The sequence below is a fragment of the Equus przewalskii genome, chromosome X (assembly GCF_037783145.1).
Source record: "Equus przewalskii isolate Varuska chromosome X, EquPr2, whole genome shotgun sequence".
Lineage (NCBI taxonomy): Eukaryota > Metazoa > Chordata > Mammalia > Perissodactyla > Equidae > Equus > Equus przewalskii.
Window position 1 is genome coordinate 57,611,907 of NC_091863.1, and position 453,744 is coordinate 58,065,650.

General features: G+C 37.5%; 3 protein-coding genes across 11 annotated transcripts; 1 reads left to right on the forward strand and 2 right to left on the reverse strand.

Annotated features, from left to right (window-relative positions):
- Positions 1 to 6,439: 6,439 nt before the first annotated feature.
- NEXMIF (neurite extension and migration factor) lies at positions 6,440 to 118,352 on the reverse strand. 3 transcript variants are annotated; one of them, XM_070605773.1, is made up of 5 exons: positions 117,789 to 118,000; positions 20,842 to 20,995; positions 17,904 to 18,029; positions 12,844 to 17,218; positions 6,440 to 12,251 (listed from the first exon to the last, which is right to left on the reverse strand). In XM_070605773.1, the coding sequence occupies exons 3-5, from the start codon at positions 17,980 to 17,982 to the stop codon at positions 12,158 to 12,160; spliced, it is 4,548 nt and encodes a 1,515-aa protein (XP_070461874.1). In that variant the 5' UTR covers positions 17,983 to 18,029; positions 20,842 to 20,995; positions 117,789 to 118,000; the 3' UTR covers positions 6,440 to 12,157. The 3 variants fall into 3 exon arrangements, with proteins under 3 accessions (XP_070461874.1, XP_070461875.1, XP_070461876.1); XM_070605774.1 differs by lacking the exon at positions 20,842 to 20,995 and having other exon boundaries at positions 117,789 to 118,352; XM_070605775.1 differs by lacking the exon at positions 6,440 to 12,251 and having other exon boundaries at positions 12,701 to 17,218; positions 117,789 to 118,004.
- A 77,833-nt stretch (positions 118,353 to 196,185) lies between these two features.
- On the reverse strand, positions 196,186 to 309,764 carry ABCB7 (ATP binding cassette subfamily B member 7). Its single transcript, XM_070605776.1, has 16 exons — positions 309,563 to 309,764; positions 261,942 to 262,019; positions 259,777 to 259,863; positions 243,300 to 243,419; positions 218,735 to 218,867; positions 217,328 to 217,596; positions 216,607 to 216,695; positions 216,428 to 216,515; positions 215,375 to 215,549; positions 214,269 to 214,426; positions 213,280 to 213,443; positions 212,998 to 213,127; positions 209,779 to 209,950; positions 206,429 to 206,532; positions 204,316 to 204,423; positions 196,186 to 197,502 (listed from the first exon to the last, which is right to left on the reverse strand). The coding sequence occupies exons 1-16, from the start codon at positions 309,728 to 309,730 to the stop codon at positions 197,287 to 197,289; spliced, it is 2,259 nt and encodes a 752-aa protein (XP_070461877.1). The 5' UTR covers positions 309,731 to 309,764; the 3' UTR covers positions 196,186 to 197,286.
- A 44-nt stretch (positions 309,765 to 309,808) lies between these two features.
- Positions 309,809 to 431,002, forward strand: UPRT (uracil phosphoribosyltransferase homolog). 7 transcript variants are annotated; one of them, XM_070605782.1, is made up of 10 exons: positions 309,809 to 309,972; positions 310,595 to 310,709; positions 355,037 to 355,074; positions 370,127 to 370,183; positions 421,283 to 421,325; positions 424,000 to 424,069; positions 425,118 to 425,180; positions 426,942 to 427,103; positions 427,775 to 427,873; positions 429,799 to 431,002. In XM_070605782.1, exons 5-10 carry the CDS (start codon positions 421,305 to 421,307, stop codon positions 429,903 to 429,905), a joined length of 522 nt encoding a protein of 173 aa, XP_070461883.1. In that variant the 5' UTR covers positions 309,809 to 309,972; positions 310,595 to 310,709; positions 355,037 to 355,074; positions 370,127 to 370,183; positions 421,283 to 421,304; the 3' UTR covers positions 429,906 to 431,002. The 7 variants fall into 7 exon arrangements, with proteins under 7 accessions (XP_070461883.1, XP_070461879.1, XP_070461881.1 ...); XM_070605778.1 differs by lacking the exons at positions 309,809 to 309,972; positions 310,595 to 310,709; positions 355,037 to 355,074; positions 370,127 to 370,183 and adding an exon at positions 408,595 to 410,980; XM_070605781.1 differs by lacking the exons at positions 309,809 to 309,972; positions 310,595 to 310,709; positions 355,037 to 355,074; positions 370,127 to 370,183 and adding an exon at positions 410,414 to 410,525.
- The last annotated feature ends 22,742 nt before the right edge of the window (positions 431,003 to 453,744 follow it).

Genomic DNA, 453,744 nt, shown 5'->3' on the forward strand with positions numbered 1-453,744 from the left:
TAGAAATAACACGAATGTCCATCACTTACTGGAATATCATTCAGCCATAAAAAGAAATGAAGTACTGATACATGCTATAACATGGATGAACCCCAAAAACATTATGCTAATTGAAAGAAGCCAGACACAAAAGACCGCATATTGTATGATCTTATTTACATGAAATGTCTAGAACAGGCAAATCTGTCTAGTAAAGACAGAAACTAGACTAGTGGTTGCCTTGGCATGGGTTGGGAACAGAGATTCAATGTAAACAGAAATAAGATATCTTACTGGGATAATGAATATATTCCAAAATTGGATTCTAGTGAGGGTTGAATAATTCAGTAAATTTACTAAAAATTATTGAATTTTACACTTAAATGGGTGAGTTTTATGGTATGTAAATTATATGTCAACATAATTTTGAAGAATGTATCATTCAGACCTCCATTTTTCAACCACCTAGTCAACAGGACAAGCAGAGTAAGCCATGGCTATGAGGTTAAAAACAACTGATTCCCAAAAGTTTTCATTTTACGTATTGTAGAATCAAGGGAAAATCACCCACTTCTCATATAATTCTCTCCAAATAATTAATGGAAAATATTTTATTTTAAGAACGGAAAACTCTTTGAAAGTTATTTTTTTACACCATCAATAGGAAAGGCTAAAATGGTCAGGTCTTCTCCTGGTCAACAGGACATATCTGGGAAGAGTTGTAAATGCAAACTTACTGATTTGCAGAAGAGCAGATGCTGCCCAGGATTTATTTGATATATTGTAAATTTTCTCATTTTGGTAATTTCAATATTTTAAAAATATTTGTAAGCAGTTTAAATTTAAACTTGTAAAAAGAACTTTTGATATTTGCAAACTTGTACCTGTTTAACATGAACTTATGTAGTGAGAATGTAAGTTTTCTCCTTTTAATTTTAAGCTTAACATAGGAAGAGAGGAAAAATGTGTTTGTGTTTGTTTTCTAATAACCTGAGACAAATTCAATCCCCAACACTCAGTTTCCTGAGGGCATCCAGGGACTGAGTTAAGTGAGCAACTCTCTTGTAAAATGCAAAGTGATGTTTTTCTTCCTTTCTAGAACTCTCTGAGAAAATATGCAGAAACAGATGCATATTTTAAATAGCTTAAGGTTCAGGATAGTTTGGTACATTAAGTTAGACTGATGTAAGTTATTGCACAGGACTGTTTATGAATTTTAAACTTAGAAACAATGCCTGAGCTGGGAGGGCACTTAGAGGGCCAACTTCATTCAAGAGGATGAAAATTAGGCCCAGCGAGATTAACTGAAAACCAAAGACAAGTGAGGTCTGTCCGCATTTTGTGTGAGTGTCTTCATGAAGAGCTTACATAATTCAAAGTTGGTATAATTATGACAAAAGATAGAAGCTATTTCTATTTAATGGCTAAAATGATACCAAAATATGGCAATACCATAATACGGCTTTTCTTCACATACCTGACCATTTTGAAATTAATTATGCCCTTTCTGATGAATTTTTTTATTTGAAGTATTTGAAAAGTTATACATAGTCGAACTCTCAATATTTTGCATTGTACTATTCAAATTTGTATAATTAAAATTCCTATAAAATGTGACCAAATTGGAACACATGTAGCATTGCTCTCTCACCTGATCTTTCTACTCCTTTTCAGCCACGCTGGCTGTTTTCTACTTCCTTGAGTACTGCATGCTTCTTCCTGCCAAAGGACCTTTGCATGTAGTGTTTCTTGGATGTCCCCAACTCTCACCTCCATCTTCCTCTTCAGCTAGGTAAAACTTACTTATCCTTGGGGTGCCAGCCGCAGTAACAGGTTTCTTTGTTAGTGGTTCTCATAAAAGTATGCTCCTTTCCTTCAGAGTTCTTACTTCAGTTTTAAATTATGTTCATAATCAAAGTAATTTTTTGACTAATGTAAGTTTTATGAGAGAGTTAAAGTCCAATTTTGCTCACCATGGCATCCTCAGTATCTAGCACAGTTCCTGGCACATAATAGGTGCTCAACAACAATTTGTTGAATTAATTAATTGATTAATGAACAAATGTCCACAGTTGTTTCTTTAACTTCTAGTTTTGCCACAGCAATCCAGATAATGCATTGAATCATGGGTTTTAAATTATAAGAAAGGGCCATCTAATATAACAATAGCTAATATTTATTGAGCGTTTTATATATGCACCGGCCATTATTTTAAATGCTTTGTGTGCATTATCTCATTTAATTCTCCCTCAAATCCCGTGAGATAGGCAGCACAGTTATTCCCATTTCACCGATGGAGAAATTGAGGTAGGTCTTATTGTTAGCAAGAAGAGAAGGTTGGATTCAATCCCAGGCAGCCTCCATGCTCTTAAATGCTAAGCCATCTAGCCCAACCTCCTTATTTTCCAGGTGGGGAAATTGAGGCCCAGAAAGGAACTGACTTGTCCAAGTTCTTACAACCAAAGTAGTGGCAAAGCCAGGAACAGAATCCAGGTATCTTGATTAATAATTTTTCTCTTTTAACTACCTCACTCTGCTACTGATAATAAATTAACACTAATAAAAGAACTATTATATATATTACATATATTATATGCAATTAAACATATGTTCAATATAATGACTCTTTTAATTTTAGCTTTAAAATGGCACCTTTCTCCAAATAAAGATCAAAGGCTCTTTGAGCCAGGAGTTTACTAATTTTCTTAGCTCGCAGCCTAATAAAAAGACAAATACTTGGGTGTAGGGAGCTGGAGTGATTTCTTTTTTGGTTTTTTTTTTGAGGAAGATTAGCCCTGAGCTAACTGCTGCCAATCCTCCTCTTTTTGCTGAGGAAGACTGACCCTGAGCTAATATCCCTGCCCATCTTCCTCTACTTTATATGTGGGATGCCTACCACAGCATGGCTTGCCAAGCAGTGCCATGTCTGCACCCGGGATCTGAACAGGCGAACCCTGGGCCACCCAGAAGCAGAACGTGCGCACTTAACTGCTGCGCCACCGGGCCGGCCCCTGGAGTGATTTCTAAGGAATCAAAATAAAAACTATTAGGAAAACACTTGTACGCATCTGTTAAGCAATTGCAAGTGTTAAGCATTATCTTACTGCCCACTTGGTGCAAACTTCACAAGTGTGATCTTCAATCCACGATAAGTCTATGGGAATGATAGTCTTGTTATACTTGGGTTTTCCTTTTTTTTTTGGCAGAGCCTTTGGGATACAAAGATATTAAAGTCATTTGTCCCAAATCACACAGCTGGTAAACGGTGGATCTAGGCTCACAACTCTGAATCCAAAATAGGGGGAAGGGTGGAAGGTGAGATATTGATTACTGGGAGTGGCATTTTGTAACATTAGTTGTTCCAGAACAATGGATGGAGGTTTTATCTTCTCAGGTACTTAAGGACAGCAAATCATTAGTTACTTTATATGTGATTATTCAACTTAAACTGATTAGTGGGTGCTTTTTAGTTGTTATTAAATTGTATCTCTCTGTTTCATCTGGCCTCCTAGAGGGCAAGGCACGTGTTTTATATTTAAGGTTTTTGTTTTCTTAGCATCTAACACAATACCTGACACAGAGTCAAGTATTTATTGAATAACGGTTTATGTCAGTATTAATATTTATCATCGTATTTTTGAAGTGGTACAGACAATATAGTTTATGCTAGAAATAAGTGTCGAGTTAGAAACTTGGATTTGTGATGGGACAACACAGAGCACTTTGTCAGCTCTGTTGAAGGTCTTTGAAGACTATCAGTTGTGTGATCTTGAGCACGTTTACTTCACCTCTCTGTGTCTCAATTTTCTTAAGTGTAAGATAGGGAAGATGCCTCCCTTGCAGGGCTGTTGTGAGGAATGATAATTCATGTAAAGATCCTGGCACGTAATAGACCATAAATAAATGGTAGTTATTATTATCTTGGGTCAGCGGAGAGGAGGAGATAGACTAAGAAACTCCATCATGATGTGGGGATGATGTTTTGGGGAACACAGAAGTTCCTATCGGTGAATCCTCTGAAATTCTATGAAAGGTTCTGAGTATGTTAATTTTTCTGGGGCAAAGGGCCATTGATTTCATTAGATTCTTAAAGTGGTATGTGGCCTGGAAAATTTAAAAACTACAACTCCAAATACTTTAAATAGAATACTGTATTAAAAGTCATAATCACTCCTCCCCCAAATTAAGTTCATCAAAAGCACAACTCCAGACAGATCAAATGTTTTAGACAAAGGATCTATCATCTTCCCCTAAGCTTTGGTACTACCTCAACTTTAGCCAAGGGAGAAAAAAAGGGATGTGAAACCACCGGGAAAAGAATGGGAACACTCATCCACTCCAACCCTGCCGTTAGTTTAGTTCAAGAAGGATATCTCTAGGGCCATGTTCACCAGAATACCTCTGAATCCTGCACAGCGTGAAGAATATACATTTGTTATCTCCAACACACAGGGAAGTCACAGAAATTGGGAGAAATAAAGCCTCAGAACATTAGAGGGGTCCAATCCTGGGGACTTTAACTGCTCTGCTTCCCATTCTCTATTCTCCTTCACTCCTTTAGCCTTGAAACTCAAAACCTCTTTTTACTCTTTAAAGTAATGGGTTGGGAGCTGGGTTTCAGTTTCTCATGATCCATGGTAAAGAGAAAAAGACGACATAGTGCATTTTTAATAAAGGACTGTTGATCTTTTGGTGTTAAAATGATCTTCTGTGAATTGATAATGAATAGTTTTATTTTATTTTGGAGAGGAAGATTAGCCCTGAGCTAACATCTGTGGCAAATATCCCCTCTTTGTTTTGTTTTGCTTGAGGAAGATTAGCCCTCAGCTAACCTCTGTGCTAATGTTCCTCTACTTTATATGTGGGTTGCTGCCACAGAGTGGCTGACGAGTGGTGTAGGTCCATGCCTTGGATCTAAACACATGAACCTGGGCTGCCGAAGTGGAATGCGCTGAACTTACCCACTATGCCATGGGGCCAGTCCCAATAGTTTTATCTTTTAAATGTCTTTACTTAGCAAAATTAAAAGTTGGCAACTTTATAGATACCCCCCTCTCTATTTCTTTTTCCTTATTTAAAAATTTCCAAATGTGAAATCCAAGTCTGGAAATCACTGAGTTAGGACAATGTTGTAAGAGTCCAGCTGAAATACCATAAAAGTTTGAATTAAGGCAGTGCCAATGGAGATAGAAAGGCAGAGTTGAGCGTGGCCAATTGGATGTGAGGATGGAAAAGAAAGGACTCTGGTGCACCTTGCTGTTTGACTTGGATCACTAACTGAATGAATGGCAGCACCATTCACTGAGCTAGAGCAGACTCACAGGGTGAAGGGATTACGAAATGATCTTGAATAGATGAGTCTGAGGAACTTGCGGAATGTCCAAGTGGAGATAGCCAGCCTATAACTAAAAATATAGGCTAGGAGCTCAGGAGAGATTTGTAGAAATCTAGGTGGTAGCTGAAGTGGTGGAAGTGAATGAGATCATCCAGTGAGAATAGAGGGCCACTCTCTCATACACATTTTACAGTTTATTTGAGTAATATTTAAAACCAAAGAAGTGGCTGTAGGCTTGTGTGTGCCACAATGATCTTCCTGTTCAGCCAGGGCTCCAGGCTCTGATGGGTGGCTCACATTGTCTGGGCAGTTGAGAGCAAAGTCCGGTTTTTCTAGACATAGTCGACATTAAAATACTGAGCACAGTGGGGATAGAGCTTGGGAAAGTCCTGACTAGAGGAAACAGGGTCCATGGATGAGTGGTAAAGAAAATGATGTAGGAACTGTAGGGAATTATGGAAAATCTGACATCTTTTGGGTACCAGACAAATTTATTACTTTCTTTTAATAAACAGCTTGGACACTTTGAGAGGACTGCATTTCTGCAGAATCCATCTGGACCACAAAACAAGGATACCATTTGTTCGAAAGTCTTTGAAGACTGGACACACTAGAAAATGATTCCCCAATTTGAGGGGCAGAAGAATTCCCTGCACAAAACTCTAGCCCAGTGCTTCTCAAACATTAACATGCACACAAATCACCTAGGAATCTTGTTAAAATTCAGATTCTGATTCAGTAGAATCCGTATAGGGCCTGGAACTCAGCATTCCTAACAAGTTCCCAAATGATGGTAATGCTGCTGGTCCTACTCAAAGTGTTGTTCAAAGTGTGGTTAGAACCTTCTATGGCAATCTGACATTGATCAGTGGACATGTCTCGAACAGGGTACCAAGTTTTTGCAATTCTTTTCTTTTTCCTTATATTTGTTTTGAAATGTAATTTTACATGTTGAATTAAATACATTAGGGCTTTTTTGCATATCTTCTTCCCATTTCACTTTTTAAGTGTTTTATATTGTGTTTTATAATAGTATCAGTTTTGTGTTTTATAATAGCATCAGTCTGTGATCAAATGGAAAAAAAGATTGGTCCCTCACCACACATAGTTTGAGAAACACTGCTCTAGATAATGAAGAATTTTTTATTTTGGACATAGAATTTAATTAGAAATGGTTTGATTTCTCTTACATATGATTCTAAAGCAGTATTTTAAACTTTTCTTTTTATTTATTCCATAAACAATAACAAAACTCAGCTAGGTAACATTATGACAGTTTCACCATACACTCGGTCACAAATATTTAAAACCTTTGCAACAAGAACAACAAAACCAGAGGTGTTACAAGAATAATTTACAAGAAAATCTATAAAACAGCAAGAAGCTCACAAATGTTCATTTTCTTTTGCACAAGATCACTACACTCGTTCACAACATGTTTTGTTTTACAAAATTCCCAACAAAAGTGTAATTTTTTCTTTGTATTGTGGTTTCTAAAACCAGAAACTTTGAAGTAAATATCCTTTTATTAGCACCTAGTGGTGCAGAAAAAGGAAAACTCTCACATACAGACACTTCACAGCACTTTTCTAAGAAAAATATACACTTACAAAATATGTTACAAATTGGCACACTTAAAAATATACAAGATTTTGTAGGCGTCTTAAGAGTGATCCTTAAGCTTTATACTTCAATTGACTCTACAGATTATTTATAAAGCTTAACTCTAAAAGAAAAAAGGCAAATAATTTCCTAACATTTTAAAGTTGCAGTGTCATATGTCAAACAGAAACTTAGGTTACATTCATAAAAAGGGCCTTTAACGTTTTTATTTTAAATTTTCTTAAATGTTTAAAGGGCTTGGGAGAGGAGAAAAAAAATGGGGATAATCATTTTCTTTAGCACCATAAATCAGAAACTTACTAAAGAGGTGCATTCAGTTTTATGAAAATTAAATTAAGGACTAGTACATTCAAAACTCTGTAGGCAGCAAACTCTAGTCAGTGCTACAGGTATCCCAGTAGAGCATCTTACACTTTCTATCCTCCTCACTGGGAGCCAAAAACAAAAGGCATCCTCTAGTTTTTATTCTAAGCCTTTTCTTTTGTGCTAAAAAACCAGGCATCTCTCTAAGAGGCAGAATGATTTAAGTATCTCCTTTCTTCTTTTTGAAGGGGATGTCTAAGACCCAGAAACCACTAAGCCTGTCAGATGGACAGACATCCTTTCTATCTCCTGTTGACGGGTTTTTCTTTAGTATCTTTAGTATCTATTCACCCAGATACTGATTTTAAAAGCCTCATTCACACCTTAAACTTTGTACTAAGCCTCTCTCTTTTACATTGTCCTTCTCCAATATTTTACCTCTTAGTTATGATTCTGAAACCAAGAGTACATCTCAAGTATCATGTAGCTGCAATGGGAGCTCTGCTTCATGACTGTAGTCACTGTTTAATGCTCTGAGTAAAAAATGTGCCTTAAAGGGTAGCCTGAGTACTGCCATCAAAATAATTCCATGCTGATTGAGAACCCTCAAGATGATGACATTGTTTCCCAAGTTAAACAGCCCAACTAAAATTTCTTTTCTCCCTTATTTGAGTCCTTGAGAAACTCTTACAAAATCTCTGGCCTACATTGTGTTGACAAGATCCCTATTTGTTACTAAAATCTTTGATTTGGGTACTAAATCTTCTAAACTTAATAATGGGCTTAGTGCATTTTATGACTAGAAAACAAATCTGATATTAGTTTTATTTCATAAAAAGGACATACTCCTGTAGTGATGGGCAGTCATTTAAAAAAATCCCTAAATGAAAACAAAAGTTCATTAAATTAAGATAATTTCTCAATAATACAGGAGAACACAAACATTTCTACTTCTAGCACTAGTTAGGACTAGCTAGTGCTCCATTCTCTTCAGCGCAGAAACTTAGCTCTCTCCAACTCTTGGAACTGTTGAGAGCATCTGTAAATTGAAGACGTGGTGGACTGCATCACACTGGTTCAGCTTGGTAAGAGCAAGTTTGGTTAAGAGGTCCTTGGATACGGTTTTTCTCCTTTAGGCAGTAAATGAAAATTAGAACCCACTAAAACAGAAATTCACTAGGAATGCAGAACCTCACATAATAGGACATAGGATGCTAGCCAGAGTTGTTTACAGCTTGTAAAGCATCTTTTATGTTTCTCTCTCTTACACATACACTTACCCCCCTCCTCATCTCCCCTACCCTCTGCACACATACAAATGCTTCCTAGAAGGAAAAAGGTCAGAGAAAGTGAAAGTTGTCACAAAAGCCCACCTAGCACCAAGGACATCACGGAGATGACTAAAGAAGGGATAGTCAAGGTAATACAGAAGGTTTGAAAACATTTAGGAAAGGGTAAGGCCTTAACACATAATTGCACAGAGTAACAAGTCAGAAGAGAGGAAGCAGCATATGTGAGGAAGCTGGTTTATGAGACACTGGAGAGGCCACTGGTTCAAGCCAGTTATTACAGCCCAAACATAACCCCCAAAGTCTCGAAGAACCTTGGTCAAGGCCACTGTTTCAGCACCCTGCTCCACATAGTCTAGCACCTAACCAGGGTAGAAAGGGGATCAGATCTACTCTTACAGATCTTCAAGGAAAAGGAGTTTCCAACTTTCCTCAGTCATATGACATAACTCTGTGTGTGTATGTGTGTGTTTAAAATTAGATTTGAAAGTGACCAAGGCAATTAAAGGTAATTAAGAGTGAGAAGAAGAACTTCCAGTAGAAAGTAGCCTGGCTAAGGTTCTTATACTCTGACACTTTGGGGAGGTGGAATATAAGATTATAAAAGAAGAAAAATTCTAAGACCAAGGACTGAGATTAAGTAAGAAGAATAAGGGAAAATACATTTCCAGGAAAGCAAAGATTAAATGAAATTCTGTTGAGGAGGCATTAATAGGAAGCAGCTTCTCAGAGAGAAGAGGTTAGAAGGGAGTGGCAATCTGGAATTTCAGACCAAGGAAAATTCTATATATCTGACTTGAGATATCAGTTATAGAGCACAACACTATTTTTATATCATTGGTCCTCACTTCACTAAGATAGCTGGTTGAACAAGGGATCTCCAAAAGATCAGGCCTACTATGTTGTAACAGGAAGAAAAAGAATTGTGAGATCAGAGACAGGACCAACAAAGGGCTAAAAACTGAAGAACTCAGAACATAATGTACTGAGAGGGATATTAAGGGAATAAACATCTTCTTCTGCTTTGTCCTATTGCTCATTTCTCAAACTCAGTTCCTTGTCATGTTTTAGTACAAAATGATTGGTTATGAGTCACTAATTTATATGTTAAAAACACATAATACACTGTAGGCCAATAAAAAAGGTACTTTAAATGGCAATTCTCTTCAGAGAAAGGGATGAACCATGCCCTAGAATTGGCCCCTAATGGGCTCCATAGGAGCAACTGAAAGAGTATCCATTCCAAAGGACTCATGATAGCAAGTTCTGACAAGGAAATTGTTTGTTTCCAACAGTTTCAGGCCATCCTTCTACCCCACCCCCACCTCACTCTCTAAAGCTGAACTGATACTGAGAAAAACTGGGACAACTGCTCCCATATTTATTTTTATAAAACACATTGTACTCATGGAACATTTTCTTTATTTCTTCTTTAATAGCCACCTTTTGATTACATAGAGAGCACGCCATTCCTGTTAGCCAGCAGGTGACTTTGAGGTCTGGACTCTTGGGGATCACAATACAGGTAGAATTGGTGATTCCAAACCAAAATTCAGCTGCAAAACAGAATAAAAACACAAACAAAAACAAAACAAAGACCAGTTCCTAGGAACCAGCCATACCATTTAGTACAAACAGCTAGCTATCAGAGTGGAGAAATAGAAGAAAGTGTTCCAGTTTGATTATTTTCCCTTTGGGATGGCAGCTGTAGAGCAGGAGACATGTTTCATCTGCTGCCTTTCCACTAAGTAATTTTCCAGGACTCACCACACACAGAGCGTCAAAGCCTAGGAACAGGCCTGAAGCAGCCTCATAAAATGCTCCTCACCCACTCATCCCCATAGACACACACAATCACACTATCAAGAACACAGGCTTGTTCATTTTACTACCTAGCTGTAAGTAGTAGAGTAGGCTGGTGAAAGGAATCATGGACTGGGAAGTGTGTATACTTAAATATGTGACAGGCTTCCTTCCATTTCTCTCTTACTACTTTCAAATGTTGCTTCTCTGTTTGTGAATATATTTAGGTGGCAATGACTAGGTAGGTTCATATTTTGCTTAATTATTCCTTTTGAAACATCTTCCCTTTTTTAAAAATCCCCTTTTCCCCCACCCACTTATTCTCCACCCTCCCACCCACAGCCTATATATTCACAAGTTAATAGGTTAGTAACAATATTAGTAAGAATAGTAAGAGTAACAACAACAACAACCAACAACATTAATAATATTAATCCCCTATATCTGTATAGCACTTTACGATCTACAAAGCGCTTTCACATCCATTATTTCATCTGTGCCATAATGCATCAGTCATCAGACACACAGGCCTTCAACTGTGCAAGGAAAATAGATCAAATGTTAGACGTCAAGTGGTGAATAAAGGGGAAGAAAACGCTAGTAGTGAGGGATGTTGGAGCTGTGAAATTTAAAAAAAAGGGGGGGGGAGGGCTGAATAAAAAATTGTGATTTCAAAAATTTATATAAAAAATTGAGATTTAAATTTAGTGTGTGGCATCAAATACCAGTCATCCTAAGACTAAGTATATATGGCCCCGATTAGTTGTTACCACAAATTGTTCAGTTTATCTGATATATGTACGTAACTCACAGGAGTTGAACTGAGATGCCTTAACATTTTCTTTAAATGACATTGGCATTGCAAGATTAAACACTTAAAGAACACTAAAGCCATGATATGAGTGCACTTTTGACAAAAGTGGAATAAAACATTTAGGAAACTACTTAAATAAAAGCAATCTATGTATTTCATTTATCATTAGTGTTGATTTTATAACTATTTTATAATTTATCCCAGACTATTATAAAATATATAAAACTGAGATATAAAGTCCAGCAATATAACTTTGCACTTTAAATAATTTTCAGCTACAGATTTTGCTTTTAGAAAACAAACTTTAAAGCAGCTGTTTTGTTTCCTTTTAAAACATTCTGTAAATGCATATACTTGGGCCCCTGATGGCCTTAGCTGTTGTGACTTCCAGACCTTTCCAACATTTTAACTCTTAGACAATGGAACAAACAAACCCTATTTTGTGCCTTGTTTAATTGCTCATGTTTCCACACAGGACAGTTGACTTTAAAACTGTAAAATAACATATGTATGCATATATATATATTTTTTAAAAATTCATTAATGAGCTTTAAACTGTGAGTGAATCTGTGAGATGAGGTAAGGAAATTTGGCACATTTCAAACAGTATCCTTTAAGTTTTGGTAAATTGTGTAACACAACATATTTTTCCACTGTGATCTACAGGTGCTATCCACATAAGTGGGGGTGGTTAATAGCAAGAATCACTGGAATGCTTCTAGTAATTCAACAGGGACAAGCTCCCCAAATACTCACAACCAAATGTTGATATAGAAGTAAAAATATATACAATACAGTCACTTGTTTGTAGTTTGGCACAATGTTTTCCTTGGGTAAATAGTGCATAAACTACTTGTGCAACTGTATGACTCTTAAGCCTTTTACATAGAACATCAGATTAAAGTTTGCTTCCAAAGACTTATTCCCACGCTTTAAAATTCTTTTCTTTAAGCACTTACATGTCAACATACATACCACAAGGCATATTTTGAAAGAAATAAAACACAAACATCAAATGTCTTTCTGGAAAATGCGAGTCTCTTCTTCAAACACAGGTAAAACCCAAAATGCTGTTTCTGCTTTTAGGAGATTGTAGTCGGAATCCCTGCAGAAAAACCAAACAATTTATGCCATCTTAGTTATTAGCCTTAGTGTATGTCCCACAAAGGGATCATACCATCTAAATTTGTTTACATCATACTAGATGCCGTATGATGCAGAAAAAGATACAAATAGCAGGGGGGCACTGGAAAGCACTCTTAATTGCCACACGATGAGATTTTGTTTTCCAAATTATGCTCTTTTTGCTTAAATGATCTTGGCTTTTGTCTATATAACTTTTCAATTCTGTTGTCCAAAATTTTTCTTACTGCAAAGCCCTTTCCTTCCCCAAATCATTCAAGAGCATATTTTAGTTCTATTTTCTCAATAAGTAAAAACTAATGCTGAATAGCAGAAAAGGTAGCCTTGTTAGAGCTTATCCCTAGCCAAGCCACAACAGAATTGCCCAATCTTTTGGGTGGCTCAAAGGCATAGGGATTTTCATGCATTTTTTTCTTTTCTTTTTAAATTGAATGGGACAGTTTCTTTCATGCAAACTTTTGCTTTCAAGAGGGGAAAAAATGAGGGACTATGGGCTTAGCAGGTAGTAGGAAAGCTAAGGGTGCATCGTCCTAGCCATTTTGGTGCAGTATTACCTCAGTTTTTCAAAAGAAGCTGTCCCAGCCTCATCCTTGTGGACCTGTTCCCGCTCCATGCGCTTTCCCTTACACTTCTCATCTCTCAGGGCCTTGGAGCTGGATTTGTGACGATATAACTTTTTGTGTGTTGGTCCGTTATTGCCTAAAGTGCTCAGGTTATTATACTTTTTATCAAAGAAGGCAGAGCAAGAGTCCTCATTATTATAACCAGGCGTGTTTGCACGACCAGGATCACCTATCGCTGCTTTCCCATTGCTTTTACTCACACCCTTGATGGACCTGTGATTCTTAGTGGCTCCTGGGGACCCACTGTTGACCTTTTTCTTAGATTCCTGTGGTGTCCCAGCCAATATTTTGAGGGTTTTTAATTTTAGACTATTGGACTCAGGGGAGTAGAATATGTTGGGGTCCTCATGGTGCTCCAAGGGTTCCCAAAGGGGCTCTATGGAGGCCATCATGAATCTCTGCACATCTGCCATACCAGAGGCGATGTTGGACAAGATATAGGAAGGCTCTTGAAACTCCCGTTGGTCATCATCCAGGAGGCTGTTGGTGTTAGTGCCCATGCTCATGTCGCTCCAGCCTGGGTTGGTGTCCTTCCCCAAAGCCCAATCTCCAGAAAGTCCCTTCTGATTTGGCATCTTCATAGAGGCCACAGGGCCACCATGCTGGATACATTCGGCCAATGTCTTCCCTGTGGATATGCTGTTGATTTGACCTCCTCCACGGCCAATGCCAATTTGCATTTTCTCTCCATTGACTGCAGCCATGTATTTCCCTTTCTTTGTTGACTTAGGGACCTGGCGGGAGGTTTTGCCAGGTGGCTTTTCACTCCCTTTGTTGTTGGCTTTGGGTGATTTTTTCCTGGTGTTTTTTTGAGAAGAGCTTTGGTTCATAGCCCCACTCTTGCTGGGTGAACTTTTCTTTCTTGATTTCGACACTTTGTTATTGGTACTCATTTGACCAGATGGATCATTAAATGTTGATAGACAAGGGGTTTTTTGGAGCAGGCTGACAGAATCCTCATCATTGAACATATGGAACTGAAACTGATGGTTATTTAAAGTAAATCCATCATCCACTTGGACCTGCCGTGAAAGGGTACTGCAGTCCCACTTGATTTTCTCCATATTGCCCAGTGGTCCTGGGACACCCTCTTGGAACCCCTTCAGTGTTCCTAGTGTCTTGATACCCTCACATCTGGTAATTTGAGGAGAAAGACTAGGGGTGTCAGGCGGGGACATCTCTGAGAGAGAAGAGTGGCGGAATTTGTCAGGAGTGAAGTTGGAGATATCCAGGAGGTCAGTGGACTCCTTTAGTGGTACTATCTCATCAATGCTCTGCTGGATCACCAGCTTGGGGCTGCAATGGGCCAGGAAGTCATCAGTGATATCATCATCACCATCCTTTTCACAGGGCTTCAAGCTTAAGGAGCAATAATTGCTTGAGTTGACAGAGAGTGGTGTTATTGAATCAAAGTTAAAGAGTCGACCATCATCCATACTGACTGGGCTCTGCTGGAAAGGAAAGCAGAGCTCTGCATTATTAAAGTGACATAATTGATAAGAGTCATCAGACGGGAGCTGGGTGTCTTGCACAGAGGCATATAAGACCTTGTTGCAACTACTGCCACCACTATTGAGGCAGATTGGATTGTATGTTGTAGCTGTGAGATTATTTTCCATGGAGACTACTTGGGAGACTACAAATTCACTGGATTGGTTTGGAGCTATCTCCCTTGAGACTTCAGCTATGAATTCCTGTGGGCCGGAAGTAGGCTTGTTGGGCCACACATTTCCATAGTTGTTTGATTCCATTTTGAAGTTTTGGGATGGCTGCTGCAGCTCAGACTCAGAAGGTGAGGAAAGCACACAATCCTGCGCAGGCTGGAGAGGTACAAATGATTTTTCTGTTTGAGTGAGGTTGCCTTCATTTTGCTCTGGAGAATGGTGAGTGAAGTATGAGATACCAGTATTATTTGACAAGTCAGAAGGATCTAACAATGTCTGCAAATACCCTCCAGGTATAACAGGTATATTGGTGGCAACATTAGCAGATGATAGAGGCATTTCAGAGGAGCAGGTGGTTGGTAGGAAAGTAGAATTCTTAGCAACCTTTGCCTCATGAAATTCAGATAGATGGGAACTGTTTGAGGTCCCAGGAATAGCTTCATTCTTTAAATTAGCTTTGGAGGATTGGTCTTCCAAAAGAGGGCTCATTTGAACAACTGGCTTGCTTTCTTGCCCAGCTTTGATTTTCTTGGATTTTAACCTGGCTTCACTTTTAAATTTGATTTTGTTGAGCACTTTCCTCTCTGGCCCCTTAAATTCTGCATCTTGGGCTTTTACTTTTACTGATTCAGGACCTGTGATATCATTTAAATGTGATCCATTTGCACAGCTGGGGACAGCCAGAGGTGCTGACTTCAGTGTACCTTTCAGGATTCCATTTTCTTTACGACTACTAGCTTGCCTCTGATCATTGCAGAATGAAACCTGCTTACCACTTGCTGAAGTTTCCATGGATGGGATTCTTTGAATTCTGTGCCTGTTGCTAAGTTTAGATTTTCGTTTGCGAGCAGGTGGCAGAAATGACATCTCAAAGCTACCTGGTTCAAAGCTTTGCTTTTGGCATAAGGGTGTCTTGTTGGAGTCTGTATTGCTGTTTCTCTGTTTCTTTTTCTTCTGCCAGAAGCCCTTCAAGGGGGCCAGCTTGGCGTACTTGTTGAGTTGATTCTCATTCAAATTCACTGTTGTCTCACTGGCATCCACTCTACCCAACTTCACCAGCATGTTCTTCTCACCTTTAAAGCGATTGATGATGATATATTTGATAATAACAGGGGGTTCTTTACGGGTTACTTTTCTTCTCTTTTTGGGACACCATTCATCATCATCTTCCTCTTTTGAACCACCTGGCAGCCATTCCTTCCTCTCATTTACTTTTTCACCCTCTAGTGAATCAACATCATATAGATAATCTTCACTGTACCTGACTTTTCTCTTGGCTCGCAGGCCATAGTTCTGTTGGGAGGAGGAGCTGCCAGAATTAGTGTCCCGAGCCATATAGCGGCTACAGTCCTTGATCTCTCCCATGGCATCATAAGAGACCTCAATGAAGGAACTGTCATCACTGAAATGCCCTGATGCCTCCAAGGAATTTGCAAGATGGCCCTGCTTTGGATTCTTAAATTGCCCTACCTCAGTCCCACTGCATGGTTTATTTAAGGCAGACTTTTCTCCATTATCCTTTCCATCTTTTTTCTCTACACCTTTGTCTTCCTGTCCTTCTTCTTTGCCTTTCTTCTTGTCCAAGTTTTTATCTTCCTCTCCCCAGATGATGCTCACATCAGGGACCTTGAATTGGGAAAGATCACTGCTCTGTTTCAGGGCCCCACTCTTAGACTCTCGCTTAGGACAGGTAGTAAAGACACTGGGAAAAAAGTTGAATTGTGCATCCTCCTGCATCAGAAGGGTGGTCTTGTCTCGAACATTGTCTTGGAAGGATTCATATCGAATTTTCAGGGAGCAGACATCACTGCCCAACGTTGACTCATCATCATCGAACATATAGTTATCCACATCTTCTTCAGAGAATAGATTGACAGACAGCTCATTCTTGGAACAGAGGTCAAGCAGTTCAATCTTACTCTCACTAATGAAAGTCTCAAAGTAACCCCAATCCTGATTGGAATTTGCCAGCAAAGCCTCTTCTGTATTGCACTTATCTAACAGTAATGCCTCATAATAACTTTTCTGAGCTGGATCCTCCAAGTCGATGTCAGGTTTCTCAGCTTCTCGTCTATCTCCTGCCCTTGATTTGTGCAGGGGGAAGCCCAGGAGCTGGTCTGAGAGCAGCTGCTCTCCGTATTTCATGTTTTCTCCAGCATTAATACACTGAATCCCTATATCAGAGACTGCACAGGTTTCATAATCCCTGTTTAGATCACTGACTTTCAGACTGATCCCCGGCTCAGGATCTACTGCATCCTTGGAGTCCATGAAGCAGCCCAAGCAAGTCCGGCTTGGCTGCATGAGGCAGTCCCCATTCAGAGCTGACATGCCTGCAGGCTCCATTATGGTGAATGGAGCTTTCTCACACTCATTGGGCAGTGACCATGTGTTCAGGCCTTTTGCAACACCAGACGTAAGGGAGATGGCATTCACAGAAGTGCTATTAGCAGCATGCTCAGGTGGTTCAATCAGGCCCAAAGGAGAGGGAGGGCTCTGCACACAGGGTTTCTTCGAGGGCAGAGGCAGGAGACCCCTGGGATACATCAAGGTCTCTTTTTGAACCACTGGTATAGGCTGGATTGGTGCGACAGCTTCTAGAGCTGCAAATGACTTCATTGCCACACCCTGGTCCTCTGAGTCTAGAGAAAAGGGAAAGAAACGACAGGAATCAAGTTAAAGGTCTTAGACCAGACTCATTAACTGTCTTTCCCTTGATCAGTTTCTGGTCTTAGATCTCATACAAGCTAAGCTGCAGCTTCTCTAGCTTTAGAACTAGAAACTACAAAGTTAAAGAACAACCTGATTTTACATTGAACATTCATGTGAGTGAAAAATAATATTTCTTCAGGTTCAGCCTTTTCTTCAGACACAGACAGAGCTCTCCTCAGAAACGAGGAAATAATTGGACTGCTTGATTAATTGGAAAGTCAAGACTTTCAGGGTAGGAAAATGCTCAGATGGGATATTCATGGTTTTGAGCAATGAGACTCAGTCCTATCCTTCAGACCTCTGTTCTGGAAGCTCCTACTGAATCTAGACATTCCATGCCTCACATCAGACCACATTTCTAATTCACTAGGAATTTTGAGGAACTTAAGTATTCATCTGACATAGATCATTTGGGAGAGCAAAGGGGTTGGATTAGATACCTCCTAGAGACCATTCTAGCCCAGTTAGAGATTTGGTGGAATAAAGTTTAGGATTAACATCAATCTCAGAGGCATCCTAGACTTAACCTACCCCAACTTTGTGGATACTGGAAGTCTATAGTAATAACCAAGGATTACTGGGAGAGACATTTGTACTATAATTAAATTCCCTTACCATTTTCTTTGACCCCATTAATCAGAGTGTTTTCTCCGTTGGCTGAGGCAACAACAGCCTTATCTTGTTGGTTATCCATGAATGTAACCTCTTATTGTTTCATTCCAAGTCCAAATGTTGTCCAACCTGCACATTTCAAATATATAATATCAGTTATTAATTTTTTTTCTGTTTTAAGGTTATTTTGGTTAGAGAGGTCTTTAAAGGCTCACCAGAATTTACCTGTTTCCAGACTGGCCTCATTACTGCTAATGTTTTTGTTTCATAGTTTATACCTACCATATAAGCCAATTTGGAAATTCACACTTCATTCATACATCCTAGATCCTTCTGTCCCCTCTAGGCCACCATACTATTCAAAATTGAAATCTAAAGAAGCAGGCAAACTTATACCTTTTTCCAGATAGTAAGACATTTAACCTAATCATGGCCATCCAATTAGGAAGGATGCAAAGTAGAGTCCAGAGTAACCTAAGATAAGGGTTTGTGCTTGTGGAGATTGGCTTTATTTACGTTTGTCTCATTTCTACTTCAGATTATCTGAAGCTCTTCAAAAATAAGCCAATTCATACATAACACACACATATAAATGACACTCATATTTTCTCTCTCTATGCATTAAAATTTGACTACTAAGGATGAAAGAAGTAGAGAATCCTTTCCTTGGATTCTTGACTTTCATGACCTTAACTCTGGTTTTGACAAGTATTCCTCTGAGCCCATAGCAGGATTTTAAAATGTGACCACAAAGAAGATCTGGAATTTCTGAAAAGGTCCCACCATAATCTGGTATTTTTAGGGCACAGAACACATATCCAAAGCCCCTCATCTCCTGCCCACCTACCTGGGTGGTAGGTATATGCAAAATGACAGGAGACAAGACCACCCAAGATGGAGGTATCTACCATGTGCCACTACAACATCTATAAGCCTCTATTTATTCCAGCCCCCCTTTTCCTAGACCTTCTCCTCAGTCAGTATCCTTCCCTTTATTAAAAAGTAAAGACTACTGATGGCCAAGAAACTATTACAAGAATCTCAATTGTATATGCACTTATCCTAATTCATGTGCATACTATAAAATGTAGGTCCAGTGTTGAGGGAACAAGAAGCAGTGAGCCAGACATAGTTTTACATGATTCAGTTTATGTGATATTTTATCTATCTGGGCCTATTCTTATCTGTAAAATAAGAAGTCTGCACTAGGCAATCATCCAGTTTTAAAAATGTTAGATGATCCTGGTTTCCCCCTAACATTTATATATCGGAATTGCCAAATTTTCTTCTCATTTTATACAAGACCTGACTTGAGAGTAGCCAATAAGCAACAGGTGCCAGGGAAAAGAGAAAGAAATGCTTATTTGTATTTACACAGAAAGAAGGGCTGAAGATTTCTAAAAGATGGAGAGGAGTGGCTAGCAATATCAAAGTCCCCATCCCTTGGCAAGGAGGGCTCGTTTGTGGTGGAATTGAATGAACAGATCGGATGGCTGAGCCTCTGCTTTAGAAAGGACCGTATGGGTCAGATGGAATCATACCGCCGTCATGGATTGCTCTGTGCATCTTTTTTTTTTTTTTTAAAGGAACTCAGTAGAACTTCAGGTATCATTTTACTCCTCTTTAACCCCTACACTAATTCCATCTTGGCAGGGACTTGATAAGTGGCAAATTATTTGTGGATTTTAATAATTTAGTATCTTCTTGTCCCTTATGCCTAAGGCTAACTACAATGAAGTCCGTTTTATCACCAGGAAGACCAAGGCAGAGAGAAACAAAAACTAAAATAAGGTCACAAAATAACATAACACAATGGCAGATCTATGAAAGGGACCCAAGTCTCCTGACCAAAAGACCAGGTGTTTTTCCTTAAAGCGCAAAATGTTTTCTCTATAATTTCACCACTTCTAATCCCTGGTCAAAACAAGGCTGTAGAAATATGTTTGCACATGTTACTGATCTATACTTCCACCCCCTTTCAGGTAATGAAATAAAGAACAGCTGCCTCAGACAAGCATTGATTATTAGTAAAAATTAATGTACCGTAAAATATATAGAGGAGCAAAGTATCAAGAATTATCCAATCTTGTCAGACAGGAAAAGAACAATATGTTAGGGGACATATTAGTGCCATTGTAACTTTACTCCGGGATGTTATTTCCCTAAGAACATAAATTTTTTCTAATAGAAAAATATGACCAAGCATCCATGATTTATGGTTCTGAATTAAAGGGAATCCTAAAGGGTTGAGAATAAAGGAAATACAATTTGGCAAGAGATAAAGAAGAGGTGAAGAGTGGTATGGGAACTTGACGAGCTGGGAAGAGGGGAGGAAATGGATGAATACCCCCTAGGTGCCAGACTGGATACAGTTACAGAAGTTATCTCATTTTGCATTTATAATCTCTTTGTAAGGTTGGCTCTACTAGCTTCCCATTTTTTTTCAAAAGGGAAAACTGAGAGTATCATAGACATTAACTTAGTGATTATCAATTATTTCGGCCTTTCTTCTACAGAATTAGAAGGCTAAACCCTGAGTGGACAATCATTTAGTCCTTTCCTATGACTTCAAAACTCAGCTATAAACAAGACAACCTAAAGGTATATATTTTCCCACATTTCTATTTATTTATACCTTGGCTGCTTATAAAAATGATTTCAGAGAGGGATTATAATTTTTCATAGTTACAGTACAAACAACTCTGGGCTTGCTTTAGCTTTTCCTCACCTATCAGCATTTTAGGACAACACATTTTGTGGGATTTTAAAAATCTGTTTTGAGCTTAAAATTGATTCTCACTTTTGGGATAATGTACAACAAAATGTTCTACGGATCATGGTAAATCAAGCAGTGTAATGGCACTGAAATAACATTAGTATGGAGACAAGTATTTTGAAGCAAGGAAGTGCTCAATTAAACCAGAAGAACAAACCCTCCTACCTGCCTTTCCCCTCAGTTGAGCCTGAGAAGTGTTCATAGATCCTGTCCCAGTAGGCTGCTATGCTCTTCCCCAAAGGCCTTTAAGCCTCAGGTCTCAGAGTCTAGATGACCCACACCAGCATTTGTGTTGGGGGCTGTCCGTGGCCTTTTCCAACTGGAAAAAAAAAGCAAAGCAAGAAAGTAAATCATGTTTCTGCCCATGGACCTGGGGCAACACAGCCTTTGGGGTTTGAGTAGTGCTGATTTCTGGGATATCAGTTTAAATGAATTCAACAAATTGACGAGGTACCACCTGTGGTCATGGCAGTGTACCAGGAAGTGGAGTAGAAAAGTTAGGTGAATGGAACTAGACCCATGTTCTCAAGGTGCTCAGTGTTTACTGGGGGAGAACAAGCCATAGACAAATTCTAATAAATGTATAATATACTGAAAGAGAGGCAAAAAGTTTCTATGGGAGTTTCAAATGGAGAGAGATTATCCTACTTCTAGAGAGGAGAGAGATCAGTATTTAAGATGGACTTTAGAGGATGGTCTTTCAGGAGGTGGGCACGGGGACGTATAGAGGAGAGAAAGGCACTCCAGGCTGAAGATATCTCATGAGATGGCATGAATCTCTCCCCACTCCAGTCTATCCTCTAAACAATTGCTACAGAATCACAGGTCTGACAACTTGGCTTAAACTTTTCTGTTTTTGCCTTGCGTATAACACCCTTCTCAATCAGTTCTCAACTTTTCAAGTTGTATTCTCCTTTCATTATGTTCACCTTCCCCTATACTCCCAAATATTCTAACTCCTTTTGCTCCCTTAATGTGCTAGACCAGTTTTTGCTTCTGGGTGTCTTGCACTTGATATTCTCTCTGCCTGGAATGCCTCCCTCCACCTTCTCCCCTTCCCTTCCTCCTTCCCCTCCTCCCCTTTCCAGCCTCCCTTTCACCTGCTTTTTCCTATTCCCTACTCATTTTTCCTTGACACCTTCCTTGATTCTCCCCACGCCCAAGATATTAGTCTCTTCCCTTCTCTGTGTTCTGAAAGAACTTTGATCTCCTCTGTGTTTATCACTTTATATAGACATTACTTATTTATGTGTGTGTATGAGGAAGATTGTCGCTGAGCCAACATCTGTGCCAATCTTCCTCTACTTTATGTGGGATGCGGCCACAGCATGGCTTGATGAGCGGTGCTAGGTCCATGCCCGGGATCCGAATCTGCGAACCCCAGGCCACCGAAGCAGAGCATGTGAACTTAACCACTACACCATCAGGCCAGCCTCTAGACATTACTTCTTTATATCTGATACCCTCAAAAGACTAAGTGGCCCCCAACCTCCACAAGGCCTAGCTCACATAGTGCTTAGAAAATGGTATGTACTCTGTAAAAGTTGATTAGACAATAATGTTGGATGGTAGGAAAAGATGGCAAAGAATTTCAGAACAATAAGAATTTTGCTAAAATATAAAGTACACACAAGAAAATATGGCTGAAAACATAAGAGCTATACTGTGGGGCTATACTGTGGAGGCCACCCAAATCTTAATTCAGGAAGACACTGAAGGGTTTTGAGCAGAGGAACGCTACGATTAAAACATTAGGACCAGCGAGTGGGAGAATCAGAGGTAGGGAAATAGGTTAGGAGACAATGTTCAGGTGTGAGAGGTCAAGAAGATTAGAATTAGAGAGGAGGAAATAAGAATGGAAAGGAGATGTTAGATTTGAGTAGAACTGCAGAGGTGTGCTGTATAGACTTGGAAAATGATTTAGATGTGGTACATGAGGGAGCAGGAGTCAGTATACAGAGAGAAGAGAAAGGTCAAGCAGTCAACAGATGGTTGTGAAAGGAACACTAGGGGTGGCTGGATTCCAGGCCAGAGTATCCTCAGAAATACAGGTGCCAGGATCTTCATGAGAATAAAGCAAGGTGCGTAATAAGCTCATTGTCAGGTCCAACACGGATAATGAAGCTGACAAGAGTCTTAGCTATCATACTGGAAAGGAGGCAACCGACTAGCCAGCTAGTATAGATGAGGCATCTACAGGTTTGGTTAGGGACTGAAATGGAGCAAGGAGATGGGAATGCTGTAGCAAACATGTCCACAGAAGGTTTCCAGGCTAGCTTAGCCAAGTTCTGTCTAGTCTGATTCTTTAGGTTCAACTCCAGTCAGTATGATGGATGACAGAATCAGCAATAATACCGAAACCACATTCTTATCCATAACGCTGCTTGGCTAATTCCATTTTCTAATGCCTACCAGGATTTCAAGATACTAGGTTAGAAATATGGAGGTATGATGTTTTTAAGTACAGACAACATGCTTAAATGAAGAGCCATATAAGTTTAAAAATATTAAGGGTGAGAGAGACATCAAAAAGAGGTGATCCCAGTTAAACTCTAAAGAATTCTATATATCTCAAAAGTATGGTATAAATCTATTTCATCTCTTATGATAAAGATTCAAAAATTCAAAAGATAGGCACAAAAAACTCATATAGAAGAGGCGATATTGTGTAATGGACAGAGTACAACCACTAATTAGCTGGGTATCCTCAGAAAAGCTCCTTCCCCTCTCTGGTTCTAAGTTTTCTTAGCTGTACAATAAGAGTTGAACTAGATTGTATCTAAGGGCTCTTCCAGCTTTGAGCAATCTATAATTCATTTAATTTTTGTTATTTTTCATTAAAAAAATTGAAATCACAAGTGTAAGGAAAAAATTACATATATGAAGAGTTCTGATTTAAGTTTTGTGTGATACTGAGATGAGCCTAAGATGTACATCTGAGGGCACTCTTTATCTCTTCTATCTCACGTCCCTTCCTGTATTCCTCTGATTTTTGTGCATTCCTACCCCAATCCTGTCAGAGGCAACAAATAGAGTGCTGCCGCTGGTGACAGGGCTCTGTATGTTTCACCTGCCTTCATTTTTGGCAGCCACCAGTCTGATGGGGGGAGGCTGTTAGGCTCCTGGGCAGCAGCTAGAGTGGCTGATTTTTGTCCTAGCTCAGTGGCTCAGTGCTTATGTCTCCCTTCCTCTTCTTTTCTTTTTTTTCTCCTAAAGATTGCCACCTGAGCTAACATCTGTTGCCAATCTTCTTCTTTTTTTCTTTTCTTTTTCTTCTCCCCAAAGGTGCCAGTACATAGTTGTATATTCTCGTTGTGAGTGCCTCTAGTTGTGCATCCCTTCCTCTTCTTTTCTCCCTTCCCCTACTGTTCTTATCTGTACCATCCTTTGTGACATCACCCTAAAGAGATTTCCAAAAAGAGCAAGTGCATAGTATGTGAAAATTCATTGTCTTTGTTAAAGCACTACACAAATGCCAGAAAACCTAATATTCAATAAGACTTGAATTAGGAGTAGAAAGAAACAAGCACAAGCACTCATGGGCTCAAGTCAGGAACAGTCAGCCTACCCACTAGTCTTAATTTCTAAACTTTTAGACCATAGGTAGCTCAACTTTACTGGCACATCTCAGTGTCCCTTTGCCTTTGCAAAAGAATTTAATTTGCAGGACTTCTCCTAGCTGCTTTCTCTCTCAAGTCCAAGGAACAAGTGGTAAAGTCCAATCATGGTTTGTCAGGTAAAGAATGGGGTGCTTCTTTTTAAAAAGAATCCCTTTCTTCTTGTTGCTAGACTCATATTGGCAGTATGATGGCACATTAAGCACAGAGAGACCAACCTGGAATGCCTGTCGGTGTGTACCAGATGGTGAGTCCTTGGAAGGACCATGCCACTGTAGCCTGGCACTTTGTGAGAATGGGTTTATACAAGGATTGTGTCTTAATCACAGAGTGCCTTCCTTGACAGGCCACACTGAGTTAACGTTTAACGCTTGAGTGCAATAACTGTAGGCTGAATTATCTTTTGTCTTTCTCCATATGGTTTCTAATCTCCTTTCTTACTACTAATCTATCTTGTTAATTTTATTTTAAAAATGTTATTAAATTCTTTTCAGAAATACAATCACTGAACCACAGGGCTAGAAGGATCTTGGAAGACAGTCTAATCCCAAACTCCCAATTTTACAAATGGGGTACCCAAGTCCTAGAAAGGGGAAACTACTTGCCCAGTGTCACACAGTGAGTTGGTAACACATACATATCCTTGGAAAAATACCCATGGCACCAAGTTACATATCAGGTGGAGTATAAGTTATAAATAAAAGTAACCACTAATCAGAGGGCTACTAACTTTTTGTTTGTCTTTATTGGAGGAAATTCTGTCACAAGTAAGAAAAATGTCTTTGCTTATCCCAAGAGGGGGAATGGTAGGGATTGGGGAAAAAGCCAAACCTCAAATCCATCTAGGAAGGAGGCACTCCTCTTCCAGCCTCAGTATTCTAGAACTTTGTGTTGTCGCCCTGAGGCATACCAGTCCAAGCACCATATTTCTCCCTTCCCCCCACACGTGATGTTCATGTACACTCAAAAAATCATGGTGCCTTTCTTCTCCCATTGTGGAAGCAGGATGCAGCATACTGGACTAGAGTTGGGAGGCAAGTGGAACTGGGAGTTCATTTGAACTGAAAGTGCTAAAATAAATTCAACAATTTAGGGGCTGGCCCAGTGGCGCAGTGGTTAAGCGCGCATGTTCTTCTTCAGTGGCCCGGGGTTCGCTGGCCCGGATCCCAGGTGTGGACATGGCACCGCTTGGCAAGCCATACTGTGGTAGGCATCCCACATATAAAGTAGAGGAAAATGGGCATGGATGTTAGCTCAGGGCCAGTCTTCCTCAGCAAAAAGAGGAGGATTGGCAGCAGATGTTAGCTCAGGGCTCATCTTCCTCAAAAAAAAAAAAATCAACTATTTAATAATGCCTAGTTAAAACACCACTTGAAATTTTGGATGGGGAGTTGAGGGACCAGGGACACCACAAGAAGTAAAAAGGGTTTTGAAAAGTCCCAAATAATCATAGTAGTTTTCCTTTATAGTCTTTTACTTATCTCTTACTTCATTCTAACCCCCAAAGCAGGAAACAAGAATGTAAAGAAACAAACATCAAATTAATTACTATACTCATTTAGAAGCCCCTAAAGAATTACAGGCATATCTACTCAATCCCTGATAGATCAGCTATTTTTAGGTAAGCAGACAAAAATCATCTATAAATGATTCCAAGTAAATTGAAGACAACACATAACCAAACACAAAACATCTCAAGAGCAAAAGTGATACTACTAGCCTGGCCCGGGAATTTGGAAACAATCTTGGTCCTTGGAATCTTCCCATGAGATGCTGAGCTAGCTGTTACAACTAACTGGGGACCTCAGTTTCACCATTCATAAAATCCTTGGCCTTGGGGCCGGCCCCATGGCTGAGTGGTTGAGTTCGCGCGCTCGGCTTGGGTGGCCCGGGGTTTCGCTGGTTTGGATCCTGGGCGTGGACACGGCACGGCTCGTCAAGCCATGCAGAGGTGGCATCCCACATGCCACAACTAGAAGGACCCACAACTGAAAATACACAACTATGTACCGGGGGACTTTGGGGAGAAAAAGGAAAAATAAAATCTTTAAAAAAAAATTAAAAAAAAATCCTTGGCCTTCCTTTCTAATTTCAGAGATAGTTCCAAGGCTTTCCTAGCAAAGAAAGCTGGGGGGGAGGGTACCCATCCTCTATACTAAGCAGTGAAGATCAGCATAGTTCAACACTGATAAAGATCTGTGGATCTTGGGCTTAGTTGAGTACGCCACTTCCTTATCTCTTTTGGCTATGTGGAAACTAGTACAAACAGCTGGTTGGAAGGCTGGGTACCACATGAGTGTGGACATATGTTAATTATTTCCACAATTATTAAATACCTGTTTCATATGTTAGACTACGGCATGAGGAAAACAGAAGTGAGAAACACAAGCTCTATTGCCAAGGCACTTACAGTTTAAGAGAGGTAGGGGCATACTTGGCATAGCAGGTATCTCTTATTGTGATGTCTTAGATTGGCTCAAATATTTATTTCTGTATTTTGATTTTACTTTCAAATTATTCCCCTAGCCTAGTCAATCGCCAGGATAGGTCTTCCAGATATTGGTCCAACTGGGATTTCTTTTATCAAAGAAAAAAAATCCCTCTGATCCATATGCACAAGGCTTAGAAAAATGAATCCATCTTTGATCACTCCATGAAGAGAAGTGCAACTTCCCACTCAACTTTGGACGTGCTCTTATTAAATACACAGCTGCTAGGCAACCCCGTAGCAAGTGGTGAGACTACTGCTTCAGATTCCACTCCACCCTCACCACACTCCTTTTGCAGATACGCTTGTAGTAGAGCTCGGCAGTCACTCTCAAATTGATAGACTGGTAGATGCCCGGACCTTTTCACAACCAGAGATCTGTCACTGCCAAAGGTCAGAGGGTCCAGACACCCTCCACCAGTAAATGTACTCCACAGGGTATCTCTTTGTTTAGCTACTTATATGTAGAGAAAAATACTTTAAGATGAGTTTGTTTACAAAAATACTGTTACGACTGCTATAGAAGTTTTATTTAACACGGGAAAGGAAAATTCCAATAACCCCACAAAAGCACCCAGGAACCAAATGCCGTATATTCACAAGACCCCTCCCATCAGAATTTTTCTTATATTCCTTTAATTTTCTACATGGGACCAGGAATGGCTATCCAGGAACAAGGAAAAGGATAGGGTCACTTCCTCTATCTTCTCCAGCACCCAGTTCAAGCCAATCCTGGCTGATGCCCAAAGCCATACAGATGGCATTCTGGGGCTCTGTGCTCATTAAAATCTATACAGGAAACACCCATTGCACGTGCAATTCCAAAGCTCACATTTGTTGAACAGCTGCAGTCAGCTCTGCAGTATTCTTTCCAATTCTAGCAGCAAAGTCCACAGTAGGGAAGAACTTCTTGGGCTCAGGCTTCTGGAGGCTCATCTACTTATGGGCAAAATAAGTCCTAGAGAAGGTAAGAATGACAGCCGTTCTTTCCTAGTAATCCTGGTTTTCTTAGGTTCCTTTGCTATCTTCTCATCTACTGGTAGGGCCAAGTGTTTCTTAGAAGGAGTATTGTCTGCAACTGTAGCATCTATTTACCTTTTTTGTGCCAATACTAGGCTCACTTGCAACTTCTAACCTGCACCATCTAACACAGAAGCCACTAGTCACATGTAGCTATTCAAATTTAAATGTAAATGAATTAACATTAAATAAAATTAAAATTTCAGTTCCTCAGTCACACTAGTCATATTTCAAGTGCTATGTGGCCAGCAGTTACCATACTGGACAGCATAGAGACAGAACATTTTCATTATCAAAGAAAGTTCTACTAGGTAGTACTGCTATTCTTACTCCCTAATCATCTCATCACCTTTGTACGGGCTGGCCTAGCATTTTATCTATCTTTTTGGTCTCAGGCAAAAAGGGTTGATGTTATCATGTTCCTCAATTCATCAGTAATCCAAGCAAAGTTTCTTTCTTGCCATTATTCATTTATTCCCATTTATTCCTACACTCTTTCATAGCTAACCATTCTAATGTGGTAAATATGTATCTTTGTATGTGTTCTTTTAAAAACTGTATTGTTTTATGTGTATGTTTAAAAATTTTATGTAAATGGTATCATGCTATAGATCTCATTCTTTTACTTTTTACTACGAATCATGTTTTAAAGACCCGTTCATAACTCTACGTGTATATCTAATCTGTTGCTTTTATCTGCTGAATAATGCTCTATGGTATGCACCTACCCACATTTTACCTCTGTGCTTTCATTACAATAAACCCCCAGGTTCCTGGCCTAGCACTTTACAGAACTCTTGGCAGAAGTTCCTGGCTTCACAGAAAATCTTCAAAGAAAATCATAATCAAAAGTACTTGTAATTTGAGTATGTGACCTCACTTTTAATTGTGGGTATCCCTCCCTGGAATATATACCCTTGTCCTATCCTTCAATATTCTAACTTACTGGTATTATTCTTTGCCTGTTATTGGTCATTGTTCATTTTTCGCTTGGCTCTGATCTTGTATGAGGTTTCTTGCCTATTCTTAAGCTCAAATAATGGTTTTCCTTTGGTCTTTCTGATTACCTGGACTCAGGTTATTAGCTTATGAAGTCCCTTATCTCTTCTGTTTGTTTCTGACTTTTCCTATAACTCCTTTTCTTTGTCTTGCTGCCACTCAAGATTCAGTTCGATGGGTAGTTTTCTGGCTAAAGTTTTCACTGAGCAGTGTGGGTTAGGAACCTAACGGAGACAGGATTTCTGCACTGACAGCCAGAGACATCCAGGGCCTAATGGGAGGTTTCATGTTCTCTGTTAGCTTTACACACCAGGGAAATAACCTTTTAATCCAGTGCAGCATACTTCATTTATTGTAGTGTTATCCAGTTCAAAGATGTTATGAAAAAAGTCCCCAGAGAGATTTAAGAGTTCAAAAACATCCGGAGTTTGAACTTAATTCAACTACTCCAGAAGGCTAAAACAACGGAAGATGACCTTTTAGGCACTTCATATGCCAGGCACTGTTAGGCCAGATAATGTCATGCCAAATTAGAGTGTTTGTCTCCTGGGGAGGGAGGAGGGTTGGTGGGAAGGAGAGGTTGAGGGTATGTGTTTTAATTAAAATGATCTGTCAATGCTAATGACCTAGCATTAAAAAAATGATTAATCTGCAGAGATACAAAGAAGGAATTGAACAGGGGACACTTGGGATCATTAAGGTAGCAGAAAGGGAACGAATGTATGTTCTAATCAACTTTGATAGGTGGTATAGACAAATTGGAACTCCTTTAGATGAAAAAGCCCAGAACAAGGGAACCCAAAACTGATGTTAAACTCAGGGGAAAAAAATTCAATAAATGTGTTTTCTATCTTCAAATACCTGAAAAGCTATCACACACAAAAAAATGAAATTAAACTTGTTTAGTCAGACCACAATGGGAAGTAACTTGAGGGAGAAAGATTGTAGTTCAACATATGGATCAACAGCGATGTCCAAAGACGAAATGAGTGCTGGAGGAGGGGGATAGGAAAAAAGGTGAGCTCCCTGTCACTAGAAGTATTCAAGCAGAGGCTGGGCAACAATTTAGCAACATTAAAGAACAGATTTAAGCATTGGATGGAGAAGCTGGACTAGATGACTCCAACGCTAATACTTTATAATTCAATATGACAACAAGAAAATCAATTGTACAAATCTAAAACAAATTCAAGGAGCTTTTAAAAAGATGTAAAAGAAAATACAGCAAAGCTAACAAAATTGGGTTCTACTCAAGCTACCCAGCCTTGTGTGTGAGAAAGAGGGTAACAGAAGACATTCTCACACTCTGACACCAAGTACCATCCTGGATGTGGGCCCATAGCAACAAGGAGCATGGCCTGTCCATGGACACAAGCCACGTTGAGGGACATTTTTATAAAGGATAGAGAGATTCTGTCAGGAACAAGCAGCTTTTGGAACTGGAGGAATACTGTAGTTTAACAAAAAAATCTTGACCAATCTATAATTTTTTTCTCAGCCAAAACTATGACAGTTTTTCCAAAGCAATTAAGATACATGTAAATTGGTCTAGGTAGATGAGGTTTCTTGCCTTTAGCACCTTGGCACTACCTCCTCTCCTAACCTAAAAAAAATGTGTTTTATCCAGGAAGGCTCTGCCACATTTCTCCAGGGCTCTGCCCAGAGTTTGAAAGCCCAATGACATGACACTCCACTTGGCTGGATTTTATTGCCTGCTGTACTCTTCAATTTCCCTTCTAGCCCAGACTCAATTACAATCAAGGTTTGCAGAAGGCAAACAAAACGCAGTGAACCTGCCACAGTGCCAATTAAGTGCAAACATACTCTGAAAATTAAAATGAAAATCAAATGCCAACACTATGAAAGGAAACTTCATCCTTAGAAACGACGAAGAAACAAAGAGAGAAAAAAAGAAAAAACCATGCTCTTAGCCTAGGAATGCAGCCCTAGTCATCTCCCACATCTGCATACTCTATATCTTTATCAAATTATGTTTTAGCACATTTATAATAAAAATGTCTTAATGTTGATTTCATAAATTTTATTTAGTGGCACATGGGTACTCTAGGTTTCCAAGACAACAAATGTACTTTGCCTCAGCCACCCAGTAAATCATGAGTATTCATAATCTCTAGGTCTCACCTGTGTGTCGACAGGACAAGAGGCACTTTGTAGCCTAGGGAATGGCTCTAGTATGATGGTGGTGGTGGCTAACATTAGAATTGATTGGTTTAAAATCTTTGATTTCACAGATTGGATTTATTTCAATAAATCTGGGCTGTGGAATCAAAGATCCCAAACCAACCTTAGGACTATAGTCCAAAAGTAGCTACCTATTACTGTTAGACATGCCCTCAGTGCCTAGTATAGGGCTTGGTAAGTATCAGTTTAATTTCTTTTTCTCCCTTTTTCTTTCTATACCCACTTCAGTTCCAGAGGCAAGTGGTACGTGTTATAGTAACAATAGTGATAATGATAATAATAGTTAATACTTAAACAGTGCTATCTTCTTTTGGAGATGTATAGAAGTGGGGTGGGGAAAAATAAATTAATCAGCATTGAGTGAAGTCAGTAGGCTGGTTTCTAATCCCAGCTCTGCCACTTAGTAGCTATGTGATGCTGGGGACATTATGTAAACTCTCTGAGCTCTAGTTTTCTCATATGTCAAACAAAAGTAATAGTTATCTCATAGGGTTACCGTGAGAGTTAACTGGTTTATATATAAAAATAGGGCAGCACCTGGCTTATAGTGGGTCCTCAACAGCAGTAGTTCTCATCTTTTTCTCCCTCTCCACCTCAGGGTATCATTTATTCTTAAATTTGGATAGGATATTCTTAAATTGGGAGGTGGAATCCCCAGGATTCAGGGTAGTTCAAGGCAGGTGGCACAGAAACCAGTGTTCAAAGCAACTCAACAGGTTGGTAGAGGAGAACTACCTGAATGGGGCAGTCTGGTCCTTCCTTCATCTTTCCTGTTGATCTCTAAGATATTCTGTGGAACCGAAAGCAATGGGAATGGTAAAGTTCCTATAATCTATCTGGTGCTTACAAAGCATTGCTGAGTGGAGGGGGGCTGTAGACATGGCAGGACATGATTTAAGATAAACTGGAAAACCTTGCCCTCCACCATGGGCTGCAGACTGGATGGTTTTCTATGGCCCTAGTATAATCCTACTTTTTATCCCCCCATCTTTAGCCCCTCCGCACTAGGGCCATCCTGATGATAGCATCCTTCCTTTTCCCCACATCCTGACAAGTTTATGCTGTCGGATCTCAAAACAGCCTAAGGTAAAATCCAGAATCCACCTGTGTTTTTAGGTGGAGAAATGGAAGAGACGGGATAGGAACCAGTGGTTTCTGCCCCTAGAAGGTTGATGGCAAAAGCCTCTGCTACCTTTCCCCACCAGCCTGTCTTTGGGGAAAGAGAAAACCCTCTATTTCTACTACATGCTCTGTTTAGCCTCTTTTACTCAATGACACTTTCTATCTCGCTTATTGCCTCACCCAGCTATGCAAGAAAGAGGAATAAAGCTTTGATGCACTATCTCTAGAGTCATCTGTTCCCTGCAGATATGAAGGAAAAAGGACCTTCTATTAAAAAAAACCACGTCACTAAAGCTTTAATTCCAATGTTTTCAACTCCTTAGCTCCTCAGGTATCCACTGTCCTCAATGTTTTTCCAAATTTTTATCCAGCTTCTTATTCAGATTTTAAAAAGGCAGTTAGTTTTTGGGAGGATGGCTGGGATGTGTGTGTGTGGGGGGGGGGGGTAGGATGGGGAGGGGGAACTAAGCTACAATTACACTTTTTAGCCAGGAAAAAATAAATCAGATGGTGATGAAATCCCAAGAGAAAACATAGATTAAATCCTGTACTTTCTAAATCTGTTACTCAACAAAACACAGCTGTTAAAGATGATGTCTTTGCAGTGTACAGATCATGTATACATCTATAATACTGCTGTCATTAGTATTCAGATATGATGCTGATAACCCTTCCCATCCCTAAGGTATGCACTCAGAAGGACTTTCTCCAGGAGTGGAGGATTCTACACTGATCCATCCACAAGCTCACCTGGTTACCCTTTGTGTCCACAGCACAGGAAGGAAAGGAGATTAACACTTACTAAGTGATATTCTACTAAGCACTTTAAATATATTGATTACTTTAATTCAGACAACAGTCTTATGAGATATGTATTATTATCCCTTTCAATAGATAAGGAAACTGAGTCTCAGAAAAAGTTAACTAACTCCTCCAGGCCCACCTAGCTAGCAGGAGGGAAATCAGGATTCAAACCTAGCACTGAGTTACTCCAAAGCTCACAGTCCTGTCACTCATCACAGGCTTACGAGATGCCTGGGCCAGGCATGAGGTGAGATGAGGGCCAGGGTTCAGTCTTTGGTGAGACCATAAAAGCAGAGTGACTCACCCCAAGACTGACAGGGCAACTTCAAATCAGTAACACGCTGCTCTAAACAATCAAGTTGAACTCTTTACATATGGAACATCCCTTGAAAGGAAAGTAAGAAGGAAAGGAAAGGAGAGGTTATAGAGGGATCCCAGTCTGAAGAACATCTGAAATCAAGAGTTAGCATTTATTTGAGGTATTTTCATCGGGTCAAACTTACCAAAAAAACCCAACACAATAGGGTCTTATCCAAGAGCAGATTTTTTTGTTTGTTTGTTTTGTTTTTTTGTTTTTTTTTTCAAGAGCAGATTTTTGCACAGCTAAGAAAGTCATACATATTATTTTTCCACTACCAGTTCTAATTAAAGTTAAGGAATTAAGTGAATATGGTAACAGGACTATAGAGAGCTTTACAGTTTAGTAGGACTATCACATCCATCCTGACACTTGAAAATTACCACACTGTGAGTGAGTAATGAAAATAAGTATCATCATCTCTATATACAGATGAGAAAACTAAGGACCAAAGAAATAATAATATAAAGTTGTTGAGGTGGGGCTGGGTAGGCCCTGAAATCATGAATGGCATCCTTTCTTTAATACATTTTTAAGTAGGGGAGTGACATGATCAAAGTGGTACTTTAATACTAGTCAACTCAGGATGAATTATGAGAGTCAGGACTGTAGACGAGAGAAATGCTGGACTAGGAGTCAGGGGCTCTGGGTTCTAGCCATGGCTTTATCACCTTTATTAATGTGTGAACCTGTAAAAGGAAGATGAATATCCCTGCCATTTCTACTTAATAGGGCTGCTGGGGGCTCAAATGAGAGAAATAATGGATGTAAGAGTGCTTAATAGGTCATCAGGTACCTTGAAAGAAATCAGACCCTTGGTGACTAGAGGAGCTATAGTCAGTTTTTAATAAATATTCTGAGGACCATCCATTCTGTTGTCACTTATGGTACATCAGTACATTGTCGTGCCAACCTAAAACATTATGGTGAAGACATAAGACAATAGCTCACCTGAAAATATGCTCCATAGCTTCTGGATACTTTAGGTACTTTCCTTGAATTAGTTAAGAATAAGATGAATGTAATGGAATTGCTGACTGTTCCCTTATCTGGCTACCTCTTTACCTAACCTAAATTTCCTCTGAACTCTAAGGATCGCTAGGGTCCAAAGGAAGCAGCCTCACTTAAAGGCCAAGATACAAGCAAGAAGGCAGGAATAATGAGCTTATGAGTCAGAGGAGAGAGGTACAGCAAAATGCCTCCTAACATCTGGATGTACAGGATGAAGAAAAGGAAAATCTACACTCACATTTTGATCTTTTCCAAGTTGCAGAGACAATTTAATTAGCTCTCATTATACAAATAGAGAAAAATCTTATTAAATACTTAGATCAAATGAGTCCACTATTAGGCCTGCCTATGGACTATGGGCCAGCAGCAGCATCTTAACACCTGTGACAAGACTTTTTGGGGGAGAAAGGAGATTGTTATCTTAACCCACGTTTTCTTTACCCCTCTTCCTGCCCCATCCCTTACTGGCCCCTTTTCATTTTTGCTCCAACTATTTTTCCAATTTTCTTGTCTCCACCAGTTTTGTGCTATCATTTACTTTTTGGGGTTACAAAATGTCCCAACATATTTAGAACAGTTCTGCATTCAGATAGGGCATTCCCATCCCCACACTACCCCACAATTTGTCTGAATTGGTGTTTTTTGCTAGGATGCTGGGCCTTGAAAAGGTGAAAGCCAGTATTATAAAGACAGCATCCGAAATGTGATCAAGTAATTAACAATTCAGAGCCCCTACCGAGACTATCTAATAAAAGGCACCTTGCCATTTGCAAACACATCACAGAATCAGTTTAGGGCCTGTCATTTTGCTAATGCCTTGCTCATTACTGAGTTCCCTCTGCCAGAGAGACATTCTTGGGTTCTTGGAATATGAAGAAGCTGAAGTTTTCCAATAAATGGGTACGGAGAGTTAAACATTTTTTAGGTGGGTTAACATTACAAAGTCTCCTGCTATTTCTTACCTCTGCCCCCAGCTTGAATATACTAGGGCTCAATCCTGTCACCTCAGGGTGGCAGCTGTAGCTGCTGACACTAAAATATTTGCAGTCACCCATTTCTCACCAAGAAGCTTTGGAATGATAAGGCACTATTGTGATTTGATTCCATTTTGATTGAGTGGCCACAGTAGGCTCGGCATTGTACTATCTGCTAAATTACTATGGAGAATTATGTTGTACCTTAGAGCCAATGATTTCCAAATTAACTGCAGCTAAGTGATTTCTTTGGTATTTTCTGTATGATTTATTTATACTGAAAAACACATTTTATTTACTTATTTATTTATTTAACCATAAAAGTGATCAAGGGCAAGGGGGTAAGACGTACAGAGTACTTCACTTGGAAAAGGCCTGGTGGCCTTTCTACTCCCTTAGATAAAATCCTAGCCCTGTTGAATAGAGAAGGAAACCTACTCAAGCAGAAGGGGAATTTCTCCAAAAATATGAGTGTGCCATCACTTCTCCATGTGCTGCAGATAAATGGAGAGTGTTTGGGTGTCTGGTATGCATAAATGCATGGCACAGACAGTGCTCACAGGTGAATGGCAATAAACAGCTCTTGCCATCAATCCCTCTCATATGGTATCTTTCATTCTCTCTTGAGCTCTGCCAAGTGAAGCTTACACCATAGTCAAGGTTCATTGGGAAATACAAGGATGTAAATTTTGAATCAGTTAAACCGGAATCACATCACTCTTAGGAGTGAACTCACTTCATTCGTAGAGAGTAAGATTACCTTATACTACAATGAATAAGTCAACATTTAAAGTTAAAAATATAGTATTTCCCCAGGACAAGTTATGCATTGGATTTACTAGCTGCTGATCACTCCCCCAACATAACCCCAACCCAACTGTAGGTACCTATGTGTAATGAAATCCAGGCTGCTATTTAAGCGGCTGCTGATAGGATTACGTTAAATTCTACATATTAGCAACTACTTAAACAGCAAGTTGGGGAAAACTTTTTCTGCCTTCAAATGATGCAAGTAAGTCTCAACACTAAGCTGACCTATCACATCGTAATGTGTAATGATAATTGTAGTAACATTTATTCAATACTTACTGCATACTAGAAGCTTTATATTGATTTGCATTTAACCCTTGTAAAAGTCCTGCAAAGTAGGTAGGAATTAGCATTCCTGTTTTATAAATGAGAAAACTAAAGCTTCTCTGAGAGCGTAAGTAACTTGCTCAAAGTCACACAGCCTTATTACCATCACTCTAGGCCAATATATTCAGGTCACACACAGAAATTTTAATGGCGGGAAGAGATGTATGCGTGTATGGGGGTGTGTGTGTGTTTGTGTAAAAGTGAACAGTACTCTCCTGAGTAACTAAGAACAAGTTGCTGCTTCAATATTTTTCTCTTATCTTCACGTAACTTCCTCTTCTTTTACACTCTTTTTCTGCTAGTGTTTTGTTCAGTTTGTCTTTGGCACTTTCTTAATTTCTTTTCAGAGACTATAGAGGCCTTCACTTTAACCCAGTCACATTAACATAAATGCCGGGTCCCTCAGCTCTGAGAAGGTCTAGAGAAGAGGGATTCTTGCACATGCTTGCTGCTGCAAACAGGTCAGGTGCAGAAGGCATTCATTGATTAAACTCTGGGAACTCACTGCATTTTAAGCCTTTAAGTTAACCGTTTAATGTTAGAAATTTGTTTCTATCTGACAGATGCTTTTTGTTTTCACAAAAATCACCTATGATGCCAGAGTTCTGACTGATTATATAAGACATAACCTGACCTTCTGACCTCCATTGTTCTAGTTTTCTTTTCTTTAGCCATATCTTGTTTTCAATAGTGCTCCATGCCTACTACCACATCTTACAAGGGGAGCTAATACATGGGCTTTTGGTAATAGGTGCCTGTCTCTACTTTAATCACCCTGCACGTTGCTTCCTATCACATTCTTCTCTTTTCAATCTCCGAGCTCAAGAACTCAGAATGAGTCATCATTGCTTATTGTATCAAATTGTGTCCTTTACCAGGCTTTCAAGGACTTCCGTAACCTGGTTCCACCCTACCTCAGCAGCCTTACCTTGCACCATAGCCGGCAGTCAACATGCTTACTGGCCTAACATAGGCAAGGTCTGCCTGCCTTCTTCCTCTCTGCTTCTCTAAATTCCACTTTTTAAGGCCAAGCCCACAGACAAAAAACAATCTTACTTTTTCTGTTTTGTGGACCCAACCAGAATCTGAGCTCTTGGAAAGCAGGCTTTCAGGATTTTACATCTGCCACCATACCATGCCCCCAGCACTGAGCTGGGCACGCAACAAGGGATCGTTAAATCCTTGCTGCTTGATTCCCTCAAAATATTTCCTTTGGGGAATTTAGAACACAGATTTATATAGCTTGTACTTGGAAATGGCTGGGGGAATGTAGATTCGGTTTTCATCTAACTTTGTTACATTTTACTAATTGCCTTTAACGTACTTCCTCCACCAGAGCCAGTCTGCTTTAATTACTACTGAGTATTCTTTTGGGAATTTCACCAAGATACCAAAGGAAAATGAAATCTAACTACATTCAAGTGACGTAATTGCTATTGGCCTTCATATCAAACACAGATAAAGGCTGGATTTTTTTTTCTTTCCTAATGTTAACTTTAAATCAGAGTGCCCAAATGAGCTGAACCTAAGAAAACCTGGGTCTGTAAATAGGCCTGGAACCATGCAACATAACCTAGTTGGAAGCATGGTTCACGGATGTGATAAAATTTTGCGCTTTTTGGCATTTCTTGACTAATATGATAAAACCACCTTACATTTTTCACAGAGCTTTATAGGTTATAAAACATTTCAAATCTGTTATTTTATTTGATCTGTGCAATAAAACCATGAAGCAGGTATTCTCTCTCTTTTGTGTAAGGTGAAACGAATGCAGAGTCAGAGAAGTCAAGAAGCCTACCCAAGGCTTCAAAGCTAGGAAGTGGTAGAAATAAGACCTGAACCCAGGGTATAGAGAAGTTGAGCATGGAAGGGAGGGTACAGCACAATGGGGGCCCTAGTGACTCAACTGAACATCAACTGTGTGCTAGGTACTGTCAGATGACACAAATGTGAACCACAATCTGTACCCTAAAGTCACATAAATGCGTAAGAAATATATGTAAAGGCTGGATAACCGCTAGTTAAAAGAAAATTAAGTCCAAAATGTAGTCTTCAGACCTATGCTCCTTCTATTATTCCACACTGCTTCTCACAATTCTGTTGCAAGGGACCAGCTCCCACTTACCACCTTCTGTCTGTTTCTCTCTTTAGCTTTCAGAGGCTGCCTTTTGGAATAGTTACAAAGTAGACTTTGGTGAAGCTCCTGGCTCTCCAGAGAAACAATAAGAGCATATTGGTTGGAAAGGAACATTGGATGAGATTGCTAGGATCTCCTGCAGAGACAACTGAATCAGGGGGTCACTGGTGTGCACAGATGAGAGCAGGAGTCTTATATTTTTGTCCCTTGTCAAATATGTAAATAGTATCAAACATCAAACCATAAGAAGTATGTTTGAGAGAGTGAGTCAGAGGGAGAGTAGAGGGGGAGAAAGGTAGGGAAAGAGAAGGAGAGAGAAGAGAGAAGCCTCACGTTTGGTGTATATGAAATTTATACTAAGATTTACTCTCTTACCAAGGTGTGGTGTAGCTCTGCTAGTGGAGGCCAATGGTTTTTTGATACTTGCTTTGATTCTTGAGGACAGGGCAAGGACGAACTGATTGAAAATTTGGTAAGTCTTTCCAATATAGGACACCAAGCAGATGAAACGGACATTTGAAAGCCTGGACAGTAGGTAAGAACTTGAGTGCCCTGAACCAAATGGAGGCTGAATAACAGTATTCCCCAGAGGCTAAATCCAGAGATTAAAAAGGTTGAGGGGAGGGTGGCTTAAGGACACATGCACTCCTTTAGGAGCTCCATTTACTTTAAATTCCTCTAATTTAGAGTGCCAGAGAGAGAGGCCTCTAGGATCTGGCATCTCCTAGGCAAGACAAAATCCTCATTACCATGACAAAGAGATCTGAAACTCTTTCAAACTTGCAGGAGGGCCCCCTCTGAGCTTAGGTTTGGAAATTTGGCAGCTAACATTTTATGCTACTGAGCAAGTTAGAATATTTTAGTAAAATTTATTTTGTATTCAGAGTGGACCAAGCCAGGAGACAGGAGGTTGAAGGGCTTAGGGGGGCTGACATCATTATAACCTCCAAAAAGTATTGGCAAACCAGAAAACCCTAAGTCCTCCTGACTACAGACCATTCCCCCATATAAGGCTGCCTGCAATGGGCCCTTATTTCCTACCACATCACATCCCAACATTTCTGCGTGGCTTTCAAGATTTGCCCCCAAACAATTTCTGCTGCCCTGGTCATTAGGCTTGGCCTCATTACTCCACAGACTATGCTCTTCTCCTACCTTTCTTTGTGCTTTCACTGCTGGCTCTGCCTGGAACACCCTCCCCTCTGCAGCTCACCCAGTGAAATTATACCAATATGTCAAAGTCTACCTCCTCCTCAAAACCTTTCCTGACTATTAGAGACTTCGCTGATCCCCCTCTTTCTGAAGAATAAATGTGATCCGCAGTAAGAAGGCAAGATAAGGGAAGCAGTGTGGTGGAGAATCTAAAATAGTAGTACAGGATTAGGAGAAAATTTGAATTCAAGTTCCAGGTCTGCCAGTAATTAGAGTTAATCACTTTGGCAAAGTTATCTAAGCTTCAAGCATTTGTTTGTTTTCTATTCTATTTATACCCCATTATTCATTACTTGTCTCCTATATGCTAGTTGTTGATGAATCCTATCTAGACCTTGCCACTGAAGATTTTATAGTCTAATAAATGTATATGCATACATTTATTATGTATGTAAATAATATGTATATAAATAATTAGAATAAAAATAGGAAAAGTGGTTAAATACCAAGAAAGCATCATAGAAAGTTCCTCAAGAGGTCAGAGGAAGTTAAAGTTAAAATTAAATTTCTTTTTGTAGAAAACAGCATTTGAACTTGGCTTTGGCGCATGAACAAAAATACTCTAAGAATCAAATAATGTATAGGGAAAGTGTTAGAAAAGTATAAAATGCCTAACAAATGCAAGGGCTAGTATTTTAACTGGGGTGAGGGGTAGGAGAAGCTCTTCTAAGGAGTGATAAAGTGGGGAAAGGAGTGCTTCAATCCCTTAATTCTTTAGGCACAACCTGCCAATTACTTTACTTCAGAAGCAGCAATGGGCTCCCTTGATAGTAGGGCCTTCATCTATTCTGCGTCCTTTTCTGCCAGCACACAAAAGAGCCTACATTACATTGTACATGAAAACTTTCCAGGGCCACCTGGAGCAGGGGCTCAAAAGGAGCCTCACATAATGCTCTGTAAGTTTGAGCAGAGGGCCAATGTGAGGACAACCACCGACATGGCTCACGTACTTCCAAGATAAACGGTAAAAGAATATACCAGCAAGACAAATCAGCTAGTTTTAGCTTACATGCAGAATAAGGGCAACTGCCTCAGGTCCCACTCTTGGGCAATTGTAGTTGGGGAGCTAAAGCAGCTATGCAGGTATAAAGCAGAGGAAGAGCCTGACAGCAGCTAAAATACTCTTAAAATGCACTCCCCCACCAAAGTTCTATCAGGAGGCTTGTTGTCCATCTGTAAGATCCACCTTCCCCCAAGCTGTTCTCCAGTCTACCGGCTGCCCGGATTCAGATGATACAGACTATCCCTTGGTAAATGCTTCTAGCAGTTTTAGGTATGAATTTGTGTGCCTCGTCAGGATGACCCTCCTGGTCCCCCTCCACACAAGGAAATCATTCTAGCACACAATGCCCAAGCTTCTTTTCCATAGTCTTTTTCTTCATCCTTGGAGGGCATGTTTTCCCCTCCCCAAAGCACCAGTACATAGTCATATATTCTAGTTGTAAGTCCTTCTAGTTCTTCTGTGGGAGCCACCACTACAGCATGGCTCCTGGCAGACGAGTGGTGTGGTTCTGAGCCTAGGAACTGACCTGGGCCGCCAAAGTAGAGTGCGCCGAACTTTAACCACTAGGCCATCAGGGCTGGCTCAGAGGGCAATTTTTTTTTCTTTTTGAGAGAAAGATCAGGGTTTGGCTGGGTATCTAGCCCAGTATTTAGCTCAGAATGATCTTCCAACAGTATTCAGGTTCACATAAATTGATCTCAATTCAATTCAGACTCAAATTTCCTGTTGGTATTTGTCATCACATTATTAATCATAGCCTTTCACTGGGCCTTGCTCAGGGTTTGCCGAGAAGCTCCTGTCTATGCCCTTCTCCAGAGGCTCAATTTTGCACCTTCCTTGAGAGGGTCACATCTTTGCCAAAACTCCATTGTGGGTGGTGGAACAGTTTGGCTTGTGCAAACTCCTCCAAGAAATATATAGCTACTGATAAGAAAGCACAATGTCAAACTGGAGAGGGACAGAATGGTTCTAGTGACAAAATTATCTCTATCACAGAGAAAAATAAAATCTTCAGTGGGATTATTTTCACAGCCTCCCATTCACTGCTCTGAGGAGTTGTCTTGCAAATTTCCATTCTTCCTGCACTTAGTCACAGCCTAGAACAGCTCTAGCCTTCATTACTTATTTGTAAGAATAATAATCCCTCATATTTAATGTACTGCTTATTATATACATATGATATATCATATGATCTTTATGATTTATATTTATTACATATAATAACTTAATACATTTAATGTACTGCTTTATCATAAATATATGTATGATATATGTATATTATAATGTACTGCTTTATCATATATACACATATGTATGTATATACATATGTATATGTATACATATATATCATATATATATATATATGACAAAGCAGTACATTAAATTCACAATAATACCCACTTGTGAAGGAAAGAGTTAAAACAACAGGCCTGAGTTGCTCAAATCTTGTACATTCTCCAAAGGGCCTGCTTGTATAACTGGCATTTGGCCAGTTCCTGGGAACTAAGGTCTTAGAATGTCCCCTATGCTACTAACTGATAAGGGCACTGTGTGTGCTTGAAGCCTTGAACTACACTGTACCAGCTTGTCTAGATAGTTTGCATAAAAAATGTGATTTACGGTGAACACCTGCTTTCCTTCTGGGGGTTCTGGAGTTTCAGTAACTGCAATCAGTTACTGCAGTTATTCCAGTAAAAACCCTGGACTTTTAGGCTCAAGCAAGCTTCCCTGGCAGAAAACACTTTGCATGTGTTTCTGCAGTTCTTTGCTGGGAGATTAAGCACATCCTGTGTGACTCCATTGGGAGAGGACTCTTGGAAGCTTGCACCTGGTATCCTCTAGCCTCTGCCTGATGTACCTTTTTCCTTTATTGATCTTGTTTGTTTATCTTTTTGCTGTGATAAACTGTAATCTAATTATAATGACTTCTGAGTCCTGTGAGCCCTTCTAGCACATCAGCGTACCTGGGGGTGGTCTTAGGGACCACCAATACAGTCTTACAATGTGATGAGGATTATCACCTCCATTTTACATATAAGGAAACCGAGTTTCAGAGAGATCAAATGACTTCCCCAAGAGTAGAGTTAGTGCTTGTGCCAGAAGTAGAACACAATTCTTCTTTCCAAGTCCCAGGCTTTTTCTACTACACTAAACTGCTCCCTCTATAAATTTTGTTGGGGTTGGAGGGGTAGATAAAATGGATTCAGAGGTCTCTTTCAGCTCTGACAGTTTATAACTGTACGCCCAACAGCCCACATAAAAAGAAGGCAAAGGAGGAAGGACAACTAAAAAAATGCAAAGTTTACGCAGGTCATCTCTCCCTATTCCCTCCTTGCACACCTCACTTCTGTCCCAGGGTGTCCAGGGCTCTACTGACACTCTACAAGAATGCATGGGCAAGGGAAAAAATTACACTTTAAAGAATGAAAGAAGTTCTGCTCTGCATGCTTTTCCCCAGGCATTCTGCTTAGTCCTTGACAAATAAAACTGTACACATGGATTGGGTTTAGTTCAGTGTTGTCATTAGGGTAAGAATGGAAGGGAAAGTTTATAGCTATCTCTGACCTGACATTCTGAACACAACCTTGCCTTGCTCTAAACTCGCAAAGGACTGGCTTTGTCACTCAACACTCCCCATACATCTGTGCAGTCTGTCTCACTAACTAAGCTATGTGTTCTGCGAATGGTGAGGGAGGAGATTGTGCCTATCTGGAGGAGGGAGGTAGGATAATAGATAAAACTTATGAAATGAATCCCCAATCACAAAATTTAATACTTAGAAAATATGTTACATGTTTTAAAGAGAACACTAAAGCAAATGAATGAATTCAGTTGCAGCTTTGCTTTTATCTCCAATATTAAAATATCATTGGGTGAGTTTCAAGGCCCTAGGCTGAGCTTTTCTTTGCCATGCTAGACAAATTTTCCACTGAGCAAGGGAAGTGGGCAGACATTCACGTGTGTAACAATCAATCTTATCCTTGGCAATGGCTTCCTAAAGGGTCTTTCTGTTCTGAGTTTGGCATCAGCAAGTCCAGTTTGAGTACAATGTTTGGGGGTTTTCACAGATTTATATCACTCAGGAAAGAAGCTTGTTTGTCTATGCAGAAAATGTTGGCTTGGTTGTACAGTGTGGGGGGTTAGATTTGGCTTATCCAGACATAGAAAAAACCTCTGAGAAAGCGCTAAAGGACAGCTAAACACAGAAAGATTGATTTTTTATCATACACAGAAAGGAATATTTGGGGAGAAAGGAGAAAGAGGCAGCTAAATTACTTATAAAGATACTTTCAGGCACAGACTAGCAGACAGCATCTCATATCCATTAATAAAACTGGGCTCTGCAAGACAAAAGGCAGACCATTTGCTCTTATTAAAAAGCTCCAGTTTTCAGGAACTATTACTACTATCCTGAATCTAGCACCCGCCCCCATACGCAACTATACATACTGAGCCAGATGAGCACGCAACATTCCTAAACTAAGGACACTCTTTAACTCCACCTTCATATACAAACTAAAAAAGCACATATTTACTAAATAGTTCTGACAGGAGGAGGAGGAAAAATGCAGAACTTAGAGGCAAAACGAAAGTAGGTAGTTGAAAACAACGTTGTTTATACATACATACATACACACACACATCCATCCCTCCAGTGCTCTACACGGTATCAGCTATTTCCAGTTAAGCTATGCCCCTTTCACTGGAGGAATATAAAGATTGGAGTCATGGGCATTTCAGAGTCCCTTCTCTATTTGCCCAATACCTACTCTAGCTCCTGTTAAGATTCACTCAATGTGACCAGTAATAAAACAAGACCTACCTAGCAAATTAGAGCCATCGCTTTTTGGTCTGGGTCTCAGTTTCCCTAACTGTAAAAGGAAGGGACAGAACTGGACCTCCCAATTCAGCTAATATTCGACGGTTGTTTGACTCTATTACAAATAACTGCAAGTGCCACATGCCACAAGACAGATGCCAAAGATACTTTCAATACTCACTTATATACAGGCCCATACATACATATGGAGCTTTTTTTTTTGTCTCAGAAAGGCAAGGGAGCCCAGGGGCTCAAGACTTTCTCAAATGTGGATAAGTAAGCTGAGAAGATTACACTGAGCAGGTGCTCCTTCCCCCAGTTTGCCTTTTCTTTTAGGGAGAGAGGAATGCTGAGCTATAATGTCAAAGTCTAAAAGAATCTGACCACAGTTACAGTGGCAGTGTTTTGATGACTATTGGCTTCTGTACTTCTGTGAAGAGATGGAGTACACTGCTTTTCCTTAGAAGTCAAATCTTTCTTTGAGCTTTGAGCCAGAAAAACTACAGATGATTTCTAGACTAAAGATGAAGCCAGTCACCTCTAAAGTTGGAGTTTGCTGGATCCTGGTACACAGCAAGGGTAAGGGAATAACCTGGGCCCAGAGCACCTGGGCCCAGAGACCAGAATCAATCAAGAATCCCAACTGGAACCCAAAATAGCAGTATGTACTGAATGTGCCAGCGTTTACTTGGTAAACTGAAATAATGTGGATTTTGTGAGGGTGAGGAATTACCCAATAAAATCAGCTCAATCTAAAATCAAACTGATGAATTTTCTACAACTGCTAGAAGAGAAAGAAAAAATTACCCACCCACTAAGTTTTGAGGGAAATACTGGGTCACTTTAAGAACTAAATACCTACCTCTCCTAATAGAGGGAAAACAGATTTTATCTTCAGGACTGATTTATTAATGTATAATACCACCTAACATGTGTAGCATTTTATATTCTGTCTTACTTGATCATTAATAATTAATAATTCAAATTTGTGTGATGTTAAATTTATAAAGTACTTTAACATATTTCACACTATTTATCCTCTGTTGATCCTTGCAAACAACCCTGTGAGCATGAATGGGCAGGTATTACTATCCCTATTTTACAGATGATAAATAGGAGGCTAAGAGAGGCTGAGCACTAAATAGCTGGCATTAGAATCCATGCATCCAGTTCCAAGCTTTTTCTACTTTGCAGTGAGATCAGCAAGAGATACAAACATGACATGATGTCACATACCCCATTCCAGGTCAAAACTCGTTATCTAACCCCAAGTTTATCATTGTACAAGTTTATCTCTTGGAATGCTTTTGAACATGAAACCCAAGTTTAACTTCCTGAATCAGTAGGGAGATACGTGCTAGGAGCCATAAATCTTGTATTCTATTTCTTGATTTTGGCTCAAATATCCCTTTACCAAGAAAAGAGAAGAGGAGAGGGTGATACAATTTTAAGTTTCACACAATCTTCCAAAGATTTCCAGCTCCCAGGGTGCCAGAAAGTACCCTGCCATCTAGTGGTCATTTGCAGAAATTTCGTCTGCCTGGTACCCTTGGGAGGAGACATCCTGTGGCTATTCCTTTTTTCCATCTATATGGAATATGGTATAAAAGTGATCACTATTCCAATCAAGCTCAGCGGCAGATACCCCACTACACCATACACACATCCTTAGGCCAGACTTCTTAGAAAGGGATTGTGTTAAAAGTTAGTAGTTTAAACAAACACAGATGTACCATACAATCCAGCACCTGCACTCTTAGGTATATACCAAAGTGAATTGAAAACTTACGTCCACACAAAAACTTGCATGTAGATGTTTATAGCAACTTTATTCATAATTTCCAAAAGCTATAAATAATCAAGATATCCTTCAAAAGAATGGACAAACATCTTTACAATGGAATATTATTCACTGATAAAAATGAACTATTTGAAAAAGCTACTGATTTACACAAGAATGTGAATGAGTCTTAAATGCATTTTGCTAAGAGACAGAAGCTATACACAAAAGGCTACATATTATATGTATGGTTCTATTCATATGACACTCTGGAAAAGATAAAACCATGGGGATGGAACACCCATCAGTAGTTTCCAGATGCTGGGGGAAAACAGGCTGGTTGATAACAAAGGGGATACGAAGAGGGACTCTGAGAGTGACAGAACTGGGGTGGGTAGTACCTGATACAATGTATTTGTCAAAACCTATAGAACTATAATTCACAGAAAATGAGCCTTAATGTACGTAAATTAAAAATCAACCAGGATGTCGAGGGATCTGGAATAGAATGCAGACTGTGACAAATGAATTTACTGGTATTACAAATGTGTGACATAACTGTACTGGGTAGTGGTATGAAGTTAACTTTCAAAAATTGTGTTTTGACTGGAAACTATAAGGGTAAAGACAAAAAGAACCAAACGTTAACACTGTACTTTAGTTGGTAGATTTGTCTGTTACGGGGTGTGAGTGAACAATTCTGAAAATACTTTACATGTATACTGGGGCTGAACAAAGAAATAAAATGGATGGTGGATAGTGAAAACCAGGATGCTTACTGTTAGAGAGGGAAGTTACAGATAAACAAGAAAGGAAGGCTAGAATAAACCCTGTAGTACTGGATTAGAGTTGGAGACATTAGAATGAACTCATGTTTAGCTTAACATATATACAAATGGATAGATAGAAGATATAGAAACAATTATAGATATGTATATATACATGGGTTAGTATACAAACACATATTGCCTAGCTCTGTCCACTAAGAAAGCCTAGAAGCAACAGCAGCTCAGTAGCAATGACCACTTCCAGATCTTGGTTTCTAAATACAATTCTCCAATAAAAGGAACCAGGGTCCCTTGGAGAACTGGCTGATTCTAGGGCTTGGGAAGGAAAAACACCAGATGAGTCTAGAGTATCTTACAGTACCAGAAAATAAGGAAGTACTAAAAAAATAAAAGGAAGGGGGCATTTCAAAGGGACACAGGAGCCAACCTGAAAGAATCTCCAATGGTCAAAGCTGGAACAATTTGAGCAACAAAATAAATGTGGTAGTATCAAATTAAAACCCAAAGAATGAAAGAAATATATGTGAGTTTGTGCACATAAAAATTAATGATTGAATAAATAAATAAATAAATAAATGGTGGAGAAGAGATAGATCTTCCTTAAGATGATTCCAAATAATATATGTAGGTACTCCTCCTTCCAGGAGGACAAGCTTGGGTGTGAGCTGCACTTAGTGACTTACTCCCAAAGAATAGAGAATGGAAAGGCAAAAAATAGTAACTTTACAGTGGACAAACATGGTAAACACTGTGTTAACCAAGTCATCAAAGTTAAGCAGTGATAGTTACCAGTGATAAATCTTAATGATATTATGTACCCCTTGATATAATGTGATGAAAATGTCACTTTACCTCTGTATTATTCTTCTCCAAGACCAATAACCCCAGTGTAATAATGAGAAAAACATCAGAGTAACAAAAATTGAAGGACATTCTGCAAAACGTCTGACCAGTACTCTATAAAAATGTTAAAGTTATGAAAAACAAGGAAAAACTGAGAAACTGCCACAGACCAGAGAAGACTAAGGATAGATGCTGATTAAATGCAAGGTGGTACCCTGGATTGGATCCTGGCATTAAAAAAAAAAGGACCTTAGTGGAAAAGCTGGTGACAACTGGATGAAGCTTGGAGTTTCGTTAATAGTAATATACTAATGTTGGTTTCTTAGTTTTGATAAATGTACCGTAGTAATGTAAGATGATAACATTAGAGGAAACTGGGTGAAGAGTGTATGGAAACTCTCTGTATTACTTTTGCAACTTTTCTGTAAATTTAAAGTTAATCTCAAAGTTTTTTTAAAGTTAAACCATATGGAATATGTGAAAATGTTGACACACACACACACAGAGTTAGTAGTCTAAACAGATATGTCTGTCAGATTCCTCCTTAACATACAACTAGGGAGAAAGAATAGTCTTTTCAAGGCAGAGGTCCATCATTATCTGACTGTGTGACCTTGAGCAAGTTCCTTTTTTCAACTCTGGGCTTGAATTTTCCATCTGTATTATGAAGGGTTGAACCAGATGGTCTCCAAAGACCCTTTCTGATATACCCAGTCTAGGGTATATTTTCAGCTGTGTGGGAGGCAGGAACACAGCCCAAAAGCTTCCCCTGGGTTTGCTTAACAATACCAGCTGCTTTGCCAACACAAGCTCAAAGTAGAATGTTCTATGTGAGTTCCAGTGACTAGCAATGGGTTCAGTAAGCAGCAGGATGGAACTGCGCATGGTATAAGCCTCCTTTCTGGGCAGAGTTCTGTGTTGTTCAAGAAATGAGGGCAATGTGAAAGCCATCTTTAGGTGGCATTTAAGAAGAAGGGAAAATGAACCAAAACTTGTATTTCTGTGGTTAAGATACATGTGGCTTCTTGCTGAGTCATGGCTGCTCAACCACACTGGCTAAGAAAAGACACATTGCCAGTAAACCAAAGTGCCTTAAAAATGTCATTCTTCCTTTTCACCAGATATGGGCAGGTAATATTTGAAAGCAAGTTATGCCTACATCCCAGAGAAGAGTTGGGGCCACTAACAGCAATCACATTATTACTCCCTACTCTTGAAGGTCCCTTATCAGGACAAACCCTTGAGGGAAATAACTCTTGACTTCCTAGAACCAGAATATGCTAGCTTCAGACATTGACATTACTTCAATCGCTTCATAGGAAAGAGATGGCTGAGAAAGACGTGCACCCTCACTTTCAAAGATATTGCCTATGTGTGATAAATATATATACTCACACACAGTACACCAACCTCAAAACTAAAGGGCTAGATCGCCATCTTGTAAAAGATTTAAACTGCCAAAAGTCTTCCTAGCCCATTCCAGCCTGCCTACAGCCTAAGGGAAGATTAAAATAATAGAAGTGGAAAATAAACCTAAAATTCAATGCATATTTCCAAATCTTATCAACCTGCAAGAGAATTAAGGAGTGCCTCACTCAGAAAGGAACACAAGGCTATTACTTCCACCACCACATTTAGCAGTGCTTAAACCCAATAGTTGCTTATATATTTCATTGTTCCCTCAATCAGGACTTTCAACAGGCCCAACTTTCAGTGTGACGGACAACCTGAGAAACTCTGGCTTTTGCCTGAAGTTCATGGCTTTGAAGTCAAAGGGGCTTCCTGAAGAAGGTGTTTCTTAGGGCAGTCTTGCTGTCATCTTTGTATTTAGATAATTTTCATAAAGAGCAAGATGGACATTTGGGCCCAGCTACCATAATTTTCTTACCAGGTTAAAATATTTTTTTACCTTGTTTTCCAGTACATTTGCTGTTAACACTGAAGCTTTAGTTAGATGGTGATAGAGTATAGGCTTTTTATTTTAATTTGTACACTTTTCCCCCCCACAAAGAAACAAAATTATGGTTATTCCTTTTATTAACATATCCCTATTGATGCTAACACAAAATATTTAGTCTCACAGCCAGTGTGCAATAATGCAAGTCACTGGGTAAATGGAATAATAGAGAAAAGGAGAAAACAAGAGAGAAAGATGGATGAGAAAGAAGGGCAAAGAAAAGGGGACGTGAAGAAGAAGAAAGGAAAGATGGAAAGAAAAGAGAAAATAAAACAGCTGATGACAAAGAGAGGAAGAAAAAGAAGAAGTAAAGGAAAAAGATGATAGTGAAATAAGAACGCAATGAAGAAAAGCCTCAAATTGCCATTGCCTTTTAATTTTATTGAGTAGTGTTACTGCACATTTGAGAATATTTGTTGCTGAGTGTGGAATAGATTGGATTCCAATTGTTACCTGTGTGTAGAGGGAGATTTTCACAAAGGCCTCAATGAAGGCCTGGCTTCCCTTTACAATAAGTCCACTGACTCATTCTCAACCCACATATAGGATGTTACTAGAATAGGGAGTCAATGATCCAATTTTGTGCTGGCTTCAGAGCCACTAACAAAAAGTTCTTTTGACCTCCTATGGAATTAAAGATCAAGCAGCCCCTTTTACCCATGCTATTTACACACTAGCCAGTAGCACATGCATACACACACACAGACACACACATATACACACACCACTTCCTCAAATTGGGGGATTTAGCTGGCCCAAAACAATAGCAAATTCTCTAAACCCAGTAAAAGAAAATTACATATTGATAAAAGAGTCAATTCATCAAGAAGATATAACAATTATAAACATATATACACCTAACAACAGAGCCTGAAAGTACATGAAGCAAAAACTAACTGAATTGAAGGAAGAAATAGACAGTTCTATAACAATAGTTGGAGACTTCAATATCCCAACACTTTCAATGATAGATAGAACAACTAACTAGAAGATCAATGAAGAAGTAGAGGACTTGAACAATGCCATATAGTAACAAGATCTAACTGAAATATAGAGAACACTAGACCCAATAACAGCAGAATACACATTCTTTTCAAGTGCACATGGAACATTCTCCAGGTTAGGCCATATGTTAGGTGACAAAAGTTTATTGAGATAAACTAAAAAAGACTGAAATCATACAAAATATCTTTCCAAACTAGAAATCAAAAATAGAAAACTAGAAACTCACAAATATGTGGAAATTAAGCAAGACATTCTTAATCAATGGGTCAAAGAAGAAATCACAAGGGAAATTAGAAAATATTTTGAGACGAAAACAAAAACATAACATACCAAAAATTATGGGATGCAGTGAAAATGGTGCTCAGAGGGGAATTTACAGCTGTACATGCCTATATTTAAAAAGAAGAAAGATCTCAAATCAATAACCTAAAGTTATCACTGGGAACTAGCTAAAGAAGAGCAAACTAAGCCCAAAGAGAGCAGAAGGAAGAAATAATAAAGATCAGAGTGCAGGTAAATGAAATAGAGAATAGAAAAACAATATAGAGAATCAATGAAATTATAAGTTGGTTCTTTGAGAAGATCAACGAAATTTACAAACCATTAGTTAGACTGATTAGGAAAAAAGAAGGTAAGACAAGTTATTAAAATCAGAAATGAAAGTAGAGACATTACTACCGACATTATAGAAATAAAAAGGATTACGAGAATATTATGAACAATTGTATGCCAACAAAGTAGATAAGCTAGATAAAATGGACAAATTCCTAGAAACACACAAACTACCAAAATTGACTCAAGTAGAAACAGAAAACCTGAACAGACCTGTAACAAGTAAAGAGATTGAATCAGTAATCAAAACCCTCCTAACAAAGAAAACTCCAGGACCAGACAGCTTCACTGGTGAATTCTATCAAACACTTAAAGAAGAACTAACACCAATTATCCTCACACTCTTCCAAAAATAGAAGAGGAGGGAACATTTCCTAGCTCACTCAATGAGGCCAGCATTACCCTGATACCAAAGCCAGACAAAGACACCACAAGAAAAGAAAACTACAGCCTATTCATCTCTTATGAATATAGATGTAAAAATCATCAACAAAATACTAGCAAACAGAATCCAGCAGCCTATTAAAAGGATTATACACCATGACCAAGTGGGATTTATCCCAGGAACGAAAGCGTGGTTCAACATACAAAAATCTACCAACGTAATATACCACATTAATAGAATGAAGGAAAAAACATAATCATCTCAGTTGATGGCAAAAAGTCATTTGGCAAAATCTAACAACCTTTTATGATGAAAACACTCAACAAACTAGGAATAGAAGAGAATTTATTCAACATGATAAAGGGCATTTATGAAAAACCCACAGCTAACATCAAACTCAATGGTGAGAGCCTGGAAGTTTTCCCCACTAAGATCAGGAACAAGACAAGGATGCCAACTTTCACAACTTCTATTCAACATTGTACTGAAAGTTTTAGCCAGAGAAATTAGATAAGAAAAAGAAATAAAAGGTATCCAGATTGGAAAAGCAGAAATAAAACTACCTCTATTGAGAAATGACATGATCTTTTATATAGAAAATCTTTTAAAATCCTCAAAAACACTGTTAAAGTTAATAAACGAATTCAGCAAAGTTGCAGGATAGAAAATCAACACACAAAAATCAGTTGTATTCCTATACAAGGATAATGAGCAATCCTAAAGGAAATTAAGAAACAATTTCATGTTTAATTAATTCTGTTTGTTGAATGAATACATGCATTTCTCAAATTGTTATTTTAGTGTATCTTATCAATATCTCTAGGGCTTCCCCTCCTGTCATTAAGTTATTTGGAAAGAAATAATTCTATCCTTTGGATAGATTACAGCATGTTTATTTCTCTATAACAGAATAATTAAGTTGCTTCCAATTTTTAAAATAAAGAGCACTGTGACAAATTAAAAAAAGAAACAATTTTAGTAGTTTTGTTTTAAAGAGAAGAGTCTTGTTATAAATATGAAAGAAGACAGTAAAACTGAAATTTGAAAAAAAAAAGAAACAATTTTATTTAGAATAGTATCTAAAAGAATAAAATACTTAGGGATAAATTTAACCAAGAAGTTCCAAGACTTGTATACTGAAAACTACAAAACAGTGTTGAAAGAAATTAAATAAAACCTAAGTAAATGGAAAGATATCCTGTGTTCATGTATGAGAAGACTTAATATTAAGACAGCAACACACTTAAAGCGGTCCACAGATTCAATACAATCCCTATCAAAATCCCAGTGGCCTTTTTACAGAAATAGAAAAGCCAATCATAAAATTCATATGGAAGTGTAAGAGACTTGGAATAGCCAAAATAATCTTGAAGAAAGACTGTGGTGCAGCGGTTAAGTGTGCACATTCCACTTCGGCAGCCCAGGGTTCGCCAGTTAGGATCCTGGGTGCGGACAGGGCACCACTTGTCAAGCCATGCTGTCTTAGGCATCTCACATATAAAGTGGAGGAAGATGGGCACGGATGTTAGCTCAGGGCCAGTCTTCCTCAGCAAAAAGAGGAGGATTGGCAGCAGATGTTAGTTCAGGGCTAATCTTCATCAAAAAAAAAAAAAGATAACTTCGGAGGACTCACATTTCCCAATTTCTAAACTTACTGCAAAATTACAGTAAACAAATAGTGTGGTACTGGCATGAGGATAGAAATATAGATCAATGGAATAGAATTGAGATTCCAGAAATAAACCATACGTCTATGGTTAATTGAGTTTGACAGGGGTACTTAGGCCACTCAATGAGGAAAGAATAGTCTCTTCAACAAGTGCTGCTGGGACAACTGGATATCGACATGCAAAAGAATGAAGATGTAACTTTACTTCACACCAAATAGAAAAATTTACTGAAAATGGATCAAAAACTTAAATGTAAGAGCTAAAACTATTAGATAAAAACCACAGGGGTAAATATTCATGATCTTGGGTTTGACAATGGTTTCTTAGATATGACACCAAAGTACAAACAACAAAGAAAAAAATAGATAAATTAGACTTCATCAAAATTAAAAACTTTTGTGCCTCAAAGGATACAATCACGAGAGTGAAAATGCAATCCACAAAATGAGAGGAAATATCTGAAAATAATAAATCAGGTCTGGTATCCAGAATATATAAAGAACTCTTAAAACTAAAAACCAAAAATACAAACAGGCCTGGGCAAAGGACTTAAATAGACATTTCTCCAAAGAAGATATACAAATGGCCAATGAGTGCATGAAAAGATGCTCAGAGTCATTACTCATGAGAGAAATGCAAATCAAAACTACAATAAGACACCACTTCACACCCACCAAGATAGCTATAATAAAAAAAAAAGGAAAATAACAAGTGTTGACAAGGATGTGGAGAAATTGGAATACTAACACATTACTGGTGGGAATGTAAAATGCTGCAGCTGCTATAGACAACAGTTTGGTGATTCCTTAAAGAGTTAAACACAGCTACCATACAATCTCACAATTCCACTCCTAGGTGTATACCAAAAAGAATTGAAAGCCAGTGTTCAAACAAAAATTTGTACATGAATATTCATAGCTGCACTATTCACTCTAGCAAAATGGTATTAGGGAAATGCTGGTACTACAAAATGGTTAGAAAGTATTTCCTCTACTTCAATTTTCTGGAAGAGACTGTAGAGAATTGGTAGAATTTCTTCCTTAAATGTTTAGTAGAATTCACCAGTGAAGCAATTTGGGCCTGGTGCTTTCTGTTTTGGAAAGTTAATTACTGATTCAATTTCTTTAATAGATATATAGGTCCTATTAATTTTTACATATGGCATTCCAAAGCTCTCTCACCTCTAAATAAAGACAATTCCTTCAAATTATAATGGAAATGGAAAGGAGTTTTTTCTGTTGGAGGGGGCAGTCCCTTTCTGACTTTAAAAAAAGTTCTAACACTTTCCTCTCACACCCAGACCATTATTTCTACTAGGAATAAAAAGCAAAAATAAAAATCATAATATAATTAAAATTCTAGGCCCATTCCTGTTGAAGGCAAAGACAACTGTCCATTTCAGGATGTATTAGTTGGAATCTATGAAGCATGGAACTTGTTTCACAGGAAACCTGAACAAAAAATTACCAGAAAAGTTAGAGAACTGTATTTTGATTTATGGAACCCTCAGAGGAGTTGGTTACCCTCTGGAGCTCCAAAATTTAATTAATAGCCTGATGCACCCAACCAAGAATTTTGGGCCAGCACTAGACCAAAGAACACTAAGCAGAGATATTAGTTCAGTGGCCTCATTAACAGATGAGGAAACTGATTCATACGACGTGCTGAAGCTTGACCTCAGGTTTCCTGATGCCAAGTCCATTGTTCTTTCTACTGTACTATAATACACATTGCTTTTGCCGTCCCCCCTCTCCAAACACCCATAACTCACAGTGCTTGGGTTTCAAGACTTTGTAGTATCGATCACACTTGCATCTCAAGTAGTGTTTAGCACAGAGTAGGTACTCATTATTTGGCTGAATGATGAGGGTGTTTGGTTTACTTCATGTGAAGGAGCAGAAATAACAGAGTTGAGTAATAACCAGTAGAATCCAGGAAACTCAAAGCCAGTTATTGGTAGAATTGGCTTTTAAACAGGATTATAAAATAATTCGATGAGAGTAGGCTCTATCAAGAGGAAGAAAGACGATATATCAACATGGCTTTGGTATTTCTAAAAAGAAGAAAATTTCAATGTGTTTTCTTCTCTCGACAGAATAAGATAATGATTGTTAAGTTATAAACTGAATCATCCTTCAAGTACTTGAAAGCTGCATTCCTTTGTAATTAGGATTTTTTATAAAATTACAATTACAGAAAGCTTGTCTCAAAGATAAGAGGCCTTTTTGTTTATTTTAATTTTTAATAAATGCTAGACTTCAAAGATAAAACAGGGAAAGATGTGGGTGGAGGCTTTCTAATGGGTTTACCATAAATAACATATAACATTAGTATGTAAATTACTATTCTTGCTTAATCTTGTGCCATTCACATAGCTCTAACTTTAAAAGCTACCCAATATGGTCCACCACAACCTTGGCAGACACAAACCGAAGTAAAAACCTAAGCTCCAAATTTTGGGGAGTATGGTGCAATGAAGAGAAGATTGAATTGAGCAGTAGGAGATCTGGGTTCTAGTCCTAGCTCTGATATTCTGATGTCACCTTAGGTAATCCATTTCTCCTCTAGGCCTCAGTCTTCTCATGTTTAAAATGGTCCTAATAACTTCTAAGGGTCATTGTGAAGATCAAAAGAAACAACACAAATGAAGTTTATCAACTGCTCTACAAATTGGAAGTGACATAATGGCTAAACAGAGAGCAACTTCATTTGCTTCTTCCAAAGCTCAGTTAACAAACTGGAATCAAAGGGCTGTAATCCGAGGTCCAAGGATTACTCATAATAGCTACTCCTGATTGAATACCTGTAAAATGCCAGGCCCTGAACTTTCTATACATTATCTCACTTAATATTTACAACATTTAACATTAACAGCTATGCAAAAGAAATTGCTATTACCCTTATTTTACAAAGGAGAAGGGTGAGACACATGAAAGAAGTAGCAGCACAGCCAAGATTCCATAGTAAGTATCAGAAAGAGGAATTTGAAGCTCGGTTTGTTTAAACCCTAAGGCTACACTCTTCTACCCCTTCATAGTCCAGATCGCAACAAGACTTACTCTAATTGTATATACAAACAATAAATTTTAGACCCCTCAGCCTGGCATTCAGGGTCTTCCAAGATAAGGCTTACATTGTTTACCTTTCCAATGTCATCTCCCAATATGACTTTCTCTTTCATTTTCCCTTTCCTTCCATATACCATCTGTAGGGCACATGCCATGCAACTGGCTTCTTCTCCTAAGAAGTGCATAAGAAAGCATCCTACTTGAAGTAGGAGCTGTCTCCATTTCAGTCTCATTGTTTATAACATTCCCTTATGTCTGGGGTGAAAAACTGCAATTCACATATTTAACATATCTTATAGACAAATCCAAACCCTCCACCAGCTTCAGATATTCACTTACAGGTCTATTCCTTAGCTAGTTAACAGATGTCACACAGCCTAGATTAAGGAGACTAGCATTCAGGGGTAAGATTGAGTTCACACGCTGTCAGCAAAAATCATCCATTCCTCTAAGCAAGGTAGTGGTACCTTGCCATCTCTCTGAGCCTGTAGGCTAGTTAGATTCTTTGAACCTACTCCACGAAACTTGGAGAGCAGATTAGCAGCATCAGCTCCTTAAAGGGTCCCAGAATGCTAAACTCCTGAGTGATGTATGAAGAAAGCCTCTGTGCTCCTTGCCCTTGCCTTGGAGGCATCAAGAAAAATCTGTAAATAAGGGACTTGGGTGGATGAGATAAATTCCCGTCTGAACATGAGAAGGAAAAATCCATCTTCAAAGAGAACCTTTACGTAGTTCAACTAATCCCTCCCCTCCCAACAAGATATCTAAATCATAATTCACTGAAAAATATGTTGCTATGATTTAGAGAAGATTAGATAGAAGGCAGAATTGGACCCTGGGAGTAATTAGGAGGTAAGTTTCATGCTATCAGTAGATCTAGCATTCTGCCTCAGTAACTAACACATCTCAGAAGCTCTTCAATTCACAACTAATCACTAACAATAACTTGTTTAGTAAATACAATTTACACATCAGATCCAAACAACATCCAAACTTAGTTAAAATTGTACACACACATACATACATCCCCACACACCAAAGTAATATATGGTTTCTCTAGTTTGATACCCTTTTTAAACAAATGTATTTAAATAAACTTGGTTAGCTCCTGAAAGTAAAATAGATCTTTACCGAGTTATTTAGGATCTTTAATCTTCATTGTGTTTAATATTTCATATTCTTCTGACAAGTAATGAATTAAGATATTGTATCCTTTGTAAAGAAGCCAAATCAGGCTCACTTTCTCTTTATTCAAGGATGATGCAAGAAATGGATCAGCTAAATATCACATAGACAATATAATACCAAGAGGAGGAGGGGCAGGCTAAAGAAAATCAGAGTCAGGGCTACAAGAGACAAAGTAAGTCTCGGGAGGACAAGAAATAAGAGAAAGAAAAGCTGAGAGTAAATAAAAATCAGAGGAAAGAAGGTAAGATTAGAGAAAGATATCCAAAGAGAGAGAGCTTCAAGAAAAGCTTATCATTTATCCCATTTTACAGAAACCCAGACAGCTCAACTGCTTGTCCAAGGTCATAAAAAGGCAGAACTAGGACCAGAGGCCAAATCTTTCGACTCCAAGTTCAGCACAACTGCAGCCTTCTCTCCTGGTGTGGTGGATCACTGGCTGGCTGAGTTGGGAAAACCTGCTGTAGTGAACAAAGCACAAATCTAAGAGTAACACTACTTTATTTAATCCTGAGAATACTGGCCTAACTATTCACTTTCTTTATACCTTAGTTCCTCCTGCTGTCAAACATCAATTATAATAACAGGCCCAAAACTTCTAGGGAAGATGTGAAGCTAAAGAAGAGAGGTGAGAAAACACTTAGAAAAGAATTATTTCATTCAATTGAGACTTTTTTTAAAAGATGCAATAATTAGATGGCACAGTTTTAATTAAACAAAAAGACAGAAAGCAAACAATTCAGTGCCTCCACACTGCACTGCATTAAATTCAAAATTTAAACAAAGCAAAAAGCAAAATGAAAGGCACATGTACAAAATAACATGTAGGAAAAAAACCCACACTGTAAATAACTGTCCCCAGTTCCCTCCTTGAGACAAGGTGCCTTACCAATTGCTGCCCACAGGCGCCACCAGAGACCAGAGAAATTATATGCATTTTAAAGAAAAATTTTGTAAACTTTGCCAATGGGTGGGATTAAACCAGTATTCTATTCAAGACAATAATCTATTTGAGACAATAAATGTCTTGTGAAAGCATCTAGGTAAGAACACTTGCATACATGAATATAAACACACACATTTCTCTCTCACAACTTAGTATCAGAACTAGAAGTCAGCTTTCTTCACTCAGAGTTCAGTTCACCAGAATGAGTTCCATGACAGCAAGAATTTTCATCTGTATCATCTGTATTTTCACTGATGTATTGCCAGCATCACCAGTACTCAGTGATTTTATTGAGCACATGTATCATTTAGCGTGTATTAAGGACTCAATGAAAAAATTAATGCTTTTAATGCATTTATTTCAGTTGTGAAGGTCAAATGAGATAAGGGTTATAAAAACATTTTTCTTACTATAAATGGCAATACACATGAAAAGGTATTGTGAAAATTATAATCACAGCATTCCAGAGTTTAACAATACCTTAGTACCAATCATGGATACTGCTACTCAGAACTAGAATTTCTGAATAGATTTGTCAGAGAGATTTACTGTCATCCCTGTAGCACATCTCAACAAAACGGACAATGGGTGACCTGTTCTCGCTCCAAGGAACTGGCACTACCAGGATATTGTCATGTTATTGTATTTAATCATCACAGCCAGTGGCCAACATAGGAATTGTTGTCCTATTTTGCAGGTAAGGAAACTCTGAGCTCAGCAAGCTTAATTGGCAGGCCCAAGTGGAAAAGCCAAAACAGGTCATTAATCAGTCAGATGTTCCCATTTTACAGATAAGCATATATTTCTTCTTTCTAGTTTGTATTCTGCATGATTGTACATGAACAGTATATCTGGGAACAACTCTAAGAGGAATATAAAGTCATCTTTCTGGTGTAAGTCAACATTTACAGTACTGTTGTGGAATCCAAAGTGTTATAATAGAGTTGCACAATAGTACTACAGATTCAGACTCAAATATCCTCAAATACCTTCATTTTATTTCAACACTTAGTCTGTGCCAGGTCTCATGCTATTCACTGGGGAGAACAAAAGAGAAGCATAGTTCCTGTCCTTGGGGAGCTTCCAGTTTACCTAGGAATGCTGTGTCTGATGCATATAAAACAAACAATTTGACAATAATATAAAGAAGAATATGTAATTGACACAAACTAATTAGTCAACTAATACACAACTGAATATATAATTGACACGAAACAATTACAGAACAATGAGAGACTGAAATATAATTGACTTCCTACTTTTTAACTCTGTTGGTTCATAAATGACACACCATACATTCTTGTGTTGTCATGGAGCCTCAGGGAACTTTCTATTGGCTTTAATTTCTAGACAAAGTGGGCACACTCTGGGACTAACTTGGCAATCTTTCAGTTCTTGTTGTCACTGAGCTGCCTTGCCCTTCCAGAGAGAACCACAGAGGGCACAGAATCTTTGCATTAATGGAATAAAGCATGTTAATTTAAGTCACTAATCAAGAAGAGTCAATTTAATCAATATTTCTATAAAGAATGCATACTTGTGTGACTTAACCTTAATACATATTCTTTACAACTCAGACAGATGCAGGATTTATTTTTAGAAGATACGTAGTTATACAATTAAAGTAGTGATTTATACTTTACATTTTTAAGATTAATTTTCAGGTTCATCATGAAAATGAATGATGAATTTTTTTATTTTATGTATCAAAGCTAACCGAAATAAATCCTTTCAGAATCAGCGGGAAATGTCTAGAATTAAGGTCACTATCTTTTTTCTGTCGAAGGTATGATAGTTTCAGAGTTTCATATCTGAGCGACTTGGAACCATTCTTGTGCCCTAAATCTATGGGAGTCACCAAATATAATCTCTACTGCATTTTTCTTGCAATGCTAACAGTACCTTATGCTAGGTTCACAGTTAGGTTAAGGTAGCTTTCTAGCTGCTCCGTCTGTCTACAAAACATTTTCTACACTGCTAGTCACTCTCTTGAAAAATATCCCTTTGCACATGTCCTTGTCTCCCTACTCAAAAACCGTCAGTGGTTTCCCACTGCTCACAGTGGCTCCTTAGCCTGTGTTAAGGCGCTTCATGATCTGAACCTAGTGCATTTCAGCATGCTCTACCATTACTCCCTAATATGAATTCTTGCCCCCTAAACAAACTGTCGCACTTACTGCCTCTCCCATACGACAGTATTTCCATTTCTGTCTCTGCACCTTAACAGCATTCATTAATCACATAGTGAATTCCATTCTTTTCGTTGTTTACCTTCTAGTTTTCCTTCACTATCCTGTTCAAGCCCCACCTTTTGCAAAAAGTTTTCTTCAACTATCCTAGCTCACAATGACCTCTTTCTTCCTTTTTAAATTTATTTAAAAATTCTTCCAGCTTTATTGAGATATAATTGACATATAACGTTGTGTAAGTTTAAGGTGTACAATGTGTTGATTTGATGCACTTATATATGGTGAAATGATTACCACAATAGTGTTAGTTAACACCTCCATCACCTCACATAACTACTATTTTGTTTTTGTGTTGAGAACATTTAAGATCTACTCTCTTAACAACTTTCAAGTATACAATACAGTATTGTTAACTATAATCACTATGCTGTACATTAGATCCGCAGAACTTATTCATCTTATAACTGGAAGTTTGTAGCCTTTGACCAACATCTCCCCATTTCCTCCATCCCCCAACCCCTGGCAACCACCACTCTACTCTTTACTTCTATGAGTTTGGCTTTTTTAGCTTTCACATATAAATGATATCATACAGTATTTGTCTTTGTCTGACTTATTTCACTCAGCATAATGCCCTCAAGGTCCACCCATGTTGTTGCAAATGGCAGCATTTCCTTCTTTCTCATGGCTGAATATTCCTATATCTCACATCTTCTTTATCCATTCATCCAGTGACAGACTCTTAGGTTGTTTCCATATCTGGTGAATACTGCTGCAGTGAACATGGGTGTGCAGAAGTCTCTTCAAGACCCTGATTTCATTTCCTTTGGATATACGTCCAGAAGTGAGATTGCTGGATTCTATTTTTAATTTTTTGAGAAACCTCCATATTGTTTTCCATAGTGGCTGAACCAATTTACTTTACACGCACATGTTCCCTTTTCTCCACATCCTCGCCAACACTTGTTATCTCATCTTATTGATGATAGCCAGCCTAACAGGTGTGAGGTGATATCTTACTGTGGTTTTGATTCGCATTCCCCTGATGATTAGTGATGTTGAGCACCTTTTCATGTACCTATTTGCCATCTGTATATATTCTTTGGAAAAATGTCATTCAGTTCCTCTGTCCATTTTTTAATCAGATTTTTTTGCGCTTGAGTTATGTGAGTTCCTTATCTATTCTGGATATTAACTTCTCATTGGATATATGATTTGCAAATATTTTCTCCCATTCCATAGGTTGCCTTTTCATTTGTTGATTATTTCTCACCAAAAACAATCAGTATTTATGCTATTTTCACTCAGAGCAAAATTATCTACGTGGTAAATTAAATGAACATATCTTTGAATCTTACAAATCTAAGGTGTTTTTTAAAAACAATTCAAGCCCAGTCAATATGAAAAGAAACTAAAATATTGGCTTTTGTAGTTAATTTATTCAACTGTTTCCTTTATAGATTGGAAAAGATGAGTTCTTGCTTTTTTAATTCCCAAATGATTCATTCTATTTAGAATGAAGATAATGAATAAGCAAACACCCTCTTTACACTTAGAGATAAAAGCATTGCTTTTAAAAGCTAGATTAACATTTTAATGGTTTTTGATAATCCTCCTGCTTAAGTGCATCCCCCTTCACTTGGTATGACTTTCTTTAAAACCTCATCAGTAAACACAGATTCCTGAATGAGTTATTCTTAGCCCTGAAATTTTTTACTTTTATACGAAGGGATGACAGCAAAATATCCATATCACAAGTAATTCCTTTCCACCAGCCGTTGAGGACTTGGCAAGAAAATGGGTCTAAGATAGTATAGCATCTGCTGCGACCCTATTAAACTCTTCCAATAACTTAAATGGCAATACAATGAAATCTGTGAGCATTAACATATTAAAACATATTTTTATATAGATTTCTTACACAATGCATTTCAACACACTTTAAAGTCCAATCTGAAATCTGATTTCTCCAATTAAATTATTAATTTCTATTCACCCAATTCTGTCTTCCTTTTCACCATTAGAATATAAAAGTGTATTTCATTCACTGGTGTGAAATAAAAGAACTTGAGAGATTCAGAGGTGTTTTATTTAGTCTGGCTTCTAATCTAGGCAAAAGCCCTCAGTGAAACAAATTATTAGTGTCGGGAATAGATAACTAAACAGAAGTTCAATCCATGAATTTGCTATTTTTATTCTTGGTCTTTAGCTATTACAAATGGATTCACAAAGAACGGAAGATTACTGTAACATCAACGCTATAGCCTAAGTCTTAAACTGCCAGTTCCTAGTGAAGAAGCCCCATACCACACCGGACATCACAAAACACTGACAGTTCACAAAACACTGTGATCCACCTTCCGGAAGATTAAAGCAAGCCAACAAAAGCTTTCCACATCATCTTTTATGAACAATGAAAGAAAATACACCAGATTCCTTTAACAGTCCACGTACCACAGGGTCAGGAAGATCTTAAAAAGTCACCTAATCTAAAGCTCCATCTGATGCTGAAATACCTCCAATGAAGAGTATGCTCACTACCTCCTGAGAGTAGTTATCCCATTCCATGCTCACCTGTGTTGAGACAAACTTTCTTTCCCTATACTTCTGCCATATACCAAAAATCTAACTTGTCTTTCTTTTAGGCCTTCAAGGTTTATAAAGACAGAAATCATGCCACTTCTTCCCAGTTCTCTCTTTTTTTAGGGTAAACAACCCTACTTCTTAATATTTTCTATAACTCCACTTCCCTAATGATAATAGCCCTAATTTCTTTAGTCCTAGGCGATCTTACACAGTAGAAATATTAACCTTCAATCTTCGTGCTTTAGTAGAAAACAACAGTCTGCTTCTTTAAGAAGGACCCTTTTCTGCCTTCTCTTCCTATACCTTCCTCATTCCTTTCCCAACATTAATTTTTGTCTTTCTCTCTTCTCCCTTTCTTCTTCTCTATCCTTTAACTGGCCATGATATAAAAGTGAAGAACATTTAAATTATTTGTGATATTTACCTTGGCTCATGTTCTAAATTTCTAAAATCAAGTGAGTTTGTCCTCATGTAGGTTTTACGAGGCACTTAAATGTGGAATCTAAAAAAGCTGAACTCATAGAAACAGAGAGCAGAATGACGGTGCCAGGGGTTAGGGAAAATGGGTAGATGTTGGTCAAAGGTATAAAATCAATGTTATAAGTTCTGAGGATCTAATGTACAGCATAGTGACTATAGTTAACAATACTATATTATACGCTTGAAAGTTGCTAAGAGAGTAGATCTTAAATGTTCTCACCACAAAAAAGAAATGGTAATTATGCGAGGTGATGGATATGTTAATTAGCCTTATTGGGGCAATCACTTTGAAAGATATACATGTATCAAATCATCACACTGTACACTCTAAACTTACACAATGTTATATGTCATTTATATCTCAATAAATCTAGGAAAAAAGCTATAACTAAAATAGGTTGCTTTTTTAAAACTTTTATTTGGTCTCTGAATTTTAAGTCAGTGTTTCCTGTAAGGGAAAAAAGGACTTTGCCATTTGGTATTTCTTTAGCACTACCCAGTTTTCCACTATTTCTATAGACAACCAGCTGGCTTTTTATCTTACTATTTTTTTAATTGAGATATCATTGACATATAACATTATATTAGTTTCAGGTGTACAACATAATGATTTGATATTTGTATATACTGTGAGATGATGACCACAATAAGTCTAGTTAACATCTGTTACTACATAGTTACAAAAAAAATTTTTTTTCTTGTGATGAGGATGTTTAACATCTACTCTCTTAGCAACTTTCAAATATACAATACAGTATTATTGACTATAGTCACCATGGTGTACATTACATCCCCAGGACTGACTTATTTTATAACTGGAAGCTTGTACCCATTTTTTTCAATTATTTTATTGAGATCATAATGGTTTATAACATTATATAATTTCAGGTGTACCTTATTATTTATCAATTTCCGTACAGACTGCATCGTGCTCATCACCAGCAGTCTACTTTTTATCCATCACCATTCATATGTGCCCCTTTACCCCTTTCACCCACCCCCGAAGCCCCCTTCCCCTCTGGTAAGAACTAATCTGTTCTCTTTATCCATGTTTTTGTTTATCTTCCACATATGAGTGAAATCATGCAGTATTTGTCTTTCTCTGTCTGGCTTATTTCGTTTAACATCATACCCTCAAGGTCCATCCATGTTGTTGCAAATAGGACAATTTAGACAATCAACTCTTAATATCCTAAGATGCTAGGGGACAGAGAAAATTAATGATGAAAACTACATCAAAAACTCATTTAACTCATTAGTTTTCAACCTTCTTCCTTTCCCCCTATTACCAAAGTAGCAAGATTGACTGATTTAATTTTCCCCTATTCCTTCTGCCTCACATCTTCTTTTGTGGAGGTGTTAAAAGAATAGTGGGAGGCAATGACAGAGGAATAGGAAAAACAAAACAATATGTTAATACAATTTAGAGTGATTGAAAATTGGTCATAAGTCATCTTTGTGCCTGATTATGTACCTTCTTGTACACTTCTTTAAAATGTTTTATCTCTTTAAATTTTAGATGCTTCTTCCTAAAAGTACCATATAAAAGATAGGGATCCTTACTATCAGGATATATATAAAAGCCTGGAAAAGAAGGGACTGAAAGACTCAGGGCAGGAAGGGGTTCAGCAATCTATGACATTTATTTCCAAGATAAAATGGGCTTAGTTTTATTGGCGTGTAGGCCAGATGCCATAAATTTACCTCCATATCATCAACAGCTAACATTCGAGTGTTTATTACAAGCTAAGCGCTGAAGATTATTTCACTTATTCCTCACAAAATCTGTATGAGGTACATACTATAATTAGCCCCTCTCACAAGTAAGAAAATTGAGTCTTAGTGAGGTTAAGTAATTTTACCCATGGTCACACAATTACAAATTGCAGAGCTAAAGTTTGAACCCACATAAGCAGATTCCAGAGCTCTCATTCTTTATGCTAATATCATCCAATGATATATCCACTACTCCACAGAGTTGTTTATGATCATCACGACTCTTCCCAGGCAATCCAACATGACAAAATAGCAGTAATCAGCAACTTGGAAAGCTGCTTTTAAATGCCTGCTATCCTTGGTATTCCAAAGGTCAAAGACAGATTGGCCATCTTTTATCTATGCAGCTATATCCCTGCTGCTCTGATCTTGAAGTATTGCTTGCCTCAGGTAAAATTTCAAGGAATTCTTTTTAGAAATACTTATATGACCAAAATTAGTATCGCTAGTAATAAGACAAATTGGCATCATGCATCTTGTGATATGACACACTGAGAACATAATATCACTTCTGTGGTACTCTTGCCAAAAATACACTGTATCTAATCATTGGAAAACATGAGAAACTCAAATTGAGAGACATTTAAAAAAATAACTGGTTTGAATATCTTTTATGAATAAAGACACAAAAATCTTCAACAAAATACTAGCAAACCAATGTCAGCAACATACAAAAGGATTATACACCATGAACAAGTGGGATTTATCCTAGGAATGCAAGGTTGGTTTAACCTCCAAAAATCAACCAATGTAAAACACCATTATTAACAGCCGACAGTTCAAAACCAAATGATCATCTCAATAGATGCAAAAAAGCATTTGACAAAGTTCAATACCCTTTTATGATAAAAACACTCTACAAATTAGGAATAGAAGGAAACTTCTTCAACTTGAAAAAGGGCATCTAACAAAAACCCATAGTTAATGACATACTTAATGATGAAAGAATGAATGTGTTCCCCCTAAGATCTGGAACAAGACAACAATGTCCACTCATTCAATTTTCATTCAACATTATATTAGAGTTTCTATTCAGAGCAACCAGGTAAGAAAAAGAAATAAAAGGCATTCAGATTGGAAATGAAGAAATAAAGCTATCTCTATTCACAGATGACATAATCATATATATATATATATATATATATATATATATATATATATAAAATCCTAAGAAACCACTAAAAAAATATGGGAACTAATAAATGGGTTCAGCAATGTTGTGGGACATTGGCCAATATACAAAAAAATCAATTGTATTTCTATACACTTGCAATGAACAATCCAAAAATGAAATTAAGAAGATTCCATTTACAATAGTGTCAAAAAGAATAAAACAGGGGCTGGCCTGGTGGCATAATAGTTGGGTTCACATGCTCCACTTCGGTGGCCCAGGGTTCATGGGTTCAGATCCACGACGCAGACCTACACACTGCTCATCAAGCCATGCTGTGGCGGCATCCCACATACAAAATGGAGGAAGACTGGCACAGATATTAGCTCAGGACTAATCTTCCTCACCAAAAAAAAAAGAATAAAATACCTAGGAAGAAATTTAACAAAAGAAGTGCAAGACTTACACATTGAAAACTATAAAACCTTGTTGAAAAAATTTTAAAAGATATAAATAAATTGAAAGACATTCATGTCCATGGATCAGAAGATTTAATATTGTTAAGATGTCAATACTTCCCAAACTTATGTACAGATTCAGCACAATTCCTACTGAAGTCATAGGGAGGTTTTTGTAGAAACTGACAAGGTGATCCTGTAATTCATATGGAAATGAGAGACTCAGAATAGCCAAAACAATCTTGAAAAGAAGAACAAAGTTGGAGGCATCACACTTTCTGATGTCAAATCTTACTACAGAATTACAGTAATCAAGACAGACTATGGGCCAATGGAATAGAATCAAGAGTCTAGAAATAAATGCTTACATTTATGGTCAATTGATTTTTGACAAGGGTGCCAAGACCATTCAGTAAAGGAAAGAAGATTCTTTTCAACAAATGGTACTGGAAAAATTGGATATCTACAAACAAAAAAAATTAAGTTGGACCTCTTCCTCACACTATACATAAAAAGTAAATCAAAATGGATCAAAGACCTAAATATAAGAGCTAAAACTATAAAACCCGCAGGAAAAAACATAGAAGTAAATTTTCATGACTTTGGTCCAACAACGTTCTTTTGATATGACACCAAAAGCACAAGCAACAACAAAAAAAAATAGATAAATTGAACTTCAAAATTAAAATATTTTGTGCTCCAAACGACACCATCAAAAAATGGAGAAACAACCCACAGAATGTGGGAAAATATTTGCAATCACATATCTGATAAGGCACATGTATCCAGAAAATATAAAGAATACTTACAACTCAGCAACAAAAATTCCAATAACTTAATTTAAAAATGGGCAGAGGATTTGAATAGACATTTCTCGAAAGATAGACAAATGGCCAATAAGCACATGAAAAGATACTCAACAGCACTGGTCATCTGGGAAATGCAAATAAAAATCCCAATGAGACACCACTTTACACCTACTAAGGATGGCTATTATCATGAAGACATATAATAACAATGTTGGCAGGGATTTGGAGAAATTGAAACCCTCCTACATGACTAGTGGGAATATGAAATGGTACAGCTGCTCTGGAAAACAGTTCGGCAGTTTTTTAAAAAGTTAGTTACCATGTGACCCAACAATTCCACTCAGTTGGAAACATATGACCACAGAAAAACTTGCACACGAATGTTCATAGCAGCATTATTCACAATAGCCAAAATGTGTTAACCCAAATGTCCCTCAACTTAGGAATGGATGAACAATGTGGTATATCCACGCAATGGAATATTACTCAGCCATTGTACTAGTTAGGATTCTCCAAAGAAATAAAACCAATAGGAGACAGATATCTGAAGATATATATCTGAAGAGATTTATTATAAGAATTGACTCATAGGGTTATGGAGGTCAAGAAGTCCTATGATCTGCTGTCTGCAAGCTGTCAGGGGGTGAAGGGGTAAGAAAGGGGGACTGCTAGTGTAAGTCCCAGAATCTGAAGTCCCAAGAACGGGAAGCTCTGATGTCCAAGGGCAGAAGATTGATGTCCCAGCTCAGGAAGAGAGAAAGAGAATTCTCCTTCCTCTGCCCTTTTGTTCTATTTGGGCGTTCAAGGGATTGGATGATGCCTGCCCACATTGGTGAGGTGATTCTTCTTTACTCAGTTTACTGATTCAAATACTAATCTCTTCCAGAAACACCCTCACAGACCCACTCAGAAATAATGTTTTACCAACTATCTGGGCAGCCCTTAGCCCAGTCAAGTTGAAACATAAAATTAACCATCATAGCTCTAAAAAAGAATGTAGTACTGATACATGCTATTACATAGATGAACAACGAAACATTATGCCAAGTGAAAGAAGCCAGACACAAAAGACCATATATTGTATGATTCTGTTTATAAGAAATGTCCAGAATAGGCAAATATATCTAGACAGAAAATAGATTAATGGTTACCTAGGGTTGGGAGCGGTGAAGAGCAACTACTAATGGGTAGTTGGTGATGGTTGTACAACCCTGAAAATACAGTAAAGAACATTAAATTGTGTGCTTAATGGTTGAACTGTATGGTATGCTAATTATATCTCAATAAGGCTGTTAAAAAATAACTGGTCTGCACTCCAGAAACATCAATGTCTTAAAGGACAAAGTAAGACTGAAGAACTATTCTAGGTTAAAGGAGACTAAAGAGTTGTGACAACTGAATGCTACATATGATTTGGAATTTTCCCTTGCTATTACAGAACATTATTGTGACTATTGATGAAATTCCTGATTTTAATCATTGTACTGTGGTTATGAAAGAGAATTATCTTGTTTTCATGAAATATACACTGTATTATTTAGGGGTATAAAGAGACATCATGTATGCTACTATTCTCAAAGGGTTCATGAAAAAGAAGGGAGAGAGAGACACACACACACAGAATATGATAACATGAATGAGAAAATGGGGAGGGAAGGAGAAGGATAAAGTAAATGTGATAAAATGTTAAAATTTGAGGAATCTGGGTGAGGTGTATACAGGAATTCTTTGTACTTTTATTTTTGCAAATTTTTTGTAAATCTGAAATTATTTCAAAATAAAAAAATAAAGAAAAAAATCCACTGATATCAACTGTTCACATTTAGAGTTCTGAAATATTCACTCTTCTCTACCAAAGTTTAACTGCTTCCCTTCTAGTTGGTCCTCATATCGTTCAAGTCCTGAGGGCAAGTTTCTATATTGGGTATATAATAAGTGCTCTGTTCCAGATGCAACAAGCTCTCCAACAAAATCTAAGAAAGATGTCTCTGGGGCATAATAGTAATGCCATAGGTCTGGAACACCCGGATTGAAAGAGCTCACAAGAGCTGAACTGCTAGTATCTCATTAATTTTCAAACATCCCTAAGAGTAAACTAGGGAACCAGGATTGCTGTTGTTAGATATTTAGATTAAAAATCCAAGGTACACAAAGAAGTTAAAGTATCTTAGCCAATCCAGGAAGGCCGAGAACCCAACCCATAACTGCCATTATCAGTTCAGGGCTCGCTCACTAACCTATACCGCCTCTTCAATGTACAATTTGCAAAATATAAATGTTGCTTACTGTATTTTCCTTACTTCCTACAACTCTCCATCAAGTACTATATCCTTTAATCAGGATATTTTCCTCCCTGTCCTCCAAAGTCCTGAAGCACTTAAAATTATGCCATACAATATAACACAATCTTCTTAGAATATATTAGCAATCATCTTCCTAACTTTCAGGGTAGGCCTAGGTGTTTTTATTACTGAATTATGCTTTCTTCCAACACAGTACAACAGAAGGTAAAGGGTTAATTTGGGCAACCAGAGCAATGATGGTGATACCAGGTTCTCTCAGTTTCAGATACAGCCTTGAAGCAAGTATAAAGAAAAACAAATGCCACCATAGCCTATACTGATATAATGAATGATATGATAGAATAAGCACTGAAGTAATACTAAATAATGTTACAGAAATCAGCATGGCCTAGATCAGTCTAGAATTTTGGTGGGTATCAGAATTATCTGAAGAACTTAGCCGAGATACAAAAGCCCATCCTCTATCATACTTCAACAAGCCTCGGCCTCTGTATTCTTTATTAGCTCTCCAGGTGATTCTGGTACATTCAAAAGTTTGAGAAGCACTGATCTGAATGAAGTTCTGTCTCTAACTCCTTTTTGTGACCTTGGGCAAATTACTTCCCTCTCTGAACCTCAATTTCCATAAATGTTTTAAAACAAAGGGGATTGAACTAAATTAATTTCTAAAGGTTCCTTTCAGTTCTGAAATTTTATGATTCTAATATTAAATGTACTGTTGTGTGGGGGGGAATTATTTCCTAATGAAATATATTTAGTAAACGCCTCTCCAAATATGGTACAGTGTGAAATTAGTCAAAGATATAGACCCTGACCTCCAGGGACTAGTTTGCTAAGAAAGCTAAGTCACACTTTTGCCACTATGCCCTGTACTTTCCATTTATCTACCCCACTGAGTATAAGCCATACCTTTTGCATAAGCGAAAATTAATGTCCACTCTATCTGTCCCCCTTCACTGACAAGAACGTCTGAGGCCCAGACAAGTTAAATGATCCCAAGCCTACCAGCACTAAAGCTGAGATAAAAGGCTAGTTTGCATATTTCATATCTACTCCCTATGAAGGGTCAGAATTGCCAACCCCCCACCAACTAGGCTGTTTGATGAATCAACAAGGGGGGCAGGCCTGAAACATACAACAAGAGAATCTGGTGGGGGCAGTCAATCCTGATTTCTGCCTCCCTCCCACCCTCTAATTCCCACAGCTAAAGCTAAGTCCCAGCATCCATTCTAGGTGTTGAATCAGTTCATCCTCTAGGTAGCGTAAGTATTCCTGGATCTATCACTTAGAAGCACAGATCCAAAACAGCTATATTGTTCCTCTACCACAATGTCCTAGTTCTGGTAACCAGATTATTGACTAGTTCATTGCAATCCAACATCTCTATTATGTCCCAAATCCAGTGACTAAATCCCTGTCCAATACCCCAGTTCCTCCAGAACTGAGGTTCTGCTTTGTTCTACCAGTACTACTAGGAACTGAGAGGTCCTGTCTCTCAATCTTCCTAATTCCTATGTGCGGGTTATAACTAATTGTTATACGATCTCCCTACAGATCGCCAGCTTTATCTATCCACTTCTCTCTCTACCTGGGGGTCTTTCTACTTACTTTCCCAATCCATTTTATGAATCCGAATTATCTCACGGTCTGGCCCTTTTAGTCTGGCCCAATCAACATGTGACTTAACCCCAGTCTATGAAATTGGTTGGTAGGCTGTCAAGGGGAGTAAGATAACAGCATCTTACTGCTATGTGAGCTAAAGCATCACTGGGCTCCCCTCTACTACCTGGAATAACTTTCCTGGCATGCCAGAAGAGGCAAAGAACAGTGATCCAGGTCAAGAGAGATTCTAGCTACCGAGATGGTGCTAGGCAAAGATAGGACCTAGGACTGCTAGAAACATGAGTCTTTCTGCTGGGAGTTTAGCATGGAGATAAATGAGGAATTTCACCAAGCTTCAGCCCAGGAGCACAAACCACCAGCGCAGTCACTGTTCAATATTCTCCTAATCCTAGCTTTATTTCCAATGCATAGATAAAGGTCATTATAAGTGATTTGCTCTGGAGAATACTGTAGCAGCCTGAAATCGTTTGCAGAGGAGCTGTTTATAGGAGTGTCAGAGACACAAGAATACAAATATCAGAATAAGACAGTGTTCTGGTCACGCTGATTGTCATTCATAATCTGTGGTTTGAATAGAAATGCTGTCAAAATAGAATCAGATTCATTCCGCCTGGTATTAACCTTTGTGTCCAAATATGTAGCAGCTCAGATGGCTCATTTACCTTAAAAAAAGCTCTTATAAATATCTAACTCATTCTCAATATCTAATACCTACCCACTCAATTAAACAGCAGAAATCCTAGGTCCACTGAAACTACTGATATAACTTTTTTTCTTTTTTCTTTTTTAAAGATTAGCCCTGAGCTAACATCTGCCACCAATCCTCCTCTTTTTTGCTGAGGAAGACTGGCCCTGAGCTAACATCCGTGCCCATCTTCCTCTACTTTATATGTGGGACGCCTACCACAGCATGGCTTGACAAGCAGTGCATAGGTCTGCACCTGGGATCCGAATCAGCGAACCCCAGGCTGCCGAAGTGGAATGTGCGAACTTAACCGCTGCACCACCAAGCCAGCCCCCTAATATAGTTTTAAAGATAGAGTGTCAGAGTTGTAGATGATCCTATCCACTTACATTATAATTCTTACTTGCCTGATTTCCTAGGCCTGGTTTTATATCTTCCAGACTCAAATCTGCAAATACATAGACAGATAGATATATATAGATACAAATATATGGCTTCTAGTATTGATCATGTTCACATGTTCTTTTTGACCATGTTCACAAAGTACTAGAAGAAGAAAGGTACTTTATGATCTTCTGATCAAGAATGAAACTTTCTGATCAAGAATGATTATGAAACAGGTAGTTGTATGCTGGTAAATGTTTGACAACCAGCTTGAGGGGTGGGGAGGCCTGATTTATTGCCTTTGCTGATTTACATAAGGTAAATGCTGCCAGCATGGCTAATTTCAAACTACCAATCACTGAACATGAACTCATCACTGAACATGAGCTTGGAGTTGGGAAGCACTGAACACAATTGGTTTTCAAGAGCTGGTGCGAGCCAGCTCCAATACAACACTGGATACAGGCCAGAAGTAAATCAGAACAGATCCCCCTCCGCCCCCACTCCACTCCCAGGAGAAAGAAAGCTATTCCCAAGATATTTTGTCTTGTTGCCTTCATGAGTAGATTGCACAGGAGGCAGCTTAAAACAAGGCGATACCCCCATAGAATTGGTGCACATGGTTTCTTAATTGTGTAGTGGGGAAAATAGGATGCCCCCTACCACATCTTCAGTGAGAAGTTAGGAATAGAGAAAGAAAACCACAAAGACATTGGTAAACAAGGGTTGGAGACAGGTTTAAGTTACTTGGATCTTTCAGCATGTAAAAGAGAAGGTTATGGAGAAGAGAAAGAAGTTGGGTAGGTTTGCAGAAAGAAAAATCATTCCTTAATAGGAAAGGTTTTAACCTGCTTTGGATGAGACAAAAGGAGGAGGGGGAGGAGTGTGACTAGCTAACAATCTCCAATAGGATAGAAAAAGAAAATGGGGCTTAAACTGCAGAGGAAGGTATTTGAGGTACTATGGTAGAATAGATGACAGAGTGGTTGTAGGAATATGCCGCATACAAAGTTCCAAGTACTACATCACTTCAAAGATTTCCATTCGGCGGCTGTGCTACAGGTATCCAGTAGAAGTTAAAACAGTCTAGTTGATTACCATATAATTGACCATATCACTGACCAACTCACTTTGGGCTTTCAACAGTAGGAAAAGAAGTGGAAGTCTAGCTTGGTATTGTCATAAAATGAATGCTACCAACATGCTGTTTAATTTCAGGTCAGTCTCTTGCTTCTTGGTATCTGATTTCTTCTCAAAAATAGCAGACTTTAAATAATAGTAATACCTTCTATCTCACAGATAGAATGCCTTATGACTGCTTCTGGTTTTAGTGGTCCTCTTGCCTACTAGGCAACTGTGAAACAATCAATTAAGCTGAAGTCACTTAGGGCAACAAACCACTGTATGAAAATGGTGTTCCTTTAAGATTTTTAACATCCTAGCCTTAAAAAGGAACAGAAAACCTCATCTTTACTACAGCCCTCATCTAATCTCCTCTTCCCTAATCTGTACTATGGAGCCAGCAGCCAACAAGCCCCACTAAGGGCCGTATTCTCCTATGCATCCCAAACTAAAATAGCCCATGATTTACAACACTTGCTGAGAATCCATCTTGCGCAATAATCTAGGAAAGGCAACACATGATAGGTCTAGACCGGACAGAAATTAATTTCCCTCCAATCTTCTACACATTCCAATAGCCCTATATACTAGTAAACACAAGAACTGTCTTTTGTTTTTTTGTGGTGTGGAAGATTGGCCCGAGCTAAAATCTGTTGCCAATCCTTCTCTTTTTGCTTGCGCTAACATCTATTTTGTAAGTGAGACACCACCAAAGCATGGCTTGACAAGCAGTGTGTAGGTCCACGCCCGGGATCTGAATCCACAAACCCGAGCCACCAAAGAACAGTGCACAAACTTACACTACATCACTGGGCCAGCCCCACAAGAATTGTCTTTTTTTAACTCCCTTACGCTGACCAGATTCTCATTTTGGCCACCTAAGAGAGAAGTACATATCAATTACCTCTAAACAGAAACACATTACATAATTATAACTTTTCTGTTTCCCACTTTTGTCACATTCTACAGTTCAGCCAATCCAACAGCAGGGGAAGGGACAGAAGAAGAAGAATTTCTTCATTGTCTTGTCCTGCCCCTCTTTCTTCCTACCATTTCTGCATTTTTTCAAAGGCCCTTTTCTATCTACGAAGGCAAATGCAAACACCAGAGAAGGGCTGAGCAGACCACTGTGAAGAAAGCAAAACAAGAGTAGACATAGGTCCGAAAATGAAAGGGTCAGTCTATCAGAGAGTGGTCATTCAGGGGGACAATGATTATATGTAACTATCCGCTCAGGTTTTTATAAAAGGAAGGAATGAATGAGACATTAAAAGGAATGTCTCAGCTGAGACTCATGAGAGTCATTAAATGAGACATTAAAAGGAACGTCTCATGAGACTGAGCTCATGAGACAGTCACAGCAATTTCTTACTTAAATGGCATAGCACACAGTTTTCTGTCTATAAATATGTATGTTTATGTATACATGAGTGTGTGTGTATGTGTGTGTGTGTTTTCCAAATAACTGGTGAAAAACAAGAGAGTGGTAACCATTGTAGATGGAAGAAGTAATCAAAACAGGTCCCAAATAGCAAATACCATGGTCTTACAAGCCTTGGACCTGAAAGAAAAATTTGTTTTATACAAGAATTAACTGAAATCTGAGTAAGTATAAATTTGAATTAAAAGAATAAAAAACAGAGCTCAGAAAATCCTGATGTGTTGCTGTAGGTGCATGTGTACATACAATGTGCTAAAGCCTGCATATGGATGAACCTCGTCCCTACAATCTGGGTGATAACTCTAACCAGATTGAACATGAGGAAAGCAAAGGCTTATAGAACCCTCAGTTTTTTACTTAAAAAGATTTTAAGTTGAGATTTTTTTAAAAGAAGAATTCTTATGGTACTAGATAGTAAGTTAAATAGAAAATTAGTTTAAAACAATAGAATCAAAGTGGGGTAATTTTACACTAAATTTGTTTTTTGAAGCAAGTTTTGGAAACATGCAATAATATGTTTTGATTAACATTTTATTATGTTCCCAATGAAGACTCCTCTATACCTGAACTGGTCACCCCCATCAGTCAGTTCGCCAGTGGGCTGTTCCTTGGATAGGTGCTATTAACAACACATGGCAACGATACATCAGTGTCCTTTGAAAGCTCCCAACAGTGTATACGGCTTTTGCTCTGCTCCAGAGTCGTTACTTTCCTTTAAACTATTGGGTTTTTAAGGCTCTGCTTTAAGCCCTTAGTCGTGCTGAAACTGAAGAGCTCTCCCCACCAGACCACATCCTACCATACCCAGGTATAAAGAAAACAGGGTTCTCATACATCGTTTAGTATCTTCCTCATATATCATTACGGTATAAAGAGAACATGGAATGGCAAAAATCTAATGAAAACCTGCAAATATGTGTGAGTATAAACCTATAATTTTAATTCTTCTGCATAGTTTTGTGGCAAAATTCTAGTAACCTACTCAATCCTCACTTAGGATATAAATAATTATCCTTTTCTCGAAGGAGTACAGGCTATTGTCACTATGAACCAAGTCCAGTCGCCATTAAAAATAATTATCCGGGAAAAATACACATGTATTCTCTCTCCTGTGATAATCTCACTCACTGAATTATTACAGATCACTCTTATCTCTTCTCAGCACCTTGTGCCATTTAGAACAGTTAACATAATTTGCCTTGCATTGTTTTTTATTCCTCTTCACCTAATTAGACTAAAAACTAGGTGGTGGCAAGGGTGTGGGATCCTGTTCATCTCTGTATTCCCCACAGAGCTTTTCACATAGTAGGTAGTCATTTACTACTTAGAAGTGACCCTTTGGGTCCTTTCCTAGAGACCTGAGAGAACTATACCATCTCCAGACTCTTTCTTTGGGCCATGTCACTGGGGGAGCCTTCTAACTATTTCTAACTCTGTAGCATTTTTCATTGTGTAACCTGGGATTTTCAATTATTTTTAATGAAAGCTCCATAAACTAATGGGTCCTGTTTTGAGTGTTCAATACTTTCCCCAACCTCCTAAGTCTCCTTCTTCCACACGCCACTTACCTCAAGAGAACAAAGAAAAGTTGCTTGCAGTAAACCTCCTCAACTCCCCTGGCGAGCCTCATGCACACTTAATACAGGGGGGCTAGAGAGGAGAGACTGAGGAGATTTCTAGTCCACAGAAGACTTGCCTGACTTCTCTTTAAGTGAGCTAACAAACCTTGGTTGCTCATCTAAGCCAAAGTAACAGACCCTCTCTAGACTTTTGGCTGTAACCACATATATAATAGCTCCAAACATTTTGGAAGAGGTACTGCTGATGATTTGATAGTCATTAGAGCTCTGATTCAATTCAATAATTCAACAAGCATTTTCAGAATGCTTCTTATGTACAAGATTGGGTAGGAAGGAATGCAAACACCAGAGAGTAGGATATCACCTCAACTATATCGAGTGATACATCTACCACCATTTTTTCAGCAAAATTAGTTGGACATGAATGTTTTAAATGGGCCAGGGCTTGCGCTGGCTGGTTAGTGACTGACAGATACAGCAATGAGGGTAGCTAAGCAAACAAACTAACTAAACTAAACAAACCCCACCAGGGCAGCTATTTGTAAAGATAATTAACAGTCATCTACATATATTGTTTGTTAACTATTAAGTGCTTAAGTCTTCCCTGGGTACAGAAAATAGGGTCCCTGAATTAGACCTTATTTAATTGAGTATCTACTATGCGCATGACTCTGTAATTGGTGCTGAGGGGAAGGAGATCAGAGAGAAGTAGAAGCCATGATAAACAAGGACTGAATCATAATCTTCCCTAAGGTATAAAATAGAAGGCACGCCCCTTGCTCTACCACTAATACGCTATGCCTTGTTTCTCCTCGTCAGGAAATGGACAATCTCCTGTGAGGATACACATGGATCAAAAATATACAAAAATAAAGGTGCTGTTTCCAAAAAAACAGACAAAGTCTCAATCGAAACACTGTTCAAATAACTCACATTCTATATCTTCATTTGGGGTAAGGGCTAGAAACCCCAACCCAAGAGATTCAAGCACGGTGGTATACAACAGATACAGATCAAGAGCTCAAGATATATTGGGGGCGGGGTGGGGTGAGGAATGAATGAGACAGCGAGCAAGAGAGGAAGGGAAAGTGAAGATGCTAAGTATATAGGCCTTACCTGGCCAGTCAAATAACAAGGGAATCAAGCTCTACTGTTTCCAGTATACACAGTGCTATTCCAACATCATACAAAGTCATTTGTGATGTCATTTAAGAACTCATGTGGACAACGTATTTGACCACTGACAACAACTGAATCTTTCCTCCTAAAAGTAAGTCACAATTTACCTTAAAAATAAACAATAAAAATCCAAAGGGAGAAAAAAAAACTATACACCAAACCCCCAAACCCTAATTATAACATTCTCTCTCAAAACGTTTCCAATTATCAGCTCCCAAGAATAGTAAAACAGAAGAGGAGGCATCAAGCTCATTTCATTATGCAACTGAGTCTTTCCACACAAGTAGTAGAGAATATTCTTTACCAGCACTGACTTAGTTACCCACCTAATGCTTACTTAATGTAAGAGTTTTCAGAAAACCTGCTATGAGAATTTTCAAATTAGCACTCATTGTAATTAGTATCTTTTCCCAAAGCTAGAGGGTCTATTTTGCCAGAATCCATTGATTCTCCTCCCAACCATCCTCAACTGAACAGCTGCTAGCTGAAGGGCCCAGCTTTAAAGGATGAAACCATCTTCAATTTTGTCTACCACTGTCTTCCCCCTACCCCTTAAAACAAACCTCCTTCTCCAAGCAGACAGAACAAATAATAAGCATACCTATCACTGTACAGGACTTAGTCAAAAGCCACTTCACCTCACTTAAGGGATGTAGTCCATTCTGTTTTCAGTCTGTCCAAATTCTACTTGAATTTTAAGGCCCAGTATAAGTTCCAACTCCATCACAAAACCTTCTCAAGACCATTCTGGCTTATGGATATCCTAGTTATGGACTATTTTACTAGCTCTCTGTACCACTGATTTCTCCCTTATCATACACTACCTAGTACTATCATCAAACTGTTTTGAGTGTATCCTGTTCAGAAATTCTGACATGTGAGGATGACAGAAGGACCTGAGGGTGCTTGGCCTAGAGGAGAGATGGTTCAGGGGCACGTTAAGTAAACATATTTTTAAATAATTGAAGCTTTGTCATATAGAAGAATAATTAAGAATTAACCTTTGTTGCTCCAGAAGGTAGAGTTTGAAGGAAATACATTTTAGTGCTACACAAACAAGTTATAAACATTTATCATTATTATGTTCCATGTACTAAACTGGGAACCTGCTCACAGCTTGTCTCATGTACTATAGAAGAATTTTCTAACAATATAAGTGGGTAACAACGGAATAGTGTGCCCAAAACTGTTGGAGGTAATCACATGAGTGGGGATGAGGGGTGAGGGGGATGGGACTAGAATTTTAAAATGTCCCATTTCAACGCTGACGTTATATGGAGTGTGCCAATAAAGTAATGAAACAAATTTGTCTTTAGAAAAAAAATCCAAGTACATGTATACATACGTGTTCTACTTCAAAGAAGTCACCCTAGAAAACTTGAACTTGATTCCAAATGATAAAGTTGCTCCACCCTCAAAGGATAAAGACCCATCATCTCAAAGTAGATGCTAAGCAACATGCTGCAGGCTCTAGAGACAATCTCAAGGGAGGAGTACCAAAAACACTGTTAAGCAATAGCAATTTTGTGAGAATAATAAAAGTTTCCTAAAGTGACCAATTTGGAAGGGGGCAGCATATATTTGCATACATAACTGCTGTTTTTTTAAAGCAAATATTTACTACTTTATAATCACAGCCTTTATACCTTCTCTCTCTCTACCTCAATTACAAGTGCCCATTGGCAAGGACACTTTCAAGGTGGCAGCGTGCACAGTCTGTAACACTCTCTTCATAGCTCTTAAAAGGTATCCATGTCAACTCAAAGTTATAAGTTAATTAATAACAGTAATAATAATAATAGTAGTAATGATATAAAATTAAAATTTGAGTACATACTATATGCAAGACACTTGCTGAGCATATATATTCACCTCATGCATTAAATGGCTCTTTAGTCAGTTAAATGGTCAGGCAACTCAGTTAGAAGCTTAACTGGCTCCTCCCCATTCCTTAAAATGAATTGCTCAGTTCTAAGGCTGAATTATTTCTTTGCCTTGTAATCATTGATACAGCTCATGTCTGGCCTGAACTGATTATTTACCAATTTTATTCTGCATTCCCATAGAAAAAAGCCATTCCTGTTGAATAACATTCAAAGGTTATGATTATTCTCTATGCTTGATTTTTCTCCTGTGCTCAGAAAAATGTGTCCTTATTTATTTAAAAAATTGATAATTACCTTTAGCAAAACTACTGGTTGGGAAAGTAATTAACACAAATGATCTACTTCTTCATGTTCAACAAACCAAATTCAAGCCAGGTGACAAAGAAGCCAGATGCTTAATATTGGGTCTGTGTCCTCAAAACACTGTGGATTGAAAGCGCATAATAAGTGTATTAGTTTCCTGTAGCTGCTGTAACAAATTACCACAAAAGTGGTGGCATGAAATAACAGAAATTTATTCTGTCACAGTTCAAGAGGCCAGAAGTCTAAAATCAAGGTGTCAGCAGAGCGCACTCTCCTCTGGAGGCTCCAGGGGAGAGTCCATTCCTTGCAGCTTCTGGTGGCTGCCGCCACTCCTTGGTTTGTGGCTACATCCTTCTCTGCTCCATCTTCACATTGCTTTCTCCTCCACATGTCTCTTCCTCTGTGTGCTTGTGTTACCTTCCCTTGCTTCTTTCTTATAAGGATACATGTGATGGCACTTAGGGCCCACCCAGATAATCCAAGGTGATCTCCTCATTTTGAGGTCTTTAACCCAAATACATCTGCAAAGACTCGTTCCACATAAGGTAACTTTCACAGGTTCTGGGGATTAGGACGTTGACAGACCTTTCTGAGGGCTACTGTTCAGCTCACTACAATAACCAATGCTTAAAAAATAAAGACACACTAACATCTCCTAAAAAGTTAAAAAGAACTGAAAAACTAATAAAGAGGTTTTGTTAAAAAAACTGAACATTTGGGGCCGGCCAGGTGGCGCAGCGGTTAAGTTCACACGTTCCGCTTCTTGGCGGCCCAGGGTTTACGGGTTCGGATCCTGGGTGTGGACATGGCACTGCTTGGCAAAAGCCATGCTGAGGTAGGCGTCCCACATATAAAGTAGAGGAAGATGGGCATGGATGTTAGCTCAGGGCCAGTCTTCCTCAGCAAAAAGAGGAGGATTGGCAGGAGTTAGCTCAGTGCTAAATCTTCCTCAAAAAAAAAAGAAAGAAAGAAAAACCTAACCATTTAAAAGATAGCAGTGATTGTTAATATGCTTACAAAGACAAGAGAGATATTAGTTAAATATACAAATTGGCACAAATTTCATCTTTTCAGCGACTTCTGCCTATAAAGATAGTGAAACTTACAGTGACACTATGTTTAAAACAATAAATATAAGCCTATAAAACTACAGATTTTCAATGATTATCCTGAGAGTGAAAGATGCTAGGCATAAGTATGGAAAACAGGAAGAAATCAAGGTGTGTTTGCTCTAAAGTTCTCTTTAAAAACAGGTGATATTCTCATCAGTTTGGGGTGAAGGTGGGGTGTCTTCAATCCACCTTGATGATGATAACTCATCAACCCAAGAATTCTAGTAACAACACTTCCATTCCACAGTTCTAATAAATACAGGCATTTGTTTACTCCTTTTGGAGGACTCAGCAAACACAGAAATGTGCTAAATTCCATAGAGCAGTGGTCTAAAACTGTGGCCTGAATCACCAAGATTTTTGAGTGGATAAGGAGGCAGTGATAGTTTCAAGGGAATCCATTTGAAGATCCTCAACTTGCCTATATATTACTTCCTAAATCTGAACTGCCTGAGAAAGAATCCATGGTTAAGGAGTCCCCTTTCTTATGGCCCTTCCCTGTCTTTACTAAAGAACTGCATACTTCTCACCTACTCTGCATCTTAATATGTACAAAGTCCCAGGGTATAAAAACCTCCAGGGCACCAAATAAAGAAATAATTCCAAATATTGGTATAGGTGTTGAGAAAGTCAATTATTCCATTAACTGGGTAACGCATACTTTTGCGAGGCAGATAGCATCTAACTTTTTACTTTGAACAAAATTAGAGGATGGTCAACTTGTAAATCATTAAAATAACTTTTTATAATAGATCACTGTAATTTGCAGCAAATAACTTGAAAGGAGTTCAAAGAATTGGGTAACACTGATAAACAAAACTTCCATTCCTGTTCCATTTACATGAGCATGTTGATAATCACTTATATCTTAAAAATACAAAAACACGAAGAAAACTGATGCTAAACCTGTCATACTCTGGCAATAATTAATATTGATTCACAGATGTATCAACTAATTGAAAAAAAGTCCTAAACATTTCATTCATATATATTTACTATAAAAGTTTTATAATTTTAATGAAGACTCAATCCAGAAGAACTTTTAACCCTTAGAGATTCAGGGCCTCAGGAAAATTCTTTTTTTTAAAGTATACAGTACTTTTAGTTTTTCAATATAATTTGGTTATTCAATATTCAGGCATTCAACATTTAGCACCTACTATAACAAGGCACTATTATTTAGTGCCATGTAAGGTTTCAAAACGAACAAAACAAGGTCTCTGTCTGCTCAGAGTGTATAATCTGGTTAACTAGGATAAGAATGGTAAAGATTTCAATAGGCAAAGATAGAAGATGAGTAGCCCACAGGTGGATAAATAGCATGGGGGTGGGGGAAAGAGGCATAAAAGGGCAAGAAAATGATTAATGAAGAACAAGTCAGCCAAAAGCAGGATACCTGACATTTAACCATTTAGAAGTGTTATAAAAATAGAAGGTTTCAAATTGAAGCACCTAACCCCTGAGATCTCCAAAGTACAGTGCTGAGAAACACTAAGTTCAAGCTACAGAATTCTGTTAGATAGCAAATTTGTATTGAGCCAAGTAAAATTAGATAAGGATTAAAATTAATCTTAAAAAGCATTTTGACACAAATAAAAAAGGACCAATTTTAAAGAGATTTTTGTTAAAATAATTGAGGGACAATAATTGAGGTTATGGCAATATGAGTAAGTAGGTAAGAGAAGTCTCCAGATCCAAGGCAGTCATTGGCTTCAGGCCATAAATGTGTGTGTATACTGGGGGGAGGTGGGTGGAGAAAACAGTGGCAGGGCTCGGTTACACAGCATTGGAAAAGTGTCTAATGAGCTGTCCACTAGAAAATAACTATTTCAAATTAATATTTGGGGAGTAGTGGTGTAGAACATTTAAGAATAGAATTGAGGGGGGGCCGGCCTGGTGGCACAGCAGTTAAGTGCGCACGTTCTGCTTCTCGGTGGCCTGGGGTTCGCCGGTTCGGATGCTGGGTGCGGACATGGCACCGCTTGCATGCCATGCTGTTGTAGGCGTCCCACATATAAAGTGGAGGAAGATGGGCACGGATGTTAGCTCAGGGCCAGGCTTCCTCAGCAAAAAAAAAAAAAAAAAAAAGAGGAGGACTGGCAGTAGTTAGCTCAGGGCTAATCTTCCTCAAAAAAAAAAAAAGAGAATTGAGGGGCAAAGAGTGAAGGCAGAAACATTTCTGTCTATGTTAAGGTGTAGACTTTCCATCGTGGCAGATTTTTTTTTTTTTTTTAGGAAAGCTATCACATATTCATAACACTAATTGATTCTCACAGAGAAGTGCATAGATGAGGTCTCTTTGGGAAATGCCTGCTACATTTTGGCTCAAAAAAAGAAAAAAAAGACCTTTGCTGCTGTTCCTGGGCTCCTTCATACAAAATTTAATTAACAAGGTCTCCTGGAAGGAAAGCTCACTGTGGTCCCCAGCTATTTTGTAATACTCCTCAGTCAGATATGCTATGACAAATTAAACTCAGGCAAATCATATCTGTCATGTGTTGGGTACCAAAGGGATAGCAGTCAGAAGGGGAAGAAGATGCGTTTGAGACATTAAACTGAAAGAGAGAGGCAGGAGAATGCCAGCGCCTAGGAGGATCTGGCATCTCTCCCCCTTTTTGCTAACCTGAAAACTCTTCTTGGACCCTGGGTGGGAGGTTTCGAAATAGAGATAGCTTCCATGGTCACTATTTAAGCTGATCTTTTGAAATATTATTCCTAGAAAAATTACTATGGCTCTTCTCTCTTGTAAACTTGCAAGCAAATGGGGGATTCATTCAGGAGACTGAAGAGACATGACAACTGAATGTAGTACATAATCTTGGAATGGATTCTGAATTGGAGGGAAAAAAACGCTATGGACATTATTGGATCAACTGACAAAACAGGAATGCAGAAGATAAGTATTGCCTCAATGTTAAATTTACTGAATTTGAGAACTGTACTGTGGTTATTTAAGAGAATTTTCTTATGCTTTGGAAACAGACTCTAAAGTAGTTAGGATAAAAGGCCACGATGTATGCAACTTATTCTAAAATGGCTCAGGAAAAAGATTATATATATATATATATATATATGTATGTATATATATTTGTGTGTGTGTGTATACACACACACACACAGTGAGAAGAAAAAACGATAAATGAGGAAAAATATTAACAATAGGTGAATCTGGGTGGAGGGTATACAGGTATTCTTTGTATTATTTTTGTAAACTTTCTGTAAACTTGACATTATCTCCAAATAAAAAGTTAAAAAATGGTCCTACTAAAAGGACTATCCCATCTCTTCATCAACACCAGAAAAGTCAAATTATATATCTAGGAATTCAGAGTGACATCAGCAGGAATGTCAGGTGGAGGAAGGACCTCAGAAAATCCTCTCTCTCATCCAACTAACGAGACCACTGACAAACATTGTTAGAATTCAGATTTGTAGAACTCTGGAAATTAACCAAAGGCTTGCAGCAATTGAGGGAGCATTTATTCAAGAAAAATGGTTGTATCTCAGTAAGAACAGTGAGCTTTGATAATTTTCAAACTTTCCCTATTCCCATCTCCCCTCCCCAACTCTGAAGTAGCCTTGAAAACGAATAGCCCACAATCACAGTGAAAACCAGTAGTCACTGGAGGGGGCAAAATGGGGTTAGAGCTTCTTCAAAGCCCAATTTTCAGAGAATTGTCATTATTTGACTTGTCTGGTGGTTCTCTGGAATATCCCACTCACAAGGCTTGTCTTTATTTGACCTGATGGGAGCTCTCTCAGTGCAAACAGGCTTTTCCCCAGGGGAATTTGTTGAAAACAATCAGTGGCAATTGTTTAACATCATGGCTGTCTGAGGCAGTGGATAACAGATGGGGCAAACAATAGGCTAACCAAAAAGCTTAAAAGGAAAAGTTGGAGAACTATCTATGGGGATTTGAAAAACTGTGACATGTTCCTGGGAATCTCAATATCCATGTACGTGTGTAGGGCTATGCTCAAGCTGAGGGCTATGTGCATGCTCAGGAAATACCTGAGAATGGTCCAAGCTCTTACCTCTGGCTGACCCTGAGGTGCTCTACAAGCAGGAAGTGAAAGCTAAGGTAAAGTTATCAACTACCTGCCTGAGTGTTGAAGACATGCCCCCAACATGCACACAGAGCCCTTTGGCCAAGACTGGAAGATTTTTTGGTTCCAGGTGTTTAAGGAAATCTCTGTCCAATCATTAGCTGGCCATTAAGCTAGTCAAGCAGAGACTTCAGTGACCATATATGACAAGAATACAGATGCTACAGAATTAGTTCAGAAAATAAACAACAACAACAAACCCTGGGGAGGTAGGAGAGTATCTGATTTCCAGATATGCCACACTGTATTATTTACAATATCTAGTTTTCAAGAAAAAACATTACCAGATATGCAAAAACCAAAGTATGGCCTATACATAGGAAAAAAAATTAATAGAAACTGTCCCTAAGGCAGTCCAAACATTGAACTTATTAGAATTTAAATCAGCTATTAAAGACATGAATGAAGAGCTTCACCTATGAAGAAATGAATGAAGAAATGAATGAAGAAAACTGAACAGAGCCTTACAGACCTGTGGGACACCATCAAATGCACCAACATATGCATGATGGGAGCCCCAGAAGGAGAGGAGAGAGAAAAGGGGCAAAAAGAATATTTGAAGAAATAATGGCCAAAATCTTTCCAAATTTGATGAGAAACATTAATCAACACATCCAAAAATCTCAACAAATTCCAAGTTGGATGGACTCAAAGACATCTACACCTAGACAGATCATGTCAGGAATTATTTTATTTAGATGATGGTATAAAAATGGGAGAAAAGAGGTTAGTGAGAAGAAAGTGAAGAGAAAATAAAGGGGAAAAAGGTTAAGATAATTAGACAATTATTTATCACTTAGAGATCAAGGCTGTGGTATTTAGTATGTGAAAACACCTGGGAAGTAAATTTCAGGAAAGCTATACAAAACATACATGGTAAAGAGCCCTGCTATTTCAAGAATGTATTGACGTTTAGGATGCTGATTTGATATTGAGCCATCGCTGAACACTGGTCATGATATCTGCAGACTACATGATCGAATTATTTGTTACCCAGAGTTATTCCCCCTGTGCATTATTTAATATTTTCTTTTTAATCCCACTCTGACTTCACATAGTCTCTTGACACATGTAGGTGAAGCTCATTTAAAAAATAATAATAATATACTTTAAAACTCAACAGAAAAGATTTTTGAATCACCTGATGCTTGGGATTATTTGTATCACTGCTTTTCTCAATTGTTGTGGATAATGGAGAAATGGCCATATATTGATATTCACATTCATTCTCTAACATACCAACAAAATATCGCCAACATAAATGCATGCATGTATAAATTCATAAGTACTCACCATTGAATTGTATCATATTTGCTAATGGCTGTCAGGCTCAACCACAACTCCTGACTTTTAGGAACTTAAATGCATCTATTTCAAATGGCAGAGTTTTATGCAACGTAGACTACAATTAAAGGACTATCTCATCCCCACATCATCTTATTTTATACCCTTTGTGGGTAAACACTTCCTACTTCCCAAGACAGAAATCCCATACAAACTCAGAGGAGACAGTAAAGGAGGAGGAGTGGAAAACAAACATAATTTCCCAAGGAAGGACGTGAACTAAACTCTCTTTAACCAGCAACAGAACTCAGTATTGTGCCACTCATGAATTTCATCTGACATAATGGGGATGGCCTAAGAGAAGAGGGAAGGAGGAAACTGAAAAGGGACAGGTTTCCAGGATTTTACCAACACTTGCCCTTGGTTACAACATTTGGTAATTCCCACGTCCCACCCCTACATTGCAAACCGTAATGTTCTGCACATTACAGGTAGAGGTTTTACAAGAGTTTGCAATTCCTTCAGGGCTGCACTAAAAACACACTGAAGGAATTCTCATCCCAGCCTTTGTTTCTACTCAAACACCAGCACTGTGGTAAAGCCTAAAAGAATGAGCTTCATTTATAATCTATAATGTCAAAATTGAAAAGGTTAATCACCACTAGTCAATGGAAATTAGGAGTGGATAGGAAATTATTTATCACACAAATGAAAGGGCTTTGAATTGAAGCCCAAATATGAAACCACAAACACATACCCAGATGTTCAGGTATTCCTTCCACACACCAAATGGCTGCACCCCTTCCTCCCATGTACACTGCCCTCTCCTTGGATCCTGCATGTTCACAACTGCAGTGGCTGGGTTCATCACAATATCCTCTTACACATAAGACTGTTGGAGAAAAGCCTAGGCAATCATCACAAGCGCCATCCCCCAGTTTTTCTCTCAGCTTAATCTACGAGAAAGAATGCAATCCATCCTCAAACCCCAAAAGCTCCTCTTCAGACAGCTTCTAGGCACTTCTGGGCAGATTTGTGTCCTAAACCTCACAGCAGCCCCTGATGCGGGCTCCACAAGTGGGAATTGAGGCATATGAAGTCTGGGAATTGCTAGAGAGTTAGAAGTGAGACAAAAAGACGTTCCCAGGCAAGTGCTGGCAGATGATTCTGTGTCCTCAGGTGTGTGCACTGTACCTACCACCCCAGAGGAGCCCAGTACCCCAAATGAATCTCCTCTCAAGTTCACCATGTTGCACACTCATTTCTTCACAGCACAGTGATACTATTCAGGTGTGCTGAGAGCCCTTTCTACATTTACTTAAATGGATAACACCCAACACACACATGTGCATGCACATACAGAGCAAGTACAGGTGTAAAAAGCAGAGATCAAATCAAAACAACTTCTATGAGACCCAGGCTCTTCACTTAGATCAGAGTTTCTCAGTCTGGGCACTACTGACATTGTGGGTCAGATAATTCTTTGTTGCATGTGTGTGGGGGTGGGGGTAGGTCTCCTATGAATTCTAAGAGATCTATCTATTAGATGCCAGTAGCAACTCCTCCACCCAGTTGTGACCAAAAATGTCTCCAGACATTGCCAAATGTCCCAAATGGCAAAATTTTCCTCCTGCCCCTTTGAAGACCACTGCCTTAGACCCAAAGGCTTCCCCCAGTATGGCTCCGATCAGCATGCAAATCGCCACATTACAAAAATAGATTCAAGGTTAACTAGTCAGTCCTTCCAGCACAGAGTCAGGGAGAAAGAGATTTTCACGACCAGAAGTCCCTCTCAGCAACAGGAAGGGGCCCCTGCTAATGAGTCTTCCCTGTGATGGCCTAATCTAGGATTGTCTTGGCTTCCTTTCTGACATAGTTTTCAAGCACCAAGTGATCCAGTTGGGCCCCTTCACATGTGATTTCCTGCCAAACAATTTTCCACATTTGCTCTCTTAGCAAATTCTCATATTTGCCAAGCAGATTCATATATATATATATATATATTTCAATTCCAAAAAAATAGCAGGAATTAGGCTGGGGAAATGATGGTGGGTTAAGTGCAGTGGAACTTATTCATCTAAAAACCTTATTGCCTTTATCCTTAGTTAGCTGTATGGCCTTGAGCTAGAGTGGGGTAATAATCCATGCTCTGCTTACCCACTGAGGTGTGGAGAGGATCAAATGAGATCATGGATGTGAAAGTATCTTGAAAATATAAAGCACTAGACAATTATAAGGTGCTTATTATTTCCATTAAGGTCCAGGTCTGCAAAACTGAGTGGAAGAAATAAGCTGTGAGGTGCAGGATGGGATATTTTAATTCCCAGGGCCAAAGTGGAAAGGTAGAAAAGAATGGAATGGGAGGGGAAAGTAACTAGCTAGGCTTTGGAAATGAGAACCACAGTGAAATGGATGGATGCCAAGTACTAACATCAGATGGTAAAAGGTTTTCTTTTGTTGGGGCATAGAAGCGGCAAAGACCAATGGGTATGGAAACCAAAATTATAAAGGAAAAATCATTTGATTTAAAAGCTTCAAGTCCTATAAATTTCAAAAACAGTGTTTCTCAAACTGTATGCTTTGCGACACAAGCATTTCTCAAAATATTACTAATAGGTATTGTTAGCAAATGAATTTGAGAAAAGTTGTATCTTGTAGAGTCACAACATACATGAACAGAAAGACTCTGGGAAGACATGTTGTAAAGAAATTGTTGGGGCTGGCCCTGTGCACAGTGGTTAAGTCCAGTGTGCTCCGCTTCAGTGGCCCAGATTCGCAGGTTCAGATCCTAGGTGTGGACCTACACCACTTGTCAAGCCATGCTGTGTGGGTGACCCACATACAAAATAGAGGAAGATTGGCACAGATGTTAGTTCAGGGCTAATCTTCCTCAAGCAAAGAAAAAAAAAAGAGGAATACTGGCAACAAATGTTAGCTCAGAGCGAATCTTCCTCACCCAAAATAACACTAATATTTAAAAATTCCTTAAAAAAGAAATTGTTTTATTTTGTTTAATCTATTATTTCCTAAACATATTTGACCTGAGAACCCTATTTATTTAGTTAGTTGTTTATCTATTTTAATCTCTGTTAAGATCAGATTGAGAAATGTAGCAAAGAGTTTCAAGATTAGAATGGACTCTACAGAAATGAGTAAATAAGGTGGCTGCTGAGCGTATATGTGATTGCATGTATACAAATACAAGCCAGAATAGTAAATTCATCTTCCCAGAGCACTGATAAAATTCTTCCTGAGAAGGAACATCTAGTTCTGGGCTCCCAAAAGCCATGAAAAAGCCAAAGCTAACAAAGACCATATAAGTGATAAAATTCACTAAAGGAATGAGTTGCAATATCTACATTGTGTACATTTCAGAGGCAGCTGAAGGATAACTTAATAAGAACAGAGAGAGCAATGAGGGGTGTTCAGTGAACAGCCACAACCAAAGACTCAGATTTAGTTTCCTTCTCTCTGTCTGCCTGCTTCAGGTCCTTCCCGACTCAATTTCTCTCCCTCTACCAAACTTGAATTTAGTTTCTTCCTCCTCCCCACAGCTCACAACACTACACATCCCAGCTCTTGTCCCATGGGCCTCTGTCCCCATCTTGGTTGCATGTCCAATGACCCTGATCCTCTTGTAGGACTTTGATCCTAGAACTATAGGTCTCTCTCAACCAACTATGGGAAAAGTGTGTGTTGTATGTGAGGAAGATATTCCTAACAGAGTGGGTGTAGGAGATAGGCTTTCATGGACAGTATTAAAACTGAATATCCATCTACCCTTATTAATTAGGTGCAATTTTATTTTGAGGAGAAAACACAAACCAGAAGAGAATAGAAGCCAGGAGAGGCCAAGAAAATCCAGAAGCTACATTTTAGACCAGTTGGAAACGGACAACTAGCCTGAAAAAACGTTAGGGTAATCACGTACAGGCACTCTGAAGAGTCCTAGATAAAAATTAAAAAGGGAAACTCCAATATTAAATAATGTGGGTATGCCCCAAAATGCATGATTTGAATTATGTACATATTCACAAACGAATTCTTGACTACTAGGTTAAAAAGACATTTTATTCCTTTTCTAAAAATCTTCAACAGAACCTGCAGCCACAAGGATAAACCCACCTTCCACGGCAACAGTTAAGCATTTCCAAACTTGGAAACCAAACCTCCAACTCTTTCATACCATATGTCAGAGGGACGGTAACTGAATACTGAATGGCCAAGTGTGAAAGCACAAGAGATGGTGAGAAATGTGGCCACAGCAAGCCTTTGAAGCTTTAACCTTGCTTGCCAGACCGGAGAGCAGCACAGGGGAGGGGAACAAGCTGAACAGTGGCAAATCTCCACACTGTAACTGCATCTTGCAGTATCCATTCTGCCACTGCCACAAAGTAAATAAGGAGAGAAAAAAAATCTCCTTCTCAAAACAGACCTAGAGTGGGTGTGTGGCTTCGATCTGACAGTCTCATTTTACTTTAGTGCTTTAGGGAGGGGAGGGAGGAAGAAAGGAGAGAGAGGAGGAGGTGAGAGAAAAAACACAGTCATTTTTGTAATTAAATTTCAGAATCTCTTCATTATGCAGTTTCAATTCATTGAAAGTTTTTTTCCTTCCAGTCCCCTCCTCCTTCCTTAAAACTCTCGTTCCACTCACTATGCCTTCCTGCGTGAACACATACGTACATAAACACACACACACACACACAGTGCTACCCTTGATATGAATCAAAGCAGGCAGCGCAGCTCTGCCTCAGTCCTCGCCTTTGCAATCAGGGACGTAAACAATATTCAGGAGGTTTTTGGCCTTGAGAACGGTTTAACAATAATGGTGCAGTTCTACTTTTACTCAGGAAAAGCTGAAAGGAAACTAAAAGGTTTAATAGGTACAAATATCGTGCTTCTGCTACAATCAATAAATAATGCCAAAGTGGAAGAATGGCAGCGTGTGGCAACATATTGAATGATGCCGTTTCTGGTAATCTTCCAGTGAAAGCTTTTGTGAAGTTTTCTGCTGTTAATCACATTAAATTGACCTCTGAGGGCCAGGACATAGTGTTCTGTTATTGTTGTATGTTTGTTTTATTATTTAATGGCTCTCATTTTTAAGCTTAACTTAAATTAGGAGATGATGCACAAAAAAACCCAGGCAACTCGAGGTTTGACTTGGTGAATCCGCCCAGGAATGAGTATGAGATTTGGACACAGATGCTTAGGGCTCTGGCCAAGGAGAAATTATTGCTGTGGAGCATGAGACTGGGGAGGCCAGGGCTTCAGTTTTGAATTAATCAAGCTGTGTTTTTTAGACATCTGATTCAGTCTATTCTACTTCTTCAAAATGGCTCCTGTCCCCCTCACCTTTTCACAGGTTAACATGGAGTGGTCATAAAGAATACAGCACAAAAAGTTGGATGTTCCCAAGCTGGGCTAGTATAAAACCCTTCCCCGGGATCAGCAATACTTGCATGTACAAAGAGAGATTTTGAGGGAAGTTTTACTAAATCCTAAACATGTATTTTTTTCTCTCAGAAATTCTATGAAGCAAAATTAGTTGACTTGGCCACAGGCCATAAAACGTAATTAGTTCTGTGAGGTTGTTTAATGTTTAAGCCTAAGTATCAGTGGACAGCCCTACAGACCCAAAGAGGTTTTCTGAATTCAAAGCCTCAATGCAGAGGGACAAAAGCTAAAACAAGATAGAAAGGAATCAATTTCTCTTTAACCTGGGCACCAGTGGGAAACAAAAACCTGAGGAGTGAAAAGAGAAATTAGTTACAGGGCTTCCAGGACTCTCCAGGGCTCTGGGGAATTAACCAAAGATCTTACACAGGACTAATAAAACATCTACATTTTTCTTTCTAGGCACTCAGACCACTGTACACATAGTATATTCCTCATTCTCCCCACAGCCTGGTAAAATAGGAGAGGCAGGTACTTCTATTCCCACCACTCTAATAGAGCCTTAGAGGCTTTGTCCTCCTGTCAGAGTCTCAGGGTTTCACTATGGAGTAACATACAGATATCTATTGCACAAGCAGTGTTGAAGTGCCACCTCTAAGTCAGCTTCTTCAACAACTCAGATCCACAGAACAATGATCAACTTTGCATTCATTTTCCAACATCAGCCACCTCATCTGAATGACACTATTTTAATGATAATAAATGTTGCATGGGCACCGTGAAGTGAGAAACATCACCCTGAATTAATACCCCATCTGCCTGCCATCTCCCTAAGATCCTGAGGCATGTTTCAAAGCAAGCATAGGAGAATTTACACCTAATTAAAACCACAGGGGGAATGAAATGTCAGCAGCAGAATTTAGTTTCTTTCTTAAAGTATTTTTGAGGTGTCAGACTAGTCTGTCCACCAGAGTTGCTGAGGAGGGAGGGAGGGAGAGAATATGTATCTATGGGAGTGGGAGTGGGCAAGGAGGTGGAGCTACCCAGTTATTTTTTTAAATAAGAATGGTGACTTACATATGAAGAAATGAAAGTACTAGAAAACTGACTGATTTTTGCCCCCTCATTTTTCTGTTTCTCCCTATATGCCTAAGCTCTCCGAGTGCTCTTCTGGTAGAATAAACTACATATATGTAAGTTTTCGTAGAAGTGACTGAACAGCTGAAGGATGAGGAAACAAGAGTCTGAATAATCCACAAAGTGGATGACTTCAGATAATAGAAAACTGAATGTGTGTCATTTTATCATTCAAGAAGCTAAGGCACAAGTAGGAAAAGGAACTTTGCCTTCTTTTTAAGTTTAGTACCTATCTCTGCCACAGAGCAAATGGAAGAATGAAAATCTCAAAGTTTTCTTGTCTCTCACCCTAAGGGTTTTTCAAAAGACTTAAAAGGTTCATCTGATGAGGGAGCTAAGACCTGTATAGACTCTTACGCCTGGCTTTAAAGGCACAGCTAAGCAAGCCATTTCATTTGTGTGCAACACTGTCATATTTAATCTTGTGCATTCATCAAACATGGGAGGGAGAAGAGATGAGATAATGGCATCCAAGATGGAGATGGAAAGACTGGGTTTAGGCAAGCTGAAAGATTTTTAAAATATTCAGCACCCATGTACTCACAATCAGATATCATTTATGAATAGTGTAGAAGCTTTTCCTCAAAGTCTCATTTTGGACTCATCAGACGTTTTGCAGAAATTCTTGTCTCCTAAATGTATTCAAAGCTGCCCAACCATTAGGGTTAGTTGGGGCCAATTTGGACTTGGAGTCATTACCTGGCTCTGCCATTAACTTAGATACCCCTATCTAGGGAAGAATCATATTGACCATATTTACAGTGACTAACACTTTTGGGGGTAAAGAAGGATTAAAAAGTTCAAGTTTACAAATGACTTAGTTTTTCCTCCAATAAAAAAAAATTATATTAGCAGAATTCACATTCCTCACACAATTCACCTCAGAACCTCTTTCAGGTAGCAAAGAAATAAAGTGCATAGATTCAAATAATTAAAAGCCTACCCCATATCCCCTTTCTCCATAGCAGATTCAACTAGTTAGTCATACTTTCCAGGTTCCTCTATGGACCCTCCATCTCAGAGATCTATAAAATATTAAAGCCAAGAGCTCTCCCTCACCAACCTCCACTCTCAGAGTAGGGATTTGTGTCTACATGCATTTACTCCTCCCCATCCTTTGTCACCGGATTTGAAAAGTCTAGCTCTCAGTCCCTTTGCTGCCCTTCTCCTTCTCCAGATACTTCCCCGACCTCAGCCATGAAATTCAGCCCTTCCCATTTGCTAGCCAAACCTCAGACCACCTTCTTCCAAATAAATTGCTTTCTCCATCCAACCCAGGCCAGTAGGTGGCGCCATAGATAGCTAGCTATTTCTTTTCAACCGATGACTCCCTGAAGGCAGCAGGCTCTTTGGATATGACAACCATTCATTCCGGAGAGTTCTTATCTCAAATATTCTGTATACACCACAATTTCTGGTTTGTACAAACTGGCTTTAAGATTGAGGGGGTGGTCAGGTAGAAAGGGAGAAAAGTTTTCCAGCTCTTTTTTTCCTCCATACCTCAGTACTAGCCCATATGACAAGACTCTTAACTATTTTCTTTCCCTGGTTAGTGAATGAGCAGAGACATCCCAGGAATAAAAGTTGGTGCCATTTGCCAAGTCTCCCAGTGCAGTCTCTGCAACCTCCAAAATAGAAGAGCAGGGACTGGGCACTGGGGTGTGTATGCGTGACACAATATTACTGTATAAACTATTTGGGGATTATACAATGTTTGGGATTAGCTGCACCTCAGCACCTTTCCATTAGAATTTGATAAGTGGTGAAAAAAAGACAAAGCTAGCTGCCTAATATCCGCAACAAGCAAGGACAATTAGAAAATATTTATCTTTGTTCTGTTCACACTTCTATTCCCAAAGCCAATCCTATGCTTTCTAGGTTCTGGCTTGACCACCCAATTGATATCTACTAGCATACAAAAACGATTTTTATTTTATTTACTTATTTATTTTTGCCGAGAAAGAGTCATCTTGAGCTAACTAACATCTGTTACCAATCGTCCTGTATTTTGTATATGGGTTGCCACCATAGCATGGCCACTGACAATTGGTGTAGATCTGTGCCTAGGAACAGAACCCAGGCCACCAAAACAGAGTGCACCGAACTTCACCACTAGGCCACGGGACTGGACCCTGATTTTTATTTTTAAAAACATTTCATAAATGTTTGCATTTCAGACTTACCTTTCATATCTCATTTTCTACCAGGAGGCTAACTTCAGCTCATATGCAAGTGTACCAGCAATTCCGATTAAGGTTGAAGGTTTGACAAATATTAGCCCTACACGGTCAAAGTTTAAACAAAATGTAAAGGTTACTAGAGTAAGAGTAAGGAAAATCCAGTTCTAACTCATAATGTGACTTTGGACAAGGTACCCTCTCTGAGCCTTTGTCTACCTGCCTTACGTGCCTCACAAAGGGGTTAGAAGGGTCAAAGAAATGAGTTCCTAAATAGTTTTGAAAAAAATTAAGCTCTGCACAAAGCACAAGAATTATATTTCCCCTAGGGGGTCTTCATTCTAATACAGGGTCATTTATTGATTCAGTGAGTCTAATAATGATAAAAACATCAGAAAAATCCCAATTGAGGGACATTCTACAGAATACCTGACTACTAATCCTTAAAACTATCAAGGAAAAGTCTGAGAAACTGTCACAGTCAAGAGGAGCTAAGCAGACATGATGACTAAACGTAACGTGGGATCCTGGATGGGATCCTAGAACAGAAAAAGGACATTAGGGGAATACTGAGGAAATAAGAATATAGACTTTAGTTAATAATAATGTATTAACATTGGTACATTAATTGTGATAAATGTACCACTGTAATGGAAGATAATAATAGGGGAAACTGGTGGGGTATATGGGAACTCTATAGTATTGTCACAATAATTCTGTAGATCTAAAAGTGTTCTAACATAAAAAAGTTTATTTAAAAAAAAGGAAAGCTACAAGAAAACATATTTCGGCTCAATTTAAGAATAGACTTTCTGAAAAGAAATAAAAGGCAACCAAATTAGAAAGGAAGAAGTAAATATATCTCTGTCCACAGACAACATGATCTTATGTATAGAAAACCCTAAACATTCTAGAAAAACTGTTAGAACTAATAAACGAATTCAGCAAAGTTGCAGGATACAAACCTAACACGCAAAAATCAGTTGCATTTCTATACACTAACAATGAACAATCTAAAAAGGAAATTAAGAAAACTATCCCTAGCTTTTACACTAGCATCAAAAATAATAAAATATTTAGAAGTAAACTTAACCAAGAAGGTGAAAGACTTGTACACTGAAAAGTACAAAATGTTGCTGAAAGAAATTAAAGAAGACACCAATAAACAGAAAGACATTCGTATTCACGGATTAGAACACTTAATATTGTTAAGATGTCAATACCACCCAAAGTAATCAATAAATTCAATGCAATCCATATAAAAAACCCATGTTTTGCAGAAATAGATCCATCTTAAAATTCATATGGAATGTCAAGGGACCGCAAATAGCCAAAACAATCTTGAAAAGAGGAACAAAGTAGAGGCATTAGATGTCCTGATTTTAAAACCTCCTACAAAGCTACAGTAATAAAAAAAATTGTTGTCCTGGCATAAGGACAGACATATAGACCAGCGGCATGGAACAGAGAGCCCAGAAATAAACCCTCACATATATGATCAAATGATTTTCAATAAGGATGCCAAGAGAATTCAATGGGTAAAGGACAGTCTTCTCAACAAATGGTGCTGGGAAAACTGGATATACACATGCAAAACAATGAAATTAGACCTTTACCTTACACCATATACAAAAATTAACTCAAAATGGATCAAAGACCTAAATGTAAGAGTTAAACACTATAAAACTCTTAAAACACAGAGAAAAAGCTTCATAATATTGGATTTGGCAGTGATCTTTTGGATATGATACCAAAAGAACAGGTAACAAAAGAAAAAATAGATAAATTGGACTAAATCAAAATTAAAAACTTTTGTGCATCAAAAGACACAATCAACAAAGTGAATCTATGGAATAGGATAAAATATTTGCAAATCACAAATCTGAAAAGGGATTAATATCCCGAATATATAAAGCACTCCTACAATTCAGCAACAAAGAAACAAAAATAACCCAATTTTAAAAAACAAGAAAAGGACTTGAATAGACATTTCTCCAAAGAAGATAAAAGACAATGGCCAATAAGCACATGAAAAGATGCTCAACATCACTAATCATCAGGGAAATGCACATTAAACCCACAATGAGATACCACCTCACAAATGTTAGGATGGCTATTATGAAGAAAAGTAGAAAATAACAAATGTTGGAAAGGATGTAGATAATTTGGAACCCTTGTGCACTGTTGGTGGGAATGTAGAATGGTGCAGCCACTATGCAGAACAGTATGGCAGTTCCTCAAAAACATAAAAATTGAATTACTATACAATCTAGCGATTCCACTTCTGGGTATACACTCAAAAGAATTGAAAGTAGGGTCTCGCAGCAATATTTGTTCATAGCAGTATTATTCACAAGAGCCAAAAGGTGGAAGCAATCCAAGTATCCACTAACAGATGAATGGATAAACAAAATGTGATATATACATACAATGGAACATTATTCAGCATTAAAAAGGGAGGAAATTCTGACACATGCTACAACGTGGACGAACCTTGGGGACTTAATGCTAAGTAAAATAAGCCAGTTACAAAAGGACAAATAAATACTGTATGATTCCACTTACATGAGGAGCCTAGAATAGTCAAATTTATAGAGACAAAAAGTAGAACGGTGGTTGCCTGAGGCTAGGGGGAGGGGGAGAAGTGGGGAGTTACTGTTTAATGGGCACAGAGTTTCAGTTTTGCAAGATGAAAAGAGTTCTGGAGACGGATGGTGGTGATGGCTGCATAACAATGTGAATGTATTTAATTCCACAGAATTGGACACTTAAAAGTGATTAAGATGGCAAATTTTATATTATGTGTATTTTACAATTAAAAATAATAAAACAAAAGGAATGGGAGTGCTGGCATGGATTTCCTTTGAAGGTAGTTGCCTGTCCACGGGTATATGTAGGCAGAGTAATCTAGAAAATGTGATTAATGTATCAGATAAAAATGGTTTAGATGATCTCCTAGTTATTTCCAGAAGGCAGAAAACATTTGTGGCCAAGATGTCAATGTGAGGCTTAATGGGTAAACATACAAATAGGCTGATAGTACTTCTAAATTTTATTGTGATTTGCTGCACAAAGCCAGTGATACACAACTTACAACAATTGTCTGCTCCTAGCAGGCAGTTAGAAATAGTGCAGTTGCTGGTTTACCTGATTCCATTATACACCTTTCAGTCCCAGGGAATCCTGCTGAACAAAGTATCACATATGCAATTTACACCCCCCAGTGACATGCACTATCTTACGCCTTGCCTTAGAACTAGTCCTGTGCACATATTTCTCCCTAATAGTTTCCCTGAAATAGGGGCTATTTTACTCACCCACCGCTCCACTGTTACTCTTACCACGTCCCTCCTCCCAGCTATAGTATCTCATACTTAGTAACTAGTCTTTAAGCATATTGTAATCTATGAGTGACTTCTAGCTTCAGGTAAATGGAAGGAGAGAGCTCCTTTAACACCCCTCCCAGAAAATGAGGGCCTGTCTCAAATCTCAAGGCAGTTCCAAACCACCCTGTGTGCCTTTATTGTATATTAAAGCTTCTCTCTGCCTGACTGTTGAGCTGGGACATTGGTCTTCTCCCGCCCTAGGACTGGAACTTACACAATTGGCTCTCCCGGTTCTCAGGCCTTAGGATTCAACCTGGAACTAAACCACTAGCTTTCCTGGGTCTCAGTTTGCAGACAGCATTTTGTGGGACTTAGACTCCATAATCACGTGAGCCAATTACTTATTATATATATATCTCAATCCTATTGGTTCTGCTTCTCCAGAGAATCCTGACTAGTAGAGATCTGACCAAAAGTCGCCTTCACGACATTTAAGAAATTTGATCATAGATGAATCGAAGTTATGGGTCAGAAGTGTCACAGGGGAAACCAAGTAAAAGATGCAAAACCCAGTGGGATGAGTTTTAATCCCAGCTCAAAGATTAACTTTCTATTTGGCCAAAAGTCTCATTTGCTGACTCAAAAACAGCGGGGGGTGGGGTGAGGTTAACTAAATGAGTGGTTCCCAGCCTGAGGTCCCTGGTCATCTTAATGGACCACAAAAGTATCATTGGGATCCTCAAGTCATTTTCAATATTTCAAAACTTTAAGGAAAACAGAGCACTTAACTATATCATACAGCTGCCCCAATTATCTAAATGTCAAGTTTCTTTGCTTTTCCCTGGAATTACAGCAACCAAGCACAATAACAATGGTTATTCATGCTGATCAGAAGCTCTGATGCACACGTGTGTGTGTGCGCGCGTGTGTGTATGACCATGGAGAAGCTATTATTTAATAAATGCAGCCTTTTCAGGAGGAAGAAAACTCTCAGAAGCGCTGGGCCTTATGAAAAAAGATGGCAGAAGGGTTTAGGAGGGTATGAAAAGATTGAGAAGCACGGATGTAGTTGATCTGTGGCTGAGGTCTCTTGCAACTCTTCTGGGCTCTCACATCTACTTGCCTGTCTTGTCTTTCTCAGTAAGGACTTACCTGAGACACTGGAAACAGATGAATAATGGACTTCTTGGTCTGCCACTCTTCTTGGGCCTGAGGACAGCTGTGAGCCTCCTGTAGCCCCCCTATGCCCACTATACCCTTGCATTCGAACCTGATTGGTTAAGTGCGGGCCTTTGGATACGCAAAAAAACTGCAAGCTTTCCCACAGCCAAGCTGGTTAGCATGCAGGCAAGTTCTTCCGAGTTTAGATGCAGTAAGTGCCACTTCACATTTCCCGAAGACTCTTATAGGTGTGGCAGGTTCAGACTTCACAGAGAAGTTGTCTGCCCAGTTTGAAGGGGAAATGCTACTCAGTGCCTAAAGCTACTCCTTCTTAAAGGCAGCTTTAGCTTAGCAGCTTTTGCTGCGGGGAGGGAAAACGGGTGTGGAAAGAAGCTCCCTTGTATTGAAACTTGAATCTGAGGGTAAACACAGCTGGGACTTGTTCCAACATTGGCTTCTATGACCTGGAAACAAGAGCACCCTACGCCTCAGCAAAATGCAGTTTGTTGACCCTCATCCTGCCTATTTCTAAACCTCAATCAACTGCAGAAATAAGTGTCTTTAAAAATAAAAGCTTTTGGCAGGGGGGAGGGTTCTTTTTAGAGGAATTTGTTTAATTATTTTGATTTAAAATCTTGAACATTCCCAATCCTGCAGTCCTCAATAATTCGCAGGTGTACATGCACACACACACACACACACACACCCCACCCCACACCCAAGCTTGGGGCAGAAATGCAGCCAGCCACTAGTGTGTCTCCTGGTTTCCAGCCCTGCATGAAAGAACAGAGCCCGGAACTGAAAAATTGAAACTGTCAAGCGCTGCCGAACAACTAACTGCGAATTGACATTTGGGCCATGCAAAGAGAATCAGAGGCAGCAAGGATACGCTGTCAACAAATGAAACTGATTAAAGCAGAAGTATGGTGAACTTCAGTGGGCTAAGGTCCCGCTTTTTGAGACCCAAGACCAAGAATAATGGCGCTTTCATTTTTTTAAATTTTATTTTTTAATCTCAGCGTCATGCTTTTTTGCTGTGTGACCTTGAGTGAGTAGCTTAATCTCTCGGTGCTTCATTGTTTCAAACACATTGAACTGTCTAGAATGATAAACCATCACCTCTCTTTCTTCCAGCATGTCTTGATGGTTGAATGCAGTTTTGCGTGTATTACAATGAACACAACCAAAACCGTACTCAACAATTTTAATCGTGTTTGTGTGTGTAGAAGTGGTGTGGCTTTGTCAGGGATGGATGTCTCCCTCTCAGAGTAAATGCTGAAGTTTTAAAGGCTGTCATCCTCTTTGTGCTCCAGCTCTGGAAAAACTGAGCACCCCACCCCACCCATGGTGGGAAACAGCCACTGTCTTTTCCTCGGGGTCAACTCCTCTGAGCTGGGCAGTCCCAGAATTGGGTCCTTGTGGGCCTCAAGGGCTCTCTTATCCTTGGTTTGGAGGTGGAGGGATCTATCAGGGCCTCTTAGTCACACCCCAAGCCATTTCAGAGCACAGAGTAACTGCTCTGAATGAATATTTCAGGAGAAGGAATCCTGGAAATGTCAATCTAGGTTTTGTTGTTGTCATTTTTGTTTTTCAGAAGAACAAGATCTGGTCAAAGGACAGGAACAAACTTGCTGGGGAATATACCTTGGTCCTTGTTTCCTTCTCTTCAAAGTCCTCGCCTATGCTATTCTAATGGCTAAATAGCAAAATTGTGTCTTAAAAATTATTCACTATTCATTATTATTCATTAGCAAGATTTTAATGTACAAATCTGCCTTTTGAAAACTGTGCATTATGACATTATAATGTTAAGTGGAAAAAATAAGAAACAAAAAATGTACAGGAAAAAAGATTGAAAGATCAAAATACTAAAATGGGCAGTCTTTGATTTCTTCATTTTTCTACTCTTCTGTATTTCCCACACTATATTAAAATGGATTATTTTTATAATGGAAAATTGCAGTTTTAGGGGTTGTTTTTCCTCTTTTTGTCATGGAAAGGTTTTGTATACAGGACAGGGAGCCAGGTGTCTTGAGCACAATATTAACTGGACTTAGCAAGTGCTAAGACGTTTTCCTTCTCTGGGCCTCTGCCTCTGTTACTCCTTCATAAAATGGAGTAAGAGACTGACAATGAGGTATCTCTAGAGACCCTTCCAATTTTGCTCTTCAGTGTTTTATAGCCAAAATCACTGGGCTGTCTGAGCTGCCTACAGCCTTTGCAGATTGAGTCTATAGTAGAACTTTGAGCTCTCTGGTCTTAAGAGCTATCAACTGGTTGGACTTTCCAGTTTTCTTGTAATGTGATTATATATTATTTTATCATGAAACAGCATTGTACATGTCAGTGGCTCTAGGGCACAGTTCGAGTGGAAAAGGGGAATCTAAAAAGAAAAACGGAATAAATCTCCAAACAAGATGTTGAATGAATGAAAAGAAAACTAGTTGCAGAATGACACATAGATTAGGATGGGATGTTACTTACATAAATTAAGAAAAACACACAGAACAATTCTATATATTATTTATGGATATATATACACGCATATTTATGTATCTATAGATACACGTATATATATTTGTGTATATATATATATATATATACACACACACATATACATACATACGTAAAAGTATAAAAATAAAATGCAAGAGTACATACCAAATTCATATGTGCCTCTGGGAATGGATGGAAAGGAATGGATCCAGAAATAGGGGACAGAATTTAACTTGTCTGTAATGTTTTATTTCTCTCACTGGAAAAAAAATCTAAAACAAACTTTATGTTAAAAATGGTGGGGCCGGCCCGGTGGCATAGCAGTTAAGTGCGCACATTCCACTTCGGCGGCCCAGGGTTCACTGGTTCGGATCCCGGGTGCAGACATGACACCGCTTGTCAAGCCATGCTGTGGTAGGCATCCTACATATAAAGTAGAGGAAGATGGGCACAGATGTTAGCTCAGGGCCAGTCTTCTCAGCAAAAAGAGGAGGATGGGCAGCAGTTAGCTCAGGGCTAATCTTCCTCAAAAAAGAAAGAAAGAAAGAAAGAAAAAAATGGTAACAGTTGTTATGCAACATGGTAAGTTCGAGAGATCTGCTGTACAACATAGTGCCTACAGTTAACAATACTGTATTGTACGCTTAAAAATTTAAGTGAGTAGATATGTTGTGTTCTCACCACAATAAAAAATGCTAAGTTTGTCGATTCTGAGTAGAGATCCAGGTGGTTTGTTATATAACCGATTGTCAGTGTTTATCGATACTTTTCTAATTATTCAAAATAAAAACATAAATCATTTTTAAAAAAGCAAAAGGTTGCATTATTTTCTATATTTTTCAAAATCTGTGAAATGTTCATGGATTATTCTGATAAATGATGAGTGAATTTAATTTCAAGACTAGGGAAATGGAAAAGAGAAAAAAGTAACAGGACAAAGAAAAAGGAAAGAGGGGAGTCACTGGGATTAACATAGAAAGAGGCCCTGGGTACCCCAGGAACTTTTTACCCAAAATTAACTAACAAATTCCTGTTCTAGACCATAAGCCAAAGATTTAACAACTGGACCTATTACAAGATGGGGGCTCCTAGGTGTTCCAGCCCCTATCACCCACCATGTGTATTTAAAACCTCACTCTGTTTCACTGATTTTTCTCCGGACAGAAACTTCCAGTGAGTCTCCTCCCACTACCTAGCCTTTCAGGGACAAATTTTCCATCTCAGTTTCCAAGGCGGCTGTTACAACACCACAAATCACCTTCTGCCATCCCTTCTTGAGCCAAATTCCTACTGGTTTCCAGGAATCATATGGGGAATATGGTTTTCTGAATTTATTCCCTCACAGTACTCAGCTCACATCGTTTCTTAAACTAAATGTCTTACTACAAAAGCTACACCTACTGAAGATAAAGTTTTTCATTTTTCCCTACTGCCTTCCCCCAAGCTAAATCCCTGTCACAGACAGAAATGACATTTATCCCCCAACTCTGAAGAAAACTCAGTCATCTTGGCTCTTTGCTACATAATGATTGACAATTGAATCCATTTGCTTTTATCAACTCTCTCTCGGTTTCCTCCCTAGCCCCTTTTGTCAGCCCTTTCCCCCAGCCCTCCTTGATTTTTGTGGGCACCTCACAATAAGATGTTTTTGAATGGCTCTTCCCACCCCAACCCTCTGCTATACCCAGGAGCCATAGCCTCTCTTGGCTGATATAACTAAAGTGCTGGCTCCAGACTTTGTTCTCTAAGGGAAGCAATGACCTTGCATCCAGCCGCACAATATGCCATGAAAGCAGCTGCAGTCAAACAAGATATGGATCCCGGGCAACATCAAGGGGAAGGTTGAAGGCTTTACTGATAAGTGAGGGGGGTAGGTTGGGAAGGTGGTCAGGAGGGGGAGGGGGAGTAAATGAGTAAATGGAATGGATAAATACAGGCGTCATGTGTTTGGAAGCAAGAATTCCCCTTACCTCACTGTTCAAAGAGACTACTGATAGGGCAATCTAAGGGAAGGGATCAGGGCTTGGCCTGTAATTATCTCTCTGTCCCTGATTTACAGTGTGGCTTTGGCCAACTCACTTTAAAGTATCTGAGACTCAGTTCTCTCATCTGGAAAAAGTTACCATCATGGAAACTGTTACTGTAGGAAAAGACTTTAGAGATCAGCTCTAGACCAAGCCCTCATTTCATAGTTTGAAAACTCTGAGGCCCAGAGAGGGGAAGCAACTTGTCCTATGTGGTCTTCGATGTTTACCTTCCTAAGTCCATGAGGTTGTTTGTGAGGCCAAACGAAATAAAACATAGGAGCACTTTGACTCCTTTAGAAGAGAGGGTCGATAGAATTATAAGGTGTTATTATTGGCAGCCTCAGTGCCTATGGCCCCTTAACATAACTCTGTCTCCTGAATGAAGACACACCAGTCTGAGTTTTCACTTTCTCAGGACCACTGAACATACAGCTATCTCCCTCAGTTAGCCATCTCAGCAACAAGCTCAGACAGCAGCTCTCTGCTCTGTCATCCACTGCTGCCTCTCCCACCTCAGGCTGTTCCAGCTGCTTGAGCACTCCTTCTCCGTGAGGGTGTGGAAACAGCTGGTCTCCCTAGCATCCTCCTCTGGGCCCGTTGTGGCCAATGGTACCTTACACCATGTGACACCCAGGATTTCAGCGCCATAAGTAGATGACATGGAGCAGGGAGAAGCTCATTACAAAGGGCCTCATAAAGGGTTATTGGGAGTGAGGTTAAGAGGCACACAGATCAGAAAAAGGCTGAGGAAGTCCAACAGGACAGAAGGCAAAATAAAGAGGATACCTAGGATCACACTTCTTCCAGGGCATATTATGCCAAAATTGTTTTTCATTTAAAAGAATAATTTGAGGGTACTCTTGTCTAGTATATGACCTGGCTGTCTGAGGCAGGCCTCTGGATTCTTCACTCTAATAAACTGAATTTTCAGAAAATAAAGGAATCCCATTCCTGATGTTAGCTGCATCCACTTTAGGCTTCCGTTAATCAATGGTACTCAATGCTGGAAGATATCGAAGTCATACCTGAGGGTAGAATGGTAAAGGTGAAAACCAAAAGGGAGAGATTAGTCTACCTACCTGATTTTCAGCATCTTTCAGTGGTTGGCTAGAAGTGACTTGGCCTTGATGAATCATGAATCTTTGGGATGAACAATATCATGACATCACCACCTTATCTGGACAATAAACAAATGAGTCTTTCCATTTATCCAGGTGCTAAATTATAATTATATGTAGCTACCAAAGCATTACTGAAATAGGGTAAAAAACAGTGGCTTATAGGAAAAGGGTGAGATCAATGGCAAGGAAGAATGATTCCAGGTTCTCTTCCCAGATCTGCATAGCAGTGTCCTGATCCTTTGGCCCCTCTGCTTAAGTGGTGACCACTGTCTTTAAAATTAAGCTGCATATTTGGAGCCTTCTTGAGAGACAAAGTAACAAATTGGGATTTTGGTTGCTCCCACTATTATCATCTCCATATCTCTGAGTGATAGACCAGGCACACTCATCTCTTCCCCACAGATATACATATGGAAGAATATAGTTGAGCCATGGTCTAGGATTTAGCCACTGATACCTTGGCCTTGGGTTATAAAGCATGTCTCTCTATCTCTTTATAGCCTAACTTTCAAACTGCTTCTTCCTCAGATGAGTATGTGTTTTTGTTTAGCTTTAAGTCAAACCACATGAATCTGAAAAAAACACTTTAGGCACAACTCCCCTTCCTTTCACCTATTTAGCCAAATGGATTTGACTGTCATTTATGAAACATCTTAACATTTCAAGGCCACAGCTTTGCACAAATAGGATTTGCTATGGGAAAAGGCAACATGACTTATCTACCACCCATACAACACACATTTAATAAACAATGGGTACACCTCTTCCCTTGCCAAGAGGTACAGTACATAGGCAGTCCATAAAAACAAGCACACAGAGATGTATATACAAATATAGAGAGCCAGTAGGGGAAAATGTTACTGAGCTTCCCCAAGGGGAGATTGAGAACACTGAATCTACATTGAGGACACCCCTACAAATCTAAGCAAAGAGAGATTTGAGAAGGCAAGAGTTATGCCAGTGCACAAAGAAGCTGTGTAACAGGGTCTACTGACTCTCTGAGCCTTGGACAAAAAGTTCCAAGTCAACATGGAGCTCTGTGAAGGACAGAGCTCTTTCACAAATACCCTCCCACTTGGCTGAGCATATTGGAAGTCTCCAGGATCAGAACATTGGTGCCACCAAGATGCCAAACAAACCCTAGATTCTACAAACCAAATGAATACCCTTTTCATAACCTACTCTTTTCTGTTAATATTTCCTTAATCAATGGTTACTTCAGTCACGGAAGTAGAGTTTTTTGCCATGAATAAACAATCTAACTTCTCTCCAATGGCAAAGACTTTCCATTTAACCAAATGAAGTACAGGAATCTGCAGCATGTCACTCCACCTCTCTTACCAGGATTGAGAGGGAAAAACTTGGTTAATACTATGGTATAGTTTCTACCAGCTCTACTGGATCCATATTATCCAGCTGAGTTCCCTGTACCCCTATCTCTCTAGTAGTCACAGCACCTCAGGTTTTGGAACCAAACCCCAGCTTTAGACCTCAGATTCAATAACTAAGTCTGTTTTATTTTACCTGTGCCACAGTATCTAACCCCAAACTTCAATTCTTATAGGATCAAGCTCCCTTCTGCACCCCCAGTCTTCCTAAAACAGTGACGGAAATGTTCTACATCTGTGTTGTCCAGTATGGTAGCCACTACCCACATATGGCCATAAAGCACTTGAAATGTGACTGAATTCCAACTTCCACCCAGCAGTAGTGAGAAACCCTGTCCTCCAAGTATGAACAGAGGCTGAGTGGAGAACCTGGACTTCTACTTCCATCTGGCAGTAACAAGGCAGCATACTCCCTTCCCCAGCTGGAGCAGTGTCATAAAAAGCTAGCTAAAACAAAAGGTTTAAATAAGATCCAGAGTCTCATAATATACTACAAAAATGTCCAAGTTTCAGTCAAAAATCACTCATCATACCAAGAACCAGAAAGATCTCAAACTGCATGAAGAAAAGCAATCAACAGATGCCAGAGCCAAAATGACAGGGATGTTAGAATTATCTGACTATTATCCGATTTTAAAGGAGCCATGACAAAATTGCTTCAATAAGAAATTACAAACACTCATGAAACAAATGAAAAACAGAAAGTCTCAGCAAAGTAATAGAAGATATATGGAAGAACCAACGGAAATTTTAGAAATAAAAAATATAATAACTGAAATTTTAAAAAATCTCAACAGATGGGCTCTAGAGCAGAATGGAAAGGACTGAGGAAAGAATCAGCTAACTTGAAGATAGAACAATAGAAATTATCCAGTCTGAATAACAGAGAAAAATAGACTGAAAAAAAAGAGAACAGGGCCTCAGGACCTGTGGGACTATAAAAAAATATCTAATTTTCCTGTCATCAGAGGAGGCCTGAAACAATACAATAAAGAAAGCAGGCCAGAAAAAGTATTGAAAGAAATAATGACTGAAGACTTCTCAAACTTGGCAAAAGACATAAACCTATGGATTCAAGAAGCTGAGAGTATTCCAAACTGGATAAACCCAAAGAAATTCATTCCAAGGCACATCATAGTCAAACTTCTGAAAACTAAAGGCATTAAAAAAAAGATCTTGAAAGCATTGAGGAAGAAATGATGCCTTACCTACACGGGAAAAAGCAATTTGAATGTCAGCAGATTTCTCATCAGAACCCATGGAGGTCAGAAGGAAGTGGCACAACCTTTATCAAGTGCTGAAAGAAAACAACTGTCAACTCAGAATCCTATATCCAGTGAAAATATTCTTCAGGAATGAAGGAAGGATCAAGAAATTCTCAGATGAAGGAAAACTAAGAAAATTGCTGCCAACAAAGTTACATTAAAAGAATAGCTAAAGTAAGTTCTTTAAACAGAAAGAAAACATAAAAGAAGGAATCTTGGAACCTCAGGAAGGAGGAAAACAACAGAAAGAGTAAAAGTAAGAGTAAATACAACTGACTTTGCTTATTCTGAGTTTTCTAAATTATGTTTGACAGTTGAAGCAAAAATTATAACACTGATGTAGTTCTAATTATATATAGAAGAAATATTTAAGACAATGGCATTATAAATGAAGGAGGATAAAAGGACTTAAAAAGAGGTAAGGTTTACTAAAACAGGTAAAATGTTGATACTTGTGGACTGTGATAAGTTATGTATAAGCACTCTGGAAAACAGTTTTTCAATTTCTTAAAAAACTAAACCTACACTTAGCATATGACTCAGCAATCACACTCCTGGGCATTTTCCCCAGAGAAATGACAACTTATGTTCACACAAAAATCTGTACACTAACCTGCACAGCTTTATTTGTAATAGCCAAAAGCTGGAGACAACCAATACGTCCCTCAACAGGTAAATGGTCAAACAAACTGATACATTCATACCATGGAATACTGTTCAACAGTAAAAAGGAATGTACTGTTTATACACAAAACAGCTGGGATGGATCACGAGGGCAGTATGCTGAGTGAAAAAAGCCAACCTGAAAAAGTCACAGACTCTATGACTCCATTTATAAAATATTTGTCAAATGACAAAACTGTAAATTTAGAAAAATGATTAGTGATTGCCAGGGGTGAGAGATAGTGGGGGTGAGGGGGGTAAGTGTGACTATAAATACAACAAAAGGGTAGCAAAAGAGAGATGTTTTGTGGTGATGAAACAGTACTTTATCTTGATTGTGGTGATGGTCACACAAATCTACACATGATAAAATGACATAGAACTAGACACACTCATTGTTCCAATGTCAAGTTTACGGTTTTGATCTTATACTATAGTTATGTAAGGTGTAACTACTGGGGAGAACTGAGTGAAGGGTACATAGGACCTCTCTGTCCTTGCAACCTCCTGTGAATCTACAATTATTCCAAAATTTGAAAAACATCAAGTCACAGTGGTAGGCAGAGTAATAACACTCTCAAGTAGTCCATGTCCTACTCCTAGAACCTGTGAATATGGTAGGTTATATGGCACAAGGGGAATTAAGGTTGCAGATGGAATTAAGTTTGAAAATAAACTAACCTTAAGATGGAGAGACTATCCTGTATCCAGCTGGACCCAATGTAATTACAGTGGTCTTTAAAAGTGAAAGAGGGAGGCAGAAAAGTGAAAGTCAGAGAAGGAGATGCAACACTAGGAGCAAGACTGAAGTGATACGATGTAATAAATCAATCTACCATCGCTGACTTTGAGGATGGAGGGGGACAACAAGCCAAGAAATGTGGGCAGACTCTAGAAGCTGAAAAAATCAAGGAAATGGAATTTCTCCTATAGCCTCCAGAAAGGAATGCAGCCCTGCCCACCCTTTGATTTTAGCCCAGTGAGGCCTATTTCAGATTCCTGACCTCTAGAACTGTAGGATAATCAATTTGTTGTTTTAAACCACGAAGTTTTTGGTAATTTGTTACAGCAGCCATAGAAAACTAATACAATCACCAAGTAGGGGTTAAAAACTAACCCACTCAAAGATGGACAACTGGCTTTTTGCAGAGTACATTCAACTCATTAGTCAGAAGTCAATGACTGTGGTATAATCTTATGTCAATGATCAACACATCATAGCTAATGCTATTTGCAATTCCACATCACTAGTGATAGCAATGACAGAAATCTTGCCTTAGAATTGCAAGGAAAAGAAACATGTTACTCCCTATTAAATGGGGCCTGTTAAGCCAATGCAGAAATAAGAACTGAAGCATTTGTGCCACGGAGGCTGGAAATCTTGTTTCAACTTAGCTAGAGATACCTGTTTGCCAAGGAATTTCCTGATGTGTGAGGAAAACAGGGACTCTATACTTATTTTCTAACAGGGAGAATATAGAAATAATAGAAAAATGCATCAAATTAGAAAAAAGGTGGGGTAAATTAATACAGATGGTAAAAAGACCCAGCTAGGAACAAAGCAAATTGCCTGTAAGACAGGAGAATCTGTTTTACTCTTTTCTCTATCCTTAGTATCCCAGTGCTTAGCACAGAGTAGATGCTCAATAAATGTTTGCTGAATTGAATTAGAAATGATCTTTAATGGATCCTTCCAGATTTAGGATTCTATTAGCCCTCATACTCTGCCACACTCCAAACTGCTAAACAAGAAGAAAGAGACAGGCAATAAACATTTATTCACGGATGGGAATACCACCTATTCCTACCACCCCAGCTGCAAGGCACAGATATGACATATATTCACGTTTGCAGAACTAAGGAGCTCTGCCTTTAATATACGATGTTAGGGTTCCAAGGTGGCTAATACTCCAAAAGACCCATGAGTCCCAAGGGTCCTCATGAAGATATCTGGACACCACCTCCCTCTCTGACTCCACCACCTTACCTAACAATAGGTACTAGCAAGAGTTCCATATTCTTGTCAAGACCATTGACTAAGAGAAATACATAGAGATAGAGAGACAGATGAAAGAGGGACAGATGGGAACAGGCAAGCCAGAGTGAGCTTTTATGAAATATATTTTATATATTTATAATGAACTTGTGAACAGTGAGTGCAGAACAGACATTTTTAAGAATCTGAAAATTGACAAGTCAAGGATTTGGGAAACTAGCCTTGACTTGGTTTTGGTGAGAATAGTAATGTCAAAGTGAGTGTTAAGTGACTCTTTTTCATAATAAAAGATGCCCATGAAGGCTAATCAGAAAAGTGCTTAGAACAGTAGCTAAGAGCTGTGCAGTATAAGTATACTAATAACAGGCTTTCTTGAGAGAGCCATTTTCATGGCTTCCATTTCAAGCTACCGTGACCATGACAGCCATGCAACAAGAATTCTTGTAACAATTGGGCAAAGGCTAGTGCAGAGGTTTTCCACTCACAATGCATGGTTGGACTTCCTGAAAATGTATGCAAGTGTCACATATGTAAATGTGCACTTTTCTGAAGAGAGTATCCTTGGCATTCATCAAATTTTCACGGGGCTTCATGCCAAAAAAAAAAAAAAAGGTTAGGAACCACTAAGCTAGATGGTGATGGCTCATTTTTTCTACTCCCCTACTCAGTAAAGCATGTCTTCAGAATGTGTTCCAGTTATTTAGTAACTAAAGAGACAGCAGGTCTCTGTTAAAGCAACTTGCTGAGACCTGGTCTCTGGGTTAATAAATCACATGCATGCACGGAACAACGTGGCAAATACTGAGAAGGAGGACACAAAGAATTTAGTGGCACCACAAAATTTAGGTTATTGCAACAGGCAGGAAAGAAAAGATCACTATTGACATTTTGACTCAAACAAACAAGTTCACATGTGGATCTCACTTTCTGGGTCATCCCCTGCCAGTCCACCAGGTTCCGCATAATCTCCCAAGCCCTAGATACCAGCCGACAGGTACGTGTTCAGGAAATGTGGACTCATTTTGACATTGGCCTAAGTAAAGCTTAATTACGAAGGAGAAGCTTGAAAACACTTACAAAAGCAACTCTAAATGGCTCCACACTTTCTTCTTGTCTGCATTCTTTCTTTTTCCATAGCAGGCCAGATTTAGCCTGTGGGGCATAGTTTCTTTTGACCCTAGCTCTAGATCAATGAAAGCCAATTATGGATACTTATGACTAGAAGGCAGTTTAAAAGCTTATCTTGTCCATTACAGAAAAGGCAAACGGGAATATATGCAATATAAATATATATATTTATATTTTATTTATATATCTATATATTTGGCAAGACCACATGCAAACTATTCTGGACAGAGAGTGTTATCTGTGCACCTCTCAAAACATATTCTAAAAAGAATAATTCACACTTCCACTGGTAACACCTTCTTTTGTCTTACAACTACCACGGTCAGGATGATCTTTCTAAACTGAAATGTCTCCTGACATGCTTTAAGCTTACTACCTATTACCAGTTTTTCATGAAAGTAAGAACCACTCTCCAGCATGCAGACAGCACCTCTTCACATGTGTTTGCGCGCGCGTGTGTGTGTGTGTGCGTGCACGCACGCACACACACACACACATTTTGGAGAGATGTCTCTTTGGGCCCAATAATTCAATTCCATCAAGCCCAAAGGCTGAATCATTTCTGGGATCTAATCCTCCAGAAAGACTTCTTAGCTAGAAAAATAACAGGCCGAGCCAGTTAAGGGACTACGACATCTTCAAAGCTCATTATCCCCCCAAGTTTTACAAATATAACCATCTTGCTAAATCAAGAAGTACAGTTTGATTTAAATGTTGCTTATAGTTATGGTGACCACAGAATTTTTTGTCCAAGCTGGGACACTTTTTTTTTTTTTAAAGATTTTTATGTTTTCCTTTTTCTCCCCAAAGCCCCCCGGTACATAGCTGTATACTCTTAGTTGTGGGTCCCTCTAGCCGTGGCATGTGGGACGCCGCCTCAGCGTGGCCCGATGAGCAGTGCCATGTCCGCGCCCAGGACTCGAACCAATGAAACACTGGGCCGCCTGCAGCGGAGCGCACGAACCCAACCACTCGGCCACGGGGCCGGCCCCTAACCTGGGACACTTTTGAGGGTGAAATAAGTATGCTGAGACAACAGGTATAAATCACAACATATGGCCACCCTACTTATAGTCCTCCAAAGAGGAAATGCTTTAACTTCCCCCAAACAAAACAAATCTCTATGCCTGTTCTCAACGAAGGATGGCTTGGTTCTACTCTAGCAGTCAGGCCCATGGTATAATCCTGGCCTCTAACCTCTAAATCTCCTCAGGTTAAACATTAGGAGCAGCTTCTTGCTTAGGCTAGTTGTGTAATACTTGAAATGGGGTACTGAGGAAGAGAAGTGTAACTTTTTAAATGGGGTTTGGGGGTGTTTGCGAAAATAGAGAATTTTTCATACCAAAATCATCTTACTGGGGATAGATAAAATGACCTATTGAAGTGCCTTGTAGGAAAATAGAAATTATGTACATAGTAGTGTATCCCAAAGACTTCAGCCCTTTTTCCACCAGAAAACGAGGGAGGGAAAGACATTAGGTCATAGTGCTTATCTACAGAAAAAGAGACCAAAAAGAGCATGTTCCCTGACAGAGGCCTGCAAATCACTGTGGGCAATGAGGGTCTGGAGGGAAGAGAGACAAAGAGGGTCCTCATCCCTTACTTTGTACTCAGCCCAGAAAAGGCCTTACCATCACTAAAAGGCAGCTTCCCCCTGCCCCCCACTCTACTCTCCTGGCTGATCCCACCCCAGACCAGATTTCCCCAAGGTTGTGATGTGTTTACTGTTGTACAAGGCCGGTGTTGTGTGAGAAGACAGGAATGTTCACTTCTGCCTAAAATGAAATTTCTGAGCGAGAGAAAAGGTCTGAAGTTAAAGGTAGCCTCAAGTGATGTGGTCTTGTCCAGTGCCCTTTGTTTTGTTTCCAAGCAGCCCTGGAGAAGTGGCAGGAAGAGACCAACAAGTCCTTTGTGCCTAATGCTATGTCCTTGGGTTTGAAAAGGTGCTTTCTGGTGGAGAAACTGTCAGGAAGCTAGCTGATGGGCAATTTTTCAGAGGACGTAAAAGGGAAAAACATATAAAGAAATTAAAACGTCCAAACCTGAAATCTTTAAGATGGGAAAAGCAGGGAAGCCCGATGACCTACTCCTTAGTATATCACTTCCCTTCCCCATCATCCACTTTGGTCCTTCTCTCCTTTTTCTCACCGGAAGCCGGAAAACTTAAACCATGTATGTACCACCAGATAAATAAATTTAAAGATAATGTAAGAGAGTCAAAGGCCAATTAGAATCTCCTTTTCTCCCCTCACTAAGGGATTTGGAGGAAAAAAAAAATATTTACTAGAACTGGACTTAGGAACAGAGAACTGCAATCAATACTTCTTTGGTTAGGGTAGTTTCTCTCCCAAGCAGATACTTCCGTGAGACCAGGACCTCCACAGTGATTGTGTCATAAATCCATGAGCACATCTTTGAGTGTTTAAAATCTAGCACTTATGACTTTTCTCATCTCTCTTTTCCCACCTCCCAAACACAAGCGACAGCACCACATCTTTAGTTCTCTCTGCTCACTGGGGAGTTTACAGGTGATCAGAAGATTGTGGAAAAAAGAAAGAGAAGAGAGACAGATTGAGTAAAACAGACAGAAAGCAGCAGTGTTCTGCACTTGTTTTACTTTGACAACAGAGTGCTATAAGTTTGCTTATGTGTGTGTGTGTGTGTTTTAGAAAGCACTGATGCATTGAAGATTTATTCACTGAACAGGTTGATTTATTTAACAGACTTGACATATGTCAAATTCTATCATGTGCTTACATAATTGTTACCCATTTATCAGAGCTGTTATTTAGCCAAATATTTGTTTTAAAAGTATTTTCCTTTAAGTGACGTTCTCTAGTCCACTGCACAATCAATCCATGGTTCATTTTAATTATGTTATGTTATAACAACAGCTATTTGGTAGAGGCCTCTGAAATCTAATCTTCCCAGGGCCATTTCACCTCTACCCAAAATCTATTCCTTTTTTTCCTAGTAATAAATTTCCGTTAAAATCGCACCATAGGGAAAATTTTAAAAATATGTACAACGTTATGGTATTTTACACTTGATTTCCAAAAAAAAGTAGTTTCTTAACATACTGTTAAAATCACAGATTTGAATACTGTTAAGCTAAAAAACTGATCGTAAGGACAAAATGAGACAATTTGTGCGTGTGTGTGTGTGTGTTTGTGTGTGTGTGAATGTGTGTCTGTGGGGTATGGAAGGCTGGTTGGGACAGCCAGGGGAGGGCTAGGTGGGTAATTAGAATAAGAGACAGTAAACGGGGTCCAATTTCAAGTCTTAAATTTTGTTGAATCACCCTACTCCATCTGAACACATGTGCACAAAAATCTTATTTTTTCAACTCAAATGTATGCAATCTATCTAGGTTCTGTGGGAGGTAAAATATTGGAAGGTATTTCCAAGAAACAAAAATGTCTAACCACTAGCTGCCATAGTTGGTTTGAGTTTCTCTATTGTAAATATGCCCTTTGCAAAAGCAAGAGGCTCGTTTTGACCTCCCAGGTCAAGGAGAATGGGGACTAGGAAAGATGTGGTGGGGGAGAGAGGAAGGGAAAATCCCACCACCACACAAGTAAATCTTTGACCTAGTAAGCAAACACATTTTTGTTGTTACTGCTGGGTAAAATGTACAAGTCTTCCAGAAATTAGACACTGTAATAAAAATGTACTAGCCCAAATTTAAATTGCTCACTAGACAGATGGTTAATTATATTCACAGCCACATATTTCACTGGGATAGAGTTTCAGACGCTCAGCCAGTTTTATTTGATTAGCCAGTTTCCCAGTTAATATGTAAAATGACAGTTACTTAGGGGTTTTTTGTTCCCTTCTAAAAATGTATTTTAAATAAGTGTAAATTCTCCTCAGCCAAGAGAACGTCATTGCCGTAAATAAAACGTTTGGTCATATGTTACCCCATGGGACAAGACGTAAGGAAGATTCACCCCCCAAAACCCAGATGGTCTGTGTAGTTCAGAGAAGACCACTGGAGCACCTTTTCTCGCCAAACAAAATATTTCAGGAACTATTAGCACACTCTGCTCCTCCACCAGAAACGAGTGAGGAGACACTCAAATCCCAGGTCAAAGTGTTTGAGATGCTTTTTAAAAACAGCCCTGGCAGCCCTACACACAAATCACGTCTTTTCAGATAACAGTCTAGAAAATGGAACGTTAGGAAAAGGCCACATAGCTAAGTATACTGCTGTGCACAGAATTCAACGAAATGCTGGGGTCAAAACCCAGAAGCAAGATACGAAACCCATTTATTCCAAAATGCAACCAGAAGCTCGACAAAAATCAAGTGTGCTGGTGTCAAAATGGGGATGTCAATTTTTTTTTTAACTTCGAAAAAGAAAACCTTGCGCTGGTGATTCGGTCCTTCACGAATCAGACAGACAGAAGCAGTCATGCTGAAACCACTGGATTCCTCAGCAGAAGGGCGCCAACTCAGCGGCGCCTTTTCCACACTTTCCCGGAGCCGGGCCCGCTCCCCGCGCCAGCTCCCGGCCTCCCCGCCCCACCGGGTGTGCGAGACCCGAGCAGACGGCTGCTGCGGGGCGCGGCGGAGCGCAGCGCCAGAAACCACGCAGGGAAGCATCAACTCGACTGTCACTGAGAGCGGGAAGGGGCCGCGGGCCAATTTCCGCAAAGGTGACAAGCTGGGCGAGGCTTGGGAGGGCCCCCAACTTATACCTACCCGCGGCCCCGGTCGGGCGGCGCGTGCTCGGGGGCGCTCTCTGGCCCTCAGGGCAGCTCTGCGCGCGCGGGAGGCGCCGGAGCCGGCGCTTCGCACCTTGGCCGCTTTGGCCCTGGCGCCCGGGCGCAGTCGCAGCGTGGGTTTTCCCGCTCGCGCCGAAGCGTGCGGTGTCTCTGCCCGCTCCCGGGTCAGGATCTCCCTGGGCACCAGCCCAAAAGGAGGCTGCACTCTGCGGGTCCCCGCTGGCCGGCTGTGTGCGTGCGACGCGGCGGCCCGGCCCGCTCGCCTCCCCTCCCCCCCGCCCCCGGCGCCAGCACAGAGGCCTTTCCTAGATTGCAGTGCCTGTCAGGGCTACTCGGGATCTCTCGCCCTCGCCGCCTCGCTTCCTCGTACACAGACACACACATGCACGCCATTCTCACACTGACGTCCTCCCTTCCGTTTTTCCTTCCTCCTCTTCTTGCTCGGCGTCCCCCAATTCGTTCCACCCTCTGCCGCCGCCACCCCTGCAAGCCGGGGAGCCGGCGAGAAGGCCAGGGGGCTGGATGGCAGCGCTCGTACTCACCTCACAGGCCGACTCCCGAGGCGCACGTCGCTGGCGGGCTCAGGCAGCGGGCGCCGGAGCTGGCGCGGCCGCCGTCAACGCTGGGCTGCCGCCGCCGCCGCCGCTGCTCGAGCTGCCGCCGCCGCCGCCGCTGCTACTGCTGCCGCCGCCGCCGCCGCCTCTGCCTGAGCTCCATGCGCCGGGCCCGCCAGGTGGACGCGCCTCTCTCCCTCAGGCGCCGCCGCCGCCGCCGCCGCGCTAGATGGAGTCAGAGCTGTGGGGCTCTCTCGCCCTGAAACTCAGCGCCTCAGCGGCTGCCGGCTGCTCCCGCGGTCCGCGCTTCGCGGGCAGCACCGCTCGCTCGGGCCGGGGCTACCTCAGCAGCAGGCTGCGCGCGCGGCGCTGAAGCCCGCTCGGTGCGGTGGCTGCAGTCGTCCGCGGGAGGGAGAGGGAAGGAGGGCGGCTGCCACTGTCGCTATCGCTGTTAAAGCTATTGCTAAATGCTGCTACTGCCGCTACTGCTACTGCTGTGGCGGCGGCGGCGGCTGCTGCTGCTGCTGCTGCTGATGCTACTGGTTTTCCTTCCCGGGTTCTCCCCCTGCCTGGTCCCCCTCCTCCCCCCTTTCCTCCTCCCCCCCCTTCTCCTCCCTCCGCCGCTTTTCTCAGAGCCTCTGCGGACGCTGCCTGGTCTCCGCTTCTCTCCGGGCTGCCTCTGCCCATTCAGAAAGGTGCCCAGAGTGGGACTGCCTCGGCTGCCACCATCGCTATTGCCCCTGCCATTGTTTCCTCCAACACGGCTGTTCTTGCTGGACGCGTTCCCCCCTCTACCTTCCTTCCCCACCACAAGCCTCCCTTTCCTTCCCACTCTCTCTTTACCCTTTCTACGGTCCCTTCCCCATGTGCCCCCTCCCACTCTGTCCGTCTGTCCTTCCCGCCCCTCAGGCGCCCGGGAGCGCGCACTGCGCGGCCACCTGTAATAAAGGGCGCGCACCCCCCTTCCCCACCCCCACCCCCACCCCGCCCCCCACTCGCATCCTTGCAGCCAGCCCAGTCCACGACGCCAGTGGCGTGTTGTTCCCCGGGCAGACACGCAGCTGGACACTACTCTCCCATGCCTTATGGGGCAGTTATGTGTACAGATAGGGGCGCTCTGAAGTTTGGGGAAGAATATTTCAACGGCTTCTTCTACCAAGCATCTAACCATTCAACCTCTGCCTACCCTTAACTTCAGAGCCTAGGCCCTCAGGAGGGTGGGTCGTGTTGGAAGGGTAGGTCATTCCCCAAAGAATTGGCGAGAGGTGTTTTTTGGAATAAAGAAGGAGAAAAGAAGGGAACATGAGAATGCCGGGAAGGAAATGGGATCTGCCTGACTGCTGTCATTGAGAAATCCCTTAGGTGGTCATTTCCCTTCAGAATTCCTGGGTACCCAACAGAAAACAGCAAGGGATTTGAGAGTAACTTAGAAGGGACCATTTAGCACTCCTGGAGCCCTGCCCTGGTAAGGTTGGGGCCTGAACCCCTGAGCCACCACCCCTAGGAGCCAGGGCAAGAGATGGAAAGGTTCGTGCTAGAACAGAAGGGGTAAAACTAAGCTACTTTTGTGTGCACTTGCTCCCGCAAGCCATTGCCTAGGCACAGCTTCTCCAGTCAGGCAAACCGGATTACAGGTTTCTCTGCTGCCATAGCTGCAGCCTCATTTTGCTGCCAGGGCTCAGGCTTTGAGACTCGATGTGTGCGACTTCTGACCATCACCCTCAGTGGAGCCTCTATGGCCTGTCACACAGCCTCTCTCCAGAAATAGCACACGGTTGGGGGGGGGGGACCTGTTTCCGTTTCCCTGACAAAGTACAAGAGACAAATGTTCTAGCTATCCCATTGCCAACAAGGTCTGGGTTGTCTTATCAAGTCTGAGGCACTCTCCATGGATCTGTTATTGCTGAGCACTAAAGCGTTTGGGCACAGGGGGCCCTTTTACAGTTCCTCATCTCCAGGCCTTGGTTTCTGCCATTCCGCCTACTTGGAATACTCTTGTCCTTTCCCACTCATTTTATATCTGTGAAACTCATCCATAAACAATAGCTCATCCTTAAATAATTGACACTGATTGTGTCCTTAGTATGTGCCAGACATTGTGCTAAGCAATTTACACAAATTATTTCATTTAATCCTCACAACAAACACAATTTTATTACTCCCATTTTACCACAAAGAAGTTAGATATATATATCTTGAGAATAGAAACAGTATCTTTATCTTGCACCTGTTAGGCACTGTGCAAATATATTTGCCTCTTTCAGGCATTGGGGTAAATATGAAGAAAAATAAGATTTGGCCGCTGCCCTTAAAAACAAAAACAAACAAAATGGTTAAACATGTGAAATACCACTCATCTATTGGCTGGATCTCAATGGCCACAACGAATTTCTCTTTTTCCATTGTTGGAAAGCACGTTGTTTTCACTTGTATTAACCACATATGCTTTTCTTCCCTTTTAAAGTTAGTTGCTTGTTAGTTACCTGTTACAGTTACCAGTTTGCCCTCCACCCAAAGACTGCTGGAAACACACCTGTAGCTGAACCAGTTAGGTTTATTACTTGTTACAGTGAGGGAGAATGCACACAATAGATATTATGGGCTGAACTGTGTCGCCTCCCCACTTCAATATGTTGAAGCTCTAACCCCCAATATCTCAGAATGTGACTATATTTGGAAATAGGGCCTTTAAAGAGGTGATTGAGTTAAAATGAGCCGATTAGGGTGAGCCCAAATCCAATCTGACGAGTGTCCTTTCAAAAGGAGAAAATTTGGACACACAAAAAGACATGAGGGGCACATGCGTACAGAGAAAAGACCATTTGAGTATATAGCGAGAACACAGCCATCTGCAAGCCAACGAGAGAAGTCTCAGGAGAAACTGAATGTGCTGACACCTTGATCTTGGACTAGTAGCATCCAGAATGGTGAGAAGATAAATTGCTGTTGTTGAAGCCACTCAGTCTGTGGTATTTTGTTATCGCGGCCCCAGGAGACTAACACAATTGGGAGTCATGGGGTGTCTTAGTAAAAGGGTAGTAGAAAGGACTTATTACAGAATTTGCGGTTTGGTTGGGTAATTTGAGGGACAGTCTAAGAAAGTGAGGGTTCATTCTGTATTGAATGCTGTCAGAAAGCAAGGGAAATTCTATGATTGGGCATCTTAATAAATCTTCACTATAGGGAGGGCAAACTAAAATGGGGGTAAGGAGGTTGGTGTCAAGATGGTGTAGGCAGACTCTGAACTCACCTCCTCCCACAGACACAACAAATTTACAGCTACTCTTGAAACAATTACTACTGAGAGAGAACTGGAAACTGTATAAAAAGAACCCCTGCAACAAGGGACAGTCCTGACTGAGGTGGAAGAGGCAGAAATTCCTTTCTGGAGGAAAAAAAAGCCACCTTTGCAAGCCAGGCACTTCACCGCCAGCCCAGAGCAATCCTAAGGTATGCAGCCTTCTGTGCAGGAGTGGGGGACCTGAGAAGGGGAGTGTTACTGCTATAAGCATCCTTTGGACTCAGCACAACCAAAACAAGGGTCATAATATCCGGCTTTGCTGGCTACTAACAACAAGGGGGAATACCCCTAGACAAGCTATTGGACATAAGGGCGAAAAAGCCAGCTCTTAAAGGGCCCATGCACAAATTCACCCATTTCAGAAAGCAACCTTCTTTTGGAAAGAAAGAAAGGAGCACAGTCCTTTGGTTAAAAGAGACTCAGCTGATAGGCTCTGCGTGCATATTGGTGAGAGGTGAGACCTGTCCAGTGACTGAAACATTGGCTGCAGCCATTATTGTGACCTATTACAGGCGTGCTGACACAGATCAAGGCAGACACCACTGGAGTTCTTCCACTGGTCTGTTAGCAGAAGGTCTGCCCCACTCACTGGAGTGCTGATTTATTCCAGCTCAGCTAGGGCAGGCAGCCTGCCCTAGGGACTGCCCACACCAAATAGCAAGCTCTCAGGCAACTTGTGGGCCTGCATAGGCTGGGCGCCTGGAACTTCTGCAGCCAGGCGAGTGGGTCCTGGCCTCACCTCTGAGGGGCAGGGCATGCACGAGGAGCAGGTGGAGTGTGTGGGGCATTGGTGGAGTTTGTGGGGCCTCTGCAGTGGGGTAACTGGGTCCACTTCAGGGGGTCAGGTGGCATGCATGAGGCAGGACTGTGTTGACAGTGTGTGTGGCTCTACGGGTGGTGGGGCTTGTCAGCTGCAGAAGACTTGTGCTTCTCAAACAGTCACATAGGGGATTGGTCCCAGCTTCCAAAGTCTGAAACAGTTGAATTGCAGCCCAATTCAGCTGCAATCCTGAGAGAGCTGACAAGAGCCTTGCAGGCAGGAGGCCTACAGCAATTGTAAACCCCTGAGCCTAGCAACCAGCCATGCTGGGGGCCTACTCACTTAACAGAAAAACTGTAACAGGAATGTGCTATTAGACTTTGCAGCCAACCATACTGAGGCTCCCCATGCCCAAAAAAGTGACTGAAGGGTCCATAAGCAGCCACAAGCAGCTGAGCATTACAACCAGCTGGCCAGGGGGACAGCCTAGCCTCCCTGGGCACCTACAGCAGAGCAAACCTGCCACAAAAGAAGGACACACATAACCCACACAGGGGACACCCCTGGAACATTTGGAAAGGGTGACGAGAGGGAAGTACACTGCTGGGCCTCATAAGGCATCTCTTACATAAGGCTAACTCTCCAAGATCAAGGGATATAGCTAACCTACCTAATACATAGTTATAAGCACAGAGAAAGAGGCAAAATGAGGAGGCAAAGGACTATGTTCCAAATAAGGGTACAGAACAAAACCCCAGAAAAAGAACTAAATGAAACAAAATAAACAATCTACCTGAAAAAGAGTTCAAACAAAAAGTCATAAGGATGCTTACTGATCTTGGGAGAAGAATGGATGAACTCAGTGAGAACTTCAACAAAGAAGTGGGAAATATAAACCAATTAGGAATGAAGAATACAATATTAGAAATGAAAAATTCACTAGCGGGACTCAATAGCAGAGTAGGTGATACAGAAGAATGGATCAGTGAGCTAGATGAAAGACTAGAGAAAATGACTCAAGCTGAACAGATGAAAGAAAAAAGAATCAAAAAGAACAAGAACAGTCTAAAGGGAACTCTGGGACAACATCAAGCACACTAACATTCATATTGTAGGTGTCCCAGAAGGAGAAGAGAGAGACAAAGGGGCAGAGAATCTATTTGAAGAAATAATAGCTGAAAACCTTCCTAACTTAAGGAAGAAAATTCACATCCAGGTATAAAAAGCACAGAGAACACCAAACAAGATAAACCCAAAGAGGCCCATACCAAGATACATTATGATTAAAATGTCAAGAATTAAAGATAGGGGCTGGCCTTGTGGCACAGTGGTTAAGTGCACACGTTCTGCTTCAGCGGGCCCAGCATTCTCCAGTTTGGATCCCGGGTGCGGACATGGCACTGTGTGGCAAGCCATGCTGTGGTAGGCGTCCCACATATACAGTAGAGAAAGATGGGCATGGATGTTAGCTCAGGGCCAGTCGTCCTCAGAAAAAAGAGGAGGATTGGCAGATGTTAGCTCAGGGCTAATCTTCCTTGGAAAAAAAAAGAATTAAAGATAAAGAGAGAATCCTAAAAGCTACTAGAGAAAGGCAACAAGTTACATACAAAGGAAACCCCATAAGGCTATCAGCTTACTTCTCAGCAGAAATCTTACAGGTTATAAGGGAGTGGCATGATACATTTAAAGTGCTGAAAGGAAAAAACCTACAGCCAAGAATACTCTACCTGGCAAGGTTCTCATTCAGAATGGAAGGTGAGATGAAGAGTTTCCCAGACAAACAAAAACTAAAGGAGTTTATCACCAAGAAACAAGCCTTACAAGAAATACTAAAGTGACTTATTTAACTGGGAAAGAGAGGACCACAAACAGGAACACGAAAATTATTTTTACAAAAACCAATAAAATCACTGGTTATGCAAAAATATAGCAAAATTAGCAGATCAACCACCTATGAAGATAATATGAAGTTCAAAAGACAAAAGTACTAAAATTACCTATTTCCATGATAAGAGGGTAATGGGTACACACACACAAAAAGAGGTCAGATATGATATCAAAAACATAAAATGTGGGAGGAGGGGAGTAACAGAGTAGAGCTTTTAGAAAGAGGTCAAACTAAAGAGACCATCAACTTCATGTACATTACTATATATGTAGATTATTATATATGAACCTCATGGTAATCACAAACCAGAAACCTATAATAAACAGACAAAAAATTGAGAAAGGAACCCCAACATAATACTAAAGAAAGCCATCAAACCACATGGGAAGAGAGCAAGAGAAGAAGAACAGAACAGAGAACTACTGAAACATCCAGAAAAAAAGTAACAACGTGGCAATAAGTACATTCTTATCAACAGCTACTTTAAATGTCAATGGACTAAATGCTCCAATCAAAAGGCATAGGGTGGCCGACTGGATAAACACCAAGACCCATATATATGCTGCATACAAGAGACACACTTCAGACCTAAAGACACTCACAAACTGAAAGTGAAGGGACAGAGAAAAGGTACTCCATGCAGACGGCAGTGAAAAGAAAGCTGGGGTTGAAATACTTATATCAGATAAAATAGACTTAAAAACAAAAACTGTAACAAAAGACAAAGAAAGGCACTACATAATGATAAAGGGAACAATCCAACAAGAGGATATGACACTTGTAAATATCTATGCACCCAACATAGGAGCACCTAAATATATAAAGCAATTATTAACAAGCATAAAAGGAGAAATAGACAGCAACACAATAATAGTAGGGGACTTTATCTCTCCACTTAAACCAATGGATAGATCATCCAAACAAAGGTCAATAAAGAAATATTGGCTTTAAATGATATTTTGGTCAGATGGACTTAGTAGATATATACAGACCATTCTATCCAAAAACTGTAGAATACACATTCTTTTCAAATGCACATGAAACATTCTCCAGGACTGATCACATATTAGGCCACAAAACAAGACTGAATAAATTTAAGAAGATTGAAATAATACCAAGCATCTTTTCTTACCACAATGGTATGAAACTAGAAATCAACTATAGGAAGAAAATCAGAAAAGCCACAAATATGTGGAAATTAAACAAAATGCTAGTGAACAATGATTGGGTCAATGAAGAAATCAAAGAAGAAATAAAAAAATACCTGGAGACAGATTAAAATAAAAATACGACATGCCAAAATTTATGGGATACAGCAAAAGTGGCTGTAAGAGGGAAGTTTATAGCAATACAGGCCTAGCTCAACAAACAAGAAAAATATAAAATAAACAATCTAACAGTGCACCTAAAGGAAATTGAAAAAGAAGAACAAACAAAGCCCAAAATTAGTAGAAAGAAGGAAATAATAAAAATCAGAGCAGAAATAAATGAAATAGCGACGAAAAAAACCAGAAAAAATCAATGAAACCAAGAGCTGGTTCTTCGAAAAGATAAACCAAATTGACAAACCTTTAGCTAGACTCACCAAGAAAAAAAGAGAGACGGCTCAAATAAATAAAATCAGAAATGAAATAGGAGACATTACAATGGACATCTCAGAAATACAAAAGATTATAAGAGAATACTATGAAAAGTTATACACCAAGAAATTGGATAATCTAGAAGAAATGGATAAATTCTTAGAGTCATACAACCTTCCAAAACAGAATTAAGAAGAAATAGAGAATTTGAATAGACCAACCCCAGTATTGAGATTGAAACAGTAATCAAAAACATCACAAAAAATAAAAGTCTAGGGGCCAGCCCAGTGGCGTAGTGGTTAAGTTTGCATGCTCCACTTCAACAGCCTGGGGTTCGCTGGTTCAGATCCCAGGCCTGGACCTAGGTACCACTCATCAAGTGATGCTGTGGAAGGGTCCCATATACAAAATAGAGGAAGATTGGCACAGATGCTAGCTCAGGGTCAATCTTCCTCAAGCAAAAAAAAGAGGAAGATTGGCAACAGATGTTAACTCAGGGCCAATCTTCCTCACCAAAAAATAAAAAATAATCCAGGACCAGACAGCTTCCCTGGTGAACTCCACCAAATATTCTAAGAAGACTTAATACCTATCTTCCAAAAAATTGAAGAGGAGGGGAAGCTTCCTAACTCATTCTATGAAGCCAACATTACCCTAATACCAAAACCAGACAAGGACAACACAAAAGAAGAAAATTACAGCCCAATATCACTGGTGAACATTGATGCAAAAATCCTCAACAAAATACTAGCAAATCAAATGCAACAATACATTAAAAAGATCATACACCATGGTCAAGTGGGATTTATTCAGGGATGCAGGGATGGTTCAACATCTGAAAATCAATCAATGTGATACACCACATTAACAAAATGAAGACTAAAACTCACATGATCATCTCAATAGATGCAGAGAAAGCATTTGACAAGATACAGCATCCATTTATGATAAAAACCCTGAATAAAATGGATAAAGAAGGAAAGTACCTCAACATAATACAGGCCATATATGACAAACCCACAGCTAATATCATTCTCAACGGAGAAAAACTGTAAGCTATCCCTCTAAGAACAGGAACCAGACAAGGATGCCCATTTTCACCACTCTTATTTAACATAGTATTGGAAGTCTTAGCCAGAGCAATCAGGCAAGAAAAAGAAAGAGAAGTGATTCAAATTGGAAAGAAAGAAGTGTAACTGTCACAATTTGCAGACGACATGATTTTATATATAGAAAACCCCAAAGAATCCGCCAAAAAACTTTTAGAAATAGTAAATGAATACAGTAAAGTTTCAGGATAGAAAACCAACATACAAAAATCAGTTGCATTTCTATACACTGACAACGAAGCAGCAGAAAGAGAAATTAAGAATACAATCCTATTTACAATTGCAACCAAAAGAATAAAATACTCAGGAATAAATTTAACAAAGAGGTGAAAGATCTGTACACTGAAAAGTATAAAACATTGTTGAAAGAAATTGAAGAAGACACAAAGAAATGGAAAGATATTCTGTGCTCTTGGCTTGGAAGAATTAACATTGTTAAAACGTCCATACTTCCTAAAACAATCTACAGATTCAATGCAATCCCTATCAAAGTTCCAACAACATTTTCATGGAAATATATAACAAGTCCTAAAATTTATATGGAACAACAAAAGACCCCGAAGAGCCAAAGGAATCCTGAAGAAAAAGGACAAAACTGGAGGTATCACACTTCCTGATTTCAAAATACACTATAAAGCTATAGTAACCAAAACAGCATGGTACTGGCACAAAAACAGACACACAGATCAATGGAACAGAATCAAGAGCCCAGAAATAAACCCACACATCTATGGACAGCTAATTTTCGACAAGGGAGCCAAGAACATGCAATGCAGAAAGGAAAGTCTCTTCAATAAATAGCGTTGGGAAAACTGGACAGCCACATGGAAAAGAATCAAAGTAGACCAATATCTTACACCATGCACAAAAATCAGCTCAAAATGGATTGAAGACTTGAATGTAAGACCTGAAAGAGTGAAACTTTTAGAAAAAAACTTAGGCGGTACGCTCTTTGACATTGGTCTTAGCAGCATATTTTCAAGTACCACGTCTGATCGGGCAAGGGAAATGATAGAAAAAATAAACAAATGGGACTACATCAAACTTAAAAGCTTCTGCACAACAAAGGGAACCATCAACAAAATGGAAAGACAACCTAACAATTGGGAGAAGATATTTGCAAAACATATATCTCATAAGGGGTTAATATCCAAAATACATAAAGAACTCTTACGTCTCAACAACAAAAAACCTAATAACCCAATTTAAAAATGGGCAAAGGATCTGAACAGCGATTTCTCCAAAGAAGGTATACACATGGTCAACAGGCACATGAATAGATCTTAAACATCATTAACTATCAGGGAAATGCAAATCAAAACTACAATGATAAATCACCTTACGTCTGTCAGAATGGCTATAATTTACAAGACAGGAAACAACAAGTGTTGGAGAGGATGTGGAGAGAAGGGAACTCTCATACCCTGCTGGTGGGGGTGCAAACTGGTGCAGCCACTATGGAAAACAGTGTGGAGATTCCTCAAAAAATTAAGAATAGAACTACCATATGACCCAGCTATTCCACTGCTGGGTATTTATCCAAAGAACATGAAAACACAAATGCGTAAAGATACATGCACCCCTATGTTCATTGTGGCATTTATTCACAATAGCCAAAACTTGGAAGCAACCTAGGTGCCCATCAAGGGACGAATGAATAAAGAAGATCTGGTATATATACACAATGGAATACTACTCAGCCATAAGAAACGATGAAAGTGGTCATTTGTGACAACGTGGATGGACCTTGAGGGTATTCTGCTAAGTGAAATAAGTCAGAGGGAGAAAGTCAAATACCATATGATCTCACTCATAAGTAGAAGCTAAAAACAGCAAACAATCACATAGAGGCAGAGCTTGGACTGGTGGTTACCAGAGAGTAAGGGAGGCGGGTGAAAGGGGTGATTAGGCACATGTGTGTGGTGATGGATTATAACTAGTCTTTGCGTGGTGAACATGATGTAATCTACACAGAAATGGAAATAGAAAGATGTACACCTGAAATTTATACAATGTTATAAACCAATGTTACCACTACAACAAATAAATTTAAAAAATAAATAAAGTGGGGGTAAAGTTTTTGTGGGTGGCATAGTGACCTTGTTTTTGTCTGTGCTTAGACTAAATTATGAAGCAGCCTTGTTTTGCTTCACTTTATCATGTTCTCAGAGTAATGCTCTCTAATGTTGGTATTTTGTGAGATTGTTTATATCCAACAGGAGAACAACATGGCCTACCTGTGAGTGCCAGGCCAGCTTTCAGATGTCAGGGGCTGCTTTAGTTTTTCTTTCTCATATGTGACTACTTAACACCATTCATTAGTTGTAACCAACTTGGCCTTAGGCAAGTTACTTTGCTTCTCTGTGCCTCAGTTTCCTCGCCTGTAATTGAGGGAAATGGAATTAAACATACGGTCGTTGTGGGAACTAAATGAAGGAATATGTATACTGTCCTTAGGATAGTGCTTGGCACATAGGCAGCATTCATTGAATGTGGGCTATAATCCATTTCTGTCTTCTCCAACAGACCATTTGGCATGAATTACATATTATTATAGTTATGTATTGGTGCTTTCTCCCTTGCTAGACTGTGAGCTCCTTGATGACAGGGATAATGTCTACTGCCATAGTAATAATAGCTAACTTTCATTCAGAGCTTTCAATGGGCCAGGCACTATTGTTAGCCGTAGTTACTCCAAAAAACTTCTGAGGCCCTATCTCTACTTGTTGGCTAGCCTGGGCTTCTTCCTCTGCACTCTTATAGCACCTGTGTTTACCTGAATCACTATACTCAGCATACGATACTGATATTGTCTGTTTATGTATCTTCTTCCTCTTCTAGACTGTTCACTTATAGAGAGGAGAGCAGGTACTTTTTTCATTTACAAACAAAAATTATATATATTTAGGGTGTACAATGTAATGTTTTGAAATATGTATGTTTTAAAAATATGTATACATTTTTAAATGATTACCACAATCAAGCTAATTAACATATCCATCACCTCACATGGTTGTGATTTTTTTCATGTGGTGAGAATACTTAAGATCAACTCTCTTATCAAATTTCAGGTATAAAATACAGTCATTAATTATAGTTACCATGCTGTACATTAGATCTCCAGAACTTAATCATCCTGCATAACTGAAACTTTATGCCCTTTGAACAACACCTCCCCATTTCCCCTACCTCAAGCCCCTAGCAACCACCATTCTATTCTGTGTTTTTATGAGTTCAACTTTTTTAGATTCCACATATAAGTGAGATCATGCAGTATCTGTCTTTCTGTGTCTGGCTTATTTCACTTAGCATAATGTCCTCCAGGTTCATCCATGTTGTCACAAACGGGAGAATTTCCTTCCTTTTTAAGTCTGAATAATATTCCATTTGGTGTATATAAACATGTGTGTGTGTGTGCACGCGTGTGTATTTTTTATCCAGTCATCCATTGATAGACCCTTATGTTCTTTCCATATCTTGACTATTGTGAATAATGCTGCAATGAACATGGGAGTGCAAGACACTGATTTCATTTGAGAGCAGGTACTTTTAACTTTGGTGCCCAAGTCAGAGCACAGTGCCTAGCACAACAGAGGCACCCAATATAAAGGCATTGATCAGATTTTCACTACACTCTTTGCTCTGTCTAGGATGGAACTTAGGTCAAGGCAGCTGTCTTAGCCCACATCATCCCTTTCCTTGGGGTTTTATTGACTAAAAAAGTAACAAAGGATCTCTTACATAGTCATTCTCTCTGTAAGGTAGATCTAAAGGAGAGAACCACTATAAGACTTCAACGCAAGAAGGTGCCATTTGGAAACAACTGGCTCCTGCTATTTAACAGTCAATTGTGTCATGTCTATTGGGGCAAAGTGGAGTACTGAAGGAGTATGAGACTAGGACCTAGAATCTTGGGTTTGACCTTAATTCTTCCATCGACAAACTGTGATGTGCAGCAAATCACTGAACCTCTCTGACCCTTCGTTTATCCACGGAAAAAACGGAGAACATAGTCTCTTTATTCACTGACTAATAAAGCTTGATAACAAATATTAAAGAGAGTTTACTGGAGTTTCTCTTTGGGAAAAACATTTAACTCCTCCATTACTTCCATGTTACATGCCTGGATGATTCTTAGCCTCTAGAACTGGTATTCCAAAATGGCCACAGCCTTTCAGATGCCAACAAGTGCCAAGGGTGTTGTGGTTTTCAGCCTGCCATACTCCCTAACAGTCCCACAACTCAGCCTGTTCCTAGTGAAGGGAGCTATAGTGTCTGAAAATTTGGGGGGCATCAGAGGTGCTGCCATCCTGGAGCTGGACCCAGAAAGTTTCTTTCCATTATGTTGAAGACAGACACGGGAGGTTTTTCAGCTCAAATTTATGTTCTGCCCTAGCCCAGAGGGATAAAAGAGGGTGAACGACAGAATGAAATTATCATAGTATCATATGCATATGTAAGGGAGGAAACTATCATATTATTTTTCATATAATGTACCACTATTGTGCCCAAAAACTATATAACAATCATAATAATGGCCTCTGTCTGGGACTTTATGTCATCTTCCCCTGTGAACTCCAAAGAATGGCCCAAAGGAACTCAGGGGGTCAAGATTTGAGAGGCCAGTGAATTGAAATCAGCATTGGCCGTTCCTCGTCTTTGAGGGGAAGCACCTAGCACATTGTGGGCTCCCATTAAATATAATGGAACTGACAAGCTGCCTCAATACTCCTCTCCTTTGTCCTAGATAGCATTAGAAAACTATAGCTCTCTCCCTTCTGACATGAGACAGATGTTTCATTGTTTTCCTTTTAGCAGCCCTAGGAGGGGCAAAGGGATCCTCATTCTCTGAGTTATTCAGCTATTGTTTGGTTGGGGCCCAGTGTTAGATCTCAGGAGGAGAAAACAGAGACAATTAATGGCATCATCTTTACCTCAAAGGAGCCTATAGTCTATTAGCCTAGGGATGGAAACACAGGAAAGCAATACTCTCAGGCTGTGCAGAATGAGGGCTGAGTGAGAGGTGCGAATAAGTCAGGGCTTCTTTGGTCAAGAGATCAAAGGAGTTTGTGGGTCCTTGGACATAGCACCAGGTGTGGTGGCCCTGGAGGAGAAGTAGGACTGTGCTAGGCAGTGAGGAGAACAGCACATTGAGCATGAGGAAGAGTATGAGTTAAGGAAGTGCCGAGGCAGGATGGTGAACAATGTATTTAAGAATCAGTAACACATCACTCTGGGGAGCAAGCCAAATTTGGACAGATTGAATGGGACCAGACTGGGGAGGCTTTGGAACTCTAGGATATTTTACCCTTGAATTCTTAGTCTCTGCGTTATAAATGTGGAAAATAAAGGTCATGGCCACATACTAGATAGATAGCTAGATGAGGCACTGAACCTTATGGTTCAGATTGCTAGCAATGATGAACATTTATGATTTATGATGGACTTTCACATACATCATGTCATTTGTTCATGACAATCTATTAAAAAACAATGACTGTCCTTGAAGCCTGCTTCCTTGAAGCCTTAAAACAAACAAATAAACAAACAAAACCTGTTGGTTGAGCTCATTGTCTTATGGAAGTAGAGCTGAGTTGCAACCGCTGGGCCCACAAATCAAGGCCAGATGAGCAAAGTGCTGGTTCCTATCAAAAGTGTCTGGGATGTCCTGCCCCCATTTGCCCTTCATGCTCAGGTGTCTTGGTTGCTGTGTTCAAAGCCAGCCCAGGTAGGGACAGCTTCTGCCACTAAGCACTTTCTCAGGGTGAGCCTTTGAAACATGCTGGGACAGGCTGAGTAAGTCAAAGTTAGGGAACTGGGGTCTGGAGGAAACCACTTCCATCTTCAGTTGCCAAGGGCCATTGGCGAAGCCCAGATGAAGCCACAGGCCAAATGTTTGTGGTCTGGCAGCACTGAGGAGGGCCTGAGCAAAGTGGGAGTGGAGTTGTGGGTGGTGAGGAAGTGTGTCCAGACTCAGGACAGGACCATGGACAGAGATCAGCAGGCTTCTTTAACGGGATCCCGCGGAGAAATGCAGGTCTCCATCATGGGGCTGTGCACCTGGGTGACGCTGCAGTTCTGTGGACAATGTGTGGAATGTGTGATGTGGGTTCTGGGCTTCCCTGGGTTGGGCATGGCCAGAACACCCTGCACAGTGTGAGCTCTCTCTCAAGCACAGACTCACAGGCCTTATTCAGTGTGGCAGGTAGTAGTAGGGCCAAATGTACATTGTTGGAAACTGCAAGGAGGACATATGGTTTTAACAGTAGTCCCAGAGTGAGGAGAACTAGCCAGACTGAGCTCAACTAGCCCTAGAAACATCTGGCCCAGGGCTTCTTGGACATAGTTACCTCTTCTCCTTTAAGGAAAAGACCTTAAAGGACTCCTTTTCACATAAAATCCAATACCTCAGAGTGTACCTCATTCCCCCACCCTACCAACCCAGGTAGAGGAAAGCAGGGTGAGCTGTGTTGTAGTAGAGAAGAAATGGACTTGGAATAAAATGGCCCTGGGTTCTGTCCCTTACTAATGTGATCCTGAGCATTTTACTGAGTCTTCTCAAAGCCACAATCTCTTCATCTGTAAAAAGGGCCTAACGACAATAATCTCTACCTCACAGAGAACCTGTGAGAAGTTCATAAGCTAAGATGCATGAAAACACCTGGCAAAAGGCTTGGCATATAGGGCCATATAATAAATGTGTCTGTTTGTGCATGCATTCCAGAAGTTCCTGAAATCTCCCTTTCTGCAGGAAGGATTTCCTAAGTCATTGATGAAGAAGTCGTGAGTTTTCTCCTATCTACACTAGCAGTTCCTATGATATCCTCCTTTTACCCTGTTAATAGCTACGGCTCCTGCTGCTGATGTTGATAATGGTGGTGATGATGGTGATGGTGATAGTACAATGTGGAGAATAATGACTGGTTCAGACCATGGAGCAAATAATATAGGTAAAAGGAGAGTGAGAGATTACTTTAGGAAGGAAAGAGAGGCTCTGGCTGGGTTCGAGGCCTGACCTTCCCTGAACTAGCCTCTCCAGCTCCATCCACATAGGCAATCACACCAAATCCTCAAGGACCTTGCACTGGGGATTATGCAGCAAAATGTATCCTAAGTAGATCCTGCCCAGAATGGAGGATGTGTTTCGAAAGAGCGAGTGCAGAACAAAGCAAGAAAAGAGATGTTCCCATTAATCTAACACAAATTCTGCCTGGGCACCCTGTTTGGCTACATACAAACCAATCCATTGGCATCTAGGAAATGTGGAGTCAACATACACTCAGTATCGCTATTTGTTCAGAGCAGTCAGTGAGTGTCCTCAGCTTTGTTAAATAACAGGATGCTCTCTGTTACTTCAAACCTTCAAAATCTTCAATGGCTCCCTAAAATCTGAATAACAAAATGTTGAAATCCCTAGGGTAATAATCATGAAACAGTCCCAATATCTTTCCAGTTCTACATAGCTGGTGCTCCAACCACATAGACATTCTCCATTTCATATCTCCATGTCTTTGTTCATGCTGTTCCCTCAGCATGGAATGCCATTTCTGCTCCTCCGCACATTAAAATCCTTCTCTTCCTTTAAGATCTAGTTGAAGTGTCATATCCTTTCTAAGGTCTTTCTTTAATCCCCCTGTATTAGTTTCCTAGTGCTGCTAGGAAGTTGCCACAAATTACCACAAACTTGGTGGCTTAAAATAACAGAAATTTATTCTTTCACAGTTCTGGAGGCCAGAAATCTGAAATCAAGGTGTTGGCAGGGCTATGATCCCTCGAATGGCTCTAAGGGAGGATCTTTCTTTGCCTCCTCCAACTTCTGGTGTCTCCTGGTGTTCCTTGGCCTGTGGCAGCATAACTACAATCTCGATCTCCATCTTTGCATGACCTTCTTGTTTGTATCTCTGTATTGCTCATCTTCTTATATGGACACTTGTCATTGGATTTAGGTCCTACCAGGTTAATCCATAAAGATTTCATCTTGAGATCTATCACTTAATTACATCTGCAAAAACTCTTTTTCATACAAGTTCAGATTCACAGATATCAGGGGTTAGGACTTGGATATATCTTTTTGGGGGTCACCATTCAACCCACTATATCCTCCCAGACTGAATTAATACCCCTTCTTTTGACCTTACACAGTACATTCCTCCTTCTATATTATAGGTGTGTGAATACATATCTGTCTCTCTGATCAGAGGGCAAACTCTTCAAGGACTATGTCTTATTCATCTCTGTGTAACTCATTACTTGTCCAAGTGCCTGACATATAGTAGGTGTTCAATTAATTATTGTGGAAATTTTTAAATGATTGATTTACCTTCCACTTCCAGGATAGAGGGAAGCAGCTGTGGAAAGCAGGCTGAGGCAACAATGTACTACCTAGCCATCAGAGTTATGATTGAATAAGTGCCAGCCTCTGGGAAAGTATTGGTTGCCCTATCACCAGGAGGCAAATGTAACTCCCTATAGTATTAAGTCCAAACAGGAAGGATTTCTTAAGAATTCCCAAGTCAAGCTATCCTGTCTCCCTTAGCCTATCTTTTAGCATTTACTGATTTACTCAAGTAGTTATCATTCACTCATTCATTCACTCAATTAACTGAGCCCCTATGTGTCAAATGCTAGGCTAGGCATGGTATGGAGATACATAAATCCACAGGACATAGGTATTGCCCTTTATGAGCTTAGAGTCTATCCAGAAAGGGAAGACACACACACATATGACATATACGGGGCCAGATATAATCATCTACAGGTGGATGTGACTGATGGACTACTGCCAAGGATAAGTTAGAGAGTCCATTGGCTCAATAGAACTTAGAACCGTGGACTCAGCCAGGAAAGCCTGCCATTTTTTTTTTTTGGAAACATCCATTCTTTTTGGGCTTCCTGTGATACAATACTAATTACCCAGGGCACATATACCCTTCCCATTTCAAGAATCAGAATATAACATGCCTGATTACCAAGTTCTATCTAACCACTAACCCTTTAAATACAAGAGTAACCCCATTCTTCATTCTATATTAAAGCCCTAGGAGGTTAAGACAGACCACTAGGAGGTCTATTTGCTTGATGTCCCCTAGACACATACCACACCCTACCCTGGGAGACACTGTGAATAGGACTTTGGAACTGTGTCCCAAAAATTTGATAATCTGTGTCCCAGATACTTGAATAAAGCAAGAGAGTTACAGGCTGCGAAACTCCTAGAATGAAGTAGGGGAGAGTGGACTAAAGGGGAGAGTTGAAGGATGTATGTCCCCGTTTGGGGCCCAGGGACAAAAAGATAAGAAGGTAACAAGAGGATAGGGACTGGGTATAGGGAAATAGTCTTGCTCACATATCCCCCCACAGAAACTAATGAAAAGTAGTCATGGGGGTGAGGGGATGGAGCGGAGAGTCCTTAAGTTGGAGAGGGATTGGAGCCAGGTGACTGAACACTGTGATTAAAAACTAAAGGCTTGAGCTTTCCTGTGGCACTGTGGTTTTGGCCCATGAGATTTACAATATTACCAACACATACATGTATGTGCTTTACAGTTTATAAAGTTATCTCATATCTACTATCACATAGCCTTTAAAGGTTGAAAAGGATGGCTGAATTCACTTCTCTACGTGATGCCAGAATTCCGTGTTAACCATTTCATTTGCTTCTCATACACTCTTAGCGAGATATAGTGTGGATAAAATGATCATTATTATTATACTTACCATTTACCAGAGAAAGAAGCAGGCCAAGAGGGGCAAGTGACTTGGCCCAGTCACATAGTTGGTAGGAATGGAGTTGAACCTTTACCAGAAATCCTGAACCACTTGCTATTCCCAGAAGCTGCTTTCAGGCCTCTATGCCTTTGCACAAATTCTTTGTTCTGCCTTGCATGTCCTTCCTTCACTAGTGATCTGTTGCTCGTGTGTCAAGGCCTAGCTTGAATGCCACCTCCTCACTGAAGCCCTCTCTGACTCTTCATACCCTCTCCCAAAGAATAAGTGGCTAGTTCCTCTGGAATGTATGGCACCTAGAATAGTATAAATCTCTATTAAAGCACTTATCTCTGTGTATTACAAGTATTTGGGCATGTGTCTGCACCCACATTGAACTGAGAGTTCCTATCTCCTTGAGGGCAGGGAACTTGCTTCCTTCTCTTTGTCCCTCCATTCAGACAGTGGTAGGCACTTATATTTGAAGAATAAAATGTCTAGATAAGTGAATGAGCTGAATATTTCATGCATACTTTTACACCAGCCATGGTCCCACAGATGAGTGCTCCTAATGCATGTCTCCAAATACAGTTGTTTCTCTCTTGAGCCTGGCTCAGTTAACATGCTTATATAAAACCTGAGGAGGCTGAGCCAATTGCCAAGCTCCTCATTCAATATGAGGTCACCCTGACTGGGACCGCTATCTTTACAAGAGGCTCCGTTCCAGGGTTGGTGTGACCCTGAAGACAACTCATCCCACAGAAGATGCCCTCATGTCTCCCTGCCTGAACTCACGTGGCCCTAGAGATGGCAAGGAGGCTGGGAGAGGAAGCAGGAAGATAAAAAAGGAGAGTAGGGGAGGAAAGAGAAAGGAGACAAGGAGGGAGAGATGGGGGGATGGTGTGGAGAGAAAGAGCTAGAAGGGAAGGGATACCAGAAATAAGCAGACGTACCACCTTAAATCAGATGATGGATGCTGTAGGAATTAGCTAATTGGCACCATCCTCATGTAAAATAATATCAATTGAGTTTCCAAAAGCACACAGCTGATGCTTCTTGTCATGCACTCTGACTCTACAAATGAACACCTGTGCCCTTTACACTTTGCAAGAACGGTAGCAAGGTACAGTTGACATAGGCTCTGGTGTGAGGCACATGTGGATTCAAACCCTGAGCTGTGTGAGTTTAGGCAAGGAAAACTCTGAGGCTCATTTTCCTCATCTGTCAGGTGAGGATAATGTCTACCTTGTAGGGTTATCTACCTTATGAAGATTGTAGTACCATACATAAAGTGCTTGGTAAGTAGGCAGTCAATAAATGATAGCTACCATTATTATGTGCTGTTAGGAGACTGAACAATGGAAAAAGCATGGACTTTGCAGACAGACCAAGGTTTGAATCCTATTTCTGCTATTTACTAGCTAGATTTTATGTCCTCCTTTGAGAAGTTAACTCTGTTGTCCTTTGGATTGCTACCTAGGCAGTGTAGTATGACACTTAGGAGCATGGCCTCTGGAGTTTTCAATCCTGGTTCACTTTGTAACCTTGAGTAAATTACCTAACATTCCCAAGCCCCAGTTTCCTCATCTGTAAAGCGGGAGGAATAATAATAGCACCAATTTCCTAGAGTTGTTGTGGATTAAATGAATTAATTGATGTCAAATCCTTAAAACTGTTTCTGGAAAATACTAAGATCTCAATAAAAATGAGCTATTGTTAGCCTAAAATACTTTATACATTCATTATCACATTTATTTCTCACAATATCCTGTGAAAGCCATATTCCCATCCTCATTTTAAAGGTAAGGAAATTGAGGCTCAGACTCCTTCAAATTCATATAGGTAGTAAGTGACAGAGCCCAGACTAAAAGAGGTCTGCTCAATAGCTATAGTGTCTCCATCCTTTCCTCCACTTTAAACCCCACTACCTTCACTATTTCCCAGTGCTTTTCTTTGAATGCTGTGCAGTGTGTCAGGAACAATGCAATATAGACTCATTCTCTACAAACATGCTGATGGACTTTGACTTGCCTACTTGTTAGAGGAGACATGACTTCTGAACATTCAGCTACATACCACCTCCAGATCCACCACTTCCCTGCTTTGCAGAAGTTATTGAGCATTACCTTCCCCTGGAAATCAGCATTCTCTTCCTTTGCACATTTGGTCATTCTGCCAACATTCTTTCACCTTTGTCTTGTCTTATCAGCAAGAATTTAAAGCTCTAAAATATTCATTTCCACAAACATGTTTGCAACCCAGCAAAGTTAGCTAAGACACATTTCTGTAAAGAGAATCCTAATTCTCTAATTCTGTATTAACTTTCATTAAAGTTGAAGGCATGTTTCCATGGAAACTGCCCCTACAACATGCTGAATCAAAAGCTTTTGGTGAAGAAGGGTCAACTATGCTGTGTTGGCAAGAATTGGGCAAGACTGGGCAGCGTGTGAAACAATATACATAAAAACAAAGTGCTATATAAATAGAAGATAGTGCTAGTAGTAATAGCAGGACAAGCATCCACTCTTGGTCCCAAAGCCATGGTTGCCTACTTTCACTTTCTGGAAAGTAGTAGGAGCTTCCCTACCTTAGATCTTTGCAAACTGCACTCCACCCTCCTCCCCAATACCTATCATCAGCACTCCCTATCATGCTTTGTTGTTTTTTGATCTCCATAACACTTACCATCTAACATACCAATTATTTTACATATTTATATTGTTTATTATCGGCCCTTTCCCCATTAGAATGTAAGCAATGTGAGAACATGGATTTTGCTTGCTTTTTCACTACTGTTTCCTCAGCACGTCGAACAATGCCTGATAAATGGTAGATGTTCAATAAATATTTGTTAAATGAGTGCAGGAATGAACGAATGAATGAAAGATGAATGTTGCTCCCTCCCTCTGAAAAGCTCATCTCTCTGCCTCAACCCTTTTCATCTGATTAAGCCCTCCACAGCCTCTGGAATGCAGCAGAAATATCACTCCTTCAAGGAAGCTTTCCTGCCGCCTGAGCGTTTGTTGGATGCTCCTATCAAATCTTGTCACAGCAGCCTATAATTTTCCTACAGAGCACAATTGCAATTAAATAAATTATATAATGTCTTGTTTGTTGTCTGTCCCCCTCAAAACAGAAAATTCATGAGGGCAGGGATTGCACTGTGTTCACCTCTATATCCTCAGTGTCTAGAATAGGGTCTGACACATAATAGGTGCTTAGTAAATAAAGTATGAATGATTGAATGAAAATTGTGCCAGTTATGGGATGGAGCAGGGGGTCTCAGCTTAAGTGCATACTGTTTAGTATAGGATTCAGATATGTCTAGAGGACTGATAGGGTAGTCTCTTTAGGGATCTATGTAAATGAGGGATTGAGAAGTATTCTAGGAAAGAATTTAGCCTAAAAAAAAAAAAGAATGGAGGCCCACAAGGTTGGCTGAATAGCATGAGAAATGTAAAACTGAATAGAGCACTGAGGGCAATGTCTACCACCAAGCTTGTTCTTTGGCCCAAATCTGAGGACACTCAAGCCTTAGTTTTAAAAAGAGTGTGACAGGAGGAAAAACGGTGATGGCTCTTTTGCCAAAAACAGAGCAGATATAAGAAACATGAAACAACCTTGTTTTGGGAGCTTTCTTGTTAATTTTAGCCTAAAAATGGAGGCATATCCCGGCCCAAAGAAGACCCATGATGCAGAAAATAATGCCCTTAACATCAGTTCTCAGTGGCAGCACCATCTTTGGTGTACATTGCCAGTGGTGGTAGTGGTGGCAGCTGTGGCTGTGGAAGCTCTGGAATATAAGAGGCCTGCAGCTAAGCACCACAAGGAAGAAGAAAATGGTGGAAGACAAGCTTTGGCTGAGAGAACTGTGCTTGTGAGCACCTTTCCTGGCAATGCTTGGACATAATTAGGTAAAATATTATAATCCCTGACCAATAGTTTACTTTGTAGAATTTACTTTGCCAACTCTAGGATAGTCTCTCTCCTTTTGTAATCACTCAGGGACCACCTAGCCTCAGCTGCCTCAGTCACTCCAGCAAGTTTCAGCAACATTCACATCGCTCTCCCCCCATGCTTTCAACTGGTTATGTTTTATTTAAAAAATAAAAAGACAGCTTTATTGAGATATAATTCACGTGCCAACCAATTCACAATTTCAAAGTCTACAATTCAATGGTTTTAGTATATTCAGAGTTGTGCAATCAATTTTAGAACACTGTCACTGCCCCCAAAAGAAACAAGAAACCCTGTACCCATTAGCAGTAATTCCATTTTCCCCCAACCCCACGCTCCAAGCCTAGGCAACCACTAATCTATTATCTCTCTCTACAGATTTGCCTATTCTGAACATTTCACATAATGAAATAGGTCATACAGTACTGTGATCACCTTCTTTCACCTAGTATGCTTTCAAGGTTCATCCATGTTATACTATGTATCAGAACTTCATTCCTTTTTATTGATGAATAATATTCCATTGTATAGATATACCATTTTTTATTTATCCATTCATTAATTGATGGGCATTTGAGTTGTTTCCATTTTTTGGCTACTATGAATAATTTCTATAAACATTCATGTACAAATTTTTGTTTTCATTTTTCTTGTGTATATATACCTGGGAGTAGAATTTCTGGGTTATATGGAAACTGTATGTTTCACCTTTGGAGCGACTGCCAGACTGTTTTCCAAAGAAGCTGTACCATTTTACATTCTCACCAGCAATGTAAAAGGGTTACACTTTCTCGACATCCTCATCAACACTTGTTATTATGTTTTTTGATTATAGCCATCCTAGGGGGTGGGAAATGATATATCACTGTGGTTTTCATTTGCATTTCCCTAATGGCTAATGATGTTGAGTATCTTTTAATGTACTTATTGGCAATTTGTATATACATTTTGGAAAAAAGTTTATTCAGATCTTTTCCCCATTTTTTTTTAAGGTATGCTTTTTTTGGTGAGGAAGATTGGTCTTGAGCTAACATCTGTTGCCAATCTTCCTCTCTTTTTTTTACTTTCTTTTTCTCCCCAAAGTCCCAGTACATAGTTGTGTATCCTAGTCACAAGTCATTCTAGTTCTTCTATGTGGGATGCCACCACAGCATGGCTTGATGAGCAGTGCATAGGTCCGTGCCCAGGATCTGAACCAGTGAACCCCGGGCCTCCGAAGCGGGGCACGTGAACTTAACCACTTGGCCATGGGGCCGGCCCCCTTTTCCCATTTTTAATTGGGTTATATGTCTTTCTTCTATTGAGTTGTAAGAATTCTCCACATACTCTATGTAAAATTCCTTTGGCAAAAATGTGGTTTGCAAATATTTTCTCCCATTCTTTGGGTTGTCATTTCATTTTCTTGACGATGTACTTTGAAACACAAAGGTTTTTTAAATTTGATGAAGTCCAGTTTATCTACTTTTGCTTTCATCATTTGTGCTTTTCATGTCTCAGAAGCCATTGTCTAGTCCAAGGTCACAAAGGTTTACTCATGTTTTCTTCTAAGAGTTTTATAGTTTTAGCAATTACTTTTAGGTCTCTGATCAATTTTGAGTTAATGTTTTTATATGGTGTGAGGTAGGTGTCCAACCTCATTCTTTTGCTGATGGATATCCAGTTATCCCAATACCACACATTCAAAACACTGTTTTTTCCCCTATTGAATTGTCTTAGCACCCTTGTTGAAAAGCAACTGAACATAAACATACGTCTTTTTTCCCTGGACTCTCAATTGTATTCCATTGATCTATATTTCTCTCCTTAAGCCAGTATCATACTGTCTTGATTACTGTAACTTTGTAGTAAGTTTTAAAATTTGGAAATGTGAATCCTCCAACTTTGTTCTTTTTCAAGAATGTTTTGGCTATTCTTGGTCCATTGAATTTCCAAATGAATTTTATGATCAGCTTGTCAAGAATTCTGTAAAGAATCCAGCTGGGATTTTCATAGGGACCTGTAGATCAATTTGGGGAGTATTGCCATCTTAGTAATATTAAATTTCTCAATCTATGAACATGGAATGTCTTTTCATTTATTTAGGTCTTCTTCAATTTCTTACAACAATATTTTGTAGTTTTCAGAATATGTTTTCTTTTGTTAAATCTATTCCTAAGATTTTATTATTTTTGATGCTATTACAAATGGAATTGTTTTCCTAATTTCATTTTTGGATTGTTCATTGTTACTGTATAGAAATACTGGTGATTTTTGTGCATTGATTTTGTATCCTATAACTTTGCTGAATTTGTTTATTAGCTCTAATAGTTTATGGTGGATTTTTGAGGGTTCCTGAGATAAATATCATGTCATTTATGAATAGGAATAGTGCTATTTCTTCCTTTCCAATTTGGATGCTTTTAATTTCTTTTTCTTGTCTACTTGCTCTGGCTAGAATTTCCATTACAAAGTTGAATAGAAGTGGGCATCCTTGTCTTGTTCCTGATCTTAGGTTCCGCTTTCAGTCTTTCACCATTGAGTGTGATGTCACCTGAGGGTTTTTCATATGTAGCTTTTATCATATTGAGGAAGTTCCCTCCTATTCCTAGTTTATTGAGGGTTTTTTCAATCATGAAAGGATACTAGATTTTGTCAAATGCTTTTCCTGCATCAAATGAGATGAAACAAAAAATCCAAGAAAAGAAAAGAAATATGAGAAAATAAACATTATTTTAAAGAAAGGAACAAAAAAGAGACACTACTTGGTATAAGAGCTAGCACAACAACTTAAGTTACTGTTTCAGCAGGTACATTCTTGAAGACCTCCATTTTGAGGTATTCCATTACTCACACAGAAAGAAAAAATAAAGGAAGTACACATGTAAGGAAAAAACTATAATCAGTATAGTGAAAATTAAGTGCCTTAATGGCCTTGGTGTTTTTTTAACGTTGAAGTTTAGTTGACACACAATATTGTGTTACTTTCAGGTGTACAACACAGTGATTCAACATTTATACAATGAAATGATCAGCATGATAAGTCTAGTAACTGTCAATACACAAAGTTATTACAATATTATTAACTATATTTGCTATGCTGTATATGACATCCCCCTGACATTTTTTTATATCTGGAAGTTTGTACCTCTTAATCCCCTTTACCTATTTCACCTAATAGGTGAAACCTAGAGCAACCACCTCTCCTCTGGCAATCACCAGTTTGTTTTCTGTATCTATGAGTCTGTTTCTGTTTTGTTTGTTCATGTTTTGTTTTTTAGATTCCACATATAAGTGAAATCATATGGTATTTGTCTTTCTCTGTCTGACTTATTTTTTAGCATAATACCCTCTAAGTCCATCCATGTTGTCACAAATGGGGAAATTTCATTCATTTTTATGACTAAGTAATACTCCATTGTATGTATATACCACATCTTCTTTATCCAATCATCTATCAATGCATGCTTAGGTTGCTTCCATATCTTGGCTATTGTAAATAATGCTGCAATGAACATAGTGGTGCATACATCTTTTTGAATTAGTGTTTTTGTGTTCTTTGGGTAAATACTCAGAAGTGGAGTAGCTGGATAGTATGGTAGTTCTACTTTTAATTTTTTGAGGAACCACCATACTGTTTTCCATAGTGGCATCCTTGTGTTGTTCCAAATCTTAAAGGAAATGATTTTAGCTTTTCACTGTTGAGTATGATGCTAACCATGGATTTGTCACATATGACCTTTATTATGTCGAGGTATGTTCTCTCTATACCCACTTTGTTGAGAGTTTTTTTTTTTTTTATCATAAATGGGTTTTGAATTTTGTCAAAGGCTTTTTCTGCACCTATCAAAATGATGATATGATTTTTATTCTTCATAATCGTTACTGTGGTGTATCATGATTGATTTGTGGATATTGAACCATTCTTGCCTCCTTGGGATAAGTTCCGTTTGATCATGGTGTATGATCCTTTTATGTATTATTGAATTTGGTTTGCTAATATTTTGTTGAGGATTTTTGCTTCTATATTCATCAGGGATATTGGTCTATAATTTTCTTTTTTTGTAGTGTCTTTGTCTGGCTTCAGTATCAGGGTAATGCTGACCTTGTAGAATTAGTTTGAAGCGTTCCTTTCTCTTCAGTTTTTGAAATAGTTTGAGAATGATAGGTATTAACTCTTCTTTAAATCTTTGGTAGAATTTACCTGTGAAGCCATCTGGTCCTGGACTTTTGTTTCTTGGGAGCTTTTTGATTACTGATTCAATTTCATTACTAGTAATCAGTCTGTTCAGATTTTCTCTTTCTTCCTGATTTAGTCTTGGGAGGCTGTTTCTAGGAATTTATCCATTTCTTTTAGGTTGCCCAATTTATTGGCATATAATTGTAATAATCTCTTATGATCCTTAACATTTCTGTGGTGGCAGTTGTAATTTCTCCTCTTTCATTTCTGATTTTATTCATATGGGCCCTCTTTTCTTCATGATGAGTCTGGCTAAAGGTTTATCAATTTTGTTTCTCTTTTCAAAGAACCATCTCATTTCCTTTGACTTTATTTTTTTAAGTCTCTATTTAATTTATTTGCACTTTGATCTTTATTATTTGCTTCCTTCTACTAACTTTGGGTTTTGGCCTTCTTTTTCTAGTTCCTTTAGACATAAGGTTAGATTGTTTGGGACTTTTCTTGTTTCCTGAGGTAGGCCTGTATCACTATAAATTTCCTCTTAGAACTGCTTTTGCTGCAGCCCATAGATTTTGGAATGTTGTGTTTCTATTTTCATTTATCTCAAGATATTTTTTGGTTTCCTCTTTGATTTCTTCAATGACCCATTGGTTGTTTAGTAGCATGTTCTTTAGACTCCATGTGTTTGTGTTTTTTCCCAGTTTTCTTCTTGTAGTTGATTTCTAGTCTCATACCAGTGTGGTCAGAAAAGATGCTTGATATGATTTCAATCTTCTTAAATTTATTGAGACTTGTTTTGTGATCTAATACATCACCTATCCTGGAGAATGTTCCCTGTGCACTTGAAAAGAATGTGTATTCTGCTGTTTTTGGATGGAATGTTCTGTATACATCTATGAAGTCCATCTCATCCAATGTGTTATGTAAGGCCAATGTTTCCTTGTTGATTTTCTGTCTAGATGATCTATCTATTGATGTAAGTGAGGTGTTAATGTCTCCTGCTATTATTGTATTACTGTCAATTTCTCCCTTTATGTCTGTTAATATTTGCTTTATGTATTCAAGTGCCTCTATGTTGGATGCATAGATATTTACAAGTATATCCTCTTGTTGGATTGATTCTTTTATCATTATGCAATATCCTTCTTTGTCTCTTGTTACAGTCTCTGTTTTAAAGTCTATTTTGCCTGATATAAGTATTGCTGCCGCAGTTTTCTTTTCATTTCCATTTGCATGGAATATCATTTTCCATTCCCTCACTTCCAGTCTGTGTGTGTCTTTAGATTGGAAGCGAGTCTCTTGTAGGCAGAATATATACGCACCTTGTTTTTAATTTTTTTATCCATTCAGCCATCCTATGTCTTTTGGATTAAAGCATTTAGTCAACTTACATTTAAAGTAATTATTGATAGGTAGGTACTTATTGCCATTTTGTTGTTTTCTTTTTTTGATAATGCTTCTGTTTCTTTCTTCTTCTCTTGCTTTCTTCCCTTGTGATTTGATGACTTCCTTTAGAATTATGTTTGTATTTCTTTCTGGATCTATTATTGGTTTTTGGTTTGTGATTACCATGAGGTTCTTATATAACAATCTATATTATAGCAGTCTAATTTAAGTTGATGGTCACTTACATGTGGGTGTGTTCTAAAAGCACTACATTTTTACTCCTCCCCCATGTTTTATGTTTTTGATGTCATATTTCACATCTTTTTATTTTGTGTATCCCTTAACTACTTACTGTAGATGTAGATGATTTTACTTTTGTTCTTTAACCTTCATACTTGCTATATTGGTGGTTGATCTATTACCTTTATGATGTGTTTGCCTTTACCAGTGAGACTTTTTCTTTCATAACTTTTGTATTTCTACTTATGGCCTTTTCTTTTTCATTTAAAGAAGTCCCTCTAACATTTCTTGTAAGGTCAGTTTAGTGGTAATGAACTCCTTTAGCTTTTGCTTGTCTGGGAAACTCTTTTGTCTTTCCTTCAGTTCTGAGCGATAACCTTGTCAGATAGAGTATTCTTGGTTGTAAGTATTTTCCTTTCAGCACTTTGAATATGTTGTGTCACTCCCTTCTGGCCTGTAAAGTTTCTTCTGAAAAGTCAACTCATAGTCTTATGGGGGCTTTCTTGTACATAACTAGCTGTTTTTCTCTTGCTGCTTTTAAGATTCTCTCTTTAACTTTTGAAATTTTAATTATAATATCTTTTGGTGTGGGACTTCTTGAGTTCATCTTGTTTGGGACTCTCTGTGCTTCCTGAACTTGGATGTCTGTTTCCTTCAGCAGGTTAGGAAAGTTTTCAGCCATTATTTCTTCAATTAGGTTTTCTGTCCCTTTCTTTCTCTTCTCCTTCTGGGACCCCTATAATGTAGATGTTAGTATACTTGATGTTGTCCCAGAAGTCCCTTAAACTATCCTCATTTTTTAACATTATTTTTGCTGTTCCAATTGGGTGATTTCTACTCCCTATCTTCCAGATTGCTGATCCATTTTTCTGTGTCGTCTACTCTACTGTTGATTCCCTCTAGTGTATTTATCATTTCAGTTATTGTATTCTTCAGCTCTGGTTGTTTCTTTTTTATATTTTCTATCTCTTTGTTGAAGTTCTGTGTTCATCCATTCTTCTCCTGAGTTTGGTGAGCATCTTTATGACTATTACTTTGAAGTCTTTATCTGATAGATCACTTATCTCCATTTTGTTTAGTTCTTTTTCTGAGATTTTTGTCTTGTTCTTTTGTTAGGAACATATTGCTTTGCCTCCTCATTTTGCCTAACTCTGTTTTTGTTTCCATCTATTAGATAGATGAGCTATGTTTCCTGATCTTGAAGGAGTGGGCTTATGTAAAAGGTGTCCTGTGGGGCCTAGAAGTATGGTCCCCCCTGGTCACCAGAGCCAGGTGTTCCAAGAGTGTCCCCTGTGTGAACTGCATGCACCCTCCTGTTGTGGCCAGGACACAACTGCCACAGACACACTGGTGTGCATGGCTGGCTCTTGGTGCTGCCTGCTGCAAGACCTGGCCTTGACAGCTTTGGGCACACTAGTGGGTGGGACAGGCCTCCAGCGCAGATGGCTGCAAGGCCCAGCTGTGACTGCTGTAGGCACTTTGGTGTGTGGGGCCAGCCCCCCTAGGATGGGAGCCACTTTGGGGGGATGCCTGTCCAGGCTGAAGCCACCTGCTGGGTGTGGCAGGGGGGCAATTTGGAGGGGCTTTGGTGTCATTTGGGGCTGCCCACCAGGTGTGGCAGGGTCGGGGTTGTTTTGGAGGGGCTTGAGCTGGCTAGGTCCACATGCCTTGTGTGACCGGGTTGGGGACTGCTTTGGAGGGGCCCTGGTGCCAGTGGGGACCATGTACTGGGTGTGGCAGAGTGGGGGGGTCACTTTGGAGGAGCAGCAGTGAGGGTGGTCCAGGGTAATGCCAGACTTGGGCAAACCAAGCTAGTAAGGTAGATGGAGTGAGTCAGAAGTGGCACCCACCAGCACCAGGCCAGAGAGGTAGAAGGTGAGCAAAAAAATGGTGTCTGCCAGCACCTCTGTCCCAGGAGAAAGTTCCAACAGATTTGGGCCTGTCAGCACATGCCCTAAAATTAGTCAATGAATCTCTTTCACTATGACCCAGGTGCTTTGCAAACTGCTGCCTCTGTGTTGGGACTTGAAGCGAGTGAGTTTTTGTGCATATCCTTTAAGAGGGGAATCTCAGTTTTCTATAGCCTTCCAGCTCTCCTGGATGTAAGCCCTGCTGGTTTTCAAAGCCAGATGTTATGGAGGCTTATCTTCCTGGTGCAGGTCCCCAAAGCTGGGGAGCCCAAGGTGGGGTTTAGACCCCTGGCTCCTCAGGTAGGATCTTCAAAGCTGTGATATCCCTCCTGCCTGTGCGTCCTTACACCAAGGGTGTGGGTCTTCACCAGACCACATCTCTATCCCTCCTACCCATCTCAATGTGTCTTTTCTTTATATCCTTAGTTGAGGAAAATCTCTTCTGCTAGTCTTCAAGTCATTCTCAGAGATAGCTGCTCTATATGTAGCTGTAGTTTTGGTGTGTCTGTGGGAGGAGGCAAGCCCAGGATCTTCCTACACCAACATTTTGAGCCCAAGTCCTCTGACCTTGATGTTTTAGCCCTTATAAGTAGAATTCTGTTCTCCCAAAATGAAGGCAAAATCTATATGACACAAACATTTCTAAGTCCAAACCAATAGCCCACTTCTTGTGTTAAAATTGTAAAGCAATGGCTGATGAAGCTGAATTCTCTCTCTGTGAGAATTTCATTTTGGCATGACCTTAAGGTAGGAAGAAAATGATCTTTTCTTTTTAAAACTTACCCACCTTCTTCTTAAATCTGAGTTAAACTCCAAGAAAACAGGGACATGTCTTCAATGTTTTAGGGAATCCCAGAAAGGCCTATACATACTTCTTATTTGGCCCTGAGCATTTTGGGGGCTGGGACTAAATCTTACTCATCCTGGTATACCAGCATCTAGCACAGGGCCTGGCCTAGAAATAGGCACTTATCTAACTGGCACTGGGGAATTGACGTATGTGTATTATGAAACTCATGTGGAACAGAAATGATAGTTTCTAATTACCTAGAGCAAAGCACTTTAAAAAGTTTTCTCAGCAAATCAACAGGTCTCAAAGGTTTACAAAGTACCTTCACACTAGAGCATGTGGCTCTGTCTCTCTCTGAGAGAAGTTTCAATAGTTGGTCCTACCAACTGAAAGACAGAATCTGACATAAATTTCTAGCAAAAATCCTGCCATAACACCATCTGGAATATATTTCTGAACTAAATAAATATGCCAATATGCCCTCTTTACCTAGCTCTTCTACAGGCACTTCAAACTGAATGTGTCACCTTCCCTACAATTCCACCCTGTCCCCTAGAAATTTCAGAGTCATCCTTGTCTCCCTTTTCTCCCTCATCCAAATCTATTCTAGCTCATAAATCTCTTTTGAATGTGCCTCCCTCCCTTTTGCTTCTACTGCCACTGCTCTAGGTCAAACCCTCATTCTGGACTATTGTAGAAACCTCACCAGTTTCGTTACATTAAGTCTTATTAACCCTAGTTAATCTTCCAGATCACAGCTGGTGCGATCTTTTTAAAAAATAAAAAGCTCAACCTAATCATTCCCTTCTTGAAAACCACTAATGTCATTTCAATGCTGACAGGAAAAGCATCCTTACAAATTTAGCATACAAGGCTCTTCACAAGCTATATCTGATCCATCCTTTCAGCCTCATCTCCTACCACTTAATTCCTGTGTATCCTCCAGTCATACTAATCTTCCTACAATTTTCCTAATATTCCATACTTATTCACACCCCCATGCCTTTGTATATCTTATTCCCTCTGCTTGGAATGCCCTTCCCACTTTATCTGCCTGGTGAACTCCTATTGTCCATCAATCCAATTCATAAGTCAGTTCCTTTGTGAAGACTTCCCTGACTCCCCAAGGCAGAAGTAGTCAATTTGTTCTCTGTTGTGTACAATCCTTTGTTGTAGTACATTGCATTACGATTGCTTTCTTAACATCTCTGGCTCCCCTACTAACCTCAATGGTAGGGACTGGGTCTAGGTTGGAATCATCTTTACATCCCTAGCCTCTAGCACAGCACTGGGTACAAAGCAGGCACTCAGAAAATATTTCTCAGGGCCGGCCCTGTGGCATAGTGGTTAAATTTCCATGCTCCGCCTTGGGGGCTTGGGGTTCATGGATTTGGATCCTGGGTGCAGACCTAACACACCGCTCATCAAGCCATGCTGTGGTGGCATCCCACATATAAAATAGAGGAAGACTGGCACAGATGTTAGCTCAGTGACAATCTTCCTCAAGCAAAAAGAGGAAGATTGGCAACAGATGTTTGGCGACAGATGTTAGCTCAGGGCCAATTCTCCTCACAAAAAAAAGAAAATATTTGTCAATGATCAATCCTTCAACAATATCGTCTTGCTATTGAGGCTTTCAGCAAAGTCACTCTGGCAAATGGATAGAAACTTCATAAACGCATAGATTCAGATGCCAGCAGTGATGGATTTAGGATTTAATACCAGAAAGCTTCTTATACAGATAAATAATTATTTCCCCCATTAGACACATTTATTTTTTAGAAGAATTTTGAAAAATATAAAAAAAGAATATTAGTCTTTCAAGTGTACAAACAAATAGGAAGTTGAAGATAAAAACTGGATTTTTGGGGGCCAACCCCACGGCTGAGTGGTTAAGTTTGCGCACTCTGCTTCGGTGGCCTAGGGTTTCACCAGTTCGAATCCTGGGTGTGCACATGGTATCGCTCATCAGGCCATGCTGAGTCAGCATCCCACATGCCACAACTAGAAGGACCCACAACTAAAAATACACAACTATGTACTGGGAGGCTTTGGGAGACAAAGGAAAAATTTTTAAAAATCTTAAAAAAACCCTGAGTTTTTTACATAAAATATTTTTGGGCTTTTGGATGGAAAGGAACTTGATTTTTATTTAAAATTATGATTAACTACACACACACATCACTAAGTAAACAATTTGAGAGTTCATATTCATGTCTTATTAAAATAATTATGTGTTTTAGCAAAAGAAAAAATTCCAGAATAAGTTGGTTGTTCTTGTTAAAATTAAACACCTTAATTCTCTTTTTTAATATAGTTTGGCAAAAAATAACTCACCAAAATTCATGATTAACCCACTGAATAGTAAATGAGTTGCCTCCCAATGACTTCACAAGTATCAACTTCAATTAGCTTTGGCAAATAAAATAATTCATTATTTAGTTCCCTTATGTAGATGCAAAATTAATCTGAAAAGAGTAAAAAAAAAAATAATGAGTCCTTGCTTTAAAGTGTGTTAGTGTGTACCTTCTAAAATGAAGCCTACATCTACTGCTGAGTTGAAAAAGCTGCATTAAGGCTATAGCAAACAACAAGAAAGCACTTTTCCAAGAAAAATGTCAGGGACGTTGTAGTTAATAATCTGATTCATGAGTCAGATAGAGGGTTGGTCTCAATGACCTCTAATTTCCCTTCCAATGCCAATATGTTATGGTTATATGAAATCAAGTCTTCCTGACCTGTGATTTAAATATATTTACTTTAAATAAAATCTGCCTTACCACAAAGTACATTTGTTAATCAAATCACATTTTCATTGCCTTTCATTACAAACCAGAGATGGGCTTTCATAATAGGAAAAATTGGGACCAAATGATAAATTTAAAAGCACACTTTCAAGAATGCAAGAACTCTTTGAAAATGACAGTTAAAGGGGGGAAAAAAGGGTCACTTTCTGATAAAATAGTACTAACAATTCTCAATACAAAAAGTACAAATAGTACCCTGTATTGGAAAAATAAGCATAAGATCAGAAACTCTCCCTAGTAAACACCCTTTTAAAATAACAAACTACTGGTCTCTTTTTATTTAATTAATAATTTTTGAACTGCTTATAATTTAAAGTTACAATCTCCCTTAATACAATCAAGATACATTTTTCTCTGAAAATCATTCTTTATCTCATGATTTCTTTGCGGGCCAAGTTTCTGACATGATGGCTTTTCCTCAGATACAGAAAACCTCAAGCAAAGCTTTGAGAGGAATACAACATAGTCAAGGTCACTAGTTCTGGTATCAGTGAGTCTTGGGAGTTGAGATCCCTTGTGACCTTAGGCAAGCCCCTTAAAGTAACTGAAGCTCAGTTTCACCAGATATAAAATGAGTTGTAATAAGGATTAAGTGCGATAACTTTCTTCTAGTAATAAGTGATCAATAATGGTCGCTATTATTAAGGTGCAGCCTACAAATGATCATTAGCATTGGAGCTGCTTGAGTTTATCACTATGTATTAAAAAGTTCCTGCACAACACAGGAAACCATTAACAAAATGAAAAGACAACCCACCAACTGAGAAAAAATACTTGCAAATCGTATGTTCCACCAGGGGCTAATTTCCAAAATATATAAAGAACTCAATACAAGTCAACAACAACAAAATGAACAACTCGATCAAAAAATGGGCAGAGGATATGAACAGACATTTTTCCAAAGAAGATATACAGATGGCCAACAGGCACGTGAAAACATGTTCAACATCCCCAACTATTAGGGAAGGGCAGGAACTTTTAAAGATTACAAGTGTCAGCCAGTGAGGGCTACTAGAGATTTTAGCTGTTCACTTAGATTTACAAAATTAATTTCACTTTATGATTTTTCACTATGGGAGGGTACAAGATGGCCTTCCCATTTCACTTCACAAAAATAGGAAACAGGATGAGAATCATTGGGTTAAGTTATAACCAATAAAAGAGCTGACTGATTAACTGAACAAGTAATTATTTACCTAGGGTCTGTAATGTGCAAAGTCCAAGGCACATTCCCACTAGAGGGGACCCAGATGAGGAGCTCTTTGCTCTTGAGGAGCTTACAGTTCAGTGGGTGAGATAAGAAAACACAACTTTAATGCAAGGCCCAATGTACTGAGTGCAAATAGATTAGTGCAAGATGTGGTCAATTTCTCCTAATATCTTGAAACATTATCTCTTGACATAGCAAAGATTCTTTATTCATTTAAAACATTAATACATGTATCTTAACTGAAGATCCAGAATCTTGCTACCATCTACTTGTTCTCAAGAAAACAGAGGTTAGGTCCACCCACCTTCAGTTTTCCATGCAAATGGGGAAGGGCAGAAAGTTCTCACATAAGCAAAAGATCTCACTTTTTTATAATGGTTTCAGCTGCTTTCTCACCAAGTTCTGTTGTTACATATTGTTACTGGTATTTCTACAGAGAGTCAAATGGGCTGCCATTTCTCTGGCAGGCTCAGTCTGCCTCTTTGAATCAAACTGGGCAAATTAACAGGTTGCTAGATCTCTGACTGATGTAGTGAAGACGGTGATCTGTGGTGGTAAGGACAAGTACAATACTAGATACCTGGGTTTGAATACTGCCTCTACCACTAACCAGCTGTGTGACCTTGGGAGAGTCATTCCCCTCTCTATGCCTTTATTTCCTCATCCATAAAAATGGGGATAGTAATATTAATCTCACAGAGTTGGTGTGAGGCTCAAATGTGAAAGTGCCTCATAATCTGCACAATTGCATGCATGCGGGTTGGGGAGTTGTTTTGTTTTTGAGAGCAAGCTGGTCTTCTCCAGCCCAGGCCACCTAACAACTATTGGGATTTCTCATCCAAACTGATTGTATTCTTTATCACAGTGGGGTTGTGATTATCCTAAAGGAAGCTTGCAGTTTACTCATCTGGATGAAATATTTAAGGGCCTAGTCATCACTTCTTCTAACCTCTCTCTCTTTATAAAAAGCCAAAATTCCCACCATCTCAGAGGTGGGGTTTTTGGATAGCATAGAACAGGAGGGAGCAAGAAAATAATGATGATAAATAGTGTTGAAAATGTCAAGGGTTTTAGAAATTAAGTAGTCCAACTTCCTTATTTTACAGTTGAGGAAACAGAGTGTGATGATGGCGATGAATTGTTATGATAATAAAAATAGCTAGCATTTACAGATTGTTACTATGTGCCAGGCACTGTCCTAGGTGCTTTACATGCATTATCTCACTTAATCCTTACAATAATACTCTAGAATAGGAATTGTTAGTATACTCATTTTACAGATGCGGAAACTAAAGCACAGAGAGACTAACTTGCCCAAGGTTCAATGATTAGAGAGTAACAGAACCCAAATAATTTGAGTAATCTTTGGCATATTTTTCCTTCAAAAAGCCATACTGTCTATTGAAAAAAGTCTAAACTTTTAAATATGGCATTTGGGACCTTCCACAATCTGGCCTCAGCCTATTTCTCCAGCCTTGTTTCTTATGATTCATCTTCATGTATCTTGCACTCCAGCAAACAGTTTGCTGAATATGTTACATGCTTTCCTAACTTGTTGCTCTGGCTGTGTTACCTTCTATGCCCTCCCTTGGCACGTTTACAGGTCCAAATGTTACCCATCCTTCAATACCCCATTCAGACACCATTCACTTCACTTAGAAGTAACCTCAACCTCCTCTGTGCCTCTGAAGTTCTTTGCACTGGTCTTCTGCCCAGGAAAGGCTTGTATTCTGGTTTAGCCAAGGAGAAGGGATGACAAGAGAATCTCTACTTTTTGTCAGCTTCCCAGAGTCCTGCCTGCCTTGCAAGCTTGTCATAAGGATGTAATGAGGCAATGGATATGAAAGGGCCCTTTGAACGTTTAAGTACTATAAAGGTCATCATTCCATTTTGGGTATGTCTTTATTATCCAGGTTTGGGAAAGCAGAGCCCTTCCAGAGTGTGCCTATATTTAGGAGAGCAAATTTCCATTTCTGATCTGTATTTAAGAAAATTGAAAATGTCAAAATTGAGTAAGCAGAAGGGAAAGGAATAGAAGGTAACATGGACAAATAAAAATATTGACTTTTATTAGGTAATAAGAGCGTGGACAATTATGGTCTCGGATTTCTATTGTTTTTACAATAGAGGAACATGAAAAGATGAGAAAAGTGAAGACAGTTGCTTGGAATTCATTGTATATGTGTTCATAGCTTTTGTTTGATTTGTAAAATCTACATCCATTTAAAAGCCCTAAGCGAGGGCTTGTGCTCTTTGCTAATAGAGTGATAGGGCCATAGTGCAATAAAACGAAAGGTGGCTATAGGCCAAGGTTTTATTTATGTCTATGTGTGCACATATAAAACCCACCTCCATGCTAAAGGATGACACTCAAAAGCCTTCAGAGAGACAGTGACATCTGCTATGGGGGAGTCACACTTGGGACAACTTGATTGACCATTTTTGGCATATGCTGGTCTAAATTGGCTCATCTATTGGCTAACAATCTTTTCTGAATTAGGTCCAACTCTCAGCAGGCATATTTCCATCTGGTTAAGTTTAGAACTCAAGCTGTTTTTTTTTTTAACTACCTTACACCAGTACTAGTCTAGGCAAAAGGTTCTTATATATTATATCACCCCTGTCCTCCTTTAAAAAGCATTTTCATTTCCCTTTGCTTTAAATCAGAGGTAAATGACATGGCTGTTGGGGCTCTTTGAGTCTGGATTTTGAAGAGGAGCAAAGATGGATTTTTTTAAAAGACACAAAGGGAGATAGGAAGAAGAAAATGCAGACATCTGCAAAAACTGGTGTGCTTGTATGGTAAAACAGAAGCTAATGTATTAGGTGCCTGCATTCTCTCAGTGGAGGGAGGTAGCCCTGATGAACAGACGCTTAGTGCAGACAGAGCCTTCTGCTACTTGGGTCTCTCACTGTTTCCATGTCAAGCACTAGCCTTTGGGACAGTGCATCATAGTATCAAGTCACATAGATGATTAGAAGAGAGATGACAACAAGCAAAGGCATGTGGTGTATGACATGTACCAGCAGGCCAGTAAATCAGAGGCCTGAGGGCTTTGCTTGCAATCAGCTCAATAATGACATTGTTGACCTTTCCTTAACACCCTCTGCTCCTCACTTCTGGGTATTAATTCCTGTCGGAGAGTTGGCTGGCTTAGGGATGGAAGGTGAAGGGTACAAGTTAGAGGATTGAGAGACGTGGTTAGGATTTCTTCAGAATGAGTTAGCAGGCCTAATATTGACAAAGCAGCCTGAGGCAGAGCCTCTCATATCAGAGGTATTCTGTGGTTCTGTCATAGGGCTGGGGTTTAGTGGGTGTCTCATTGTTACAAGTTTGTAAAAACACTTTTCACTTAATTCATAGTCTGGATCAGACTAGCAATTTCAGGAAGCAATTTCTTGGATGGTGCCAGAAATCTAGGGGTGTTCAGTTCTTTTTTTCAATTAAAAATTTTTAATTTTGAAATAAATTAAGACTCATAAGAAATTGCAAAGATAATAGAGAGTTCCCGTGTACTCTTCACCCAGCTTTCTCCAATGATAACATCTTATATAACCATAGTATATTATCAAAACCAGGAAATTAACATCGGCACAATACTATTAACTAAACTATAGACCTTATTCAGATTTTATCAAGTTTTACACACATTCATTTCTTTGGATATTTTTTAATGGAATCTTATTACGTGTAACTACCACCATCATCAGGATACGAAACTGTTCCATCACCAGAAAGAAGCTCCCTTGTACTACCCTCTTATAGTCAGTCACACCAGCAGTGTTCAATTTTAACTAAGTTTTGACCTCTCTAAAGCAGCCTCTGTCAGGAAACACTCTCCTGAAATCTCTCTTCCAGCTCAAACTGCCATGCTGGCCTCCAGAGGAACATTATTTTCTCATTAAATCTCTGGCACAGTGTGAACAACTTCTTCATTGCTTGGCTTCTCTTAGCACAGCTGTAAAAAGCTAAAATTTTTTAAAAGTCTTGAAAAAATATGAAGGAAGAATACAAGGAAAATAAAGAAGCACAAGACACACACACACAAATCAGGCTTCCAAAGAACTTGTTTCCAATTCCACGCTAGTTAACTTGCTTATAAGGATCTTAAGCCATATCCCACGCCTTTTTCTGTCTCCTTAGATACTTGTGCTTCAGCCCCTAGGTACTGGCTAATACAACTTCCCAGACACCGGGGCTGGGCTGTTTACTTACCCTCCAGGTCTCCATGTGACAGGTATTAATATATTTCCTGCTATTTATGGGATGGCTCTTCCTTCCTTTCCTTTCTTCCACCAAGTACCCATACCTCCTTTCCAACCCTATATGGGCGTCCACTCGGTAAGTTTCCCATCTAACATTTTATCCACAACTAATTGGTGACTGATACAACTCATATTCTCATCCTTCAGATGAGACCTTGACAGCAGTAATATAGTAGTAGCATAAAGCTTTAAGTTCTCTTGTTACAGACTCCCAGAAAGTTACCACAGCATTGCTCAGAGTTACAGGGAATGTTCTCATACATTTGTCTCTAAGAGAGTCTTCTTTATAGATCTGAACTCATCAGGGAAAAGGACTATATGAGTTTTCTATGGCTGTGTGGCAAATTACCGCAAATTTAGCTGCTTAAAACAACATCGATTTATTACCTCACAGTTCTATAGAAGTCCAGGCATGGTGTAGCAGTATTCTCTGCTCAGGGTCTCACAAAGCTGAAATTATGCTGTTGGCTGGGCTCCATTCCTTTCTGGAGACTCTAGAGAAGAATTTTCTTCCAAGTTCATTCAGGCTGTTGGAGAATTCATTTCCTTGCAGCTGTAGAACAGAAGTCTCTGTTTTCCTGCTAGCTGTTGGCTGAGGAATGCTCTTAACTACTAAAGGCTTCCCCTCTCCATTGGTAGTTCACAACATGGGTGTTTGCTTTATTCCAGGCCAGCTGGAGCTCATCTCTCTGACTTCCTCTTTGGAGAAAACTCTCTACTATTAAAGTGTTCGTGTGATTAGGACAGGCCCACAACATAATCTCCCTATCTTAAGGTCACCTGTGTCATAGGACATACCCTAATAACAGGCATATAATACATCATCTTCACAGTCCTGAGAACTATGCAGGGCATGCACACCAGGGACAGGAAAATCTTGGGGAACATTTTATAATCCTACCTACAATAGGACACGTTGCTTTTTCTTTTTAATCTCCCTTGAGTGGTTGATTCTCCATCCATAATGAAGTCTAAATGAAGTATAGCGTAACTTCTCAACTGATGTGCCATGAACAAGTAAGAAGTAAGACCAGATATTGATTCCTTCAACTTTGGGGAAGATGAATCAGATTGTGGGGTGACGTGAGCCCGTAAACTCAGAGGACTCAAGCTGTGAGCTGCCCTGGTCACATATCCCAAGAAACCACGCAAATATTAGACTTTTCGATGTGTGCTTGACATGAAAAGGTCAGGAACATAACTACAGTACTTTTGGAAAATCTAAACAAGCTATTCAGACCAATATGAAATGTATTAAGAACTTAGATCTGACGATTCTCTATTCTAGACAAGGACACTGTGATACTTAACAGTGCCTTGAATGTGCAAGGTGCTATTTAGAATATAGACATGTTACCAAGATTTGTGTGTGGGATGGGCATTATACTTCAGTTAAACTGAATTTTTTCCTCTGTATGATTGAAAGTGAAAATGCATAAACAATAATTATAAATCTATGTTAATGGGTACATGCAATGTATAAAAATGTAATTTGTGATAATAACAACATAAATGGGAAGGGAAGAAGCTGTGTAGAAGGAGAGTTTTGCATAGGACTGAAGCAAAGTTGGTGTTAATTCAAACTAGACTATAAATTTAAGATATTGATTGTAATCATCAGGGTAACCATTAAGAAAATAACTTTAAAAATACAGAAAAGGAAAAGAGAAGGAAATCACAATATTACAATACAAAAAATCAATTAAACACAAAAGTCAGTAATGTTGAAATTAAGAAATAAAAAAAGGTCTAAGACACACAGAAAACAAATAGCAAAATGAAGTAAGTCTTTCATTATCGGTAACTACTTTAAATGTAGATAAATTAAACTTTGCAGTTAAAAGGCAGAGAGATTGGTAGATTGGATGAAGAAACATGCACCAACTATATGCTGCCTACAAGAAACTCACTTTAGATCCAAAGATACAAATAGGTTGAAAGTGAAAAAATGGAAAAAGATATCTTATGCAAATAGTAACAAAAAGAGAGCTGGGTGGCCACACTGATATAAGATAAAATAGACTTCAAGTAAAAAATTGTTACAAGAGACAAAGAAGGACATTATATGTTGATGAAAGGATCAAGCAATAAATCAAGAAGATACAACAATTATAAACAAATGCACATCTAACAACAGAAGCCTCAAATACATGAAACAAAAATGGACAACACTGAAGGGATAAATAGACATTTCTACAATAGGAGTTGAAGACTTCAATACTCCACTTTCAATAATGGATAGAACAACTAGACATAAGATAATAATAGAGGACTTAAGCAACATTATAAACCAGTAAGACCTAACAGACAGAGACACATACACAACACTCCATACAACAGCAGAATACACATTCTTTTCAAGTGTATATGGAAATTCTCCTTGATAGACCATATTTACAAAACAAGTCTGAATAAATTTGAGAAGACTGAAATCATACAAAGTATGTTCTCCAACCAAAATGGAATAAAACTAGAAATCAATAACAGAAAACTGGAAAATTCACAGATATGTGGAAATAAAACAGCACATTATTAGTCAATAGGTTAAAAAAGAAATTACAAGGGAAATTGGAAAATATTTTTTGATGAATGAAAACAAAAACACAACATATCCAAATGTATGGGATGCAGCAAAAGCAGTGCTCAGATGGAAGTTTATTGCTGTAAATGCGTACATTAAAAAAAAGATCTCAAAGCAATAATGTAACTTTACATCTTAAGGAACTAGAAAAAGAAGAGCAAATTAAACCCAAAGCTACCAGAAAGTAGGCAATAATAAAGATTAGAGTAGAGATCAATGAAATAGAAAATATAAAAAAAATAGAAAAAATCAACAAAACCAAAAGTTGGTTATTTGAAAGGATCCAAAATATTGACAAAACTTTAGGTAGACTAAGAAGAAAAGAGAGAAGACTCAGATTACTATAATCAGGAATGAAAGGGGGATATTGCTACTGATCTTACTGAAATAAAAATAGATTATGAGAATACTATGAACAATTGTATGACAACAAATTAAGATAACCTAGATGAAATGGACAAATTCCTAGAAATACATCAACTGTCAAAATAGACTCAAGAAGAAACAAAAAATCTGAACAGACATATATACAAGCCAAGAGACTAAATCAGTAGTAAAGATTTCCTAACAAAGAAAAGCCCAGGACCACATGGCTTCACTGGTTAATTCTACCAAACATTTAAAGAAATTGATTAACATCAATTATTCTCAATATCTTCCAAAAAATAGAACAGGATAGAATACTTCCTAACTCATTCTGTGAGGCTAGAGTTACCCTGGTACCAAAGCCAGATAAAGATATCACAAGAAAATAAAACTATACACCAGTTCCCTTGTGAATGTAAAAATCCCCAACAAAGTACTAGAAAACTGAATCCAGCAGCATACTCAGAGGATCAAGTAGGATTTATACCAGGAAATATTCAGAGCAACATCATTCATAATAGCTCAAAACTGCAAACAATCAAAATGTCTTAACTTGTGCATGGATAAAGAAAATGTGGGTATATCTATATGACAGAATACAATTCAGTAATATAAAGGAATAAATAATTGATGCATGATACAACATAGATGACCTTCAAAACATTATGCCACATGAATGAAGCTAGAAACAAAAGATTAGATATTATATGATTCTCATTATATGAAATCTCCAGTGAAGACAAATTTATAGATAAAAAGCAGATCAGTGGTTGCCTATAGCTGGAGGCAGGAGTGGAGATTAACTGCAGATATTCTTGAGGGAACTTTTTGTGTTGATGGAAATGTTCTAATACTGGATGGGGGTGATGTTTGTAGAACTCTATACATTTATTAAAAATCATTGGAGGGGTCAGCTCCGTGACTGAGTGGTTAAGTTCACGTGCTCTGCTTCAGTGGCCCAGGGTTTCACCGATTTGAATCCCAGGCGTGGACCTAGCACCACTCATCGAGCCAGGCTGAGGTGGCGTCCCCCATAGCAGAACTAGAAGGACCTACAACTAGGATATACAACCATGTACTGGGGGGCTTTGGGGAGAAGGAAAAAACAGAGGAAGATTGGCAACAGATGTTAGCTCAGGGCCAATTTTTAAAAAACAATCATTGGCTTGTGCATTCACCATAGATGAATTTTATAGTATATGAATTACTCTTCAATAAAGCTGCAAGTAAAAAGCTAGATTGGGTTGTAATAATTTTCAGGTAGCTTTTGAAGTCTTGCTTGCCAAAGAACAGCAGATTGACTGTCTTGAACATATGCTCTCCTTTTACTGTCCCAGACTCATGGAAATTCATTGATTCACTCTTAGCACATAAGTTCATGAGAAAGGCTAAATTATTATTGTTATTATTATTATTATTATTATTATTACAGAATGTCAGAGACATAAGGAACCTGAGGAATGGTCTAGTTCAACTTATTTCACTTTAAATATTAAGAGACTTAGGTCCAGTCAGAAGGAGCTACTTGCGAAAGGTCTCAAAACTAAGACTAGAATATGATTTTCTTGATTCTCTGTCAAGTGACCATTTTACTATGCCAAAAGGACTGACAATATGCAGAGCTCAACCTTTGATCCTCTCATTTGAAGGCCTTACTGGTTTAAATAAGGCTGGTCCACTGTAGAGGAAATAAAACTGGTTAGGTTCTGGTTTAATGCAGACTGGACATTGTGAAGACTCTGTGGAAACCCAGATTGCTTTTTCTCAGGGAGAGAGGGCCATGGCCAAGGTACACACATACCTCCTTTACCACTTCCTCCTCCTCCTCTTTATTCGAAGACCTAGGCCAAATCTTTCAGTAGGTATCAACAGAGACTTCTGGGCAGAGTCAGAAAAGCAGAGAAACGATGGTGTGGGTGATTAACTGAACTATGATTTCTCAGTCAGCACAAGGAAGTAAGAGAATTGAGTGCTAGAGCTTGTAGCTTTGACTTGTTAGCTGATGGGTGGGTGGTTGTAGAGGATAAAGAAAAGGGTGAATTGTGGAGGCTGAAGTATCCACAACTCAGTGGTTTGGTAGGCAGTCAGTTCACAATGCTCAGAACTTTGTAAATGCTCCTGAGTTCTGCTTGGATGATGAAACGGGGGGCCAGAAAGGTGTTTTGATTAGGAAAAGGCATTATGCTTTATGCAATTATCTTACATACCTTTCTTTTTTCAGCTTAATGAGGTATAATTGGAAAATAAAATTGCAAGCTACTTAAAATGTACATTGTGATGATTTGATATACATATACATTGTGAAAGGACTACTCTCAAGTAGTCAATTATCACATCCATCAGCTCACATATTTGTGGTGGTGTTTTTTGGTGAGAACATTTAAGCTCTATTCTCTTAGCAAATTTCAATTATACAACACATTTACATACGATTCTTGAATTTTAAAAAATGTTACCAAGAGTGCTTAAATGTCTGCTGACAAAAGGGTAAAGTTTAGTAGCTGGGACCTATATGACCACATCACAATGCACTTAATCACAATAAGGAGAACAATGAGAACATGCCATTTAGGAAATAGGTATTATAATGCTGATTTCACCAAATCAATGTTGTAGTTGGGGTGTCAGTCACCTGACAAGTATTTACTGAGCACCTATTATGTGCAAAGCATTGTGCTATACTATCTTATGTTTGTACAGATCGATGCACTTTCACAAATGTGGCAGATGCTATACTTCTGTCTTCAAAGAGCTTACGGTTTAGTAGGGGAGATAATACATATACAAAAGAAGATATACAGAAACATAAAAGAAACTGGTTTAGTGCTATATTAACGGTACAAATGGCTATGGAAATTCACAGGTGAAGAAATAATTTCCTAACAGAATGATCAGGGAAGGTTTCGCAGGTGGATGAATAGGATTTCACGTGTGCATGTATTTGGAGTTCTTTGCAAATGTGAAGAGAGACTGTAACGAGGTTGATGAGTATATGTTCTTGGTTTCCAGCAACAGTAGGTAGAGAATAGGTTTAAAATACACCAGAGAAATTTGGGGTAAGATATGAAAAGCAGCTTCCTGATTCTATGGACAGTGAAACACTGGAAGACACAAGAAAACTTATAAAGTTTACAACCTTTTTAGGTTGAAGATTAGACAATTATATACGTGTGATGGTTTAAAATTAGTGCTTTGTACAAGCAAGTAAATGGGACTAGAGGAATGCTTGCCTTTTCATTCCACGGCATGCTGCACTTGCCTCCTTGGATGTCTTCCATAAACAATTATAACAATTTTTGAAAGGGAATTAATCTTTTCCCCCTTACCACCCTAAACTAGCTCTTCCTCCTGGGTTATCCATCTCGATGAATGACTGCACCAACCACCTGCCCAAGGTCAGGATCTTTGGTGCTCTTCTCTCTTTCACTTCCCACATCCAAAGTGCCATTAAGTCCTAGTTGTTCTACCTCCTGAATCTCTTGTTTTCCCACTTCTCTCCAACCCCACAGGCACTTCCCTAGTTCAGTTCCCCATCATCTCTCCCTAAAGTACCATATTAGCCTCCAAAGTGATCTGACTGTTTGCAGGTTTGTTCCCCTACAAACCATTTCCCCAAATCTGACCAATCATTCTAAAATAGCCTTCTCTAAAAAGCCTCCTTCAAGTGGCTTTCTGATGCTTAGAATGAAATCCAAATACTGTACCATGGCTTATAGGACTTGTCAAAGATTTGCCTCTACTCCATATTCACCACTCTATACTCCAACCACAAACTCAACTGCTTGCTACTTTCCACATTCTCATTTCCATTTTTCTGGCTTTGTTTGTATGTAATGTTTCCTCCTTCACGAGCAATTCTTACTCATCGTTCAGGTAACAGTCTTTTCTAGAAAAGAGATATCTTTTCTCTGACCAATGCCCATTACCCCTCACTCCTGAACTGTGCCTACCCTGATTTCACAATATTGACATTTCCCATATCTTTGTGTATATTTTCCTATTGGATGTGAATTCTTTGAGGGCAGGAATCATATCTATCTTGTCCAGCATTGTAATTTCCAATCACCTACAATAGGGATGGACATTTCATAAGTGCTTAATTGATATTTGTTTAATGTATATGTTTCTAAACTTGCAGTGCTATCCAGTCATGGGTGTCTGCTGATGGGCTGCTTGATTCCAGAAGGAAAGAGAGGGCAAAGGAATCTATGAGTGTAAACCTTTAGAATAATAATAACTCGGGTGAGATAGGTGGGAACTGGACACCTTCCTATTAAGGAGGAAATTAGAATTCAGAGTGATAAGGTGGTAAGAAATAAACCATAAAAGTCCATAAGCAAGCCTACTTCCTATCTGTGAGAAAACTGGAGATAGGGATAAAACACAACTCAGCACATCACAACAGTTAGGTCCTACCAACACATCTGCTAGGAACACTGAGGAAACATTGTTGAAGATTCTATACCTTAATAATAACAAACAAAACACTGCCTCTTTAGATACCCATATATGCCAATGACTTTAATAGCACTCTCTCAGAATGTGTATTTTATGACCTTTCACCTTCTCAAAATAACTTGAGGCAAGCAGCAAGCATTATCCATTTGCCTGGCATAGAATCATTTTCACCAATAAAAACCCAGTACTGATGAGCAAGAACTGCTACTCAGGTAGTCCAAATTTTATTCGACATTTACTGAATGATACCGTCTACATTAGGTGCAAAGTATTGTGCTGGGTGGTGCTGTGGAGGAATCATAAATGAGTAAATTTCCTAAGAAGCTTACAGTAGAGAATGACACAAATACTTAAGTCTACAAGTCCAAAGTGTGAAGAGAGTATGGGGTCAGGAGAAACGAATTTCAACATGGGATAGAAACATAAGTTTTTTAAAGGATGCCTAATTTTAGCTGGGCCTTCTCTGAAAAATGAACAAACCCTCAAGAAGCAAGGGACTAGAGCACTCTATGAAGTAGTAACTTAAACAAGGGCCATGAGGTAAAAGTAAAAAATGTGGAGTGTCTTGAATGCCAAGCTGAGGAATTAGGATTTTATTGAGATGTGAGCCCAAGTTTATACATGTATTTTAGGAAGATAATTCTGATAGCCTTGGGGGATGGAGGAGGAATGGACTGGACGAAAGATGAAAGTAGAGGTATAGACCACTTAGGATGTTACAACTTACATGTGAAAGTAATGAATGGGGGTGGGTGTTTGAGGTAATAGCCTAAATTAGGGAGGTGCAATGAGAACAAAGACAGACAAACTGGAGATACTCTAGGAGAAAATGTCTGTTGTTTGAATGAATGAGCAAGAGTAAACAAATGGAATTTGGCAAAATACTGTTTTTTGAGGGATTTTGAAGACATCAGTAGGAGACTAGGATGACACGTCTGACTTTAAACAAAATAAAGAATAAAGGAAGGAGTTGTTTTGTGACTCATTCATGTATCTGATACTAAATGTTGCTTTGGGAGTTCCAGATAGATTCTGAGCAGGTCTTTGGGCAATCAATGGAGGAAAAGCAGATGCTAGAGTTTAAAATAACACAAGCTTCACACTAGTGTAAGTCGGGCACTTCTTAGGTTTCCCCTGAACCTTTCATCTTACATTTGCACAAAGAAAATTTTTTTTTCCTACAAAGGCCAAAGATCATTTTAGACCAGCTTCTGAGTTCAATTTATGATAATAAAAGTCTGATGACCTCTTAACTTTGCAGAGTAATAGGGAGAACAAGGTGGGAAGAGAATTATAGGAATGAAAAAATAATTCAGAGCCTTATTTGTTCACTGGAGGTAGGGAGGCCACTTAAAAGGCTATTACAAGAATTAAAAGGTGAGAAGCTCTACAACCAGTGTTACAGTGAGAATCTATTTCATTCAACACACATTTACTGAGCCATAAGCAAGGACCTTATTAGATGCTGTGGGAGTTATAAGGGTGGACAAAACGGTCTCTGCTCTCCAGGAGCTTACAGTCTAGTGTGGCACGGATAAGAAAAAAATCATGAGTACAATCCTGAGTAACTAACTGGAAGAGTGGCTGGTGCCTTAGTAGAGGTAAGATAAAAACCATATTTGTTCTTATATTGGATCACCTGATTTTTTTTGTCAGCGTCCATGGCTTGTAACACGTCTAAAACATTAAACTTTAACAGCTCTCAAAATGTGTGGAGTGGAAATGGGGCATTTTGGATTGGAAAAGAAAAGAAAACTTTATTCTTAAGTCTACCTGTCTCATTCAACTTTTTATATTAAGGAGTTTAATATGTTTTCACATATATTCTCACTCTCTTATACCATTCCTGTGAGGTATAGGAAGACAGACATTATTCAGAGTATGCAGTGAAGTCATCTCTCCAAGGGCCATCAACAAAACATAGCAGAGCCACGTCTGGAATACAGGTTTCCTAATTCCCACTCTAATCTTCCCTAGTTTAAACTCCACTTATTTCCATGATGATACTTAAAAAATGTTAGGTTAAATCCTGTCCATTAGGTACTGTCAACTATAATTTGTTTCTGACATTTTTTCTCATTCCAAATCTTAGTCTCTGGAAATATTTTAAAGCCATTGCATTGGAATTTATTGAAAACGGGTTCTTAAGTCTAGGAAGACTTGGAAAGGTCTGTAGACCAAATTCCCAATGAACTCCACCATTAACAGGTACTTTCAGAAGTCTGAGGTGTGTGATATTCTGCGTGAATTCCCCAAAGGGCAGGGCAAAAACTGACCTTGGCAACTGCTTTCCCTTAAAAATTGGAGCCCATTTTGACATGGTGAGTTAACCACTACCCAGATGCCTTTGTTAATCATGTTCCTACAAGATTTGTCAAACAACAAATTGAGTTCCTACCATGTGCTATACATGACATAAATTAGAATTTCACCCTTTCTTATAATAACTGGGCCAGGATATCTATAAACAAAGAGGAATTGGGAATTTAGATCTGGGTTACCAAACATTGCCCCTTTCTTTTGGCTGTAAGTTCTTGAATGTGGTATGAGGATAGTTACAACGTTCTTGTGTGTGTATGTATACATATATTTACATATACACACATTATACACATATATGTATAGATATGCACATACATATATATGCATATATACATTCATATATAAGTATACTGGGAATGTTATTCTGATAAAAGGGGTTTTATGGCTATAACACTGGTGGGAAGAAGACTGAACTCAACAAAGTGGCTCTACTTGAAAATCAATAATTCCAAGTAAGAAAGACCAACAGGGTTACTAGGAGAATAAAGCATAAATTCTTCTGTTCTTAAAAGTGGTGGGGGTATACTCCATATCTTGATTCAGATAAAAGACTAGGATGAGCCCTAAACTACCAAAAAAAGTCTTTACTATGAATAATCTAAATCTTTCCTGCTGTAATAGAAGCACATTTACTCTTGTTCTGCATAACACCATGAGGAGGCCATGCAAAAGTAAGAAAAAGCAGGACTCAGGATGAGGAGTCCCGGCGACTCTAAGCTCTGTCATTCATTCATTCACTCATTTAGATATTCATACAGCAAATACATATTGATTGCCTACATTGTGCTACTTACTGGGGATACAACAGTGAACATTACTATGTGACTTTAGGTAAATCATTTCTCTTCTTGGACCTACATTTTTTTATCTATAAAAATGAAAGTCTGGGACTTAATCTTGGAAAACACTTTTAATCTTGAAGAAAAGAGATAATGGGTGTGAAAATGCTTTGCTAATAGAAAAACACTGTAAAAATGTAAGAGTATAATGTTAGGCTGTCCAAAGATAGCACATAACACAATTTGTTTTCCCATACTGATTTTCAAGGGTTAACTTACTTAATTTGCACAGAGTTCATATAGCTCACACCCAGCCCCAGACCATGACTCCTTCTCTATCTAGAAACCAATTTCCTGGTTTGACAGGAGGCCACATTTCTAATAATGCTTGGAGCTTCGAGTCAGGAATCCAAATAGTATATGCAGAACACTTCTCGAACATTTTGGTGTCAGGACCCCTTTATAACTCTTAAAAGTTTTAAGGACACAAATAGCTTTTGTTCACATGGGTTACATCTATCAATATTTATTGTATTGGAAATTAAACCTGAGGAAAAAATTAAAATATCTGTTCATTAACTTATTTAAAAATTATAAATGTATTACATAGAAAAATATACCATTTTAATGAAAAATATATTGTAAAACAAATTAGTGAGAAGGGTGGCACTGTTTTACAGTTTTGAAAATCTCTTTAATGTCTGGCTTAGCAGAAGATAGCTGGATTCTCATATCTCCTTTTGTATTCAGTCTATTGTGATATGTTGTTTTGGTTGAAGAAAATTTGGCTTTACGTGGACATATAGCTTTAAAAGAGGGAAGTATCTTTATCTTAATAGCTTTTTCAGATAATTGTGGATATTCTTTTTGATTCTACAACAAAACTTGACAAGTGGTAGTTTCTTAAAATTTTCAGTGTGGAATCTGAAACTATATCAATGAATTTTTCAGACCCTGTTACACTGAAATCCATTGGTCTATCATACATTTTGAATGGATCTTTTACCCATGCATGATTATGTAATGTCACTCCCATGGAAAATACTAGTTCACTGAATTATACAGGTATTCCAAATATTTATGCATCTATTATAAAATAGCCAAAATAACAATTTGTTAATATCACCACTGATCTCTTCAGAAAAGTTACTAAATATTGAGAAGCTGTCAGGCTTACAGTGGTGGACACAAGCTTTTTAAAATTCTAATTTTTTCCTGAGAACTCAAATTTTATCATTGGTAACAAATACTGTCCATTGCTTTCCTTGCTTACTTCATTAACTTTTGAGAAAACGTCTGTCAAATACTCAAATCTGAATAGCCACAGTTCTTCTATTAGTCCTTCTTTCAAGTGAAAGTGGTATTCCATGAAAAAAGTGGCTAGTTCAGCTCTCAACTCAAACAAATGTACAAGTGCTTTTCCTTGAGACAACCATTATGCTTCAGCATACAGTGAAAGTGCTTTATGTATACTTGCCATTTCATCCTACAGAATATTAAAAAAAACTGTTCATGGGTTGAGATTTAATAAAATAACTTTTACTGCTTTATCAAGGTTATTCTTAAATGAAACTAGCAAATTTATTTATTGTAAGTACATGATAGTGAAGAATATGATTAGTAGTATAGTTTGGTGCCACTGTCTTGATTCATGCTAAGGGACTGGCAGTTTTACCTACTACTGCTTTTGTACATTTAGTGCAAATGTCAACAAAGTCGTCCCAGGATAAACCATGGGATTCAAAAAAGTTATTCAGCAGTTGGCATATTACAGCAGCACTTGTGTGTGTGTTTCCATGCATTCATAGTAACTTCAGCCATATGTGTAGATTCATCCATCTGTAAGGCTAAAGTATAATTCAGAGGGTGAGATAATGTCATCCTTCGTATTTGTAGCTAAATATTTAATTAGATGAGTTACTGTGTCATTGGAAAGTGGCAGTCCCAGGATTTCTTTTACTGACTTTTCATTCAGTGGGCATTCATTAAGCAATGCCAACTGTACAAGGCTTAATTAGTCTCTTAGCTACCATGTGTGCTTCTCCGGCCAATTTATCCATAAATTGCTTTCATTGCTTTATTTCTAGTTTGTAAAGCTATAAAAAACAATTCTTGGATTTAAAGAGTTTATCCCATCTATGTTTAATATATTGAATTCTTTTTCTATAATTACTGAGTGACTTAACTCAAAATGATGCTGCTATTTAACAGGTACCATAATACTATCTGAAAAGGTTCTGTTACATGAGACATAATAGGATAAATTATTAACATCTATAAAGCTGAGAGAAATAGTTTTCATCATATTTTAATTTACAGTTTTGTCCACTTTCTTTGGAATACAGTAGTGCCACCCCCAGGGGATATTTTCCAAAAACCCCAGTGGATGCCTGAAACCATGAATAATACCAAGTCCTTTACATACTGTCTTTTACTATATATACATACCTACGATAAAGTTTAATTTGTAAGTGAGGCACAGTAGGAGATTAACAACAATAACCAATAGTAAAATAGAACAATTATAATAATATACTGTAACAAAAGTTATTGTAGATCTTGGTAACCTCAGCATATGATTTTTTATCTTTTCTTATTAAGTCAAGAACTTTCATCTTTTCACTTAAAGGAAGCACTTTATGGATTCTCTTCAGCATATCTGAATTTCCAGCATCACTACTCTTGCACTTTGGGCCCGTTATTAAGTAAAATAAGGGTTACTTGAACACAAGCACTGCAATACCACAACATTCACTCTGATAACTGAGACAGTTACTAAGTGACTAATGGGCAGGTAGGGTATAGTGTGGACATGCTGGATAAAGGTGTGATTCATGTCCTGGGTGGGACAGAGCAGGATGGCACAAGATTTCATCATGCTACTTAGAATGGCTCATGATTTGAAACTTATGAGTTGTTTATTTGTGGAATTTTCCATGTAATATTTTTGGACCAGAGATGACTGAGGGAAACTGAAACTGCAGAAAGTGAAACTGCCAATGGGGAGGGACTATGGTATAGGCCTCCCGTCCTTGAGTCAAAGTGCTCTATTGTGATGTCAGTTTCAAGATGAAAATGATTTTCAGCATCTTTAGAAATGGTTGAAGCAGCTATGGGTTGAGAAAGTAATTCTTCTAGTCTCCTTTTGGTAAGCCAATTTTTCCACCTCTAAGTATAAGAAAAATATATTATAAATAATACATTATGTTAGTGTAAAATATTAAATTTTAAAATAAGCTTTAGATTAAATGTAAAAACTAAGAAGCTTTTGAAAAGTTTAAAAAATTATAACTGCAAAAGGAGAAAAATAAAGTATACTTACTTCTCGTATCTCCACATAGGCACTAGGGAAATTCTAGAATTTTAAAATAGCAATTTGGTGGATAGTACAGTTGTTACAGAGATTATTGAAGGTATAACCATAGGTTGCCAGTAAGAAAACACTAGAAGTAATGAGAACAAACTGAGTTATTTGTATTTATATATGAACAAACCCATATTTATACCCTAAACCTACTACCTTAGAAAATTCTAGAAAACACAAGAACAAACACAACTGTCAGAACAATGATGTCATCATATATCATATAGCTTCTGGAAAACACTATTGTGAGAGAATAAGAATGAAAAAAAGCAAATAATGTCTTAGTATAATTATGAAAACTGTTTTGACCTCAGACTCTGAAAGAACCTCAGGAACTCGCAGACCACACTCGGAGAATCTCTGATCTAGACTTCTCGCTTCCCAAATATGATGTGGAGCCACTCAATTAATTAATTTCTACACGCTTTCTTACTGGCAAGATGAAGGAAAATTAGACTCGGTGGCCTTCTGAAAAGTGCTTAGAAACCTCAGACAGGAAAGTGTATAATTATTTTATACACCAGCCTCTCCAGGTTTACTCTTATTTTCCATTAGATCTTGCTTATGATTCAGTTGAAATTTGGTGATGTGACATCCCAAGTTAAAAGTAAAATACTGAGAACAGAGCAGTCAGAAAAGCTAGCCTGTACATATTCTCCTGCAGAGCAACATACAGAGTTCCCAATCCTTCCCCCCTTTTCACTTGCCAAACCAGTTTATGGAACAGAAAAATAATCTACAGAAAAATGTCCCTATGTGTCAAGATCAATTAAAATTCCTATTACTGCCCCTTGATAACCACAAACAAAATACCTATAGAAGTTACATAAAGAAAAAGAGAAAGGAATCAAAATCTATCAATACATAGGGCTGGCCCAATGGTGTAGTGGTTAAGTTCACATGCCCTGTTTTGGCAGCCCAGGGTTTGCAGGTTCAGACCCCAGGCATGGACCTACACACTGCTAATCAAGCCATGCTGTGGTAGCATCCCACATACAAAATAGAGGAAGACTGGCACAGCTGTTAGCTCAGGGACAATCTTCCTCAAGAAAAAAGAGGAAGATTGGCAACAGATGTTAGCTCAGGGTCAATCCTCCTCACCAAAAAACCCACAAAACTATCAATATACACATATACAAAAACACAAAGAAAGACAGCAAGAGAGAAAAAGAGGGACAAAAGAACTACAAGAAAAACAGAAAACAGTTAACAAAATGGCAATAGTAAATCCTTCCCTATCAATAATTACTTTAAATGTAAATGGACTAAAATCCACAGAGAGTGATTGAATGGATAAAAAACCAAGATCTGACTGTGTGCTGTCTACATGAAATTCACTTTAGATACAAGGACACAAATAGGCTGAAAGTGAAGGGAAGGAAAAAGATGTCTCATGCAAATGATAACCAAAAGAGAGCAGGAGTAGCTATACCTACATCAAAGTAGACGTTAAGTCAAAAATTGTCTCTAAAGACAAAGGTCAATACATAATGATAAAAGGGTCAATTCAACAGGTAGATATAACAAAGGTAAATATATACACACTCAACATCAGAGCACATAGGTATATAACGCAAATGTTGACAGATCTGAAAGGAGAAGCTGACAGAAATGTAATAATAGTAGATTTCAATATCCCACTTTCAATAATGGATAGACTATCTAGACAGAAAATTGATAAAAACACAGCTGACTAGAACAACACTATAGACCAAATGGACCTAACAGACATATACAGAACTTTCTACCCAATAACAGAAGAATACACATTCTTCTCAAGTGCACACAGAACATCTCGAGGATAGATCGTGTGTTATGTGACAAAACAAGTCTTAATAAATTTAAGAAGACTGAAGTCATACGAAGTGTCTTTTCCAAACACAATGTAATGAAACTAGAAATCTCTTATCCGGTGTCAAGATGGCAGTGTAGGAGGACTCTGAACTCACCTCCTCCCACAGACACAACAGATTTACAACTACCCTTGGAACAACTACCCCTGAGAGAGAACTGAAAACTGGATAAAAAGAACCCCCACAACAAGTGACAGTGCTGACTGAGGTGGAAGAGGCAGAAATTCCTTTCTGGAGAGGAAAAAGGCTCGTTTCAGCTACAGCGCCTCACAGCAGGGAACAATCTTAAGGTAAGAAGCTTTTCCTGGAGGAGTGGGGGATCTGAGAGGGAGAGCTTTCCCACAATAAGCAGCTTTTGGACTTAGCACAAGCGAGACAAGTGTCATAATATCTGGCTTTGCTGGTTATTAACAAAAACGGGAATACCCTCAGAAAAGCTACTGGACATGAGAAAGAAAAGCTTGCTCTTAAAGAGCCCACAGACAAATTCACCCATTTTGGAAAGCAACCTAAAACCACCAGAAAGAAAGCTGCACAGCCCTTTGGTGAAAAGAGACTCACTTGGTAGGCTCTGGGTGCATCTCGGTGAGAGGTGAGACCTCCCCAGGCTGGGACCACACCCCCAGAGACTGAGACATTGGTGGCAGCCATTATTGAGACCTAGTACAGGTGTGCTGATGCAGATGCTGGCAGATGCCATTGGAGTTTCCCCTGGCCCGTTAGTGCAGGGGTCTGCCTCACCCACTAGAGTACTGATTTAATCCAGCTCAGTCAGAGCAGGCAGCCCACCCTAGGGACTGGCCCCACTCAATAGCAAGCCCTTGGGCAACTTGTGGGCCTGCATAGGTGGGGTATGCAGGACCTCTGCAGGGTGTGAGTGGGTCCGCCTCTGTAGGGCAGGGCATGTGTGAAGGGTGGACATGCACTGGTGGAGTGTGCGGAGCCTCTGCAATGGGGTGAGTGCCTCTGCTTCAGGTGTCAAGGCATGCACATGGGGCAGGATTTTGTTGACAGACTGCATGGGCCTGCGGGCAGTGGGGCTTGTCAGCTGCAGCAGATTTGTGCTTCTCAAACAGCCACACAGGGGATCAGACTCATCTTTCAATGCTTGCAAAAATTGTGCTACCATGACTGGGGCTGGCCCCACTGAGCTGCACTCCTGTGAGAGCTGACAAAAGCCTTGCAGGCTGGAGGCCTACAGCAATTGTAAACCCCTGAGCCTAGCAACCAGCCACACTGGGGGCCTACACACTTAAAGAAAAACTTAAGCAGGAATGTGCTATTAGACCTTGTAGCCAACTCTACTGGGGCTCCCCATGCCCAACAAAGTGACTGAAGTGATCATAGCAGCCACAGGCACCTGAGCATTACAACCAGCTGGCCAGGGGGACAGCCTAGCTTCCCCATGCACCTGCAGCAAAGCAACTCTGACAGAAAAGAAGGACACATGTAGCCCACACAGGGGACACTACTGGGTCATTTGGAACTGGTGACAAGAGGGAAGCACACCACTGGGCCACATAAGCCATCTCTTATAGAAAAGGCAGTCTCTCCAAGATCAGGAGACATAGCTGACCTACCTAATACATAGATATAAGCACAGAGAAAGAGGCAAAATGAGGAGGCAAAGAAATCCGTTCCAAGTAAGAGAACAGGACAAAACACCAGAAAAAGAACTAAACGAAATAGAAAAGTCATCTACCTGACAAAGTGTTCAAGCAAAAAAAAAAAAAAAAAAGTCATAAGGATACTCACTGATCTTGGGAGAAGAATGGATGAACAGAGTAAGAACGCCAACAAAGAATTAGAAAATATAAAAAAGAACCAATCAGAAATGAAGAATAAAATAATGGAAATAAAAAATTCACTAGAGGGACTCAACAGCAGAGTAGAAGATACAGAAGAACAGATCAGTGAGCTTGATGAAAGACTACAGGAAATCACCCACAGTGAACAGATAAAAGAAAAAAGAATTAAAAAAAAGAACAAGGACAGTCTAAGGGACCTCTGGGACAACATCAGGCACACTAACATCCATATTATAGGTGTCCCTGAAGGAGAAGAGAGAGACAAAAGGGCAGAGAATCTATTTGAAGAAATAATAGCTGAAAAATTTCCTAACCTAAGGAAGGAAATACACATCCAGGTACAGAAAGCACAGAGAGCACTAAACAACATAAACCGAGAGGCACATACCAAGATACATTATGATTAAAATGTCAAGAATTAAAGGTAAAGAGAGAATCCTAAAAGCTACTAGAGAAAGGCAACAAATTACATACAAAGGAAACTCCATAGGGCTATCAGCTGACTTTGTCAGCAGAAACTTTGCAGACTAGAGGGGGGTGGCATGATATATTTAAAGTGCAGAAAGGAAAACCCTACAGACAAGAATACTCTAGCCAGCAAGGTTATCATTCAGAATGGAAGGAGAGATAAAGAGTTTTCCAGATAAGCAAAAACTAAAGGAGTTTATCACCAAGAAACCAGCCTTATAAGAAAGAGTAAAGGGACTTAATTTAAGTGGAAAAGAAAGGGCCACAAAAAGGAATAAGAAAATTATCAAAAAAAGAAAAAGTAATAAAATCACTGGTAAAGGCAAATATACAGTAAAGGTAGCAGATCAGCCACCTATTAAGCTAATAGGAAGGTCAAAAGTACTAAAATTATCTATTTCCATGATAAGAGGCTAATGGACAAACACGCAGAAAACGAGGTTAGATACGATATGACAAAACAGAAAATGTGCAAGGAGGGGACTAAAAGAGTAAAGCTTTTAGCAAGAGACATGAGACAAAATAGACTTTAAAACAAAAACTGTAACAAGAGACAAAGAAGGGTAGTACATAATGATAAAGCGAACAATCCAACAAGAGGATATAACACTTATAAATATCTATGCACCCAACAGAGGAGCACCTAAATATATAATGCAATTATTAACAGACATAAAATGAGAAATAGACAGCAACACAATAACAGTAGGGGACTTTAACACTCCACTTACACCAATGGATAGATCATCCAAACAGAAGATCAATAAGGAAACATTAGTCTTAAATGATACATTAGACCAGATGGACTTAGTAGATATATACAGAATATTCCATTCAACAAGTGCAGAATACACATTCTTTTTGAATGGAACATTCTCCAGGATAGATCACATGTTAGGCCACAATACAAGTCCCAATAAATTTAAGAAGACTGAAATAATAGCAAGCATGTTTTGTGACCACAATGGTATGAAACTAGAAATCAAGTACAGGAAAAAAATCAGAAAAGCCACAAATACGTGGAGATTAAACAAAAATGCTACTGAACAACAGTTGAGTCAATGAAGAAATAAAAGGATAAATAAAAAAAACACCTGGAGATAGATGAAAATGAAAATACGACATGCCAAAATTTATGGGATACAGCAAAAGCAGCTGTAAGAGGGAAGTTGATAGCAATATAGGCCTAGCTCAACAAACAAGAAAAATCTAAAATAAACAATCTAACAGTGCACCTAAAGGAATTGGAAAAAGAAGAATAAACAAAGCCCAAAATCAGTAGAAGGAAGGAAATAATAAAAATCAAAGCAGAAAAGTAATGAAGTAGAGGATAAAAAACAATAGAAAAAATCAATGAAACCAAGAGCTGGTTCTTTGTAAAGATAAACCAAATTGATGAACCTTTAGCTAGCCTCACTGAGGAAAAGAGAGAAGGCTCAAATAAATAAAATCAGAAATGAAAGAGAAATTACAACAGAGACCTCAGAAATACAAAAGATTATAAGAGACTACTATAAAAAGCTGTATGCCAACAAATTGGATAATCTAGAAGAAATGGATAAATTCTTAGAATCATACAACCTTCCAAAACTGAATCAAGAAGAAACAGAGAATCTGAATAGATCAATCACCAGTAAGGAGATCAAAACAGTAATCAAGGGGCTGGCCCCGTGGCCGAGTGGTTAAGTTCGCGCGTTCCGCTGCAGGCGGCCCAGTGTTTCGTTGGTTCGAATCCTGGGCGCGGACATGGCACTGCTCATCAAACCACGCTGAGGCAGCATCCCACATGCCACAACTAGAAGGACCCACAACGAAGAATATACAACTATGTACCAGGGGGCTTTGGGGAGAAAAAGGAAAAAATAAAATCTTAAAAAAAAAAAACCAGTAATCAAAACCTCCCAAAAAACAAAAGTCCAGGATCAGATGGATTCCCTGGTAAATTCCATCAAACATTCAAAGAAGACTTAATACCTATCCTTCTCAAACTCTTCTAAAAAATTGAAGAGAAAAGGAAGCTTCCTAACTCATTCAATGAAGCCAACATTACCCTGATACCAAAACCAGACAAGGATAACAAAAAGAAAATTACAGGTAAGTATCAGTGATGAATATCAATGCAAAAATCCTCAACAAAATACTAGCAAATTGAATGCAACAATACATTAAAAAAGACCATACGCCATGATCAAGTGGGATTTATTCCAGGGATGCAGGGATGGTTCAACATCTGCAAATCAATCAACAAGATACACTACATTAACAAAATGAAGAATAAAAATCATATGATCATCTCAATAGATACAGAGAAAGCATTTGACAAGATACAGCACCCATGTGTGATAAAAACACTCAATAAAATGAGTATAGAAGGAAAGTATCTCAACATAATACGGGCCATATATGACAAACCCACAGCTAATATCATACTCAGTGGAGAAAAACTGAAAGCTATCCCTCTAAGAACAGGAACCAGACAAGGATGCCCACTTTTCCCACTCTTATTTTACATAGTATTGGAAGTCCTAGTCAGAGCAGTCAGGCAAGGAAAAGAAATAAAGGAGATCCAAACTGGAAATGAAGAAGTGAAATTGTCATTATTTGCAGATGACATGATTTTATATATAGAAAACCCTAAAGAACTCACCAAAAAACTTTTAGAAATAATAAATGAATACTGTAAAGTTGCAGGTTACAAAATCAACATACAGAAATCAGTTGTGTTTCTATATACTAACAACAAAGCAGCAAAAAGAGAAATTAAGAATACAATCCCATTTACAGTTGCAACCAAAAGAATAAAATACCTAGGAATAAACTTAACCAAAGAGGTGAAAGACCTGTACACTGAAAAGTATAAAACACTTTTGAAAGAAATAGAAGACACAAAGAAATGGAAATCTATTCTGTGCTCTTGGACTAGAAGAATCAATATAGTTAAAATGTCCATAGTTCCTAAAGCAATCTACAGATTCAATGCAATCCCTATCAAAGTTCCAAAAATATTTTTCATGGAAATAGAACAAAGAATTCTAAAATTTATATGGAACAGCCCAAGACCCCAAATAGCCAAAGGCATCCTGAGAAAAAAGAACAAAGCTGGAGGTATTACACTCCCTGATTTCAAAATATTCTACAAAGCTATAGGAATCAAAACAGCATGGTACTAGCACAAAAACACACACACAGATCAATGGAACAGAATTGAGAGTCCAGAAATAAACCCATACATCTATGGTCAGCTAATTTTTGACACGGAAGTCAAGAGCACACAATGGAGAAAGGAGAGTCTCCTCAATAAATGGTGTTGAGAAAAGTGGACAGCTACATCCAAAAGAATGAAAGTAACCATTATCTTACAACATACATAAAATTAACTCAAAATGGATTAAAGACTTGAATGTAAGACCTGAAAGCATAACAATTCTAGAAGAAAATGTAGGGAGTACCCTCTTTGACATCAGTCGCAGCAGCATATTTTCAAGTACCATGTCCAACCAGGTAGAAAAAATAAACAAATAGCACTACATCAAACTAAAAAGCTCTGCACAGCAAAAGAAACCATAAACAAAATGAAAAGACAACCTAACAACTGAAAGAAAATATTTGCACATCATCTATCTGATAAGGGGTTAATATCCAAAATATATAAAGAACTCATACATCTCAACAACAACAAAAACAACAACTCAATTACAAAATGGGCAGAAGATCTGAACAGACATTTTTCCAAAGAAGATATACAGATGGCCAATAGGCACATGAAAAGAGGTTTAACATCACTAATTATTAGGAAAATGCAAATCAAAACTACAATGAGATATCACCTCATGCCCATCAGAACCGGTACAATTAACAAGACAAAACATAACAAGCATTGGAGAGGATGAGGAGAAAAGGGAACTCTCATACACTGCTGGTGGGAGTGGAAACTGGTGCAGCCACTATGGAAAACAGTGTGGAGATTCCTCAAAAAGTTCAGAATAGAACTACCATATGATCCAGCTATTCTACTGCTGGGTATTTATCCAAAGTACAGGAAAACACCAATGTGTAAAGATATATGCACCACCGTGTTCAGTGAATCATTATTCACAATACCCAAGACTTGGAAGCAACCTAGGTGCCCATCAAAGGATGAATGGATAAAGAAGATGTGATATATATACACAGTGGAATACCACTCATCCATAAATTATGATGAAATCGTGCCTTTTGCAACAACATGGATAGACCTTGAGGGTATTATGCAAAGCAAAATAAGGCAAAGGGAGAAAGTCAAATAGTGTATGATCTCACTCATAAATAGAAATTAAAAAAACAACACATTGAGACAGAGATTTGGTTGGTGGTTCCCAGAGGGGAAGCGGGGAGGGAAGGGGATGAAATGGGTAATTAGACACATGTGTATGGTGATGGACGGTAATTACTCTTTGGGCAGAGAACACGATGCCATCAACAGAGAAATCGAAATAAAATTATGTACACCTGAAATTTATATAATATTAGAAACTAATGTCACCTCAATAAGAAAAAGGCGTTTCCCACAAAAAAAAAAAGAAAGTAGAAATCAACAATAGTAAGAAAATTGGAAAATTTACAAATATGTGGAAACAAAGTAACATAGTATTCAACATAGTCTTCAACAACCACTGGTTCAAATAAGAAATCAAAAGGAAATTTAAAAAATATTTTGAGACAAACAAAATTGAAAACACAGCATACAAAAGTGTAGGGGATGCAGCAAAATCAGTACTAAGAGGGAATTTTATAGTAATAAATGCCTAGATTAAAAAAGAAAAAAGATATCAAATAAACAACCTAACTTTACTGCTCAAGTCACTAGAAAAATAATAACAAACTAAGCCCAAAGTGAAGAAGGAAGGAAATAATAAAGATCAGAGTAGAATAAATCAAATAGAGGATGGAAAAACACTAGAAAAAAATGAACAAAACTAAGAGTTATTTTTTTAAATAAACAAAATCAACAAACTCTTAGCTAGGCATACTAAGAAAGAAACAGAGAAGATTCGAATAAATAAAATCAGATGAAAGAGGAAAGATTACAATGGATACCTCAGGAATAAAAAGGATCATAAGTGACTATTGTGAATAATTATATGTCCACAAATTGAATAGCCTAGAAGAAATGGATAAATTTCTAGAAACATACAAGTTACCAAGACTGAATCAAGAAGAAAGAGAAAGCCTGAACAGACCCATAACAAATAAGGAGACTGAAGTAGTAATCAAAAACCTCCCAACAAAGAAAAACCCAGGACCAGATGGCTTCACAGCTGAATTCTAACAAACATTCAAAGAATAGCAATCCTTCTCAACCTCTTCCAAAATATAGTAAATGGAATACTTCCAAACCCATTGTATGAGGCCAGCATCACCCTGATACCAAAGCCAGAAAAAGACACCACAAGAAAAATACAGGTCAATATCTCTGATGAACACAGGTGTAACACTCCTCAGTAAAACACTAGCAAACCAAACTAACAACACTCAAAAAGATATGTTGTTATATATCATGACCAAGTGGGATTTAACCCTGAGATACAAGGTTGGTTTAACATATGCAAATCAATCAATGTGATACACCACATTAACAGAACAAAGATAAAAACTACATGACCATCTCAATAGATACAGAAAAAGCATTTGATAAAGTTCAACATCCATTCATGATAAAAACTCTCAAAAAAATAGGAATAGAAGGAACTCACTTCAATGTAATAAAGGCTGTTTATGAAAACCCCACAGCTAACATCATAATCAATGGGGAAAAACAGAAAGCTTTCCCTCAAAGATCTGATACAAGGCAAGAATGTCCACTCTCACCTCTTGTATTCAACTTAGAACTGGAAGTACTAGCATAAGTAATCAGACAAGAAAAATAAATAGGGGCCAGCCCCAATGGTCTAGTGCTTAAGTTTGACACACTCTGCTTCAGTGGCCTGGGTTCAGATCCTGGGTGTAGACCTACACCACTCATCTGTTAGCATCCAAGCTGTGGTGATGGCCCATGTAAAAAAAGAAAAGAATGAGGAAGATTGGCAATGAATGTTAGCTCAGAGTGAATCTTCCTCAGCAAAAAAAAAAAAAAAAAAAAAAAAAAAAAGAAAAGAAAAAAGAAAAGAAAAAAGAAAAAAAAAGAAAAGAGAAAGAAAAAGAAAAAATAAAAGATATCCAAATCAGTAAGGAAGAAGTAAAATCACCTGTTTGTAGATGACATGATTCTATATGTAGAAAACCCTAAAGACTCCATTAAAACTCTTAGAATAAACAAATTCAGTAAAGACACAAAGTCAACATATGAAAATCAGTTGCATTTCTTTACACCAACAGTGATCTATCTGAAAAAGAAATCAAGAAAACAATCCCATTTACAATAGTATCAAAAAGAATAAAATACTTAGGAATAAATTTAATCACGGAAGTGAAAGATCTGTACACTGAAAACCAAAACACTGATGAAACAAACTGAAGAAGGTACAAATAAATGTAAAGATATTCCATGTTCATGCACTGGAAGAATTAATATTGTTAAAATGTCCATATTACCCACAGTGACCTACAGATTCAATCCAATCCCTAACAAAACTCCAATGGCATTTTTCACGGAAATAGAATAAATAATTCTAAAATTTGGATGGAACCACAAAAGATCCTCTAAATAGCCAAAGCAATCTTGAGAAAGAATCAAGTTGGAAGCATCTTATTTCCTGATTTCAAATTATATTACAAATCTATAATAATCAAAATAGAAAGGTACTGGCATAAAAACAGACACATAGACTAATGGAACAGAATAGAGCCCAGAAATAAACCCAAGCATATATGGTCAACTAATTTCAACAAGGGTGCTAAGAATACACAATGGGGAAAAGATAGTATCTTCAATAAATGGTGCTGGGAAAACCGGATATCCACATGCAAAAGAATGAAATTGGATCTCTATCTTATACCATACACAATAATCAATTCAAAATGGATTGAAGACTTAAATTTAAGACCTGAAATCATAAAATCCTTAGAAGAAAACATAAGGAAAAAAATCTCCTTGATATTGGTCTTGGCAATGTTTCTTTTTGATAGGACACCAAAAGCTCAGGCAACAAAAGCAAAAATAAACAAGTAAGACTACATCAAACTAAAAAGCTTCTGCACAGCAAAGGAAACAATCCACAAAATGAAATGGCAACGTGTAGACTGGGAAAAAAATATTTGCAAGTCTCATATCTGATAAGGAGTTGAAATCCAAAATATATAAGGAACTCATACAACTCAATCATAAAAAATACAAAGAACTTGATTTAAAAAAGGGGAAAGGACCTGCAGAGTCACAATTCCAAAGACTTACAAATGGCCAATAGGTGTATGAATAGGTGCACATCACTAATCATCAGGTAAATACAAATCAAAATCACAATGAGATATCACCTCACAACTTTTAGGGTGGCTATTATCAAAAAGACAAATGATAACACGTGTTGGTGAGGATGTGGAGAAAAGGGAACCCTTGTACACTGTTGGTAGGAATGTAAGGGTGCAGCTGCTATGGAAAATGGTGACATCATAAAATTAAAAATAGAAGTATATCATATGATCCAGCAATCCCCCTTCTGGGTATATATCCAAAGGAAACGAAATCAGTACCTTAAAGAGATATCTCTATTCCCTTGTTCCCTGCAGCATTATTTACAACAGACAAAATATGGAAACAACCTAAGTGTCCGTCAACGGATGAATGGATAAAGAAATTGTGGTATGTATAAACACACACACACAATAGAGTATTATTCAGTCTTAAGAACATCCTTCCATTTGTGACAACATGGATGAGCCTGGAGGACGTTATGCTAAGTGAAATAAGCCAGACACAGAAAGACAAATACTGCATGATCTCACTTATATGTGGAACGTAAAAAAGTTGAATTCATAGAAGCAGAGAGTAGAACAGTGGTTACTAGGGGTAAGGAACTGAGGAAAATTTGGAGATGTTGGTTAAAGGGTACAAAGTTGCAATTATGTAGCTACGTAGGATGAATACATTCTAGAGATCTAACATAGAGGATGGTGACTGTAGGTAATAGTACCGTATTGTATACTGGAAATTTGCTAAGAGAGTCAATTTCAGTTGCTCTCACCACACACACAAAAAGTGACTGTGTGAGGAGATGGATAGGTTAATTAGCTTGACTATAGTAATCATTTCACTATGTATATCAAAACATCATGTTGTATACCATAAATGCATAAAAATTTCTTAAAATTATCATTACAAAACAATTTATAACAGCAGGGCATTATAACTTATAAAAGCAATATCTAGTATGCAAACACTAGTAAACGCAGTCTTTCTAAAAACTCAAAGAACCTTTCTTCTGGCAAGAAGAAAAAAGAAAACCTGGAATTCAAGCATTCCTACACACAGACATTCATGTGAGTGAGTTATCAGGATGTCTTTTGTCACAAGCTGGTTTTTTGTGTCACTTATAAAAAACAAAGTTCTTTCTGATGACAGATAATGTACTTCTAAGATCCTAAGGAGAGATTTGCCTTCAGAAGAAGCAATATTTCCTCTTTCAAGAATAGATCTTCTCTAACATTTTACAAAACTGTTAAGCTTTAACGGACTTTAACACATATTTTCAAGTTTAAATTTTTAATATTTAAAATAAATTCAAGAAGTCAACTCACAAAATTCTCGGCTGTTAGAGTTAAATTGCCTAAAGTACCTAATTTAGGTGAGACAGATTCTTTAAAATATCTAGGGACAGTGATTCTACCACGTTTTTCCAAACATTCTTCTAGAGTTTAGTCTCACTACTTGTTTATATGAGTACAAACTTCCATTAAACATGAGAAATAAAGAAATCTCGTGTGATTAATTGAATGACATCGTTGGCAAGAAACTAATTCTGAGTATTGATTTTATTTCCTGCTTTTTTCTTATTTTTTTTTAATGGAACTCATCTTAATGCTTTTGCGTTTACCATTCACTGATATTTGGACATAATTACACTGTCACAAGTTGACCTTTATGAGTATGGTTTCTCTTCTATAAATAAGGAAGTATATGGTCAGTAAGTTTTTTACAAGCACATTATGGCTTTGTGAGCATTATTGTCACTTCCTTTGATTAATATGTTATACGTTGTTGATATATTGGGATCTGCATTGTTCTTCTTCAGGTTTCTTGCACTAGCCTAATTGCTTTTTAATAAAAATAAGTTAATTGATTCTAATCAGTGGGGAGCCGTGCCTCGTTTTTCCAAAGGATAACATCCTCTTAAAAGTTAATACATTGCTGCACAGACAGAAAGGCAGAGACGAAAAGGAAAGAATGGGAATCAACATTCTTTGAGGATCTGTCTCGTATCACCTTTTATACTTTTATACTTTAAGATGTAATTTATGTAGTGTTAAAACAATTATTAAATGAAAGGATTGCATAGGTATATCAGTTATTCTTGACTCAGGAAATTGATGAAAGCAAATATATTGTACTTTCAATTTTTTTCATAATTTAATTTTGTTCCTTTAGCTCCTGATTTGCAAATAATTGCTTGGAAGTCTCTCCCTGATTCATAGAAACAAATCTCATAGGCTTGGTTAGCAAAGCTATATTCAAACCTGAACATAGAAGAGGCCAATTAGGATTAATTAGGCTAATTGACAAAATATAAATGTTATTATAAATTGTTTCTCTTCCACAAATACACAGTGTGAGAAATTCTTGTAATTCTTGGACCTGGCATTAAAACCCTACAAGGCCAGATATGAAGTAGTTCCCACATCACGTCAGCAAGTGAAGTTATGAAAACATACTTAAAGTAATATCTGGAAATCCTGGGTTTTTGTTTTATTTTCAGCTTTATCATCTTAGGACAGTTAAACTGTATAGATTAGTAATTGGACTAAAATATTAAATGTAATAAGACCCAAGAGAAGACATGACATTGCCCATTTCAATTGATGGTCTCTTACCCTAGTCATTATGCACCCTAATTAGCTTTGCAGCATGATGCTGTCTGAATGGACTGAAAACAGAATTCTCCGGTGGTTTCTGCTCATAGTCTGACCACGTTCTTGGACATTCTCACCCATTAAGCCTGGGTTCTTCAGATATGTAGCCAGGGTTGAAGGAGTTGAAAACTACTCCTTGGCTCCAACAAAACTGAAGATCCATTGGTTAGCTGAGACGTGGAGCAGATCCTAGTTCTGCTTGGGGTCAGCTGGCTGACTAGGCTTGTTGCTCAACCACTTTGGACCTCTATTTCATCAGAGTTCCAGAGGCTACAGGTCCAAAATCAAGGTGTTAGCAGGGCCATGGGCCTTCCAAAACCCTGGGGGAGGATTCTTTCTGCTCTTTCAGCTTCTGGTAGCCGCAAGCATTCCTTGGCTGTGGATGCCATCACCCCAGTCTTTGCCTCTGTCATCACATGGTTGTGTTCTCCCTGTGTCTATCCTCACATTTTTTCCCTCATAGCATTTATTGAGTGGGTGATACTACTATGAAATCTCTCACACAAACCCCAGTTTCACTGTTAACCAGAAAGAGTTCACTGGAAATCTCTACCATATCTGTGTTACAGCTGGTCATGTTAATCATCACTTTCTTAGAACGTTAACTATACTTTCAAAGATTAAATTAGAATGGCTACACAAATGGATGCAGAGACCACCCAAATAAGTTTATTCTGAGCTAGAGGTTAAATGATACATTGATGTATTTCATGTGATCTTAAAACATGAAGAGTAGTGTTAATACCTCTGAGACCTTAGAGAGGGCCTGACCATTTGAAATTAATATGAAGGCTTCACTAGATTATATTATTACACTTTTCATTTTTTTTCCCTAAACACAGACAGATCATGAGAAATAGCAGGAGTGTAGGGAAACCAAAATCCTGCAATGAAACATCAGTTTTGAAAAGGACATTCAACACCAAATCTAGAAAGCTGTTTTCATTCTCTTTTGACTGCTCTGCTTAAGAAACCCTTACCACCAGAGTTTTATCATGATGGGAAGTCAGTTGGGAGAACAACTGGTTAAGTGCCTTAACCAAGAGTTCACTTAATCAATTCTTAATTATTCCATAGCTGAAAATTTGATCCCCAATAACTAAACCTTCTTCTTCCTCTGGATTTTAGACCTCTGTTCATTTTGCTGCTCCCCTCCATGCCAGTGGGTTAAAGCGAGATAAAAGAAAGAGTAAGTAACCAATTTCCATGTTAGTGAATCTTGTTGGTGAATAAGAAGGTGAAATGGGACTTATTTATAGATTTCATGTATTCGAATTCTGATATTCTACACAACTATGAAATTATTAATTTAATAAAGAAATCATTAATTTACAATGTCATCCTATGTATAAACTTGCAGCTTCTAAATTATGCAATGGCTTTTCTTTATAGACAAACTGGCATCAATATTACTAATTGAAGAAGGGTTTGTTCTTCATGTTTCATGACTACAGTTAAGGGCAGCATCTGTAGAGATCTGTAGAGGTTTTTTTTTTTTTGAATCATCATCATCAATAATGTTTTAAGTGTGGTAAATGAACCTTTGGAAATAGAAGTTGGAGACTCCTATAATTAAAACCAGAAGAAAACCTGCTCGAGGATTCTGATTTCTTACTTCAATGGCCTGATTTTGTGGAATACAGAAGTAAAATGCCAGCAACATACTACAGTGTCAACACATGTACAAAACACATTTTGCGTTGTGAACCACATGACAACAGAGGCTATAGTCAATATACTTACCCCATACCCATTAGCAGTAACTCCGCATTTACCTATGACAAACTCCTATCCCTAGGCTACCACTAATCTACCTTCTATCTCTGTAAGATTTGCATATTCTAGAATGGAAGCATACAATACGTGGGAAGCATCCATATGTAACATGGATTAGTATTTTATTCTTTTTTATCGTCAAATAATATTCCATGGTATGGATAGAAAAGATTTTACTTATCTATTCATCAGTTAATGGACATTTGAGTTATTTATGCTTTTTCGCTACTATGAGTGATGTTACTATGAATGCTCATGTGTTTTTGCGTGGACATACATTTTCAATTCTCTTGGGTATTATATCAAGGAGTGGAACTTATGGATCATATGACAACTCTACGTTTAACTTTTTGAGGAACTGTCAGACTGTTTTCCAAAGCAGCTGCACCATTTTACATTCCTACCAGCAATGTATGAGGGTTCCAATTTCTCCATATCCTTGCCAACATTCTTATTTTCTATCTTTTTGATTATAGGCATCCTAGTGAGTGTGAAGTAGTATCTCTCTGTGGTTTTGATTTGCATTTCCCTAATGGCTAATGATGTTGAGCATCTTTTCATGTGTTTATTGGTCATTTGTACACCTTCCTTGGAAAATTTCTATTCACATCTCCTGCACATTTTTGTATTATTAGATTTTTTATTATTGAGTTGTGATTATATTTATATATTCTGGATACAGTCTCTTACCAGATACATGATTTGCAAATATATTCTTCCATTCTAAGGGTTTTACTTTCTTAACAGTATCATTTGAAGAACAAAAGTTAATTTTGGTGATGTTCAATTTATCTACTTTCTCTTGTGGTACTTGTGCTATCGATGTCACATCTAAGAAACCATTGCCCAACCCAAGGTCATGAAGATTTATTATGTTTTCTTCTAAGCATTTTATAGTTTTAGCTCTTACATTTAGGTTTATGATCTGCTTTGAGTCAATTCTTATATACAACGTGAAGGAGTTTATCTTCACCTTTTTGCATGTGGATATCCAGCTGTCTCGGCACCATTTGTTGAAGACAATGTCCTTTCCCCATTGAATCATCTTCGTACCCTTTGTCAGAAATCAACTGGCCATAAATATAATGGTTTATTTCTGGACTCTCAATTCTATTTCACTGATTTATATTTCTATCCTTATGCCACTAGCATACATATCTTGATTACTGTATCTTTGGGGTAAGTTCTGCAGTTGGGAAGTTAGAGTCCTCCAACTTCGTTTTTATTGCCTATTTGCCCTGGCTAGAATCTCCAGTACAACAGCAAATAGAAGCAGTAAGAACAAATATTCTTGTCTCATTCCTGATGTTAAGAGGACAGCAATCAGTCTTTCACCATTAAGTGAAAACTCATTAACTGTGAGTTTTCCATAGATGGCCTTTATCAGGTTGAGGGAGCTTCTATGCACACCTAGTTTATTAAGCATTTTTATCGTGAAAGGGTGTTGGAATTTGTCAAATGCTTTTTCTGCATCTACTGAAATGATCATATGGTTTTTGTCCTTTATTCTATTACTATAGTGTATTACATTGATTTTTGGATGTTACATTAATTTTGCATTCCTGGAATAAATCTCACTTGGCTATGTTGTACAGTCCTTCCAAAATGTTGCTGGATTCAGTTTGCTAGTATATGTTGAGGATTTCTGTATCTATATACATAAGGGATACTGCTCTGTAGTTTTCTTGTGATGTCTATGGTTTGGGTATGAGGATAATACTGGTCTCATAGAATGAGTTGGGATGAATTCCCTCTTCGTTTTGGAAAAGTGTGTGAAGTACTGGTATTAATTCTTCTTTAAATGTCTGAGAATTCAGTAGTGAAGCCATCTAGGCCTGGGCTTTTCTTTGTGGGTAGTTTTTGGATTAGTAATTTAACCTCTTGTTATACATCTAATCAGCTCAGCTATTTCTTCTTAGGTTGGTTTCAGTAGTTTCTATCTTTCTAAGAATTTGTCCATTTCATCTAAGTTATCAATTTGTGGCATATGTTGTTCACAGGCTTTTACAAGTCTTTTTTACGTCTGTAAGACTGGTAGTGATATCTTCCCCTTCATTCTTTATTTTATTTTAAGATTTTATTTTTTTCCTTTTTCTCCCCAAAGCCCCCTGGTACATAGTTGTATATTCTTCGTTGTGGGTCCTTCTAGTTGTGGCATGTGGGATGCTGCCTCAGCATGGTTTGATGAGCAGTGCCACGTCTGCGCCCAGGATTCGAACCAAGGAAACACTGGGCCGCCTGCAGCGGAGCGCACGAACTTAACCACTCGGCCACAGGGCCAGCCCCTCATTCTTTATTTTACTAATTTGAGTCTTCACTATTTTGTTACTGATCAGTCTAGTTAAAAGAAGTAACAATTTTGTTGATCTTTCTAAAGAACCAATTTGTGGTTTTGTTAATTTTCTCTATTGTTTTATATTCTCTATCTCACTAATTTATGATCTAATTTATTAGATTCTAATCTATTTCACTAATTTACGCTGTATTTGTTCTTTCCTTCTGCTCACTCTGGGTTCAGTTTGCTCTTCTTTTTCTAGTATCTTAGGGCAAAAGGTTAGGTTATTGATTTGAGATGTTCCTTCTTTTAAAATAAAGGCATTTACAACTATAAACTCCTCTCTAATGACAACTTTAGTTGCATCCCATACGTTTTTGTTGTTTTCACTTTCGTTCATCTCAGTATTTTCTAGTTTCCATTGTGATTTCTTCTTTGACCCATATTTAGGTGTGCTATTTAATTTCCTTCTGAAGTCCTCAACTTTTCCTCCTCTATTATTGACTCCTAATATCATTTTTATTGTGGTCAGAGAACATTCTTTGTATGATTTCAATCTTTTTAAATTTATTTAAGCTTGTTTTATTGCTTAGCATATAGTCTATCCTGAAGAATGTTCCATGTGCACTGAGCTGAATGTGTATTCTGCTGTTCAAGCCTTCTATTTCCTTGTTGATCTTCTGCCTAGTTGTTCTATCCATTATTGAAAGTGGGGCCTTGAAATCTCTATCATTGTTGAATTGTCTATTTCTTCCTTCAATTCTGTCAGTTTTTGTCTCATCTATTTTGATAGGTTCTTAGGTGCATATGTGCTTAAAATTGTTATAACTTCCTGACAGATTGAATCTTTAGACATCACAAAATGTCCCTTTTGATCTTTAGTAACACTGATTTGTTTTAAAGTTTATTTTGTCTGATAATAGTATAGACACTCCAATTCTTTTACGGTTGGTGCTTGCATGGTATATACATATATTTTTTCCATCCTTTTACTTTCAACCTATTTGTATCTTTGAATAAGAAGTGCTTCTCCTATAGACAGCATATCTGTTGGATCAAGCTGGATCTTGGTCTTTTAATTCAATCTGACAATCTTTACCTTTTGATTTGATTAATTAATTCATATCTAATGTTGTTACTGATATGGCTGAGTATACATCTTCCATTTTATTTTTTTCCATGCCTCATTTCTTCTTTTTCTATTCCTTTTTTTTATTGCCTTCTTTTGTATTAATTGGATATGTTCCAGTGTAACACTTTGATCCATTTAATGTTTTAAGTATATCTTTTAAGAGTTATTTTCTTAGTGGTTGTTCGAGGGCTTAACAATATACATGCTAATTTATCAGAATTTACTTCATATTTACACTGATTAGTTCCAGTGAAATATAAAAACTTTACTCCTAAGAGCTCCTTTCCATCCTGCCTTTTTGTACTATTATTGTTATACATATTACATCTATATGTTACAAACTCAACAATACACAGTCATAATTATTACTTTATATGATCTTATATCTTTTAAAACAGCTGACAGGAGAGCAGGTATATATTCAGAGTTTGTTATATTAACCATCTTATATACTGTTTCTGGCTCTCTTTATCTGTTCTTGTGGATTCTAGATAACATCTGGTATCATTTCCTTACTCCAAGATAGCTTTGTTTCCACCCCCAACAAAAGAATAATACACATATTGTTTCATGTGATTGTTTTCTAAGTCAACTTAAGAAAAGTGTTGGGGCCGGCTCCGTGGCCGAGTGGTTAAGTTCGCGCGCTCCGCTGCGGCGGCCCAGGGTTCGGATCCTGGGCGCGGACATGGCACCGCTCATCAGGCCACGCTGAGGTGGCATCGCACATCCCACAACTAGAAGGACCTGCAACTAAGATATACAACTGTGTACAGGGGGGGTTTGGGGAGATAAAGCAGAAAAAAAAAAAAAGATTGGAAACAGTTGTTAGCCCAGGTGCCAATCCTTAAAAAAAAATAAAAGAAGATTAGCAACAATCGTTAGCCCAGGTGCCAACAAATAAAATAAAAAAAATTTAAAGGCTGATGCTGAATATTTAAAAAAAAAGAAAAGTGTTTAAGTCTTTTAAGAGAAGAAAGAAAGATGTAATTATACTTATACTGTCTTTTATAAATACCTATATGAGTGCCTTTACTGGTGCTCTTTGTCTTTTTTGTGTGGATTTGAATTACTGTCTAGTGTCACTTGCTTTTTACCTAAAGAATTTCCTTTGTATTTCTTGTAATACAGGTCTACTAGCAATAGATTTTCTGTTTATTTGTCTGGTAACATCTTTATTTCACCTTCATTTTTGAATGATAGTTTTGGATATAATATTCTTGCTTGATAGTTTTTTAAATTTCAGCAATTTGAATAAGTCATACTTCTGTCTTCTGGTTTTCACTGGTCCTGAAGAAACTTCACCTGTTAATCGTATTGTGGTTTCCTTGTATGTGATGAGTAATTTTCTCTTATGGTTTTCATGACTTCCCCCTTATCTTTAGCTTTGAACATCTGACCATCAAGTGTCTGGGTGTGGATCTCTGTGTTTATCCTAGTTGGTGTTTGTTGAGTTTCTTTGACGTGTAGATTAATTTTTTCATCACATTTAGATGTTTCCATCCATCTCTTTGAATATTTTCTTTCTGCTCCTTTCCTTTACTCTGTACTCCCATTACGCATATGTTGGTATGCTTAACAGTGTCCCACATTTCTCTGAGGTTATTTTTCTTCATTATTTTCTCGCTGTTCTTCAGATTGCTTTGTCTTCAAGTTCGCTGATTCTTTCTTTAGCCAGCTCAAATATATCATTGAGCTCTTCTAGTGAATTTCTCATTTCAGTTATTGTACTTCTGAACTCCAGAATTTCCATTTGTTATTTTTTTTATAATTTCTATTTCATCACTGATAAAGTTTTGTCTGCTATACCCACCATTGGGCCCTTTTGAAGACAGTGTTTTTTGCCCTTTTTCCCCCTTGTGTACGGGTGACACTTCCCTGTTTCTTTGCATGCCTTATAATTTTTTGTTATAAACTGGACATTTTATATAGTATAGCAACTCTGGACAATGATCCTCCTCCTCCTCTGGAGGATTGTTATTTGCTTGGTTATTTCCCCTGCTGCATGCAGCCTGATGTTATCTCTGTTAGTCCAGTTACCTAAGGGTTGCACCTGGGTCGGCATAAGGCACTTATTGGTCAGTAGGAATTTTATCCTTTACCATTGGATATGTGAGTGCTTGGAGGCTAATATCACAGTTCAGGGAGTTTACTTTTGACCCATGTTCTACCAAGGACTAGCTTGGATATTCCTTCTCTGTTCTGAGAGGGCACAGCCTTGAACATACACATAGTCTTACAGATTGCAAGGGACGAGTGTGACTTTATTTTTAAGCCCGTGTTCCTAGGAGTCACTTCTGGGTCACAGTAACTTATTGTTCAGTCAGTGTTTGGTCAAGTTCCTTGTACCAGTGAAGCTTTTGCCCTGTTATGGGTCTACATGTATTAGGAAATGCTTTAAAGTCTGTCCCAATTTCTGTTTTGATTGTCCTGAGTGGGTATAGCTCACCACATACACAGAGCCTTTTCAATCCTCAGAGTTGACAGTGCTCCCAGGAGTGCTCTGCTTGTCTCCCTCTTGGCTTTTCCCTATTAAACTTCTGGCTGCTCTGCTGCTTTGCCTGCACCAGCTCCTCCTAATTGCTCTCCAACAAGATCCCCAATGTTTTTGACAAATGCCCTTAGGGATGGAGTTCTCCATGCTCTGTTTCAAATGAAGTCAGCTCCCTTATGCAAAGCTTTGTCCTCATCATATGCCTTCTTCTTTGGAAAGAACCTCTGTATCACTGAACTGGAGCTGGGGGCAAGGGGCCCAGAGTGAAACTGCCACTCTATGAGGGGGCACTGGAGCATGGTGGCAGTCCCTGGTATTGTCAATTTTCCTCCATTTGAGTAAAACTTCCAACCTTTGAGTAAGCTGGGGTGGAAAAAGTCAGGGCCCCAGTATTGTCAGCTTGTACATGGAGCAGTGTTTCTACTCTAAGAGTAGAGGCTGGCTGGTGGAAGGGATCTCCAGTCCTCTTGGCTGTGCCTGCCTGGAATAGTTTCTACAACACAGGGTTGGGGGCATGAGAAATGCAGGCAGTTACCTCTGCCAGGGTGTAACTGTAGCCTCAGGGTGGGAGCAGGTGGAAGGAGGAGCCCTACCTCTCCCAACATCTTCACCATATCTGCCCAGAATAGAACACCAAGGGTAGAGCTTCTATAACACAGACCTGGTAGGGTGGGGGGTATGCAGGTAATTCCTCAAATGCCACAGACTTTTGTGTTCTTACTGAGATTTAATAGTTTTCTTGAATGAATTTTTTCCAATTGCTATACGCCCTTTGGAAAATTTCTAGAGGTTTTAAGTGACTCTTTTTTAGAAAACAATTTTTACCAGTTAAGTTGCTGTTTTGCTGGAGAGAAGGTCTATTGAGCTCCTTACTTCACCATTCTGGAAAGCTTGCCCTTCAATATATTTTTGAACATAACTTCTGAGCAGAAATGTGGTCCAGCAAAAAGAGAAAAGGACTGAGTGTCAGGAGCCAGAGTTTTCCTTAAAACTTGGCCTCTAGCAAGCTCAGTGACTTCTCCTGAAGTTCAATTTCCTCATTTGTAGAATAAGGAAATTGTATTAAAGGACTTCTAAGTTCCTTCCAACTCTAAAATCCTATGATTTTATGAAATAGAAATGGAATAGAAAGTCATCAGTGAAAAACATTCTACTGTAGCTGTGTGAGAATAGGAAATATGGAAACAATCCACTGCCTTTTTTTCATCAAAAATATTCCAACTTGTTCTTAGAGCATGCACTTCATTTCCAACTCTACCTAGCTAATCAAAATGATAGTTTAAAACATGGTCTGCAGTCAAGACTTTTCTACATCTCAAAGCTTTCTCTCCTAATCATTAGAAGTGAGAAACTGGGGGCCACAGAAAGTTGCCTTTCACTGATTGGTCATAAAAAATAAGAGTTTAATGCTAAGTGAAAGCACTACAATTTGCTACTATTTTACCCATATTATGAGCTCTGCAAACAATTACTTTCTCTCTGAGACAATTCCAAGTTTTCACTTCTGCATAAGGCTGTAAGGCCATACTCCCAAATCGTCTATTAATTACTTGTAGTTATTCTGAGTGTGTGAAAGACAAAATATCAGTTCTCCCTATGCACTGCAGAAAACAGTTGCTTCAATTGGGCATCCACTTCTATTCACAAAGACATATTGTTTATTTAGTAATGATTATCTGCACAGATTGCTATAACAATAAAATTGTGGTAAAGGGCCTCCCTTGCTGAGTCATTTTGTCTTAACTAATCAGTTTTAACCAGCTTATTTGACTTCATATTGTCATTTACTATACTGTTTACACTCAGAATCTATATACTCAGAGCAGGGAGAGAAGGGACCTTTCTATAATTTAAGAAAGTTGCCACTGAAAATGTACTTAAATGCTTTCAACTACTAACCCACAACAGAATACCCTATGATAAAGCTACAAGGTAAGAGAATTATGAATATACATTGGCAAAAGTTGCTACTCACTGACACATATAGCAACTAGGAAGGATAGGAAGAAGGCAGTTTGGGCAAAGTGATCCAGAAACAAGGAATCATATGATCTTTAAACATCTTGCCTTTAAAGCAAAACATATTTTTAAACTAGCCATCTTCACAAAATGAGCTTTGTCAACATCAAGGGAAAAGGCAGAATATTTACCTTAAAGTATATAAAAGGTACAAATACCTGTAGAGGAAAAGGAAATGCATATTTTCAGTTTGTCCAAATGTTAAGGCCTCTTTCTGATTCTTACAGTTGACCCTCAGACTTGAGCTGTTCAAAAATTTCCAAATGAACCCATCTGCTCATCAAGATATTTCTATGTTAAAGACCTTCAGGAAGGCATCTGGTCCAGTTTTTATGATCTCAAATTATCTTGCTTTCAATTTAATTTTTGTAAACTGGGATTCCCTTAGGAAGAAAGTAAAATTTTCAACCTTTAAAATAAAAGGATATCATCTTCCTCCATTTTCAGAACCCATATTTCAAAACTATAGCTTATTCATCCTAATATATTAAAAAATTATGTTGCAACAGTGATTTAGAAATTTATATACTTGATTATCCTTTTGTGTGAGTATCTAATATTGTAATGTAAAATTAGTACATCATAATAAATACCCTTTCTCTTGGCATTTCCTCTGAGTGAATCATGCTAGGAAGCTTTTCTTTCATGTTAATTTGTCCATTATTTCACAGTATAGAAGCACCTTAATATGATGGAGTTAAGAGAAAAATATTTAAGACTAAGTTATGGCCCCTATAATAACTGTGTTTTTTAGGTAACTTAAGTTTTTATTAGCTCAAAATACTGGTTAATGACTACAATGACCCAATGGCCTACAGACCACCACCAATCAGATGAAAAGAAAATAGTTTCAACTCTTTTAGTGGGGAAATCATCCCACCCTAAAAACATTATTAACCTTCTTTGACTAAATGTTTCCCATATCACAGAATCACTTTGAATACTGCTATTCACAATCAAAATGAGTATTACTAGTGGTTACTTCAATCTTACTTACTTGATTATGCAACTAAATGCAATCTTTTCCATTAGCATCATTGGGAATGTACAGAAAGAATTCAGAAGCAAATTTCTATCTAGACCAACCACATTTCTAGATGCAGCTGATTTATTCAAAGTGCTTTTTTTCCTCAGAGGAGCAATAATGTCTACGTCTTCACAGTAAGAAATGTCCCCCCCCCCAAAAAAACCATTTTGCAGTTGATTACGCATCTTAGGGTTAACTCCAACTTCAAAAGCAAGATCCTGCATCACTTACTCTGGTGTCAAAGACTGTGAAATACTGGCTTCAAGCTATTTATCAAATTGGCTTTAAATAACAAAACTGGACACCCGAGTTAGGTAAGTTTAGATATCCACCTATCAATGACAACAATACAAAACAGAAAAAAACATTAGTCTCACCCATACCAAATTATCTTTTAAAACACATTAAAACCATAAACCAATAAATACTTTAAAACCTTTTCTGAGAAATAAAACCTCATTATATACAGTTATGTGGTCATTCATGAGACACACAAGTTTCTCAAACTGAATGATTACTACCAAACAAATTAAAGCAAATTCAAATTGGAAAAGAGAGGAGCATTCTAAGTGAACACACACCAACATTTTATTAATTATTTCTACCTGGTAAAACTTGATTATTTTGTTTGGGCTCTTCCTTATTATGTTAGGCTTAAAGGAACTCATTAAATCACTGGAAGAAAGAAGAGAACTTGTAATAAAGTAATTCTGAAGTGTCAACACAGATTAGAGTCCTAATCATCTAAAGAGTATATATATGTAACCCTCTACTATTTACCTAAAGGACACTAATAATTTTTAAGTGGATGTTGCCTTACACACATGTGTGAGCATGTGCATGAACACATCCCATTTAGTTGTTTCTTTGTATAACTTCAGATAGCAAAAGCAGTGCATTTAAGATGGAAATAGAAAAGCCAATTAACTTCCTAAGCTTTTTAGATCACTCCCAGTACGGCAACTCTCAAATTATATCAGGGCTTCTAAGTCTTTAAAGAGAAATATAGAAATTTTGGTCCAAAACAAAAGCAATACGTCATTTTGGTGGAAAGGTAAAATTCCCACCACTAGATAATAGTTATAATGCTGGTTAATGATGAAGAAAATTCTACATACCAACATGAGAATTAAGGTTTTTCCTCCAAAGGGGATACGGTGGCAACTTTAAAAAATGTAAGCTTATGTATCTGTCATTGAAGTATTTCAGTGGGGGGTGGGAGAGAAACAATGAACGCATACTGTCCTCTTTTCTTTTTTTTTTTTAAATTTCAAGAAACAGATACTTTCCATTAAATCATCAGCATAAAGGAAGTTTTAAAAACTACAAAAATTTGGAAACCAATCTGATTCATTTGGTTATGGATATCAAATGGCTGAGACTTCAAAAATGGAAATGGGGTAAAGTCAAAATAGTAACCAAAATTATGCTTTGAGTACAACTAAGGAAGTAACAAGAAAATAATCTGGGGATAAATATAGATACCACATTAGAGAGATTATGAAAGATGTAAAACTCAAACCCCCTTTCAAATAAATCTTATCTAAAAGAAGGATTGTAGAAAATGGGAATGTATGATTTTCTTTTAATAAAACAATTCTTCTTCAGTGCAAATGGATAGTCAAAAAAAAAAAAAAGAAAGGAAAAAAAATGTCTTATGTGACTTAGCAGGAACAGTTTCCACAGCCTTTCACACTGTTGACAATTTCTTCTTGTAGTTTCTTCCTTTCCTCCTCTTTGGACACATTTTCTTTCCTTGCATCCCACTTGGGATTATCATGGTTCTGCACACGGTTGCTCTGCGTATGCCACATTTCAGAATAGATACTGCCAGTGTTAGCAAGCAAAGCATGGTGGGTACCGCGTTCAGCTATCTTACCCTAAAAAGCGAAAACAAGAGAAACATAGAAAAAGATCAGACAACTAGCATAATAATGGAAAATACATAATACTTTCTAACGAAGGATTTTGAAGGATTTGGACTCATTAAAATACCTCTCCTAATTCCTCATCCACAGTATAAGTGGGAAGAATTGAAGCAAGAATGTTTTCTTCACTGTAGAGCTATCAGCCCAGTGAACAAACAAAACGCTATGAAATTCCATATACCATAAACCATTTCACATAAAAGAAATAAAATTTTTATGTTTTATTTTTCATTTTGAGGGACAGAAAAGGAAGGTGAGAATTTTTTAAAGGTAATATTTTCTGTAACCAGTAAATATTTAAGTCAAAAACTGTTATTTATACAAAGATTTAAATGATTTAAAAATAATATCTTGAAATCCTTATGTATACTTTGAAATAAAAAAGATTTCTCCATGAAAAGTTTACTTCTTGCAGTAACTATTTTGTTAAGAATGGCTATTAAACTTGACATTGCATAGATTTGGTATAGATTCCAAACTCTCATCCACAATTAATTTGTCTCTTGACAGCTACTGCTAAACATGCTGGGAGACAAAAGGAATTTTGTCACTTTTACTGGTACTCCTGGTGATAGAACCTTTACAGATATACTCTTAAGCAAAATAACTGAAATTTGTCTGTGCCCACTTCTGAGTGGTTAATTGAAGGCTCTTCCTTGATTGCTGGCTGGATAGTCTAAGAAACAACTATTTTGCTCAGCTATTTGAATTCCTCTGGATCTTGAAGAATGTAGCCCTCAATCTTGGTATGTATAGAGCACGTCATAGGCACCAAAGCCCCAATGGATTATATATTTTATACTTTTCTATTTACCACTGTCAAAAACAAACAAAATAAAATCCTCAGTGAAAACTTCATCAAAAACTATTAAAAAATTGACATTACTTTTATGGAAACACCAATGAAACCACACATAATTTATCCTTTAATAAAAATGTATAAAGTATATTTTAAATTATTTGTATTAAAGCACAAATATATATAGCTTAAAAAGTCAAGTAATATTACAAAGCTTATAAGAAAAAGAACAGTCTTTTGCCTCCTCCTTCTGCACCCTTGAATATCTCCTTACTCTCCCCAAATTTGAGCTGCTACTTCTGGTGTTTACATACACACACACACACACACACACATATACACGTGTGTATATACATGAGATTCAGCACTCTTACACTATCCCACATTCCCACTGTCTCATTCTTCACTCTCCTAATAACATTGGTTATATCACAAATGTTTAGGTTAATATTCAGTGTTTACCTTATTATGACTACGTAAGTATTACCTGTTGAGCCAAGTAGATACTAGGATTTTATAGATATTTTCTCATATAATTTTTTATTCTTCCTGGACTTAGTAACTGCCTTATTTTTTCATGTGCTTAGTTTTCTATGTCACTATTGGTAATCCTCTCTAAACTTCATTCCAGAATTATAAAACCTATCTGAACACTATTTTTCTCATAATTAAACTACATTAAGTAGTCTATTAGTTCACTTCCCTCTCCCTCCCAGAGATATTCCTCTCACAGCTTTTAGGTTCTTTTCTTTATCCTCATTTCTGAAATTTTATGATAATATGACTTGGTGTGGTTTTTTCTTTTTCCTTTCCATTCATTGTGGTGGGTACTTGGTAGGCCCTTTCAATCTGGAAACGCAATGATCTGAAGTTCTAGACAATTTTGGGGTATTATTTCTCTGATAATTTTCTCCCCCCTTTTCCTAGTCTCTCTTTCCAGAACTAGTCAGATGTTGAACTTCTTAGACTAATTCTCTCATTTTCTTATCTTTTGTCTACTTTCTCTTTTTGTTCTACTCTTTAGAGATTTCCTTGACTTTATTTCAGCAATGACGTTTTTCATTTCCATAATCTCTTCTTCTCTGGTTGTTCCTTTATTTATTTACCACTCCCATTTTTAATTTTGAAATCGCAAGATTAATAACAATGAACACCATAAATATGCTTCTCCTAGTTCAGCAGCTGTTAATTTTTCCACATTTCCTTTCTCTCACTTGTCTAATTTTTCACTCTTTTTTGCTAAATCACTTGAGAATGAGTTGCGGACATCATTACGTTCTACCCCCAAATATTTCATTAGCATGTATCTCCTAAAAACAAAGACATTCTCCTACATAACTGAAATACAACTTATCATACCCAAGAAATTTATCTTTTAGTCCATATTCATATTTCATAAATTGTCCCAATAGTGTACTTTATATATATTTTTTCAATCCAGGATCCAATCAGGGTCAACACATTGAACTGATATTTCCTAGTCTGTGTGGGTGTGAGTGACATTGATGTTTCTAAAATGTCCAGGCTTGTTTTTCAAAGAATGCCCTTCAAGATGTATTTGTCTAGGGGCTGGCCCCGTGGCCGAGTGGTTAAGTTCGCGCGCTCCGCTGCAGGCGGCCCAGTGTTTCGTTGGTTCGAATCCTGGGCGCGGACATGGCACTGCTCATCAGACCATGCTGAGGCAGCGTCCCACATGCCACAACTAGAAGGACCCACAACAAAGAATATACAACTATGTACCGGAGGGCTTTGGGGAGAAAAAGGGAAAAAATAAAATCTTAAAAAAACAACAAAAAAAAGATGTATTTGTCTAGTGGTTCCTGATTATTAGATCCAGGTTAAACATTTTTGGTAGGAATACAACATATGTGTTGATGTGTCTTCAGTGCATCACATTAGGAGGTACATGATATCCATTTGCTCCACAATTAATACTAAGTTTGATCACTTGGTTAAGGTAGTGTCTACCAGATTTCTCTATTTTAAAGGTACTTTTTCTCTTTGTAATTAATAAATAATCTATGGGGTTATACTTTCAAACTGTGTGAATAATGTATTCCCCAACAATTTTTTACCATACGGTTTTAGTGACCAATGATGATCCTTACCTGAATCAACTATTAGAATGGTGCTTGTAAAATGTAATTTTCTAAATTTATCATTCCTTCTACATGTTAGTTGGCATTCTTCTTAAAAAGAGCTTTCCCTTTCCGCATGATAACTTTTTTTTAAAGTATCATTATGGAATTATGTAATTCATCAGTATCATTATTCTTTTTGATGTTCAAATTATCCCATATTTGGCCAGTGGGAACCCATTCAAAATAGTTCCTGTGTCCTTGTGATGTTTTTCCTTAGTTTCCCAGCCCCAGATACCGAAATTAGTCATTGCTCCAAGAAGTCTTGGTTCCTTTTAGTGAGGGAAAGTATTTAATACCCAAGATGTAGGTACTAGTTAAACTCATTGCTACTAGGATTTCGTGGCTTCTGAGCCTTTCCAGTGAACAGAGTTAGGGATTTTTTTTTTCCATCATGAATTCATATTGATAATTCTGTTCCAATAAAACATCATACAGTTCCTCCTATTCTTCTCCCAAGTAAGACCTGTTTCCCAACAACATCAATATATTTACTCATATGCTCAATCTTACAATATATACAAAATAGTTTCAAAACGGTTACTCCCATACTAACAACAAAGTTCAAATTTTCTTTGAGTTATTTTTGTCCTTATAATATATTCCACTGAGGGTAAATAATCAGAGTAATGTATTCAAAAGTTACTTGAATTAATTCTATTTTTCTTCTGCATGGTTGTTATCAATTTGTTATACAGTTAGCTTCACTTCTTCTTTTCCTTTTTCATGAGGAAGATTGGCCCTGAGCTATTATCTCTTGCCAATCTTCCTCTTTAGGTTTTTCTCTCCCTAAAGCCCTAGTACATAGCTGTGTATCCTAGTTGTAAGACCTTCTAGTTCTTCTATGTGGGACACTACCATAGCATGGCTTGATGAGGGGTGTGTAGATCCGCATCCAGGATCTGAAATAGGGAACCCCAGGCTGCTGAAGCGCAGTGCGAACTTAACCACTGTGCCACTGGGCCAGCCCTCCTCTTTCTTTTTTGCTGAAGAAGATTTATCTTCAGCTAACATCCGTGCCAATCTTCCTCTATTTTTTTAGTATGTGGGCTGCCAGCATAGCATGTCTGCTAACAGAGCAGTATAGGTCCATGCCTGGGAACCAAACCCAAGCTGCCAAAGAGGAGCATGCCGAACTTAACCACCAGGCCACCAGGGCTGGCTCTAGCTTCACTTCGTTTTGTTTGCATTCAATTTCTGTTTTTCCCCATTCTTGTGGATTTTTAAACTTTTGAATATATAAAAACATTAGCATAGTTCAAAAGTAAAAATAATATAAAAAGTATAATCAAGAAAGTCTTGTTCCTTCCCCTAGCTCTTCTACCGCTTTTCTATCCCAACTCTGCAGGTAGTCAATTTCTTTAGTTTCTAGTTTATTCTCCCTGAGTTTCTTTTTTCAAATTAAGTAAATATACATATGTTCTTTTTTACCCATCCTCCTTGCAAAAGGTAGCATACTATATACTTGTTTGCATCTTTATTTCCTTCATTTAACAACCTATCCTGGAACTCATGCCATCTAAGTCTCCTTTTACTTTTTTTCTTAAGAGTACTTGTTCTTATTTTACAAATGCTATATTTTTCATGACTTTTGATGATACTAATTACATTTTTTTTTTTGAGGAAGATTAGCCCTGAGCTAACTGCTGCCAATCCTCTTCTTTTCGCTGAGGAAGACTGGCCCTGAGCTAACATCCGTGCCCAACTTCCTCTACTTTATATGTGGGATGCCTACCACAGCATAGTGTGTGAAGCGGTGCCATGTCTGCACCTGGGATCCGAACTGATGAACCCTGGGCCGCCGAAGCAGAACGTGTGCACTTAACCGCTGCGCCACTGGGCTGGCCCTAATTACATTTTTTAAGTTTTCTTATGTTCTCTGCATTGTCTACATTTTCTACTGAGTTCCTTTTTTCCTGCTTGTTTTGGAGGTCTTCCTTTATTATCCACTGACACTTAAGAATGGAGCATTAAAAAGCAGACTGGAAGCTGTGTGTGCATGGCAGTGGGCTTTTCAACTGTTGGGTTTCACTGTGGGATGATCACATGGGTACCTGGTCATTTTGTTGGGGTCCTCAAATATGAATATATTTTTTTCTGGAGCTACTTTTGTTTCTCCAGAGAAGAATCTTCCAATTATCTGCTGATGAGGGAAGGAGTGGTGTTAGAAATAAACAACTAGTTGTCAAGGTTCTTGGAGCCAGTGGCACAAGAGGGTCTCTGGTCTTATTCTTCTGTATGATTTGATTTCCAGTTGATCTTGCCCCTCTTTGTTAATGTGCTTGGTAGTCTTCTCATGTCCAGAGCCTCTCTGACACAATTTCCTGACAAGTAAACCTCCAGCCTCTTGCCAAGGCTGGGAAGGGGTAATCACCAGGCCGCAGGGGGTGAGGAAGGGCCTTGGGAACTCTTATCTCTTATCTAGACTTAACATTAACACTACAAGAAACTGCTGACAGAACAGATGAGATCACACTAGTTTCACCAGAAAAGGAAAATCTCTAATCTTCATAATCTAGTAATTACAGAATCATCAAATTATAAACATAAAGAGATTTTAGATAAAGGTACTATGATCATTAATAAGTTTCAATTATAATCCAAACCCTAAGTGGCAATGTTGTGATATAACTGAATAGCTACTGTTAGCCTCATGACATGAGGCAGGTAAGCACATGCCTGCTAAAGTACTTTTAACATTGTATATTTATAAGAAAAGGCTCTATGTGCATGACTACATACAATTAGAAAGTTTAGTTTAAAGCATAAAACAGATTTTATTTCAGAGTCTTGAATATCAATGACATAATAAAGTATATTTACAAAATTGCCCATTTAAGATATTCTGGTACAATCATACTGAAAAAATAAATTTATTTCCTAATGAATATAAGCATTTATGGACAAGCCAACAAAAAGACCTAGGGTTTCAAGTGCACAGGTAACTTATAAAGGAAATAATACATACACCACAGAACTAAACACCCTATAAGAAATTTTAGTGGTGTGAACAACTCTCTCTCAATAACTCAATAAAGAAAGTACATGAGAATGCTTCTTCTCTCTTTAACACCCAGTACTCAGGCTTTCAAAACGATAAAGAATTTAAGGTTTATTTATTAGAAAGGAAAAACAATCATAGAACAGGTTGAATGGGAAGTGAAAAACCGAACAATGTTAGAAATAATCAAGTAGTAGGGGGTGGGGAAAAGATGCCCTTACAGAGAGGAGAAAAGGTAAACCATTACAATTTTCAAATCTACCAATCACAATACTGGTACTCTGATTTGTTCAGAACATTTAGATAGTACACTCTTATAGTAATTCTCTCAGAAGAGATAAAGCAGGCTGTCCTTTTTCTTACTCTCTCCATGAGGAAAAAGATAAAATAAAAATGGCCATGTTCGAAGATGAGCACTTTATTTTATGCTAATTTTCTTTTAGATATCAAGGGTATGTTCAGATATTAGAAAAAAGAAAATATAAAATACAGTAAACACAGTGAGCAAAGATTCTGTACAGAGCAAAAATGAACGCAGACAAATTATTTTATACATACACCCTTTAAAACCAGCTTCTATCATATGAGGATTTAACGCTTTCCTGATCTAACTTTGCTTTGAACACTTTAATAAAGAGTGAATTTATTCCTTCTTGGAAGTGGCACGCATTATTTCCTATCAAAAGGAGGTAAAAACAGAATCCTATCAGGATTCAATCTCATTCAAAGAACACAAATTCTGTATATTTCTTTAGAAACAATATTTAAGTTGCTTGTGTTTGTAACAATTTCCAATATTCTTCAAATACTAAACTTAAATCCCTTACCTGGTCCAAGACAATGATTTCATCTGCATCAACCACTGTTGACAATCTGTGTGCAATGAAAATAGAAGTTCTGTGCTTGACTGCATCCCTCATGGCAGCAAGAATAGTCTGCAAGTTTGACAACAAGGAGAGTAGGAGGGGAAAAAAAGATTTATCTATTAGGTAAATATAAATTAAAATTACCATACATTTCTTAAAGGAACATATAAAACGCCAATTAATTTTGCATTATATAGACTTTACACTACTAACAAATATTTGACCTAATCTAATTCAATCAAAAAGGGAAGGAAAATACGACCACATTATCACGCAAAATACCTTTAAGATAGGTAACATTTCTTTAAATTACAAAGTCTGGGAAAATGTAGATATTTTCTATACTTAAAGACAAACAAACAAATCACAACGATGAATCCCGCAAAATCAGGAGCATAGCCAGATATGACGTTTATCGGCCAATGAGAGCAAAGATAAAATGAAAACGTATTCAAATGATAGGATGCAGAGAAATTTAAAAAAATCAAGAGATAGGAGACTCAAAAGGTATAGCATTTGCTTTTCCTTAGTTCAAACTCAGAGGACAGAAAGGATGACAAAGACATCTGTATGTTTAACTTGAGGAAACTTCTTTTTCAAAAGCATTCTGACTTCTTAAGGCATTCTGGAAAATACATTTTTGTTTACTGCCTGTAAAGTACAAGAAAGCTGTCTACATATTCAGCTATACTTGGAAACCTGGGTTTAAGTAACAGCTAGCTAGGATGGAAAGAGCAGTGTGGGGGAATGGGGATTATCCAACGGCTTTCTACAGATATTTCTAAACACTGTGTTTAGCAAAGGAATAAAACTGTCAAGAATAGATGGTTACCCAGGAAAAGAAGACCTTAAATTTTACTAGGGCAGACTGAAAATCAAGTGCAGGGCCAATTCTGAGAAAACTTGTGATATTTGTGGGGACTCTTCTTCCTTACTCTCAAGAACTTAAACTCTGACATCCGACTGAGTGTCCTGGACTTTTTAAAAAGGTCTACTAAAATATACCAAATCTTCTGGTAACTCATTCCCTCGCGGGGGTTCTCTGCCAGCTCTTAATGCTCTATGAGATAACAGAATATATTTCAATGTAATTCAAATAACGACTGTTAGGACTTTCAGTTTGTGGGAAATGAGGATGACATATTTTTAGGTATAAAGTTCTTGTAACCAAATTCCTACTCTGTCTATAAATGAGGCCCAGTCCTGCATAAGGTTCCCTTTAAATATAACAAGTCTTCATGGTAAACAATTCACTTAGAAATTAAACTGTTTTAAACATATGGCAGATCAAATAATATGCCCTGAAATTTAACTCCATATGCAAATATTATGTTATACATGGTGTAAAGCCAAAATTAGGCCTATCCTTCAACACTAGATTTTTACTTATAGTCAAGTAAAACGTAGGTGAATGGAGGCAACTGACAACATCTATTTTCAGTTCTAGATTAAGGGGATTTGTGCATGAAGTTATCACTGCTGTTAAGACTTTTGTATTTAATGCAAAGATGTTGTTATGAAGCCTAATGTAGTTGCTGTGTAGTACCATGACATCAGTGTCACAACATTTTGGTGTTTCACAATACGTTGTGAAATGAATATAAATTGACAGCAGCACTGCAGGCTACGTGTGCCTGACTTGCACCTCAATAAGTTACTCCATGATAAGTGAAAGGCTTTCTTGTTTGTACTGTGTCACAATCATTTACATGACCTGTTTTAATGACTGTTAAGTGGCAATAGCAAAAAGACTAAAACGTTCTTCCTTTGTCAACAGATTAGGCAATTCCTACAGCTTTGTAAAATGCAAGGGTAATACAAGAGCTAAGATGTCACACAGTTCCAAAAGGACACATGTTTGCAAATGGACTTAATGTGATAGTTCAAGGCAACCTGGTATTCTTACTATTACCACTTGCTAGATGGGGAAAATAGGGTTAGGTATTTTGCTCTATAGTAACCCCAATTGAAGTTCATCCAAAATACAGAAGAATGTAACCATTTTACTGAAACTTCCAGGGAGAAAAGTTAAGCATTGAGAATTGAAGAGCTTTGTATCCTCCTCATCATTTACCTCTTCAGTAATTGAATCTAATGATGAAGTGGCTTCATCATAGAGAATGACTGGGGGGTCCTTCAAAATGGCTCTTGCAATTGCTACTCTTTGCTTTTCTCCTCCTGGTAAAGAAAAATTTTAGTTTAAGAGAACACACATAAAGGCATATTTTATGTTTCTAGTATTTCCATTGATTATAACACCAAGTAATATCTTCAACATTTATCTCTACTCCTTATTACTATTCATTTTACTCAGTCATAAGAGTCTAAGTTCATAGATAATATCCTTAGACAAACTAGATCCCCTGGAACATAAATGTAATTCTGGCTTCTCATTTCATGGCAGGCAAAAAGAATGAGGAGGGGAGGTAACAACTTTGATTTCACAATTATTCTTCTCACCAGAAATATGCTCATTATATATGTTACTTTATATGTACTTTATATTACTTCCCAATGCATAGCAATTCAGAAAAACTTTAATATTAGAGAATCAACAAAGCCAAAACCAAATTCAATTATCTGAAACCTGAAAACTTAAAGACACAAAACTATAAATATCTAAATTTATCTCAACATAAAAAAGTACCATTCAGCCAGTATTCTCAAGGATTTTATTTTTTTAACAGAAAGCTATTATTTTCATATTCCTCTTCAAAGTTAAGGATATATTCTAGATATTCCTTACTTCAACTTAGTTATTTGCTATGGATCTCTAGCATAGAAGAATTTTAAAACAGAAAGGAAACAGAGGCCCAGAAAGGTTAAGTGATTTGCTCTAGGTCACAGAGCAAGTTCCAGTGGAATCTCGACTAGACCTGACAGACTCCCAGTCCAAAGCTCTTCCTTCACAATGTGCAAGTCTATATTTATTCCCAAATATCTTCTAGTGAAAATAAAGCAATGTGTTTTTGCTAGGGGTCTTGTACGTCTAAGGTCATCAATCTCACAAAGAACTCTGGTTGGAAGTATAGAAGATGGTGCTTGGGGGCCGACTCTGTGGCTGAGTGGTTAAGTTCATATGCTCCGCTTCGGCAGCCCAGGGTTTCGCCGGTTTGGATCCTGGGAGCGGACATGGCACCGCTCATCAAACCATGCTGAGGCAGCGTCCCCCATAGCACAACCAGAGGTACTAACAACTAGAATATACAACTATGTACTCGGGGTCTTTGGGGAGAAGAAGAAAAAAATAAGAAAACATTTTAAAAAAGAAAAAAAAAAAGAAGATTGGCAACAGTTGTTAGCTTAGGTGCCAATCTTAAAAAAAAAAAAATCTGGATGGGGCCGGCCCCATGGCCGAGTGGTTAAGTTCATGCGCTCCGCTTCGGTGGCCCAGGGTTTCGCTGGTTCAAATCCTGGGTGTGGACATGACACCGCTCATCAGTTCACACTGAGGCAGCATCCCATATGCCACAACTAGAAGGACCCACAGCTAAAAATATACAACTATGTACTCGGGGGCTTTGGGGAGAAAAAGGAAAAATAAAATCTTAAAAAAAAAATCTGGAAAGTTAAAAAAAAAAAGAAGATGATGCTTTGTTGAATATGCCCTTTTTGGCTTCTTTTCTTGTCCATTATCCATTAGTTTATCAAAGTCTGAATAAACTTGTATTTTTCAGCTTCAGTAACCTCGTCAGGAAACAAGCTTGTTGATTACACCAAGTATTTAATTTTTATTTGTTCTGCAATGATTATCTTCAACCTATGGGGCTTCCTTATGTCCATTAGTGAATAAGTTTATGTTCATGCTATCCACACTGCCCCCCATTTCATAAGATCAAAATTCTCCTATCAAAGCAGGCACCAAGCCAGAACTATCTGCTCACCTACCCAGCAATTCAGCAGCAGAAAGCTCCTCAAAGAAGTAGATACTCAGAGGACTAGTTTTGACATGCCTCCCAAATTTCAAGTGGAAACCAACCCAGTTTTAATTCTATTTGATAGAATTTTGGAACTTGGAGAAGAAACACTTGTTTGTTCTTTATCATAATTAGTAGCATAGATGTTAAATAATAACTGCTCGTTTTGAGAGGTCTGGTTGTAAGGCGATGAGTATTGGGTAAGAATAAAATTTCTTTAGCCATTCCTACCCTCAAAGGCATAGAGAGAGGAAAAAAATGGAAACTGGAATGCAGTATAGCCATCTGAGGCAAGGTCATGTGTTGAGGGGGCTAGTCTATATTATGTGACAAACTGGGGATCTCTAGAATTATCCAAATGGACAAATAATCTGGGGGTGAGCTAGTTATTTGGAAACTACTCCTATTAAGAGCAATAGTAAAGCATAAAGGCAGACTGGAATGATGTAGGCATCCTTATACTACCAGGTAATGACCAAATAACTCCTACAAACCAACTTAACTTGAAAATAATCTTTGCTTAACATTTTCTAAACCTAGATCAAAACTTTCTAAGAGACTGCAAATTCTTTGAGAGCAGGCCATTTATGCTTCATCTTTTTAAATCTCAAATCATTTAGCATATTAGCTCATACACAGTATGTGCCTAATCAATGTTAGGGATAAATGAAGCCAGTTTGTAATGAAGAGGAATGGGGAACCATTAAAATTCATGCAGAGTATTCTTCATTCTCTTTTTGCCTTACCTCCATCAAGAGCACATTTCCTCCCCAAACTAAACTATAATGAAGAATAAATGTAAAGGATGTAGTATGTTTATATGAGTTACATTAATACTTTCAGGCATTAGATATCGTTATACTTTTGGAATTCAAATAATTTGGGGCAAAGAAACATTTTTATGAATCCTCCAAAAAACTCAGTCATTTTAGGATAATTCATTATTAAACCCAGCAATCTCATAATTAAACACTTAAATAGAAACGTACAAGCCCCAAACTTTACTTGACCACTGAATCAACAATGACATAAAAATAAAATTGGCTGTAAGGAAAATATAGCAGTTAAGTATATCAAGTATAAGGAGGTCTAAAGTATTGAAAACATCCCATAATGGTCTAGGAAATTACGAGATACACTATTTACTATGAAATTTCTTCTCCCTACCCTTACTACTTTCTCAGGTGAATAATGATATTGGCTTTCCTTTAATATTAGGATTGTGGATAATAAGTTAACAACGATCTAAGCATATATCAGTAACTTCTATCAAGCACTTACAGTATTTGCAGCTGAAAGTGAAAAAAAGAAGTGTCACTTGAGAACAGTTACTTCTAGTATGTTGAACTGTTTACAGTGATGGATAGGAGACTGGAGACCTTGTCTAAAGTGACTGGATGAGGACTATGTTTGTACTGCATCGTTACATTTTCTAGAAAATGGCTTTGACAAAGTAAAGTTTGAAGGGAGTATCCAAGTTGGGGGCAGGTCTAAAATCTTTGATTACCTGAAAGCTTGAGTCCTCGTTCTCCTACTTGGGTATCATATCCATGTGGCATTCGAAGAATTGCATCATGGAGTCCAGCTAATTTTGCCACTGTATACACCTCCTCAGGTGAAGCATTGATATTTCCATATAAGAGGTTGTAGTAAATGGTATTATGGAAGAGGACAGCATCCTGGAGTAGATTTATTTATACATATATATATGTTCATTAGAAAAAATTCCAACAAGAGGAAAGACATAAAGGCATAAAGAGTAAAACACGATAGCTCCCTTTATCACCCCCCTCAGCCTTGAAATCCCATTTCCCCTTCCAGAGCTAATCACCATGAACAATTTATGTATCATTTTAGACTTTTTTTTGATACATTTATATGCCTAAACATACATTTTCTTTTTCAACACAAGTGGGGCCATACCATGTACATTATTTTGCAAATTGCTTTTTTCACTTAACATATTCTGGAGATTGTTCACGTCAGTAAGAGAAGCCTGCCTTATTTTTTAACAGTTGCATGATACTAAGGATATATCATAATTTATTTATCCATTCCTCTACTGATGTACATTAATGTAGTTTCCAAATTTTTGCTACTACAATCAATGCTGGAATAAAATATCATTGTATATATGATTTTGTGCACCTGTATACTTCTATTCATTGTATATATGATTTTGTGCACCTGTATACTTCTATGAAGGATTCCTAGAAGTGGACTGATGAGTTAAAAGGTAAGCATATGTTTATCCTTTGATAGTATTGCCCACTGTCTCTCAAAAACACTGCAACAGTATACATGCCAATCAGTAGTGTATGTGGGTGCCAGGTCCCCATCCTCAGCAACCCTAGATATTAATAAGGTTTACTTATTGCTACTTTTAGGGGTAAACTGTGCTTTCTGTTTAAATTAGCATTGCCTTAATTAATAATAAGGTTGAAAATGTTTTCATGTTTCTCAGGAGCTTTTAAATTGGACTTAAAGAATTTATGCATCATAGATTTCTTTTTTGGAGAAAGTTCACTGCAAGCATTCACTTGATATTTCAATTCACTCTGACATGGCACACTAACGCTAATTTACTTAAAGTGAGTATCCATCTCCCACTTTTCTTTTAGTCTCCAAATGGCTGAAAGGTAACAGTAAGATGAAAGAAAAATGACTCCATTAGTTAACACTAACCAGGATACTCAATTAAGATCTTCTTCAATATCACAATCAGCCCTATAGTTTCAGATATTATTTCAAATAACAATCATTTATATACCTATTATTAATATAAAATTTTCTTGGATTGGGATGGTACTTAAACCCAATGAGCTTAAAGTTCTATAAAGAGAAAAAACTTATTTTTTACATATTTTATATTCAGAAAAAAGTTAACAAACAAATGCTAACTGGAAACTTCAAAAATACAAAAAAAGGCAAAATAAAAATTAAGTAAGTAATTCATACTCCCACCATCTAGGAATAACCTATTATTAACATTTTGGTGTATTTTCTCCTATCTTTTTTCTCTACTTACATATATTCATTTAACACTCTAATATTGGGATATTACATTTTGTTTGGTATCTTCTTTTTCAAAAACTTTGTATCTGAGTATTTTTCAATGACACTCAATATTCTTTACAAATATAATATTTATAAATGGCTGTATGGCATCTGATCCTATGATGATAATTTAACCATCTATTTATTGTTGGATATTTATATTGTTCCCAAATTCTGCTCTTATAAATAATGCTTTAACGAACATCTTTGCATGTAAAAAATCTGTTTATTTCCTTACTAAAACTTCCTAAAGGCAAAATTATTGGAATAAAGGGTATGAATATTTTTCAGGCTCTTGATACAGAGCGCCAATTTACTCGTCAGGGAAGCTGTACACTTCCACCGTCAAAACAACAGACTGTCCATTTTACAGTTTTGCCCAAACTGGATATTATGAATTTTAAAATCCTTGCCAATCTGACAGGCGAAAAATGGTACCCCACTGTTGATTTAATTTATATTGCTCAGACCTCCAATGAGGATGAGTACCTTTTCTTTAGTTTATTGCCCATGCATATTTTCCCTTAGTAAATAAAATATTTTATTTTTCAAAAGGACAATGGTAATTGTTACATAGCCCAAGAGAATGGCAGGAATCTAGTTACAAGGATGAGGACACTGAGCCCTAAGCAGGCACAGCTCAGAATTCAGTTCACTTGATATACAGTTTAGGTCAGTTTTTCTCAACATATAATCTACGAATCATCTATATCAGAATCCCCTAGGAGGCACATTTAAAAATGGAGGTTTCTGGGCTCCATACTGCCCTCCTAAACCAGAACTAAGGGGTGTAAAAGAGAGTTGGAATTTCAATAATCTCCCTAGGTGACTCGCGTACACTAACATCTGGGATTCTCAGTGAAAGGGAGGACAGGACAGAGTGGCATGTGTCAGATCACTTGGGGACCTTTTACAAGCTTCATATCCCTGTCTGATTCTTTTCTTACAGTCTTCTTAGGGATTTGATTCTGATTCTAGGCTGTAATTAATTCTCAGGTGTCTCTATTGGCTTTCAGCATAAGAAAAACTCACATCCTATAAGGCTATCTTCTTGTCTTCTCAGATCTTATTGGAATTCATTTTTCCCCCTAAAGTCATTCAGCAAATACCTGTTAAATGCTTACTATGGGTCAGGCACTGTGCTTGGTACTGAGCGATTAGTGGTGAACAGGGCATACAAACTTGAAGTCAGCAGTCAAACTGCTTTGTAATTTTACTATGTCAAAAACTATTCAAAATTGCAATAATAACTTTCATTTACTCAACAGTTGCGTGATGGACATTGTAACTGGTGCTTTACACATATTCTCTCTAATCCATAATAATTCTATCCCATAAAAGAAATGGTATCCTTATTTTACAGATGAGGAAACTGAGGACCAAGACCACAGAACTTTTAAGGGTTAGAGCTGGGGTAAGAATTCAGTTCTGTTTGAATCTAATCTGGGCTCTTTTCCCTATATTATGCTATCTGTCTAAGGTTTAAAAAATCTTTCCATCATGCATATTTTCCATTCATGTTTTTTGTAAGTCTTTTTGGTAATAGAATTTGCCCTGTAGGGCCTAACACTTCCTACTTAATTAGCATATATTGATTCCTTAGAGTCAAGTTATTCTAGTAAAAAAATCCAGCAACCCAATAAATTTTCCCCCAAATAGGTTTAAATACCTGAGGTACCACTCCCACTGCCCTCCGAAGGCTTTCCAGACTCACATCTTGTATATTTTGACCAGCAAGGTAAATGTTACCCTTTTGAGGCTCATAGAACCGAAACAACAGCCTCACTATTGTACTTTTCCTGAAATTGGAGACAAGGAAAGGTTATTTAGCTCCTACTGGCATTAGGGAACTGTTTCAAACCACAGTAATCATTATGGTAAAGAAAAAAAATATAACATTGGGAATCATCAAGCGATGATGCAGAATTTTATAAATAACTAAATTACGCACCCTGACCCACTACCTCCTACAATGGCTACTTTCTTTCCTGCAGGGACTTCAAAAGATATTCCATTAAGGACTTTCTGCCCTTCAATGTATTCAAAATGCACATTATCAAAGGCCACCGTAGCTGTCTGTGGTGTGATCCGAAGGGGAGACACCATCGCTTTGTCCTAGTAGAGAAGAGGAAAAAAAAAAAAGCCATGTCACATACCGCCTAGAGTACAGCTATGCAGACAATTTTCTAATTCACAGAGAGAAAAAGGAAAATAATGGGAAAGGAGGAAGTTTATAAGTGGAGTTAGACCACTTTCAAGAATGCTTTTAAGGCTTTATTTTTTCACTTCAAATTACTAAGGTAAAAAATCCTGAATGCTTTGATTTCTGCGAAATTTTTTTGAGGGGTAGAGGGATGGTGGGCAGGGGAGTAAGGAGGTCAAGGATGTGAGGAGAGGGAATCACACGTTTGATATCATAATTAGCAAAAGTAAATCAAGCGCAAGTACAAATAACTCAAGTTAGCAAAATTTAGCTTCTGGCTATAATATTCTTTGCTAACATTTTAAGGGTCTAAACATAGAAGTAAAAGCTATAACAACCTCTTAATACACATGACAGTTGCAACTCCTGCAAAAAAAAAATTGGTTTGCTAACATAGTCATGTAAAAATATTCCCCTAGAGGGGCCAGCCAGGTGGCATAGTGGTTAAGTTTACGTGCTCTGCTTTGATGGCCCAGGGTTTGTGAGTCTGGATCCCAGGCGCAGACCTACACACTGCTCATCAAGCCATGCTGCCGCAGCATCCCACATACAAAGTAGAGGAAGATTGGCACTAATTTTAGCTCAGGGACAATCTTCCTCAAGCAAAAGAGGAGGATTGGCAACAGATGTTAGCTTAGGGCCAATCTTCCTCATTAAAAAGAAAAATCCCCTAGAATAATCCTATTAATGGGATGATGCTCACATGCTTCTAAAAAGGTACTAAATAGATTACTTACTTTAATTCGTGTGTCTACCTTGAGCAGAGAAAACAAGGTGTTCATATCTATGAGTGCTTGTCTAGTTTCTCTATATACAGTTCCCAGAAAGTTAAGGGGTAATGAAAGCTGAAAGAGCAGTCCATTCACCATTACTAGATCTCCAACGGTAAGGGTACCTTAATACGCAGTTGTCAGAAGAAAAAAAAAAAAAAGGGATATTTTAGATGTTATGAACTTTTCCAGTTTAAGATAGAGAAGTTTATAGTCTATTACTCTGGAATACAGTTCAAAATAAATATAATCAGCAACTCTTAGGGCTAGTCAAATTTCAAAGCATTTTAATCCATGATTTAGGAATACAGGGAACTTGATATATGCTAAGTGGTATAGGAAAAGCTCACCCATACACTATACATTATATACAAAAAGAAAAGAATGGTTTAAGTGAGAATAGAAATGGAAGGCTAAAAATCTCTCCTTTCTTCCTAAGACACTAGCAAGTTTCTTTGTAATGTAAAATAGAAATTTTAAAAAAGAGTATATATCAAAAAATAGAAGCAAATGCATATCATGATTAGGAATGATAAACCATGTATTAAGGTCACAGTGAATGAATGAATCTTAACTGAGCAGACAGGTTACAGAAAAGAGGCACAAACATTGTTTACTTTTGAAATGTTTTGCAAATGAAAAACTAATAGAAAGATTAAAAGATTACTACTAATTCTAAAAAAAGATTGCTTGTATTTTAGTCCTTTGGACTAAACACTAAATTAAGTATACTGTTTACAAGGTCTACAAGAAAAATTAGAAATATGAGATGCTAAAAAAAAGTTACTCCTAAAAGAATCAAGTTGTAGCCCCATAAAAATGTATAAACAGTAATCCCAATCAATGAGAGAGCTAGTGCTAAACTTGCAGTGTTAAATAAAAGGAAGTAAAAAAACATTATCATACAATCAAGAAAACACATTCTGATATAAAAAAGAAAGTACTCCAAGGATGTTAAAGCACCTTATTGAATATGCTTTATAATTAAGACTAATATACATATTCCTTTCATTAATCTTTATTTAAAGGTTAAATAAAAACATCTATAAATGTGAAAACCGCAGATCCATTACCTGCCACAATTCCCTGACTGGCAAGCACCATTATAGCTGTTAAACCAACACTGAAAATAGCACTTTGACCAAAGTTCAGCATAGCCAGAGTAGAGGTACTTTTCAATGAGGCAGTCTCATATGTCTTCAAAAATCCATCATATCTTTGTGCTTCATAGTTTTCATTATTAAAATACTACAAAATAAACAAAAACAGTAACTACATACAAGTATAATTGGAATTTGTTCTCTTCAGTGATTAGTATCCTTTTCATCAGACTTCAAGTAGGGATACAATTTTGTACTGCATACTCCATTTTAAAAACTGACTTTCAATATATTCGATTATGGTACTCCTGCATTTTTCTATAATGGACTGTATTTGAAAAGCTCATAAAATTCATCCCACAAACATTTACTTAATGCCTAGTTAGTTTAAACCTAGATCTGAGAAACCCATCAATGCCACTTCCTTCACAAAGCCATCCTCTGATCCCCTGAGACTCTGAAGTGACAGTTCTCATTGCCCCCACCACATTATGCCTTCTTGTATAGTCATCTGCATACTTACTTTAACTCTCCCAGTAGATTAGCCAACTCTGGGAAGGCAAGGATTAAATATTAGTCATTTTTTTTACCACCCTCCCCTACCACAGGACTTAGCATAGTGCTTTGCACACAGGAGGCATTCAGTAATATTTGTTAAATGAAAAAAACGAACAAATAAAAGAATTAATGAAAAACACTATGCTAGGCACTCTGAGGGAGAATTAAGAACTTACATGCCATTTTAATTAGCTTAGTGTTCACCTTCTGAATCAAGATACTAACTGTACTCTTATCATTTATAAATTAATTTAGAAGGTAAAATTCTGATGCTGCCACACAAAACCTGAGGTGGAAAGAAAAGGCAATTTCTAAATGAAAGAAAAATAAAGTACTATTATTCCATCACACCTAGAGATCCTATCACAATCTGAAGCTCTAATTTACAGCACCTATTAAATTAAATGGCAGAACAAATCTTAGTGCAGTGTGAAAGGCAGAGGAAAGTATAATTAACAAACATATTACCTTCACAGTTTCATAATTCAGCAGCGAGTCTATGGCAGCATTACCTGCATCATTATCCGCTTTGTTCATTTCTATTCTAAATCTAGTTCTGTAAGATAAAGATTTGCATAGGCATGAAATGTTTGCTATAAAAGCATAACTAATCTCTGAACCTTGACTGGCCTCTGGGGAATACCTACCTCCACCGTGTGACAGCAACTGTGAATGCTGTGTACGCACCAAGTGTCCCAAGGGTCACCAATGCAAACTGGGCACCACATCTGTAATACTGGAGAAGGCAAAAGAAGAAATGAGAAACAGTCATTGTTCTTGCCAATAGTTTATAATATACAACAGCAAATCTCAGTCAAAATATTTTAATAAGAAACATGTTGATGGAAGTTGTATAAACAAATAACTGGGTGAGAAATCAAATACCTTAGAAAATCTACTTTAAGTAACAAGGGAAAAAAGCCAAACTGCACTTGCCACACTGATAACACTGTTAAATGTTGATAATAAAAATAGTGCAATAAGCCTTAAGAGGAATAAAAAATATATATACACTTTTAATTATAAAATATGAAATTGCCTAAAATGTTATGAATGGTGAATAGAAATCTAGATAATCTGAACACACCAGTCCAAAGTCATACACTAAAATCTCTAACAAAAAAAATGCAAACTAAATGGCTGATCTATGTGTAGAACTGAATAGCTCTTTACAATAACATGAGAAAGACTTTGGACGGTCCCTTGAAGCTTGTGGTAAAATAATTAAAAGAATGGCATAATCCTTCTGGCACCATGGAATTTTTGCTCTCAAACCATGGACATGCAATAGCACAACAGCTTGAAATACTACGTAGCAGCTAATGAGAACGTAAGATAAAAGCTTGTTATGAAAAATGTTTTACTTACCAAAACACCACTGACAAGAGTCACCTCAAACATGATGGGAAGAAGATTAAATACTAAAGCACTCAGGACAAAACTAATACCCCTCGTCCCTCTGTCAATAGCTTTTGATAAAGCTCCTGTCTGTCTGCTCAGGTGGAAAGCCAGATCCAGGTTATGAAGATGCAGAAAGACATTTTTTGCTATTCTTCGGATTGAATTTTGGGCAACCTTGCCAAATACTGCATTTCGAACTTCATTAAAAAAGGCAGCTCCGGCTCTTGACACACCATCTAACAATACATTCGAAAGAAAACATAGGGTGTAAAAACATTAGAATCATAGGAGTGTAAAAATGGTGAGGGCTCAGAAAATGTTTGTATAATGAATGAACATAACCCAGAATACTTACACTAAAAGAAACCTAGAAAGCATCTAGCCTAGTGACGACCAATCTTTCTACCATGGATCCCTTTCAGTGTTATTTTCCCCCATAGGTTCCAAATGTTGAAAGATTTTTTCCTACTCGATACTTTTAATAAACAGCAGTCCATATGGCCTTATTGTGGATAAATGTACAGTACCTGTAGAGGTTTTTCGATCTAATTAAATTCCCCCAAATAATAAAATTGAGATCTTGAAAAATCAAATTCCTTGACTAAAGCATACCCCGACTCAAGTCTCCTTAGTTTCATAAAGTGTCCTTTCTAATGCATGGGGACACAAACATCATATTCTGTTCTCTACCAATTGTAGATTTGTTTCATGGCTATTGAATATAATTTAATAAAGTATTAATGCATGTATATCATTATTTAGCTATTTCCTATTTAACAGCTAACAACAAGACCAAGAAAATAACTAACCTTACTGAAAAGGTATTTTATAAGGAGCCTAACTATTAGAAGTGGTTGTCATGGGCCAGCCCAGTGGCGCAGCGGTTAAGTTCGCACGTTCCGCTTCTCAGCGGCCCGGGGTTTGCCGGTTCGGATCCCGGATGCAGACATGGCACCGCTTGGCAAAAAGCCATGCTGTGGTAGGCATCCCACATATAAAGTAGAGGAAGATGGGCATGCATGGATGTTAGCTCAGGGCCAGTATTCCTCAGCAAAAAGAGGAGGATTGGCAGTAGTTAGCTTAGGGCTAATCTTCCTCAAAAAAAAAAAAAGTGGTTGTCATGAATTTAATGTTTTATTTCATGTTATTGTTTTCTAGGACTTGGAAAATGAGACTATTATCAAAGAATTTTTGGAAAGTATATCATATAAAGAATTTTTTAAAACCACATATCAAAAAGAAAAATCTCACATAAAACGACAAACATCCAAAATGCTAAGTTGTGTTTGTGGTGAAAAGGTCATCTGCTCAAATATGATGAAACCCTCTTGAAGAAAGTCAACACCTGTAGAGAGATTAAAGAATCACACATACAGCCAATCAGAACTGCCGTTGCCATGGTTGCAACTGTATTTGGTGCATCACTCAGGTTCAGCATGTTTCCCGACATCTGGTTGAGGCTGTCTACAGCATATTTAAACATGAAGGGAACCACAATATTCATGGCCTAAAAAACATAACAACAGCAATTACCCACCATACGCAATATATTTATTTATAAAAAAGTACAAATATTTACCTTACATTAGTATTTATGCGAATGTTTAGATATTAACCATTTAATAGCATTGGAATGATTTTCCCAGTTTATAAGATAAAAATCTTTGGCATTGGGAGAGCTGTCATTTCAGGATTCCTACCTCACACTGACTGCCATGTTAATATTCATTTATAAGCTATATGCACTAGTCAAATGCTCCTGCCTCCATGAAATCATCCTTGATCATCCACTCAAAAATGCTTTCCCCGTTATCTGAAATCCTACAGAGCTCATGACACCTAAGGAAAACTGCCTTATATTGTAGTTATTTGTGTATATACTTTTCTTTCCTACTAGATCCTTGAGGGCTTGTATCACATTCCTCTTTTTGTCCCACCCATGTTAAGTACAATGGTTTGTGTATAGTAGGGATTCAATAAATACATGTAAAATTATTTGTTCATTGAAATAATGGTAAAACTTAAATTATATAGCAAAAAGGATCTCAAAAGCAGATAAATTATGAGTATCTGTGGCTGATGCACCATTGGGGGTAAAAAACACTGATAGATTTATTTGCCCCACAGAAAGATTCCTTTGCTGCAAAATCATACAAAACCAAACCCACCGATTGCCAAACTAAGCTTTCAAAAACCAACCCATATCTCCATACTACACCAAAAAATATGAAAATTAGGGATATCATGCTTTCATATATTCAAGGCAAATATTCAATCACTCACATTTCACATTTTCTCCAAAGCTATAGTATCAAAAACACCAACTATCATTTAGGAACAAGAAGTTGGTTAGACTGCCAAAGTTTTCTTTGAAGAAATTAAATTCATATATATTAATAACACATGAAAACAATTCAATAAGTTTTAATAAAAACACTGAAATCCCAGCTCTTGTTAATGTTCCATTATTTTGTCATTCATCTCTGTTAAACGTAAAGAATTTATTGTCAACAAGCCTAAGTTAAGCTACAACTGACAGGAGGTATGTAAATCTTAACAATCAAGATTTCAAAGTCAGGTATACAAAGTGCCTTTGCAAATAAGCCAGTGCTCTAATATTCAGCAGTATCATCAAAATACACAGCAGATGCTGGGACACTTTAAAGAATGTAATACTATAGGATAAATTGCTTAAAACTTTAAGATTTCTAACGTCCAAAATATAATCAAATAGAATAGCAGGTTTCAAGCAGTATAAATTTCTCAATTCTGATTCCCATGTAACCATATAACCTCAGGCTCTTGCTTCTGTTTGAAATCATCTCCCCACTCAATTCACCTCTCCATCTCTCCATTCTTCAAAACCCACTTTCAAACCCATTTCCATCCCAATGCCTTCTCTGAAACCTGCAGCCTATTTGGAACTTTCCATTTTCCAACTCCTCCTTTTTTTACAGTTTATACCTCAGTATTTGTCATTTTTATTATATATTTATCATTCACTTTGTCTGTAGGTACATGTGCATGGATATGCTGCTTTCTCAACCTCAGTGGAGACTTTTTGTGGCAAAACAAACATTTTGTGAACAGCTATATGAGTTGGGTATGGTGCTATGTACCTTTTACAAAGGTGAGAGCTGAATGAAATAACAATTCTATGAAATGGATTTTATCTCTATAACTGAGGAAACTCGGGTTCCATGGGGTTTAATGACTTGTCTGGTAAGCAGCAGAGTCAGGATTAAAATCCGTCTGACTTGAAATTTGGAATTTTTTCTAGTATACCATATCAGCACCTTATAAGGCAGGGACCATATTATTTTACTACTTTTGAACTCCAAAAGGGATGCTCTCAAATGCACTGTTTAAACCAGCTATAGTTGTAAAGTATGGCACAAGTAATTTAAATAAATTTGAGCACATTCCGGTTTTCCATATAAGGAGGCCATATCCCCTCACTTGCATTCCAATACACTTTCCTGAGTAGGAGAAGAAGTAAGTTACAGCTAGCACACAATTCTCACAACTCACAGCCCATTATATCTTTGCTGCAGCCAGAGTGAGCGGTGACTGAAAACTAACGTATCATCAAGAAAGTTGTGCAATTTCACTTTCTTGAAATGTGTTTGGGTTTGGTAAAATTTGGGAGTATTCCTTGTAAGTGCATAAAGAATATGAATGTCATCTGTCTTGTGTTTTTATCGGCAGAAAAAGGGCAGTTAGCACAATGCTAAGATTACAGCACTACTTCTAACAATAACTGTTGATTACTGTCAGTTTTCCCATAAAAGTAATTTTAAAAAGGAAAGGAAAAAAAAACACCAAAGAAATGGAAAGGATTATATTATATGTAGATGTTTTTATTAGTACAAATGTGTGGGTTCCATTGGCCTTGTGATATTTTGGGGATGGTGGGTACAAATACTGGTTTTCCCTAATAACTCTGCCTTCAGCAGAACTAGACTTAAACCATCTCAGAAAAAAGTGAAATTTTAAAAAGCTTTTTATTTTGAAATAATTACAGATTCACAGGAAGTTGCAAAAGTAGTAAGAGACTCATAACCCTTCACCCAGCATCTCTTAATGATGACATCGTATAGAGCCATAGTTCAATGTCAAAACCAAAGATGTACATTGGCACATTACTATTAACTAAACTACAGAACTCATTCAGTTTTCACCATTTTAAAACGTGTATTTGTTTAAAGATGTGTGTGTGTAGTCTATATGGTTCTACACATTTTTATCCCATGTTTGGATCCATGCAACCATCACGACAATCAAGACACAGAACTATCCCATCACCACAAAAGAACTCCCTTGTGGTACCTCTTTATATTTACTCTCATCTCACCTTGCCCCACCTCAGTCCCTGTCTTCTAGCAACCACTAATCTGTTCTTGATCTCCATAATTTCACCATTTTGAGAATATTATATATGGAATCATACAGTATGTAACCTTTTGAGATGGTCTTTTTTTCACTCAGCATAATGCCCTTGAGGTTCATCAAGGATGATGCATGTACCAATAGCTCATCTTCTTTTACTGCTGGGTACTATTCCACGGATGTACCAGAATTTATTCAATCATTCGCCCCTGAAGGACAACTTAGATATTCTAGTTTTGGGCTATTACAAACAAAAATGTTATGAACATTTTCATACAGGTGGTCATAAGTATTCACTCCTCTGGGATAAATGCCCAAGAATGCAACTGCTAAGTTGTATGGTAAGTCTACGCTGAACTTTTTATGAAACTGCCATACTCTTTCAGAGTGGCTGTACCATTTTAAATTCCCACCGGTGAAGTGTGAGTGATCCAGTTCCTCCGTATCCTCACCAACATTTGGAATCATCACTATTTTTTTATTTTGAAACTATTTTAACAGGTGAATAGTGATACCTCATTGTGGTTTTATTTTATGTTTCCCTAACAGCAATGATGTTGACCATCTTGTCATGTGCTTATTTGTCATTCATATATCCTCTTTGGTGAAATATCTGTTCATGTTTTCTGCACATTTTATAACTGGATTGTTCTTTTGCTTTTGAGTTTAAAGAGTTCTTTATATATATTCTAGATATAGGCCTTTGCTGGATATGTGATTTACAAATATTTTCTCCCAGTCTATAGCTTGTCTTTCATCCTACTGAGGAGTCTGAACTCCTATCCCACCTAGGAGTCATGAAGAATCCCTTCCCCTAAGAGTCAATGGAGGGCAAGGTGAGAACCTGGACTTTCATTCTCTCCTGCAGTAATGAGACAGTCCATCCCCAGTGGAGCAGGAGGTCTGCTAAACAGAAGATTTACACAAGATTCAGAGTCTCAATAAATACGTCCAGGTCTCAATAAAAAATCACTCATCATACCAAGAACTACTAAGACATCAACTCCAAGAAGAAAATACAATCAACAGACACAAATGTTAGAACTATCTAACAAAGATTTCAGAGTAGCCATCATTAAAGTGCTTCAAGGAGAATTTATGAACATGCTTGACAACAAAAAAATAGGATGTTTCAGCAAATAAACAGAGGACATAAAAAAGAACCAAATGAAAAATCTGTAAGTGAAAAATATAATAACTGAAGTAAAAAAGTACTAAATGGATGGGCTCCACGGCAGAATGGAGAGGACAAAGGAAAGAATCAGTAAACTTGAAGACAGGACAACAGAAATTACTGAATATGAACAACAGAGAGAAAACAGACTAAAAAAAATGTGAACAAGATTCAGGGACCTATGGGACTATAAACTAAAGATCTATCATTCTTCTTCAGTGTCCCAGAAGAATAGGAGAAAAAGTATGAGGCTACAAAAAATATTCAAAGAAATATTGGCTAAAAATTCCCCAAATATCGCAAAAGACATAAACCTACAGATTCAAGAAGGTGAGCAACCCCAAATAGCAATACACTCAAAGAAATTTATATCAAGACATATCATAATTGAACTTCTGAAAACTAAAGATAAAGAAAAAATCTTAAAAGCAGCTAGGTAGAAAAAATATATCATGTATAAGGGAAAAACAATTTAAAGACAGCAGATTTCCAGGGAGGCCAGCAGGAAGTGGCACAATATTTTTCAAGCGGTGAAAGAAAAGAACTTTCAACCTAAAATCCTATAACCAGCAAAATTAGTCTTTAGGAATGAAGGGGATATCAAGACATTCTCAGATTAAGGAAAACTAAGAAGTAGTCACCAGCAGACCTGCTATAGAAGAATTGCTATTGGAAATTCTTCAGACACATGGGAAATAGAAGCAGAAGGAAACCTTGAACATCAGGAAAAGCAACAGAAATGGTAAATAGTTGTACAAATATAGTAGCCTATTCTCTTAAGTACTTTAAAATATATTTGATGGTTAAAAGCAAAAATTAAATCATTGACTTATGGGGTTTTCAATGTATATAGATGTAATACATAAGACGACTTGTAAACATAAAGAGGGAAGGTAAAAGGATTTATAGAATAGTAAAGCTTTTACATTCCACGTGAAGTCATTAAATAATGATTCTAAGTAGACTTTGAAAAGTTGAATATGAATGCTGTAATTCCTAGAGCAGCTACTAAAAAATTATACAAAGAGATAGACTAAAAGGCACAACAGATAAATTAAAACAAGATTGTAAAACCTGTTCAAATAACACAAAAGATGGCAGGAAAGGTGAAAGAGAGTAACAAAATAAACAAGAAATTACAAAACAAATAATAAAATGGTAGACCAAACTCCAAATACATCAATAATTATCAGTACAACTATAAACACATAATGATCAACATAAATGAATGATTATTATAATGCACAAATATACTAGCAATGAACAATTGGAAACCAAAATAATAAAAAACTTACAACACTCCTCCCCAAAAAAGAAATCCTTAAGTATAAACCTAACCCAGGGTTCCTAACCTTGAACACTACTGACATTTGGGGTTATTATTTTTTTTTAATTCTTTTATGTTTATTTCATAAATTTTTTTGCCTTCATTTCAGCAAAATCTCTAAATAAGTTCATTTCTACGAAATTTTATTCTAGTGACAATAATCATCTAATGATTAAAAAATAAAATGCAATTGTACTCAAAGGGAAAACTGTGAATGTACTTTCACTTTTTTTAATTAAGGTCATAAGAGTTTATAACATTGTGAAATTTCACTTGTACATTCTCATTTGTCAGTCACCATAAGAATGTGCCCCTTCATCCCTTTTGCTCACCCCCTAAGCCCTTTCTGCTCTGGTAACCACTAAGCTGTTCTCTTTGTCCGCGTGTTAGTTTACCTTCCACATGAGTGAAATCATATGGTATTTGTCTTTCTCTGTCTGGCTTATTTCGCTTAACATAATACCCTCAATGTCCATTCATGTGGTTGCATATGGGACAATTTTGTCTTTATGGCTGAATAGTATTCCACTGTATATATATTCCACGTCGTCTTTATCCACTCATCAGTCAATGGGCACTTGGGTTGCTTCCACATCTAGGCTATAGTGAATAAGGCTGCAATGAACATAGGGGTACATAAGTCTCTCTGAATTGTTCATTACAAGTTCTTTGGATAAATACCCAGCAGTGATGGATAGCTGGGTCATATGGTATTTCTATTTTCAATTTTTTGAGAAATCTCCATATGGTTTTCCATAGCGGCTGCACTAGTTTGCATTCCCACCAGAAGTGTCTGAGGGTTCCCTTTTCTCCACATCCTCTACAAAACTTGGTATTTCTGTCTTGTTAATTATAGCCATTCTGAAGGGTGTGAGGTGATCTCATTGTAGTTTTGATATACATTTCCCTAAAAATTAGTGATGTCAAGTATCTTTTCATGTGTCTGCTGGCCATCTCTAAATCTTCTTTGGAAAAATGTCTGTTCATATCCTTTCCCCATTTTTTGATCGGGTTGTTTTTTGTTCTTCAGTTGTGTGAGTTCCTTATATATTTTGGAGATTAACCCCTTGTTGGATATATGGCTTGCAAATATTTTCTCCCAGTTCGTGGGTTGTCTTTTCCTTTTGTTCCTGGTTCCTTGGACTTGAAGAAGCTTTCTACTCTGATAGAGTCCCATTTGTTTTTTTCTTTTGTTTTCCTTGCCTGAATAGACACGGTATTCGAAAAGATGCTGCTAAGACTGATGTCACTGAGTGTACTGCTTATACTTTATTCTAGGAGTTGTATGGTTTCAGGTCTTACATTCAAGTCTTTTATCGATTTTGGGTTAATTTTTGTGTATGGCAAAAGAGAATGGTCTACTTTCATTCTTTCACATGTGGCTGTCCAGTTTTCCCAGCAGCATATTTTGAAGAGACCTTCCTTGCTCCATTGTATGTTCTCACCTCATTCGTTGAAGACTAGCTCTATGTGGATGTATGGTTTTATTCTTGGTATTTCAACTCTGTCCCATTGCTCTGTGTGTCTGTTTTAGTACCAGTACCATGCTGTTTTGATTACTATAGCTTTGTAGTATATTTTGAAGTCAGGGATTGTGATGCCTCCAGCTTTGTTTATTTTCCTCAGGATTGCTTTGGCTATTTGGGGTCTCTTGTTACATATGAACCTTAGGATTCTTTGTTCTATTTCCATGATGAATATTATTGGGATTCTGATTGGGATTGCACTGAATCTGTAGATTGCTCTAGTAGCATGGACATTTTAACTATATTTATTCTTGCAATCCATGTGCATTCAATATCTTTCTGTTTCTTTATGTCATTATTGATTTCTTTCAATAACTTCTTTAGTTTTCATTATATATATCTTTCACCTCCTTGGTTAAATTTATTCCTAGATATTTTACTCTTTTTGCTGTGATTGTGAATGGGATTGTATTCTTGAGTTCTCTTTCTGTTAGTTCGTTAATAGAGTATAGAAATGCAACTGATTTTTGCAAGTTTATTTTGTACCCTGCAACTTTGCTGTAGTTGTTGATTATTTCTAATAGTTTTCTGATGGATTCCTTAGGGTTTCCTATATATAAAATCATGTCGTCTGCAAACAGTGAGAGTTTCACTTCTTCACTGCCTATTTGCACTCCTTTTCTTTCTTTTTCTTGCTTAATTACTCTGGCAAAAACTGCCAGTACTACGTTGAATAAGAGTGGTGAGAGTGGGCACCCCTGTCTTGTTCCTGTTCTCAGAGGGACAGCTTTCAGTTTTTCCCCATTGAGTACAATGTCGGCTCTGGGTTTGTCATATATGGCCTTTATTATGGTGAGGTGCACTCATTCTATACCAATTTTACTAAGAGTTTTTATCACAAATGGATGTTGGATCCTGTCAAATGCTTTCTATGTGTCTACTGAGATGATCATGTGGCTTTTATTCCTCATTTTGTTAATGTGGTGTATAACATTGATTGATTTGTGGATGTTGAACCATCCGTGTGTCCCTGGTATAAATCCCACTCGATCATAGTGTATGAACTTTTTAATGTATTGCTGTATTCAGTTTGCCAATATTTTGTTGAGGATTTCTGCATCTATGTTCATCATGATATTTGCCTGAAATTTTCCTTCTTGGTGCTGTCCTTGTCTGACTTTGGTATTAGGGTGATGTTGGCCTTGTAGAATGTGTTAGGAAGTGTTCCGGCTACCTCAATGTTTTGAAATATCTTGAGGATAGGTATTCAATCTTCTTTGACTGTTTGGTAGAATTCTCCAGAGAAGCCATTTGGTCATGGACTTTTATTTTTGGGAGGTTTTTGATTACTGTTTCAATCTCTTTACTTGTGATTGATCTATGCAGATTTTCTCTTCCTTCATGGATCACTTTTGGGAACTTATATGAGTCTAAGAAGTTATCCACTTCTTCTGATTGTCCACTTTGCTGGCATGTAGTTTTTCATAGTATTCTCTTATAATGCTTTGTATTTTTGTGGTGTCCATTGTAATTTTTCTTCTTCATTTCTAATTTTATTTATTTGAGACTTCTCTCTTTTTTTCTTAGTGAGTCTGGCTAGGAGTTTGTCCATTTTGTTTATCTTTGCAAAGAACCAGCTCTTTGTTTCATTGATCCTTCTACTGTTTTTTTTTTTTTGGTTTTAATTTCATTTACTTCTGCTCTAATTTTTATTATTTTCCTCCTTCTGCTGATTTTGGGCTTTGTTGGTTCTTTCTTTTCTAGTTCTGTTAGGTGTAGTTTAACATTGCTTATTTGAGACTTTTCTTGTTTCTTAAGGTGGGCCTGTATTGCTATGAATTTCCCTGTTATGACTGCTTTTGTTGCATCCCATATGAGTTGCTATGGTGCATTTTGATTCTCATTCGTCTCCAATTTTTTGATTTCTCCTTTCATTTCTTCAATGACCCATTGGTTGTTCAGTAGCATGGTGTTTAGTCTCCACACATTTGTCAATTTCCTAGCTTTTTTCTTGTAGTTGATTTCTAGTGTCATAGCATTATGGTCAGAAAAGGTATTCGATATGATTTCAATCTTAAATTTATCGAGGCTTGCCTTCTTTCCCAACATAAGGTCTGTCCTTGAGAATGTTCCATGCGCACTTTAGAAGAATGTCTATTCTGTTGTTTTTGGATGGAGTGTTCTATATATATCTATTAAGTCCATCTGGTCTAGTTTTTCATTTAAATCCACGATTTCCCTGTTGACTTTCTGTGTGGATGATCTATCCATTGACCTAAGACAGGTGTTTAGGTCCCCTACTATTATTGTGTTGTTAACATCTCCTTTTTGATTTGTTAGTACTTGCTTTATGTACTTTGGTGCTCCTGTGTTGGGTGCATAGATATTTATAAGTGCTCTATCTTCTTGGTAGAGTATCCCTTTTATCATTATATACTGCCCCTGTTTGTCTCTCATTACCTGTTCTGTCTTGAAGTCTACATTGTCTGATACAAGTATGGCAACAGCTGCTTACTTTTCTATGCCATTAGCTTGGAGCATCGTTTTCCATCCCTTCACTCTGAGCCTGTGTTTATCTTTAGAGCCGAGATGTGTTTCCTGGAGGCAGCATATTGTTGGGTCTTATTTTTTTTCTTGAGGAAGATTAGCCCTGAGCTAACTGCTGCCAATCCTCCTCTTTTTGCTGAGGAAGACTGGCCCTAAGCTAACATCCATGCCCATCTTCCTCTACTTTATATGTGGGATGTCTACCACAGCATGGCATGCCAACTGGTGCCATGTCTGCACCTGGGATCCGAACCAGCAAACCCTGGGCTGCCAAAGTGTAACGTGTGCATTTGACTGCTGCGTCACCAGGCCAGCGCCTGTTGGATCTTGTTTTTGAATCCATCCCACCACTGTTTTTTGATTGAAGAATTCCATCTAGTTACATTTAGAGTGATTACTGACACACGAGGTCTTAATGCTGCCATTTTATCGCTCATTTTCCAGTTTTGCATTTCCCATATTTCTCGTACCACCAATTCAGTTTGGTAGTTCTTTATGATGGGCTTCCTAGTTTTTTCTTTATTTATCATTTGTGTCTCTGTTCTGATTATTTGTTTAGTGGTTACCATGAGGTTTGTATAAAAAATCTCGTAGGGGTCGGCCCCGTGGCCAAGTGGTTAAGTTCGCACACTCTGCTGCGGTGGCCCAGGGTTCGGATCCTGGGCACAGACATAGCACCGCTCGTCAGGCCACGTTGAGCTGGCATCCCATATGCCACAACTAGAAGGACCTGCAACTAGGATATACAACTATGTACCAGGGGGGATTTGGGGAGATACAGCAGAAAAAAAAAAAAGAAAAAGATTGGCCACAGTTGTTAGCTCAGGTGCCAATCTTCAAAAAAAAAAATCTCGTAGATGATATAGCCCATTTTCTGATAGCCTCTTATTTCCTTATTGGCTGATTCCATCTCTTTCCTCTTCTCTTTCGAAGTTATTATTGTCAGAACTTGTTCCATCTTGTATGTGAGTTTGTGGTTAAAATGACGAGATGATATTTATTTTTGGTTTTCCTTCCTTTCATCCTTAATTTTATAATTGTTTGCTAATCTGTTCTGATAGGGAGCTGAAATTTTCTCTTTTGTCTACCTATTTATCTCCTTGCTCAAGACTTTGTAAACCTTTTCTTCCTTTTCAGGTATGAGGGCCTTCTTGAGCATTTCTTGCATGGGGTGGGGTCTTGTGGTGATGAACTCCCTTAGCTTTTGTTTATCTGGGAAAGTTTTTATTTCTCCATCATCATATCTGAAGGATATTTTCACTGGATAGAGTATTCTTGGTTGAAAGTTTTATCTTTCAGAATTTTGAATATATCATTCCACTCTCTCCTAGCCTGTGAGGTTTCTGCTGAAAAATCCGCTGAATGCCTGATAGGAGTTCCCTTCTAAGTTATTTTCTTCTGCCTTGCTGCCCTTAACATTTCTTGTCATTGACTTTTACCAGTTTTACTCCTATATGCTTGGAGAAGGTGTTTTTATGTTGATGAAATTAGGAGATCTATTAGCTTCTTTCACTTGTATTTCCAGCTCCTTATCCAAGTTTGGGAAGTTCTCAGCTATTATTTCTTTGAACAAGCTTTCCACTCCATTCTCTTTGTCTTTTCCTTCTTGAATATCTATAATCCACATGTTGCATTTCCTAATTGTCAGACATTTCTCGGAGAATTTCTTCATTTCTCTTTAGTCTTAGTTCTCTCTCCTCCTCCATCTGATACATTTCTATATTTCTATCCTCTAGAGTGCTGATTCTATCCTCCATAATATCACCTCTGTTGTTTAGGGCATCCAGATTTTTCTTGGTCTCATGCATTGTGTTTTTCATGTGCAACACTTCTGATTTGTTTTTCTTTATAGTTTCAATCTCTTTTGTGAAGAAGTTCTTGAAGTCATTGAACTGTCCATCTGTATTTCCTTGTAACTTGTTGAGTTTTTCATGATAGCTTTATTGAATTCTCTGTCATTTAGATTATAAATTTCTGTGCTTCAGGGTTGATTTCTGGGTGCTCGTTATTGTACTTCTGATCTGGAGTATTAAAATATTTTTTCATATTGTTTGATGGCATGGATTTGTGCCTCCACAAAGTGGTAGTATTTGGTTACAGCTTCCACCTGCTGCCACTGGGTGAGGGTCAAGAGTTGTGTATTCTGAGCATGCCATGACCCTGGCTTGCTCGCTCACAGCTGTTGCTTTTCTAATGTACGCACAGGCACTCCGGCCAACCGGTTGAGCTGGAGCACTAGGTCGGCTGAAGGGTGACTTCTTTCACCTGCACCATACCAGGGGCATTCTCGCTCTGTCCTCGTTATCTGCTCTTCTCGGGTGCTGGCTTGATAAAGCCACCCTGTGACAGCTTAGCCAACTCTATGTGGGGTGTTCCCATGGTCTATGAGGGAACTTGGAGAGCAAAGGTGTTCCCACAGAGGGTGGCCCCTTGCCCTCTCCTCACAGAGCCACGTGTGCTCCTGTGCCCTGGGTCGCTGCTGTTGGGGGAGGGAGAAGAGGTCCCCTTATTTCCTTCCAGTTCCTCTGGGGGGTCCAGCATCTCCACCTTCAGACGTTTGGCTGTGTGGCTCTCTCAGACATCTTCTGTGTTGTGTGGATGTCCTCTGTCGGTATATGAATGTCCTTTTCATTGTATCTTAGGGGGGAAAGTCTAAGGGAAGAGCTCATTCCACCATGAGGCTGACGTCACTCTCAGGTTATTCTTTCTTAAAGGAGCGGTTATTCTGTGCACTTTAGGATGTTTAGCAGTGTCCCTGACCTCTACCCACTAAACGCTAGTAGCATCCCCCATCCAGCTGTGACCAACCAAACTGTGTACAGATACTACTGCCAAATATCCCCTCAGGGGCAAAATCACCCCTGGCTGGGAACCACTGGTCTAACAAAGAATGTGCAGTGTCTGCATGCTGAAAGCTATAAATGCAGATGAAATAAATCCAAGAATATCTAAGTAAATGGAGAGCTATACTATGTCCATCAACTGGAAGACTCAGTGTAGTAGGGACGTCAATTTCCCACAAATTAGTCTAGAGATTTAATAAGAATCCATTAAAAGCTCCCATCTAGGGGCTGGCCCAGTGGCGTAGTGGTTAAGTTTGTATGCTCTGCTTTGGCAGCCTCGGGATTGTGGGTTCAGATCCCTGGCACAGATCTACACACCACGAATCAAGCCATGTTGTGGTGGCATCCCACATACAAAACAGAGGAAGATCAGTATGCATATTAGCTCAGGGACAGTCTTCCCCAAGGCAAAAGAGGAAGATTGGCAACAGATGTTAGCTCAGGGCCAATCTTCCTCACCAAAAAAACAAAAACCACCCATCTGGCTTCCAGCTATAGACAAGATTATTCTAAAATTATATGGAGAGGAAAAGAAAGCAGAATAGCCAGAATAATTCTGAAAAACAAGAAAGTTGGAAGAACCAGACTTCCTGTCTTTAAGACTTACTATCAAGCTACAATAATGAAGACTGTTGTGTTGACTAATGCAGAGACACACAGATCGATGAAACAACAGAGTCCAGGAAAAGATGGCATATATGTATGTGTGTGTGTGTGCGCGCGTGTATGTGTGTGTGTGTGTGTGTAAATAAAACTACGGTGGAGAGAATAATGGCTCTCTAAAATCTCTATGTACTAATCTCCGGAACCTGTGAAGATGATACCTTACATGGCAAAATGGACTTTGCAGATCCGATTAAACTGAAGAACATGAGCTGGGGAGAGTATCCTGGATTACCTTGGTGGGCCAAATATAACCAAAAGGGTCTTTATAAGAGGGAAGCAGGAGGGTCAAAATCAAGAGAAAAGATATCACTATAGAAGTCAAGAGTCAGAGTCAGAAAGATTGAAGATGCTGCTGCTTTTAAGATGGAGGACAGAGCAATGAGCCAAAGAATGCAGGTGACCTGTAGAAGCTGGAAAAGGCCAAATAACAGATCATCCCCCAGGAGCCTCTGGAGGCAGGATAGCCCTGCCAAATGCCTTTATTTTCATTTAGTGAAACCTAATTTTGGACTTCTGACCTTCATAAATATAATAAATTTGTGCTGTTTTAAGCTACAAAGTTTGTGATAAGTTGTTATAGCAGCAATAGGACACAAAGGAAATTCAATGGGGAGAGCATAGCCTTCATGTAGAAACAATTGGACAAAACAAGGAACCTTCTCTTAAACTGGATACAACAATTAACTCAAAATGGAGCATAGATCTAAATGAAAAAGGTAAAAATACAACTTTTAGAAGAAAACATGGGAGAAAATCTTGATGAGCCTGAGGAGGTGAAGAGTTCTTAGACATAACAAGCAAACCCTAACCCATAAAGGAAAAGAATGACAAACTAGAACCTATCAAATTAAAAACTTTTGTTCTATATAAGACAGACTAAGGCAATTAAAAAATAAGCTACAGATTGGGACAACATGGTTGCAAATCATCTATCTGTGAAAGGTCTCATATCCAGAATATATAAATAACTCACTAAATTCAACAGTAAAAAAAAAGACAGCCCAACTAAAAAATAGACAAAACACCTGAACAGACACTTCACCAAAGTGGATATACGGATGGCAACTAAGCACAGGCAAAGATATTCAACATCATTAGCCATTAGGGAAATGTATATTGAAACTACAAGACACCACGATATGCCTGACAATGCCAGGTGGTGGGAAAGAAGTGAGAAGCAACCGGAACTCTCATACATTATTGGTGGGAAGACAAAAACAGCCATTCTGGAAAACAGTTTGGTAGTTTCTTATAGAGTTAAAAACACACTTACCACGACCCAGCAATTCTATTCCTAGAGAAATAAAAACTCAGGTCCACACAAAAACCTGTACCTGAATGTTACAGGAACTCTAGTTATAATTGCCAAAGGGTGGAAAGAAACCAAACGTCCATCAGTGGGTGAATGGAGAAACAAACTAGTAAATCCATACCATGGAATACTACTCAGCAATAAAACAAATGAACTTCTGATATACTCAGTATCTTGGACAAATGACAAAAGCATTATGCTCAGTGAGAGAAGCCTAGTCCAAAGATTATATACTATATGATTCCATTTGTATGGTATTCTCAAAATACAAAAACCATAGTTATAGAGGACAAATCAGTGGTGCCCAGCAGTTAGGGGTCTGGAGAGGGTTACACAAAGGAGATTTTTGGGGTGATAGCACTTTTCTGTATCCTGGCTATGGCAGTAATTACATGAACATAAATAGGTGTTGAAAATCATAGTACTATGTACCAAAAGGAGTGCATTTTACTGCTTATGTTAAAAACAAATTTTAAAAAATAAAGACAGTGTCTCAGTTCATACCAGACCTGGCTCCCTAGAGGCTGGAGATGTCTAAATATAAGGCTAGATGATAGTGTATTTCAATCAAAACTGACTCACTATGAAGTTTCATTCCCCCGTTGCTTTCTGAAAATGGAGAAACTGGTTATTTTTACTAGAACATAATCATGTGACAAAAGGTATATTTCATCTGTAAATACAATGTACCCATTAACTTAAATACAAGAGAAATAAAGGGATTTATTCTCACACTACTTTTTTCTTTGCTAGATCAAAAATTTAAATCACATCAATAATCTGTGAAACTCCTGAGTTTTCACAGAGACTGGTATATCATTAGGAAATTGAATTCACTTAACTTTAACATGAAAACATACAATTTGGGACACTAATTGAAGAACAGAATTAAAGAAAAAGTAAAATCACCATAAAGGACAGCCAAAGGTATGCTGAATCTATATGATGCCAAAATTACCGGTCAATATGGTCAGTTTGCTGAGGGTCTCAAATTCCAGATTTTAAAATGATTTATCCCTTCTTAGTCATCAAAGTACTGTCTATGTCATCTGAGAAACCTAATTCTTCCAGACCTTTTAATACCTAACTTCCTCAATAATTAATCTCTTCCACAGCAGCCTCTGACAATTAAGGGCTCTATAACTAGTGCTGCCAGCAAGGACCCAATATATGTGAACAAGTAAAAGAGAATTTCATTCTTTAATTACCTCTCTAGTCCCAAAAGGATCAGAAAGAAAGAAAGAAAATAAAGAACAAGAGCACTAAAGGGAGATTAGATAAGCAAGGTAAAACAAGGAGAAAAGACAACTGGACAAAGTACTTAAACAATTTGTAGATCACCTCTTCCAGAAAACAGAGATAGAGGGAATAGTTCCTAACTCATTCTATGAAACAAGCATTACCCTAATACCAAAACCAGACAAAGATATTGCAAGAGAGGAAAACTACAGACCACTGTCTCTCATGAACATAGAAAATTCTCACCAAAATACTAGGACATCAAATCCAATAACGTATAAAAATAGTTATACACAACTAAGAGGAATTTATTCCAGGTATGCACGGCTGGTTCAACATTTGAAAATCAATTAATGTAATCCATCATATCAGTAGTCTAAAGAAAAAATATCATTTGATATCAATATATGCAAAAAAAAGCACTAGACAAAATCCAACACCTATTCATGATATAAACTCTAAGCAAACTAGGAATAGAGGGGAACTTCCTCAACTTAATTAAGAGCATCTACAAAAAAGCCTACAGCTAAAAATATACTTAATAATGAGAAATTATATGTCCCTAAGATCAGGAACAAGGCAAGGATGTCCTCTCTTACCACTCTTGTTTAACCTGGTACTAGAAGTCCTAGCTAATGCAATAAGACCAGAAAATAAAATAAAAAGTATACATATTAGGAAGGAGGAAATAAAACTGCCTTTGTAGATATGATTATGTAGGCAGAAAACCCAAAAGAATTAACAAAAACACTCCTGAAACTAATAAGCAACTCTAGTAAGGTTGCAGGATACAGTAGTCCCCCCCTTATTCACAATTTTGTTTTCTGCAATTTCAGTTACCCATGGTCAACTGCAGTCTGAAAATATTAAATGGAAAATTCCAGAAATAAACAATTCATAAGTTTTAAATTGCATGTCATTCTGAGTAGAATGATGAAATCTCATGCCATCCCACACTGTCCTGCCTGGGATGCCATGTCACAATGCCTACGTCATTCACCTCATTTCATCTCATCATGTAGGCATTGTATCATCTCACATAATCACAAGGGTAAAAGTGAGAACAGTACAATAAGATATTTTGAGAGAGAGAGACCACATTCACATAACTTTCATTATAGTTATAATTGTTCTATTTTATTATTATTTGTTCTTAATCTCTTACCTTGCCTAATTTATAAAGTAAACTTTACCATAGGTTTGTATGTATAGGAAAAAACAGTATGTATAGGGTTCAGTACTACCCATGGTTTCAGGCATCCATTGCGGGCCTTGGAATGAATTCCTCACAGATAAGGGGGGACTATTATATAAGGTTAATACACAGAAGTCAATCACTTTCTTATATACCTCCAATAAACAATATGGAACTTGAAACTAAAAATATAACACCATTGATATTAGTACCAAAAAGAGAAATAATGAGGTATAAATCTAACAAAACATGTACAAGATCTATATGAGGAAAACTACAAAATTCTGATGAAAGAAATCAAAGAACTAAATGAATGGAGAGATATTTCATGTTCATGAGTAGAATGACTCAATATTGTCATGATGTCAGTTCTTCCTAAACTCGATCTACATATTCAACATAATCCCAACCAAAATCCAAGCAAGTAATTTGGTAGATATGGACAAAATGATTCTAATTTTTAAACAGAAAAGCAAAAGATACAGAATATCCAACTCAATGTGGAAGAAGAAATCAATGTTGGAGGTCTCACATTACTTGACTTCAAGACTTACCATAAAGCTACAGTAATCAAGACAGTGGAGTACTGGCAAAAGAATAGACAAATAGACTAATGGAACAGAACAGAGTGTCCAGAAATAGACAAATATACACAAATATAGTCAACTGATCTTTGACAAAGGAGCAAAGGCAACCCAGTGTTGAAAGGATAGTCTTTTCAAAAAATGGTGCTGAAACAACTAAATGTGCAAAAGAAAAAAGAATCTAGATAACGACTTCACACCTTCCACAAAAATTAACTCCAAATGGATCATAGACTTAAATGTAAAGCACAAAGCTATAAAACTTCTAGAAGATAACACAAAAGACAATCTAGGTGACCTTGGTTTGGCAATGACTTTAGCTACAACACTAAAGGCACAATTCATGAAATATTGATAAGCTGGACTTCATTAAAATTTAAAACTTTCGTTCTGTGAAAGATACTGTTAAGAGAAGGAAAATACAAGTCACAGATTGAGTGAAAATATTTGCAAAACATCTATCTGATAAAGGACTGATATCCAAAATATACAAAGAACTCTTAAAATTCAACAATAAAAAGATGAACAAGTCAATTAAAAAAGGGCCAAAAGACCTGACAGACATTTCACCAAGAAAGATATACAGATGGCCAATAAGCATATGAAAAGATGCTCAATATCATATATCATTAGGCAAATTCAAATTAGAACAGAAATGAACTACTACTACACATCTATTAGAATGGTTAAAATCCAGAACACTGACAACACCAAATGGTGACAAAAACTCTCATTCATTGCTGGTTGGAATGTAGAATGGTACAGCCACTTTGGAAGACATTTTGACAGTTTCTCATAAAACTAAACATAGTCTTACCATATAATCTAGCAATTTTACTCACTGGTAATTACCCAAAGGAGTTGAAAATTTATGTCACACAAAATCCAGCACACAAATGTTTATTGCAGCTTTATTTATAATTGCCAAAATCTGGAAGCAACTAAGATGTCTTTCAACAGAGAATGGATAAACACACTATCGTATATCCATACAATGGATTATTTTTCAGCAATAAAAAGAAATGAACTATCAAGTCACAGAAAGATATGGGTGACTGTGAAACGCACATTACTAAGTGAAAGAAGTCAGTCTAAATGGGTTACAAACTACATGATTCCAAGTCTATGACATTCTAGAAAAGGTAAAATTACAGAGACAAAATGATCAGTGGTTGTCAGGGGTTTGGGAGAACGAAGGGAGAGATGAATAGGTGGAACACATGGTATTTTTTAGGGCAGTGATACAATTCTGTACAATACTTTAATGGTGGATACATGACAATATGCATTTCCCCAAACTCATACAACTGTACAACACAAAGTGTGAATCCTAATATAAACTATGAACTTAGTTAATAAGAATAACGTATTTTTTTGTAATTGGTTCATCAATTGTAACTAATGTAACTACACTAATGCAAGATGTTAGTAACAGAAGAAATTGACTGGTTTTTGGAGGTGGGGGTAAAGGATATACAGGAACACTCAGTAGTTACTGCTCAATTTTTCTATAAGCCTAAAACTCCTCTAAAATACAGTCTTTTAATTAAAACAATACTCCAGGATACAAACCATACTTCTCAACTTAATTAAAGGCTTTATATAACATTGTTTCATTTTAAAATGTGCTTTTCAAAAAAATTTTAAAGAATCAAAGTTAAGCAAAATGTACATGAATCTTTTACTTTTGGTGAGGAAGACTGGCCCTGAGCTGACATCTGTGCCAATCCTCGTCGATTTTTGTATGTGGGATGCTGCCACAGCACGGCTTGGATGAAGTAGTGTATAGTTCTGTGCCCAGGATCCAAACCTGCAAACCCCAGGCCTCTCAAGTGGAGTGTGTGCACTTAACCACTATGCCACCAGGCCGGCCCCCATGAATCTTTCGAAGTTACAAATATCAAGATGGTATTTACTGGAAAACTCTAGCTCCTCCACAAAACCTTCCCTAAATACCTAATTTTGGAACTACTATATAGCTTCATTTATGACTCTCTTTGGTTGTTGATATTATGTTAATATATATTTTATCATTATATTTTTTTCCCTCAATACACTGCAACTCCAAGAGGGCAAGGCCCAAGTTTTATTCATTTTTGTATTCCCAGCTGCCTAGCACAGTACCTTTTACCTAATCGTCATTCAACGAATGTTTGCTCAATACATATTACTGCGGTCTGAATGTTTGTGCCCCACCACCCCCAAATTCATACATTGAATTCTAACCTCCAGGGTAATGGTATTTGGAGTTGGGGTCTTTAGGAGGTGATTAGGTCATGAGGGCAAAGCCCTCATGAGTGTGATTAGTGCCCTTCTAAAAGAGTCCCCAGAGATTCTTCTTACCCCTTACATCATGTGAGGTCACAACATCTGTGAACCACTAGTTTATGGTATTTTGTTACAGCAGTCCAAATGGACTGACACATATCTTATCCCTTACTTTACATAACAGATGCATTCTTGAAGAAAAGGGGTATTAATTATATTTTTATAAATCATACTCTCCCTTGAAATTATTTTATAATTTTAAATACAGTTTAATTTTCATTTCTGATAGCTTATTGATTGAGAATATCTTTTTGTACTTGACAATACTTTAATTTTCTGTGCCCCCAATTTATCTCTCAACTAAGTGGTTCCCAAGATGGTAGTGGTTAGAGAATATGAGTAAACATTTTTATAATATTAAAATAAACATTTGTTTTATGAAATCAGATGATTTCAGTAAATACGTTTTAGATTTTCCTTAAGTCTTAGCATGGTTATATAATATACTAATAGAAATGTTGAATTAAAAAAAAATACTAAGAGGGGCCAGGCCTGCAGCTGAGTAGTTGGGTTAGTGCACCTCACTTCGGCAACCCAGGGTTCCCTGGTTCAGATCCTGGGCACGGACCTACACACTGCTCATCAAGCCATGCTATGGTGGCATCCCACAAAGAAAGACTGGAATGACTTACAACTAGGATATACAACTGTGTACAGGGGCTATGGGGAGTTAAGAAAAAAAAAAAGGAAGACTGGCAACAGATGTTAGCTCAGGGCCAATCTTCCTCAAGAAAAAAAGAAAGGAGGGGCCAGCACGGTGGCGCAGCAGTTAAGTGCGCATGTTCTGCTTCTTGGCTGCCTGGGGTTCGCTGGTTCGGATCCTAGGTGAGGACATGACACCACCCGGCAAAAGCCATGCTGTGGTAGGCGTCCCACATATAAAGTAGAGGAAGATGGGCATGGATGTTAATTCAGGGCCAGTCTTCCTCAGCAAAAAGAGGAGGATTGGCAGTAGTTAGCTCAGGGCTAATCTTCCTCAAAAACAAAACAAAACAAAAAAAGAAAGGAAAAAAAAAATCCTTAGAAGATCTCAAAATCCCCAGATTACCAGATTAATGAACATTAATGATGATGTGATACTCCTATGATATATGTGTGGATGGTAAGAAAAGGCACTGAATACAATTTGGAGAGATTTAAGGAATGAAGGCAAATAGTGTTCTCTTAGTCTCTCTCGGTGGCAGAACCCCTAAAATATATCTTATACACAACTCCAACATATTAAAATTTCTGCAACTCGGATAGAAGAAATACCAACCCATTCTCTTGACCTCCTCTGGGTCACAAGGCATCTCTACACAATATAGTTTATCTTAAAAATCTTTGCTGGAGACAATGATAGCCTTAAGACCCTGAGAATCAAAAGAGCAGTAAAAGGCAAATAAGCAAGCAGATGGTGTGCTGTCGTCCCATATGTTAAGCGTGAAATCCTCCTTCCTTTGTCTTCTTCTCACTTGACGTTTTTCTCTTTTTGTCTTCCTTCTTCCTCATGGATGCCTCAGGCCTCATTATGAAACCACCACAGACTGCTCAGATGACTGGGTGGCATTCATTTAGAGCTGAGAAGGTTCCTCAACCCTGCCCTAAAGGTCCCAGAAGTATGTGGAGGAGGTAGAGGAGACCAGAGTATAAAGGGGCGTAGATCGGTCCAAAGTGCTTATATGTCAAAGCATGTAATCAGGTGGAAGAAAAAATAGGAAGCCAAGGAATAGAAAGGAGAATAATCCATCTTTGCACACCAATTATAAATCATACCTGCAATACTACTCAAAAATAAACAATGACCAGGTTTTAAAAATTTGGGAGTGATCATTTTTAAACTGACAGTATAGAACCTGGAAAAACGGTGTTAGGAATGGTTAAATGCTAATACTATGCTCTACATTCCTTAGTTATTCCTAAAGTCTGTAAAAAGAAAACTGTTTTCCTATATGCTCTGGAAGTACAAGCAGGCACTCATTATAACATCTGACAATTTCCTCCTCTTCTTGATTCAAAAGGAATGAAACATACTTTTTGAGGATTGATTTTTCTATAGTCATTTCTGTTTACTTGTAATTAGTTCATATGAGGTTATACTTTCCATTCTATGGGTGCTCAGTATTTGTTGACAGAAGAATCAAATATTAGCCTTCTAAAAATATTTCAGTCATTAAGGAAGTTAGCTTGATCTAGATTTCACACCCTGATATTGACCTGTCACCAAGCAAGAGAAATCTGTATTTTCAAGGATTGGAATTCACTCTAAAAATAAAGTCTAATACAGACGTCATCATTTAAGACTCCTCCCTTTGACTAGTTTAATTAGTCATGTTCTAACCTGTTCTCTTCAATTCAAAAGAAAGTCCAGGAAACAATCTGCCTTTAACTTGTCAGTAAGGTACTTACATTCAGCTAATTAAGGAATAAAAGCCAATTTGCTAATTGTGCTTTGCACAAGAGCTTGGAATAATCTTTATCTTTAAGCAATTTGTAGGTAAAAGACAATTCAGCAACAAGTACTATGCTAAATATGAACATAAACATTTAAAAAATTTCAACATTAGCTACCAAAATTAGATTTGTAATATTGTTCTAATTGTTCGGCTTAAACACGTGGAATAAAGTATGAATTCTTGGTCTGTTGCTCGATATCTTGATTTAAGTCCTCTCCCAGGGAAGGAATCTGGTTCACTGGGAAAGTACTCAACAGGGCCCACAGATGAAAAAGGAGAAAAGAAAATGGACGAAGTCTGACTGCATTGTTTTGGTTTTACTCTCCCATCACTTATTCCCTGTTTCCACTACTGTTTACTTTACTTCCCTACATTTATAACAGGTTTATCTACAGGAACACATTTATCACAGATTCTGTCTGTAGTCGTCTTCTATATCTGTTCTTTTCCTTGGTGAATCCACTAATCTGCATTATTTCAACTATCACCTCCTAATCTCTCTAGCCCTGGGCTCCTTCCTGAGCCTGTCTTGCATTTTGTATTACCAGCTGTCTCGATGTTCCACTAGCACCTCAAACTTAACATACCCAAAACCAAAATTTTCACCTTCCCAAACAAGACCTCCTGTCTTACCACCTACTTCTGTTAAAGGCATTATCATTCTCGGCATCATCTTTGAATCCTATTTCTCTTTTACTTCTAATATATGATCTGTGGCTAAGTCTTACTGACTCTACCTCCCTTACCTCACAATATCTCTGGCATTTTTTCCCTCCATATTACCATCTCTACCACCACTCCAGTACAAACTGCTATTACTTCTCATCTAGACTATTATATTAGCCTCATAACTGGTCAATAAATATTTGCTAAATTGAATGCATGAAACAAAAATAAAAGGTGTCCCTAGTTTAGGTCTCTCACTACCCTAATCCATCTTACACTACAGGGTCAGATAAATTTCCTAAAGTACAGCTCTAACATTATTACTCTTTTACTCAGAACAGAGGTTCCTACTTCCAACATAATTAAATTTTTATTTTACAGTTAAGGTATTTCACATTAGGAGCTCTATCTATCTTTCTAAGACTACTACTAATTCCTCTAAAACATTATCCCCTCGCTGGAACAAGGATGGACTACTCACTTCTCCACACATACTATCCGTTTTCTCTCATCTTGTTCACGTTACTCCTATACCTCTAAGAATCCTCCTTAATCAATCCAGGCCTAACTCAGACAGCACCTCCTCTGTGAAACATTTCCTGACTCCTTATCTTGGTGGTTCTTTCCTTTGAAACCTCTGGACACTTGACTTGTACTTCTTTTAAATCATTTATGTCCTACTTTGTATTATGGCAATAAAATAAAACTTGTCCTATCCTGCATGATTTGAGAGAAGAAATGTGCTTTATTTATATTTAAATACCCTGCAGGGCCAAAAACAGTACTTTGTATGACAAGTTCTCAATAAACATTTTCAGGGTAGGGAAAAGAATGAGTAAATAAAAGGGAACATAAGTGATATAGAGAAGAAGTAAGTGATAAGACGTGGGTTCTAAAACAATATACAGTATTTACCCTTATACGTAAGAGTGATAACCAAATTATAGCCAACCCTCATTTACACTTTTGAGCACTTTTTTTAAACCATATTTCTGATGGAAATCTAAATTTACTTATTTTTAACATATATATTATGTTTTACTATGTACCAGCATTGTTCTAAACCTTTTATATATTATTTAATCCTTATAACAACTCTCTTTTACAAATTGAGAAACTGAGTCACAGAGACTAAGCAATTTGCCCAAGGTTGCAAATTTAGTAAGTGGCAGAGACCAGGATGTCTGACTTCAAACTATATATGTACCATGACTATATACTGTACCTACAGATATATAATTCACTGACTTTAAAATTTGAATAAATTGAAAACAAGATTTTTTTTCTTGAAAGCTAAAAGTCATTATTATATCTTTGCTTTATTAAAATGTGTTAAAGTACAGTGATAAACAGAGGCGGCTGCTAAGATGTAGAAGGCCCCTATACTGAATGGTACCAAAATGTCCAGCTTCTGTGGCTGTTTTATTTATTTATTTATTTATTTATGTATTAAATAAGAGCCAACAGTGTTCTCAGGAGCTTCCTTTGAAAAGTTCCTCATGCTTTGTTACAACCAACGATCCTGTATCTTACACTAGTTTCAGGAGTGAACTCCATTAAGTTGAGTCTGTTAGAAGTCAGATCCACAGATAAATTGGGCATTACCATATAATTTCTGCTAAGTGCATAAAAAAAGCTATGTAAATGAGGGTCCTAAAAGTTAACAATGATCGCCCAAAAGTAGTTTATACCAGCCCAGTTTCATTACTACAAAATGTCATAGTATTTCTTAGTTATAGCAACAACGCATAATTTCTCCCATTCTTACCTTTGCGCCACCTAAAAATCCCAGAGAAATGGCAACCCTAGCTCGTAGATCTGGCCTGTCCTTGGGCCACACATAAGAAAGCATTGCTTTTATGATTTTCCGACTATCAACATCTTTTAACTGTTGAAAGAAAGAAAACAAAGCAGTAAGTAACATGACATTTCAAATATAACTATATTTCAATAATGCAGAATCAAGCAAATATTTGATAAAAATATGAAAACATTACAAACAGAACTTTTATTCTTAATCTAAGGTCAATTATCTTTCAATCTCAAACTATTTTGGAGAAAAAAACTATTTCAATTGCTTTTAAAAAGCTACTTATTTCTCACTTCCAACTATAGCCATCCTCATACTGCCAAAAAGTTATTCAGTGAGGGCAAGGGGACATGTACTATACATTTATTTCTTATCTATTAAGCTATCAAAACATTACATAAAATTTAAGAAACATTTCCCTATTTCCATCTTTGTGGTCAAAATCTTTACATACTTCTGGGCTCTTTCAGTATGGTTATTTAAAATAGTCTGGAGACCTACTCATGATAGAGCAGAGTTACAATACAGTGTTTAGGAAAGTAGGAGTCTTAGCGTTGACTATATATAACAGGGATTGAGTTATTAAAAGTTTCAACAAAAATGTAATTTTCCAGTCATGCTTAATCTGACCTAAATCTAGCTTACATTTTTCTTTTTCCCAAGGCAACATTCTCATTGAATCTGTTTGTTTCAGTTTCAGCTTTTATTGGCAGAACATTCAAAATCAAAATCATACTTCCTAAAGCCAAAGAAAGAAGATAAATACATATATATTCCAAAACTACCATATTATTATAGTTGGTAAAATAATCCCCATTTCAAAAACTGAAGTATCCATTTCTGGAAAAGGTATTGAAAAGAAAACAAAAAAAGTTAACACTCGTTGGTGAACGTGTATAGAAATGAGTACTCTAATACACTGTTAATGGGAGAGTACACCAAAACAATCTTTTTGGAAAGCAATTTGATATCTACCATAAACTTTTAAAATAATTCTGCCCTTTGTCTCAAGAATTTCACTTTAAAAAAATACTTAAGAGTATGCTCCAAGTTGAATCAATCTTACTTCCTACAAGTCTCTTCAATCTGTGTACTTCTTTGTACTTTCACCACCAACTAAACCAAGCTATCATCACTTCTCACCTAAAGCACTGCAACAACTTCCTAACTGATCTCCCTGCCCCCACTCTGCTCCCTGTCCATTAGTTCACCTTGCATCAGACATAACTCCCAGCTTAAATCCCTTCAGTGGATCCTATCACTCTTAGGATAAAGAACAAAGTGCATAACATGACTTACGAGGCTCTGCTTGGCCTAGTCCCTGACTACCTCTCTAGCAATCTCTTATACCACAGCTTTAAGTATTCATGCCACAGTGGCTTTATTTCGGTTCCTCAAATATGCCATAATCCCTCCTGCCTCAGGGCCCTTGCACAATACCATTCACTCTGTCTGGAATAATCTCTCTCTGCAATCTCTTCCAACTAGTTAACTGCCAGCTCAACCAGTATTTCCTTAATGAGGTCTTCTCTATCCCCAGTCAGGATCCTCAGCTGTATCCTCTCACAGAACAGTATTCCTTTCTTTCAGAGTATCCATTTCAGTTATAAACTACATATAGAACAGTGTGATTATCTGATTACCATCTGTTCTCTTACTAGAATTTAAATTTCATATGAGTAGTAACTTTGTTTTGTGGTCACTGTTGTAACCCAATACCAAATACAGTGGTTGACATACAGTAGCTACTCAACAAATATTTATTGAGCAAGGGAATGAAAAATTTAGCTGTAAAGATGTTTATTCCCTTGCTGTAATAATAGGGAAAAAACTGGAAACAGCCTAAATAATCAAGAGAGAAGAACCATGTAAACAAATTACAGTGACTGCATACAACAAAATACAGCCATACAGAAATATATGTAGTGACAAAGAAACACATTAGGTTAAAAAAACAAAGTACAAAACCTAGTTTTCATGAAAAAAAATGTGATATGTGTATAAGTTTACACATGTACACAAACAGATCAGGAAAGCAATACCCCCCAAAGTGTTAATATCAATAGCTGTGAGTAGATGGAATCATTGACGATTTTTTACATTTTTCCTTTTGCTTGCTTGTATTTTCGGTAGTTCACACATAATAAGAAAAAAATTTAATTCATTTTGAGGAGGAAAAGTTACATAACTTCAATTAGATTTGCACAGCAATGAATCGGGGAGAAACTGTCAACATATAAGAAACCCAGGCCAACACAGATTATAAAAGGTCGTTTTATATTACGCTTATTCTTCCTAAGGTTCAGCAAACTATTTTTCTAGTCTCTTTTAGTCATTTTATTCACTAAAGAGCAAAAGAAATAAAACTGTTCATATTGTACTGAAAACAGGACTATCTTCCTGAATTGCTTTAAATACATAAGATGACAAAAACATGAAATGCTGAAAAGTATAGTTGCTTTTTTTATTGAGGTAACACTGGTTTATAACACGATATAGATTTCAGGCGTACATCATTATAATTCGGCTTCTGTATACACTAAATTGTGTTCACAACCAAAATTCTACTTTCCATCTGCCACAGTACAAAAGACTCCTTTTACTCATTTCCCCCTCCCCCCACCTCCCTTCCCTCTGGTAACCACCCATCTGTTTTCCGTATCTATGTATTTGTTTGGTTGTCATTTTTTTTTTTCATTCTTCCACATGGGTGAAATCATACAATGTTTGTCTTTCTCTGCCTGACCTCAAGATCTATCCATGTTGTTGCAAATAGCAAGATTTCATCTTTCTTATGTTATCTTCTTTATCCACTCATCTGTTTGTGGGCACTTAAGTTATTTCCATCTCTTGGTTATTGTAAATAATGCTGCAATGAACAGAGGGGAACATATATCTTTCAAATCAGTGCTTTCATATTCTTTGGATAAATACCCAGAAGTGGAATAGCTTGATTGTATGGCAGTTCTATTCTTAATACTACTACATACTGTTTTCCATAGTGGCTGAGCCAATTTACATTCCCCACCAGCAGTGCACAAGGGTTCCCTTTTCTTGACATTTTCTCCAACACTTGTTATTTCTTGTCTTTGTAAAAGCCATCCTGATGGATGTGAGGTGATATCTCATTGTAGTTTTGATTTGCATCTCCCTAACAATTAGAGATGTTGAACATCTCTTCACGTGTTTGTTCACCATCTGTATGCCTTCACTGGAAAGATGTCTATTCAGATCCTCTGCCCATTTTTTGATTGGGTTATTTATTTTTTTGTTGTTGAGTTGTATGAGTACTTTATTTATTTTGTTTATTAGCCCTCATTGGATGTATGACTTGCAAATATCTTCTCCCAAATGGTAAGATGTCTTTTTGTTTCGTTGATGGTTTCCTTTGCTGTGCAGAAGCTTTTTAGTTTGATATAGTCCTATTTGTTTATTTTTTCCTTTGTTTCCCTTGCCTGAGGAGACATATTCGAAGAGATACTACTAAGACCGCTGTCAAAGACCATACTGCCTATGTTTTCTCGGAGGAGTTTTATGGTGTCAGGTCTTAAAACCAAAGTCTTTAATCCATATTGAGCCAATTTTTGTGTACGGTGTAAGATAATGGTCTACTTTCATTCTTTTGCATGTGGCTGTCCAGTGTTCCCAACACCATCTATTGAAGTCATTTTCCTTTTTCCATTATATGTTCTTGGCTCCTTTGTCAAAATCAGCTGTCCATAAATGTGTGGGTTTATTTCTGGGCTCTAAATTCTGTTCCACTGATCTGTGTGTATGTTTCTCTGACAGTACAATGCTGTTTTGGTTATTATAGCTTTGTAGTATACTTTGAGATCAGGGATTATGATGCCTCCAGCTTTGTTCTTTTTAATCAGGACTGCTTTGGCTATCCGAGGGTCTTCTGTTGTTTCATATAAATTTTAGGATTCTTTGTTCTATTTCTAAGAGAAACGTTACTGGAATTTTCATAGGGATTGCATGGAACCTGTGGATTTCTTTAGGAAGTATGGACATTTAACTATGTTAATTCTTCGAATCCATGAGCAGAAAATCTATCCATTTCTTTGTGTCTTCTTCAATTTCTTTCAACAATGCCTTATAGTTTCCCACGTACAGGTCTTTCACCTCCTTGGTTGAGTTTATTATATGTATTTCATTCTTTTTGTTGTGATTGTAAATGAGATTGTTTTCTTGATTTCTCTTTCAGGTTAGTGTATAGAAATGCAACTGATATTTGTATGTTGATTTTGGACCCTGCAACTGTATTTGTTCATTAATTCCAACAGTGTTCTGGTGGCTTCTTTAGGTTTTCTATATATAGAATCATGTCATCAGCAAACAGCGAGAGTTTTACTACTTCCTTTCCAATTTGGATACCTTTTACTTCCTTTTCTTGCCTAACTGGTCTGGGCAAAACCTCCAGTTACTAGGTTGAATAGCAGTGGTGAGAGTGGGCAACCTTGTCTTGTTCCTGTTCTCAGAGGCATGGCTTTCAGTTTTTCACCATTAAGTATGATGTTGGCTGTGGCTTTGTCATATACGGCCTTTATTATGTTGAGGTATTTTCCTTCTATGCCCTTTTTTTTGAGGAAGATTAGCCCTGAGCTAACGTTTGCCGTGAATCCTGCTCTTTTTGCTGAGGAAGACTGGCCCTGAGCTAACATCCATGCCCATCTTCCACTATTTTATGTGCGATGCCTGCCACAGCATGGCTTGACAAGCAGAGTGTAGGTTCACACACGGGATCCAAACTGGTGAACCTCGGGCCGCCAAATCAGAACGTGCAAACTTAACCACTGCACCACTGGGCTGGCCCCCTTCTATGCCCATTTTATTGAGAGTTTTTATCAGAAATGGATGTTACAATTTTGTCAAATGCTTTCTCTGCATCTAATGAGACGATCATGTGAGTTTTATTCTTCATTTTATTAATGTGGGGTGTCACGCTGATTGATTTGCAGATGTTGAACCCTCCGTGAATACCTGGAATAAATCCCACTTGATCATGGTGTATGATCCTTTTAATGTATTGTTGTATTCGATTTGCTAATATTCATTGAGAATTTTTGCATCTACGCTCATCAGCAACATTGGCCTGTAATTCTTTTGTGTGTTGTGCTTTTCTGGTTTTGGTATCAGGGTAAGGCTGGCCTCATAAAATGACTTCAGAAATGTCCCATCCTAGTCAATTTTTTGTTACAGTTTGAGAAGAATAGGTATTAAGCATTCTTTGAATCTTTGGTAGAATTCATCGGAGAAGGTATATGGTCTTGCACATTTGTTTTTAGGGGAGGTTTCTGACTATTGTTTCAATCTCCTTGCTAGTGATTGGTCTTTTCAGATTCTCTATTTCTTATTGATTCAGTTTTTGAAAGTTGTATGATTCTAAGAATTTATCCATTTCTTCTACATTATCCAATTTATTGTGGTACAGTTTTTCATAGTATTCTCTTATAATCTTTTGTGTTTCTGTGGCATCTGTTGTAATTTCTCCTCTTTTGCTTCTGATTTTACTTATTTGAGCCTTCGTTTTTCTTAGTGAGTCTAGCTAAAAGCTTATCAATTTTGTTTATCTTTTCAAAGAACCAGCTCTTAGTTTCACTAATCTTTTCTGTTGTCATTTTGGCCTCTATTTCATGTATTTCTGCTCTGATATTTATTATTTCCTTCCTTCTAATGACTTTTACATTTGTTCTTTTTCTAGTTCTTTCAGGTGTACTGCTAAATTGTTTATTTGATATTTTTCTTCTTTTTTGAGGTAGGCATGTATTGCCATAAATTTCCCTCTTAGTATCACTTTTTCTGCATCCCAAAGATTTTGGTATGTCATATTTTCATTTATCTCCAGGAAATTTTTTACTTCTCCTTTGATTTCTTCATTAATCCAATAATTGTTCAGAAGCATGTGGTTTATTCTCCACATATTTATGGCTTTTCCAGTTTTCTTCTTCTAGTTCATTTCTAGTTTCATACTGTTGTGGTCAGAAAAGATACTTGATATGATTTCAATCTTCTTAAGTTTATTGAGACTTGTTTTATTTCCAAATATATGGTCTACTCTTGAGAATGGTCTATGTGCACTTGTGAAAAATGTGTATTCTTCTGCTTTTGGAGGGAATGTTCTATGTACATCTATTAAGTTTGTCTGGTTTAATGTTTCATTTAAGGCCAATTTTTCCTTGGTGACTTTCTGTCTAGATGATCTATCCATTGATGGAATGAGGTATTAATGTCTCCTACTATTGTTGTGGTGCTGCCAATTTTCCCCTTTAAGTCTGTTAATAATTGCTTTATATATTTTGGTGATCCTATGTTAGGTGTACATATATTAATAAATGTTATGTCTTCTTGATGGATTGTCCCCTTTATCATTATATAATGTCCATCACCGTCTGTTGTTATCTTTTTTGACTTGAGGCCTATTTTCTATGATATAAGTTTGGCTATGCCTGCTTTCTTTTGGTTGCCATTGGCTTGGAGTATATCATCTTCCATCCCTTCACTTTGAGCCTAAGATTGTCTTTAGAGCTGAGTTGGGTCTCCCGGAGGCAGCATATTGTTGGGTCTTATTTTTTAATCCATTCAACTGCTGTGTGTCTTTTGATTGGTGGATTCAATCTATTTACATGTAGGGCGATTAATATGAGGTCTTAATACTGCCATTTTATCTTTTGTTTTCTGGTTGTTCTATCTATATTTCCACTGTGTCTTTTTCCTTGAATTTCTGTCTGCCATTTCAATTTGGTAGTTTTATGTAATGGGTTTCTCAGTTTCCTTTTTTTGTTTCAGGTCTCTGCTCTGAATTTTTGTTTTTGGATACCATGAGGTTTGTATAAAAGGTCTCATGGTTAAGATAGTCCTTTTTCTGCCTATAGCATCTTCTTTTCATTTGCCTATACAGGTTCCATTCTTTTCCTCTTCCTCCTCTATGCTTTTGTTGTTGCAAATTATCCCTTTTTATGTTGTGAGTTCATTATCAAATTAAAGTGACTATAGTTATTTTTAATGCTTTCTTTCCCTTTAACCTCTACAATATAATTAAGGTTTACCAACTTATTCCGATATAGAGTTGAAATTTTCTGATTCTGTCTGTTTACCTATCACCTTGCTCAATGTTTTGTGTACCTTTGACTTTTTGTTTCAGGTAGGAGAGCTCCTTTCAACATTTCTTGTAAGGTAGGTCTAGTGACAGTGAACTCCCTCAGCTTTTGTTTGTCTGGGAAAGCCTTTATTTCTCCTTCATATCTGAAGGATAACTTTGCTGGATAGAGTATTCTTGGTTGATAGTTTTTATCTTTCAATAATTTGAATATATCATCCCACTCTCTTCTAGCCTGCAGAGTTACTGCTGAGAAATCTGCTGATAGCCTAATGGGGGTTCCCTTGTATATTACTGTTTTTCCCTTCCCTGGTTGCCTTATTATTCTTTCTTTCTCTTTGACTTTTGACAGTTTTATCATGTGCCTTTGAGAAGGTCCTTCTGTGTTGAGATAAATGGGTGTTCTATTAACTTCACAGATCTGAATATCCAGTGCCTTCCCCAGGTTTGGGAAGTTCTCAGCTATTATCTCTTTAAATAAGCTCTTTGCTTGCTTCTCCCTTTCTCCTCCTTCTGGGATATCCATTATCCTTATGTTGCCCTTTCTAGTGGAGTCAGTTAATCCTTGTAGTATTTCTATATTTTTAAAAAAATCTTAGTTCTGTCTCCCCTTTGGAAGTATAGTTCTTAATGTTTTATTTTATACACATATATACTCACACATGGTCTCATAATTGGTAAGGTATTTTTAAAAAGGGAACAACACTAATTTTAAAATTCACTTTTTCAATGGAAGTATTACTAAATATATATAATTTAATGCATTATAACACAAACTGGAGTATTTCAATCACTTTCCCATTTCACAAGCTTTGTGTCTTATTTTTCTTGATGGAATAATGGCAAAAAGGTCCTGTTTCTGTATATATTTAGAAACACTCTCTCCCATCAAAACCTTCTACAACACACCCCAAAATTTTTTCAATAAGGACACAGGGAAGTTATGGCTAAGAGCAAGAAAATCATTCTAGTTGGCTTAATAGTGCATAAAATGTCACCACTTCATTTAATGAAATGGGTTCTCAAGTTGTATAATCATGCATTACGAGTCCATTAAACTGTAAAGTACATGACTTTAGTTATAGTTTGGATAAACGATAAAGTTTGAAAAATAATCTTTTTTTTTAAAGTGGAGGCCAAATCAAAGAGGCATTTCAGAGGCTGAGGCATATTTTTAAAAAATTTTAAAACAACTTATTCCTGCTGTACAAGAGTAAAATAAAATTGGAAGCTTCAATACAGATCCTGAAAGACAATATACGACCTTTCAGTATCACCACAGTTAATTCATACTGGACACCCAATGGTAATCCTGAAAGGCGAAGAGTTCTTTAAAGCTGAAAAGAGTCTAGCCACAAGCTTGAGAGTCAATTAGACATCACCTTCACATCAACTAATCCTTTCATTTCAGACTAAGCAACACAAATAGCACATACACGATTGTAAGATCGCATTCTTTTTTTTTTTGAGGAAGATTAGCCCTCAGCTAACTGCTGCCAATACTCCTCTTTTTGCTGAGGAAGACTGGCCCTAAGCTAACATCCATGCCCATCTTCCTCTACTTTATACGTGGGACGCCTGCCACAGCATGACTTTTTGCCAAGAGGTGCCATGTCCACACATGGGATCTGAACCGGTGAACCCTGGGCCACCGAGAAGCAGAATGTGCACACTTAACCACTGTGCCACTGGGCCGGCCCCAAGATCGCATTCTTAAAGAAAGAGTGGGAAATGTAGGAAATGGTCAAGGAGGATGACAATAAATTGGATTATTTGAAAACCCACTGTGTAAAGAGTAATTATAGTACAGGGAAAAAACCCCTCAAAGATTTAAGGAAGGGATGTTCTTTTTCAAGGGTCAAAATTTCTGAAGTAACCAATGGTTGATATCATATTTTTTCTTTAAGCCCCATTTATAGAATTTAAAGGATATGAAGTGCTTTAAATTTTCTGTTTATCATTTTCACAATAAATAGAATTTTGAAGTTATTTGAAAAACATAACTGTGATGACTATCTCACGACAAGAAAAGCTCTCTAAAATTGAACACTATAGAAATATCATTAAAAGGCCTATAAAAGTAGGAGTAAATATACTTTCCTCCTCTGCTAACAATATATACAACGTGGCATTCTTGCTGTAACTAAATAGCCTCAAATTTAAAACATGGAATTGATATTTTAAGCCCCATTACAATGTAAAACTAGTACTGCTAGCATGAGGAATAAGTTTTCAGAAAGGTCTCAACTATATACTGGAATTAACTAGGCATAATAAAGGAAAGCAATTAGATTCAGAAAGAAAACACAAGGGTAAGAAGGAATTCAAATTGGCTCACTAAGATCTTTGCATGGTTACAAAACTGTATTGCTCCCCCCACCCCCGGAAATGTCTTCAGAAGAAAACATTTGGAAACATCAGAGAGCTGTCAAAGATGAGATGAAAGTAGCTGAAAATAAGGAGGACCAAAAGAAAAAAGCAGGTGCCAGAGAAAGAAACTTGATTGATACCAGAAACAAGGCTCAATATTTGTTCAATTAATGAATTAATTTATCTTTTCTTAAACACATGAGGACAAATTCTTATTAATAAATAGGAGGTACACCAAATACGTTATTAAGTTATCACAACTTTTGACAGATTTTTAAATATTTACTTATTTGCTATTAATATAGCTTCATAAGCCATATGAGGCTGGGCAGACAAGAAGAAATAATGAAAGGAGTATCTACCTGCACACAGGGAGCTGAAACAACAGACTCACAGCTCAGTGGACCAAAAAAAGACATAAACTGGAAGCACTTGACTCAAAAGGGTATAACTGGAAAGCCACAACTTGTACTGCTTCTATGAAGCAGTGTTCAATTCAACAGCATGACCTGAGGGAGAGATGCAGTAGCTCACACCCATAAGTACTGTATGTGACTACTGATAGCTAATACCCATGTGGACAAGGCAAAAAAAAGACAATAAAAAAAAATCAAAACACATCTGGAGCAGGTCACTTGGTAGAATCTTCAGATATTAAAGATAAGTGTATATTAACAAACTGAATACGTTTTGCTTCTCAGATTGGTAACTTCATCTCTCTCACCAAAAAAGGTTGTGAAGCACTGAAGCAAGAGCAAATTTTTCCACCAAGAGCTCATTTCTTTCAACAGAACGAAGCCCATTGGGCTTTGACAGGAAAATGAAAGAGTAAGAAAAAACAAAATGATCTTTTAATAAAGGGAGGAGAATCACTTTTTCTTTAGATGATGAGGAATGTATCTAAGAATTCCAGTTTTAGAGACATTCCTTCTAGCGCACACAAGCAAGGGATTGGCTTAGAAAATTAATTGGGGGCAAAATCTGTGGTGAGAAAGAAAAAGTATACCCCCAAAATTTGGAAGTTATTTGTTTTGTATAAATGTGGTCTATAGGCTGAATGTTTTCTCCCTAAAGAATTAATTTAGCAGAGAATTTGGAAGTACCCACAACTTTGGGTATAAGCAAACTGTCCAGAGAAGAGAACTAACTCTTCAATCCAAGCTAAAGGTAACTAACTGCAATTAAAGGAATAATTTTAACCAGTACTACAATACTGTTATGAAAAATAGTGGCTTGATAAAAGCCAGGTCAAAAAGTAAGTTAAGCAGATATCTAATGGAAAAGTTCAGAGGGTAACTGGAAAACTTTTCCCACATTATTTGGGACACAAGTATAGTGAGTTTATGAAGGGGAGAAGAAAGAGTACATTAATTGTCAGGAAAAGCTTTGCAATTATTGTTCCTTTCTCTACACCTCGAGGTTTGTTTGAATGACATCAGCATCATGGCAGAGTGAGCTTGCCTGGGACTCTCTTCCCTCCAACACACAACAAAAAGGAGCAACCATATTCCAACAGAAAACACCCTAAAAGCACAAAAATCCTCAGAGTCACGGGAACCACACGACCAAGGGCAGAAAGGCTGGAGCACCTCTCTGAGGAGCTGGAACGGGGAAGAGAGATCATTGCTCCCTCCCCTAAAGACTGCAGTGGCTGCCATGGGAGGCTCCATGAGGGAAGGTGTGGGGGAGGGGTCACGCGTCCACAGGATCACCCAGGACTCCCTAGCGCCCTTGCAGCCTAGAGGGAAGCCCTCTACCAGGGTGAAAGCTTTCGGGTGGGGTGACCTCACCAAGCCAAGACCCCAGGAGACCAGACAGAGCTGATCAGGAAATGCAGGACTGCACACAGAAGAAAGCGTCCCTCCCCCAACCCGCACCACGCCATCTCAGCTGAAGGCAAAGGGCTCAGAATACATGACTCTCGACCCCCATCAAGTGGTGATAGGCTGTAACAGCAACTGAATAGTATCACAATGGGAAATACCGATCCTTCCAGTATCAGGCCATTCATCAATTCTCCAGATGAGAGAGAAAACGAGAAGCACCCAGAATAAAGTCCTCGGGATGCAGAAATAAGTAAACTAAATGACCATGAATTCAAAATAGCTATTGTCAAAAAACTCAATGAGGTAAAAGAGAATATAGAGAAACAATTCAACGAGTTCAGGAGCTACTTCACAAAAGAGATTGAAACTATAAAGAAGAATCAATCAGAAATATTAAAGATGAAAGACACAATGGAAGAGATAAAACAAAATACGGATTCCCTGAATGCTCGTGTGGACATCATAGAGGAGCAAATCAGCATAATCGACGACAGAAATATTGAAATGCTCCAGACAGAGGAGGAGAGAGAACAGAGACTAAAAAGAAATGAAGAAAGTCTCTGAGAAATATCCAACTCAGTGAGGAAATGCAACATAAGAATTATAGGTATCCAAGAAGGTGAAGAGAAGGAGAATAGAGCAGAAAGCATTCTCAAAGAAATAATAGCAGAGAACTTCCCAAATCTAGGGAATGAGAGGGAAATGTGTGTGGAGGAAGCTTGCAGATCTCCTAGATTTGTCAATGTAAAAAGACCTACTGCAAAGCATATAGTAGTAAAACTGGCACAGATGAATGACAAAGAAAGAATACTCAAGGCAGCAAGGCAGAAGAAAATAACCTACAAAGGAACTCCCATCAGGCTCTCAGCAGATTTCTCTGCAGAAACCTTACAAGCTAGGAAAGAATGGAATGACATATACAAAGCTTTAAAAGATAAAAATCTTCAGCCAAGAATACTCTATCCAGCAAAAATATCCTTCAGATATGAGGGAGAAATTAAATCTTTCCCAGACAAACAAAAGCTAAGGGACTTCGTAGCCACGAGACCTCCCATACAAGACATCTCCAAGAAGGCCCTCATACCTGAAAAAATAAAAAAGGTAGAAAGGGGTCACAAAACACAGAGTGAGGAGACAAATAGATAGAATCATAAAAGGATAGCAAATATTCAACTATAGCATTAGAATAAAGGGAAGGAAAACAGCAAAAGCAAAGACAATCTTGTCACTTTAACCACAAACTCACAACACAAGTTGGAATAAGATATGAGAATAATAACTTAGGAGGGGAGGAGGAAAGGGACAGAATCAGTTTAGACTATGGAAATAAAAGGCCATCAGAAAATGGACTATGTTATGCACGAGATTCTGAATACAAACTTCAGGGTAGCCACTAAACTAAAAAGCAGACCAGAGTCACAAAAAATAAATAAGGAAAAAACAAACAAACACAGCATTAAAAATTGTATAATTCAATGGGTAGACCAAAACACACAGGAAGAGAAACAAAGGAAATGCAGGAAAACCGGAAAAGGAGTGACAGAATGACAGCATTAAGCCCTCATACATCAATAATCACCCTCAATGTAAACGGACTGAACTCTCCAATAAAAAGACACAGAGTGGCAAAATGTATTAAAGAACAAGATCTAACAATATGTTGCCTCCAGGAAACACATCAAAGCTCCAATGACAAATACAAACTCAGAGTGAAGAGGCGGAAGATGATACTCCAAGCTAATGGCAAACAAAAGAAAACAGGTGTCACCATACTTATATAAGACAAAGTAGACTTCAAGATAAGACAGGTAAAGAGAGACAAAGAGGGGCAGTATATAATGATCAAAGGGACACTCCATCAAGAAGAAATAACGCTTATAAATATCTATGCAACCAACACAGGAGCACTAAAGTTCATAAAGCAACTATTAACAAACCTAAAAGAACATATCAAAAATAACACAATAATAGTAGGAGAGTGCAACACCCCACTCACATCATTGGACAGACCATCCAGACAGAAAATCAACAAGGAAACAGTGGAATTAATGAAAAGCTAGAACAGTTGGACTTAATAGACATATATAGAAAACTCCATCCAAAAACAGCAGAATACACATTCTTCTCAAGTGCGCATGGATCACTCAAGGATAGACCATATGTTGGGAAACAAGGCAAGCCTCTATAAATTTCAAAACATCGAAATATACCTCAAGGTTTATTTTCCAAGCTGTTGGTCTGAAACCACAACAAAGAGCTTATCTAGCAGTGAAAAGGCCCTAAGAAAAAATGGCTTATGCTCCATATGAGATGGATTTGTATTCAATAGTCAATTTAATAATTTATAATAGAAAATAACTACCAAGCTGACTGATATTCGCATTGGCCAGTCAGTGAATTCTCTATCCCAAAGGGAAGTTAGATGATAAATTAATAAAGATCATAGGGCTGCATAATGATGGATGAAATCAGAGCTAGGAAACAGTCTCTTCATGTCATTCAGGTACTCTTCTCCACTGGTCTGTGTCTACTCATTTTAACAAGCCTGGAGATTCATTATTCCATTATCTCCCCAATCCTCCAACTTTTAATATTCCAAGTTGCTGTTTCACTTCTTCTGATTATATCAAGATTATACCACAGCTCTCTGATTGCTCCAGTCAGTGCTAATCTCTCTTTTAATACTGCTAGCTTCTGACTATATCCAATGAATGAAGATATGTTTCTAACATAAAAAAAGTATGTCAAGCAATGTCTTCTTCTTATTCATGTTCTTATTGTGAGCACAGGATTAACTAAATTTACTAACAGATGCTTCTTCAAAAGAGGCACATATAAAAAGTTTAAATGCAGGAATAAAGCTCTAAAATCCTTTAAAAATCTGATTCCATTATAAAACAAGTTAATTCATTTATTTTAAAAATATGAGCTTCCAAATATTGAAATTGCTACTTTTTTTTCACAATCCCTTTACTATAGCCACACTGGATAAACAGATGATTTAAATACTTTCTGAGAATTATTAATGCTTATTAATAGTTGTTAAGCTCCATACAAGTGGAAATGTATAAAAAGAAAAGCAGTAGAGATATCATTTGGTTATAAGGTAAAATCTATGATTTGTCAGAGTGATAAAATTTCTACATGGTAGTTTAGATGTTCTGCCATTTAAACTGGTAAGTTTCTGGACAGCAGGGAGTGTGGCTTGTTCATTATTTTATCTCTAGTACTTAACAGAGTTATGCACAAAGCAGGTATTCAATACATACTTTTTAAATGAATAGATAATGGTAGGGGACAGGACTTAAAATCTCACTTTATAGTAACAGCAGCTAATATTTATTGAACACGTACTATGTGCCAGGCACTATTTAAGAGCTTTACATGGTCTGAAGAGTTAACTTATTTAAATCCTCTTTGGTATGATTATCACCACCATTTTACAGATGAAGAAACTGATACACAAAGAGATTAAGTAACCTGCCCAAGGTCATTCCACTAGCAAGTGATGTAGGCAGTCTGGCTCCAGAGCTCAGGCTCTTAACTACAAGTCCATACTGCCTCTTTTCTGATGTGGACTTCAAGCTCTATTACTCAATGATACCTTTTAGCTAACAAGGCTAATGTAACACAAAGCTAACAGGGAACAGAGGACAAAGAAGAGACCAAACATAAAGTATTACAATGGTTTTTACTTTGTTTTATTTTATTGGAGAATAAAGAAAGTATCTTGAAGTTTATATTGCTTGAGTCTAAGAGAAGTGTCTGCTTTTCCTTTATTAGTCAACATATTTTTGGTGTGTTTAGAACATTATTTGCAACTAATCTTAAGAGGCCTTGATGACGGACAATCCCAAAAGCTGGCAAATATCATGCCAAAGACTAATAAATGGATAAACAAATCTCAATATTTGTATTAACTTTCCAAAATTCTATTTTACAATTGGCTTTTTCTAAAGATAGCCATGAAGAATAGTAATATACAAAAATGGGATAGAAACATGAATGCAATGTGTTTTGACTTGCATGAAAGAAAGAAGTTACTTGGAGATTAAAGAAACGGTGAAAAGCACTGGAAAGCTTTTCCTACCAATCATCTCCCACCAATAAAACAACTAATATTCATTTATCTGTCTACAATTTAGAGAGCATTTTTACATGAAATTTGTTCACTTGCCAATAACCTTAAAATATCATTTCTACCTAGAGATACCACACATAGATTGGTTGAGTCAAGGCAGAGGAAGAAAACTAAGGCAAACCCAGAGAAAGAAGATCAGATGGAGAATTGTATAACAGTATTCCAATGACATTTTCATTCTCCTAAAAAAGTATAGTCCAATCAAATCTTTTGATTTCAGTGGCCCTATATTAGCTTGCCTGTATGTTGATAATAATGATGATGACAGGGGCTGGCCCCATGGCTGAGGGGTTAAGTTCATAGGCTCTGCTTCGGTGGCCTGGGGTTTTGCTAGTTCAGACCCTGAGTATGGACATGGCACTGCTCATCAGGCTATGCTGAGGTGGCGTCCCCCATAGCACAACCAGAGATGCTCACAACTAGAATATACAACTATGTACAGGGGGGCTTTGGGGAGAAGAAGAAAAAAAGAAAAAGACTGGCAACAGATTTAGCTCAAGTGCCAATCTTTAAAAAAAAAAAAAGATGATGATGATGATAAAGAATATGGATAATTAAATAAAAGGATCATGGAGGGTTTACCATGAAGCTAGAGGACATTCTGAGATCTTTCTAAACTAAGTGTATAGAAGGGAAAACAGTAACCTTAAACACACACACAAATTACTTGTAAGTGCTAAATCTAATTTACCTATTTATTAATAAGGCTAGATTACATTATAACAAATAACCTCAACCTATGCTATTTTAAATAAAGAACTAAAATGTTTAGGTTGATAACTAACTTCTTTTTTTGGCCAATCATGAATTTTTTTGTATGAGCCTGAGAAAAATCTCATCTACATAACCATGGTCAATTCATATGGTTTTGTATTGGAAAATCTGCAGTTACATGAGTCAACCAAATATTCTGGAACATAATAATCTGGAATATATACATCTTCTACATAAGCACAATTCATCTATAAGAATTTCCAGTTACTTTTTATTGGCTCTTACCCCTTCTTTCGGGTCGGTGTGGAGTCCTCCTCCTGCATGACCATGCCAACATGTCCTTCTTTCTATCAGCGGCCATGCCTGGAGAGCCTAGTTGAAGATGATACCAAGCGGTCCATTAGCTACTACAAAATTTCAGATCTTTAAAAATCTGATTTAGACTGCATAATTTAATGAATTTCCCCCAAACAAATTCAGAGGCATAGCTTTTAGCCTAGCATAGCAAAGCAAAACATCTTCCTATTAGCTTACAGATACATTTATACAAAGAATATTGAGATATAACAAATACTCATACAGAAGTTACTTTCTCTAAATAGCTTCTGAAATTAATGTTTAAAATATTAAACTTGTATTATGCTTCTATTTGACTAATACTGGCTTTCTTACTGTCATTAGCTACTATAGTACTGTGTAATCTGTTACTCTATCATTGGCAAGCAAAGTATATTATACAGTTAATTAATTATATCCCATTTGCTTTCCACGTGTATACATTTTTGCTTTACAATTTAATGCAGTTGATTTTACATAACTGACTCTTTTTCTTATTATTCTGACTCATGTATACTTAGAGACAAAGTATTTTTTAATACTTCACAGTCTTACCTTATGCTATAGTAATTTGCATACACGTTTTGTCTTTTCTATTACATGGTAATTTCTTAAGATTAGGGACAGTCTCTCTTATGCTTGTATCTCCCAGGGCACATACCACAGTGTCTTGAACATGAGCAAGTTAGATTTCAATGCTTGTTGGATTAGTTTATAAAATAGAGCTATCTGCCAACGAGCCTTGAAAATATGCAAACATCTTGTCTATTACATTTTTTTTAAAAGCCTTAAGATCATTGCTCAGGTTAGAGAAAAAGGAATAAATCATTTGATAAAATATAACAGTTAACAAGATAGTAAAGATTAGGCTTAAAATTTACGCTTGCTAATATTTAAAGTATTTCCTCAATTACAAAATACTTAATGAAGTACATGGATATAATAATACTTCTTCAGCAGCCACAATAATCAATAATTAATGAATGAGGGTACAGTTTTTTACAAACACAAATGTGTATCAATACCGAATCATACCAGTATCAGCTCTGGGCCAAGCTATGAAAATGGAATTATAAAAAGCAAAAGTGCCTTCTTGTTCTCACCAGTTGAGACACAAGAAGTAACTGCCATAAATGGGTTATTGATCTTTAGAACAACAATCTTAAAGCATTTTTAAAGGGAAAAACTCAAAAGGTAATTTTTAGTGTGACGATGTCTTTTTGTGACATTTTTTTCTTCTGAAAGACTGAACAACAAGTTATATCAAGGGATCTGGTGAATACCACACAAGATAACGAGGTCTTCAACAAAACAAAAGATTAAAGTATAAACAAACTTAGTGGTGTCATGAACAATGAGAAGATTGAACATTCTCCCGTAACTCAAAACTTTAATTTAATAATGGAAAATTTAATTCATTTCTATGGCCTCTGTATAAATTAGAACAATGCCTTGTACCTAAATGGCAAATAATTATTAATCAGAAAGAAAAAATAAAAGAAGTACTCAGGATTTAGACCATCTTCTAATTTTCTAGTCTTTTTCTGTCTTGGAGATTTACTTGTCTCATTTTAAAGCACTGATAATTTTTAAAAATGTCTTTCACTTACATTAGTAATGAAAAATAACCCTCATCAACATGTAAACCCAGCATCACTTACCCCAGGGGCTCTAAAAAGCTTAGAGTCCCTTGATTTTCTGCTATTTGAACGTTTTACAAGGTAAAGAAACTTTGTTCACTTGAAAAACTTACAGCATTCCATACATCAGATACAAATTACCAGGATAAATTTAAGCGTCAACAAACTGCCATTACGTTTATAAAAGCTTTCTGAAAATGTTACTCTCATTGGCATTGATCTCGAGAGATTTAGACAGATTTCTCCAGGGGTAGAAAAATATCAAGATTTCTTTCTCCATTTTCAGTAGCAGAATGCTATCTTCATTTCCAGTAGCAGAAACATACCTTGTTATTCATCTTGCTAGTATTTAGAAAAACATGAAAAGGGAAACTATTTGGGAAATATAAAATATGTACTGTAAATTGGAAAATGCTTCAAGGGCTTGCACATTTTTCCTAGTTATACATGGAAGAAGTGTCTGCTAAGTCTTACCCTTGTGGCATCTAATAACTGTCTTGAATTGCCTTTCCCCAGTCCCTGCCATGTGGTACGTCTTAATGACTCCAGGATCTGCAGAAGAGAAAAAAAGGGGGAAGAAGTTTCAGAGTGGACAGTAAATATTCAAAGATTTCCTTTGTTGCATATAAATATACATAAAATTAAAACCATAGTGAGTGTTAGAGAGATGGTTACGCTTTTAATACATGCCTAAAAAGATTAAAAATAAAATGTGTGGTTCACGTATAAGGTCACATATTATTCATTAAAAGTGTCAAACTATTTTCTTTTTGCCCTCTTTCTCTAGGTTTCTCTGTCTTTGTTTCTTAAAGCTGCCAGTCTTCAACCCCATTTCTTTCTTAAATGGCTTTTATGCCCTTTTCAAACACTCCTCCCTTTACTAATTCCCTTTACTGTATTCTATTATGCCCTACCTTGTGTCTGTTCCCTCTTTAGTCTTAATCTGAATGCTAAATTTAGATATTGATCACAAGATCAGTTTTGCCAAATACTTTTATGTACCTAACTGTTGGACTCCAATGAAAGATTCCTTCAGCCAATTTTTTGTCTTGATAATGTTCCAAAACCAGAGTTGAAGGAAGGCAGAATAAAGAACCTCTCCAAGATAGTATCAGATAGACATCTGTAAAATGGACACACAATCTTCTGAAATGTAACATCAATTTAGTGAGGAAAAACTGGCTTCTTGGGTCAAGTCTCTCCCAAAAGGCAGATAATACTTAGGCTTTCCTTAAGCTATAAATGAGTTATACAAATAGATTAATGTCTGAATATAAAAGTTAACACTGTATGCTTCAAAAGAGCAAAAGTGAAATCAACCCAAAAACAACCTCCATATACAAAAAAACTAACCAACTTACTGAGAAAATTAACTCAGTTTTTTTCTAAAATGTAACTGAACAGTAGTTGATTTCTGCTTATGTATATTTGTAAATATATAAGGCAGTCCCTGAATTACAAAAATTTCAAAAGTACTAATGGCTGTTTGCATACTGTCTTGCCAAATCCAATTTCCTACACCACTCCATGTACCCTCAAACCTCCACAAGCCATCCACCGTCAATTATGCCTTTCTGGTGCTTAACTCAATTGCTTTCCTCACTGCCTTTCTCCATACTAAGACCTCATACAAGCTTTACCCCTTCACTTTCCTGTTTTTCATAAGCCCCCACTTCAAGTAACTGCACATCAAGCATGATCATGCATGTTTGCACATGCATATTCAATTTAATCTTCTTTGCCTTCCAAAATTTTTCCAGTTATCTCAAGTAAAATACTATCTACCTTCTTCTCTCCTTTTTCTCAAAACCATACCTATATACGGCCAACAGGTAAAAGATGAATGTCAGTGATACACTCAAATTAACAGCAAAAACATACATTCTGAAGTGATATTGGTCAAAATAGAGACAATGTACCATAAAGTCTAGGCCCTTGAAAGTACTCATAAATCCCCTTCAGAAATTCTAGCTCTCTCTTTATCCTTCTATAATCAAACTATTTTTCCCTTAAGCATCAGGATTCAAGGTAAGTAATTTTTAAATGTTCATATTCAAACTGAACTTCTAGTACCAAAATAGCATTGTTAAAATTACAAACTATTTGAGGCATGTGAAAACCTAGAAAACAATATAATGAACAAAAGTGTACTCACTACACAAGCCTAAGAAATAACAAATGAAAACAAAGCCCCAACAGGCACCTCTACAATGCCATCTCCTCTTGGTTCCCCAGAGAGTATTAGCATTAATTATTTAAAACATCTTTCATTGCAAAATGAAAAATAAGCCTCATAATGGGTTAACTCCTTTTGACGGCTATTCTCACCACTATTTAAAATATCATTCCTATGGAAAAATGTTCTGAGTTTTAAACAACAAACTTACAGACACCTCTGAAACATGATGCATTTGTAACTTAGGGACTATTTCTATTTTTAAAACCCTGAAAGAAGAAGAGTTTACAGCAAAAAAAACCTTTCGCTTAAAAATGGAGGTGGGCAACAAGGGAAAACAAGATGCTTAATTCTGTGAAACTTGATTTGAACATTAGAGGGTTGGATTAGATGCCCTCTAAGGTCCCTTTCAACTCTCAAATTCTATGATTTTTATGGAATTAAACGAAAAGTCTGCTGATATTAACTGGATTTAAAAAATCTTAACTGAGTAGATTATAATCTATTTCTACAATAAATCTAGCATCTGAACTTATTTATAACACCATCCCTCCAAAGACACACAAAGCAATAACCCATATACTGCTGAAGATAACAGACATGATCGATATGCACAGATAGCAAATAAATGCAGTATACTAATAATGACAACCTCCCAGTCCATATGAAGAGGCAGATAAGTTAAAATGTTTACACTGGAGAGTCACGTTTATTTTATCTAAAAAGGAAGAAATTCTGGAAGAACCTAAAAGTTAAGGAAGGATTCTGTGGCTGCTGAGTGTAATAATAATCATTTAGATCAGCACTATTCATCTACTAATCATTAGAAATATTAATCTTTGACAGACAGTTGTATAGGCACAGTATCTTGCTCCATGTAGACACTCAATAAATATTTATAAAAAGAATATCAACACTAAAACCATCAATCTAGCAGACAGAACTACCTCAACATATATGAGGCCAAGACCAAAACGAGGTGGCTAATAAAATTTAAAGCAATTCCATTACGACTGCATTCTCCCTTTAAAGTAAAAATTTAATTTTTACTAAAAATAATCCTATTAAATAACTTCTTTAATTACCAGATATGATTGCATCCTTTTTTATAATAGTTAACTTTCATAATTCATGTTCAGTGTTTATGACACTTGAAGAATTACCTAATAATAAAAAGAGATTAAAGAACAACTTATAAATCATCAACCAATCAGGAATTTTGGAGTCAATTATATATTCTGCATTTCTGAAGCCTTGGAAGCAAAACTAAGTTTACCACTAGCCATCCACGATGTATGTAAAGCTTAACAGTATCAAGTAGTCGTGTGCAAATATTGTTATCATCTGATCATTCCAAAACCTAAAACATTTAAAATTAAGCTCTGAATACATTTCTAAAGACAAACTGTTATCATTCAAAATTACATTTAACTTACTTTAAAAGCATAAAAGTTTGAGATGAATGTTATTTAAACCAGGTTTTCTTCCCAACTGTCTAGAAACTAGCTGAGAGGGAGAGAAGGGGAAAGGGGTAGGGGAGGAAAAGGGGGGGAAGAGAAGGGGGAGGGGAGTGGGGGAGAGGGTGAGAGGGGGTAGAAGGGAAGAGAGGGGAGAGGAGGATAAAATGGTAGACTGATGACTTAGATTTTGTAACTATGTTCCTCAGCTGAAAGTTGAAGGATAAAGGATTTCCTTCTCTGTGTTACACATTCAATAAACGCTTGTAGAATGAACGAATAAATGGCAGCACAGCATAAGGATTTTGGACAGCTCACGTCACTTGAGTCTTCATTCATTAAGCCACAAAATCATCAGGTTGAATTCCATTGCTATAAAATTTGATGACTCTAGAATAGGGGTTGGCAAACTTTTTTTCTCTAAAGGGCCAGATAGTAAATATTGCAGGGTTTGCAGGCATATAATCTCTGTCACAACTACTCAACTCTGACACTGTAGCACAAAAGCAGCCATGGATAATACATAAAAGAATGAATGTGGCTGTGTTCAAATAAAACTTTATTTAGAGACACTGAAATTTGAATTTCATATAATTGTCACTGAAAAATTATTCTTTTAATTCTTTTCCCAACCATCAACATATGTTAACCTCTTAGCATAGAGGTCTTGCAAAAATAAGTGGCATATTGGATTTGGCCCAAGGGCCACAGAGTGCTGACGCCTAGATAAATTCTTAAATAATTTCTACATAATTTCTAAAATCTCTGCTGCCTCTAAGGACTCTGAGAATACCATAACAAAACAAAGCACCTCCACCAAAAATTAGTCACCACCACCATCACAAAAAAACAACTTATGAACAAAAAATATCCACAGAATTCCCCTCTTCCTCAACCAGTTTTCCTTTTACCTACAAAATTTTCACATCTCTGGGGGAACAACATCAGCAGCAAGGCCCATTTAGCAGAGGTACAAAAACTCTTCAGAGAATATTTATGTTTGTTTAGGCAACTTCTGTGAAGAAAGATTAGAAATGGCTCCCATTCAGATAAGAAACTCATTTATCATGACATTTTTGTCATCACAAAACTTGGTCATTGCTTCATATGTTTCGGCTAAGTGGTGTGAGATGCCATGCTGTTTGCTAATACAGCAACAAAGAATTACAAGGCGTTTGCCAAATTCATAGCAATAAAAACCAATGACTGAATATTAAAAGGTAAGAAAAGACTTCAGAACCAATTCATCTTTTTTTTACTGAGGTAACACTGGTTTATAACATTATATAGATTTCAGGTGTACATCATTATAATTCGACTACAGTATACACTACATTGTGTTCACCGCCAAAAGTATACTTCCATTCTGTCACTGGACAAATATCTCCCTTTACCCCTTTTGCCCTATCCTACTCCTCTTCCTCTCTGGTAACCACCAATGTGTTCTCTGTATCTATGTGTTTCTTTTCTTTTTTTTTTTTATCTTCCACATGTCAGTGAAATCAGACAGTTTTGTCTTTCTCTGTCTGACTTACTTCACTTAGCATAATACCCTCAAGGTTCATCCACGTTGTTGCAAATGGCAAAAGTTCATTGTTTTTATGACTAAGTAGCATTCCATTGTACAAATATACCACATCTTCTTTATCTGTTCATCCATCGATGGGCACGTTAGTCGTTTCCATGTCTTGGCTATTGTAAATAATGCTGCAATGAACATGGGGTGCATATACCTTTTCAAATGAGTGTTTCATATTCTTTGGATAAATAGCCAGAGGTGGAATAGCTGGATTGTATGGTAGTTCTATTCTTATTTTTTTGAAGAATCTCCATACTGTTTTCAATAATAGCTGGACCAATTTACACGCCCATCAGCAGTGTATGAGGGTTCTCCTTTCTCCACATCCTCTCCAACACTTGTTATTTCTTATCTTTTTAATAACAGCCATTCTGACAGACATGAAGTGGTATCTCACTGTGGTTTTGATTCTCATTTCCCTAATGATTAGTGATGTTGAACATCTTCTCATGTGCTGGTTGGCCATCTGTATATCTTCTTTGGAAAAAATCTTCTGTTCAGATCCTCTGCCCATTTTTTAATTGGGCTGCTTATTTTTGTTGTTGTTGAGTTGTATGAGTACTTTACATATTTTGGATAGTAAGTTCTTATTGGATGTATGATTTGCAAAAATCTTCCCCCAACCAGCAGGCTGCCTTTTTGTTTTGTTGATGGTTTCCTTTGTGTGCAGAAGCTTTTGAGTTTGATGTAGTCTCATTCGTTTATTTCTGCTCTAGTTTCCTTGCCTGAGGAGATATATTCAAAAAGATACTGCTAAGACTGATGTCAGACTGTACTGTCTATGTTTTCTTCAAAGAGTTTTATGGTGTCAGGTCTTACACTCAAGTCTTTAATCTATTTTAAGTAAATTTCTTTGTATGGTGTAAAATAGTGGTCTAGTTTCATTCTTTTGCATGTGGATGTCCAGTTTTTCCAAACCATTTATTGAAGAGAATTTCCTTTCTCCACTGTACATTCTCAGCTCCTTTGTTGAAAATTAGCTGTCCACAGATGTGTGGGTTTATTTATGGACTCTCAATTCTGTTCCACTGATCTGTGTGTCCATATGTCTGACATTACCATGCTGTTTTGTTTACTATAGCTATCTAACATACTTTGAAATCTGGGAGTGTGATGCCTCCACAGCTTAGTTTGTTTTTTAATCGGGATGGCTTTGGTTATCCAGGGTCTTCCGTTGTTTCATATAAATTTTCGGTTTCTTTGTTCTATTTCTGTGAAAAATATCACTGGGATTCTGATAGGGATTGCACTGAATCTGTAGACTGCTTTAGGTAATATGGACATTGTAACTATGTTAATTCTTCCAATCCAAGAGCATGGACTATCTTTCCATTTCTTTGTCTTCTTCGATTTCTTTCAACAATGTCTTATAGTTTTCCATGTACAGGTCTTTCACTTCATTGGTTAAATTTATTCCTAGGTATTTTACTCTCTTTGTTGTGATTGTAAATGAGATTGCTTACTTTATTTCTCTTTCTGCTAGTTCATTGCAAGCATATAAGAAATGCAACTGATTTTTGCATTTTGATTTTGTACCCTGCAACTTTAAAGTATTCATTTATTATTTCTAATAGATTTTTGGTGGCTTCTTTAAGGTTTTCTATATACAAAATTATGTCATACATGAATAGTGACACTTTTATTCTTCCTTTCCAATTCAGTAGCCTTTTATTTCTTTCTCTTGCCTAACTGCCGTGGCTAAGACTTCCAATACCATGTTGAATAAGAGGCAAGAGCGGGCATCCTTGTCTTGCTCTTCTTCTATAACGGACAGCTTTCAGTTTTTCACCATTGACTATGATATTAGGTGTGGGTTTGTCATATATGCCCTTTGTTATGTTGTATTTTCCTTCTATACCCATTTTATTGAGAGTTTTTATCAGAAATGGATGCTGAATCTTGTAAAATGCTTTCTCTGTATCTATTGAGATGATCATATGATTTTTATTCTTTATTTTGTTAATCTGATGTACCACAACGATTGATTTGCAGAGGTTGAATCATCCTTGCATCCCTGGAATAAATCCCACTTGATCATGGTGTATGATTCTTTTACTGTATTGTTATATTTGGTTTGCTAATATTTTGTTGAGGATTTTTGCATCTATGCTCACCAGTGATACTGGCCTGTACTTTTCTTTTTTCCATTGTCCTTGTCTGTTTTCTTGTATCAGGGTAATATTGGCCTGCTAAAATGAGTGAGGAAATGTGCCCTCCGCTTCAATTTTTTGTTAGAGTTTGAGAAAGACAGGCATTAAACCTTCTTTGAATGTTTAATAGAATTCACCAGAGAAGTCATCTGGTCCTGGACTTTTGTTTTTTCAGAGGTTTTTGATTACTCTTTCAATCTCCTTACTAGTGATTAGTCTATTCAGATTCTCTATTTCTTCTTCATTCATTTTGGGAAGGTTGTATGATTCTAAAAGTTATCCATTTCTTCTAGATTATCCACTTTGATGACATATAGCCTTTGACAGTAGCCTATATTGATCCTTTGCAGTTCTGGTGCACCTATTGTAATTTCTCTTCTTTTGTTTCTGATTTCATTTTTTTGAGCCTTCCCTTTTTTTCTTAGTGATCTAGCTAAAGGTTTGTGAATTTTATCTTTTCAAGTTCAGAACCAGCTTAGTTTCATGAATGTTTTCTATTGTCTTTTTAGCCTCTATTTCCTTTATTCCTGCTCTGATTTTTATTATTGCCTCCCTTCTATAAACTTTGAGCTTTCTTTGTTCTTCTTTTTCTAGTTCCCTTAAGTGTACTGTTAGATTGTTTGAGATTTTTCTTGTTTTTTGAGGTAGGCCTGTATTGCTATAAACTTCCCTCTTAGAACCACTTTTACTATATCCCACAAATTTTGATATGTCGTAGTTTTCATTTTTATTTGTCTCCAGGTAATTTTTGGTTGCTTCACTAATCCAATAATTGTTCTGTAGCATGTTGTTTATTCTCTACATATTTATGACTTTTCCAGCTTTCTTCTTGTAGGTTATTTCTACTTTTATACTGTTGTGGTCAGAAAATACGCTTGATATAATTTCAATCTTCTTAAATTTATTCGGAGATGTTCTGTTTCCCAATATATGGTCTATCCTTGAAAACGTCCCATGTTCACTTGAGAAAAATGTGTATTCTGCTGCTTTGGGATGGAATGTTTTATATATATCTATTAAGTCCATCTGGTCTAATGTTTCATTTAAGGCCAATACTTCCTTGCTGACTTTCTGTCTGGATGATCTATCCATTGATGTAATGGGGTATTAAAGTCCCCTACTATTATTGTGGTGCTGTCAATTTACCCCTTTAGATCTGTTAATAATTGTTTTATATATTTTAGTGCTCCTATATTAGATGCACATATATTAATAAATGTTGCATCTTCTTCATGGATTGTCCCCTTTACCATTACATAATGTCCATCTTTGTCTCTTGTTATCTTTTTTGGCTTGAGGTCTAATTTGTCTGATATAAGTATGGCTTATATCCTGTTTTCTTTTAGTTGCCATTTGCTTGGAGTATTGTCTTCCATCCCTTTACTTTGAGCTTATGTTTGTCTTTAGAGCTGAGATGCGTCTCCTGGAGGCAGCATATTGTTGGGTCTTGTTTTCTAATCCATCCAGCCACTCTGTATCTTTTGACTGGCAAATTCAATCCATTTATATCTAGGATGATTACTGATAATATGATGACAATCCTACCATTTTATCTTTTGTTTTCTGGTTGTTCTATATTTTCATTGTTTCTTTTTCTTTGTATTTGTCTGCCATTTCAGTTTGGTGTTTTTATGTGATGTTTCTCAGTTTCCTCTTTTTTTGTGTTTTGTGCCTCTGCTCTGAACTTTTGTTTTTGGATACCATGAGGTTTGTATAAAAGGTCTCATGGATAAAACAGTTCTTTTTCTGCTGACAGTATCTTACCTTCATTTGCCTATATAGGTTGTATCCTTTTCCTCTTCCCCTTCTATGATTTTGCTCTTGCATATCATCCCTTTTTATGGTGTGAATTCAATATCAAATTAAAGTGGTTACAGTTGCTTTTAATGACTTTCCCTTTAATCTTTATGTTATAATAAGAGCTCACCAACCTATTCTGATACAGAGTTGCAAGATACAGATTCTGTTTGGCTATTTATCACTTGCTCAATGTTTTGTGTACCTTTGCCTTTTCACTTTAGGTAGGAAAGATCCTTTCAACATTTCTTGTAAGGCAGTTCTACTGTTGATGAATTCCCTCAGCTTTTGTTTCTCTAGGAAAGCATTTATTTCTCCTTCATATCTGATGATAACTTTGCTGGGTAGAGTATTCTTGACTGATAGTTTTTATTTTTCAATCTTTTGAATATACCACTCCACTCTCTCCTGGCCTGTAGAGTTTCTGCTGAGAAATCTGCTGATGGACTAATGTGGGTTCCCTCGTAGGTTACTGGTTTTTTCTTCCCTGGCTGCCTTTAATATTCTTCCTTTGCCATTGACTTTTGACAGTTTCATTATTGTCTTGCAGAAGATCTTTTTGAATTGAGGTAATTGGATGTTCTATTAGCTTCATGTATTTGTATATCCAGTTCCTTTTCCAGGTGTAGGAAGTTCTCAGTTATTAGTTCTTTAAATAAGTTCTCTTCTCCTTCTGGAATACCCACTATCTTTATGTTGCCCTTTCTAATGGAGTCAGAGAATTCTCATTGAATTTCTACATTTAAAAAAAATCTTAATTCTCTCTCCTCTTCTACCTGCATCATTTCTAGGTTTCTATCTTTGAGGTTCCTAAGTCTGTCTTCCATATGGTCTGCTCCATTTCCAAAGCTTTCTAATGCATTCTTCATCTCATTTATTGAGTTCCTCAGCTCCAGAATTTATTTGGTTCTTTTTCAGAGTTTCGATCTGTTTAGTAAAATATTCCTTTTGTGCATTAATTTTATTCCTGACACCATTTCTGAGCTTTCTTGTAGCTTGTTGAGTTTCTTCATGACAGTTGTTTTTAATTCTTTATCAGATACAATCTTACATGACTTTGGTTTCTGAGGAACTGTTATTTTCTTTCTGTGATGCTGTTACGGTGGCTTTTCATAGTGCTTGATGAATCATTCCTCTGCTGGTGCATTTGTCATAGCAAATGCTTTTCTTATTTAGGTTTAGCTATGTTTGTTTTGATTCTAACTATTCAATTGGCTGTATATTAGAGGCCTTTCTTTTTTCAGTAGGTGGCGCTATAGTGCCAGTTTTTGGTTTCTGTTACCTGAGCTGCCTCTGGCATATTTGAAGTTTGGCACTTTCCACTCTCCATCCCTTCTATTAGGGGTGTTGCTGGCACCCTCCTCATCACCACCAGTACCTCTGGGGTCACTGATGCTTTGCTATTGCTGGTGTTGCTGCAGTCACTGCATTTTCCACCAGGGTACAAGGATGGTGATGCCTCTACCGTATCTGGGATCACCTGGGTCAGAAGCATCCCCTCTGTGGCAGGGCTATGGGAAGGGTGGAGATGGAGCTGGGTTTGCAGAGCACTCGCTCCATTGTTGCTGTTTCCTTGTGGCCACAGGTGCCACTGCAGTTGAGAGGTCAGAGTTGTGTGCGCACCTTGCTGCTCTACTTGGCTCTGAGCTGCAGGGGCCTGGGATTGCAGGGTTCCACCTCCATTGCTGCTCTGCTCCCCATGGCCACAGATGCTGCTGCAGCTAAGAAGCCAGAGTCTCACATGCACCTCAGCTGCTGCCCACCAAGTTCTCTGTGGCTGAGCATGGCTGGCTTGGCCTCCACAGCCAGGGGGCTAGGATCCTGGGCACCACATTCACTGTTCCCCCAGTTTGCCACCTCTATGTGTTCCAATCCACCCACCTTCGTATGTACTGATGTGTAGGTCTCTCTGGCATCCTGTGTTGGGCAATGTAGCCTTTGTTGAGTTATGGATGCTTTACTCACTGTAGAGTGAAGGGGAAAGACCAAGGAAGCATCTCTGCCACCATGATGATGACCCAATCCCTTTTAAATCATGAAACTAGGGGACAAATGCATAAAGAGAACTTTCTTTATCACATTAAGAATAATTCACTAACAGCGCATTTTAGACACATTTAATAGTGAATTATTTCATTGGGCTAGTTTATTAGAACCCAGGAACTTTAAAAAATTGGAATTAATCTGTCAGTACTTCTAAGATTCCTAGCCCTACTGTGTTTGTGCACAGAATGGAAACATTACCACACATTTCACACTGCAGCTAGAATGCTGAGATAATGTGAAAGAAGCTGAGAAAGTGGAATTGGACCTCTTTTCTGCTACTTCATAGTTTCAGCTTTCAGTCTTTATGTTTACTAATATGGACTGGGGAGAGAACTCTCAAGCACATTTCTTAACTCTAGGTTCCATAGCTAGAAGATCCGAACCAGTAGCAGACCTTCTACTTTGTTCAGTTACATTTTTCTATAAATGCTCATTTATGTTTTTTGCTTTTTATGGATGTGTCAGATTGCCACAGACAAGTAAATTACCTAGAAAATTACCCTAACCTCATACAAGATAGGATTTTCATTTACTTGGGTCATTCTGCAAGGCTCACTATGCAAGTCATATCCCAAATATCCTGGTTTTCTTTATAAGCATTTCAACAAAGTCGGATCACAGTCAGTCCTTTGGTAGGAAATATGTGACATATTCTTTGCTTCTAACACAGGTGCAGACTAAGAGAATATTGATGTAAACACAAACTGAACTCCAGTGCTTATAAATGATACCTAATGAGTTCCTGCTGAGCACTAGATGGAAAAGGTAATTTAAAGAAGGTATTTGGTTTTGTTGATTTTAAATTCCTTTTGCCTTATCCTTATATAGTCTCTTTCTAGCATGCTAAAAGTTAATTTCTACTACAGAAGTAGGTAAACATGGGCATTTGGGGCTGATAGCTATCTGCCACTCCCCTCAACATGGGTCTCTCCTCTTTATTTCCTTACTATTCTCTCTCTTTTTATGTGTTTGTAGATTTCTCATTCTCTTCTATATGTCTATTTTCTAATTGTTAGCTTAGTACTGCTAATGGTACTCAAACCTGAGAAGGCTGCTAACCTCTATTCTATTATCTCTTCATGGTCTAATTGAACAAAGACATCATACAGAATGCAACTATGTATTTCTGGTAACACAATATTGCCCAAAACAGTTGAATTAGCTTCTCAAATGAAAAAAGGGACCTTTCAAAAGATATTGTACTCCCTGAAACATACATACACAAAAATGTCTCAATTTTGCTGCCTCTGATTTATCTCATTTATCTATTTGGGCCCTGAAAATCTGTCAGAGTTTTTTCTAAAAATATCCACTCTTCTTTTCAACTGCACTTTCAAAATTTCATAAGGTAACCATAATTCATGAAATGGTTAGAACACTTAATTTCACATAATGCCAGGAAGAAAACTGACAGCTCTCTTAGAAGCATTTTAAGAGCTGTGTTTTTTCCTAAATGCCTTGAAGAGAAGCACCTAGAGCCTTAAAGTCTCGCTCAAATGTTTCAAGAGTAAACAAACCTTGTTCTAAATTGTCATATCAACCTTCTTAAACTGGATTCACCATTGTAACACAAAAAGGTTTTTATCTTACATACTGTACAAAACAAAAAATTTAAATACATGATCCTTACACTTTAGGAGTTTATAATCTAAAACTGACAGATGCAGGCACAAATATCACAGCAAGACAAATGCAATGTTAAGAGATAACTTGACTACCTTCTCACTATCATCCAGTCCCCAAAACGCCTTCAATTTTAGTTCATACCTGGAGATGCTTAGCCCAGAACAGAATAGCAGATTCACTGATGGTCAGGGTAGTTAGTATTTTATCCAATTTTCATATTTTCATTTTGATCTTGGTTTGCTAAGGTTTTCTGCATTATAAAGCAATGTGGATTAGAAACACCTATACTACTATCATTTTTAGTAAGAACTATAGCACCTACCATTCACTAAGCACTTACTATTTGACTCATCTTCTACTGAACACTACATTATCTTATTTCATTTTCACTACAACCCAAGGTATCTATTATTATTATTCTCATTTTACAGACTAGATACTAAGGCTCAGAAAGGCTGCTTTGCTTGAGTTCCCATAGCTAGTAAGTGGTGGAATGGAGATGCACATTCCTAACCTTATTGATACTAACAACAACAGTATCTGTAGACATAGTGGAATTTACTGTCACCTTCCTGATCAATAACCTTGAAACGGCTAGGTTTCTATTGTTAACAAGGCACAGGTAACATTGTTTGTTTTTGGTAAAAGCGTCAATGCAATTGTGATGTTAAAAATAGTGTGACATCACCAAAAGCGGCAGAGTATGGAATGCCAAAAATGTGCACCTCTACTAAGGCAATGATTACGCTGTCAAAAACTGACAGAAACAACTTCATTAGAACTTTGTAATCCAATAAAAACAACCTATAATAACGAGGGAGAACGTAATGAAGAAAGAAGTTGCTAAATTTCAGTAGAGTGTGTTATGCATTTGTGCATCCTCACCTACCATCCTCCATTCCCCAGATCAGCGGCAGCCATGGGGATGGATGGTATCTCTCATTCCTGGTATGACTTGATGGTACCAGAGGAAGAGATATGGGCCTTGTTCAAATTAAAGATGAAAGATCTCATATCGGAAGAGCATATAGAGTGCCAAGAGAAAAATAACAAAAAAAATCTAGACATATTCATAACAGAATTTTGGAATATCAAAGTGAAAGAATATATTCTAAAAGAATCCTGAAAGAATAACAAAAGTAAAAAAAAACAGATTAGCATCAGACTTTTCAACAAATTAGACTGAATGCAAAAAGACAATGGAGTAGGATTTTCAGAGCATTGAAGGAAAAGAATGTCACACCTAGAGTTTTGTATACAACTAAACTGTCTTTCAAATATGATGGCATTCTGGGCACAGAATTTGGTTTGCACTCCCATATTCACTGCAGCATTATTCACAACAGCAAAAATGTGGAAACAACCTAAATGTCCATCAATGTATGGATAAAGAAAATGTAGTAAATACATACAATGGAATATTTTTTATCCTGTCATGTGTGGCAACATGGATGAACCTGGGGGATATCATGCTAAGTGGAATAATCCACTCACAGAAGGATAAATACTGCATGGTTCCAATTAGAATATGTATCTAAAGTAGTCAAACTCATAGAGGCAGAAAGTAGAATGTTGGTTGCCAGGGGTTGGGGGGAGGAGGAAATGGGAAATTGCTGTTCAATAGGTATAAAAGGTTCAGTTATGCAAAGTGAAAAAGTCCTAGAGATTTCCTGTAAAACCTTGTGCTTAAAGTTAACAATCTTGTACTGCACACTTAGAAACTTGTTAAGACGGCAGATCTCAAGCTGTTTTTTACCACAATAAGGAAAAAAAGTTAAAATTCATTTGATGAAGAAGATGACAGAGCAGTGAAAGCATAATATTTTCATCTTCTTGAATTCTCACATTCCAAACAGAATAACTACACAAAACCAAGAACAGAACTTATGAACAATATTTACAACAAAATTAGGACATAAGAAATCCCCTTGAACCTCAAAATATAAGCACAAGGAGAGAAACCACCAACAGCCACATGATCTGCATGGTATCAGAATTTGTGTGGTAATAAGCAGAGGCCATAGTCATACTTGAGACTAGGAGAAAACCCATATAGTACTCACTGGAAAACACAGTGGCCAAATTAGGAACAGTAGGTGAAAATGGAAAGGCTTTTGTCCATTCCAATAGTGGATGAATGCAAGGGATCTGGGATAATAAGTTCTGAAGGAGCTGGAGCAGTCTAATCTAAAGAACTCTCAAAATTGACCAACAAAGGCTCCCTTTCAGGACACAATGAGGAGAAACTGCTGGAAGTGGAATTAAAATTGGGCAGGGCAAGGACAATAGAAACAAAAGAAAAGAAGGCCTAGATAAAAGTAAGGAAGGGGAAGAGAGACAGAGTATCGCTGAAAACAGCACAAAAGGGAGCTCTATGACGTTAGAAAAGCTAGCGTAAGTCACCCTCCATCTAAAAGATCAGGTAAAGTCATTTCACATAAAAATAAGCAACAGAAAACTATCAAGATTAAACTCTGTACAAAGTTAGCATAAGAAATACAAAATAATGAACAGAATGATAGTGCTATAGACAAGAAAAGCACAACAAAAAGACATGCTTATAAAACAGATCAAAAGTATAAATTATCTCAAAATAAGCTAGAAATTAAGAAAAAGACACAATATATAAAAGAATATAAATGAAAATAGGGTAAACTCAGAAATAAGATGAGAGAACTCAAGAAAGAATTAGAAATAAAAGGAAACATATTTTAGAAATAAAGCCCAAATTACAAGAACAAACACACAAGGGCAAATAAGCTCAACAAACAATGTCTTAAGAAAAGCAGAAGGTGAGAAGGAAGAAAATGCTAATAACCAAAATAAACGAGGGGCGGGCTCCATGGCTGAGTGGTTAAGTTCGCATGCTCCACTTCGGCGGCCCAGGGTTTCACTGGTTTGGATCCCGGGCGCGGACATGACACCACTCATCAAGTCATGCTGAGGTGGCATCCCACATAGCACAACCATAGGCACTCACAACTAGCATATACAACTATGTACTGGGGGCTTTGGGTAGAAGAAGATTGGCAACAGATGTTACTTCAGGTGTGAAAAAAATAAAATGAAATAAATGAATGAGACAAAAAAGGATTCAAGAGAAAGTGATATAATTGAAGACAGGAAAAGAAGATACAGCATATGAATAACAGATGGTCCTCAAGAAGAAAATTAAAATGCATTTCCCAGTTTCAAAACTTAATACAAAACTAAAGTAATTAAGACAAGGGGATACTAGCATAAAGACAGAAATATAGATCAATGGAACAAAATTAAGAGTCCAGAAATGAACCAATACATTTACTGTCAATTGACTTTTGACAAGGGTGTCAAGAAAAAAAAATAGAAGAAAGTCTACCCTCTCACAAATGGTCTTGGAGCAACTGGATATCCACATGTAAAAGAATGAATCAGGGGCTGGCCTGGTGCTGCAGCAGTTAAGTTCGCACGTTCTGCTTCTCGGCAGCCCGGGGTTCACCGGCTCAGATCCCAGGTTTGGATAGGGCACCACTTGGCAAAAAGCCACGCTGTGGCAGGCGTCCCACGTATAAAGGGGAGGAAGATGGGCATGGATGCTGGCTCAGGGCCAGTCTTCCTCAGCAAATGAAGAGGATTGGCAGTAGTTAGCACAAGGCTAATCTTCCTCAAAAAAAACCAACCTCACAATGGATTGATTACCAAATTATAAGAATATGAATTACAAGGAAAACAAAAGAAACATAGAAACATAGAAAACTTAGAAGAAAACATACAGAGAAGTTTTTATTTTTGCTTTTGTTGCCTGTGCTTTTGGTATCACATCCAAAAAATCTTCACCAAGACCAAGGTCAAGGAACTTTCTCTCATGTTTTCATCTAAGAATTTTATGGTGTCAGGTCTTAAGTCTTTAAGCCGTTTTGAGTTGACTTTTGTGTACGGTGTAAGAGAAGGGTCCTATTTCATCCTTTTGCATGTGGATACCCAGTTTTCCCAACACTATTTACTTTTTTTTTTAAAGACGACTTTATTTTTTTTGCTGAGGAAGATTCTCCTGAGCTAACATTGGTTGCCAATGTTCCTCTTTTTGTATGTGAGCCACCACCACAGCATGGCCACTGACAGATGAGTGGTATAGGACCACACCCAGGAACAGAACCTGGGCCGCCAAAGCAAAGCATGCTGAACTTAACCATTAGGCCACCAGGGCTGGCCCCAACACCACTTATTGAAGAGATTATCTTTTCCCCATTGTGTATCTTTGGCACCTTTGTTAAGGGTAGTTGACCATATATGCCTATTTCTAGGCTCTCAATCCTGTTCCATTGTTCTATACGCCTGGTTTTATGCCAGTACCACAATGTTTTGACTACTATAGCTTTGTAATAAAATTTTAAAACAATCAAGAGAAGGGGCGGAGCAAAATGGCAGGGTGAGCTGACCCGGGATTCTCTCCCCTCCAAAATACAACAAAGGATTGGAAGAACCGAATTTCAGAGAATAAACATAATGCCAGCTCGTTAGAGACCTACAATACCAAGAAGGCGGAGATCATAAACCCTACTTACAGCCTCGGAGGCACTGGAACGGTAGGAGAGAACATCGCTCCCTTCCCTAGAGTCTGCGATCGCTGCAGTGCGAGTCGGGAAGGAGCGGGGGAGGGGCCGCGCGACCGGGGGATCATCCAGGACTCCTGCCCTGGTTCAGTGGAAACCTGCTGATGGGGGGAAAGCTTCCAGCCGTGAGGACCCCATAAACCAAGGGCCTTGGGAGACCAGAGAACAGAACTGATCTGAACCCAGACTGGCATGTGTGACTAACGGCCCCCCCCCCCCCAGGCAAAGCCAGTGGGCGCAGCAATCTTGCCCTAAGTTGGAGAGCTCATAACACGTGGCTCTCAACCCCCATCTAGTGGCGACAGGCTGTAACTGCAACCAGATTCTACCACCATGCAAAAAAACCACTCCTCTACCATCCAGCAATTTATAAAAGCCCCAGACCAGAAGGAAAACAAGAAAAACATAGAATTAAGTCCTGAGGACTTGGAATTAGGTAAACTAAGTGATAATGAGTTCAGAGCAGCTATAATCAAAAAACTCAATGAGGTAGAGAGAGAGATAGAGAAACAAGCCGAGTTCTGGAGTTACTTCACAAGAGAGTTTGAAAGCATAAAGAAGAATCAAACAGAATTACTTGAGATGAAAAACACAATGGACCAGATAAAACAGAATACGGATTCCCTGGATGCCCATGTAGAGACCATAGAAGAGCAAATTAACATAATTGAAGATAGACAGGCTGAATGGCTCCAGACAGAGGAAGAAAGAGAACTAAGAATTTAAAAAAATGAGGAAAATCTCCGAGAGATAATGGATTCAATGAGGAGTAAGAACATAAGGATCATAGGAATTCCCAAGAGTATGGAAAAGGAAAATGGAGCAGAAACTGTGCTTAACGAAATTATTGAAGAGAACTTCCCAAATCTAGGGATCAACGGAGAAATGTGTGTAGAGGAGGGTTTTAGATCTCCTGGATTTGTCAATGTAAAGAGAGCTACGCCAAGGCACATAGTAGTAAAATTGGCAAAAAGGAAAGATAAGGAAAAAATACTCAGGGAAGTAACAAAAAAAAAGAGAATAACCTATAAAGGAGCCCCTATCAGACTGTCAGCGGATTTCTCTACAGAAACCCTACAAGCTAGGAGAGAATGGAGTGACATAATCAAAGCTTTAAAGGATAAAAATCTTCAGCCAAGAATACTCTATCCAGCAAGAATTTCCTTCAGATATGAGGGAGAAATTAAATCTTTTCCAGACAAACAAAAGTTAAGGGGATTTGTAACCAAAAGCCCTCCATTACAAGAAATCCTCAAGAAGGCTCTCATACCTGAAAAAAGAAAAAAGGGAGAAAGGGGACACAATCCACAGACTAGAGAGACCGATGGATAGAACCAGAACAGGATAGCAATTATTCAATTATAGCATTAGGGTAAAGGTAAGGAAACTACGAAAGCAAGGACGATCTTATCACTCTAACTACAAATTAATAAGACGAGTTGGAATAAAAAATGAAAATAATTATTTAGGAGGGGAAGAGCAAAGGGTCTAAATCAGTATTGGGCAAGTAAGAGACCACCAGAGAATAGACTATATTATACATGAGATTCTAAATACAAACGTCAAGGTAGACACTAAAATAAAGTACAGAACAGAGTCACAAATCATAAATAAGGAAAAATCTAAGAAACCTAGCATAAGAAATTGCAGTATTAAATGGGTAGCTTAAAGCAAACAGGGAAAGAAACGCAGGAAAGCAAGATAATGAGTGACAGATTAACAGCATTAAGTCCACATGCATCAATAATCACACTCAATGGAAATGGATTGAACTCTCCAATAAAAAGACACAGAGTGGCAAAATGGATTAAAGAACATGATCCAACAATTTGTTGCCTCCAGGAAATACACCTCAGCCCCAAGGACAAACACAGACTCAGGGTGAAGGGGTGGAGGACAATACTTCAAGCAAATAGCAAGGAAAAGAAGGCAGGTGTTGCAATTCTTATATCAGACCAAGTGGATTTCAAAATAAGACAGGTAAAGAGAGACACAGAGGGACAATATATGATGATCAAAGGGACACTTCATCAAGAAGAAATAACGCTTATAAATATCTATGCACCCAACACAGGAGCACCAAGATTCGTAAAGCAACTATTAACAGACCTAAAGGAAGATGTTAAAAACAACACAATAATAGTAGGAGACCTCAACACCCCACTCACATCAATGGACAGATCATCCAGACAGAAAATCAACAAGGAAATGGTGGAGCTAAATAAAAAACTAAAACAATTGGACTTTATAGACATATATAGATCACTTCACCCTGAAAGAGCTGAATACACATTCTTCTCAAGGGCACATGGAACATTCTCAAGGATAGACCATATGTTGGGAAACAAGGCAAACCTCTACAAATTTAAAAAAATTGAAACAATAACAAGCATCTTCTCCAATCATAGTGCTATAAGGCTAGAAATTAATTACAAGATAAAAGCTGAGAAAGGCACAAAGATGTGGAGACTAAACAACACACTATTGAACAAGCAATGGATCATTGAAGAAATTAAAGAAGAAATCAAAAAATACCTGGAAACAAATGAAAATGATAGCATGCCATACCAACTCATATGGGATACAGCAAAAGCTGTATTAAGAGGAAAATTCATCGCAATACAGGCACATCTTAACAAACAAGAAAAATCCCAAATAAGCAACCTTAAAGCACACCTAACTAAACTAGAGAAAAAAGAACAAATGAAGCCCAAAATCAGCAGAAGGAGAAAAATAATAAAAATCAGAGCAGAAATAAATACTATTGAAACGAAAAAGGCAGTAGAAAGGATCAATGAGACAAAGAGCTGGTTTTTTGAGAAGATAAATAAAATTGACAAACCACTAGCCAGACGTACAAAGAAAACAAGGGAGAAAGCCGAAATAAACAAAATCAGAAATGAGCGAGGAGAAATAACAGCAGACTCTGCAGAAATACAACAGATTATAAGAGAATATTACAAAAAACTATATGCCAACAGAATGGATAACCTAGAGGAAATGGATAAATTCTTGGACTCCTACAATCTCCCAAAGCTCACTCAAGAAGAGGCAGACAATTGGAACAGACCAATCACAAGGAAAGAGATTGAAACAGCAATCAAAAGCATCCCAAAGAATAAAACCCCAGGACCAGATGGCTTTCCTGGGGAATTCTACCAAACTTTCAGAGAGGATTTAATACCTATCCTTTTCAAGCTATTCCAAAAAATTAGGGAAGATGGAACACTTCCTAACACATTCTATGAGGCCAACATCACGCTGATACCAAAACCTGACAAGGACACCACGAAAAAAGAGAACTACAAGCCAATATCACTGATGAACATAGATGCAAAAATTCTAAACAAAATTTTGGCAACCAGAATTCAGCAATTCATCAAAAGGATCATACATCATGATCAGGTGGGATTCATACCAGGGACACAGGGATGGTTCAACATCCGCAAATCGATCAACGTGATACACCACATCAACAAACTGAGGAATAAAAACCACATGATCATCTCAATAGATGCAGAGAAGGCATTTGACAAGATCCAACAGCCATTTATGATAAAAACTCTGAACAAAATGGGCATAGAAGGAAACTACCTCAACATAATAAAGGCCATATATGAAAAACCCATAGCCAACATCATACTCAACGGGCAAAAACTGAACCCCATCCCCCTGAAAACAGGAACGAGACAAGGATGCCCTCTATCACCACTCTTATTTAACATAGTACTGGAGGTCCTGGCCAGAGCAATCAGGCAAGAAAAAGGAATAAAAGGAATCCAAATAGGGAGGGAAGAAGTGAAACTCTCGCCGTTTGCAGACGACATGATCTTATATATAGAAAACCCCAAAGAATCCATTGGAAAACTGTTAGAAGTAATCAACAACTACAGCAAAGTTGCAGGGTATAAAATCAATTTGCATAAATCAGTAGCATTTCTATACTCCAGTAATGAACCAACAGAAAAAGAACTCAAGAACACAATACCACTCACAATCGCAACAAGAAGAATAAAATACCTTGGGGTAAATTTAACTAAGGAAGTGAAGGACCTATATAATGAAAATTACAAGGCCTTTCTGAGAGAATTGGATGATGACATAAGGAGATGGAAAGACATTCCATGTACATGGATTGGAAGAATAAACATAGTTAAAATGTCCGTTCTACCTAAAGCAATCTACAGATTCAATGCCATCCCAATCAGAATCCCAATGACATTCTTTACAGAATTAGAACAAAGAATCCTAAAATTCATATGGGGCAACAAAAGACCCCGAATTTCTAAAGCAATCCTGAGAAAAAAGAACAAAATGGGAGGCATCACAATCTCTGACTTCAAAACTTACAATAAAGCTACAGTAATCAAAACAGCATGGTACTGGTACAAAAACAGGTGCACAGATCAATGGAACAGAATTGAAAGCCCAGAAATAAAACCACACATCTACGGACAGCTTATCTTTGACAAAGGAGCTGAGGGCATACAATGGAGAAAAGAAAGTCTTTTCAACAAATGGTGCTGGGAAAACTGGAAAGCCACATGTAAAAGAATGGAAATTGACCATTCTTTCTCACCATTCACCAAAATAAACTCAAAATGGATAAAAGACCTAAAGGTGAGACCTGAAACCATAAGGCTTCCGGAAGAAAACGTAGGCAGTACACTCTTTGACATCAGTATTAAAAGGACCTTTTTGGACACCATGCCTTCTCAGAGAAGGGAAACAACAGAAAGAATAAACAAATGGGACTTCATCAGACTAAAGAGCTTCTTCAAGGCAAATGAAAACAGGATTGAAACAAAAAAACAACCCACTAACTGGGAAAAAATATTTGCAAGTCATATATCTGACAAAGGCTTAATATCCATAATATATAAAGAACTCTCAAACTCAACAACAAAACATCAAACAACCCAATCAAAAAATGGGCTGGAGACATGAACAGACATTTCTCCAAAGACACACTGATGGCCAATAGGCACATGAAAAGATGCTCATCATCGCTGATCATCAGGGAAATGCAAATCAAAACTACACTAAGATATCACCTTACACCCGTTAGAATGACAAAACTATCTAAAACTAATAGTAACAAATGTTGGAGAGGTTGCGGAGAAAAAGGAACCCTCACACACTGCTGGTGGGAATGCAAACTGGTGCAGCCACTATGGAAAACAGTATGGAGATTCCTCAAAAAATTAAAAATAGAACTACCATACGATCCAGCCATCCCACTACTGGGTATTTATCCAAAGAGCTTGAAGTCAGCAATCCCAAAAGTCCTATGCACCCCAATGTTTATTGCAGCATTATTTACAATAGCCAAGACGTGGAAGCAACCTAAGTGCCCAGCAACAGACGAATGGATAAAGAAGATGTGGTACATATATACAATGGAATACTACTCAGCTGCAAAACAGAACAAAATCATCCCATTTGCAATAACATGGATGGACCTTGAGGGAATTACGTTAAGTGAAATAAGTCAGCGAGAGAAGGATAATCTGTGTATGACTCCACTCATACGAGGAATTTAAAATTATGGACTAAGAACAGTTTAGTGGATACCAGGGGAAAGGTGGGGTGGGGGGTGGGCACAAAGGGTGAAGTGGTGCACCTACAATATGACTGACAAACATTAATGTACAAGTGAAATTTCACAAGATTGTAACCTATCATTAACTCAATAAAAAAAATTTTAAATCAGGAAGTGTGTGATGACTGCAGCTTAGTTCTTGCTCAAGATTGCTTTCGCTATTCAGGGTCCTCTGTGGTTCCATATGAATTTTAGATTGTTTTTTCTACTTCTGTGAAAAATGCCTTGGAATGTTAATAGATATTGCATTGAATCTGTTGATTGCTTTAGGCAGTACGGATATTTTAACAATATTAACTCTTCCAATATATAGACATGAGATATCTTTCCACTTACTTGTGCCTTCTTCAATTTCCTTCATTAATGTCTAGTAGTTTTCGGTGTACAGATCTTTCACATCCTTTGTTAATTGTTTTCTTAAGTATTTTATTCAGTTTGATGCTATTATAAAAAGGATTGTTTTCTTAATTGCTTTTTCAGACAGTTCATTGTTAATGTACAAAAACACAACTGAGTTGTCTATGTACATTTTGCATCCTTCAACTTTACTAAATTCATTTATTAGTTTTAACAGTTTTTTGGTGACGTCTAGGGTTTTCTATATATAAGATCATGTCATCTGCACACAGAGACAATTTTACTTCTTCCTTTCCAATTTAGGATGCCTCTTACTTCATTATTTTAACAAAATGCTCTGGCTAGGACTTCCAGTATTATGCTGAATAAAAGTGGTGAGGGTGGGCACCTTGTCTTGTTCCTGATCTTAAAGGAAAAGCTTTCTGCTTTTCATTGTTGAATATGATGTTAACTGTGGGCTTGTCATACTGTAGGCCTTTACTATGTTGAGGTATATTCCTTCTATACCTAATTTTTTCAAAGTCTTTTTTTTATCATGAAAGGATGCTGAATTTTGCCTAATGCTTTTTCTGCATCATTGGACATGATCATATGATTCTTATCCTTCATTCTGTTGATGTGGTGTACCACTTTCATTAATTTGCAGCCAAAGAGCCAGGGTCTGGAGCACGAGCGTGTGCAAAACGGTCACAGTTCTGAGGTCTGGGGCATGCATACACCACAGTGGCTCCTTCTTGTGAGGGAGGGGGCAGCAGTGTCTCACTCTCTGGGAGGGGGATCCATGGTGGTGATAGCTATTGGTTACTTCAGTGGCAAAAGCTGCTCCAAGTGTCTTCAGCAGAGGAGGCCACTAGGGTCTGCATGGGAAATACTACAAGAGCCTCAGCTGTGAAAGCTGCAGGGAGGTCACGGCTGTTGCAGGGCTGTTGAGGTCCTCAGAGGTAAAGTCTGCTGGGGTCCTCTGCAGGGCAGGCCACTGGGGATGGCGGTATCACCGGCCATGTGGTTGACACCAATAGCCCCATCCTTCTTTGTTCTAAAGCCTCTCCAGACGTCTCAACTATGCCCATCTCCCCAGCAATCCCTTCTGTGCAGCTATTCTGTGTGTTTTGTTTCTTTTTTCCTCTTCTGTGTTGCTATAGTTTGCTATATACTTGCTATAGTTTTCAATTGGACTCTGGAGCCCTCCCCAGAGCTTTTTTTCTTCATAGGTAGGTGTCCAATTGCTACTTTTTATGGGGGTCAGAAAGCTGGTATCACCTACTCCATCATTTTCCTGACATCTCCCTGGGCATGAACCTTTTTTAAGGTTTTGATCCATTTGGCAAACTGCCCTCCAGAAATGCTGTGCCAACTTACATTCGCAAAAGCACTGCATAAGAATCATTTCACTGCAGGAACACTGGTGTGTATATGTATGTATTTACTATTGTCAACTGAACAGAATGTAAAATATTTGGTTGTTGTTAATAACTCATATTTCTTTTTTTTCTGAATTTGAGCATCTTTTCATATACTTATTGACTATTCATCTAATATCTCTTTTTCTATGAATGGCCTGTTCACCTCTTTATCTATCTTTCAATTGGGCTTTTGGCCTTTAAGATAAAATTCATTTGTATGAGTTCTTTATATGTTATAGCTATCAACTCTTTATTGGCTTATGTTACAAAAATTGATCTTTTTTATGTCATCCTTGAGAAAGAAATATGTATTTTTACATATTAAATTTACCCGTTTCATTTGTTTATTCTTTTGCTCTTATACTTAGAGAGCTCATTCTTACCCTGGGAGTAGATAAATGATCATATCATTTCTTTTCATTGATTTAAGGTTCGATTTTATAATATTTAATCATTAATCCATTCAGTTTATTTTTGTATATGATATTAAGTAAAGATTTAGGTCTTTTTTTCCCCTGATTTAAAATTTAAGGAATTTGTCAAACACTAAATTTATATTTAGGTCTGTTTCAACATTTGTTATTTGCTCTCATTAATCTCTGTCTACTCATATGCTAGTACCATACGCTTTAATTTATATACAGTCTAATATCTAGCAGAATAAGTTTCTCCCTTCAAAAATGCATGCAGTACTCTTTCTCCAAAATCTTCTTGGCTTTTCTCACCAGTTTATTCTTCCGGAAAAACTATGAAAATAATTTTGTGAAAGTCTCCTCAAAAATTCTTGTGACGATTTTGATTGGAATTCCATTAAAGCTATTAATTAATTTGGGGAGAATCAACATCAGTGTAATATTGAATATTCTAGTATATTTATCCATCTATTCAAATTGTCTTTTACTATCCTTGGTAACAATTGTTAGCTTTGGTCATAAGGGTCTTAAACAGTCTGTATAAATTTATTCCTAATGTGTGTATGTACTGGTGATATTGTGAGGTCTGGGGCATGCGTGCACAATAGCAGCTCCTTCTTGTAAGGGAGGGGGCAGCAGTGTCTCACTCTCTGGGAGGGGGAGGTCCATGGTGGTGATGGCTGTTGGTTACCTCAGTGGCAAAAGCTGCCCCACTGTCTTCAGCAGAGGAGGCCACTAGGGTCTGCATGGAAAAACACTACACGAGCCTCAGCTGTGAAAGCTGCAGGGAGGTCATGGCTGTTGTAGGGCTGTTGAGGTCCTCAGAGGTAAAGTCTGCTGAGGTCCTCTGCAGGGCAGGCCACTGGGGACAGCTGTATCACCAGCCCATTATACTTTCTGTATATCTAGGGCATCTTCACAATGCATGAAAGTATGTAGAACTGGTGTACCAGTCTGTACAATCATGTACTTACAGATTAAAAGCTTATATGTAGACATTTGCCCAGATATTATCTGTCAGAATCACTTAAGGAGTTTTTAAAGAATACATTCTTCCCCGACTCCTACCACAAGCCAACCTTCCTTCTTGAAACATTTGCCTACCTCATAAGTATCTAAGAATAAGTTTCTATGATTATTAAGATTATTGTCTTCTGAACACAACCAACAAGGTCTTGTATACTTATGCTCCCACTTACCTCTCCAGCTTTATCTTGTAGCATCTTACCATGTGCTCCTCTACTCCCTTATTACCACACGGCTTCCCTCAGCATGAAACTCTCTTCCTTTTCTTCTTTGCCTAGTTAACTCCTAGGCATCCTTCAGATCTCAGCTTAGAGGTAATTACTGCACCAAAGCCTTCCCTAACTTCCCTGATAAGGTCAAATCTCCATACTAGAGAGTATCATGGCAGCACCCATCTCTCAGTATAGCACTTGTCACATTTCCAATTTTGCATTTTAATTTTCTGTCATCATTTAATGTCTGTATCCCTATCTCCCCGTCCATTTGCCCCATGAATGGAAGGACTAAGTCTGTTTCCCCCATGACCCAGAGCCTACCACACTTCCTGGCACTCAATGTAGTCTTTCTATGAGTAACTGCCAAATAAACAGTTAAAATAATAAACAGCAAATCTGAGGTAATTTGATATTTTTGTTACTAACAACTCTCGTTCAAAATTGGCTCAGCCTTTCCATTGGTTTTGAACGTCCTGAGACATAAGAAGCCCAGGAAAAAAAAAAGAATGACAGTTTCATATATTCCTGAATTTCTCTCTGAATTTTCCTCTCTAAATAGTCCTTATACGTGAATCCCAAGAAGAGTTGAGCAAGGGTTAATATACATAATAAAAGTATGCTGAAGTGAATTGAATAAGAAAATCCTAAAATGATACAGTGCAACAGTCTACTAGAATTTAGGAGATCATTATCTCTTTATGCTATCAGGCATGTGATTCTTCAGTTTCTCATTTGTAAGATTAGCATAATGAAGTAGATTACCCCTAAAGTCTATTTGAATGCTAATATCCAATGAATCTATGACCCATGTGTAATTACTTCATGTACTTAAAAAGCAACTGCCTTTCAAGGGAAAACAGGATTGAAACAAAAAAACAACCCACCAATTGGGAAAAAATATTTGCAAGTCATATATCTGACAAACGGTTAATCTCCATAATATATAAAGAACTCACACAACTCAACAACAAAAAATCAAACAACTCGATCAAAAAATGGGCAGGGGACAAGAACAGACATTTCTCCAAAGATGGTCAATAGGCACATGAAAAGATGCTCATCATCACTGATCATCCGGGAAATGCAAATCAAAACTACACTAAGATATCACCTTACACCCATCAGAATGGCAAAAATAACCAAAACAAAAAGTAACACATGTTGGAGAGGTTGTGGAGAAAAAGGAACCATCATACACTGTTGGTGGGAATGCAAACTGGTGCAGCCACTATGGAAAACAGTATGGAGATTTCTCAAAAAATTAAAAATAGAAATATCATACAACCCACACATACCACTACTGGGTATCTATCCAAAGAACTTGAAATCAGCAATTCCAAAAGTCCTATGCACTCCTATCTTCACTGCAGAATTATTTACAATAACCAAGACGTGGAAGCAACCTAAGTGCCCATCAACTGATAACTGGATAAAGAAGATATGGTATGTGTGTGTGTGTATATATATATATATATATATATACACACACACACACACATATACATACAATACAATACTACTCAGCCATAAAAAAAGACAAAATCATCCCATTCACAACAACATGGACGGATCTTGAGGGTATTATGTTAAGTGAAATAAGCCAGATAGAGAAAGACAATCTCTGTATGACTCCACTCATATGTGGAAGTTAAACATGCAGACAAAGAGAACAGATTAGTGGTTACCAGGGGAAAGGGGGGGTGGGAAGTGGGCACAAAGGGTGAAGTGGTGCACCTACAACACGACTGACAAACAATAATGTACAACTGAAATTTCACAAGGTTGTAAACTATCATAATCTCAATAAAAAGTTAAAAAAAGTGAGAAGTGAAAAAAGAAAAGCAACTGCCTTTGCTGGCAATTAAAACGTTAACTAAGAGTCATTTGACATGTCTCTGAAAAGTAAACAAAGTTTACTTAAATGAAATTTGGGTAGAATACAATATTTGGCCTTCCCATATGACTATCACTGAAACTTGTCTTCTATTCACTGAAATTTTATAAAGTAAAAATCTTACATGAAGTTCTTATGCAATTTCAAACACTAATAAATCAAAATTGAAAGTAAGCTTATTAAAAGACAACTACATTACATAACTGTATGTTTTCAGCCCATGTAATGAAATTAAATATATTAAGATAGTGTCTTATGACTAATCACTTGAAAACCACACTAGCTCTAAAAAAGACGTTATCACTATTCAGAGAGTTTTTCTATCATATGTGCCAACCTAAATTATTAAAGTATGAAAGTTAATGTGAAGGAATTAATAAACATTGATACGGTGATGGCTCAGATACATGTGAGTTTAAATATCAAAAATTTAACTAAGTAGTTTCACAGAAGAGTAAATAGAATAATTAACTTCAGTTTTAACTCCAAGAATATTGGCTAATGAGGTGACAATGGGAAAATGGCAGAGTAGACAGCTCAAAACACCCATCTCGCCACAGAAAGTAAAAAACAATCAGAAATCATCAGAACCAACTTTATCAGAGGGAGTCTGTAGCCAGTAGACTTGTCTTACAAGAAATGCTAAAGGAAATTCAAGTGAAAGAATTCCAGACAGTACCTCAAAGACTACAAAGAAATGAAGATTTCCAGTAAAAGTAACTACATAGGTAAATACGAAAGTTAGTATTATTGTATTTTTGGATTCTAACTCCACGTTTTATTTCCCACCTGACTTAAAAGACAAATGTGGAAAAATATTTATAAATCTGTTAAGGAGCACACAATGTATAAAGATATAATATATGTTAACAACAACATAAAGGGGAGAGAATGCACCTACATGGTAGCAGCATTTTTGTATGCTATTGAAGCTAAATTGGTATTAATTCAAACTAGACTGTTATAAATTTATGATGTTAATTGTAACGCCTATAGTAAACACTGATTTCTAAAAAATAAACACAAAATGAAAAGAGAAGGCAATCAAAATGGTACACCTAAATAATCAACCATATCTGAAAAAGGCAAGATATGAGGGACAAAAATACTAAGTAATGTAGTGAAAACAAATAGAATACAGGCAGAAATTATTCCTAATTAGAAATAATTGTAAAAGTAAATGAATTAAACACTCCAATCAAAAGGCAAGGATTGGCTGAATGGATTAAAAAAACAAATCAACTATATACTATCTCCAAGAGAGAAAATAAAAAAGGGATGACAGGGAAAGGACAGAAAAGATATTTGGTGATGCAAGTAAGCACCAAAAGAGACCCAGAGTGGCAAAACTAGTAACAGACAAAATAGACTTTAAGGAAAAAGTTGTTACAAGGGACAAAGAAGAATATTACATATTGAGAAAATGGTCAATCCAAAACAACCAGACAGAAAATCAATAAGGAAACAAAGGATTTAAACAACACTATAGGCCAATAATCAGAACACTCCACCCAACAAAAGCAGAAAACATACTCTTCCAAAACACGAATGGAACATTCTCCAGGATAGGCCACAAGTTCAGTCACAACAAGACTTAAAAAACTTAAGAAGACGAAACTCATATTAATTATCTTTTACCACCAAAATCAAATGAAACTAGAAATCAACAGGAAAAGGAAAATTGGAAAATCCAGACATGAGGAAATCACATAACACATTGTTAAACAACCAACAATTCAAAGAAGAAATCAAAAGGGAAATTAGAACATATCTTGAGACAAATAAAAATAAAAACAAAACCACAACATACCAAAACTTAAGAGATGCAGCAAAATCAATACTAAGAAGGAAATTTATAGCTGTAAATGCTAACATTGAAAAAGAACTCAAATCAACCACTCAACTTTGTATCTCAAGGAACCAGAAAGAGAAGAACAAACTACACCCAAAGCTAATGAAAGGAAAAAAACAATAAAGATTAGAGCAGAGATTTAAAAATCGAGAAGAGAAAAACAACAGGAAAAAAATAAATTAAACTGAGTTAGTTTTTTGAAAATATGAACAAAACTAAAAAACCCTCAGACTAGGTAAGAAAAAAAGAAAGAAGATTCAAATAAATAAAATGAGAAACAAAGGAGGGAACATTGCAATTGATGGTACAAAAATAAAAAAGATTACAGGAGAATATTATGAACAATAATATGCAAACAGATTGAACAATCTATAGGAAACAGACAAATTCTTACAAACGTAAAAACTACCAAGACTGAATCCTAAAGAAATAAAAAATATGAACAGACCTATCACTTACTAAGAAGACTGAATCAGTAATCAAAAATCTCCCAAAAAAGAAAAGTCCAGGATAAGATGACTGCATGGGAGAACTCTACCAAATATTTAAAGAAGAATTGATACTAATCCTCCTCAAACTCTTCCAAAATATTGCAGAGGAGGGAATACTTTGAAACTTATCCTATGAGGCCACCATGACCCTGATAACAAAATCAGACAAAGATACTAGAAGAAAAGGAAACTACAGATGAATATCCCTGATGAATACTGATGCAAAAATTCTCAACAAAATACTAGAAAATCTAATTCTAAACAACACATTAAAATGAGTATACAACATGACTAAGTAAGGAATCATTCTTAGCATGCCAGGAAGGTTCAACATATGAAAACCAGTGTAATACACCACATTAATGGAATGAAGGATAAAAACCACATGACCATATAAATTGATACAGAAAAAGCATCTGATAATATTCAGTAATCTTTCAGGATAAAGACATTGAAAAATCTAGGAAAATAGGATAACTACCTCAACATAATAAAGTTCATACATGAAAAGACTACAGCTAACATCATACACAAGAAGGAAAAGACTGAAAGATTTTTTCTAAGATCAGGAACAAAGCAAGGCATCCACTTTCACCATTACTATTCAACATAGTACTGGACACCCTAGTCACAGTAATTAGACAAACATCAAACAAAAAAGAAATAAACGGTATCCAAAATGGACAAGGAAGAAGTAAAATTTGCTCTGCACATGACGTAATTTTAAATGAAGAAAACCCTAAAGATTCTTAAAATAAATTGCTAGAACTAATAAAAGAATTTAGCAATGTTGCAGGATGAAAAATCAACATGAAAAAACAATTGTTTCTATAAACTAAAAGCGAACATTACAAAAAGAATCCCATTTAAATAGTATCAAAAATAATAAAGTAATTAGAAATAAACTTAACCAAGGAGGCAAAAGACTTCTACTCTGAAAACTACAAAATGTTGCAGAAAAAAAAAAGACAGGAATAAATGGAAAGACATCTCGTATTCATGGATTGGAAGACAACATTGTTTAAAAAAATCCATACTATCCATAGCTATCTACAGATTCAATGCAATCCCAATCAAAATCCCGATGGCACTTCTTGCACAAATAGAAAAAACATCCTAAAATTCATATGGAAACCCAAGGGTCCCAGAAAAGCCACAACAATCTTGAAAAAGAAAACGGAAAGTTGGAGGCCTCACACTTCCTGATTTCAAAACATATCACAAAGCAACAGCAATCAAAACAGTATGGGACTGGCATAACAACAGACATATAGATCAACAGAACATAATACAGAGCCAGGAAATATAATCCTGCCCACATGGCAAAATGATCTTCAACACGAGTGCCAAGACCACACAATGAGAGTCTCTTAGACAAATGGTAAGGGTAAATTGGATATTCACACGCAAAAGAATGAAGCTAGACTCTTACCTTACACCATACACAAAATTCAAAGTGGATTAAAGATCTATTTATTTATTTATTTATTTTGAGGAAGATTAGCCCTGTGCTAACTGCTGCCAATCCTCCTCTTTTTGCTGAGGAAGACTGGCCCTGAGCTAACATCCGTGCCCTTCTTCCTCTACTTTATGCAGGACGCCTACCACAGCATGGCTTGCCAAGCTGTGTTGTGTCCACACCCAGGATCCGAACCGGTGAACCCTGGGCCGCTGAAGCAGAACGTGTGCACTTAACTGCTGTGCCACTGGGCCAGCCCCTGGATTAAAGATCTAAACATAAGTAAAAAACTATAAAACTTCAAAAAGAAAACAGGAAAACATCATGACATTGGATTTGGCAATATTTTCTTGAATAACAATATCAAAAGCACGGGCAACAAAAGCAAAAATACACAAATGGGAGTACATCAAATTTTACAACTTCTGCACATCAAAGGAAACAATCAACAGAGCGAAAATGCAACCTATGGAATGGGAGAAAATACTTTCAAACCATACATCTGATAAGGGGTCAATATCTAAAATATATATACACAACTCATACAACTCAGTAGAAAAAAAATCCAATTTAAAAACGGGCAGAGGAACTGAATAGTCATTTCTCCAGAGAAGACATACAAATAACCAACAGGTACATGAAAAGGTACTCAACATCATTAATCATCAGAGAAATGAAAATCAAAACAACAATGAGGTATCACTTCATATCTGTTAGAATGGTTGTCATCAAAAAGACAGGAGATAACAAGTGTTGACGAGGATGTGGAGAAAAGGGAACCCTTGTGTATTGCTGGTGGGAATGTAAATTGGTGCAGCCACTATGGAAAACAAAATGGAGGCTCCTCAAAAAATTAAAAATAGAACTATCACATGATCCAGCAATTCCACTTCTGGGTATTTATCTGAAGGAAATGAAATCACTATCTTGAAGAGACATCTGCACCACCACATCACTGCAGAATTATTTACAACAGCCATGACATATAAACAACCTAAGTGTCCACTGATGAGTGAGTGTATAAAGAAGTTACAGTATGTATATACAACAGAATATTATTCAGCCATAAAAAAGAAGGAAATCCTGCCATTTGCAACAACATGGAACTTGAGGACACTATGCTAAGTGAAATAACACACATAGAGAAAGACAAATGCTATTTGCTATCACATATATGTAGAATCTAAAAAACCCAACTCAAAAACAGAACACATTGATGGTTGTCAGAGGCAGGGGGTGCGAAGTGTGGAAAACGGGTAAAGGTGATCAAAAGGTGCAAACTTCCTGTTATAAGATAAATAACTTCTGGGAATGTCATATATGGCAGGGTGACATAGTTAACAATACTGTATTACATATTTCAAAGTTACTAAGAGCAAATCTCAAAAGATCTCATCATAAGAAAATAAACTGTAACCATGCGAGGTGACAGATGTTAATTAAACTTACTGTGGTAATCATTTCACAATATTTACATATCAAAAATCATTATTGTATACCTTAAACTAACACATTATATGTCAATTATATCTCAATAAAACTTGAAAAATAAAAACAAAAACAAAAGTAGACTCAGGTATATAGCCACGTAAGATCAAGTCAACTAAAAACCAGGCTAAGTTTTGACATGTTTCTGTGTGAGTGTGCATGTGTAGGGTCAGTGGTTTATTTGGGGTGAATCATAATAATCACCAATGTTATGAACTGATAAACTGAGTAGTGGGATAATTTAACTTGAACCATCCTATTTAAATATTATTAATCAAACTAACATTTTTTGTGAGTATAGGTGGGAAGCTTCCTGAATTAGAAATAATGTTAAACAAATGGTAGGCAATTCAAGTATCACTTGTTTGTATTTAAATTGACCTTACTAAAAAATTTTAAGCAGTTTGCACGTGTCATTTAAGTATTTTTCTCCAGTCTTGTTTGCACTGGTAATTTACTCAGCAAAAGTTTTTTTTATCGTACAAAGGTAATCCTCAGTCCTGCTCTCACCTAGATTTGCCATAAATTCCCAGACAGTGAGACATGGATAAATGTGTTTACTGGGGCAAAAACAGACATTTGTAAAATTTTAGTCCTACTTTCACTCTGGGTTGCCTTTCATTCTTTCATTGACTGATGCGAAGTAGCAAATATTAATTAAAAAAAACAAATTAATTAAATGCCTCTGCATGTCATCCAGAGCCAAGGAGTTACCCCAAGAACGTATGGGGCTCTTGTCAGTCTAGCAGTGCAGGAGACAGACAGCACAGCATGGTGACACAGGAGCCCCAGGAACGTGGAACTCTCTACATCAAAGCTTCAGTGGCTTCTCATCTCTCAGGACAAAATCCAAATGCCTTACCATGTCTTTCAATGCCTTGGTTGACCCACCTTCACCCATGTCTCTGGCCTCAGCTCACTGCTTGCTGGGCTCCTGCAGCCACACCAGCTTCTTTCTGTTCCTCAAACCCCCAGACCCATTGCTGCCTCAGGGGCAGTCATCAATTTGTGTTTTTGGACAGAGGCCTTTATGGAGAGATTTAAGTAAGAGAGCCTGGGCCCACACATGTGCTTCAAGCCATTCACTTATCACCCAGCTGTTGTAGTCAGACTGTCTACTAGGATTCAGCATGTGCCAGGCCCTGTGGTCCCTGTCCCCAAGGACTGATTACTCTGCAAAATATAAAAATATAAATAACTAAAGACAAACATAACCTGAAAGTGAAGGAATGGAAAAAGATATTTCATGCAATTGGTAACCGAAGGAGAGCAAGGATGGTTATATTTACATCAGACAAAACAGATTTTAAGTCTAAAACTGTCTCTAGAGACAAAAAATGTCATTATATAATGATAAAAGTGTTAATTCAGCAGGAGGGTATAATAGTATAAATACATACACACCCAACATCAGAGCACCTAAATATACAAAGCAAATATTGACAGACCTAAACGCAGTATAATAAGGAATAGCACACCAAGACAGAAAATCAATTAAGAAACAGCTGACTCAAACAACACTACAGACCAAATGGACCTAAAAGACATACAGAATTTTCCACACAATGGCAAAAGAATACACATTCTTCTCAAGCTCACACAGAACATTCTCCAGGATAGATTATACGTTAGGTCACAAAACACGTCAACAAATTTAAGAAGCTGGAAATCATTCCAAGTATGTTTTCCAACCACAATGGAACAAAACTAGAAATCATTAATAGCCACAAAACAAGAAAATTTACAAATAGTTGGAAACTAAACAACAAAATCTTGACCAACCATTGTGTCAAATGGAAATCAAAAGGGAATTTAAAAGGTATCTCGAGACAAGCAGAAAAACATAACATACCAAAATTTACGGAATGCAGCAAAAGTAGTAATGACAGGGAAGTTTATAGTGATACATATCTACATTAAAAAAGAAGAAAAATCTCTGCAATAGACTGAATTTTTGCATCCCTCCAAAATTCACACATTAAAACCTAATCCACAATGCAAGGGTATTTGGAGGTGGTGCCTTTGAAAAGTGACCAGGTCGTGAAGGTACAGCCTCATTAATGGAATTAGCGCCTTATGAAAGAGACCCCAGAGAGATGTCTCAGCCATTCCACCATGTAAGGATACAATGAAAAGACAGCCATCTACGAACAAGCAAGTGGGCCCTCACCAGACACTGAATCTCCTGGCGCCTTGATCTTGGACTTCCCAGCTTTCAGAAGTGTGAAAAATAAATTTCTGCTGTTTATAAGCCACCAGTGTATGGTATTTTATTAGAGCAGTCTGAACTAAGATAATCTCAAATAAAAAACCAAATTTTTCACCTCAAGGAAGATAAAGAAGAACAAAGAAACCCAAAGATAGTGGAAAGAAGGAAATAATAAAGAGTAGAGCAGAAATAAATCAAACAGAAAATTAAAAAACAATACAAAAAATCAATGAACCAGGAGTTGATTTTTTAAACAAATAAACAAAATTGACAAGGTTTTTACAAGACTGAGAAAAAAAGCAAGATCCAAATAAATAAAATGAGAAATGAAAGAACAGACAATATAACAGACGCCTCAGAAATATAAAGGATCATAAGGGACTACAGTGAACTATATGCCAAGAATCTAGATAACCTAGGAAGAATGGATAAATTCCTAGAAACATACAAAACACCAAAGCTGAGTCAAAAAGAAACAGAAAGACTGAACAGACCAGTGACAAATAAGGAGATTGAATCAGTAGTCAAAAACCTCTCGACAAAGAAAAGCCCAGGACCTGATGGCTACAAGGGTAAATTCTACCAAACATTCAAAGAATTCATATCAATCATTAAACTCTCCCAAAAATTAGATGCAGGAACACTTCCAAACCATTTTATGAGGACAGCATCACCCTGATACCAAAACCAGACAAAGACACTACAAGAAAAGTACAGGCCAATACTCCTGAAGAACATAGATGCAAAAATGCTCAATAAAATCCTAGGAAACCAAATTCAACAGCACATTAAAGGATCATACACCATAACCAAGTGGGATTTATCCCTGGGATACAAGGATGGTTCAGCATACGCATTTCAACCAATGTGATACATCACAATAACAAAATGAAAAAAACATGATCATCTCAGTAGATGCTGAAAAAGTACTTAACAAAGTTCAACACATATTCACAGTTAAAACTTATCAGCAAAATAAGTATAGAAGAAATTTATCTCAACAAAATAAAGGTCATATATGAAAAGCTCACAGCTAACATCATACTCAATGGGAAAAACTGTAAGTGCCCCTTTAGGATCTGATACAAGAGAATAATGCCCACTCTGGCCACCTCTTCTCAACATAGTACTGAAAGTTCTAGCCAGAGCTATTAGACAAGAAAAAGAAGTAATATTAGTCATCCAAGCCAGAAAAGAAGAAATAAAATTATCTCTGCAGATGACATGATCACATATGTAGAAAACCCTAAAGATTCAACAAAAAGACTGTTAGAACTAATAAACAAATTCAGTAAAGTCGCAAGACACAAAATCAATACACAAAAATCAGTTGTGTTTCTATACACAAACAATGAACTATCTGAATAGGAAATTAAGAAAACAATCTCGAGGCTGGCCCCATGGCCAAGTGGTTGGGTTCACACACTCTGCTTCAGCAGCCCAGGGTTTCACCGATGCACATACTGGTTGCAGACCTAGCACTGTTCATCAAGCCATGCTGAGGTGGCATCCCACATAGCAAAACTAGAAGGACCTGCAACTAGAATAAACAACTATGTACTGAGGGGGGGGCTTTGGAGAGAAGAACAAGAAGAAAAAAAGATTGGGAACAGATGGTAGCTCAGGTGCCAAAAAAAAAAAAAAGAAATTGGAACCTTCGGACATTGCTGGTAAAAACACAAAATGGTTCAGCTGCTGTGGAAAATAGTTTTGCAGTTCCTCAAAAAGTTAAACACAAAATTACCACGTGACCACTTAATTCCATTCCTAGGTATATAATCAAAAGAACTGAAAAGAGGAGCACCTACATATATAGAACAAATACTAACAGAATTGAAAACAGAAATAGCAATACTGACAGAGAATCAATAAGGAATCAGCAGTTTTGAACAACACTATAGACCAAATGGACCTAATGGACATATACAGAATATTCCATCCAACAGCATTCTTCTCAAGTGCACACAGAACATTTTCTAGGATAGTTCATATGTTAGACCACAAAACTATTCTTCGTAAATTTAAGAAGATTGAAATCATACCAAGTATCTTTTCTAACCACAATGGTATGAAACTAAAAATCAATAACAGACGGAAAGCAGGAAAATTTCCAAATACATGGAAAGAAAACAAGACATTCCTGAACAACCAATGGATCAAAAAAAATCAAAAGGGAAATTAAAACATCTCTTGAGACAAACAAAACTGGAAACACACATACTAAAACTTATGGGCTGCAGCAAAAGTAGTTCTAAGAGTGACGTTTATAGCAATACATGCATACATCGAGAAAAAAGAAAGATCTGAAATAAACTTTACACCTCAGGGAACTAAAAACAAACTAAGCCCAAAGTTAGCAGAAGGAAGGAAATAATACAGATTAGAGCAGAAATAAATGAAACAGAGAACAGGAAGACAATAGAAAAGATTAACAAAACTAAGAGTTGGTTCTCTGAAAAGATAAAGAAAATTGACAAACTTTTAGCTAGACTAACCAAGAAAAAGAGATAGGACTCAAATAAATAAAATCAGAAATGAAAGAGGAGACATTACAACTGATACCACAGAAGTATGAGGCATCAAAAGAGATACTACGAACAACTATACAGTAACAAATTGTGGACAACCTAGAGTAAATGGATAAATTCCTAGAAACATACAACCTACTAAGACTGATCAGGAACAGAAAATACAACATGATGACTATAGTTAACAATACTGTATTGTCTATTTGAAAGTTGCTAATAGTGTAGATCTTAAAAGTTCTCATCACAAGAAAAAAAACTAACTGTGAAGTGATGGATGTTAACTAAACTTATTGTGGTAATCATCTCACAATATATACATATATCAAATAATTATGTTGTACACCTTAAACCTAAACAATGTTATATGTCAAGAATATCTCAATAAAACTGGGGAAAAAAAGCGAAAAAAAAATTGAAAACAGGTACTCAAACAAGTACATGTACATGCTTATTTATAACAGCACTATTAATAATAGCCAATAGGTAGAAATAGCCCAAATGTCCTCAACCGATGAATGGATTAAAAACATGCAGTATACAAATACACACACAAAGAAATATTATCCAGCCATAAAACGGGATGAAGTATTGATACATGCTACAATGTGGATGAACCTCTGAAAGATTATGCTAAGTGAAAGAAGCCAGACACAAAAGGTCACATATTGTATGATCCCATTCATATGAAGTATCTAGAACAGATAAATCCATAGACATAGGATGCAGACTGATGGTTGCTGGGATGCTGGTGGGAGGGAGGAATGAGAAAGAGGTTTTAATGGGTAAGGGCTTTTACTTTGGAGTGATGGAAATAAATGCTTTGGAATTAGACAGAGGTGGTAGTTGCACTACACTCTGAATATACTACATGTCACTGAATCGTTCACTTAAAAATGGTTAATTTTATATTATGTAAATGTCAACTAGTATTTTGCAAAAAGTAATCTATGACGGAATTATATCAAGGGTATTTAATCAGAAGTAACAAATGAAGAGTTAGACACATTTCTGAAGATAAAGCGTTTATCAAATAAAATAATAATCACAATTTTTTTCCAAGAAGACTATTTTAAAAGGTAATGCTCTCATCGCCCTTTAGATTAAATGGTCTCACAGGTCTTATGTGAAATTGGTTGTTAACATTTCTAATGGAAAGCTTATTAAATTGTGTTAGGCCAGTTTTATCTGTGGATATTCACAGTCCCCAGAATGTAAGAACTGATCATGTTTTAAAACTGTATAGTCTTGTAGCATCCAGATCTTGGTTTCTAAATACTGTTTTCCAATAAAAGGTACAAGGTTCCTTGTAGAAAGGGCTGATTTCAGGGCCAGGGCAGAGAAAAATCTAAGATGAACCTGGAACATTGTGGGGTGCCAGAAAGTAAGGAAGTGCTTGAAAAAGGATGGGGCCATGTCCAAAGGACAGCGGAGCCAATCTAAAGGAGCTTCCAATGGCCCAGAGCTAGGACAACTAGAGCAACAACAAAAAAAATGAGAGTATTGGATTATAACTCATAGAATATAGTTTATTAAAATCTATGAGTTCATCCTGATATAAATAAGTAAACAATTAAATGAGGGAAAGGGGACAGCTCTTCCTTACAGAAGAATTCCAATTAATAAACGTAGAAGGAATGAGGAAAACAGAAAAACATAATTAGGCAAACACCAAAGTAATAATTATTGTAGACAAGATCCACTGATCCATGCTAATATTAGCTGGTGAAAGTTCAGGGAGAAACATGGTATTTGCCTACTCTCAAAGAATCTTCCTCAAGGTGTTTTTTAATTACAAAGGAGAAAATAGTACTTTTCATTGGAGAAACCCGATAGACACCACCTTAACCAAGCAATGGAGGTTAACATCACCAGTAACAAGACATATCAACACCATGTACCCCCGGATATGATACACTGAGAAGGACACAACATAATGCCTTACTGCTTAAGACACTATAATATGGGTTCTACCCCCAAATCACCACTGAAACTGTTTTTATCAGGAATACTAATTGAGCTATTAATTGCTAAATAATATTTTGCATATTCATCTTACGTACCCTCTCCATTGCATAAAACTATTGACCATTCCTTCCTTTCTGAAACTCTTTCCTCCCTTGGCTTATAGAATACCAATCTACCTCCATTCCTTTAACCTCCCTGGCCACTGTGTACTCTCCTTCTTGGATTACTCTTCCATTTAAATATTGGAGATCGCAGGAGTCTCTTCCTTAGCCCTCTATTTTTTTCTCATTCTATATAGTCTCTAGAAGTTATCCAAGGCGACTATAAAGAAAAAATTACCTCCAGGAAGATTCTTAAACTACCTCAAACCCAGATCTCTTTCTTGAGTGAGTACCTACATATATACAACTTTTTGTTAGACATTTTCATCATGATATCTCACAGCTAGCTTAAACTCCATATTTCCCAAGCTGAACTCACCATTTTCTCCATCTTCTCCAACCCCTCAAATTGGCTCCTCCCCATCTTAGTTAATAGCATCACTAACCACCCAGCTGCTTAAGCCAGACACCTGTGAATTATTCTCTACTCTTTATTTCTTCTTTACCCTCTGTATCAAACCACTCACTAACTCCTGTCAACTTTACCTCCTAAATATCTCTGTCACAGCCTTATTTGAGGTCATCAACCCTTCCTTCCAATATTACCATTAAATTCTCTAATATTCCATCCAAACCAAAAGTCTCTCAACCTCCAATCCCGTCCACTTCCAATCCAGCCTCCAAACTATAGCTTTTCCAAAGAAGACATGTTATTTAATATCTTTTGCCCTAAAATACCCTTTCCTCATTCATCCACCAGGCCAACATCTACCTACAAGTCCTTCAATACTCATCTATAAATCCTTTGTTTGGAAAGTCTTCCCTGACCTCTCTAGACTGAGGGTGGTTCTCCACCTCTGGGCTCCCATAAAATCCTGCATATATCTCTATGAAAGCATGTACCACACCTTATTTGAATAGTTGGTTACCTGTGTTCTCCTATAAATCGTGAATTCCCGGAGGGAAAAGGCTATTCCTTGTTCATGGTTGTAGCCCCAGTGTCTAGTACCATGTCTGCCAAACAGGTACACAATAAATGTTTGTTAAAAGACTGGCTGAAGATGGTGGTGGCAAGTTCTTTTTGTAAATGTAGAGCTGTGTTCGGAGGTGGTAAACTCTAGAAACATGAGTATAGTATGATTTTGCTACTTTTGTACATATGACGATATTCTAAACTAATAGTATATAATAATTCATTTAAAAGATAGTTTTACAATAGGTTTATTTAAATGTATTTACTCTGGATATTCATCAAAGCAATAGATTATAGCTGCACAAAGGGTCCTAAATAAGAAATAATATTCATCAGTTTGAGTTGTGAAAAGTAGAGCTAGCATGCTGAAGGGGAAAGAGATGAGTGAAAAGACCTGGGTTGTAGTGTCAGTTCTGTACAACGTAACTGGACTGCTTGAGAAGCATTCAAAACAGAAACAACGATGGTAGCCTAACCACAAGAGCTATATAACAGTCCCCACAAAATCCATTACCAAAGATGGTCTTTTATTATAGAGCCATAAGCCAAAATTGCAATGGCAAAGTTTAAAGCACCTTACCATTCACAAACTACTTTCACAAAAATCATTTCACTTGATCCTCCCCAGAACTGTGGGAGAAAGGTCTTGTTAAAATGCCCATTTTACAGAGTAAAAACACTGAGATGAGATAAAGTAGATAAGACAAAGTAATACTCTCCTGCTTCAAAACCTTTCATAACCTTTCAAAGTCTTTTCATGATACAAGAATGCTTGGTGATAAATCCTGACAACTCTTCATCATGACAGGTAGTGTAGGCCCTTATCAATTCTACATTACTTCAATATCCTCCTAACTGATATCTCTATCTCCAATCCCGGCCTATCTCCAATCTACCCTTTAAACTGTAGCCAGAATCATACTCCTAAAATAAATTTGATAGTATTATCTCCTACTTAAAACTAGATTCTAGACCAGCCATGTCCAGTAGAACTTTCTGTGATGATGAAAATGTTCTATATCTGTAAGGTCAAACACAACAGCCACTTGGCTACACGTGGCTATTGAGTACTTGGAACATGTCTAGTGTGACTAAGCTACTAAGTTCTTAATTTCAGTTAATTTTACTTAATTTTAATTGAAGTTTAAAAAAACCACATGTGACTAATGTCTACGGTATCGGACATTGTAGCTCTAAGCAACAGGGACCCTTTATTTGTCTCTGATTCTCGTGAAAACCAATGAATAAATAAATAGGAACAGGAAAAGTGAAATGTTAAAGCATTTTGTAAACTATAAACACTATAAAATTATTTTAAGTATAGATTATACCCAAGTATTTATATTTGCCTTTTTCTTTCTTTCTTCTATTCTTTTTTGCTTTTCTTTATTTTCTAATCTCTCAGTAGTTGGTATGTACTGTTTTGGTAATTTTTTTTTAAATATAGGAACTTGATTTTGAAGAAAGAAACACGAGAATAGCTCTTTATTAGGTAGCATCAAATATGTAGAACACCTATGTTACACAGAAATTGAAAAAACCACTGAAATGAAGAGGAAATACTGGGACTCAATCTTCAAAGAATCCCCCAATTCTCTTGTAAAGTGATAATCAAAAATTGGCTAATTCTAAAAGCTGAAGATTACTTCCTGGAAAGCTTGTTAAACATGTTAAAGATCTTTTTACATTACACAAAATAATCATTAAGTCATATACAAGTATGTCAAAATGCATTAATTGTAGACAAAACAAACTAGAGTTCAATACATGAACACATTCATGCAACCTATTCAAAAAGGTCAGATCACCAATTGAAAAGCTTAAATATGACTGTTCTCATTATAAAAACAATTATATCAAACAATGCCAAAGTATCTATAATAACAAGTGAAAGTTCCTTTTTACTGTCCTCTAGCCTCCCAACCCACCCCCTCTCGAGAGATATGTTTGGAGTATATTCCCTCAGTTTTCTATGTATTTGCATACACACACACACAGAGTTATGGACTAAACTGTGTCTCCCTCAAATTCATGTTGAAGTCCTAACGCCCAGTACCTCAAATGCGTCTGTATGTGGAGATAGGGCCCTTAAAGAGGTAATCAAGGTTAAATGAGGTCATTAGGATGGGCTCTAACCTAATATGACTGGTGTACATACAAGAAGAGATTAGGACACTGACATGCACAGAGAATGACCTTGTGAGGACAGAGGAAAAACGAGCCATCTGCAAGCCAAGGAGGGATGTCTCAGAAGAAATCAACCCTGCTGACACCTTAATCTCAGACTTCTAGCTTCCAGAACTGTGAGAAAATAAATTTCTTTTTAAGCTACCGAGTCTGTGGTACTTTGTTATGGCAGCCCTAGCAAACTAATACATACACACACACGTACACACACACACACACACACACATGTTAAGGCACCATAATTAAGAGTAGTTGAAGAAAGAGTTCATACCTGGCCAAATATTCATGCACTTAAAAATACAAATATATTACAAGTCATAATACAAATTACTTGAGATCAATGAAAATAATTAAATAAGTAAATCAAAATAGAAGCCTCAACTTCTCTTTTCCAGTTTGCTTTGAAAAGCATGATAAGTAAATAGTTTAAAAGCCTACTTTCCTAAAACATCAGTTTCTGAGAAACTACACTCTTAGGATACAGTTTCTCCACTCTAATGTCCCCTTCCCCTCTGGATGCAGTAAAGAAAACTTAACTGGAGAACTAACGAACAAAGCCAAAATACAGCCTGCAGTTAAAATTTCTACAAAGAGTACAATTTTATACATCTTAGTCCTCAAAGAATTACATCTTGTAAGTCATTTTTTTCTTAGCAAAAGATACTAATAAAATAACTTGAAAATTTTAGGATTAAAAAGCATGTGTACTTTAGTTATGGAACTAAAAACTGACATTCAGTGATGCTACCTGACCACAGTACCACCTAATGACAGAAATGCAATGAACAAACTTAAGAGGTTATCCGCAAGCTAAATAACTCCACAATTAGATTATGATTTTGCTGAAATACACATTTTATGAAGAAAATGAACCTTTGATTCCAAATGTACAGCACCAAAGCAAATAGTATTTATTCTTATGTTGGACTTTGTTTTGATTTGGTTATAGGGCTTAATCATCCATTTCACAAATATTTTCTAAGTGCTTACTACATGTAAGATACCATGCCTGGCTCTGTGGAAGATAAAAAAGACGATTGGAATGTATCTGCCTTTTAGGTGAATAAAATCTTATCTCCTCTACAAGACACACATGGTAACTACTTGTAGAAAAACGTGTTACAGGAGTTCAGAGGAGAAAGAATTCAGTGTCTTATAAGTTTATAAGAAATGGTTCTATGGAATAAGCTGGACCTTGAGCTAATATTTGAAAAACAGGGAGGAGTCAAAGAGAGGGCATTTCAGACAGAGGGTATGGCATAAATGAAGGAACAAAAACAAAACAGCACAAGGTCCAAGGAGCAGCAATCCAGGTGGTTTGAGGGGGAGAGTATTTACAGAGAAATAGTTAACAATATGGCTAGCAAGCAGGTTAGGTGGAAATCCTTTAGGGCCAAGATATTGAGACGACTGAAGTCCACAAGCAGGGAAGTGACACTTATCAGAGTTGTGCTTTAGGAAGAATAATCTGGATGTATTGTGTGGGATGAATTGGAAGGGTAAATGCCTGGAGGCAGTGAGAAATGTCAACAAATATTTATTGTGTGCTTAGTGTCTACCAGAGTCTTATTTACCCTCACATACATACCTGATACACAAAAGGCAATAAATGAATGAATAGCCTTAAAAACTGTCATTTATCTATACTAGGACTTAGTTTCCTCATCTGCAAAATAAGAAAGGCTGGATATGATTTTCTTAAAATCAGCACTGTTCAGTACAACTCTCTGCAGTGATGGAAATGTTCCATATCTGCATGGTTTTTCAGCCCTTGAAATGCAGCTAATTCAAATGAGGAATTAAATTTTTTATTTAAATTTTAATTTTATTAGCCACATGAAGCTAGTGACTACCAGATCACACAGCATAGATCTAGGGCATAATCCTGTGTGAAAAACACATTTTATAATGCATCCCAGTAATGCCATACATGTGGGAGTGTGTACATATATGTGTGTGGCTGTGTGTGTGTGTGTGTGTATATAAAAAAACAAAAGTACATAAAATAATACCTCCCTTAATATGTATAAAGCACTGATGTTTTCTTTCGTATTCTACTGAATTTCATCTAAAAAAAGCACTGATCCAATCCACTAATATGATTTCATATGACTGCACTAAGGTTCCTTTCAGCTCTAAAATATTATGCTATATACTAATGATTGCCCTAAAAGTATGCATTCAACACTTATTTTGTGATCTTAATCACAAGTCACTAATTTGAAGGTGTCTCAGATTATATCAGGTTCTACTTTAAAAGCCTTATAATCATTCTTTCCTCTCCCTGTTAAATCCACATTTTTTTGTTTGTTTGTTTGTTTAAAGATTTTATTTTTTCCTTTTTCTCCCCAAAGCCCCCCGATACATAGTTGTATATTCTTCGTTGTGGGTCCTTCTAGTTGTGGCATGTGGGACGCTGCCTCAGCATGGTTTGATGAGCAGTGCCATGTCCACGCCCAGGATTCGAACCAACGAAACACTGGGCCGCCTGCAGCAGAGCGCGTGAACTTAACTACTCGACCACGGGGCCAGCCCCTAAATCCACATTTTTAAAAAAGATGGCAAGAGTTCTACTTTGAAGAAGTAGAAAACAAAGGTAACATCTTTCCCTTGTTTTTCAGACTTCAGAAATGGTAACCAAAGGAAATGGGAGGATGCAGAGAAGAGAGTGGAGGAAGGAAGGAAGTTGTGGGGATGAGGTTCGTGAAAAGAGAGAAAGCTAATTTTTTATTGTCACCACCTCCTCCGAAAGTCCTAATAACTTCTCCTACCACCTCATTCTCCCAGCTTGATAAAGTCCTAAAAATTTATCTTAACTTCATCTGGCTTATTACAGGACCACAGAACAAGGATAGTTCCCAAGAGATCACGTTACAAATGTCGACTACGAAGTGCTTTAAAAACCTTAATAAAATGACCTGGATTTACTTCTCTAGCCTCATCTGCCACTTCCTACCTTGAACTCCTTGCTAGTCTAAACTATATGCAGTTCTACAAAAGGTCCATGCTCTCTCTTACCTGTGGGCCTTTGCACATGCTAGTCATTCTTTAACTAGCTAATTTCTAATTTTTCAGGCCTTGGCTTAGATATCAGTTACTCAAGGAAACTTCCCCACCTCAAGATTAGACTTGATGCCCCTCATGTGTACTCTTCCAGTACTTTATACCTTCCCCATCATTGCACTACTGTATTATAACTGCCTGTTTAGTTATCTATTTCCCCTACTAGATTTTAAACTCTTTAAGGACAGGGCCTATATTTTGTTCTGTTCACTGCTGTAAAGGTGTTCAATAATTACTGAAGGAACAAATGGATATAATTCTTCCTGCATCCCACATTTCTAGTGTCATTTCCTAGTCTCCCTTCTTGGAATGTTCTCTCTAGTTCTATCACCAGCACAAGATCCTCTCTATAATCTGGTCCTTAATTATCACCATTTCTTTCGGATGCCTACAGCCCTTACTGTTCATCTAATATTTAACCTACTACCTTGCTTTTTAGTTACTCTTGTAATGCACAGTTCCAATCTCCTTAACTAAATTGACTGATCTTGAAGGCATTACTGTATATTTCTCTTGGTAACCTATTATCCAGCATAGTGCTATGTACCTACTACACATTAAATATCTGTTGACAAAGAATCAAAATTTAAGAGGTTGTTTCTCATACAAAGCTGACAATACTTTAGTGAGTGATGAACAAGTGGTGGCAATTAAACTTTTTCTCACTATATAGGAAATAAAAAGATATACTGAAGTACAGCAAGCATCAATAATTTTAAAAAAACTGTTCCTGAGAGAGAGGTAATAATGGATGCAAATATTAAGGAGCACTATAACCATAGTTACATTCATTAGTTAAAGATAAGTAGCCTTATGGCGTCCAAAGTGACCTGTGTACACAGAAGAACACTATATTCAGATCAAAGGACAAACGTGTTTACATATGAATTTAGGGCGGTCTATGTTTTGGAGAGAAAGATAATTATGGTTCTGGCCTATCAAGGAGCACTGTCTGTCAGCAAGGGAGTTAACTGGTGCCAACTCAATTTGCCACTTGTTTATAGGTAGCTTGCTGTCATCTTACAGTGCCTAACAAATTGCTACTTCCGACTGAGTAAAATCTGAACCACAGGCAAACTGGTCCCAAATTCCATTACTAACTTTGGAAAGTAGCCCAGTTTTCCTTGCATTTAGAAAAGTAAGCAGTTTGGGAATGGTGTCTACCTCATCTCCTAAACTCAGGAAAAAACTGTAAATCCTGCGAGTCACCAGCGCTCCAGGTGCACTCTGCCCGGAACCTCCCGTCCTGTTTCCATTTACTGTACCCCAAAGGTTTTTTTCACCCCGTCCTCAAATTACTAACCCTAACCTCCTTCACTTACTGTTGCTCCGAGTTAGCCCTGACAGCCTTTCTTCTTGGCGCCGTCTCTGACCCGAGGACAACCTTTTCCCTATAGGTCCACTCGTCCTTCACCCTACTACTCTTCCATGCGAACGGCATCTCACCTGGGAGGTTCGAGCGGTTCCCGAGGCGCCGAGCTGACGAGACCTCCATTGTGGACCTGGGCCGCGGACAGTGACTAGAGGCCGAATCAGAATCGCGGCGCGCCGGCGCTTTTCGAAAGCAGCCGCCGCGGCGACCCACCGCCAAGAATGTATCGCGAGCAGCGCCATCTTGAGCGAGGAAAGAGGAACCGAGAGCAGAGGATTGTGGGACGCTGGCGGACCTTAATCCTCTCTCCCCTCCCCCTCGTTTTCCCAGGGCCCCGGACCGGAAATAGCTTGTCTCTAAAGAGTCAGATGCTTTGGCGCGACCACTTTTCTTCTTTGTGGGCCGGCGTTTGCGTGTTTTTCTTTTTACACAACCGGGAATATCGGAGTAACATTGTCTTTCTCTGTTTCCCTAGATTTGCCAGGTAATATATGGGATGGTCAGTTAAATTTGAATTTCAGATAAACAAGGAATCATTTTTTAGTATAGGTATTTCCTAAATATTGCATTTGCTAAATCTGGCAACCTTGTTTGGTCCGACATCCCACTATTCTCTTACCACCTCGAACTCAGTACCACGCTCCACTCTCTCCGTTTTCCCTCTGCGTATTCTTATCTTCACTCCCCTGTGCACCAGCGCTTAGGGTAGATTAAGCTACAGATATTAATTTCCCTGGGGACGAGGTTTCATCCGTGAGATTCACTGCCTGTTCCTCTTGTAAGCGCTTTTACTTGGCTGCTAGTTTTCTTTCGCGCAAACCTTAGGGCAGTTTCTCTGGTCTGTTGCTCTTGGAACAGTTTTACACGCACACATCTTTACTAATTTGCTTCTCTTTACAGCTCTTCCCTTTGGTTTCTGCGAAGTCCCTAATTATTACAAAACAGCTAGATTGGCTGAGGGATGGTACAGTGAAAATGTATGTAGAGAAGTCCGTGTTTAAAGACAAGTTTGTATTCTTTTGTCACCTCCTGTAACCCAGGCCCTCCAGGGCCCGTTCAACTAACCCCATCTCTTATCAACAGAGTGATTAAGAATTATCTTTCAGAAAATCTGCAAAGTCGTATAGCCACAGCACGCGCAAAAGAAGAAATCTTGAACTGAAGTGATCGGGGAACCAAGGATCCTCCTTCCCGCGGACCAGGACAGGCCAGAACTTGAAAGTAAGACTGTTAGAAGCGAGGGGGTCCCTCATTCAGGAAGATCTGGTGTTAAAATTCCTTCCCCACCTCATCAAAAATGTTGAGAACCCTGTCATAAATGTTTAAAACCTTATCATAAAAGTTCGAAGCCCAACAATCAAAACCTGTCCCACCAGCATTTCTGTGTGCCAGCCTGTTCTCCCTAACCTCTTAAATTGCACCCCAAATCCTGAATCGGGGAGATGGATTTGGGGGCACACACCCCTGTTCTCCCTGCAGATCAGTCTCACAGACTAAAGCTCATCTCGTTTCCCAAAGGCTAATGCCGTCATTAATTGGCTATTCATGTGCATTGGGCAAGAGAGCCCCAATTTTGTGCAATAACACTATCATCAAACAAAATTATGTTGAAATACGTTTACAGTTACCTGAGAGATTGCATTTCCAAGTATAAATGTTGCCTGAAACCCTGGAGACGGCAATGCAGTTACAATTTTATATTTATTGCTGCGTTCTCAAACCTTTCACACAAAACAGACAGGTGATTATGAACTCCTTATGTAGAGGCACTGCGGACTAATGATGAGTCTGATGTAGACAAAGAATATGCATGGCCCATGCAGTTAGCTTTACTTTGTTTTGGTATTCATATTACACTCCAGGTTTCCAAGGAAGAGGATGCTTGAGCTGAGTTATTTAAAGAAGAATAAAGTTTCCAATTGAAGAGGTTGAAGAAAATTCCATGTAAAGGAAATAGAATGTTTAAAAGCAGGAAGACATAAGAAAATATTTCCAGGCTCAGGAGTCTGGGGAGTGTGTGGCAGAGTAATAGGAGATGAGCCTGGGTGAGCAGGGGCCTGATGGTGAAGGGCCTTGTATTTCATTCTAAGAAGCTAATGCTTGATCATGTAGCCAGTGAAGGGTTTTGATCAGGAGAGTAGCATGATTAGATTTGTATGTCCATTAAACCACTCTGGCTTAAGTGGGAAGGTTGGACTGGAAGGAGTTCAAATTGGAGTCATGAAGTTAATGTAATAGTTCAGTCATAAAATAAAGACCTGAACCTAGCAGTATCAGTGGCAATAAATCAATTACAGAGATGTTATGGAGAAAGAATTGACAGGACTTAGTGACTAATTGGATGTTTTTGCCTTATTGTCTTGTTGACAGATCAGTAATGGCCTCTTTTATTAATGCCTATATCATCAGCAGTAAATATTTATTCAGCATCTATTCTGTGTTAGAGAGCAACATTCTACACTAAAGAAACCCTACACTCCACCCATGATTTCTATCAGTATAGTGCCACTGAATCTTTCTATCCAGGTAAGGCATTGTCCAGTAATGCTCTAATTTTTTAAAAATGTAGGAACCTATGCAATATATATTTAGTGAGAGATTGTCAGATATAATGTGACAAAATAAAATCTTAAATTTTTATACTTTCAGAAACATACATATTATTATCTTACTGGATTTTAATAACAGATTTGGGAGGTACTCCTCCTTCCTAGTAGATAAAGAAGACAAGGGCCACGTGGGGATAGAGTCAGAACTAGAATCATGGTATTCTGGCACCAGTCCAGTGTTCTTTACACTAAAGATGTTGCCTGCACTCAAACACAAGGTTTAATTGAAACTCTCTAGAGGCCATATAGAATCATAAGATTTTAAATTAGGCAAGACCTCAGAATTCTAAAACTCCTGACCGTACAAATGATTTCTCAGGATTTTTGAGAAATTTCGTTAGAGAATCACCTACAGGCATTATTGGCATGGAACAACAGTTGTGAGGTCTTTAAATGGAGTCAGCATATTTTTACTAAAGTAGTGCTCATTGTAAGCCAACTCCTCTGATTGAGAAATGTGAATAACATTGGAATACCAAGTAGTTACTCTACGAGAAGCTAAAGTGGGTCAAACATGAGCCAAATAAGCCAAAGAAAATTTCCAGTGCACCCAGAAATAGAACATGAAGCATAGTGAGAGTTGTGCACTGCTAGAGAACTGCAACAACAGACAGGCCGACTTGGCCTGCAGCAACTTGACATATAAGTGTCTGAAATAAGTTAAAGAGACAGAGGATTGCACAGTAAAAGCTACTATAAATAGCTGTTGCAGACACAAATCACATGACAGCACTTTATGCAATATTTATATGTGTATAGTATTTTGCAGTTTAAAAAAATGCGTTTCTCATACCTTATCTTATTTAATCCTCACATCAACCCTGGAGAATAGGTATTATTTATTAATATTCCCATATTTATGAAGAAACAGGCTGAGACAAGTTGTGACGACAGATATCACAGAGCTTGTGGGATGAAGACCAACCCTCGGTGCTCTTTTCACATAATTATACATAAATACATAAACACAGTGTTCTTTTCACATAATTGTACCTGAAATGTGGAAGAAACACTTGAGTACTTCAAGAGGGCCACAGTGGTCTTTTCTGTTTCTAGAAAATGCCAGAACTTATTCTCAGCTTAATGCCTTTGCACTTGCTTTCCCCTCTACCTGGAACATCCTTCCTTCCTGGAGACTTTTTAACGACTCAGATATCACCTGCTTAGAGAAGCTTTTCAAGAGCATCTTACCTAAAGAAGCCATCCTCTGTCCCTGCTACTCTCTATCACATTGTCTTGTTGGATTTCCCTTAAAACCTTGCTACTCAAAGTATGGTCCATGGACCACCAGCATTGGCATCACCTGGGAGCTAATAAGAAATGCGGAATCTAAGGCCCCACTCAGGACCTATTGATTCAGAATTTGCATTTTAATAAGAATTCCCAAGGTTATTCATATGCACATTCAAATTTGAGAAACACTTTTAGAGCACCTATCACTTTCTGAAAGTAGCTTTATTTTTTGTGCATTTTTAACATTAGGAAGTAGTTCATCATAACTGAAAGTTATGAAGGAAAAGATAATGGACACCCATGTACCTGCAACCCAGCTTAGTCATATTTTAACATTTAACATTTAACATATTTTAACATTTAACTTATTTAACATATTTTAAGATTTTACTATATTTGCTTTAGTTCTTAAAAAGAATAGTTTAGTGAAGACCCCTGTGTTACCCTTCTCTAATCCTAGTCTCTTTGTCCTAGTAGGTTATTCCTATTTTATTCCTTTATGTTATTTTGGTGGAGTTTGAAAAGAAGAGGAGACAAATTGATTAATCTACTATGATTATTTGGATGTCCTACATATTTTATGAGGCTAGTATAAACTCAATACCAAACATGGACAAAGCTTGCACAAGAAAATTATATGTCAATCTTATGAACACAAATGAAAACTAGAAAAATAAAATAATGAACTCAATCCAGCATTGTATTAAAAAAATACATCAAGACCAACGAGGGTCTTTCCCAAAAATGCAAAGATGGCTGAATATATATTAACGTGTATTCTATAGCTGTTGGGAGTAGTTTATCTATATGTCCCTTACATCAAGGTTGTTAATTGTCCATATAATAGACAAATTTTAAAGAATAGGTATATAGAAAAAAACCTATAATTCAGAAAAGACATTTAATAAAACAACACTCATTCAAGATTTTAAAACTCTCAGTTAACTAGGAATAGAAAGGATATTCTCTAAACTGATAAGGGTATCTCTCCTCCTACCATTAAAAAAATCTATTTCAAGCATTTTACTTACTGATGACGCCTTAGTAGTGTTCTCCTTAAGGATGGGAATATGCAAGGATACCCACTTACCCAATTACTATTTGACATTGTATTGGATGGAAGTAGAGGTCAATGCAATAAGATAAATAGAAACAAAAGGTATAAGGATTGAAAGAGAGAAAATAGTAGTAATCTGTAGATTATATCATTTTCCAAATTAAAAAGATAATCTACAGATAGAAACTAATAAAAAAAAACAATAATAGAGTTATACAAGGTTGCTAAGTAAAATGTCAACCCAAATAATCAGTATCCTTTAGAGGACATAAACATTTTTTAACTTGTCCAAATTTTCTACACCTTTCCTGCTTATTCGTGTGCTTTGTTCTATCAGTGTTAAAATGTCCCACTGTGAATGTGGGTTTGTCAGTTGCTTCTTGTAATTAAGTCAACTATTGTTTTATATATTAAGATGATATTATGAGGTGTATACAGGTTCATGATTGTTGTATCTTCTTGGTGGCTGCTAAAAGATTATTAAGTCATTTCCCTTTTTTAATATTAATAATTTTCATCATGAATTCTCTTTTGTCTGATACTAATATTGCCATATCATTACCTACCCCTTTATTGTTAGTATTTTGTGTGATTATGTTTTAGGTGTGTCTTTTTTAAGCAACATACACTTGGATTTTGGGGGGGGGGTTCTCTTTTTATTTTTATTATTAATTTGTTTATTTTTCATTTTATTGAGGTCACATTGGTTTGTAACACTATGTGAATTTCAGGTACATCATTATATTTCATCTTCTGTATAGACTGCATCGTGTTCAACACCAAAAGTCTAGTTCTCATCTGTCACCATAGATATGTGGCTCCTTTATCCCTTTCACCCTTCCACCATGCCCTTCCGCTCTGGGAACCACCAATCTGTTCTCCATATCTATGTGTGTTTTTTCACCTTCCACATATGAGTGAAATCATATGGTGATTGTCTTTCTCTGTCTGACATATTTTGCTTAGCATAACACCATCAAAGTCCATCTATGTTGTCACAAATGACACAATTTCATCTTTTTATGGCCGAATACTGTTCCATTGTGTATATATACCAAAACTTCTTTATCCATTCATCCGTTGATGGACAGTTAGGTTGCTTCCACGTCTTGGCTATTCTGAATAATGCTGCAATGAACATAGGGGTGCATATATCTTTTTGAATTAGTGGTTTTGTGTTCTTTGGATAAATACCAAGAAGTAGAATAGCTGGATCATATGGTAGCTCTGTTTTTAATTTTTGGGAAATCTCCATACTGTTTTCCATAGTGGCTGCACCAGTTTGCATTCCCACCAGCAGTGTATGAGTGTCCCTTTTCTTCACATCCTCTCCAACACTTGTTATTTCTTTTCTTTTTAATAACAGCCATCCTGATGGGTGTGAGGTGATATCTCATTGTAGTTTTGATTTGCATTTCCCTAATAATTAGTGATGTTGAACATCTTCACATGTGCCTGTTGGCCATCTGTATATCTTCTTTGGAAAAGTCCTCTGCCCATTTTTTGATCGGGTTGTCAGTTTTTTGTTGTTGAGTTGTATGAGTTCTTTATATTTTGGATATTAAGCCCTTATCAGATATATGATTTGCAAATATTTTCTTCCAGTTGGTGAGTTGTCTTTTCATTTTGTTCATGGTTTCCTTTGCCATGCAGAAACTTTTTAGTTTGATGTAGTCCCATTTATTTATTTTTTCCTTTGGTTCCCTTGCCTGAGGAGATATGATATTCAAAAAGATACTGCTAAGACCCATGTCAAAGACCGTACGGCCTATGTTTTATTCGAGGACTTTTATAGTATCAGGTCTTACATTCAAGTTTTTAATCCATTTTGAGTTAATTTTTGAGTATGATGTAAGATAATGGTCTAATTTCATTCTTTTGCATGTGACTGTCCAGTTTTCCCAGCACAATTTATTGAAGAGACTTTCCTTTCTCCATTGTATGTTCTTGGCTTCTTCATCAAAAATTAGCTGTCCATAGATGTGTGGTTTTATTTCTGGCTCTCAATTCTGTTCTGTTGATCTGTGTGTCCGTTTTTCTGCCAGTACCATGCTGTTTTGATTACTGTAGCTTTGAAGTATATTTTGAATTGTGATACCTCCAGCTTTGTTCTTTTTTCTCTAGATTGCTTTGGCCATTTGGGGTCTTTTGTGGTTCCATATAAATTTTAGGATTCTTTGTTCTATTTCTGTGAAAAATGCCATTGGGATTCTGATTTGGATTGTGTTGAATCTATAGATTGCTTTAGGTAATATGGACATTTTAACTATGTTACCTCTTCCCATCCACGAGCATGGAATATCTTTCCATGTCTTTATGTCTTCTTCAGTTTTTTCCAAAAGTGTCTTATAGTATTCATTGTACAGATCTTGCACCTCCTTGGTTAAATTTATTCCTAGATATTTTATTCTTTTTGTTGTTATTGTAAATGGGATTGTATTCTTGGTTTCTCTTTCTGCTAGTTCATTGTTGCATATAGAAATGCAACTGATTTTTGTATGTTGATTTTGTAACCTGCAATTTTATTGTATTTGTTAATTATTTCTAATAGTTTTTTATATATTATTTAGGGTTTTTTATATATAGAATCATGTCATCTGCAAATAGTGACAGTTTTACTTCTTCATTTCCAATTTGTATCCCCTTTATTTCTATTTCTTGCCTAATTGCTGTGGCTAGACCTTCCAATATTATGTTAAATAAGAGTGGTGAGAGTGTGCATCCTTGTCTTGTTCCTGTTCTTAGAGGAATAGCTTTCAGTTTTTCACTATTGAGTAGGATGTTGGCTGTGCATTTGTCGTATTATGTCCTTTACTATGTTGAGGCACTTTCCTTCTAATACTCATTTTGTTGAGAGTTTTTTATCATAAATGAATATTGAATCTTGTCAAATGCTTTCTCTGCGTCTATTGAGACGATCATGTGATTTTTATTCTTCTGTTTTGTTAATGTAGTGTCTCACATTGATTGATTTGCAGATGTTGTACCATCCCTGCATCTGGGAATAAATCCCACTTGATCATTGTGTATGATCCTTTTAATGTATTTTTGTATTTGATTTGCTAATATTTTGTTGAGAATTATCAGGAATATTGGCCGGTAATTTTTCTTCTCTGTGATGTTCTTGTCCAGTTTTGGTATCAGGGTAATGTTGATCTCATAAAATGAGTTAAGAAGTATCCCATCCTCTCCAATCTTTTGGAAGAGGTTGAGAAGGATAGGTATTAAATCTTCTTTGAATGTGTGGTAGAATTCACCAGAGAAGCCGTCTGGTCCTGGACTTTTGTTTTTGGGGTTTTTTTTTAGATTTTATTTTTCCTTTTTCTCCCAAAGCCCCCCAGTACATAGTTATGTATTTTTAGTTGTGGGTCCTTCTAGTTGTGGCATGTAGGATGCCGCCTGAGCATGGCTTGATGAGTGGTGCCATGTCCACGCCCAGGATTCAAACCAGCGAAACCCCACGCCACTGAAGCAGAGTGTATGAACTTAACCACTCAGCCATGGAGCTGGCCCTGGGAGGTTTTTAATTAATGTTTCAAACTCTTTATTTGTGATTGGTCTGTTTATATTCTCTATTTCTTCTTGATTCAGTTTTGGGAGGCTGTATGATTCTAAGAATTTATTGATTTCTTCTAGATTATCCAATTTGCTGGCATATGGCTTTTCATAGTATTCTCGTATAATCCTTTGTATTTCTGTGGTATCCATTGTAATTTCTCCTCTTTCTTTTCTGATTTTAGTCATTTAAGCATGCTCTTTTTTCTTAGTGAGTCTAGCTAAAGGTTTGTCAATTTTGTTTATCTTTTCAAAGAACCAGCTTAGTTTTATTGATCCTTTCTATTGTCATTTTAGTCTCTATTTCATTTATTTCTGTTCTGATTTTTATTATTTTCTTCCTTCTACTGACTTTGGGCTTTGTGCTTTTTTCTAATTCTTTTAGGTGTATTGTTAGGTTGTTTATTTGAGATTTTTCTCATTTCTTAAGGTAAGCCTGTATTGCTATGTCCTTCTCTTTTAGTACCAGTTTTCCTGAATCCCATAAGTTTTGGTATGCTGTGCTTTCATTTTCGTTTGCCTCCAGGTATTTTCAATTCCTTCACTGATGTGATAATTGGTCTTGTTGTTTAGTCTCCACATATTTGTGACCATTTCAGCTTTCTTCTTGTAGTTGATTTCTAGTTTCATTTCATCATGGGGAGAAAAAATGCTTGATATGATTTACATCTTCTAAAATTTGTTGAGGCTTGTTTTGTTTCCCAACATATGATCTATCTTTGGGGATGTTCCATGTGCACTTGAGAAGAATGTGTATTCTATTGTTCTTGGATGGAATGTTCAATATGTATTAAGTTCATCTGGTCTAGTGTTTAATTTAAGGCCAATATTTCCTTGTTGCCTTTCTGTCTGGATGATCTATCCATTGATGTAAGTGGTGTGCTAATGTCCTCTACTATTATTGTGTTGCTGTCAATTTCTTTGTTGAGGTCTGTTAACAGTCGCTTTATATACTTTGATTCTCCTACGTTAGGTGCATATATATTAATAAAGGTCATGTCTTCTTAGTAGAATGTCCCTTTTATCATTATATAATATCCAACTGTCTCATTATCTTTTTTGGCTTGAAGTCTATTTTGTCTGATATAAATATGGCAACCTCTGCTTTCTTTTGGTTGCCATTTGTTTAGAATATCATCCACCATCCCCTCACTCAGAGCCTATGCTCACCTTTAGAGCTGAGATGGGTCTCCTGGAGGCGGTATTGTTGGGGCTTCTTTTTTAATCCATCCAGCCACTCTGTGTCTTTTTATTGGCGAATTCAATCCATTTACATTTAGGATGATTATGGATATATGAGGGCTTAATACTGCCATTTTATCTTTTGTTTTCTGGTTGTTCTGTATTTCCATTGTTTCTTTTTCTTTGTATTTCTGTGTGCCATTTCATTTTGGTGGTTTTCTTTCATATGTTTCTCAATTTCCTCTTTGTTTCTATTTTGTGACTCTGCTCTGAATTTTCGTTTTGTGGTTACCATGAGCTTTGTATAAAATAGATGAGATAGTCCTTTTTCTGCTGATAGCCTCTTATCTTTATTTGCCTATGTGGGTTCCATCATTTTTCTCTTTCCCTTCTATGTTTTTGTTGTCACAAATTATCCTTTTTTGTACTGTAAGTTTGTGACCAAATTGAAGTGGTTATAGTTATTTTTTATGCTTTCTTTCCATTTAGCCTTTATGTTATAATTAAGTGCTTGCTAACCTATTCTGATATGGAGTTGCAACTTTCTGATTCTGTCTGTTTATCACCTTGCTCAAAGCTTCATAAAACTTTGCCTTTTTGTTTCAGGTAGTTCTTGCCAAGCAGTTCTAGTGGTTATGAACTCCCTCAGCTTTTGTCTGTCTAGGAAAACCTTTATTTCTCCTTCATATCTGAGGGATAACTTTGCTGGATAGAATATTCTTGGGTGATAGTTTTTGTCTTTCAATATTTTGAATATATCATTCCACTCTCTCCTAGCCTGGAGAGTTTCTGCTCATTATAGCCTGATGGTAGTTCCTTTGTACGTTATTTTCTTCTCTGTGGCCACTGTTAATGTTCTTTCTTTGTCATTGACTTTTGACAGTTTTGTTATCATGCATTTTGAAGAAGGTCATTTTACATTGAGATAATTGAGTGTTCTATTAGCTTCATGGATTTGTATCTCTAGTTCCTTCCCCAGGTTTGGGAAGTTCTCAGCTATTATTTCTTTAAATAAGCTGTCTGATCCTTTCTCCCTGTCTTCTCCTTCTGGCATACCCATTATCCTTATGTTGCTTTCCATAATTGAGTCAGATATTTCTCATAGAACTTCTTCATTAAAAAAAATCTTAGTTCTCTCTCCTCTTCCACTTGAATCATTTCTAGATTTTTATCTTTGAGTTTGCTAATTCTCTCTTCATTTTCTTTCTTTGCTACCATATTACTATAGTTCTTTATGGTGCTTGTTGAGATGATCCTCTGCTGGCACATTTTTGGTAGTAAACGCCTTTCTTATTTGGGTAAGGCTTTGGTTATTCTGATTCTGAGTTGCTTCTGGTTGTATTTGAGAGCCTGCACTTTCGAGCCTCCTCTGCTTCTGCCCAGGGCATGGTCAGTGCCCTCCTTGTGCTGCTTGTGCCTCCAAGGTTGCTAGTGCCTTGCTGCTTACAGTGTCACTGCAGTCTTAGGTGTTGCCTGCAAGGTCACCAGGCCACAAAAACTTGTGCTGCTTATGGAGTCACCTGGGATCTTGTGTTCCCCCGCTGGCTCTCCATGGGCTCAGGGCTGCTCCCCATGCACCACCTCCACTGCTGTTCTCTGGTTGTCTGGGGGTGCTGGCTGCCACGGGTATCACTGTCACTTCCAGGGGCCCAGGATCTTGTTTGCAGCCCCTGCTGCTGGTAGAGCTGGTGTTGGAGGTGCTGCCACTGGGGGCTGGGCCACAGGTTCTGTTTTGGCTTCTGAAGCCTCAGGTCACAGGTGCCAAATGCCACTGCTGGAGGAGGGCACGGACTAAGTCACAAATGCCATTGCTGCTCTTGCAGACTTTGGTTACTAATGTGCCATGTGCTTTTTGCAACTGCAGGTCAGGGCACCACCACCCCTGCTGCTGTCATCCACATTTTGGATGTAGCTCTTGCTGCTGGAAAGACTGGGGTTGGAGGGAGTCAGCACTGCCTGCGGAGAGAGAGGGGGCTGGTTCATCCACTCCCCTGTGTTTCTGGAGCCTCAGGTCATGGACATCACCTGCCACCGCTGGGGGTGTACAGGGGCTAAGCTGTGAGTGTCATTGCTGCTCCTGCAGCCTCTGGTCACTGGTGCACACTGGTGTGCTTTTTGAAACCTCAGGTCCGGGCAGCACCGTCACTTCTGGGAGCATCTCTTTTGATCGCTGCTGTTGTAGGGGGAGGAGAGGAGAGGGGGCTACTCCCCTAGTTCCACTGCCTTCTGGAGGTCCAGTCCACCCACCTCCAGATGTATAGATGCGTGAATCTCTCAGGTGTTCTGGTGTGCTGTGCAGGGAATCCTTTGTTGGTCAGTAGATGTCCCACTGGTTGTAACTTAGAGGGGAGAGACAAAGGGAACAACTCACTCCACCATCATGCTGATGTTACCCCTGGATTTTGTTTTTATAGCCAATTTCAGTCTTTTAATAGATACCTATGTTTAATTTACATTTATGTATTAATTATAAACATATTTGGGCTTGTTTTTATCATATTATTTTGTACTTTATTTTTGCCATAGTTTTTGTTTACTTCTTTTTCCCCCCTTTTCTGCCTTCGGATGAATTGATTGAGTTTTTCCCCCTACTGGTTTGAAAGTTATGCTTGTCATTTACTTCTTTCAGTGATTACACTTATAATTTTAAAGATCGTATGTTACTACACATTTTTCTAGCAGAGTCTAAACTTAACATTTCTAGCCTTCTCCCAAAAAAGACAAGAATCTTACAACTCTCACCTTTCCTCTTCTGTCTTCCATGTCATAGTTTAGATTTTAATTCTATAAACCTCTTCAAATTAATTAGTATCATGATTTATTTTACAGTCAATACCTATTTGGATTTTTCAACATAATTTACTGATTTCTTTGCTCAACAATGCCCAATTAACATCAAACTCCTTACTTCTGGTTTCAATTTCAGTTTTGCTAGAAGGTATCCTTTGTTAGTTCTTTTACTGAAGTTCTGTATATAGTAAACTTGAGTCTTTGGGTGCCTGAAAGTATTGTTATTTCATCCTCACTTTTGTATAATAGCTCAACTGATTATCCAGTTTTAAGTTGATAGATTACTTGATTGGATTTTCTTGGGTCTAAATTTTCTTATTATTACATAGTCTAGTTTTCTTTTTTGGTGGTAATATTCCTTGTATGTGTTGTAATTTTTTGTTATGATTTAGAGAGATCTTCCCTAAGAGTTCTGTGTCTTCCCTAAGAGTTCTGTGTATGCACTGATTTGTAGAGGTGTCACCATGGGACAGTTTTGTGTTTGCTTCTGCAATGTCTGTATAGAATTTACCAGTTTGGGACCAATTTTTACTCCATTTTTTTAGTTTTTGTTTTCCACACCATATATGTAGTATGCATATGGACCCCACACCCACACACAGTGCAGATCTTTCATGGACAGCCCACAGCTGAGAATGGATTTCCTGCTTACAAGCCCGCATTTGTAAGCCAAGGGTCAGCGCTTTAGTAGTACCCCTTATTGCAGGAAGCCCAATTTCAGCTCACTACCTACACACTGGGTCTATGGCTTCCCACACATTTCAGCAGGCATTAAAATCCCAGCCACATGGGGGTGGAGGAAGGGTTTGACTACAAAGGAGCATGGAAGAATTTGGGGGCATGATAGAACTCTTGCATATCTTGATTGAAAGTGGTTGTTACGCTACTATATGCATACGTTAAAACTTGCAGAACTGTACACCAAAAGAGTGATTTTACTTTATACCTTAATTTTAAAAAGAAAAGAAAAACTTCCAGACTTTGTCTTACATCTGTATTTGACTCCTCTGTGAGGCTTCAATTCTGTTTACTCTTCTGGCTTTGAGTTTCCTCTCCGTTTCTGACACCTAGAGAGTTTCTTTGTTTGCTTTCAAACTCAATTATGCATTCTTTAAAACTGGGGGTGGGGGAATTGTTGTAATTTTGATCCAACTTGTCTATGTGTTTGGAGTACGTAGGGGAGTGTTTTTCATATCTTGTCAGTGAACCCTGTTGATTCTATTGTATACCTCTTAAATCAGTATTTATACTTTAAAGAAATACAACCCAAAAATTAACACAAAAGATAAAATAAGGTAAATTGCATAAAGATGTTTATATCAGTGCTATTCATAATAGCAACTTTTGAAAACAATCCCAAATCTTCCAAAAGCAGTTAAATGAAAAGAAATTCTCCAACAATTACATGAAAAGCATATGGACTTGTGTTGGTATACAGAAGAGTATATATGAAATGATGTTGAGTAAAGCAGAACACAAAGATATATATATACATACACACATATGTGTACACAGACACATATATACACATGTATGTATGTATGTATATACACGTGCACACATATCCACATTTATTACTATTTTTTATTTATTACCATTAGGATTTCAAAAGAACACAGTATAAAATAAATAGTTGATGTTTTAAAGTTATGTTTATCATTTTTCCCCCTTTTTTGTGGGGAATATTTATTGAACATTTATTCTGTCCCTAGTACCACACTGGGCGCTTTAACTTGTAAAAGCCCATATAGAATATGTTCTATTATAACTCCTACTTTCAGAATGAGAGAAAGGAAGCTTAGGGGTTGCCTAAGGACACATAGCTTGGAAGTGGTAGAGCTGATATCCAAATCCAGAGGGTCTGACTCCAAAGCCCCTGCTCCTTATCACTATGCCATAGGGTGTTTTAATCATAGTTGTTTGTATAAAAAATCTTAAAAACCCATGCAAAATTTTAATTTTACCTAATAAAAGTTTAGACATTTTAGTCAATTTTATTGCTTTGTCTGCAGGAGAAAAATCTTTTGCAAATTTATAAATGACCTAGTTCATTTGCACGTTATACAAAATAATCATTTCTTAATCCTTCTCATGTATAATAATAACACCTATTAATTATTGAGTGCTTAATCTGTAATAAGGACTTGCTAGATGCTTTATATACATGATCTCATATAATCCTCTCAAATGTTGTATGAGGTAGGTAATATTATAATCACCTTTTTTTCTGCTGAGGAAAACTGAGACTTGAAGAGGTTAAGGAACTTGCCCAAGATTACTTACCTAGTAAGCAGCAGAGCCAGAACTCAAGCCTAAGACTGACCCCAAAGTCTGTGCTGTCAGCCTAAACTGTGCTGCCTCCTCATGTATTTGTCAACGTGGCCCATAGAGTTTAGGGAGAATGCCAAAGTTGTTTTCACTCCCTAATAGTGTGGGCAATCCCTTGTATTGTAAAGCACCAACGAAGCTTTTTCTTGGCAAACAATGATCTTGTGGGAATTTTCATGGGACTGTGGGACTCCATGCAGATGGCACAATAGGAATCATTCTCTTTCTGAGCTCTATGCATGCCGTTTGCCAGAAAGTAATCAAGTGGATCCATTAGAAATGTTGCTAAGTGTACTCTAATTTCAAGTTTCTTGGAGATCTAATTAGCTTGCTTTTCATAGCTCCATGGTTTTACTCTGGTGTGAAGGAGCCAGTGAACTGTGAAAGCATGTTTTATTATGTGTGTGGCATGTAGGTCCATGATGAAGCTGTATGCAGCATGATGTTTTTAATCTGTCAGAGCTCACGTCAGTGTCCATCTTAAACTCTCCCTTAAAAGAGAGTGGTGATTTCAAGAAGATGATCTAAAGGCCAGCAAAGTGGAATGAGAGAATAAGAATGAGAACAGAAAAATCAGGGAGGGTTATCTGTGAAATGATTTTAATGAGGCAGGTTACAAAGAAGTTGATAGACTTGAGTATGACATCAATCTTTAGGCTGAGCCTGATGAAGATTCATGGCAGACTATTGATGTAACATCTCAAAGATCACTCTGGCTATAAAAACCCATGATTCTGTGATTTCTTGCTAATCAGAATCATTGTTTTCTTTCTATTTGAGTGAGGCTTTCTGGCAAAATCAGATTTTTTAAAAGATCTATTATTACCCAGACAACTGCAATAATTATGACACACTATTAATAATCATGGAGAAGGAAAGGAACACAGGTACATGGAGGTAGTACAGGATGGTGCAATGGAAAAAGGATCAGTAGGACATTATATTCATTTTCTGTTGTTACATAACAAAGTAGCACAAACTTGGCAGCTTAAAACAACATACTTGTATTATCTCACAATTTTTGTGGGAAAGGAATCTGGGTACAAATTGGCTTCATCCTCTCTCTGCTCAGGGTCTTACCAAGATAAAATCAAGGTGTCAGACAGGGCTACAATCTCATCTGAGGCTTGAGATCCCTCTTTCCAGCTCACTGGTTGCTGGCAAAACTCATGTCCTTGCAGTCGTAGGATTGAAATAGTTGTTTTCTTGCTGGATGTTGGCTGGGGACTGCTCCCAGCTTCCAGAAGCATCCTCATGTCCTTGCCACATGACCCCTTCATAGGCAATTAACTTAGTTGGTTGCTTCTTCAATGCCAGCAAGAAAACTTCTTTTACTTTTTTTTAATTGAGATATAATTGATATATGACATTGTATTTATTTTAGGCATACAACATAATGATTCGATATATGTATATATTATGAAATGATTACACAATAAGTTTAGTTAACATCCATTACCACACATAATTACAAATTTTTTTCTTGTGAGGAGAACTTTTAAGATCTACTCTTTTAGTAACTTTCAAATATACAACACAGTATTGTTAACTACACTCACCATGCTGTACATTACATTCCCAGAATTTATTTTTCTTATAACTGGAAGTTTGTGCCCTTTGACCACTCTTTTACTTTGAATATTTCTTTCAGGAAAAGCCTGGACCCTCTTTTAAAGGGCTTGCCTGACTATGGGAGGCACACTCTGCATAATCTCCCTTTTGATTAACTTGAAGTCAACTGATTGGGAAACTTAATTACATCTGCTAATTCCTTCACCTTTGCTGCATAACATAAGCAAATCGGGAGAGTGATATCCCATCATATTCACAAATTCTGCCTACACTTTAATGGGAAGCGATTATACAGGGCATGCACATTGCGGGGCAGGAATCTTGGCGGCCATCTTAGAATTTTGCCTATGATAAGAAAACTGGAGTTCAAGTTCAACTTGTAAATGAAACCATGTGTCCACACAAAAACGTGTACATGAATGTTCATAGCATTATTCGTAATAGCCAAAAAGTGGAAACAACCTAAATGTCCATCAACTGGTGACTGAATAAACAAAATGTGGTATATCCAAACAATGAAATATTTGGCCATACAAAAGACCAAATGTAGATTAGTGGTTGCTTAAGACTGGGGGATTTAAGGATAAATTGTGGAGTGGCTGCTAATGGGTATGGGGTATTCTTTCTGGGTTGATAAAATCTTCTAAAATTGATTATCGTGACAGCTGTACAACTCTGTGAATAAACTAAAAGCCATCGAAGTGTGCAGCTTAAATAGGTGAATTGTATGGTATGTGAGTTATATCTCAATAAAGCTGTTAATAAAAGATGAAGTTGTACTACTCGCTAACTTCTTCGAAATTCAGTAATTCAGACTTAGTTTCCTCATCCTTAAATGAATATAATACCTACTTCACAAGGTTGCTGTGAAGGTCAAATGAAATAATTATGGAGAATTGTTTTGTAAACTGCAAAATGCTATACAAATTTTTTAAATTATTATTTTGTAGTCTGTAACTTTGCAATCAAGGCAAGATCAACTTAATTATTTTGTCTCTCTTTATAATAGCACTCAGTATATTAATTCTGATAGCTAAGTATCAATTCTATATTTCCAAACCTATATCCTTCTTGCCCTAGTAGGTACATTTCCTTTTACTCTCAACAGAAGTGGGGAACAGTTGCCCAACTCTAGCTATCCTTTCATCTATGTAAAATCTTTTACTTAAAATTCCTCAATCTTCTCACCCACACCAATAAGCTAATTCAGTTCCAAAGCTAAACAAGCCAAGTTTCTATAATCTTTATTCATAAATCCTCATAAATTAAAATATCACTACCCCTCATCTGATCCTTTTATATGTAGGAGATACACAAGGGCTGCAATGTTAAAAGTAAGATCTGCCTTGAGGTCTATCCACAACAAGCAATGTTTAAAGCAAAGGTCAAGGAAAGGATAAGAAATCCGGGACTGGAAGAGACATTTTATTTGATTCAAGAATCTTCAGAGCTTGTAATTCTCTAAGGCTTGGAGGAGCAGATGAAATCACAAAGGAAAAGATTGACAGGCGTGTCAATGCCATGTTGAAATGCTTGCAATATAATAGTAAAGGGAAAGACTAAATTAAAAAAATAGATACAGTATTTTCACGTGGAGAAAAATTGAAAAGTGAAAACAGCTGATTGGTCAATTTTTTAAAGTTTAATCGTTTTCTAATATTGTTTTCTGTTTTTAAAACATACATATACAAAAACATAAATAACATATACATATACATAAAACATAAATATACAAAATGATGAAGTATCCACATATCGTGGAAAGTTTCATTCTATAGTGTGATTCTGGAGACAGATACTTAGTAAGATCAAGGTAAAAAAATCATCAACCTAGCACATAATCAATTAAAGACATCTTAAATTTAGGATTTAAACATGATATGCAAGACTTTCAATATTAAACCAGAACAGCCCTTGGCAAGATGGAATGGTTTGTCACCCTAGTTTAGCCTTACAATAATTTTGTCCAGAATGAACTTTTTATCATTTTTTTCTCTTTTGTACTCATGATATATAGTAATCAAAATTAATGTGATTTTTTAAACCTTTTATCTTTCAACTCCTTTCTCTATATTTTAGACATTTTCCCCCTACCTCTTCCCTATTTACCAATTACCAGCCTATTGTGAAAAGAAATTGCATTTGAGAAGAATTACATTGCAATAACAGACAAAAATAGAAATGTCACAGTTTCCACTCAGTAGGAATAGAGCTGGAGAGCTAGAATTTGGCAGGATGTCTAACACTTTCTAGAAAAGAGGAAGCCCTGACAGAGTATGACAGTCTGCTCCATGAGACTAACTCCATAATGGAGGTGGGTGCACAAGACTAGGATATCTTTTTTCCCCAGTTTTATTGAGAAATAATTGACATACGTTACTGTATAAGTTTAAGGTGTATGGCATGATTGTTTAATTTACATATATTGTGAAGTGAACACCACAATAAGTTTAGTTAACATTCACCATCTCAAATAGATACAATAAAAAGAAAAGAAATTCTCCCTGTGATGATAAATCTTAGGATCTACTCTCTTAACTTTCCTATATATCATGTAGCAGTGTTAACTATTGTCATAATTTTGTACATTCCATCCCTAGTACTTATTTACCTTATAACTAGAAGTTTATACCTTTTGGCTAGCTTCCTCCAATTCCTCCTTCTTTCACCCCCTGCCTCTGGTAACCACAAATATGATCTCTATTTTAATGAATTTGGCTTTTTTTTTTAAGATTCCACCTATAAGTCAGATCAAACAGTATTTGTCTTTCCCTGTCTGACTTATTTCACTCAGCATAATGCCTTCAAGCTCCATCCATGTTGTTGCAAATGGTAGGATTTCCTCGTTTTTTTTGTGGCTGAATAATATTCCATTAGATATACATACCACAACTTTTTTATCCATTCATCCATTGATGGACATTTAGGTTGTTTCCATCTCTCGACTATTGTGAATAATGCTGCTATGAACATGGAGGTGCAGCTATCTTTTCGAGTTAGTATTTTCATTTCCTTTGAATATATTCCCAGAAGTGGAATTACTAGATCCTATGGTGGTTGTATTTTTAATTTTTTGAGGAACCTACATACTGTTTTCCATAGTGGCTGTACCAATTTACAATCCCAATGACAGTGCACAAGTGTTCCCTTTTCTTCACATCCATGCCAGCATATGTTATCTCTCACCTTTTTGATGATGGCCATTCTAGCAAATGTGAGGTGATATCTCATTGTGGTTTTGATTTGCATTTCCTTAATGACTAATGATTTTGACAACTTGTTACATGCCTGTTGGCCATTCACATATTTTCTTCAGAAAAATGTCTATTCAGGTCCTTTGCCCATTTTTAAATTGGATTGTTTGTTTTTGCTATTGAGTTGTATGAGTTATGTATATATTTTGGATATTAACCTATTATCAGATCTATGGTTTGCAAGTATTTTTTCCCATTCCATAGGTTGTCTTTTCACTTTGTTGATGGTTTCTTTTGCTGTGCAGATGCTTTTTAGTTTGATGTAATTCCACTTGTTTATTTTTTATTTTGTTGCTTGTGCTTTAGGCGGGATTTCCAAAAAATTGTTACTGAGACCCATGCTAAGGAGCTTTTTTCCTGTGTTGTCTTGTAGGAGTTTCATGGCTTCATGTCTTACATTTAAGTCTTTAATCCATTTCAAGTTAATTTTTGTGAGTAGTGTACAATAGGTGTCGTTTCATTCTTTTACATGAGAATATCCAATTTTGCCAGCACCATTTATTGAAGAGACTGTATTTTCTCCATTGAGTATTCTTGGCTCCATTGTTAAATATTCCTTGACTATATGTGCTTGGGTTTATTTGGGGGCTCTTTATTCTGTTCCATTGGTCTATGTATCTGTTTTTATGCCAGTATCATACTGTTTTAATTACCATAGCTTTATAGTATAGCTTAAATTAGGAAGTGTGATTCCTCCTGCTTTGTTCTTTATTCTCAGGATTTCTTTGGCTATTCAGAGTCTTTTGTGGTTCCATACAAATTTTAAGAATGTTTTTTCTATTTCTATAAAAAAATACCATTGGAATTGATACTGAATCTCTTAATCTCAAGTTTATGTGTCTGATGCACAATAAGCCAATCACTGAGACACTAGTGATTGGAGATGGAGAAAGGTTTATTTGAATTGGCCAAAATAAAAAGACAGGAGAGTAGGTTCTTTCAAGTCTACCTTAAGAAAGAAGAAAGCAGGGGGTCTTTATAAAGCTAAGGGGCTTAGGAGGAGAAGTTTCAGAGAAACAAAGGGGAAATCTGTATTTCTTTCACTCCAGATAAGCCCTTGGGAAATCAGACTTCTGGGTGTCAACAGCAGCTGGGGGCTGATTATCTGGTGGTCATAACTTCCTTAAAAACATTGTTTTTCTTCTGCAAAACAAGTTCATAAATCCTTGTGACCCTTGAGTCACCCCTCATGTTAAACAAGAAAACAGCAAATTAACAAGATTAACTTCTTTTCATCTGTGTCTGTGCTGGGAACAAGGTCAGCAGGAATCATGTGCTTATTGAATGTTTACAGTAACCCTCAGGTACCTGCCTTCAGAACCTTGATAGGGATTGCATTGAATCTATAGATGGCTTTTCATAGTATTAACATTTTAACAATACTAATTGTTCCAATCCATAAACGGGGATACCTTTCCATTTATTTGTGTTTTCCTTGATTTGTTTCATCTATTTCTTGTAGTTTTCAGAGTAAAGATCTTTCACCTCCTTGATTACATTTATTCCTAAGTATTTCATTGTTTTTGATGCTATTATAAATAGGATCAATTTCTTTATTTTTTTTCAGAAAATTTGTTGTTAGTGTATAGAAATGCTACCAATTTTTGTATGTTAATTTTGTATCCTGCAACTTACTGAATTTGTTAATTAGATCTAACAGTTGAGTCTTTAGCATTTTCTATATATAAAATTACATCATCTGAAAACAGAGACATTTTACTTCTTCTTTGCCAATTTGGAAGCCTTTTATTTCTTTTTCTTGCCTGATTGCTCTAGCTAGGACTTCCAGTACTATGTTGAATAGGAGTGGTGAGGGTGGGCACCCTTGACTTGTTCCTGATCTCAGAGGAAAAGCTTTCAATCTTTTACTGTTAAGTATGATGTTCGTTGTCGGCTTGTCATATATTGCCTTTACTATGTTGAGATATGTTCCCTTTCTGCCTAATTTGTTAAGTGTTTTTATTCATGAACAGATGATGAATTTTGTCAAATGCTTTTTCTGCCTCTATTGAGAGGATCATATGATTCTTTCTTTCATTCTATTAATGTGATGTATCACATTGATTGATTTGCATATGTTGAACCATCTTTGCATCCCGGGGATGGATCCCACTTAATCATGGGGAATGATCCTATTAATGTGCAGCTGAATTTGATTTGTTAGTATTTTTCTGGGGATTTTTACATCTATATTCATCAGAGATATTGGCCTGCAGTTTTCTTTTCTAGTAGTGTCCTTCTCTGGCTTTGGTATCAGGATAATGCTGGCCTGGGAAAATGAGCTTGAAAGTGTTTCCTCCTCTTTGATTTTTTGGAAGAGTTTGAGGATTGGTGTTAATCCCTCCATAAATGATTTGTAAAATTCACCAGTGGTCTTTGGCTTTTCTTCATTGGGAGATTTTTTATTACTGATTCAATCTCCTTACTAGTAATCAGTCTATTCAGATTTTCTATTTCTTCCTGATTCAGTCTTGCTAGGTTCTATGTTTCTAAGAATTTTTTCATTCTTCTAAGTTGTCCAGTTTCTTAGCATATAGTTGTTCAGAGTAGGCTCTTATGATTCTTTGAATTTCTGTAGTTTGTTGTTGTTAGTGCTGTTGAGTTGATTCTGATTCCTAGTGAACCCAAGTATAGCAGAGTGGAACTCTGCCTGGTCCTTTTGCGCCATCCTTTCATCTTCCAGCACAATATTAGACAATGCTCTGCCGGTATTCATAGAGTTTTCATAGCTAATTTTTTCAAAAGTGAGAGGCCAGGTCCTTCTTTCTAGTGTGTCTTAGACTGGAAGCTCCACTGAAACTTGTCCACCATGGGTGATCCTGCTGGTATATGAAATACTGGTGGCATAGCTTTCAGCATCATAGCAACATGTAGCCAACACAATATGACAACCAACAGATGAATGAATGGTGTAGTTCCCAGACTGGGAAATGAACCCAGGGCCATGTGGTGAGAGCACCAAATCTTAACCACTCGACCACCAAGGCTGGCTATTTCTGTGGTATCAGTTCTAATGTCTCCTTTTTTATTTATAATTTTGTTGATTTGGGTCCTCTCTCTTTTTTCCTTGGTTAGTCTAGCTAAGGGTTTGCCAATTTTGTTTCTCTTTTCAAAGAATCAACTTTTACTTTGGTTAATCTTTTCTATTGTTTTTCTGTTCTCCATTTATTTCTTCTCTAATCTTTGTTATTTCCTTCCTTCTGCTAATGTTGGGCTCAGTTTGTTCTTCTTTTTCTAGTTACTTAAGGCATAGAGCTAGGTTGTTTATTTGGGAAGACTATGATATCTTGATGCCTAAGACCATTAAAATTCCTCTGCTTAGATTCTCTACTTACCAAATAGACTTCTTTCCAATCCTACTTTTTTCTATATTTATTGTGAAATACAGTAATTTAAATAAAAATGTACAAAAGTAAATGAACAGTTCTATGAATTCTTTCAAAAGTGAACATACTGAAGTGGCTACCACTCAGATGAAGAAATAGAACATTCCCAAATTCCTAGAATCCCCCAATCACAAACCTTCCCTTTCCCTCAAAACAAAACTAACGAAATCCTTACTTGAGTTAACCTTGCCTTGTTTTCAATTTTGTTTAATGGAATCATATAGTGATTTCCTGCATCTGGTATTTTTATTCTACATTCTGCTTGTGAGATACATCCATGTTATTTCATGTGGCTGTATAATTTATTTTTTATTAGTGTGCAAGATTCTAGTGTATGAATATGCCACAATGTGTTTATATACTTTCTTGTTGATGAACATTTAGATTATTTCCAGTTTGTCATCATTATGAATAATGCTGCTATAAAGATTCTTATGTATGTCCTTTGCTGTACATTTGCTTGTATTTCTGTTGTGAATATACTGAGGAGCAGAATGGCTTGGTCATACATCCTCACCAATACCTGTTTTTCATTTTAGACATTCTGTTGATGTGCAGTGGTATCACTATACTTTTGATTTGTAGTTTTCTTTATGTGATTTTCTTTTAATTTGCACTTTCCCTATGACTAACGAAGTTGAGCACATTTTTATATTTATCAGCAATTGGGATATCCCGTTTTGTGAAATGCTTGTTCAAGCCTCCTGTTCATTTTTATGTTTTTTAAAAAAATTTGTAACCATGTTTATATAGTCTAAGTTTTTTTGGTTATATGTGTTACAAAGATCTCCCACACTGAATCTCCTAAAATTGTATGTACAGCTTTCAGTATACAACTTTAGTATTGCTCTTTAATTGACTCATGGGCCTAGACCACATATATCTATCATCTTTAGGCAAGTAAGTATCATATTCTACCCTTAATAGGGGTTAGAGTAATATTTTAATTAAATAATTGAAGAATATGGCAAATTTATTTCTGTATAGTTTTTAAATTCTATGTTCAACTTTGCATATACATTTAATTTTATAATTTCAAAGATAGTTTTCAAACATTGCTATGCAATATTTTATTTCCACAATCTTTGAAAGAGGAATTGTCTAAGCCTTCAGGTTCTGAGTCTGGAAAGATTGGGTCTTTATCTAAAAGAATAAGAAGAAACAACACATAAACCATAGCTGAAATAAAATGTTATTTCCATCAACAGCTACATAAAGCTAACAAATCAATAAAGGGTTCATCTATATAGTAACTATGATATTAAATTGAGAGAAGTTCTAAGGTAAGCAACCTACTGGTTGAACAAAACTAATAGTTTCCTAGTTTTAAGACTTTCAGTACTAAAACCAGGACATCCCTGGGCCAAGTGGGATGGCTGGTCACTCTAGTTTAGCCTTACAATTATTTTGTCCAGAATGAACTTCTTATCTTTTTTTCCCTCTTTTTTACTCATGATATGTAATAGTTAAAATTAATGTGATTTTTAGAAACTCTGTCTTTCAACTCCCTTCTCTATATTTTATACATTTTCTCCCTAATTCCTCCCTATTTACAAACACAGCAACAAAGTTTGCCTTATTATTCTTTGTTTATTTTTCCCCTTGAAATTCCATACCAGACTCTTTTATTTGTGTGTAACTTGGATGTTTAGTAATTATGCCACACATGCCTCTTGGAGGTTGGCTGATGATGTTGTTGAAGTGTGGTTCTCAAACTTTCTGATATTACAAGAGATACCACACACCTCAAAACAGGGAGAAAACGAGGTAAATCTAAAATACTTATTTTTTCATTAATGCACGTTATATTTTCTTTAATTCACTCAACGTTTGTATAGCAAAGCACTGTGACATTATAAAAGCACTGTAATACGTGCAAAAATCAAATGCCACAATAATGGATCTCTGTACTTTAGTTTAAGGAGCTCATAAGGAGCTCTATGTACTCTAGCAAAGTACATAGAAATGTAAATAAATAACTAATGCAAAGCAGAATAAAAGGATTACCAAATAGAAGGATGAAAAAAATAATGTTGGTGAGAAAGGGAAAATTATAATTCTGACTGGGGAGAAAGGCCATGAACCAGAGAAAATGCCACATAATAAAAAGCATTTGAACTGAAGTTTGAAGGATAGAATTCCAATAGAAGGAAAAGAGTGGGGAGAGCATTCCACATTAATGAACCAAAACAAATGAGAGAATATACTATGTATCACAATATTGTCAGAGGAATGTAGTGGCAGATGAGGCTATAGAAGTAGGACAGGTAAGATTATGGAGATCTAATAATAATATTAATAATAGCTAACATTTACTGAGCTCCTATGTTATACTAAGCACACAGCATGATCTCATCAGCCATCACATCAACTCTGTGGGACAGGTACTATTCTTAGTCCCATTTCATGGATGAGGAAACTGAAGTTCAGAGAGGTTAAGTAAACAGCCTCAGGTCTAACAACAAGGAAATGGTCTGCAAAGATTCAAACCAAATTTACTCGATTCACAAGCCTGTGCTTTTAACCACTAGGCTCTACAACTTAAAGATTTTGGAATTTATTTTGTAAGCAGTGGGAAGCCATTTGAGGAGGGGAGTTAATGTGATTCAATTTGTGTTCGGAAGCTAACTGGCAACAGTGGCCAGGATAGATTGGAAGGGAGAGAGACTAGAGATAAAGAAACCAGTTAGCAACAGTTTAGTTGAAAGATGATGAGGAACTGAAATAGGTAGTGGCAGAGGAAATGAGTAGGAAGGAACAGATTTAATATTGTGGGATTAGATTGGACAGCATTTGGTGACTGCTTAGATAGGAACTGTAAAACAAAGCAAGAGGATTTCTAATCATGATGACTGGTAAGATGGTAGTCTATTTAAATAAGAGAGGGAACACAGAGTTATAGGGCTTGGGGTACATGGTGAAGAGTAGGATGGAGGAAGGTAATGCGTATGATCTGGAACATTTTGCATTTGAGGTGCTGGAAGAGCACGCAGAAATTGGCATCTGAAGTAAAGCAACTATTTTAAAACTCTTTAACCACAAATACATGAGATTGCAGAGTTTCAGTCATAACCTTCTCCATTTAAATCAGGGTAACAGCTCATTCATTTTACTTGACATTTTAAATCATGAAGAGCTACTATGTCATAACTGCCACTGTCTAAAGGGCCCAACATTCATTAGTTGCAAGTTGTGTCCAAGTGGTTTAATTCAGTGTCACATAACTCAGTAAAATTCCTAGTGCCTGATACAGCTTCTCAAATGTTGGCAGTGATATTGATAATGATAAGTTTGGATTTTAATATTTCCAGGGATTCTTCCAGAAGCTTTTCTTCTTTAAACAGATTCAATAATTATGATAGCAAAATATCACTTGAGGAAGTTTCCCCCACAATCTTTACTGCAATGCCTTGTCCAGGAAACTTAAATATAGCTATTGAAGATGTCTGTATTTACTGCAATAAAACATAAAGTCAGACCACCTAAATAAAATAACATACAACAAATTTGAGAAAATGAAGTTACCGTTACCGAGATAGGTGGATTAAGTCTGTGGAGAATTTTAATAATCAAGAAAAAAATGAAAGAATCTAGAAAAAATATAATAAAACAGACTTCCTAAGTAAATTAATAAAGTCTTTATACACTATGAATTAATCCTCCTACTAGGCAAAAAATCTTAGTCTTGCACGTACTAGGTTTTTCTTTTCTTATAACTTTTTTTTATTGAGATGTACATCATGTAACACAGAATTCATCATTTTAAAGTATGCACTGCAGTGGTTTTTAGTATATTTACTATGTTGTTCAGCCATCACCACTGCCTAATTCCAGAATGTTTCCATCATCTCAAGAAGAAACTCCACACCTATTAGTAGTTAGTCCGAACACCCCTGCTCCCTATCCTCTGGCAACCACTAATCCACTTCCTGTCTCTATGTAGTTGCCTGAACTAGACATTTCATATAAGTGGAATCATATAATTTTTGGCTTTTTGTGTCTGGCTTATTTCCATTAGCATAATCTTTTCAGGGTTCATCCATGTTGCAGCATGTGATAGTACTTCATTTCATTCATTGCTGAATAATATTCCATTGTAGGATACCACATTTTGTTTATACCTTCATCAACTGATAGACATTTGGTTTGTTTCCACTTTTTGGCTATTATGAATAATGCTGATATAAATATTTGTGTACAAGTATTTGTGTGGATATATGTTTTCATTTATCTTGGGTATATACCTAGGAGTGGAATTACTGATTATATGTTAATTCTATGTTTAACTTCTTTGAGAAACTGTTTTCAACAGTGGCTGAACCATTTTACATTCCCATCAGGAACAGATGAAGGTTCCAATTTCTCCACATCCTAGCCAACACTTGTTATACTCCACTATTTTTATTATACCATCTTAGTGGGTGAGAATTCGTATCTAATTGTGGTTTTGATTTGCATTTCCCTCATGACTACTGATGTTGAGCATCTATTCATGTGTTTACTGTCCATTTGTATGTCTTCTTTGGAGAAGTGTCTATTCAAATTCTTTGGCCATTTTTAATTGGGTTATTTGTCTTTTTGTTGTTGAGTTGTAGGAATTCTTTATATATTCTGCATAGTAGACCCTTATCAAATGTATGATTCGCAAATATTTTCTCCCATTCTGTGGGTTGTCTTTTCACTTATTTCACAGTGTTACTTAAAACACAAAACTTTTTAATTTTGATGAAGACCAATTTATCTATTTTTTCGTTGATTGTTTGGTTTTGATGTTATATCTAAAAACTGTTGCCTAATCCAAGTTTATGCAGATTTTCACCTATGTTTCCTTTTGAGAGTTTTGTAGTTTTAGCTGTTACATTTAGATCTTTGATACATTTTGAGTTAATTTCTGCATATGGCATGAGGTAAGGGTCCAAATTTATTCTTTTTCATCTGGATATCTGGTTTTCCAGCACCATTTGTTGAAAAGACTATTTTTCCCCATTGAATGGTTTTGACACTCTTGTTAAAAATTAACTAACCATAAATGGGTTTATTTCTGGTCTCTCAACTCTATTCCATTGCCTATATGTCTATCCTTATGCCAGTACCTCACTGTCTTTATTACTACAGCCTTATATTAAGTTTTGAAATTGAGATGTATAAGTCTTCCAACTTTGGTTCCTTTTTCAGGATTGTTTTTACTATTCTGTGTTCCTTGCAATTGCATATGAATTTTAGGATCAGCTTTTCCATTTCTGAAAAATGGTGGTTAGAATTTTGATAAGGATCGCACTGAGTCTGTAGATCAATCTGTGGATCATTGCCATCTTAATAATATTAAGACTTCCAATACATGAACAGAGTGTCTTTTAATTAATTTAGATATAATTTAATTTTAATTTTTTCAATGCATGGTAGGTTTCTAATACATATTTGGTTAAGTGAGTAAGTTTAATTATCTGGTGCTTGCCAATGAGAAGTCAGAGGGGAATTACTGATTCAAAGATCAAGTGCTGGATCCCTGGTTCTAGTAGTATTGTAGTTTAGCAGACTAGACATCTTGACCAACTGTCCTTTTGAAAACTAAAAATATTGGATAGATGTAAAGTGATGTAGAAAACCAAGAAAGGAAAGTGAAACATTGAATGCAGTTTTCACAATGAGGACATGCCCCAGTTAAATTAAGTTTCAGTTTTCACAATCTGGTGGGATGTGGGGAGAGAAGAGAAAAAGCCAAGAGCTTGTCTCAAATGAAAAAGAAAAGAAGACCCATTGTAAAGTTGAGATACCACCGGCTATAGCTTCAAGGAACAGTGATTTAGAAATAAACCTGTCTCCCTCCAAGCTCACTGGACTGGAGAACTTGCCTATTTCAAATGTTAGCACAGAATGAGAGGAAAAAAATCCTCCCTGAGACTTCTTAAGCAAAAGCGAGTAACTAGATTCACATTTACACCACTTAGTGAATTAGAAAACATCAAGCCAAGAATTTCGTGTGCAGTAGAAAATACATATTTCTCTGGAAAAACTCACTTTCATCCCATGACTCAAAGGATCAAGACAATGTGTGAAGAAAAATAAACTCAGGGAGAAAACTTACAAAACGTTTAAAGACACAAAGCAACATGAATGAGAAGTAGCAGAAAATATAGTCAGCAGAATCAGACCCATGAGGACTTCGGATATGGGAATTACCAGACACAGAACATAAAATATTAATTACAATATTTAAAGAAATAAAAAATCAAAATACAAGAGCTAGAGACTAGAAAAAATATTCAAGCTGCTTTGAAAAATAATACAGAGGTTGGAGTCAAGATGGCAGCATAGGCAGACTCTGAACTCACCTCCTGCCATGGAGACAACAAATTTACAACTATTCTTGGGACAATTACCTCTGAGAGAGAACTGAAAACTCGATCAAAACAGCCCCGAACAAAGGACAGTCCTGACTGAGGTGGAAGAGGCAGAAATTCCTTTCTGGAGGGAAAAAAGCCACCTTCACAAGCCATGGCACTTCATGGCCGGCCAAGAGCAATCCTAAGGTAGACAGCCTCCCCTAGAGGAGTGGGGCATCTGGGCAGGGAAGCATTACTGCTATAAGCATCCTTTGGACTCAGCACAACCAAAAGAAGTGTCATAATCTCTGGCTTTGCTGACTATGAACAATGGGGAATAGCCCCAGAAAAGCTTTTGGATATAAGGGGGAAAAAGCCACAAATTCACGTGTTTCAACCTAAAATCACCAGAAAGAGAGGTGCACAATCCTTTGGTAAAAAGAGACACAGCTGATAGGCTCTGGGTATATCTTGGTGAGAGGTGAGACATCTCCAGGGACTGAGACATTGGTGGCAGCCATTATTGTGACCCAGTACAGGCGTGCTGACACAGACGCTGGCAGATGCCATTGGAGTTCTTCCCTTGGCCTGTTAGCCCAGGGTATGCCCCACTGACTAGAGCGCCAATTTAATACAGTTCAGCCAGGGCACGCAGCCTTCCCTAGGGACTGGCCCCAAGCAATAGCAAGCTTTCAGGGACTTGTGGCACTGCATAGGCTGGGTGCCTAGATCCTCTACAGCCAGGCAGGTGGGTACCCCTCAGCAGGGCAGGGCATGCACGATGAGAAGGTGGAGTATGTGGAGCACTGGTGGAGTGTGTGGGGCCTCTGCAGTGGGACGATGCAGTCTACTTCAGGGGGTCATGGCTCACACACGTGGCAAGATGGTGTTGATGGTGTGTGTGGCTCTGTGGGTGGTAGGGCTTGTCAGTGGCAGAAGGAAGACCTGTGCTTCTCAAAGAGCCACATAGGGGATCCACTCCACCTTCCAAAGCCTGAAACAATTGGGTGCTCCCATGCCTGGGGCCAGCCACACTCAGCTGCACCCTGAGATAGCTGACAAGAGCCTTGCAGGCCAGGAGCCTACAGCAATTGTAAGCCCCTGAGACTAGCAACCAGCCATGCTGGGAGCCTGCTCACTTAACAGAAAAACTGCGACAGGAATGTACTATTAGACTTGGCAGCCACTGTGTTGGGGCTCCTCACATCTGATAAACTGACTGAAGGGTTCATAGTAGCCACACACAGTTGAGCATTACAACTAGCCATCCAGGGGAACACCCTAGCCTCCTGGACACTTGCAGGAAGAGCAACCATGCCACAATAGGACATACATAGCCCACAAGAGCCAAAAGAATCCTGAGGAGAAAGGACAAAGCTGGAGGTATCACACTCCCTGATTTCAAAGTATACTACAAAGCTATAGTAACCAGAACAGCATGGTTCTGGCACAAAAACAGACACACAGATCAATGGAACAGAATTGAGAGCCCAGAAATAAATCCACACATCTATGGACAGCTACTTTTCGACAGGGGAGCCAAGAACATACAATGGAGAAAGGAAAGTCTCTTCAATAAATGGTATTGGGAAAACTGGACAGCCACATGCAAAAGAATGACAGTACACCATTATCTTACACCATATACAAAAATTAACTCAAAATGGAGTAAAGCCTTGAAAGTAAAAACTGAAACCATGAAACTTCTAGAAGAAAACATGGGCAGTATGTTCTTCAACATTGTTCTTAGCAGCATATTTTCAAGTACCATGTCTGACTGGGCAAAGGAAACAGTAGAAAAATAAACAAATGGGACTACATAAAACTAAAAAGCTTCTGCACAGCAAAGGAAGCCATCAACAAAATGAAAAGACAACCTGACAATTGGGAGAATTGCAAACCATATATCTGACACGGTGTTAATATCCAAAATATACAAAGAACACAACAAAAAAACTAACAACCTAGTTAAAAAATGAGCAAAAGTTCCAAACAGACATTCCTCCAAAGAAGATATACAGATGGCCAACAGGCACATAAAAAGATGTTTGACATCATTAACTATCAGGAAAATGCAAATCAAAAGTACAGTGAGAGATCACCTCACTCTCATCAGAATGGCTTTAATTAACAAGACAGGAAACAAGTGTTGGAGAGGATGTGGGGAGAAGGGAACTCTTATACACTGCTGGTGGGAGTGCAAACTGGTGCAGCCACTATGGAAAACAGTATGGAGATTCCTCAAAACATTAAGGATAGAGCTACTATATGATCCAGATATTCTACTGCTTGGTATTTATCCAAAGAACACGAAAACACGATGCCTAAAGATATATACACCCCTATGTTCATTGCAGAATTATTCACAATAGCCACGACTTCAAAGCAACCTAGGTGTTCATCAAGGGACAAATGGATAAAGAAGATGTGGTATAAATACACAATGGAAGGCTACTCAGCCATAACAAACCATGAAATCAGTTCATTTTTGATAACATGGATGGACCTTGAGAGTATTATGCTAAGTGAAATACATCAGAGGGAGAAAGTCAAATACTGTATAATCTCACTCATAAGTAGAAGAAAAAACCAACAACAAACAATCACATAGAGATGGAGATTCAATTGGTGGTTACCAGAGGGGAAGGAGGAGGGAGTAGAGTGAAAGGGGTGATTAAACACATGTGTGTGGTGATGGATTGTAATTAGTCTTTGGGTGGTGAACTTGATGTAACCCATAGAGAAATCGAAATACAATGAGTACACCTGAAATTTATATAATGTTATAAACCAATGTTACTGCAATAAAAAATAAGAAAATGAATCAAAAAAACTTTTAGAAATAAAAACTGTAATAATTGAAATTAAAATAAAAAATCCAGTGAACCATTAAGAAAATGATTGTGCAATGCATCTATCTGACATAGGACTTGTATTCAGGATATATAAAAACTCCTAAAACGAAATAATAAATGGACCCCAAAGCCAAATAACAAATGGGCAAGAAACTTATCATTTTATAAAAGCCCAATAAGCGTTAGTCTTCAGGGAAAAGCAAATAAAAACCACAATGAGATACCAGTACACATCCACTAGACTGGGTAAAACTTGTAAATGACTAAAAAGTCCAAATATTGGAAAGGATTAGGACCACCAGAACTCTCATATATTTCTGACGGGAATGTAAAATGGTTCAACAATTTTGGAACAAGTTTTAGCAGTTTCTTACAATGGTAAGCATACATCCACCTTTAATCCAACAATTCTACTTCTAGGTATTTACCCAAGAGAAACAAAAATACTTGTCCACTAAAAGTTTTAGAAGAGGGGCCGGCCCCATGGCCCAGTGGTTAAATTTGTGCACTCTGCTTCAGCAGCCCAGGGTTTTGCCAGTTCAGATCTTGGGTGTGGACATGGCACCACTCATCAAGTCATGCTGAGGTGGCGTCCTACGTAGCAGAACCAGAAGTACCTACAACTAGAATATACAACTACGTACTGGGAGTGCTTTGGGGAGAAGAAGAAAAAAAAACAACAGATGGCAACAGATGGCAACAGATGTTAGCTCAGGTAACAAACTAAAAGAAAGAAAAAGAAAAGAAAAAAATTAAAAGTTTTAGAAGACTGTTTATAGCAGCTTCATTCATAATAGCCAGAACTGGGAATGTGTCAAATGTCCATCGATGGGAGAATGCATAAACAAATTGTGGTATATCCACACAATAAAATACTACTTAGCTATAAAGGGGGATGCATTACTGATACTTGAAACAATATGAATGTATTTCCCAAATATTATGCTAAGAAAAGAAAGGTGGAAATAAAAGTGTACATACTGTGTAATTCCATTTTATATGAAGTTCTAGAATAGGCAAAACTGATCTATATTAAAGAAAAATTAGAACAGTCGCCTCTGGCAGTGGGAGACTGGAAAGTGGCATGAAGAAGCTTTCTGGGATGATGGAAATGTTCAATAGCTTGATAGAGGTACAAGTTACATGGTGTATCCATTTGCTAATACTGTACAGTTAAGATTAGTGCATTTTGATATGTGTAAATTATACCTTAAAAATGCCTATAAAAATAATAATAAAGTTGGAGGTAGAGCAAGGAATCAGACAGATATAGATAAAACAAGAATGGCATAAGTTTCATAGTTACTGAAACTAGGTGATGGGTATATGGACATCCATTTTACTATTCTGTTTACTTTGTATACTTTTGAAATTTTCAATAATAAAAAGCTTTAAAAATTCACTGGAACTGATGTAACAGCAGTTTTGATATAAAAGTTGGTAAACTACTGCTGGGTATTTATCCAAAGAACTTGAAAACTCAAAGGCATAAAGATACTTGCACACTTATGTTCATTGCAGCATTATACACAATAGCCAAGACTTGGAAGCAACCTAGGTGCCCATCAAGGGATGAATGGATAAAGAAGATGTGGTATTTATACACGATGGACTACTACTCAGCCATAAGAAATTATGAAATCTGGCCATTTGTGACAACATGGATGGACCTTGAGGGTATTATGCTGAGTGAAATAAGTCAGAGGGAGAAAATCAAATACCATATGATCTCACTCATAAGTAGAAGATAAAAACAATGACAAACATGTAGCATTGGAGATTGGATTGGTGGTTACCATAGGGGAAGGGGGGGAGGAGGGAGGGCAAAAGGGATGATTAGGCTCACATGTGAGGGGATGCACTATAATTAGTTTTTGGGTGATGAACATGATATAATCTACACAGAATTCTAAATATATTATGATGTACATCCGAAAATAAACAAATAAATGAAAAAAAAAGAACAAAATAGTTGGTAAACCAGAAGATACATTGGAAGAAATGATTGAGAGTACAGAAAACAGAGATAACAAATGGAAAAATAAAAAGGATGTCAAAAGAAACAAAGTATAGAGTGAGAACATGCCACATACTTTCAATTGGAGTTCCAGAAAGATATGATAGAAATAATGATGCAGGGGTGATATATGCAGAAATAATGGCTGACAATTTTCCATACCTGATGAAAGATAAGAATCCAAATGAATCCCAAGCAAGAAAAGAAAGAAGGCGATAGAAATCCACATCCAGGCATAAAATAGTGAATAAAATAGTGGGACAGCAGAATACTAAAATTAAAAAATATATTTCAAAAGCATATATAAGAACTTCTAGTTTTCACAGTCCAGCATGTAAGAAGTTTGGAAGTTGCCACTGCATCCTAGCAAGTAAAAACTTGAACAAACTGAAAATTCAACAACTCTTCTTAGATCTGTAGGAGAACTGAGGTCAGAGGGCAAACTTTGGCCTGCAAAACTGGAGAGACTGACAGACCAATACAGCAAATCACAACTTACCAGAGCAGAAACCCATGCATGAACAGAAATCTCTGCAAGAACCAGTGCCAGAGTAGGGAAACCTGAATTGTAATTGAAGAATTGCTGGAAGCTTGGTATGACAAGTTTGAGAAACTAAAAACTCCAGGGGAGGTCAGTCATCAGGGGCCCCTCTTACTTTTGTGAGTTTTATCTCCTGGAGCTCTACCAGGTTCTCACAGTGAATATAGGAGAAAAATCCTTTCTTGCTTCCAGCAGGGGGAGAGGAAAAGGAACGATTTTGAACTATGCCAGAGCATTCTGTTCTTCTTAACAAGGTCTGAACGTTTTAACTAGATCCTGACCTGCTGGAGTTGTATCAGAGCCTAACTGATCTAAGGGAAGGAAAATACCCCAAACAAGCTCACTCTAGCCTTCCACATGGGGGAAAGGAAATACTCAATACCAGGCCACTCTATCATACTGTCCTACCTAAGGAGAGCAGGGAAATGAGAAGCATTTGTGAAGTTCATGGCCCGGGGGCACAGGCTCACTGAAAGACTGAGACCTAATCATAGGACTATAGAATGTGTTCCTTACCCCTACATATCACTACCACATTACTAAAGGTCTATTTATAGTGGTTCCTTTTATTCAGAACGTCATGTCCACCTATCAAAAAACATTTAAAGATGAATTTATGCCAAATGTTTTATGAAAATAACGTGTGTCAATTGGTAGTTGAATGGATAAAGAAAACATCATATATATATACAATTATTTATATAATGGAATATTATTCAGTCGTTAAAAAGAAGGAAATCCTGCCATTTTTGACAACATGGATGAATCTGGAGGGCATTATCTAAGTGAAATAAATCAGATAGAGAAAGAGAAATACTGTATGCTGTCACTTATATGTCAAATATATTTGTGTGTGTGTGTGTGTGTGTGTGTATAAAGTTGAACTCATAGAAACACAGAGTGTACAATCATGTGCTGCGTGATGACATTTTGGTCAACAACAGACCACATGTATGACAGTGGTCCCATAAGATTTGTGCCGTACAGCCTAGGTGTGTAGTAGGCTATATCATCTAGGTTTGTGTAAGTACACTCTATGATTTTGCACAGTGAAAAGATTGTCTAATGACACATTTCTCAGAACGTATCCCCATTGTTAAGTGATGCATGACTGTATATATATATATGTATATATATATATATACATATACATATACATACATGATTTTTATCATATATCAAAGAACAAGGGAAACAAATGAAAGCAGTAACAAATATGGTAGGTATTAATTCAACTATATCAATAATCACTTTAAACATCATTGATGTAAATACACCAATTAAAAGACAGAGATTGTCAGAGTGTATTAAAAAACAAGACCCAACTATATGTTGTCTATAAGAAACCCACTTTAAATATAAAGACATGTAGAGATTAAAAGTAAATGGATGGAGAAAGATATAGCATGATAACACTAATCAAAAGAAAACAGGAGTAGCTATATTGATTTCAGACAGAGCAGAGTTCAGAGCAAGGAAAGTTATCAGAAATAAAGGGAGGAATTACTTAATGATAAAAGAGTCAGTTATTCTCCCAAAAGACATAAAAGTCTTCATGTATATGCACCTACCAACAGAGCCTCAAACTACATTAAAGAAAAACTGAGAGGACTGCAAGAAGAAATAGATGAATCTGCTATTACAGTTGGAGATTTCACCACCCTTCTATCAGTAATGGACAGATCCACTAGGCAGAAAATCAGTAAGGACATAGTTGAGCTCAACAACACCATCTATCAATTGGATAATGGACATCTATAGACTACTTCATCCAACAACAGCAATAGACCATATTCTGGACCATAAAACACACCGTAACAAATTTAAAAGAATAGAAATTATACAATATCTGCTCTTGGACCACAGTGGAATTAAATGAGAAATCAAATAAGATAAAGACAGCTGGAAAATCTCAAAATACTTCAAGATTAAACAACATATTTTTAAATAACACATAGGTCAAAGAAGAAATCTTAAAAAAATATTTTTAATTAAATAAAAATGAGGATACATTTATCAAAATTTGTGGGATGCAGCAAAAGCAATGTTTAGAGGGAAACTTACAGTATTGAATGCATACATTAGAAAAGAAGAAAGATCTAAAATCAGTTGTCTAAGCTTCCACATTAGGATACTAGAAAAAAGCAAATTAAATCTGAAATGAGCAGAAGAAAAGAAATAATAAAAATTAGAGCAGAAATCAATTATTTGAAAACAAGAAATCCACAATACCAAAAGCTAGTTATTTGAAATTATCCATAAAATTGATAAGCCTCTAGCCAGGAAGAAAGGAAGAAAGAAAAGGAAGGAAGTACGGAAGGAGGGAGGGAGGATAGAAAGAAGGGAGGGAAAGAGAAAGAGAAAGAGAAGACACAAACTGCTAATATCAGAAATGAAAGAGGGGACATCATTACAGGTCCCATGAATGTTAAAAAGATAATCAAGGAATACTACAAACAACTCTACACCCACAAATTTGGTAACCTAAATGAAATAGACCAATTCCTTAAAAGACACCATCTGCCAAAAACACACAAGAAGAAATAGACAATCTGAATAGACCTATATCTATTAAAGATATTAAATTAATAATTAATGATATTCCAAATCAGAAATCATCAGGCCTGGGTGGGTTCACCAGTGATTTCTACAAAACATTTAAGGAAGAAATTATACCAATTCTCTATAATCTCTTCCAGATGATTGAAGAAGAGGGAATACTTGCTAACTCATTCTAGAAACCAGCATTACTCTAATACCAAACCCAGACAAAGACTTTACAAGAAAAAAAACTTCTGGTCAATATCTGCAATGAATATAGATGCAAAATTCCTCAGCAAATTGTTAGCACGTTGAATCCAACAATGTATAAAAGGAATTAAGCACCATGACCAAGTGGGATTTATTCCATATGTACAAGGCTAGTTCAACATGTGAAACTCAATTAATGTAATCCATCACATCAAAAGGCTAAAGAAGAATAATCACATAAACATATCAATAGAGGCAGATAAAGCATTTAGGAAAATGAAACTTCAAGTTGTGATCAAAACTCTCAGAAAACTAAGAATAGAGGGTAACTTCCTTAACTTGATAAGCAATATCTACAAAAAAACCTACAGAAACTCAAAGTTTTGCCGCTAAGATCAGGAACAAGGCAAAGATGTCTGCTCTCACCACAGCTTTTCAACATCATACTGGATGTACTGGATAATGCATTAAAACAAGAAAAGGAAAGAAATGATTTAAAGATTGGGTAGGAAGATATAAAACTGTTTTTGTTTGCAGATGACATGATCCTCCTTAGAGAAAATCTGAAAGACCCAACAAAAAATTCCTGGATCTAGTAAGCCATTGTAGCAAGTTTGCAGGATATAAGGTCAATATACAAAAATCAATAGCTTTCCTATGTACCAGCAATAAACAAATGGAATTTGAAATTAAAAACACAATCTCATTTACATTAGCACCCATAAAATGAATTTCTTAGGCATAAATCTAACAAAATATGTTCAAGATCTATATGAGGAAAACTACAAAACTCTGATGAAAGAAATAAAAGCAAAGTAAATGAATGGAGTTATAGTCCATGTTCATGGATAGGAAGACCTAATATTGTCAAGATGTCAGTTCTTCCCAACTTGTTCTATAGATTCAATGCAATCATAATAAAAATTCCAGTGTATTGTTTTGTGGATATTGACAAGGTAATTCCAAAGTTTATACGGAGAGGCAAAAGACTCAGAATAGCCAACACTTATTGGAGAAGAACAAAGTTGGAGGACTGACACTACTCAACTTCAAGACTTACTATAAAGCTGCAGTATTCAAGACAATGTGGTGGTGGTGAACAAGTAGACAGATTAATGAAACAGAATAGAGATAGAGAGCTCAAAAATAGACCCACGGAAATATAGTCAACTGATCTTTGACAAAGGAGCATAGGCAATACAATGTAGAAAAGATAGTCTTTCAATAAATGGTGCTGGAAAAACTGCACATCCACATGCAACAAAAATCTGGACACAGATCTTACGTACTTGACAAAAATTAACTCAAAATGGATCATAGACCCAAATGTAAAATGCAGAACTATAAAACTCCTAGAAGAAAACATAGGAGAAAATCCAAATGATTTTGCATTTGGCAATGACTCTTTAGTTACCACACCAAAGGCATGATCCATGAAAGAAAGAATTAATAAGCTGAACTTCAATAAAATTAAATATTTCGGCTTTGTGGAAGACACTGTTAAGAGAATGAAAAGATAAGCTACAGTGTGGGAGGAAATATTTGCAAAAGATCTATCTGATAAAGGACTGTTATCCAAAATATACAAAGAATTTTTAAAACTCAAAATAAGAAAACAAACAACCTGATGAAAAAAATGAGCCAAAGGCCTTAACAGACACCTCACCAAAGAAGATATATGGGTGGCAAATAAGCATATGACAAGATACTCCATACCATGTGTCATTAGGGAAATGCAAACTAAAACAATGACAAACCACTACACACAAATTAGAATGCCAAAATCCAGAACACTGACAATACCAAATGCTGACGACAATGTGGAGCAACAGGAACTCTCATTTATTGCTAGTGTGAATGCAAAATGGTACAGTCACTTTGGAAGGCAGTTTGGTAGTTGCTTACCAAACTAAACATACTCTTACCATAGGATGCAAGAATCAGGCTTCTTGGTATTTGCCCAAAGGAGTTGAAAACTTATGTCAACACAGAAACCTACACATGGATGTTCATTGCAGCTTTATTCCTAATTGCCAAAACTTGGAATCAGCGAAGATGTCCTTTAGTAGGTGAGTGGATAAATAACAACAGAGTAAACCCGCAGAAAGAAGAATGGGGGAAATAATAAAGAAAGAAAAGAAACGGAGCTAATGTACAGAAAATATACAAACAACTAAGAAGATCAACAAAGCGAAAAGTTTATTTTGTAAAAGACTTATAACATAGGGGCTGGCCCTGTGGCCGAGTGGTTAAGTTCGCGCGCTCCGCTGCAGGCGGCCCAGTGTTTCGTTGGTTCGAATCCTGGGCGCGGACATGGCACTGCTCATCAAACCACGCTGAGGCAGCATCCCACATGCCACAACTAGAAGGACCCACAACGAAGAATATACAACTATGTACTGGGGGGCTTTGGGGAGAAAAAGGAAGAATAAAAAAAAATCTAAAAAAAAAAAAAGACTTATAACATTGAAAATTTTCTGATGATACTTGTCAATAAAAATAGAGAAAATACAAATAACTATAGAGGATTAAAAACGTTAAAAAGAAAACAAGAGGGTATTATGAATAACTCTATATCAAGAACTTTGAAAACATAAAATGGACAAATTCCTAGAGAAATATTACTTAATAAATCTGACTCAAGATCAAATGACAAAATTTAAATAGTCCTAAATTCATTATAAAAATTAAAATGATAGTTAAAACAATCACAGAAGAAAAAACTTTAGGCCCATATGATTTGTCTCATGAGCTCTACCAAACATTCAAAGAACAATTAATTCTACTCTTCTATTAATTATTCTATAGAAAAATAAGGAATCTTTAAAAAGAAAAAGGAACACTCCCCAGTTCTTTTCTTAGGGCTAGCAATAACCTAAACTCCAAAAAGAACAGGATAAAAATGGAAAATTATAGGTCACTTTTACTCATGATCATAGATGCAAAAATTCTAAATAAAAAGATTAGCAAATTGAATCTTGCAATGTATTAAACAGTAATACATCATGTTCAAGTTGTGTTTATCCCAGGAATGGAAAGTTGATTTAATATTAGAAAATCAGCTGGTAAAATTCACTGCACATACAAATCAAAGGAAAAAAACATTTCATCTTAATATATGCAGAAAAATGTTTGATTAAATTCAACCTTCATTGTGATAAAAACTCTTACCAAAGTAGAGTAGAAAATACATAACCTGACAAAGGGTAACTACTAAAAGGTTTATAATAGGCGTTGTACTTAATGGTGAAACACCAAAAACATCCCACTTAATATAGGAATAGACAAAGGTGCTCACTATCACTTCTATTCTACATTGCTCTAGAGGATTTAATTAGTGCAATAAGGCAGAATAATGAAAAGAAATATAGAGACTGGAAAGGAAGAAACAAAACTGCCATTATTTTGAAATGATATGATTGACTACATAGAAAATACGAAATTATCTTCAGAAAAAAAATTTGTGATTAATTAGAGGATATAGCAATGTTGCTAAATACAAGGCTAATATACAATAAAATCGATAATGTTTCATATTTACCAGCAAAAAAACCGTGAAAAATGTTTGGAATATTCAAATAGTAGCAAAACACATCAAGTACCCAGGAATAAATTTAGCAGAAGTGCAAGACTTTTATGGAGAAAATTACAAAATCTTATAGAGAGACCTTAAAATATATATAAATAAATGATGAGAAATGTCCTATTCAGGGATTGGAAGACTCAATATTATAAAGATGTCAATTATCCAAAAATTGATCTATAGTGTCACTAAAATCTCAATGAAAATCCTGGTGGGTTCATTTTACGGAAAGTGATAATCTGCTTCTAAAATTTATATGAAAGTGCAAAGGACCAAGAGTAGCTAAGACACTTGTAAAGAAGAAGGTGGAGAGTCATTTCTTACCAGATCTTAAGAATTATAAAGCTATATTAATTCATACATTGTAGTATTGACCAGGGTAGACATAAAGTTATCCATGGAACAAAATAGTGGGTCAAGAAACAGACATATATATATATATGAAAGCTTAATTTATGATAGAGCTGTCACTGTAGGTCAGTGAAAGATGGACTTCTCAATAAATGATGCTAAGACTACTGGTTATCCGTATGAAATAAAATGAAATTAGACGATCTACCTCATACCACAAACAAAAATTAAATTTAGATCATTTTAAAGCCTAATCATGAAAGGCAAAATTATAACAGTTTTAGAAGATAATATAGGAGAAAAATTTTATGACCTTGGAGTAGGGAAGGATCTGTCAACCGAGCACCAAAAGTACAAAACATAATTGAAAAGAATGAAAAATGTGGTTACATTAAAATGAAGATGTTAAAAAGAAAACATAAAGAGAAAAAACAAAAGCTATGAGCTGGAGAAAGATATATGCAACACATAGAACTGACGAGGAAGGTCTCCAACATACACGAACAACGTTAAAAACTGAGTAAAAAAACTGGTAAAAGATCTGAATATGAACTACCAAAAAACGTATGAAAAGATGCTCAACCTCATTACTAATCAGGAAAATTCAAGTTAAAATACAATAGGATACCATGTTACAGTTGCTAGGTTGGCAAAGATGAGGAAGTCTTACAATATCAAGTGTTGGGAATAAGGATGTATAACAACTGGAACACTTTTGCACTGCTGAAGAGGGTGTGAATTGGCACAGTCATTTCAGAAAACAACTGGACATTATCCAATAAAGTTGAAAATGTGCAAAGGCTATTACCTGGCAACTTTATCTTTTGATAAAATTATACAGGAGTGTTTTCACATCTTGCATCACAAACGATTAATGATTGACAAAATAAATTTTGTGGGTCACAAGCAGCATTTAAAAATGAATGCGAATAGTACAGAAAAAAATAGAGTGCATCACAGGTAGACAATATTAATATGGTTTAGTGAAACTTTTGATTCAGTTATATATATATTTGTGTGTGCATGCATGCATGTGTGTGTATTTGTATTTGGTCACAATGTAAAACGTATTTCCTATTGTGAGTTGCAGTCTGTATTAGTTTTCTATTCCTATATTAAAAAATACCACAAACTTAGTGTCTTAAAACAACACATATTTATTACTTTATAGTTTCTGTGGATCAGAAGTCCAGGCATAGCTTACCTAGGTCCAATGCTTAGGATCACAAAAGGCTGCACTCAAGGCATTGGTTAGGCCTGTGGTCTCATGGGGTAGGATCTGCTTTCAAGCTCACTCAGGTTGTAGTCAGAATTCAGTTTCTTGCTGCTGAAGGACAAATGGCTTCTTTCTCTTGCTGACTGTAGTCCAGGGACCACTCTCAGCTCCTAGAGGTCACCCTCAGTTCCTTGCTGTGTGGGATTCACCAACATAACCACTTGCTTCCTCAAAGCCAATAAAGGAGAGACTCCAGCAAGATAAGTGTTATGCTTTTACGAAGGTAACGGCATACATCCCATGACCTTTGCTGTATTCTATTGATTAAAAGCAAGTCATAGATCCCACCCACACTCAAGTGGAGAAGACTACACAAAGGTCTGAAAATCAGCAAGTGGAGACCACGGGCAGGGGCTACCCTAGAATCTGTCCACCACACAGTCAGACTAGAGAGACTCTTGCACCTATGTATCAAGAGAACTGGAGCATCACTATTTGTAATAGCTAAAACTTTAAGAAACTCAGATGTCCACTAGAGGACTGAGTATAAAAATCTGTTATCATCGTGGAATGGAATATTTTTCAGCAGTGAAAATGAATGGAATACAGTTACATGAAACAATACAAACGAATCTTAGGACCATGATATTGAGCAAAAAAAGCAGGTCCGCAAAAATATCTACAGCATGATTCTGTTTATATAAGGTTTGTAAACATGCACAAACAAACAATATATGATTTAAAGATATTATATATGTGGAAAAAACCATAAAGAAAAGCAAGGAAATGGTAAGCACAAAATTCAGGCTATTGTTCATCTCTGAGGAGGGAGGGGAGGAAATGAAATCTGACAGGGACTCATGAATTTTAAACTGGGTAGAGGAAATGAGGGTGTTTAAGGGGTATGTGATTCTTTATGTCTTACATATATTTAATTTTAAAACCCCTTATGTAACTGTTCAATGTGTAATGCAAACAAGTTTTAAAACTTGAGTTCCAATTTGTTAACACATCTGACAATTTTTCTGGTAAAGTTTCTTTTTTGCCTAGAATGTAAGAGATTAAAAATTTCACAAGATGTTTTTCATTCTTTTTGTGCATTTTCTACAACTCCACCTAAGAAAGGTCAAAGAAAAATACCTTTTCATCACTATCTAAGGTTTGCTTTTAAGTATTTCAATCCTAGAATAAAGGGAAATAAAAACTACATTTCTGGAGGATAAAGAAAATCTTTTCCATTCCTTCTTAAATTTCTAAGTTCTCTGTATTTCCTGAGGTTACCAACATGGCCCTCACTGAGACGCTCATGCTTTAGACAGTTCTGCTAACAGATACGTGAAATGGCTTAGCAGCATAAATAGAATAAAATCGTATTTGTAAAAATTCATCAGCTGTGTGCTCACAGGAGATTTGTGGAGAGGCAGAGAAGTACTTGAAATATATGTGAATCTGAAATCCAGAGCTTTACACATAAAATAACAAGATCATGAAAACGCACCAACCTGTAACATCATGCTTTACAATGAAAACGAGAGAATCATGAGTATTGTGTGCATTGTCTGCTGAGTGCTCAAAACGTGTTCAATTCAGGGCATAAAAATGGAGAAAGTATTTTCCTATGGAGTGGTCCTGAAATGAATTTTTCATCCTTTCATTCTGTGCTTCAGATAATTAGAAGAGTCTAATGAAATAATCCTGTTAATTAGTTTTAGCTATAGTGTTGTAAAAGTATAGAAAGGTCCTTTGAAAGAAAATTGAATCATGGAATTTTTTAACAAATGAAAAAGCAAATAAACAACTTTGTCTAAAGTATGTATGACAATTTCTGGTCACAGAATTTCGATAAGAGTTAGCAATCATGATTGTTTCCTTTCTTTAGATGCACAAAATGTACTTCCTTTACAGTTGCATTGGCAGATGTACACCCCACAAAGTCTTAAATGATCTCTCTTTGCCTACTAAGACACCTTTGGTTATTCCAAGCAAGTTAGAGTCTGACACCTTAAAGAATAGCAGTGTGTCAGGCAAGCAATAAAATGTAAATATGAAAAATAAACTGATAATGATAATTTATTGAGAGGCTTTAGTCAAATAGCTTAAGCCACCAATGTAAGTGTATATAACATAAGTGCAGTTAAAAAATATTTACCAGCTTGAAAAATAAGTAATGTTATGGTTATTTCTGTTTAAAAATTATATTAAGTAGTAGGGTTTCCATTTTTGCTTTAAATAAATTGTTTGAAATAGAGGTGTTTCATACCAAATGTCCATAGGTGGAAAATGCCAAAAGTCACATATTTATTTGGTCACTATTTCATTCCTGCCGCAGATACCAAACTCCATGTTAGATCATTTGGTAAGAATAATTGTCATTTGATTTTATCTGCAAATATTTTTTAAAGTGTCTTTGGGGTGTTTGGTACTGTTTTAATACAAGGAGGGTTTTCACAGTAATGTATTCTTATGTCCACAAGGAACTTTCATGCCCTGATACTGAGAGGATATGATATTGTGATTTCAGGTGAGATAGATGTATTTGGATGTCTGACCCAAAATCCATCACATATAACACACCCAGAATATAGGCAGAAATGATCAAAGAAGCATCAGGTGATAATGTTGATGATTAAACAAGTGATGCTTTTTCCAATTTAGTAATGATAAATTGTTTCTTGGCAAGTATCTTTCTCCTCAATTCCTTTAACATGCCTAATGTGAATGGCAGCATAGCATAGTAGACTGCATGCCCGATTAGGAAACTCAATTGGGTTTAAGTCTCAGTTCTGTGTAACCTTGGACCAAGTGCTTCACTTTTCTGAGGCACAATTGCCTCATCTATAAACCAAGAAGATGATCTGAAAGTATTTTCCAGCCCTAAAAATCTATAACTTACCATGACATCTTTTTTCTGTTTCCACGGTGTTTGCATTGTACTTTGGAATCAGTGGCCCGGAAGAACGGAAATGTGTCCAGGACACCTCAGGTAAACAGCCTCATTTTGATTGCTACAGACTGGGGGTGCGCTAAATGAATATTGTCAGATAATGTGCTATAACATGAGCTACAATGCTGATTTGAATCACCAGATAACATGGATGTTAGTGTGCATTTAGAGTTTTCTTAGATGGCTTTGGTGACAGCAGGCAGTGCTGGCAATCTTATCACTATTTACGTCTCACAAAGATTGATATCGTGAGCTAGGCAGAAAGGAACTTATTACAGATGACTTTGTACACCTGTATCACTTATCAGACCTCAATAGCATCCGTCACTATAATACATACACACTGGGACAAAAGTGTTATTTAATTTAAAATAGTTACTTTAAAATGATTATTTTCCTTTGCCTCCAAACTTCATTGCACATTCCATAATCAAATTTACAAAGGAATGGTGTTTTGTAAATCTAACAAGGCATCATACGTGGACAAATCTGGATAATTATTTCAGGCAAGTCAGTCTCTTTATAATATCAGAAAGAAAGAGAATGACCATAATCAAAGAACTCATGTTTCTAGACACATTGTTAAGCAGAATAGAAGGCAATTATGAAGTTATTTGCATGGCACCAGGGAGTTATCACTGACTTCTTATTCTCTCTTATCCACCAAATCCTTGGAGTCAACCAGGTCTATGAGGTTTTAGAATCAAACAAACTGGATATGAAATAGTAATTGCAATACTAGTTTTTGGTGTTCTGGGATTCCAGCATGCCATCTGTGCAGGAAAGAGTTAACGTAGTAGGTATAAGATTGCTATCTTTAGCAAAGCCTAATTGCAAGGTTGGGCCTTGGCTTGTGTCTGGGAACTTGGATTTTGGGAGGGATCCCACCAATCCCTAACTGATAAGGGTGGCAGGGTGGCTTACTGTGCCTAAATTGTACAAACAATGGGCTGAACACCTGCTTCTCTTCAGGAGGTCTGAAATCTTGCTATATGCTGGACAGTGGGTGCCTACATGACCAGCCCCCATTAGAAACTTTTGGCACTTAAATCTTTAAAGTGAATCTTTAATGAGCTTCCATTAGACACCTCACAAGTGTTGTCACAATTCAGTGCTGGAGGAATCAAGCACATCCTGTGTGACTCCACCTGGAGAGGACTCTTGGAAACTTGTACCTGATTTTTCTCCAGATTTCACCCCATATACTTTTTCCCTTTGTTGGTTTTGCTTTGTATAATTTTGCTGTAATAAATCTAAGCTGTGAGAATGCCTATATTTTGAGTCCTGAGGCCTTCTAGCTAATCACTTGAACCTGAGGGTGGTTTTGCAGACCCACCCCCATACATTATACTATTTTTATATTTTGAAACCCTGGTGTTTTTGTTAGTATTTTAAAAATATATGAATTCTGAATCATTTACTGTTGAGATGTATCCAGAGAGGTAATTATATGCTGTATTAATATTTTGAATAAAACAAAAGTAAACTGAATTAGAAAGTGTTCAGTCATATTTCTCCTGTTTTTAAGAGCTTTCCAAAATATTTTGTTTTAAATTCCCCTACCTGTGGTTAATTTCTGTGGTTAATAACCTAAAGAGGTTGAATATCTATTAACCTGTGGTTATTAACCTAAACAGGTTGAATATCTTATGTTTATTAGCCATCTATATTTCCCCAGAGCCCAGAAATTGGGGTGGTAGTGGTGAGAAGAGTTATGTGCATTTAAGAAAACAGGAGGGGGGCCGGCCCGGTGGTGCAGTGGTTAAGTTCGCACGTTCCGCTTTGGCCGCCCGGGGTTCCCCAGTTCGGATCCCGGGGGCGGACATGGCACCGCTTGGCAAGCCATGCTGTGGTAGGCATCCCACATATAAAGTAGAGGAAGATGGGCACAGATGTTAGCTCAGGGCCAGCCTTCCTCAGCAAAAAGAGGAGGATTGGCAGCAGTTAGCTCAGGGCTAATCTTCCTCCAAAAAAAAAAAAAAAAAAAAAGGAGGATGTGGTAGAGTTTAGGACAAAAAATAGATCAGAAAAGTTCCCAGGCTCAAACCTCAAGGCTTATCTTAGAACGTAATCACTGCCTTTTTACCCTCAGACCCAGAATCTGTTTGCTAGCCTCCTTATGTGTAAAATAGGAATAATAATATTGCTAATCTCGTAAGATTTTTGTGTGGCTTAAATAAGTTAACACATATAAAAAGGCTCAGCATAATTCATGGCACATAAGTTCTCAGTAAAGGTTATTATTTTCATTATTCCTGTTATTTCTCTCCATTTCTGATGCCTCTAACTAAGGCTAGACTGCAATCATCTTGTCTGAATTACTGCAACAGCCTCCTTCCGACTTTCACCTCTTTGGGGCATCATTGCCTCAATAATCATCCTCGCTTCCTTTTTTTCAGAACCCCCAGTGACTCATTTCCCACTACATCAGGTGAAACACCCTCTGCCTGGATTCAAGGCGCCCATCCTACCTTACAACCTTATTTCTCTCCATTTCTCTCCATCAATGATTCTCCCTCCATTCCTCTACATCAGTGGTTCTCAAATTTGAGGATGCGTCAAAATCTTTGTGAGGGCTTGTTAATACACAGATTTCTGGGCCCCACCACTGGAGTTTCTGATTCAGTAAATCTGAGTAGGGCTTAATATATGCATTTATAACAAGTTCCCAGGTGATGCTGACACTGCTGGTCTGGGGACCAGTCTTTAAGAACCACTTGCCCTACGTTATCTATTTGACTTAATTTTCAGTCTTTTTGCATCTGTCGATCCCATTAATCCATTCTTACCTTCTTATATCCACCCATTTCTATTTTCCTTGCCTGGAATGTTCTCCATTCTCTACCTAGCTTTAAGATATTATCCACTCCAGTTCAAGACTTCATCAATCTCACTGTTCTTTGGACTGGTATTGCTCAATATAATCCATATCACACAGCTTAATCCTTTACCTTATGTTATTTGCTCTGATTTCATGCATGTGACTTGTATGTCCAATAATGTAAAAATTTTATGACAGGAATTGTATTTCATTTTTTTCTGCATCTCCGACAGAGCCTACCACAAGACTGAACACATATAAGGTGTTTAATAAGTACTTAACTGATCGATTTATGTGGTCAGTTCATGCATTTTGGTTGTGAGACCATATGCTTTTTATTCTGTCTGTAACCAGGCACTGATGAAGGCAAAAATCCCAGAGGCCCAACTTCTGCCTTCAGCCTTATACACAGAAGCCCACTACAACTCTTATGTCCGCAGAGTAAATCTTGCCTGTCATATCTTCCTAATTTTGTGTTTGCTTTAATGCACACAGAATTACAAGGCAATGATTATTACAGAGATACTGTCCAGAACAGCGTGCATGATTGAAGCCTTGTACTTAATGGTAAATTGGAGCTGATTGTTTTAATTTGCCTTAGAGTGAGTAAGTATGCAGTAAAAAAACAATTTGATGCTGCCTGCTGCTTCTGAAGGTACTGTGGCCAAAACAGAGATTCCAAACTGGGGAATCTGAGAAACACTAAGCCAGGAGCGAACAGGGAGGGGGAGAGAAGTGAAGAGATAAACCATAAATGGAAGGATGAGCTGTGGGTTGAAAGCCAAAGGAGTAAATAGGTGAAGAGCTAAGATTTATGGGGCACAGTCCCCAGAAGCTAACGGGCAATTAGGCAGAGTTGGTTTAAGACAGGGTAATATAGACCAAGGGCTCATCTGAAGTCCTGTCTCAGAACAAACTGAGGGAGATAAGTAGGAGGCTGTTTATGAGCCCTGAATAACTGTGAAATTACAGAAATTTAAAGGCATGGTCTCATACTTGAACTGGGAAACTTGCAGAAGGAAGAATTTTAACGTATAGGCAGTGATCAAATGGAAACAGTTTTCTTTGAGAATCATGACTATTTTGATTTTTCTGCTGTTAAATGATTTGCAGACTGGTAGACCTAAGTCATTCAGAACTGCATTCTCCCTCATTCTCACCACCATCCTTACGAGAGAATGAAGGAAAGTATCAGTCAAGCTCTTCTCATTGATGATTTTTGAAATGGTATTTGGCACAATAGGGAAATAACTAAGTAATTTACAGTACATTAACCTGATGAAATTCCACACAGCATGAAAAAAATATATATGGAAACTGAATTAAAATGGAAAACTAAATTTTAATAACGGACAAAAATAGTACATGAGCTCCAATTATAGCAATGTAAGCACATTCTTATAAATATATGAATAGATACTGGAAAGAAACATGGAGAAATAAAAATATAGCTTTGTTATATTGGTGGAGATGTAAGTATTTTTTTCTTTTCAAAAATTGTATAATGTATTCCTTTAAAGTAATGCTTTTTTCTTTGATTTTTGTTTTTCCTTTTCAAGAGCAATACTTGTGACAAAAATTTAGGGAGTAAAGAATTGTGGAAAGGAAAAAGTAAAAATTCAAAAATCCAATTTTCACCCCCATTAATTTATGTACATTCCTGCATATAATAGAAAGATGAGTCCAGATCCCAGTTTTGGAAAATTAGGAGATTATTGAAGATTGCACTCTTGGCTTCCTTTTCTCAGTTCATTCTCTCTTTGTGGCTGATGTCATACAATGACTTCAACTACCATGTTTTAATGACTCTCAAATCTTGACTTCCAGTCTGGTTTTGTTTCCTGAGCTCCACATGTCTATATGCATCAGCTAACCACACAACTTTCACCTGCATGTACCATAGGCCTCTCAAATTCAAAATTTCTGTCATTTCTCCACCTCCGAAAACCTGTTTCTATTCCTTATTCCCCACTTTAAATAATCCTGGTTCAACTTGTCATACAGATGAAATTCCTTGGCTCCTTCTGGTTCCTCGCCAGCAACACTGAAGTGATTTGCCTATTCCATCCATTCTGTTTCCAGAGTATCTTTTTGATCTAGCTTCTTTCTTCCATCTCCACTGCCGTTGTCCTAGCTACGACCATCATCATCTCTCACTGAACTATTGCAATAACTTCTTCCTGCTTCTAGTATTGTTTCATTTTGCTATAAGCTCCACATTGCTGCCAGAATTATTCTTTTGAAACAGTTTGAGGGCCAGCCCAGTGGCACAGCGGTTAAGTGCACACATTCCACTTTGATGGCCCGGGGTTCGCTGGTTCGGATCCCGGGTGTGGACATGGCACCATTTGGCACGCCATGCTGTGGTAAGCGTCCCACATATAAAGTAGAGGAAGATGGGCACGGATGTTAGCTCAGGGCCAGTCTTCCTCAGCAAAAAGAGGAGGATTGGCAGCAGTTAGCTCAGGGCTAATCTTCCTCAAAAAAAAAAAAAAAAAAGAAGAAGAATGAAACAGTTTGAATCACATCATTCTTCTTGTCAAAAATCCGCCTACATATTTAAGTCCAAACACTTCACATGGCTTTTCAAGTTTTCCACAATCTGGCCTTGTCAGAGTCATCTTCTATAAGATCCTTCCGTTCATCCTAAACTCCTACAATTCCTGTCTGGTTCTGGTCAGTACATTTCACACATCCTGACGTTTGTCCTCTGCCATTGTACTTCTTCTCTAGTCACTAAAATCCTAACCTTCAGAGCCTAACTCAAGTATCACCCTTTTCATGAAGCTTATCCTATGTGCCTCATTGGAAAATAACTGTTCCTCCATTTCTATTCTCATAGAACACTACTTGGGTTTCTGTTATAGCATCTGTTTTAGACTTCTTTGCCTTATAATGATTTTTGTTTATGACAGCGAACGTTACTAGACTGTTAGTTCCTCAAAGACAGAAGCAGCGTTGTATTGATTGCTGTGTCCCTGGAAGTATTACAGTGCCTGGAACATTGAAGATACTGTTTTGAATTGAATTAAATTGAATTCCATGACCTGCGACTGACCAGGGTTTGTCCTTCCTTGCCTCTTCTCACAACAACTTCAGGCCTCAGGATATAGTTTGGTTATAAGCAAACCTGTATATTAGAGAGCTATTCTTAACCAGAATGTGTTCTGTTTGCCTCTGACCTGGAAACAAATTAAGAAGCCAAGTCCCAGGCCCAAATCTCCAAGTGTTCTTTCTCTTTTCCACTCATGAGCCTAGCCTGAGCACGAGTAGCCCAGAGAAAACAGCAGCAATTCTGTCAGAGTAGTGAGAAAGGCACAATTCGTTTATCAACTAGCTGGAGTTTGGAAAGGAATTGAGAAACCCATCTGTCGAAATCTCACCATCCATCAGCAGTACGTTGCCCTGGGCAGCCAGCCTGCTGCTAGCTACTTACTAATTTTAGGTTGTTTCACTCTTCTCACAAAGGTTCTTGGGTTAACTTATGGACTGTATAAAAAGAATTAGAAAAACCACCACAAATTATGGGATTAACATTGACTCGAGTGTCAGGAAATCTAGATTCTGCTACTAACATGCTATGAAATATTGGGTAAGCGACTTCCTTCCACTGGGCTTAGTCCCTCTAATCTATAATTTTTTAAAAAATATTTTTCTTTTTAATTTTTAAAATCTATAATCTAATTTTTAATCTTTTTTCAATGTTTAAAACAGTTCTAAATAAAGATAATAATTCCATAAAAGAAGAGGATAAAAAATGGGATGACAAGAAGTGACTGGTCTTAATAAGGCAATACAGAATAGACCCATTATCAAAGACCATTTAATTTTTAAAGATCAACAATACCAAAAGTATAAAGTGGAGTATAAGAAATTTTTTATAAGTATGATTTAATTAAAGCTGTTTACAGTTATTCTTTCCCACAGTAGTTAAGCATGAACTTAAAAAAATAAGAGATGAGAAAAACAAGCGTAGGCAGCACACAAGGTTAGAGGAGCCAGCCTGCAAAGTCTGTAAAAGGATGAGTTTGGTCCAGGTCCTATCTAAAGTCCTTTCGTGCTGTCACATTGTATAGGGTGTAACAATGGTAATGAAACTGCAAAGTAGGAGGTGCTCAATAAATTCTTATTGACCACATTGGTTAAAGAATCATTGGGTGCTTGAGTTTGTGGCATAGGTTATAAGTGCTAAAAAAAATTCAGATAGAAGAAGATTTGAAGAAGCAGAGGGAAAGAGGAAGGTATTCCAACCAAGAATATCACTTCTGTGTTTAACTTTGAGTTTTGGGGTAAATTCTTGAGATGGTTTCCAAAGGATCAAAAAGTGGGTCATTGTTTTATTACTTATTTTTGTGATTTTCATTTTTGGTATTTTCCTTCTTGATTAGTGAGAAGAACAAGGGAAAAGGAAAGGAGAAATATAACTTCTATATGCTAGGATCTATACATACACTATCATACTTAAACCTTCACAACCACCACCAGAAATGGGCATTATTATTTCCATTTTTTACAGATGAAGCCTCAGAGAGGTCCAGTAAATTCCCCAAGTCATTTTCCTAGTAAGGGACAGATGCAGGACTCAAACTCAGATCTTATTAACTCCAAAACCCTTTATCCCTCCACTACTATGCTACTTCCAGCTAGAATTCTTTCTGAAGACATTCTTTTCACACCATTTCAGTGTGGACAAAAGCCAGGGTCCTCAGTAAAAATTTTAGAAATAAAGAAATAACTAGTGCATTCGCATAGAGCTTTCATTCAATGAGATTTATTCAAAATCCTTGGTACCTTGAATATGATTCCTGAACTGAGCTCTGGAGATCATGATATATTGAATAGATTCATTCTTTGAGTTCCCAAAATGCCATTAATCCATCCCCAAAGAAAAATTAAGATGGCTCTCAAACCTAAGGGGAAGATATTAAAATCACTCATAATTAGATAAAGTCAAATTAAAACAACACTGAGATATAATTTCTCATCTTTCAGACTGACAGAAATTAAAAAGTATGACAACACATTCTGTTTTAGGTTGTGAGTAATTACTGGTGGGAATTCAAATTGGTACAACTCTTCTGGAATGAAATCTGACAATATCTAACAAAACCACACATGCACTTTTATTTTGACTCAGCAACCCTACTTTTAGGAATCTACTCTGAAGTTATGACTTCAACAACATGAAAATGCATATGCACAAGGTTGTTCATTGCAACATTTTTTGCAATTGCAAAATATTGGTAAAGAAGCTAAATGCTCACACATAGGAGAGTGGTCAAATAAGCTATGTTATATCTAAACAATGAAGTACTGTATTAGTTATATATTTCTGTGTAATAAATTACCACAAACTTAGTGGCTTAAGAAACATATTTATTATTTCAAAGTTCCTCTGGGTCAGCAATCTGTCATGTCTTAGCTGGGTCTTATGCTTCAGAGCCTCTTATAAGATGCAGTCATGGTGTTGGCCAGTTCTGGGACTTATTTGAGGCTCAACTGTGGAAGGATTCACTTCCAAGCTCATATGGTGATTAGCAGAATTCACTTCCTTGTGGATTGTTAGACTGAGAGCTTCAGCTATTTGCTAGCTATCAGCTGGAATCCGTCCTCAGCAACTAGAGGTTTCCCACAGTTCCTTGTCACATGGACATGTCCATATGGTGGTTTCCTTCATTAAAGCCAGCAAGGGAGAGACTCAATATAGAGAGTCTGTTAGAAAGAATGGGAAAATGGTAACAAGGTAGTAAGGATGAGGGAGGAGTGCCCCTTGTCTGAGTATGCCTTTTTGTATAACTTTGACTCTTAGTACCATAGTAATGTTTCACATACCTCCAACATAAGTAAATAAGTACATGGAATAAAAACAATAACAAATGTACACGACTAAATTAAAGATACACGATCACAATATAACTGAAGCAGGTGGGGAAGAAAAGAACCAATACAAATATTATGGGTTGAATTATGTCTTTCCAAAAAGATACGTTGAAGTACTAACCCCCAGTATTTTAGAATGTGACTGTATTTGGAAATAGGGTTTTTACACAGGTAATAAAGTTAACATGAGGTCATTAGGTTGGGCTCTAATCCAATACGACTGGTGTCATTATAAAAAGGGGAAATTTGGACACAGACAGATATCCACAGGGGGAAGATGATGTGAAGAGACAGAGACAGAGGAAGAACACCATGTGAAGATGAAGGCAGACATGGGAGTGGTGCATCCAAAAGCCAAAGATTTCTAGCAAACCATCAGAAACTAGGAGAGAGATATGGAATAGATTCTACTTCACAGCCCTCAGAAGGAACCAACTCTGCTGCCACCTTGATTTTGGACTTATAGCTTCCAGAACTGTGAGACAATAAGCTTCTGTTACTTTGTTACAGCAGCCCTCAGAAACTAATAACATAAGTAACTGTGGAAAACAGTATTTTCACTGAATACTATAAGGCTAAAGATAAAAGGAATTACACACAAATACACAAATGAGGCACAACTTACTTTGTAAATTTGTTATGAACTCATGTTTTATGAACTTAGTATGAATTCATGTTTTAAAGATGATGGATGGATAGATAGATAGATAGACAGTAGACAGCTAAATGTAGAAATATAGATGTGTGTATTAGTATACATACATATATTTTCTAGCTCTGTCCACTGAGAGGGCCTAGGAGCAATGGAATTCCATTATCAACAAGCACACTTAGAGCCAAAATCTTGGTTTCTAAATACTATTATACTAAGAAAGAACCAGGTTCCTTAGAAAAGTGGCTGATTCCAGGACTGAGACAGGAAGAATACAAGATAAGCCTAGCACACTTTGTGTACCAGAAAATAAGGACATGTTTGAAATAGAATGGAGGCATATTGAAAGGACAAGGAGCCAACCTGCAGGAGTTCTTATGGCCAGAGCCAGAACAATTTGAGCAAGAAAATAAATAAAGATAGTATGGTTACTAATCCATGGAATAAAGTAAATATGTATAAGTCCATACTGATATAGATAAATAAATAGGAGAAAGGGAGAGCTCTTCCTTACAGAAGAATTCCAGTTAATAAATGTAGAAGAAATGAGAGAAATAGAAAATCACAATTAGGCAAACATCACAGTAGTAACTGTAGACAAGATCCATTGATGCATGCTAAAATCAGCAGGTGAAAGGTTGAGGAGAAATAGAATATTTGCATAGTCTCAAGGTATATATACAATATACACACACCTATATTTATTTCTACAAGAAAAATTCATGAATTTTTAATGAAGAAACCCTGGAGATACATTTTTTACCAAGAGATCAAGGTTAACATTTAACATTCCCAATAATAAAATGTGCCAACTTCATGTGGATGTGATGCACAACATCACTTCTGTGATGTTCTTGCCAAAATATCTATAACTTTGATCTAATCAAGAGAAAATATCAGATGTTCTCAAATTGAGAGACATTCTATAAAACATTTGATGAGTACTCATCAAAAATGTCAAGATCATGAAAGACAAAAGATTGAGGAACCACTGCAGATTGTAGTAAACTAAGAAGTATCAGCAACTAAATCCAATGTGGGTTCTTGAATTGGACACTAGAACAGAAAAAGGACATTCAAAGAAAAATTGGTGAAATTGAAATAACATCTGTAATTCAGTTAATAGCATCAAATTAACTGTTAACTTCCTGGTTTTGATAACTGTGTTCTGGTTATGTAAGTTATTAACATTGGGGGGCCAGGTGAAGGATATATATCAGCTCTCTGTACTATTTTTGCAACTTTTCTAGAAGTCTAAAATTATTTCCAAATAAAAAGTTAAAAATTACTAATTTTTTTAGAAGATTTTTCCATTACTTAGCAGTCATACTGAGTGTGAACTGTGTCAGCAAGAGAAATGTTAATATATACTAATCCCTTCATATACATTATCTCACTTTACCATTCCAACAATTTTGAAATTAATAGGACAAGGATTATTACTCACATTCTACAGATAAAGAAACCAAGTCTAAGAGGAGTTAAGTGACTTAAAAGGCCATTCAAGACTTCTTCATCTAGCATGGCAGGCTAGAACCTGAAGCCTATTTCTCTACTTGATTACAACTAAAAATTCTGTATGAATGCAGAAACCAACTACCCCCAAGGACTCTGAGAAGAAAACAAAAGTAAACAAAAGTCAAGGAGATGCACATCAGAGCAGTGACATGGACGGCTGAAATCCCAATTAAAAGCCCATATTTTGGGTCACAGAAAATGAGAAAAGAGACCTTGTGGCCCAGGAAGAGTTGGAGGGGGGTTAAGAGAAGTGAAAAACAAGAGAAGAGGATCCTTTAATTCTGTATACAAACCTATAAAATCTTGGGCTTACTGCTGAACTGCACGTAATTGGGACAGACTCAAAGCAGCTTAACAAAAGTCTTAAAAATGGAATAGTTTTAAACCATGATCCCAGTCTCAGACTAACCCATGAGTGATACATGCATGAGACAGAACAAAAGTAATTTAAGAATGGTCTTAAAAATTGAACTGAGATTAGATCCCTGCTCACAGAATGCAAGACAGAACTTGTGGTTTGAACATAACTGGATTGATTGTCTATTTAAAAAAAACAGCAAGAAAAATAACAATTGCCAGAGGATTAAAGCAAAATACAGAGTCTACACAACATAACATTAAAAATTCAAGATATAATCCAAAATTATGCAACACGAAAAGAACCAGGAAAACATGACAAATGTTCAACATAAAAAATAATGCAATAATGCCAATCCTAAGATGATCAAAACGTTGGAATTATCAAAAGCTTTAAAGCAGATATTTTAACTATACTCCATGAGATAAAGGTAAAAATACTTTCAGTGAATGGAAAGATAGAAGTTCACCAGAGACATGGAAACTGTAAAGTAATAACCAAATGTAAATTATAGAACTGAAAAATGTAATATCTGAAAAACTCACTAGATAGACTCATTAGCATAATGGAAATAACAGAGAAAAGAGACAATGAACTTGAAGTTAGAGCAAAAGAAATTATTCAATTTGAAGAAAAGAGGAAAATTTAGAAGAAAAGAGGGATCTTTAAGACAACATAAAAAATTCTAATATTCATGTCTGTGGGTCTGTGAGGTGAGGAGCAAGCAAGCAGAGAACTCAGAAAACCCCAAACGAGGATAAACTCAGAGAAAAACATGTCCAAGTCATAATAAAACTGGTGAAAACCACATATTAAAAAAAATCGAGAAAGCAACTAGTAAAAAAAGGACAGAGCAGTTGCAGTGGAAAATGATTTGAGTAACTGGGCTTTTCATTAAAACCATAGAGACCACAAGACAGTGGAACAACATTTTTAAAGTGCTCTAAGAAAAGAACTGTTAATACAGAATTCTATATCCAGGGAAAATATTCTTCAGAATGAAAGTAAAATAAAGACATTGTCAGAGGAGGAATAACTAAGAGAAATCATTGATAGCAGATCTGGTAAAAAAAAAAAACAAACAATGCTAATAGAAGATATTCAGGTTAAAGGAATAGGATATCAAAGGGATTTGGTTCTTAAGGCATCAAGGAAAAATCTGAGTAAAAAGCATTATCTTTTCCTTTTAATATTTTAAAAAATTTGTATGAATGTTGAAAGCCAAACTTATAACATCACTATATGGGATTTTTTATGACAGCTATAAAAAAAAAGGTCAGTGATAGGTAGATGTCAAAACTTATATGGTTTCAGGTGTTCTGCATTTTACTAGAAGTTGTTAAATATTAACTAATTTGTCTATGAAAATTTAGGTATTATAATACTTAGAGAAACACTTAAAATACAAAGAGACAGAATTACAAAGCAAATAGAGACTAACAATTTCCAGTCCAGCACGTAAGGAACTTGGAAGTAGTCACTCCATCCTAACAACAAGTAAAAAGCTGAGCAAACAGCTCTTCTTAGATGATTAGAGAAGTGAAGTCACAAGGCAAACCACTGCCTCCCAAATTGGAGAGACAGACAGGTGAATACAAAGAATTACAGCTTACCAGAGCAGAAACCTATGCAAGAAACAGTACTGGGCTAGGAAAACCTAAACTGTAATTATTGAGTTGCTAGAGGCTCCATGTGGACAAGTCTGAAAGTTGAAAGCTCCAGGGAGACCCAGTCTTGGGGAAGTCCCCACACTTTTGTGAATTTTACCTCGAAGAGCCATATTAGGTCCTCAAAGTAAATATTGGAGAAAAATCCCTTCATACTTCCAGCAGGGGGAGGGAAAAAGTAACTATTTTGAAGTATGCCAGAGCATTCTGTTTTTCTTAGCAAGGTCTGCCTTCAATAAAAGTGTTTGACCAGATTCTAAACTATTAAGAGTTTTTCAGAGACTAACTGAGCTGAGGGAGAGTAAATACCCAACTTTAGCCCTCTCTACCCTTCTATGTGTAAGAAGAGAAATACACAACTCCAGCCCACTTTAGCCATCCTGTCCCACCTAAGGGGAGAAGAACTGAGAAGCACTTGTGAAGTTCACAGTCTAGAGGCACAGGCTCACTAAAAGACTGAGACCTAATCATAGGACTATAGATGCTTCCCCTCCCCTCACATCTCACACCACATTACTAAAGGCCTATTTATAGCAGTTTCTTTTACACACTACATCAAGCCTGGCTATCAAGAAAAAATTACAAGGCATACTAAAAGGCAAAAATATTTTGGGGAAACAGAGCAAGTGTCAGAACCAGACTTAAATATGGTAGAGATGTTGGAATTACCAGACTAGAAATTTAAAACAACTGTGATTAATGTGCTAAGGGCTCTAATGAATGAAGTAGACAGCATGCAAGAACATGGACAATGGAAGCAGAGAAATGGAAATTCTAAGAAACAACCAAAAAGAAATGATAGAAATCAAAAACACTGTAACAGAAATGAAGAATGCCTTTGATGGGCTTATTAGTAGCCTGAATATGGCTGAGGAAAGAATCTCTGAGCTTGAGGATATGTTAAAAGAAATTTCCAAAACTGAAAAGCAAAGAGTAAAAACTACTGAAAAATCTTGGCTATTATGAATATTGCTGCAATGAACATAGGGGTTCATATATCTTTTTGAATTAGTGTTTTCATATTCTTTGATTAATTCCCCAAAGTGGAATAGCTGGATCATATGGTATTTCTATTTTTAATTTTTGGAGAAATCTCCGTACTGTTTTCTATAGTGGCTGCAACAGTTTGCATTCCCACAAGCAGTGTATGAGGGTTTCTTATTCTACTAAAAATAAACTTTCAATGTATACAAGAAAATAAACAAATATGACTTTTGGAAAAAAGTACGGAAAAGATAACAGAATATCCAAGAACTGTGGGACAACTACAAAAAGTGTAACATGCACATTATGGGAATACCAGAAGGAGAAGAAAGAGAGAAAGGAATAGAAGAATGGTTTAAAACCATATTGATTGAGAATTCCCCCAAATTATCATCAGACACCAAACCACAGACCTAGGAAGATCAGAGAACTCCAAGCAGGATAAATACCAAAAGAATTACTCCTAGACATATCTTATTAAAATTGCAGAAAACCAAATATGAAGAAAAAAATCTTGAATGATGCCAGAGGAAAAAGACACCTCACTTATAGAGTAGCAAAGATAAGAATTACATTTGATTTCTCCTCAGAAACCATGGAAGCAAGAAGAGTGGAGTGAAATAAGTAGTGTTGAGAGAAAAAACCCACCAATCTAGAATTCTTTACCCAGTGAAATTATCCTTCAAAAGTGAAGGAGAAATAAAGACTTTCTTAAACAAACAAAATTGAGGGACTTTGTTGCCAGTAGACCTGCCATGCAAAAAAAATGTTAAATTCTTCAGAAAGAAGGAAAATAATATAGGTCAGAAATTCAGATCTGCATAAAAAAAGTGTGAAACAAGTTGTCAGCAGTGACTACATTTTGTACTCTGGACTCCATCTTGTTAAAAATATGAAACTGTGCTTACCTGGCTGAGTTTCCAAAAGGGAGTTATTTGCAAAGAAAGAACTTTCTGAAGGACTGTGCAAAAATATACTTTTTCTGGTAAGAAGATGTCCTTGAGTACGCCAATGAACTGTAACAAAAATTTACCCTCTAATCATAAATCTCAACAAACAATTGAGGTAATATGTCTGGGATCTCCTTTTTGCTAATAAAAATTCCTGACTTTTACTCATCAAGGGGACACTATTCTGGCTGCTGCAAGAACCTGTCTTCCCCAAATTTCAACTCTAAGACCCCAAATAAATGCTCTCATTTTGTTTTGCAGTTGCCTCTTTTCTTCTAATTTGAGAAAAGGAAGAGTATCAAGAAGGAATAAGTGAAGGTAAAATAAAAACTTTTATTTTTTCTTATTCTTAATCAGTTTAACAGATAGCAGTTTGTTGAAAATAATAATAGCAAAAAAGTATTCCGTATGATGGAATGTATACCATATATTATGTATATATATGTATGCTTACACATAAGTGAAATGAATGGCAGCAATGATATATGGGATGAGAGGGAATAATTAGGATTATTTTGTTATTATAATGGACTCAACCTACCCATGAAGCAGTATAGTGTTATTTGAAAGGGGACTTAGATTAGTTGTAAATGTATATTGCAAACTGTAGGGCAAGCACTAAAAATGGCAAAAAAAAAAAAAATTAGTATAACTGATATGCTAAGAAAGGATAAAAAGTAGGTTCATATAAAATGCTCAATTAAAAATGAAAAAAATGCAGAAAAAGACTGGAAGACAATAATGGGACAAAGAACAAGAGAGGCAAATAGAAAACAGTAACAATTATGATAAATATTAATTCAAATATATCAATAATCACTTTAAACATCAATGGTGAAAATATACCAATTAAAAGACAGAGATTGTCAGAGTGGATCAAAAAACAAGACCCAATTATATATTGTCTACAGGAAACCCACTTTAAGTATAAAGACACATATAGATTAAAAGCAAATGGATGAAGAAAGAAATACCATGCTAATATTAAGCAAAAGAAAGCAGGAGTAACTATATTAATTTCAGAGACAGCACACTTTACATCAAGGAAAACTTATCAGGGATAAAGGGGTATTATATAATGATAAAGAGGTCACTTCTCTAGGAAGGCATAGCAATGGTTAATGTGTATGCACCTACCAACAGAGCATCAAAATATGATAGGTAAAAACTGAGAGAACTGTAAGAAAAAAATAAATGAATCCATTGTTATGGCAGGAGACATTAACATCCCTCTACAATAATGCACAGATCCACCAGGCAGAAAACAGTATGGATGTAGTTGAACTCAAGGGCATTATCAGTCAAATGGATCTAATGGACATCTATAGAATACTTCATCCCATAACAACAGAATACACATTGTTATCAGGCTCACATGGAACATTCACCAAGATAGAACAAATTTGAGGCCTTAAAAGACACCTCAGTGTTGGTGTCAAGATAGTGGTGTAGGTGGACTCTAAACTTACCTCCTCCCATGGGTACAACCAATGTACAACGATTCTTGGAACAATTATCCCTGAGAGGGAACTGAAAACTGGATAAAAAGAACCCCCACAACAAGGGACAGTCTTGACTGAAGTGGAAGAGACAGAGGTCTCTTTCTGGAGAGAAAAAAAGCCACCTTCACAAGCCAAGGAGCTTCGTGGCTGGCCAAGAGTAATCCTAAGGTATGCAGCCTTCCCTGGAGGAATGGGGGACCTGCGTAGGGGAGCATTGCTGCTATAAGCATCCTTTGGACTCAGTACTGCTGAGACAAGTGTCATAATATATCCAGCTTTGCTGGCTAGTAACTACTGCAGGGAATACCCATAGAAAAGCTATGGGGCATAAGTGGAAAAAAGATGGCTCTTGAAGGGCCCACACACAAATTCACCAGTTTTTTAAAGCAACCTAAAATCAGCAGGAAGAAAGGTGAACAGTCCTTTCTTGAAAAGAGACTCACCTGATAGGCTCTGGGTGCATCTCAGTGAGAGGTGAGACCTCTCCAGGGACTGAGACATTAGCAGCAACCATTATTGTGACCTAATACAGGTGTGCTGACACAGACGCTGGCAGACACCATTGGAGTTCTTCCCCTGGCCTGTTAGCACAGGGTCTACACCACCCACTGGAACACCAATTTAATCCAGTTCAGCCAGGGCAGGCAGCTTGCGCTAGGGACTGGCCCAAGGAATAGCAGGCCCTTTGAGACTTGTGGACCAGCATAGGCTGGCTTCCTGGATCCTCTGCAGCCAGGCCAGTGGGTTGCCCTTAACTGGGCAGAGCATTCATGAGGAGCAGGTGGAGTGTGTGGAGCATTAGTGGAGTGTGTGGGGCCTCTGCAGTGGGTGACTTGGTCCACTTCAGGGGGTTGCAGCACAAACATGTGGCAGGATGGTGTTGATCGTGTGTATGGCCTTGTGAGTGGTGGGGCTAGTCAGTGGCAGAAGACTTGTGTTTCTCAAACAGCCAGATAGGGGATCAGCCCCACTTTCCAAAACCTGAAACAATTGAGTGCGCCCATGCCTGGGGCCAGCCCCACTCAGCTGCAATCCTAGGACAGCTGAAAACAGCCTTGCAGGCTAGAGGTCTATGGCAATTGTAACCCCCTGAGCCTAGCAGCCAGCCACACTGGGGACCTATTCAGTTAACAGAAAAACTGCAACAGGAATGTGCTATTAAACCTTGCAGCCAACTGTGCTGGGGCTCCCCATGCCCAAAAAGGTGACTGAAGGGTCCATAGCAGCTACATGCAGCTGAGCATTACAACCAGCCAGCCAGGGGGATAGACTAGCCTCCCTGAACACCTAGAGCAAGAGCAACCTTGCCACAACAGAAAGACACACATAGCCCATACCGAGGACAGCCCTGGAACATTTGGAACTGGTGATGAGAGGGAAGTACACTGCTGGGCCCCATAAAGGATCTCTTGCATAACGTCATCTCTCCATGATCAGGAGATGTAGCTGACCCACCTAATACATAAATATAAGCACAGAGAAAGGCAAAATGAGGAGGCAAAGAAATATGTTCCAAGAAAGGGAACAAGACAAAACACCAGAAAAAATAACTAAATGAAACAGAAATAAACAATCTACTGGATTTCAAAGAAAAAGTCATAATGATGCTCACTCGTCATGGGAGAAGAATGGATGAACTCAGTGAGAACTTCAACAAAGAATTGGAGAATATAAAAAAGAACCAATCAGAAATGAAGAATACAATACTGGAAATAAAAAATTCACTAGAGGGATTCAGTAGCAGAGTAGATGATACAGAAGAATGGATCAGCAAAAGACTAGAGGAAATTACCCAAGCTGAACAGATGAAAGTAAAAAGAATCAAAAATAACAAGAACAGGCTAAAGGGAACTCTGGGACAACATTAAGCACACTAACAATTGTATTGTAGGTGTCCTAGAAGAAGAAGGGAGAGACAAAGGGGCAGAGAATCTATTTGAAGAAATAATAGCTGAAAACATTCATAACCTAAGGAAGGAAACAGACATCCACGTACAGGAAGCACAGAGAGCGCCAAACAAGAAAACACAAAAAAGCCCATACCAAGATAGATTATGATTAAAATGTCAAGAATTAAAGATAAAGAATCCTAAGAGCTACAAGAGAAAAGCAACAAGTTACATACAAAGGAAACCCCATATGGCTCTCAGCTGACTTCTCAGCAGAAACCTTACAGGCTAGAAGGGAGTGGCATGATATATTTAAAGTGCTGAAAGGGAAAAACCTACAGCCAAGAATATTCTACACAGCTACAAGGTTATCATTCAGAATGAAAGGAGAGATAAAGAATTTCCCAGATAAGCAAAAACTAAAGGAGTTTATCACCAAGAAACCAGTTCTACAAGAAATACTAGAGGGACTTATTTAAGTGGGAAAGAGAAGACCACAAATAGGAATAACAGAATTATCCAAAAAACACTCCAATAAAATCACTGGTAAAGGCAAAAATACAGTAAAGACAGCAGATCAACCACCTATGAAGATAATATGAAGGTCAAAACACAAAAGTACTAAAATTACCCATTTCCAAAAGAGGGTAGTGGATATACACACACACACACAAAGAGAGGTTAGATATTATATCAAAAACATAAAATTTGGGAGGAGGGGAGTAAAAGAGTACAGCTTTTAGAAAGAGGCAAGTGAAAGAGACCATCAACTCAATATAGATTGTAGTATACATAGGTTATAATATATAAACTACATGGTAATCATAAACCAGAAACCTATAATAAATACACAAATAATTAAGAGAAAGGAAGGAAAGCATAATACTAAAGCCATAAAACCATGAAGGAAGAGAGCAATAAAAGAAAAAAGGAAGAGAGAAGAACTGCTAAAAAACCCAGAAAAAAAGTAACCAAATGGCAAAAAGTATGTACTTACCAAAATGTACTTTAAATGTCAATGGACTAAATGCTCCAATCAAAAGGCATAGGGTGGCTGATTGGATAATAAAAGACCCATAAATATGCTACATACAAGAGACCCACATCAGACCTAAAGGCACTCACAAACTGAAAGTGAAGGGATGGAAAAACATATTCCATGCAAATGTCAAAGAAAAGAAAGCTGAGATAGCATTACTTTTATCAGACAAAATAGACTTTAAAACAAAAACTGTAACAAGAGACAAAGAAGGATATTACATAATGATAAAGGGAACAATCCAGCAAGAGGAGATAACACTTGTAAATATCTATGCACCCAACAGAGGAGCACCTAAATATATAAAGCAATTATTAACAGACATGAAAGGAGAAATAAACAGCAACACAATAATAGTAGGGGACTTTAACACTCCATGTACACTAATGGATAGATGATTCAAACAGAAGGTCAATAACGAAACATTGGCCTTAAATGACACATTGGACCAGATGGACTTAGTAGATACATGCAGAACATTCTATCCAAAAACCACAGAATACATATTCTTTTCAAATGCACATGGAAAATTCTCCTGAATTAATCACATATTAGGCCACAAAACAGGTCTCAATAAATTTAAGAAGGTTGAAATAATACCAATTATATTTTCTGACCACAAAGTTATGAAACTAGAAATCAACTACAGGAAGAAAATCAGAAAAGACACAAATATGTGGAGATTAAACAAAATTCTAATGAACAACAATTGGGTCAATGAGGAAATCAAAAGAGAAGTAGAAAAATACCTGGACACAAATGAGAATGAAAATACAACACTCCAAAATCAATGGGATACAGCAAAAGCAGTCCTAGGAGGGAAGTTTATAGCAATACAGGCCTAGCTCAACAAACAAGAAAAATATAAAATAAACAATCTAACAGTGCACCTAATGACCTGGAAAAAGAAGAACAAACAAAGCCTGAAATCTGTAAAAGGAAGGAAATAATAAAAATAAAAGCAGAAATAAATGAAATAGAGGCTAAAAAATAGAAAAAAATCAATGAAACCAAGAGCTGGTTCTTTGAAAAGATAAACCAAATTGACAAACCTTTAGCTAGATTCACCAAGAAAAAAAGAGAGAAGGCTCAAATAAATAAAATCAGAAATGAAACAGGAGAAATTACAGCAGACACCTCAGAAATATAAAAGATTATAAGAGAATACTAAGAAAAGCTATACACCAACAAATTGGATAATCTAGTAGAAATGTATAAATTCTTAGAATCATACAACATTCCAAAGCTGAATCAAGAATAGAGAATTTGAATAGACCAATCACCAGTAAGGTGATCAAAACAGCAATCAAAAACCTCAGAAAAATAAAAGTCCAGGACCAGATGGCTTCCCTGGTGAATTCTCCCAACCGTTCAAAGAAGACTTAATACCTATCCTTCTCAAACTCTTCTAAAAAATTGAAGAGAAAAGGAAGCTTCCTAACTCATTCTATGAAGCCAACATTACCATGATACCAAAACCAGACAAGGACAACACAGAAAAAGAAAATTACAGGCCAATATCACTAATGAACGTTGAAGCAAAAATCCTCAACAAAATACCAGCGAGTCGAATACAACAATACATTAAAAAGACCATACACCATGATCAAGTGGGATTTATTCCAGGGATGCAGGGATGGTTCAACATCCACAAATCAATCAACGTGATACACTACATTAACAAAATGAAGAATGAAAATCACGCAATCATCTCAATAGATGCAGAGAAAGCATTGGACAAGATACAGCGTCCATTTATGATAAAAACTCTGAATAAAATGGGTACAGAAGGAAAGCACCTCAACATAATAAAGGTCATATATGACAAACTCACAGCTAATATTTTTCTCCATGGAGAAATACTGAAAACAATCCCTCTAAGAACAGGAACAAGACAAGGATGCCCATGTTCACGACTCTTATTTAACATAGTATTGGAAGTCCTAGCCAGAGCAATCAGGCAAGAAAAAGAAATAAAAGGGATCCAAATTGGAAAGGAAGAAGTGAAATTGTCACTATTTGCAGATGGCATGATTTTATGTATAGAAAACCCTAAAGAATCCACTAAAAAACTTTCAGAAATAATAAATGAATACGGTAAAGTTGCAGGATACAAAATTAACATGCAAAAATCAGTTGTGTTTCTATACACTAACAAGAAATTAGCAGAAAGAGAAATTAAGATTAGAATCCCTTTTACAAATGCAACCAAAAGAATAAAATATCTAGGAATAAACCTAACCAAAGAGGTGAAACATGTGTACACTGAAAAGTATAAAACATTGTTGAAAGAAATTGAAGAAGACACAAAGAAATGGAAAGATATTCTGTGCTCTTCGATCAGAAGAATTAACATAGTTAAAATATCCATACTTCCTAAAGGAATCTACAGATTCATTGCAATCCCTAACAAAGTTCCAACAACATTTTTCACATAAATAGAACAAAGAATCCTAAAATCTATATACAATATCAAAAGACCCCACATAGCCAAAGCAATCCTGAGGAAAAAGACAAAGCTGGAGGTATCACACTACCTGATTTCAAACTATACTACAAAGCTATAGTAACCAAAACAGCATGGTACTGGCACAAAAACAGAAACACAGATCAATGGAACAGAATCAAGAGCCCAGAAATAAACCCATACGTCTATCAACAGCTAATTTTCAACAAGAGAACCAAGAACATACAATGGAGAAAGGAAAATCTCTTCAATAAGTGGTATTGGGAAAACTGGGCAGCCATATGCAAAAGTATGAAAGTACACCATTATCTTACACCATTCACAAAAATTAACTCAAAGTGGATTAAAGAGTTGAATGTAAGACCTGAAAGCGTGAAATTTTTAGAAGAAAACTTAGGCGGTATGTTCTTTGACGTCAGTCTTAGCAGCATACTTTCAATTACCATGTCTGACCAGGCAAGGGATACAGTAGAAAAAATAAACAAATGGGACTACATCAAGCTAAAAGGCTTTTGCACAGCAAAGGAAACTATCAACAAAACGAAAAGACAGTCTAACAATTGGGAGAAGATATTTGCAAACTGTATATCTGATAAGGGGTTAATATCCAAAATATACAAAAAACACATACATCTCAACAACAAAAAACTGAAAAACCCAACTAAAAAATGGGCCAAATATCTGAAAAGAAATTTCTGCAAAGAAGATTACAGATGGCCAACTGGCACATGAAAAGATGTTCAAAATCATTAACTATCAGGGAAATGCAAATCAAAACTATAATGAGATATCACCTCACTCCCATCAGAATGGCTATAATTAACAAGACAGGGAACAACAAGTGTTGGACAGGATGTGGAGAGAAGGGAACTCTCATACACTGCTGGTGGGAGTGCAAACTGGTGCAGTCACTATGGAAAATGGTATGGAAATTCCTCAAAAAATTAAGAATAGAACTACCATATGATCCAGTTATTCCACTGATGGGTATTTATCCAAAGAACATGAAAACATGAATGCATCAAGATACATGCACCCCTATGTTCATCACAGCATTATTCACAATAGCCAAGGCTTGGAAGCAACCTAGGTACCCATCAAGGGGCGAATGGATAAAGAAGATGTGGTATATACACACAATGCAATAATACTCAACCATAAGAAATGATGAAATCTGGCCACTTGTGAAAACACGGATGGACCTTGAGGGTATTATGCTAAGTGAAAGGATTTAGAGGGAGAAAGTCAAATACTATCTGATCTCGCTCATAAATAGAAGTTAAAAATAACAACAATCACATAGAGCCAGAGATTGGATTCGTGGTTACCAGAGGGGAAGTGTGGAGAGCGAAAGAGGTAATTAGACACTTGTGTTTGGTGATGGATTGTAATTAGTGTTTGGGTGGTACACATGATGTAATCTACACAGAAATTGAAATATAATGATGTCCACCTGAAATTTATGTTATAAACCAATGTTACCACAATAAAAAATAAATTAATTAAAGAAGGCACCTCAATTAAATAAATAAATGACACTTTAGCACATTTAAAAGAATAGACATGATACAACGTTTGCTTTCAGACCTCAGTGGAATTAAATGAAAAATCAATAACAGAAAGATGGCTGAAAACTCTAAAAGCATGTGGAGATTAAACACCATACTTCTAAATAACACATGGGTCAAAGAAGAAATCTCAAGAGAAATTAAAAATTATAATGGACTAAATGATAATGAAAATACAACTTATCAAAATTTGTGAGGTGTAATGAAAGCAGTACTTGGGAAATTTATCGCATTGAATGCATCTTTTAGAAAAGAAGAAAGAAAGAAAATCAATAACTTAAGCTTCCACATTAGGAAACACACACTAAAAAAGCAAATCAAATCCAAAATAAGCAGAAGAAAAGAAATAAAAATTAGGGCAAAAATCAATTAAATTAAAAACAGGAAATCAACAAAACCAAAAGCTGATTCTTTGAAATGATCCAGAAAATCCATAAGCTTCTAGTCAGACTAACTGAAAAATGAGAAGATAGAAATCGCAAATATCAAAAATGAAAGAGTGGATATCACTACAGATCCCATGGATATTAAAAGGATAGTCAAGGCATATTATGAACAGTTCCGTGCCCACAAATTTGATAACCTAAATGAAATAGACCAGTTTCTTGAAAGACACAATCTGCCATAATGCACACAGGAAGAAATAGAAAATCTGAGTAGGTCTATATCTATTAAAGATATTAAATCAATAATTAATGACATTCCAAAACAGAAAGCACCGGGGCCAGGTGGGTTTGCTGGTAAATTTTACCATTTGAAAAACAAATTATACCAATCCCCAACAATCTTTTCCAGAAGACTGAAACAGAGGGAATACTTCCTAACTCATTCTAGAGGCCAGCATTATCCTAATAGCAAACCAAGATAGACATTACAGGGAAAAAAACTACAGAACAATATCTCTCATTATCATAGATGCAAACATCCTTAACAAATTATTAGCAAATTGAATCCAACAATGTATAAAAAGAACAACCTAGTGTGCAAGGCTTGTTCAACATGTGAAAATCAGTTAATGTAACCAATCACATCAAGAGGCTAAAGAAGAAAAATCAAATGATCATATCAATATATGCAGAAAAGTATTTGACAAAATCAAACACCTATTTCTGATTAAAAACTCTCAGCAAACTAGGAATAGAGTAGAACATCCTCAAATTTATAGAGATCTTCCACAAAATCTACAGCTAACATTCTTAATGGTAAGAAACTAGAAACTTTTCCACTAATATCAGGAATGAGGCAAGTATGTCCCTTCTCACCACGGTCTTTCAACATCATACTGGAAGTTCTAGCTAATGCAATAAGAAAAGAAAAGGAAATAAAAAAATAATATAGATTGGGAAAGAAGAAATAGAACTGTTTTTGTTTGTAGATGACTATGTCAAAAATCTGAAAGCATTGACAAAAAAATCCTGGAACTAATAAGAGTTCATTAGTTGTATCCTGCATACAACGTCAACATACAAAAGTCACCTGTTTTCCTATATACCAGCAATGAACAAGTGGAATTTGAAATTAAAAACAGTGCCATTTAGAAACAGAGACAAGAAACTTGGTTGTCAGGAGCTGGGGGGTGGGGGAAATACAAAGAGGTTGGTAAAGGAGCACAAACTTTCACTTACAAGATGAATCAGGTCTGTGGATCTAATGTACAACATGGTGACTATAATTGATAACACTGTATTGCATAATTGAAATTTGCTAAGAAGGTATAACTTAAATGCTCTACATACATATATAGACATATATACACACATATATACGTACATATATATGTATATGTGAGGTAATGGATGTGTTAATTAACCAGATGGGAGAAATCTTTTCACAATGTATGTGTATATCAAATCATCATGATGTACACTTTATCTTACAATTGTATTTGTCAATTATACCTCAATAAGGCTGAAAAAAACACAATACTATTTATATTAACAATCAAAAGAAATTCTTTGATACAAATCTAACAAAATATGCATGATATCTATATAAGGAGAACCACAAAATTCTGATGAAAGAAATCAAAGAAAAACTAAATAGATATTCCATGGCTATTGATAGGAAGACAATATTGTTAAGATGTTAGTTCTTCCCAAGATGATCTACAGATTTAGTGCAATCCCAATCAAAATTCCACCAAGTTCTGTGAATACCAACAAACTGATTCCAAATTTTATATGGAGAGGCAAATGACCCAGATTAGCCAACACAATGTTAAAGGAAAAGAAGAAAGTTTAAGGACTGACACTTTAAGACTTACTATAAAGCTACTATATTCAAGACAGCGTGGTATTGGTGAAATAATAGACAAACAGATCAATGGAACAGAATAAACCATCCAGAAATAGACTGACATAAATATAGTTAACTGATCTTTGACAAAGGAGCAAAGGTATTACAATGGAAGAAAGATTGTCTTCTTCAACAAATAATGCTAGAACAACTGGACATCCACATGCAAAAAAAAAAAATGATTCTAGAAGACCTTACACCCTTCACAAACATTAACTCAAAATGGTTCACAGACCTAAATGTAAAACACAAAACTATAAAAATCCTAAAAGACAATGTGAGAGAAAACCTAAATGACCTTGGGTATGGCGATGACTTTTTAGATATATCACCAAAGGCATGATCCATGAAAGAAAGAATGAATAAGCTGGACTCCATTAAAATAAAAATTTTTTGTTCCGTGAAAGACACTGTGAAGAGAATGAGACTACTAACCACAGACTGGGAGAAAATACTTGCAAAACACACATTTGATAAAGGATTATTATCCAAAATATACGAAGAACTCTTAAAATTCAACAATAAGAAAACGAACAGCCCAGTTGCAAAATGGGCAAAAGATTGGAACAGACAAAACGATATAGAGATGTCAAATAAGTATATGAAAAGATGCTCAACATCATATGTCATTAGGAATTGCAAATTAAAAAACAATAATAAGATACTGCTACACACCTTTTAGAAAAGCAAACCACCAATGCTGACAAGGATGTGGAGCAACAGGAACACTCACTGATTGCTGGTGAGAATGCAAAATGGTACAGCCATTTTGGAAGATAGCGTGGCAGTTTTTTACAAAACTAAACATACTCTTACCATGTTATCTGGCAATTGTACTTCTTGGTATTCTCCCAAATGAGTTGAAAACATATGTTTACATAAAAATCTGCATACAAATGTTTATAGCAGCTTTATTCATAATTGACAAAACTTGGAAGCAACAAAGATGTCCTTCATTAGGTGAATTGATAAACTTTGGGACATCTTGACAATGGAACATTATTCAGGGCTCAAAAGAAATGAGCTATCAGGCCATCAGGACATGGAGGAATCTTAAATGCATATTGCTAAGTGAAAGAAGTCAATCTGAAAAGGCTATATACTGTATGATTCCAAGTATACAACATTCTGGAAAAGGCAAAACTATGGAACCACTGAAAGGATCAGTAGTTGCCAGGTGTTTGGGAGGAGCAAGGGATGAATTGGCAGAGCACAGAGGATATTCAGGGCAATGAAGCTATTCTGTGTGATGCTATAATAGTGGATATATTTCATTATATATTTGCCAAAACCCATAGGATGTACAACACCAAGAGTGAACTCCAATATAAACTATGAACTTCCGATGATGGGTCAATGTAGGTTTATTGATTGTAATAAACGTACCACTCTGATTTGGGGTTTTGATAGTGGAGGAGTCAGTGCTACATGAGGGCAGGGGATAGATGGAAAATCCTTTACCTTCTGCTCAATTTTGCTGTGAACCTCAAACTGCTCTAAAAAATAAATTCTGTTAAAAAAGAACTCCCAGAATTCAACAAAAAGAAAACAAGCAACCCATAAAAATTGTAAATAAATAAACAAATAAAAATTGGTAAAAGACTTTAGATACTTCCCAGAGGAGGGTATAGAGATGGCAAATAAATATATGAGAAGAGGTTCAACATCATTAGTCATCAGGGAAATGCATATTAGAGCCACAATGAAATACTCCTACACAAGTATTAAAATGGCAAAAATAAAATATACTGACCATACCATGTGCTGGTAAGGATGCAGAACAACTGGATCTCTCATATATTAATGCTTGGGAATGCCAAATGGTGCAGCAATTCTGGAAAACAGTTTGGCAAAACAGTTTGGTTAACATATAACCAAACAATTCTACTGCTATGTATACGTATACCCTAGAGAAATGCCAACCTGTATTTTCACAATTTATACCTTATGTCTGTTGCAGCTCTATTCATAATTGCCTCCAAACTGGAAACAACCAAAATATCCTTAAATTAGTGAATGGATAAACAAACTGTGGTACATCCACTTACTGAAATATTATTCAGCAATAGAAAGGAATGAACTATTTTCTTATGCAAAAATTTGGATGAATCTCAGAAGCATTTTTTCCAGAAAAATGGAAAAGGAGAGAACATTTCCCACCTTGTTTTATGAGGCCAGCATTACCCTGATATTAAAAGCAGACAAAGAGCAAAAGACAAACAAATAAACAAAACCCCCAAAACTAATGACCAATGCCCCTCATGAACACAGATGCAAAAAATCTTCAACAAACTGTTAGTAAATCAAGTCCAGCCATATATAAAATGAATAATACACCATGACTAAGTGAGGTTTATTCCAGGAATGCAAGGCTGCTTCAATACTTCAAAATCAATCAATGTAATTCACCATATTAAGATGCTATAGAAAAAGAATCACATGATCTTATAATTTAATGCAGAAAATGCTTTTGGCTAAACATAACACCTACTTAAGATAAAAATTCTTCACTCCAGGAACAGAAAGGAGCCTCCTCAACCTGATGAATGGAATCTGTAAAGAACCTACAAATAACAGCTTGCCTAGTGGTGAAAAACTGAATGTTTTCCCCCTAACATCAGATAGAGGGCAAGTATGTCTTCTCCTACCCCTACTATCCCACATAGTAATGGAATTCCTAGTCTGTGCAATAAGACATAAAGAAGAGAAATAAAAAGCATACAGATTTAAAAGAAAGAAATACAACTGTCCTTATTTGCATATGACATCATTTTCCATTTAGAAAATCTCAAGGAACCTACTAGGAAAAAAACTTCTAGAACTAATAAGTGAGTTTAGCAAAGTTGCAGTACACCTGGTCAATATATAAATCAAATATCAATCATATTTCCATATACTAGCAATGAACAATTGGAAACTGACATTTAAAACACCATACCATTTACAATAGCTTCAATAAAAATTAAATATTTAAGTATAAATCTAACCAAGACCTAAATAAGAGATTAAAGATATTAGTTTCTGGGGCTGGCCTGGTGGCACAGCGGTTATGTTCGCACGTTCCACTTTGGTGGCCCGGGGTTCACCAGTTGGGATCCTGGGTGCAGACATGGCACTGCTTAGCAAGCCATGCTGTGGTAGGCATCCCACATATAAAGTAGAGGAAGATGGGCACGAATGTTAGCTCAGGGCCAGTCTTCCTCAGCAAAAAGAGGAGGATTGGCAGCAGTTAGCTCAGGGCTAATCTTCCTCAAAAAAATAGACAGATATTAGTTTCTTATGGGAGGATGGAAAGCTGAATAAGATAGGGTCCTAGATACTAGAGAACTTGCAATTTAGTAGGAGACAAATATATGTACCCAAATAGCAACCAGGTAGTTTGTGACTAGTGCCACAAGAGAGGTATCAACAAGGATTCGTAGGAATTTTGAGGAGGAAGAGATCGCACCCAGATAGCAGATTAGGAACCAGCAATTTAATTGCATCCGGAAGGATGGGGAGGATTATATCAGGTAGATGGAGGGTCAGGAATTATGATAGGAAGAAGAAATATTATGAACAAAAGGTACATAAATGAGAAAATGCACATTTTATGTGGGGAATAGTAAGCAGGTTTTACAGAAGCATGAAGTTCTTGTAAGGGTGTACTGGAATATAAACTAGAAAGGTAGTTTTGGGGAGATATATTGGCTTTGAATGTCAGTCGATGCAGTTTGGATTACATTCAATTTGGAATAGGGAATCAATAAAGGAAAACGTGTTTATAATTGTACTCGTATCAGACTAGTAGGAAATAATGTGAATGTCCTAAGAGGAAAATCTGGGCCAGAATGGGCAGTAGACATTTGTAGAAGAGTTGCAAGGGTTTAGATTTATAACATAGTTGTTATAATGTCAGTCTCTATGGGAATAGGAGTTGGTGGCCCAGCTTGCCAGGGAATACACAGGAATTATGAAGCATTAAATTTAGAAATTATGAACCCAGGAAGGAGAGAGAAAAACTGAACAGATTAAAAACCAGAGGGGAAAGCTAGGTTGAAGCAGGCATGGAGGGAGAAATTCACAGAAGCAAATTTGAACAGTTAAATTGATCTGAGAAACAGGGAGGGTAGATAGGTAAATAAATGAACAAACATAGCCATGAATTGGAGGGACGGGAGGACAGTGGTCAGGCAACACAGGCTTGCCTGAGGGCCAAGAAATCCTTTATAACTGAATTCCAATGTACGTGGACATACTCACATCCTGCCATTCACCTCAAAACATTATATATTCCAGACATAGTAATCTGTTCAACATCCCCCAAATGCATCATTCCTTTCAGGCCTTCAGACCTTTGCACATGCTTTTCCAGCTTCCCTTAATGTTTGTCCCTCCTTCAGCCTTCCCTTCATCCTTCTTCTACCTGGTATACACCACTCTTCCTTTAAGGCCTAGTTCAAATGCCACTTCCTTCGGAAACTTTAGGCACAGTTAGAGCCCCCTTTCCTAGTTCAAATCTATGCTATGTCGTCTTGTGTCGTAATGATCTTCCTCCCTCATTAGGCAGTGAACGCCTTGTGGCTAGGGACTCTGTCTTATTTATCCTCTATCCATAGTACTTGACATAAGGCCTGGAACATAGTATACAGGAAACCGAATTAATCAATTACCTAATTAATTTTTAAGAAAACTTGGGCTCCAATCTGCCTTATTTGAAAGGGATGTTACTCTAGTCATTGATATTAATCCTTACTGTGGATGTTCCTCTGAAGGTAGAGTACATTATGCTCTAATCACATTGTCTCTGAATCATATTGGTTAGTGAAAAATACCAGATGTCTCCAATTGGTCAGTTGCAGGGATCAGATAAGAAGTATTGATTTCTTTACCTTGTTTCTCTGGTGAATTCTCAGAAAGTTTAGGCGAAAAATCAATGGTGGGTCACTTGTAAAAGATAGCTTCGAACTGGTGTACATAGATATGGGTATTCAGTTCCCAGGGTTTCATTTTAGGTCTATAAGTGTTCCACACCACAAGATCCTTGAGATAGCTGTGTTGAAGTAGGAATTACAAATGGTCCAAACCATAAATAACTTCTCTCTTTAATTAGGAGCATGAGTGAACATGGTGGCAATGATTACCAGAAAGACTGAGTTTAGCTGGGTAATTCCCTGAAGTCTGCATGGAGGTTGTGGTAGGAGTGGTAGGGGCCAGGAAATATTGAGGATAAAAGTGATAATCGCATGGAATGGCATCTTCTGCATTGCAGAGGAGTGATTTGTTTTGAGAGAAAGCCATGCATTGGAAAGGATGTTCACTTTTAAGGTTTCGTTTAACACTTGGGGACTAGTTTAAATATGAATTTGGGTGTATTCTATCTGACCATCTGTTTGAGAATAATCTACTGAGGTTAAGTGAACTTTCACCTAGATGAGAAGAAATAAAAATTTTCAAAAAAGAATTAGGAGATGGTGACCTTGGCCTGAGAGGACCTGGTCCAGGAGCCAGTGGAGAATTTTAGAGACATTTTTGAAGCCATGAGTGATGTCTTGCAGACTTTCGGTTAAGGTACTGAGCTACATGAAAAAAGAATTTTGTTTCTAAAATGGAGAGAATTCATGATAAAACCCTCGATATTGTAGCACAAGAGGTTAAGGGCTTACTTAAGAGTTTTTGAGAGGATTTTCTGCCTTCTAATTGATTCTTCTGCCAAATAGTCCATTTCATTTGCCTCTGAGTGGAGTTCCATATAATTAATGACCATTAGGCAGTCCATTATGGTCTTGGAGAAGCTGAAGTAATTGGAGGTCAAGGCTTCACAGCACAGACATAGGATGTGGATTTGTTTCCCAGGGTGAAATATAAGAAGATGCAGAGGTGTGACTTAGGTACTGTATTAGGCCAAGTGTGAAAACGGAAAATATTCCTGCATATGCAAGAGTCTTTTTAGATAAGGAACATACTCTTGTGTTTGATATCAGTAACAGATAATGATAAGTGGGTTTCATCAACAGTTCCTTGTTGCAGCCCTAAATTTATGGAATAACTTACTCCAAATCATAGCAAATATATATGAAGATAAATCATGATACCCCTAGTATTCAAGACATTCTTCCTCTTTTATGTGACAAAATCTTTTAAGAGCAAGGGTGTACCCCATTATCGGAATGTTTCTGTATCTTACTGGTTGGTAAAAATAATAGATGCCTCCAATTTATCAGTTGCAGGGACCAGGTAATACTTACTGATTTCTTTACTTATGGCTCAGGTGAATTCTCAGATAGTTTAGGTGAAAAATCAATAATTAATACCAGATGGGTCTAGAAAAGACACTTAGAATGATTTTACTCATGCCAAGACAGCCTGGGAAGAATGCATTAACAGCAAATTAACATGATGAAGCAATTCTGACTCATCTACGTTCTTGGCATTGATCCAACATTTACAACCTACCTTACACATGCATATGTGCTGTGCATCATGATAAGACCTGGAGATATTATGTAAAATGCATAGCCTTTGCCCTTGAGGAGCACATAGTCTAAGTAGTAACAGTCCAGGCAAGTCTTGAGGTGTCACCCAATTGAGAGTTCAGCTAACTGCTATGGGCAACATTTTGAGAAATTCGGCAAGTTTGTTTATTTATTTATGTATTTATTTATTGGGGTAACATTGGCTTATAATATAAATTTCAGGTGTACATCATTATATTTTGACTTCTGTATAGACTACATCATGTTCACCACCAAAAGTCTAGTTGCCGTCCATCACTGTATGAATGTGCCCCTTTACCCTTTTTGCCTGCCTCCCATCCCCCTTCCCCTCTGGTAACCAGCAATATATCCTCTGTATCTATGTATTTGTTTGTTGTTGTTTTATCTTTCACATATGAGTGAAATCATACCATATTTGTCTTTCTCTGTCTGACTTATTTTGCCTAGCATAATACACTCAAGGTCTGTTTACGTTGTCACAAATGGCAAGATTTCATCTTTTTTATGTCTGAGTAGTACTCCATTGTATATATATACACCACATCTTCTTTATCCATTCATCTGTTGATGGGCATATAGGTTGTTTCCAAGTCTTGGCTATTGTGGATAATGCTGTAATGAACATAGGGGGTGCATATATCTTTTTGAATTAGTATTTCATATTGTTTGGATAAATACCCAGAAGTGAAATCACTGGATATTATAGTAGTTCTATTTTTAATTTTCTGAGGAATCTCCATACTGTTTTCCATAATGGCTGCACCAGTTTACATTCCCACCAGCAAGGCATGAGGGTTCCCTTTTTTCCACATCCTCTCCAACACTTTATTTCTTATCTTTTTAATAGCAGCCATTCTGACAGTTGTGAGACGATTTCTCCATTGTGCTTTTGATTTGCATTTCCCTAATAATTAGTGATGTTCAACATCGTTTTATGTGCCTGTTGGCCATCTGTATATCTTCTTTGGAAAAATGTCTGTTCAGATCCTCTGTCCATTTTTTAATTGGGTTGTGTTTTTTTGTTGTTTGAGCCAAGTATTGAAACCTTATCTCCTTGTAGTTTGTTTTATATTCCCCTGTTGATAATTGTCATAAACCTTTCTTCTACACACATTGAGAATCACATCAAACAACGGTATAAGTTTTGTTTCAACCATTAAACATCATCTAGAAATCTTAAGAAGGAAAGTCCTGGCTTCCCACTTGGCCTTCTCTGACACTACAACTGGTAGGGGGAGGGCTCACTAATTATAGTCAGGTGGAAGTGGAAGTCTAGGCTCCCCACTTAGTCTTTGCTGATGGGGGTGGAGCCCCAGTTTCTTCCGTGATGTTTGACTGGAGTAGAGAGATTATTGTCTAAAAGGTTTCTGTCTTGCTAGGCTGCCTCTTGCTGGTTCTTTGGCAAGAGAGAGTAGGCCTTTTTGGGGGCTGTTTTGATTTGTGCCCATTGGTATTTCTGGGTTGCTGACCTCTCCAGTGCCAGGATATAAAAGAAAACCCAAGGCACTTACCACATGTCGTTCCTTGAGTCTTGACGTCTTTAGCCATTCTGCCTTTTCCCCACATTTTAGAGTCTTCTTATGTTTGTTTTATATCTAATGTCCATGGTTTTTAAAAAGCTTGTACTTAGTTGGAGAAATAGCAAAAAATAAATTCACACCTTCTTGTTCAGAACGGAAAGTGTCTTTCTTTTGCCCATTTTATATTGTATTATTTATCTTTTTATTATCAATCTCTAATTCTTTGTATATTCTCAAAACAAGTCTTTTGTCACATATATTGAGAGAGAGCAGATATTTTCTCCCGGTCTGTAGTTGGTCTTTTACTTTCTTAATGGTGGCTTTTTTTTTTTTTTTTGTGAGGCAGACTGTCGCTGAGCTAATGTCTGTGCCAGTCTTCCTCTATTTTATGTGGGATGCTGCCACAGAGTGGTTTGAGGAGTGGTGCTAGGTCCACACTCAGGATCCAAACCTGTGAACCCCGGGCTGCCAAGGCAGAGTGTATAAACCTAACTATGCCACTGGACTGGCCCCTCTTAATGGTGGCTTTTGATGAAGAGGAATTTTTAATTCTGATAAAACCTAATTTATCAGTTTTTTCTTTTATTGCTGTGCTGTTTTTGTCCTAGGAAAACTTTGCTTACCTCTAGGTTGCAAAGATATTCTCCTATGTTTTCTTCTAGGAGATTTACATTTTTTAGCTTTTACATTTAGGTCTATGATCCATCTCAAATTGATTTTTGTGTCTGTTATGAGGTGGGGATTGAGGTTCATTTCTTCCATTTAGATAGCTAGGTGTCCTCCCACCATTAGTTGAGAAAAATTCTTTTGCCCTATTGAATTACTCTGATGCCTGTGTTGAAAACTAAATGGCTGTATATGTGTGGGTCTATTTCTGGAATCTCTCTTCTGTTCCATTGATCTATTTGTCTCCCTGTATTTTTAAATATTTTAACTCTAATATGATTTAATTGAACCATTTTATTATGTCTCTACTATTAATTTTTAACAATAAATTTATTTGGCAATCCCTTCCTAGGAAAGATATTGGTTCCAGAAAAGGAGGAAGAGAGAGAGAGAGAGAATTTCATATTTGAGTATGTGGGGGGCAGATGACAGTGATTTCAAGTGTGCAAGGAAATGTTCTCTGCTCCACTCCAACACTGTACACACCTGTCCTTTCATACCAGAAATTTCTTTTCTGGAGGATAAACTCTACGCTCCTAAATGAGTGTTTAAGCTTGATATGGAATCCCACCTTCTTTGCCCACTCCCGCATAAAGGGTACATATTGATTTAAATTTACATTAAAGTATAAATGACCAAAAGAAGAGCTTGTTCTAACAATATGATACTCTCAGTTCTATGCCCCATCTTCCTCAAAAATCTTGTTCACTCCCCCAATCTAAGCCACTCTCTCCTATCATATTCTGGACCTTGTCATTACCAAGATCTGCAACCCCTCCAAAATCTAAATTTCTAGCATTCTTTCTGAGTATCACCTCCTATTTTTCTAGCTTATTCCAACTAAGTACCCTGTTCCAACAATGCTTCAGCATCACTGAGACCTACAATTCATTGATCCATCTTTTCAGTGCTTCTCATCTCATCATATCTTGTCTTTTCTCCTAGCTCAGCTTAAATCCCATGATTCATCATTATAACTATTCTCTTGAGTATAAATTCAACTCCCTTACTTCTCTCTTATTTTGTTGTACTTGTTTGGATAACCACAATCCTGGTTAAATCCGGTGCTCTGCTTACTCCCTTTATCTGCACAGCTGAACATGGCTGGAGTAAAACGCATAGCTATCCTGCTGTTTTCACTTTAAATATATGACCGCTAACCTCAAGTGGGTCCCTAATGATGCTTGGCAATCATGCTACATTTCCCAAGTCTATTTTCTCTCCCTGTTCCTCAACAACTTTTTCATACCTTCTCCTCTCTCCTCAAACCTCCTTCAGGAGGTATTCCTCCTTCACTCTCAGCTGATGGCCTCCCTCCCTATTTCTCTAAGAACATAGAAGTCATAAGAAGAGAACTTCCATCAACGTATCTACCCACCTGCCCGAAGTTTTACCCAAATGCTCTGTCTTTCCTCCCATTACTATAAATGAACCGTTTATGCTCCTAGCTAAGATCAACCCTTTATATGTACACGTGATTCCATTCCCTCACCTCTACTCAAAGTCTTTGTTCCAACAATTTCTCCACCCCATCTTTAATCTTTTCCTTTCTACTAGATCATTCTCTTTAGTATATATATAAACTATCTATTGTCATATTAAAAAAATACTCTTTACCCTTTTTCTCATCTATTTACCATGGCAAAACTAAAACAACCATCTATAATTACTGTCTCTAATTTCTCCCACAATTCCTTCTTAAACTCACTCAATCAGGTAGAAAGTTAAGTTTTTTACTTGAGTTCTTTCTTCATTCTTCTTTTTATTGGTCAAGTTTCACATTTTATTTTGTGGGTTTTTTACATTTATTATTATTATTATTATTATTGTTACTGAAGTTAAATTAGTTTATAACATTATACAAATTTCAGGTGAACATCATTATATTTCAACTTCTGTATATACTGCATCTTGTTCACCACCAAAAGTCTAGTTGCCATCTGTCACCATAGACATATGCCCCTTTACATCGTTTGCCCTATCCCTGCTGCCTTCCCCTCTGGTAACCACCAATCTGTTCTCTGTATCTATGTGTCTGCTTATCTTCCACATGAGTGAAGTCATACAGTAGTTGTCTTTCTCCATTGGACTTATCTAGCTTAGCATAATGCCCTCAAGGTCCAGCCATGTTGTGTCAAATGGCACAAGTTTGGCCTTTTTTATGGCAGAATAGTATTCCATCACACACATATATATATGTGTTTCATATGTCATATCTTCTGTATCCATTCATCCATTGAAGGGCATTTAGGTTGCTTCCAAGTCTTGGCTATTGTGAATAATGCTGCAATGAATATTGCGATGCATATATCTTTTTTTTTTTTTAGAAAATAATAATAGTTTTTATTATCTGTTAATTTTTTAAAAATTAAAAAAAATTTTTTTTATTAATGTTGTGATAGATTACAACCTTGTGAGATTTCAGTTGTACATTTTTGTTAGTCATGTTGTGGGTACCCCACTTCCCCCTTTGTGCCCTCCCCCCACCCCCCCTTTTCCCTGGTAACCACCAATCAGATCTCCTTGTCAATATACTAACTTCCACCTATGAGTGGAGTCATATAGAGTTCGTCTTTCTCTGACTGGCTTATTTCGCTTAACATAATACCCTCGAGGTCCATCCACGTTGCTGCAAATGGGCCAATTTTGTCTTTTTTTATGGCTGAGTAGTATTCCATTGTGTATATATACCATATCTTCTTTATCCAATCATCAGTTTCTGGGCATGTAGGTTGGTTCCACATCTTGGCTATTGTAAATAATGCTGCGATGAACACAGGGGTGCAAGGGACTCTTGGGATTTCTGATTTCAGGTTCTTAGGATAGATACCCAGTAATGGGATGGCTGGGTCATAGGGTATTTCTATTTTTAACTTTTTGAGAAATCTCCATACTGTTTTCCATAGTGGCTGTACCAGTTTGCATTCCCACCAACAGTGTATGAGGGTTCCTTTTTCTCCACAACCTCTCCAACATTTGTCGCTCTTGGTTTTGGATGTTTTTGCCAATCTAACGGGTATAAGGTGATATCTTAGTGTAGTTTTGATTTGCATTTCCCTGATGATTAGCAATGATGAACATCTTTTCATGTGTCTATTGGCCATATTCATATCTTCTTTTGAGAAATGTCTGTTCATGTCCTCTGCCCATTTTTTGATCGGGTTGTTTGTTTTTTTGTTGTTAAGCAGTGTGAGTTCTTTGTATATTATGGAGATTAACCCTTTGTCGGATAAGTGGCTTGTAAATATTTTTTCCGAATTAGTGAGCTGTTTTTTTGTTTCAATCCTGTTTTCCCTTGCCTTAAAGAAGCTCTTTAGTCTGATGAAGTCCCATTTGTTTATTCTTTCTATTGTTTCCCTCAACTGAGGAGTTATAGTGTCCGAAAAGATTCTTTTGAAACTGATGTCAAAGAGTGTACTGCCTATATTCTCTTCCAGAAGACTTATTGTTTCAGGCCTAATCTTTAGGTCTTTGATCCATTTTGAGTGTCTTTTGGTGTGTGGTGAAAAAGAATGGTCAATTTTCAATCTTTTGCGTGTGGCTGTCCAGTTTTCCCAGCACCATTTGTTGAAGAGACTTTCTTTTCTCCATTGTAGGCCCTCTGCTCCTTTGTCGAAGATTAGCTGTCCATAGATGTGTGGTTTTATCTCTGGGCTTTCAATTCTGTTCCATTGATCTATGGACCTGTTTTTGTACCAGTACCATGCTGTTTTGATCACTGTAGCTTTGTAGTATGTTTTGAAATCAGGGATTGTGATTCCGCCGGCTTTGTTCTTCTTGCTCAGGATTGCTTTAGCAATTGGGGGTCTTTTGTTGCCCCATATGAATTTTAGGATTCTTTGTTCAATTTCTGTGAAGAATGTTCTTGGGATTCTGACTGGGATAGCATTGAATCTGTAGATTGCTTTAGGTAGTATGGACATTTTAACTATGTTTATTCTTCCAATCCATGTGCATGGAATGTCTTTCCATCTCTTTATGTTGTCGTCAATTTCTTTCAAGAAAGTCTTGTAGTTTTCATTGTATAGATCCTTCACTTCCTTGGTTAAGTTTATCCCAAGGTATTTTATTCTTTTCGTTGCGATTGTGAATGGGATTGAGTTCTTGAGTTCTTTTTCTGTTAGTTCATTGTTAGTGTATAGAAATGCTACTGATTTATGTATGTTGATTTTATACCCTGCTACTTTGCTGTAGTTGTTGATTATTTCTAATAGTTTTTCTATGGATTCTTTGGGGTTTTCTATATATAAGATCATGTCGTCTGCAAACAGCGAGAGTTTTACTTCTTCGTTACCTATTTGGATTCCTTTTATTTCTTTTTCCTGCCGAATTGCTCTGGCCAACACTTCCAGTACTATGTTGAATAGGAGTGGTGAAAGTGGGCACCCTTGTCTTGTTCCTGTCCTCAGAGGGATGGCTTTCAGTTTTTGTCCATTGAGTATGATGTTGGCTGTGGGTCTGTCATATATGGCCTTTATTATGTTGAGGTACTTTCCTTCTGTACCCATTTTATTGAGGGTTTTTATCATAAATGGGTGTTGGATCTTGTCGAATGCTTTCTCTGCATCTATTGAGATGATTGTGTGGTTTTTGTTTTTCATTTTGTTGATGTAGTGTATCACGTTGATTGACTTGTGGATGTTGAACCATCCCTGTGTCCCTGGTATAAATCCCACTTGATCATGGTGTATAATCTTTTTGATGTATTGCTGTATTCGGTTTGCCAAAATTTTGTTGAGGATTTTTGCATCTATGTTCATCAGTGATATCGGCCTGTAGTTCTCCTTCTTTGTGTTGCCCTTGTCAGGTTTGGGGATCAGAGTGATGTTGGCTTCATAGAATGTGTTAGGGAGTACTCCATCTTTCTCAATTTTCTGGAACAGTTTGAGAAAAATAGGTATTAAGTCTTCTTTGAATGTTTGGTAGAATTCTCCAGAGAAGCCGTCTGGTCCTGGACTCTTATTTTTGGGGAGGTTTTTGATTACTGTTTCTATTTCCTTACTTGTGATTGGCCTATTCAGATTCTCCATTTCTTCCTGATTCAGTTTGGGGAGATTGTAGGAGTCTAGGAATTTGTCCATTTCTTCCAGGTTGTTCAATTTGTTGGCATATAGTTTTTCATAGTATTCTCTTATGATCCCTTGTATTTCATTGGTATCTGTTGTGATTTCTCCTCTCTCATTCCTAATTTTATTTATTTGCGATTTCTCTCTTCTTTTCTTGGTGAGTCTGGCTAAAGGTTTGTCGATTTTGTTAATTTTTTCGAAGAACCAACTCTTTGTTTCATTGATCCTTTCAATTGTCTTTTTTGTTTCATTATCATTTATTTCTGCTCTTATTTTTATTATTTCCCTCCTTCTACTGACTCTGGGCTTTGTTTGTTCTTCTTTTTCTAGTTCTGTTAGGTGTCGTTTGAGGTTGCTTATGTGAGCTTTTTTTGTTTAGTGAGGTGAGCCTGTATTGCGATGAATTTCCCTCTTAGGACTGCTTTTGCTGCATCCCAAATGATTTGGTATGTCGTGTTCTCATTTTCATTTGTCTCCAGATAATATTTGATTTCTTCTTTAATTTCTTCAATGATCCATTGTTTGTTCAGAAGCGTGTTGTTTAGTCTCCACATTTTTGCACCTTTCTCTGCTTTTTTCTTGTAGTTGATTTCTAGTTTCATAGCATTATGATCAGAAAAGAGGCTTGATGTTATTTCAACTCTCTTGTATTTATTGATGTTTGCTTTCTTTCCCAAAATATGGTCAATCCTTGAGAATGTTCCATGTGCACTTGAGAAGAATGTGTAACCTGCTGTTTTTGGATGAAGTGTTCTATATATATCTATTAAGTCCATCTGGTCTAATTTTTCATTTAATTCTATTATTTCCTTGTTGATTTTCTGTCTGGATGTTCTGTCCATTGGTGTTAATGGTGTGTTGAGGTCCCCTACTATTATTGTATTGTTCTTGATGTCTTCTTTTAGTTCTATTAAGAGTTGCTTTACAAATTTTGGTGCTCCTGTGTTGGGTGCATATATATTTATAAGTGTTATGTCTTCTTGGTGGAGAGTCCCTTTTATCATTATATACTGTCCCTCTTTGTCTTTCTTTATCTGTTTTGGTTTGAAGTCTACCTTGTCTGATATTAGTATAGTGACACTTGCTTTCTTTTGTTCATTGTTAGCTTGGAGTATTCTTCTCCATCCCTTCACTCTGAGTCTGTGTTTGTCTTTGGGGCTGAGGTGTGTTTCCTGGAGGCAGCATATTGTTGGGTCTTGTTCTTTGATCCATCCTGCCACTCTGTGTCTTTTGATTGGGGAGTTCAATCCATTTACATTTAGAGTGATTATTGATATATGAGAGCTTAAGACTGGCATTTTATCTCTCCAATGTCCTGCTGTGCTGTGCAGGGAATCCTCTGCTGGTTAATGAATGTCCATTTAGTTGTAACTTAGAGAGGAGAAACTAAGAGAACAACTCACTCTGCCGTGATGCTGATATTACTCTGAGTTTGACTATTTTAATTACCTCATGTACGTGGAATTGTGTAGTATTTATCCTTCTGTGACTGACTAATATTACTTAGCATAATGTCTACCAGGTCCATCCATATTGTCACCAATGGTAGGCTTTCCATCTTTTTAAAGGCTGAATAATATTTCATTGTGTGTATATATCATACTTTTTTTATCCATTTGTTTTTCTATGGACATTTGGGTTGTTTCCAAATCTTGGCTATTGGAAATAATGCTGCAATAACAATGGGAGTGCAGAAACCTCTTCAAGATCCTGATTTCAATTTTTGGGACATATCCTCTGGATTGAGATTCCTGGATCTTACAACTCAATAGCAAAAAAACAAATAACCTGATTACAAAATAGACAAAGGACTTGAATAGACATTTCTGCAAAGAATATATATAAATGGTCAACAGGTATATGAAAAAGTGCTCAAGATCACTAATCATCAGAGAAATGGAAATAAAAAGTACAATGAGATATTACTTCACACTAGTTAGGATGGCTCTTATCAAGAAAACAAAACAAGTGTTCATGAGGATGTGGAGAAATGGGAATACTTGTGCACTGTTGGTGGGAATGTGCATATTATTTTATACAATTGCTTTTTAAGTCTGGTAAGAAGATAAAGCAAGAAAAATGCATTAGTAGTGCATATTATAGTTGCATAATTCCCTTACTGGTGCTTTTTATTTTTTCTTGTGGATTCAAATTACCATCTGGGATCACTTGCTTTAAGCTTTAAGAACTTCCTTTAGAGTTTCTTTAGTGTTTCTTGTTTGCTGGGTCTTTGAGCAACAAATTCTCTCAGTTTTTGTTTTTCATGGTAAGTTGTTATTTCCTCTTCATTTTTGAGCAATAGCCTTGCTGGATATAAGATTATTGGTTTACAAACTTTTTTTTTTTTGTTTGAGCACTTTGAATATGTCATTCCATTGCCTTCTGCCCTTCATCATTTCTGATGGGAAGTCAGCCGTTAATCTTACTGTGGTTCCCTTATAAGTGACATGTGGTTTTTCTCTTGCTAATTTCAAGATTTTCTCCTTGTCTTTGATGTTCAGCATTTTTACTATGATGTGTCTGTTTTGTGTCTCTTTGATTTTATCCTATTTGGAGTTTGAGTTTTGTGCATGTGTGGATTATTGGCTTTTTAGTAAATTTGAATTTCAGCCATTCTTTCTTCACAATTTTTTCTTCTCTTTTCTATCTCTCCTCCTTTTCTTGTACTCCCAATATGCATTTCTTGGTGTGCTTAATGGTGTCCCACACTTCTCTGAGGCTCTGCTCATTTTTCTCTCTCTGTTGTTCAGCATGAACAATCTTTATCAGTATCTCTTCAAGTTCATTAATTTTTTTCTGCTATTTCAAATCTAATGTTGAGCCCCTATAATGACTTTTAAAATTTTCAGTTATTGTCCTTTTTCACCTCAGAATTTCCATTTCATTTTTTAAAAAAAATTGTTTCTTTTTATTGATATTCTCTATTCGATGCAACATTGTCATCATATCCTCCTTTACTTATTTAATCAAGTTTTAGTTTAGTTCTGTGAATATATTTATAATGGCTACTTCAAAATCTTTTCTGTTAAATATAATATCTGGTCACTCTCACAGGCTGTTTTTCTTACCTGTTTTTCCCAGTGTATTGGTCATATTTTCCTGTTTCTTTGCATGTCTTGTAATTTTTTGTTGGAAACTGGACATTTTAGATAATATATTGGAGCAACTGTGCCTACTGCTTCCCCATCCCTGACTTGTTATTGTTATTTCTTTCTTTATCTGTTTAGAGACTGGCTGAATTGTTTTAGTGAAGTCTATTTCCTCCTCTGGCCTCCACAGTGTTATGTCTCTGATTTTGTTCCTCAGGTGAGCACAGCTTCAGATAACAGGAGTGTGGGTAGAGTTCTCTTCTATCTTTTCCATGACCACATCCAGCTCTTAAGCTCCTATTGTTTACAACAATGCCTGGGGGCATAAATTCCACAAAAACTAACCTAATCAAACTAGTTTTCCTTGAAGGAACAGTTCCTGATGTCAATGTTTGATATTTTTTTCTGAATCCAAGAGGGCTCCTCCCAGCTGTCTTATGCCCCCGTTCTTTCCTGCATACTTGCTGGCCTATATTCTAGGCTGTATGTTCATTAGATCCATGAATTTCCTCCCAATTCCATTTATCACAACCTCCACTGTTTTTGAGAAGGCTCTTAGGTTTAAATGCCTGTACTCTCTGTTGCAGATGAAATCAGTCCCTATGAGAAAAGACTGGGAACTATCTGTTTTACAGCCTGCTTCTTCTTCTCCCACCACCCCTGGAAAAATCACTGAGCCAGGGCTCTGAAGCTGGTAGTGTCAGCTGTGGTAGTGGGGACAATATCAAGCTTTTATTTGAGTAAGACACTCATTCTAGGAGCTGAGTGCTCAGTGGAGGAGTGTTAGTAGTCTGAGGTCCTCTCAGCTTATCTCTCTTGATGTCAGGGGAAGAGCTATTAGAGCCCCAGTATTCTCATGTGCCATGCCCAAGGTAGAGCCTCTATTTCATGAGTGGGTGTTGGTCAGAAGAAGGGAGCCTCCACCTCTTGACCACAGTTGACTAGAACTTTGCCATAACAACAGGCTGTTGGGGGCAAGATGAGAAATGGAGAAATCCTACTCCTCCTGGGGAAGAATGCCCTCCAGTTGGGAGCTGGGGGTGAGATGGAGTCATGTATTCTTGGCTGCAACAGTCTGGAGTGGAGTGTCCACTTTGCTGAGCTGGGAGATGGGGGAGAGAAAGAGAACAGTCTTGATTCACGTCACAGACTGTTGCCTTTCTTTCCTAATCTTTGTAGATTTTCTTGAGTAGATGTTTCTTCATATGCTGTTTGCCCTTAAGAACATTTCCAGAGGCTTAAATTTTTTTTTTTTGTAATTTTCACCAGTTTCACTGGGGAGCAGGTTAGCAGAACTACTCATGCTGTAATGCTAGGAGTCAATCTCCCAGAGCTTGGCCCTTCAGCCTCTTTTTTTTCTGTCTATATCCACTCCCTTGATCTCATCCAGTCTCATGGCTTTAAATGTCAACTATACACTGATGACTCTCAAATGTATATCTCCTGCAAGGGACTTTCCCTTTAAATGTGTGTCATATGTCCAACTTTCTAGTTAACATCTCCACTTAGATATCTAATAGGCATCTCAAACTTAACGTCCAAGATTGAACTCTTGATCTGAGCCTCACCCTGAAAGCTGCTTTATCTACAGTCTTCTCTATCTCAGTAAATACAAATTCTACTCTCCCTGTTGCTCTGGTCAGAAATCATGGAGTCATCTTTGACTCTTTTCTTTCTCTCACACTCTGGATCCAATCTGCTGGCAAAATTATAGGCTTTATCTTTAAAATATTTCAACATTTGCCCACTTATCACCCTCTCCAGCCAGATCCAAACCACCATTATCTCTCCCCTGGATTATTGCAAGAGCTTCCTAACTGGTCTCCTTGCACCTACACTCCACATGGGTTTTCTCCCTTCTATCTCTTAACATTCTAGAGTGATCCTGTTAAACCTAAATCACATCATCTCACTCCTCTGCTTAAAACCATCTGATGTGTTCTTATCTGAGAGAAAAAGTTTATGCTCTTACAATAACATAAAAGTGTCCATAAGATATGCATACCCCTTGCCCAGTTTACTTTGACCTCGTCTGATATTACTGTTGCCCCTCACTCTGCTCCATCTTTACTTGGCTCCTTAACACACCAACCTCACTTCCATGTCAGAACCTTTGCACTTGTTACTCCCTCTACCAGGAACACTCTTTTCTCAGCTGTCTTCATAGATTGCTTCCTTTCTTCCTGCAGGTCTTTGTTTTTACATCATCTTCTCAATGAGGAATTTTCTGACCACCCCATTTAAATGGCTGTCCTCTCTCTGCCATTAGTCCCTATTCCCCTTCCCTGCTTGCTACTATCTAACTTAATATATATTTCACTTATTTATTTTGTATATTGTCTGTCTCCCTGCCAATAGACTGCACCTTTGATGAGAACAGGGATATTTTTCTGTTTTGTTCACCACTCACCCTTGTGTGGCACAAGGGTGGTTCTCAATAAATATTTGCTGAATGAATGAATCAACATATTTCAATGGGAAGGTAGAGCATAAGGACAGTTCCTGGGATGGAAAATGAGGCATAAAAAGTAAAAGCTTGTTGGGGCCACCCCATGGCTGAGCAGTTAAGCTTGCATGCTCTGCTTTGGCGGCCCAGGGCTTTGCGGGTCCGGATCCTGGGCGCGGACATGGTACCGCTCATCAGGCCATGGTAAGGTGGCGTCCCACATACCACAACTAGAAGGACCCACAATTAAAATATACAGCTATATACTGGGAGGATATAGGGAGAAAAAAGCAGAAAAAAAAGTAAAAGCTTGAGACCTTTTTATTTGCCTCACAAATTGGGTATTGCTATCATCTAAATGTTTGTGTCTACCAAGAATTCATATACTGAAGTCTAATCCCCAATGTGATAGTATTTGAAGGTGGGCCTTTGAGAGGTAATTAGGTCATGAAGGTGGAGACCTCATAAATGAGATTAGTGCCCTATATGAAGAGACATGAGAAATGTTCTCTCTTTCTCCCTGCCATGTGAAGACACAACAAGAAGGCAGACATCTGAAAACCAGGAAGAGGGCTCTCACAAGAGCCCAACCACGCTAGCACCCTGATCTTGGACTTCCAGCCTCCAGAATTGTGAGAAGTAAATTTCTGTTTTTAAGCCACCCAGTCTATGGTTATAGTAACCCAAACCAACTAAGGCAGGCATGTATATGAGCTCAGCTGTGCCTCTGTGCTCAGTACTGCTCCTCCCATTATCCAGTCAAGTCATAAGGTATTTGATCTGTAAATCACCTGACTTGGGCCATGGCAACGCTTTATAATGGCCATGGGCACAGTCCACTCTCACCAAGTCTAGAAAAATTGGTGGATTTCCAATCCTCTCCATATTCTGCCAATGCGTATAGTCACATGACTTTGCATGTGTGTGTGTGTATATAAGGGAAAAGGATAAGGGGGTAGGGGTGGTGTTTGGACTATAACTGTTGTGAGCCTGCAGCCAGAGCCATAGTTCAGCCCTAGCCATTACTCTGCTCAAAACTTCAGTATGCAACTCAGGGATCTTCCACAGACATGTCATTGTGTAAATACCTTATTAATAGAATAGAAGGTGAGCTTTGCAAGGAATCCTGAAGCCCTATTTCCATATTTAATGAATGAACAACCTGAGTCCCAGAGAGGGGAAGAAATTCACCCAAATTTCTATATATAGAAAATGGGAGGGGCCAGCCCCATGGCTGAGTGGTTAAATTCGTGCACTCCACTTTGGCGGCCCAGGGTTGCACCGGTTCAGATCCCGGGCGCAGACATGGCACCACTCATCAAGCCATGCTGAGGTGGCATCCCACATAGCACAACCAGAGGCACTCACAACTAGAATATACAACTATCTATTGGGGGGGCCTTGGGGAGAAGAAGAAAAAGAAAGAAGATTGACAACAGTTGTTAGCTCAGGTGCCAATCTTTAGAAAAAAAAGAAATTCTGTTCTTTAAAAAAAAAAAAAGAAAGAAAGAAAATGGGAGAAATTGAAATCCTTGCTTCTTGCCTCCTAGTCTGATGCTCTTTCAAGTAGTAGACATTGAATTCTTTCTTGTGGGGTTCCAATTGCAGATAACCTCTAAAGCCAACAGAAGTATTGTAACAGAAGCCAAATGCAGTATAATACATAGTGGCAGAGTATTTCATCTCAGCAATAATTAAGGGATGTGTTGAGACTTTTGCAAGCAGGTGCATATTAGTTCATAGTCTTCTAACTTCCTTTTAACAAATCAAAGCCAGAACACACTTAATTAATTTTGTCAATCCAATTCACTAATAACTAGGTCTGATACTGCAATTTGCAAAGTAAGAATTTAATCAACTGCAGCATTGCCTCTTTCCTTTTGATTTTTTTTTTGACAGTTTGAGCATCAAGTTCACACAGGCACTTTTATAGCGGGGTTATTTGAAATTATATTTCTTACCATCACAGTTTGGGTGCCTTTGGAAACAGACTCTGAGGTAGAGATTTGTGTGTGAGAAGTGTAATAGGGAGTGCTTTTGAGAACAACACTTGAGACAGAATAAAAGAAGCAGGAATGTAGAGGAAGAAGTTACAACAGAGGCCTCAGCCAACTTCATGAGGAGCTTTGAGGTTGGGATGGCCTTTCAGAGATGTTTCAAATTGAAGCAAGGGGGCTGGGTCTTCGTATCCCCACTCGGAGTTGTCAATGGATGCAGGCTGCCCCTGGAGAGGATAAGGGGGTGTAGCACTGAGTGGGACAGATCAGTCAGCATAGGACAGTTCTTGGAGAAGGAATAAGTTGTGAGACTTGGCAGGCAACATTCCAGGCAGCTGCAGGAATGAGTGCCTTAATCCTTGACGGAGGATGAGGGCAGCATACCACAGTATTCACTCCATTTTCCTTCCTTTAGAGTTGGTCCTCTCCCACTCCCTCACACTGCCATCTTCAAATGGTTTCTTTCACTCATTCCTTGTCTTACTCTTTGCACTATTAAGCCTGTAGCGAGGTTAAGCAGATTGCAGTCTCTTTCTCTTTGGTTTTCAAGTATGGCTTTTGTTGATTACTTAAGACCTGCAGGCAGGACGAAGTGAGGGAGACTGACCAGCAGCCAGAAGTCAGGAACCATGACACCTCAGTTCTTTTTAACATTTTTATTGTGATAAGAACAGCGAACATGAAATCTATCCTCTCAACAAATTGTAAGTGTACAATACATTATTATTAACTATAGGTACAATGTTGTACAGCAGATCTCTAAAGCATACTCATCTTAGTTAACTGAAACTTTATGCCTGTTGATTAATATCTCCCCACTTTCTCTTTCCCCCTCAGCTCTCAGTAACCACCATTCTAGTCTTTGACTTTATGAATTTGACTATTTAAGGTACCTCATACAAGTGAAATCATACAGTGTTTGTGTTTCTGTGTCTGGCTTATTTCACTTAGTATAATGTCCTCAAGTTGCATCCATATTGTCACATATTGCAAAATTTCCTTCTTTTTAAAGGCTGAATAGTCTTCCATTGTATGTATATACCACATTTTCCTTGTCCATTCATCCAGCCACAGACACTCAGGCTGTTTCCCTATCTTAGCTACTGTGAATACTGTTGCAATAAACGTAAGAGTGCTAATAGCTCTTTGAGATCCTGATTTCAATTCTTTTGGCTATATACCTGAGTGGGATAGCTGGATCATATAGTACTTCTGTTTTGAATTTTTTGAGAAATGTCCCTACTGTTTTCTGTAGCAGCTGCACTATTATTCATTTCCACCAACAGTGTTCAAAGGGTTCCAATTTCTCCATATCTTCACTGACATGTCTTTTTTTTTTATAATAGTCATCCTGAGAGATGTGAGGTATTATCTCATTTTGGTGTTTTTTTTTTTTTTGAGGAAGATTAACCCTGAGCCAACATCCACTGCCAATCCTCCTCTTTTTGCTGAGGAAGATTGGCCCTGAGCTAACATCTGTGCCCATCTTCCTCTATTTTATATGTGGGACACCTGCCATGGCATGGCTTGATAAGCAATGTGTAGGTCCATGCCCAGGATCTGAACTGGTGAACCCTGGGCCACCGAAGTGGAGCACATGAAATTAGCCACTATGCCACCAGACCAGCCCCCTATCTCACTGTGGTTTTGATTTGCACTTCCCTGATGATTAGTGCCAATGAGCATTTTTTTCATATATCTGTTGGTCATTTGTAGTCTTTTTTAGAGAAATGTCTATTCAAGTTCTTAACTCATTTTTGAACTGGGTTATTAGTTTTTTGTTATTGAGTTGTAGGAATTCCTTATATATTTTGGAGATTAACTCCTTATCAGATACATGGTTTGCAAGGTTTTTCTCCCATTCTATAGGTTGCGTTCACTCTGTTGATTATTCCCTTTGTTGTGCCCAAGGCTTTTAATCTGATATAGTCTGACTTGTTTATTTTTGCTTTTTCTGCCTGTGCTTTTGGTGTCATATCCATGAAATCATTGCCAAAACCAAAGTCATGAAGATTTTCCCCTATGTTTTCTTCTAGGATTTTTACAGTTTCAGGTTTTACATTTAAGTTTTTAATCTATATTGAGTTGACTTTCAAGTATGGTGTAAGATAAGGATCCAATTTCATTCTGTTATACGTGGATATCTAGTTTTCCCAGCACCAACTGTTGAAGAGACTATCCTTTCCCCATTATGTATTCTTGGGACTTTTGTCAAAAATTTGTTGACCATATAAGCATGGGTTTATTTCTGCACTCTCTATTCTGTTCCGTTGGTCTATATGTCTGTCTTTATGCCAGTATCATACTGCTTTGATTACTGTAGCTTTATAATATACTTTGAAATCAGAAAGTATGATGCCTCTAGCTTTGTTCTTCTTTTTCAGGAATGGTTTGGCCATTCATGGTCTTTTGTGGTTCCATATGAATTGGAGAATTGTTTTATGTGTTTCTCTAAAACAAGTCTTTGGAATTTTGATAGAGATTGCATTGAATTTGTAGATTGCTTTGGGGAGTGTGAACATTTTAGCAATGTTAAGTTTTGTATTCCATGAACACAGGTTGTCTTTCCATTAGTTTGTGTCTTGTTTAATTTATTTTATCAATGTTTTGTAGTTTTCAGTATATAAATATTTCACCTCCTTGGTTAAGTTTATTCCTAAGTATTTTATTCTTTTTGGTACTATTATAGAAGGGATTATTTTCCTAATTTCCTTTTCAGATAGTTTGTTGCTAGTCTATGGAAATGCAAATAATTTTTGTATGTTGATTTTGTATTCTGTAACTTTGTTTAATTCATTTATTCTAACAGGTTTTTAATTGAGTCTTTGGGGTTCTCTCTCTATAAAATCATGCCATTTACAAACAGGAATAATTTTACTTCTTCCTTTCCAACTTGGATGCTTTTGATTTCTTTTTATGCCTAATTTCTCTCACTAGGACTTCCAGTACTATGTTAAGCAGAAGCAGTAAGAGTTTGGCATCCTTGCCTTGTTCCTGATTTTAGAGGAAAAGCTTTCAGTTTTTCACCATTGATTATGATGTTGGCCGTGGGCTTTATTACAAGGAGGTATTTTCCTTCTATTCCTACTTTGCTGTGAGTTTTAACATGAAGGTGTTGAATTCTGAGCAATTCTTTTTCTGCATCTATTGATATGATAAGGTGATTTTTATCCTTTATTCTGTTGATGTTACGTATCATATTATTTGATTTCAGTATATTGAACCATCTTTCCATCCCAGGGATAAATCCCACTTAGTCATGGTGTATGATCCTTTTAGCTTGTAGACACCACAGCTCTCATCCTTGCTCAGCACAGAGCATGTGGACAAAAAATTCCAGCTCTCTGCTTCCCCTTGTGAAGGGAAAGAGCTGACGTGTGTCCAACTTCTCCAAAGGGGGACCCCTAGAGGACTGATCTCTGTCTTGCCAGCCTTGGAGCTCAGATGGATCCACCACAGTCAAGCAGCCTAGGGGAGAATGGAAATGGCAACTTGGGCTGGCGGACACCATATATCATTCTTCTGGCTCACCACAAAGTGACCTGACAAAAACCACAGGTACCTTCTTCTCTCTGGGGATGGAAAGCATTGATAGAGGCTCCCCAAATCTCTAGCTGAGCTGATTGGTGGAGGTTGTCTCCTGTACAAGGTCTGTCTGTGCAGACCAAGAGAGGTGCTTGCTATGTCTAATGCACAGACATCAACATAGAGAGTCAAGGAAAGTAAAAATCAATCAGCAATGTTCCAAACAAAGGAACAAGATCAGTCTCCAAAAACCAACTGAAGAAATGGAGCTATATGATTTACCTGACAGAGAATTTAAAATAGCCGTCATAAAAATGCTCACTGAGGTCAAGAGAACAATGCATGAATAAGTGAGAATTGCAACAAAGAGATAGAAAATATATTTTTTAAAACAAACAGAAATTAGGGTGCAAAGAACACAATAATTGAATTGAAAAAATGTCACAATAGGGTTTCAACAGCAGACTGGATCAAGCATAAGAAAGGGTCAGTGAACTTGAAAACAAGTCACTGGAAGTAATTCAGAGGAATAAAAAAGAAAAAAAGAATGAAAAAAAGTCAAGAAAACGTATGGGAATTATGAGAGATCATCAAGTGATCCAATATATGCATTATGGGAGTCCCAGAAGGAGAAGAGAGAGAGAAAGGACCAGAAAGCTTATTAAAACAAATAATGACTCAAAACTCCCCAAATCTGGAGAAGGAAATAGACATCCAGATGCAAGAAGCCCAAAGATCATCAAACAAGATGAATTCCCAAAAATCCACAACGAGACACTTTATAATCCAGTTCTCAAAGGTCAAAACCCAAAGAGAATTTTGAAAGCAGCAAGAGCAAAGTGAACTCTCATAAGACTGCCAATGGATTTTTCAGCAGAAACCTTGAAGGTCAGTGGGATGATATATTCAAAGTGCTGAAAGAAAAAACCTGCCAACCAAGAATACTATACCCAGCAAAACTGTCCTTCAGAAATGAAGGAGAGAGACTTTCCCAAACAAAAGCTGAAGAGTTCATCAGCACTAGACTTGCTTTACAAGAAATGCTAAAGGGAGTTCTTTAAGTTGAAACAAATGGATGCTAACAGCAACACAAAACCATAAGAACATATGAAACTCATTGGTAAAGGTAAATATATAGACAAATAAAGAACACTGTATTACTATAGTCATGGTGGGTAAAGCAATTTTAATTCAAATATAAAAGTTAAAATAGAAAATTATTTAAAATGACTATAATTAAAAATATGTTTAAAGATACATAATAGGAACAAACGTAAATTGTGACAACAATAACCTAAAGTGGGGGAGGAGAAGTTAAAGTGTAGAGTTTTTGTATGTGATTGAACTTAATTTGTTATCAAGTTAAATTAGACTGTTATAAGATATTTTATGTAAGCCCCAAGGTAACCACAAAACGAAAATACCTCTAGAATTTACACAAAAGGAAAAATAGAAAGGAATCAAAGCATATCAATACAAAAAAATCAATAAAACACAAAGGAAGACACCTCAGTTCTTAATATATAATTTTTACGGGTTCTCTTTTACACATTTTATACAAGATACACTCTTTACAGAATAAGATATAATCTTTTGTACAAGATCTGCCTGTCCTGCCCCATGCACCTTACCAGAAACTGTTTAAGATCTACAGAGGAGACTTTGCACTCAAAAGTAAACTAACTTCAAAAAGCTGGCAATATGCATTTGAAAACTGGTTGAAAAATTCTGAAATCAGGAGGACTAAATGGTAAAGAAGATAAGATATACATTTGAAATGATATGCAAATAGACAATTTGAGATCATTGGGAGCCACTGGATCAAGGAAGGTATACATCTGAGAAGTGATACTGCTATTCGTTTGGAAAGAAAAGTGAATCAGAGTATTTGTTCAGAACATTGGCTATCCTTTTAATTAATAGATTTTTGTTTATAAAAAATTTAAAATTACAGTATAATGGCTTCAGCATCACCAAAGTCTACTTGAATTAAGGAATTCTTGGAGTTTAGGGCAAAAAGGAATTGTCAAGGAGTTCATCAGAGGACTAAATATTAATAGAAAATTATATCAGGATTCCCCAGCTCCATCATATAACACAATTTTTGGTTCATAGGTTAAATCTGGTATTGCAGGTGAGACACTATCTAGTACAAGCATAAAGTGTGGTATGCAGTGGAGGAATATAACCAGGACTAATCTGAGGGCATGGATTATAAAACAGTCAAATTGAGCTGATCACACCTAGGTTCAAATCCCCGTTCCTGCACTTACTGCCTGTGTGACATTATCAAGTTACTTAATCTCACTACATTTTTCTTTATCTGTAAAATGGGGATAGCAAATAAAGTCTACCTCCTAGGATTGTTGAAAGGCTTAAATGAGATAACTAAGGCATACTGTATGGAAAATAGAGTTTAATATTAATATTAATTTTGTTTTGCCTTCTTCCAACTCTCTACTTATGATATGACTCTAAATTAGGCTCCTATGTCTCAATTTTCTCACAGTAAAACAGGAATTATAATACTGGGCCTAACTACTCCACAATCTCGAATGAGATAACCTATGTAAAAGTGTTTTGTTAAGGCACTATGTAGATATATGTAAAGGATTTCTACTGATATATGCAATTGGTTTGCTGCTTCCCACAATTTTTAGGGATCATCTCAAATTTAGAGCTCAAAACCTAAAATGAAGTTTACACTAATCTCAGTTATTACAGGAGAATTCCAGCTTTTTGTTTTATCTGACTTTGTACTTCCATCAAAAAGTGGGAAGCAAGAAAGCTAAATTCAAATTTGTCAATTCTGCTGTTAGTATCTTTGGTGCAGATTTCCATGCTGCCTAACACTATCCTTTGGTTTTCAAAGATCCGTACTATCCATAATCTCCATGACCTCTACAACCATGGAAAATTTCAAGATCTTCACTCATTTTCTTTCCGTTCTATCACCTGGCAATATGCCTGGCAAATAGTAAGGGCTCAACCAGTATTTGTTAATTGATTGGTATCTTGAATCTGTAGGTGTGTGTATAGAAAACTGAATTTAAAGTCAAGAGATTGGGGTCCTGTCTTGGCTCTGCTCCTTTTTGGATGTGTGACCTTGGACAAGTCACTTTAGGAAAAAGATTTACACAGATATCATCTATAAATGGGGATTGGTAATCCTCAAGCCTTTTTTTTTTTTTTGAGAATTAAATGAGAGAATGTATAGAAGCTCTTTGTAAATTATAAACCACCAAATTTAAGTTATTACGATGAATCATTAGTGAATTTTGTTTTAATAGCATCTTAAATAAACTAGATAAATAGATTTGCTAATGACTACTGGTTAATATAGGTAAGCGTATGCATGGGTGTTTCCTATAAGAGTGAAAACACAAGACACACTGGCAGTTGTACTGTTATAATTCATATTCTGTGGCATTGAGAACAAGGCCATGTGCCTGATGAGACACTAGACAAAGATAACTACGGTACAGTTTTGGTTCTGGGATGTCTCACAATACGATTTTAAATTCATTACTACATTTAAATTACTGATAATGAAACAAGAATGCATTTCAGTGTTTTCCTCTAGAGTATTCATTGGCAAAGTAGCCACTTAATTGTGCCTACCCACTTCAAGTTAGCAGATTCAGCTTTTAAACCAAGACCTTTTGAATTGCATTTTGTGCTAGGTGAAAAGATGAACAGACTTTCAAAAATGAGTGGGATTACAATTCTAGGCTGCAATTTTTATCATTCAATCAAATTTAAACTCTCTATAATTATAACTAATTGTGTACTGACCTAGAGGGTCAGGCACAAAGCAGAGAAAATGGGAGAGAAAAAAGGAGAGAAAAATACCATCAATACCAATACCAAAACAACAAACAAACAAATAAAAAATGGAAAACAGAGAGCCAGATTAAGGCTCAAGTCCCCCCAAAGGCCTGGATATTCCTAACCATCTGTTACTCATATTCCTCTGGATCTCTGCATGTGTTGGTTATGTTTCTGTGTGGAACAAGGAATTTTAAGAATTGGCTTTTTGGAAGGCAAAATAGAATTATAGAATGTCAAAACTGGAAGAACATTTAGGGATCAAATAGTTAATGCATCTCACTTATAAATAGGGAGAGTCAAGTCCAGAGAGGGGAAGGGACTTGTAAATGCTGTTCAATAATTTTTTAGCAGAATTACCAGGTTTCTGACTTTCAGGTTGTAGCTCCTTAGAAAGCGAGCCTGTAAGCCAATGTTTCCCTAAGAATACCATTTCTTAAAAAAAAATCAGGATTTCTAGGTTACTTGTTAAAAATAAAACTTCTTGGGTCCCATCTCAGATCTACTGAATCAGAATCTCAAAGGTAGGCCATGAGAATCTGCATTTTAACAAGCTCTATAATTGTTCTAATACACACTGATGCTCTAGTCATTCTTACCTCAAGCCTTTATACTGAGTCCACACACTAAAACAAGGTGTCTTTTCAAGTATTTAAAAGAAAGAGCGGTAGTGTATCTGAATGCTGTCGGTATCCCCACGTCAACTGTACAGTGTAGGGCCCAACCAGTAAACATAAGGAAAGCTCTAGCGGTCAAGCACACTTGGGAAACTGCAGCTTGTAGGACAGTCTAGTAGAGAGCAAGCTTTTCAGCAGCCTGCTAGGCGTTTTTTACTTACTCTTTTGGTTATACAGACAGGCTAACTGAAGATGCAGTTAATAAAGTATTCTCTCTCTGCCAACACACAAAGTCTGAAAACATGGGCCTTATGTGTGTAATCATTTTATAACTCTCCATCCCTAGTTTTTCCTGCCTCTACCACTTACCCTAAGTTCTGCACGCAGAATCCCTAGGGACTCCCCGAAGACGCTGCATCAAGCACCCTTGGCCTCACCCTGCCTGCCTGGCTAGGTGTGGGAACCCACCAAGCCGGGTTGACTGAAAGGGTTAACAAGCAGAGCGTTGCAGAGCGGCAGGGAGAGAAGCCAATCGAGCGCCTGGGCAGGCGGAACGTCTGGCGTGGGCGGGGCCGGGACGGAACGTGCGGAAGGAAACGGCGGCGGCCGCGGGGTGAGAGGGCACCCGCCGCTAGAGGTTCGGAGGAGGCGGGGGCGACGAGGAGAGCACGTGAGCGCTGGCCGCTTCTCCCGGCTCTGCTTTATCTCTAGGGGTCGGTAGCTGCGGGGACAGCCCAGGGCCCGGTGTATGGCCACGGAGTTACGGTGTCCGGACTCCATGCCCTGTCACAACCAGGCAGTAAAGTCTGCCTCTACCCCAAGCCCCGAGCCGCCGCGACCTGGTGACCTGATCCCAGACCAAACCGGGGGAAACAGCGCCTCCGTGGCCAAGCTGACTCTCCTCGCCGGGCACGCCCATTCGAGCGTACCCGCCGAGAGGGACCCTCAGGCCTGTGGCGGCCTCAGCCTCAACTCAGAGAACAACGGTGGCAGTGGCAACTATGACGCACCAGCCAGCGATTCCCTCCTAGGGGACTGCGAACTCTCGGGGCAGATAGGGGCGCAGCTTAAGCTGCTGCCTATGAATGATCAGATCCGGGAGCTGCAGACCATCATCCGGGACAAGTGAGCCAAGAGCGGAAGGGGAAAGGGAGGTGGAGGGTCCCTCGGGGTGTGGGTGGGGATTGGAAGTAAAAGGGCTAATGGGTAAGGTTCTTGGCCGTGGCAAACTGGTCCGTGGAGACTGTGCCAGGGCCTGGTCTTTGAGGGGGAGTGTCACGTGACTCAGGCCTCCAACCGTCTCCTAGTTCCTGTGTTTAACTTCGCTTTGGGTAGGGGAGGGAGCCTTTTCGGTAGCTTCGGGCTGCTGCTTTGTCTCCCGTAAGCGATGACGAATCCTCAGCCATTCCAGGAGGGTAAACGCGTTTTACGCTATCTGCCCGGTGCCGGTCCACGTGGTAAATCCATAAGCCAGAAATGGTTACTATCGGAGGTTGTGCTCTCCCTCCAGTCATCTCAGGCTCACAAATAGGAATAAAGCAATTTCTGTTGTGCTCAACAGGACCTCTGACCCTTTAGTGTTTGCTACTGCATATATGTCGTTTTGTCTAAGGTCTTTATTAGTCTTGGAGTTTAGGTTTACTCGGTCAGGTGAAAGCTTACCTAACTTTTATCAGGATTGTTTTACTGTAAACGTTTTTTGTTGTTAGTGCCATAGAGTGGATTCTGACTCCTGGCGACCCTGTGTACAGTAGAGCAGAACCCTGCCCAGTCTTTTTGCACCTTCCAGGCTAGATGAGACAATCCTCTGCTGCTGTTTATAGGGTTTTCATGGCCTTTTTTTTTGGGGGGGGGGGGTTGAAATGGGTGGCCCGGTCCTCCTTAGTCTGCAAGCTCCGTTCAAACCTCTCCACTATAGGTGACCCTGCTGGTATTTGAAATACCCCTGGCATAGCTTCCAGTACCATAGCAACACGCAGCCACCACAGTATGACAACCGACAGATGGGTGGTGTGGTTCCCTGACTGGGAAACAAACCTGGACCCTGGCAGTGAGAGCACCAAATCTTAATCATTAGACCATCAGGGCTGACTACTGTAAACTTATAGGACATCAGATGTTTCCTTTATAGTTAGTGGAGCAAAGAGAGCTTAAAGGAGTCTTTGGCACCCCTCCTAATCCCACAAACTAAAGTAGCCAAACCTTCATGTTAAAATGCTATTTTTAGGGGATCTCAAAACTCATGTTGTAGATGGGGGTTCCTTAAGGGAAATATGTCCCATGATGAACTAGAGCTGGTTTCTACCTTGGCAGCACTTTAAATGTGTAGCTGCTGCATATGAAAACACTCGTTTTTCAGTGGGTGCCTTGATCTTCTAAAATGGCTACTGAGTCAGGATGCCACTCCCTAAATCAGACACTAATAACTTTTTCTTCATACTATTGTGATAGGCTCCCAATTTGTTTCCCAGCGACCAGTTTTTCGCTCTTCCACATGCACCCACACATTACTGAACAATTAATCCTTTTAATATACCACTTTGATTGGGTAACTGCCCTACTCAGCAGCTTTCTTTGGCTGCTCTGAGTCTGCCAAATAAAGTCCAGGATCCTTAACTTGACATTAAGGCTTCTCTTTGTGGTTCCTGGAAACTATTCTGAAACATCCCTGCTTCTGCTCTCATCTGGAATTCTCTTTACTCCTTCTCTGCATGTTCAAATCCTACCTATTCTTCAAGGTCAAACTCAGCATTAAATGTCTGCCTCTGCCAAGAAGCTTTCCTTTTATCATTCTTCCTTGCTCATCTTCCCTGGCCTTTTTAGGGCTAGATTAACCTATTTCATATGTTGTTATTTGTATATCAATCTTATCTCACCTATTAGATTTTAAGCTCCCTGAGGGCAGAAATTATATCTTTTACATTTTTGAATTCTCACCATGCCTTGCAAATAATAAATGCTCAGTTACTAAAGGATTTTTTCTAGCTCTTAAAATTATATTTATGAAACTATACTTTTTTTTTTTTTTGCAGGGAAAGATTCACCCGGAGCTAACGTCTGTTGGCAATCTTTCTCTTTTTTTCGTTCTTCCCAAAGCCCCAGTACGTGGTTGTACATCCTAGTTGTAAGCCCTTCTAGTTCTTCTATGTGAGCTGCCACCACCACATGGCAGCTGACAGATGGGTGGTGTGGTTCTGTGACCGGGAAATGAATCTGGGGCACCAAAGTGGTGAGCGCACTGAACTTTAACCACGGGACGATCAGGGTCAGCTCCTGTTTGTTTTTAATGAATCAGTATTGAAAACTACTGTGGTCATGTGCTCTAACAGATGAAGTAGTGATCTTAAAAAGTAGGAGGCGTGGGCTTGGTAGTTGTGGTCGGGGGAAGCCGAAATAAAACTTAGTTGTAAAACAAAGAAAATAGAATGATGATTCTTGTTTCTATAGAGCAAGAGTTACTAACTTTGAGTTTTGGGCCCCACTGCACCTATATGTGGGCTTCAGGGCTTTAGCAAACCCTCTGAAATTATCTGGGAAAGTTATTTGTATGTGCATTTTTAATGGTTTTTTTTTTAAAGATTTTACTTCTTCCTTTTTCTCCCCAAAGCTCCCCCAGTACATAGATATATATTCTTCGTTGTGGGTCCTTCTAGTTGTGGCATGTGGGACGCCGTCTCACTGTGGCCCGATGAGCAGTGCCATGTCCACGCCCAGGATTTGAACCAACGAAACACTGGGCCGCCTGCAGCGGAGCGTGCCAACTTAACCACTAGGCCACGGGGCCAGCCCCATTAATGGTTGTTTTTTAAATAACATCTTTATTGAGATGTAATTAACATACCATACAATACACCATTTAAAATGTACATTTTGAGGGTTTTTAAGTATGTTCGTGGCTGTGCAACCATCACCACAATCAGTTTTAGAACATGTTCATCACCCAGACAAGAAAGCCTGACCCATGAGCAGTCATTCCCCAACCCACCCAAAGCCCTAGACAACCACTGATCTGTCCCTATTGATTTGCCTATTCTGGACATTTCATATAAATGGAATCATACAACATGTGGTCTTTTGTGACTAGTTCCTTTCATTTAGCATGATGTTTTCAAGCTTCATCCGTATTGTATCGTATACCATTCGTTTTTTGCCTGAATGATAATCCATTGTATGGATATAGCATGTTGTGTTCATCCATTCATCACGTGATGGGCATTTGGGTGGTTTCCACTCTGGCTGTTATGAATAATGCTACTATGAACATTGGCATATGTGCCTTTTTATGGGGTGAGGATCCCTTAGCTTTTCTTGCATTTCACAAGGAGGTCTTCATGGCAATGTAAAGGTGAACCATTGCTATAGAGCTTGGAGAGGGCGTGACATTCAGCATTCATATATGACAACGTCAATACCCAATTTTACTGTGTTACTCAGAACAGCCTGCATTGTATAGTAAACCTGAGTGTAAGTGAAATTTTTTTTCTGAGTTTGGAAGGAGACAGTAGGATCCAGAGTGATCTTAGGCCAGATGTTTAGCATCTCTGTGCTTCAACTTTATCATTTATAAAATGAGGATGTTGGTAGTACCTCATGGAGCTCCTGGGAGGCTAAACAAGATACTGCTTGTGAACATTTGTTATAAACAGTGAAGAGCTGTGCACATTTAAGGCATTTCAAGCCTTCATGTTTAGATTTGTGCATGGTTCTGATTGCATCGTAATTGCTGGTTTCTTGAGCTTTCAGGGGATAGTAAAAGGAATTTAGCTGTATGTAGAATCCACGTTCTTATTTTAAAAAGCAACACTGAGAGATCCTAGATAATTTTTATCCTGCTATGATATAGTATAGCAAGACTCACTATAATTTTTGATAACTAACCAATGTTTAGTTATTTAGACTGGAGACAGTGTTTCAAGTTTTGTTTTTGTCAAATCTGTTAACAGAGGCCTCTATTCCTTTACCTTCAAAAATTGGCATCCCCTTACATGAACAAGACCTGTTTCATCCCCTCCAAGGGGCTGGTGTAGGGTTCCTGTGGTAAGAGAAGCTATATTTACGTAGGTCTAAGTTAGGGAAAGTGCCGTGAGTTATCATATCCTGTCTTCCTTGGGGCTTATGCTCTTAACTATTGTGATGTGACATTGTATAGACACACTATGGAGCTGTCTGATAACAGAGGCCGTGGAAGTCCTTGTTATTCCTTTCATTGTTCCTGGTCCCTAGTATCTGTCTGGTGAAGGGTTTGATTCATGAGTTGACTTTGGCCTGGGGAGGTGGGGTTTGAGCCAGCAGGACTGCATGTTTTTGTAGATATATAAAGCAGGCAAGATTGAAAACACTGGACTGATTTGAAACGTCTTTTTATTTTTTTGAAATGTGCAGGATTTGCAACATAATATATTGGTTGTATTACTGAATTTCAAGGAAATTGTTTTCTCTCTGAGAGTGTGGTAATCTAGACATCAAATAACCAGATAACGTACTCAGTCACGCGTGGGTCTCCGGTGAACTTGGGAAGATAAATGATTCCTTCATTTCCAGTTGTTTTTGTTGTTGCACTGGGTTACACCACACTTCCTTTTCTGCCTCCTTTGTATACTAAACTCAGCAAAGTCTGAGTCTAATGAACTTTTTCCTTGAATGTAGTTCATGACCTCATATTTAAGGCAGTGGAGTGTATTTAAAAGGTTCTCTCTCCTCTCCAGTTTTTCGTTTCCTTTTGTCTCCTGAGACCTTAAAGCAAAGCTGTTTCATGAGCTGTTGAATGTTTCCTGTATATTCGTCCTCAGAGGGGCTTTGCCATGGCCTCAGCAGGCAGCTTGGATGAAAGTTGAGCAATATTAGAATATTTTAGTCTGTGAAATTGCACTAAAGGAGTACATTCAGCCTTGTGACATTTTTTTAGTCGCCTGAAGGGGAGACAGTTAACCTCAGGACGGATAAACATCCTTTGTAGCCCTAATGTGAGTGTAGCCTAGTGTGATTTGAGTCATCTGACTAGGTAATGGCCTGAGGAGTCTTTTTTTTTCCAAATACAAGTTTTTGGTACCCATCCTTAGAGTAGTCTTGGGTGGAACCTGAGCACCTGGAGCTTGACAAACGCCGCGGGTGATTGTGCTGTGATTAGGCTGAGCCACCGCCCCTGGCAGAAGGGCCATTCTTCCTTGCATAGTGATTTGCCTGGCTCTGGATTTGGGATATAGGCTGAACTGGGGATTCCACACACTAAACAGAATCAGCCTAGAGACCCTGGCCCAGTATCATTGTGAGACTGGAGGAATCTCAAAACTTTTCCCTTCAACTTGTGCAAAACCAAAATGTCCACCACAGAAAAAACTGTGACCTGCAAGTTGTTTCAATCATGGACGTGTTTTTGGTTTTACTGGGTTTTCCATGTGAATTTTCTTACTGGCTTTTAGGCCAGGAGGGAGGAAGTCACCTCTTTAAACTATATATACCCCTGTTGTAATATTTATTGGGCATATCCTAATATTGTCTTGCCAACTAGTCTGGACTCCAGACAGGCAGAAACGAGGTCTGGCCTGGTACAGTACCTGGCACACAGAAGAATTAATGTTGCAATCATTATAAAAAAATAAACTTCTGAGTGACTGAAGCCTGGGTTCTAAAGGAAAATGATAATTTCTCTTCTTTTTCTACCTGATTTTGAATGTTTACGTTGAACTTTGCTTTGAGGCACAAGTAAACAATTAGTGACATTCTATTTTAAGAGCTTTTTAAGAAGGTGCTGAAGAGCTGTGACTTTGATTACTTGCACCTGGCACGTAGTAAAAGCTATTTTTTGTTTTTGTTTTGTTGTTTTTTTAACTTTTCACATCAGATTAGGTTTGCTCCAAGTGCTTCATTGGGGATTTGTTTTTATGAGGGTGAAGGAAGGAGGAGGAAAGTCATTTATAAATCCTCTGCATTCCGTGACAAACCCTGGAGCTGTTCTTTATTTTAGTGATCACATAATAAAGTAGCTCTGGAGGTAGGGCTTATGTTTTCAGAGCTTTTGCTCAACATTGGCTCTAAATGGAACATTCCTTTGGTTTAAACCTGCCAGAAAAGCTTTTATATGCCACTTCTCTTTAACCTATTGCTTAAAAAACAAAAACATATTAGAGCTGAATTTGAGTCCATTTAGTCCTTCCTAATTAACTTAGGTTCCCAGGTAAAATACAGGACACCCAGTTAAATTTGAATTCAGATAAACGATGAATACTTTTTGCTGTTTAAGTATATCCTAAACATTGCATGGGATATACTTCTGAATTACAAATTTACCTGGGTGTCCTGTATTTTTACTTCTTAAATCTGGCAAGCCTGTGCCCGACTCTAACTTCTCCCACTCCACATGCGGAAAACAGTGCTTAGGTATAATCTTCATTTTTGAAATGACACCTAGTCAGTGCTGCTAGGATTTGATTTAAATTAAATTGTTTTCAGTTCTGAGTTGGAGGTTTTGATTTCATCATTTTTGGAAAGGATGGACTCTTGCATGCAGTAACCTTAGTACATGCTCTTTACGAGCCATCTTGTAGCAGCCGCTTCTCCCTCTTCAGCAGGGACATTTTAGTGATGTTTTATTTGCCTGCCAGACTCTTTTATTTCATTGTTTGCATTGTATGTACATGCCAGTCTGATTCACAGGGAGAGAAATATCATTAAAATATGTCTAAAAACTGGTTACCTTTTAGGAAGCATTCGTTTATTAGAGCAAAATATAAATAATGGTTTTACTTAGGGTCTTGGAATCAGAGAGCTTCAGGCTGGGAAGAACCTTGAAATACTTCACCTCTTTAAGCCTCACTATTTTCATCACTAAAGTGGTAGCAATCTTACTACCTCTTAAGGTTGTGTGAGGATTAGAGCAGATAATGTAGCAAAAGTGCTTAATACTTGGCACCAAGGAAGCTTTTAATAAATGGTGACCTGTGGGAAAGAAGAGAGTAATGTACATATAATATTAGATACCTGATGTCACTTTTGGACCTTTTTAGAGAAGCTTTATAAATAAATCTTTGTACACTTGGGGTGTGTGTATGTATATATGTCACATTTATAACTATAATAGATACATATGTATACACAAATGATATGTATAATATATATACACACATAGTTGTTAAAATGATTTCTGTAAAAGGAAAAAAGGAGCTGTCAAGTTTATTCTGAATAGAGAGAAGTGATCAAGCGGCAATTTCTGCTGTAGAAATTGAAGCTGTAATTGTCCCAGGGGAGGATGTCTTCCAACCACACTGGAGAACCCCCTCTAGTCGTAGGAGTAGTAGTAGTGAGGCCTAGTAAGAAGAGGGGAGAAGATCTCTACTTGAAGGGTAAATTTGTTAATATTATAAAAACATTCCTCTCTCATAGTTCTATATCTTGTGGATGATAAGTAAATACCTATTAGTCTTTTGAAAGAAAGATCAGTGAGATTCAAGAGGTTTCATCTTGGCTTGGGTTTGCTATGAGACATACATGGGTTTTTTTTGGTTTTTTAAAGATTTTATTTTTTTCCTTTTTCTCCCCAAAGCCCCCCCGGTACATAGTTGTATACTCTTTGTTGTGGGTCCTTCTAGTTGTGGCATGTGGGACGCTGCCTCAGCGTGGTTTGATGAGCAGTGCCATGTCCGCACCCAGGATTCGAACAAAGGAAACACTGGGCCGCCTGCAGCGGAGTGCGCGAACTTAACCACTCGGCCACGGGGCCAGCCCCGAGACATACGTGTTTTTAAATGTATACAATTGCTGCAGCCCCTCTGGAAATTTTAAAGTGCTTTATAAACAATCTTAGGTAGGGAAGAGTCCATTTACCAAATCCACATTAAAATGAGGATTTGGCTTCTGGTATGATTTTGTTGTTTCAGTGTGAAGATCATTTTTTAAAATGGCTGCCTTTGGCTTTGCTTTAATTGCTACAGATGTGTGACACATTTGTTGGGGGGAATGTCAAAAAAAGTATTTTCTCAGATATGGTTAGGTCTGCATTGTTAATCCTGTTTGGGGTTTGTACAACTTAAAAGATGCTCAGTTTACGATTAATTAGATTTCGGTGCTCTGAATTATGAGGCCCTGAATATCATTGTTTAAATATTTGATCTTTAATCATTTGGATATATTTTAGAATATTCCAGGGATGTATGTCAGTGTGTTTGTTGCTTTGTGATAATTTTGCAGTAGATTTTATTTGGGACTCTTAATCAGGTGGAAGATGATTAAAATGTCTTTCAAAGCTTTGTTTCCAGTGTGAGAGATCTTTTAAAAAAATGATTTGGAGACAAAAGCGAATAGTTATGATTTGAAACAAAGTGCATGGAGTGAATAAGACCTGGGGTCTAGTTTACATTAAAACATATTTATTAACAAATACTTTAGTCCAATGTTGGTCCTAAAGTAGGGGCTCAGAGAATATGTGCAACTTGATTGATCCGACAAGTAAATACCTGCTTTATGAAACTCCAGTGTTAACAATGTTAAGGATTTAGATGTGGATATTGAAGACCACTGTGAAGTTTTAAAAATGCTATCAACTTACTGTATTCTAGCTGTACTTTAATTTCTAAATTGATTTAAAGTAAACAGTATGGGTCTGAAGTCTGTCTAAAACAGGAGAAAGGTAAGTAATTACTGTTTGTAGTGGGCTGACTTGGAGGAGTAAATGCTTTGATTGGAAGTCAAATAGCTATCGGGATGACAGGTCTTATTACGTTCTCATAGTATGTACCTTTTTTGGAATGTAGAGAAAGTGCTTATTATGCAAAAGTTATCAGCTGAGGCTGATATTTTTGGGGAGAGAGTGAAAGGAGTTAAAATATCTGATTCCGATGTAAAATAATGGATTTGGGCAACTCTGATCCCTTAACCTGATATAACTTTTCTGTGTAATAAATTTATGTGTGTAACTGTTCAGAAATTAAAAGCAAATATTTCAGATGTGTTCCTAAGATATATTACTGGATATTTCTTTAGGACAAATCCAGACTTTTCTTCCCTTTTCTTACTTACAAACAAATCCAGTTTTTCTTGAAAAACTGTGTTCTGGCCACCTAGACAAGTTTGTGTAGGTCTAGCAAACAGGGCAGTAGACTTCGGTATTTTTGGGTAGTTAAATGACTTTTACTGACAAGCATGTTATGAAGGTTAGTTATAGAAATGAAAGGTGCTAGTGTAATAGTATAGTTTCATTTGAAAACCACAGTACATAAAATAGAGCCTGTTTTAAATGGGCTCTCTGTGTGTATAGGTGTGTGGGTAGAGTTTTCTGCGTTTGGGGAATATTTATATATAAAGAATACAGACCTATCTTCTTGCTATTGCTCAATTATGGTCCATATCTTAGAGAGTTAATATCTATAATATGGTAGAACCATGGTTACTTTAAGAAACCTAATTCCATTGTGTCAGGGATATTTCATTGCTTTTCCCTGTCAGAGAAAGTAAATGCAGCTTAAAAAAAAAAAGAGTTGTGTTTATTGGTATACTGAGATAATAGATGCTCGCATATGCCATTTAGATGCTGTGTTGGGGAATGTTTTAGGTATGCTATGGATAGGCAGATGGGGATTTTTAAGTACATAAACTGTAAATCAGTCTGTTCAGTCAGATCTTTTAACTTATATGGGAGAAGGAAGAGGAACAATACTAGATTTTTACATACAGAAAAAATGTCAGCCTTTTAACCTTGTCTTTTTGGCTAGTTAACAGCTTGTGGGTAGGTGCAACCCTGGATTAGTATTACTTGGGTGCTTCAGGATATGAAAGTATTGACCAGAAGGAAATATACCAGAAAATGGCAGAAAGATGTAGGGAATAAAGTAATTGATTGAAAGTAATTGATTGAAAAACAGGCAAAAGGAGCAAATTATCAATAATTTGAGGAAGAGGTCTTAGAAATGAGGTTCTGTGTTCTTGAAAGCAGTGGCAAAAGTAGAGGACTTGTTTGTACCATTCTCATTCCAGAAAGGATTAGAGACAAAGTAGATGGGTTACTTATCTTGGTAATAAGGGTTTTAGATCAAGGTGAATGGAAGGGGAGAATGGGGAGAACCTGGTTTTCTTACTGCAAAGTTTTTCTCTTAACTTGAGCTGTGGGCTTGCTGCCATTTTCCAGGGGGGTGCTTCATTCATTTCCTGGTTGAATAATATATACTTGGGCAGCTCAGTGGGAGACTGCATGATCTTTTCAATTCCTGTCTCTAATGTTGATATCAGGTAAGCATTTTCAATAATATTTGTCAAGTCATTCCATTCAATTTCCTGTATCCAAATGAAAGAGATCCTGCCTCAATACTAGTCTGTACCTATAAGCTTTTAAGCTTTTAGTATGTAATAGGTCTTAATATCAGTGTTACTATATGTATTAATTAATATTTTATGTTAAAGCTCTAATCTAGACTAAAACTTGTACTACATTTTTTTTAGGACAGCCAGTAGAGGGGACTTCATGTTTTCTGCGGATCGTTTGGTAGGTAGAGGCTTTCCATTTTCTTTTCGTTGTTGTTCCTAGTGATATAGGCATAGTAAGCCAAGGGCAATTTTTGTTTGAGAGCATTCTGCGGGTGAGAGAGATCATGCCAGGTAACCATCATCTTGCCAGATTTGTAAAGTGTTGTTTCTACTGTTGCTTTAAAGCTTTGCCTCAATCCCTTTCACCTCAGAGCATTGCCCATGAACACATTCTCTGTAGTTCTGAAGTACCACTACCTCTCAAATGGATCTTGGTAACTTGATCCTGAGCAACCCTTAAATGCCTCATCTTAGGGCAGTGAAGTGAAGTACATTAAAAGAAAACCAAACACATAAGGAGACGTAGTAGTTACCCTTGTGGTATACATATAATGCACAAAAACGAATACTCTCTTGTGGTTTACGTGGTGGGGGGGTGGGTATTTATTTTGCTTCTTCCGTTCTGTATTATTCTTACATGTGAAATGCTAAGTTGGACTCTCTATGCTTTCCTCAGGGACTTTCTGTTAAGGATTGACCAAGCCCAGTTCTGTTTAGCTAGTGTGATCTGAGAGGATCTCAGGCCAAATTGGATTGTCTTCAGGGTAGGCACTGTGTATCCTTCTTGTGTTTATATCTAAGTGTGTTCAGTGCTTGGAATGAGGTTGATACATTTTCTGCTGTCGTTATTAATATTCATTCATTCACGAAATATATATATATTGAACTTACGTGAGTCAGGCACTGTGCTACGCTTTGTTGCGGGGGGAGGAGATAACAGCGGTAAAGAATATAGACATGATCCTGATCTTGGGGAGTTTGCCATCTAAATATTCTAGTCAGTAATTAGTTTGGGAAAGAAAGAAAAGTGGCTTATTAACCTCATGGATCTAATCAGAGAGCACAAGATAGATTATTAAAGGGAATGTGAGGAGGGAAAAAGGCATGAAACTTTTCATTTAGATATTCCCTGGGGAAAATCTTTATTCCAGAAGAGCGTAGACAACTCTTGTTCTACTTTTGGCTTTAAGTATTCTTGGTTCAGAGGCTACTTCTATTTACAATTATTTGAGCTTCCAGGGGCAGTAATAACCCTTGGATTGCATCGAGAGAAATGTAGTTGACATTCCTGGAGTGATAGGTCCTTTTGTCTTTATACCTTTACCAAACCAAAGGGATAGATTCAAGGAGGAAGGAACTTGTGTTAATGGCTTTTGTGGGGAAAACAGAGGTCTTGGTGTTCACTGGTAGAAGATGGTTCCTTTTTCTTTCTTTTGCTTTCCTTGTGCCCTTTTTCTATAGAAAGGAGGAGTTAAGTTCATGGTAATTGTAAAATGCTTGTCTGAAAGGGCAGGCATTATATCTTAGTCAAATGAGAGATAATAAGGACCCGGGGCATAATTCCCCTGAGAGGCTGGTAATTTGGACCTCTCTGTTCTATGCACTTGGCTTTGAAGGTCCTGATATTGGAGGGGAGGTGTTTGTGGAGGGTCTGTTGTCGTTGTGGTAGGGACTGGAGTCATTTAGGTTTCTAGTGTTGAGGATGTCTAGTACACTGTCTCTTCTAACACAAGGGTCCCATTAAAGTTGACATTAATTCTCTCCTGAATTTGTCAGGATTGGCTAACAAATTTTATGTTTTAGACACTCTTCTGGTTTTATGTTCTCCTATAAAGTTTGGACACACTAAATTTCTGTCCCACAGTTGCAGGAGATGGGCAGGAGGTAAGACTCTTTAGAGGAATGTTACTAGGAGGAGGTCTAGGCTCTTCAAAGAAAAGAATCCTCTTCTTCCCCTGCAATTTGCTGATAAGAAACATTAGTTTCCACAGAAGGTGGTCGCTAGAGGTGTGTACCCATACACAGTATTCGAGGTTCCTGGACCCTCTGGTGGTACAGGCTACAAAATGCTGGCCCATTTAGCATTGATCATTTTAATGGTAGCAGGATGTTGTGTGGTGATAACAGAGCATGCGGCCTGGCATTTCTCCCTGCTGTTCTTTGTTCTCAATCAATAATGTAATATTGATTGGAGAAAATGTGCATTGCAGACTCAGTGCTGCCTTAATTGTATTTAGCTCTGGGTGCTCATAAGAATACCGGTAATATCTGGTTTTTGGAGTCTGTTTCTAGTAGTTCTGACAGATTCTTTTCCTCTGTACCACATATTAAGATAGTTAGGAGCCTTCCTTTTTTTTTTTGTAGCTGGGAACCTCAGTGCATTCAACTGGATCCTACTTCAAGCTCAGTAAATTGGTTCAGCCCCATACACTCATTTATTTTCTCCTAAGAAGTTCCAGGATTTATTTGCGTTATGGTGGGCGTTTGTTAAAAAGAATCCAACTTGACAGTTTCAGAGAAGTTCCCAGTGGGTACTATTTCCAGAGTAACCAGAAGTGTATTACTTCCAAGTGTGCCTGCCGTGACTCTTGTCACTGTAGTTTTGCATCTCTCATAATATAGCCCGGACTGACTAAATAAGAAGCAGAAGGCATACTTGAGCCTTTTGGTGGGAATCACGTGCCTAACCAAGGTTGGATACCTGGCAGCAAGCAGCCTCACATTTCTTACTTCCATAAGCTAAATCCTTGCCTAGTGTGCTACTGACTTTTTGCCTAGTGGTCAGCTCCTGAGGCTAGCAGCTAACAGGATTCTTAGCAGGTTCTTAACTTATTCTTCCTTTGACTCTCTAGATCAGACTTGTTGTGGAAGAAGGATTGAATCAACTGCCATATAAAGAATGCATGGTGACCACTCCAACAGGTAACCAGGACTGTTTCTCTCATATTCTCCTCATAAAAATTCTGAGATAGAATTGGGGGAAAATGGAAAGAAAGTGGTCTAAGTCAGTATGCAAAATGAGGAGTCTAGATGGAGCTGTTCTTTTAAACAACTTAAACTTGGAAATGTTTAGTAGAGAAATACATCTGGATGACTTTTTGTTAATGGCTTGCTTGTCAATTCAACTTAAAGGTTAATAAATATTCCTCAGCATGCATGTGTTGCCTTTGATGATGGCACATTGGGACCAGAGTTAAGAATTGCTGGCAGCTTATCTTCACCTCTGGGCAAGCTGCTGGTGTTAACAAATGAGTGGGCTGGTTTGGCATTGAAACTTCCAGGTAAAAGGATGAGAAGTAAAAAAAAAAAAATAAACTAAAAACGATGAGAGTTAGAGAAGGTGCTTTGTTCTACTCTAATAGAAAGCAGCCAAAGATTCCTATTTCACGGTTTTGAAATTCTGATTTGGTTCTTTAGTAAATAATGGAAGCTGTTCAGTGAAAGGTTGACATTATGAAAATTGGGGGCTGAACTTACTGCATCATAATTGATACAAATTCAGGATGAGACCAAGGGTTGACCGTGTTCTGGTAACTACTTCAGCCTCTCCTGCTTTTTTAGAGCAGAATGGAGGCTCATGAAAAGGGAGGGAGCGAGAAGGCTCTCTGCTGCGGTTCACAGTGGGATCCCAGTTTGAATTGATGGTGTTTATAGCATTGTTGGAGTGCAGTGATTCTCCTCTAAATTCAATTTGAGGAACGGGTATATGAATATCATGCTATTGTAAGTCCTATTTCCTCTCGATGAAGTCCACCTCCCAGTTATTCCCACAGGTTTCTTATGAAGAATTAAGAAATAACTGAACAGTCATGACCCTTCTCATTATTTGCACAGGGAACCTAAGATGTTATACAGTGTGTCTGGACAAGGGTTGCTGTATACTCATCTGCTTTAAACCATAGGCACTTTATAAAATAAGTGGGTTTCTCCAATGATGAAAGATAAATTCTTTGGTTTTATTCCCCAACAGGGTACAAGTATGACGGAGTAAAATTTGAGAAGGGAAATTGTGGGGTCAGCATAATGAGAAGTGGTAGGTTTGCATATGTGTGATTTTGTCTCTTTGCGTGCGTAGAAACACTGTTTTCCAGGAGAGAGGCGGGCTTGTCTGTCATAATTGCAGCCTGCCTTAGCTTAAATCTCACCACCCGCATTGTCTATCTTCATGGTGCCTCAGAATCATGGCCTGTGTTTTGGTGAGTTTGGCTAATTTTAACTACAAAGCATCTTCCCTAGTGGCCTGCCCCCATGGGCAAGTCAGCTCTCAAAGAGATTTAAGGGAGGGTGGGAGGATATAAGGATGAGATGGTGCTATCTTCGGGAGGACAGGGCAGCTTGAAGACTGACGGAATATGGCACAAATTCAGGCCTGCAGAACTTTGAATACCTGACTGGAGAAAATGTTTGTTCTGTTTATCTCTTTTGTAGGGAACAGTCCTACCCTGTCGGGGATAGACTGAATGACTTGTTCAGTATTTTTAGTTTTACATTTGATGAGTATGTGACCATGTAGGCAAAAGCACTTAGCTATCATTAACTCTAGGTATTTCCAATTGCTGGTCTTTTATAAGTGTTGTGTGTTTGAGTCCAACTGATTACACTTCTAAACCAACCTTTGTGCAGAGAAAGCACATGCTTGTAGTTAGAACCTTTGCCTCTTACATGGGGATGATTATTTCTGTTTAACAACTTAATTATTTTTTGCACAATGTCCAAGATATGGTGGAAGCCTCACTTGCTTGCAGCGCAAACAAATGGATTATTTTTTTTAACATAGAAACATTCTCTTTTCTCCTTTGGCTGTGAAGTTCTGTCTGTGAACAATTGAATACCTCAAGTGAAATAGGAGCTGTAAGCTCCCTTTTTTACAGAAGGCAACTCTTACGCAATGATAGGATCTTCAGGACCATGTTGTTGAACCCCTAGTGTGTACCAATGACCTTGGGGGGATGCATAGACAGGGTTGTTTTTAACCTTAATAGCTATTGGTTGATTTTCATATGTATTAGAAAGAAACTGTTTTTATGTTCATGCTAGCGATATAAAGTTTCCTCTTAAAATAAATGTAAATGAAAACAGTTAATTTAAAGAAAAATATTAAGTAAATAACAATACAAGTAGAATTCTGATGTGGCTTAAAATCTTGAAGATGCTATGAGAATGATTGACTTTTGGCAAACACTTCCATAAAGGAATTCAGACTCAAAAATAGCTCTGTGTTCAGAGACCGAGGGGGTGGTGGTGGTGTTAGTTGTGGTTCTCTAGGGATAGAGGGAACAATCTAGTACTTTTTCACTGTTTACCAACAAAACATCTGTTATTGAAGTCATTTTTGGGCTCAGTGATGTCTCCTGATGCTGCCTTGATCTAGAAGGAGATCTTTGGTCTGTAGCGCCCATTCTTCCATAAGTCTTTTCTGTTTTTTCAGATGAAGGTAACAGGTGTAGGTGGTTTAAAGGCTTCCTTAAAATAATAGGAGTAAAATGTTCCTGATGTTGGAAAAGGTCAGGGAGCAGCTTAACAAAACACTTTATGTCCTCTAATCATGGAAGCATGACAGCTCTAAAATTTGCAAGCCGGCAATAAAACGAAGCTTATCGTAGTTTCATTGATCTGCACTAATTGTAAAATATGAGTATATCAGAAGTCAAAGCTGTTAGCTTAAGACTTGCTTTCATCTTGACAAGTCCTTTTTGTATTAATAACAGTCACAAACTATACTTTGGTCTGTTCCGAGATTTTCACTCTATCTCCCCCAACCCTTTTTCCCTTCTTTTTTATTTCCTTCTTCAAGGTGAGGCAATGGAACAGGGTTTACGAGACTGCTGTCGATCCATACGAATAGGAAAGATCCTGATTCAGAGTGATGAGGAGACACAAAGAGCCAAAGTATATTATGCCAAGTTCCCACCAGACATTTACAGGAGAAAAGTCCTTCTGATGTATCCAATTCTCAGTGAGTGGCTTGAGTTTAATTTGCAACATTTGGTTGGGGTTTAAATTCAACGTAACGCCTGCCTTCTAGGTACCCTTATATAAAGGCAAAAACTGTTTCTAAATGTGTTTTTCTCAGTTGGATTTGCAGTTGCCCTTGGCAGTTCACAGGAGAATTTTTATTGTGTAATAAGAGAATATACGTTATTAGCTCCAAAGAGCTTCTGTCTTAAAATGAACACATTGAAGCAAAGGATCTAATGAGGCAAAATATTAGAACTCAGAAAATATATTGAAATATGTCCTCTTTCTAACCCAATGACCATAGCAATGATTTTTTTCGAGGATTTATCCTCTCTGGAGGTAATATTTTTTTTTCTCCTATTCTATTCTGTTTCCTAAGCTTACTCAGATCGCACCCCAGCGTTGGGGTGGATGGTGGGTATTAAATTTGAAATCTCCAATACTGAATGAATGTAGGGCTTGTCGTGCATTTGAAAACTGAAAAGTGTAGCTGTCATATCCATTATTGAAAATAACATCATTGATAAAGAATAGGCACCTTCAAATGAAGCTTTGCCTGGTGGTGTCTTATGTTAGATTACTAAACTACCTTGACTTCAAAGAGACTTCAAAGACAGTTTGAGATAAATGTTAAAGTTTCTAATGCATTTGGTTCTCATTTGATTTCAGGCACTGGAAATACTGTCATTGAAGCTGTAAAGGTTCTTATAGAACATGGAGTTCAACCCAGTGTTATCATCCTACTGAGTCTGTTCTCCACTCCTCATGGTGAGTTCAGCATGAGACAGTAACTGGGGCTCCGGATGGTCGTGAGGCGGGTAAGTGTGCATCTGTCCAGCCTCTCATCCTAAGGAAAAGTTCATTTGCTTCAACATTAAATCTAAATCTAATTTTGGTAGTTATAACTTGTGTTTGTCATCTCTAACCTTAGTGATAATATTTTACACCATTCTAATGTTCAAATTCAAGTAGAAAAGTATGAACTAGCCCCATTGCAATTATTTTCCTGGTGGCCCTGTTTGGGTAGAGCCTGCAAATGGCTGACAGGTCCGTGTTTCTCCTTACTCCCCACATGAGCCTGCGAGCTCCTCCCAAACAGCAAGAAACTCGAGGTTCTAGCTGAAGTAGGCTTTGCAGTATGAAGCAAAGAGCAGAAGTTTTTTAAGTTAGACTTCTGCTCAAAGGGCATGGTGAGAGAACCGTGTGTTCTCCAGTTCCTGAGGGAGGTAAGCCTAATTTAAGACCCTATTTTTTTGCCATAAGATCTAGGACAATTGTGAAAGTATCTTAAGAAAATAATCAAAGATGAATATAGAAATTTAGCTGTTAGGATATTCACTGTAGAGTTATGTTTAGTGTAGGAAAAAATTTGGAAGTATGTAAATGATTTACAGTAAGAAAATAGTTAAATAAATATATAGTCAAAGGATGTAATATTATGTAACTGTTAAATCATGTTTTGAAAAATATTTAATGACATAAAATCTATGTGGTAAATGTAAAAGAGCAGGATAAAAAATAACATTAGAATAGTATAAAATGTTAAAAACAAGTTTAGATATGACTAATATAAATCATGACTGTTATGGCTACCAAAATCAGTCTTGGATTTAACGTGGAACCTAATAAATCTTTCCTCAGGATAAGAGGCCAGACAGATGCACAATACTATTTCAATTTTCATTTTAAAATACACACACAATATTAATGGGGTTATCTTAGGATGGTGGGATTCTAAGTGATTTGTTTTATCTTTTAAGCTTTTTTGGGTGCATTTTGCAAATGTTCTATAATGAATTTGTATTTGTTTCATAACTGAAAAGAAAGAAGTATGTGGCTTCTAGTTAGGGCATTTCCTCATTTCCCGAAGTTCCAAGTCTCAGCCAACCCTGAAGAGGCTAGAGAGTGTCTGATTGGGAGGGCTGCATTCAGTAGGCCATTGATTATTTTGCTGTTTGATAGTAAAAAATGACCTGTAGTTCAGATGTTGATGATGACAGAGTGATTTGCTTGGTCATCTATTTATATATAACAGAGGTGGCATTGTGATCATCGAGATAGCCAAATAATTATTGGGTTTTCTGCCTTGGGAGTAGAAAAGTAACCCCATTGGTTCTAATAGTATATATTAAAATTGTATACTATTCTTTGACATTATAGATGAAAAAATGTTATGCTATGGCAGCCTTGCTATGGCCTTTTAGCTTGGCTGGGGTCCTAACTAGTCCGTTTCCCTGTACCGCCCAAAGCTAGAGTTGTGACTTCTAAAAAGCTGGCTTGCTCTAACATAGCAAAGAAGTCTTGGCACGTGTTTCACAGTGTTCCAGGTGAGAAACCATGATCTTATGTATGATTGTGTTTCCAGAAAGGATTATATTCTCTCTATTTTAGCTGCCCTTAGAATGCTCTTGGGGGGAAAGTTGCTATAACTGAATATATTTTTCAAATCTTAGATATTAAACAATTTGTCTTTACGTGAGTGGGCAGGGACATAGTCTGACAACTATCAAAGCTTTTCAGATATCAGATACTATAGAAACTAAGAGATTAACCAAGTCTGACTAGGTATCCAAAGGTCATTGCTCACTGTCCTCTGTCAATATTAGACCTAGTGCCTGACTATAAACTTCCTGAATTTCAACTAATGTTACCAAAGTATCCTGCCGTAACATTTTTCCTCTTATTTTTTCAAGGTGCCAAATCAATCATTCAAGAATTTCCAGAGATCACAATTTTAACTACTGAAGTTCATCCTGTTGCACCTACACACTTTGGACAGAAATACTTTGGAACAGACTAAGTTATTGAAGGAAAATTATCTTGTGTAATGTTACAGTTATGTTTTGAGTTTCTACCTGTTTTACTAACTCACTTGAGGAATGGCAGAGAAAATTGTGTTAAAGATGCTTTGTAATTTTTGGAAATGGGTACAGTAAAAAGGAAATGCAGTAAAAAGGTTTATTTACTTTATTTGGTTGTTTCTTGACTTTTGGCACCAAATTCAACAATGAAGCACACACAGCTCTTAGAAAATATTTTAATAACCTTGTTCTGCAAGTTGCTGATCTGTCAGTGCATTGAAACTCTTCCTTAATTTATGAACCTCTCAGTTTGGAGGTTTTTTTGTGCCCACAAATAAAACCCAAATTGGAGTCACTTCTTTGGCCCACTGTAGTTTGCATTTAGTTCTAGGGAGATTTCGTGTACGTGGCTGTTGCTACCTTCCTCCACTCTTACAGTACATGCAGGTGACTTGGAGAGGATGAAAAAGAATGCCTCCTGGAATTTTACATTTCCGTTACTGTCTTCTCTCAATTGGCTAACCATATAATCCTGCGTTGTGTGGTTAGCTCTTGGGTTGAGCCATTGTGTTCTTCATGAATCATTTCCTGCCCTGTGCGTTGTTGGTCGGTGCCTTGCCAAGTGTAATGCAGTGAAGAAAATGGTGGGACATTTCCAGCGACTGGAACTGTAACATTAATTTACATAGATTGAACCAGGATTGTCTGGATGTTGACAAGGGAGGGCTAAGTGTTGTTAATGCCATCAATGCCCTAGAAAGAAATTGGTGATGGTTCTTCTGAGGTGAAGGGGAAAGGACAATTTTTTGCTGGGTTTTATGGCCAATAAGTAAATTAAAATGCTTCTTTTTTAATTTGGATGTTTCTACTGGAGGCCTTTGATTTGGAAATTTGTTATTTTGCATGTTTATCAACTGTAGGAGTATTAAAATAGGAAAAAATACTATATTTTTAAAAATCCCTAAGATTTATATGTATTCATATTTAGGCATCTGAAAGGAAGATAAACCATTTTAGAAATCAGTGTTTATGTTCTGAAACTTGCTTGTAAAAACTCGATCTCATTTTACATTGATATTAAAACATTTTAATGGTGGTTGCTGGTTGATTACTTGATTAATTATACTCTTATAGCCCCACAGGCAGCTGTTGTGGTCCTCTGTTCAAAAAACAATTTAAAACTCCAGAAAAAAGCAGAAGGCAGTGTCTTACAACCAAAGCTGATGAAAGTTAGCAAAGATTCGGGGAAAGGTTGGAAAGCAGCTGTAGAATGGACTGCATTTTCGCTTTGGAGCCTAGGAGTACTAGAAGGACTTCACTATATGTTTCCCTTTCATTTTGAAGATTATCATGATAAACTGAGATTAATTGATAGATTACCCATAGTACAGTTCTTCCATTGTAAGTGTTGCTTTTATGCTCTTTTTGAAGTTATCTGTACTTGTCAGTTCCTCCTCCTTGTCAGTTAAGTGTTTTGATACAATGTTGATTTTGTTTGTTCCTATTAGCAGAAGCTGTAACTGAAGCCCTTCAAAACCGCAATCTTTGTCTCCCTGTCCCAGGAAAGATGTGAGCCAGCAAATCTGGATAGAGCCTGGCTCTTTAGATTGATGCATCGAATTAGTTGGAAAGGTGATGTCTGCCACTCTAGGAGTCAGTGCTGCTGAGTTAGTGCTTATGTCAGAGCTTTAATATTTTGTTTGCTGTGACTTTCCAGAACATCAGACAAATTAATATTCAAGTATAGGTATAAAACCCTATTTCAAGCAAATTGTTTTATATTATCAGCCGTTTAGGTTTAGCAAGTCTTGTTCCTTTTCATCACTGAACGTGATTGGGAGTTGAATTTTAGAATATTTAGAAGTGTGTTTTTTAATTTCCAAATATTTATAGGATTTTTTAGATTCCTTTTTGGTACTGATTCCTAATTTAATTCAGAGAATATACTTCATATTATTTGAATCTTTTTAAATTCACTGAAATTTGTTTTATGGCCCAGGATATAGTCTCTCTCGGTAGATCCTCCTTGTGTGCTTGAGAAGTGTATGTATCTTACTGTTGTTGGGTGGAGTGTTCTGTAAATATCAGTTAGGTTAAGTTGGTTGATAGTGTTGTTTGTCTTCTATTTCTTTACAGATTTTCTGTCTGTTCTATCAATTATTGAGAGAGAGGTGTTGAAATCTCTGACTATAATTTTGGATTTGTCTGTTTTTCCTTTCAATTCTATTAGTTTTTGCTTCATGTATTTTGAAGCTCTATTGTTGGGTGCCTAAACTTTTAGGATTGTTATGTCTTCTTGATGGATTAGCACTTCATCATTATGAAATGTCTCCTTTTATTCCTGGTAATATTGTTTGTTCTGAAATCTACTTTGGCTGATATCAATATAAACATTCCAGCTTTCTTTTGATAGTGTTAGTATGGTATGTTTTTCCATCCTTTGACTTTTAGCATATTTGTGTTTTTATATTTAATCTGGGTTTCTTCTAGGCAGCCTGGAGTTAGGTGTCACTTTTTTATCCAATTAGACAGTCTCTGCTTGTTTTTTTTTTTTTTTGAGGAAGATTAGCCCTGAGCTAACTACTTCCAATCCTCCTCTTTTTGCTGAGGAAGACTGGCCTGAGCTAACATCCGTGCCCATCTTCATCTACTTTATACGTGGGATGCCTACCACATCATGGCTTTTGCCAAGAGGTGCCATGTCCGCACCCAGGTTCCAAACCAGCGAACCCAGGCTGCCGAGAAGCGGAACGTGTGAACTTAACTGCTGTGCCACCAGACCGGCACCCGACAGTCTCTGCTTTTTAATTGGGATGTTGAGACCATTTTCATTTAATGTGATTATTGATATTGTTGGTTTTAAATCTACCATCTTGCTGTTTCCCTTCTATTAGACACATTTGTTCTTTGTTCACTTTTTCCTCTTTGGCTACCTTCTTTTGGATTAATTAAGTATTATTTATGATTCCATTTTATTTCTTAATGGCTTATTAGGTATAATGCTTTATTTTTTTAGTGGTTCCTTTAGGGCTTGTAATGTACACCTTTAACTTATCACAGTCCATTTCACATGTAATATAATAACTTAAACAATATAATAACATTCCCCTCCCCAGCCTTTGTGCTATTATTGTCATACATTTTACTTATACACATGTTAAACCCAACAATACATTGTTATTATTTTTTACTTTCAACAGTTATCTTTTAAAAAGATGTAAAAAGAAATAAGAAAAATGTCCTTTTATTTATCCATTTTTAGTGCTTTCTATTTCTTTGTGTAGATCTAGATTTTCATCAGATATTATTTTCCTTCTACCCAAAGGACTGCCTTTAGCATTTTTTATAGTGCAAGTCTTCTGGTAATGGATTCTTTCAGCTTTTGTGTGTCTGAAAAAGGCTTTATTTCACCTCTGCTTTTGAAAGACATTTCACTAGTATAGAATTTTAGGTTGGCAGCTGTTTTTCTTTCAGTACTATAAAGACATTTCTTCACTGTCTTTCTTGCATATTTTTGATAAGTCTGCTGTTACTCTCCTGGTTACATTTAATGTTATTACTGATAAAGTGGAATTTTCATCTGCCATTTTGCTATTTGTTTTCTATGCATCTTATATATTTATTTTGTTCCTCTATTCCTCCACTACTGCTTTCTTTCATATTAATTACGTATTTTCTCGTGTGCCTGTGTTGTAGATCCCCAAGACCACTCCCAGGGCTCAACAGGACTCAAAATTCATTATATTCATGGTTATGATTTATTACAGCAAAAGAATACAAAGCAAAATCAGGAAAGGGAAAGGCGCACAGGGCAAAATCTGGAGGAAACAAGGCACAAGCTTCTGAGAGTCCTCTTCCAGTGGAACTGCTCAGGATGTACTTAATTTCTCTATCCGCAAATTGTAGCAATGTGTGTGATGTGTAGTCTACCAGGGAAGTTTACTTGAGTCTAAGATTCTAGAGTTTTGTTGAGGTTTGGTCACATAGGCACACAGTGCCTGCATGATTGATCACAGTTATCTAAACAGACTACCTTAATTAAGGAAAGCAGATGTTCACCATAAATCACATTATTTATACACACTATCTAGACATACTGGTATAGTGTGATTCTAAGCTCCAAAAGTGCAAAAACACTTTTATGACTTAAAACATTCCAAGAGCTCAATTCCCAGTAGTTGGACAAGGGCCATTCATGAAACCAGACTCTCCTGGGAAGGTGCAGGGTTTCAGCAACTTGAGTTGACCCACTAAGCCAACTCTTTCCTACACAATTCACCCTCCTGGCCTTTGCCCCAGGCTCTCTTACAGGAAAACAATCATTTTTCTGAGCACCTACATTTAGTATAGTATTTATAAAACAGATATAGTAATAATATGAACATGAGTATGCCCAGCATTTGGAGGAGCCAGTATGGGCTAGGGATAGACCTGAAGAAACAACTAATCCATCCTATAAAGCCATTAATTAGATCTCCATATTTTTGTATTAATTTGTCTTTGGTCTACAGTTATTTGTGCTTTATGATAAACTTGTGAAGAACTATTTACCATATTAATTAACTGGTGTTCACTAGATCTAGTTCTTCCTAAAGCCAACCATTTTCCATTGATGTCACATTCTGAGGAAGCGCCAATTCAATTTCCCAGTACAGTCAATATTTGTATTATATGACATTTATATAAGGTAATTGAATCGTATCAGCAATGCCAATATTATGGTTATTATACACTTAATACTATATACACACTATGGTTATTATACAGTTTCTGTTTCATTCCACTAGTCAGTAAGAATTAGGTATTGTACCTTCACAGCATAATTGGCCTTCGCCCATATGCCAGATGTTATTATGGACAGGTGTTACCACAATTGGCCAGGATTTGGTCGTTTCCAGGTTCCAAGTCACATGGCGTATTAGTCGGATAGGGCTGTCGTAGCAAACTACCACAGACTGAGTGGCTTAAGCAACAGAAATTTATTTTCTTGCAGTTCTGGAGGCTAAAAGTCCAAGATCAAGAATCTTGTTGGCAGGTTTGATTTCTTCTGAATTCTCTCTCTCCTTGGCTTGCAGATGGCCACCTTCTTGCTGTGTTCTCACATGGTCTTTCCTCTGTGCACAACCGTCCCCAGTGTCCCCTTGTATCTCCAAATTTTCTCTTCTTATAAGGATACCAGTCAGATTAGATTAGGGCCCACCCTAATCTAATTTTTAATGTCATTTTAACTTAATCACCTCTTTAAAGGCCATATCTCCAGCACAGTCATATTCTGAGGTGCTTGGGGTTCGGGCTTCAACATATGAATTTTGGGGGTACACAGTTCAGTCCATAACATGGAGACAAAGCTCGTCATCTTGTCTCAGTTCACATGATTTTACTGAGACTGTTTCTATTGTGTGCTGTTGTGTAGCAGGGCACATCTCTTTCTTATGGCCAGTACAAGAGTGGGATTCAGAATGGTTCCTATTCCTGCTAACTGTACTCCAGGATATATCTTATTTTGATCCAGTCTTGGGATAAGGGCAGGCAGAGTGCATCAATGTAAATTACTCATGCCCCCAGAGACCTTCTGTTAAGTTTGGAGGTCCACAAGGTTTCCAGAAGTGTGCCGTAGGGTGAAGAGTCATTGTTCTAGTTCTACTTCAGGCTCAGTCTGTTTTAAAATAGTCAAGAGACCCTGTTGGATCAGTACAAGCCCTTTCCCAGCTTCGAGCCCTAGCATTGTCCAGTGTTATTCGTTGAATCTGCCTGATCCAGTTCACTAAAGCTCGTCATCTTTCTAGGCCGATTCCTATCGTTTTTCTTTCTTCTGAAAGAGTGTCCCTTCTAATTGGTCTATTCTCACTAACAGATCTTTTTTTCTGAATGCCATTCATTAGAAGTGAATTCAATTTGTTCTTCAGTGTTTAAACTGGCGCCTATCTCTCCTACAACTCTCTTCTATCTCATGGACCAATGGTTTAATCCACCAGGCATGTTGTTGCCTGAGTGCAATTAATTAGGATACATGTTTTGTACCCAAAAATGTTGGGTCTCCTGTACTAAGGTTATATGGGTAGTAGTCACACCTAGACGTACTTTACTCTGAATGTGCCATAAAGGCCTCCCCTAGCCTTCCATGTCTCAAGGTGGGGTCATTTCCCGTAGGGGTTTAAGCCCACCATATGCCTACTACCTTATTTCTATCAGAAACCCATTGTTTCTATTTTATTTAATAGCTTTACACCCCCAGAAACAAGGGGGTTAAGTATTTATACATAGCACACTTTGGCATCATAGGCATGCAGCTGCTATATTCTGTCCATAATAGCCAGGAACCTTTCTAAGTATTTGGTCAAAGTTTATAGTTAGACAGTGATCAGTCTGCCAGGAGTGGTATACTGCATGGTTTGATGCTTCAGTAGGGAGTAATTCTTGGAAATTTCTTCCCAAATGATATCTTTTACAGTAGATATAACCTGAAATTTAAGAATTAAAAGATACTGGCACATTACTGGAGTTCCATTTAGTCATCAACAGTTAATCCTGTTCATCATAGGACGTGACCAGAATATCTTCCAGAGCAACACCACTCAGGTTTGCAGGCTTCCGTTCGAATTTGTCAAGGCCCAAAAGTGGGAGTGGTCTGGGCAAATGTACAACTTCACCCTCTTGGACATCTAGTATAGTTAATGCTGAGACAGTATTTTTCTCTTCCTCTAAGCCTCACTTGAGGAATGAGTGTAATGTTGGATGTCCCTCATTGCATAAACCATTTATTCATTCTTTTACCTTCAGCTACTGTTTTTCTTTCTTTGTATTTGTCATTGATTTTAACCCAAATCTTTCCAACTTTGGAAGGAATGTCAGATTCAGTGACAGTGCTGGTTCAGATTTCTGGCTACAGCAATAAGTCTAGCAAGTGCTTTCCTTTCAGTCCATTCCCATTCATATAGAGTAGGGTTACACAGAGAATTAGTGGGCTGTCTTGGCCACTAGGCAATAGAGCTGTAGTCATTGTTAATCTCAATTTTGCAAGATGGGCTGAAAGTATAATCCATCCCAAAAGGCCCTTAGAAATTCTGGCATAAGAGTTTAAAGGTATAATTAGTTTCTTGCTTAGGATCATCCCTGGTTCTGGCAGGCACTGTTGTAGTCCTGGTCCTGAAACCACTCCGTCATGTAAGAAAAAGTTGAGATGATGTGAGGAAGGATTGTGTTGTTGCATGGTGTCTTCCCTACCCTCACCTCCCTAGATCCCTTACAAAACTAGAGTCGTCTATCTAGTTAGGACCATTCTTTGGTTACCCTCATGTTGAATGAGAGCACACATTCATAAAGGAATGTAAGCTTTCATGCCTTTGTCTCTCGCCAATTTTTTTATTGAGACATGATTCGCAAACCATAAAAATAACCCTTTAAAAAAACATTCAATTCAGTGAGTTTTAGTATATTCATAAAATTGAGCAACCACAATCTAATGCCAGAACATTGTCATCAACCCCATAAGAAACCCTGTTAGTAGTCATTCCCCATTCTTCCCCCCAGTCCCTGGCAACCACTAGTCTGCTTTCTGTCTCTATGTGTTTGTCTATTCTGAACATTTGATATAAATGTGATCATACAATATGTAATCCATTTCCAGTTGATTTTCATGTATGGTGTAAGGATGGAGTTTGACTTTATTCTTTTGTGTGTGGTTATCTTGTTGTCCCAGCACCGTTTGTTAAAAAGACTATTCATTCCCCATTGAATTATCTTGGTACCCTTGTCAAGAATGAATTGACCATAAATCTAAGAGTATACTTCTGGACTCTCAATTCTTTTTCATTGTTGTATATATCTATCCTTATGCCAGTTTTGATTACTGTAGCTTTGTAGTAAGTTTTGATATCAGGAAGTATGAGTTCTTATACTTTGTTCTTTTTCAGGATTGTTTTGGCTACTTTGGGTCCTTTACAATTCCTTATGAATTTTAGGATAAGCTTTTCCATTTCTGCAAAATGGGCCACTGGGATTTTGATAGGGATTGCATTGAATCTGCAGGTCACTTTGACTAATATTGACATCTTAATATTGTCTTCTAATCCACGAACAAGGATATCTTTCCATTTATTTGTGTCGTCTTTAATTTCTTTCAGCACTGTTTTGTAGATTTCAGTGTACAAGTCGTATACCTTCTTGGTTACGTTTATCCTTAAGTGTTTTATTCTTTTTAATGGTATTGAAAATGGAATTGTTTTCTTAATTTCCTTTCAGATTGTTCATTGCTACTGTATAGATATCCTAGTGATTTTCTGTGTTGATATATTCTGCAAATTTGCTCAATGTGTTATTAGCTCTAAAGGTATTTTTGTGTGTCTTCTTTAGGATTTTTTATATATCAGGTCATGTTATATGCATATAGAGATAGTTTTACTTCTTCCTTTCCAATATGAATGCCTTTTATTTTCTTTTGCCTAATTGCTATGGATAGAACTTCCATTATAATGTTGAATAAAAGTGGTGAAAGAAGGCATCTTCCTCTTGTTCCTGATCTTAGGGGAAACAATTTCAGTGTTTCACCATTGAGTATCACTATAAAATGTATACCTCTGCATCTCCGTTAACATGTTTTGTTTAAAGTCTACTTCAGCAGATGAGTATGGTCACTCAGTTTCTTATAGTTGCCCTTTGCATAATATATCTTTCTTTCTTCTTTTTAGCATTTGGTTTTTTTATTGAGTTCACATTGGTTTATAACATTATGTAAATTTCAAGTGTATATCATTATATTTTGACTTCTGTATAGACAGCATTGTGTTCACCACCAAAAGTCTAGTTGCCATCCATTATTGTACACATGTGTCCTTTTATCCCTTTTGCCCTCCCCCCCAACTCCTTCCCCTCTGGTTACCACCAGTCTGTTCTCTGTATCTATGCATTTGTTTATCTTCCACATATTATTGAAGTCATACGATAATTGTCTTTGTCTCTCTGACTTATTTCACTTAGATATTATCCTCAAGGTCTATGCAAGTTGTCACAAATAGCAAGATTTCATCTTTTTTATGACTGAGTAGTATATGTATATACACCATATCTTCTTTTCCATTCATCCACTAATGGGTACCTATGTGGCTTCCAAGTCTTGGCTATTGTGAATACTACTACAAAGAACATGGGAGTGCATATATCTTTTTGAATTAGCGTTTCTGTGTTCTTTGGATAAATACCCAGAAGTGGAATATCTGGATCATACTGTATTTCTATTTTTAAATTTTTGAGGAATCTCCATACTATTTTCCATAGTGGCTGTACAAATTTACATTCCCACCACCATGTGTGAGGATTCTTTTTTCTCCATATCCTCTCCAACACTTGTTGTTTCTTGTCTTTTTAATAATAGCAGTTTGGATGGGCGTGAGGTGATAGCTCATTGTAGTTTTGATTCGCATTTCCCTAGTAATTGGTGATGTTGAACATCTTTTCATATATATCTTTTTTGGAATGTTTGCATCTATGTTCATCAGTGATATTGGTATGTAATTCTCCTTTTTTGTGTTGTGTCCTTGTCTGGTTTTGGCATTAGGGTAATGTTGGCTGGTAAAATGAGTTAGGAAAAGTCCCATCCTCTTCAATTTTTTGGAATAGTTTGAGGATAAGTATTAAATCTTCTTTGAATGTTTGGTAGACTTCACCAGAGAAGCTGTCTGGTCCTGGACTTTTGTTTTTTGGGAGGTTTATGTTTACTGTTTCAAACTCTTTACTTGTAATTGGTCTATTCGGATTCTCTATTTTTTATTGGCTCAGTTTGGGAGGTTGTATGATTCTAAGAATTGATCCATTTCTTCTAGGTTATCCAACTTGTTGGCATATAGCTGTTCATAGTATAATCTTATAGTCCTTTGTATTTATGTGGTATCTGTTGTACTATCTCCTTTTTCGTTTCTAATTTTATTTATTTGAGACTTCTATCTTTTTTTCTTAGTCTAGCTAAGGATTTGTCAATTTTATTTTTTCAAAGAACCAGTTCTTAGTTTCATTGATCTTTTCTATTGTCATTTTAGTCTCTATTTCATTCATTTCTACTCTGATTTTTATTTTTTCCTTCCTTACTCTGACTTTGGGCTTCCTTTGTTCTTTTTCTAGTTCTTTTAGGTGTAGTGTAAGATTGTTTATTTCAGATTTTTCTTGTTTCTTGATATAGGTAGGCCTGAATTGCTGTAAACTTCCCTCTTAGTACTGCTTTTGCTGCATCCCATAGGTTTTATTTTATATTACGTTAAATGTTATATTCTCATTTTCATTTCTCTCCAGGTGTTTTTTTATTTTTCCTTTGATTTCTTCATTGATCCAATAGTTGTTCAGTAGCGTGTTGTTTAGTCTCTACATACTTGTGATTTTCCCAGCTTTCTTCTTATAGTTGATTTCTAGTTTCATACCATTGTGGTTGGAAAAGATGCTTGATATGATTTCAGTCTTCTTAAATTTATTGAGACTTGTTTGTTTCCCAACATATGGTTTATCTTTGTGAACGTTCCATGTGCACTTAAGAATAATGCATATTCCACTGCTTTTGGATGGGATGTTCTATATATATCTATTTAAATCCATATGTTCTAGTGCTTCATTTAAGGCCAATGTTTTCTTATTGACTTTCTGCCTGAATGATCTATCCATTGATGTAAGTGAGGTATTAAAGTCCCCTACTATTAATGTGTTGCTGTCAGTTTGTTCCTTGAAGTCTGTTAATAGTTGCTTTATATACTTTGGTGCTCCTACGTTAGGGGCATATATATTCATAAATGTTATGTCTTTTTGGTGGATTGTCCTCTTTATCATTATATAATATCCAGCTTTGTCTCTTGTTATCATTTTTAGCTTGAAGCCTATTTTGTCTGAAAAAGGTATGGCTATCTCTGCGCTTGGTTGTCATTTATTTGGAATATCATCTTCCATCCCTTCATTCTGAGCCTATGTTTGTCTTTAGAGCTGAGATGAGTCCCTTGGAGGCAGCATATTGTTGGATCATGTTTTCTAGTCCATCTTGTCTCTGTATGTCTTTTGATTTGTGAATACAATCTGTTTACATTTAGAGTGATTATTGATATATGAGGGCTTAATACTGCCATTTTATCTTTTGATTTCTGGTTGTTCTATATTTCCACTTTCTTTTTCCTTTTGTTTCTATCTGCCATTTCAGTTTGGTGGTCTTCTGTGATGTGTTTCTCACTTTCCTCTTTTTTTTATTTTAAAGGTTGGCACCTGAGCTAACATCTGTTGCCAATCTTTTCTGTTCCTTCTTCTCCCCAAAGCCCCCCAGTACATAGTTGTATATTCTAGCTGTGAGTGCCTCTGGTGTACTATGGGGGATGCCGCCTCAGCATGGCCTGATGAGCAGTGCCATGTCCATGCCTAGGATCTGAACTGGTGAAACCCTGGGCCACCGAAGTGGAGCATGCGAACTTAACAACTTGGCCATGGGGCCGGCCACCTCCTCTTTTTATTACAATTTGTGACTGTGGTCTGTATTTTTGTTTCGTGGTTGCCATGAGGTTTGTATAAAAGATCTCATAGGTGAGATAGTCCTTTTTCAGCTGATAGCATCTTATCTTCATTTGCCTATGCAGGTTCCATCCTTTTCCTCTTTTCCTTCTATGTTTTTGTTGTCATAAATTATCCTTTTTTGTGTTGTGAGTTTGTGACCAAATTGAAGTGGTTATAGTTATTTTTGATGCTTTCTTTCCATTTAGCCTTTATGTTATAATTGTTTACTCACTTATTCTGATGTAGAGTTACAATTTTCTCATTCTGTCTGTCCATTTACCACCTTGCTCAAAGCTTTGTATACCTTTTCCTTTTTGTTTCAGGTCTGAGGGCTCCTTTCAACATTTCTTGTAAGGTAGGTCTAGTGGCAATGAACTCCCTTAACTTTTGTTTGTTTTGGTAAGTCTATTTCTCCTTCGTATTTGCAGGATAACCTTGCTGGATGGAATCTTCTTGGCCAATAGTTTTTAGCGTTTAATATTTTGAATATATCATTCTACCTTCTCCTGGCCTCTACGGTTTCTGCTGCGAAATCTGCTAATAGCCTAATGGGAGTTCCTTTCAAATTTATTATTTTCTTCTTTCTGGCCTCCCTTAATATTCTTTCTTTGTTATTGACTATTGACAGTTTTAATGTAATATGCCTTGGAGAAGGTCTTTTTGCGTTGAGATAATTAGGTGTTCTATTAGCTTCATGTACTTGTATATTCAGTTCCTTCCTCAGGTTTGGGAAGTTCTCAGCTATTATTTCTTTAATTAAGCTTTCTGCTTCTTTCTCTCTCTTTTCTTGTTCTGAGATACCCATTATCCTTATGTTTCTTTTCCTAATTGAGTCAGATATTTCTCATAGAATTTCTCCATTTTTAAAGAAATCTTAGTTCTCTCTCCTCTTCCACCTGAATCATTTCTGGATTTCTATCTTTGAGCTCACTATTTTTCTTCCAGTTGGTTTGCTCTATTTCCATTACCTTCTACTTTATTCTTCATCTCATTTATTGTGTTCTTCAGCTCCCAAATTTCTATTTGGTTCTTTTTTAGAGGTTCAATCTTGTGAAGTACTCCTTCTCTTTATTAATTTTATTCCTAAGCCCGTTGAATTGTCTCTCTGAGTTTTCTTATAACTCATTGAATTTCTTCATGACAGCTATTTTTCATTCTCTATCAGATTGCAATCTGTTGTGACTTCAAGTTTGGTTTCTGGAGAGTTGTCATTCTCTTTTTGTGATACTGTGTTACTGTAGTTCTTCATGGTACTTTTTGAGTTGTTCCTCTGCTGGCACATTTGTGGTAGTAAACGCCTTTCTTATTTGGGTAAGACTTTGTTTGCTTTGATTCTGAGCTTCTCTGGTTATATTTGAGAACCTACACTTTCTACCCTCCACTGCCTCTGCCAGAGGCACCTTCAGTGCCAGTGCACACATTGTGTTGCTTGTGCTTCCAGGGTTGCTGGTGCTTCGCTGCTTCAATGTTGCTGTAGTCACAGGTGTTGCCACCAGGGTCACTGGGATAGCAAGGACCTCTGTTGCTTCCAGGGTCACCTGGGTCATGGGTTCCCCCACTGCAGCAGGGGGAGGAGGTGAGTGGAGTGGGAGCTAGAGTTATTATGGGCACACCTGCCATGTCTGAGTTTGTTATGTCTGCAGGTTCTGCTGCTATGGTTGGGGGGTGCTGAGGCTGTGGGCACCCCTGTAGCTGACAGGGACTACAGTTGTGGGCTATGATGTTGTTGGTACCTGACTCTCTGTGGGCTCTACATGGGCTTGGGTGCTGTTGCTGTATGCACTGCCTGTGCTGCTGCTCCCATCTTATCTGGTGGTGCTGGCAACACCACTTCAGGGGTCGCTGGGTTTGTGGGTGTCACTGCTGCTGCCAGGTAGGTTGGGGTTGTGGGTGACACTGCCACCACCATGGGGGAAGGGGTACCTGGGTTGCAAGCACTGCCAGGTTCCTGAAGCCTCTGGTCTCCAATGCCTGCATGTTTCCTGGAATCTCAGGTCACAGGCACTGCAACTACTGCCAAGGGCCTGGGGTCTTATATGCAGCCCCCGCTGCTGGCAGGGCTGGTGTCATATGCACTGCTGCTAGGGACTGAATTGTGGGAACTGCTTCAGTTCCTGAAGCTTCAGGTTGCTGGTGCAACTCCTGGGGTAGGGAGGAGGTCTGAGTCACGAGTGGAGCTGCAGTGCCTCTAGCTTCTGGTCTTTGACACCAGCATGATTCCTGGAACCTCAGGTCACAGGCACCACCACTCCTTCTGGGGTTATCCGTCTTGGATGAAGCCCTCATGCTGAGAGGGCCCGTGTTGGAGGTGCCACTGCTGAGGAAGAGGGAGGGGCTGGTTCATGGACACTGCTATGGTTCCTGAAGCCTCAGGTTTTGAGTGCCACCCAACACTGCTGGAGGCAGGTGGAGGGGCTGAGCAACAAGTGCCACTGTGGTTCCTGCAGACTCTGGTCTCTGGCACCAGCACAATTCCTGGGACATCAGGTCACAGGTACTGCTGCTACTTCCAGGGGTATCAGGGTCTTTGATGAAGCCCCTACTGCTGGGAGGGCTGGGGTCAAATGCGCTGCCACTGAGGGAGGGAGAGGGGGCTGGGTCGCACAGATCGTTGTTGTTCTTGGAGCCTCCATTTGTGGGTCCTGCAGTAATTCCTGGTGCCTCAGGAGTGTGGGATGCCTGGTTTCCTGGGGCCTTCATTCATGGGCATTACTTCAGTTCCTGGCATCTCTGGTCACAGATGTGGCCACAGTTCCTGGAACCTCTGGTCTCAGAAGCTGCTGCCAGTTGCTCCCCTGTTTCCACTACCTCCAGCAGGTCCGGTCCATCCACTTTCAGATGTATAGATGTATGGATCACTCAGGCCTTCTGGTATGCTGTGCAGAGGGTCGTTTGTTGGTCTATGGGATGTCCGACTGGTTGTAACTTATAGGGGCGAGAGAAAGAGAACAACTCACTCTGCCATGATGCTGATGTCACTGATATATCTTTATTTGCAACCTATTTTTATCTTTGAATCTAAACTGTCTCTCCTGTAGACAGCATGTAGTTGGATATTATCCATTCTGACAATCTCTCTCTTTTGATTATATTGATTAATTCATTCACATTTAATATTATTATTGATATACTTGGATTTATGTCTGCCATTTTACTTTTTATTTTCTGTATGTCTTATGTCTTTCTTGTTCTGTTCTCCCTTTCCTACTTTCTTTTGTATTAAGTATTTTATAATATTTCACTTTAATTATTGTTCACTATGTTTTTGAGTTATTTTCATTGGTTACTCCAGACTCCAGGGCTTACCATATACATCTCACCTTACCAGAATCTACTTTAGATTCACACTAAATTAATTCCAATAACATATAGAAATGTTACTCCTATATAGGTCTATTCCCTCTTCCCCCCTCCTTGTGATATTATTGTTATGCATATTACATCTATATATTATAAACCCAACAATTCATTGTTACAATTATTACTTTACAGTCATATACCACATAACAATGCTTTAGTCAATGACAGACTGCATATAGGAAAGTGGTCCCATAAGATTAGCACCATATAGCCTAGGTGTGTAGTAGGCTATACCATCTAGGTTTGTGTAAGTAACTGTAGGGGAGAAATAAATTTTCCTCTACTCTTCTAGGTTCTTCTGGCTGGTCTAAGAATTAAATTGACATGAGACAGATTAACAGGAGAAAAACAAATAAAAGTTTAATAATTTGTATATCTGAGAGAAACCCAGGAAAACTGAGTGACTCGAGAAAACAGCCAAAGCTCTCACCTTAAATACCATCCTCAGCTAAAGACTAAAGAAGATGTTGGGAGTGAGGAGAGTTAGGGACTTCAAAGGGAAGGAAGGCAATTCACAGCTCGGTGAAAAGGAGCAAACATTTGGGAAAAAAGTGGCCACACAGAAACAGAAGAACACAGAGAGGAAGCCCCACAAGCAGGCTTTTCTAGTTCCTCCCTCTCTACCACCTAGTTCATGTTATTCTAGGTGATAGCTCACTTCTTGAGACAGGTCTTTTTATCTGAATTCTTTTAGGTGATTAAGGGGGAGGTAACAAGGAAAACTTTCAGAGTCTTTTATTTCTTAAAAATAACCATCCTAGGGGCTGGCCCTGTGGCTGAGTGGTTAAGTTTGTGCGCTCTGCTTCTGTGGCCCAGGGTTTCATCAGTTTGGATCCTGGGCACGGACCTAGCACCACTCATCGAGCCCTGCTGAGGCAGCACCCCACATAGCAGAACTAGAAGGACCTACCACTGGAATATACAACTATGTACTGGGGGGCTTTGGGAAGAAGAAAAAAAAGAGGAAGATTGGCAACAGATGTTAGCTCAGGGCCAATCTTTAAAAAACATACAAATAATAATAATTAGCCTAAAATAATCCTCATGTTAAAGAGATACATATTGGGGTGGCAAATTTTGTTCCCCTTCATCACACTCTGATGTTCTCACAACAATGAAATTGCCTAATGACGTTTCTCAGAATGTATCCTCATCTTAAACAACACATAACTGTATGTAATTTTATTTATATATATAATAGGTATCCTAGTGGGTGTGAAGTGATATCTCATTGTAGTTTTAATTTGCATTTTCCTGATGACTAAGGATTTTGATCACCTTCTTATGTGCTCACTGTCCATTTCTATATCTTCTTTCCAGAAATGTCTATTCTATTCCTTTGCCCATTTTTTAATTGGATTGTTTGTTTGCTATTCAGTTGCAGGAGTATTAAACCCTTAACAGTTATATGATTTGGAAATATTTTCTCCTATTCTGAGGTAATATGTGCACTTTTTTTGTAATATCTGTTGATGCACAAAAGCTTTTAAATTTGATAAAGTTCAGTTTATGTATTTTTTGTTATTGTTGCTTGTACTTGGGGTGTCATATTTAGGAATCCATTGCAAAATCCAGAGTCATGAATATTTCCCTCTGTGTTTTCTTCTAAGAGTTTTATGGTTGTAGCTTTATATTTAGGTCTTTGATCCATTTTGAGTAAAGTTTTGTATATTGTGTGAGGTAGGGGTCCAACTTCATTCTTTTGCGTGTGGATATTTAGTTGTCATAGCACCATCTGTTGAGAGTCAGTTGTTTATCCCTTTGAATGGACTTGGTACACATGTGAAAACTCAGCTGGCCATAGATGTATGGGCTTATTTCTAGACTCTTATTTCTATTGCACTGTCTATATGTCAGTCTTTACACCAGCAGCACACTTTTTCTATTACTGTAGCTTAGTAGTAAGATTTGATATTGAGAAGTGTGAGTCTTCTTACTTTGTTCTGCTTTTTCATGATTGTTTTGGCTATTTGGGGCCACTTGCAATTCCATAGGAATTTGAGGATCAGCTTTTCCATATCTGCCAAAAAGGCTGTTGTAATATTGATAGAAATAGGATTGAATCTGTAGATTGCTTTGATGAGTATGAACATCTTAACAATATTAAGTATTTCTATCAATAAACACTCAATGTCTCTCCATCTATTTAGGTTTTCTTTAGTTTTTGTCAGCAATGTTTTGTAGTTTTTAGTGTACAAGTCTTTTACTTCCTTGCTTGAATTTATTTCTAGGCATTTTATTCTTTCAGGTGCTATTATAAATGGAATTGCTCTCTTTAACTTCCTTTTCAGATAGTTAATTTATGATTTATGGAAACAAAACTGATTTTTGTGTATTGAGCTTGTACCCTACAACTTTGTTAAAATCATTTATTAGCTCTAGTAGCTTTCTTGTGGATTCCTTTGGGTTTTCTCTATGTAGGATGATATATCATCCTTGAATAGGGGTAGTTTTACTTATTACTATCCAATGTGGTTGCCTTTTATTTCTTTTTCTTGTCTAATTGCTTTGGCTAGAATTTCCAATACAATGTTGAATAGTAGTGGTGAAAGTGGGAATAGTTTTCCCTGATCTCAAGCAGAAGGCTTTAGTCTTTTACCATTCAGGATGTTAGTTGTGGGTTTTTCATAATACCCTTTATCATGTTGAGGAAGCTCCTTTCTATTCTAATATTTTGAGTGTCTTTATTATGAAAGTGTTGGATTTTGTCAAATGCCTTTCTTCATCAATCGAGATGATTGTGTGGTGTTTTTTCTTCATTCTATTAATGTAAGGTATTGTTGATTGACCTTCTTATGTTAAACCACCCTTGTATTCCTGGGATAAATCTCACTTGGTCATAGTGATTAATCCTTCTATTATGCAGTTTGGTTCAGTTTGCTAATATTTTGTGGAGGATATTTACATCTATATTCCTAACGGATAATGTTATGTAACTTTCTTTCCAGTGATGTTTTTATTTTGCTTTGATGTGAGAATAATGCCAGCCTCATAGAATGAGGTAGGAATTGGCCCCTCCTCCTCAATATTTTGGAATTGTTTGAGAAGGATTGTGTCAATTCTTCTTTAAATGTTTGATTGAATTCACCAGTGAAGCCATCTGTTCCAGGGCTTTTCATTGTTAAAAGATTTTGATTTAGTCTCTTGTTGTAGTTGTCCAGATTTTCTATTTCTTCCTGAGTCAGTGTAGGTAATTTTTGTGTTTCTAGTAATGTGTCCATTTCATCTAGATTATGTAATTAGTTGCTGTACAGTTGTTCATAGTAGTCTGTTATCCTTTTTGTTTCATAAGTGTGATAGTAAACTCTCCCTTTAATTTCTTATTTTATTTTTTTCCAGTTTTATTGAGAAACAGTTGACGTACATCACTGTATAAGTTCAAGGTCTATGGCATGATGGTTTGTTTCACGTATATTGTGAAATGATTACTACAATAGATTTAGATAACATCCATCATCTCATATAGATACAGTAAAAAGAAAAGAGGGCTGGCCCAGTGGCACAGTGGTTAAGTTCGCATGTTCTGCTTCTCGGTGGCCCGGGGTTTGCTGGTTTGGATCCCAGGTACAGACATGGCACCGCTTGGCAAAAAGCCATGCTGTGGTAGGCATCCCAAGTATAGAAAAGTAGAGGGAGATGGGCATGGATGTTAGCTCAGGGCCAGTCTTCCTCAGCAAAAAGAGGAGGATTGGCAGTAGTTACCTCAGGGCTAATCTTCCTCAAAAAATAAAAAGAAAAGAAAAAAATTTTTCCTGGTGATGAGAACTCTTAGTATCTACTCTCTTAACAACTTTCCCATATATCATACAGCAGTGTTAATTATAGTCATCATGTTGTACATTATATCCCTAGCACTTATTTATCTTGTAACTGGAAGTTTGTATCTTTTCACCACCTTCTTACAATCCCCCCTCCTCTGGACCCCCTGCCCCTGGTAACCACAAATCTGATCTCTTTTTCTATGAGTTTGGTGGGGTTTGTTTATTTTTGGTTCCACATATAAGTGAGACCATACAGTATTTGTCTTTCTCTATCTGGCCTATTTCACTTAGTCTAATGCCCTCCAGGGACATCCATGTTGTCACAAATGGCAAGATTTCATTCTTTTTTATGGCTGAATAATATTCCGCTGTGTATATATACACACCACAGTTTCTTTATCAATTCATCCATTAATGGAAACAGGTTGTTTCCATGTCTAGACTATTGTAAATAATGCTGCAATGAACATGAGGGTGTGCATATCTTTTTGAGTTAGTGTTTTCATTTTCTTCACTTAAATACCAAGAAGTGTAATTGCTGGATCATATGGGAGTCCTAGTTTTAATTTTTTGGGGAACTTCCATACTGTTTTCATAGTGGCTGTACCAATATACATTCCTACCAGAAGTTCACAGGGTTCCGTTTTCTCCACATCCTTGCCAATACTTGTTACTTCTAGTCTTTTTGATAATAGCCATTCTAACAGATGTGAGGTGATCTCTCATTGTGGTTTTGATTTGCATTTACCTAGTGATGAATGATGTAGAGCATCTTTTCTTGTACCTGTTGGCCCTCTGTATGTTTTCTTTGGGAAAATGTCTATTCAGATCTTCTGCCAATTTTTTAATCAAATTTTTTTTTTTGCTATTGAGTCATATGAGTTTTTTTGGTCTTTTTTTAAAGATTTTATTTTTTCCTTTTTCTCCCCAAAGCCCCCCAGTACATAGTTGTATATTCTTCGTTGTGGGTCCTTCTAGTTGTGGCATCTGGGACGCGCCTCAGTGTAGTTTGATGAGCAGTGCCATGTCCATGCCCAGGATTCGAATCAATGAAACACTGGGCTGCCTGCAGCAGAGCGTGCGAACTTAACCACTCGGCCACGGGGCCAGCCCCATCATATGGGGTTTTATATATTTTGGATATTAGCTCCTTATCAGATATATGATTTACAAATATTTTCTCCCATTCAGTGGGTTTGCCTTTTCATTTTGTTGATGGTTTCCTTTGCTGTACAGAAGCTTTTTAGTTTGATGTACTCCCACTTGTTTATGTTTGCTTTTGTTATTATTACTTTAGGTGTCAAATTAAAAAACTCATTGCCAAGAACTTTGTCAAGGAATTACTGCCTATGTTTTCTTCTAGGAGTTTTATGGTTTCAGATCTTATGTTTAAGTATTTAATCTGTTTGGAGTTAATTTTTCTGTCTGATGTAAGAGAGTAGTCTAGTTTCATTCTTTTGCATGTGGCTATCCAATTTTCCTAATGCCATTTATTGAAGAGGCTGTCCTTTCCCTATTGTATATTTTTGGCTCCTTTTTCATAAATTAATTGACATATGTGCATGGGTTTATTTCTGGGTTCTCTATTCTGTTCATTTGATCTGTCTGTTTTTATGCCAATACTATACTGTTTTAATTACTATAGCTTTGTAATATAATTTGAAATCATGGAACATGATACCTCCAGCTTTGTTCTTCTTTCTCAACTTTTCTTTGGATATTTGGGGTCTTTTATGGTTCCATACAAATTTTAGGATTGTTTGTTCATCTCATCTGCAAATAGTGACAATTTTACTTCTTCCTTTCTAATTTGGATAACTTTTATTTTTTTCTTGCCTGATTGCTCTAGCTGGGACTTCCAGTACTATGTTGAATAGGAGTGGTGAAAGTGGGTACTGTTGTATTGTTCCTCATCTTGGAGGAAAAGCTTTCAACTTTTCACCACTGAGTATAATTTTAGCTGTAGACTTGTCATATATGGCCTTTATTATGTTGAGATATGTTCCTTTTATGCCTAATTTGCTAAGTGTTTTTTATCATGAACAAATATTGAATTTTGTTACATGCTTTCTCTGCATTTATTGAGATGATCATGTGATTCTTTTCTTTCATTCTATTAATGCGATGTATCACATTGATTGATTCGTGTATGCTGAACCATCTTTGCATTCCAGGGATAAATCCCACTTGTTCATGGTGAATCATCCTTTTAATGTGCTGCTGAAATCAGTTTGCTAGTATTTTGTTGAGAATTTTGCAGCTATGTATATCAGGGATATTGGTCTGTAGCATTCTTTTCTAGTAGTGTCCTTACCTGACTTTGGATTGGGATAATGCTGGCTTCATAAAATGAGTTTGGGAGTGTTCCCTTGTGATTTTTTGGAACAATTTGAGAAAGATTGATGTTAATTCTTCTTTAAATGGTAAAATTCACCAGTGAAACCATCTAGTTTGGGGATTTTCCTTGTTGGGAGATTTTCCATTACTGATTCAATCTCCTTACTAGTAATTGGTCTATTCAGGTTTTCTGTTTCTTCCTGCTTCAATTTTGGTAGGCTGTATGTTTCTAAGAATTTTTCCATTTCTTCTAGGTTGTCCAATTTGTTAGCATATAGTTGTTCATGGTAGCCTCTTATGATCCTTTATATTTCTGTGGTAGTAGTTGTAATGTCTCCTTTATCACTTACAATTTTATTTGGGTTCTCTCTCTTTTTTCTTTGGTTAGTCTAAGGGCTTGTCAGTTTTGTTTATTTTTTCAAAGAAACAACTCTCAGTTTGGTTAATTTTTTCTCTTTTTCTGTGCTTCATTTCATTTATTTCTGCCCTAATCTTTATTATCTCCTTCTTTCTGCTAACTTTGGGCTCAAGAGGTTAGAGTAGGTTGTTTATTTGGGATCTTTCTTGCTTCTAATGTAGGTGTTTATTGCCATAAACTTCCCACTTAAAAGTGCTTTCACTACATCCAATAAGTTCTGGTATATTGTGTTTCCATTTTCATTTGTCTCAAGAAACTTTTTAATTTCCCTATTAATTTCTTATTTGATCAGGAGAGTGTTGTTTAATTTCCATGTATTCATGAATTTTCCAGTTTTCCTCTTGTTATTGATTTCTAGTTTCATGCCATTGTTGTCAGGGAAGATACTTGGTGTGATTTCAATCTTTGTGAATTTACTAAGACTTGTTTTGTGGACTAACATCTGGTCTGTCCTAGAAAATGTTGCATGTATGTTTGAGGACAATATGTATTCTCCTGTTGCTAGATAGAATGTTCTGTATATAGTCTGTTAGGTCCATTTCATCTATAGTGTTGTTTAAATTCAGTTTCCTTATTGATTCTCTGTCTGGATGATCTATCCATTGTTGAGAGTGAGGTATCAAACTGCCCAAATATTATTGTATTACTGTTTATTTCTCCTTTTAGCTCTTTTAGCTTTGGCTGTATATATTTAGGTGCTTTGATGTTGGGTGCATAAATATTTACAATTTTTATATATTCTTGATGTATTGACCCCTTTATCGTTATATACTGACATTCTTTGTCTCTTTTACCATTTTTAAAGTCTATTTTGTCGGATATAAGTATAGCTACTCCTGCTTTTTTTGGTTACAATTCTCTTGAAATGTCTTTTCCCATACCACTCTCAGTCTACAGGTGTCTTTAAGGCTAAAGTAAGTCTCTTGTAGGCAACACATCATTGAATCTTGTTTTTTTATCCATTTAGCCATTCTCTGTCTTTTGATTAGAGAATTTAATCTGTTTACATTCAGAATAATTATTGATAGGTAAGGACTTAGTATTTCCATTTGTTAATTGTTTTCTGGTTGTTTTGTAGCTACTTTGTTTCTTGTTTTTTATCCTGCTGTCCTTTTTTGTGTTTTGATATCTTTTGGTATCAGTATGCTTTGACTTCTTTATCATATTCTTTAGTGTAATTGCTACAGGTTTTCCCTTTGTTACCATGAGGCTGACATAAAATGTCTTAAAATTATAACACCCTATTTTGAGCTGATAATGGCTTAACTTCAATAGATTTCCTAAACTTTACACTTTTACTTCTTCTCCTCCTCACATTTTAGGTTATTGCGGTTGCAATTTACATATTTTTATATTGTGTAACTAATGGCAGATTATTGTGGTTATGATTATTTTTATTATATTCATTTTTAAACTTTTAAACTAGAGTTATAAGTGTACTACATACCACTGTTATTGTATTATAGACTGTAATTTTGACTATGTATTTACCATTACCAGTGAGTTTTATGCTATCTTTTTATGTTTTTATATTAATTAGCATCCTTTTACTTCCACTTAAAGAACTCCTTTCAGCATTTCTTGTAAGGCAGTTCTAGTGGTAATTAACTCCCTCAGCTTTGTTTAGGAAAGTCTTTAGACCTCCTTCATTTCTGAAGGACAGCACAATGGGTATAGAATTCTTGGTTGACAGTTTTTTCTTTCAATATTTTGAATATGTCATTCCATTTTCTCCTGGTCTGAAAAGTTTCTGTTGAGAAATCTGCCTATAATCTTATCTGGGTTCCCTTATATGTAACGTCTCTCTTTTCTCTTGCTGCTTTTAAAATTCTTTCTTTGTCTCTGTCTTTTGACAATTTAATTATAATGTGTCTTGGTGTAGCCCTATTCAGATTAACCCAATTTGAGATCCTTTGGGCTTCATGGATTTGGATGTCCATTTCTCTTCCCAGGTTCAAAATGTTTTCAGTCATTACTCTTTAAATATACTTTCTGTCACTTTCCTTTTCTCTTCTTCTGGAATTCCCATAATGTAGAATATTGTTTCTTTTTATTGTGTCCCAGAAGTCTCTTAGGCTTTCTTCAGTATTTTTTATCCTTGCTTTTTTTTTTGCTTCCCTGACTGGATAATTTCAAATGCCTTATCCTTCAAGTTGCTGATTCTTTCTTCTGCACATTTGAGTCTGCTTTTTGAAACTCTCTTTTGAATTCTTCAGTTTAGTTATTATATTTTTCAACTCTAGACTTTCTGGGTTTTTTTTTTGATGGTTTCTATTTCTTTGTGAAACTTCTCATTTTATTTATGCTTTATTTTCCTAATTTTGTTAAGTTATCTGTCTGTATGTTCTTGTAGTTTGCTAAACTTCCTTAAGAGGATTATTCTGAATCCTTTTTCTAAAAGTTCATGGTTCTCCATTGCTTTAGAGTCAGTTATTGGAGCTTTATTAGTTT

Excerpts from the sequence above, each read along its gene's own strand:
- NEXMIF (XM_070605774.1), bottom strand. The coding sequence starts at position 17,982 with ATGGATAACCAACAAGATAAGGCTGTTGTTGCCTCAGCCAACGGAGAA. Across the intron at positions 17,219-17,903 it reads TAATGGGGTCAAAGAAAATG|ACTCAGAGGACCAGGGTGTG; the intron begins GTAAGGGAATTT and ends CCTTTTCTCTAG. Across the intron at positions 12,252-12,843 it reads GCTTCTTTTGAAAAACTGAG|GGATTCCGACTACAATCTCC; the intron begins GTAATACTGCAC and ends GTTTTTCTGCAG.
- ABCB7 (XM_070605776.1), bottom strand. The coding sequence starts at position 309,730 with ATGGCGCTGCTCGCGATACATTCTTGGCGGTGGGTCGCCGCGGCGGCT. Across the intron at positions 216,696-217,327 it reads CTCTTGTCAGTGGTGTTTTG|TATTACAGATGTGGTGCCCA; the intron begins GTAAGTAAAACA and ends TGCCTTCTCCAG. Across the intron at positions 213,128-213,279 it reads GTAGGAGGTAGTGGGTCAGG|GAAAAGTACAATAGTGAGGC; the intron begins GTGCGTAATTTA and ends CTCCAATTTCAG.
- UPRT (XM_070605778.1), top strand. The coding sequence starts at position 410,604 with ATGGCCACGGAGTTACGGTGTCCGGACTCCATGCCCTGTCACAACCAG. Across the intron at positions 424,070-425,117 it reads CATGGTGACCACTCCAACAG|GGTACAAGTATGACGGAGTA; the intron begins GTAACCAGGACT and ends ATTCCCCAACAG. Across the intron at positions 425,181-426,941 it reads GGTCAGCATAATGAGAAGTG|GTGAGGCAATGGAACAGGGT; the intron begins GTAGGTTTGCAT and ends TCCTTCTTCAAG.